A 576,716-nucleotide genomic window follows, 5' to 3' on the forward strand; every position below is an offset into this window, starting at 1 on the left:
AGATCTAACCTTGCTAATCAGTCTCCCATGGGGAACCTTGTCAAACGCCTTACTGAAGTCCATATAGATCACATCTACCAGTCTGCCCTCATCAATCTTTGTTACTTTTTCAAAAAAACTCAATCAAGTTTGTGAGACATGATTTCCCACGCACAAAGCCATGCTGAGTGCAATTAAGTTTCTGGTCAATGGTAACCCCCAGAGTGTTGATCGTGGAGGATTCAGTGTGGTAACACTATTGAATGGCAAGCCTGGAAGGTTAGATTGTCTATTATTGGAGATGGTCATTGTTTGGCATTTGTGTGGTGCGAATGCTACTTGTTACTTGTCAGCCCAAGCCTGGATATTGTCCAGACCTTGTTGCTTTTGCACATGGACTGCTTCAGAACTGAGGAGTTGGTGCTGAACATTGCACAATCATTGGTGAACACCCCCATTTCTGATCTCGTGAATTGTTATGCTGAAAGAACCTAATGCCTGAATAAAATGATTACAAGATGACCAATGGAACTCAATATATAGCTAATTTATTGAATTAAAATATTTAATACCTATGTGCGTTAATTGATAAATTGTACTGTATATAGAAGCTAAATTTATAGATTAAGCGACTTATGTATAAATATATATTAAGATGAGTCTTGCATTGTTTTACTGCCTTGGGAATTTTACAGTGGCGGCATTTGAAGCTGTGTCTCAGATTCCACGGCATAGGTCTGGCGAACCTCTGTTGGATGGTGGAAGTGGGATGAACTCCCTGATCTTAATACTGTTCAATATTACAGAGCAAATTACTGCAGATGCTGGATTCTGTACTGAAAACAACAAATGCTGGAGATCACAGCAAGTTAGATGTTAAAGCACTTATTCGAGATGGCTCAGGCAATCCCTGATGGACTCGACCTGTAAGCCTCTCTTGCTTCGTCCCGGAGATCGTCTGTGGTAGTCTGGAATATAAAACTCTTACAGACAGTTTATTTTAAATTATTACCTTTATTTACCAATGGCATCAATGTTACGCTATAACATAGATACCTACAAGCCAGGCTTGAGTTAATGTTCTAAAACTATTAGCAGACTAGTGGCGTGAGCTCTTACCCCTAAGAGCTCTCTCAGGCTATACCCTTATTGCTGCAAACAAGCTGTCTTTATCCAGAAATTGGTATTAAAATTACAAACTCACCACATGTCCTTAATCAAGTAAGCAGCAATAAAATGGCAAAAATTTGCAGAGGAACAGAAACTCATTGACAGGTCTGATTAAGCTACGTGCGCATCAAAGTGGGAACCCTGATCAAGCCAGGCCAAATGGTCAATTACTTTGGCCAGATAACCTTCCCTTTTAACAGTGCATTATAATGAGAGACTAGTCTAAACTATGCGGAAAAGGTCATGAGGTAACCTCGTTCAGCTAACATGCCCAGTATCATTGTCCTACAAAATGTCTTTTTCTTTTAAAATCATCTTAGATTCCCAAAATGCAAATTAAATTCATAACATTCCCGGATCTCAAGCTCCAGGGATCAGCACACAAATGTTCGATCCATGACAAACAAGTGTACAATCAAATCAGATCACAAATGTAATTTACAGAAGAATGTTTTCTCTCTCTCATGCATTAACATCTTCCAACATTTTTTACGATTTCAGCCTTTATGTTTTCCTAGCTTGTAAGGGTAATGAGACATTCACATCCCAGAACAGTCAAGAGGGAGCTGATCTTCATAAATTCAAACCTGCCCGGTGTGGTATACATGAAAATGTATCAGGATTGTTCTATTAAGTGCATATTCTACTCATCTTAGTAAATTACAAGTTCTTTTACTATTGACTATGAGTTTTGTTAAGAGTCTTCAGTATAAACCAGAAACTCAGTTATCCAACATCCCACAGTAAAATATACGCAGCTTCCAGCCCCCGGGGTGAGAAGGAAGTACTGCCACACATTCCACAAGTGAACAAATATAATCATCTTATTTACACCAATCTATTGACATTAAGAACAGCTATCCTTAATTCTTCTGAACAAATGCCCCAACCCCACTCTGTGGTCAAGCGCTTTCCTGCATCTCCTGTATCAGATACATATATATGTGTAAGGCTACAAGTTTTCTCACAGACAGCATCCATGGAGAGAAAGCAAGCTAACATTTTGAGGCCAGATGACTGTTTATCAAAGCTGATGTGAAGTCTAGAGGGGAACAATATTTATGTTAAAGTTTGGTGTGGAGGGTGAGTTGGTGCAGTAGGGGGAAGTGTGTGTAGGGTGCTGGTGGAGAAAAGATGTTGATAATTAAAATTGTGGTCAGACTGTGAGAATGGCAGACCAATGGTGTGTCTCCTGCCAGACTTGAAAGGACAGACAGTCCCACTGTGGGGATGGGTGGAGGGGAGCCAGGACATGACAACAAGCTAAAAGGAAGGGAAGAAATAGTACAATTTGAAGATATTGTACTCAATATTAAGTCGAGAAGATGAGATGTTGTTCCTCCAGTTTGCGTTGTGATTCACTGGAACGCTGTAGCGTGCCAAGGACAGACATGTGGGCATGGGAGCTGGACGCTGTGTTAAAATGATTGTCTACGGGAAGGTTGGAGTCATGCTTGCAGACAGACCGGAGGTATTCTGTAAAGTAGTCACCCAGTCTGCATTTGGTTTCTCCAATATAGAGTAGGCCACATTGGGTGCAACAAATACAATACACAAGATTGGAGGAGGTTCAGGTGAAATGTTGCTTCTCCTGGAAAGGCTGTTTATGCCCTTGAATGGTGAGCAGGGAGGAGGTGAAGGGGCAGGTGTTGCACCCTCTGTGGTTACATGGGAAGGTGCTGTAGGGAGGGGTGGTGGGGATGTTGGTGGTTGTGGAACGGACTAGGGGTATCCTGGAGGGAACAATCCCTGCAAAATCATTCTCCGCTATTTCAGACAACTCCAGCAGAACACCACCAACAACACATCTACACCTCACTCCCCACCTGCTTTTTGCAGGGAATGTTCCTTCTGGGGCCTAATTCATTCCACAACTTCCAGAAGGTGTTCGACATGGTACGTTACAAAAGGTTAAGTCATAAGATAAGAGCCCACAGTATTTTTTCAGAATTTTTTTTAGAATTCCTACAGTGTGGAAACAGGCCCTTTGGCTCAACAAGTCCACACCGACCGTCTGAAGAGTAACCTACCCAGACCCGTTCTTGCCCTATTACTCTACATTTACATAAAACATAGAACATAGAAAAATACAGCACAGAACAGGCCGTTTGGCCCACAATGTTGTGCCAAGCATTAATCCTAATGTAAATTAAAATAACTTAACCTACGCGTCCCTCAATTCACTGCGATCCATGTGCATGGCAAGCAGTCGCTTAAATGTCCCTAATGACTCTGCTTCCACCACCACCGCTGGCAACGCAGTCCATGCATTCACAACTCTTTGCATAAAGAACTTTCCTCTGACGTCCCCTCTATACGTTTCTCCTAAAAACTTAAAATTATGACCCCTCGTGCCAGTCAATCCTGCTCTGGGGAAAAGTCTCTGGCTATTGACTATCCATTCCTCTGATTATCTTGTATACCTTGATCAGGTCACCTCTCTTCCTTCTTCTCTCCAGACAGAAAAAACCTTTCTCCATAAGGCAAGCCCTCCAGTCCAGGCAGCATCCTGGTAAACCTTTTTTGCACCCTCTCCAAAGCCTCTGTATCTTTCCTATAGTAGGATGACCAGAACTGGACACAATATTCCAAGTGTGGCCTCACCAGCGTTTTGTAGAGCTGTAGCAAAACCTCGTGGCTCTTAAACTCGATCCCCCTGTTAATGAAAGCCAAAACACTATATGTTTTCTTAACAACCCTAACTTTACCCCTGACTAATGTACCTAACCTACACATCCCTGAACACTATGGGCAATTTAGCATGACTAATTCACCTAACCTGCACATCTTTGAATTGTGGGAGGAAACTACAGCACCCGGAGGAAATCCATGCAGACGTGGGAGAATGTGCAAACTCCACAAAGACAGTCGCCCGAGGTTGGAATCAAACCTGGGTCCCTGGCTCCGTGAGGCAGCAGTGCTAACCACTGAGCCACCATGCCACTCACTTTTTCAAAGTAAAACATTATTCAATATTTTAATTTACATTTCTAGTTTGGAGGTAGTATATTGGCATGGTTAGAGAATTGGTCACTATCGCCAAAGTGCACACCTATCTCCAAATCTAACACCTGGCCGGGTTCATGACCCAGTACCAAATCTAATGTGGCCTCGCCCTTTGTTGGCTTGTCTACATACTGTGTCAGGAAACCATCCTGCACATGTTGGACAAAAACTGACCCATCCAAAGTATTTGAACTGTTGAATTTCCAGTCAATATTTGGAAAGTTAAAGTCCCCCATAACAAGTACCCTGTTAATTCTTGCTCCTATCCAGGATCATCTTTGCTATCCCTTCCTCTATATCTCTGGAACTATTTGGAGGTCTATAGAAAACATCTAACAGGGTGACCTCTCCCTTCCTGTTTCTAATCTCGTCCACACTACCTCAAACATCCTTTCTGCCACCCTAATACTGTCCTTGATGAATAATGCAACACCGCCCCTTCTTTTACCATCTCCTCTGTTCTTACTGAAAAATCTAATCTCAGAACCTGCAACAACCATTCCTGTCCCAGCTCAATCCATGTTTCCGAAATGGCCACAACATCGAAGTCCCACATACCAACCCATGCTGCAAGTTCACTCACCTTATTCCAGATGCTGCTGGCATTGAAGTAGGCACACTTCAAACCAAGATCTTGCTTGCCACTGCACTCTTGCAACCTTGAAACCTCATTTCTGACCTCACCACTCTCAACCTCCTGGACATTGGAACTACAATTTAGGTTCCCATCCCCCTGCTGAATTAGTTTAAACCCTCCCAAACAGCATGATATTGTTACTCGCCTGGATCAGGTAGCGACCATCCTGTTTGTAGAGGTCCCGCCTACCCCAGAAAGAACCCCAATTATCCAAGAATCCAAAACCCTCTCTCCTGCACCATCCCTGTAGCCACGTGTTCAACTCCTCTCTCTCCCTATACCTCGCCTCACTAGCACGTGGCACGGGCAACAAACCAGAGACAACAACTCTGTCCGTCCTAGCTCTAAGCTTCCATCCTAGCTCCCTGAATTTCTGCCTTAAAGCCCCATTCCTTTTCCTACCCATGTCGTTAGTGCCTATGTGAATCACAACTTGGCGCTGCAATCCTCCCTCTCCCCCTCAAATATCCTGAAAACATGATCCGAGACATCACGAACCCTGGCACCTGGGAGGCAACACACCAACCGTGAGTCTCTCTCTCTCGTCCCCACAGAACCTCCTACCTGTCCCCCTAACTATGGAGTCCCCAATGACTACTGCTCTGCTCCTCTTCCCCCTTCCCTTCTGAGCAGCAGGGACAGACTCTGTGCCAGAGCCCTGTGCCCCACTGCTTTCCCCTGGTAAGTCCCCCCCCCCCCCAACAGTATCCAAAATGGTATACTTATTGTTGAGGGAAATGGCCACAGGGGATCCCTGCACTGCCTGCTGGTTCCCTTTCTGTCCTCTGACTGTAACCCATCGGCCTTTTTCTTGTACGTGAGGTGTGACTACCTCCTTGTCACTCCTCTCAATTACCCCCCCTCCACCTCCCGAATGATCTGAAGCTGATCCAGCTCCTGCCCCAGTTCCTTAACATGGTTTTTGAGGAGCTGGAGTTGGGTGCACTTCTCACGATGCAGTCAGCAGGGACACTAGTGGTGACGCTTACCTCACATTCTGCAGGAGGAACATTCAACTGCCCTAATCTTCAGTCATAAAGAATAAAAAAAGTTACCTTACCAATCCAGCACACAGAAACTTTTCTTTTTGGTTCTCCAGCCCACTTGGTGTCTCCACTCTGCTCGGGCCTCCAGCCCGTTGATAGTCTCCACTCTGCTCAGGCCTACAGCCTGCACGCGGTCTCCACTCTGCTCAGGCCTACAGCCTGCACGCTGTCTCCACTCTGCTCAGGCCTCCAGCCCACTCACTGTCTCCACTCTGCTCGACCCTCCAGCCCACTGACGGGCTCTACTCTGCTCGGACCTCCAGCTTATTCGCTGTCTCTGCTCTGCTCGGGCCTCCAGCCCGCTCCGCTCCATATCTCCAGCCCATTCTGCGTTGCTGCTCCAAGGTAAGTTTTTCAAAAACACTTAAAACATATCAGGATAATACTGGCCCTTTGGTCTTTGATGTTGCTGACCTGTGAAACCAATCTGAAGTCCATCTAACTTACACTATTCCATTATCAACCATATGTTTATCCAATGACCATTTAAATGCCCATAATGTAGGCAAATCCACTACTGTTGCAGACAGGGCATACAATGCCCTTACCACTCTCTGAGGACAGATTCTGGATTAGAGTGGTGCTGGAAAAGCACAGCAGTTCAGGCAGCATTCGAGGAGCAGGAAAATCAACGTTTCGGGCAAAAGCCCTTCATCAGGAATAGAGGCAGAGTGCCTGAAGGGTGGAGAGATAAATGAGAGGAGGGTGGGGGTGGGGAGAAAGTAGCATAGAGGAAATGGACCTGGGAGTTGCAGTGGGAGAGGGACTCCCTGAAATTCTTGTAGAGAGAGGAGGAAAACGTCTTCAAGGCAGGCATCCTTGCAAGAGGATTCGCAGTAGGGTTAAAATCAACTAGGTAAAAAAATTGACTGCAGATGCTGGAAACTAGATTCTAGATTAGAGTGGTGCTGGAAAAGCACAGCAGTTCAGGCAGCATCTGAGGAGCAGGAAAATCGATGTTTCAGGCAAAAGCCCTTCATCAGGAATAGAGGCAGAGAGCCTGAAGGGTGGAGAGATAAGTGAGAGGAGGGTGGGGGTGGGGAGAAAGTAGCATAGAGGAAATGACCTGTGAGTTGCAGTGGGAGAGGGACTCCCTGAGATTAGATTAGATTACTTACAGTGTGGAAACAGGCCCTTCAGCCGAACAAGTCCACACAGACCTGCCGAAGCGCAACCCACCCCCCTACATTTACCCCTTCACCTAACACTACGAGCAATTTAGCATGGCCAATTCACCTAACCTGCACATTTTTGGACTGTTGGAGGAAACGTGAGCACCCGGAGGAAACCCACGCAGACACGGGGAGAACGTGCAAACTCCACACAGTCTGAGGCGCGAATTGAAACCGGGTCTCAGGCACAGTGAGGCAGCAGTGCTAACCACTGTGCCACCGTGCCGCCCATGTGCACAGATCCCTGAAAGTTGACAGCTAGGTTGGTAGGATTGTTAAGAAGGCATACGGTGTGTTAGCTTTTATTGGTAGAGGGACTGAGTTTCGAAGCCATGAGGTCATGCTGCAGCTGTATAAAACTCTGGTGCGGCCATCAACTGTTTTGTAGAGAGAGGAGGAAAACTTCTTCAAGGCAGGCATCCTTGCAAGAGGATTCGCAGTAGGGTTAAAATCAACTAAGTAAAAACAATGACTGCAGATGCTGGAAACCAGATATAGAGCCTATCTCTGATATCTGTCCTATATTTATTACCCCTCAATTTTAAGCTATATCCCCTCGTGCTAGCCATCACCATCCAAGGAAAAAGGCTCTCACTGTTCACCCTATCTAATCCTGTGATCATCTTGTATGCCTCTATTAAGTCACCTGTTAATCGTCTCTGTATCCTTCAAAATAGCCTCAAGTCCCTCATCCTTTCCTCAGAAGACCTTCCCTCCATACCAGGCAACATCCTAGTAAATCTCCTCTGCACCCTTTCCAAAGCTTCTACATATTTCCTATAATGCGGCGACCAGAACTGTACGCAATACTGCAAATGTGGCAGCAGTATTGCGTACAGTTTCCTATTTGAATAGGAAGGGTTTGGAGGGATATGGGCCGGGTACTGGCAGGTGGGACTAGATTGGGTGGGAATACCGGTCGGTATGGACAGGTTGGACCGAAGGGTCTGTTTCCATGCTGTACATTGCTATGACTCTATGACATCAGCAAAGGACTCCTTTCCCCCTTTCCCCCTCCCGAATCCCAGCAACGGAGTATGGAATATTTTGAAGGCGTTTTCCGGACAAAATGTTTCTTTTGACTGTTACTTATCCCACCTGCTAGTTGCTTGTGAACTTCCTCTCATACGTTCAGCGTAGCCTATTCCAACTGTTATGACAGTATAGGATGGGGGTGCACTTATGTGAATGTGACTCGGACTATTCCATGCACCTTGGTCAAATGCTCCTCTGTGGAGCCTCACATCTCATGCGTATGTCTACTGGCGGAGTGTGTCTATGTTATTGCTGGTATTCAGGCCCTTTGTGGTATGGGTAATGCCACCCACCTTCACTATGAGACCTCTAGTGGCACCTCCATCTTACCAATTGTGGGATGGAAGAAACCAGTCTGGGCCAATAACCGCATCTCTTACCGAAAGATCCACTTTTTTTATTGAATAGCTTTCACTGTAAGTACCCAGGATGACCATACTTTGTAGCCATGGACTACCCGTATGTCCGGGGTAGTCACAAAAACAGGCCTGCTTCTTATTGGCAAGCCTCCTCCATTATCTCTACTAAACTCGGTTATTATTTTTTTCAGTCAAGCTAGAGCAACCAACTTCCTTGTTCTTGATGAAGTAGGTACTCCCCATACTGGAGCAGTAAGGACACTTTTTCCGATTACTGTTCTTTGTCCAACTACCTGGGAATGGGGTTGGGGTTTCCCTACCAAACATTCAGTTTCACCTGAATTCTGTGCGCATTGGAGGGGTGCTAAGGCTTTGGGCAACAGTAAATCCCATTCTTGGGCTACACATTTCTTAGTACCTTTTCCTTAGGATGATCTGCAGGAACTATTAGCAGTCTCATCCTCTTGGGCAATGAGACGGCCTCGGCCTTAGCAGGAGTTAAGGACGTGCTCTTACGTCTATTTTTCCAGCAAAACCAATATGCCCTCGACTACCTACTCACCAAAAAGGGTGGGGTTTGCGCCACAGTAAAGGGCAAGTGTATGATGGGGGTTACTGACCTCATCAAGAACATTACCAAGCATGTAGATAACATCCGCACCTTCGTAAATCAATGACAGAAGGCACTGCATGGGGAGATTGGGGTTTTGACTCATGGTAAAACTGGTTGATAAATCTGGCCATATGTATTGGTATTATTTTAATTTGTCTATTCACTGGCATTGCTATTGTTAAACGTATTATTGCCAAGCTAATAACTTCTGTTGACAACGTCGGTTCCCCTCAGAAATAGCTGCTTCTCTGTCCAAATGAAGATGAGGAGGAGCGGTTGCCTACCTCGGAGGAGAAGGAAGTATGGCAGTCTCTAGCATCCATTCAACTGGACTGATCTAATCTAAGTCCTGCCATCCTATGGTGTAGTCATGGAATAACCAAAGGGGGGAGATGAGGATCTGAAACCTGAATACAGGCTGAGGTAACTAGTGGTTGTCAGGAACAACTGCTTAATATGCTGTTAATAACTTAGGTGACAATAAAATGGTTTCTTGATGCAAGTAGCATGACAAAATGGCTTCTAGGTTGCAAATTGACAATTCTGCAAAAAGCTGCATAAAATGGCTTTTAATTCTGCTATAGCTGCACAATTGACTAACCACGGTCTGCTTCAATAGAGATTAGCAGATAATGCTTCCTTTCCAGCATAGGGATAACCAGACTGGATAAGACATTACTGACCATCCTAACTGACCTTCAGCTGCAGGTGCAAAGACTTGATTAGTGAGATAATGAAGGCCTGAGTATTGGAAAATAAAGCTAGCTCCCAGGAAATATCACTGGACCAAGTAACTGTCAAATAAAGTCATATCACATATTGATTGATAATTGTTTGAATATACTATGCGATCATGGCCTGTACCTTTCTTTAAGAAAAGTATAAAAATGTCTTTGTTTTAAGCCATGTGCACAGCTCCTCTGAGGAACACGGAAGTGTGTTACGTCTGTGTTTCTGGATGATCTGTGCCCGGCCATATGAAGAAATAAAGGGTGAAGTCTTAAAGAACCAGATCGATTGCGAGTGTTTATTGACCAATCACGGAACACAGAGACCCCCCTACCTCTGGTTCTTCAATAGTCCAACAGTTTATTTGGAAGCACTAGCTTCCAGAGTGCTGCTCCTTCATCTAGTGGTTGATGCTGCTGATCCTGGTGATAGAGCAGCGCTGTCAAAGCTAGTGCTTCCAAGTAAACCTGTTGGATTGTAACCTGGTGTTGTGTGATTTTTAACTTTGTACATCCCAGTCCAACACCAGCTCCTCCAAATCATGTCTTTCTGGTGGCCACCCAAAACTTTCCTGTCTTTGTGGTCCTTACTTGTGGTGTGACTAGCTCACTTGATGTCCTATCTACACATCCTCATCATTACACTTTTACCACTGTCCATTCTTTTCATATATTTAAATAAACTCTTATTGTCAATGTTTATATTCCTCACCAATTTGTCTCTTTTTATTATTCTCCTTTGCTGGATTCTGAATTTATCTCAGTATTTAGGCTTTTGCTGACTTCTGCCTCCTTAACTGATTTTTCTTTCAACAATTCTCCCCTTAACTTCCTCAGTTTTCCATGTTTATTCCTCTCTTAGAATCTTTCCTCCTGTTTCCAACAGATTCAACTTGTTCCTGACAGGTACTTCCCCTGGGGTCTCTTGCACCTGTCTCCTCTCTGCCTTCCTCATCATCTGCTCTCTTCTGCTCTCTTCTGGTATGGTCGGTGTAATAACCTCGCTGAAGGTCTTGTCCAGAAAGATCTCGTTCTCTCGGATGAGCCTGAGGTCCTCGAGTTCTTTCGTCAGTGCTGCAATATGCTCTGTCAGTAGCTGAACGTGCCCACACTTTCCACACATATACGAGCCAGACACACCAGAGTCGTTGACCTCCCACATCAAGCACGTAGCACACTGAACCAGCTTGGCAGTCATGTCTTCACCCTCTTCACCTGTGGCGTAATCACTTCACTCAACCTCCTTGTCAAAGACTCCTGAGCTAAAGACTCACTCTTCACTCCACAGGACCCTCCATGGACCCTCTTTTTGGGGCAAGTCTGTGGACTTTTAATTTAGGTTAGAGGAGGAGGGTGGGAGGGAGGCCCTACTGTGTAGGACCTGGGGTCTAGAACACACCCACTCAAATAACAATCACTTACCTTCCCGACCGGCTTTGCGCTCCGACTTCATTTCCGCCCAGCACCCGCCATTCTCTGCTGCAAAAAACTGCCAGTCCGCGAGGTGGCTAGGTCTGTCAATCAAAGCTTGGCGTGGAGGCAGAGCAGAAGAGTCGGACGTCGCACAGAGCCGTGGTAATAGGGGACTCCATCGTGAGAGGAACTGACCGGGGTTTTTGTGGCAGCAGACGGGACTTAAGGATGGTGTGTTGCCTTCCTGGTGCCAGGGTTAAAGACATCACAGACAGAGTGCAGGAAATCCTCAAGGACGAAGATGAAGAGCCAGAGGTGGTGGTACATGTTGGCACAAATGTTGTCGGGAAGAAGAAGAGAAACATCCTACAGCGGGACTTCGGAGAACTAGGAAGAAAGCTGAAAAGCTGGACGTCCAAGGTGGTTATCTCCGGTTTGCTTCCAGTTCCTCGGGCTGGAGAGGCCAGAAACAGGGAGATAATGGACTTGTGTGGCTGGGGAACTGGTGCAGGAAGCAAGGATTTAAATTCTTGGATCACTGGGTTATATTTTGTGGTAAGCATAAATTCTACAAGAGAGACGGTTTGTACCTTAATAGGTTAGGGACCAACATTCTGGCAGGCAGGTTTGCTACTGCAACGCAGCTACGTTTAAACTAAGTAGCAGGGTGGGCAGGGCACAAACTGGATGTTTAAGAAGGAAATTGAAGGGAAAGTTAGAACAAGGGAAGTCAAGAAAGACGACTGTATCAATGAAGCAGAAAACTCAAAAAGGGATCATGCTGTAAGGTTGAGTGAAATAGGAGTTGATGGGAAGGGTGAGGGCAGTAACAAATTAAAAATACTATACATGAATGCAAGAAGCATTAGAAACAAGATGGATGAGCTTGAGGCTCTTTTGGAAATTGACAGATACGATATTGTGGGGATAACGGAGACGTGGCTTCAAGTGGACAGGGTCTGGGAAATGAATATTCAAGGCTACACGTGCTATCCGGCAGAGGGGGTGGGGTGGCCATGCTGGTAAGGGATGATATTCAGTCCCTTGCGCGGGGGGACCTAGAATCAGGGGATGTAGAGTCAGTATGGATAGAGCTGAGAAATTCTAAGGGTAAAAAGACCCTCTTGGGAGTTATCTACAGGCCCCCAAACAGTAGTCTGGATGTTGGATGTAAGTTGAATCAGGAGCTGAAATTGGCCTGTTGTAAAGATATTACTACAGTTGTTATGGGGGATTTCAACATGCAGGTAGACTGGGAGAATCAGGATAGTACTGGACACCAAGAAAGGGAGTTTGTGGAGTGCCTCCGAGGTGGATTATTAGAACAGCTTGTGCTGGAGCCTACCAGGGAGAAGGCAATTCTGGATCTGGTGGTGTGCAACGAACCAGAATTGATCAGGGACCTCGAAGTGAAGGAGCCATTGGGAAGTAGTGACCATAATACAATAAGCTTCAATCTGCAATTTGAGAGGGAGAGGGTACAATCGGACGTGACAATACTTCAGTTGAATAAAGGGAACTATGGAGCTACGAGGGAGGAGCTGGCCAAAGTTCAATGGTGCAATACTTTAGCAGGGATGGCAGTGGAGCAACAATGGCAGATATTTCTGTGTATAATGCAGAAGGTGCAGGATCAGTTCATTCCAAAAAGGAAGAAAGATCCCAGGAGGAGGCATAAGTGGCCGTGGCTGACGAGGAAAGTTAAGAAACATATAAAGTTAAAAGAGAAAAAGTATAACATAGCAAAGATAAGTGGGAAAACGGAGGACTGGTAAGCTTTTAAAGAACAACAGAGGATAACTAAGAAGGAAATACGCAGAGAAAAAATGAGGTACGAAGGTAAACTGGCCAAAAATATAAAGGAGGATAGTAAAATCTTTTTTAGGTATGTGAAAGGAAAAAAATGGTTAAGACTAAAATTGGGCCCTTGAAGACAGAAACAGGGGAATATATTACGGGGAACAAAGAAATGGCAGAAGAAGTGAATTGGTACTTCAGATCTGTGTTCATTGGGGAAGACACAAGCAATCTCCCTGAGGTAACAGTGGCTGAAGGACCTGAACTGAAGGGAATTTATATTTGCCAGGACTTGGTGTTGGAGAGACTGTTAGGTCTGAAGGCTGACAAGTCCCCGGGGCCTGATGGTCTACATCCCAGGGTACTGAAGGAGATGGCTCTAGAAATCATGGGGGCATTGGTGATTATTTTCCAGAGTTCGATAGATTCAGGATCAGTTCCTGTGGATTGGAGGGTGGCTAATGTTATATCACTATTTAAGAAAGGTGGGAGAGAAAAAGCAGGAAATTATAGACCAGCTCGTCTGACCTCAGTGGTGGGAAAGGTGCTGGAGTCTATTATAAAGGATGAAATTACGACACATCTGGATAGTAGGAACAGGATAGGTCAGAGTCAGCATGGATTTATGAAGGGGAAATCATGCTTGACTAATCTTCAGGAATTTTTTGAGGATGTAACTCTGAAGATGGACGAGGGAGATCCAGTAGATATAGTGTACCTAAACTTTCAGAAAGCTTTTGATAAAGTCCCACATAGGAGGTTAGTGAGCAAAATTAGGGTGAATGGTATTGGGGGCAAAGTACTAGATTGGATTGAAAGTTGGTTGGCTGACAGGAAACAAAGAGTAGTGATAAACGGCTCCATTTCGGAATGGCAGGCAGTGACCAGTGGGGTACCGCAGGGATCAGTGCTGGGACCACAGCTTTTTCCAATATATGTTAATGATATAGAAGATGGTATTAGCAATAACATTAGCAAATTTGCTGATGGTACTAAGCTGGGTGGCAGGGTGAAATGTGATGAGGATATTAGGAGATTACAGGGTGACCTGCACTGGTTAGGTGAGTAGTCAGATGCATGGCAGATGCAGTTTAATATGGATAAATGTATGATATCCACTTTGGTAGCAAGAACAGGAAGGCAGATTACTCCCTAAATGGAATCAATTTAGGTAAAGGGGCAGCACAGAGAGATCTGGGTGTTCTTGTACACCAGTCAATGAAGGTAAGCATGCAGGTACAGCAGCTAGTGAAGAAGGCTAATAGCATGCTGGCCTTCATAACAAGAGGGATTGAGTATAGAAGCGAAGAGGTTCTTCTGCAGCTGTACAGGGCCCTGGTGAGACCAAAACTGGAGTATTGTGTGCAGCTCTGGTCTCCAAATTTGCGGAAAGACATTCTGGCTATTGAGGGAGTGCAGCGTAGGTTCACGAGATCAATTCCTGGAATGGCGGGACTACCTTACGCTGAAAGACTGGAGCGACTGGGCTTGTATACCCTTGAGTTTAGAAGACTGAGAGGGGATCGGATTGAGACATATAAGATTATTAAAGGATTGGACACTCTGGAGGCAGGAAACATATTTCCGCTGGTGGGTGAGTGCCAAACCAGAGGACACAGCTTAAAAAACGGGGTAGACCATTTAGGACAGACATGAGGAGAAACATCTTCACCCAGAGAGTGGTGGCTGTGTGGAATGCTCTGCCCCAGAGAGCAGTGGAGGCCCAGTCTCTGGATTCATTTAAGAAAGTGTTGGATAGAGCTCTCAAGGATAGTGAAATCAAGGGTTATGGAGATAAGGCAGGAACAGGATACTGATTGAGGATGATCAGCCATGATCATATTGAATGGCGGTGCAGGCTCGAAGGGCAGAATGGCCTAGTCCTGCACCTATTACCTCTTTAAATGTCTACCGCTGCTTGCTTACTGTCATTCCTGCTAAGCTATTTGCCCAGGAGGAGGCTGGAAGAACACAGCAAGCCAAGCAGCATCAGCAGGTGGAGAAGACAATGTTTAAAGTGTACTGAAATGTTGACTTCTCCACCTCCTGGATCTGCCTGGCTTGCTGTGATCTTCCAGCCTCCTGCTTGTCTACTTTGGATTCCAGCATCAGCAGTTTATTTTTGTCTCAAACTATTTGCCCACTCCACTCTAACCAGCTCCATCTACATTTCATTGTAATTCCTTTTATTTAAATTTAATATAGTTTGAGCCACGATGACCTAATATCTGCTAGCTCATTTAAACTGCAGTTATGGATGATGCAATCTGTGATTGGTATGAATTTTATATGTTGAGTACCTGAGACTTCAAAGTTAATTCAAGACGGCTGCTTAAGTATTTATGTAAGATGTTCTCTTTCTCCCAGCAGGTACAAATTTGAATGCCTTTTGAGCGTCAATAAAATAACACTCAGATGTGTTAATCTGAAAGATCTGGCAAATTGAATTGAAGGAAAGTTATAATGTCTGCACCATGACATCACATAAATTTCAGTCTGCATTGTCACTTTGTATTCTATCTTTGAAGATAGTTAAGCAGAATTGATCAGTATGAGAAACCATCCTGTTCATGCACAGTATATTCAATGTACACGTGGGGTTTTTTGAGGAATGGCCTCTTTGGACCTACCCTACCGCTGTCCAAGATGTGGTGAACACAAGCGTTTTCGAAGTCTGTCTTCGTTGCGAGCCCATCTGGAATATAATCACACATACGAGACACTTTACGTGCTTTCTAAGTCCAACAGTGTTTGTGATGCCAGTGTTGTGTCTTCAGGAGTTGACAAGTCCATTCTGATACCTACGTCCTGTAAAGAAATATTTGAAAGCACCTCATTCAGGGGTAAAGAACAAAGATATTTGTATGACTTACAGTGTGGGGAGGATTTACCACTTGGTTCCACCTGTTACTTCCCTGAGGTTGAGGTTCCAGTTAACGATATACTCATGAGAAAGGCAGTGACATCTGCTGCTCCTCCGGCTGCTCTAGCTGCAGCAGCAGTGGATGCTGTTTATGAGGAAGGCCTGGCTCGATTAAAGATTCAAGCGCTTGAGAAGCTTGACTTAAATGAACGTCTAGAGAAGCTGTCAGAGGAAGTGGAGCAGAAAATCACAGCTCGAGTAGACAAACTTCAGACAGAACTTGAGAAAAAGAGTTCTGAGTTGGAGAAAGCCAAACAGGAAAGTGTGAAGTTGAGTCAAGAAAAGCAAGACCTTGAAGAAAAGGCCTCCGAGTTATCACGCCAGGTCGATGTGAGTGTTGAGATGCTGGCTACATTGAAACAAGATTTGGTGCAGAAGGACCAAGAACTTGCCAGGAAACAACAGTAAGTATATGTGTTGTGGTCCAGAATGTTACAAAGAATCGCAAAAATTCATTCATAGTTTTTCTGTTATTTTAAAAAGAACATAGAACAATACAGCACAGGCCCTTCAGCCCTTGATGTTGTGCTGACCTTTTGTCCTACTCTAAGATCAGACTAACCTACATACCCTTCATTGTACTATCGTCCATGTGCCTATCCAAGAGTCACGTAAATGTCCCTAATGTATCTCACTGTACTTGTGACAGATATTTCTGCCATGGGGAAAAGTCTCTGGCTATCAACTCTATCTATGCCTCATTATCTTGAACATCTGTATCAAGTCACCTCTCATCCTTCTTTGCTTCAGTAAGAAAACTCCTAACTCCCTCAACATTTCTTCATAAGACATGCCCTCCAGTCCAGGCAGCATCCTGCTAAATCTCCTCTGCACCCTCTCTAAAGCGTCCACATCCTTCCTATAATGAGGCGACCAGAACTGAACACAGTATTCCAAGTATGGTCTAACCAGGGCTTGAAAGAGCTGCAGCATAACCTCATGTCTCTTAAACTCAATCCCCCTGTTTAGGCCACTCTTGGAACACAATTCTGGTTTTCCTGCTATAGGAAGGATGTTGTGAAGTTTGAAAGGGTTCAGAAAAGATTTACAAGGATTTTGCCAGGGTTGGAAGGTTTGAACTGTAAGGAGAGACTCGGGTTGTTAAGAAGGCATACAGCGTGTTAGCTTTTATTGGTAGAGGGATTGGGTTCGGAGCCATGATGCAGCTGTATAAAGTTGGTGTGGCTGCACTTGGAGTATTGTGTACAGGTCTGGTCACTGCATTATATGAAGGATGTAGAAGCATTGGAAGGGGTTGCAGAGGAGATTTACTCGGATGTTTCCTGGTATGGAGGGAAGATTTTATGAGGAAAGGCTGAGGGACTTGAGGCTGTTTTCGTTAGAGAGAAGAAGGTTATGAAGTGACTTAATAGAGACGTACAAGATGATCAGAGGATTAAATAGGGTGGACAGTGAGAGCCTATTTCCTTGGATGGTGATGGCTAGCACAAGGGGGCATAGCTTTAAATTGAGGGGTAATAAATATAGGACAGATGTCAGAGGTAGGTCCTTTACTCAGAGAGTAGTAGTAGTAGTAGTAGGGAATGCCCTGCTGCAACAGTAGTAGACTCACCAAATTTAATGGCATTTAAATGGTCATTAGATAAATTGGATGGCACGGTGGTTCAGTGGTTAGCATTGCTGCCTCACAGCACCAAGGTCCCAGGTTCGATTCCAGCCTCAGGTGACTGTCTGTGTGGAGTTTGCACATTCTCCCTGTGTCTGCGTGGGTTTCCTCCGGGTGCTCCAGTTTCCTCCCACAGTCCAAAGATATGTGGGTTAGGTGAATTGGACATGCTAAATTGCCTGCAGTGTTAGGTGCATTAGTCGGAGGGAAATGGGTCTGGTTGGGTTCCTCTTCAGAGGGTCGGTGTGGACTGGTTGGGCCAAAGGGCCTGTTTCCACACTGTAGGGAATCGAATCTAATCTAATCTAAATATATGGATCATAATGGAAATGTATAGGTTAGATGGGCTTCAGATCGATTTCACAGGTCAGTGCAATATTGAGGGCCAAAGGGCCTGTACTGCGAACTATTGTTCTATGTTCTATGTAATGAACGCCAACACTCCATATGTCTTCTTAACAACCCCACGAGCCTGAGTGGCAACTTTGAGAGACCTATGGACATGGATACCAAGATCCCTCTGTTCCTCCATACTGCCAAGAATCTTACCTTTCACCCATGTATTCTGCTTTCAGATTCGACCTTCAAAAGTGAATGACTTCACACTTTTTCAGGTTGAACTCCACCTGACACTTATCACCCAGTTCTGCATCTCTTCAATGTCTTGTTGCAACCTACAACAGCCCTCCACACTATCCACAACACCACCAACCGTCATGTCATCAGCAAACTTGCTAACCCACCCTTCCATTTACTTATCCAAGTCGTTTATAAAAAGAGCAGAACTAATCCCTGCAGAACACCACCTATCACTGAGCTCCCGGCTCTACCACCATCTTCTGTCTTCAATGGGCCAGCCAATTCTGCATCCAGCAGCCAGATTTCTCTATATCCCATGCTTCCTTACTTTATGAATGAGCCTACCGTGGGGAACCTTATCAAATGTCTTGCTAAAATCAATATACACTACATCCACTTCTCTACTTCTTCAATGTGTTTTGTCACACCTCAAAGAATTCAGTAAGGTTTGTGAGACATAACCTGCCCCTCACATGCTATCTCTAATCAAACTATCGTTTTCCATGTAATCATATATCCTGTCTCTCAGAATCCTCTCCAACACTTTGCACACTACTGACATAAGACTGACTGGTCTGTAATTCCCAGGACTACCTCTATTCCCTGTCTTGAACAAGGGAATAGTCCAACAGGTTTAATTGGAAGCACTAGCTTTCAGAGTGCTGCTCCTTCATCAGCATTCCGAAAGCTAGTGCTTCCAAATAAACCTGTTGGACTATAGCCTGGTGTTGTGTGATTTTTAACTTTGTGCACCCTAATCCAACACCAGCATCTCCAAATCACGTTGAACAAGGGAGTGAAGTTTGCCACCCTCCAATCATCTGGTACTACTCCACTGGACAGTGAGGAGGCAAAGATCATTGCTAAAGAAGTGGTAATCTCTTGCCTGGCTTCCTGCAGTAACCTAGGGTATAACCCGTCTGGCCAGGGTGTATATCTATCCTTATGTTTTTTAAATTTCTCAGCACGTCCTCCTTCCTAACATCAACCTGTTCTGGCATATCAGTCTGTTTCCTCCTCAACCTTAAGTAAGCTTCCTTCTTTCTCTTGACCAGATGTTCCATATCCTTCGTCATCCAAGGTTCTTTTACCCTCCCATCCCTTCCTTGTCTCAGTGGGTCAAACCTATCCAGCATGATCAGCAAGTGCTCCCTAAACAACCTCCACATTTCTGTCACGCATTCCCCGAGAACATCTGTTCCCAATTTATGCTGAACAGTTCCTGCCTAATAGCATTGTAATTCCCCCTCCCCGAAGTAAGTACTTTCCCATAAAGCTCCCAATAAAGTGACTGCTCCTTTCTGATTTCTGACTTCCACCCATACTGACTCAGTAGACAAACCCTCCTCAACGATCTCTCTTTCTGCAACTGTGCACCCCCCATTCCTTTTGAAACATCTAAACCCTGGAACTTCCAACAATTATTCCTGCTCCTGTGATATTCAAGTCTTTGTAATGGCCACAACATCATAGTTCGAAGTACTGATCCATCTGAGTTCATCACCCTTACTCCTGATACTATTGCATTAAAATAGACACACTTCAACCCATGACACTGACTGCACCTTTGCCCTATCGAGTGCCTGTCCCTCCTCACAGACTCTCTGCATTGCTGTATCTGGTTGTTCACTATCTACTCCATCATTTGATCTGTAGTTCAGGTTCCCTTCCCCCTGTCAATCCAGTTTAAACCCTCCCAAAGAGTTCTAGCAAACTTCCCATCCAGGATATTGCTGCCCCTCCTGTTCAAGTGCAACCTGTCCTTCTTGTACAGGTCCCACCTTCCCTAGACCTATCCCAGTGATCCACATATATGAAGCTCTCCCTCCCACAGCAGCCCTGCAGCCACGTGTTCATCTGCACTGGCTCCCTATTCTTAGCCTCACTAGCACGTGGCACTGGTAGCAATCCTGAGATTACTACTCTGCTTGTCCTGCCTTCTAGCTTCCACATAACTCCCTATGTTCTCTTTTCAGGTCCTCTTCCATTTCCTTACCTAGGTCATTGGTACTGATGTGTACCCTCTTCCTTAAGAATCCTGTAGACTCGATCTGAGACATCCCTGACTTTGGCATCTGGAGTCTTGCTGGTGACCACAGAATCTCCTGTCTGTCCCTCTCATGATTGAATCTCCTGTCACTACTGTTCTCCTATTCTCCCCCCTTTCCTTCTCAGTTATTGAGCCAGGCTCAGTGCCCGAAATCTGGCTGCTGTGGCTTTGCCTTCTTAGGTTGTGCCCCCCCAACAGTATCCGAAATGGTATGCTTCCAAGATGTGGGTATCACTGGCTAGACTAGCATCTATTGCCCAACCCTACATGTTTTTGAAAAGGTAGTATAGAGTTAACTCTTGAACCACTGCAGCCCATGTGTTTGTAAGTAGACCCACGATGCTGTTAGAGGCATAGAGTTTTTAAAGGAGGAAAAAGGCCCTCTGGTCGAGCACGTCCATGCTGGTCACCAAACATTTATTGATTCTTATCACATTTTCCAGCATTAGCCCCCAGCCTTATATGCAATGGCATTTCAAGTACTCATCTAAGTAGTTCTTAAATGAAATGAAATGAAAGAAAGGTTCATATAACACCACACCATCCTAGATGGTTAATGGTTAGCTGGGAGTTTGGGACTGATTAATTTGGAAACAACATCATCAATATTTGAAATAAACATAGTACAAAAGGAAAGGGCGGCTCAGTGGTTAGCGCTGCTGTCTTACACTAGGAACCTGGATTCCATCCTTGGGCAACTATCTGTGTGGACTTTGCATATTCTACCTGTGCCTGTGTGGGTTTCCTCCAGATGCTCCAAATTCCTCCCACAATCCAAAGATGTTCAGGTTAGGTGAATCGGCCATGCTAAATTGCCCTAGTGACAGGAGATTCAATCATGAGAGGGACAGACAGGAGATCCTGTGGTCACCAGCAAAGATCGTATGAGGAAAGGCTGAGGCACTTGGGGTTGTTTTCATTGGAGAAAAGAAGGTTTAGGGGTGACTTGATAGAGGTGTATAAGATGATTAGGGGTTTAGATAGGGTCGACAGTGAGAATCTTTTTCCTCGTATGGAGTCAGCTATTACAAGGGGGCATAGCTTTAAATTAAGGGGGGGTAGGTATAGGACAGATGTTAGGGGTAGGTTCTTTACTCAGCGAGTCGTGAGTTCATGGAATGCCCTGCCAGTAGCAGTGGTGGACTCTCCCTCATTATGGGCATTTAAGCGGGCATTGGATAGGCATATGGAGGATAGTGGGCTAGTGTAGGTTAGGTGGGCTTGGATCGGCGCAACATCGAGGGCCGAAGGGCCTGTACTGCGCTGTATTCTTCTATGTTCTATGTTCTATGTTCTAAGACTCCAGATGCCAAAGTCAGGGATGTCTCAGATCGAGTCTACAGGATTCTTAAGGAAGAGGGAGAGCAACCAGAAGTCGAGGTACAAATCGGTACCGCATACTAAGTATCTAGGGATGTGCAGGCTAGGTGGATTAGCCATAGGAAATGCAGGGTTACAGGCACAAGTTGGGGAGGTTAGAGTCCGGGTGAGATACTGTTCGGAGAGTCGGCTTGGATTCGATGGGCCAAATGGCCTGCTTCTAAGCTGTAGGGATTCTATGTTTCTATGAGTTCCTCAAACTAAATGAGAAGTCAGGAGATTTTTCAAGATGTATAGTTTCTTTAAGAAATTTGTCTCAAACTTTAGCTGAACAACTATTGTCGATAAAAGTCGTGGTTTGGAGATGCTGGTATTGGACTGGGGTGTACAAAGTTAAAAATCACAAAAAACCAGGTTATAGTCCAACAGGTTTAATTGAAAGCACTAGCTTTCAGAACGACGCTCCTTCATCCAGGTGGTTGTGGAGGGCTCAGTTGTCAGGCACAGAATTTATAGCAAAAGTTTACAGTGTGATGTAACTGAAATTATACATTGAAAAATACCTTGATTGTCTGCTGAGTCTTTCATCTGTTCGAATATCATGATAGTTTCACTTCTTTCATGTGTAAATCACAAAACTTTTTTTTAAAAGTTGCATTCTCAGGTTCCAATTAAATCTGTTGGACGATGACCTGGTGTTGTGTGATTTTTAACATTGTCAATAAAAATAGGGAAGTCTTGTTTAAACTATACAAAGCACTAGTTGGACCACAGCTGGATAGTCTTGGCTCCCTTATCTACTTGATAGAGTTCACTAGTTTGATCCAGGGTATGGAGGGATTTTTTTTATGAAGAGAGGTTGAGTAGGTTGGATTCATTGGAGACTAGACCTTATTCAAACATATAAGATTCTTAGGGTCTTGACAGCCACATCTTCTTGACAGTCACTATCTCCATCACCCCCACGTTGATCTATCTGTTGCATTCTCAGCTACCTTTCCCCAGGCCCACTCCACTCCCATTTATCCACGCTGTTGGCATCATGCTGCATTGCAGATGGCTGGTTTGCAAAACAGAGTGACACCAACAACACTGATTCAATTCCTACACTGGTTGAGGTTACCCTGAGATCCCTCCTCAATCTCTCCCTTCCCCTCACGTGGTGTGATAACCCTCATGTGAAACCACCACCAGTCATAGAGTCATAGAATTATACAGCATGGAAACAGATCCTTAGGCCCAACTCATCTGCGCTGACCAGGTACCCTAAATTGATCTAGTCCCATTTCCCAGCATTTGGTCCATATCCCTCTAAGCCCTTCCTCCAGGCCATTCGGCTACAACACGCATTTTGTTAATGCGAATTCGCTGTAGTATGATTGACGAATTGGGATACAGTTTCCAAAACATGTACCTTTAAAATGTGTTGGCTGTCATGCAATTACATTGCCAACATTTTAAGCGCTATTTCTAAATCACGATTTTTCAATAATGCCATGTTGCACAAGAATGCAACATTGCATTATAGGAGAACTACCTGTATTCATGCATCCATCCAGATGCCTTTTAAATGTTGTATTGTTATCTTTCTCTAATGAGTTAGTGATACTATGACGATGACCTAATATCTAACTATCAGCTGTCAATTCACCATTGAATATATTTAAAGTTCAGTTAGAAAAGAAAAATGTAGAGCTATCATTGACATGTTTGAATGCTCATCAGTAGAACTTGCTAAGAATTGGAATCATTTGCTTGGTTTTGTGATTCAATATACTTCTTTCCCCTATTGATTTTTGCAGGGAAGTGTCACAGATTGATCAGTTCTTACAAGAGACAGCAGCACGTGAAGCAAATGCAAAAGTTCGCCTGCAGCAATTTATAGAGGAACTTCTGGACAGAGCAGACAGGGCTGAAAAGCAGCTAATGGTGATCAGTAGTTGTGGTACGACACCTAATGGCAGTCTGGGAAGGAGCAGCAACCCTGGGGCAAGAACTAGCAGAGAACAGGTACTTGTACGTTATTAGCAATTGGCAATGCTGCCTGAGATTCAATTGATAAATGGAAACACGTAATTTTTTTGATTGTTCACTTGTGGATTATGTGCCTTATAAACTATTAAAGGCAAGATGTTAAGCAGGGAAAGAGTAGGACTCATTAGGGACCAAAGTGACAACCTATGTGTAAAGCCACAGCATATTAAAAAGGTGTTAAATGAATCCTTCTCTTTGGTCTTCATTCTGGGAAATGGAAAACAGAATTCAGGAAAGGGGATTGTGAGAAACTTTTACATTTTAAAATAGGAAATGGAAAGGTATTGAAGGCTCTGTTGAACAAATTCCCTGGCTCGGATTAATTGCATCACAGGCTGCTTTGGGAGGAAAGGCAGGAAATTGCAGGGGCTGTGACACAAATCTTTAATTCCATGGGGGAAATGCCAGAGGACTGGAGAATGGTTACTTTTCAAGAAGGGTGGTGGAGATGAACCGGGAAATTGCAGACTAGTTCAGTACTAGTGAAATTATGAGAGAAAAGTCTGAAGGAAAGAGTTAATATCCACTTAGAAAGCATGGGTAAAGTAGGGACAGTCAGCGTGGCTTTGTCAGAGGAAGGTCATGCCTAACAAATTTGTTAGAATTTTTCAAATATGTGATCAGGTGTGTGGATGGCGGGTGTTTGGTTGATGTAGTTTATATGGATTTTAGCAAAGTTTTTGACAAGGAGACTGATTGAGAAGGTTAAAGCACATGGAATTTAAGGAAATGTAATGAGATGGATCAGAAACTGGCCCAATAATAGGACACAAACTATTAAAGGTTAATAGTTTGTGGGCGGCACGGTGGCACAGTGGTTAGCACTGCTGCCTCACAGCGCCAGAGACCCGGGTTCAACTCCCGCCTCAGGCGACTCTCTGTGTGGAGTTTGCACATTCTCCCCGTGTCTGCGTGGGTTTCCTCCGGGTGCTCCGGTTTCCTCCCACAGTCCAAAAATGTGCAGGTTAGGTGAATTGGCCATGCTAAATTGCCCGTAGTGTTAGGTGAAGGGGTAAACGTAGGAGTATGGGTCTGGGTGGTATACGCTTCGGCGGGTCGGTGTGGACTTGTTGGGCCGAAAGGCCTGTTTCCACACTGTAACTAATCTAATCTAAACAAACAGTAATTGTATTGGCTATTCGAGTGACTGAAGGTAAGTTGAACTGACTCCACAGAGGCCAGTATCCCATCATCAAGTCACCCTTTATTTACACATGTACAGTCTTTGACACTGATCCAGCTCCTCAGAGCCAGCTCTCGGAGTGAACAAGATATCTGACACTTCTTTTTTATCTGTCAGCCAGGGCTCCTTGATTCGACCAATTAACAACCCCAATCGGGGAACTCATATTCTGTGAAGTCCACCTGGCTAACTTTGTTATGCTCACTACACCCACCCCTCTGAGTCCGAGCTGGTTTTTCTTTCTTGTAGCACCTCCAGGCCAGGTTCCTCCAACTCTGCCTTTGTTACAGGCAGCATGTCTTGTATAGAAGGTCGCCTCTTGGGCCAGAGCATCTCAGAAGAAATGCATTCTCCTCTTCAGGCAGCAAGGGTGTTGAGGCAGCAACATCCGCTGTACACACCTCTGATTCCAAGGCATCAACAACGCTTGGTAGAGAGGGAGAACCAATAGGTTCTGGAAAAGTCAGAAGGGCTGTCGAGGACGGGCACAGTTTGCTCCTGCACTGTTTGCAGGTTTGCAGCTTTCATATGGTCGATGTGCTTGTTCAGGATCTTTGCATCTTCAAATGTCACTGACTCTGACCTCACATCGGACAAGTGTTTGGTGCAGAAAAGTGCAGCCAGTCAGGCAGCATCAGAGGAGCAAGAGAGTTGACATTTCGAGCATAAGCCCTTCATCAGGAATGCCGGGGTGGCTCATAGGGGCTGAGAGTTAAATGGGAGGGTTGTGGGGCTGGGAGGGGAAGGTAGCTGGGAGTGTGATAGGTAGATGAAGGTGAGGTTGAAGTTGATAGGTTGGAGCGGATAGATGGGGAAGAAGGTGGACAGGTAGGACAAGTCAAGAAGGTTGTGCTGAGTTGGAAGGTTGGATCTGGGATAAGGTGGGGGGGAGGGGAGATGAGGAAACTGGTGAAATCCACATTGATCCCGTGTGGTTGGATGGTCCCAAGGTGGAAGATGAGGCATTCTTCCTCCAGGCATTGGGTGGCTAGAGTTTGGTGGTGGAGGAGGCCCAGGACTTGCATGTCCTTGTGGAGTGTGAGGGTGAGTTAAAGTGTTTGGCCACAAGGTGGTGGAATTGCTTAGTGCGTGTGTCCCAGAGATATTCTCTGAAATAATCCACGAGTTGGTGTCCTGTCTCCCCATTGTCGAGGAGAACACGTTGAGAGCAACAGACACAGTAGATGTTGTGTGTGGATGTACAGGTAAATCTCTGTTGGATGTGGAATGATCCTTTTGGGCCATGGATTGGGATGAGGGGGGAGTTGTGGGCGCAGGTTTTGCACTTCTTGCGGTGGGAGGGGAAGGTGCCAGGAGTGGGGTGTGAGTTGGTTGGGGGGCATGGACCTAACAAGGGAGTCGCGAAGGGAATAGTCTTTGCAGAACACAGATAGGGATGGGGAGGGGAATGTATCCATAGTGGTAGGGTCTGTTTATGGGTAGCGGAAGCTATCAATGTGGATTTCACCAGTTTCCTCATTTCCCCTTCCTCATCTTATCCCAGATCCAACTTTCCAACTCATACTGACCTTTTGAACAGTTCACCTCTCTTTTCCGCCCTCCTCTCCTACCTACCACCTTCACCCCCACCTTCAGCTCCCTACCGAATTCTCAGCTACCTTCCCCCAGCTCCAGCCCCCTCCCATTTATCCCTCAAGCTCCTTGGGCAACCCCCTCATTCCTGATGAAGGGTTTATGCTCGAAATGTCGACTCTCTTGCGGCCTGACTGGCTGTGCTTTTCCAGCACCATACTCTTTGACTCTGACGTCACATCAACCATGCCTCTTATCCAAGCAGGGCCATTTCCGCAGTTCTTAAACCAAACTTCATCCCCTGGAGTAAACTGTCGCTTAGCGGAGTCTTGCATCCGACATTCGTGTTCCTGATGCCTTTCCACAACCACCACCACCACATCCTCCCGACCCTCAAGTTCTGAGAAGGTCGAGTTTAATCTGTGTGGAGTCTTCTCCCCAGGGGCAATTCTGCTGTAGTTGCATGAAAGATGATCCTGTAATCAAGCAAGGACACTTTGGTATCAAGTAAAGCTGTAGTCTGTTTCTTTAAGTCTGCCTTCAAAGTTTGGACAGCTCTTTCTGCCAGACCATTGGATGATGGATGGTATGGAGCTGTCCTTATTTGTTGAATACCAGAAATGCTTAAACTCCCTGCTGGTAGACGATGGCCCATTATCTGTGGCCAACACTTCTGGGAGTCTATGTGTTGCAAAAGATACGCGCAATTTTTCTATCGTCGTCATTGTGTTTGACGAATGAACTCTATGCACGTCCAGCCATTTTGAGTGGACATCCATAATGACTAAGAACATGAGTCCATGAAAGGAACTGCATAGTCGATGTGTAACTGAGTCCAGGGTTCAGCTGGCCATTCCCACCAATATAGTGGAGTTGCTGGTGATAACTTTTGTCTTTGTTGGCACTCTGAGCACAGCTCCACCAATGCAGTTATGTTTGCATCCTATCCTGGCCAACAGACATAACTTCTCATCAGTGTCTTCATTTTGGAAACCCATGGATGATCCTGGTGGAGTTGAGCCTGTATCTGGCAGTGACCTTTGCTCAGGATAATCACCCTTGCTCTCCTTAATAATATGCTGTCCTGTAATGTGATCTGGTCTCTCTGGGTCCAAAAATGTGTCAATTCTGGTTGTGATGGCCCATCACCACTATTAGGAGAAAGTGAGGACTGCAGATGCTGGAGATCAGAGTCAAGATTGTGGTGCTGGAAAAGCACAGCAGGTCAGACAGCGTCCTGTTCCTCGGATGCTGCCTGACCTGCTGTGCTTTTCCAGCATCACTGCCTTTAGTTTTGCCAGGACTTGTCCAAAGTCTGATATTCTGGATTAGTGGTGCTGGAAGAGCACAGCAGTTCAGGCAGCATCCATGGAGCTTCGAAATCGACATTTCGGGCAAAAGCCCTTCATCAGGAATAAAGGCAGAGAGCCTGAAGCGTGGAGAGATAAGCTAGAGGAGGGTGGCGGTGGGGAGAAAGTAGCATAGAGTACAATGGGTGAGTGGGGGAGGGGATGAAGGTGATAGGTCAGGGAGGAGAGGGTGGGGTGGATAGGTGGAAAAGGAGATAGGAAGGTAGGACAAGTCCGGACAAGTCATGGGGACAGTGCTGAGCTGGAAGTTTGAAACTAGGATGAGGTGGGGGAAGGGGAAATGAGGAAGCTGTTGAAGTCCACATTGATGCCCTGGGGTTGAAGTGTTCCGAGGCGGAAGATGAGGCGTTCTTCCTCCAGGCGTCTAATGGTGAGGGAGCGGCGGTGAAGGAGGCCCAGGACCTCCATGTCCTCGGCAGAGTGGGAGGGGGAGTTGAAATGTTGGGCCATGGGGCGCTATGGTTGATTGGTGCGGGTGTCCCAGAGATGTTCCCTAAAGCGCTCTGCTAGGAGGCATCCAGTCTCCCCAATGTAGAGGAGACCGCATCGGGAGCAACGGATACAATAGATGATATTAGTGGATGTGCAGGTAAAACTTTGATGGATGTGGAAGGCTCCTTTAGGGCCTTGGATAGAGGAGAGGGAGGAGGTGTGGGCGCAGGTTTTATAGTTCCTGCGGTGGCAGGGGAAAGTGCCAGATGGGAGGGTGGGTCGTAGGGGGGTGTGGACCTGACCAGGTAGTCACGGAGGGAACAATCTTTGCGGAAGGCGGAAAGGGGTGGGGTGGGAAATATATCCCTGGTGGTGGGGTCTGTTTGGAGGTGGCGGAAATTTCGGCGGATGATTTGGTTTATGCGAAGGTTAGTAGGGTGGAAGGTGAGCACCAGGGGCGTTCTGTCCTTGTTGCGGTTGGAGGGGTGGGGTCTGAGGGCGGAGGTGCGGGATGTGGACGAGATGCGTTGGAGGGCATCTTTAACCACGTGGGAAGGGAAATTGCAGTCTCTAAAGAAGGAGGCCATCTGGTGTGTTCAGTGGTGGAACTGGTCCTCCTGGGAGCAGATACGACGGAGGCGGAGGATTTGGGAATACGGGATGGCATTTTTGCAAGAGGTAGGGTGGGAAGAGGTGTAATCCAGGTAGCTGTGGGAGTCGGTGGGTTTGTAGAAAATGTCAGTGTCAAGTCGGTCGTCACTGATGGAGATGGAGAGGTCCAGGAATGGGAGGGAGGTGTCAGAGATGGTCCAGGTAAATTTAAGGTCAGGGTGGAATGTGTTGGTGAAGTTGATGAATTGCTCAACCTCCTCGCGGGAGCACGAGGTGGCGCCAATGCAGTCATCAATGTAGCGGAGGAAGAGGTGGGGAGTGGTGCCGGTGTAATTACGGAAGATCAACTGTTCTACGTAGTAAAATTAACGAGGTAAAAACAATGACTGCAGATGCTGGAAACCAGATTCTGGATCAGTGGTGCTGGAAGAGCACAGCAATTCAGGCAGCATCCGAGGACAGGCAAAATCGACGTTTCGGGCAAAAGCCCTTCATCAGGAATAAAGGCAGAGAGCCTGAAGCATGGAGAGATAAGCTAGAGGAGGGTGGGGGTGGGGATAGAGTGGCATAGAGTACAATAGGTCAGTGGGGGAGGAGATGAAGGTGATAAGTCAGGGAGGAGAGGGTGGAGTGGATAGGTGGAAAAGGATCTGGGCAGGTCGGACAAGTCCAGACAAGTCAAGGGGATCGTGTTGCTGGAGGTTAGAAACTAGGATGAGATGGGGGAAGGGGAAATGAGGAAGCTATTGAAATCCACATTGATGCCCTGGGGTTGAAGTGTTCCAAGGTGGAAGATGAGGTGTTATTCCTCCAGGCGTCTGGTGGAGGGGGAGCAGCGGTGAAGGAGGCCCAGGACCTCCATGTCCTCGGCAGAGTGGGAGGGGGAGTTGAAATGTTGAGCCACGGTGCGATTTGGTTGATTGCTGTGGGTGTCTCGGAGATGTTCCCTAAAGCGCTCTGCTAGGAGGCGCCCAGTCTCCCCAATGTAGAGGAGACCGCATCGGGAGCAACGGATACAATAAATGATATTGTTGGATGTGTAGGTAAAACTTTGATGGATGTGGAAGGCTCCTTTAGGGCCTTGGATGGAGGTGAGGGAGGAGGTGTGGGCACAGGCTTTACAGTTCCTGCGGTGGCAGGGGAAACTGCCAGGATGGGAGGGTGGGTTGTAGGGGGGCGTGGACCTGACCAGGTAGTCACGGAGGGAACGGTCTTTGCGGAAGGCGGAGAGGGGTGGGGAGGGAAATATATTCCTGGTGGTGGGGTTTGTTTGGAGGTGGCGGAAATGTCGGCGGATGATTTGGTTTATGCGAAGGTTGGTAGGGTGGAAGGTGAGTACCAGGGGCGTTCTGTCCTTGTTGCGGTTGGAGGGGTTTGAGGGCGGAGGTGCGGGATGTGGACGAGATGCGTTGGAGGGCATCTTTAACCACGTGGGAAGGGAAATTGCGGTCTCTAAAGAAGGAGGCCATCTGGTGTGTTCTGTGGTGGAACTGCTCCTCCCGAGAGCAGATACGGCGGAGGCGGAGGAATTGGGAATACGGGATGGCATTTTTGCAAGAGGTAGGGTGGGAAGAGGTGTAATCCAGGTAGCTGTGGGAATCGGTGGGTTTGTAGAAAATGTCAGTGTCAAGTCGGTCGTCACTGATGGAGATGGAGAGGTCCAGGAATGGGAGGGAGGTGTCAGAGATGGTCCAGGTAAATTTAAGGTCAGGGTGGAATGTGTTGGTGAAGTTGATGAATTGCTCAACCGCCTCGCGGGAGCACGCGGTGGCGCCAATGCAGTCATCAATGTAGCGGAGGAAGAGGTGGGGAGTGGTGCCGGTGTAATTACGGAAGATCAACTGTTCTACGTAGCCAACAAAGAGACAGGCATAGCTGGGGCCCATACGTGTGCCCATGGCTACCCCTTTGGTCTGGAGGAAGTGGGAGGATTCAAAGGAGAAATTGTTAAGGGTGAGGACCAGTTCGGCCAAACGAATGAGAGCGTCGATGGAAGGGTACTGTTGGGGACGTCTGGAGAGGAAGAAGTGGAGGGCTTGGAGGCCCTGGTCATGGCGGATGGAGGTGCAGAGGGATTAGATATCCATGGTGAAGATGAGGCGTTGGGGGCCAGGGAAACGGAAGTTTTGGAGGAGGTGGAGGGCGTGGGTGGTGTCTCGAACGTATGTGGGGAGTTCCTGGACTAGGGGGGATAGGACAGTGTCGAGGTAGGTAGAGATAAGTTCAGTGGGGCAGGAGCATGCTGAGACAATGGGTCGGCCAGGGTGGTCAGGCTTGTGGATCTTGGGAAGGAGGTAGAACCGGGCAGTGCGGGGTTCCCGGACTATGAGGTTGGAAGCTGTGGGTGGGAGATCTCCTGAGGTGATGAGGTTCTGTATGGTCTGGGAGATGATGGTTTGGTGATGGGGGGTGGTGTCATGGTCGAGGGGGCAGTAGGAAGAGGTGTCCTCGAGTTGACGTTTGGCTTCAGCGATGTAGAGGTCAGTGCGCCAGACTACCACTGCGCCCCCTTTATCCGCTGGCTTGATGGTGAGGTTGGGATTGGAGCAGAGGGATTGGAGGGCTGCGCGTTGTGAGGGTGAGAGGTTGGAGTGGGGGAGGGAGATAGACAGGTTGAGGCGGTTAATGTCCTGGCGACAGTTGGAAATGAAAAGGTCGAGGGCAGGTAATAGGCCAGCGCGGGATGTCCAGGTGGATGCAGTGTGTTGGAGGTGAGCGGGAGTCCTGATTGTGAATGTAAGCTCGGAGGCGGAGGCGATGGAAGAATTGTTCGATGTCACGGCGTGTATTAAATTCATTGATGCGTGGACGGAGGGGGACGAAGGTGAGTCCTTTGCTGAGGACTGATCGTTCGTCCTCAGTGAGGGGGAGGTCTGGAGGGATGGTGAAAACTCGACAGGGCTGGGAGCTGGGATCTGGTGTGGGTGTAGAGCTGGGAGTGGGGGCGGAACCTGTAACTGGAGTGGGTGTGATGGTGGGGGGAATGGGGGTGGAGTCATGAGCAGGGGTAGTGTTCCCCTCGGGGTTCTGGGGGGTGGGGATAGTGACAGTGGGGTCTCTGGTGAGTGGCGCTGGTGGGGGTGGAAGTGGTGGTGAAAACGGCAATAGGGGTAGCGGAAGTCACTGAGCATGTGGCATCAGCGATGATGTGAGGGACAGAAGTGATGTCACGTGTGATGCATGAGGAATTGTGAGGGGTGGAAGTGGTTGTGGGAATGGCCATGATGGGGGCGGAAGTGACATCATCAATCAGCGTGGGGGTGGCAGCTGCATCAGCCGCATGGCTAATGGCGGAATAGGTTCCGCGGCGAGGGGAATCTTCTGGAATGTTTGAGGAGGGCTGGTTATGGAGGTTGGTGGATAAAAGTTTGTTGAACTTACAGTTTTTGATTTTTGAGATGGAATTGTAATACAGTTTGTTGAGAGTATGAGTTCTCCTGAGGATGTAGTACAGAGTCTGATATTGTCAATTGTGACTAGAAGCGTGTCCAGAAAATTTAAAACCATTACAGACTCTTCCAGTGGCAATACCACTGGTGGTGTGCCTGCCAGCAGAAAGCAGCTCAATGCATCCACATTTGCTACTTGGCCTCCCGGATGGTGTTCCAACTTGTAAACGTAGGGCATTTATTATTAGAGTCCGCTGCTGAATTCGGCCTGAAGCTATGGGCAGCACTGTCTTGTCCTCTTTAAGTAGACCTAGTTGGTGTTTGTGATCTGTTACTATTACACATTTACATTTGAAAAAGCATTGATGTAACTTCCTGACCATCAATAAGACTGCCAAACCTTCCTTCTCTATCTGAATGTATTTACACTCTGCACTAGCCCAGAGACCTGGATGCATACGCTATTGGGTGTTCCTTTCCATTAGCTCCACTGATGAGCAAATATTACCCTGATGCTGATGAGGAGGTATTGCGTATGTCAATTCCAGGTCTCATTGCCAACACCTTGAGAGGATGATAGCTGTTTCTTCACTTGCGTGAAAGTTATGTCTTGTCTGCGCAACGATTTCCAAGGCTGACCCATTTTTAAGAGATGGTGCAAAGGTACAAGGATGGAGGCCAAGTTTTGTATAAACTTTCTGGAATAATTCACCACATGAAGGAAACTCCTAAGCTCCGGTAACAGACGTGGGAACCAGGGCATCTTTGATCAGCCTCACTTTATCTTCCAACATGTGCAACCCAGTCCTGTTGACACTGTGGCTCAAATAGGTCACTTGGGATGCCTGAAACACACATTTTTCACTCCTGTGGCATTTGCTCACTTGGGAAAAATGTTTAAGGACTATGTCCAAGCTCTCTAAGGGCTCCTTATTGGTCTTCATTGTTAGTAGTACATCATTTAGATAAGTGGCGACCTGGGGTAAAATGATCCACTGAAAAATTGCACAGGCTGACGAAAGCCCAAATGCCAGTCTTGCTTACTGGTATAAACCCTTATGGGTATTGTTACATACTTCCAGGAATCCTCATCTAACTGCAATTAGAAGTATGCGTGGGTCAGGTCCAGCTTGTGAAGGACAGTCCCCCTGCCAGCTTTGTGTATAAATCCGCTATGCAAGGGAATGGGTGTTCATCCAACTGTGAATAGTGGTTTACAATTTGTTTAAAATCCCTGCAAAGGCAAACTGACATGTCAGCCTTTACAATCAGAATGACTTGTGTGGTCCATTCCACAAACTGGACTGTTATGATGATTCTTTTGCTTTCCAGCCTTCTGTTTTCTGCCTCGACTTCTGCCCGTAAGGCAAATGGCAAATTGCAGAATTGTGAAACTGCTTCCTGGTCAACATGTAAGGTGACCTCAGCTCCGTTGATGGTCCCTAGACCTTCTTGAAAAGCCTCCAGGTGTTTAATTAGGATTTCACTCAGGTAGCCATTTCTAATTGAAAAATCTTGAGCCAATCTAGGTGAATTTTTCTCAACCACTTTAGCCTCATCAAGCTTGTGCCCAAGCCTTTTACTACAATCACCGGTAACTGAACTGGCTCATAAGAGACTGGAACCGAAGTAGTACCCTTCCATCTGTCAAGGTTCCCTGGAATGGGGTCTCAGTTGAGTCGAGGTCTTACATAAACTTAAGAGTTGGAGTCCAGAGTGAATTTCGTTAAAGACTGCTTCTGCAATCACAGAAATAGGTCCTGATGAAGGATTTTGACACGAAACATTGACTTCCTTGTTCCCTGGATGATCTTCTGTGTATTCCAGCTTAACATTTATTGACATTGGCACTGAGACCGAGCTCCATTAGAACCAGGTAACCATTTAACCAGTCATTCATTTTGTTTGGTTCTGATTTGGATGTTGCTAAGCATTTTCACTGTTCCAAGCCAGATGTTGGTGGACTGTCTAAGGTGTATATTCTGTTAGATGCCGGCTTATGAGCTCTCTTAAATGATGTTACCAGGGTTGGAGGGTTTGAGCTTTAGGAAGAGGCTGAATGATCTGGGGCTATTTTCCCTGGAGCTTCAGAGGCTGAGGGGATGACCTCATAGAAGTTTATAAAAGTCATGAGAGACATTGATAGGATGCATTGTCAATGTCTTTTCCCCAGAGTAGGGGAGTCTGAAACTAAAAGGCATAGGTTTAAGGTAAGAGGGAAACGATTTAAAAGAGACCTCAGGAACATCTTTTCACACCGAAGGTGTAGCATATATGGAATGAGCTGCCAAAGGAGGTGGTAAAGGCTGATACAAAACATTTAAAAGGCATCTGGATAGGTACATGAATAAGAAGAGTTTAGAGGGATATGGGCCAAATGCTGACAAATGGGTGTGGATTTATTTTGGATATCTGGTTGGCATGGACTGAAGTGTCTGTTTCCATGCTGCACATTCTCTGTACGATGGGTTTGGGTTACAAGAAGATGGTCAGATGGACAGAACAGTGGCTGATGGCTTTGCTCTGCGAAGTGTGAGGTGATGCACTTTGGAAGAAACAACAAGATGAGTATTTAATGAATTACAGGACACTGTGTAGCTTAAAAGATTTTGGGGTAATTATTCACAGATCCCTGAATTTGGAAGAGCAAGTGAATAGGATAGTTAAGAAGATACATTGGACACATGTTTTCATGGCAAGTTGTGGCAGAGAGTATAAGAGCAAGGAGGTAATGTTTGAGTTGTACAGAGTTTTGGTCAGGCCACTGAAATACTGTGTGCACTTCTGGTCACCTCAGTACAGGAATATAGAACAAAAGAACATAATAAATAGGAGCAGGAGTAGGCCGCCTGGCCCTTTGTGTCTGCTCTGCCATTCAGTAAGATTATGGCTGTTCTTTTTGTGGCCTCAGCTCTACTTAGAGTCATAGAGATGTACAGCATGGAAACAGACCCTAGCAAATCTCCCTGCCAGTATACTAGTCCCCTTCCAATTTAGGTACAATTCGTCCTTCTTGTACAGGTCACTGCTACCCCAAAAGAGATTCCAGTGATCCAAAAATGTGAATCCTTCTCCCATACACCAGCTCCTCAGCCATGCATTCATCTGTTCTGTCCTCCTATTCCTGCCCTCACTAGCTCATAGCACCAGGAGTATTCCAGATATTACTACTCTCGAGGACCTCCTTTTTAAATTCCTGCCTAACTCAATCTTTTCCCTTCCTGTGGTAGCAATGTGGAGACTGACCTCTTGCTGGCCCCTCTCCCCCTTGAGAACATACTTACCTGCCCTCTCAATATAACCCTTATTCTCTTTACTTTTCAGAAAAATAAACTGTCTTAGCTTTAAAAACATTCAATGAAAAAGCGTCAAGTACTTCACCTGACATGGAATTTCACTAAAAGTGCACACAGTACTCCAGGTATGGCTTCACCAGCACATTATACAGCTGCAACATAACCTCCCTGCTTTTAAAGTCAACCCCTTTTGTAATGAAGGACAAAATTCCATTTGCTTTAATTACCTGTTGCACCTGCAGACCTACCTTCTGGTTGAAGAAGTTTCTTCTGAACTCAGTCTGAACTCTGCTCCCCCTAATTTTGAAGCTATGCCCTCTTTTCTTAGTTTCACCCACCAGTGGAAACATCTTCTCTACTTCTATTTTATGTTAGAACGTGGAGGTTGAACCGCTCTATTAATTAAAACCAAACATCCAGAAAAGCTCACCTTGCCACGTAATCTGTTAAAATGTGAGAGTGACAGAGAACTTTTAATTTCCACTATTAAAGAAAAATAACAATTTATCTTCCCAACTCTAATGCTGAACACTAAACAAAAACTATTAAAAGATTCAAGCCCCTTTTTTCCTTAACTACTTACTGTCAGACCCCAACTCTATAAAAATGCTGCTTCAATAACACAATAATTAAAGATTACATTAACTTAATCTCAAGATCACACAGTCTCTGTCTTAGAACACAAAAAAGTATAGCACAGAACAGGCCCTTCGGCCCACGACGTTGTGCCGAGGATTATTCCAAAACTAAATTAAAATAACCTAACCTACGCACCCCTCAATTCACTGCTGTCCATGTGCATGTCCAGCAGTCACTTAAAGGTCCCTAATGACTCTGCTTCCACCACCAGCACTGGCAATGCATTCCATGCATTCACAACTCTCTGCGTAAAGAATCTACCTCTAACGTCTCCTCTATACCTTACTCTTAATATCTTAAAACTATGACCCCTCGTGCCAGTCAATCCTGCCCTAGGCAAAAGTCTCTGGCTATTGACTGTATCCATGCCTCTCATTACCTTGCATACCTTGATCAGGTCACCTCTCTTCCTCCTTCTCTCCAACGAGAAAAATCCGAGTTTAGTGAACCTTTCTTCATAAGACAAGCCCTCCAGTCCAGTCCAGAGAGTGGGAGGGTTATAGAGAGAGAGAGTGGGAGGTGGCAGAGAGAGTGTGTGGGATGGGGTAGAGCGAGATTGTGGGAGGGGATATACAGAGAGAGAGAGAGTGAGTGGGAGGGGGTAGAGAGAGAAAGAGACAGAGAGAGGGGGTGGGTAAGAGAAAGTGGGAGGGGGTAAAGAGAGAGTGCGGGGGGTAGAGAGCGAGAGAGTGAGGGTGTGTGGTGAGAGGGAGAGTAAGTGGGAGAGGAATAGAGAGAGAGAGAGTGGGGGGAAGAGACAGTGTGGGCGGGATAAGAGAGCGAGAGAGATGAGAGAGTGTGAGTGAGAGGGTAGTAGAGAGAGAAAGTGGGAGGGGGTAGTGAGCAAGAGGCCATGGGAGCGGTGGAGAGAGAGAGTGAGTGAGAAGAAACCCACACAGACATAGGGAGAAGATGCAAACTCCATACAGTCACCTGACGCTGCAATTGACTGTGTGGAGGCCCCAGGCACTGTGAGGCAGCAGTGTTAACCACTGAGTCACCGTGTCGCCCTTGATAATTCTTCCTTGATAATAGATTCAAGCATTTCTCCACTGCAGAAGTTAAGCTAACCAGTCTGTAATTCCCCATCTTTTCTCTACCTCCTTTTTTAAACAGTTGTGTCACATTTGCTGTTTTCCAAACTGCCCCAGAGTCCTGCCAATTTTTAAAAATTACCACAAGTGCATTTGCTATTTCTCCTGCCATCTCCTTTAGTACCCTGGGATGCATTCCATCAGGGCCAGGAGACTTGACTAACCTTTAGCTCCATTAACTTGCCCAAAACTACCTCTTTCATGATAATGATTATTTCCAGGTCCTCATCTACATTTGTCTCCTTGTCAATTACTGGCATGTTATTCATGTCCTTCACTGTGAGACCGATACAAAATTCATGTTCAATACCTCAGCCATTTCCTCATATCCCATTACTGATTCCCCCTTCTCATCCTCTAAAGGACCAATGTCTACCTTAGCCACTCTTCTTCATTTTGTATACTTACAGAAACTTTTGCTATCTGTTCATGTCCTGAGCTAGTTTACTCTCATTGTATATCTTATTTTTTAACAGCTCTTTTTGTGGCTTTCTGTTGACCTTTAAAGTTTTCCCAATCTTCTAGTTTCCCGCTGGTCTTTGCCACTTTGTATGCCTCCTCTTTCAGTGGAGGTGCAGTTGTTGGACTGGGTTAGACAAGGTTAAAAAAAAATCAGACAACACCAGGTTATAGTCCAACAGGTTTATTTGAAAACATTAGCTTTTGGACCACTGCTCCTTCACCAGGTGCTACTCAGAGAGGAAGACCTTAGACACAGAATTTGTAAGGAAAAGATCAAAGTGTTATATCATCAATGCGAACAAATTGAACACACCAAAGATGACTCGTAAATTCTTAATCAGTGAGAATAGAGGTGCAGGTTTCAATTGATTAATGTACAAATCCCAGAATTTCTTTGAGGTCACTGCCCAGTGATAATTTAAGATTATCAGCCTAAAGGAGGTGACACCTCTGGTCAGACAATGTATTTCAGCAAAAGTGAGGACTGCAGATGCTGGAGATCAGAGTCTAGATTAGAGTGGTGCTAGAAAAGCACAACAGGTCAGGTAGCATCCGAGGAGCAGGAAAATCGACGTTTCAGGCAAAAGCCCTTCATCAGGAATGAGGGCAGTGAGCCTCCAGGGTGGAGAGACAAATGAGAGGGGGGTGGGGCTGGGGAGAAGGTAGCCAAGAGTACAACAGGTGGATGGAGGTGGGAATGAAGGTAATAGGTCAGAGAGGAGGATGGAGTGAATAGGTGGGAAGGAAGATTGGCAGGTAGGACAGGTCATGAGAATGGTGCTGAGCTGGAAGGTTGGAACTGGGGTAAGGTGGGGGAAGGGGAAATGAGGAAACTGGTGAAGTCCACATTGATGCCCTGGGGTTGAAGTGTTCCGAGGCAAAAGATGATGCATTCTTCCTCCAGGCGTTGGGTGGTGAGGGAGCGGCGGTGAAGGAGGCCCAGGACCTGCATGTCCTTGGCAGAGTGGGAAGGGAGTTGAAATGTTGGGCCACGGAGCGGTGGGGTTGATTGGTGTGGGTGTGTTAGGTTTTATTCGTAGAGGGATTGAGTTCTGGATCCACAATATCATGCTGCAACTATACAAAACGCTAGTGCAGCCACATTTGAAATATTGTGTACAGTTCTGGTCGCCATATTTCGGGAAGGATGTGGAAGCATTGGAAAAGGTGCAGAGGAGATTTACCAGGATGTTGCCTGGTCTGGAGGGAAGGTCTTATGAGGAAAGACTGAGAGATTTGTGTCTGTTCTCATTGGAAAGAAGAAGGTTAAGAGGGGATTTGATAGAGACATACAAGATGATCAGAGGATTAGATAGGGTAGACAGTGAAAGTTTTTTTCCTAGGATGATGACATCAGCTTGTACAAGGGGGCATAACTACACATTAAGGGGTGATAGATTTAAGACAGATGTCAGAGGCAGGTTCTTTACTCAGAGAGTGGTAAGGGCGTGGAATGCCCTGCCTGCCAATGTAGTTCACTCAGCCACATTAGGGAGATTTAAACAAAACTTGGATAAGCACATGGATAATTTTGGGATAGTGTAGGGGAACAAGCTGAGAATAGTTCACAGGTCGGTGCAACATCAAGGGCCGAAGGGCCTGTTCTGTGCTGTATTGTTCTATGTTCTATGTGTCCCGGAGATGTTCCCTGAAGTGCTCTGCGAGAAGGCGTCCAGTCTCCTCAATGTAAAGGAGACTGCATCGGGAGCAACGGATACAATAAATGACATTGGTGGGTGTGCAGGTGTAACTTAGATGGATGTGGAAGGCTCCTTTGGGGTGTATTTTCAGCATGAGTTCTTGTTTGGAGTCTGTCTGTGTCTTAGCCTGGAGTCAGACTGATTTTAGTTCCAAAGTAGGAGTTTATAAAATGCCATGTTTACTGATTGTCTACAGGTCGTGTCCTTTTTCAACAATGCAGACTCTTTCTGCAAGTACAAATCTGCAAATTCAAATTCAACACACAGATTTACATGGTGTGAGTGTGTGAGAGGGAGAGAGAAGAAGAGTGTGTGTGAGGGGTGAATGTGAGTGTGGAAGAGATAGAGAGTGTTTGTGTTTGTGTGTGTATGTGAATGAGACAGGGAAAGAGTGTATGTGCTTGTATAGGGGGAGAGTGTTTGTGTGTGGTGTGGGGAGAGTGTGGGGGGGAGAGTGTTTGTGTGTGTGAGTGAGAGAGATTGTGAGGGGGAGTGTGTGTGAGTGAGAGAGTGGGGGAGTGTGAGAGAGAGAGAGAGGGGGGAGAATGTTTGTGTGTGAGGGGGAGAGAGTGTGTGTATGTGTGTGAGAGAATGTGAGTGTGTGTGTGTGTGTTGTGAATGTGTGTGTGTGTGTGTGAGAGCCTGTGTGTGAGACCGAGTGTGTGTGTATATGTGTGAGAGAGTGTGTGTGTATGTGTGTAAGAGAATGTGTGTGTGTGTGAGAGAGAGAGTGTGTCTGTGAATATGTGTGTGTGTGAGAGAGAGAGAGAGTGTGTGTGTGTGTGTGTGAGAGCCTGTATGTGAGACCGAGTGTGTGTGTATATGTGTGAGAGAGTGTGTGTGTATGTGTGTAAGAGAATGTGTGTGTGTGTGAGAGAGTGTGTCTGTGAATATGTGTGTGTGTGAGAGAGAGAGAGAGTGTGTGTGTGTGTGTGTGAGAGCCTGTATGTGAGACCGAGTGTGTGTATATGTGTGAGAGAGAGTGTGTGTGTGTATGTGAGAGAAGAGTGTATATGTGTGAGAGAAGAGTATATGTGTGTGAGAGAAGAGTGTGCGTGTGAGAGAAGAGTGTGTGTGTGAGTGTGTGTGTGTAGAGGGTGTATGTGTGTGAGGAGTGTGAGCGTCTGTGTGTATGTGAGAGAGTGAGGGGGAGTGTGTGTGAGAGAGAGAGGGAGAATGTTTGTTTGTGTGTGTGTCTGTGTGTGTGTTTGAGAGGGGGAGAGTGTGTGTGAGAGAGAGAGTGCAAGTGTGAGAGAGAGAGAGTCATAGTCATAGCGATGTACAACATGGAAACAGATCCTTTGGTCCAACTCGTCCATGCCGACCAGATATTCCAACCCAATCTAGTCCCACCTGCCAGCACCCGGCCCATATCCCTCCAAACCCTTCCTATTCATATACCCATCCAAATGCCTCTTACATGTTGTAATTGTACCAGCCTCCACCACTTCCTTTGGCAGCTCATTCCATACACATACCACCCTCTGTGTGAAAATGTTGCCCCTTAGGTCTCTTTTATATCTTTCCCCTCTCACCCTAAACCTATGCCCTCTAGTTCTGGACTCCTTGACCCCAGGGAAAAGACTTTATCTATTTATCCTATCCATGCCCCTCATAATTTTGTAAACCTCTATAAGGTCACCCCTCAGCCTTCAATGCTCCAGGGAAAACAGCCCCAGCCTCTTCAGCCTATCCTTGGAGCTCAGATCCTCCAACCCTGGCACCATCCTTGTAAATCTTTTCTGAACCCTTTCAAGTTTCACAACATCTTTCTGATAGGAAGGAGACCAGAATTGCATGCAATATTCCAACAGTGGCCTAACCAATGTCCTGTACAGCCGCAACATGACCTCCCAACTTCTGTACTCAATACTCTGACAAATAAAGGAAAGCATACCAAACGCATTCGTCACTATCCTATCTACCTGCGACTCCACTTTCAAGGAGCTATGAACCTGCACTCCAAGGTCTCTTTGTTCAGCAACACTCCCTAGGACCTTACCATTAAGTGTATTAGTCCTGCTAAGATTTGCTTTCCCAAAATGCAGCATCTCACATTTATCTGAATTAAACTCCATCTGCCACTTCTCAGCCCATTGGCCCATCTTGTCAAGATCCTGTTGTAATCTGAGGTAATCCTCTTCACTGTCCACTACACCTCCAATTTTGGTGTCATATGCAAACTTACTAACTGTACCTCTAATGCTGGCATCCAAATCTTTGATGTAAATGACAAAACGTAGAGGACCCAGCACCGATCCTTGTGGCACTCCACTGGTCACAGGCCTCCAGTCTGAAAAACAACCCTCTACCACCACCCTCTGTCTTCTACCTTTGAACCAATTCTGTATCAAATGGCTAGTTCTCCCTGTATTCCGTGAGATCTAACCTTGCTAATCAGTCTCCCATGGGGAACCTTGTCGAACGCCTTACTGAAGTCCATATAGATCACATCTACCAGTCTGCCCTCATCAGTCATCTTTGTTACTTCCTCAAAGACTCAATCAAGTTTGTGAGACATGATTTCCCATGCACAAAACCACGTTGACTATCACTAATCAGTCTTTTCCTTTCCAAATACATGTACATCCTGTCCTGCAGGATTCCCTCCAACAACTTGCCCACCACCGACGTCAGGCTTACTGGTCTATAGTTCCCTGACTTGTCCTTACCACCTTTCTTAAACGGTAGCACCACATTAGCCAACCTCCAGTTTTCCGGCACCTCACCTGTGACTATCCATGATACACATATCTGAGCAAGAGGCTCAGCAATCACTTCTCTAGCTTCCCAAGAGTTCTCAGGTACACCTGATCAGGTCCTGGGGATTTATCCACTTTTATGCGTTTCAAGACATCCAGCACTTCACCATCTATTGTGTGTGTGTGTGTGTCTGAGACTGTGTGTGTGTGACAGAGTGTGTGTCTATGTGAGAGAAAGAGTGTGTGTGTGTGAGAGAGTGAGAATGTGAATGTGAGAGAATGTGAGAGAGAGAGAGTGTGAGTGTGTGAGAGAGAGAGGGTGTGAGGGTGAGAGTGTGAGAGTCTGTGTGTCTGTGTGTGTGTGAGAGAGAGTGTGTTAGAGAGAGAGAGTGAGAGAGAGAATGTGTGATAGTGAGAGTGTGCATGAGAGAGAGAATGTGTGTGAGAGAGAGGGACAGAGACAGTGTGAGAGTGTGTGTGAGAGAGAGAGTGCGCGTGAGTGTGATAGAGAAAGGGAGAGAGTGTGTGAGAGAGAAAGGGAGAGAGTGTGCGTGAGAGAGAATGAGAGCAAGAGTGTGCGTGTGTGTGAGTGAGTGAAAGTGTGCATGAGAGAGAAAGAGCGAGTGAAAGAGTGAGAGTGCGTGTGAGAGGGAGTGAGAGAGTGTACGTGTGAGAGGAGAGAGAGAGTGTGTGCGTGTGTGAGTGTGTGTGTGAAAGAGAATGTGTGTGTGTGTGTGAGAGAGAGCGAGGGAAAGAGACTGGGTTTGTGTGAGAGAGACAGAACAAAGAACAAAGCAAATTTACAGCCCAGGAACAGGCCCTTCGGCCCTCCAAGCCTGAGCCGATCCAAATGTACTGTCTAAACCTGTCGCCTAATTCCTAAGCATCTGTATCCCTCTGCTCCCCACTTACTCGTGCATCTGTCCAGACGCACCTTAAATGAATCTACCGTGCCTGCCTCTACCACCTCTGCTGGCAACACGTTCCAGGTACCTACCACCCTCTGTGTGAAGTACTTGTCACGTGTATCCACCTTAAACATTTCATCTCTCGCCTTGAACATGTGACCTCCTGTTATTGAATCCCTCACCCTGGGAAAAAGCTCATCACTATCCACCCTGTCTATACCCTTCATGATTTTGCAGACCTCAATCTCCTTTTTTCTTATGAAATCAATCCTAACCTACTCAACCTCTCTTCATAGCTCGCACCTTCCATACCAGGCAACATCCTCATAAACCTTCTCTGCACCCTCTCCAAAGCGTCCACATCCTTTTGGGAATAGAACTTAGAACAGTACAGCACAGAACAGGCCCTTCAGCCCACGATGTTGTGCTGACCATTGATCCTCATGTATAGACCCTCAAATTTCTGTGACCATATGCATGTCCAGCAGTCTCTTAAATGTCCCCAATGACCTTGCTTCCATAACTGCTGCTGGCAACGCATTCCATGCTCTCACAACTCTCTGTGTAAAGAACCCGCCTCTGACATCCCTTCTACACTTTCCTCCAACCAGCTTAAAACTATGACCCCTCGTGTTAGTCATTTCTGCCCTGGGAATTAGTTTCTGGCAATCGACTCTATCTATGCCTCTCATTATCTTGTATACCTCAATTAGGTCCCCTCTCCTCCTCCTTTTCTCCAGTGAAAAAAAGTCCGAGCTCAGTCAACCTCTCTTCATAAGATAAGCCCTCCAGTCCAGGCAGCATCCTGGTAAACCTCCTCTGAACCCTCTCCAAAGCATCCACATCTTTCCTATAATAGGGCGACCAGAACTGGACGCAGTATTCCAAGTGCGGTCTAACCAAAGTTTTATAGAGCTGCAACAGGATCTCACGACTCTTAAACTCAATCCCCCTGTTAATGAAAGCCAAAACACCATATGCTTTCTTAACAACCCTGTCCACTTGGGTGGCCATTTTAAGGGATCTATGTGCCTGCACACCAAGATCCCTCTGTTCCTCCACACTGCCAAGAATCCTATCCTTAATTCTGTACTCAGCTTTCAAATTCGACCTTCCAAAATGCATCACCTCGCATTTATCCAGGTTGAACTCCATCTGCCACCTCTCAGCCCATCTCTGCATCCTGTCAATGTCCTGCTGCAGCCTACAACAGCCCTCTATACTGTCAATGACACCTCCAACCTTTGTGTCATCTGCAAACTTGCTGACCCATCCTTCAATCCCCTCATCCAAGTCATTAATAAAAATTACAAAGAGTAGAGGCCCAAGGACAGAGCCCTGTAGAACACCACTCACCACTGACTTCCAGGCAGAATATTTTCCTTCCACTACCACTCGCTGTCTTCTATTGGCCAGCCAATTCTGTATCCAGACAGCTAAGTTCCCCTGTATCCCATTCCTCCTGACCTTCTGAATGAGCCTACCATGGGGAACCTAATCAAATGCCTTGCAGAAGTCCATATACACCACATCCACAGCTCGACACTCATCAACGTTTCTAGTCACATCCTCAAAGAACTCGAAAAGGTTTGTGAGGCATGACCTGCCCCTCACAAAGCCGTGTTGGCTGCATTTAATCAAGCAAGGTCTTCCAGATGGTCATAAATCCTATCCCTCAGAATCCTTTCTAACACCTTGCAGACGACAGACGTGAGACTGACTGGTCTGTAATTGCCGGGGATTTCCCTATTTCCTTTCTTGAAGAGAGGAATTACATTTGCCTCTCTCCAGTCCTCAGGTACGACTCCAGTGGAGAGCGAGGATGAAAAGATCTTCGCAAGTGGCGAAGCAATTGCATTTCTCGTTTCCCAAAGCAGCCGAGGACAAATCTGGTCCGGGCCTGGCGACTTGTCAATCTTAATGTTTGACAAAATTTTCAGCACATCAGCTTCCTCTATCTCTATCCATTCCAAGATGCACACCTGCTCTTCAAAGGTTTGTTTCTTTCATAAAGACAGAAGCAAAAAACTCATTTAGGACTTCCCCTACCTCCTCAGACTCCACACACAAATTCCCTATGCTGTCCCTGATCGGGCCTACTCTTTCTTTGACCATTCTCTTATTCCTCACATTATTGTAAAATGCCTTTGTGTTCTCCCTAATCCGTTCTGCCAATCCTTTCTCGTGCCCCCCTCCTGGCTCTCCTCAGACCATTTTTAAGCTCCTTCCTCACCTGCCTGTAATCTTCTAGAGCTGAGCTCGACCCTAGCTTCCTCCACCTTATGTAAGCTACCTTTTTCCTTTTGACGAGAAGCTCCACTGCTCTCGTCATCCAAGGTTCCTTTATCTTACCACTTCTTGCCTGTCTCAGAGGGACATATTTATTCATCACTCGCAACAACTGTTCCTTAAACAGTCTCCACATGTCTATAGTGCCTTTACCATGGAACAATTGCTCCAATCCATGCTTCCTAACTCATGTCTAATTGCATCATAGTTTCCTCTTCCCCAATTAAATATCCTCCCATTTTGCCTAATCCTCTCCTTCTCCATAGCTATGTAGAATGTGAGGCAGTTGTGGTCACTATCACCAAAATGCTCTCCCACCACAAGATCTGATACCTGCCCCGGCTCATTGCCGAGCACCAAGTCTAGAATGGCCTCTCCCCTCGTCGGCCTGTCAATGTACTGAGTTAGGAAACCCTCCTGAACACACCTTCCACAAACAGCTCCATTCAAATCTTCTGCTCGAAGGAGGTTCCAATCAATATTGGGAAAGTTAAAGTCACCCATTACAACAACCCTACTACGTCCACACTTTTCCAAAATCTGCCGACCTATGCTTTCTTCCATCTCCCTGCTGCTATTGGGGGGCCTGTAAAGAGGTGACTGCTCCCTTGCTGTTCCTAATTTCCACTCATACTGATTCGGTAGGCAGATCTTCCGCGACAGTGGAAGCTTCTGTAGCTGTGATACCCTCTCTGATTAGTAGTGCTACACCCCCTCCTCTTTTTCCCCCTTCCCTATTCTTTCTGAATGCTGTAAACCCTGGAACATCCAGCAACCATTCCTGCCCCTGAGAAACCCATGTCTCTGTTATGGCCACAACATCATAGCACCAGGTACTGATCCATGCTCTAAGTTCGTCATTTTTATTCCTGATACTCCTTGCGTTAAAGCAAACACACTTTAACTGATCCCTTGTTTCCTTCCCAGGAAAATCCTTCCCACTAGCTGGTCTACCTCTTGCTATTGCCTCATCTGCATCAACTCCCACCTCCAGTATACAGCTCAGGTTCCCACCCCCCTGCCATACTAGTTTAAACCCTCTCGAACTACTCGAGCAAACCTTCCACCCAGGACATTGGTCCCCTTCCAGTTCAGACTTAACCCGTCCTTCTTGTACAGGTCCCACCTTCCCCAGAAGGCATCCCAATTATCTACATATCTGAAGCCCTCCCTCCTACACCAGCTGCGCAGCCACGTGTTAAGCTGCGCCCTCTCCCTGTTCCTCGCCTCGCTATCTCGTGGCACCGGTAGTGAACTAGAGAACACTACTCTGTTCGTCCTGCTTTACAGCTTCCATCCTAACTCCCTGAAATCACTTTTTATATCCTCGATCCTTTTCCTGGCTATATCATTAGTGCCAATATGTAACAAGATTTCTGGCTGTTCGCCCTCCCCTTTTAGAACTTTATACACCCGATCGGAGACGTCCCGGACCCTGGCACCAGGGAGGCAACATACCTTCCGGGAATCCCGATCCTGACCACAAAATCTCCTGTCAATTCCCCTACCCCTACACGAGTACTTTTCTATTCTGCCCCCTTCCCTTCCATGCCACAGTGTCAGGCTCAGTGCCAGAGAACTGACTGCTATGGCTTTCCTCTGGTAGGTCATCCCCCCCAGCAGTATCCAAAATGGTATACTTATTGCTGAGGGGAATGTCCACAGGGGATCTCTGCACTGTCTGTCTGTCCCCTTTCCTCCCACTAACTGTAACCCATCTATCCTTGTCCTGAGCCTTAGGAGTGACCAACTCCTGGTAACTCCTCTCAATTACCCCCTCAGCCTCCCGAATGATCCGTAGTTCATCCAGCTCCAGCTCCAATTCCCTAACGCTGTTTTCAAGGATCTGGAGTTGGGTGCACTTCCCGCAGATGTAGCCAGCGGAGACATGTGCCATGTCTCCCACCTGCCACATTCTGCAGGACGAGCAAGCAACTGCCCTAGCATCCATACCCGACCTATCTGATATATATGGTCACTGCTTTCCTTCCCGGCTGCCCCTCTGGTCCTCGTCACTTCACCCGCTGCTCCCGCTCCTTCTGTGAAAGGGAAAACCCCGCTGTCCGCTACCGGTAAGTAATTTTTTAAAAAACTGCCTTACCTTAGCTCCAGTCTTCCGGGTTCGTCTTACCTCCGCTGCTGCTCGCTCTCAAAATATGGCATTTGGAATCGCCAGGATGCTGAAAATAATTTGTTTTACCTGTAACTTGCATCATGGTTCAGTCTGGTTCTGGCTATCCCAAAAGAAAACCACCGCTCATCACATTTGCGACTGGAAATTCCTGGACTGGTTTGTACTGTTGGTCTGGATCATGTCAGGGACTCCAGCCAGAAAACATTGCAAAAGCATAGGGTTAAATACAAGGTAATTGAACTTCTTGATTATTGTTCAATTGTTTGCTACTTCTATCAGACAGGTAGGCACATCTTTCAGGCTTGTAGCACAAGCCATTCGTATTCAGGCTGCTCCTAGAATTTTACTGCATTTGCATCCGTATCACACTTGGACATACTGAGCAAATTTGGCCGGTTTGGTCTTGCAGTCAGTGGCATGCTTCATTAACATTACTCTAGTCCCCGGGATGGGACCGGTTTAGGATGGCACAAGTCACTCATTCCATGATATTGATGATGAAGACTGAATGCTTCATTTTCAAAAGAACGAAAAGTTTCAACAAGTGGATGCTTTAAATTAAGGCTGGGGACAATCAGGAGATGATTCAAGTCCCTAGAGTGTGGAAACAGGCCCAACAAGTACACACCAATCCTACGAAGGAGAAACCACCTAGACCAATTTCCCTCTAATACACCTAACACTATGGGCAATTTCCCATGGCCAATTCACCTGACCTGCACATCTTTGGACTGTGGGAAGAAACCGGAGCACCCAGAGGAAACCCGCACAGACACAGGGAGAACGTGCAAATTCCACACAGACAGCCATCCAAGGCTGGCATTAAACCCGGGACCCTGGCACCGCGAGGCAGCAATGCCAACCACATAGCCACAGGGCTCAGCAGGTATACAGGAAGGAAATCCCAATTCTCAAGAAGGGTCAGTATGCCAGACATAGATTCTGCTCGGGATTCCGAGTAGAATCTAAGTTTTTTTATTATATAGTACGGTATTGTTCCTTTAACATTGTTTGTATCCTCCTCAACCTTCGTGGCTTTACATTGTTTTCTCATGTTATTTCTATTTTTTTGCATACATAACCATTCACAGCCACCTCCCCAACTTTTGGGAGTTTCATCTACCATATCTATCCCTATTCCCCAATCATATGCAAAATTTTTTCAACTGGCCAGTAATGTAGCTTTCCATTCTTTAATTAACAATGAATTAATGCAGTCATGTTTTATATTAGCCATTAATCAATATGACAGGTCACTGAGAATGTATGAAGAAATCCTGCCAATTAATGTTGATTCAGGCTAATCTAATTGATTTATTATAAATATTAATGATATAAATAATAATATATAATTATTAATAAATATTTATAATAATAAATAAAATAATCATTATCTGCAATTCAGGGTGGAAACCCAACAAGTGACTAAAACATTTAAAAACTGTACACTGCTGTTTTATCCTTCTTATTGCATCATTCTCTTCCCTTCTGTAGTTGATCTCCTTGCCTCTATTTTCATTTTAACCTCATTTAAACGATTTATTAATTTATGCTTGTCTAACTTTAAAGCCAGTTCCTAACTATACATTTTGGAATCTTACTTGTTATAATCTGAAAGCTGATTTTAGGATTTGAATTTTTAGCTAATCAAAAATTGCAAGAGGAGAATAACTAAATAGGTGATCTGTCTCATTCACTTGTCCTGGTCATTGTATCACATAACTGTGACATTATGGAGCTTGCTAACTCCATGAAATGGGGCAGTGATGCTACAAAAGAAATAATGATTGATATACCACCCTATTCCTCTATGTTTGGCTGTCCCTATTTTCCAAAGGTTGGAATGCTGGGTGACAGAAGTGCCTGCTTAAGTCAGACAGTAGTCCTTTTTCATCGTTAGGGACACCTAATGATACGGATAGAATTCAGCTTGAATTTTGGAGATAACACTGAGTGGAGTGGTACCAAGTGTACTTTATGGATTATTGAATGTGGATATATCTGAAGAAGATTATGGAAAATAAATTAAGTTTTCAATTATTTTTGTGGACATTGGAGGATCAACAGAGCTTAGTTCTCATTGTCTTGTTTTAAGAGCAGGTCTCCTCTGTGGTAATATATCAATGGTCATTCTTTTACAGTATATCTGAGTAACATACAACATCTTATTTTCTTATATAATTTATAAATATATATTTATATATAAATTGGAAATTCGTTTAATCAGTCTTTAATATTTAAAATGTAAAATGCATACAGTTCCCAACTTTAAAATCCACTATAACGACCCGGTTTTAGTCCCTTAATTTAAGTCCAAAATTAGTTTTCTTAAGTAGCCCTGACCAGTCATTGCTCAATTACAATGCTATAGGTCGTGAAATAATCAGAGCTGCCTTAAAAGGATTTGTCTATTCAAGTTAAAAAAAGCTATTAATGCATGAATAATGGCCGAATCCAAGGTCACAGATATTAACCATAGGATTTTTTTGATGATTTATTACAATTTAATGTTGAACTGAAACTTCAACTGTCATTGAGGGAGGGGATTTTCTGAATAAAGCTACGGCTTGCACATCATAATCACCAATGAAACTCAATAGTCTTAAAATTAAGTGGAAACAAACGAGTCTGAAACACAATAAAAAGGTTATAATGTTGTTTTCCTCCGTATTAAGCTGATTTGAAATTGAATAAGTTTGGCTTTTATGTAAAGATAAAAGAGATTAGTTAGAAACTGATAATAAGGCAGTCATGACCTGTAAAAACAGGAGTTAATATTTTATTTCATAATCACTGTAAAATCCTTAACCTTAAAAGAAATCATGTTAAATTTCCATAATAGAAATCAGATTTGAAACAGTCCCAGATCTCAAGCTCCAGGGAACAAAGCACAAACATTCATTCAATCACCAACAAACAAACCGCATCACAAAGGGTTAAACTTTCTATTAGCTGTCCAGCTCTTTTCTCTCTCTCTCTCTCTCTCTCTCTCTTTCACGCACGCACACACCATATCTCAGTTTTTAGCTTGGGAGTTTAGTCTAATAGATCCTGGCTGTGGCATCATTGCTTAACCAAGTGTAGGAGAATTGTTACCACTGGCCAGCCTTATCTTTTAATACATCAAGAAAGAATAACGGCCAGCCTCCATATTCCATAAGCAAAGAACAATCACCAAAACGAACAAAAAAGCAACAAAGCAAGCAATGTTGTTCCTGGACTACAGCAGTGAAGTTATTGGGAATTAAGTGGAACAGCTGGACATTCCAAAGACCGATCAGCCTATAAGGAAGAGTCTGAAATAGGAGCTGCAAAAAAAATTATATAATAATATTAAAAAAAAGCACCACTCATCTCAATCCGAGTTATCATTGTCTTCCTCATTAAAACTAAGGCCAACCATCGAATAGCGCAGTTCTGCTTGTTTACCAGTCACTGTGACTTCTTTTGTTTCTGTATTTATTTTGCTCGAGCACTTCACTTTTAAGAACCTCAACTGATTTCATCGCACCATTTGCAGTTAATTTATTCCCCAATTTGGTGGCAGTATCCTGTCGTGAGCGCAAAACTGATTCTTTGTGCCTCTCATCACAAAACTGTCACCATAGTCTAATTAACTCTTTCGTTCCCACTCCCATGTTATGTTGCTAAATCAATTGCTGAGCTGATTTAACCAATCAAACAGATTTAGGGATGCCTAATGATATTCTTCATCACCCAATGTTTTGTTTAGACTCGGACCTTTCAGGAAATTTTTCACATAATTTCTCTAACGATGATGAATCATCTGTTCTGTATATGTAAAGATATACTTCATTTTAAAGATACTTCAGTTTTATGGCAACTAATTTAAAAAATATTACTCCCCTGATCAAACTTCCACAGATGCTAATCAATTTCACATACCTTTTTATTATAAAATAACTTTCATTATAAAATATCGTGATATTTCTTTCTTTTGTTTTGAAAATAAATTTTTTATATCAAGGGTTCAGAAAAGATTTACAAGGATGTTGTCAGGGTTGGAGGATTTGACCTATAGGGAGAGGTTAAATAGGCTGGGGCTGTTTTCCCTGGAGCGTCGGAGGCTGAGGGGTGACCTTATAGAGCTTTATAAAATCCTGAGGAGCATGGATAGGGTAAATAGACAAAATCTTTTCCCTGGGGTGGGGGGAGTCCACCTGGATTGCATCTGGATGGGTATATGAATAGGAAGGGTTTGGAGGTATATGAGCCGGGTGCTAGCAAGTGGGACTAGATTGTGTTGCAATATCTAGTCGGCATGGACGAGTTGGACCGAAGGGTCTGTTTCCATGCTGTACATCTCTATGACTCTATGACTATAATAATAATCTATAATTAAATACCAAGAACCTCTTGCTCCCTGTAACTTCAAATATCAGGAGCCTCTTGCCCCCTGTAACCTCAAATTCGGGGCCTCTTGCGCCCTGTAACCTCAAATACCACGGGCCTCTTGCCCCCTGTAACTTCAAATACCAGGGGCCTCTTGCCCCCTGTAACCTCAAATTCGGGGCCTCTTGCCCCCTGTAACCTCAAATACCAGGGGCCTCTTACCATCCTGTTACTGTGCCATCTGCAACTACCCCTCTCTCGACATGCGGCTCTGGTTCCCATCCTCCTACCAAACTAGTTTAAACCCTCCCGAACCACACAAGCAAATCTCCCACCCAGGACATTTGTGCCCCTCCATTTCAGGTGCAACCCGCCCTTCATGTACAGGTACCACCTTCCCCAGAAGGTTTCCCAATGGTCTAGGTATCTGAAGCCCTCCCTCCTGCACCATCCTTGCAGCCACGTGTTAAGCTGCATTCGCTGACTGTTCCTCACCTCACTATCTCTTGGCACCGGTAGCAAGCCCGAGATCACTACTCTACTCATCCTGGGATGGGAAATCTTGGACTTTAAAGAAGGAGGCCATCTGGTGTGTTCTGTGGTGGAAGTGGTTCTCCTGGGAGCAGATGTGGCAGAGGCGGAGCAATTGGGAATACAGGATAGCATTTTTTCAGGAGGTAGGGTGGGAGGAGGTGTAATCCAGGTAGCTGTGGGAGTCTATGTTTGCAAAACAAATCAGTGTTGATTCGGTCATCGTTGATAGAGATGGAGAGGTCCAGAAAGGGGAGGGAGGTGTCAGAGATGGTCCAGGTGAATTTGAGGTTGAGGGAAATGTGTTGGTGAAGTTGATGAACTGTTCGATCTCCTTGTGGGAGCACGAGGTGGTGTCGATGCAGTCATTAATGTAGCGGAGGAAAAGATGCCAATGTAACTCCGGAAGATGGACTGTTCTACGTAGCTGACAAATTTAGGCATAGCTGGGGTCCATGGCTACCCCTTTCGTCTGGAGGAAACGGGACGATTCGAAGGAGAAATTGAGGGTGAGGACCAGTGGGAAAATGGCACACCCTTGGGAAAATCATGGTACTCGTAATGAAAAGTCCAGCACAGAACAGGCCCTTTGGCCCACGATGTTGTGCCGAGATTTAATCCTAATGTGAAATATAGTAACGAAACCTACGCACCCCTCAACTCACTGCTATCCATGTGCATGTCCAGCAGTTGCTTATATGTCCCCAATGACTCTGCTTCCATCACCACAGCTGGCAACGCATTCCATGCATTCACAACTCTCTGCGTAAAGAACCTACCTCTGATGTCTCCTTTATACCATCCTCCTAATATCTTCAAACTATGACTTCTCGTACCAGTCAATCCTGCCCTGGGGAAAAGTCTCTGGCTGTGGGCAAGTTGTTGGAGGGAACCCTGAGGGATAGGATGCACATGTATTTGGAAAGGCAAGGACTAATTAGGGATAGTCAACATAGCTTTCTGTGTGGGAAATTCTGTCTCACAAACTTGACTGAGTTTTTTGAAGAAGTAACAAAGAAGATTGATGAGGGCAGAGCAGTAGATGTGATCTATATGGACTTCAGTAAGGCGTTCGACAAGGTTCCCCCATGGGAGACTGATTAGCAAGGTTAGATCTCATGGAATACAGGGAGAACTAGCCATTTGGATACAGAACTGGCTCAAAGGTAGAAGACAGAAGATGGTGGTAGAGGGTTGTTTTTCAGACTGGAGGCCTGTGACCAGTGGAGTGCCACAAGGATCGGTGCTGGGCCCTCTACTTTTTGTCATTTACATCAATGATTTGGATGCCAGCATTAGAGGTACAGTTAGTAAGTTTGCAGATGACACCAAAATTGGAGGTGTAGTGGACAGCGAAGAGGGTCACCTCAGATTACAACAGGATCTGGACAAGATGGGCCAATGGGCTGAGAAGTGGCAGATGGAGTTTAATTCCGATAAATGTGAGATGCTGCATTTTGGGAAAGCAAATCTTAGCAGGACTTATATCCTTAATGGTAAGGTCCAAGGGAGTGTTGCTGAACAAAGAGACCTTGGAGTGCAGGTTCATAGCTCCTTGAAAGTGGAGTCGCAGGTAGATAGGATAGTGACGAAGGCGTTTGGTATGCTTTCCTTTATTGGTCAGAGCATTGAGTACAGGAGTTGGGAGGTCATGTTGCAGCTGTACAGGACATTGGTTAGGCCACTGTTGGAATATTGCGTGCAATTCTGGTCTCCTTCCTTTTGGAAAGATGTTGTGAAACTTGAAAGGGTTCAAAAAAGATTTACAAGGATGTTGCTAGGGTTGGAGGATTTGAGCTATAGGGAGAGGCTGAACAGGCTGGGGCTGTTTTCCCTGGAGTGTCGGAGGCTGAGGGGTGACCTTATAGAGGTTTACAAAATTGTGAGGGGCATGGATAGGATAAATATACAAACTATTTTCCCTGCGATTGGAGAGTCCAGAACTAGAGGGCATAGGTTTAGGGTGAGAGGGGAAAGATATAAAAGAGACCTAAGGGGCAACATTTTCATGCAGAGGGTGGTACGTGTATGGAATAAGCTGCGAGAGGATGTGGTGGAGGCTGGTACAATTGCAACATTTAAGAAAAATTTGGATGGGTATATGAATAGGAAGGGTTTGGAGGGATATGGGCCGTGTGCTGGCAGGTGGGACGAGATTGGTTTGGGATATCTGGTCAGCATGGACAGGTTGGACTGAAGGGTCTGTTCCCATGCTGTACATCTCTATGACTCTATTGACTCTATCTATTCCTCTCATTATTTTGTACACCTCGATCAGGTCTCCTCTCTTCGTCATTCTTTCCATACAGAAAAGTCCGAGCTTATTCAACTTTTCTTCATAAGGCAAGCCCTCCAGTCCAGGCAGCATCCTGGTAAACTTTCTTTACACCCCCTCCAAAGCCTCTGTATGTTTCCTATAGTAGGGCGACCAGAACTGGACACAGTATTCCAAGTGTGGTCTGACCAAGGACTTGTAGAGCTGCAGCAAAACCTCGCAGCTCTTAAACTCGATCCTCCTGTTAATGAAAGCCAAAACACCATATGCTTTCTTAACAACCCTATCCATTTCGGTGGCAACTTTGAGGGATCTATGTACTTGCACACCCAGATCCCTCTGTTCCTCCACACTGCCAAGAATCTTGTCTTTAATCCTATATTCAGCATTTGAGGTTGACCTTCCAAAATGCATCACTTCACATTTATCCAGGTTGAACTCCATCTGCCATTTCTCAGCCCAGCTGTGCATCCTGTCTATGTCGTGCTGCAGCCTGCAGTAGCCCTCTATACTATCGATGACACCTCCAACTTTTGCGTCACCGGCAAATTTACTAACCCACCCCTCAACCTCCTCGTATAAAAACTACAAAGAGCAAAGCTCTGCGGGACCTCACTCAACACTGACCTCCAGGCAGAATACTTTCCATCTACAACCACTCTCTGCCTTCTGTCAGCCAGCCAATTCTGAATCCAGATAGCCAAATCTCCCTGTATCCCATACTTCCTAACTTTATGAATGAGCCTACCATGGGGAACCCTATCAAATGCCTTGCTGAAATCCATATACACCACATCCACTGCTTGACCATCGTCAACCTGTCGTGACACCTTCTCAAAGAACACAATAAGATTTGTGAGGCATGACCTGCCCCTCACAAAGCCATGCTGACTGCCTTTAATCACACTATGCTTTGCCAAATAGTCATAAATCCTATCCCTCAGAATTCTTTCCAGAACTTTGCTGACCACAGACGCAAGACTGACTGGTCTGACATGGATTTCCCTATTACCCTTCTTGAAAAGAGAACAACATTTGCATCCTTCCAATCCTCTGTTACCACTCTCATGGAGAGTGAGGAGGCAAATATCCTCACCAGCAGCTTAGCAACCTCCTTTCTCGTTTCCCAGAGCAGCCTAGGATAAATCTGGTCTAGCCCTGGGGACTTATCAATCTTAATGTTTGCCAAAATTTCTAACACATCAACTTCATCAATCTTGATCTGTTCAAGACTGTGTCCCAGCTCCTCTAAGTTTTCATTTACAACAAGTTCCCTTTCCTTGGTGAAAACCAAAGCAAAAATCTCATTTAGGGCTTCCCCTATCTAGAACATAGAACAGTACAGCACAGAACAGGCCTTCAGCCCACGATGTTGTGCTGACCATTGATCCTCATGTAAGGTAAACCTCATGTACGAACTCTCAAATTTCTGTGACCATATGCATGTCCAGCAGTCTCTTAAATGTCCCCAATGACCTTCCACAACTGCTGCTGGCAACGCATTCCATGCTCTCACAACTCTCTGCGTAACGAACCCGCCTCTGACATACCCTCTATACTTCCGCCAAACAGCTTAAAACTATGACCCCTCATGTTAACAATTTCTGCCTGGGGAAAAAGTCTCTGGCTATCAACTTTATCTGTGCCTCTCAATATCTTGTACACCTCAAATAGGTCCCCCCACTTCCTTCTTTTTTTCAATGAAAAAAGTCCAAGCTCAGTCAACCTCTCTTCTTAAGATAAGCCCTCCATTCCAGGCAGCATCCTGGTAAATCTCCTCTGAACCCTCTCCAAAGCATCTATATCTTTCCTATTATAGGGCGACCAGAACTGGACGTAGTATTCCAAGTGGGGTCTAACCAAAGTTTTATAGAGCTGCAACAAGATCTCACGACTCTTAAACTCAATACCCCTCTTAATGAAAACCTAAACACCATATGCTTTCTTAACAACCCTGTCCACTTGGGTGGCAATTTTAAGGGATCTATGTACCTGCACCTCAAGATCCCTCTGTTCCTCCGCACTGCCAAGAATCCTGTCTTTAATCCTGTAATCAGCTTTCAAATTCGACCTTCCAAAATGCATCACTTCGCATTTAACCAGGTTGAACTCCATCTGCCACCTCTCAGCCCATATCTACATCCTGTCAATGTCCTGCTGCAGCCTACAACAGCCCTCTATACTGTCAACGATACCTCCAACCTTTGTGTCATATGCAAACTTGCTGATCCATCCTTCAATCTCCTCATCCAAGTCATTAATAAAAATTACAAAGAGTAGAGGCCCAAGGACAGAGCCCTGTGGAACACCACTCACCACAGACTTCCAGGCAGAATATTTTCCTTCCACTACCACTCGCTGTCTTCTATTGGCCAGCCAATTCTGTGTCCAGACAACTATGTTCCACTGAATCCCATTCCTCCTGACCTTCTGAATGAGCCTACCATGGGGAACCTTATCAAATGCCTTGCTGAAGTCCATATGCATCACATCCACTGCTCGACCCTCATCAACTTTTCTAGTAACATCCTCCAAGAACTCGATAAGGTTTGTGAGGCATGACCTGCCCCTCACAAAGCCGTGCTGACTGCATTTAATCAAGCCATGCTCTTCCAGATGATCATAAATCCTATCCCTCAGAATCCTTTCTAACACCTTGCAGGTGACAGACGTGAGACTGACTGGTCTGTAATTGTCAGGGATTTCCCTATTTCCTTTCTTGAAGAGAGGAATTACATTTGCCTCTCTCCAGTCCTCAGGTACGTCTCCAGTGGAAAGCGAGGATGAAAAGATCTTCGCAAGTGGCGAAGCAATTGCATTTCACGTTTCCCAAAGCAGCCGAGGACAAATCTGGTCTGGCCCTGGCGACTTGTCAATCTTAATGTTTGACAAAAGTTTCTGCTCAGATGAGTTGAATGGTTTCCTCTTGTACCATAGTGATTCTGCAATTCTGTTAATCATCGTTAATTTTCTGATACTTTATCACAAATTGATGGATTTATTGTATTCTATTGCACAGTCCCTTTATTTGTTTGGAGTGGGCAACATGCCAACTATGTTCAAGCAGTGCATAATTGTAGGACGTTACATGTGATTCTGCTATTGAATTACTTCTTGTTATCATTTTAGTTTAGATTTCTTTTGTAATTTTTGCTTTATTTTTCAATTCCTTCTTGTTGTCTAGGGTGAAAGACCCATACCCCCAGCTGGAAATACCCGAGGGAATGTGCCTGCATCTGAGCAGCAGTCGTTACCAAATGTCAGGTATAGGATGTGAAACCAAACAACTTGAATTTATGATGTTAATATAGTTCATTGCTCTTCATTTGGTTCTGAATTTCAAATGATTTTATGGCTTAATTTAATGTTGTAGAAAAGTATTAAAATGTGCAGCAAAATTTGTATGTGCTGAATTTGTTTTATGAAATTTTTTAATAATAAGCCATACTCATTATTCATATTTATCTGCAAATGTGCATGACTGAATGAGAATTCACCATATATATGATTTTAAGTCTACTTTGTCAAATAGTTTCTAGCCAATGATATTGAAAGCAGATACCATGAGTGGAGAGGCATGTTTTAGTCTGGAGCTATGGATAGTGTATTGGAAGGATTTATAGGTTAATATACAAAATGCTCTGAATAGACATTCCTGAGCAATCAAGTCCAGAAGTGGGACGCAGAAGCAAAACTCTATTCATTATGCCACAGCATCTCTTTGATAGTACAGTATCTATTTTTAAAAAGAAGGAAAAAGAAACTATCCTTCTTACTGGGTAAAATAGTGAAAAACCAAACCAAGTTTGTATTTTTTCCAAAATGGTTGTTTACAAACACAGTAAACATCAGGAAAGGAAATGTCCTTCTGGAAACGTCTCTTCATAGAGTTTAAGTACATTGAGTCTGTCATGTTGATGTTCTTAACTACCCAGATTTCAGAAGGTTGTTCTGGGACTCTTCAACATTGATGCCAGACCTCATAAATCCTCATGGCACTAGGTCAAACATGGGCAAGGAAACCTCCTACAGATTGCCACCTTCCTCCTCGGCTCCCTCTGCCACTTTTCCAGTCTGCTTAGTCAATACTCCACCATAGAACATTACAGCGCAGTACAGGCCATTCGGCCCTCGATGTTGCACTGACCAGTCATACCAATCTGAAGCCCATCTAACCTACACTATTTCATGTACATCCATATGCTTGTCCAATGACGACTTAAATGTACTTAAAGTTGGTGAATCTACCGTTGCAGGCAAAGCATTCCATACCCTTACTACTCCGGCTCTGAGGCTCAGAAGGGAAAGGGAGAGAGGAGGAGAGCGCTAGTTATAGGGGACTGTTTAGTTAGAGGAACGGACAGGCGGTTCTTTCCACATGGGCGAGTCTCTCGGTTGGTTTGTTGCCTCCCGGGTGCCAGGGTCCGAGACGTCTCGGACCGTGTCTTCAGAATCCTTAAGGTGGAGGGTGTGCAGCCAGAAGTCGTGGTGCACGTTGGCACCAACGACATAGGTAGGAAGAGGGGTGGGGAGGTCATCAGGAGCTCAGGGAATTAGGCTGGAAGCTAAAAGCTAGGACGGACAGAGTCGTTATCTCTGGGTTGTTGCCGGTGCCACGTGACAGTGAGGCAAGGAATAGGGAGAGAGTGCAGTTGATCACGTGGCTGCAAGGATGTTGTAGGAGGGAGGGCTTCAGGCATTTGGATAATTGGACTGCATTCTGGGGAAGGTGGGACCTGTACAAGCAGGACGGGTTGCACCTGAACCAGAAGGGCACCAATATCCTGGGAGGTAGGTTTGCTAGCACTCTTCGGGGGTGTTTAAACTAATTTGGCAGGGGGATGGGATCCAGACTTGTAGTCCAGCAAGTAGGTTAGCTGTTTGTCAGGATGTCCAAGAATGTAGGGAGGCTGTGGAGAAGGTCGCACTGACAGGGAATACTTGCGGACACAGAGATGGGCTCAAGTGTGTATACTTCAACGCAAGGAGTATCATAAATAAGGTGGGTGAACTTAAGGCGTGGATCGGTACCTGGGACACGATGTTGTGGCCATCACGGAAACGTAGATAGAAGAGGGACAGGAATGGTTGTTGGAGGTTCCTGGTTACAGATGTTTCAGTAAGATTAGGGAGGGTGGTAAAAAAGGAAGGGAGATGGCGTTGCTAATTAGACATGGTATAACGGCTGCAGAAAGGCAGTTCGAGGGGGATCTGCCTTTGGGGGTAGTATGGGCTGAAGTCAGAAATAGGAAAGGTGCAGTCACCTTGTTGGGTGTTTACTATAGGCTCCCCAATAGCAGCAGAGATGTGGAGAAACAGATTGGGAAACAGATTTTGGAAAGGTGCAGAAGCCACAGGGTAGTAGTCATGGGTGAATTCAACTTCCCAAATATTGATTGGAAGCTCTTTAGATCAAGTAGATTGGACGGGCGGTGTTTGTGCAGTGTGTCCAGGAAGCTTTTCTAATTCAGTATGTAGATTGTCCGAGCAGAGGGGAGGCCATATTGGATTTGGAACTTGGTAACGAACCGGGACAAGTGATGGGCTTGTTAGTGGGTGAGCATTTTGGTGATGGTGACCACAATTCTGTGACTTTCACCTTGGTTATGGAGATAGGTGCGTGCAACAGGGTAGGTTTTACAATTGGGGAAAGGGTAAATACGATGCTGCAAGATAGGATCTGAGGAGCATAAGTTGGGAGCATAGGCTGTCAGGGAAGGATGTCGTTGAAATGTGGAACTTTTTCAAGGAACAGATACGACGTGACCTTGATATGTATGTACCTGTCAGGCAGGAAAGAGATGGTCGTTTGAAGGAACCTTGGTTGATGAGGGAGGTTGAATGTCTTGTAAAGAGGAAGAAGGAGGCTTACATAAGGTTGAGGAAACAAGGTTCAGAGCGTTGGAGGGATACAGGATAGCCAGGAGGGAGCTGAAGAAAGGGATTAGGAGAGCTAGAGAGGGCATGAAAAATCTGTGGCGGGTAGAATCAAGGATAACCCCAAGGCCTTTTATGCGTATGTGAGAAACATGAGAATGACAAGAACGAGGGTAGGTCCGATCAAGGACAGTAGTGGGAGACTGTGTATTGAGTCGGAAGAGATAGGATAGGTCTTGAATGAGTACTTTTCTTCAGTATTTACAAATGAGAGGGACCGTATTGTTGAAGAGGAGAGTGTGAAATGGACTGGTAAGCTAGAGGAGATACTTGTTAGGAAGGAAGAAGTGTTGGACATTTTGAACAACTTGAGGATAGACAAGTCCGCCGGGCCTGAAAGGATATATCCTAGGATTATGTGGGAAGCAAGAGAGGAAATTGCAGAACCGTTGGCAATGATCTTTTCATCTTCACTGTCAACGGGGATGGTACCAGGGGACTGGAGAGTGGCGAATGTTGTGCCCCTGTTCAAAAAAGGGAATAGGGATAACCCCGGGAATTACAGGCCAGTTAGTCTTACTTCGGTGGTAGGCAAAGTAATGGAAAGGGTACTGAGGGATAGGATTTATGAATATCTGGAAAGCCACTGCTTGATTAGGGACAGCCAGCACGGATTTGTGAGGGGTAGGTCTTGCCTTACAAGGCTTATTGAATTCTTCGAGGAGGTGACCAAGCATGTGGATGAGGGTAGAGCAGTGGATGTAGTGTACATGGATTTTAGTAAGGCATTTGATAAGGTTCCCCATGGTAGGCTTATGCGGAAAGTCAGGAGGCATGGGATAGTGGGAAATTTGGCCAGTTGGATAGAGAGCTGGCTAACCGGTCGAAATCAGAGAGTGGTGGTAGATGGTAAATATTCAGCCTGGAGCCCAGTTACAAGTGGAGTTCCGCAGGGATCAGTTCTGGATCCTCTGCTGTTTGTAATTTTTATTCATGACTTGGAAGAGGGAGTCGAAGGGTGGGTCAGTAAATTTGCAGATGATACGAAGATTGGTGGAATTGTGGATAGTGAGGAGGGCTGTTGTCGGCTGCAAATGGACTTAGATATGATGCAGAGCTGGGCTGAGGAGTGGCAGATAGAGTTCAACCCTGTCAAGTGTGAGGTTGTCCATTTTGGAAGGACAAAGAAGAATGCGGAATACAGAGTTAACGGTAGGGTTCTTAGTGAGGTGGAGGAGCAGAGGGATCTTGGGGTCTACATTCATAGATCTTTGAAAGTTGCCACTCAGGTGGATAGAGCTTGTAAGAAGGCCTATGGTGTATTAGCGTTCATTAGCAGAGGGATTGAATTCAAGAGTCGTGAGGTGATGTTGCAGCTGTACAGGACCACGGTAAGGCCACATTTGGAGTACTGTGTGCAGTTCTGGTCGCCTCACTTTAGGAAAGATGTGGAAGCTTTAGAGAGGGTGCAAAGGAGATTTACCAGGATGTTGCCTGGAATGGAGAATAGGTCGTACGAGGATAGGTTGAGAGTGCTAGGCCTTTTCTCATTGGAACGGCGAAGGATGAGGGGTGACTTGATAGAGGTTTATAAGATGATCAGGGGAATAGATAGAGTAGATAGTCAGAGACCTTTTCACCGGGTACAACAGAGTGTTACAAGGGGACATAAATTTAAGGTGAAGGGTGGAAGGTATAGGGGGGATGTCAGGGGTGGGTTCTTTACCCAGAGAGTGTTGGGGGCATGGAATGCGCTGCCTGTGGGAGTGGCAGAGTCAGAATCATTGGTGACCTTTAAGCAGCAATTGGATAGTTACATGGATAGGTGCTTAAGCTAGGACAAATGTTTGGCATAACATCGTGGGCCGAAGGGCCTGTTCTGTGCTGTATTGTTCTATGTTCTACTCTCTGAGTAAAGAAACTCCTCTGACATCTGTCGTATATCTATCACCCCTCAATTTAAAGCTATGCCCCCTCGTGCTCGCTGTCACCATACTTGGAAAAAGGCTCTCTCTGTCCACCCTCTCTAACCCTCTGATTATGTTGTATGTCTCTATTAAGTCACCTTTCAACCTTCTTCTCTCTAACGAAAACAGCCTCAAGTCCCTCAGCCTTTCCTCGTAAGACCTTCCCTCCATACCAGGCAACATCCCAGTAAATGTGGGCGGCACGGTGGCACAGTGGGTGGCACGGTGGCACAGTGGTTAGCACTGCTGCCTCACAGCGCCAGAGACCTGGGTTCAATTCCCGCCTCAGGCGACTGACTGTGTGGAGTTTGCACGTTCTCCCCGTGTCTGCGTGGGTTTCCTCCGGGTGCTCCGGTTTCCTCCCACAGTCCAAAGATGTGCGGGTCAGGTGAATTGGCCATGGGAAATTGCCCGTAGTGTTAGGTGAAGGGGTAAATGTAGGGGAATGGGTGGGTTGCGCTTCGGCGGGTTGGTGTGGACTTGTTGGGCCGAAGGGCCTGTTTCCACACTGTAAGTAATCTAATCTAATCTAATCTAATCTAATCTAAATCTTCTCTGCACCCTTTCTAAAGCTTCCACATCCTTCATATAATGCGGTGACCAGAACTGTACACAATACTCCAAGTGCGGCCGTACCAGAGTTTTGTACAGCTGTAGCATAACCTCATGGTTCCGGAACCCGATCCCTCTATTAATAAAAGCTAAAACACTGTATGCCTTCTTAACAACCCTGTCAACCTGGGTGGCAGCTTTCAAGGATCTGTGTACCTGGACACCGAGATCTCTCTGCTCATCTACACTACCAAGAATCTTACCATTAGCCCAGTACTTTTCATTCCAGTTACTCCGACCAAAGTGAATCACCTCATACTTGTCCGCATTTAAACTCCATTTGCCACTTCTCAGCCCAGCTCTGCAGCTTATCTATGTCTCTCTGTAACCTGAAAATGACGAACAGCAGTGGACCCAACACTGACCCTTGCTGTACACCACTGGTAACTGGACTCCAGGATGAACATTTCCCATCAACCACCACCCTCTGTTTTCTTTCAGCAAGCCATTTACTGATCCAAACTGCTATGTCTCCCATAATCCCATTCCTCCACATTTCGTACAATAGCCTACTGTGGGGAACCTTATCGAACGCCTCGCTGAAATCCATATACACCACATCAACCGGTTTACGCTCATCTGTTTGGTCACCTTCTCAAAGAACTCAATAAGGTTTGTGAGGCATTACCTACCCTTCACAAAATCGTGCTGACTATCCCTAATCAAAGTATTCTTTTCCAGATGATTATAAATCCTGTCTCTTATAACCTTTTCCAACACTTTACCAACAACTGAAGTAAGCTCACTGGTCTATAATTACCAGGGTTGTCTCTACTCCCCTTCTGGAACAGGGGAACCACATTTGCTATCCTCCAGGCTTCTGGCTGTACTCCTGTAGACAATGATGATTTAAAGATCAATGCCAAAGGCTCGCCAATCTCCTCCCTGGCTTCCCAGAGGATCCGAGGATAAATCCCATCCGGCCCAGGCGACTATCTATTTTCACACTCTGCAGGATTTACATAGAACATAGAAGAATACAGCGCAGTACAGGCCCTTTGGCCCTCGATGTTGCGCCGATCCAAGCCCACCTAACCTACACTAGCCCACTATCCTCCATATGCCTATCCAATGCCCGTTTAAATGCCCATAAAGATGGAAAGTCCACCACTGCTACTGGCAGGGCATTCCATGAACTTACGACTCGCTGAGTAAAGAATCTACCCCTAACATCTGTCCTATACCTACCACCCCTTAATTTAAAGCTATGCCCCCTCGTAATAGCTGACTCTATACGTGGAAAAAGGTTCTCGTGGTCAACCCTATCTAAACCCCTAATCGTCTTGTACCTATCAAACCCCTATCAAGTCACCCCTAAACCTTCTTTTCTCCAATGAAAACAGCCCCAAGTGCCTCAGCCTTTCCTCATACGATCTTCCTACCATACCAGGCAACATCCTGGTAAACCTCCTCTGCACATGTTCCAGTGCCTCCACATCCTTCCTATAGTATGGCGACCAAAACTGCACACAAAACTCCAGATGCGGCCGCACCAGAGTCTTATACAACTGCATCATGATCTCAGGGCTCCGGAACTCAATTCCTCTACCAATAAAAGCCAGTACGCCATATGCCTTCTTCACCGCACTATTTACCTGGGTGGCAACTTTCAGAGATCTGTGCACATGGACACCAAGATCCCTCTGCTCATCCACACTACCAAGTATCCAACCGTTAGTCCAGTACCCCATCTTTTTGTTACTCTTACCAAAGTGAATCACCTCACACTTACCACCTCACACATTTGCCACCTTTCTGCCCAGCTCTGCAGCTTATCTATTACCCGCTGTAACCTGACACATCCTTCCTCACTGTCAACAACTCCACCGATCTAATACCTCTTCCTTGTGAACCTCAATCCCACCTAGTCTGGTATCCTGTATCTCAGTATTCTTCTTGACAACATTGTCGTTTTCTAGAGTGAATACTGTTGAAAAATATTCATTTATTGCTTCCCCTATCTCCTCTGACTCCACACACAACTTCCCACTACTATCCTTGATTGGCCTAACCTTACTCTCGTCATTCTTTTATACCTTAAATACCCATAGAAAGCCTTAGGGTTTACCCTGATCCTATCCGCCAACAACTTCTCATGTCTCCTCCTGGCTCTTCTGAGCTCTCTCTTTAGGTCTTTCCTGGCTACCTTGTAACCCTCAAGCGCCCTAACTGAGCCTTCACATCTCATCCTAACAGAAGCCTTCTTCTTCCTCTTGATCAGAGATTCCACTTCCTTCATAAACCACAGCTCCCGTACTCTACAGCTTCCTACCTGCCTGACAGGTTCATACTTATTGAGGACACACAGGAGCTTTTCCTTGAATAAGCTCCACATTTCTAATGTGCCCATCCCCTGCAGTTTCCTTCCCCATCCTATGCTTCCTAAATCTTGCCTAATCGCATCGTAATTGCCTTTCCCCCAGCTGGAACTCTTGCCCAGTGGTATACATCTATCTCTTTCTATCACTAAAGTAAACATAACAGAATTGTGATCGCTATCACCAAACTGCTCACCTACTTCCAAGTCGAACACCTGGCCAGGCTCATTACCCAATACCAAATCTAATGTGACTTCGCTCCTTGTTGGCATGTCTACATATTGTGTCAGGAAGCCCTCCTGCACACACTGGACGACAACTGACCCATCTATAGTACTCGTAGTATAATGTTCCCAGTCAATATTTAGAAAGTTGACGTCCCCCATGACAACTAGCCTGTTTCTCTCACTCTTATCGAGAATCATCTTTGCTATTCTTTCCTCTACATCTCTGGAACTATTCAGAGGCCTAGAGAAAACTCCCAACAGGGTGACCTCTCCTTTCCTGTTTCTAAACTCAACCCATACTACCTCAACAGACAAGTCCTCAAATGTCCTTTCGGCCATCGTAATACTGTCCTTGACCAACAATGCCACACCTCCCCCTCTTTTACCAGCTTCTCTGTTCTTACTGAAACATCTAAATCCTGGAACCTTGCAACAACCATTCCTGTCCCTGCTCTATCCATGTCTCCAAAATGGCCACAACATCAAAATGGATGCTGGAGATCAGAGCTGAAAATGTGTTGCTGGAAAAGCGCAGCAGGTCTGGCAGCATCCAAGGAGCAGGAGAATCGACGTTTCAGGCATGAGCCCTTCTTCAGGAATCAGAAGGACTCATGCCCGAAACGTCGATTCTCCTGCTCCTTGGATGCTGCCAGACCTGCTGCGCTTTTCCAGCAACACATTTTCAACAACCCTGAAGTCCCAGGTACCAACCCATGCTGCAAGTTCACGTACCTTATTCCGGATAGAACATGGAACAGTATAGCACAGAACAGGCCCTTCAGCCCACGATGTTGTGCCGACCACCGATCCTCATGTATGCATCCTCAAATTTCTGTGACCATATGCATGTCCAGCAGTCTCTTAAATGTCCCCAATGACCTTGCTGCCACAACTGCTGCTGGCAACGCATTCCATGCTCTCACAACTCTCTGTGTAAAGAACCCGCCTCTGACATCCCCTCTATACTTTCCTCCAACCAGCTTAAAACTATGACCCCTCGTGTTAGTCATTTCTGCCCTGGGAAATAGTCTCTGGCTATCGACTCTATCTATGCCTCTCATTATCTTGTATACCTCAATTAGGTCCCCTCTTCTCCTCCTTTTCTCCAATGAAAAAAGTCCGAGCTCAGTCAACCTCTCTTCATAAGATAAGCCCTCCAGTCCAGGCAGCATCCTGGTAAACCTCCTCTGAACCCTCTCCAAAGCATCCACATCTTTCCTATAATAGGGCGACCAGAACTGGACGCAGTATTCCAAGTGCGGTCTAACCAAAGTTTTATAGAGCTGCAACAGGATCTCACGACTCTTAAACTCAATCCCCCTGTTAATGAAAGCCAAAACACCATATGCTTTCTTAACAACCCTGTCCACTTGGGTGGCCATTTTAAGGGATCTGTGTACCTGCACCCCAAGATCCCTCTGTTCCTCCACACTACCAAGAGTTCTATCCTTAATCCTGTAATCAGCTTTCAAATTCGACCTTCCAAAATGCATCACCTCACATTTATCCAGGTTGAACTCCATCTGCCACCTCTCAGCCCATCTCTGCATCCTGTCAATTTCCCGCTGCAGCCTACAACAGCCCTCTATACTGTCAACGACACCTCCAACCTTTGTGTCGTCTGCAAACATGCTGATCCATCCTTCAATCCCCTCATCCAAGTCATTAGTAAAAATTACAAAGAGTAGAGGCCCAAGACAGAGCCCTGTGGAACACCACTCACCACTGACTTCCAGGCAGAATATTTTCCTTCTACTACCACTCGCTGTCTTCTATTGGCCAGCCAATTCTGTATCCAGACAGCTAAGTTCCCCTGTATCCCATTCCTCCTGACCTTCTGAATGAGCCTACCATGGGGAACCTTATCAAATGCCTTGCTGAAGTCCATATACACCACATCCACAGCTCGACCCTCATCAACTTTTCCAGTCACATCCTCAAAGAACTCGATAAGGTTTGTGAGGCATGACCTGCCCCTCACAAAGCCGTGTTGGCTGCATTTAATCAAGCAAGGTCATTTCATAAAGACAGAAGCAAAAAACTCATTTCGGGCTTCCCCTACCTCCTCAGACTCCATACACAAATTCCCTATGCTGTCCCTGATCGGGCCTATTCTTTCTCTAGACCATTCTCTTATTCCTCACATTAGTGTAAAATGCCTTTGTGTTCTCCCTAATCCGTTCTGCCAAGCCTTTCTCGTGCCCCCTCCTGGCTCTCCTCAGACCACTTTTGAGCTCCTTCCTTGCCTGCCTGTAATCCTGTAGAGCTGAGCTCGACCCTAACTTCCTCCACCTTATGTAAGCTACCTTTTTCCTTTTGACGAGAAGCTCCACTGCTCTCGTCATCCAAGGCTCCTTTATCTTCCCACTTCTTGCCTGTCTCAGAGGGACATATTTATTCATCACTTGCAACAACTGTTCCTTAACTAGTCTCCACATGTCGATAGTGCCTTTACCATGGAACAATCGCTCCCAATCCATGCTTCCTAACTCATGCCTAATCGCATCATAGTTTCCTCTTCCCCAATTAAATATCCTCCCATTTTGCCTAATCCTCTCCTTCTCCATAGCTATGTAGAATGTGAGGCAGTTGTGGTCACTATCACCAAAATGCTCTCCCACCACAAGATCTGATACCTGCCCCGGCTCATTGCCGAGCACCAAGTCTAGAATGGCCTCTCCCCTCGTCGGCCTGTCAATGTACTGAGTTAGGAAACCCTCCTGAACACACCTTCCACAAACAGCTCCATTCAAATCTTCTGCTCGAAGGAGATTCCAATCAATATTGGGAAAGTTAAAGTCACCCATTACAACAACCCTACTACGTCCACACTTTTCCAAAATCTGCCGACCTATGCTTTCTTCCATCTCCCTGCTGCTATTGGGGGGCCTGTAAAGAGGTGACTGCTCCCTTGCTGTTCCCAATTTCCACCCATACTGACTCGGTAGGCAGATCTTCCTCAACAGTGGAAGCTTCTGTAGCTGTGATACCCTCTCCGATTAGTAGTGCTACACCCCCTCCTCTTTTTCCCCCCTCCCTATTCTTTTTAAATGCTCTAAACCCTGGAACATCCAGCAACCATTCCTGCCCCTGAGAAACCCACGTCTCTGTTATGGCCACAACATCATAGCACCAGGTACTGATCCATGCTCTAAGTTCATAGAACATAGAAGAATACAGCGCAGTACAGGCCCTTTGGCCCTCGATGTTGCGCCGATCCAAGCCCACCTAACCTATACTAACCCACTATCCTCCATATACCTATCCAATGCCCGCTTAAATGCCCATAAAGAGGGAGAGTCCACCACTGCTACTGGCAGGGCATTCCATGAACTTACGACTCGCTGAGTGAAGAACCTACCCCTAACTTCAGTCCTATATCTACCCCCCCTTAATTTAAAGCTATGCCCCCTTGTAATACCCGACTCCATACGCGGGAAAAGGTTCACACTGTCAACCCTATCTAACCCCCTAATCATCTTGTACACCTCAATCAAGTCACCCCTAAACCTTCTTTTCTCTAATGAAAACAGCCCCAAGTGTCTCAGTCTTTCCTCATACGATCTTCCTTCCATACCAGGCAACATCCTGGTAAACCTCCTCTGCACCCGTTCCAGTGCCTCCACATCCTTCCTATAGTATGGCGACCAAAACTGCACACAATATTCCAGATGCGGCCGCACCAGAGTCTTATACAACTGCATCATGACCTCAGTACTCCGGAACTCAATTCCTCTATCAATAAAAGCCAGTACGCCATATGCCTTCCTCACCGCACTATTTACCTGGGTGGCAACTTTCAGAGAACTGTGTACATGGACACCAAGATCCCTCTGCTCATCCACACTACCAAGTATCCGACCATTAGCCCAGTACCCCATCTTTTTGTTATTCTTCCCAAAGTGAATCACCTCACACTTAGCTACATTGAATTCCATTTGCCACCTTTCTGCCCAGCTCTGCAGCTTCTCTATATCCTGCTGTAACCTGCCACATCCTTCCTCACTGTCAACAACTCCTCCGACTTTCGTATCATCCGCAAACTTGCTCACCCAACCTTCTAACCCCTCTTCCAGGTCATTTATAAAAATGACAAACAGCAATGGTCCCAAAACAGATCCTTGCGGAACACCGCTAGTGACGGCACTCCATGAAGAAACTTTGCCATCAACTACTACCCTCTGTCTTCTTCCATCCAGCCAATTCCTAATCCAAACCTCCAACTCACCCTCAATGCCATATCTCCGTATTTTCTGCAGTAGCCTACCATGGGGAACCTTATCAAACGCCTTACTAAAATCCATATATACCACATCTACCGCTTTCCCCTCATCAACCTCCTTCGTCACCTTTTCAAAGAATTCAATAAGGTTTGTGAGGCACGACCTGCCCTTCACAAAACCATGCTGACTATCCTTGATCACATTATTCCTGATACTCCTTGCATTAAAGCAAACACACTTTAACTGATCCCTTGGTTCCTTCCCAGGAAAATCCTTCCCACTAGCTGGTCTACCTCTTACTATTGCCTCATCTGGATCAACTCTCACCTCCGGTATACAGCTCAGGTTCCCACCCCCCTGACATACTAGTTTAAACCCTCTTGAACTCGAGCAAATCTTCCACCCAGGACATTGGTCCCCTTCCAGGTCAGACTTAACCCGTCCTTCTTGTACAGGTCCCACCTTCCCCAGAAGGCATCCCAATTATCTACATACCTGAAGTCCTCCCTCCTACACCAGCTGCGCAGCCACGTGTTAAGCTGCGCCCTCTCCCTGTTCCTCGCCTCGCTATCTCGTGGCACCGGTAGTAAACTAGAGAACACTACTCTGTTCGTCCTGCTTTGCAGCTTCCATCCTAACTCCCTGAAATCACTTTTTATATCCTCGATCCTTTTCCTGGCTATATCATTAGTGCCAATATGTAACAAGATTTCTGGCTGTTCGCCCTCCCCTTTCAGAACTTTATACACCCGATCGGAGACGTCCCGGACCCTGGCACCAGGGAGGCAACATACCTTCCGGGAATCCCGATCCTGACCACAAAATCTCCTGTCAATTCCCCTACCCCTACACGAGTACTTTTCTATTCTGCCCCCTTCCCTTCCTTGCCACAGTGTCAGGCTCAGTGCCAGAGAACTGACTGCTATGGCTTTCTTCTGGTAGGTCATCCCCTCCAGCAGTATCCAAAATGGTATACTTATTGCTGAGGGGAATGTCCACAGGGGATCTCTGCACTGTCTGACTGTCCCCTTTCCTCCCACTAACTGTAACCCATCTATCCTTGTCCTGAGCCTTAGGAGTGACCAACTCCTGGTAACTCCTCTCAATTACCCCCTCAGCCTCCCGAATGATCCGTAGTTCATCCAGCTCCAGCTCCAATTCCCGAACGCAGTTTTCAAGGATCTGGAGTTGGGTGCACTTCCCGCAGATGTAGCCAGCGGAGACATGTGCCATGTCTCCCACCTGCCACATTCTGCAGGACGAGCAAGCAACTGACCTAGCATCCATAACCGACCTATCTGAAAAATATGGTCACTGCTTTCCTTCCCGGCTGCCCCTCTGGTCCTCGTCACTTCCCCCGCTGCTCCCGCTCCTTCTGTGAAAGGGAAAACCCCGCTGTCCGCTACCGGTAAGTAATTGTTTTAAAAAACTGCCTTACCTTAGCTCCAGTCTTCCGGGTTCGTCTTACCTCCGCTGCTGCTCGCACTCAAAAAGGCCGTTGGCGTCAAAGGGTGAGTATTTATACTCACTACGTTTCTTCCCGGATGCTCCTGGCGTTGAAGTAGACACAGTTCAAACCAACTTCTTGCTTGCCGGTGCCATCTTGCATCCCTGAAACTTGATTTCGGACCTCCCTACTCTCAACCTTTCCTATACTCGAACTACAATTTTGGTTCCCATCCCCCAGCTGGATTAATTTAAATCCACCCCAATAGCCTTAGCGAATTTCCCCCCCTGGGTATTGGTACCCCTCTGGTTCAGGTGAAGACCATCCTGTTTGTAGAGGTCCCACCTACGCCAGAAAGAGCCCCAATTATCCAAAAGCCCGAAACCCTCCCTCCTGCACCATCCCTGTAGCCACGTGTTCAACTCCTCTCTCTCCCTATTCCTCACCTCACTAGCACGTGGCACGAACAACAAACCAGAGACAACAACTCTGTTTGTCCTAGTTCTAATCTTCCACCCTCACTCCCTGAATTTCTGCCTTAAATCCCCACCTCTCTTCCTACCTATGTCGTTGGTGCCAATGTGGACCACATCTTGGTGCTTCTCCCCCTTCCCCTTAAGGATCCCAAAAACACGATCAGAGACATCACGAACCCTGGCACCCGGGAGGCAACACACCAACCGTGAGTCTCTCTCTCTCGTCCCTACAGAACCTCCTATCTGTCCCCCTAACTATGGAGTCCCCAATGACTACTGTTCTGCTCCTCTTCCCCCTTCCCTTCTGAGCAGCAGGGACAGACTCTGTGCCAGAGCCCTGCACCCCACTGCTCACCCCTAGTAAGTCATTCCCCCCCCAACAGTATCCAAAACGGTATACTTATGGTTGAGGAGAATGGCCACAGGGGATCCCTGCACTGCCTGCCGGTTCCCTTTCCGTCCCCTGACTGTAACCCATCTGCCTTTTTCTTGTACCTGAGGAGTGACTACCTCCCTGTAACTCCTCTCAATAACCCCATCTGCCTCCCGAATGATCCGCAGTTCATCCAGCTCTAGCTCCAGTTCCTTAACGCGGTTTTCGAGGAGCTGGCGTTGGGTGCACTTCCCGCAGATGCAGTCAGCAGGGATACTAATGGTGACTCTTACCTCCCACATTCTGCAGGAGGAACATTCCACTGCCCTCACCTCCATTCCCACGATTCTAAATTCCCAAAAAGACTGTTGAAAAATAAGGAATAAAAAATAAACTCGTTACCTCACCAATCTGGTGCACAGAACCTTTTTTTTGGTTAGAGGGGGAGGATGGGTGGGAGACACTATCCGATTAGTGTTTCAGGTAACACAACCACACAAATATATGACTTCCCAGAAGTCCTTCGCTCCTCCCTCGCACCTCTCAGCAAATTCCTGTGAGGATGAAGGGCAAGATTGGCAGAAATAGGGAAGAGATATTGAGGCTTTGATGAGAAAAAGGAGGAGGGGTGGCTCAGGTACAGGCAGCTGAGATCATGGAAGTACCTGGAGGTCGTCAGGGAATACAGGGGTTTACTGAAGAAGGAAAACAGGAAGGCACAAAGGGGGCACGCAGTAGTCTTGGCCGAGAAGATTAAGGTGAATCCAAAGAGGTCTGTAAGTAAATTAAAGGAAAAAGAGTAACTAGAGAGAGAATAGGGCTACTCAAGGATCAAAGTGGACAAGAATGTGTAGAATCAGTGGAGATGGGAGGTCCTCAATGAATATTTTCCCTCTGTGTTTACCATGCAGAAAGACATGAAGACTTGGGAACTAGAGGACAGGAGTGGTGATATTTTGGGGACAGTTCATATCACAGTAGAGGAGTACAGTGTACATATTAGAATGTATGAAGGTGGATAAATCTCTTAGTCCTGACCAGATATATCCTAGAACACTGCACGAGGATAGAGAAGAAATTGCGGGGACCTTGGCCAATATTTTTGCATCATCGTTAGCCACAGGTGAAGTTCAGAAGACTGAAGGGTAGTGAATGTTGGGCCATTATTCAAGAAGGGCTGCAAATAAAAGCCTGGCAACTATAGACCAGTAAGCTTAACATCTATGGTAGGTACGTTACTTGAGAAGATTCTGCGAGACAAGATATACATTCATTTGGGAAGTCAGGGTTTGATTAGGAGTAGACATTCTGGCTTTGTGAGTGGGAGATCATGCCTCACATATTTATTAGAATTGTTTGATAAAGTGACCAGGAAGGTTAACGAGGGCAGTGCGGTAGACGTAGTCTATTTAGATTTCAATAAAAACATGGAACATAGAACATTACAGCGCAGTACAGGCCTTCCAGCCCTCGATGTTGCGCTGACCTGTGGAACCAATCCGCAGCTCCTCTAACCTACTCGATTCCATTCCTGTCCATGTGTCTATCAAATGACTATTTAAATGCCCTTAAAGTTGGCGAGTCCACTACTATTGCAAGCAGTGCATTTCATGCCCCTCCTACTCTCTGAGTAAAGAAACTACCTCTGACATCTGACCTATATCTATCACCCCTCAATTTAAAGCTATGTCCCCTCATGCGAGCCATCGCTATCCAAGAAAAAAAGCTCTCACTGTCCAACCTATCTAACCCTCTGATTACCTTGTATGTCTTAATTAAGTCGCCTCTCAACCTCCTTTGCTCAAATAAAAACAGCCTCAAGTCCCTCAGCCTTTCCTCGTAAGACCTTCCCTCAATACCAGACAACATCCTAGTAAATCTCCATTGAACCCTTTCCAAAACTTAACATGCTTCCAATAATGCGGTGTCCAGAACTATACGCAATACACAAATTTGGTTGCACCAGAGTTTTGTACAACTGCAGCATGATCTCATGGTTCCGAAACTCAATCCCTTCTTAACAGCCCTATCAACTTGGGTGGCAACTTTCAAGGAACTATGTACCTGGGCACCAAGATACCCCTGCTTGTCTACACTAACAAGAAACTTACCATTAGCTCAGTACTCTGCATTCCTGTTACTCCTTCCAAAGTGAAACTCCATTTGCCACCTCTCAGCCCTGCTCTACATCTTATCTACGTCCCTCTGTAACCTGCAACATTCTTCGTCATTATCCACAACTTGACCGACCTTAGTGTCATCCGCAAATTTATTAACCCATCCTTCAATGCCCTCATCCAGGTCATTTATATAAATAACAAACAACAGTGCACCCAAAACAGATCTTTGTGGTATCCCATTAGTAACTGAACTCTAGGATGAATATTTTTCATCTGACTTCACTATGCTCATCCTCCCGTATACTCAAACTACAATTTCGGTTCCCAACCTCCTGCTGAATCAGTTTAAACCCACCCAAAGAGCATTAACAAATCTCCCCTCCCCCCCAGGATATTGGCATCCTTTGGTTCAGGTGAAGACGGAACTGTTTGTAGAAGTCCCATCTACCCCATAAAAAGCCCCAATTATCCAGAAATCCAAAACCCTCCCTCCTGCACTATCCTTGTAGCCACCTGTTCAACTCCTCTCTCTCCCTATTCCTCGCTGCGCTAGCACGTGGCACGAGCAACAAACCAGAGATAACAACTCTGTTTGTTCTAGCTCTGAGCTTCCACCCAAGCTCCCTGAATTTCTGCCTTAAATCCTCATCTCTCTTCCTACCTATTTCGTTGGTGCCTAGGTGGACCACAACTTGGAGCTGGTCCCCCTCCCCCTCAAGGATCCCGAAAATACGATCAGAGACATCACAAACCCTGGCACCTGGAAGTCTCTCTCATTCCCACAGAACCTCCTATCTGTCCCCCGAACTGTGGAGTCCCCAATGACTAATGCTCTGCTCCTCTTCCCCCTTCCCTTCTGAGCAACAGGGACAGACTCTGTGCCAGAGACCTGTTGCCCCATTTCTTACCCCTGGTAAGTTGTCTCCCCCAACAGTATCCAACACAGTATACTTGTTGTTCAGGGGAATGGCCACAGGGGATCCCTGCACTGCCTGCCGGTTCCCTTTCTGTGCCCTGACAGTAACCTATCTACCTTCTTCTTTTACCTGAGGTGCAATTACATAGAACATAGAAGAATACAGCGCAGTACAGGCCCTTCGGCCCTCGATGTTGCGCCGATCCAAGCCCACCTAACCTACACTAGCCCACTATCCTCCATATGCCTATCCAATGCCCGCTTAAATGCCCATAATGAGGGAGAGTTCACCACTGCTACTGGCAGGGCATTCCATGAACTCACGACTCGCTGAGTAAAGAACCTACCCCTAACATCTGTCCTATACCTACCCCCCCTTAATTTAAAGCTATGCCCCCTTGTAATAGCTGACTCCATACGTGGAAAAAGATTCTCACTGTCGACCCTATCTAACCCCCTAATCATCTTATACACCTCTATCAAGTCACCCCTAAACCTTCTTTTCTCCAATGAAAACAACCCCAAGTGCCTCAGCCTTTCCTCATACGACCTCTCTACCATACCAGGCAACATCCTGGTAAACCTCCTCTGCACCCGTTCCAGTGCCTCCACATCCTTCCTATAGTATGGCGACCAAAACTGCACACAATACTCCAGATGCGGCCGCACCAGAGTTTTATACAACTGCAACATGACCTCAGTACTCCGGAACTCAATTCCTCTACCAATAAAAGCCAGTACGCCATATGCCTTCATCACCGCACTATTTACCTGAGTGGCAACTTTCAAAGATTTGTGTACATGGACACCAAGATCCCTCTGCTCATCCACACTACCAAGTATCCGACCGTTAGCCCAGTACCCCATCTTTTTATTACACTTACCAAAGTGAATCACCTCACACTTAGCTACATTGAACTCCATTTGCCACCTTTCTGCCCAGTTCTGCAGCTTATCTATATCCCGCTGTAACCTGCCACATCCTTCCTCACTGTCAACAACTCCTCCGACTTTCGTATCATCCGCAAACTTACTCACCCAACCTTCTAACCCCTCCTCCAGGTCATTTATAAAAATGACAAACAGCAATGGTCCCAAAACAGATCCTTGCGGAACACCGCTAGTGACGGCACTCCAAGATGAACATTTGCCATCAACTACTACCCTCTGTCTTCTTCCAGCCAGCCAACTCCTAATCCAAACCTCCAACTCACCCTCAATGCCATACCTCCGTATTTTTTGCAGTAGTCTACCATGGGGAACCTTATCAAACGCCTTACTAAAATCCATATACACCACATCTACTGCTTTCCCCTCGTTCACCTCCTTAGTCACCTTCTCAAAGAATTCAATAAGGTTTGTGAGGCACGACCTGCCCTTCACAAAACCATGCTGACTATCCTTGATCACATTATTCCTATCCAGATGTTCATAAATCCTATCCCTTACAATTCTCTCTAAGATTTTGCCCACAACAGAAGTGAGACTCACCGGCCTATAGTTACTAGGGTTATCCCTACTCCCCTTCTTGAACAAGGGAACCACATTTGCTAGCCTCCAATCTTCTGGCACTACTCCTGTAGACAACGAGGACATAAAAATCAAGGCCAATGGCTCTGCAATCTCTTCCCTTGCTTCTCAGAGAATCCTAGGATAAATGCCATCAGGCCCAGAGGACGTATCTATTTTCACCCTTTCCAGAATTACCAACACCTCTTCTCTACATACCTCAAAGCCATCCATTCTACTTAATTGTGACTCAGTACTCACATCGGCAACAATGTCCTGTTCCTGAGTGAATACTGACGAAAAGTATTCATTCAGTGTCTCCCCAATCTCTTCAGCCTCCACACGCAACTTCCCACTACTATCCTTGACTGGACCTATTCCTACCCTAGTCATTCTTTTATTCCTGACATACCTATAGAAAGCCTTAGGGTTTTCCCTAATCCTACCAACTAAGGACATAGAACATAGAACATAGAACAATACAGCACAGAACAGGCCCTTCGGCCCACGATGTTGTGCCGAACTTCTAACCTAGATTAAGTACCCATCCATGTACCTATCCAAATGCCGCTTAAAGGTCGCCAATGATTCCGACTCTACCACACCCACAGGTAGCGCATTCCATGCCCCCACCACTCTCTGGGTAAAGAACCCACCCCTGACATCTCCCCTATACCTTCCACCCTTCACCTTAAATTTATGTCCCCTTGTAACACTCTGTTGTACCCGGGGAAAAAGTTTCTGACTGTCTACTCTATCTATTCCTCTGATCATCTTATAAACCTCTATCAAGTCACCCCTCATCCTTCGCCGTTCCAACGAGAAAAGGCCGAGAACTCTCAACCTATCCTCGTACGACTTCCTCTCCATTCCAGGCAACATCCTGGTAAATCTTCTCTGCACCCTCTCCAAAGCTTCCACATCTTTCCTAAAGTGAGGCGACCAGAACTGCACACAGTACTCCAACTGTGGCCTAACCAAAGTCCTGTACAGCTGCAACATCACTTCACGACTCTTGAATTCAATCCCTCTGCTAATGAACGATAATACTCCATAGGCCTTCTTACAAACTCTATCCACCTGAGTGGCAACCTTCAAAGATCTATGTACATAGACCCCAAGATCCCTCTGTTCCTCCACCTGACTAAGAACCCTACCATTAACCCTGTATTCCGCATTCTTATTTGTTCTTCCAAAATGGACAACCTCACACTTGGCAGGGTTGAACTCCATCTGCCACTCCTCAGCCCAGCTCTGCATCATATCTAAGTCCCTCTGCAGCCGACAACAGCCCTCCTCACTGTCCACAACTCCACCTATCTTCGTATCATCTGCAAATTTACTGACCCACCCTTCGACTCCCTCATCGAAGTCATTAATAAAAATTACAAACAGCAGAGGACCCAGAACTGATCCCTGCGGAACTCCACTTGTAACTGGGCTCCAGGCTGAATATTTACCATCTACCACCACTCTCTGCCTTCGACCGGTTAGCCAGTTTTCTATCCAATTGGCCAAATTTCCCTCTATCCCATGCCTCCTGACTTTCCGCATAAGCCTACCATGGGGAACCTTATCAAATGCCTTACTAAAATCCATGTACACTACATCCACTGCTCTTCCCTCATCCACATGCTTGGTCACCCCCTCGAAGAATTCAATAAGACTTGTAAGGCAAGACCTACCCTTCACAAATCCGTGCTGGCTGTCCCTAATCAAGCAGTGTCTTTCCAGATACTCATAAATCCTATCCCTCAGTACCCTTACCATTACTTTGCCTACCACAGAAGTAAGACTAACAGGCCTGTAATTCCCGGGGTTATCCCTATTCCCTTTTTTGAACAGGGGCACAACATTCGCTACTCTCCAGTCCCCTGGTACCACCCCCGTTGCCAGTGAAGACGAGAAGATCATTGCCAACGGTACTGCAATTTCCTCTCTTGCTTCCCACATAATCCTAGGATATATCCCGTCAGGCCCGGGGGACTTGTCTATCCTCAAGTTGTTCAAAATGTCCAACACATCTTCCTTCCTAACAGGTATCTCTTCTAGCTTACCAGTCCATTTCACACTCTCCTCTTCTACAATACGGTCCCTCTCGTTCGTAAATACTGAAGAGAAGTACTTGTTCAAGACCTCTCCTATCTCTTCCGACTCAATACACAGTCTCCCACTACTGTCCTTGATCGGACCTACCCTCGTTCTCGTCATTCTCAGGTTTCTCACATACGCATAAAATGCCTTGGGGTTATCCTTGATCCTATCCGCCAACGATTTTTCATGCCCTCTCTTAGCTCTCCTAATCCCTTTCTTCAGGTCCCTTCTGGCTATCCTGTATCCCTCCACTGCTCTGTCTGAATCCTGTTTCCTCAACCTTATGTAAGCCTCCTTCTTCCTCTTTACCAGACATTCAACCTCTCTCGTCAACCAAGGCTCCCTCACACGACCATTTCTTTCCTGCCTGATAGGTACATACATATCATGGACACGTCGTATCTGCTCTTTGAAAAAGTTCCACATTTCCACCACATCCTTCCCTGACAGCCTAAGCTCCCAACGTATGCTCCTCAAATCCTGCCTTACAGCATCGTAATTTCCCTTCCCCCAATTATAAAATCTACCTTGTTGTGCGCACCTATCTCTCTCCATAACCAAGGTGAAAGTCACAGAATTGTGGTCACCATCACCAAAATGTTCACCCACTAACAAGTCCACCACTTGTCCCGGTTCATTACCGAGTACCAAATCCAATATGGCCTCCCCTCTGGTTGGACAATCTACATACTGCGTTAGAAAAGCTTCCTGGACACACTGCACAAACACCGCCCCATCCAATCTACTTGATCTAAAGAGCTTCCAATCAATATTTGGGAAGTTGAAGTCGCCCATGACTACGACCCTGTGGCTTCTGCACCTTTCCAAAATCTGTTTCCCAATCTGTTTCTCCACATCTCTGCTGCTATTGGGGGGCCTATAGTAAACACCCAACAAGGTGACTGCACCTTTCCTATTTCTGACTTCAGCCCATACTACCTCCAGAGGCAGATCCCCCTCAAACTTCCTTTCTGCAGCCGTTATACCATTTCTAATTAGCAATGCCACCCCCCCTCCTTTTTTACCACCCTCCCTAATCTTACTGAAACACCTGTAACCAGGAACCTCCAACAGCCATTCCTGTCCCACATCTATCCACGTTTCCGTGATGGCCACAACATCGTAGTCCCAGGTACCGATCCACGCCTTAAGTTCACCCACCTTATTTCTGATACTCCTTGCGTTGAAGTATACGCACTTGAGCCCGTCTCTGTGTCCGCAAGTAGTCCCTGTCAGTGCTACCTTCTCCACAGCCTCCCTACAGTCTTGGGCATCCTGACAAACAGCTAACCTACTTGCTGGACTACAAGTCCGGATCCCATCCCCCTGCCAAATTAGTTTAAACCCCCCCGAAGAGTGCTAGCAAACCTACCCCCCAGGATATTGGTGCCCTTCTGGTTCATATCCCCTCCTTGCTGCTCTTAGCTCTCTCTTCAGGTCCTTCCTGGCTACCTTATAACTCTCAATCGCCCCATTGAACCTTCACGCCTCATCTTTACATAGGCCGCCCTCTTCCATTTAACAAGGGATTCCAATTCCTTATTAAACCAAGGCTCCCTCACATGACCCTTTCCTCCCTGCCTGACGGGCACATACTTATCAAGGACACTCACTAGTTGCTCCTTGAACAAGCTCCACATATCAGTTACGCCCTTGTCTTGAAGCTTACTTTTCCAGACCACACATCCTAAGTCATGCCTCACAGCATCATAATTTCCCTGCCCCCATCTATAACTCTTGCCCTGTAGTGCACACTTATCCCTCTCCATCACTAGAGTAAAGGTCACCGAATTGTGGTCACTGTCCCCAAAGTGCTCACCTACCTCTAATTCTAACACCTGGCCTGGTTCATTACCCAGAACCAAATCCAGTATGGCCTCACCTCTTGTTGGCCTATCTACATATTGTGTCAGGAAACCCTCCTGCACACATTGGACAAACACTGACCCATCTAACGAACTTGAGCTATAGCTTTCCCAATTAATATCAGGAAAGTTAAAGTCCCCCATAACAACCACCCTATTACTTTCACTCTTCTCTTGAATTATCCTCGCAATCCTTTCTTCTACATTTCTAGGACTATTAGGAGGCCTGTAAAAAACTCCTAACAGGGTGAGCTCACCTTTCCTATTCCTAACCTCAGCCCAAACTACCTCAGATGGCGAGTCTTCATCCATCGTCCTTTCCACAGCTGTAATACTATCTTTGACAAGCAATGCCACACCTCCCCCTCTTTTACCCCCACCTCTGACCCTACTAAAACATTTAAACCCTGGAACCTGCAACAGCCAATCCTGTCCCTGTTCTAGCCATGTCTCCGTAATAGCCACAACATCGAAGTCCCAGGTACCAACCCACGCTGCAAGTTCACCTACCTTATTTCGTATACTTCTTGCATTGAAGTATACACACTTCAAACCACTTTCCTGTTTACAGGCACCCTCCTTTGAAATTGATGCCATGTTCCTAACCTCCCTACATTCCAGGTCCTGCACCCTAAAGCTACAGTCTGGGTTCCCATGCCCCTGCAGAGTTAGTTTAAACCCCCCCCAAGAGCACTAGCAAACCTCCCACCAAGGATACTGGTGCCCCTCAGGTTCAGGTGTAGACCATCCTGTTTATAGAGGTCCCACCTTCCCCAGAAAGAACCCCAGTTATCCAAATACCGGAATCCCTCCCTCCTGCACCATCCCTGTAGCCACGCATTTAACTGTTCTCTCTCCCTATTCCTCGACTCTCTATCACGTGGCACGGGTAACAAACCAGAGACAACAACTCTGTTCGTTCTAACTCTGAGCTTCCAACCTAGCTCCCTGAAAGCCTGCCTAACAACCTCAGCCCTCCTCCTACCTATGTCATTGGTGCCAATGTGGACCACGACTTCGGGCTGCTCCCCCTCCCCCTTAAGGACCCGGAAAACACGATCAGAGACATCACGTACCCTTGCACCTGGGAGGCAACATACCAAACGTGAGTCTCTCTCGTTCCCACAAAATCTCCTATCTGTGCCCCGAACTATCGAGTCCCCAATTACTATTGCTCTGCTCTTCTCCACCCTTCCCTTCTGAGTAACGGGGACAGGCTCCGTGCCAGAGGCCTGAGCCCCGTTACTTGCCCCTGGTAAGTCGTCCCCCCCACAAGTATCCAAAACGGTATACTTGTTCTTGAGGGGAACGGCCGCAGGGGGTCCCTGCACTGGCTGCTTCCTCCCAGTCCCCCTCACTGTCACCCATCTATCTGCCATCTTTGGAGTTACTACTTCCCTAAAGCTCCGGTCTATGACCCCCTCTGCCTCCCGAATGATCCTAAGTTCATCCAACTCCAGCTCCAGTTCCCTAACACGGTCTTGGAGGAGCTGGAGATGGGTGCACTTCCTGCAAGTGTAATCGGCAGGGACGTCAATGGCATCCCTCACCTCAAACATGTTGCAAGAGGAACATTGCACTGCCTTCACTGCCATCCCTCTGAAAGTAACCTTTTATAAAAAAAACTGGGTCTAAAGAATACAACAAGCAAAATGCAGCACTTACCTACTTACCACAACGGGTCTTATTATTTAGGTTAGAGGAGGAGGGCGGGTGGGAGACACTACCTCTGTAGTGCCTCGGGTTCTTCTCCTGCGCACTTTTAAATGGAAAAAAAACCTACCCGGCTGCCCCTCCGGTCTTTGTCACTTCCCCCTGCTGCTCCCGCTCTTTCTGTAAAGAGAGAAAAAAACACCGCTGCCCGCTACCGGTAAGTAATTTTAAAACAAACTGTCTTACCTTAGCTGCTGCTCGCACTCAAATTACCTCCCTATAACTCCTCTCAATAACCTCCCGAATGATCTGAAGCCGATCCAGCTCCTGCTCCAGTTCCTTAACGCAGTTTTCGAGGAGCTGGAGTTGGGTGCACTTCTCACAGTTGCAGGGACATTAGTGGTAGCCCTTACATCCCACATTCTGCGGGAGGAACATTCAACTGCATAAACCTCGATTTCCACTATTCTAAATTCCCAACGAGACTACTGAAAAAATAAATAAAAGAAATCAGTCACCTTACCAATCTGGCACACAGAACCTTTTTTTTGGTTACAGGAGGAGGACGGGTGAAAGACACAACGAGAATAGACACTACCTGAGACACCACACAAATATAAAACTTAATTTACCCAGCAGTCCCGTGTCTGCTCCTACTTAGTGTGCGCTCCACCTATACACAATATATAATGCCTAAACCGTTATCTATTTTAAAATTTTACCTTTCTGTTGTGCCTCTGGTCCGCGCTGTCACTCCTTCCACTCCAACTACCGCTGAGAAAAGTGAAGGCTTTTGATAAGGTTCCAGGCTGTTCTGGAAGGTTAGATTGCATGAAATACAGGGGGAGCTGTCAAATTGGATACACAATTGGTAGGAAGCAGAGGGTAATAGTGGAAGGATGCTTGTTGGACTGGAGGCCTGTGACTAGTGGAGTGCCTCAGGGGTCGGTGCTGGGCCCATTATTGTTTATTGTCTACATTTGGATGAGAATGTACAAGGCATAATTACTAAATTTGTGGGTTTGCGGGCTACCAGACCCCTTGGTATCATGGTAGCCCACAAACCCACCAACACACTAAAACAGCAGCTAATGAACTTGAAAGACCCTATATAAACAACAATCAAAATTAGTGTCATTTACAAAATACCTTGCAAGAACTGTAGCAAACACTACATTGGACAAACAGGCAGAAAATTAGCCACCAGGAGACATGAATGTTAACTAGCTACAAAAGGAGAAGACAGTGAGGTCTGCAGATGCTGGAGATCAGAGTTGGTAGTATGTTGCTGGAAAAGCACAGCATTTCAGGCACCATCCAAGGAGCAGGAAAATCAATGTTTCGGGCCGGAGCCCTTCATCAGGAATGAGCCTTATTCCTGATTAAGGGGTCCAGCACAAAACATTGATTTTCCTGCTCCTCGGATGCTGCCTGACCTGCTGTGTTTTTCTAGCAACACATTGTCAACTAGCCACAAAATGACATGACCCTCTCTCACTAGTATCCTTACATACGGAGGAGCAAGGGCACCACTTCGACTGGGACAATTCATCCATCCTCGGACAAGCCAAACAGAGACATGCATGAGAATTCCTAGAAACATGGCATTCCAACCGGAACTCTATCAACAAATACATTGACTTGGACCCGATTTACCACCTCTTGAGAAAAAGAACAGAAATGACAGCCAGACTACTAAGACCCCTCGGAATCCTAGTAGCACACAAACCCACCAACACTCTCAAATAAATCCTATCCCTCAGAATCCTTTCTAACACCTTGCAGACGACAGACGTGAGACTGACTGGTCTGCAATTGCCGGGGATTTCCCTATTTCCTTTCTTGAAGAGAGGAATTACATTTGCCTCTCTCCAGTGCTCAGGTACGACTCCAGTGGAGAGCGAGGATGAAAAGATCTTCGCAAGTGGCGAAGCAATTGCATTTCTCGTTTCCCAAAGCAGCCGAGAACTTAAAAGACCCAGTACAACCCATGGACAAAACCAACGTCATCTACAAAATTCCATGCAAGGACTGCCATAAACACTACGTAGGACAAACAGAAAGAAACTTAGCACCAGGATACACGAACACCAGCTAGCCACAAAAAGACACGACCCTCTCTCCCTCGTAGCCCTACACACGGAAGAAAAAAAACACCATTTCGACTGGGACAACACATCTATCCTGGGGACAGGCTAAGCAAAGACATGCCAGAGAATTCCTAGAGGCCTGGCACTCCAACCACAACGCCATAAACAAACACATAGATCTAGATGCCATCTATCAACCCCTCAGAAAACGAACAGGAAATGACATCACCACAAACCCCAGGAACCCCATCCAGGACAAACATATAAATAGAAAGCAGGAGACAACAGCTTCGCTTCACTTGGAGGTCACCACTGATGATGTTACCTAGCCAGGTAATGAAACGTCTGGATATCAAACCTACAGCTCAGTGAGTAAACCTACACCCTAAAAAGAACAGGAGATTACATCACCATAGGAAATGATGTCACCACAGGAAATGACATCATCAACCCTAGGAAACACAAACATATAAATAGAAAACGGGCTACACCACCAGTGTTTCATTCGAGGCCTCACTGAAGATATTACCTAGTATGGTGACGAAATGTCTGAAAATGAACCTTCCAGCTCAGCAAGCAAACCTACATCCAGAACCTCAACCTAAGCTACAAATCTGCTCAAAATCTGCTATAGGAAGGATGTTATTAAAATGGAGAGAGTGCAGAACAAATTTACATGGCAATGGTCTGAGCTATCAGGAGATGTTGGACAAGCTCAGACTGTTTTCTTTAGAGCGTAGAAGACCGAGCAGGGATCTTATGGAAGTGTATAAGATCATGAGAGGCATGGATAGGGTGAATGTACCAAGTCTTTTTACCAGGGTTGGGGAATCGAGGACATCAGTCTAAGGTTAGAGGGGGAAAAGTAAAAGGGAACTGGGGGCAATCTTTTTACACGGAGGGTGATATACATATGGAATGAACTGCCAGCGGAAGTGGTTGAGGCGGGTACATTAACAACATTTAAAAGACATTTGGACAAATAACTGGATGGGAAAGGTTTAAAAGGATGTTGGCCATATGCAGGGAAATGGAGTTAGCGTGGATGGACATATTGATCAGTGGACCAGTTTGGGGCAAAGGGCCTGTCTCCGTGCTGTCGGAGTCTATTACGCTATGTATTGGAGGGATGCCGTGATGGTCATGCAGGATCTGCAAAAGTTGTCTGCCAATGCCTGTGTACAACGGATGTATGTAGCTCGTAACCATGGATTGTGCTTAGGTCGGCACGGTGGCTCAGTGGTTAGCACTGCTGCCTCATAGCACCAGGGTTCCCAGGTTCGATTCCAGCCTCAGGTGACTGTCTGTGTGGAGTTTGCACATTCTCCCCGTGTCTGCGTGGGTTTCCTCCAGGTGCTCTGATTTCCTCCGACAGTCGAAAGATGTGCAGGTCAGGTGAATTGGCCATGCTAAATTGACCATAGTGTTCAGAGATGTGTAGGTTAGGTGCAATAGTCAGAGGGAAATGGTTCTGGGTGGGTTACACTTTGGAGGGTCGGTGTAGACTGGTTGGGCCGAAGGGCCTGCTTCCACACTGTAGGGAATGTAATCTAATATGTAATGTAATCTAATGTTGCTTGGTACTGAATAACATGGAGGCATCTTTTGCAGTCAGTAGTAAGCTGGTCTAACTTCTAGCTCGAGATTTCTGAACAATTAGTTTTTTTGAAGTGTTTGGTTAGACACTTGCTAAACGTTAATGAGGACATTTCAACCATTTATCAGATGTTTAACAAGCTATACTTCCCCGATAATTCCCCTGATTTGGCAATTTGTTGTGGCTCAGCCAAAAACTTGCCTCACCACTCGACAAATATATAAATGATGTTACATTGAAGCACAGAAAATAGGAAATTAGAAAATGCTCCCAATATTGAGATAGGACTTGCCAGGTCTCTTGTTTGAGTCTGCCACAAATTCATTACGTGCAAGATCCAGACTCATTTTAGGATTCTGTTCATAGATTGGTTAGGTTAGTTGGCAAAGATCTGGCAAATTCAGAATAACATCAAAAAATGTGAAATTGACAATTTTTTCAGGAAAAATATATCTAAATTGTGAGAGATTGCAGAGCCTGAAATGCAGAAGGAGCTAGCTGGGTGTCCTTGTACATGAATCACAAAAGGTTGGTATGCAAGTGCTGTGAGTAATTAGGAAAGTTACTGGAATATTAGCATTGTATCTTGTTGGAGCTGCACTCATCCAAGCCAAACATTATTATCTCCATGACATCACGGAGGAATTCCTCAGGGTTATTTAACTAGGTCAAATGATATTCAGTTGCTTCATTAACAGTCTTCTCTCCACCATATTTGCTGACACTGCACAGTTCTCGGCACAATTTATGATATCTCAGATACTTAAGCTGACCGTGTACAAATACAGCAAGATCTGGACAATATCCAGACATCATTATGGAGGACTGTGCTAAGAATTGACAAGTAAAGTTCACAGGGGGTAGGGTCTAGATTACAGTGGTGCTGGAAAAGCACAGCAGTTCAGGCAGCATCCAAGGAGCAGTGCCTAAATCTGACCTGCTGTGCTTTTCCAGCACCACTCTAATCTAGACTCTGGTTTCCAGCATCTGCAGTCATTGTTTTTACCAAGTAAAGTTCATAGCACACAAGTGCCAGACAATGGTTATTTCCAGTAAGAGAATTTAACAAATGCCCTTCGACATTCAGTGACATCACCATCATGACATTCAAGACATTATAACAACGAATCCCTCACAATCAACATCCTGAGGGTTGTCATTGACAGAAATTGAACTGGATCAGCCACATAAATACAATCACTACAAGAGCAGTGAGTAACTTAACTCCTGACCACTCCAAGTCTGCAAGACACAAATCAGTGTCTTGAAGAATACTCCCCACTTGCACGAATGAGCACAGCTTGAACAATATTCAGGAAACCTGACACTATCCAGGACAAAGTCACCTGATTATTTAGCATTGCATCCCTCCACACCACTGCTCGGTAGCAGCAGAATATGCCATTTACAAAATGTACTGCAGAAGTTCACCATGCTCTTGAGACTTCACTTTGCAAACCCATAGCCATTACCATCTCGAAAGAAAAAGCAGCCTGCTTGGTCACTGTTGCATCCATAAGCATTTACTCCATCCACACCACTGACATTCAGTAGCAGCAGTATGTGCTACCTGCAAGATGTACTGCAGAAATTCAACAAGGCTCCTTAGATAGTACCTTCCAAAACCACAAGCATTACCATCTCGAAGTATAAAAGCAGCAGATGGATGGGAACACTATCCCTTGCAGATTTCTCTCCAAGTCACTCACCATCATGAGAGGGAAATTTATTTTTTGTCAATTCATGGGAAGTACATATATCTATGACTGGGCCAGCATTTATTGCCCACCCTTCAATGAGCTCAAATTTGGCAAATATGTTTAGACAATTTGTTTAACAAATCCATGATTAATATATCCCTGATTAGTCTGTGTCTGTCTCCAAATGCAAATATATTCTGTACAAAGAACAAAGAAGAACAAAGAAAATTTACAGCCCAGGAACAGGCCCTTCGGCCCTCCAAGCCTGAGCCAATCCAAATGTACTGTCTGAACCTGTCGGTCAATTCCTAAGCATCTGTATCCCATTGCTCCCCACCTACTCGTGCATCTGTCCAGATGCACCTTAAATGAATCTACCGTGCCTGCCTCTACCACCTCTGCTGGCAACACGTTCCAGGCGCCCACCACCCTCTGTGTGAAGTACTTGCCACGTGTATCCCCCTTAAACGTTCCACCTCTCTCCTTGAAAGCGTGACCTCTTGTTATGGAATCCCTCACCCTGTGAAAAAGCTTATCTGTACCCACCCTGTCTATACCCTTCATGATTTTGTAAACCTCAATTAGGTCCCCCCTCAACCTCCTTTTTTCTAATGAAAATAAACCTAACCTACTCAACCTCTCTTCATAGCTCGCACCTTCCATACCAGGCAACACCCTCATAACCCTTCTCTGCACCCTCTCCAAAGCATCCACACCATTTTGGTAATGTGGTTTCCAAATAACTTGCCCACAACTAAAGTTGACTGACAAGCCTGTAATTTCCTGGTCTAACCCTTTCTCCTTTTTTTAATAATGGGATAACATTAGCATGGGACAACCTGCTGGCACCTTTCCAGTTGCCAAATGATTTGAAAATTTCTGCCAAGAATGCTGACTCAGGAACCCTGAATCTTGCCTCCCTTAACAAGCCTGGAACAAGTCTCATCTGGGCCTACTGATTTACCCACTTCTAAGGCTACCTAACTCACTAGTACCACCTCTCACTGCTAATTTCTTTAAATATTTCACAGTCCTCCATAATGATATCTCCACCTGCAGCATCTTCTTCCATTGTGAATATCGACGCAAAGTACTGTGAGAACTGTGCCATCCTCTGTGTCCAAGCACAGTTTACCTCTATGCCCCTGTTGGATAGAGAGATATCAAAGAGGGGCCTTGATCTCCGTGTTTAGTAGAACCAATTTAACTTTTTTCAGAGCTATTTGCCAATGCAGCATGCAGAGGTCCCTTTCTAGGACACTCTAGCTCTCCCAGTTAAATACCGCATTTTTATACCATTTTTTTGTTAGAATAATTACATACAACATTGATATCATTGTTAACCACATGCCCCTAATTCATACATCCAAAGTGGTAAACACACTACCAACGATGGACATATCTATGGACAGCCCCTTGGTCCTCCCATGATCCCATGATGTTTACTGACCACTTTTATCACTAGTCTTTGGGATCTTATAATGATGCTGTATTCATTCACATTCCAATATACTGACAGTTATACACATTCCCAGACCTTTGCCAGATGCATCATGTTAATTGATATTTAAGGTTTTCACAAAGATCTGTAGCTTGGGTTGTGCATGAGGAAGTTGGTTGGCTCACCGAGCTGCTGGGTTATCGTGCAGACATTTCATTGTCACACTGGGTAGCATCATCAGTGTGACTTTGGTGAAGTGCTGTTGTTCTGTCTGGCATGGTTTTTATGTGGATCCCGTCAGTTGGTGAGTGTCACTTCCAGGTCTTCTCCACAGTGATTTGTACTCTGAATCTATCTCTGTGTTTGTTGATGGCCTTTTTGGTATAAAACCAGGCTTCCAAGAACTCTCTGGCGTGTCTCTGGTTGGCTTGACCTACAATAGTTACTTTGTCTTAGTCGAATTGATGGGCCTCTTGGTCTGTGTATACAGAGAGGAGGGAGAGCGGATCATGTCATTTAGTTGCCAGTTGGTGTTCGTGAAGTCAGATGGTTAGTTTTTTGTTCTGTTTGTCCAATGTAGTGCTTGTTGAAGTTGTTACAAGGGATTTGTATACCGTTTTGCTCCTACATGTGTGTATGGGGTCCTTTGTCCTGATAAGTAGTTGACATAGTGTGGCTATTGATTGGCGTGTTACCATATACTTAGTGGTTTGAACAGCTCCTGACACAATTCCGTTTGTGGACAAATTGTCGTACACATATCGTATCCATAGTTTTGGTTGAATGAGGAGAAGGGGTTGGGGGGTTGGAATCATCATCAAGTGTTCAAGACTAGAGGAAACACACCATTTCATTAGCTGTATACTCACTGGCATCAAGTTTACAAGGAAGGAAAAGGTGGACCGGGAATTTACAACTAAAGTATACAAGAAACCCACCCACCCAGACCAGATTCTCAACTACAATGCCAACTACCCCAATGTCCACAAATGGAGCTGTATGAGGACACTATTCAAAAGTGCCATGACACATTGCAACACACCAGAACTGTGCAAAGAAAAGGAAGAATACTTACACAAAGCCTTTGCTGACAATTTATACCCCATCAACTTCATCCATTGATGCCTGTCCAACAAACAACGCCAAGAGGACACTGTGCCTACCAACACACTAGCCACCTTACCCTCAGTGAAGAACATATCCGAATTAACTACCAGCCTGTTACCACCACTAGGTATTGTGGTAGCACACCAACCAACCGCTGGAGACTGGAGCGGGAGCTGACTAAGCCTGGGCTGACCTGGGAGGCAAATCCCAAAACAAGTTGCGTCTAGAGTAAAAGGAGAGCAAGTGCGGACTGAGTCCCGGAAGCAAGTTGTGACTGAAGCCTGGAGTGGGAGCAGAATGAGCACAAGCAAGGTGCGGGCTTTAGCCTGAAGCAGGAGCAGAGTGAACGTGGACTGAGTTGGGAGCTGAGTCATGAACCAGAATCCAGAGCAGGAGCAGAGGAAGCCCAGGCTGGGCAGAAAGATGAGTCCTGGAGGCGAGTCCAGGACAGAGGTTAGCATTTAAAATCAGGGAGGCCTCATGTTCTGAAGCCCAGCTGGTACTATAACTTGAGTATGTTAAAGATACTTTTTAGTATTATTCTGGACTTTTTAAACTCTGTATTCCCATGCTAGTCTATCCTTTTTACTATTTCAAACCTATAACAACACTGAAAGTATCTATACCTAGGTACCATGTACCTCAGATTGGAGGGAGAGTAATAGGGAAATGCGGCTTATGGCATTGAGGGTGAGTTGAGGTTTGGATTAGGGGTTGGCTGGCTGGAAGAAGACAGAGGGTAGTAGTTGATGGTAAAGGTTCATCTTGGAGTGCCGTCACTAGCGGTGTTCCGCATGGATCTGTTTTGGGACCATTGCTGTTTGTCATTTTTATAAATGACCTGGAGGAGGGGTTAGAAGGTTGGGTGAGCAAGTTTGCGGATGATACGAAAGTCGGAGGAGTTGTTGACAGTGAGGAAGGATATGGCAGGTTACAGCGGGATATAGGTAAGCTGCAGAACTGGGCAGAAAGGTGGCAAATGGAGTTCAATGTAGCTAAGTGTGAGGTGATTCACTTTGGTAAGAGTAATAAAAAGATGGGGTACTGGGCTAATGGATGGATTCTTGGTAGTGTGGATGAGCAGAGGGATCTTGGTGTCCATGTACACAGATGTTTGAAAGTTGCCACCCAGGTAAATAGTGCGGTGAAGAAGGCATATGGTGTACTGGCTTTTATTGGTAGAGGAATTGAGTTCCGGAGTACTGAGGTCATGTTGCAGTTGTATAAGACTCTGGTGCGGCCGCATCTGGAGTATTGTGTGCAGTTTTGGTCGCCATATTATAGGAAGGATGTGGAGGCACTGGAACGGGTGCAGAGGAGGTTTACCAGGATGTTGCCTGGTATGGTAGAAAGATCGTATGAGGAAAGGCTGAGGCACTTGGGGCTGTTTTCATTGGAAAAAGAAGGTTTAGGGGTGACTTGATAGAGGTGTGTAAGATGATTAGGGGTTTAGATAGGGTCGACAGTGAGAATCTTTTTCCACGTATGGAGTCAGCTATTACAAGGGGGCATAGCTTTAAATTAAGGGGGGGTAGGTATAGGACAGATGTTAGGGGTAGGTTCTTTACTCAGCGAGTCGTGAGTTCATGGAATGCCCTGCCAGTAGCAGTGGTGGACTCTCCCTCATTATGGGCATTTAAGCGGGCATTGGATAGGCATATGGAGGATAGTGGGCTAGTGTAGGTTAGGTGGGCTTGGATCGGCGCAACATCGAGGGCCGAAGGGCCTGTACTGCGCTGTATTCTTCTATGTTCTATGTTCTATGTAAATCCCTGGGCTGAGAAATGGCAGATGGAGTTCAACCTGGATAAATGCGAAGTGATGCATTTTGAAAGGTCGAAGTCAAATGCTGAATATAGGATTAAAGACAGGATTAGGGATCTGGGTATGCAAGTACATAGATCCCTCAAAGTTGCCACCGAAGTGGATAGGGTTGTTAAAGCATATGGTGTTTTGGCTTTCATGAACAGGGCGAACGAGTTTAAGAGCTGCGAGGTTTTGCTGTAGCTCTACAAGTCCCTGGTGAGACCACACTTGGAATATTGTATCCAGTTCTGGTCGCCCTACTATAGGAAAGATACAGAGGCTTTGGAGAGGGTGCAAAGAACATTTACCAGGATGCTACCTGGACTGGAGAGCTTGCCTTATGAAGAAAGGTTGACTAAGCTCGGACTTTTCTCTCTGGAGAGAAGGAGGAAGAGAGGAGACCTGATCGAGGTATATACAAAATAATGCGTGGATTAGATAGAGTCAATAGCCAGAGACTTTTCCCCAGGGCAGGATTGACTGACACGAGAAGTCATAGTTTGAAGATATTAGGTATAAAGGAGACATCAGAGGTAAGTTCTTTACGCAGACAGTTGTGAATGCATGGAATGCGTTGCCAGCTGTGGTGGTGGGAGCAGAGTCACTGGGGACATTTAAGCGACTGCTGGACATGCACATGGATCGCAGTGAGTTGAGGGGTACATACATTATGTTGCTATATTTTACATTAGGATTAAACCTCGGCACAACATCTTGGGCCAAAGGGCTTGTTCTGTGCTGTACTTTTCTATGTTCTAATATAGATAGACTGGAGAGTTGGGCGGAAAAGTAGCAGATGGAGTTCAATCCGGGCAAATGTGAGGTGATGCATTTTGGAAGGTCTAATTCTCAAGCAAGCTATACTGTAAACAGAAGAGCCTTGGGAAAAGTTGATGAGCAGAGAGATCTGGGAGTTCAGGTCCATTGTATCCTGAAGGTTGCTGCACAGGTGGATAGAGTGGTCAAGAAGGCATATAGTATGCTTGCCTTCATTGGATGGGGTATTGGGCATAAGGGTTGGCAGGTCACATTAAAATCGTGCAAGACTTTGGTTCGGCCGCATTTAGAATACTGTGACCAGCTCTGGTCACCACATTACCAAAAGGATGTGGACGCTTTGGAGAGGGTGCAGAGAAGGTTTATGAGGATGTTGCCTGGTATGGAAGGTGCGAGCGATAAAGAGAGGTTGAGTAGGTTAGGATTGTTTTCATTAGAAAAAAGGAGATTGAGGGGGGACCTGATTGAGGTCTATAAAATCATGAAGGGTATAGACAGGGTGGATAGAGATATGCTTTTTCTCAGGGTGAAGGATTCAATAACGAGAGGTCATGGGGATACACGTGGAAAGTACTTTACACAGAGGGTGCTAGGTGCCTTGAAGGCGTTGCCAGTAGAGGTAGTAGAAGCAGGTACGGTAGATTAATTTAAGGTGTGTCTGGACGGATACATGAAGGATACAGATCCTTCGGAATTGGGTGATAGGTTTAAACAGTGGATTTGGATCGGAACAAGCTTGGAGGGCTGAAGGGCCTATTCCTGGGCTGTAAATTGTCTTTGTTCTTTGCTATAGAACACTGAACATTCCAGCGCAGTACAGGCCCTTCAGCCCTTGATGTTGGGCCGACCTGTGAAACCAGTCTGAAGCCCATCTAACCTACATTACTCCATTCTTGTCCATATGCCTATCCAATGACCATTTAAATGCCCTTAAAGTTGGTGAGTCTACTGCTGTTGCAGGCAGTGCAATCCACGCCTCTACCACTCTCTGAGTAAAGACACTACCACTGACATCTGTCCTATATCTATCATCCCTCAATTCAAAGCTATGTCTTTTCATCTAGCCATTGCCATCCGATGAAAAAGACTCTCACTGTCCAGTCTGTCTAACCCTCTGATTATCTTATATGTCTCAATTAAGTCACCTCTCAACCTCCTTCTCTCCAACGAAAACAGCTGCAAGTTTCTCAGCTTTTCCTTGTGAGACCTTCCCTCCATACCAGGCAAGATCCTAGTAAATCTCTTCTGAACCCAAAGCTCCCACATTCTTCCAATAATACGGTGACCAGAACTGTGCACAATACTCCAAGTGCAGTCGGACCAGAGTTTCGTACAGCTGCAGCATAACCTCATGGTTCCGAAACTCAATCCCTGTATGTATAAAAGCTACCACACCATCTGCCTTCTTCACAACCCTGTCAACTTGGGTGGCAACTTTCAAGGATCTATGTAACTGGACACTGAGATCTCTGTGCTCATCTATTCTGCCAAGAATCTCAACTTTAGCCCAGTACTCTGTATTCTTGTTGCTCCTTCCAAAGTGAATCACCTCACACCTTTCCGCATTAAACTGCATTTGCCACCTCTCAGCCCAGCTCTGCAGCTTATCTATGTCTGTCTGTAACCTATCACAATCTTCGTCACTATCCACAACTCGACCGACCTTAGTGTCATCTGCAAATTTACTTACCCATCCTTCAGTGCCCTCATTCAGGTCATTTATATAAATAACAAACAACAGTGCACCCAAAACAGATCCTTGCCACGTCCCACTAGTAACTGAACTCCAGGATAAATATTTCCCATCAACCACCACCCTCTGTCTTCTTCCAGCTAGCCAATTTCTGATCCAAACCGCTAAATCACCCTCAATCCCATGCCTCTGTATTTTGTGCAATAGCGTCAGGACTTATCAAACACCTTACTGAAATCCCTATACACCATATCAACCGCTTTACCCTTATCCACCTGGTTGGCTACTTTCTCAGAAAACTTGTAAGGTTTGTGAAGCACGACCTACCTTTCACAAATCCATGTTGGATATCCCTAATCAACTTATTGCTTACTAGATGATTATAAATCCTATCTCTTATAACCCTTTCCAACACTTTAACCACAACCGAAGTAAAGCTCACTGGTCTATAATTACCAGGGTTGTCTCTACTCCCCTTCTTGAACAAAGGAACAACATTTGCTATCCTCCAGTCTTCTGGCACTATTCCTGTCAACAATGACAACATAAAGACGAAAGCCAAAGGCTCGGTGATCTCCTCCCTGGCTTCCCAGAGAATCCTCGGATAAATCCCATCCAGTCCTGGGGACGTATCTATTCTTACATTTTCCAGAATTGCTAACACCACTTCCTTGCGAACATCAATCTCATCTCGTGTAGTAGCCTGTATCTAGGTATTCTCATCGACAAGATTGTCTATTTCTAGTGTGAATACTGACGAAAAAGTATTCATTTAGCGCTTCCCCTATATCTTCTGACTGCTTGCACAACTTCCCACTACAATCCTTGATTGGCCCGAATCTTACTCTTGTCATTCTTTTATTCCTGATATACCTACGGAAAGCCTTCGGGTTTTCTTTGATCTTGTCCGCCAATGACTTCTCATGACCGCTCTTGCACTTTCTTAAACTCTCTCTTTAGGTCCTTCTTGGCTAACTTGTAACTCTCAAGTGCCCTAACTGAGCCATCACATCTCAACCTAACATAAGCCTTGTTCTTCCTCTTGGCAAAACATTCAACTTCCTCAGTAAACCATGGCTCCCACGCTCGACAACTTCCTCCCTGCCTGACAACTACAGACTTATCAAGGATCCACAGTATCTGGTCCTTGAATAAGCTCCACATTTCAATTGTGCCCATCCTCTGCAGTTTCCTTCCCCATCCTATGCATCCTAAATCCTGCCTAATCGCAATGTAATCGCCTTTCACCTAGCTATAACCCTTGCCCTATGGTATATACTATCCTTTTCCATCACTAAAGTAAACATAACAGAATTGTGGTCATTCTGACCAAAGTGCTCACCTACCTCAAAATAATACCTGGCTAGGTTAATTACTGAGTACCAAATTAACGTGGCCTCACCCCTTGTTGGTCTTTTGACATACTGTGTCAAGAAACCCTCCTGCACATACTGGACAAAAACTGACCCATCTAAAGTACTTGAACTGTATTACTTCCAATTATATTTGAAAAGTTAAAGTTCCTCCATAACAACTACCCTGTCACTCTCACGCCTATCGAGGATCAAATTTGCTGTCCTTTCCTCTACATCTATTCGGAGGCCTATAGAAAATTCACAATAGGATGACCTCTTCTTTCCTGTTTCTAACCTCCTCCCATGCCACCTCAGTAGCCAAGTCCTCAGATGTCCTTTCTGCAGCCCTAATACTGTCCTTGACTAACAATGCCACACGACTCCCTCTTTTACCATCTTCTCTGTTCTTACTGAAACATTAAATCCTGGAACCTGCAATAACCATTCGTGTCCCTGCTCTACCCATGTCTCCAAAATGGCCACAATATCAAAGTCCCGGGTACCAACCCATGCTGTAAGTTTACCCACCGTATTCCGGGTGCTCCTGGCATTGAAGTAGACACACTTCAAACCAATGTCTTACTTGCCTTCTTGCGACCTTGAAACATTATTTTTGACCTCAATACACTCAACCTCCTGTACACTCAAACTACAATTTAGGTTCCCACCCCTCCTGCTGAATTAGTTTAAACCCTCCTGAAGAGCATTAGCAAATATCCCCCCCCCCCCCCCCAGGATATTGGTACCCTCTGGTTCAGGTGAAGACCATCCTGTTTGTAGAGGTCCCACCTACCTCAGAAAGAGCCCCAATTATCCAAGAATCCAAAACCCTCCCTCCTGCACCATCCCTGTAGCCACATATTCAACTCTCCTTATTCCTCGCCTCGTTAGCACATGGCACAGGCAACAAACCAGAGACAACAACTCTGTTTGTTCTAGCTGTAAGCTTCTACCCTAGCTCCCTGAATTTCTGCCTTAAATTCCCATTTCTCTTCCTACCTATGTCATTGGTGCCGATGTGGACCATGATAAGGGGCTGCTCCCTCTCCCCCTCAAGGATCCCGAAGACACGATCAGAGACATCACGAACCCTGGCACCTGGGAGGCAACACACCAACCGTGAGTCTCTGCCATTCCCACAGAACCTCCTATCTGTCCCCCTAACTATGGAGTCCTCAATGGCTAATGCTCTGCTCCTCTTCCCCCTTCCCTTCTGAGCAACAGGGACAGACTCTGTGCCAGAGACCTGAGCCCCATTGCTTACCCCTGGTAAGTCATTCCCCCCAACAGTATCCAAAACTGCATATTCATTATTGAGGGGAACGGCCACAGGGGGTCGCTGCACTGCCTGCCGATTCCTGTTCCATCCCCTGACTGTAACCCATTGGCCTTTTTCTTGTACTTGAGGTGTGACTACCTCACTGTAACTCTCTCTAACCCCCTCCACCTCCCGAATGATCCGAAGTTCATCCAGCTCCAGTTCCCTAATGTGGTTTTCGAGGAGTTGGGTGCACTTCCCACAGATGCAGTCAGCAGGTGCACTAGTGGTAACCCTTACCTCCCACATTCTGCAGGAGGAGTGTTCAGCTGCCCTAACCTCGATTCCCATTATTCCAAATTCCCAATGAGACTACTGAAAAACTAAAAAAACAAGAAACTAGTCACCATACCAATCCGGTGCACAGAACCTTCTTTTTGGTTACAGGAGGAGGATGGGTGGGAAACACTACCGAATAGTGTTTCAGGTAAAGCAACAGTGCAAATATAAAGCCTTACTCAACAGTCTCATGTCCGCTCCTGCTCAGTGTGCACTTTGCCTGTACACGAGGTAAGTTTTTATATATTTTAAATTTACTTTCCCTTCGGGCCTCTGGTCCTCACTGTTGCTCCTTCTACTCCAACCCTCTGGCAATGAAGGTCAAAATTCCATTTGTCTTCTTACTTCCCTGCTGCACCTGCAAACCAACTTTTTGTCATATGTGCACAAGGATACCCAGGTCCCTCTGCATAGCAGCATGCTGCAATTTTTTACCAGTTAAACACTGGTCTATTTTACTGTAATTCCTACCAAGATGGATGACCTCACATTTATCAACATTGTACTTCATCTGCCAGACCTTTGCCTTCTCATTTAAACTATCTAAATCCCACTGTAGATGTTCCATGTCCTCTGCATACTTCGCTCTACCTCACATCTTATTAAATTGTAAACAATTTAATAATTGTGACCCCAACACTGATCCCTGAAGCACACCACTAGTGACTAAGCGCCAACCAAAAACATACCCATTTATTCCCACTGTTTGCTTTCTGTTAGTTAACCAATGTTCCTTCCATGCTAATACATGACCCATGATGCCATGCACCTTTATCTTATGCAGCGACACCTTATCGAATGCTTTGTGGAAATCCAAATACACCACATCCACCAATTCCCTGTTGTCCACCATATGTCTTCAAAGAATTCTAATAAATTAATTAAACATTACCTGTCTTTCGTGAACCCATGCTGCATCTGCCCGATGAGACAATTTCTACCCAGATGTCTCACTATTTCTTCTTTGATGATAGATTCAAACATTTTCCCCACTGCAGAAGTTAACGGGCCTACAGTTACACGACTTTTGTCTTCTTCCTTTTTTAAACAATCACATTTTGCTGTTTTCCAAACTGGAACCACATCAGAGTGCAGTGAATTTTGGTAAATTACCACAAGTGCATTTACTATTTCCTCCACCATCTCTCTTAGTACCCTGGGATGCACTCCATCAGGGTCAAACAGCATGGTGCTGGAAAAGGTGCAGCAGGTCAGGCAACATCCAAGGAGCAGGAGAGTTGATGTTTCAAACATTAGCCCTTCATCAGGAATGTGGAGGGCAAAGCGGGCTGAGACATAATTAGTGGGGGGGGGGGGGGGGGTGAGGTTGGAGCTGTGGGAAAGGTAGGTGGGATGGCAATAGATGGATGCAGGTAGGAGGTGATTATAATAGGTCACAGGGGAGGGTGGAGTGGTTAGGTGGGAAGGAAGGTAGGCAGGTAAGTCAGGTCAAGAGGGCAGTACAGAATTGGAGGGTTGAATCTGGGATGAGGTGGGGAGTGGGGAGATTTGGAAACTGGTGAAGTCAGTGTTGATTTAGAGATGCCGGTGTTGGACTGGGGTGTAAAAAGTTAAAAATCACACAACACCAGGTTATAGTCCAACAGGTTTAATTGGAAGCACTAGCTTTTGGAGTGCTGCTCCTTCATCAGGTGGTTGTGATGTATAAGATCAAAAGACACAGAATTTATAGCATAAGTTTACAATGTGATGTAACTGAAATTATATATTGAAAAAGACCTGGATTATTTGTTAAGTCTCTCATCTTTTAGAATTAACATGTTGGTTTCAGTTCTTTCATATGTAAATCGCAGAACAGCTGCCCTGTGTGAGACTGTCCGTGCCACAATGGTCAGACTGATTCTCATCTAAAAAAGGGATTTACAGAACTTTACATGGATTCAAACAGTTTTTGAGCAAAGTAAATAGTAACTTTGCAAGTACAAATTTAACCCACAAACATATATGTATGTGTGCATGTGGGTGTGTGTGCGTATGTGTGAGAGAGTGTATGTATGTGTGAGAGTGTGAGTGTAAATTCAGTGTTGATGCTGTGTGGTTTTAAGGTCCCAAGGCAGAAGATGAGATGTTCTTCCTCCACTCGGCGAGTGATTCCATCAGGGCTAGAACTCTTGTCTACTTTTAGCCCGATTAACTTGCATGACACTACTCTTTAGTGATAATGATCATTTCTAGGTCCTCACCTGCCATAACCTCCTTGTCATCAATTATTGACATGTTATTTTTGTCTATATCACTGTGAAGACCAACACAAAATGCCTGTTCAAGACCTTGGCCATCTCCTCATTTCCCATTATCAATTCCCCTTTTCATCCTGTAAAGGACCAATGTTTACCTTAGCCCACTCTTTTTCGTTTTATATTTTCGTAGAAACTTTTGCTATCTGTTCTGATATTCTGAGTAGTTTAGTCCCATAATCCATCCTTGAATGTGGAAATGTTGCCAAGGCCAGATGGATTATTCCATATGATGTTGAAGGAGGTCAGGGAGGAAATAGCAGATAGTCTGAGGATTATTATCCAATCTTCACTGGGCACAGGTGAGGTACCGGGGACTGGAGGAATGCAAATGTGGTTCAGTTACTTAAAAAGGGTACAAAAGAAATGCCAAAAATTATTGACCAGTTAGTCTTACTTTGGGAGTGGGCAAAATGGTAGAAGAGCACAGTAGGTCAGGCAGCATCCGAGGAGCAGAAAAATCGACGTTTCGGACAAAAGCCCTTCATCAGGAAATGTCAGGCTTTTGCCCGAAATGTCGATTTTCCTGCTCCTTGGATGCTGCCTGACCTGCTGTGGTTTTCCAGCGCCACTCTGATCGAAACTCTGGCTTCCAGCATCTGCAGGCCTCACTTTTGCCTTGCAGCAAAATGGTAGAATCAATCCTGAGAGATGGGATAAACTGTCACTTCGAAAGGCATGAACTATTCAGGAATAATTAGCATGGCATTGTTAAAGGAAGTTCACACCTTACAAATTTGTTTATGTTCTATGAGGAAGTGACAAGTAGAATCAATCAGGAGTGGATAATATCCACGTGGATTTTAGTAAAGCATTTGACAAGGTCCCACATGGCAGTATGGTCAGAAAAGTAAAAGCCCATGGGACAGTAGGTAATGTGTTCAATTGGATCCAAAGTTGGCTTCGTAACAGGAAAGGAGAAAGGAGGATTGCAGATGCTGGAGATCAGAGTTGAAAAATGTGTTGCTGGAAAAGCGCAGCAGGTCAGGCAGCATCCAAGGAACAGGAGAATCGACGTTTCGGGCATAAGCCCTTCTTCAGGAATGAGGAAAGTGTGTCCAGCAGGCTAAGATAAAAGGTAGGGAGGAGGGACTTGGGGAAGGGGCGTTGGGAATGGGATAGGGGGAGGGAGGTCCAGGTGAGGGTGATAGGCCGGAGTGGGGGTGGGGGCGAAGAGGTCGGGAAGAAGATTGCAGGTCAAGAAGGCGGTGCTGAGTCCGAGGGTTGGGACTGAGATAAGGTGGGGGGAGGGGAAATGAGGAAACTGGAGAAATCTGAGTTCATCCCTTGTGGTTGGAGGGTTCCTAGGCAGAAGATGAAGCGCTCTTCCTCCAGGCGTCGTGTTGCCATGGTCTGGCGATGGAGGAGGCCAAGGACCTGCATGTCCTTGGTGGAGTGGGAGGGGGAGTTAAAGTGTTCAACCACGGGGCGGTTGGGTTAGTTGGTGCGGGTGTTCCCAGAGGTGTTCTCTAAAATGTTCTGCAAGTAGACGGCCTGTCTCCCCAGTGTAGAGGAGGCCACCATCGGGTGCAGTGGATGCAGTAAATGATGTGTGGAGGTGCAGGTGAATTTGTGACGAATATGGAAGGATCCCTTGGGGCCTTAGAGGTGCGGGCGCAAGTTTTGCATTTCTTGCGGTTGCAGGGGAACATGCCGGGAGTGGAGGTTGGGTTGGTGGGGGTGTGGACCTGACAAGGGAGTCGTGGAGGGAGTGGTTTTTCTGGAAATCTGATAGGGGAGGGGAGGGAAATATATCCTTGGAGGCGGAAATGACGAAGAATGATCCGATGTATCTGGAGGTTGGTGGGGTGGTAGGTGAGGACCAGTGGGGTTCTCTCCTGGTGGCGATTGGAGGGGCGGGGTTCAAGGGCGGAGGAGCGGGAAGTGGAGGAGATGCGGTGGAGAGCATCGTCAACCACATCTGAGGGGAAATTGCGGTCTTTGAAGAAGGAGGCCATCTGGGTGTTCGGTATTGGAACTGGTCCTCCTGGGAGCAGATGCAGTGGAGGCGAAGGAACTGGGAATATGGGATGGCCTTTTTACAGGGGGCAGGATGGGAGGAGGTGTAATCTAGGTAGCTGTGGGAGTCGGTCGGTTTATAGTAAATGTCCGTGTTGACTCGGTTGCCCGAGATAGAAATGGAAAGGTCTAGGAAGGGGAGGGAGGAGTCTGAGACGGTCCAGGTAAATTTGATGTCGGGGTGGAAGGTGTTGGTAAAGCGGATGAACTGTTCAACCTCCTCGTGGGAGCACGAGGCGGCGCCGAGACAGTCATCGATGTAGCGGAGGAAAAGGTGGGGTGTGGTGCCAGTGTAGCTGCGGAAGATGGATTGTTCCACATATCCTACGAAGAGGCAGGCATAGCTGGGGCCCATGCGGGTGCCCATGGCTACTCCTTTGTTTTGGAGGAAGTGGGAGGATTGGAAAGAGAAGTTGTTCAGAGTGAGGACCAGTTCAGTCAGTCGAAGGAGGGTGTCAGTGGAAGGATACTGGTTAGTTCAGAGGGAAAGGAAGAAGCGGAGGGCTTTGAGGCCTTCATGATGGGGGCCAAACCATCATCTCCCAGACCATCCATAACCTCATCTCCTCAAGGGAGCTCCCATCCACCGCTTCCAACCTCATAGTCCCACAACCCCGTACCGCCCGTTTCCACCTCCTGCCCAAAATCCACAAACCTGACTGCCCCGGCCGACCCATTGTCTCAGCCTGCTCCTGACCCACCGAACTCATCTCTGCATACCTCAACACGGTCTTGTCCCCCTTAGTCCAAGAACTCCACACCTACGGTCGGGACACACCCACGCCCTCCGCCTCCTAAGTGATTTTCGCTTCCCCGGGCCCCAACGCTTTATCTTCACCATGGACATCCAGTCCCTATACACCTCCATCCCCCATCACAAAGGCCTCAAAGCCCTCCACTTCTTCCTTTCCCGCTGTACCAACCAGTACCCTTCCACTGACACCCTCCTTTGACTGACTGAACCGGTCCTCACTCTGAACAACTTCTCTTTCCAATCCTCCCACTTCCTCCAAACAAAAGGAGTAGCCATGGGCACCCGCATGAGTCCCAGCTATGCCTGCCTCTTCGTCGGATATGTGGAACAGTCCATCTTCCGCAGTTACACTGGCACCACCCCCACCTTTCCTCCGCTACATCGGTGACTGTATTGGCGCTACCTCGTGCTCCCACGAGGAGGTTGAACAGTTCATCCGCTTTACTAACACCTTCCACCTCGATCTCAAATTTACCTGGACCGTCTCAGACTCCTCCCTCCCCTTCCTAGACCTCTCCATTTCTATCTCGGGCGACCGACTCAACCCGGACATTTACTATAAACCGACCAACTCCCACAGCTACCTAGATTACACCTCCTCCCACCCTGCCCCCTGTAAAAATGCCATCCCATATTCCCAATTCCTTCGTCTCCACCGCATCTGCTCCCAGGAGGACCAAATCCAATACCGAACAACCCAGATGGCCTCCTTCTTCAAAGACCGCAATTTCCCCTCAGATGTGGTTGACGATGCCCTCCACCGCATCTCCTCCACTTCCCGCTCCTCCAATCGCCTCCAGGACAGAACCCCATTGGTCCTCACCTACCACCCTACCAACCTCCAGATGCATCGTATCATCCTTCGTCATTTCCGCCACCTCCAAACGGACCTCACCACCAAGGACATATTTCCCTCCCCTCCCCTATCAGCATTCTGGAAAGACCACTCCCTCCGCAACTCCCTCGTCAGGTCCACACCCCCCACCAACCCAACCTCCACTCCCGGCACCTTCCCCTGCAACCGCAAGAAATGCAAAACTTGTGCCCACACCTCCCCCCTCACTTCCCTCCAAGGCCCCAAGGGATCCTTCCATATCCGTCACAAATTCATCTGCACCTCCACATGATTTACTGCATCCGCTGCACCCGATGTGGCCTCCTCTACATTGGGGAGACAGGCCGCCTACTTGCGGAACGTTTCAGAGAACACCTCTGGGACACCCGGACCAACCAACCCAACCATCCCGTGACTCAACACTTTAACTCCCCCTCCCACTCCGCCAAGGACATGCAGGTCCTTGGCTTCCTCCATCGCCAGACCATAGCAACACGATGCCTGGGGGAAGAGCGCTTCATCTTCTGCCTAGGAACCCTCCAACCACAAGGGATGAATGCAGATTTCTCCAGCTTCCTCATTTCCTCTCCCCCCCCCCCACCTTATCTCAGTCCCAACCCTCGGACTCAGCACCGCCTTCTTGACCTGCAATCTTCTTCCTGACCTCTCCGCCCCCATCCCCTCTCCAGCCTATCTCCCTCACCTTGACCTCCTTCCACCTATCACATTCCCAACGCCCCTCTCCCAAGTCCCTCTTCCCTACTTTTTATCTTAGCCTGCTTGGCACACCCTCCTCATTCCTGAAGAAGGGTTTATGCTTGAAACGTCGATTCTCCTGCTCCTTGGATGCTGCCTGACCTGCTGCGCTTTTCCAGCAACACATTTTTCAGCTTAGTAACAGGAAACATAGGCAATAGTCAATGGATGCACTTGCAAATGGAAAGCTGTTTCCAGTGGTGTTCTGCAAGTCTCAGTGTTGGGACCCCTGCTGTTGTTTTATACATTTACAGTTTAGACTTGAATGTGATGCACAATTGGGAAAATAGAGGAAAGTGGACTTCAGGAATGTCAGATTAGCAATGATCCTGTTGAATGGTGGAGCAGGCTTGAGGGGCCAATTGGCTTGTTCCTTTTCTTATTTGTTATGGTCTAAATGCTAGACCAGAGTGGTGCTGGAAAAGCACAGCAGTTCAGGCAGCATCCGAGGAGCAGGAGAATCAACGTTTCGGGCAAAAGCCCTTCATCAGGATACAGGCAGAGTGCCTGCCAGGTGGAGAGATAAATGAGAGGAGGGTGGGGGTGGGGAGAAAGTAGTATAGAGTACAATAGGTGAGTGGGGGTGGGGATGGAGGTGATAGGTCAGGGAGGAGGGAGGAGTGGATAGATGGAAAGGAAGATAGGCAGGTAGGACAGATCATGGGGACGGTGCTGAGCTGGAAGTTTGGGACTGGGGTGAGGTGGGGGAAGGGGAAATGAGGAAACTGGTGAAGTCCACATTGATGCCCTGGGGTTGAAGTGTTCCGAGGTGGAAGATGAGGCGTTCTTCCTCCAGGCGTCTGGTGGTGAGGGAGCGGCGGTGAAGAAGGCCCAGGGCCTCCATGTCCTCGGCTGAGTGCGAGGGGGAGTTGAAATGTTGGGCCGCAGGGCGGTGTGGTGATCACCTCCATCCCCTCCCCCACTCACCTATTGTACTCTATGCTACTTTCTCCCCACCCCCACCCTCCTCTCATTGATCTCTCCACCTGACAGGCACTCTGCCTGTATTCCTGATGAAGGGCTTTTGCCCGAAACGTCGATTTTCCTGCTCCTCGGATGCTGCGTGAACTGCTGTGCTTTTCTAGCACCACTCTAATCTAGAATCTGATTTCCAGTATCTGCAGTCCTTGTTTTTACCTATAGTCTAAATGCCACCATTTCTCAGCAGCTTTCAGTTCTGTAATAAAGGGTCACTGGACTCAAAGCATTTTTTTCTCCACAAGTGCTGCCAGACCTGTTGAGTTTTCCAGCATTTTCTGGTTTTGTGTCAAGGACAATTTACGGTTGGGCAATAAATGATAGCTCATTCCATGGTGTTCACATCCTAATATAATAAGTTCCCTAAATCCATTTCCTCGATAGCCTTGTGGAAGTTGAGGTCTGCAGATGCTGGAGATCAGATTCTAGATTAGAGTGGGGCTGGAAAAGCACAGCAGGTCAGGCAGCATCCGAAGAGCAGGAGAATCGCCGTTTCCTGATAAAGGGCTTATGGCCTCTAAATGTCAACTTTTCTGCTCCTCGGATGCTGCCTGACCTGCTGTGCTTTTCCAGCACCACACACTCGTCCTTGATAGCCTTGTAGTGTATCTTCTTCTCTGAAAACATGATAGATTCTTGCTACTACAGCTTTATTCCAGTTGACTTCTAAGCAAGTCAGGCATTTCTCCAGTCCTGACTGCTTGGAGACTGCTAATAATAGCACCTCTGCTGTTCGAAGCCTCTTCACCTTTTTGAATATACTTCAGGTCCTTCTTTCCCTAATAGTTGTAAGTCTCAAGTCAACCAACATGTTAGCAAGTATCATCTCAGGTAGCTTGTTAATCAAATATGTGAATAGATAAAATGTAAAGAATATGAATTTGTATGACTGCTTGTAAATGTGATATTGAATTTATTGTTTCAATAAAAAGTTAGATCTTCATAGAACCTAAAATCTGAAATCCATTTTTCCTCAATGTTGTTCTCAAATGCTAATGATTATAAACCTTGGATATTGTCGTGTCCAAGCAATGGACATTTTTCTGAATTATGCTGTAAAAATGTTAGATAATACAGATTAATAAACTGATGTTTAATTTAATCAACAAGTTATTGAAACTTTTTTCAGCTAGAGATCTATTAACCTTTCCTTTTGTGTTGGTGATGTTTCTACTAGACCAAAGCCAGTAACACATGTGTCACGATGCTATGACAGTGACAGTTTTACGCCATCTGTAGATATGCAGCACATTGAACAAAGTCCAGAGAGGATGTATTATCATAAACAAAACCGCAACTCGGAGGGTAGATGCATCAGGGATCCCATGTCCCGAAGTTCAGCACTACGGAGGCAAGCTGTTGAAAATTGGCACCGTAGGCCATATCGTAACAGCACAGAGGGAGAAGAAGGTGATGTGTCAGATGCGGGATCTAGAACAACAGAATCTGAGGCAGAAATATGGGAACCAGAAAGTAAATGTTCAGCAGAGATACAGAAATTTGGATCAAATCGTGCCAAGGCTTACCGACTGGGTTCAAGTAAGTACTGCCATATTCCTTGACAGCATGGACATGTTGAATAAAATAACCATACTTGAAATTCATAGTTAAGAATTAGGAGCTGGAATAATTATCTGAAGGGAAAAATATTTGTAAGGTATCTTGGGATAAGGCTGGGAAGTGTGACTTAATCATTCGCTCTTGCAATGAACCAGCAGGGAAACAACAGGATAAATGGCATCCTTCAGTTTTGTAAATGGCTGATAGCAAATACAAGGTAAAAACAATGACTGCAGATGCTGGAAACCAGATTCTGTGTCAATGGTGCTGGAAGAGCACAGCAGTTCAGGCAGCATCGAGGAGCTTCAGCAAAATCGACGTTTCGGGCAAAAGCCCTTCATCAGGAATAAAGGCAGAGAGCCTGAAGCGTGGAGAGATAAGCTAGAGGAGGGTGGGGGTGGGGAGAAAGTAGCATAGAGTACAATGGGTGAGTGGGGGAGGAGATGAAGGTGATAGGTCAGGGAGGAGAGGGTGGAGTGGATAGGTGGGAAAGGAGATAGGCAGGTCGGACAAGTCCGGACAGGTCATGGGGACAGTGCGGGCTGGAAGTTTGAAACTAGGATGAGGTGGGGGAAGGGGAAATGAGGAAACTGTTGAAGTCCACATTGATGCTCTGGGGTTGAAGTGTTCGGAGGCGGAAGATGAGGCGTTCTTCCTCCAGGCGTCTGGTGGTGGGGGAGAGGAAGTACGCCTCATCTTCCGCCTCGGAACACTCCAACCGCAGGGCATCAATGTGGACTTCATCAGCTTCCTCATTTCCCCTTCCCCCCACCTCACCCTAGTTCTAAACTTCCAGCCCGCACTGTCCCCTTGACATGTCCGGAATTGTCCGACCTTCCTATCTCCTTTTCCACCTATCCTCTCCACCCTCTCCTCCCTGACCTATCACCTTCATCTCCTCCCCCACTCACCTATTGTACTCTATGCTACTTTCTCCCCACCCCCACCCTCCTCTAGCTTATCTCTCCACGCTTCAGGCTAACTGCCTTTATTCCTGATGAAGGGCTTTTGCCCGAAACGTCGATTTTGCTGCTCGTCGGATGCTGCCTGAATTGCTGTGCTCTTCCAGCACCACTAATCCAGACACTTGGAGTATTGCCTACAGTTCTGGTCACTGCATTATAGGAAACTTTGGAAAGGGTTCAGAGGAGATTTACGAGGATGTTGCCTGGTATGGAGGGAAGGACTTACAAGGAAAGGCTGAGGGACTTGCAGCTGTTTTCGTTGGAGAGAAGGAGGTTGAGAGGTGACTTAATTGAGATATATAAGATAATCAGAGGGTATTCAGGGAGAGTCTTTTTCCTCGGATGATGATGGGTCACACGAGGGGCCATAGCTTTAAATTGAGGGATGATAGATATAGGACAGATGTCAGAGGTAGTTTATTTACTCAGAAAGTAGGAGGGATGTGGAACGGCCTGCCTGCAACAGTAAAAGGAGAAAGTGAGGACTGCAGATGCTGGGGATCAGAGCTTAAAAATGTGTTGCTGGAAAAGCGCAGCAGGTCAGGCAGCATCAAAGGAGCAGGAGAATCGACGTTTCGGGCATAAGCCCTTCCTCAGGAATGAGGAGGGTGTGCCAAGCAGGCTAAGATCAAAGGTAGGGAAAAGGGACTTGGGAGAGGGGTGTTGGGAATGCGATAGGTGGAAAGAGGTCAAGGTGAGGGAGATAGGCCGCAGAGGGGGTGGGGCGGAGAGGTCGGGAAGAAGATTGCAGGTTAAGAAGGCGGTGCTGAGTCCGAGGGTTGGGACTGAGGTAAGGGGGGGGGGAGGGGAAATGAGGAAACTGGAGAAATCTACATTCATCCCGTGTGGTTGGAGGGTTCCTAGGCGGAAGCTGAGGCGCTTTTCCCCCAGGCATCGTGTTGCCATGGTCTGGCGATGGAGGAAGCCAAGGACCTGCATGTCCTTGGCGCAGTGGGAGGGGGAGTTAAAGTGTTCAGCAACAAGGCGGTTGGGTTGGTTGGTGCGGGTGTCCCAGAGGTGTTCCCTGAAACGTTCCGCAAGTAGGCGGCCTGTCTCCCCAATGTAGAGGAGGCCACATCGGGTGCAGCGGATGCAGTAAATGATGTGTGTGGAGGTGCAGGTGAATTTCTGATGGATATTGAAATTCACCTGCACCTCCACACACATCATTTACTGCATCCGCTGCACCCGATGTTCAGAGAACACCTCTGGGACACCCACACTAACCAACCCAACCGCCCCGTGGCTGAACACTTTAATTCCCCCTCCCACTCCGCCAAGGACATGCAGGTCCCTGGCCTCCATCGCCAGACCCTGACCACACGACGCCTGGAGGAAGAGCGCTTCATCTTCTGCCTAGGAACCCTCCAACCACACAGGATGAATGCAGATTTCTCCAGCTTCCTCATTTCCCCTCCCCCCACCTTATCTCAGTCCCAACCCTCGGACTCAGCACCACCTTCTTGACCTGCAATCTTCTTCCCGACCTCTCCGCCCCCACGCCCTCTCCGGCCTATCGCCCTCACCTTAACCTCCTTCCACCTATCGTATTCCCAACGCCCCTCCCCCAAGTCCCTCCTCCATACCTTTGATCTTAGCCTGCTTGGCACACCCTCCTCATACCTGAGGAAGGGCCTATGCCCGAAACATCGATTCTCCTGCTCCTTTGATGCTGCCTGACCTGCTGCGCTTTTGCCTGCAACAGTAGTAGACTCACCAACTTTAAGGGCATTTAAATGGTCATTAGATAAACATATGAACGAGCTGAATTCCAGAGGTGAGATGAGAGTGACAGCCTTGATATTATGGCTGCATTCGAACTAGTGTGGCACCAAGGAGCCTGAGGAAAACTGGAATCAATGGATACCATGCGGCAAACGTTCTGTTGGTTGGAGTCATACCTGACACATTAGAAGATGGTTGAGGATGTTAGAGGACAATCATCGCATCTATAGGAAATGTCTGCAGGAGCTTCTCAGGGTAGTGTCCTCAGCCCAACCATCTTCAGCTGCTTCATCAATGACCTTCCCTCTACCTTATGGTTAGAAATACAGATGTTTGCTGAAGCAATCTGTATTCAACTGCAATGAGGTGTTGCAGTAAGAACAGAGGAGATGGTAAAAGGAGGGAGGGCGGGGGGGGGGGGGGGGGGCGAGGTGTGGCATTGTTAATCAAGGATAGTATTACAGCAGCTGAGATAATGTTTGAGGACTCATTCACTGAGGTAGTTTGGGCTGAGGTTAGAAATAGTAAAGGAGAGGTCACACTGGATCAGTTTTTGTTCAATGTGTGCAGGAGAGTTTTCTACATAGTATGTAGACAGGCAACAAGGGGCGAAGCCATATTGGATTTGGTACTGGGGAATGAACCTGGTTAGGTGTTAGATTTGGAGGTAGGTGTGTACTTTGGCGATAGTGATGACAATTCTGTTATGTTTACAATAGCAATGGGCAGGGATAGGTGTATACCGCAGGGCAAGAGGTATAACTGGGGGAAATGCAATTATGATGCAATTAGGCAAGATTTAGGATGCATAAGATGGGGAAGAAAACTGCAGGGGATGGACACTGCGGGTCCTTGATAAGTATATACCTATCAGGTAGAGAAGTAGTGGTCGAGAGAGGGAGCCATGGTTTACTAAAGAAGTTAAAGCTCTTGTCAAGAAAAAGAAGAAGGCTTATGTGAGGAAGAGGTGTGAAGCCTCAGTTAGGTGGCTTGAGAGTTATAAGTTAGCCAGAAAAGATGTAAAGAGAGGGCTAAGAAGAGGAAGGAGGGGATATTAGAAGTTGTTGGCGGATAGGATCAAGGAAAACCCTAATGCCTATGTTCATCATGGCATCCACAAAACGACATGACCCTCTCTCCCTAGTATCCTTACATACAGATAAGGAAGGACACTACTTTGACTGGGACAATACATCCATCCTAGGACAAGCCAAACAGAGACACATACGAGAATTCGTAGAAGCATGGCATTCCAACCGGAACTCTATCAACAAACACGTTGATTTGGACCCCATTTACCACCCCCTGAGAAAAAGAACAGGAAATGACATCACCACAGGGAATGACATCAACAATCCAAAGAAACCCAAACATATAAATAGAAAGCAGGAATAATCAGCAGTGCTTTGTCTGGAGGCTCACTGAAGATGTTACCTAGTATGGTGATGAGACGTCTGAAAATGAACCTTTCAGCTCAGCGAGCAAACTTACATCCAGAATCTCAACGTAAGCTACAAATCTTCTCAAAACTTACTACGGTAAATTAGCGATAAAAGAATGACTAGAGTAAGATTAGGGCCAATCAAAGCCAGCAGTGGGAAGTTGTGTGTGGAATCTGAGGACATAGGGGAAGTGCTTAATGAATACTTTTCATCAGTATTCACATTGGAAAAGGGGAATGTTAGTGAGAATACGGAGATACAGGCTACTGGATTTGATGGGATTGCAGCTGACAAGGAGGAGGTTTTTAGCAATTTTGGAAGATCTGAAAATAGATAAGACCCCTGGGCAGATGGGATTTATCCTCAGATTCTCTGGGAAGACAAGGTGGAGATTACAGAGCCTTTGGCTTTGATGTTTATGTCATTATTGTCAACAGGAGTAGTGCCAGAGGACTGGAGGGTAGCAAATGTAGTTCCCTTGTTTAAGAAGGGGAGTAGGCACAACCCTGGTAATTATAGGCGAGTGAGCCTTACTTCGGTTTGAGTAGGGTGTTGGGAAAGGTTATAAAGGATAGGATTTATAATCATCTGCAAAGGAATAATTTGATATGGGATAGTCAACATGGTTTTGTGAAGGGTAGGTCATGCATTGTGGAAGATTTTGGTCATATCTTGGGGACAATCGATATCACAGTAGAGGAGGTGTTCGATCTATTAGAGTGCATGAAAGTGGATTCCTGGTCCTGACTAGATATATCCAAGAACACTGCAAGAGGCTAGAGTAGAAATTGCAGGGCCTAGCTGATATTTTTGCATCATCGTTTGCCACGGGTGAGGTCCTGGAAGATTGGAGGGCAGCGTGTGTTGTGCCCTTATTCAAGAAGGGCATCTGTGGTGCGTAAGTTACTTGAGAAGATTCTAAGGGATAAGATATACGTGCATTTGGAAAGAAATGGTTTGATTAGGAATAGTCAGCATAGCTTGGTGTATGGGAGATCATGCCTCACAAATTTGTTAGAGTTCTTGAATGAAGTGACCAGGAAGATTGAAGAGGGCAAGGTGATGGACTTTGTCTATATAGAAGACAGTAAGGCCTTTGATAAGGTAGTCTGTTCTGGAAAGTTAGATCGCATGGAATCTAGGGGGAGCTGGAAAATTGGATACACAATTGGCTTGATGGTAGGAAGCAGAGGGTAGTAGTGGAAGGCTGCTTATTGGACTGGAGTCCTGTGACTAGTGGAGTGCCTTAGGGATTGGTGCTGGGCCCATTGCTGTTTCTTATCTGTATCAATAATTTGGATGAGAATATAGAAGGCAAAACTCGTAAGTTTGCAGATGACGCTAAAATAGGCGGTATTTTGGACAGTGAGGAAGATTATTAGAAATTGCAGTAGGATTTTGATCAGCTGGGGAAGTGGGCTGAGAAATGGCAAATGGAGTTTAATATAGACAAGTGTGAGGTCTTACATTTTGGAAAGTCAAATCAAGGTACGAGTTTCGTGGTGAATGGTAGGGCCTTAAGGAGTGTAGTGGAACAGAGGGACCGTGGAGTTCTTAGGTCATAGTTCATAGTTCTCTGAAAGTGAAGTCACAATTCGACAGGGCAGTGAAGGAGGCTTCGGCACACTGGCCTTCATCAGTCAGGGCATGGAATATAGAAATTGGAAAGTTCTATTGCAGTTGGACAGGACATTGGTGAGGCCGCACTTGTGTTCAGTATTAGTCACCCTGCTGTAGGAAGGATGTTGCTAAACTGGAAAGAGTGCAGAAGAAATTTATAAAGATGTTGCCAGGACTCAAAGGTGTGAGTTATAGAGAGAGGTTGGACAAGCTGGGACTGTTTTCTTTAGAGCGTAGGAGACTGAGAAGTGTATAATATGAGAGGCATGGATAGGGTGAATGCACTCAGTATTTTACCTAGGGTTGGGGAATCATGGACGAGAGGGCATCAGTTTAAGGTTAGAGGGGAAAGAATAAAAGGGAACCTGAGGGGCAACTTATTTACGCAGAAGGTGATCCTCATATGGAATGAACTGCCAGTGGAAGTGGTTGAAGCGGGTACATTAACAATATTTAAAAGGCATTTGGACAAATGCATGGATAGGAAAGGTTTAAAAGGATATGGGCCAAGTGCAGGGAAATGGGGTTAGCCTGGACGGACATCTTGGTCGGCATGGCCCAGTTTGGGTCAAAGGGCCTGTCTCTGTGCTGTCGGACTCTGTGACTCTATCTGTCATGTTTACTGCTTTCCCGAAGCAGGAAGAAGTATAAACGGAGTCAGTGGATGGAAGCCTGATTTGTGTGACGGATAGAGTTGTATTCACAGCTGTAATTTCTTGCGGTCTTGGGCAGAAAGCAGTTGTCATAACATGATGTGATGTATCTGAATAGGATGCTTTTTCTGCTGCAATTCTAAAAATTGGATGAGTCATTGTGGACATGCCGAATTTTCTTAACCTTCTGCGGAGGTAGAGGCGTTGATGTGTTTTCTTGACCGTGGCGTAGATGTAGATGGCCAGGACAGGATTGTTGGTGATATTTACTCTTAGGGACATGAAGCTCTCAACCATCTCCAGTTCAGCACCATTGTTCCAGACAGGAGCATGCCCTCAACTCTGCTTCCTGAAGTCAATGACCAGCTCCCTCATTTTACGACATTGAGGGAAAGACTTTTGGCTTTACACCATGCTACTAAGCTCGCTATCTCTTTCATGTTTTTCGCCTTGTCATTGTTAAAGGTCAGATCTATTATGGTGGTGTCATCAGCAAACTTGTGAATGGAATTAAAGCTGAATTTGGCCACATAATTGTGGGTGTGTAAGGGGCTGAGCATGCAGCTTTGTGGGGTCTTGGAATTGAGGCATTGTCTCCCATCCTTACAGAGTACTAAGTTTTGGAGTTTGCAGTTGAGTTTGGTAGACAGTAGAAGGCGGAAGGGAAAAGTCTCTCCAGTATTAATCTAGAGACCCTGATAATATTCTAGGGATGCAGGTTCAAATCCTGCCAAAGCAAACAGTGGAATTTGGATCCAGTAAAAGTGGCTTCAAGTGGACAGGGCCTGGGGAATGAATATTCAAGGCGAGACATCCTATCATAAGGACAGACTGACTGGCAGAGGGGGTGAGGTGGCCCTGTTGGTGAGGAATGATATTCAGTCCCTTGTGCGGGGGGACCGAGAATCAGGGGATGTAGAGTCAGTGTGGATAGAGCTGAGAAATTCTAAGGGTAGAAAGACCCTAATGGGAGTTATCTACAGGCCCCCAAACAGTAGCCTGGATGTAGTGTGTAAGTTGAATAAGGAGCTGAAATTGGCCTGTCGCAAAGATATTACTACAGTTGTTATGGGGGATTTCAACATGCAGGTAGACTGGGAGAATCAGGATGGTACTGGACCCCAAGAAAGGGAGTTTGTGCAGTGCCTCCGAGGTGGATTATTAGAACAGCTTGTGCTGGAGCCTACCAGGGAGAAGGCAATTCTGGATCTGGTGTTGTGCAACAAACCGGATTTGATCAGGGACCTCGAAGTAAAGGTGCCATTAGGAGGTAGTGACCACAACACAATAAGCTTTAATCTGCAGTTTGAAAGGGAGAGGATAGAATTGAAAGTGACAATATTTCAGTTGAATAAGGGGAACTATGGAGCTATGAGGGAGGAGCTGGCCAAAGTTCAATGGTGCAATACCCTAGCAGGGATGGCAGTGGAACAACAATGGCAGGTATTTCTGGGTATAATGCAGAAGGTGCAGGATCAGTTCATTCCAAAAAGGAAGAAAGATCCTAAGAGGATGCACGGGTGGCCGTGGCTGACGAGGGAAGTTAAGGACTATATAAAGACAAAAGGGAAAAAGTATAACATAGCAAAGATGAGTGGGAAATCGGAGGACTGAAAAGCTTTTAAAGAACAACAGAGGATTACTAAAAAGGTAATACGCAAAGAAAAAATAAGATACGAAGGTAAACTGGCCAAAAATATAAAGGAGGATAATAAAGGCTTTTTTAGGTGTGTGAAAAGAAAAAAAATGCTTAAGACTAGAATTGGGCCCTTGAAGACAGAAACGGGTGAATTTATTACAGGGAACAAAGAAATGGCAGAAGAGTTGAATTGATACTTTAGATCTGTCTTCACTAGGGAAGATACAAGCAATCTCCCAGATGTAACAGTGGCTGAAGGACCTGAACTGAAGGGAATTTATATTTGCCAGGAAATGGTGTTGGAGAGACTGTTAGGTCTGAAGGCTGATAAGTCCCCGGGGCCTGATGGTCTACATCTCAGAGTACTGAAGGAGGTGGCTCGAGAAATCGTGGATGCATTGGTGATCATTTTCCAATGTTCTACAGATTCAGGATCAGTTCCTGCGGATTGGAGGGTGGCTAATGTTGTCCCACTTTTTAAGAAAGGAAGGAGAGAGAAAACAGAGAATTATAGACCAGTTAGTCTGACCTCAGTGGTGGGAAAAATGCTGGAGTCAACTATAAAGGATGAAATTACGACACAGCTGGATAGCAGTAATGGAATAGGTCAGAGTCAGCATGGATTTATGAAGGGGAAATCATGCTTGACTAATCTTCTGGAATTTTTTGAGAATGTAACTCTGAAGATGGACGAGAGAGATCCAGTGGATGTAGTATACTTGGACTTTCAGAAAGCCTTTGATGAAGTCCCACATAGGAGGTTAGTGAGCAAAATTAGGGCACATGGTATTAGGGGCAAAATACTGACATGGATTGAAAAATTGGTTGGCTGTCAGGAAACAAAGTAGTGATAAACAGCTCTCTTTTGGAATGGCAGGCGGTGACCAGTGATGTGCCGCAGGGATCAGTGCTGGGACCGCAGCTTTTTACAATATATATTAATGATATGGATGAAGGTATTAAAAGTAATATTAGCAAATTTGCTGATGACACAAAGCTGGGTGGCAGGGCGAAATGTGAGGAGGATGTTATGAGATTACAGGGTGACTTGGACAGGCGAGGTGAGTGGATGGATGCATGTCAGATGCAGTTTAAATGTGTGGTTATCCACTTTGGTGGCAAGAACAGGAAGGCAGATTACTACCTAAATGGAGTCAAGTTAGGTAAAGGGGCAGTACAACGAGATCTAGGTGTTCTTGTACATCAGTCAATGAAAGCAAACATGCAGGTACAGCAGGTAGTGAAGAAAGCTAATAGCATGCTGGCCTTCACAACAAGAGGAATTGAGTATAGAAGCAAAGAGGTCCTTCTGCAGCTGTTCAGGGTCCTGGTGAGACCGCACCTGGAATATTGTGCGCAGTTTTGGTCTCCAAATTTGAGGAAGGACATTCTGGCTATTGAGGAAGTGCAGCGTAGGTTCATGAGGTAAATTCCCGGAATGGCGGGACTATCTTACGCTGAAAGATTGGAGTGACTGGGCTTATATACACTTGAGTTTAGAAGGCTGAGAGGGGATCTGGTTGAGACATATAAGATTATTAAAGGATTGGACACTCTGGAGGCAGGAAACATGAGTCTGCTGATGGGTGAGTCCCGAACCAAAGGACACAGTTTAAAAATAAGGGGTAGGCCACTTAGAACAGAGTTGAGGAGAAACTTCTTCACCCAGAGAGTGGTGGGTGTGTGGAATGCTCTGCCCCAGAAGGCTGTGGAGGCCAAGTCTCTGGATACTTTCAAGAAAGAGTTGGATAGAGCTCTTTAAGATAGTGGAATCAAGGGTTATGGGGATAAGGCAGGAACAGGATACTGATTGAGGATGATCAGCCATGATCATAATGAATGGTGGTGCAGGCTCGAAGGGCCGAATGGCCTACTCCTGCACCTATTGTCTATTGAAAAAATCTGGAATTAAGAGCCTAATGATGACCATTGTTTTTTTGGGGGGGAACCCATCTCGTTCATTAATGGCCTTAAAGGAAGGAAATCTGCTATGCTTACCTGGTTTAGCTTACATGTGACTACAGACTCACAGCAATGTGGTTGACTGTTAACTTTTAATAGGTATTAAATGCAGGCCCAGCCAGCGAACCCACATCCTATGAATGAATTAAAGGAAAAGCCACTGCCTCCCCAGTATGTAGGGTGTTTCAAGGATGTTGTCAGGGCTAGAAAGTTGCAACTATGAGAATTTGTGCTTTTCTTGCTCACTCAAGAAGCTTGACATCATCTTGAACAAAGCAGCCTGCTTGATTGTCACTCCATTCTCCATCCTGCAACATTCACTTACCCCACCAATGATGCTCAGTAGCAGCAAGGTGTACCATTTATAAGATGCACGCAGTAATTCAACAACGCTCCTTTGACAGCACCTTCCAAACCCGTAACCATTTACCACCTAGAAGGACCAGAATAACAGTTACTTAGAAATACCCGTAACAGCAAGTTCTCTTCCAAGCAACACACAAGCCCTAATTTAGAAAGATATTCATGTTCTTTTGTTATTGCTTGGTCAAACACCTGAAACCTTCAGGTGTGGCCGCACACAAATGTGGACTGCAATATTGCCTGAATGTGACTCACCCCCATTCAAGGCATGTAAAAATTGGAAATAAATGGGGCCTTGCTGGTGATAATCACATCCTGTGAATAAATAATAAGTTCTTTCTATTCTTTTTCTGTTTACCTCTTCCTTTTAAGTCAGTGTGATTGTCCAGTGTAACTTCAACAATTTATTTTGCTATTATATGCTATGTCACTCCTTAGAAAAATACAACCCAGAAAATAGGAGCATCAATAGACTATTGGCCCTTTGAGCTGTTTTGCCACATGATCAGTCTTACATTGGCAGCCCTTTGTTAGACTATGTTGGCTGATCCTAGACTTTTTACCCGATAAAGGCCCTTAAGAATCCTTTATATTTCAATGAAACCACCTCACAAGAAAATAGTAGAGGAGTTAAATAGATATTTTACATCACTCATTACAGTGGAAGATACTTCAAACATCTCACTAATACTAAAGAATACAGGGGAAGAAGTACCATCACTAGCCAGGCCAGCATTTATTACCCATCCCTAATTGCCCAGAGGGCAGTTTAAATGTCAGCCAAGTTGCTATGGTTCCGAAGGCACATGTTGGCCAGACCTGGTAAGGACAGCAGTTTCCTTCCCTAAAGAATATGAGTGAACCAGATAAGTTTTTCCTGATAATGAACAACAATTTGTGGTTGTCTTTTAACTTTTCACTCCAGATATTTATTGAATTCAAATTTCTCATGGCAGGATTTTAACTCAGGTTTCCAGAGCATTCCCAAAATCTCTAGATTAATAATCTAGCGATAATGCCACGATGCCATCAATACCTGATGTGCCAGTCAGTGTGATCACAAATGATCATCAAGCTCAATAGCCTAAATTGCCCTCGTCCCATGTCCCTTGATCCCTTTTGTGACAAAAGCGAAATCATTTTCTTTCTCAACGACATTCTGTGGTTATGAATTCCACAGGCTCACTATTCTGGATAAAGAAATTACTCCTCATCTCAATCTTAAAAGGGTTACCCCTTATCCTTAATCTATTCCTCCCTTATTCTGGATTCCCTCACTATCTGGAATATCCTTCCAGCATCTAACCTGTTTTGTACTGTTAAAATTTTATGGGTTTCAATCAGATCCCCCTTATTCAATGAACAACCCTCATCTTCACACCAGGTCTTTTTCAATATATAATTTCAGTTACATCACACTGTAAAATTTTGCTATAAATTCTGTGTCTTAAGATCTTATACTCCACAAACACCTGATGAAGGAGCAACGCTCTGAAAGCTAGTGCTTGCAATTAAACCTGTTGGACTATAACCTGGTGTTGTGTGACCTTTAACTTTGTACACCCCAGTCCAACACCAGCATCTCCAAATCATTCCAGGAATCAATTTGGTAAATCTTCACTGCACTCTGTCTATGACAAGAATATCCTTCCTCAGATCTGATGTGGAAATGCCGGTGCTGGACTGGGGTGGACAGTCAGAAGTCACACAATACCAGGTCAAAGATTTATTTTAAATCATAAGTTTTTGGAGCACTGCTCCTTTGTCAGGTGATGTGCTTATCAGATAAGGAAACCAAAACGGCACACAGTATTCCAAGTGTAACCTCACCAAGTGTTTCCTGAAGAAGGGCTTATGCCCGAAACGTCGATTCTCCTGTTCCTTGGATGCTGCCTGACCTGCTGCGCTTTTCCAGCAACACATTTTCAGCTCTGATCTCCAGCATCTGCAGTCCTCACTTTAACCTCACCAATGCCCTGTATAATTACAATAAAACATGCTGGATGCAAGATGACGCCGGATATGGTCGACTTCTTGCGAGCTCTTGCATGCAGATCTAAGTTTCCTATTTCCTACAATCGTTCTACACTCTTTAAACTTAATAGCATACTTTTAAATTTACAGCTATTCAGATATTAATCTGTCTTCCTGTTTTTGCTACCAAAGTAGATAACCTCACATTTATTGTCATCATACTGCATCTGTCTTGCATTTGACCACTCCTAAGTCTGTCCAAATCACACTGCAACGTCTCTGGATCCTGCTCTCATCTTACCCTTGCCCCCAGTTTTATGCAATTGCAAATTTTGAGATCCTACAGTTAGTTCTCTCAGCTAAATCATCAGCATATAGGAGACTGAGGAGGCAGAGCTGAGTATGATGACCCTTACCAAGGAGAAGGTGCCAGAGAAATTGAATGTCCTGAAGGTGGATAAATCACCTGGACCAGATGGACTACACCCCAGAGTTCTAAGGGAGAGCTGAAGAGATACTGAAGGCATTTATGGTGATCTTTCAGGAAGGGTCCCAGAGGACAGGAAAATCACTAACGTGACACCTCAGTTTAAAAATAGAGTAGGGCAAAAGACCGAAAATTACAGACCAGCTAGACTAACCTCGATCATGGGTAAGATACTTGAATCCATAGTGAAGGATGAGATTTCTGAATACTTAAAAGTGTAGGGTAAAATAGGGCAAAGCCAGCGAGGTTTCATCAAGGGGAGATCATGCCTGACAAATCTGCTAAACTTCTTTGAGGAAGTAATGAACACTTTAGACCAAGAAGAGCCAATGGATGTTATCTATCTGGACTTCAAGACGGCCTTTGACAAGGTGCTGCACAGGAGGCTACTGAGTAAGGGTTGTCTCTAACACCCATGGTGTTAGAGACAAGGTACTAGCATAGATAGAACATAGAACAGTACAGTGCAGAACAGGCCCTTCAGCCCTCAATGTTGTGCCAATCTGTGAACTAATCTGAGCTCATCACCCTACACTATCCCATCAACATCCATGTACTTCTTCCAGTGGTGCTCCAGTTTCCTCCCATAGTCCAAAGATGTGCAGGTCAGGTGAATTGGCCATGCTAAATTGCCTATAGTGATAGGTGCATTAGTGGGGGAATGGGTCATGGGTGGGTTACTCTTCGGAAGGGTCAGTGTGGACTTGTTGGGCCGAAGGACCTGTTTCCGCACTGTAGGGAATCTACTCTTCTCCAAGGATTGTTTAAATGTCACTAATGTGGCTGAGTTAACTACATTGGCAGGCAGGGTTTTCCACGCCCTTACCACTCTCTGAGTAAAGAACCTGCCCCGATATCTGTCTTAAATCTACCACCCTTCAAATTGCAGCTATGTCCCACCCCCACCCCGTACAAGCTGACTTCATCGTCCAAGGAAAAAGACTCTCACTGTCCACCCTATCTAATCCTCTGATCATCCTGTATGTCTTTATTAAATCCCCTCTTAGCCTTCTTCTCACCAATGAGAACAGACCCAACAGAACTTTGCTCATACGACCTAAGCTCCAGACCAGGCAACATCCTGGTAAATCTCCTCTGCACCTTTTCCAATGCTTCCACATCCTTCCTGTAATGGGGCAACCAGAACTGTACACAATACTCCAAGTGTGGCTGCACTAGCATTTTTTGTAGTTGCAGCATGACATCACGGCTACGGAACTCAATCCCTCTACCGGTAAAACCTAACACACCGTATGCCTTCTTAACAGCACTATCAACTTGAGTGGCAACTTTCAGGGGTCTATATACATGGACACCAAGATCCCTCTGCACACCCACACTACCACTTGCTGAGATATTTGTATCATCGATAATCACAGGTGAGGTGTCGGAAGACTGGAGGTTGGCTAATGTAGTGACACTGTTTAAGAAGGGTGGTAATGACAAGCCAGGGAACTATAGACCAGTGAGCTTGACGTTGGTGGTGGGCATGTTGTTGGAGGGAATCCTGAGGGACAGGATGTACATGTATTTGGAAAGGCAAGGACTGGTTAGGAATAGTCAATATGGCATGGGAAATCTCACAAACTTGATTGAGTTTTTTGAAGAAGTAAAAAAGAGGATTGATGAGGGCAGAGCAGTGGACGTGATCTATATAGCCTTCAGTAAGGCGTTCGACAAGATTCCCCATGGTAGACTGGTCAGCAAGGTTAGATCTCACAGAATACAGAGAGAACTAGCCATTTGGATACAGAACTGGCTCAAACGTAGAACAGAGGGTGGTGGTGGAGGGTTGTTTTTCAGACTGGAGGCCTGTGACCAGTGGAGTGCCACAAGGATCGGTGCTGGGTCCTCTACTTTTTGTCATTTATGTAAATGATTTGGATGTGAGCGTAAGAGGTATAGTTAATAAGTTTGCAGATGACACCATAATTGGAGATATAGTGAACAGCGAAGAAGGTTACCTCAGATTACAACAGGATCTGGACCAGATGGGCCAATGGGCTGAGAAGTGGCAGATGGAGTTTAATTCAGATAAATGCGAGGTGCTGTATTTTGGGAAAGCAAATTTTAGCAGGACTGATGCACTTAATGGTAAGGTCCTAGGGAGTGTTGCTGAACAAAGAGACCTTGGAGTGCAGGTTCATAGCTCATTGAGTACAGGCGTTGGGAGGCCATGTTGTGGCTGTACAGGACATTGGTTTGGCTGCTGTTGGAATATTGCATGCAATTCTGATCTCCTTCCTATTGGAAAGGTGTTGTGAAACTTGAAAGGGTTCAGAAAAGATTTACAAGGATGTTGCCAGGGTTGGAGGATTTGAGCTATACGGAGAGGCTGAACAGGCAGGGACTGTTTTCTCTGGAGCGTCGGAGGTTGAGGGATGACCTTGTAGAGGTTTACAAAATTATGAGGGACATGGATAGGATAAATAGACAAAGTCTTTTCCCTGGTTGGGGGAGTCCAGAACTAGAGGGACTAGGTTTAGGGTGAGTGGGGAAGGATATAAAAGAGACCTAAGGGACAGCCTTTTCACGCATGTGGTGGTACATGTGTGGAATGAGCTGCCAGAGAAAGTGGTGGAGACTAGTACAATTGCAATATTTAAAAGGCATTTGGATGGGTATATGAATAGGAAAAGTTTGGAGGAATATGGGCTGGGTGCTGGCAGGTGGGACTAGATTGGGTTGGGATATCTTGTCGGCATGGATGGTTTGGACTGAAGGGTCTGTTTCTGTGCTGTACACCTCTATGACTCTACTAAGAATCTTTCTATTGACCCAGTATTCTGCCTTCCTGTTATTCTTGCCAAAGTGAATCTGCATTGAACTTTATTTGCCACCTTTCAGCCTAATCCTGCAGTTTATCCAAATCTCCCTGCAATCTGCAACATTCTTCCACACTGTAAACCCCTCCACCAACTTTAGTATCATCTGCAAACTTACTAATCCATCCACCTATGCCTGCATCCAAGTCATTTATAAAAATGACAAACAGCAGTGGTCCCAAAACAGATCCTTGTGGCACACCACTAGTGACCGGACTCCAGGCTGAATATTTTTCATGAACCACCATCGTTGCCTTCTTACAGAAAGTTAGTTCCTAATCCAAACTGCCAAATCATCTTCAATCCCATGCCTCTGCATTTTCTCCAATAGCCTACCATTTGGAACCTTATCAAAGGCTTTACTGAAGTCCATATACACCACGTCAACTGCCCTACCCTCATCCACATGCTTGGTCACCTTCTCAAAAAACTCAATGGGGTTTGTATGGCATGACCTGCCCTTGATGAATCCATGTTGACTATCTGAAATCAACTTGTTGCTTGCTAGATGATTATAAATATTATCTCTTATAATCCTTTCCTAAACTTTTCCTACAGAAGCTTGGCTGTCTGGCAGAAATCAGAGAATGAGATAAAAGGGTCCTTCTCAGGATGGCGGCTGGTGACGAGTGGTGTTCCGCAGGGCTCAGTGTTGGCACCACAACTTTTCACTTTATATATTAATGATCTAGATGAAGGAACTGAGGGCATTCTGGCAATGTTTGCAGATGATACAAAGGTAGGTGGAGGGACAAGTAGCATTGAGGAGGCAGGGAGGCTGAAGAAGGATTTGGACAGGTTCGGAGAGTGGGCAAAAAAGTGGGAGATGGAGTACAATGTGGGTAAGTGTGAGGTCATGCACTTTAGTTGGAAGAATCTTCTAAATGGGTAGAAAATTCAGAAGTCTGAGGTACACAGTGACTCAGAAGTTCTAGCCCAGAATTCTCTCAAAGTAAAGTTGCAGGTTGAGTCAGTAGTCACGAAGGCAAATGCAATGAATGCATTGATTTTGAGAGGACTTGAATATAAAAGCAGGGATGTACTTCTGAGGCTGTATAAGGTTTTGGTCAGATCACACTTGCACAGTTTTGGGCCCCATATCTGAGGAAGGATGTACTGGCCCTGGAGCGCGTTCAGATGAGGTTCACAAGAATGGTCCCAGGAATGAAAACTTAATGTACGAGGAACAATTGACAACTCTGGCTCGATATTCAAGGGAGTTTAGAAGGATGCGGGGGAACCTAATTGAAAGCTACAGAACACTGAAAGGCTTGGACAGAGTCGATGTTGGGAAGATGTTTCCCTTGATAGAAGAAACTAGGAACAGAGGCCACAGCCTTGGAGTGAAGGGAATACTTTTTCGCACAGAGATAAGGAGAAACATCTTTTGCCAGAGAATGGTGATTCTATGGAATTCATTGCCTCAGAGGCTGTGGGGACCAGGTCATTGAGTATATTTAAGAGTGAGAGAGAGAGGTTCTTGAGTATCAAAGGGATCAAGGTTATGGGGTGAAAGCAGGAGTGGGGTTGAGAAAATGATCAGCCATGATCGAAGGTGGAGCAGACTTGATGGGCTGAATGGCCTATTATCTGCTCCTATGACTTATGGTCTTAAATATTGTGAATAGCTGGCATCTTAATACCATCCCTGCAGTACCCTATAAGTCACTGTCTGCCATTCAGAAAAAGACCCATTCATTCTCACTCTTTGCTTCCTGCCTGCTAACTAGTTTTCTATCCAACTCATGTTACCCCAAACCTGCACTTCAATTTTACACATTAATCCCTTATGTGGGACTTTATCAAAAGGCTTTCGAAAATCCAAATAAACCACATTCACTGACTTCCCTGATCAGTTCTGAGTTACATCCTTAAAGATTTCCAGTAGATTTGTCAAGAATGACTTCCCTTTTGTAAATCCATGATGACTGTGTCTGATTCAGCAACTCCTTTCCAAGTGTTCGGCTCCAAAGCTTTTGACAATGTGCTTATGCATCTTCTCCACTAGTGATGTCAGACTCTTCGGTCTAGTTTCCTATCGAGCATAGAAAGGTATAGCACAGAACAGGCCCCTCGACCCACGATGTTGTGCCGAGGATTATTCCTAATCTAAAATAAAATAACCTAACCTACGCACCCCTCAATTCACTGCTGTCCATGTGCATGTCCAGCAGTCGCTTAAAAGTCCCTAATGACTCTGCTTCCACCAACACCACTGGCAACGCAGTCCATGCATTCACAACTCTCTCTGCGTAAAGAACGTACCTCTGATGTAACTCTATACCTACCTCCTATTATCTTAAAACTATGACCCCTCGTGCCAGTCAATCCTGCCCTGGGGAAAAGTCTCTGGCTATTGATTTTGTCCAAGCCTCTCATTATCTTGTATACCTCGATCTGGTCACCGCTCTTTCTCCTTCTCTCCAGAGAGAAAAGTCCGAGCTTTTCTCTTCATAAGACAAGCCCTCCAGTCCAGGCAGCATCCTGGTAAACCTTCTTTGCACCCTCTCCAAAGCCTCTGTATCTTTCCTATAGTAGGGCGACCAGAACTGGACACAATATTCCAGGTGTGGTCTCATCAGGGAACTTGTAGAGCTGCAGTACGTCCTCACGGCTCCTAAACTCAATCCTCCTGTTAATGAAAGCCAAAACACCATATTCTTTCTTAACAATCCTATCCACTTGGGTGTCTAACTATTGAGTCCCCTACCACTAGCGCTTTTCTATTCTCCCCTCTTCCCTTCTGAGCCTCAGTGCCAGAGACCTGACAACTTAGGCTTTCCCCTGGTAGGCGGTATCCAAACGGTAAAGTTACTGCTGAGGGGAATGACCACAGGGGAACCCCACCCTATCTGTTCATTTCCTTTCTTCCCCCTGACTGTAACCCAGCTGTCCTTATCCTATACCTGAGGAGTGACCACCTCCCTATACAGCCTCTCAATTTCTCCCTCAGCCTCCCGGATGGTCCGCAGTTCATCCAGCTCCAGCTCCAGTTCCCTAATTCGGTTTTCGAGGAGCTGGAGTTGGGTGCACTTCCCACAGATGTGGCCAGCAAAGACATGTGTCTTGTCTCTCACCTGCCACATTCTGCAGGATGAACATGCAACTTCCCTAACGGCCATACCCTGCTAATCTGAAAGTCCACACAGGACTAAACAAGGAAGAAAAGAAAAGGAAAATAAAATAAGAAAACCTGAAAACTTACCGAGTTTACAGACTCTTTGTAAGGTTAGAGGAGGTGGATGGGAGGGAGGCCCTACAGTGTAGGGTCTTGGGTTTAGATCTCACCCACTTAAAAACTTCCCGGCAGCCCTTGCTTCTCTCCGCCCTCTCTCCTCGCCGCTCTGTTCAAAATGTATCTACCTCCCTTTTTAAATAGTGGAGTTACATTATCTACCTTCTAATCTGTAGGAACTGTTCAAGAGTCAAAAGAATCTTGAAAACTGACTACCAATTTATTCATTATTTTTAGCGCCACTTTCTTAATTACTCTGGGATCTACACTATCAGGACCTAGGGATTTGTCAGCCTTGAATCTCAGCAATTTCTGTGACACCATTTCTCAACTAATCTACATCTGTAGCAGTTTCTCTCTGTCTCACTGAACCCTCTGTTCCCCATCATTTCTGATATGTTTTATTTGTGTCCTCCTTTCTGATGACAGAAGCCAAGTAATCAATTCCTTAGTCCTCCTTGCTGACTTCTAAACTGTTCCCAATCCTCAGGTCTATTTTTCTCCTTACCTTATCCCTAATGCACTCTGAATTTGTTGTCATAGTTACCCTTTCCAATTTAACCCAATCAACATAAAAATTAAAGTCACCCTTAATTATTGCTATATTCTTTTTAGGTGCTCCTATTAACTATTGACTTATTGCCTTTCCTTCAGAGAGGTTACCATTTGGGGGGTCTGTACACTGCTCCAACCAATGTATTCTTTCCGTTGCTATTTTTTCACCCCACCCAAATCATCCAAGCCTTAGAACTACCCCTCCACCTTTTCCATTCCTTCATGTCTTTCTGAAAGGTCAAACATCCCTGAATGTTAAGTTCCCAGTTTTAATCGCCTTGGATCTTTATTTCTGTAATGGCTATGAGTTCACATTATTTACCTTGATTTGTACTGACACATTTACCTTATTCCTAATGTTTTGTGCATTAAAATACAAACCTTTAAGTTTTTTCTATTGATAAATTTCTCTACACTTTTATTTTCCTTGGTGCAATTTTTATAGATGGACCATACAACGCATCCTGTCTGGATGCATCGCAGCATGGTATGGCAACTGCTATTCCTGAAACCACAAGAAACTACATAGAGTTGTGAAGAACATAGAACATTACAGCGCACTACAGGCCCTTCGGCCCTCGATGTTGCGCTAACCTGTCATGCCAATCTGAAGCCCATCTAAACTACAATATTCCATGTACGTCCATATGCTTGTCCAATGACGACTTAAATGTAGTTAAAGTTGGCGAATCTACTACCGTTGCAGGCAAAGCATTCCATACCCTTACTACTCTCTGAGTAAAGAAACTACCTCTGACATCTGTCCTATATCTATCACCCGTCAATTTAAAGCTATGTCCCATTGTGCTCACCGTCCCCATACTTGGAAAAAGGCTCTCCCTGTCCACCCTATCTAACCCTCTGATTATCTTATATGTCTCTATTAAGCCACCTCTCAACCTTCTTCTCTCTAACAAAAACAGCCTCAAGTCCCTCAGCCTTTCCTCATAAGACCTTCCTTCCATACCAGGCAACATCCTAGTAAATCTCCTCTGCACCCTTTCCAAAGCTTCCACATCCTTCTTATAATGCGGTGACCAGAACTGTACACAATACTCCAAGTGCGGCCGTACCAGAGTTTTGTACAGCTGTAGCATAACGTCATGGTTCCGGAACTCGATCCCTCTATTAATAAAAGCTAAAACGCTGTGTGCCTTCTTAACAACCCTGTCAATCTGGGTGGCAACTTTCAAGGATCTGTGTACCTGGACACCGAGATCTCTCTGCTCATCTACACTACCAAGAATCTTACCATTAGCCCAGTACTTTGCATTCCGGTTACTCCGACCAATGTGAATCACCTCACACTTGTCCACATTAAACTCCATTTGCCACCTCTCAACCCAGCTCTGCAGCTTATCTATGTCTCTCTGTAACCTACAACATCCTTCGTCACTATCCACAACTCCACTGACCTTAGTGTCGTCTGCAAATTTACTAACCCACCCTTCTACTCCCTCATCCAGGTCGTTTATAAAAATGACGAACAGCAGTGGACCCAACACTAACCCTTGCGGTACACCACTAGTAACTGGACTCCAGGCTGAACATTTCCCATCAACCACCACCCTCTGTCTTCTTTCAGCAAGCCAATTACTGATCCAAACTATTATATCTCCCACAATCCCATTTCTCCGCATTTTGTACAATAGCCTACTGTGGGGAACCTTATCGAACGCCTTGCTGAAATCCATATACACCACATTAACCGGTTTACTCTCATCTACCTGTTTGATCACCTTCTCAAAGAACTCAATAACGTTTGTGAGGCACGACCTGCCCTTCACAAAACCGTGCTGACTAACCCTAATCAAGTTATTATTTTCTCTTTTCGAGATGATCCATCATATAAGTCAGATTTCCATCCATTGACTCCATCTATACTTCCTACTGCCTTTGCAAAGCATTTAACACAATCACCCTGGTTATAAACTCTTCCATCAGGCAGAAGATCTAAAAGTTTAAATGTGTGTACGAATAGATTCATATGAGCTTCTTCCTTGCTGTTAACAGATTTTTGACCTCTCAACTGTTAATTGTGATCCCTCTCTCTGCACCTTCCCTGTGGCTGTAACACAGTGTATGAGCACTCTGTTCTGCTACTTTGATGCACTTTATATGCTACAAACTGCTGTATATCACGTAAAACACTTTCCATGTATCCCAGTACATGTGACAACAATAAATCAATCAATCAAAGTTAATTTTAACCATTTTCCCAGATTGTATTCCACCTGCCACTCCTTGCCCTGTCCGAGACCTTCTGCAGCCTCCTTGTTTTCTCAACACTTTCTGTTCTTCCATCTATCTTTGTGTCATCTGCAAACCTAGCGACAATACATTTAGTTGCTTCATCAGGATTCTTAATGTATAATGTGAATACTGTGGTCCTAACATCGACCCCTGCAGAACTCTAATAGTCACCACCTGCCATCCTTTATCCCCATGCCCTTCCTCTGCCAGTCAGCTAATCCTCTATTTATGCCAGTAATTGCCTCCGATATAGAGTCATAGAGATGTACAGCATGGAAACAGACCCTTCGGTCCAACCCGTCCATGCCAACCAGCTATCCCAACCCAATCTAGTCCCACCTGCCAGCACCCGGCCCATATCCCTCCAAACCCTTCCTATTCATATACCCATCCAAATTTTTCTTAAATGTTGCAATTGTACCAGCCTCCACCACATCCTCTGGCAGCTCATTCCATACACGTACCACCCTCTGCGTGAAAAAGTTGCCCCTTAGGTCTCTTTTATATCTTTCCCCTCTCACCCTAAACCTATACCCTTTAGTTCTGGACTCCCCCACCCCAGGGAAAAGACTTTCCCTATTTATCCTATCCATGCCCCTCATAATTTTGTAAACCTCTATAAGGTCACCCCTCAGCCTCTGACGTTCTTCCAGGGAAAACAGCCCCAGCCTGTTCAGCCTCTCCCTGTAGCTCAAATCCTCCATCCCTGGCACCATTCTTGTGAATCTTTTCTGAACCCTTGTCTAACTTGCTCATTAACTCCTCAAAAGAATTCTAACCCAAGCCTGCTCAGCCCCTCTTTATAGCTAAACTGCTCCAACTGAAGCAACATCATAGTGAATCTCATCCAAACCCAGTTTAGTGTAATCAGATCCTTCCTGTAGTGCAGTGACCAGAACTGCACACAGAACTCCAGTTGTGGACTTACCAAAGCCCTTCTCTTATGACCCATGCCAACACTGATAAAGACAAGTATCCTTTATGCTTTCGTAAGTGCCCTGTTAATCTGTCCCATTGCCTTCAGGAATCTGCAGACAAACATTCCATGATCTTTATGAATAGAACTTTGAAATAAAAAGGAGGTAATCACTCTATTAGGAATGTATTATAGGCTCCCAAACAGTCAGCTGGCAATTGAGGAGCAGATATGTACTCGAGTGTAAAAATAGTAACAGAGTAATTGTTTTAGGGGATTTCAACTACCCCAAAAGAGATAATTGTAGTACAAAGAGTTTAGAGAGGGCAGATTTCTTGAAATATGCACAGCAGTGTTATTTATGTCATTCGTGTGCAAGACCCAACAAGGGATGGTACAGTGCTGGACCTAATTGTGGGGAATGAAGCTGGACAAATGTTCGAGGTGACAGTGAAGAAGCATTTTACTGATAGTGACAACAACACTATGTTGTAACAAAAACAGAAATTGCTGGAAAACCTCAGTAGGTCTGGCAGCATGTGTGGAAAGAAAGCAGAGTTTCAGGTCCAGTGACCTTTCTTTAGAACTGATTGTAGCTAGGAAAATGTTGGTATATGTGCCAAAGATGGGGTGGGGGAAGGGGAGGAGAGTAAACGATAGGTGGAGAAGGAGCCCCACGGCATCACAGCCCCAGGGATCAAGGTTCGATTCCACCTTCTGTCTGTGTGGGGTTTGAATGTTTTCTCCATGTTTGCATGCGTTTTCTCTGCGTGCTCCGGTTTCCTTCCACAGTCCTAAATTGTGCAAGTTAGGTGGATTAGACATGTTGAATTGCCCATTGTGTCCATGGATGTGAAGGCTAGGTAGATTAGCCATGGAAAATGCAGGATTATTGGAATGGAGAGTCTGGTGGATTTGTGTGGGATGATATTTGGAAGGTCAGTGTGGGTTTGATGGGGCGGATGACCTGCCACCACACTGTAGGGATTTCATGATGGTCAATGATCAAGGGGAGAGAGAGAAAACACAGTTGGGCAGATAAAGAAATGGGTAAAGGTCAGTCTAAGAGAATGAATAGCTGCTAATGGGAACCATTAGTAGCTGACAATAGATAGATTGTGCTAGCACTGATTTGATAAGAAAGCCTAGTATGTGGGGATTGAAGTAAGGATATGAAAGAAGGTGCTGAGGTCCTAAAATGATTGAATTTGATATTGAGTCAAGAAGGCTGCAGTGTCCCCAAGTGGAAAATAAGATGCTGTTCTTCAAACTTGTGCTGAGCTTTGCAGGAGCATTGCAGCAAGCCTGAGACAGCCCAGGGAACACGGTGGTATGTTTAATTGCTGACAACAGGAAGCTAAGGGTAATTTTTATGGATCTGATGTAGGTGTGCTGCAAAATGGTCATCCAGTGTGCATTTCATCTCCTCAGTGAAGAGGATACCACATTGAGAGCAGTGAATACAGTAGGAGAAAGTGAGGACTGCAGATGCTGGAGATCAGAGTTGAGACTGGTGCTAGAAACGCAGAGCAGGTCAAGCAGCATCCGAGAAGCAGGAGAATCGACGTTTCAGGCATAAGCCCTTCATCAGGAATGAAGCTTGTGGGCGGGGATGGGGAGGTGCTCAGAGATAAGTGGGAGCGGGGTTGGGGTTGGAGGGAGGGGGAAGGTAGCTGAGAATGCAATAGGCAGATGAAGGTGGGGGAGAAGGTGATAGGTTGGAGAGGAGGGTGGAGCAGATAAATGGGAAAAACAATGGACGGATCAAGAGGGCGGTGCCAAGTTGGAGGCTTGGGACTGGGATAAGGTGGAGGGAGGGAAAATGAGGAAACTGGTGAAATCCATGTGGTTGGAGGGTCTCAAGGAGGAGGATAAGGCTTCGGGTAATGAGGGTTTGGTGGTGGAGGAGGCCCAGGACTTGCATGTCCTTGGTGGAGTGGGAGGGAGAGTTGAATTTTGCAGTCATGAGGCAGTGAGCTTGTTTGGTGCAGGTGTCCCAGAAATGTTCTTTGAAACAATCCGCGTTGGCGTCCTGTCTCCCCAATGTAGAGGAGACGACATCGGGTGCAACGGATACAGTATATGACATTTGTGGAGTTACTGGTAAATTTCTCTCGAATGTGGAAGGATCCTTTGGGGCCTTGGACGGAGGCGAGGGGCGCAGGTTTAGCACTTCCTGCGGTGGCAGGGGAACATGCTGGGAGTGGGGTGATGGCTCATGGGGGGGGTCATGGATCTGACAAGGGAACAAGTTCTGCTCTACCCTCCTCTCTGACCTTCTCCCTACCTTCATCTACCTACTACATTCTCAGCTACCTCCCCCCCCACCAGCCCCACCCCTCTCTTATTTATTTCTCAGCCACCTGGCCCACAAGCCTCATTCCAGATGAAGGGCTTATGTTGCTCCTTTACCTGCTGTGCTTTTTCAGCACCACGCTTTCGACAGTGAATACAGTAAACTAGATTGAATGAAGTGTACGTAAGTTGCTGCTTCACCCAGAAGGTATCTGGGGCCTTGGATAGTGAGGAGGGAGGAGGTAAATGGAAAAGTGTGTTACACCTTCTGCAATTGCATGGGAAGATGCTGTGGGGGTGTATGGAGTCATTGGGAGCAGACGAGGAGTGGACCAAGGTCTCCCAGACCAAGCTATTGCAGATGACAAGGGAGGGGTGGGGAAATGTGTCTCTGGAGGTGGCAGAAATGGCAGCAAATGATCCTTCGGATCTGGCTGCTGTTGGGGTGGTAAGTTAGGACCAGGTGAGGGAATGTAAGTTAATTTGTGGATGATACAAAGATTGACCGGGTGATGAACTGAGGAGAAATGTATTAGACTACAGGAAGATTTTAATGGATTGGTCAGGTGGGCAGATAAATGGCAGGTGGAATTTAAATGTGAGGTGAAACTCTTTGAAAGAAGTAATACAAAATCGTATGAGGAAAGGCTGAGGCACTTGGGGTTGTTTGCATTGGAGAAAAGAAGGTTTAGGGGTGACTTGATAGAGGTGTATAAGATGATTAGGGGTTTAGATAGGGTCGACAGTGAGAATCTTTTTCCACGTATGGAGTCAGCTATTACAAGGGGGCATAGCTTTAAATTAAGGGGGGGTAGGTATAGGACAGATGTTAGGGGTAGGTTCTTTACTCAGCGAGTCATGAGTTCGTGGAAGAAGGGCTTATGCCCGAAACGTCGATTCTCCTGCTCCTTGGATGCTGCCTGACCTGCTGCGCTTTTCCAGCAACACATTTTTCAGCTCTGATCTCCAGCATCTGCAGTCCTCACTTTCTCCCTGTGGGAGGAAACCAGAGCAAACCCACCCATTGCCCGAGGCTGGAATCGAACCCGGGTCCCTGGTGCTGTAAGGCTGCAGTGCTAACCACTAAGCCACCATGCTGCCCTAAACTGCTCTAGATTGGCTGCAGAATGTTCTGAAGGGGGACAGTAAACAGCCAGTTGTCATGGTGCATATAGGCACCAATGATATAGGTAAAAAATGGGATGAGATCCTTCAAACAGAATTTAGAGAGTCAGGAGCCAAGTTAAAAAGTAGAACTTCAGCGGTAGTAATCTCAGCGTTGCTACCAGTGCCACGTGCTTCAGAGTAGGAATGATAAAATAAACACAATGAATGCGTGGCTTGAGAGATGGTGCAGGAAGGAGGGGTTCTGAATTTTGGGACATTGGGACCGGTTCTGGGGGAGGTGGGACTATTACAAATTGGACGGTCCACACTTGGGCTGGACTGGAACCGATGTCCTTCGGTATTTTTTTGCGAATGCTTTTGGGGAGGGTTAAATTGATGTGGCAGGGGGATGGGAACCAAATGAGGAGTTTAATGGACAGTAAGGAGGGAGTAACTAAAGCCTGTAAGGAACTAGACAGTGAATTTATAGAACATAGAACATAGAAGAATACAGCGCAGTACAGGCCCTTCGGCCCTCGATGTTGCGCCGATCCAAGCCCACCTAACCTATACTAACCCACTATCCTCCATATACCTATCCAATGCCCGCTTAAATGCCCATAAAGAGGGAGAGTCCACCACTGCTACTGGCAGGGCATTCCATGAACTTACGACTCGCTGAGTGAAGAACCTACCCCTAACTTCAGTCCTATATCTACCCCCCCCTTAATTTAAAGCTATGCCCCCTTGTAATACCCGACTCCATACGCGGGAAAAGGTTCACACTGTCAACCCTATCTAACCCCCTAATCATCTTGTAAAACCCCCTAATCATCTTGTACATTTAGCGTGACTAAGGGGAATAGTAGGCAGGGAGCAGATGATGAATGCAAAGGGACTGGTGGTCTGAGGTGCATTTGTTTAAATGCAAGAAGTGCAGGAGGTAAAGCAGATGAATTTAGGGCTTGAATTTGTACCTGGGCATATGATGTTATTGCTATTACTAAGACTTGGTTGAGGGAAGGGCATGATTAGCATCTAAATATCCCAGGATATCGATGTTTCAGGTGGGATAGGGAGGGAAGTAAAAGGGATGGAGGAGTTACATTACTGGTCAGGGAGGATATCACAGCTGTGCTGAAGGAAGGCACTCTGGAAGACAAGAGCAGTGAGGCAATATGGGCAGAGCTCAGAAATAGGAAGGGTGCGGTAATAATGTTGGGACTGTACTACAGGCCTCCCAACAGTGTATGTGTGATACAAGTACAAATATGTAAACAGATTATTGAAAGACGTAGGAGCAACAGAGTGGTGGTGATAGGAGATTTTAATTTTCCCAACATTGACTGGGATTCACATAGAGTTAGAGGTCTAGATGGCGCAGAATTTGTAAGGAGCATCCAGGAGGGTTTTCCAGAGCAGTATGTAAATAGTGCAACTCGGGAAGGGGCCATACTGGACCAGGTGGTTGAAGTTTCAGTAGGGGATTACTTTGGGAAGAGTGATCACAATTCTATAAGTTTTAGTCACCCTCTCAAAGAACTCAATAAGGTTTGTGAGGCACGACCTATCCTTCACAAAACCGTGTTGACTATCTCTAATCAACTTATTACTTTCGAGATGATTATAAATCCTAATCCTTATAACCCTTTACAACACTTTACCCACAGCCGAAGTTAGGCTTACCAGTGTATAATTACCAGGCTTGTTTCTACTCCCCTTCTTGAACAAGGGGCAGCATTTACTATCCTCCAGTCTTCTGGACCTATTCCTGCAGACAATGATAACATAAAGATCAAAGCCAAAGCTCTGCAATCTCCTCCCTGGCTTCCCAGAGAATCCTAGGGTAAATCCATCTGGCCCAGGGGTCTTACCAGAATTGCAAACACCTCCACCTTTGAACCTCAATCCATAGTCCAGTAGCCTGTATCTCAGTCTTCTCCTCGATAATATTGTCTTTTTCCTGTGTGAATACTGACGAAAAATATTCATTTAAGGCTTCTCCTATCTCCTCAAACTGCATGGACAATGTCCCACTACTGTCTTTGATTGGCCCTAATCTTACTCTAATCATTCTTTTGTTCCTGATATATTGTAGAAAGCTTTAGGGTTTTCCTTGATCCTATCTGCTAACAACTTCTCATGTCCCCTTCTGGCTCTTCTTAGCTCTCTCTTTAGGTCTTTCCTGGCTAACCTGGAACTCTCAAGCGCCCGAACTGAGCCTACATGCCTCATCCAAACATAAACCTTCTTCTTCCTCTTGATAAGAGATTCAACTTCCTTAGTAAACCATGGCTCCCGCACTCAACAACTTCCTCCCTATCTGACAGGTACATACTTATCAAGGACCCTCAGTAGCTGTTCCTTGCATAAGCTCCATATTTCAATTGTGCCCAGCCCCTGCAATTTCCTTCCTCATCCTATGCATCTTAAATCTTGCCTCATCGCACCGTAATTGCTTTTATGTTATAACTCTTGCCCTGTGGTATATACCTGTCCCTTTCCAAAACTAAAGTAAACATAACCGAATTGTGATCACTATCACCAAAGTGCTCACCTACCTCCAAATCTAACACCTGACCAGGTTAATTACCCAGTACCAAATGTAATGTGGCCTCACCCCTTGTTGGCCTGTCCACATACTGTGTCAGGAAACCCTCTTCCACACACTGGACAAAAACTGACCCATCTAAAGTACTTGAACTATAGTATTCCCAGTCAATATTTCGAAAGTTAAATTCACCCAGAACAAACTACACTGTTACTCTTGCTCTTATCGCAAATCATCTTTGCTGTCCTTTCTCTGCATCTTTGGAAGTATTCAGAAGCCTATAGAAAGCCCCTAACAGGGTGACCTCTCCATTCCTGTTTCTAACCACAGCCCAGACTACCTCAGCAGACGAGTCCTCGAATGCCTTACTGAAGTCCATATAGATCATAGAACATAGAACATAAGACAAGACCATAAGACATAGGAGTGGAAGTAAGGCCATTCGGCCCATCAAGTCCACTCCGCCATTCAATCATGGCTGATGCGCATTTCAGCTCCACTTACCAGCGTTCTCCCCGTAGCCCTTAATTCCTCGAGACAACAAGAATCTATCAATCTCGGCCTTGAAGACATTTAGCGTCCCGGCTTCCACTGCACTCCGTGGCAATGAATTCCACAGGCCCACCACTCTCTGGCTGAAGAAATGCCTCCGCATTTCTGTTCTGAAATGACCCCCTCTAATTCTAAGGCTGTGTCCACGGGTCCTAGTCTCCTCGTTTAACTGAAACAATTTCCTAGCATCCACCTTTTCCAAGCCATGTATTATTTTGTACGTCTCTATTAAGTCTCCCCTTAATCTTCTAAACTCCAACGAATACAATCCCAGTATCCTCAGCCGTTCCTCATATGTTAGACCTGTCATTCCAGGGATCATCCGTGTGAATCTCCGCTGGACACGTTCCAGTGCCAGTATGTCCTTCCTGAGGTGTGGGGACCAAAACTGGACACAGTACTCCAAATGGGGCCTAACCAGAGCTTTATAAAGTCTTAGTAGTACATCTCTGCTTTTATATTCCAACCCTCTTGAGATAAGAGACAACATTGCATTCGCTTTCTTAATCACGGACTCAACCTGCATGTTTACCTTTAGAGAATCCTGGACTAGCACTCCCAGATCCCTTTGTGCTTTGGCTTTATTAATTTTCTCACCATTTAGAAAGTAGTCTATGCTTTTATTCTTTTTGCCAAAGTGCAAGACCTCGCACTTGCTCACGTTAAATTCCATCAGCCATTTCCTGGACCACTCTCCCAACCTGTCAAGATCCTTCTGCAGCCTCCCCACATAGAAGAATACAGTGCAGTACAGGCCCTTCGGCCCTCAATGTTGCGCCGATCCAAGCCCACCTAACCTACATTAGCCCTCTATCCTCCATATGCCTATCCAATGCCCGCTTAAATGCCCATAATGAGGGAGAGTCCACCACTGCTACTGGCAGGGCATTCCATGAACTCACGACTCGCTGAGTAAAGAACCTACCCCTAACATCTGTCCTATACCTACCCCCCCTTAATTTAAAGCTATGCCCCCTTGTAATAGCTGACTCCATACGTGGAAAAAGATTCTCACTGTCGACCCTATCTAAACCCCTAATCATCTTGTACACCTCTATCAAGTCACCCCTAAACCTTCTTTTCTCCAATGAAAACAGCCCCAAGTGCCTCAGCCTTTCCTCATACGATCTTCCTTCCATACCAGGCAACATCCTGGTAAACCTCCTCTGCACCCGTTCCAGTGCCTCCACATCCTTCCTATAATATGGCGACCAAAACTGCACACAATACTCCAGATGCGGCCGCACCAGAGTCTTATACAACTGCAACATGACCTCAGTACTCCGGAACTCAATTCCTCTACCAATAAAAGCCAGTACGCCATATGCCTTCCTCACCGCACTATTTACCTGGGTGGCAACTTTCAGAGATCTGTGTACATGGACACCAAGATCCCTCTGCTCATCCACACTACCAAGTATCCGTCCATTAGCCCAGTACCCCATCTTTTTATTACTCTTACCAAAGTGAATCACCTCACACTTAGCTACATTGAACTCCATTTGCCACCTTTCTGCCCAGTTCTGCAGCTTACCTATATCCCGCTGTAACCTGCCATATCCTTCCTCACTGTCTACAATTCCTCCGACTTTCGTATCATCCGCAAACTTGCTCACCCAACCTTCTAGCCCCTCCTCCAGGTCATTTATAAAAATGACAAACAGCAATGGTCCCAAAACAGATCCTTGCGGAACACCGCTAGTGACGGCACTCCAAGATGAACCTTTGCCATTAACTACTACCCTCTGTCTTCTTCCAGCCAACCAACTCCTAATCCAAACCTCCAACTCGCCCTCAATGCCATACCTCCGTATTTTTTGCAGTAGTCTTCCATGGGGAACCTTATCAAACGCCTTACTAAAATCCATATACACCACATCTACCGCTTTCCCCTCATCCACCTCCTTAGTCACCTTCTCAAAGAATTCAATAAGGTTTGTGAGGCACGACCTGCCCTTCACAAAACCATGCTGACTATCCTTGATCACATTATTCCTATCCAGATGTTCATAAATCCTATCCCTTACAATTGTCTCTAAGATTTTGCCCACAACAGAAGTGAGACTCACCGGCCTATAGTTACTAGGGTTATCCCTACTCCCCTTCTTGAACAAGGGAACCACATTTGCTAGCCTCCAATCTTCTGGCACTACTCCTGTAGACAACGAGGACATAAAAATCAAGGCCAATGGCTCTGCAATCTCCTCCCTTGCTTCCCAGAGAATCCTAGGATAAATGCCATCAGGCCCAGGGGACTTATCTATTTTCACCCTTTCCAGAATTTCCAACACCTCTTCTCTACATACCTCAAAGCCATCCATTCTACTTAATTGTGACTCAGTACTCACATTGACAACAATGTCCTGTTCCTGATTGAATACTGACGAAAAGTATTCATTCAATGTCTCCCCAATCTCTTCAGCCTCCACACGCAACTTCCCACTACTATCCTTGACTGGACCTATTCCTACCCTAGTCATTCTTTTATTCCTGACATACCTATAGAAAGCCTTAGGGTTTTCCCTAATCCTACCAACTAAGGACCTTTCATGTCCCCTCCTTGCTGCTCTTAGCTCTCTCTTCAGGTCCTTCCTGGCTACCTTATAACTCTCAATCACCCCAATCGAACCTTCACGCCTCATTTTTACATAGGCCGCCCTCTTCCATTTAACAAGGGATTCCAATTCCTTATTAAACCACGGCTCCCTCACACGACCCTTTCCTCCCTGCCTGACGGGTACAATCACGTCTACAGCTTTGCCCTCATCAATCCTTTCTGTTACTTCTTTAAAAAACCCAATCAAGTTTGTGAGACATGACACACAAAATCATGTTGGTTATCCCTAATCAGTTCTTGCCTTTCCAAAGACATACAAATCCTGTCCTTAAGAATTCCCTCCAACAACTTGTGTTCATCACCCTTACGTGTCAGCTCTCTTGCATTGAAATAAAAGCAGTTTAAGCCAACAGGCCTTACATGCTCCCTGTCATATTTCAGCCTGACCTGTCTCTTAAACTTACTGTTTCTGATTACTGTATCTCCTTCCAGCGTTGCACTTGCCCCCCTCCTGTTGAGGATCCCACTCCTCTGCCAATCTAATTTGAACCCTCCCTTGCAGGACTAGCAAACCAGACTGCCAAGATATTGGTCCCTCTCCAGTTCAGGTGCAACCTGTCCGTCTTGAACAAGTCACCTCTGCCCAGAAAGATCTGAATGCTCTGAAATTCTGAATCCCTGCACCAATTCTTTAGCCACGCATTCATCTGCCATTTCATCCTGCTATTCCCCTCACTCGCACTTCCTCAAGAAACTCAGTCAAGTTTGTGAGACAAAACTCTTCCTGCATAAGGCCATGCTGACTATCCCCAATAAGTCCAGTCTTCTCCAAATGAGAGTGAATCCTGTCCTCATGGCCTATAATGTCCTGAATTATCCCAGCTGCCCTTTTTACACAAAGGAATAAGATTGACTATTCATTAGTTCTCTGTGACCTTTCCTTTGACTAAAAAGGAAACAAAGATCTCTGTCAAGGCCCCAGCAATCTCTTCTCTTGCCTCCTTCAGTATCCTGGAATAGATCCCACCAAACTCTGGGCAATTTAACATGGACAATTCATCTAACCTGCACATCTTTGGACTGTAGGAGGAAACCCACACAGACACGGGGAGAATGTGCAAACTCCACACAGTCAGTTGCCCAAGGCTGGAATCAAACCTGGGTCCCAGGTGCTGTGAGGCAGCAGTGCTAACCACTGAGCCACCGTGTTGCTCACAAAAACATCATGTTGCACTCAAACCTACAATCCCTGATCTGAAGTCAGACACTTTACCCGTCATGCCACCAACTCAACGATGAAATGAGCTGCCAGCAGAAGTGATTGAGGCAGGTACATTAACAACATTTAAAAGGCATTTGGGCAAATACATAGATAAGGAAGAGTTTAGTAGGATATGGGCCAAGTGCAGGGAAATGGGATAACTTGGATGGACATTTTGGTCAGCACGGACCAGTTTGGGCCAAAGGGCCTGTCACTGTGCTGTAGATGAAGGGCTTTTGTCCGAAACGTTGATTTTCCTGCTCCTCAGATGCTGCCTGATCTGCTGTGCTTTTCCAGCACCACTCTCTCAACTTTGTGCTGTAGGAACCTATGAATCTATCTGCAATCTGTTTGAACATAATGCACCCCCAGAAACAAAATGTCTAGAGCATCTCTGAACAAGAATCAACCTGCAATTAACTTCCAGACTTGGTCTCATAAACAAATATTATTTTGTTTATTCTCCTCTCATTTAAAATAAAAATAAGCTGCTCACAATTCAAAGGTTACTTTCAGCTCTCAGAACAGTGCATAGCTTCAAACCAAAATGATTAAAAATAATGAAGGTCTGAATTCATAACATTCAAACTTGTGGGCCAAGTCTGGAAAATGGGATCAGTCTGGATAGGTGAGTTTTTTTGGGCAGACTCGATGGCTCTCTTCCATACTGTATGACTGACTCCCTAGTCCTGTTTGGTAGCTTCCGGAGGTTGACATCTCTTTCTAACTATCGCGAGTGCTGCTCCTGGCATGCTTTCTCCACTTATCTCTGAACAAGGGTTGATCCCCTGACTTGATGGTCATATTAGAATGTGATGCCAGATCATTACATTGCAGATGTGTTGGAGTATGATTCTGTTGGTGCTATATTGGAAAGTGTGAGTGTAAAAAGGGATCTGGGTATCTTTGTACACCAGTCAATGAAAATGGACTGACAGGTGAATTGAATTGAATGAATTTAATTTATTGTCACGTGTACCAAGGCACAGTGAAAACTTTTGTCTTGCCAGCAATGCAGGCAGATCACATCGTTAAGTAGTAGAGATAGTAAATAATAGGTAAACAGCGGCAAAAACAAAAGCACAGATACAGGCAAATGTTAAGAGTTTGAGTCCAAATAATTAGAAAGGTAAATGTTTTATCGGCGTTCACTGCAAAATCTTTTGAGTTGTGAAGTAGGGATGCCTTGCTAGTTATACAAGGTCTTGGTGAGACCACAATCGAGAGAATGCAGACATTTCCGTAGATAAAGAAGGATATCCTTGCCAGAAAGGAGGTTTAGTGGAGGTTCATGAGGCTGATAACGGGGATGACAAGACTATCCTATGAGAAGGGATTGGTTCGATTGAGCCTTACTAGAGTTTAGAAGGATCATGGAGGATCTGATTCAAATGTATAAAATTCCCTCAGGGCTAGAAGAATGTTATTACACAGACTAAATGTAGGGAGGATATTTTCCCTATCTGGGGAGTCTAGAATCAGGAGAGACAGTCTCGTGGTGAGGGATATACCATTTGGAACTGGGATGAAGAAAAGGCTTTTCACTTAAAGGGTAGTGAACCTGTTGAATTCTCTATTACAGAAGGCTGTAGTGGATGAATTACTGACTATATTCAAGAAAAAGATGGATAAGTTTTTATATTTTAAAAGCATCAAGGGATGTGGGGAGAAAACAGGAATAAAGTGTATCAGTCATAGAAAAGTACAGCACAGAACAGGCCCTTTAGCTTACGATGTTGTGCCGAGGTTTAATTCTAATGTAAAATATAATAACAACACACGCACCCCTCAACTCACTGCTATCCATGTGCATGTCCAGCCGTCACTTAAATGTCCCCAATGACTCTGCTCCCACCACCACAGCTGGCACAGTAGTCTATGCATTCACAACTCTCTGCGTAAAGAAGCTACCTCTGATGTCTCCTTTATACCTTCCTCCTAATATCTTCAAACTATGATTTCTCGTACCAGTCAGTCCTGCCCTGGGGAAAAGTCTCTGGTTATTGACTCTATCTAATCCATGCATTATTTTGTACACCTCTATCAGGTCTCCTCTCTTCCTCCTTCTCTCCAGAGAGAAAAGTCCGAACTTATTCAACCTTTCTTCATAAGGCAAGCCCTCCAGTCCAGGCAGCATCCTGGTAAACCTTCTTTGCACCCTCTCCAAAGCCTCTGTATTTTTCCTATAGTAGGGTGAACAGAACTAGAGCTGAAAATGTGTTGCTGGAAAAGCGCAGCAGGTCAGGCACATCCAAGGAACAGGAGAATTGACGTTTCGGGCATAAGCCCTTCTTCAGGAGGGCCCTTCTCTTGAAGAAGGGCTTATGCCCGGAACGTCGATTCTCCTGCTCCTTGGATGCTGCCTGACCTGCTGCGCTTTTCCAGCAACACATTTTCAGCTCTGATCTCCATCATCTGCAGTCCTCACTTTCTCTCCGACCAGAACTAGACACAATATTCCAAGTGTGGCCTCACCAGGGACTCGTAGAGATGTAGCAAAACCTCGCATCTCTTAAACTTGATCCCCCTGTTAATGAAAGCCAAAACACGATATGCTTTCTTAACAACCCTATCTACTTCAGTGGCAACTTTGAGGGATCTATGTACTTGTACACCCAGATCCCTCTGTTCTTCCACACTGCCAAGAATCCTGTCTTTAATCCTATATCCAGCATTCGAGTTTGACCTTCCAAAATGCATCACTCACATTTAGATTAGATTACTTACAGTGAGGAAACAGGCCCTTCGGCCCAACAAGTCCACACCGGCCCTCCGAAGAACAACCCACCCAGACCCATTCCCCTACTCCTAATACTACGGGCAATTTAGCATGGCCAATTCACCTAACCTGCACATTTTGGACTGTGGGAGGAAACCAGAGCACCCAGAGGAAACCCATGCAGACATGGGGAAAATGTGCAAACTCCAGACAGACAGTTGCCTGAGGCGGGAATTAAACCCGGGCCTCTAGCGCTGTGAGGCAGCAGTGCTAACCACTGTGCCACCGTGTCTCCTAGGTGTATCCAGGTTGAACTCCATTTGCCATTTCTCAGCCCAGCTCTGCATCTTGTCTATGTTGCACTGCAGCCTGCAGTAGCCCTCTATACTATCGACAACACCTCCAATCTTTGTGTCATCTGCAAATGTACTAACCCACCCTTCAACCTCCTCATCCAAGTCATTTATAAAAAGTACAAAGAGCAGAGGCCCAAGAACAGAGCCCTGCGGGACCCCACTCAACACTGACCTCCAGGCAGAATACTTTCCATCTACAACCACTCCCTGCCTTCTGTCAGCCAGCCAATTCTGAATCCAGATAGCCAAATCTCCCTGTATCCCATACTTCCTGACTTTATGAATGAGCCTACCAAGGGGAACCCTATCAAACGCCTTGCTGAAGTCCATATACACCACATCCATTGCTCGACCTTCGTCGACCTGTCTTGACACCTCCTCAAAGAACACAATAAGATTTGTGAGGCATGACCTGCCCCTCACAAAGCCATGCTGACTGCCTTTAACCACACTATGCTTTGCCAAATCGTCATAAATCCTATCCCTCAGAATTCTTTCCAAAACTTTGCTGACCACAGACGTAAGCCTGACTGGTCTGTAATTGCCAGGGATTTCCCTGTTACCCTTCTTGAAAAGAGGAACAACATTCGCCTCCTTCCAATCCTCTGGTACGTGGAGAGTGAGGACGCAAATATCCTTGCCAGCAGCTTAGCAACCTCCTTTCTCGTTTCCCGGTGCAGCCGAGGATAAATCTGGTCTGGCCCTGGGGAGTTATCAATCTTAATGTTTTCCAAAATTTCCAGCTCATGAACTTCCTCAATCTCAATCTGTTCAAGCCCACTTCCCAGCTCTTCTAAGTTCTCATTCACAACAAGGTCCCTTTCCTTGGTGAAAACTGAAGCAAAATATTCATTTAAGGCTTCCCCTATCTGCTCAGACTCCACGCACAAGTTCCCTCCTCTATCCCTGATCGGCCCTACCTTCTCCCTGATCATTCTCTTATTCCTCACGTATGAGTAAAATGCCTTTGGGTTCTCCCTAATCCTTCCTGCCAAGCCTTTTTCATGCCCCTTCCTTGCTCTCCTCAGTCCATTTCTGAGCTCCTTTCTAGCAAGCCTGTAATCCTCTAAAGCTGTGCTAGGTCCTTACTTCCTCCACCTTCTTCCTGTTGATGAGAAGTTCCTCTGTTCTCGTCATCCAAGTTTCCTTAATCTTACCCCTTCTTACCAGTCTCAGAGGAACAAATTCGTGCATCACTCGCAACAACTGCGCCTTAATTTGCTTTTCCCCAATTAAATGTCTTCCCTTGGTAACTGCTCCTTTCACTCTCCAAGGCTATGCTAAATGTGAGGCAGTCATGATCACTTTCACTAAAGTGCTCTCCCACCGTGAGATCTGACACCTGTCCTGGCTCGTTGCCGAGCACCAAATCCAAAATGGCCTCTGCCCTCGTGGGTCTGTCTACGTACTGAGTAAGGAAACCCTCCTAAACACACCTGACAGAACGGCTCCATCCAAACCATCTGCACTAAGGAGGTTCCAGTCGATATTGGGAAAGTTGAAATCACCCATAACAACAACCCTGCTACATCTGCATTTTTCCAGAATCTGCCGGCCTATGAGATCTTTAATCTCTCTGCTGCTATTAGGTGGTCTGTAGAAAACCCCCAATGCGGTGGCTGTTCTCTTGCTGTTCCTAACTTCCACCCATACTGACTCATGATCATGACTACTGAGGCATGATCCTATTGAACGGCAGGTGTAAAGTGCTGAAAGGCCTGTGGGGTGGTTTCTATGTTTCTGCGATATTTCAAAGTGAATTCTGGAGCTACATTGCACACTTGAAAAGAAACTGAATGAGCTCTTAAATCTCATAATATGCAAGTCAACTCTTTGATGGAATGAGGAAGTAAAAGGAAAACCATAGAACATTTACAACATAGAAAGAGGCCATTTAGCCCCCATCCTGTGTGTGCAGCTGAGTAAACTAACTGCCCATTTTAATTCCACTTAACAGCACCTGATCTGTAGCCTTGAAAATTAAAGAATTAATAGCCTGTTTGGTAATCATAACAAAGGCATTGCATTAATTTTTAGTTTGATTGAATGGTTTTTAAATACAATATATCCAAATATTCATAGCTGGTTTGGACATGAAAAGGTGTTGCTCCATGTCATTCTAATCAATTATAGTCAAATATTTTGATTATGTTTAATGACTTTATTCATGTGAGTTCTTTGGGCTCTGAAAATTACTACTTCATGTCTTTTGTATTTATTTTCAGGTAATGCCAAACCAGTTAGTTACAAAGCAACTAAGCTACAGAAAGGCAGCCCTTCACGATCAAATGAAGTTATCAGCCCTGAGGTTCTAAAGATGCGAGCAGCATTATTTTGTATTTTCACCTACTTGGACACAAAGACATTGCTGAAAACAGCTGAGGTCTGTCGAGACTGGAAGTATGTGGCAAGGCATCCAGCAGTTTGGACCAGAGTTCTGTTGGAAAATGCTCGAGTATCCTCCAAGGTACTTCCAACCCATTGTACATCAGAGTGAAATGGACATAATTTATTCAAATTAGGAATAAGTAGCAAGTTTTGAGAAGTTGTTTGGCTGTGGAGAGTAATGACATAGAACATAGAACAGTACAGCAAAATACAGGCCCTTCGGCCCACGATGTTGTGCCGAGCATTTATCCTAATCTAAGATCAACCTAAACTACACACCGTTCAATTTATTGGCATCCATGTGCTTTTCTAGCAGTCATTTAAATGTCCCAAATGTCTCTGACTTTACTACCACCGCTGGCAGTGCATTCCACACACCCACCACTCTCTGCATAAAGAATCTACCTCTGACATCTCTTCTATACCTTCTTCCAGTCACCTTAAAATTATGACCCCACGTGACAGCCATTTCTGCCCTGGGGAAAAGTCTCTGGCTATCTCCTCTAGCTATGCCTCATTAGGAGAAAGTAAGGACTGTAGATACTGGAGATTAGAGTCAAGAGTGTGATACTGGAAAAGCATAGCAGGTCAGGCAGCATCCGAGGAGCAGAAGAAACGATGTTTCAGGCATAATCGATGTTCCTGATGAAATGTCGATTCTCCTGCTCCTTGGATGCTGCCTGACCTGCTGTGCTTTTCCAGCACCACACTCTTGACTATGCCTGTCATTACCTTATACACCTCTATCAAGTCACCTCTCTTCCTTCTTCTCTCCCCGTTAAAAGCCCGAGCTCACTCAATCTCTCTTCATGAGACATGCCCTCCAATCCAGGCAGCATCCTGGTAAATCTCCTCTGTACCCTCTCTAAAGTATCTACATCCTTCCTATAATGAGGCGACCAGAATTGGACACAATATTCCAAGTGTGGTCGAACGGGTTTTATAGAGCTGTAGTGCAGTACGTCCTCGCAACTCCTAAACTCAATCCCCCTGTTAATGAAAGCCAGAATACCATATGCCTTCTTAACAACACTGTCCACTTGGGTGGCAACTTTGAGGGATCTATGGACGTGGACCCAAGATCCTGCTGTTCCCCCAAACTGCCAAGAATCGTGTCTTTAACCCTGTAATCTGCATTCAAATTTGACCTTCCAAAATGAATCACTTTGCATTTATCCAGGTTGAACTCCATCTGCCACTTCTCAGCCCAGCTCTGAATCCTGTGAATGACTTATTGTAACCTGAAACTACCCTCGACACTAACTCCGACACCATGTGTCATCGGCAAACTGACTAACCCACCCTTCCATTTCTTCATCCAAGTCATTTATAAAATCTACAAAGAGCAGAGGCCCAAAAACAGATCCCTGTGGGATACCACTGGTCACCGACCTCCAAGCGGAATACTTTCCATCCACTACCACTTGCTGTCTTCTTTCGGCCAGCCAATTCTGTATCCAGACAGCCAGATTTCCCTGTATCCCACACCTCCTAACTTTCTGAATGAGCCTACCGTGGGGAACCTTATCAAATGCCTTACTGAAATTCATATACACTAGATCCACTGCCTGACCTTCGGCAACTTGTCTCGTCATGTCCTCAAAGAACTTAATAAGGCTTGTGAGGCATGACCTGCCTCTCACAAAGCCATGCTGACTATCTTTAATCGAACTATGTTTTTCCAAATAGTCATAAATCCTATCTCTCAGAGTCCTTTCCAGCACCTTGCTTACCACAGACGTAAGACTGACTGGTCTGTAATTCCCAGGGATTTCTCTACTCCATTTCTTTAACAGAGGAACAACATTCACCTCCCTCCAGTCAGCCTGGTACTTTAGAAGATTTAAGTAAAAACAGTCTATCCAATACCTTTTGTCATCCTTTGTCATTTAAAAGGCATCTGGATGGGTTTATGAATAGGAAGGGTTTGGAGGGATATGGGCCAGGTACTGGCAGGAGGGACTAGATTGGGTTGGGATATCTGGTCGGCATGGATGAGTTAGACCGAAGGGTCTGTTTCCGTGCTATACATCTCTATGACTCTATGATCTATTTTAGAAACTTCAAGAATATTAATTACACCTTTTCTTAAAATTCAGTCATAGAATGTGAAAGACTTGGGAACTTGGAAAAGTTAGTGGTGATATCTTGGGGACAGTCCATATCACAGTAGAGGAGGTGTTGGACATATTAGAATGTATGGAAGTGCATAAATCTTCTGGTCCTGACCAGATATATTCAAAAACACCACAAGAGATGAGAGAAGAAATTGCGGGGGCCCTGGCTGATAGTTTTGCATCATAGTTAACCATGGATGAGGTACCAGAAGACTGGAGGGTAGTGAATGTTGTGCCCTTATTCAACAAGGGCTACAAAGAAAAACCTGGAACTGACAGACCAGTAAGCTTAACATCTATGTTAGATAAATTATTTGAGAAGATTTTGAGAGATAAGATACACATGCATTTGGAAAAAAAAGTTTGATTAGGAGTAGTCAGCACACCTTTGTGTATGGTAGATCATGCCTCCAAATCTTTTAGGGTTCTTTGATAAAGTGAGCAGGAAAGTTGACAAGAGCAGGGTGGTAGATGTAGTTTATGTGGATTTCAGTAAGGCCTTTGATAAGGTTCCACATGGTAGGCTGCTCTGGAAGGTTAGATCGCATGGAATACATGTGGTGATGCTGCTTTAAGTGAGAGGGCAAAGGTCTGGCAGATGCAATACAATGTTAATAAACATGAAGTCATCCATTTTGGTAGGAGTAACAGTAAAAAGGACTATTACTTGAATGGTAAAATGTTGCAGCATGCTGCTATGCAGAGGGACCTGGGTGTCCTTGTGCATCAATCACAGAAGGTTGGTTTGCAGGTACAATAAGTAATTAGGAAGGCAAATGGAATTTCATCTTTCAATACTTAAAGGACTGAATTTAAAAGCAGGGAGGTTATGTTGCAACTGTATAAGATGCTGGTGATGCCACACCTGGAGTACTGAGTGCAGGTTTGATCTCCTTACTTGAGGAAGGATGTACTGCACTAGAGGGGTACAGAGGAGGTTCCCTAGGTTGATTCCAGATTTGAGAGGGTTGGCTTATGAGGAGAGACTGAGTGGACTGGAATTATATTCATTGGAATTTAAAAATGAGAGGGGATCTTATAGAAACATACAAAATTATGAAGGGAACAGATAAAATAGATGTAGAGAGAATGTTTCAAAATATCTATCTTAGCTTTAAAAACATTTACTGTGATACTGTCAACTACTTCACTGGGTAGGGAATTCCACAGATTCATAACCGTCTGGATGAAGAAGTTCCTTCTCAAATCAGTCCTAAATCTACTCCCCTTAATTTTGAGGCTATGCGCTCTTGTCCTCGCTTCACCTGCCAGTTGAAACTGGTGCTGGAAGAGCACAGCAGTTCAGGCAGCATCCGAGGAGCAGCAAAATCGACGTTTCGGGCAAAAGCCCTTCATCAGGGCTGATGAAGGGCTTTTGCCCGAAACGTCGATTTTGCTGCTCCTCGGATGCTGCCTGAACTGCTGTGCTCTTCCAGCACCACTAATCCAAAACCATGCCTCTCATTGCCTTGTACACATCACTCAGGTCACTTCTCTTCCTTCTTCTCTCCGGAGAGAAAAGTCCAAGCTCAGTCAACCTCTCTTTGTAAGTCAAGCCTTCCAGTCCAGGCAGCATCCTGGTAAAACTCCTTTGCAGCTTCTCCAAAGCTTCACATCTTTCCTACAATAGGGCAATCAGGACTGGACACAATTTACCAAGTGTGGTCTCACCAGGGTTTTGCAGAGCTGCAGCAAGATCTCGCGGCTCTTAAACTCGATCCCTCTGTTAATGAAAGCCAAAACACCATATGCTTACTTAACAACCCTATCCACTGGGTGGCAACTTTGAGGGATCTGTGAATTTGAACACCAAGATCCCACTGTTCCACCACACCATCTTTAATCCTATATTCAGCATTCAAGTTCAACCTTCCAAAATACATCACTTCGCATTTATCTAGGTTGAACTCCATCCGCCATTTCTCAGCCCAGAACTGCATACTGTCAATGTCGTGCTGCATCCTGCAATAGCCCTCGATACTATCAACGGCACCTCCACTTTCCTCCAGGCAGAATACTTTCCATTTACACCCACTCCCTGCCTTCTGTCAGCCAGCCAATTCTGAATCCAGATAGCCAAATCTCCCTGTATCCCATACCTCCTGACTTTATGAATGAACCTACCGTGGGGAACCTTGTCAAATACCTTGCTGAAGTCCATGTATACCACATCTACTACTCGACCTTTGTCAATCTGTCTCATCCCCTCCTCAAAGAACTCAATTAGACTTGAGGCATGACCTGCCCCTCACAAATCCACGCTGACTGCCTTTAATCACGCTCTGCTTTTCCAAATAGCCATAAATCCTATCCCTCAGAATTCTTTCCAAAACCTTGCTGACAACATTCGTTAAGACTGACTGGTCTGTAATTGCCAGAGATTTCCCTATTACCCTTCTTGAAAAGAGGAAGAATATTCGCCTGCCTCCAATCCTTCAGTACGACTCCTTTCTCGCTTCCTGGAGTAACCTAGGATAAATCTGCTCTGGCCTTGGGGGCATGTCAATCTTAATGTTCGCCAAACTTTCCAGTATATCAACTTCATCAATATTGATCTGTTTAAGACTGTATCCCAGCTCCTCAAATTTCTCATTCACAACAAGGTCCCTTTCCTTAGTGAAAACCAAATCAAAAAACTCATGTTGGATTTCCCCTATCTGCTCAGACTCCACACACAAGTTCCCTCTGCTATTCGTGATCAGCCCTATCTTCTCCCTGATCATTCTCTTATTCCTCACGTTTGAGTAAAATGCCTTTGGGTTCTCCCTAATCCTTCTTGCCAAGCCTTTGGATTCTCCCTAATCCTTCTTGCCAAGTCTTTCTCGTGTCCCCTCCTGGCTCTTCTCAGTCCATTTTTGAGCTCCTTCCGATCAAGTATGTAATCCTCTAAAGCTGTGCTGGACCCTTCCTTTGTCCACCTTACGTAAGCTGCCTTCTTCCTTTTGATGAGAAGCTCCTCTGTTCTTGTCATCCAAGGTTCCTTAATCTTACCTCTTCTTACCTGTCTCAGAGGAACAAATTCGTGCATCACTCAACAACTGCTCCTTCAACAGTTTCCACATGTCTGCTGTGCCCTTTCTGTGGAACAATTGCTCCCAATCTGTACTTCCCAACTCCTGTCTGATCACGTCATAATTTCCTTTTCCCGAATTGAATATTTTCCCATGGTAAATGCTCCTTTCCCTCTCCATGGCTATGGTAAATGTGAGGCAGTTGTGGTCACTGTCACCAAAGTGTTCTCCCACCGCGAGATCTGACACCTGTCCTGACTCATTGCCAAGCATCAAATCCAAGATGGCCTCTCCCCTCATCGGCCTGTCTACATACTGAATATAGAACATAGAACAATACAGCGTAGATCAGGCCCTTTGGCCCTTGATGTTGCGCCGACCTGTGAATTAATCTAAGCCCATCCCCCTACACTATCCCATAATCATCCATGTGCTTAGCCAAGGATTGTTTAAATCTCCCTAGTGTGGCTGAGTTGACTACATTGGCAGGTAGGGCATTCCACGCCCTTACCACTCTCTGAGTAAAGAACCTGCCTCTGACATCTGTCTTAAATCTATCACCCCTCAATTTGGAGCTATGTCCCCTCATACAAGCTGACGTCATCATCCTCGGAAAGAAACTCATAGTGTACCCAATTTTATCCTCTGATGATCTTGTATGTCTCTATCAAATCCCCTCTTAGCCTTATTCTCTCCAAAATTAAACGTGTTAAACTATAAATTGGTGTCATGTGACTTCTGACCAAAAAGAAAGGTTGCAAGAATAAGCCAGGGGAGAAAGTGAGGTCTGCAGATGCTGGAGATCAGAGCTGAAAATGTGTTGCTGGAAAAGCGCAGCAGGTCAGGCAGCATCCAGGGAACAGGAGAATCGACATTTCGGGCATAAGCCCTTCTTCAGGAATAAGCCAACCAACTACAGGCCTATCGGTTTTACCTAAGTAGTAGGAAAATATCTAGAATCATTAATTCAGGGTAAAACAAATGCATATTAATTTAGGAGAGCCATATGGAATTCGGAAGAGAAAACCATGTTAAATGAATTTCTGGAAATTTATGATGAGTGTTTGCCCTTGATGTGGTTTAAGTGACTTTCCAAAATACACTGCATGGTGGCTCAGTGGTTAGCACTGCTGCCTCACAGCCTCGGGCAACTGTCTGTGCGGAGTTTGCACATTCTCCCCGTGTCTGTGTGGGTTTCTTCCGGGTGCTCCGGTTTCCTCCCACAGTGCAAAGATGTGCTGGCCAGGTGACTTGCCCACGCTAAATTGCCCATAGTGCTAGATGCATTAGTCAGAGAGAAATGGGTCTGGTGGATTACTCTTTGGAGGGCTGGTGTGGACTTGTTGGGCCGAAAGGCCTGTTTCCACACTGTAGGAAATCTAATCTAAAATGCTGCAGAACTGACACATGGAAAAGAAGACACGGTAACAATAACATTAATTGAGGCTGGAAATGGTCTAGTGGGTGTTTTCAGACTGAAAACCATTTTAAAATGCAGGTTCTCAGGGAATAGTGTTAGTTACCCCACTGTTCCTCAAATGTATTAAAAACCTAGATCTTGATGTACAGTGCAAAATTTTAAAAATTGTGGATGATACACCACTTGGAAATATTGTAAATTGAGGACAATAGTGTTAAACGTCAAAAGGACAAGTTGAGGATGTGGCAGATGAAATTTACTGCAGAAAAGCAGGAAATGATTTTATTTATTCGTTCGTATCATCCCGAGTCTCTTTTTTTTTAATCCATACAGCTGAAATCTCTTTGGATTGCACTTATACTATCTGCACTTTTTGTATGTTTCAGTTTATGTTGACCCTATCCCAATGGTGTACACAGACACACTCCCTCACTCTGCAAGGCATTAAACCTCGTCCAAAAGGGAAGAAGGAAAGTAAAGAGGAATATCTTAAAAGCACACAGTGAGTATCAATTCATGCATTATCAAGACTGTTAGGAATGGTGTGAATTATGGACTTATGATCAAGGGAGTGTGTATAGCAGATAATGTTGATGCATTCAAAAAGAGGTGAAATAAACATGAAGGAGAAGGGAGAAGAGGGTTGTATTTAAAGGATTAGAATTTGGAACGCGGAATGTTACAGCACAGTACAGGCCCTTTGGCCCTCGACGTTATGCCAACCTTTGAAACCAATCTGAAGCCTGTCTAACCTACACTACTCCATTATCATCCATATATTTTTCCAATGACCATTTAAATGCCCTTAAAGTTGGCAAGTCTACTACTGTTGCAGGCAGTGTGTTCCACGCCCCAACTACTCTCTGAGTAAAGAACCTACCTCTGACATCTATCCTGTATCTATCACCCCTCAACTTAAAGCTATGTCTCCTCATTCTAACCATCATTACCCAATGAAAAAGGCTCTCACTATCCACCCTATCTAATCTTCTGATCATCTTGTCTCTATTAAGCCACCTGTCAACCTTCTCTCTAACGAAAATAGCCTCAAGTCACTCAGCCTTTTCTCATAAAACCTTCCTTCCATACCAGGCAACATTTTTGCAAGGTTTGTGAAGGTTTGTAGCTCAGGTTGAGGTTTAGGGTGTAGGTTTGCTCGCTGAGCTGTAGGTTTGATATCCAGACGTTTCATTACCTGGCTAGGTAACATCATCAGTGGTGACCTCCAAGTGAAGCGAAGCTGTTGTCTCCTGCTTACTATTTATATCTTTCTCCTGGATGGGGTTCCTGGAGTTTGTGGTGATGTCATTTCCTGTTCGTTTTCTGAGGGGCTGACAGATGGCATCTAGATCTATGTGTTTGTTTATGGCGTTGTGGTTGGAGTGCCAGGCCTCTAGGAATTCTCTGGCATGTCTTTGCTTGGCCTGTCCCAGGATAGATGGATGGATACATGGATGGGTGCTTAAACTAGGACAAATGTTCGGCACACCATCGTGGGCCGAAGGGCCTGTTCTGTGCTGTATTGTTCTACGTTCTATGTGTTGTCCCAGTCAAATTGGTGGGTTTTTTTCATCCGTGTGTAGGGCTACGAGGGAGAGAGGGTCATGTCTTTTTGTGGCTAGCTGGTGTTCGTCTATCCTGGTGGCTAACTTTCTCCCTGTTTGTCCTATGTAGTGTTTGTGGCAGTCCTTGCATGGAATTTTGTAGATGACGTTGGTTTTGTCCATGGGTTGTACTGGGTCTTTTAAGTTTGTTAGCCTTTGGTTGAGAGTGTTGGTGGGTTTGTGTGCTACTAGGATTCCGAGGGGTCTTAGTAGTCTGGCTGTCATTTCTGGAAAGGAAACACTTAGCACACTTTCAGAGGAGACATTCACACACACCCCAACCACTATCAATCACATTACCAATGAAAACATCATGAAGCTAGTGGACCTGTGCCTCACCACCCACTTCACCTTCAACAACATAATCTACAAACAAACCAACAGCACACCCATGGGACCTCCGCTATCAGGATTCATTGCAAAAGCGGTAATGCAAAGACTAGAACAAACAGCCCTACCAACCATCAAACCAAAAATCTGGTAGGAGAAAGTGAGGACTGCAGATGCTGGAGATCAGAGCTGAAAAATGTGTTACTGAAAAAGCGCAGCAGGTCAGGCAGCATCCAAGGAGCAAGAGAATTGACGTTTCGGGCATAAGCCCTTCTTCAGGAATCTCGACGTTTCAGGCATAAGCCCTTCTTCAGGAATCTCGACGTTTCGAGAATCCTGAAGAAGGGCTTATGCCCGAAACGTCGATTCTCTTGCTCCTTGGATGCTGCCTGACCTGCTGCGCTTTTCCAGCAACACATTTTTCAACCAAAAATCTGGGTGCGCTACGTAGATGACACCTTTGTCATCACAAAACGAAATAAGATAGAAGAGACATTTAACATCATCAACAACACCCTCACAGGCATAAAGTTCACTAAGGAGGAAGAAACCGACAACAAACTCGCATTCCTGGACGTCACAGTCGAAAGAAAGGACAACGGAGAACTACAAACCTGCGTATACAGAAAACCAACAAACACTGACCAAATACTTAAACTACACCAGCAACCATCCCAGATGCTGGAGATCAGAGCTGAAAATTAGATTAGATTAGATTACTCACAGTGTGGAAACAGGCCCTTCGGCCCAACAAGTCCACACCGCCGCGCCGAAGAGCAACCCACCCATACCCCTACATGTACACCTTACCTAACACTACGGGCAATTTAGCATGGCCAATTCACCTGACCTGCACATCTTTGGTCTGTGGGAGGAAAGCGGAGCACCCGGAGGAAACCCACGCAGACACGGGGAGAACGTGCAAACTCCACACAGTCAGTCGCCTGAGGCGGGAATTGAACCCGGGTCTCTGGCGCTGTGAGGCAGCAGTGCTAACCACTGTGCCACCATGCAGCAGGTCAGGCAGCATTCAAGGAGCAGGAGAAGGGCTCATGCCCGAAACGTGGATTCTCCTGCTCCTTGGATGCTGCCTGACCTGCTGCGCTTTTCCAGCAACACATTTTCAGCTACATTTCAATTGTGCCCATCCCCTGCAGTTTCCTTTCCTATGCATATTAAATCTTGTCTAATTGCATCACAAATGCCTTTCGCCCATCTATAACTCTTGCCCTGTGGTATATACCTATCCCTTTCTATCGCTAAAGTAAACTTAACCGAATTGTGGTCACTATCACCAAAGTGCTTACCTACTTCCAAATCTAACACCTGGCCTGGTTTATTACCCAGTATCAAATCTAATATGGCCTCGCCCCTTGTTGGCTTGTCTACATACTGTGTCGGGAAACCCTCCTACACGCATAAGACAAAAGCTGAGCCATACAACATAGAAAAATACAGCGCAGTACAGGCCCTTTGGCCCTCGATGTTGCGCCGATCCAAGCCCACCTAACCTACACTAGCCCACTATCCTCCATATGCCTATCCAATGCCCGTTTAAATGCCCATAAAGAGGGAGAGTCCACCACTGCTACTGGCAGGGCATTCCATGAACTCACGACTCGCTGAGTAAAGAACCTACCCCTAACATCTGTCCTATTTCTACCACCCCTTAATTTAAAGCTATGCCCCCTTGTAATAGCTGACTCCATACGTGGAAAAAGGTTCTCATGGTCAACCCTATCTAAACCCCTAATCATCTTGTACACCTCTATCAAGTCACCCCTAAACCTTCTTTTCTCCAATGAAAACAGCCCCAAGTGCCTCAGCCTTTCCTCATACAATCTTCCTTCCATACCAGGCAACATCCTGGTAAACCTCCTCTGCACCCGTTCCAGTGCCTCCACATCCTTCCTATAATATGGCGACCAAAACTGCACACAATACTCCAGATGCGGCCGCACCAGAGTCTTATACAACTGCAACATGATCTCAGGACTCCGGAACTCAATTCCTCTACCAATAAAAGCCAATACGCCATATGCCTTCCTCACCGCACTATTTACCTGGGTGGCCACTTTCAGAGATCTGTGTACATGGACACCAAGATCCCTCTGCTCATCCACACTACCAAGTATCCAACCATTAGCCCAGTACCCCATCTTTTTGTTACTCTTACCAAAGTGAATCACCTCACACTTACCTACATTGAACTCCATTTGCCACCTTTCTGCCCAGCTCTGCAGCTTATCTATATCCCGCTGTAACCTGACACATCCTTCCTCACTGTCAACAACTCCACCGACTTTCGTATCATCCGGAAACTTGCTCACCCAACCTTCTAGCCCCTCCTCCAGGTCATTTATAAAAATGGCAAACAGCAATGGTCCCAAAACAGATCCTTGCGGAACAGATTCGCTAGTAACTGCACTCCAAGATGAACCTATACCATCAACTACTACCCTCTGTCTTCTTCCAGCCAACGAATTCCTAATCCAAACCTCCAACTCACCCTCAATGCCACACCTCCGTATTTTTTGTAGTAGTCTACCATGGGGAACCTTATCAAACGCCTTACTAAAATCCATATACACCACATCTACCGCTTTACCTCGTCTACCTCCTTAGTCACCTTCTCAAAGAATTCAATAAGGTTTGTGAGGCACGACCTGCCCTTCACAAAACCATGCTGACTATCCTTGATCACATTATTCCTATCCAGATGTTCATAAATCCCTTACAATTCTCTCTAAGACTTTGCCCACAACAGAAGTGAGACTCACCGGCCTATAGTTACTAGGGTTATCCCTACTCCCCTTCTTGAACAAGGGAACCACATTTGCTAGCCTCCAGTCTTCTGGCACTACTCCTGTCGACAACGAGGACATAAAAATCAAGGCCAATGGCTCTGCAATCTCCTTCCTTGCTTCCCAGAGAATCCTAGGATAAATGCTATCAGGCCCAGGGGACTTATCTATTTTCACCCTTTCCAGAATTTCCAACACCTCTTCCCTGCATACCTCAAAGCCATTCATTCTAATTAATTGTGACTCAGTACTCACATTGACAACAATGTCCTGTTCCTGAATGAATTCTGACGAAAAGTATTCATTCAGTGTCTCCCCAATCTCTTCAGCCTCCACACGCAACTTCCCACTACTATCCTTGACTGGACCTATTCCTACCCTAGTCATTCTTTTATTCCTGACATACCTATAGAAAGCCTTTGGGTTTTCCCTAATCCTGCCAACTAAGGACCTTTCATGTCCCCTCCTTGCTGCTCTTAGCTCTCTCTTCAGATCCTTCCTGGCTACCTTATAACTCTCAATCGCCCCAAATTGAACCTTCACGCCTCATCTTTACATAAGCCGCCCTCTTCCATTTAACAAGGGATTCCAATTCCTTATTAAACCACGGCTCCCTCACACGACCCTTTCCACCCTGCCTGACAGGTGCATACTTATCAAGGACACTCAATAATTGCTCCTTGAACAAGCTCCACATATCAATTACGCCCTTGCCTTGAAGCCTACTTTTCCAAGCCACGCATCCTCGGTCGTGCCTCACCGCATCATAATTTCCCTGCCCCCAGCTATAACTCTTGCCCTGCAGTGCACACTTATCCCTCTCCATCGCTAGAGTAAAAGTCACCGAATTGTGGTCACTGTACCCAAAGTGCTCACCTACCTCCAATTCTAACACCTGGCCTGATTCGTTACCCAGAACCAAATCCAGTATGGCCTCACCTCTTGTTGGCCTGTCTACATATTGTGTCAGGAAACCCTCCTGCACACATTGGACAAACACCGACCCATCTAACGAACTCGAGCTATAGCTTTCCCAGTCAGTATCTGGAAAGTTAAAGTCCCCCATAACAACCACCCTATTACTTTCACTCTTCTCCTGAATCATCCTCGCAATCCTTTCTTCTACGTCTCTAGGACTATTAGGAGGCCTGTAGAAAACTCCTAACAGGGTGACCTCTCCTTTCCTATTCCTAACCTCAGCCCAAACTACCTCAGATGTCGAGTCTTCATCCATCGTCCTTTCCACCGCAGTAATACTATCTTTGACAAGCAATGCCACACCTCCCCCTCTTTTATCCCCACCTCTGACCCTACTAAAACATTTAAACCCTGGAACCTGCAACAGCCAATCCTGACCCTGTTCTACCCATGTCTCCGTAATAGCCACAACATCGAAGTCCCAGATATCAACCCACGCTGCAAGTTCACCTACCTTATTTCGTATACTTCTTGCATTAAAGTATACACACTTCAAGCCACTTTCCTGTTTACAGGCACCCTCCTTTGAGATTGATGCCATGTTCCTAACCTCTCTACACTCCAGGTCCTGCACCCTAAAGCTACAGTCTTGGTTCCCATGCCCCTGCAGAGTTAGTTTAAACCCCCCCCAAGAGCACTAGCAAACCTCCCACCAAGGATACTGGTGCCCCTCAGGTTCAGATGTAGACCATCCTGTTTATAGAGGTCCCACCTTCCCCAGAAAGAACCCCAGTTATCCAGATACCGGAATCCCTCCCTCCTGCACCATCCCTGTAGCCACGCATTTAAATGTTCTCTCTCCCTATTCCTCGACTCTCTATCACGTGGCACGGGTAACAAACCAGAGACAACAACTCTGTTTGTTCTAACTCTGAGCTTCCAGCCTAGCTCCCTGAAAGCCTGCCTAACATCCTCAGCCCTCCTCCTACCTATGTCATTGGTACCAATGTGGACCACGACTTCAGGCTGCTCCCCCTCCCCCTTAAGGACCCGGAAAACACGATCAGAGACGTCACGTACCCTTGCACCTGGGAGGCAACATACCAAACGTGAGTCTCTCTCGCCCCACAGAACCGCCTATCTGTGCCCCAAACTATCGAGTCCCCAATAACTAAAGTCCTCGAACTATAGTGTTTCCAGTCAATATTTAGAAAACTCAAGTACCTCATATCAACTACCTGTTTCTTTTGCTTCAATTCAGGTTCATCTTTATAATCTTTTCCTCCACATCTCTGGAACCTTTCCGAGGCCTATAGAAAACTCCCAAAAGGGGGATCTCTCCTTTCCTGTTTCTAACAAGTCCTCATCAAACACCCTTTCTGCCACCGTATTACTGTCCTTGACTATCATAGAACATAGAATATTACAGCGCACTACAGGCCCTTCAGCCCTCGATATTGCGCTGCCCTGTCATATTAATCTGAAGCCCATCCCACCTACACTATTCCATGTACGTCCATTTGCCTGTCCAATGACGACTTAAATGCACTTCCACTTGGCTCTACTACCGATGCAGGCAAAGCATTCCATACCCTTACTACCCTCTGAGTAAAGAAACTACCTCTGACATCTGTCTTATACCTATCACCCCACTTTAAAGTTGTGTCCCCTCATGTTTGCCGTCCCCATACTTGGAAAAAGGCTCTCCCTGTCCACCCTATCAACCTTCTGATTATCTTATATGTCTCTATTAAGTCACCTCTCAACCTTCTTCTCTCTAACGAGAACAGTCTCAAGTCACTCAGCCTTTCCTCGTAAGACCTTCCCTCCGTACCAGGCAACATCCTAGTAAATCTCCTCTGCACCCTTTCCAAAGTTCCCACATCCTTCTTAACTGTACACAATACTCCAAGTGCGGCCGTACCAGAGCTTTTTACAGCTGTAGCATAACCTCCTGGTTCCGGAATGCAATCCCTCTATTAATAAAGGCCAAAATACTGTATGCCTTCTTAATAACCCTGTCAATCTGGGTGGTAACTTTCAGGGATCTGTGTACATGGACACCGAGATCTCTCTGCTCATCTACACTACCAAGAATCTTACCATTAGCCCAGTACTTTGCATTCCGGTTACTCCGACCAAAGTGAATCACCTCACACTTGACCGCATTAAACTCCATTTACCACCTCTCAACCCAGCTCTGCATCCTATCTATGTCTCTCTGCAACCTATAACATCCTTCGTCACTATCCACAACTCCACTGACCTTTGTGCCGTCTGCAAATTTACTAACCCACCCTTCTAAGCCCTCACCCAGATTATTTATAAAAATGACAAACAGCAGTGGACCCAACACCGACCCTTGCGGTACGCCGGTAGTAACTGGACACCAAGATGAACATGTTCCATCAACTATAACCCTCAGTTTTCTTTCAGCAAGCCAATTACTGATCCAAACTGCTATGTCTCCCACAATCCCATTCCTCTGCATTTTGTATAATAGCCTATTGTGGGGAACCTTATCGAACGCCTTGCTATCAATGCCACATCTCCCCCTCTTTTACCACCTTCCTTGTTCTTACTGAAACATCTAAACCCTAGATCTATAAGGCAGTGGTGCTAACCATTGAACCCCATGCTACCCAAGGCTTAGGGTCTTCATTGCTTTGGATGTAAATATAGGAGATATGATTAGTAAGTTTGCACATGAAACCAAAATTGATGGTTTTGTAGACAATGATGAAGGTTAGAACATGGAACATAGAAATGTGCAGCACAGAACAGGCCCTTTGACCCATGATGTGCCATGGTTTAACCCTAATGTAAAATATAGTAACTTAACCTATGCAACCCTCAACTCACTGCTACCTCATATTACAATGGGATATGGATCAGATGGGCAAATGGGTCAAGGAATGGCAGATCATTGAGTCATAGAGTCCTACAGCACGGAGACAGGCCCTTTGGCCCAAACTGGTCAATTCCGACCAAAATGAGTGTCCACAGTAACCCCATTACCCTGCACTTGGCCCATATCCTTCTAATCACTTCCTATCCAAGTATTGAGATGTTGTTAATGTATCCCAGACAACTACTTCCACTAACAGCTCATTCCAAATGCGTACCACCCTCTTTGTAAAATAGTTGCCCCTGTGAAAATGAGGGATAGAAATGACAAGATTAGGGAACCATGGATGACAGGTGAAATTTTGAGACTAGCAAACATAAGGTCTAGGCGACTGAAAACAAACGAAGCTTTGGAAGAATATCAGGAAAGTAGGCGAAAGTGAGGACTGCAGATGCTAGAAACTAGAGTTTAGATCAGAGTGGTGCTGGAAAAGCACAGCAGGTCAGGCAGCATCCAAGGAGCAGGAAAATCAATGTTTCAGGCAAAAGCTCTTCATCAGGAAAGTAAGACCAATCTGAAACGAGGAATTAAGAGGGCTAAAAGGGGTCATGAAATATCTTTAGCAAGCAGGTTTAAGGAAAATCCCAAAGTCTTTTATTCGTATATAAGGAGCAAGAGAAAGAATTGGCCCACTCAAGGACAATGGAGGAAAGTTATGCGTAGTGTCAGAGAAAATGGATGAGATTCTTAATGAGTACTTTGTGTTGGTATTCACCGAGCAGAGGGACATGGCTGATATTGAAGTTAGAGTAAACAAAAATCTGTCCCTAAGTCAAGTTGGCATAAGGAGGGAGGAAGTGGTGGATATTCTGAAAGTCCCCAGGTCCAGATGGGATCTATCCCAGGCTACTGAGGGAAGCAAGAGAGGAAATAGCTGGCGCCTTAACAGATATCTTTGCAGCATCCTTGAACGCGGGCAAGGTTCCAGATGATTAGAAAATTGCTAATGTTGTCCTCTTGTTTAAGAAGGGTAGCAGGGATAATCCAGGTAATTTTATACCGGCGAGCCTGACATCAATGGGAGAGACCCATCAATGCTGGAGAAGATACCGAGATATAGGATCTATTTACATTTGGAAGAAAATGGGCTCAGCTGCCTTAGGCAACATGGTTTTGTGCAGGGAAGGTCATGTCTGACCAACTGAATAGAATTCTTTGAGGCAGCCATTTTATATGTCAAGTGGCCAACTGATGGCTCAACTGCCATCTTGTGTGTCCGTGTGCTTAGTGTTACCCTGCCCCGTGCCATCTCCCACTTCAGGTTTTTCCAAGGGATCGTGTTGGAGGTGATGGTGGCAAACTACTCCCGCTATGGTGAAAGGGCTGGAATAATAATTTAAATTCCCCTCGGTCAGCTGTTGTGGCACGTCAGTGAAACTGGGGTCTGACTGCTGCTGTAAACGGTGTGTTAATAATCTCAGGGTCTTTGCTTTATATCCCTTGTCCACAGACAAGGTAATATGAGGAGAAACCAACCCTGGTTGATGCCATAGGTGGACAGGAATGTCCACTAAGAGGGCTAATCCCTCCTTACTTTCAATGTGCTTGATAATGGTAATAGTGACAGTGGATCCTAGGAAAGGAGCAAAGGTGGCTCCCAGCTCAGTGGAAGCTCCAGTGGAATCATAGCAAAGGGTTACGTGGGGGAGGAGTACAACCCTCTGGCCTCAAATTGACAGCCCGCCATTGGGAGGGGGGTGGTCACAAAGTTGTCTCTGAATAATGTTGTTTTTAATGGTAATGCCCTCGTCAAGGCAAAGAATCTCGACTTGGAGGGAACGCAACAAATCTCTTCCTGCCAGATTAATCCCTAAATCTGGGGTTTGGGCAAATTGGATAATATAGTTGAACAGTTAGTGATCCTGTCACAGGATATGGTCTCTCCTTCCCAGTTAGGCCGCTAAGATTCATAAAGGTGGGTGAGAGCCTAAACCTATGTTGGTGCAAACAGAAGGTTTCAAGCATTGAAGCTGTGGCTCCAGTATCAATCATAAAAGGGATTTCATTGCCCTCAACAGTCAAGCAGGTTATTCGTTCATCCTCAGGGTCGTTAGTCAATATGAGGTAAATCAGAAGGGCGGATAGTCAGGCTGAGAAAGGGTTACTGACGGAGAAAGGTTGTCTCCTGTTTAGGGGTCGAAATTGCTGCTGTACCTGTGGACATTCTCGCTGCCAATGACCCCTGACACCAGTTAAAACAGCCCTGTTCTGACCTTTGTGTTGCCAGACGGGATGGGCCACTACAGGGAGGGGAGCAACTGTTGGGCTGCGGAAAGGGGGTGAAGGAGTATAGGGTGACCGATAAAGAGGAGCACTGGAGCCATCCAGATGAGTAGTAGACCTATGGCTATATCCACTGGTTGTTGCAAGGTCCTTTGAAGAGCCCCCCCAATTGCCTGGATTTGGTCCCCAAAGACCACCCAATCATTATGTCCTCCCGAGTGGGTTTTCCATTGAGATCTCTCATTCAGGATCAATGCCATACAGCACAAACTGAAACAATCCTAAGGCGTGGCCTGATACATTTGGATAGTACCTATAATGTAACCAATAAGATCCTCCGGGTTTGTTTTTTGGTTTGGCGTATGGGACATAATTAAGCACATCTCTTCGGGTTTCCAAGGAGTGTACACTTCCATAGTGGCCTCACCTGCCACTCCAGGGCTCGGGATAGGGACTATCTGAGTAGGGAACTGTCTGTGTTTAAGGGAATCCTTCCCCTTTCTTCGGTGGGAAGGACTAGGGTCAGTGGTCCTTTTATAATCTTTCTGGGCCATCCATTGTCTTCGGGGTCATAATCGTGAGGCTCGTTGTGTTCAGTACTACTGTCTGTGTCAGTGTTAAAGGATAAATTGTTCTGTCCCCATGTCTCCCTGGCTCTCTCTGGGTGTTTGATCAGGTTCTGAAAGCGACTGGATTGGTGAAATGTTCCAAAGTCTGGTTCTGGTTGGGACCGGGATGGTCAACATTTCCCGGGGGCTGAGGATCAGGTTGTGGAGGAGTGGGCAATAGCAGAGGGTAGGCTGGGGTAATAGTTGCTGTTTCTCGGACTGAGGCTGAGGTGCTGGGGTGCTAGCAGGGGTATTAGGATCTTGGGGTTGATATGGCGGGGCACTAGACTGAATTTGCCAATCCTCCTTCTGGTCATCTTTGTCATTATTTTGGAACAATATCGGCACACCAGACATGTCAGGTGGTACCTCCATTTTATTCCCACTTGAAAGTTCAGCGTGGCATTTCAACTCTAATTCCTTATTTTGTCTTTATCAATTTTGCCTGTTTTCCTTTTACTCATATCATAATCCTCACACTGACTCTTCAGCACCTGCCAAGACTTAGGATTTCCCTCATTATCACGCACTCTAATCCCTCTTTGACGTGCAATACTCTCCCAGCTAGTCTGTTTAGATTTGTTCGTAATTTCCTCCGCAGTCTTTCACCATGTGGATATTAAAATTTTCCATTTAGTCCCTGTATCTCATTTCCAGATTGCCTCTTCTGCCTTTAAACATTTATCTATGTGCCAAGTTCCTCCCAGCGGCCAAACTTTATTTCCCAACTTTTTATTTAAGCATCCCTACATGCGCCGGAACCTTTCCTCATTTTAGGGGTCATCCCGGCATAACCGATACAAAGGAGTCCCGACCCCTGACTTATCCAACATTTGACCCTTTTTTTTGTTTTAAGGTCTGAACTTCCTACTTATTTCTATATACTAGTCTCGTCTTCACACCAGCTTCAGGTCCTGACCTTCACGTGGGGGATCTCCCCTCTTAATAACTGGTCAAAGGCAGGGTGGTTGAGACAAATACAGTTATTATATTTTGTTTTTGCACTATGCTCCGGAGCATCAAACCTCACCACTAGAGGACTCCAACCTCCTTTTCCCAGAGGACTTTAACCTCCGAATTCCCAGTAACTTATGTTTCTGAAAGCAAGCTCGTTGGTGTGCAAGTCCATAAGTTACCTCAGAAATTCCATCACCCCAGAATCCTAGGGGATGAGGGGTCGACTGAGTGGAAGATTAAGGAGAGAGATCAAGGTAAATCCTTACCTCGTGAGCCTATCTGTCTCATGTAGCCGGCACTCAAACGATCACTTATTCAGTCCACCTAGAAAATCCTTGTATGTTAATCTCACTGCTGCCACCAAATGTTAGATTCTTTTTTCTGAGATTCTTACACACTTGATGCAATTGTAAACGCTAACTTCTGTGAACAAGTAAAATTTTATTAAGCACATTACAGTACAAACGTTCTTTAGGAACCTTTTGCACACAGTTCACAGGGCTTGCAGAGTCGTGTCAAAGATCTCCCCGAAGAAAGGAACAGACCTTCCTTTATACAAAATCTTTACATCACAGTCAGTAATGCCCACAAGACAATCCCCAGCCACTCCCTCTCAGTCACATGCCACATCGTTTCCAGGAACAAAATAATGTAAATCATCCCTTAATGGTCAAATCTGTTGCAAATCTTTTTTTTAAACTGCAGAGAGTAGTCAAAATTCCAACTGTAATGTTCTTATTGGTTTTGAATATGATGAGGATGCAAATGTAAGTTATCTCTGAATAAAGGAGATGGCCATATAATTGGCTCTAAATGGCAAGGGATGGGAATGTAAATTCCTTACATTCCACCTGTAGAACAGAGAATCCCACCCTAGCCTTGGGATATCCAATTTCCTGCAGGTCAGCAGAGCAAATTAACTCTTTAATATCTCAGTATGCTTCTTACTCTTCTAAAGTAACTCATATGTGAATTGAAAATGTAATTTGTTCAGCTAAAAAAAAACACAAACCAAGCTACTTACGTGGTTAGTAAGAATACTTGTTCCCACACTCCCATTTCTGTTTCTGCTTCCTGAATACTTTCAGTTAAGGTCTGTTTGCCGATTCTGAAGAAATTTGAAATGTTTTGTGACTGGGTTTAAAACTTTCTAATGTAGCTTGATTGAGGCTATTAGCAATTATATTTTTGCTTTGCAAAAGTTTGAGTATATTGGCAATGTTGTTGAAAGAATCTGAAGAATATTAGTGGTGGAAAGTCAAAGATCTGTCACCAACAAAGGTTGTGACGCAAGTCAAATTAAACATCAAGTCCATGTAATGTTCTGAATAAATGAATACATGTTTAATTTTGTTACGCCAGTGGCTGTCTGGAGACTGGACTAGAATCCCTGCTGAAAGCTGCTGGCAGCAATCTTCTAATCCTGAAGGTATCCCATTGTCCAAACATCCTGACTGACCGTTCTCTTTGGTTGGCAAGCTGTTACTGCCGTGCACTACAAGCAGTAACTTACAGGTTAGTAAAATGATAGTTTATTTGTTGCAACTTTTTTGAGCTGCAGTGAGAGAACCAGAGTCATGTGATGCTGAAAATATTCAACATGTTTGGTATAGCATTCAGAGAGAGAAGCACAGTTAACTTTTCACACCAATGACCTATCATCAGAATTGAATTGAATTGAATTTATTGTCGCTGATCATAGCAGAGTTGTACTTGGTTTTGAGCGAGTGTGGAGTCAGGAAAGGCATTGTGAGGGGAGGGGAAGAACAAAGGGAGAGATCTGTGATAGGCTAGCAAACAGGAAAAGTTAAAAAGACAGAGGGCATCAAGATAAATCTTCAAGAAAATTGATCTTTTCTGTATTTTGGGGTTTAAATTCTGTTTCCTTCAAAAATAAACAAACTTGCCGGACTCATAAAAGGGCCATGGCTGACCACATACCCACATTTCCGAAAGCCTGTGAACCATCTGTGTTGTATAGCTATTCCATCCAAAGCTGGTGCAATGTCCTGAGCTCAGCTGTCTGCTTCCAGCCAGTCTGGACAAAGGAAGACATCAAGGTGCATTCACTAAAGTCAATATAAAAAAAATGTTGAGTGTTTTGAGAAGCATTAAGGTAGACAAATCCCCAGGACCTAATGGGAACTATCCCAGAATGCTGAGGGAGGCAGGTGAGGAATCCTGATATTGATTGGGAAAGCTATAGCTCAAGTTCGTTAGATGGGTCAGTGTTTGTTCAATGTGTGCAGGAGAGTTTCCTGACACAATATGTAGACAGGCCAACAAGAGGTGAGGCCATACTGGATTTGGTTCTGGGTAATGAACCAGGCCAGGTGTTAGAATTAGAGGTAGGTGAGCACTTTGGGGACAGTAACCACAATTCGGTGATTTTTACTCTCGTGATGGAGAGGGATAAGTGTGTACTACAGGGCAAGAGTTATAGCTGGGGTCAGGGAAATTATGATGCGGTGAGGCATGACTTAGGATGTGTGGCTTGGAAAAGTAGACTCCAAGGCAAGAGTGTAAATGATATGTGGAGCTTGTTCAAGGAGCAACTATTGAGTGTCCTTGATAATTATGTACCTGTCAGGCAGGGAGGAAAGGGTCGTGCGAGGGAACCGTGGTTTAATAAGGAATTGGAATCCCTTGTTAAATGGAAGAGGGCGGCCTATCTCAAGATGAGACGTGAAGGTTCAATTGGGGCGATTGAGAGTTATAGGGTAGCCAGGAAGGACCTGAAGAGAGAGCTAAGAGCAGCAAGGAGGGGACATGAAAGGTCCTTAGTCTGTAGGATTAGGGAAAACCCTAATCTATAGGTATGTTAGGAATAAAAGAATGACTAGGGTAGGAATAGGTCCAGTCAAGGATAGTAGTGGGAAGTTGCGTGTGGAGGCGGAAGAGATTGGGGAGACACTGAATGAATACTTTTCTTCAGTATTTACTCAGGAACAGGGCATTGTCGTCGATGTGAATACTGAGTCACAAATAAGTCGAATGGATGGCTTTGAGGTATGTAGAGAAGAGGTGTTGGAAATCCTGGAAAAGGTGAAAATAGATAAGTCCCCTGGGCCTGATGGCATTTATCCTAGGATTCTCTGGGAAGCAAGGGAGGAGATTGCAGAGCCATTGGCCTTGATTTTTATGTCCTCTTTGTCTACAGGAGTAGTGCCAGAAGACTGGAGGATAGCAAATGTGGTTCCCTTGTTCAAGAAGGGGAGTAGGGATAACCCTAGTAACTATAGGCCAGTGAGTCTCACTTCTGTTGTGGGCAAAGTCTTAGAGAGAATTGTAAGGGATAGGATTTATGCACATCTGGATAGGAATAATGTGATCAAGGATAGTCAGCATGGTTTTGTGAAGGGCAGGTCGTGCCTCACAAACCTTATTGAATTCTTTGAAAAGGTGACGAAGGAGGTTGATGAGGGGAAAGCGGTAGATGTGGTATATATGGATTTTAGTAAGGCGTTTGATAAGGTTCCCCATGGTAGGCTACTGCAGAAAATACGGAGATATGGCATTGAGGGTGAATTGGAGGTTTGGATTAGGAATTGGCTGGATGGAAGAAGACAGAGGGTAGTAGTTGATGGCAAAGTTTCTTCATGGAGTGCTGTCACTAGCGGTGTTCCGCAAGGATCTGTTTTGGGACCATTGCTGTTTGTCATTTTTATAAATGACCTGGAAGAGGGGTTAGAAGGTTGGGTGAGCAAGTTTGCGGATGATACGAAAGTCGGAGGAGTTGTTGACAGTGAGGAAGGATGTGGCAGGTTACAGCAGGATATAGAGAAGCTGCAGAGCTGGGCAGAAAGGTGGCAAATGGAATTCAATGTAGCTAAGTGTGAGGTGATTCACTTTGGGAAGAATAACAAAAAGATGGGGTACTGGGCTAATGGTCGGATACTTGGTAGTGTGGATGAGCAGAGGGATCTTGGTGTCCAGGTACACAGATCTCTGAAAGTTGCCACCCAGGTAAATAGTGCGGTGAGGAAGGCATATGGCGTACTGGCTTTTATTGGTAGAGGAATTGAGTTCCGGAGTCCTGAGGTCATGATGCAGTTGTATAAGACTCTGGTGCGGCCGCATCTGGAATGTTGTGTGCAGTTTTGGTCGCCATACTATAGGAAGGATGTGGAGGCACTGGAACGGGTGCAGAGGAGGTTTACCAGGATGTTGCCTGGTATGGAAGGAAGATCGTATGAGGAAAGACTGAGACACTTGGGGCTGTTTTCAGTAGAGAAAAGAAGGTTTAGGGGTGACTTGATTGAGGTGTACAAGATGATTAGGGGGTTAGATAGGGTTGACAGTGTGAACCTTTTCCCGCGTATGGAGTCGGGTATTACAAGGGGGCATAGCTTTAAATTAAGGGGGGGTAGATATAGGACTGAAGTTAGGGGTAGGTTCTTCACTCAGCGAGTCGTAAGTTCATGGAATGCCCTGCCAGTAGCAGTGGTGGACTCTCCCTCTTTATGGGCATTTAAGAGGGCATTGGATAGGTATATGGAGGATAGTGGGTTAGTATAGGTTAGGTGGGCTTGGATCGGCGCAACATCGAGGGCCAAAGGGCCTGTACTGCGCTGTATTCTTCTATGAAACTAGTGGGGCCTTGTATAAAATCTTTGTGCAGGAAGTTCCCATAACACTTATTTATGAAACGCAATCTGTAACGCGATTTGTGAATTGCCAACCTTTTTTTATAAAGCGAACTCCTGTTCGCTATTACGTGATTCTCATCCCGGAACTGTCGCAGTGAGCGGAGGACAAGAGTCTGCATCAGCGTCACATGGTCAATGGATCATACACTTTCTCATGAAGACCTTTGTGAAAGGTAATGTGAAATGTTAGTGCTAGTGGACTTGGGAAAGCATCGTGAAAATGTCTCTACAGCCTGAGGACAGGACGCTGAGAGCAATCTGTTAATTTAATTGAGATAAGAGATAAATTTCACAGGAATTGACCAACAGTAAAAGGACAGTGTTGAGGTGCAGTTTGAAATGTGGCTTTGTTGTTTGTATCAAGAGCGTTTTTTTCTCTCTTTTTGTTGAAAAAATATATTTAGACACTGAAGAATATCTACAGACTAAATTGTATCTGTTTCAGTGACCAATTACTATGGTAACCAGCTGCAAAAAAAAGCGAGTACAGGGACTTGGACATGATCAGTCAGCTGCTCAGGGTGGTCAGGATCAGGAAACTCTGCACATATTGGGTGACGGAGAGACAGGTGTGTGGCACACTATTACTTTTCATGCATGTGTGGAGATTGTCCTGAGGGGTTGAGTATGCAGAAGAGAAAGTGAGGACTGCAGATGATGGAGTTCACAGTCACAAAGTGTGGTGCTGGAAAAGCATAGCCAGTCAGGTAGCATCCAAGGAGCACAAGAGTCGACGTTTTGAGGAATGTTGGGGGGGGTGCCAAAGGGAGCTGAGAGATAAAAGGGAGTGGTGTGGGGCTGGGGGGAATGTAGCTGGGTTTGCGATAGGTAGATGAAGGTAGGGATGATGATGATAGGTTGGAGTGGAGGGTGGAGCGGATAGGTAGGAAGGAAGGTGGACAGTGTAGGACAGTTCAAGAGGGTGATGCTGAGTTGGAGGGTTGGATCTAGGAAAAGATGGGGGGAAGGGAGATGAGGAAACTGGTAAAATCAACATTGATCGTGTGTGTTTGAAGAGTCCCAAGGCGGAAGATGAGGCATTCTTCCTCCAGGCATCGAGTGCTAGAATCTGGCAGTGGAGAGGGCTTGCATGTCCTTGATGGAATGGGAGGAGAAGTTGAAGTGTTCAGGTGCAGAACAGTTTCAGGGTTATTCAGGGTTAGATGTTAATGAGGATGAGAGTGAGTGGGGAAGATATTGCAGGAAATGGTATAGTTGTAGAGATGGAGTGAGTGTGAGGTATCAACGAGAAGATGGTGGCACCTTCACTGGCAGAGTGGAGAAGGTCATTGAACTTCTTCCAATGTTCAGTGCATTTCTTCAGATGGTTGAGACTGCACTGGCCTTTATGGTAACCCTGGTCATGTTGCAGTTGTATAAGACTCTGGTGCGGCTGCATCTGGAGTATTGTGTGCAGTTTTGGTCGCCATACTATAGGAAGGATGTGGAGCCACTGGAACGGGTGCAGAGGAGGTTTACCAGGATGTTGCCTGGTATGGTAGGAAGATCGTATGAGGAAAGGCTGAGGCACTTGGGGTTGTTTTCATTGGAGAAAAGAAGGTTTAGGGGTGACTTGATAGAGGTGTACAAGATGATTAGGGGTTTAGATAGGATCGACAGTGAGAATCTTTTTCCACGTATGGAGTCAGCTATTACAAGGGGGCATAGCTTTAAATTAAGGGGGGGGTAGGTATAGGACAGATGTTAGGGGTAGGTTCTTTACTCAGCGAGTCGTGAGTTCATGGAATGCCCTGCCAGTAGCAGTGGTGGACTCTCCCTCATTATGGGCATTTAAGGAGGCATTGGATAGGCATATGGAGGATAGTGGGCTAGTGTAGGTTAGGTGGGCTTGGATCGGCGCAACATCGAGGGCCGAAGGGCCTGTACTGCGCTGTATTCTTCTATGTTCTATGTTCTATGGTCCAGGTTGGTGTGGTTCCACCAGAATTATGTCCTCTGTTGGCCTGGGGGGTAAAAGACATCCTGTCTCTGCATCATCCATCCCCATCAGCAGCGTCTCCATGTCCATACCCACATAGAGAGGCATTGATTTTCCATTGTCTGCCATGCCCAGGGCAAAAGTAAGGAACCATGCAGGGCAGCTCTGCACTGACAGCTCTTGTCTGGGGGCACAATATCATAAAGTCCTACAGCACAGAGATAGGTCCTTTGGCCCAGAAGTGGTGAGTTTTTTTGGAAGGTGTGAGAGGTGCAACAAAGGTAGGTTATAAATCAGGCAGGTTCTGTAAAATAAGGAGACCGATGTCCCCAAGCATCATGATGTAAAACCCTCCAAAAAACCTTGACAAAATTGACACTTTGTGAAACAAATTAAGATTCAGCCCTGAATCTATTGAGGCAGGTTTCATTCTGGGATCTGACATGCAGTGTTACCATGGGATGGGATCAGAGGACAGGCTAGAATGTAATGCAGCCACCAGGGATAGATGCCAATCGAGAGCATCAGCTGAAGATTGTGATGACTTGCACTGTACAGTACCATACAGCAGGTCAACATTTACCTCAACTGTGGTATCGTTTGTGTTAGGCTATTATTTTTGTTTCGATTTTTACTGGTATTTTTGGTGTTTTGCCCCAACCCCGTTTTTCTCATAGGCCCCATTATTCTATTACACCATTTTCTATAATACATGTCACATGGAAATGTAACTACAACGTTACAGGAGAAATACCTGTATCCTCTTCAGTCACAGATGAGATCCCAGAGGACTGAAGAACAGTCACCGTTGTTCATTTTTTAAAGAAGGGCAAAGGGGATAAGCTGGGAAATTACAGGGCAGTGACCCTTACGTCAGAGGTAGGGAAATTATTGGAGATGATTTAAGAGGGACAGTATTTGCTACATTTGTAAATGCATGGATTTATTAGGAATAGGTAGCATGACTTTATGTGGGAAAGATCGTGATTGAGTTTTCTGAGCAGGTGATGATTGAGGACAAGGTGGTAGATTTTGAAGAAATGGATTTTAGCAAGATATTTGACAAGAACCCTCATGTCAGGCTGATACAAAAGGTGAAGTCACATATGATGCATGTTGAACTTGGAAGATGGGTACAGAACTGGCTTAATCACAGAAAGCAGAGAAGAGCATTGAAAGGGTGATTTCCAGATTGGAGGTGTGACCAGAGATGTTCCACAGGGATCATTACTGGGCCCTCTGTTTGTAATGTGTATAGATGATTTGGAGGAGAATATAAGTGGCCTGATTGATACTTTTGTGGATGATACAAGGATCGTGGGATATATGGATAGTGAGGAGAACTGCCAGAGGATACAGCAAGATATAGGTTGGACAAGGACTTGTGTGGAGAAATAACAGATGGAGTTTAGACCGGGCAAATGTGAGGTGATGCAATTTTGGAAGATCTAATGCAAGAAGACAATGAATGCCAGAGTCCTTAGAAACATTAACGTGCAGAGGGATCTAGGTGTCCAGGTCCACAGTTGCCTGAAAATGGATAAGATGGTCATGGTACACTTGCTTTCATCAATTGTGGTATAGAGTATAAAAATTGGCAAGTCATGTTGCAGCTGTATAGTACTTTAGTTTGGCCACATTTGGAAGATTAGGTGTATAAGATCATGAGAGGTGTGAATAGGGTGAATGCACTCAATCTTATTCCCAGGGTTGGGGAATCGAGGATTAGAGGGCATCAGTTTAAGGTTAGAGGGGAAAGAATAAAAAGGAACCTGAGGGGCAACTTATTTACGCAGAAGGTGGTACGCATACGGAATGAACTGCCAGCGGAAGTAGTTGAGGTGGGTACATTAACAACATTTAAAAGGCATTTCGACAAATACATGGATAAGAAAGGATTAGAAGGATATGGAGAAAGTGAGGACTGCAGATGCTGGAGATCAGAGCTGAAAATGTGTTGCTGGAAAAGCGCAGCAGGTCAGGCAGCATCCAGGGAACAGGAGAATCGACGTTTCGGGCATAAGCCCTTCTTCAGGAATGAGGAGAGTGTGCCAAGCAGGCTAAGATAAAAGGTAGGGAGGAGGGACTTGGGGGAGGGGCGTTGGAAATGTGATAGGTGGAAGGAGGTTAAGGTGAGGGTGATAGGCCGGAGTGGGGTGGGGGCGGAGAGGTCAGGAAGAAGATTGCAGGTCAAGAAGGTGGTGCTCAGTTCGAGGGATGGGACGAAGACAAGGCGGGGGGGAGGGGAAATGAGGAAACTGGAGAAATCTGAGTTCATCCCTTGTGGTTGGAGGGTTCAGGCGAAAGATGAGGCGCTCTTCCTCCAACCGTCGTGTTGCTATGGTCTGGCGATGGAGGAGGCCAAGGACCTGCATGTCCTGGTGGAGTGGGAGGGGGAGTTGAAGTGTTGAGCCACAGGGTGGTTGGGTTGGTTGGTCCAGGTGTCCCAGAGGTGTTCTATGAAACGTTCCGCAATTAGGCGGCCTGTCTCCCCAATATAGAGGAGGCCACATCGGGTGCAGCGGATGTAGTAAATGATGTGTGTGGAGGTGCAGGTGAATTTGTGGCGGATATGGAAGGATCCCTTGGGGCCTTGGAGGGAAGTAAGGGGGGAGGTGTGCGCGCAAGTCTTGCATTTCTTGCGGTTGCAGGGGAAGGTGCCGGGAGTGGAGGTTGGGTTGGTGGGGGGTGTGGACCTGACAAGGGAGTCATGGAGGGAGTGGTCTTTTCGGAACGCTGATAGGGGAGGGGAGGGAAATATACCCCTGGTGGTGGGGTCCGTTTGGAGGTGGCAGAAATGACGACGGATAATATGACGTATCTGGAGGTTGGTGGGTGATAGGTGAGGACCAGTGTGGTTCTGTCCTGGTGGCAATTGGAGGACATTAACCGCCTCAACCTCTCCACACCCTCAACCACTCCAACCTCTCACCCTCGGAGCGTGCAGCCCTCCACTCCCTCCGTTCCAACCCCAACCTCACTATCAAACCGGCAGACAAGGGAGGCGCGGTAGTAGTTTGGCGCACCGACCTTTACACCGCTGAGGCGAAACACCAGCTCACGGACACCTCCTCCTACTGCCCCCTTGACCATGACCCCACCCCCCACCACCAAACCATCATCCCCCAGACCATCCATAACCTCATCACCTCAGGGGATCTCCCATCCACCGCCTCCAACCTCATAGTCCCACAACCCCGCACTGCCCGTTTCTACCCCCTGCCCAAAGTCCACAAACCTGACTGCCCCGGCCGACCCATTGTCTCAGCCTGCTCCTGCCCCACCGAACTCCTCTCTGCATACCTCAACACGGTCTTGTCCCCCTTAGTCCAAGAACTCCCCATGTACGTTCGGGACACCACCCACGCCCTCCACCTCCTCCATGGTTTTCGCTTCCCCTGTCCCCAATGCCTTATCTTCACCATGGACATCCAGTCCCTGTACACCTCCATCCCCCATCACGAAGGCCTCAAAGCCCTCCGCTTCTTCCTTTCCCTCTGTACCAACCAGTACCCTTCCACTGACATCCTCCTTTGACTGACTGAACTGGTCCTCACCCTGACCAACTTCTCTTTCCAATCCTCCCACTTCCTCCAAACCAAAGGAGTAGCTATGGGCAACTGCATGGGCCCCAGCTATGCCTTCCTCTTCGTAGGATACATGGAACAGTCCATCTTCCGCAGCTGCATTGGCACCACCCCCCACCTTTTCCTCCACTACATCGATGACTGTATCGGCGCTGCCTCGTGCTCCCATGAGGAGGTTGAACAGTTCATCCACTTTACCAACACCTTCCACCCCGACATCAAATTTACCTGGACCGTCTCAAACTCCTCCCTCCCCTTCCTAGACCTCTCCATTTCTATCTCGGGTGACCAACTCAACACAGACATTTACTATAAACCGACCGACTCCCACAGCTACCTAGATTACACCTCCTCCCACCCTGCCCCCTCTAAAAAGGCTATCCCATATTCCCAATTCCTTCGCCTCCACCGCATCTGCTCCCAGGAGGACCAGTTCCAATACCGAACAACCCAGATGGCCTCCTTCTTCAAAGACCGCAATTTCCCCCCAAACGTGATCGACGATGCCCTCCACCGCATCTCCTCCACTTCCCGCTCCTCCACCCTTGAGCCCCGCCCCTCCAATCGCCACCAGGACAGAACCACACTGGTCCTCACCTATCACCCCACCAACCTCCATATACATCATATCATCCGCGTCATTTCCGCCATCTCCAAACAGACCCCACCACCAGGGATATATTTCCCTCCCCTCCCCGATCAGCATTCCGAAAAGACCACTCCCTCCGTGACTCCCTTGTCAGGTCCACACCCCCACCAACCCAACCTCCACTCTGGGCACCTTCCCCTGCAACCGCAAGAAATGCAAAACTTTCGCCCACACCTTCCCCCTTACCTCCCTCCAAGGCCCCAAGGGATCCTTCCATATCTGCCACAAATTCACCTGCACCTCCACACACATCATTTACTACATCCGCTGCACCCGATGTGGCCTCCTTTAGATTGGGGAGACAGGCCGCCTACTTGCGGAACGTTTCAGAGAACACCTCTGGGACACCCGGACCAACCAACCCAACCACCCCGTGGCTCAACACTTTAACTCCCCCTCTCACTCCACCAAGGACATGCAGATCCTTGGACTCCTCCATCGCCAGACCATAGCAACACAACGGCTGGAGGAAGAGCGCCTCATCTTCCGCCTCGGAACCCTCCAACCACAAGGGATGAACTCAGATTTCTCCAGTTTCCTCATTTCCCCTGCCCCCACCTTATCTCAGTCCCATCCCTCGAACTCATTGCTAAGACCTTCCAGACCAGGAAACATCCCCTGGTGAACCGCTTCTGCACTCTCTCCAAAGCATCCACATACTTTTGGTAATGTGGCGACCAGAACTGTACACAGGATTCCCTTCCTAACCTGCAATCTTCTTCCTGACCTCTCCGCCCCCATCCCACTCCAGTTTATCACCCTCACCTTAACCTCCTTCCACCAATCGCATTTCCAATGCACCTCCCCCAAGTCCCTCCTCCCTACCTTTTATCTTAGCCTGCTGGACACACTTTCCTCATTCCTGAAGAAGGGCACATGCCTGAAACGTCGATTCTCCTGCTCCTTGGATGCTGCCTGACCTGCGCTTTTCCTGCAACACATTTTCAGCTTAGAAGGATAAGGGCCAACTGCAAGGAAATGGGGTTAGCGTGGATGTACATTTTGGTCGGCAAGGACGAGTTTGGGCTAAAGGCCCTGTCTCTGTGTTATAGGACTCTATGACATGCAGTTCTGGTTACCATGCTACAAGATGTGGAAGCTTTGAAGGAGAGGTTTGCAAATGAGGTTTACCAGGATGTTGGAGTTTATAAAATGTGGAGCTGGAAAGGCACAGCAGGTCAGACAGCATCAGGACTGACGAAGGTTCTTGACACAAAACATTGACTTTCCTGCTTCTCTGATGCTGTCCAAACTGCTGGGCCTTTCCAGCTCCACATTTTGTTGACTCTGACTTCCAGCATCGACAGTCATAGAACATAGAACATAGAAGAATACAGCGCAGTACAGGCCCTTTGGCCCTCGATGTTGCGCCGATCCAAGCCCACCTAACCTATACTAACCCACTATCCTCCATATACCTATCCAATGCCCGCTTAAATGCCCATAAAGAGGGAGAGTCCACCACTGCTACTGGCAGGGCATTCCATGAACTTACGACTCGCTGAGTGAAGAACCTACCCCTAACTTCAGTCCTATATCTACCCCCCCTTAATTTAAAGCTATGCCCCCTTGTAATACCCGACTCCATACGCGGGAAAAGGTTCACACTGTCAACCCTATCTAACCCCCTAATCATCTTGTACACCTCAATCAAGTCACCCCTAAACCTTCTTTTCTCTACTGAAAACAGCCCCAAGTGTCTCAGTCTTTCCTCATACGATCTTCCTTCCATACCAGGCAACATCCTGGTAAACCTCCTCTGCACCCGTTCCAGTGCCTCCACATCCTTCCTATAGTATGGCGACCAAAACTGCACACAACATTCCAGATGCGGCCGCACCAGAGTCTTATACAACTGCATCATGACCTCAGGACTCCGGAACTCAATTCCTCTACCAATAAAAGCCAGTACGCCATATGCCTTCCTCACCGCACTATTTACCTGGGTGGCAACTTTCAGAGATCTGTGTACCTGGACACCAAGATCCCTCTGCTCATCCACACTACCAAGTATCCGACCATTAGCCCAGTACCCCATCTTTTTGTTATTCTTCCCAAAGTGAATCACCTCACACTTAGCTACATTGAATTCCATTTGCCACCTTTCTGCCCAGCTCTGCAGCTTCTCTATATCCTGCTGTAACCTGCCACATCCTTCCTCACTGTCAACAACTCCTCCGACTTTCGTATCATCCGCAAACTTGCTCACCCAACCTTCTAACCCCTCTTCCAGGTCATTTATAAAAATGACAAACAGCAATGGTCCCAAAACAGATCCTTGCGGAACACCGCTAGTGACGGCACTCCATGAAGAAACTTTGCCATCAACTACTACCCTCTGTCTTCTTCCATCCAGCCAATTCCTAATCCAAACCTCCAATTCACCCTCAATGCCATACCTCCGTATTTTTTGAAGTAGCCTACCATGGGGAACCTTATCAAACGCCTTACTAAAATCCATATACACCACATCTACCGCTTTCCCCTCGTCCATCTCCTTAGTCACCTTCTCAAAGAACTCAATAAGGTTTGTGAGGCACGACCTGCCCTTCACAAAACCATGCTGACTATCCTTGATCACATTATTCCTATCCAGATGTTCATAAATCCTATCCCTTACAATTCTCTCTAAGACTTTGCCCACAACAGAAGTGAGACTCACCGGCCTATAGTTACTAGGGTTATCCCTACTCCCCTTTTTGAACAAGGGAACCACATTTGCTATCCTCCAGTCTTCTGGCACTACTGCTGTAGACAAAGAGGACATAAAAATCAAGGCCAATGGCTCTGCAATCTCCTCCCTTGCTTCCCAGAGAATCCTAGGATAAATGCCATCAGGCCCAGGGGACGTATCTATTTTCACCTTTTCCAGGATTTCCAACACCTCTTCCCTACATACCTCAAAGCCATCCATTCTACTTATTTGTGACTCAGTATTCACATTGACAACAATGTCCTGTTCCTGAGTAAATACTGACGAAAAGTATTCATTCAGTGCGGTGCGGTGAGGAAGGCATATGGCGTACTGGCTTTTATTGGTAGAGGAATTGAGTTCCGGAGTCCTGAGGTCATGATGCAGTTGTATAAGACTCTGGTACGGCCGCATCTGGAATATTGTGTGCAGTTTTGGTCGCCATACTATAGGAAGGATGTGGAGGCATTGGAACGGGTGCAGAGGAGGTTTACCAGGATGTTGCCTGGTATGGAAGGAAAATCGTATGAGGAAAGACTGAGGCACTTGGGGCTGTTTTCACTAGAGAAAAGAAGGTTTAGGGGTGACTTGATTGAGGTGTACAAGATGATTAGGGGGTTAGATAGGGTCGACAGTATGAACCTTTTCCCGCGTATTGAGTCGGGTATTACAAGGGGGCATAGCTTTAAATTAAGGGGGGGTAGATATAGGACTGATGTTAGGGGTAGGTTCTTCACTCAGCGAGTCGTTAGTTCATGGAATGCCCTGCCAGTAACAGTGGTGGACTCTCCCTCTTTATGGGCATTTAAGAGGGCATTGGATAGGTATATGGAGGATAGTGGGTTAGTGTAGTTTAGGTGGGCTTGGATCGGCGCAACATCGAGGGCCCAAGGGCCTGTACTGCGCTGTATTCTTCTATGTTCTATGTTCTATGTCTCCCCAATCTCTTCCGCCTCCACACGCAACTTCCCACTACTATCCTTGACTGAATATTTCCCAGAATATTGGCTGGATTGAAGTGCATTAGCTAAAAGAAGAGTTTGGACATTCTTTGTATTGTTTTCAGAAGAGGTTGGAGGCTGAGGGGTAACCTAACATAATGAGCGGCATGGACAGGCTGCAAAGTCTTTCTTTTTTCCAGGATGGAGATGCCAAATAGTACAGGCTGTAGACAGATACATGGACAGTGTCGAGAGTGTGTTTTTGGAAAAGGAAGTCAGGCAGCATCTGAGGAGCAGGAGAATCCACGTTTCGGACTGGAGCCCTTCATCAGGAATCCTGTGTCCAGTTCTGGTCGCCACATTACCAAAAGTATGTGGATGCTTTGGAGAGAGTGCAGAAGCGGTTCACCAGGGGATGTTGCCTGGTCTGGAGGATCCTAGCAATGAGGAGAGGATGAGTAGATTAGGATTATTTTCATTGGAATGAAGGAGGTTGAGGGGGTCCTGCCTGATGCTTACAAAATCATGAGAGGTGTATACAGGGTGGATAGCAAGAAACATTTTCCCAGAATGGAGGATTCAATTACTCGGGGTCATGAGTTCAAAGTGAGAGGGGAAAAGTTTTGGGGAGATATGTATGGAAAGCTTTTCACGCAGAGGGTGGTGGGTGCCTGGAGCACGTTGCCAGCGGGAGTGGTAGAGGCGGGAACGATAGCATCATTTAAGATATATCTAGGCAGATAAATGAATGGGCAGGGAGCAAAGGGACACAGATCCTTAGAAAATAGGCAGTAGGTTTCAATAGAGGATCTGGATCAGCGCAGGCTTGGAGGGCCGAAGGGCCGGTTCCTGTGCTATAAGGGTTTTTGTTCTTTGTTTGTTTGTACAACTCCAAAAGCAAGTGTCCCATATGCCTTCTTAACTATCCCCTTCATGTGCTGTGCTGGCTTCAGGGATCTGTGAATAATTACCCCAAGATCCCTCTATTTGTCTAAGCTACCCAGTGTCCTACCATTCATTACATACTCCCTCATCTTGTTTCATTTTCCAATGTGCAACACCTTGCAGTTATCAGGGTTAAATCCTACCCTGTCTGTCCATCTGACCAACCCATCTTTATCTTTCTGGAACCTACAATCACCTTCTTCACTATTAACCAATCTTGGTGTTGTCTGCAAATTTGCTTAGCATTGTCCCTACATTTTCAGTGATTTCATTTATCACAAACAGTAAGGGTCCCAGTACTGATCTTTGTGGTACATTGCCGGACAATGGCCTCCAATCACTCAAACAGCATTCAACTACTACCCTTTATGTCCTACTACTAAGCCAGTTTCTGAACAATCCCACCAAGTTTCCCCCAATTCCATGTGCTTTAACCTTCTCAATCATGCCCCCATGTAGGAGCTTGTCAGAAGTTTTCCTGAAGTCCATATAAACTACATCAGCTAAACTTTCCTCATCCTCACACTTGATCACATTTTCAAAAATTTCCCAACAAGTTTGTTAAATATAACCTCCTTCTGACAAAACCATGCTGACAATCTGTAATTGGTCCATGCCTTTCTAAGTAGATATTAATTTGCTTCTTCAGAATTTTCTCCAATAGTTTCCCTCCCACTGAACTGGTCTGTAATTTCCTGGTTCACCTCTGCCACCCTTCTTAAAAAGTGGAACAACATTCTCCGTCCTACAGTTCTCTGGCATTTCTCCCTGTAGCCTCAGAGGAATTAAACTTTGTGTCAAAGCCCTTGCAGATTCCTGTCTCACTTCCCACTTCCCACTGCAGCCTGGGATGTAATTCCTCTGAACCCAGGGGATTTGTTTATCTTTAAGCCTGACAGTGCCTCGAATACTTCCCCATTTCCTATGTCAAACTGTGCAATTTCCTCACAGTTCCTTTTCCTGAATTCTGTACATACATTCTCCTTTTCAGAGTGAAGACCAAAGAGAAGTATTCATTCAACACCCTTCCAACATCCTGTGGCTTCACACAGGTTGCTCCCTTCACCCTAATGGGCCACTATTTCTCTGGTTAACTTCTTCCCTTCAATGTATTTATAAAAAGTAGGCAAAGTCAGAAGTCACATGACACCAGGTTATAGTCCAACCGGTTTATTTGAAATCACAAGCTTTCAGTGCACTGCTCCTTCATCAGGTGAAGTGGGACTTCTGACTTTGTCCACCCCAGTCCAGCACTGGCATCTCCACATTATAAAAGGTGTACATGATGGAACAAACTGTGTTCCTGGGCTGGAATCAAGAGGACTGTCAGATCAACCATAATCCTATCGAATGGCAGAGCAAGCTTTAGGGACTCAATGGCCTATTCGTGTTCCTATTCTTAAGGTCTTAACAACTTCACATTTTCCCACATTATAATCCACTTGCCCATTTGCTTAACCTATCAATATAGCACATAGAGAATAGAACTGTACAGCACAGGGACAGGCCCTTCGGTCCACGTTATCATGCCAAACATGATGCCAAATTGAACTAATCCCTTTTGCCTGCCCTTGGTTCATAGCTCTCCATTCCTTGCATATTCATGTGCTTATCTAAAAGTCCCTTAAATGCAACTGATCACCACCCCGGGTAGCGCGTTCTAGACTCCTACCACTCTCTGTGTTAAAAAAAACTTGCCCCTCACATCTCCTTTCAACTTTCCCCATTCACTTTAAAAGCATGGCCCACAGTTTTAGATATTTCAACTCTGGGAAAAAAGGATTCTGACTATCAATCCTATCTATGCATCTCATAATTTTATAGACTTCTATCAAATATCCCATCAGTACCCCACTAGTAACTGAACTCCAGGATGAACATTTCCCATCAACCACCACTCTCTGTCTTCTTTCAGCTAGCCAATTTCTGATCTAAACCACTAAATCATCCTTAATTCCATGCCTCCGTATTTTGTGCAATAGCCTACCATGGAGAACCTTAATTTATGCCTTACTGAAATTCTGGGTTCTGGGACCTCTGCACTTTATAATTTTTATAAATGACTTAGATGAGGAAGTGGAAGGGTGGGTTCGTAAGTTTGCCGATGTCACAAAGATGGTAGAGTTGTGGATAGTGTGTAGGTCTGTTGTAGGTTGCAATGGGACATTGACAAGATGTAGAACTGGGCTGATAAGTGGCAGAAGGAGTTCATCCTGGAAAAGTATGAAGTGATTCACTTTGGAAGGTCAAATGCTGAAAACAGGGTTATAGGCAGGATTCTTGGCAGTGTGGAGAAACAGAGGGATATTGGGGTCCATGTCCGTAGATCCCTCAAAGTTGCCATGCAATTTGATAGGGTTGTTAAGAATGTGTATGGCTTTCATTAGCAGGAGCTGAAAATGTGTTGCTGGAAAAGCGCAGCAGGTCAGGCAGCATCCAGGGAACAGGAGAATCGACGTTTTGGGCATAAGCCCTTCTTCAGGCTTATGCCCGAAACGTCGATTCTCCTGCTCCTTGGATGCTGCCTGACCTGCTGCGCTTTTCCAGCAACACATTTTCAGCTCTGATCTCCAGCATCTGCAGCCCTCACTTTCTCCTTTCATTAGCAGGAGTTTGAGTTTAAGAGCTGCAAGATTATGTTATAGCTCTGTAGAGCCCTGGTTAGACCACACTTGGAATATTGTGTCCCGTTCTGGTTGTCTCATTATAGGAAGGATGTGGAAGCTTAAGAAAGGGTGCAGAGGAGATTTGCCAGGATGCTGTCTGGACTGGAGGGTGTGTCTTATGAAGAAAGGTTGAGGGAGCTAGGGGTTTCTCATTGGAGTGAAGAAGGACCAGAGAAGACTTGATAGAAGTGTACAAGATGTTGACAGCCTTAAATAGAGTGGATAGCCAGAGACTTTTTCCCAGGGCGGAAATGGCTATCATGAGGAGGCATAATTTTAAGGTGATTGGAGGAAGTTTTAAGGGAGATATCAGAAGGAGGTTCTTTACACAGAGAGTGGTGGATGAGTGGAATGCACTGCCAGTGGTGGTAGTAGAGTCAGATAAATTAGGGACATTTAAGTGACTTTTGGATCGGTAAATGGAAGATAATAAAATAAAAGGTGTGTCGATTAGTTTGATTTCAACGTAGGATAAAAGGCTGGCACAACATCGAGGGACGAAGGGCCTGTACTGTGCTGTACTGTTCTATGTTTTGCGTTCTGTGTTCTATCCACAACTTCACCAAACTTTGTATCATCTGCAGACTTACTAACCCAGCCATCTACATTTTCATTCAAGTCATTGATATATGTCACAAACAGCAGAGATCCCATACTGATCCCTGTGGAACACCACTAGTCACAGATCTCCAACTTGCAAAACACCCTTCCACCATTACCCTCTGCCTTCTTTGGCCAAGTCAATTCTGAATCCACACAGCCAAGTCACTATAGGTCCCATGCATCTTAATCTTCTGGATGATCCTATCATAAGGGACCTTGTTGATAGCCTTACTGAAATCCATGTAGACCACATTCACTGCTCTACCCTCATCGATCACCTTCGTCACCTCCTCAAAAAATTCAATCAGGTTAGTAAGACATGACCTGCCTCACACAAAGCCATGCCGACTCTCCCTAATTTGGCCGTGCTTTTCCAGGTGCACATAAATCCTATCCCCAAGAATTGTCTCCAGTAGCTTCCCAACTACTGATGTGAGACTCACCGGTCAATAGTTTCCTGGATTGTCCCTATTTCCCTTCTTGAACAGAGGAACATTACCTACTTACCAGTCCTCTGGGACCTCTTGGTTAAGGCCCCAGCAATCTCCTCTCTTGCCTTTCCTAATAACCGTGAGTAGATACCATTGGGCCCTGGGGACTTATCCACCTTAATGCTCTTCAAGAGACCCAACACCACTTCTTGATTTCAAAATGTCCGAGCATATTAGCATGCTCCACACAAAGCTCACTAACCTCCATATCCTTCTCCTGGGTGAATACTGATGCAAAGTATGCATTTAGGATCTAGCCCACATCCTCTGCCTCCAAGCACAAGTTCCCTCCTTTATCACTGAATGGTATTGCCTTCTCCCTCGTGCTCTTTATTCCTGTTGCTCCTTCCAAAGTGAATCACCTCACACTTTTCTGCATTAAACTCCATTTGCCACCTCTCAGCCCAGCTCTATAGCTTATCTGTGTCCCCCTGTAAGCTGCAACATCCTCCAGCACTATCCACAACTCCACCGACCTTAGTGCCATCAGCAAATTTACTAACCCAATCACCTTCCTGCTTGCTGGTGCACTCTTGCAACCTTGAAACCTCCTTTCTGACCTCACTACTCTCAGCCTCCTGGACACTGGAAATATAATTTAGGTTCCCAAACCGCTGCTGAATTAGTTTAAACCCTCCTGCAGAGCATAAGCAAATTTTGCTCCCAGGATATTGGTTTCCCTCTGGTTCAGGTGTAGACTATCCAGCTACCAAAAACGGGACTAGACAAGGTAGCCACAGGAAGAATGAGAGGAGTCCAGAGCCAGAGGTTACAGTCTAGGGTTACAGGGAAAGCTATTTAGGGCAGAGATGAGGAGAAATTTCTTCATCCAGAGATTGTGAATCTGTAGAATTTGCTACCAGTTAGATAGTTGGATAGAGCACATGGAGCTAAAAGTATTGAAGGATTCGGGGGAAGAGTGAGAACACTGTCTGGAACTGGATGATCAACCATGAACATAATGAATGGTGGAGCGGGCTCAAAGGGCTGAATGATATATTCCTGCTTCTATTTTACGGTAGGATTGTTCCCACAGCAGTTACCTGAGATCTTGGATTATTCGTCTAGTAACATTACCACTAAGCCACTGCCTCCAGAGAGCCAGTAGATAACAAAATCTGAATTAATTAATCTAGTCATCAGATGGTAAATGATTGTTGATTGTTGTAAGAACTCACCTGGTTCTACTAATGGCCTTTCGAGAAGGAAACCTGTCTATTAGTCTGGTATGGCTAAAGTGTGGCTTTAGACAGTCAGCAATATGTCCTCTGAAATGGTTTAACAAGCCAATCAGACCTACAAACAAACAAATTAGAAACAGAGGTAGATAATTCAGCTCCTCAGGTCTCCTCTAACATGCAGTAAGATCATGGCTGACCTGATTGTAACTGCAAATCCATGTATCCCTGATAACCTTTTAACCACTTGCTTAACAAGAGAACTGAAGAACATAGGGACCTTGATGTAGAAGTCCATATATTCCTCCTGAAGAAACCAGCATGGGTAAAGAAAGCATACGAGATGCGAGCCAGGTGTAGAATATAGGACCAAGAAAATGTTGTAACAACATTATAAAACATTGGTTAGGACAAAGACATGCAGTTCTGGTCGCCACACGACTGGGAGGATGGAACCATAGAATCATAAAACTTTACAGTAAAGAAGGAGCCAATTCAACCCATCATGCTGTACCAGCTCCTGAAGGAGCTACACAGCTAATCCCACTCTCAATCCCTATCTCCATAGCAGTCTAACTTCATCACTTTCAAATATATATCCATTTATATTAAATTAGATGATTAGATTCCCTGCAGTATGGAAACAGGCCCTTCGGCCGAACAAGTCCACACCAACCCTCCAAAGAGTAATCCACCCAGACCCATTTCCCTCTGACTAATGCACCTCACACTATGGGCAATTTAGCATGGCCAATTCACCCTAACCTGCACATCCTTAAACTGTGGAGGAAACCGGAGCACCCGGAGGAAACCCACACAGACACGAGGAGAATGTGCAAACTCCACACAGACAGTCACCCGAGGCTGCAATTAAACCTGAATCCCTGATGCTGTGAGGCTGCAGTGCTAACCACTGAGCCATTGTGCTCTCAGGGCTAAGGTAAACATCACTGCATCAGGTTAAAGTTCCGGCTGATCCTACTGGAGCCAAGCCCCTCATCAAACCGTGTTCCCTCTTGTTCCACACCCTCCTTCTCAAGGACCTGAGGTGGAGATTCAGGAGTTAGGAATCCCCTGGATCATACCAGGTTTGTCACTACCCCATGCAGAATCCTCCTGGTTTCACACAAACTCCCTCCCTCTCCATTGTACAATCCAGGATTTGGGATGAATCCCATACTGAGCGCCTCCAATGGAAGAGCTGAAGATGATCAGTAGCCAATCCTGAGAGGCCTTGGAAACAAAGCCACAAAAATCAGAAAAGCAGCAGCCAGCCCTATGCTGAAAGATCTCCTCAGTTCCTGTGGCACACTTCCTGTGCAACTGCTTCTCAAAACATTTAAAAATATTGTGATGACAACATTATTTAAGGCAAGTAGATATTGAGTTGGTTCAGAGAGATCATATGTATTTGACAGAGAGAGGGAGGAGGCAGACAGAGGGGGGAAGAGAGAGAGAGAAGGAGGAGGCGGGGGGAGAGAGAGAGAGAGAGGAGGCAGAGAGAGAGAAAAGGAGAAGGCAGAGAGAGAGGGGGAAGGAGGAGGCAGAGAGAGAGAGCACAAGAGAGGAAAGAAAGTGAGAGAGAGGACGCAGAGAGAGAATAAGAGGGAGGAGTGAGTTTTGAGAAGATTTGTAGCTCAGGTTGAAGTTCTGGATGTAGGTTTGCTCGCTGAGCTAGAAGGTTCATTTCCAGACGTTTCATCACATATTAGGTAACATCTTTAGTGGGCCTCAGACGAAGCACTGCTGATAAGTCCTGCTTTCTATTTATATGTTTGGGTTTCTTTGGGATGGTGATGTAATTTCCTGCAGTGATGTCACTTCCTGTCCTTTTTCTCAGGGTTGGAATGCCATGCTTCTAGGAATTCTTGTGTGTGTCTCTGTTTAGCTCGTCTTAGGATGGATGTGTTGCCCCAGTCAAAGTGGTGTCCTTCCTCATCCGTATGTAAGGATACTAGTGAGAGAGGGTAGTGTCTTTTTGTGATAACATAAATATTGAAATGGAGTCAAGTTAGGTAAAGGGGCAGTACAATGAGATCTGGGTGTTCTTGTACATCAGTCAATGAAGGTAAGCATGCAGGTACAGCAGGCAGTGCAGAAAGCTCATAGCATGCTGGCCTTCATAACAAGAGGAATAGAGTATAGAAGCAAAGAGGTCCTTCTGCAGCTGTACAGGGCCCTGGTGAGACCGCACCTGGAATATTGTGCGCAGTTTTGGTCTCCAAATTTAAGAAAAGACATTCTGGCTATTGAGGGAGTGCAGCGTAGGTTCACAAGGTCAATTCCCGGAATGGTGGGACTATCTTACGCTGAAAGATTGGAGTGACTGGGCTTGTATACGCTTGAGTTTAGAAGGCTGAGAGGGGATCTGATTGGGACGTCTAAGATTATTAAAGGATTGGACACTCTGGAGGCAGGAAGCATATTTCTGCTAATGGGGGAGTCCCGAACCAGAGGACACAGTTTAAAAATAAGGGGTAGACCATTTAAAACAGAGTTGAGGAGAAACTTCTTCACCCAGAGAGTGGTGGGTGTGTGGAATGCTCTGCCCCAGAAGGCTGTGGAGGCCAAGTCTCTGGATACTTTCAAGAAAGAGTTGATAGAGCTCTTCAAGATAGTGGAATCAAGGGTTATGGGGATAAGGCAGGAACAGGATACTGATTGAGGATGATCAGCCATGATCATATTGAATGGTGGTGCAGGCTCGAAGGGCAGAATGGCCTACTCCTGTACCTATTGTCTATTGTAACATCAACACCAAGCTTCTTCTCAATTACACAGAACATTGAATATTACAGCACAACGCAGGGCTTTGGTCCTCAGTGTTGCCCCTGATAATTATAGACCAGTGGACCTTACTTTGATTGTGGGTAAAATGTTGGAAAAGGTTATAAGAGATAAGATTTATAATCATTTAGAAATGAAAAGTTGATTAGGGATAGTTAACACGGTTTTGTGAAGGGTGGATTATGCCTCACAATCCTTACTGAGTTCATTGAGATTGTGATCAAACAAGTGGAGGAGGGTAAAGTGGTTGATGTGGTGCACAGGGGAATCTAGATTACCCGAATGTGATGGGCGGGCACTATTTCGTTCGGATAATTGATGATTCGGTTCATTGATTAAATGCCTTTCCTCTGGGGCTGGGAGTTTTTAAAGTCTGCTCCCCGTTCAGGAGCCTGCAGCAGCACACAGCATGCAAGGCCCTGGCCTCCAACACCTACCAACGCCCACCCACCCAAACCCCTTCCAACAGCACACACTGCCCCCCCCCAGCACAAAGCACGTGAGCACCTAACCCCAGAACCCATCCAAGGCGGACCCCGCCTCCTCACCTGCCCCTGACCCCGCCCCCTCACCTGCGCCTGACCCCTCCCCCTCCCAAAACCGCCCCCTGCCTGCCTCTAACCCCGCCCCCAACCCAACACGCCCCCGCCCAACATCACCCCTGCACAAAATCGCCCCCCCACCCCTGCCCAACACCGTCCCCGCCCAACATCACCCCTGCACAAAATCACGCCCCCACCCCTGCCCAACACTGCCCCTGGCCAACATCGCCCCCTACACAAAATCACGCCCCCACCCCTGCCCAACACTGCCCCTGCCCAACATAGCCTGCCCACCCTCGCCCAACATCGCATCCCCGCACCTGCCCAACATCACCCCCCCGCCCTTGCCCAACATCACCCCGCCCCCCCACCTGCCCCTGCCCAACATCGCCCCCTCTGCCCAACACCACTCCCCGCCCAACACCGCTCCCCGCCCAACACCGCCCCCCCGCCCATCGCCCCCCTGCCCAACACCGCCCCTGCCCAACATTGCCTCCCGCCCAACATCGCCAGCCCCCCCAACATCGCCCCCCCCCCCCCACCCAACATCGCCCCTCCGGCCCTGCCCAATACTGCCCCCACCCAACACCGCCCTCGCCCAACATCGCACCCCGCCCCGCCCACCATTGCCCGACCGCCCCGCCCAACATTGCCCACCACCTGCCCCCACCCAACACTGCCCCGCCCCCGCCCGCCCCGTCCAACACCGCCCCTCGCCTGCCCCCGCCCAACATCGCCCTCGCCCAACCCTGCCCTCGCCCTGTCCAACACCGCCCCCCCCACCTGCTCCCGTCCAACACCGCCCCCCGTCCAACACCGCCCCTCCGCCCCCCGCCTGCCCCTGCCCAACATCGCCCCCAGCCTGCCGCCGCCCCTGCCCAACACCGCCCCCCGCCCAACACCGGTTCCGTGCTTCAGTCAATGATCCCTGGTTGATCCTCTCTCTCTAACATCTCTTCATGTAAGAATTTGGAGTTCAATTCACCTTTTTAGCCAAGGGGTGTGTTTATGGGGATGTTGCAGGAAATTGGAAAGCATTGTTAAGTTGTGATAGAGTCAGTTAGGTTTTCAAATAGATTAGGCTTTCTATTTTTTGTTCTCTTTTGTTTGTGTTTCATAGTCTGTAATTAATTCTGTTTTGTTTAAAACTGAGTGGTAGGACCAGCTGCATCGCTGCTGGAATTTCCATCTTACATCTGCTTAAAACACCTAGAAAAGTTAAGGTCTAAGCTTCCTTCTTAAAATGTTGTGAGGGGGTCTAGCCTGGTCCATGAACAGTACCTCAGTCATATCAAGTCCACACCACCCCTCCGAAGCCCATCCTACCTTGAACTACCCTTTCCACGTAACCCACATTTCCCATGGCTTGTCAACCTAATCTGCATATCCCTGGACATTATGGGCAATTTAGCATAGCCAATCCACCTAACCTGCACTTCCTTGAACAGTCGGAAGAAACCATAGCACCCAGAGGAAATCCATGCAGACATAGAGAGAATGTGCAAACTCCACACAGACAGACAGTTGCCCAAGGGTGGAATTGAACCCAGGTCCCTGGCACTGTGAGGCACCAGTGCTAACCACTGAGCCACCATACTCCCCAGTTTGCTTCAAAGAGCAGCTTACCCTGCTTTTTCTCTCTGGGCCCCACTCTAACCTTCAATAATCGTTTACTCTTAATATGTTTGAAGAACATTTTACTGTTTGTTTTAACACAGCCAGCTATCCTTTCTTTGTGCTTCCTCTTGGCCTTCCTCATTCCAGCCTTAGCCTCTTTTCAGCATTTAAGATATCCTTTTTGACCTGTATTACTGTTATTATTTCATTGTGACGACATATTGAGTGCGACAATTTTAGGACATGAAGCACCTCTCCCATGTCCTTACCCCAAACCCTATAAACCAGGACTTGTTATCACAAGGGTCTGTTATGACAGACAACCCATCGTTAACCACTAATAGTCCTCATTAGTAGCTATTCATTCTCCTTGGCTGACTGGTTTCCACTCCTTTGTGAGTCCAAATGTTCTTCTCTGTTTTTGGGTTCTATCTCAACTTACCATTTACTCCTTACCCCCTCTCCCCTCCCTACCTTCAGAATAAAAAAAGTATTTTTCCTAGCTATCATCAGTTCTGAGGAAGGGTCACTGGACCTGAAAATTTCACCCTGATTTTTTTCTAAAGGTGCTGCCATACCTGCTGAGCTTTTCCTGCTATTTCTACTTTTGTTTCAGATTTCCAGCATCTGCAGTTCTTTCCGTTTGTTACCTTCCCCAGTTTCTGCCTAATAGTATTGCAGCTCCCCCAATTTAGTACACTCACCTGAGGACTACTCTTATCCTTGTTCATAGAGACAGTGAGGTCTGCAGATGCTGGAGATCAGAGTTGAGAGTGTGTTGCTGGAAAAGTACAGCAGGTCAGGCAGCATCTGAGGAGCAGCAAAATCGACGTTTCAGGCCAGAGCCCACATTCCTGATGAAGGGCTCCGGCCTGAAATGTCGATTTCCCTACACCTCGGTGCTGCCTGACCTGCTGTGCTTTTCCAGCAAACACTCTCAACACTTATCTTTATCCAAACTTACTCATTTCTATATGCATTCTCAGTGCATCTGTTTACAGGAATAGCTCCAGGAATGAGAAACTTCTGTAATCAGGATAGATTGAAAAAGTCAGTGTTGTTCTCCTTAGAGAGAAAAAGGCTGAGATGAGATCTGCTCGAGGTTTTCAAAATCATGAGCAGGCTGGACAGAGCAGACAGGGAGAAGCTATTTTTGCTCAAAGGAAAGAAAAAAACAAGAGGGCATGACTCTAGTCATCTGCAAAAGAAGCAAGTTATGTGAAAAATAGGGTACGGAATACACTGTATGGAAATGTAATGGAGGCAGTTTCAATTGAAATAGTCAAGAGGGCATTGATGCTGAATTGCATAAAAATAATGTGGAAGGATTTTGGGGGAAAGCAGGACATTGTCACTTAGTAATGATGCTCAAAGGGGAAAATGCTTGAACCTATCATCAAGGAAGGAATAGCAAGACATCTGGATAGAAATTGTCCTCTCAGCTAGATGCAGCATGGGTAGGTTAAAGGCAGTTCACATTTAATTAATTTACTAGAATTCTTTGAGGACATGATAAGTGTGGTGGACAACGGGGAACCAGTGGATGTGGTGTATCTGGATTTCCAGAAGCATTCGACAAAGGTAAAGGTGCATGGCATTACTGGTCACGTATTAGCTTGGATAGAAGATTGTTTAACTTACAGAAAGAAAAGAAAGCGCAGCAGGTCAGGCAGCATCCAAGGAGCAGAAGAATCGACGTTACGGGCATAAGCTCTTTTTCAGGAATGAGGAGGGTGTGCCAAGCAGGCTAAGATAAAAGGTAGGGAGGAGGGACTTGGGGGAGGGGCATTGGGAATGCAATAGGTGGAAGGAGGTTAAGGTGAGGGTGATAGGCCGGAGAGGGGGTGGGGGCGGAGAGGTCGGGAAGAAGATTGCAGGTCAAGAAGGCGGTGCTGAGTCCGAGGGTTGGGACTGAGATAAGGTGGGGGGAGGGGAAATTAGGAAGCTGGAGAAATCTGCATTCATCCCGTGTGGTTGGAGGGTTCCTAGGCAGAAGATGAGGCGCTCTTCCTCCAGGCGTGGTGTTGCCATGGTCTGGTGATGGAGGAGGCCAAGGACTTACATGTCCTTGGTGGAGTGGGAGGGGGAGTTAAAGTGTTCAGCAACAGGGCGGTTGGGTTGGTTGGTGCAGGTGTCCCAGAGGTGTTCCCTGAAACATTCCGCAAGTAGGCGGCCTGTCTCCCCAATGTAGAGGAGGCCACATCGGGTGCAGCGGATGCAGTAAATGATGTGTGTGGAGGTGCAGGTGAATTTGTGATGGATATGGAAGGATCCCTTGGGGCCTTGGAGGGAAGTGAGGGGGGAGGTGTGGGCCCAAGTTTTGCATTTCTTGCGGTTGCAGGGGAAGGTGCCCAGAGTGGAGATTGGGTTGGTGGGGGGTGTGGACCTGACGAGGGAGTCACGGAGGGAGTGGTCTTTTCGGAACGCTGATAGGGGAGGGGAGGGAAATATATCCCTGGTGGTGGGGTCTGTTTGGAGGTGGTGGAAATGATGAAGAGAAGATACGATGTATCTGGAGGTTGGTGGGATGGTAGGTGAGGACCAGTGGGATTCTGTCCTGGTGGCGATTGGAGGGGTGGGGTTCAAGGGCGGAGGAGCAGGAAGTGGAGGAGATGCGGTGGAGAGCATCATCAACAACGTCTGAGGGGAAATTGCGGTCTTTGAAGAAGGAGGCCATCTGGGTTGTTCGGTATTGGATTTGGTCCTCCTGGGAGCAGATGCGGCGGAGACGAAGGAATTGGGAATATGGGATGGCCTTTTTACAGGGGGCAGGGTGGGAGGAGGTGTAGTCTAGGTAGCTGTGGGAGTCGGTCGGTTTATAGTAAATGTCCGTGTTGAGTCGGTCGCCCGAGATAGAAATGGAGAGGTCTAGGAAGGAGAGGGAGGAGTCTGAGACGGTCCAGGTAAATTTGAGGTCGGGGTGGAAGGTGTTAGTAAAGCGGATGAACTGTTCAACCTCCTCGTGGGAGCACGAGGCGGCGCCGATACAGTCATCGATGTAGTGGAGGAAAAGGTGGGGTGTGGTGCCAGTGTAGCTGCGGAAGATGGACTGTTCCACATATCCTACGAAGAGGCAGGCATAGCTGGGGCCCATGCGGGTGCCCATGGCTACTCCTTTGGTTTGGAGGAAGTGGGAGGATTGGAAAGAGAAGTTGTTCAGAGTGAGGACCAGTTCAGTCAGTCGAAGGAGGGTGTCGGTGGAAGGATACTGGTTGGGTCGGCGGGAAAGGAAGAAGCGGAGGGCTTTGAATCCTTCGTGATGGGGGATGGAGGTGTATAGGGACTGGATGTCCACTGTGAAGATAAGGCGTTAGGGGCTGGGGAAGCGAAAATCATGGAGGAGGTGGAGGGCGTTCCGAACATAGGTTTGGAGTTCTTGGACTAAGGGGGACAGGACCGTGTCAAGGTATGCGGAGATGAGTTCGGTGGGGCAGGAGCATGCTGAGACAGTGGGTCGTCCGGGGCAGTCAGGTTTGTGGATTTTGGGCAGGAGGTAGAAGCGGGAGGTGTGGGGTTGTGGGACTATGAGGTTGGAGGCGGTGGATGGGAGCTCCCTTGAGGAGATGAGGTTATGGATGGCCTGGGGGATGATGGTTTGGTGGTGGGAGGTGGGGTCATGGTCAAGGGGGCAATAGGAGGAGGTGTCCGCGAGCTGGCGTTTAGCCTCAGTGGTGTAAAGGTCAGTGCGCCAAACTACCACCGCGCCTCCCTTGTCTGCCAGTTTGATAGTGAGATTGGGGTTGGAATGGAGGGAGTGGAGGGCTGCATGTTGCGAGGGTGAGAGGTTGGAGTGGGTGAGAGGGGTGGACAGGTTGAGGCGGTTAATGTCGTGGCGGCAGTTGGCTATGAAGACATCGAGGGTGGGTAAGAGGCCAGCACGGGGTGTCCAGGTGGATAGGGTAGGTTGGAGGCGGGAGAGGGGGTCGTCAGAGGGTGGGCGAGGATCCTGGTTGAAGAAGTAGGCGCGGAGGTGAAGGCAGCGATAGAATTGTTCGATGTCTCGCCGCGTGTTGAACTCGTTAATCCGGGAGCATAGGGGAATGAAGGTGAGGCCTCTGCTGAGGACTGATCTTTCATCCTCAGAGAGGGGGAGGTCTGGAGGGATGGTGAAAATAACTTAGGACTTCGGACCTGGTACCTGGTGTGGGGCTGGAGCTGGGAGTGGGGGCGGGATTAGGTGTGGGGGCGGAGTTGGGCGTGGGGGCGGAGTTGGGCGTGGGGGCGGAGTTGGGCGTGGGGGCAGATTCTGGAGGGATGGTGAAAATACGGCAGGGCTGGGAGCTCTGACCTGGTGTGGGGCTGGAGCTGGGAGTGGGGGGGGGAGTTGGGCGGGGGGGTGGAGTTAGGTGTGGGGGTGGATTCTGGAGGGATGGAGTTGGACTCTACTCATTGGAATTTAGTGGAATGAGTGGGGATTTTATAAAAACATACAACATTGTGAAGGTAATAGATAAGATAGAAGCAAAGAGATGTATCCACTGGCAAGTGAAACTAGAACTAGAGGACATAGTCTCAAAATATGGGGGAGCAGAGTTAGGGAAAGCAAGGGAACAGCCACCACATTGGGAGTTTTCTACAGACCACCTAATAGCAGCAGAGAGATTGAAGAACTCATAGGTGGGCAGATTCTGAAAAAATGCAGATGTAGCAGGGTTGTTGTTATGGGTGAACTTTGAACTTCTCGTCAAAAGGAAGAAGGCAACTGAAGTAAGGTGGAGGAAGCAAGGATCTAGCACAGCTTTAGAGGATTACAGGCTTGCTAGAAAGGAGGTCAGAAATGGACTGAGGAGAGCCAGGAGGGGGCACGAAAAAGGCTTGGCAGGAAGGATTAGGGAGAACCCAAAGGCATTTTACTCATACGTGAAGAATAAGAGAATGATCAGGGAGAAGGTTGGGCCGATCAGAGATAGAGGAGGGAACTTGTGCGTGGAGTCTGAGCAGATAGGGGAAGCCCTAAATTAATATTTTGCTTCGGTTTTCATCAAGGAAAGGGACCTTGTTGTGAACAAAATCTTTGAGGAGCTGGGATACAGGCTTGACCAGATCAAGATTGATCAAGTTGATGTGCTGGAAATTTTGGAAAACATTAAGTCCCCAGGGCCAGACCATATTTATCCTAGGCTACTCCGGGAAGCAAGAAAGGAGGTTGCTAAGCCGCTGGAGGACATTTGCCACCTCACTCTCCGCGGGAGTCGTACCAGAGGATTGGAAGGAGGCGAATGTTGTTCCACTTTTCAAGAAGGGTAATAGGGTAATCTCTGGCTATTACAGACCAGTCAGGCTTATGTCTGTGGTCAGAAAAGTTTTGGAAAGAATTCTGAGGGATAGGATTTATGACTATTTGGCAAAGCATAGTGTGATTAAAGGCAGTCAGCATGGCTTTGTGAGGGGCAGGTCATGCCTCACAAATCTTATTGAGTTCTTTGAGAGGTGTCAAGACAGGTTGATGAAGGTCGAGCAGTGGATGTGGTGTATATGGACCTCAGCAAAGCATTTGATAATGTTCCCCACGGTAGGCTCATTCATAAAGTCAGGAAGTATGGGATACAGGGAGATTTGGCTGTCTGGATTCAGAATTGGCTGGCTGACAGAAGGCAGAGAGTGGTTGTCGATGGAAAGTATTCTGCCTGGAGGTCAGTGTTGAGTGGGGTCCCGCAGGGCTCTGTTAGAACATAGAACATAGAACAATATAGCACAGAACAGGCCCTTCGGCCCACGATGTTGTGCCAAACATTTGTCCTAGCTTAAGCACCCATCCATGTACCTATCCAATTGCCGCTTAAAGGTCACCAAAGATTCTGACTCTACCACTCCCACAGGCAGCGCATTCCGTGCCCCCACCACTCTCTGGGTAAAGAACCCACTCCTGACATCTCCCCTATACCTTCCACCCTTCACCTTAAATTTATGTCCCCTAGTAACACTCTGTTGCACCCGGGGAAAAAGTTTCTGACTGTCTACTCTATCTATTCCTCTGATCATCTTATAAACCTCTATCAAGTCACCCCTCATTCTTCGCCGTTCCAATGAGAAAAGGCCTAGCACTCTCAACCTATCCTCGTACGACCTATTCTCCATTCCAGGCAACATCCTGGTAAATCTTCTCTGCACCCTCTCCAAAGCTTCCACATCTTTCCTAAAGTGAGGCGACCAGAACTGCACACAGTACTCCAAATGTGGCCTAACCAAAGTCCTGTACAGTTGCAACATCACTTCACGACTCTTGAATTCAATCCCTCTGCTAATGAACGCTAATACACCATAGGCCTTCTTACAAGCTCTATCCACCTGAGTGGCAACTTTCAAAGATCTATGAACATAGACCCCAAGATCCCTCTGTTCCTCCACCTCACTAAGAACCCTACCGTTAACCCTGTATTCCGCATTCTTATTTGTCTTTCCAAAATGGACAACCTCACACTTGACAGGGTTGAACTCCATCTGCCACTCCTCAGCCCAGCTCTGCATCATATCTAAGTCTCTTTGCAGCCGACAACAGCCCTCCTCACTATCCACAACTCCACCAATCTTCGTATCATCTGCAAATGTACTGACCCACCCTTCGACTCCCTCATCCAAGTCATTAATAAAAATTACGAACAGCAGAGGACCCAGAACTGATCCCTGCTGAACTCCACTTGTAACTGGGCTCAAGGCTGAATATTTGCCATCTACCACCACTCTCTGATTTCGACCGGTTAGCCAGTTTTCTATCCAATTGGCCAAATTTCCCTCTATCCCATGCCTCCTGACTTTCCGCATAAGCCTACCATGGGGAACCTTATCAAATGCCTTACTAAAATCCATGTACACTACATCCACTGCTCTACCCTCATCCACATGCTTGGTCACCTCCTCAAAGAATTCAATCAGACTTGTAAGGCAAGACCTACCCTTCACAAATCCGTGCTGGCTGTCCCTAATCAAGCAGTATCTTTCCAGATACTTATAAATCCTATCCCTCAGTATCCTTTCCATTACTTTGCCTACCACCGAAGTAAGACTAACTGGCCTGTAATTCCCGGGGTTATCCCTATTCCCTTTTTTGAACAGGGGCACAACATTCGCCACTCTCCAGTCCCCTGGTACCACCCCTGTTGACAGTGAAGACGAAAAGATCATTGCCAACGGTACTGCAATTTCCTCTCTTGCTTCCCACATAATCCTAGGATATATCCCGTCAGGCCCGGGGGACTTGTCTATCCTCAAGTTGTTCAAAATGTCCAACACATCTTCCTTCCTAACAAGTATCTCCTCTAGCTTACCAGTCCGTCTCACACTCTCCTCTTCAACAATACGGTCCCTCTCGTTCGTAAATCCTGAAGAAAAGTACTCATTCAAGACCTCTCCTATCTCTTCTGTTGAAATGCCCATCAGTCATGTGAGTGGAGTGAACCCGATGGGCTGAATGGCCTCACTTCCATTCCTTTCCGTTATGGTCTTATGGTGGTGTATATATGGAGGATGAAAGCCTTTGACTACAAATAGTATAGACAGACTTGTCAGATGGACTAAAAGTGGAATATGGAATTGAATGTTAAAAAGTGTGATATGATGCATTTTGGAAGGATTGACCAGGGAAAGGAATAAATGATGAATGTTAGGATCCTAGGAAGGAAAGAGGGTCTGCAGTGAATGGCTGAGGTTTGTTTTATTCTAAATTCAGAACTTAGAAAAGGCCATATGTGTTTTGGAGGGTTTTTTTTCATATTGCAAAAGCTTTTATTTTGAAAAGCCGAATTTTTTTTTAAATAAGGAGTTGTGTTTTCGTTTTGAGGCATTTGACATGTGGTCAGCCTGGAGATTTTATTTTACTTCAAGGAATTTATTGAAGAGGATTATTTTTTAATTCAGCTAATCAACTAAGTGGTTGATTTTATTTAAGTTTTGTATGTTTGGTACATACATATATATTTAATTTTTTCCACTTTAACATTATTTTCTGGAGGTCTCTGAAAGATGGTCTGTTTTATATATAAGGTGTTCTGGATGCAGGTTTGCTCGCTGAGCTGGAAGGTTCATTTTCAGACATGTTGTCACCGTACTCGGTAACATCTTCAGCGATCCCCCAGATGAAGCACTGGTGGCATGGCCCGCTTTCTATTTTTGTGTTTAGGGTTCCTTGGGTTGGTGAGCTACAAATCTTCTCAAAACTCACTAATATAAGGTGTTATTGAAAGTTCTGTATTTAGACTTAATTTTATTAAGATACATTAATGTTATATGGGACATAAAGTGACATGGCTAGTAGATTTAGAAACATCATTACACTGCAGGATCAGTCACCTAGATGGGTGACTGTTGGAAAAGGTAAGTAGATTGCTTAAAAGTCTCCGGTGGCTATTCCTCTATCAAATAGACATTCAGTCCAGAGCGGCGAAGAGAGAAGGAGGAGTGAAGCAAGGGCTGCCAGGAAGGTAAGGGCTTAATTTATATTTGGGCAGTGGCTAAACCCGAGATACTACTACACGTGTAGTATCTCCCTCCCACCCCCCGCTTCTAACCGGAAGAAAAAGACTCTGTAAGGTAAGACTTTTATTTTTTCTTTATCTTTCTTTTTCATGTATTTAAGTGCATTGTTTGGTTTTGGTTAATTTTGGTTCCAGGAGATACAGTGTGTTTAAGTGTTGGTGATAAAGTCCCTGCTGATCTCCGTTTGTTTGAGGTTGTTGACACTGCCATTGATGAATCAAGCCTCACAGGAGAGACTTCCCCATGTACAAAATCAACAATTCCACAGCCATCAGCTACAAATGGTGACCTCACATCCAGAAATAATATTGCTTTCATGGGCACATTGGTTAGGTGTGGCAGAGCTAAGGGTATTGTTATAGGGACTGGAGAAAACTCTGAATTTGGAGAGGTTTTCAAAATGATGCAAGCTGAGGAAGCTCCTAAAACACTACTACAGAAAAGCATGGACCTGTTAGGAAAACAACTTTCACTGTACTCTTTTGGCATTATAGGTGTTATAATGCTAGTTGGCTGGCTGCAGGGAAAACATATTCTTGACATGTTCACTATTGGTGTGAGTTTGGCTGTTGCTGCTATTCCAGAGGGTTTGCCCATTGTAGTGACAGTAACGTTGGCCCTTGGTGTGATGAGAATGGTAAAGAAGAGAGCCATAGTGAAGACGCTCCCAATTGTGGAAACTCTTGGTTGTTGTAATGTAATATGCTCTGATAAAACGGGAACACTAACAAAGAATGAAATGACAGTGACTCATATTTATACTTCAGATGGACAACATGCTGAGGTTACCGGTGTTGGCTATAATAGGTATGGAGAGGTTATGATGGATGGCGAAGTGATTCACGGGTTCTCTAAATCGGCAATAACTAAAATTGTGGAGGTTGGCTGTGTATGTTATGATGCCGCTATTCAAAAGGATACACTGATGGGGCAGCCAACAGAAGGAGCTTTGATCGCTCTTGCCATGAAGATGGGTTTGGAAGGTCTCAAACAGGATTATGTGAGACGAGCTGAACATCCGTTTACTTCAGAGCAGAAATGGATGGCTGTCAAATGTGTTCACAAAGCTCAGCAGGATAAAGAAGCCCTACCACTCACCCAGCAACAAAAGGAGTTGTATCACCAAGAGAAAACTTACATGGGCACTGCTGGACTTCGAGTTCTCGCTTTAGCATCTGGACCAGAACTTGGACAACTCTCATTCCTTGGGTTTGTGGGAATGATCGATCCACCAAAGTCCGGTGTAAAAGAAGCTGTCGCTACACTGATCAACACAGGAGTAATAATCAAAATGGTCACTGGTGATTCACAAGAGACAGCAGTTGCTATAGCTACCCGTTTGGGCTTGTATTTTAAGGGATCCCAAATCCTTTCGGGAGAAGAAATAGATTCACTAGATATTCAGCAGCTTTCACAAATAGTCCAGAAGATAGCAGTGTTTTACAGATCTAGTCCAAGGCGCAAACTGAAGATAAATAAGTCTCTACAGAACAATGGTGCTGTGGTCACGATGACAGGAGATGGAGTAAATGATGCAGTGGCATTAAAAGCAGCTGATATTGGGGTGGCAATGGGGCAGACAGGGACCGATGTCTGCAAGGAGGCAGCGGACATGATCCTTGTAGACGCTGACTTTAAGACAATAATGTCTGCAATTGAGGAGGGCAAAGGGATTTACAATAATATCAAAAATTTTGTTAGGTTCCAACTCAGCACGAGTATAGCCGCTCTAACATTGATTTCTCTAGCCACATTGATGAACTTTCCCAATCCACTAAATGCAATGCAGATTTTATGGATCAACGTAATTGAGTGACCTTTACCTGCTTTGTTTTCTTTGACATGTTCAATGCATGGAGCTCCAGGTCGAAGACAAAATCTGTCTTCGAGATTGGGTTATGCAGTAACCGAATGTTTTACTATGCTGTACTTGGGCCCATCATGGGACAGCTGCTCGTTATTTACTTTCCTCCACTACAGAAAGTTTTCCAAACTGAAAGTCTCAGCATACTAGATCTTATTTTTTTGGTGGGGCTCACTTCGTCAGTTTGCATAGTGTCCGAGATCATCAAGTGGTTGGAGAGACGGAAAGAGAGAGGCCCAAAACAAAATAAATCCTTTTTAGATGTTTGATGCATATTGCATCTTTGAGTTTATCAAACAAAAAAAACTAGGTAACTAATATCCTGATAATGTGTTTGAAGAATGAACTTTGGATTGACATATAATGGCACTCTTAATTTAAAAGGACTGAAAAGATGTACTGGAAATGAGAACAATGAAGTATCTCTTGATCTCCATCTGTTGGGATAGCACAATGCAAATGGATGCAGAACTTTTCCCTGCAGACAGTGTGATTTGCTGCTTAAATGTACATAATATTTTGCTTCCTGTATAGGAAAGACTGCAAATGAATGTGGTGTAGAGTCTGCATTACACTGGATAGAATGAAAGTCTGTCTTTTCCTAATTTCAATACTATTATTTATCAATAAATAGTATGTTATTTTATACATGGTGGTGTGGATTTCATAGCATAAATTAGGTATTCTTAATGCATTGGGCATTGCATTATTCCACGATATAAGCCACAAAAGTAAGATGCTTGCAGCTTTTATTTTCTTAATGTAAAATAATGTTAAAAAAATAAATTGCTGAAGTGCTTTTGTGTCCTTGTTTTTAAACTTTTGGAAGTCTTGACCACTATAGAAACCATGATTTGCAACCTAGAGGCTATATCACATGTATATATGTGTTGAAACAGAAATGTGTGCAATTTCGTGTTAAATGAAGTCTGTGTATGCCAGAGCATCTAATTGATCGCATATAACAGCCTGTAATACAAAACTAAATACAGAGACTGCATTTTTGATTTTTTTTAACTGTGTTTGTTCTCATTAGTAATTGAATGCATTTATGGTGTAAACTGTGATAACATATACATTATTGCTTTTTTAAGACTTGGCAAATGTAATGAAGACCAGAAATGTAGGCAGTGATTTTCTTTTTGTATTGGGCAACAGGCACCATTTGTCAGGCTACATCTGTGATGGAATTGTACAGTCTGTTTCAAAAATACAGTTTGTAATTAAATGGGATATTTAAAAAAAAGGGGTTGTAGGTATAGGACAGATGTTAGGGGTAGGTTCTTTACTCAGCGAGTCGTGAGTTAATGGAATGCCCTGCCAGTAGCAGTGGTGGACTCTCCCTCTTTATGGACATTTAAGCGGGCATTGGATAGGCATATGGAGGATAGTGGGCTAGTGTAGGTTAGGTGGGCTTGGATCGGCGCAACATCGAGGGCCAAAGGGCCTGTACTGCGCTGTATTCTTCTATGTTCTATATAAAGCTAAGCTTACAATGGCAGGGGACCTCAGACCCGTGGCATGTGTCTCTTGCTTGATGTGGGAGCTCAGGGACGTGTCTGTCATTTCTGACTCTTACACTTGCAGGAAGTGTGTCCAGCTGCAGCTGTTGTTTGACCGCATGGAGCTCTGGAGCTGCAGATGGACTCACTGTGGAGCATCCGCGATGCTGAGGAGGTCGTGGTTAGCACATTTAATGAACTGGTCACACCGCAGGTTAGATTTGCTGAGGGAGACAGTGAATGGGTGACCAAAAGGCAGAAAAAGAGTAGGAAGGCTGTGCAGGTGTCCCCTGTAATCATCTCCCTCCAAAACAGGTATACCGTTTTGGATACTGTTGGGGGAGATGGTTCACTAGGGGGAGGGCAGCAGTTGCCAGGATAATGGCACCGTGTGGGCACTGCTATTCAGAAGGGCGGAAAAAAGACTCGTAGGGCCATAGTCACAGGGGATTCTACTGTAAGGGGAACAGATAGGCGGTTCTGTGGCTGAAAACAGGACTCCTGGACGGTATGTTGTCTCCCAGGTGCTCGGGTCAGGGATGTCACCGATCGGCTGCAGAGCATTCTGAATGGGGAGGGTGAACAGCCAGTTGTCTTGGTGCATTTAGGCACCAACGATATAAGTAGAAAATGAGATGAGGTCCTGAAAGAAGAATTCAGGGAGCTCGGAGAAAAGTTAAAGAGGAGGACCTCAAAGGTAGTGATCTCGGAATTACTACCAGTGCCACGTGCTAGCCAGTATAGAAATGAAAATGTAGGCAGGATGAACACGTGGCTTGAGGCATGGTGTAGGAGGGAAGGGTTCAGATTTGTTGGACATTGGAACCGGCTCTGGGGAAGGTGGGACTATTACAAAATGAACGGCCTACACCTGAACCAGACTGGAACCAATGTCCTTGGGGGGGTTTTTGCTACTGCTGTTGGGGAGGTTTTAAACTAATGTGGCAGGGGACTGGGGACCAGAAGAGAAAACAAGTTGGCAGTGAGGTGGAGATTGGAGACTGTAAGAATTATGAAGATAGCATTAATATAGGGAAGAATAGACAGAGAGCAGATGAGCACAAAAAAACAGGTGGCCTGAAATGCATCTACTTTAATGCAAGGCCTATAGTGGGTAAGGCAGATGGACTTAGGGCTTGGATTGGTGCCTGGGAGTTTGACGTTATTGCAATCAGAGACTTGGTTGAAGGAAGGGGATGATGATTGGCAACTAAAAGTTCCAGGATTTGGATGCTTCAGAGAGGACAGGGAGGGAAGTAAAAGGGGGTGGGGGGGTGGAGTTGCATTGCTGGTCAGGGACGATATCACGGCTGTGCTAAAGGAGCACACTAAGGAGGTCTTGAGTAGTGAGGCATTATGGGTGGAGCTGAGAAATAAGAATGGTGCAGTTGGGGCTGTATTACAGGCCTCCCAACAGTGAGCGTGATGTAGGAGAACATATAGGTTAACAGATTATGGAAAGATGTAGAGGCAACAGGGTAGTGGTGATGGGAGATTTTAATTTTCCCAACATTTACTGACTAGGATACACTTAGTGTCAGAGGTCTGGATGGGGCAGAATTTGTAAGAAGCGTCCAGGAGAGATTTTTGGAGCAGTATGTCAATAGTCCGACGAGGAAGGGGCCATATTGGACCTGGTACTGGGGAACGAGCCAGGATAGATGGTAGAAGTTGCGGTGGGGGATTTCTTTGGGAACACTGACTACAATTCTGTAAGTTTTAGAATTGTAGATAAAGAAGAGAGTGGTCCTAAGGGAAGAGTACTAAACTGGGCCAAGGCCAATTATTATCAAAATTAAGCAGGAGCTGGGAAATGTGGATTGGATACAGCTATTTGAAGGGAAGCCCATATTTGAGATGTGGGAGGCTTTCAAAGATAGGTTAAAGATAGTACAGGATCGGCATGTCCCATTGAAGGCAAAGGATAGGAAGGGCAAGATTCATGAACCGTGGATGACGGGAGAAATTGTACGACTGGCCAAGAGGAAAAGGGAAGCATACATAAGGTCTAGGCAGTTAAGAACAGAACAGGCCCTGAAGGAATATTGGAAGAGTAGGACAAGTCTTAAATGAGGAATCAAGTGGGCTAAAAGGGGTCATGAAATAGCTTTACTGAGCAGAATTAAGGAGAATCCCGAGACCTTTTATTCTTATATAAAAAGCAAGCGGGTAACTAGGGAAAGGATTGGTCCACTAAAGGATAATAAGACCATAAGACATAGGAGCGGAAGTAAGGCCATTCGGCCCATCGAGTCCACTCCGCCATTCAATCATGGCTGATGGGCATTTCAACTCCACTTACCCGCATTCTCCCCGTGCTCCCTGCTCCGTGCACCAGCTCTTAGGTCATGCATTCATCTGCCAATTCCTACTCTCACTTATATGTGGCACAGGAAGTAGTTCAGAAATGACAACCCATGAGGCCCTGCATTTTAACCTTCTGCCTAACCCCTTATAAACACTTTTCAGGACCTCACTCTTTCTACCTATGTCATTGGTACCAATGTGTAAAACGACCTCTGGCTGTTCACCCTGCCCTTAATAATTTGACTAGGCAAAAGTGAGGACTGCAGATGCTGGAAATCAGAGTCTAGATTAGAGTGGTGCTGGAAAAGCACAGCAGGTCAGACAGCATCTGAGGAGCAGGAAAATTGATGTTTCGGGCAAAAGCCCTTCATCCTGAAACATCGATTTTCCTGCTCCTCAGACGCTGCCTGACCTGCTGTGCTTTTCCAGCACCACTCTAATTTAGACCCTTAATATTTTGAAGCAACTACTCAGGATATCCTTGACCCTTGACCAGTGAAACAACACATCATCCTGGAGTAGCGATCATGGCCACAGAAATGCCTGTCTGTGCCCCTGATTGGCAAGTCCCCTACTATTAAGGTTCGCTTGGACTTGACTGACCCAGATGTACAGCAGAGCCAGTCTTAGTGCCACAGGCCTGGCTGCTACTGTTATACTCCCTGAGAGGTTACCCCCACAACAGTTTCCAAAGTGGTGTACATGTTAGAGAGGGGAATAATCATAGCAGACTCCAGCACTACTTGCCTTGATGGTCACCCATCTACCTGACTGAACCTGTGGTGTGACTACATCACTGTAACTTCTTACAAAGTTCTGCACTTGATCAGGTTCTGGGAATTTATCCACTTTTATGCACGTTAAGACTTCCAACACCACGTCTTCTGTAATATGGACACTTTTCAAGATATTTATTTTCCAAAGTTCTTCAGCGTCCAAATTCTTCTCCACAGCAACCACTGACATTAAATACTCATTCAGTATCTCACCCGTCTGCGGTTCCACACATAGATAGCCTTGTTGATCTTTAAGGGGCCTATTCCCTCAGTCGTTAATCTGTTGCCCTTATGTATTTGTAAAATTTCATTGGATTCTCTTTAACCCTATTTGCCAAAGCTATCTCATGTCTCCTTTTTGCCTTTCTTTAATGTCACTGGATCAAAAGTGTGGAACTCACTCGCCAACAGCATTTATTAAACCAAATGGACAGCAGGCTCATCTCGAGGATAATTAGAGATTAATTCTAGCCCAGTTACCAGCACTTACATTCCATGAATTAATATAGAAAAAGAGAAAACGCGCTAGGGTTAGCTGAACTGCTGTTGGAGATTACTGTAGCCAATTTTACATTGAAATAAGGTGGAACAAACAAATCAATGAAAATGGTAAATTTATCTTTTATTTTCAGGAGTTCAACAGATCCAGTTGGCCATGAAGTGATCTGGGCTTTGGGAGCTGGGTGTAGAGACATCATCTCTCTGCAAGTTGCGCCATTACATCCATGGTAAGAGCAGTAATTTTCATTCATTGACTATTCATTGATCCAAATTAATGAATCCAGGCATGGTGAATTTCATTCTCATGAAGAATGATCACATATCAGGATACAAAATAGGCTCAAACATAGACTATTTGGCCCCTTCTACCTGTTACCTCCATTCAAAAAGAAAATCATTGGTCTGATCTGTTTACTTCATAAAATTCATAGAATCCCTACAGCATGGAAACAGGCCATATTGGCCCAATAAGTCTACCCTCCAAAGAGTAACCCCTCCGCCAGACCCATTTCCCTACCCTATTACTCTACATTTCCAACTAGGAGAAAGTGAGAACTACAGATGCTGGAGATCAGAGTGAAAGAATGTGGCGCTGGACAAGCACAACCGGTCAGGCAGCATCTAAGGAGCAGGAGAGTTCACATTTTGAGCATGCTTCTCCTGATGAAGAACCTACGCTCGAAACGTCAACTCTCCTACTCCTTAGATGCTGCCTGACCGGCTGTGCTTTTCCAGCGCCACACTTTTTGAGTGCTCTACATTTCCCCTGACTAATGCATCTAACCTACACATTCCTGAACACTACGGGCAATTTAGCATAGCCAATTCTTTGTACTGTGGGAGGAAACCAGAGCATCTGAGGAAACTCACACAGACATGGGGAGAATGTGCAAACTCCAGGGTGAGAGGGGAAAGATATAAAAGGGACCTAAGACGTAACGTTTTCACGCAAAGGGAGGTGCGTGTCTGGAATGAGCTGCCAGAGAAAGTGGTGGAGGCTGGTACAATTACAACATTTAAATGGCATCTGGATGGGTATATGAATAGGAAGGATTTAGAGGAATATGGGCCAAGTGCTGGCAAATGGGACTAGAATAGGTTGGGATTTCTGGTCAGCATGGATGAGTTGGACCAAAGGGTCTGTACATCTCTATGACTCTATGGTCGGTGTATTGGGTATATATGTTTATTGATGTAGTCTGTGAGTGAGACAAGCTTCCAGGAATTCTCTTGCTTTCCTCTGTTTGGCTTGACCTATTATTGTTGTGTTGTCCCAGTCAAATTTGTGGTCCTTGTTGTCTATGTGTATAGTTATGAAGGATAGCTGGTCGTGGCATTTAGTGGCTAGTTGATGTTCATGAATGCGGATAACTAGTTGTCTACCTGTTGTCTTATGTAGTGTTACATGCAGTCTCTGCATGGAATCTTGTACACTATGTTTGTCCTGCATATGATGAGTAGTCGGTCTTTTGTTCTCGTGAGTTGTTGTCTGAGATTGGCTGTTGGTTTGTGTGCTGTCGTAAATCCAAGTGGTCGGAGGAGTCTGCTTGTCAGTTCCAAGACGATTTTGAAAAAGGTAGAGTAGTTAGTGTGTTGGGTCATGGTATGTCCTCCTCGCATTATTTGTCTGCCAGGCATCTGCAGATAAAGTTGTAGGGATATCCATTCTTGGCAAAGACTTTGTAGAGCCAACCAGAAGCAGCAGGAACAAAACCAAAGAAGTTTCAACCGACACAATACAGCAGTGCTTCACGGGAGGCTCCACAGCACTGAGAATGACACCTAGAAAGGGGACGAAATGTCTGCAAATCAACTTCCCAGCTCGGCAAACATATCCACAACAACTGCAACCAGCAGCCGAGCTACAAATCTTGACACAAACCTTGAGTAGTGTTCTTATGTATATTTAAGGCTGAGATAGATAGATTCTTGATCAGTAGGTGAATCAAGAGTTATGAAGAAAAGCCTGAAAGGTGGATTTAAGGAATGTCGATAAAGATTGGCTGGATGACCCAGTCCTATTTCTTATGATTTTTGTTACCTTAAATGATACCCATTGGCTCTCCCTTATTAACTTTACTAGTTATGTTCTTAAAAAATTCCTTCTCAAATCAATTCTGACTCTGTCCATCCTGTTACAGTTTTAAAATAGTGGGGTTAAATTAGCTACCTTCCAATCTGTAAGAAATTTCTTGTGCCTTCTTAATTGCTTACTGCACCTATACAGTAAATTTTTTGTGACTCATGTACTAGGTCACTCAGACACTTCTGTGCAATCTCCATTCAAATATTTGCTGCTTTTCTATCCTTCCTTCAAAATAGACAAGTTCACATATCTACTTCACCTGCCAGAATTTTTCCCACTCATTCAACTGGTCTCAAGTTCCTTTACCAACTCCTTACATCTTCCACAACTTAATGGCTTACCAATTTTTGCATGTTTTTTTTGACAATTTCAGGATAAGAAGCTCTGTATAAGTTTTTAAAAAATCTCTCGATCTCTTTCCCTCTAGCCATCAGCCAACTCGATTTAACAATCGCAGTCTTCAGATGATCGGGCGTTGTTGGCCACACTTACGAGCACTGGGAGTTGGTGGTGCAGGTTGTGGACTACAGGGGCTAGCCTCTTTGGGTAAATTTCAAGGTGTCATTCCAGATTCACATGTGATTTATTTGAATTCATATTACGAGCAATTTATATAACTAACCTTTAAATTCGCAGAAAATACACTGCAGCTTGTCCTTACATTTTAATCCTTTACAACCTCGCTATTATCCTGATAAGTCCGCACTGCACCAATTCTTCACCAACCAACCCACACCTTTTCACGGTTGGTAAATTTTTCCTGATGTGTAACACCCAGAATTGAAGGAAGTACTTTAAATGAGATCTAACTCAATGTTTACAAGACAAAAAGACTGCATTGCAGGCAAATGAGTACTTTTTGAATGTCAAAAGTGTAACTTTGGAAATGTGCCAACAATGATAACAGCTACATCCCCAATGCAGCAATAAATTAGTATTGTGTATTTGGTATTTGAGAGATAAATATTGATCTAGATTCTGACAATAATCAACCCCACTCATCTTAGTCTGGTGCCACATGATCTTGTTACAACAGACAACTGAACCAACTGACATGAAGATTGGTGGAGTAGCAGAAAGCATAAGGGACTGTCAGAGAATACAGGAGGATATAGATAGACTGGAGAGTTGGGCGGAAAAGTGGCAGATGGATTTCAATCCAGACAAATGTGAGTGCTGTATTTAGGCAAGAATAATTCTACAGCAAATCATACAAAGAATGGAAGAGCCTTGGAAAATGTTGATGGTCTGAGAGATCTGGGAGTGCAGATCCATTGAACCCTGAAGGTTGCTGCACAGGTGGATAGAATGGTCAAGAAGGCATATAGTATGCTTGCCTTCATTGGATGGGGTATTGAGTATAAGAGCTGGTAGGTCATGTTAAAATTGTACAGGATGTTGGTTCGGCCGCATTTGGAATACTGTGTACAGTTCTGGTCGCCACATTACCAAAAGGATGTGGACACTTTGGAGAGGGTGCAGAGAAGGTTTACGAGGATGTTGCCTGGTATGGAAGGTGCTAGCTATGAAGAGAGGTTGAGTAGGTGAGGTTTATTTTCATTAGAAAAAAGGAGATTGAGGTTTACAAAATCATGAAGGGTATAGACAGGGTAGATAAAGACAAGCTTTTTCCCAGGGTGAAGGATTCCATAACGAGAGGTCATGCTTTCAAGGAGAGAGGTGGAACGTTTAAGGGGGATACACGTGGCAAGTACTTCACACAGAGGGTGGTAGGTGCCTGGAACGTGTTGCCAGCAGAGGTGGTAGAGGCAGGCACGGTAGATTCATTTAAGATGCGTCTGGACAGATGCACGAGTAAGTGGGGAGCAGAGGGATACAGATGCTTAGGAATTGACCGACAGGTTTAGACAGTACATTTGGATTGGCTCAGGCTTGGAGGGCTGAAGGGCCTGTTCCTGTGCTGTAAATTTTCTTGTCCTTTTTTCAAATTAGCCCTTCTATCTTTTATTCGCATACAGTAAAATTAAAACATTCAGAGACCCTCAAAATTGACACTCTTGGATGGAAGTCATCAGAACCTGCCCCTCACAAAGCCATTCTGACTATCTCTGATCAAACTATGGTGCTCCAAATAATCGTAAATCCTGTCTCTTGGAATCCTCGAGGAGAAAGTGAGGACTGCAGATGCTGGAGATCAGAGCTGAAAATGTGTTGCTGGAAAAGCGTAGCAGGTCAGGCAGCATCCAAGGAACAGGAGAATTGACGTTTCGGGCATGAGCCCTTCTTCAGGAATGCATGAAGAAGGGCTCATGCCCGAAACGTCGATTCTCCTGCTCCTTGGATGCTGCCTGACTTGCTGCGCTTTTCCAGCAACACATTTTCGTCTCGGAATCCTCTCCAATACTTTGCCCACTGATGTAAGACTGACTGGTCTGTAATTCCCAGGATTATCCCTATTCCCTTTCTTGAACAAGGGAATAACATTCTCCCCGTAGCCCTAAATTCCTTGTGACATTTACTACCCTCCAATCATCTGGCACTATTCCAGTCAACAGTAAGGACGCAAAGATCCCCAAAGGTGCAGCAATCTTTTTCCTCGCTTCCTGGAGTGACTGAGGGGATATCCCATATAGCCAAGCGCATTTATCCATCCTTACGTTTTTCAACATTTTCAGCACATCCCCCTTGTTAACATCAACCTGTGAGCATATCAGTCTGTTTCATGCCATCCTCAGAAACATCAAGGTCCCTCTCAGTAGTGAATACTGAAGCAAAGTATTCATTAGGCCCTCCCCGACCTCCTCCAACTCCAGGCACAAGTTCCCTCCACTATCCCTGATTGGCCCTACCCTCATTCTGGCCATCCTGTTGTTCCTCACATAAGTGTAGAATGCCTTAGCGTTTTCCTTAATCCTACCTGCTAAAGCTTTTTCATATCCCCTTAACATAGAAACATAGAAAAATACAGCGCAGTACAGGCCCTTTGGCCCTCGATGTTGCGCCGATCTAAGCCCACCGAACCTACACTAGCCCACTATCCTCCATATGCCTATCCAATGCCCGTTTAAATGCCCATAAAGAGGGAGAGTCCACCACTGCTACTGGCAGGGCATTCCATGAACTCACGACTCGCTGAGTAAAGAATCTACCCCTAACATCTGTCCTATTTCTACCACCCCTTAATTTAAAGCTATGCCCCCTCGTAATAGCTGACTCCATACGTGGAAAAAGGTTCTCATGGTCAACCCTATCTAAACCCCTGATCATCTTGTACACCTCTATCAAGTCACCCCTAAACCTTCCTTTCTCCAATGAAAACAACCCGAAGTGCCTCAGCCTTTCCTTATACGATCTTCCTACCATACCAGGCAACATCCTGGTAAACCTCCTCTGCACCCATTCCAGTGCCTGCACATCCTTCCTATAGTATGGCGACCAAAACTGCACACAATACTCCAGATGTGGCCGCACCAGAGTCTTATACAACTGCAACATGACCTCAGGACTCCGGAACTCAATTCCTCTACCAATAAAAGCCAGTACGCCATATGCCTTCTTCACCGCACTATTTACCTGGGTGGCAACTTTCAGAGATCTGTGTACATGGACACCAAGATCCCTCTGCTCATCCACACTACCAAGTATCCGACCATTAGCCCAGTATCCCATCTTCTTGTTACTCTTACCAAAGTGAATCACTTCACATTTACCTACATTGAACTCCATTTGCCACCTTTCTGCCCAGCTCTGCAGCTTCTCTATATCCCGCTGTAACCTGCCACATCCTTCCTCACTGTCAACAACTCCTCCGACTTTCGTATCATCCGCAAACTTGCTCACCCAACCTTCTAGCCCCTCCTCCAGGTCATTTATAAAAATTACAAACAGCAATGGTCCCAAAACAGATCCTTGCGGAACACCGCTAGTAACTGCACTCCAAGATGAACCTTTACCATCAACTACTACCCTCTGTCTTCTTCCATCCAGCCAATTCCTAATCCAAACCTCCAACTCACCCTCAATGCCACACCTCCGTATTTTTTGCAGTAGTCTACCATGTGGAACCTTATCAAACGCCTTACTAAAATCCATATGCACCACATCTACCGCTTTACCCTCATCCACCTCCTTAGTCACCTTCTCAAAGAATTCAATAAGGTTTGTGAGGCATGACCTGCCCTTCATAAAACCATGTGACTATCCTTGATCACATTATTCCTATCCAGATGTTCATAAATCCTATCCCTTACAATTCTCTCCATGACTTTGCCCACAACAGAAGTGAGACTCACCGGCCTATAGTTACTAGGGTTATCCCTACTCCCCTTCTTGGGAACCACATTTGCTATCCTCCAGTCTTCTGGCACTATACCTGTAGACAACGAGGACATAAAAATCAAGGCCAATGGCTCTGCAATCTCCTCCCTTGCTTCCCAGAGAATCCTAGGATAAATGTCATCAGGCCCAGGGGACTTATCTATTTTCACCCTTTCCAGAATTTCCAACACCTCTTCCCGACATACCTCAAAACCAATCCATTCTAATTAATTGTGACTCAGTACTCACATCGGCAACAATGCCGTGTTCCTGAGTGAATACTGATGAAAAGTATTCATTCAGTGTCTCCCCAATCTCTTCAGCCTCCACACACACAACTTCCCACTACTATCCTTGACTGGACCTATTCCTACCCTAGTCATTCTTTTATTCCAGATATACCTATAGAAAGCCTTAGGGTTTTCCCTAATCCTACCAACTAAGGACTTTTCATGCCCCCTCCTTGCTGCTCTTAGCTCTCTCCCTTCTAGCTCTTCTTAGTCGATTCTTCAGTTCCTTCCTAGCTACCTTGTAATCCTCTGAAGCCCTATCTGATCCTTGCCTCCTCAACCTTAAGCAAGCTTCCTTCTTGACTAGATGTTTCACATCCCTTGTCACCCAAACTTCTTTCAACGTATCCTTCCTTTCCTTGCCTCAGTGAGACAAACGTATCCAGCACTCGCAGCAAGTGCTTCATAAACAACCCCACATTTCGGTCATACATTTAAGAACAAAGAAAAGAACAAAGAGCAAAGAAAATTTACGGCCAGGAACAGGCCCTTCGGCCCTCCAAGCCTGAGCCAATCCAAATCCACTGCCTAAACCTATCGCCCAATTCCTAAACATCTGTATCCCTCTGCTCCCCACCTACTCATGCATCTGTCCAGATGCATTGTAAATTGATCTACTGTGCCTGCCTCTGCTGGCAACACGTTCCAGGTACCTACCACCCTCTGTGTAAAGTACTTGCCCCGTGTATCCACCTTAAACTTTTCACCTCTCGCCTTGAACACATGACCTCCTGTTATTGAATCTTTCACCCTGTGGAAACGGCTTATCTCTATCCACCCTGTCTATACCCTTCATGATTTTGTAGACCTCAGTCAGGTTCCCTCTTCCATCTCCTTTTCTCTAATGAAAACAATCCTAACCTATTCATAACTCGCACCTTCCATACCAGGCAACATCCTCGTAAACCTTCTTTGCACCCTCTCCAAAGCGTCCACATCCTTTTGGTAATGTGGCGACCAGAACTGTACACAGTATTCTAAATGCGGCCGAACCAATGTCTTGTATAATTTTAACATGACTTGCCAGCTCTTATACTCAATACCCCGTCCAATAAAGGCAAGCATACTATATGCCTTCTTGACCACTCTATCCACCTGTGCAGCAACCTTCAGGGTACAATGAACCTGAACTCCCAGATCTCTCTGCTCATCAACTTTTCCCAAGGCTCTTCCATTTACTGTATAATTTGCTCTAGAATTAGACTTCCCAAAATGCATCACCTCACATTTGTCTGGATTGAACTCCATCTACCACTTCTCTGCCCAACTCTCCAGTCTATCTATATCCTCCTGTATTCTCTGACAGTCCCCTATGCTTTCTGCTACTCCACCAATCTTCGTGTCATCTGCAAACTTGCTGATCATGCCAACAGTGTCCTCTTCCAGATCATTTATGTATATTACAAACAACAGTGGCCCCAGCACTCATCCCTGTGGAACACCACTGGTCACCTTTCTCCATTTCGAGAAACTCCCTTTAACTACTACTCTCAGTCTCTTGTTGCTCCACCAGTTCATTATCCACTTAGCTAGAACGCCATGCACACCATTTGACTTCTCTTTCTCCATTAGTCTACAATGGGGAACCTTATCAAATACTTTACTAAAGTCCATGTATATGACATCTATAGCCCTTCCTTCATCTATCAACTTGGTTACTTCCTCAAAGAACTCAATTAAGTTGGTAAGGCACAAACTCTCCCGGACAAAACCATGTTGCCTATCACCGATAAGCCCATTTTTTTCCCAAATATAAATAGATTTTATCCCTGAGTACCCTCTCCAGCAACTTTCCCATCACCAACGTCAAGCTCACTGGTCTGTAGTTACCTGGAATATCCCTACTACCCTTCTTGTACAGGGGGACAACATGAGCAACCCTCCAGTCCTCTGGCACCTCACCTGTATTTAAGGATGCTGCAAAGATATCTGTCAGGGCCCTAGCTATTTCCTCTCTCATCTCCCTCAGCAATCTGGGATAGATCCCATCCGGTCCTGGGGATTTGTCCACCGTAATAACCTCTAGCCTACCCAACACATCTTCCCTACTTATGTCTACGTAATCCAGAGTAAATCAAACTTCTATCTCTAATCTCAACATTCATCATGTCCCTCTCCTCAGTGAACACTGATGCAAAGTAATCACTGAGAATCTCACCCATTTTCTCAGGTTCGACACACAACCTTCCTTTCTTATCCTTTGGTGGACCAATCCTTTCTCTCGTTACCCACTTGCTCCTTACATAAGAATATAAAGCTTTGGGATTCTCCTTAATTCTACTCGCTAAAGCTATTTCATGACCCCTTTTAGCCTGCTTGATTCCTCATTTAAAACTGGTCCTACTTTCCCAATATTCGTCCAGGGCCTGTTCTGTTCTTAGCTGCCTGGACCTTATGTATGCTTCCCTTTTCCTCTTGGCTAGTCGTACGATTTTTCCTGACATCCATGGTTCATGAATCTTGCCCTTCCTATCCTTTGCTTTCAATGGGATATGCCTATCCTGTACTATCTTTGACATATCTTTGAAAGCCTTCCACATATCAAATATGGACTTCCCTTCAAATAGCTGTGTCCAATCCACATTTCCCAGCTCCTGCTTAATTTTGACATAATTGGTCTTGGCCCAGTTTAGTACTCTTCCCTTAGGACCACTCTCATCTTTGTCTATGAGTACTCTAAAACTTAGAATTATGGTCACTGTTCCTAAAGAAATCCCCCATCACAACTTTACCACCTGGCCTGGCTCATTCCCCAATACCAGGTCCAATATGCCCCTTCCCTCATGGGGGGGAAGGGGCCATATTGTTCTAGAATACTCTCCTGGACGCTTCTTACAAATTCTGCCCCATCCAGACCTCTGACACTAAGTGTATCCCAGTCAATATTGGGAAAATTAAAACCTCCCATCACCACTGCCCTATTGCCTCTACATCTTTCCATAATCTGTTTCCCTATTTGTTCTCCTACCTCATGCTCACTGTTGGGAGGGGCCTGTAATACAGCCCCAACAATGTAACTGCACCGTTCTTATTTCTCAGCTCCGCCCATAGCCCCTCACTGCTCAAGCCTTCCACAGTGTCCTCCTTTTGCACAGCCGTGATATCATCCCTGACCAGCAATGCAACTCCTCTCCCTCTTTTACTTCCCTCCCTGTCCTGTCTGAAACGTCTATATCCTGGAACATTTAGTTGCCAATCATGCCCTTCCTTCAACCAAGTCTCTGTGATTGCAATAATGTCAGGCACCAATCCAAGCCCTACAGTCATCTGCCTTACTGACTATACTCTTTGCATTTAAGTATATGCACTTCAGGCCACTAGTTCTTTTGCGTTCATCTGCTCTCTGCCTACTCTTCCCTTTATTAATATTAAGGTCACGATTCTTACAGTCTCTAGTTTCCACCTCGCTGTCTACTTGTCTTCTCTTCTGGTTTCCAGTCCCCTGTCACATTAGTTTAAAACTTCCTCAACAGCAGTAGCAAAACCTCCCCCAAGGGCATTGTTTCCCGTCTGGTTCAGGTGTAGACCGTCCAATTTGTAATAGTCCCTCCTTCCCCAGAACCAGCCCCAATGTCCAACAAACCTGAACCCCTCCCTCCTACCCCATCCCTCAAGCCACATGTTCATCGTGCCTATTCTTTTATTTCTACCCTGGCTAGCACATAGCACAGGTGTAATCCCGAGATCACTGCCTTTGGGGTCCTCCTTTTTAACTTCCCTCCTAGCTCCCTGAATTCTGCTTTCAGAACCTCACACTTGTTTTTTTTAAACTTACATCATTGGTGCCTAAATGCACCAAGACAACTGGCTGTTCACCCTCCCCTTTCAGAATGCTCTGTAGCTGATCGGTGACATCCCTGACCCAAGCACCTGGGAGGCAACATACCGTCCAGGAGTCCCATTTTCAGCCACAGAACCGCCTATCTACTCCCCTTACAATAGAATCCCCTATGACTATGGCCCTACGAGTCTTTTTCCCGCCCTTCTGAACAGCAGTGCCCGCCACTGTGCCATGATCTTGAGAGTATCTGTTCTCAATGTTAAAAATCATACAACACCAGGTTATAGTCCAACAGGTTTAATTGAAAGCACACTAGCTTCATCAGGTGGTATGAAGGAGCGACACTCCGAAAGCTAGTGTGCTTCCAATTAAACCTGTTGGAGTATAGCCTGGTGTTGTATGATTTTTAACTTTGTACACCCCAGTCCAACACCGGCATCTCTAAATCATGACTGTTCTCAATTGACTTGCCCCAGTTCCTGCCTAATTGCATTATAATTCGCCCTCCCTCAATTAAATACTTGCCTCTACCGTCTGCTCCTAACCCTAACTCTAGTAAAGGTCACCACAGTCTTACGTCTGTGGTGGACAAAGTATTGGAAAGGATGCGAAGAGACAGGTTTTATGGATTACTTGGAAAACCATAGTTTGATTAGAGATAGTTAGCATGGCCTTGTGAGGGGCAGGTCATGCCTCACAAACTTTCTTGACTTCTGTGAGGATGTGACAAAAGACATCGTTGACGGAAGAGCAGTGTATGTGGTGTATGTGGATTTTAGCAAGGTGTTTGATGAGGTTCCCCATGGTAGGCTCATTCAGAAAGTAAGGAGGCATGGGATACAGAGAAATATAACTGTCTGGATACAGAATTGGCTGGCTTATAGAAGACAGAGGATGGTGGTAGAAGGTGCTTTTCAGCCTGGAGCGTGGTGACCAATGGCATCTTCTTCCTGACCTCTCCGTCCCTACCCCCACTCCGGCCTATCACCCTCCTTCCTTTCTCCTAACCAGTGGTGTTCCACAGGGTTCGGTTCTGGGACCTCTGCTCTTTGTGATTTTTATAAATGACTCGAATGAGGAAGTGAAGGGTGGATTAGTAGCTTTGCCTATGACATGAAGATTGGTGGAGTTGTGGATAGTGTGGAGGGTTGTTGTAGGTTGCACCTGGACATTGACAGGGTGCAGAACAGGGCTGAGAAGTGACAGATGGAGTTTAACCTGGAAAAGTGTGAAGTGATTCACTTTGGAAGGTTGGATTTGAATGCAGAATACAGGGTTAAAGCCAATATTCTTGGCAATGTGGGGAACAGAGGGATTTTGGGGTCCATTTCATTAGGCGGGGCATTGAGTTTAAGAGCCGTGAGGTTATGCTGCAGCTCTAGAGAGCTCTGGTTAGACCACACTTGGAATATTGTTTTCAGTTCTAGTCACTTTATTACTGGAAAGATGTGGAAGCTTTACAGAGGGTGCAGTGGAGATTTACCAGGGTGCTGCCTGGACTGGCATAACATTTGAAGGTTGAGGGAGCTAGGGCTTTTCTCATTGGAGTGAAGAGGTGACTTGATAGAGATGTTCAAGATGATGTGGCATAGATAGAGTTGATAGAGACTTTTCCACCTGGCAGAAATGTCTATCACGAGGGAGCATAATTTTAAGGTGATTGAAGGAAGTTTTGGGTGAGATGTCAGATGTATGTACTTTACACAGAGAGTGATGGATGCGTGGAATGCACTGCAAACAGTGGTAGTAAAATCAGATACATTAGGGACATTAAAGCGACTCTTGCATAGGCACATGGAAGATAGTACAATGAAGGGTATGTAGGTTAGTCTGATCTTAGAGTAGGATAAAAGGTCGGCACAACATCGAGGGATGAGCATCCTACACTGTTCTATGTTCTATTTCTCCTTTTATACTTCCATTTATTTCCTCATTACACATGTTTTACATGGGTTAATTTTATTTCGCCCCATTCCCGATCCAATATTAATTTCCTTGGGATTTCCAGCTGTCTTCATTTTGAATTGTAAATAGCAAAGTCAGTATTCAATGTCTGAAATGAAAACAAAGATTTCTGGGAAAACTCAGTAGTCCTGGCAGCATCTGTGGAGAGAAAGTAGAGTTAACGTTTTGGGACGATGAATCCTTCTGTGTGTAACTAGGTGTTCCTCACTGCTTGAATCAACAGCTGTCTAAACAGCACTTACAAATGAGTTTCAGGTAAGCCGCTTTTTTAAAAGTGCCGCAATCTTTTTGTTTTTAAACAAGTCCTCTTCCTGTTTCAGTCCATAATCAAAAATACAAAAAAATAAAATGTCACAGTCTTTCCAGAATCCTGGAACTTGCTCCCTAATAAAATTGTTCATGTACCTAAATAGATAGACTGCATTAGCAGAGCTTACCAGATACTCTTCAAAGACATTTAGAGATGGCCAGTAAAAGCCATATCCCATGCATAATTTCTTTTTGAAGTCCAGGACCAAACCTGGAAGTAGTAACTACATTTCACTTACCTCATCAGCACATTTTGTCCAGGTGTCTGTATTGATAAAGTATGACATATCTCACATTGAAGTGTGTGTGTGCGCCACGTGGATTTCACTTTGGACATTTAAGCCACAAAATAAAAAAGCACTTCACACCAAAACCTTGCACCAATTGTGGTTTTAAGCTTTACAGTCAATGTTTTCTGGACTGTTTTGCATTAAAATTTTCTTGTAAGATATTTATTGTTTATACACTGAATGAACTTATTCTTCAGCTCGGAACTGCATTCGATTACAAGTACTAGAACTTGATCATGTGACGGAAATAAACCCGGAAGTCGCAGCAGAAGTTTGTCGGGAGGGATTGAAGGGATTAGAAATGCTGGTCCTGACATCCACCCCTGTCACACCAAAAGCTCTACTACATTTTAACAGTAAGTACAAATTGTTCTTGCAAACATTGCACAGATTTTACACAAGGGAAAGTAGCAATGTTCATGTTTGAGAGATTGCAAATCAGTAATTTTAATATATACAAAGAACATTAACCTTTATAAAATCTCACTTAGAACTAAGAATTCTGTGGTAGATTATGAATGCAAACTTGCACAAAATATAAAAACGGAGGAAAAGTTTTTATAAATATATAAAATGGAAAAGGTTGGCTAAAGTAGACATAGGTCCCTTGCAGGATGATTCCTGATGAAGGGTTATGCCTGAAAACGTCCATTCTCCTGCTCTTTGGATGCTGCCTGACCGGCTATGCTTTTCCAGCACCACACTCTTAGACTCTGATCTCCAGCATCTGCAGTCCTCACCTTCCCCTTGCAAGATGAGAGAGGGGAATTAATATTGGGTAATGCTGAAATGGCCGAGGCCTTAAATAACTATTTTGTCAGTCTTCACAGTGGAAGATGTGTCTAACATGCCAAAGAATGGTGTTAAGGATACAATGGGAGGTGAGACCGTCAGTTTAATTGTTATCACTAAAAGGGTAGTAGAACATAGGCCCTTCGGCCCTCGATGTTGCGCTGACCAGTGAAACTGATCTGAAGCCCATCTAACCTATTCTATTATCATTCACACATTTATCCAGTAGCCATTTAAATGCCCTTAAAGTTGGGGAGTCTACGACTGTTGCAGAGAGGGCATTCCAAACCCTTACTAGAAGGATCTAGACAGTTTGGGAGAGTGGTCCAGGAAATGGCTGATGGAATTCAATGTGAGCAAATGCGAGGTCTTGCACTTTGGAAAAAAGAACACAAGCTTGGACTACTTTCTAAACGGTGAGAAAATTAATAAAGCCAAAGTACAGAGGGATCTGGGAGTGCTAGTCGAGGATTCTCTAAAGGTAAACATGGAGGTTGAGTCCGTGATTAAGAAAGCGAATGCAATGTTGTCATTTATCTCAAGAGGGTTGGAATATAAAAGCAGCGATGTGCTACTGAGACTTTATAAAGCTCTTGTTAGGCCCCATTTGGAGTACTGTGTCCAGTTATGGGCCCCACACCTCAGGAAGGACATACTGGCACTGGAGCGTGTCCAACGGAGATTCACATGGATGATCCCTGGAATGGTAGGTCTAACATACGAGGAACAGCTGAGGATCCTGGGATTGTATTCATTGGAGTTTAGAAGGTTAAGGGGAGATCTAATAGAAACTTACAAGATAATACATGGCTTGGAAAAGGTAGACGCTAAGAAATTGTTTCCGTTAGGCGAGGAGACTAGGACCCGTGGGCACAGCCTTAGAATTAGAGGGGGTAAATTCAGAACAGAAATGCGGAGACATTTCTTCAGCCAGAGAGTGGTGGGCCTGTGGAATTCATTGCCACGGAGTGCAGTGGAGGCCGGGACGCTAAATGGCTTCAAGGCAGAGATTGATAAATTCTTGATATCACAAGGAATTAAGGGCTACGGGGAGAATGCTGGTAAGTGAAGTTGAAATGCCCATCAGCCATGATTAAATGGCAGAGTGGACTCGATGGGCCCAATGGCCTTACTTCCATTCCTATGTCTTATGGTCTTACTACTGTGAGTAAAGAACCTACCTCTGACATCTGTCCTATATCTATCACCCCTCAGTTTAAAGCTACATCCCCTCGCGGTAGACATCACCATCTGAGGAAATAAAAAGCTCTTACTGTCCACCCTATGTAATCCTTAAACCATCTTGTATGCCTCTATTAAGTCACCTCTTAACCCTCTTCTCTAATAAAAACAACCTCAAGGACCTCAGCCTTTCCTCATAAGACCTTCCCTCCATACCAGGCAACATCTTGGTAAATCTCTTCTGCACCCTTTCCGATGCTCCCGTGTCCTTCCTATAAATGTTGTGATCAGAACTGTACACAATACTCCAAGTGCGGCCGCACCAGAGTTTTGTACAGCTGAAACATGACCTCATGACTCTGAAACTCAATTCCTCTACCAGTGAAAGATAAGGAACAGTGCGCCGTCTCAAGATCCCTGTTAACCTGGGTGGTAGGTTTGAGGGATTTACATACATATGGGGATAGGAAAATGGGACGACACATCAGTCGAAGCAAGATGCTCAGATACAGTATGGCTTTACCTCCATCTGTATCCTGGGCCCAGGAGAGAGAGAGAAAGAGAGAGAGAGAGAAAGAGAGAGAGAGAGAGATTTGACGTTCCCCATTGGCTGGCTGTTTGTTGTTGGTTTAGTGAATGTTATACCAGTAAGGGTAGTATTGATGGTCTTGAAGGTTTCCTCTAATTTGTTTTGTTTACTGATGACAAAGGTGTCATCCACGTAGCGGACCCAAAGTTTGGGTTGGATGGTTGGCAGAGCAGTTTGTTCAAGTCTCTGCATTACTGCCTCAGCTAAGAACCTTGATATCGGAGATCCCATGGGTGTTCTGTTGGTTTGTCTGTAGGTTTTGTTGTTGAAGGTGAAGTGTGTGGTAAGGCATTGGTCCACTAGCTTGATGATACTATCCTTGTTGAAGAAGTTAGTGGTGTTTGGTGTATGTGTCTTTGGGTGTACATGGATGATACCCTTGTCATTACTAAACGAAACAAATTGGAGGAAACCTTCAAGACCATCAGTAATACCCTGACTGGCATAAAATTCACGAAAGAGGAGGAAAACAACAACAAACTGCCATTCCTAGATGTCACAGTGGAGCGAACAGCCAATGGGGAACTTCAAACCAGCATCTACTGGAAAACAGCACATACCGACCAAATACTGAACTACAGAACCAATCATCCCAACACCCACAAACAAAGCTGCATCAGAACATTATTCCAATGAGCCAACACACACTGCAGCACAGAGTAACTATGCAGAGCAGAGAAAAATCACCGATATTGTGTATTCAAAAAGAACGGGTACCCAATGAACACAGTCCGCTGATTTCTCAGTGACAAACCCAAACAAGCAGACAAAACACGTCCAGAAACCCTAGCCACTCTCCCCTACATCAAAAACATCTTGGAAATTACTGCCAGAGCACTCAGACCCCTTGGCATCATGGTAGCCCACAAAATCACCAACACACTAAAACAGCAGCTAATGAACTTCAAAGACCCTATACAGACAACAAGCAAAACTAATGTCATTTACAAAATATCGTGCAAGGACTGTAACAAACACTACATTGGACAAACAGGCAGAAAATTAGTCACCAGGATACATGAACACCAACTCGCCATAAAAAGACATGACCCTCTCTCACTAGTATCCTCACATACAGTATCATCAAGCTAGTGGACCTATGCCTTTCCACACACTTCACCTTCAACAACAAGCCAAACAAAGACACACAAGAATTCCTAGAAGCATGGCATTCCAACCGGAACTCTCTCAACAAACACATCGAGTTAGACCCCATCTACCACCCCCTGAGAAAAGGAACCGGAAGTGACTTCACCACAGGAAATGGTATCACCAACCCAAAGAAACCCAAACATATAAATACAAAGCAGGAATTTTCAGCATTGCTTCGCCTGAGGCCCACTGAAGATGTTACCTAGTAAGGTGACGAAACGTCTGGAAATGAACCTTGCAGCTCAGTGAGCAAACCTACATCCAAAACCTCAACCTGAGCTACAAATCTTCTCAAAACTCGCTCTGACAGTCAGTATTTAAGCAAGTTATTGACACACAGCATATAATGATTATAACAACAAAAATTACTCATCCGTTACAGTAAAATAGAGTTTGGAGAATCCTCCCATGTGGAAAACAATTCATCGGGAAAGTTCTTAAATCCACAGTCCTTAGTGACCACTCCATCTCCTCCAAGATGAATGGAAACGAGCCAGTTCTCAAAAATCTCCTTCAGTAAAGTCCTACCTGAAAACAAAATCCAGTCTGTCCTTGAATCGCCACTCCACGGAGAAATCTGAATTCTTGGGCAAGGGCAGTTAAATATTTAACAAAGCTGATGAGACTTCCGTCCTTTCAGTGATGCTTCAGATGGAGGATTTCAGCGCATCGTGAAGCATGCAGTGCAGTAGCTGCAGCAGCAGCATTGGTGAATGCAGCATTCTTTGCTGTTTCTGCTCCTGCTCTGTTGTTAAATGAAACAAAGCCAACTGGCTGTTGTGATATTAGCTTGATCAGTGAACCTTCATATCCGTTACATGATCGAAAGGCTAGGTAAAGCTCACGTGGTTTTTGACAAAAAGCATACTGACCTCCTCTTCACTGTTGTTAGCTTCTTCACTTTTCATGCCCATGACTCGGGAGCTGATTGAATCCATTGGATCAGGTTATGGAGGGGTGGGCGGTGGTCCAAAGGCATGCTTTACCTGTGAATGGAGAAACTCGAGAGACGATGTTAGCTGCTGAAAGTATCTTTGCATTTCCTCTCTCATTCCTTCTTTGCCAAGGTGATTATCAGTATGAAGACAGTCACACATTTAACTACACTAAACTGTATCTGCCTATTTCAACATTCTTTGAATTTTTAGATTAGATTACTTACAGTGTGGGAACAGGCCCTTCGGCCCAACAAGTCCACACCAACCTTCTGAAAAGCAACCAACCCAGACCTATTCCTCTACATTTACCCTATTCACCTAACACTACGGGCAATTTAGCATGGCCCATTCACCTAACCTGAACATTTTTGGACTGTGGGAGGAAACCAGAGCACCCGGAGGAAACCCACGCAGACACAGGGAAGAACGTGCAAACTCCACAAAGACAGTTGCCTGAGGTGGGAATTGAACCCAGGTCTCTGGCGCTGTGAAGCAGCAGTGCTAACCACTGTGCCACCCACTGTTACTCTGTTCACTATTTATGACAGTTTTATACAATACATAAACTTCTAAATTGTACTGCCTAAACAATTCAGTCAATTATAAATAACAATCAATGGTCCTAAAATTAAACCCTTGGATACCTCATTCAGGTTATTCAAAAGTTGTTTTCCTTTAACAAATTGGTACAAGGTTAATGTGAAAGCTGTCAGGAAAAATATTTCAAAAGTCAGGAACAGCAAGAAAACAAAATATTTGTGCTTTAGCAATTGAAGAGGCAGTTTCAATTCAGGTTTAAATCTCAAATATTCGTGGGAAACAAATGTTGAATATTTTAAAATATGTTCTCAAAATGAAACTTCCCAAATGTAACTACCAAAGTTGCCACTAATTCCTCAAGTTCTAATATTCTTTAAAATCTTAACAAAACATCAAACTCAAAATGCACTCTTCTTTTGTGCTCTGCATTAAAAACATAGCAGAAACAACGGTACTTTAATACAATGCTCTCATCTGACGAGGCATGACCACTGACCCAACTGTTATTTTTAAAACAGGCATTGTAGAATTTGAAACAAAGCAGGGGCTCAAGGCACTCAATCAATTTATTTTAAGGTTACAAGTTTGATCATTTTGAAAAGGACATAATGTTGTACAATTTCAGTGTAAAAACAAAAGGATATTCTGAACCAGGATTTTAACAGAACAACAGATCTTTATACATCAAACACTCTCTCAGCATGGCACAATTTACATTGAAACTTTCTTTTTTCAACCCAAGTATTAGTACAACCTGAATTTTAGCATTTCTCTTTTCTTGTTTGCATCCTCTGAAATTGCACTTATGAGAAAAGAAAGCCCTCACAGTGGACCATATGGCACCGCAGTCCAAGCCACTCTCTTCCCCCAGAATGAAGACTCACCAGAGCCTCAAATGTTGCCACTAGGGGACTTTAACCCCTTTCTCACTTTACTCCTCATGGGGGCTCACACGCCAATTAAACACAGAGAGCTCAAATCTCAATTAAACACAGAGAGCTCGAATCCCAGTCCAGTATGGATTTATGAAGGGGAAATCATGCTTGACTAATCTTCTGGAATTTTTTGAGGATGTAACTCTGAAGGTGGACGAGGGAGATCCAGTAGATGTAGTGTACCTGGACTTTCAGAAAGCTTTTGATAAACTCGCAGAGAGGGGTTAGTGAGCAAAATTAGGGCGCATGGTATTGGGGGCAAAATACTAAGTTGGATTGAAAGTTGGTTGGCTGACAGGAAACAAACAGTAGTGATAAACGGCTCCATTTCAGAATGGCAGGCAGTGACCAGTGGGGTACCGCAGGGATCAGTACTGGGACCGCAGATTTTTACAATATATATTAATGATATAGAAGATAGTATAAGTAATAACATTAGCAAATTTGCTGATGATACTAAATTGGGTGGCAGGGTAAAATGTGAGGAGGATGTTAGGAGATTACAGGGTGACCTGGACAGGTTAGGTGAGTGAGTGGTCAGATGCATGTCAGATGCAGTTGAATGTGGATAAATGTATGGTTATCCACTTTGGTGGCAAGAACAGGAAGGATGATTACTACCTAAATGGAATCAATTTAGGTAAAGGGGCAGTACAAAGAGATCTGGGTGTTCTTGTACACCAGTCAATGAAGGTAAGCATGCAGGTACAGCAGCTAGTGAAGAAGGCTAATAGCATGCTGGCCTTCATAACAAGAGGAATTGAGTATAGAAGCAAAGAGGTTCTTCTGCAGCTGTACAGGGCCCTGGTGAGACCACACCTGGAGTATTGTGTGCAGTTCTGGTCTCCAAATTTGAGGAAAGACATTCTGGCTATTGAGGGAGTGCAGCGTAGGTTCACGAGGTCAATTCCTGGAATGGCAGGACTACCTTAAGCTGAAAGACTGGAGCGACTGGGCTTGTATACCCTTGAGTTTAGAAGACTGAGAGGGGATCTGATTGAGGCATATAAGATTATTAAAGGATTGGACACTCTGGAGGCAGGAAACATGTTTCCGCTGATGGGTGAGTCCCGAGCCAGAGAACACAGCTTAAAAATACGGGATAGACCATTTAGGACAGAGATGAGGAGAAACTTCTTCACCCAGAGAGTGGTGGCTGTGTGGAATGCTCTGCCCCAGAGAGCAGTGGAGGCCCAGTCTTTGGATTCATTTAAGAAAGAGTTGGATAGAGCTCTCAAGGATAGTGGAATCAAGGGTTATGGAGATAAGGCAGGAACAGGATACTGATTAAGGATGATCGGCCATGATCATATTGAATGGTGGTGCAGGCTCGAAGGACAGAATGGCCTACTCCTGCACCTATTGTCTATTGTCTAATACAGTACGAAGGACTCAAACCTCAATAAGACCCAGGGGACCTGAACCCTAATACAGCCCGAAGGACTCGATCCTCAATTAACTCACCCAGGGAACTAGAACCCCAATACAGCACAGAGGACGCAAACCTCAGTACAGCGCGGAGGACTTGAATCTCAACTTAACCCAGGGAACTAGAACCCCAAAACAGCACAGAGGACTTGAACCTCAATTTAACCCACCCAATGCAGCGCAGAGGATTTGAACCTCTTCGTCAGCGCGCTTATGAAACCGTGTCTCTCGACTGATCTAATTACCGTTCGAGGATTCTGTAGGATAAAGAGTGATCGAACAATGGAACCATTTCCGACACACAGGAATATCGAGAGGGACCAAAGTTTAAAATCTTATTTTTTGGGCCTGTCTGTCTTGAGACACTGATGCTCCAGGCAATCGCTGACACCATCCAGTTGTAACTATTCGTTTGGATCCTGCCGACTACACTAATATTGTTAGAACATAGAACAGTACAGCACAGAACAGGCCCATCAGCCCACCATGTTGTGCCGACCACTGATCCTCACGTACGCACCCTCAAATTTCTGTGACCATATGCATGTCCAGCAGTCTCTTAAATGTCCCCAATGATCTTGCTTCCATAACTGCTGCTGGCAACGCATTCCATGCTCTCTCAACTCTCTGTGTAAAGAACCCACCTCTGACATCCCCTCTACACTTTCCTCCAACCAGCTTAAAACTATGACCCCTCGTGTTAGTCATTTCTGCCCTGGGAAATAGTCTCTGGCTATGCCTCTCATTATCTTGTGTACCTCAATTAGGTCCCCTCTCCTCCTTTTCTCCAATGAAAAAAGTCCGAGCTCAGTCAACCTCTCTTCATAAGATAAGCCCTCCAGTCCAGGCAGCATCCTGGTAAACCTCCTCTGAACCCTCTCCAAAGTATCCACATCTTTGTTGTCCCGTTCCCGCCTCATTCAAAGCAAAATGTTCAGCAACACAGTATAGTTTTACTACCTTCATCTTTATTCCGGGCCCTGGAGGGAGAGAGAATGATCGCCCATGTGCACAGGGATATGAGTTCTTGGTCTTCTCTCGGTTAGCAGTTTCTTAATTCATTATACAGTCATTTACAGGGAGGAGCATCCAGATAAGGTAACATATATATCGATTGGTGACCGTTACAATCGGTGAGTGTCAGTAGTAAAGATTAAGCCATCTGCTGTTACACAATGAATAACTGGCTTCACATGTTGAATACTTTTAACCTTGATAACTGACTTTACATATTGTATTCTTCTTCACCTTGTTAAATGGCTTTACATAATGAATGCTTTTCTATCTTGTTAACCCACTACCCTTACCTCCAGCACCTCATTGTTTACTGCAAGTTCTTATCTATCTGAGTCATGCTGAACCTTTGTTTCACAAAACTCAAAACTTAACTCTTTCTCTACTTGCTCACATAGATACCGAGATCACTCTGCTCATCCACACTACCAAAAATCTCAGCATTAGCCCAGTACTCTGTATTCCTGTTACGCCTTCCAAAGTGAATCACCTCACACTTTTCCTCATTAAACTCCATTTGCCACCTCTCAGCCCAACTCTGCAGCTTATCTATGTCCCTCTGTAAACTGCAACATCCTTCCGTGCTGTCAACAACTCCGCCGACCTTCGTGTCATCTGCAAATTTACTAACCCATCTTTCTATACCCTCATTCAGGTCATTTATAAAAATGACAAACAGCAGTGGCCCCAAAACAGATCCTTGCGGTACACCACTATTTAACTGAACTCCAGTGTTGAGCAAACTTGAGGGTCTCAAGGTAGATAAGTCCCCAGGTCCTGATGGAATGCATCCCAGGGAGATGAAAGAAATAGCACAAATTATAGTAGATGCGTTAGTGGTAATTTACCAAAATTCACTGGACTCCAGGCAAGTTCTGGAAGACAGCGAATATCATGCACTGTTTAAAAAGTATGTAGGCAAAAGGCAGGTAACTATAGACCAGTTAGTTTAACAACTGTAGTCGGGAAAATACTGGAGGCTATTAAAGAAGAAATAGTGAGACATCTGGATGGAAACGGTTCCTTCAGGCAGACACAGCATGAATTCAGGAGGGAAGGTTGTGTTTGACAAATTTACTGGAGTTCTTTGAGGACGTAACAAGCACAGTGAATGGAGGGGAATAGATGAATGTTGCATACTTGGATTTCTGGAAGGTGTTTGATAAGGTGCCACATAAACGACTCATTCATAAGATGAGAATGCATGGAGTTGCAGGGAATGTATGAGCATGGATAGAGGACTGGTTAACCAATACAGGGGAACTTCGACTATCTAAACGAGATGGGCGGGCATTATTTCATTCGGATAATAGATTATTTGGTTAATTGATTCACTGCCTGTCCTCTGGGGCTGGGAGTTTTCTATTAAGTCTGCTCCCTGTTCAGGACACTAGCAGCAGCACAGTGTGAGCGAGCCCTCGTCCAACCCCACCCCTACCGCCCCTCAACCCCGTCCAACTGTGCCCCGCCCGCCCCCCAAATCCCATCCAACACCACCCCTCCGACCCCCAAACCCTGTCCAACAACGCCCCCCTGCCCGCCCCCAAACCCTGTCCAACACCATCCCCTGCCTGACTCCACCTGCCCCCCCCAAAAACCCCATCCAACACCGCCTTGGACCCACTCCCCCCCAAACCCCGTCCAACACTGCCCACAGATCCCCCATCCGCCACCTGCATGACACCCGTTTCTCCCACCCCCGCCCCCTTCAGCCCTCGCCCCCTCTCTGGGGCAGCCAGACTGGACACCAACAACAAGACTGCTGCTACTGCCTTTTGGGGGGTTAGTTTCCAAATAACACATGCACACAAATTTTTACTGCAACATTTTGACAGGTTCCACCTTTGCCCTGTACAGGACAATGTTAGAGAGATTATCTGGGAAAGGGGGGGGGTTGAGCCTGCGCTCCCATCAGTCCAGGACTGTTCTTGGCAGCACTTTTAATCACTGTAAACAAAAGACGCAGTCAGGGTTGGGCACACGTCTTTGATGTAATGTTTATATTGGGAGCTCCTTCGGATAATCCGATTTTCAGATAATTGTATTTGGATAATTGCAGTTCCTCTGTCGAAAAAAGAGAGTTGGGATAAATAGGTGTTTTCTGGTTGGAGATCGGTGGTGAGTGGGGTGCTACAGAAGTCGGTGTCTGGTGCGCAACTGTTCATATATATAAATGATTATATTTATATAAATGATTTGGAAGAGGAGGTTGAGTGTAATGTTGTTGTGGTTCTGTTCGCCGAGCTGGAAGTTTTTGTTGCAAACGTTTCGTCCCCTGGCTAGGCGACATCATCAGTGCTTGGGAGCCTCCTGCGAAGCGCTTCTGTGGTGTTTCCTCCGGGGTTTATGGAGGTCTGTCCCTGCCGCTTCCGGTTGTCAGTTTCAGCTGTCCGCTGTAGTGGTTGGTAGTGGACCCAATATACCAACCACTACAGCGGACAGCTGAAACTGACAACCGGAAGCGGCAGGGGCAGACCACTATAAACACCGGAGGAAACATCAAAGAAGCGCTTCGCAGGAGGCTCCCAAGCACTGATGATGTCGCCTAGCCAGGGGACGAAACGTTTGCAACAAAAACTTCCAGCTCGGCGAACAGAACCACAACAACGAGCACCCGAGCTACAAATCTTCGCACAAACTTTGAGTGTAATGTATCCAACTTTGCTGATGACACTGAATTGAGAGGAAAGGCAAACTGTGCAGAGGATATTGAGGGTCTGCAGAGAGATTTAGATAGATTACGTGAGTGGGCGAGGGGTTGGCAGATGAAGTACAATGTTGGTAAATATCATGGTATCCACTTTTGAAGTAAAAATAGTCGGTCAGAGTATTATTTAAATGGTGAAAGATTGCAGCATGCTGTTGTGCAAAGAGATTTAGGAGTGCTCGTACATGAATCACTGAAAGTTGATTTGCAGGTGCAACAGGTAATCAGGAAGACCAACGTGATATTTGCTTTCATTGCTAGAGGAATTGAATTTAAGAGCTAGGGGTTCTGCTGCATTGGCGTTGGTGAGGTTGCACCTAGAGGATGGAGCGCAATTCTGGTCTCTTTATTTGAGGAGGGATATACTGGCTTTGGAGGCAGTGCAAAGGGATAGATAAGGTAGAGGCATGGAGGTTGTTTCCGCTGGTGGTAGATTTAGGACAGAGATGAGGAGGAATTGCTTTACCCAGAGAGTAGTGAATCTATGGAATGTTCCAAGGAAGCAGTAGAGCAACTTCATTGAATGTGTTCAAGACATAGGTTGGATGGGTTTTTTCACGGTAGGGGATTAAGGGTTCTAGGGATAATGCAGATAGAGGGAGCTGAAACGATGGATAGATCAGCCATGATCTCAATGAATGGCAGAGCAGGTTTGATGGGCTAAATGGCCTCCTCCTGCTTCTATTCTGTTATCATTGCTAAGATGAGATGTGGAAATAGAGAAATTAATTGTGTCTTTTTACTTTCAATTGCCTTCAAAGAAATATCAACATGTTTGTGCATGGAGTCTGAGCAGATAGGGGAAGCCCTAAAGGAGTTTTTTTGCTTAGGTTTTCACCAAGGAAAGGGAACTTGTTGTAAATGAAAACTTTGAGGAGCTGGGATACAGGCTTGACCAGATCAAGATTAATGAAGTTGTTTTTTTAGAAATTTTGGAAAACATTAAGACTGATAAGTCCCCAGGGCCAGACCAGATTTATCCTAGGCTGCTCCAGGAAGCATGAAAAGAGGTTGCTGAGCCACTGTAGAGAATATTTGCCTCCTCATTCTCCAAGGGAGTTTTACCGGAGGATTGGAAGGAGGCAAACGTTGTTCCACTTTTCAAGAGGAGGAATATGGAAATCCTGGCAATTATAGACCAGTCAGTCTTATGTCTGTGGTCAGCAAAGGTTTGGAAAGAATTCTGAGGGATGGGACTTATGACTATTTGGCAAAGCATAGTGTGATTAAAGGCAGTCAGCATGGCTTTGTGAGGGGCAGGTCATGCCTCACAAATCTTATTGTGTTCTTTGAGGAGGTGTCAAGACAGGTCGACAACGGTCGAGCAGTGGATGTGGTGTATATGGATTTCAGCAAGGCATTTGATAGGGTTCCCCACAGTAGGCTCATTCATAAAATCAGGAAGTATGGGATACAGGGAGATTTGGCTATCTGGATTCAGAATTGGCTGGCTGACAGAAGGCAGAGAGTGGTTGGAGATGGAAAGTATACTGCCTGGAGGTCAGTGTTGAGTGGGGTCCCCGCAGGGCTCTGTTCTTGGGCCTCTGTTCTTTGTAGTTTTTATAAATGACTTGGATGAGGAGGTTGAGGGGTGGGTTAGTAAATTTGCAGATGACACAAAGGTTGGAGGTGTTGTCGATAGTATAGAGGGCTACTGCAGGCTGCAGCACGACATAAGCAGGATGCAGAGCTGGATTGAGAAATGGCAGATGGAGTTCAACCTGGATAAATGTGAAGTGATGCATTTTGGAAGGTTGAACTCGAATGCTGAGTCTGGAATTAAAGACAGGATTCTTGGCAGTGTGGAGGAACAGAGGGATCTGGGTGTGCAAGTACATAGATCCCTCAAAGTTGCCACTCAAGTGGATAGGGTTGTTCAGAAAGCATATAGTGTTTTGGCTTTCATTAACAGGGGGATCGAGTTTAAGAGCCGCAAGGTTTTGCTGCAGCTCTACAAGTCCTTGGTCAGACCACACTTGGAATATTGTGTCCAGTTCTGGTCGCCCTACTATAGGAAAGATACAGAGGCTTTGGAGAGGGTGCAAAGAAGGTTTACCAGGATGCTACCTGGACTGGAGAGCTTGCCTTATGAAGAAAGGTTGAATAAGCTCGGATTTTTCTCTCTGGAGAGAAGGAGGAAGAGAGGAGACCTGATTGAGGTCTACAAAATAATGAGAGGAATAGATAGAGTCAATAGCCAGAGACTTTTCCCCAGGGCAGGATTGACTGGTACGAGAAGTCATAGTTTGAAGATATTAGGAGGAAGGTATAAAGGAGACATCAGAGAGTTGTTAATGCATGGTATGGAAGCAGAGACATTGGGGGCACTTAAACAACTGCTGGACATGCACATGGATAGCAGTGAGTTGAGGGGGGCGTAGGTTAAGTTACTATATTTTACATTAGGATTAAATCTCGGCACAACATCGTGGGCCAAAGGGCCTGTTCTGTGCTGTACTTTTCTATGTTATGATTTCAAAAAAGACCATCAACTTTAAAGAAGAAAGTTGAACTTCCTATTATTAATGTAAAGAATTGTGCATAAAAGATTTCACTGTTTCATTTAACATTTGTACTGTACAAGAATTAATCAAGAGAGGATCTGGTACTGACAAAACTGTGTTCAGGAAACCCTTCTTTGTTTAAGCCTGAAAATCTAAACAGGTTCTATTTGTATTTAGACAAGGAGTCTGTCTATACCTTCAAGATTCTTTCACTCCTGAGCCCAAAGAAAGTTGTGCCACAGCTCTTAGGGAATTCACAATAGTAGAGTTGCCACCTTTAAGGGCATTTAAATGGTCATTGGATAAACATGTGGATGAAAATGGAATAGTGTAAGGTAGATAGGCTTCAGATTAGTTCCACAGGTCGGCGCAACATCGAGGGCCAAAGGGCCTGTACTGCACTGTAATGTTCTAGGAGTAGGGGTGTAGTTACTTCCAAGGGTGATCCACTTGAGTGTAGGTTTACGATGGTTTATTCAAGGTGCACAGTCAGTGTGCAGGAGACTTCCGAATGAGATGAAGGCGAGTGAGTAGATCATACAAGAATACAGTGAAGAAAAGGCCCTTCTGCCCAGTGAGTCTGCACCAACACCTGAGAACCTCAGGTTCAGTAATGCCCTTTAAGTAAGGAAACTACCATCGTTACCTGGTCTGGCCTACATGTGACTCCAGACCCACAGCAAAATGGTTAACTTTTAACTGCCCTCTGGGCAATTAGGGATGGGCAATAAATGCTGGCCATGGATGTTCTCATCCAATGAATGAATTTTAAAAATCCCATGATTCTGTGAAGGCAAGTTGAAAAAGTTGTGAATAAGGCTTCTAGGATCTGTGGGTTTATAAATTGAGGCACAGAGTATAAAGCGAGGAAGGGATGCTATACCTCTACAAATCATTAGTCAGACCATATTTGGAACATTGTGTTCAGTGCATGGCACCTTATTTAAGGAAGGAAGCCTTGGAGAGAGTGCGATGGAGGTTTACTAGAATTATACCAGGAATGAGGGATTTTAGATACAAGGAAAGATTAGAGTTTGGGCAAATTCTGCTTGGAGGAGAGAAGATTGAGGTGACCAGTGTCCTCTGGCTCTACCTATTGATCGCCTCTTTAGTCCCTAATGGACTTCTTTCCTTGGTTATCATTTTCCCATACTTACAGAATATATTGGGATTTTCCCGAATTTAATCAGCCAGAGCTTTCTCATATCCTCACTTTGTTTTCCTTAAGTTCCATCCTGCACTTTCTGAATTCCAATAATGCCCCTAACCCTATGTCTCTCTCATGCGTGTGAGAGCGCGCGCGCGCACACACACACACACACACACACACACTTAGACATAGTGGAGGACAGAATAGCTCCTTTGGCCCACTATGTTGTGCCAAGGTTTAATCCTAATGTAAAATATAATAACAACACACGCACCCCTCGATTCACTGCTATCCATGTGCATGTCCAGCAGTCGCTTAAATGTCCCCAATGACTCTGCTTCCACCACCAGAGCTGGCAACGTATTCCATGCATTCACAACTCTCTGCATAAACAACCTACCTCTGACGTCTCCTTTATACCTTCCTACTAATATCGTCAAACTATGACTCCTCCTGCCAGTCAATCCTGCCCTGGGGAAAAGTCTCTGGCTATTGACTTTATCTATTCCACTCATTATCTTGTATACCTCGATCAGGTCTCCTCTCTTCCTCCTTCTCTCCAGGCCTTATTGAGATTCACAAGGCGGAGGTGTTAGCAATTCTGGAGAGTGTGAAAATAGATAAGTTCCCTGGGCTGGATGGGATTTATCCCAGGATTCTCTGGGAAGCCAGAGAGGAGTTTGCAGAGCCTTTGACTTTGATCTTAATGTTGTTATTAGAACAAAGAAAATTTACAGCCCAGGAACAGGTCCTTTGGCCCTGCAAGCCTGAGCCGATACAAATCTACTGTCTAAATCTGTCACCCAATTCCTAAGCATCTATATCCCTCTGTTCCCCACCTACTCATGCATCTGTCCAGACGCATCTTAAATGAATCTGCCTGCCTCTACCACGTCTGCTGGCAACGCATTCCAGACGTCCACCACCCTCTGTGTGAAGTACTAGCTGTGTGTATCCTCCTTAGACTTTCCACCTCTCACCTTGAAAGCGTGACCTCTCGTTATGGAATCCTTCACCCTGGGAAAAAGCTTGTTTCTATCCACCTTGTCTATACCCTTCGTGATTTTGTAGACCTCGATCAAGTCCCCCCTCAATCTCCCTTTTTCTAATGAAAACAAGCCTAACCTATTCAACCTTTCTTCATAGCTAGCACATTCCATACCAGGCAACATCCTCGTAAACCTTCTCTGCACCTCTCCATTCCTTTTGGTAATGTGACGACCAGAGGTGTACACAGTATTCTAAATGCGGCCGCACTAATGTCTTGTACAATTTTAACATGACTTGCCAGCTCTTATACTCAATACCCCATCCAATGAAGGCAAGTATACCATATGCCTTCTTGACCACTCTATCCACCTGTGCAGCCACCTTCAGGGGACAATGGACCTGCACTCCCAGATCTCTCTGCTTATCAACTTTTCCCAAGACTGTTCCGTTCATTGTATAATTTGCTCTAGAATTGGTCTTGCCTAAATGCATCACCTCACATTTGTCTGGATTGAAATCCATCTGCCACTTTTTCGCCAAACTCTTCCTGTATTCCTGATGAAGTGCTTTTGCCCGAAACGTCAATTTTCCTGCTCCTTGGATGCTGTCTGAACTGCTGTGCTTTTCCAGCGCCACTCTAATCCAGTCTCCAGTCTATCTATATCCTCCTGTATTCCTTGACAGTCCCCTATGCTTAATTATGGACCAGTGAGCATTACTTTGGTTGTGGGTAAGGTGTTAGAAAGAGTGTTATAAGAGATAGGATTTATAATCATCTAGAAAGGAATGAGTTGATTAGGGATAGTCAACATGGTTTTGTGAAGGTAGGTCATGCCTCACAAATCTTATTGAGTTCTTTGAGATTGTGACCAAACAGGTGGATGAAGGTGAAGCAGTTGATGTTGTGTATATGGATTTCAGTAAGGCATTTGATAAAGTACCCCATGGTAGGCTATTGCAAAAAATACAGAGGCATGGGATTCAGGGTGATTTAGCAGTTTGGATCAGAAATTGGCTAGCTGAAAGAAGACAGAGGGTGATTGTTGATGGAAAATGTTCATCCTGGAGTTCAGTTACCAGTGGTGTACCACAAGGATCTGTTTTGGGGCCACTGCTGTATGTCATTTTTATAAATGACCTGGATGAGGGTGAGGAAGGATGGGTTAGTAAGTTTGCGGATGACACTAAAGTCGGTGGAGTTGTAGATAGTGCTGAAGGATGTTGCAGGTTACAGAGGGATATAAATAAGCTGTAGAGCTGGGCTGAGAGGTGGCAAATGGAGTTTAATGTGGAAAAGAGTGAGGTGATTCAGTTTGGAAGGAGCAACAGGAATAAAAAGTACTGGGCTAATGGTAAGATACTTGGTAGTATGGATGAGCAAAATTGCCACCTAAGTTGACAGGGTTGTGTTGGCTTTTATTGGTATAGGGATTGAATTTCGGAGCCATGAGGTCATGCTGCAGCTGTACAAAACTCTGGTGCGGCTGCACTTGGAGTATTGCGTACAGTTCTGGTCACTGTATTATCAAACGGATGTAAAAGCTTTGGAAAGGGTTCAGAGGAGATTTACTAGGATGTTGCCTGGTATGGAGGGAAGGTCTTATGAGGAAAGACTGAGGGACTTGAGGCTGTTTTCGTTAGAGAGAAGAAGGTTGAGAGGTGACTTAATTGAGACATATAAGATAATCAGAGGGTTAGATAAGGTGGACAGTGAGAGTCTTTTTCCTCGAATGGTGATGGCTAGTATGAGGAGACATAGTTTTAAATTGAGGAATGATAGATATAGGACAGATGTCTGTGGTAGTTTCTTTATTCAACAGAGTTGTAAGGACTGAGAGTGTGGTGCTGGAAAAGCACGGCTGGTCAGGCAGCATCCAAGGAGCAGGAGAGTCAACATTTTGGGCAAAAGCCTTTCATCAGTCATTTCTGCGAAACCATGCTCTTGACTCTAATCTCCAGCATCTGCAGTTCTCACTTTCGCAGAGTTGTAAGGACGTGGAACGCATTGCCTGCAACAGTAGTAGGCTCGCCAACTTTAAGGGCATTTAAATGATCATTGGATAGACATATGGATGAAAATGGAATAGTGTAGGTTAGATGGGCTTCAGATTGGTTCCACAGGTCGGCGCAACATCGAGGGCCGAAGGGCCTGTACTGCGCTGGAATGTTGTATGTCTATGTTTATGTTCTATTTATCGTTATTTTTATTATAGTCTAAAACTGTTGGAATACTCTGGCAACTTAGTCTCTTAATTAATGATTTGTACTTCTCATGATAATTGTGAGTCATTTTCCTTTGAAGGTGTCTGTCGCAGTTTAAAATCGATTGTAGTGCATATCAGTATAGTCGATTATTTTGAGGATCCTGACAGCCCAGAAGCTCGAAGGCTATTTGAGGAAATGGTCAATAAACTTCAGGTAGGTTCCTTGTCTTTAATAGTCTGAAATAACCATAAGTCCCACCAGATTGTTTAACTGTTTATGATTTTATAATTTACACCTGCCTCTTTGTCAGATATGTCAAAACAGTCCCTCTTCAGTACCTGCATCCAGGCTGAACTGGAACAGTTGAATTGAATTGAATTGAATTTATAATCACGTGTACCGAGGCACAGTGAAAGTTTTGTCTTGCGAACAATCCAGGCAGATCACAGAGTTAAGTAGCATAGATAAGCAAATAATAGGTAAACAGAACTTCACCCACAACTTCCACCCCGCCCTCAAATTCACTTGGTCCATCTCGGACACCTCCCTCCCCTTTCTTGACCTCTCCATTTCCATCTCTGGTACAGTCTCCAGATGGACGTTTACTACAAACCCACAGACTACCTGGACGACACGTCTTTCCACCCAGTATCCTGCAAGAACTCCATTCTTTCTCTCCTCTGCCTCCGCCACATCTGCTCAGATGAGGAGACATTCCACCCCAAGCATTCCAGAGGTCCACCTATGTCGAACAGCATGCTTTCCCCCCAATCTCATCCAGACAGCCCTACACCGCACCACCTCCATTCCTCATTCCACTGCTCTAAACCACCCACCTCCCAAATTCAATAAAGACAGAGTCCCTGTTGTCCTCACCTATCACCCCATCAGTCTCCGCATCCATTGCATCATCCTTAAATACTTTTGCCAATTTCAATTCTACCCCACCACCAAGAACATCTTTCCCTCCCCACCCCTCTTTGCCTTCTGCAAGGACTGTTCCCTTCGCCAGTCCTTGGTTTGTGTGCTACTCTCCCCACCAACCCCCTTGAACTCCCAGGATGTTAGGAGATTACAGGGTGACCTGGACAGGTTAGATGAGTGGTCAGATGCATGGCAGATGCAGTTTAATGTGGATAAGTGTATGGTTATCCACTTTGGTGGCAAGAACAGGAAGGCAGATTACTACCTAAATGGAATCAATTTAGGTAAAGGGGCAGTACAGAGAGATCTGGGTGTTCTTGTACACCAGTCAATGAAGGTAAGCATGCAGGTACAGCAGGTAGTGAAGAAGGCTGGCCTTCATAACAAGAGGGATTGAATATAGAAGCAAAGAGGTTTCTTCTACAGCTGTACAGGGCCCTGGTGAGACCACATCTGGAATGTTGTGTGCAGTTCAGATCTCCAAATTTGAGGAAAGACATTCTGGCTATTGAGGGAGTGCAGCGTAGGTTCACGAGGTCAATTCCCGATATGGCGGGACTATCTTACGTTGAAAGACTGGAGCGACTGGGATTGTACACACTTGAGTTTAGAAGGCTGAGAGGGGATCTGATTGAGACGTATAAGATTATTAAAGGATTAGACACTCTGGAGGCAGGAAACATGTTTCCGCTGATGGGTGAGTCCCAAACCAGAGGACACAGCTTAAAAATAAGGGGTAGGCCATTTAGGACAGAGATGAGGAGAAACTTCTTCACCCAGAGAGTGGTGGGTGTGTGTGGAATGCTCTGCCCCAGAAGGCTGTGGAGGCCCAGTCTCTGGATTAGTTTAAGAAAGAGTTGGATAGAGCTCTCAAGGATAGTGGAATAAGGCAGGAACAGGATACTGATTGAGGATGACCAGCCATGATCATAATGAATGCTGGTGCAGGCTCGAAGGGCAGAATGGCCTACTCCTGCACCTATTGTCTATTGTATCTTCACCTGCAACCGGAAAAGATGCAAAATCTGCCAGTACACCACCCCCCTCACTTCCATCTAGGACTCCATACAGTCGTTCCAGATCAGACAGAGGTTCACCTGCCTCTCTTTCAACCTAGTTTACTGCATCAGGTGCTCCTGATGTGGTCTTCTCCACATCGGGGAGACCAAACATAAACTTAGGAAACGGTTCGCTAAGCCTCTCAGCTGGGCCCGCAGGGGCCAACCAGACCTCCCAGTCACTGCTCATTCCCACTCCCTTTCCGACATGACCATCCTTGGTCTCCTCCATTGCCACACCGAACCAAACCACAAATTGGAGGAACGTGTGGAGACTGTTTAAGGAGCAGTTGTTGCGAGTGATGCATGAATTTGTTCCTCTGAGACAGGTAAAAAGGGGTAAGATTAAGGAGCCTTGGATGATGAGAACAGAGGAGCTTCTAGTCAAAAGGAAGAAGGCAGCTTACGTAAGGTGGAGGAAGCAAGGATCTAGCACAGCTTTAGAGAATTACAGGCTTGCTAGAAAAGAGCTCAGAAATGGACTGAGGAGAGCCAGGAGGGGGCACAAAAAAGGCTTGGCAGGAAGGATTAGGGAGAACCCAAAGGCATTTTACTCATATGTGAGGAATAAGAAAATGATCAGGGAGAAGGTAGGGCCGATCGGGGGATAGAGGAGGGAACTTGTGCGTGGAGTCTGAGCAGATAGGGGAAGCCCTAAATGAATATTTTGCTTCGGTCTTCATCAAGGAAAGGGGCCTTGTTGTGAATGAAAACTTTGAGGAGCTGGGATACAGGCTTGACCAGATCAAGATTGATGAAGTTGATGTGCTGGAAATTTTGGAAAACATTAAGATTGATAAGTCCCCAGGGCCAGACCAGATTTATCCTAGGCTGCACCGGGAAGCAAGAAAGGAGGTTGCAAAGCCACTGGCGAGGATATTTGCCTCCTCACTCTCCACGGGGGTCGTACCGGAGGATTGGAAGGAGGCGAATGTTGTTTCTCTTTTCAAGAAGGGGAATAGGGGAATCCCTGGCAATTACAGACCAGTCAGTCTTACTTCTGTGGTCAGCAAAGTTTTGGAAAGAATTCTGAGGGTTAGGATTTATGACGATTCGGCAAAGCATAGTGTGATTAAAGGCAGTCAGCATGGCTTTGTGAGGGGCAGGTCATGCCTCACAAATCTTATTGTGTTCTTTGAGGAGGTGTCGAGACAGGTTGATGAAGGCCGAGCAGTGGATGTGGTGTATATGGACTTCAGCAAGGCATTTGATAGGGTTCCCCACGGTAGGCTCATTCATAAAGTCAGGAAGTATGGGATACAGGGAGATTTGGCTATCTGGATTCAGAATTGGCTGGCTGACAGAAGGCAGAGAGTGGTTGGAGATGGAAAGTATACTGCCTGGAGGTCAGTGTTGAGTGGGGTCCCCGCAGGGCTCTGTTCTTGGGCCTCCGTTCTTTGTAGTTTTTATAAATGACTTGGATGAGGAGGTTGAGGGGTGGGTTAGTAAATTTGCAGATGACACAAAGGTTGGAGGTGTTGTCGATAGTATAGAGGGCTACTGCAGGCTGCAGCACGACATAAGCAGGATGCAGAGCTGGATTGAGAAATGGCAGATGGAGTTCAACCTGGATAAATGTGAAGTGATGCATTTTGGAAGGTTGAACTCGAATGCTGAACATAGGATTAAAGACAGGATTCTTGGCAGTGTGGAAAAACAGAGGGGTCTGGGTGTGCAAGTACATAGATCCCTCAAAGTTGCCACCCAAGTGGATAGAGTTGTTAAGAAAGCATATGGTGTTTTGGCTTTCATTAATGGGGGATCAAGTTTAAGAGCCGCAAGGTTTTGCTGCAGATCTATAAGTCCCTGGTCAGACCACACTTGGAATATTGTGTCCAGTTCTGGTCGCCCTACTATAGGAAAGATACAGAGGCTTTGGAGAGGGTGCAAAGAAGGTTTACCAGGATGCTGCCTGGACTGGAGGGCTTGCCGTATGAAGAGAGGTTGAATAAGCTCGGACTTTTCTCTCTGGAGAGAAGGAGGAAGAGAGGTGACCTGATCGAGGTATACAAGGTAATAAGTTAAAAATCACACAACACCAGGTTGTAGTCCAACAGGTTTAATTGGAAGCACACTAGCTTTCGGAGCGACACTCCTTCATTAGGTGATAGTCGTCGCTCTGAAAGCTAGTGTACTTCCAATTAAACCTGTTGGACTATAACCGGGTGTTGTGTGATTTTTAACTTTGTACACCCCAGTCCAACACCGGCATCTCCAATGAGTGGAATAGATAGCCAGAGATTTTTCCCCAGGGCAGGATTGACTGGAATGAGGTGTCATAGTTTGAAGATATTAGGAGAAAGATATAGAGGAGACATCAGCGGTAGATTCTTTACGCAGAGAGTTGTTAATACATGGAATGCGTTTGCCAGCTGTGGTGGTGGAAGCAGAGTCACTGGGGATATTTAAGCGACTGCTGGACATGCACATGGATCGCAGTGAGTTGAGGGGTACATACATTATGTTGCTATATTTTACATTAGGATTAAACCTCGGCACAACATCTTGGGCCAAAGGGTCTGTTCTGTGCTGTACTTTGCTATGTTCTATGTAACACATGGTGTGCAGGGTGTTCTAGCGAGGTGGTAAAGAACTGGTTGAGCAACAGGAGACAGAGAGTAGTAGTTGAAGGGAGTATCTCGAAATGGAGAAAGGTGACCAGTGGTGTTCCACAGTGATCAGTGCTGGGGCTACTGTTGTTTGTGATATACATAAATGATCTGGAAGAGGGCACTGTTGGTATGATCAGCAAGTTTGCAGATGACACGAAGATTGGTGGAGTAAAAGAAAGCATAGGGAACTGTCAAAGAATACAGGAGAATATACATAGACTAGAGAGTTGGGGGGAGAAATGGCAGATGGAGTTCAATCCAGACAAATGTGAGGTGATGCATTTTGGGAAGTCTAATTCTAGAGTGAATTATACAGTAAACGGAAGAGCCTTGGGAAAGATTGGTGAGCAGAGAGATCTGGGAGTGCAGGTCCATTGTACCCTGAAGGTTGCTGCGCAGATGGATAGAGTGGTCAAGAAGACATATGGTATGCTTGCCTTCATTGGATGGGGTGTTGAGTATCAGAGCTGGCAGGTCATGTTAAAATTATATAAGACATTGGTTTGGCCACATTTGGAATACTGTGTACAGTTCTGGTCGCTACATTACCAAAAGGATGTGGACAATTTGGAGAGGGTGCAGAGAAGGTTTACGAGGATGTTGCCTGGTATGGAAGGTGCGAGTTATGAGGAGAGGTCGAGTAGGTTAGGATTGTTTTCTTTGGAAAAAGGAGATTGAGGGGGAACCTGATTAAGGTCTACAAAATCATGAAAGGTATAGACGGGAATAGAGATAAGCTTTTTTCCAGGGTGAAGGATTCAATAACGAGAGGTCATGCTTTCAAGGTGAAAAGTGGAAAGTTTAAGGTGGATACACGTGGCAAGTACTTCACACAGAGGGTGGTGGGCGTCTGAAATGTGTTGCCAGCAGAGGTGGTAGAGGCAGGCACAGCAGATTCATTTAAGGTGCGTCTGGACAGATGCACGAGTAGGTGGGGAACAGCGGGATACAGATGCGTAGGAATTGGGCGACAGGTTTAGACAGTACATTTGGATTGGCTTAGGTTTGGAGGGCTGAAGGACCTGTTCCTGGGCTGTAAATTTTCTTTGTTCTTTGTCATCTCCGTCATCAATCCTGCACTCTTTCCCAAGAGTAGATCATGTTTCCTGAGTAGGACCCTCTCTATACTGCTTGAAGATACTTTCCTGAACACACTTAGCAAATTCCACTCCATCTAAGCCCTTAATGCTTTGGCAGTCCCAGCCTATTTTAGGAAAATTAAAATCCCCGACTATGACAACCATACGCTCCTGTAAGTCTCCCCAGTCTTCCTGCATATTTGTTCATCTAATTCCCGCTGACTATTTGGGGACCTACAGTACAACCCCAATAACATCACCATCCCCTTGTTATTTCTTGGCTCCATCCAGAAAGCCTCATTGGATGATCCTTCAGTTATTTTATCTCGAGGTACTACTATGATACTTGCCTTAATCAACAATGCAGCTCCCCTCCCCTCCTTTCACCACCTCTGTCTCACCGAAAGTACCTGTACCCTGGCATATTAAGCTGCTAGTCCTGTTCCTCCCTTAGCCACGTAATGGCTATAATATTCCAGTCCAATGCGTTGAAATATACCTAATTTAATCCAACAATCATTCCTTGCTCCCTGTCATATTCCAGTCTGACCTGTCTATTCAACTTACCATTTCTAATTAGACCATGAGACCATAAGACATAGGAGTGGAAGTAAGGCCATTCGGCCGCATTCTCCCCGTAATTACTGTATCTCCTTCTAGCCTTGCACTTGCTGTCCATCACTATGACTCTATTAGTCTAAGGTGCTGCACGAGAGGCTGCTAAATAAGATTAACTTTGCAAATATTGACTGGAAACACTATAGTTCGAGTACTTTAGATGGGTCAGTTTTTGTCCAATGTGCGCAGCAGCGTTTCCTGACACAGTATGTATGAGGCGATTAGGCAAAATTTAAGATGCATAGGGTGGAGAAGGAAATTGCAGGGGATGGGCACAATTGAAAGGTAGAGCTTGTTCAAGGAACAGCTACTGCGTGTCCTTGATAAGTATGTACCTGTCAGATAGGGAGGAAGGTGGTTTACTAAAGACGTTGAATCTCTTATCAAGAGGAAGAAAGAGCTTGTGCAAAGATGAGAATTGAAGGCTCAGTTAGGGTGCTTGAGAGTTACAAGTTAGCCAGGAAGGACCTAAAGAGAGAGCTAAGAAGAGCCAGGAGGGGACATGAGAAGTCTTTGGCAGGTCGGATCAAGGAAAACCCTGAAGCTTTCTTCAGAAAATCAGACCACAACACTGTGTTCCTCCTCCTAGCTTACAAGCAGAAGCTGAAACGGGAGGATCCTTCAAGGAAAGAAATATAATGCTTGTCCGAGGCAGCAGAAGACTGTCTCCAAGACTCCTTGGAATCGATGGCCTGGACTGGATTCAAGTACCCAGCAGGAAACCGAGACAAGTGCACCACCACTGTCATGGTGGTCGTTAGCAAATGCGTGGTAGACTGTATGCCAAAGCAGTCAATCTGTGTGTTCCCCAACTGGAAACCTTGAAGGAGCTGGGAAATCCACTCCCTACTGAAGACCAGGCGTGCAACATTAAAGTCGAACAACCCTGACCTGTACAGAAAAAACAGACATGATCTCCGCAAAGCCATCAGAGATGCCAAGAAGCAGTACCGAGACAAGTTAGAGGCCCAAACCAACATGCAGACTCCCGCTACCTGTGCCAAGACTGAAACAACACCTTCTCCAGCCTCCACCGTTTCCTCTGGCAGCTCATTCCATACACTTACCACCCTCTGCATGAAAAGGTTGCCCCATAGGTCTCTTTTATATCTTTCCCCTCTCACCCTAAACCTATGCCCTCTAGTTCTGGACTCCCTGACCCCAGGGAAAAGACTTTGCCTATTTATCCTATCCATTTATAATCAACTAGAAAAGAATAATTTGATTAGGGATAGTCAGCACAGTTTTGTGAAGGGTAGGTCATGCCTCACAAACCTTATTGAGTTCTTTGAGAAGGTGACCAAACAGGTAGATGAGAGTAAACCAGTTGATGTGGTGTAAATGGATTTCAGCAAGGCGTTCGATAAGGTTCCCCACAGTAAGCTATTGTACAAAATGCGGAAGAATGAGATTGTGGGAGATATAGCAGTTTGGATCAGTAATTGGCTTGCTGAAAGAAGACAGAGGGTGGTGGTTGATGGGAAATGTTCAGCCTGGAGTCCGGTTACTAGTGGTGTACCGCAAGGGTCGGTGTTGGATCCACTGCTGTTTGTCATTTTTATAAATGACCTGGATGAGGGGGTAGAAGGGTGGGTTAGTAAATTTGCAGACGACACTAAGGTCGGTGGAGTTGTGGATAGTGACAAAGGATGTTGTAGGTTACAGAGAGACATAGATAAGCTGCAGAGCTGGGTTGAGAGGTGGCAAATGGAGTTTAATGCAGAAAAGTGTGAGGTGATTCACTTTGGTCAGAGTAACCGCAATGCAAAGCTCTGGGCTAATGATAAGATTCTTGGTAGTGTAGATGAGCAGAGAGATCTCGGTGTCCAGGTACACAGATCCTTGAAAGTTGCCACCCAGGTTGACAGGGTTGTTAAGAAGGCATACGGTGTTTTAGCTTTTATTAATAGAGGGATCGAGTTCCTGCACCATGAGGTTATGCTACAGCTGTACAAAACTCTGGTGCGGCCGCACTTGGGATATTGTGTACAGTTCTGGTCACCGCATTATAAGAAGGATGTGGGAGCTTTGGAAAGGGTGCAGAGGAGATTTACTAGGATGTTGCCTGGTATGGAGGGAAGGTCTTACGAGGAAAGGCTGAGGGACTTGAGGCTGTTTTTATTAGAGAGAAGAAGGTTGAGAGGTGACTTAATAGAGACATATAAGATAATCAGAGGGTTAGAGAGGGTGGACAGGGAGAGCCTTTTTCCAAGTATGGTGACAGTGAGCACAGGGGCCATAGCTTTAAATTGAGGGGTGATAGATATAGGACAGATGTCAGAGGTAGTTTCTTTACTCGGAGAATAGTAAGGGTATGGGAATGCTTTGCCTGCAACAGTAGTAGTTTTGCCAACTTTAAGTACATTTAAGTCGTCATTGGACAGGCATATGGACGTACATGGAATAGTGTAGGTTAGATGGGCTTCAGATTGGTATGACAGGTTGGCGCAACATCGAGGGCCGAAGGGCCTGTACTGTGCTGTAATGTTCTATGTTCTATTACTTGGAATATTGTGTACAGTTCTGGTCCCCATATTTCGGGACGGATGTGGAAGCATTGGAAAAGGTGCAGAGGAGATTTACCAGGATGTTGCCTGGTCTGGAGGGAAGGTCTTATGAGGAAAGGCTGACAGACTTGAACCTTTTCTCATTGGCAAGAAGAAGGCTTAGAGGGGATTTGATAGAGCCATACAAGATGATCAGAGGATTAGATAGGGTAGACAGTGAAAGTCTTTTTCCTAGGATGGTGACGTCAGCGTGTACGAGAAGGCATAAGTACAAATTGAGGACTGATAGATTTAAGACAGATGTCAGAGGCAGGTTCTTTACGCAGAGAGTGGTAAGGGCATGGAATGCATTACCTGCTAATGTTGTCAAGTCAGCCACATTAGGGAGATTTAAACATTCCTTAGATAAGCACATGGATGATGATGGGATAAGGTAGGGGGACGAGCTTAGAATAGTTCACAGATTGGTGCAACATCGAGGGCTAAAGAGCCTGTTCTGCGCTGTATTGTTCTATGTTCTATGCCCCTCATAATTTTGTAAACCTCTATAAGGTCACCCCTTAGCCTCTGACGCTCCAGGGAAAACAGCCCCAGCCTGTTCAGCCTCTCCCTATAGCTCAAATCCTCCAACCCTGGCAACATCCTTGTGGTTAGCACTGCTGCCTCACAGCGCCAGAGACTCGGGTTCAATTCCAGCCTCAGGTAACTGCTGTGTGGAATTTGCACATTCTCCCTGTGTCTGTGTGGGTTTCCTCCAGGTGCTCCGGTTTCCTCCCACAGTCCAAAAATGTGCAGGTTAGGTGAATTGGCCATGCTAAATTGCCCATAGTGTTAGGTGAAGGGGTAAATGTAGGGGAATGGGTCTGGGTGGGTTGCTCTTCGGAGGGTTAGTGTGGACATGTTGGGCCGAAGAGCCTGTTTCCACACTGTAAGTAATCTAATCTTTTCTGAACCCTTTCAAGTTTCACAACATCTTTCCATAGGAGGGAGACTAGAATTGCATGCAATATTCCAACAGTGGCCTAACCAATGTCCTGTACAGCCGCAACGTGACCTCCCAACTCCTGTACTCAATGCTCTGACCAGTAAAGGAAAGCATACAAAACGCCTTCTTCACTATCCTACCTGCGACTCCACTTTCAAGGAGCTATGAACCTGCACTCCAAGGTCTCTTTGTTCAGCAACACTCCCTAGGACCTTACCATTAAGTGTATATGTCCTGCTAAGATTTGCTTTCCCAAAATGCAGCACCTCGCATTCATCTGAATTAAACTCCATCTGCCACTTTTCAGCCCATTGGCCCATCTGGTCAAGATCCTGTTGTAATCTGAGGTAACCCTCTTCGCTGTCCACTACTCCTCCAATTTTGGTGTCATCTGCAAACTTACTAACTGTACCTCTTATGCTCACATCCAAATCATTTATGTAAATGACGAAAAGTAGAGGACCCAGCACCGATCCTTGTGGCACTCCACTGGTCACAGGCCTCCAGTCTGAAAAACAACCCTCCACCACCACTCTCTGTCTTCTCCCTTTGAGCCAGTTTTGTATCCAAATGGCGAGTTCCCTCTGTATTCTGTGAGATCTCACCTTGCTAATCAGTCTCCCATGGGGAACCTCATCGAACGCCTTACTGAAGTCCATATAGATCACAACTACCGCTCTGCCCGTATCAATCCTCTTTGTTACTTGCTCAAAAAACTCAATAAAGTTTGTAAGACATGATTTCCCACACACAAAACCATGTTGACTATCCCTAATCAGTCCTTGCCTTTCCAACTGCATGTACATCCTGTCTCTCCGGATTCCCTCCAACAACTTGCCCAGGTCAGGCTCACTGGTCTTTAGTTCCCTGGCTTGTCTTTACCACCCTTCTTAAACAGTGGCACCACGTCGGCCAACCTCCAGTCTTCCAGCACCTCACCTGTGACTATTGATGATACAAATATCTCAGCAAGAGGCCCAGCAATCACTTCTCGAGCTTCTCACAGAGTTCTCGGGTACACCTGATCAGGTCCTGGGGATTTATCCACTTTTATGCGTTTCACGACATCCAGCACTTCCTCCTCTGTAATATGGACATTTTGCAAGATGTCACCATCTATTTCCCTACAGTCTATATCTTCCATATCCTTTTCCACAGTAAATACTGATGCAAAATACTCATTTAGTATCACCCCCATTTTCTGTGGCTCCACACAAAGGCCGCCTTGCTGATCTTTGAGGGGCCCTGTTCTCTCCCTAGTTACCCTTTTGTCCTTAATGTGTTTGTAAAAACACTTTGGATTCTCCTTAATTCTATTTGCCAAAGCTATCTCATGTCCCCTTTTTGCCCTCCTGATTTCCCTCTTAAGTATATTCCTACTCCCTTTATACTCTTCTCAGGATTCACTCAATCTATCCTGTATATACCTTACATATGCTTCCTTTTTCTTAACCAAACCCTCAATTTCTTTAGTCATCCAGCATTCCCTATAACTACCAGCCTTTCCTTTCATCCTAACAGGAATATACTTTCTCTGGATTTTCGTTGTCTCCTTTCTGAAGGCGTCCCATTTACCTACGCACATCTATCACAAGGGGCAATAATTTTAAGGTGATTGGAGGAAGGCTTAGAGGAGATGTTAGAGGTAGTTTCTTTACACAGAGTGATGGGTGCGTAGAATGCATTGCCATTGGTGGTATTAGTGTCCGATACATTTGGGACATTTAAACGAATCTTTAATAGGCACGTGGAAGATAGTACAATGAAGGGTATGTAAGTTAGCTTGATCTTGGAATGGGATAAAAGGTTGGCAGACCATCGAGGGCTGAAGAGTCTGTACTGTGGTACTGTTCCATGTTCTGTATTCTATGTCGCCAGGGTTATAGTGTCATAGAAAGGGGCAGCACAGAAACAGACACTTTGGTCCAATTCGTCCATGCCGACCAGATATCCTAACCTAATATAGTCACGTTTGCCAGCGCTTGGCCCATATCCCTCTAAACCCTTCCTATTCACATAACCATCCAGATGCCTTTTAAATATTGTAATTGTACCAGCTTCCACCACTTCCTCCTGGCAGCTCATCCCATACAGCCACCACTCTCTGTGTGATAAAGTTGCCCCTTAGGTTCCTTTTATATCTTTCCACTCTCACCTTAAACCTATACCCTCTAGTTCTGGACTGCCCCACCCAGAGAAAAGACCTTGTCTATTTATCCTATCCATACCTCTCATGATTTTATAAAACTTTAGAAGGTCACCCCTCAGCCTCCAATACTTCAAGGAAAACAGCCCCAGCCTCTCCCTATATCTCAAATCTTCTTGTAATCTTTTCTAAACCCTTTCAAGTTTCACATCTACTGTTCTGCCCTCATCAATCCTCCTTGTTACTTCTTCAAAAAACTCAGTCACGTGAGGCATGATTTCCCACGCAAAGCCGTGCTGACTATCTATAATCAGCCCTTGCCTTTCCAAATACATGTAAATCCTGTCCCTCAAGTTGGAGGGTTTGAGCTGAAGGGTGAAGCTGGAGAGGCTGATTAGGCTTGGACTGTTTTTCCTGGAGTGTCAGAAGCTGAAGGGTGACCTTATCAAAGTTTATCAAGTCATGAGGGGCATGGATAGGGTGGTGGAATCCAGAATTAGAGGACATAGGTTTAGGGTGAGAGACGAAAGATTTGAAAGGGATGTAAGGGGCAACTTTTTCAAGCAAAGGATCATGTATAAAATGAGCTGCCAGAGAAAGTGGTGGAGGCTGGTATAATTACAGCATTTAAAAGGAAGCTAGATGGGTATATGAATAGGAAGAGTTTAGAGGGATATGAGCCAAGGATTCGCAAATGGGACCAGATTAATTTAGGATATCTAGTTGGCATTGACAAGTTGGACCGAAGAGTCTGTTTCCGTGCTATGCATCCCTATGATTCTTTGACTCTAACTGATCACTGACTTCAGAAAGAAGGGAGGAGAGCACAGCCCCAGTTATATCAATGGAGCTGAGGTTGAGAGGCTGGAGAGCGTTGTGTTCCAAGGTGTAACAACAACTTGTCCTGGACTTGCCCCGTAGATACGTTAGTGAAGAAGGAACAACAACGTCTTCTTCCTCAGGCGCCTCAAGAAATTTGGCATGTTCAAAAGGACCCTCACCAACCTTTTCAGGTCCACCATTGAAAGCATACTGTCGGGATGCACAATGCCTGGTTGGACAAGTGCTCTGCCCAGGATTGTTAGAAACCACAGACAGTTGTGTGCACAGCCCAGACCATCACAGAAGCCAGCCTTCCATCCATGGATTCCATTTACTTGTCTCATTGCCACGGAAAAGTTATCAACATCATCAAAGACCCATGTATATTAGTGAAACCATGCAGATGCTATGACACGGGATGAATGGACTGGAATATTCCCTCCCAGTGGGGAATAACTTCATCGATCAAGACCGTTCAGCCTCGGATCTTCAGGTAAACAACCTTCAAGGTGGACTTCGGGATACACAACAATGCAGAGTCGCCAAGCAGAGGCTGATAGTTTGGGATCTTGGGTTCATGTCATACTACAGGTATCCCCACCACACTATACACACTCATTCACGCACACATTTACACACACTATCACATAAACACACACACAGACCCCCTCTCATAGACACACACACGTGCACACAAACACACAAGCACATGCATACACTGGCACATGCACACTCTCTCAGATGCATAGACCAAAGAACAAAGAAAATTTACAGCCCAGGAACAGGCCTTTCAGTCCTCCAAGCCTCAGCCGATCTAAACCTGTCGGTCAATTCCTAAGCATCTGTATCCCTTTGCTCCCCACCTTCTCATGCATCTGTCCTTAAATGAATCTACCGGGCCTGCCTCTAACACCTCTACTGGCAACGCGTTCCAGGCATATACTAACCTCTGTGTAAAGTACTTGCTGCGTGTATCCCACTTAAACTTTTTACCTCTCATCTTGAAAGCGTGACCTCTCATTACTGAATTCTTCACCCTGGGAAAAAGCTTATCTCTATCTGCCCTGTCTATACCCTTCATGATTTTGTCGACCACAGTCAGTTTCCCCCCTCAATCTCCTTTTCTCTAATGAAGACAATCCTAACTCAAAGGTAGAAGACAGAGGGTGGTGGTGGAGGGTTGTTTTTCAGACTGGAGGCCTGTGACCAGTGGAGTGCCACAAGGATCGGTGCTGGGCCCTCTACTTTTTGTCATTTACATAAATGATTTGGATGCGAGCATAAGAGGTACAGTTAGTAAGTTTGCAGATGACACCAAAATTGGAGGTGTAGTGGACAGCAAAGGGGGTTACCTCAGATTACAACAGGATCTGGACCAGGTGGGCCAATGGGCTGAGAAGTGGCAAAATGGAGTTTAATTCAGATAAATGCGAGGTGCTGCATTTTGGGAAAGCAAATCTTAGCAGGACTTATACACTTAATGGGAGTGTTGCTGAACAAAGAGACCTTGGAGTGCAGGTTCATAGCTCCTTGAAAGTGTAGTCGCAGGTAGATAGGATAGTGAAGAAGGCGTTTGGTATGCTTTCCTTTATTGGTCAGAGTATTGAGGTCATGTTGCGGCTGTACAGGACATTGGTTAGGCCACTGTTGAAATATTGCGTGAAATTCTGGTGTCCTTCCTATCAGAAAGATGTTGTGAAACTTGAAAGGGTTCAGAAAAATTTACAATGATGTTGCCAGGGTTGGAGGATCTGAGCTACGGGGAGAGGCTGAACAGGCTGGGGCTGTTTTCCCTGGAGCGTCGGAGACTGAGGGGTGACCTTCTAGAGGTTGACAAAATTATGAGGGGTATGGATAGGATAAATAGACAAAGTCTTTACCCTGGGGTAGGGGAGCCCAGAACTAGAGGGCATAGGTTTAGGGTGAGGGGGAAAGATATAAAAGAGACCTAAGGCGCAACGTTTTCACGCAGAGGGTGGTATGTGTATGGAATGAGCTGCCAAAGGATGTGGTGGAGGCTGGTACAATTGCAACATTTAAGAGGTATTTAGATGGGTATATGAATAGGAAGGGTTTGGAGGGATATGGGTCGGGTGCTGGCAGGTGGGACTCGATTGGGTTGGGATATCTGGTCGGCATGGACGGGTTGGACCGAAGGGTCTGTTTCCATGCTGTACATCTCTATGACTCTACTCAACCGCTCTTCTTAGCTAGCACCTTCCATACTAGACAACATCCTCGGCAACCTTCTCTGCACCGTCTCCAAAGCGTCCACGTCCTTTTGGTAATGTGGCAACCAGAACTGTACACAGTATTTTGAATGTGGCCAAACCAATGTCATGAACAATTTTAACATGACCTGCCAAGTCTTGTACTCAATACCCTGTCTGATAAAGGCAAGCATACTATATGCCTTCTTGACCACTCTATCCACCTGTGCAGCAACCTTCAGGGTACAATGGACCTGAACTCCCAGATCTCTCTGCTCATCAACTTTTCCCAAGGCTCTTCTGTTTACTGTATAATTTGCTCTAGAATTAGACTTCCCAAAATGCATCACCTCACATTTGCCTGGATTGAACTCCATCTGCCACTTCTCCGCCCAACTCTCCAGTCTATCTATAATCTCCTGTATTCTTTGACAGTCCGCTATGCTTTCTGCTACACCACTAATTTTCGTGTCATCTGCGGACTTGCTGAACATACCAACAGTGCCCTGTTCTAGATCATTTATGTATATTACAAACAACAGTAGCCCCAATACCCCTGTGGAACACCTCTGGTCACCTTTCTCCATATCAAGAAACTCCCTTCAACTACTACTCTCAGTCTCCTGTTGCTCAACAAATTCTTTATCCACCTAGCACACCATGTGATTTACTTTCTCCATTAGTTTACCGTGGGAAACCTTATCAAACACCTTACTAAAGTCCATGTATATAACATCTACAGCCCTTCCTTCATCTATCAACTTGGTTACTTCCTCAAAGAACTCTATTAAGTTGGTAAGGCACAATCTCCCCCATTCAAAACCATATTGCCTGTCACCGATAAGCCCACTCTTTTCCAACTATAAATAGATTTCATCCCTCAGTACCTTCTCCAGCAACTTTCCCACCACTGGTCTGTAGTTACCCAGAATATCCCTACTGCCCTTATTGTACAGGGGGACAATATGAGGAACTCTCCAGTCCTCCGGCACCTCACCTACAAAGATGCTACAAAGATACTTCCTCCCTCAGCAACCTGGGATAGATCCCATCCAGTCCTGGGGATTTTTCCACCTAATAACCTGTAGCCTACCCAACACATCTTCCCTACTATGTCAACGTACGCATAGACCCACTCACACTTACACACACACTCTCTCAAACACACACCACACTCTCACACGCACACTCACTGTCTCTCTCCCTCACACATTCACGCTCTCTCTTGCTTTCTTGCTGTCACACTCTCTCTCGCGCTCGCTCTCTCTCCCCATCCCACCCCTCACACACGCGCAATGACCAGCAGGAGGTCATTGTACACACTGGCTACTGTTATGAAGTTGAAGGTATGCCCTTTAAGAGACAGACAATGCCGTTCTGAAGTAGAGCTTACAAGCTCCTGTGTATATGACTAGATGGCAGCCCATTTCCCAATGGTAAATTGAAAACATGTAGCATTTGGCTATGAAATAGATACCTGAGTTTTGGTTGCTGTTTTGGCAACAATTCAAATTTAACCAATCACTTTAAATTATGCCCCAGGATACTAAAACCCAATTGAGTTTGAATTTACTGTTTTGCCAACATCGAACCAATGAGATTGTCTGATGTTGGGGGATATAAGAATGCAGACATTTTGAAAATTGGTCAGAGAGCTGGAGAGAGGGAAACTCCTGGAGAGCTAATTGCCAATCTAACATCTTGCTCTCAAAGAAATTAGAAACCATTCTCTATCAAAGGTACCTTTTCATGTGAAACCTACTTGTAGTAAAAAGAAGGAAGACAACCCAGGGAGATCAGTAGCCGGAAGAGTGAAGACACAGAAGATGACAGAGACTCTGTGGTTTTGATGTAATTTTAATGTGTCTTATTGAAATTGCATATTGTTAGGGAGTTGGAGGCAGATAGTAAGCAGTTAGGAAAAAGGGGGGCTTTTGTGAATAATTTTTGCTAGGGTTGGAAGGTTTGAGCAAAAAGAGAGGCTAGGGTTGTTAAGAAGGCGCATGGTGTGTTAGCTTTTATTGGTAGAGGGATTACGTTTTGGAGACATGAGGTTATGTTACAACTGGACAAACTCTGATGCGGCAACCTTTGGAATATTGCATGCAGTTCTGGTCGCTGCATTACAGGAAGGCCGTAGAAGCTTTGGAAGGGGTGATTGCTCTCATTCAGCCATGATTTGTTTTTAATTGCAGAACAGGCCCAACAAGCTACTGTTGCTTATGTTCTGATGTCCTTATTGTCAACGTTTGTTATGGCAGACACTACAAGATTCTTTTCACATGCTTTACAGTTCACTGATTTGAAAAATTATATTTTTTTCTGTTTAAATCCATTAGGCTCTGAAGAAAAGGCCTGGCTTTTCAAAAATTCTCCATATCAAAGCAGAAAGTGGTTGTTGAAGTTTACAAAAACAAACTGAAGCACTCTCAACTGAAACCATCATTCAGACAGCAAAGTATAATTTTATTAAATGTTTGATAAGAAAGGAAAGCTAACAGTTGTATCAGAGACTGTACACCGCTCAGTTATTCCTGTACTGTGAACTTCGTTAAGCCAATGAAATTGTCAGCTACAACATATTAAACAAAAAAGGTAGAACTCAACCGACTATCTGCAATAAGACCTAATGAAAAGATCAGTTTGAACCTAGTATTACATCAAGTGACCAATATTGAACCAAATCAGTGAGATGATCTGTGTTAGAATCAGTATCAAGCAAAGTGTCTTCTCAATGCGGCATCCAATAAAGGAGCACCATTAATTTTCCCAGGAAATTATCCATGGTGGAACAATGAATGGAACGAGCACAAAAATCAAGTGATGTTTCAGTGAGACACCCTGTACTGTAATCAGTATGAAAACGTACAACGTCCAAGTTGAAAGGGAAGACTCAGATTCATCAGTTTAAACAGGATACCTTATAGACATGTGGAACATGTGAAATGAATTGAAACAACAGCTGCAGGACAAGGGAGAGCTGAAGGTACAATCTGTAAAAAGCAACATGGACCTGAGATCATAAGACGGTTTTTCAAACAGTTATTTGTTCAAGAGGTGAATTGCTGGGTGTAGGGAGTGAAAGCCAGTTTCACTGATGTGTTGGTGAGACTGAGAGTTTCTATCAACGGATGAACCAAAATACCCCTGTCATTTTGTTATGATTATTTATTGTGAGATGTTCTAAAATAGAACAGCGTTTGAACCAATGACCCTTCAGCTCAGACTACAATTAATGGAAAGAATATCAACCTAAGTCACCCTCTGTGCATCACACCATTACCACTAGAACATTGTAGCCTCTGTTTCCACGGGCTCTGGAAACCCCAGTATCAGTTAGTTTGGATATAAATCCTTACTCATTCACTGTGAAAGGGGAAGGAAGGATGCAAACCTCTTACAGCTGATTTCTTTTACAGAAGGTTTTATTGTCACCCATTCTAATCATGGTTTCCACATTTTTCAGTAAGTATATCTAAGTTATATTTTAGTTATGGGGGAGCAAATTGCTGTGAAAATATATTTTGTAAGCTTCTGCATAAAGTCTTATTAAAAAAACTTGAAGTTGTATAGAGCAGAAGGAGAAACAATAGTTGGAATCAATACAACCTGAACTCCTGTGAGATAGTGTAGCAGTTATAGGAAGCAGATGGTGAGACACCTAAAGTGAGGCATGAAATCCAGCTTTTTAAAGTAAAACCTTTATTAAAATTACTTTGAAATTATTTCTTTCAGATGAAAACATCTGACCAGTAAGATGGCTGTAAACTCAAACCAACTCTCTCAACCAATAAGAATTCGATTTCTGATTGCTCTGCTATATCATCTATATACTGAACATTCTATTTAACCCTACAAATCTGAGATTAATTGAAGCTTTTCCTGAAACATTATGCCACTTCTTCCACTAATAAGCACTCCTGGTTCTTCAGTTAAACTAATGAACCCATTCTATGTGGCATCACCTATCTGAGCACTAAAATAGACAATCAGATTATTTTCATTGAAATTGGTTTCCTCTTAATTATGAGGTATAAAGTTGCTAAAAACCTAAACAGTCCATCGCCAATAACAGAATCTACAGTGACATGGGGGCTGGCATTGAAAAAAACACTGTCATCATGGCATTGATAGACTTCAGATTATTCAGCAAATGTCTTTAGCTATCCAAATCCGAATATCATGAACACAGCAAACCCCAATATCAAATGGCATAATTCCAAATTCAAACTATGCTGCTGTTCCTAGAACAAAATTAACCATTAAATGTCATGTGCAGATAATTTCCAAGGCAAAATAATCACTTTGTATACTAGGAACATGAGCACATAAACTAAATCAAATATATGCACCTGCAGTTAATATACAACTGCAGCTTAACCTGCAAAATTTGTATACCATGGGAATAAAAATATTTGTGCTGTGCAGTCACAGCCCAACACTGCAGTTTGTAGGATACATTAGGTGTACAGTTAAGTAGTTATGAAACTGTGCTTAATTACTATTAACCATGCCAACGCTGGTCATTGTGAAACTACATTATGTAAAATCCATTACAGTCATGACTCAAAATATAAAACTAGCTTTTGCAGACATAATGCTTAACATTGCATCATCGTATAAATTAAAGGCTGCTGTTTGTTCATTTGAGATATAAGAATCGTTCTGATTGGGTTGTCACAGACTGGTTTTGTATGTGTATTGCATGAGCCTAGTGAGAATTTGATGCATTTATTCTGATGATATTAGTTACTGCCAGAGTAAGCTGACAGTGTTAGATCTGTGCCAAACTGTTCAAGATGCCCTCACAAATGTGACTTGTAAAGATATATTGTTTAGCTAAACAAATACGTGTAATTTATGGGTTATGGTAAAAAGGAAGAGCAATGGCATTAAGTGAACAACTTTTTTTGATAGCCAGCATAAACTCAAGAAGCTGAATTGCCTCCTCCTCTACCATAACCATTTTATGATTCTGTAATTCCATGTTTGGGAAAATATTAGTAGGTTAGTAAAATGTTATTTATATGTTGTAGAATAGATTTAACTTTTATAAATACATACATATATTTAATCTTCTTTAATCATTAATGGAAAATGCAAAGCCTGAAACTCAATTATTATTTATAGGATGTGGTAAGACTTGAGAAGTTAAAAATCTACAATATGTATAGATATATTTATTGTGTAAGGTTCTATTGCTGCCATTTTCACATGTCTGCCTTGTCTTTCTATCTCTGTGTCTATGTCTCCTACTCTCTGGGCAGAATCTTAGAGATTCTTGGGCATCCAGACAATGTTTAGTCTCAAAATAAGAATGTCTGTCGTTCCAGCCATTTCCCTGATCTTCCTGGAGGAGGCCAATTAAGAGGCCATTTTTGTGTTGTAATCCAATTAATGATGATGGACATGCATCTAAAGGGTCTACTTCCAGCTACCTGTCAGGTTTCAGTTGAGAAACAAGATCAGGAAGCTCGCGTCAGTAGCAACTAACCCATTTAAAAGTTTAAGTGACCCTAATTGGATCCCTCCCAATTCCAGGAGGTAAACTACTGCAATTGGAATCCTCCCTCCTGCAAGAGGTGAGAATACATCAGGGAGCAACAGGACATGTGAATCTCAGAACTTGTTTCCAGTCTTATTTTCAGATCAAGGTTCCATCTTTTTTCTGTCTATCTCTCTTTCTCAGTTTTGCTCTTACTGTGTATAAAGCGGTTTTTAAGAAATTGATATTTTTCAGTGTGATCATAACTGTTAATTTGCAGTGTTTTATAATTATTCATTTTATGGTTTTAATTGTTCTCTTATTTGTTTTCACACTGTAGATTTGATGTCGTTGTTCTAACATTCATATGGAATTTTGCTCCTCAACTGTCAAACATTATTTATTTATTCATGGGCTATGGAGAAACTTACCAAGACTTTTGTCAAGCCTATAACCTGTACTACCTAGAAAGACAAAGGCAGCAGATACATGGGTACACTACCACCTCCAACAACGTTTGCAAGCCAGTGTCATTTTCACTTGGAGCTATATCATCGTTCCTTCACAGGCACAAGATTGCCAAAGCCTTTCCCCATTTAGAAAATAGTCTACATTTCTATTTTTCCTACCAAAGTGTATAACCTTACACTTGCCCACATTGTATTCCATCTGTCATTTTTTTCCTACGCTCCGAGCCTGTCCAAATCCTCTGATGCCTCCCTGCTTCTTCAATACTACCTGTCCCTCGACCCTATCTTTGTCTCACCTGCAAATTTAACAATTGTGCCCTTAGTTCCTTCGTCCATTTCATTAATGTGAAATGTGAATAGTTGTGGTTTCAACACAATGCTATTAGGCAGGAACTGGGGCATCTAAATTGGGAACAGATGTTCTCAGGGAAATGCACGACAGAAATGTGGAGGCTGTTTAGGGAGCACTTGCTGATAGTGCTGGACAGGTTTGTCACACTGAGGCAAAGAAGGGATGATAGGTTGAAAGAACCTTGAATGACAAGGAATGTGGAACATCTAGTCAAGAAGAAGAAGGAAGCTTACTTAAGGTTGAGGAGGCAAGGATCAGACAGGGCTCTAGAGGGTTGCAAGGTAGCTAGGAAGGAACTGAAGAATGGACTTAAGAGAGCTAGAAGGGGACATGAAAAAGCTTTAGCGGGTAGGATTAAGGGAAACCCTAAGGCGTTCTACATTTACGTGTGGAGTGAGGATAGGGCCACTCAGCGATAGTAGAGGGAACTTGTGCCTGGAGTCGGAGGAGGTATTTGCTTCAGTATTCACTACTGGGAGGGACTTGTCGTTTGTGAGGATAGCATGAAACTGATTGATATGCTTGAACAGGTTGATGTTAAAGAAGGAGGATGTGCTGAAAATTTTGAAAATCATGAAGATAGATAAATTCCCATGCCAAACAGAATATACCCTAGGTTACTACAGAAAGCGAGGGAAGAGTTTGCTGCGCCTTTGACGATGATCTTTGCATCCTCACTGTCCACTGAGTAGTGCCAGATGATTGGAGTGTGGCAAATGTTATTCCCTTGACGAAGAAAAGAAATAGGGTTAATCCTGAGAATTACAGACCAGTCTGACTCATGTCTGTGGTGGGCAAAGTATTGGAGAGGATGCTGAAAGACAGGATTTATGATTACTTGGAAACAGATTCGTGGCCTCCGTGGGGGTCCACGACTATCGGGAACATCACAGTTTCTGCCGTCGCAGCCACTTCCACCCCCAGTGACATCATTTACCTGCACAACAACCACGCCGCATGCGTCTCCGCCCCCACACAGATCTCCGTCACCACGCCTAACCCCGGCCCCACGCTGATCTCCGTCCCCACGCCGAATCCCACCCCCGCTCCAATATCCATCTCCGCCCCGATTCCCACCTCCACGCCTAATCCCGCCCCCACTCCCAGCTCCAGCCCCACACCAGGTACCAGGTCCGAAGTCCTAAGTTATTTTCACCATCCCTCCAGACCTCCCCCTCTCTGAGGATGAAAGATCAGTCCTCAGCAGAGGCCTCACCTTCATTCCCCTATGCTCCCGGATTAACGAGTTCAACACGCGGCGAGACATCGAACAATTCTATCGCTGCCTTCACCTCCGCGCCTACTTCTTCAACCAGGATCCTCGCCCACCCTCTGACGACCCCTTCTCCCGCCTCCAACCTACCCCATCCACCTGGACACCCCGTGCTGGCCTCTTACCCGCCCTTGATCTCTTCATTGCCAACTGCCGCCGCGACATTAACCGCCTCAACCTGTCCACCCCTCTCACCCACTCCAACCTCTCACCCTCGCAACATGCAGCCCTCCACACCCTCCGTTCCAACCCCAACCTCACTATCAAACTGGCAGACAAGGGAGGCGCGGTGGTAGTTTGGCGCACTGACCTTTACACCGCTGAGGCTAAACGCCAGCTCGCGGACACCTCCTCCTATTGCCCCCTTGACCATGACCCCACCCCCCACCACCAAACCATCATCTCCCAGACCATCCATAACCTCATCACCTCGGGGGATCTCCCATCCACCGCTTCCAACCTCATAGTCCCACAACCTCACACCTCCCGCTTCTACCTCCTGCCCAAAGTCCACAAACCTGACTGCCCCGGCCGACCCATTGTCTCAGCCTGCTCCTGCCCCACCAAACTCATCTCTGCATACCTTGACACGGTCCTGTCCCCCTTAGTCCAAGAACTCCCCACCTACGTTCGGGACACCACCCTCCACCTCCTCAATGGTTTTCGCTTCCCCGGCCCCCAACACCTTATCTTCACCATGGACAACCAGTCCCTGTACACCTCCATCCCCCATCACGAAGGACTTGAAGCCCTCCGCTTCTTCCTTTCCCACCGTACCAACCAGTACCCTTCCACTGACACCCTCCTTCGACTGACTGAACTGGTCCTCACCCTGAACAACTTCTCTTTCCAATCCTCCCACTTCCTCCAAACCAACGGAGTAGCCATGAGCACCCGCATGGGTCCTAGCTATGTCTGCCTCTTCGTCGGATATAGGGAACAGTCCATCTTCTGCAGCTACACTGGCACCACCCCCACCTTTTCCTCCGCTACATCGATGACTGTATCAGCGCTGCCTCGTGCTCCCACGAGGAGGTTGAACAGTTCATCCACTTCACCAACAGCTTCCACCCCGACCTCAAATTTACCTGGACCGTCTCAGACTCCTCCCTCCCCTTCCTAGACCTCTCCATTTCTATCTCGGGCGACCGAATCAACACGGACATTCACTATAATCCGACCGACTCCCACAGCTACCTAGATTACACCTCCTCCCACCCTGCCCCCTGTAAAAACGCCACACCCATATTCCCAATTCCTTCGCCTCCTCCGCATCTGCTGCCAGGAGGACCAGTTCCAATACTGAACAACCCAGATCACCTCCTCCCACCCTGCCCCCTGTAAAAACACCATCCCATATTCCGAATTCCTTCGCCTCCACCGCATCTGCTCCCAGGAGGACCAGTTCCAATACCGAACAACCCAGATGGCCTCCTTCTTCAAAGACCGCAATTTCCCCCCAGATGTGGTCGACGATGCTCTCCACCGCATCTCTTCCACTTCCCGCTCCTCCGCCCTTGAGCCCTGCCTCTCCAATCGCCACCAGGACTGAACCCCACTGGTCCTCACCTACCACCCCACCAACCTCCATATACATCGTATCATCCATCGTCATTTCCGCCACCTCCAAACAGACCCCACCATCAGGGATATATTTCCGAAAAGACCACTCCCTCCGTGACTCCCTTGTCAGGTCCACACCCCCCACCAACCCAACCTCCACTCACGGCACCTTCCCCTGCAACCGCAAGAAATGCAAAACTTGCACCCACACCTCCCCCCTTACTTCCCTCCAAGGCGGAGAAAGTGAGGTCTGCAGATGCTGGAGATCAGAGCTGGAAATGTGTTGCTGGAAAAGCGCAGCAGGTCAGGCAGCATCCAGGAAACAGGAGAATCGACGTTTCGGGCATAAGCCCTTCTTCAGGAATGAGGAAAGTTTGTCCAGCAGGCTAAGATAAAAGGTAGGGAGGAGGGATTTGGGGGAGGGGCGTCGGAAATGTGATAGGTGGAAAGAGGTCAAGGTGAGGGTGATAGGTCAGACTGGGGTGGGGGTGGAGAGGTCGGGAAGAAGATTGCAGGTTAGGAAGGCGGTGCTGAATTCGATGGATTTGACTGAGACAGGGTGGGGGGAGGGGAAATGAGGAAACTGGTGAAATCCGAGTTCATCCCTTGTGGTTGGAGGGGGGAGGGTTCCTACGCTCCTCCGCCCTTGAGCCCCGCCCCTCCAACCGCCACCAGGACAGAACCCCACTGGTCCTCACCTACCACCCCACCAATCTCCATGTACAGCGCATCATCCGCCGTCATTTCCGCTACCTCCAAACGGACCCCACCACCAAGGATATATTTCCCTCACCTCCCCTATCAGCATTCCGTAAAGACCACTCCCTCCGTGACTCCCTCGTCAGATCCACACCCCCCACCAACCCAACCTCCACTCCCGGCACCTTCCCCTGCAACCGCAGGAGGTGCAAGACTTGCGCCCACACCTCCCCCCTCACCTCCCTCCAAGGCCCCAAAGGAAACTTCCATATCCGCCACAGATTCACCTGCACCTCCACACACATCATCTATTGCATCCTCTATATTGGGGAGACAGGCCGGCTACTTGCGGAGCGTTTCAGAGAACACCTCTGGGACACCCGGACCAACCAACCCAACCACCCTGTAGCTCAACATTTCAATTCCCCCTCCCACTCCACCAAGGATATGCAGGTCTTTGGACTCCTCCATCGTCAGACCACAACAAAACGACGGTTGGAGGAAGAACGCCTCATCTTCCGCCTAGGAACCCTCCAACCACAAGGGATGAACTCGGATTTCACCAGTTTCCTCATTTCCCCTCCCCCCACCCTGTCTCAGTCAAATCCATCGAATTCAGCACCGCCTTCCTAACCTGCAATCTTCTTCCCGACCTCTCCGCCCCCACCCCAGTCTGACCTATCACCCTCACCTTGACCTCTTTCCACCTATCACATTTCCGACGCCCCTCCCCCAAGTCCCTCCTCCCTACCTTTTATCTTAGCCTGCTGGACAAACTTTCCTCATTCCCGAAGAAGGGCTTATGCCCGAAACGTCGATTCTCCTTGTCCCTGGATGCTGCCTGACCTGCTGCGCTTTTCCAGCAACACATTTCCAGCTTCCCTCCAAGGCCCCAAGGGATCCTTCCATATCCGCCACAAATTCACCTGCACCTCCACACACATCATTTACTGCATCCGCTGCACCCGATGTGGCCTCCTCTATATTGGGGAGACAGGTCGCCTACTTGCGGAAGTGAGTCATACTTGCGGAACGTTTCAGAGAACACCTCTGGGACACCCGGACCAACCAACCCAACCACCCCGTGGCTCAACACTTCAACTCCCCCTCCCACTCCACCAAGGACATGCAGGTCCTTGGACTCCTCCATCGCCAGACCATAGCAACATGACGGCTGGAGGAAGAGCGCCTCATCTTCCGCCTAGGAACCCTCCAACCACGAGGGATGAACTCAGATTTTTCCAGTTTCCTCATTTCCCCTCCCCCCACCTTGTCTCAGTCCCAACCCTCGAACTCAGCACCACCTTCTTAACCTGCAATCTTCTTCCTGACCTCTCCGCCCCCACCCCCACTCCAGCCTATCACCCTCACCTTATCACCCTCACCTTAACCTCCTTCCACCTATCGCCTTTCCAACGCCCCTCACCCAAGTCCCTCCTCCCTACCTCTTATCTACCTGCTTGGCACACTTTCCTCATTCCTGAAGCAGGGCTCATGCCCAAAACGTTGATTCTCCTGTTCCTTGGATGCTGCCTGACCTGCTGCGCTTTTCCAGCAACACATTTTCAGCTTTGATTAGAGATAGTAAGCATGGCTTTGTGAGGGGCAGATCATGCCATACGAATCTTATTGAATTCTTTGAGGATGTGACAGAACACTTTGATGAAGGTAGAGCAGTGGATGTGGTGTACATGGATTTTAGCAAGGTGTTTGATAAAGTTCCCCATGGTAGGCTCATTCAGAGTAAGGAGGCATGTGATACAGGGAAATCTCGCTGTCTGGATAAAGATTTGACTGCCCATCGAAGACAGAGGGTTATGGTAGATGTAAAGAATTCAGCCTCGAGCTTGGTGACCAGTGGTTTTCTGCAGGAATCGATTCTGGGACCTCTGTTTTTGTGATTTGAATAAGTTTGCCAATGACATGAGGGTTGGTGGAGTGGCAGGTAGTGTGGAGGGCTGTTGTAGGCTGCAACAGGGCATAGACAGGATGCAGAACTGGGCTGATAACTGACAGATTGAATTCATCCTGGAAAAGTATGATATGACTCACTTTGGAAGGTTGAATTTGAATGCAGAATATAAGGTTAAAGGCAGGATTCTTCACAGTGTGGAGGAACAGAGGGATCTTGGGGTCCATCCCCACATCCCTCAAAGTTGCCACCCAAAGTTGATTGGATTGTCAAGAAGGTGTATGGTGTGTTGGCTTTCATTAGCAGGAATATTGAGTTTCAGAGCCACAAGGTTATGCTGCAGCTTTATGGAGCCCTGGTTGGACCACACTTGGAATATTGTGTTCAGTTCTGGTCACCTCATTATAGGAAGGATGTGGAAGCTTTAGAAAAGGTGCAAAGGAGATTTACCAGAATGCTGCCTGCACTGGAGGGCATGTCTTATGAGGAAAGGTTGAGGGAGCTGGGGCTTTTCTCATTGGAGGAAAAAGGATGAGAGGTGCCTAGACAGAGGTGTACAAGATGATGAGAGGCATAGATAGAGTGGATGGTCAAGTGGCTGCCACGAGGGGGCATATTTTTAAGGTGATTGGTGGAAGGTTTAGGAGAGTTGTCAGAGGTATGTTGTTTACACAGAGAGTGTGGATGCATGGAAAACACCACTGACAGTGATTGTAGAGTCAGATACATTAGGGACATTTAAGCTAATCTTGGATAGGCACATGGAAGATAGTACAGTGAAGTGTGTGTCGGTTAGTTTGATGTTAGAGTAAGATAAAAAGTCAGCACAACATTGAGGGCTGAAGGGCCTCTGCTGTGCTGTACCGTTCTATGTTCTAGACACCTGCTGAACTCAATTAGTTACCAGCTGCCATTCCTTAAACAGACCCCTTTATCCCCATTCTCTGACTTCAGTCAGTCAGCCACTCCTCTATCCAGACAGTACCTTGCCCCTAACAACGTGGGCTGTTGTCTTGAATCGCAGCCTCCTGTGCAACACCTTGTCAAAGGCCTTCTGGAAATCCAAACAAATCATGTCCACTCGATCTCCTTTGTCTAATTTGCTTGTCACCCCCTGAAAAAATTCGAACAAAAATTTGTCAGGCATGACCTACCCTTGAAGAAGTACTGACAGGTACTCTGTCATCTCATACTTAGTCACTGGTAAGATTTTAGAGTCCATTATTGAGATCAGGCTAACAAGCCTATAGTTTCCATCTCCCTCCCTTCTTAAACAAGGGTGTTGCATTAGCCATTTCAGGTCAGCTAGGACCCCCCTTACTGCGTTGAGTCCTGAAATATCACCACCAATGCCTCCACAATCTCCTCAGCTCACTCCCTCAGATATGGTCCACTTGGCTGGGGTGATCCACCTTCAGTATTTTAAGCTTCTCCAGCACCTTCTTCTTAGTGATGACCACTACACTCATCTCTGCTGCTGACTCCCTTGAAGTTCTGGTATGCTACTCATGTCTTCCACCATGAAGACTGATACAAAATATTGAATTACTTCCTTGGCCATTTCTTTGCTCCCATTACTACTTTTCCAGCCTCATTTCCAGTGCTCCAATGCCCCCACCTCACTTGCCTTTCTCTTACCTTTTATGCACCAAAAAACTTTTGCAATCCCTTTTATATTACTAGCTAGCTTATTCTTATATTTTATTGTCCCCCTCCCCACCCCGCCATTGTGTTTTAATTGTCCTCTGCTAGTTTTCAGAGACTTCCCAATCCTCTGGCTTCCCACTAATCTCCACCACTTTGTATCTTTCCTTTTGCTTTTGTGCTGTACCTGACTTCATTTGTCAACCATGATTGCCCCTTTCCTGAATTATCCCCAGAAATTCCTGCCATTGCTGCTCCACCATCTTTCCTGCTGGGACCCCTTTCCAATCTACACTGGTCAACTCTTCCCTCACTTTATTTATTCATTCATGAGATGAGGGCATCACTAGCAAGGCCAGCATTTATCGTTCATCCCTAATTTCTCAGAGGAGAATTGCTGTGGGTCTGGAGTCACATGTAGGCCAGACCAGATAAGGAAGGCAATTTCCTTCCATAAAAGACATTAATGAACCAAATGAATTTTTCTGACAACTGACAATAGATTCATGACCATCATTAGATTTTTAATTGCAGGTTTTAATTGAATTCAAATGTCGCCATCTGCCATGGCAGGATTCATACCGAGGTCCCCAGAACATTGTCTGGGTCACTGCATTAACAGTGATAATACCACTGGGCCATCACCTCCCAATACCATGTCTTTGTGGTAACCTTTACTCAGTTGTAAGACCGTTAGATCTGATTCCAGCTTTTCCCTCTCAAACTGCATGCTAAATTCTGTGATACCGTCATCACTGCCCCTTGAGGCTCCTTTACCTTCAGCATGCTAATCAAGTCTGCCTCATTACACATTACCAAATTCAGAATTGTCTGTTACCTTGCAGGCTGTACCTCAACCTGCTCTAAATCTCCATCTCGTAGACATTCCATGAATTCCTTTCTTTGGGATCCACTACCAACCTGATTTTCCCAAGCCAGCTGCATATTGGAGTGCACCACAACTATTGTAACAGTGCTTTTCTTACATACCTTTTTTGTCTACTAATTTATTTACTGCCTTGCATCCTGACTGCTGCTGGGAGGCCTGGACATAAGTCCCATTAGAGTATTTTTTCCTTTACCATTCCTCAACTCTACCTGTGCCTTCCAATCTTATGCTGCTTCTTGCTATCAATTTAACCCTGCCCCTTAAATAAAATGTATGTAGTTCTTTGCCCTAATTCCCTTGTAGCCATGTCTCTGTGATGCCAACAACAATGCTGCCAATTTCAATCTGTGTTAGAAGCTAATTCACCTTGTTTCATTACTGCATGCATTTAAGTACAACACCATTGGACCTGCATTGACTGTCCCCCTTCTCATAGTTTCTCCTTATCTGCTGTGCCTGAAGTTAGATTCCTGACACTTTGCATCCTCTCTGTTCTATTACTTGTTCTTTAAACTTTAATAACCCTTTCTGAGACCCACCACTCCCACCATCCAGTTTAATTAGGTTAAAATCTTTCTGACCACCATAATCCCACTAGGATCCTGAACCCATATCATAGAACGTAGAACATTATAGCACAGTACAGGCCCTGCGGCCCTCAATGTTGCACTGACCAGTCATACCAATCTGAAGCCCATCTAACCTATACTATTCCATGTACGTCCATATGCCTGTCCAATGACGACTTAAATGTACTTAAAGTTGGCGAATCTACTACCGTTGCAGGCAAAGCATTCCATACCCTTACTACTCTCTGAGTAAAGAAACTACCTCTGACATCTGTCCTATATCTATCATCCCTCAATTTAAAGCTATCCCCCTTGTGCTGGCCGTCACCATACTTGGAAAAAGGCTCTCCCTGTCCACCCTCTCTAACCCTCTGATTATCTTATATGTCTCTATTAAGTCACCTCTCAACCTTCTTCTCTCTAACGAAAACAGCCTCAAGTCCCTCAGCCTTTCCTCATAAGACCTTCCCTCCATACCAGGCAACATCCTAGTAAATCTCCTCTGCACCCTTTCCAAAGCTCCCACATCCTTCTTATAATGCGGTGACCAGAACTGTACACAATACTCCACGTGCGGCCGCACCAGAGTTTTGTACAGCTGTAGCATAACCTCATGGTTCCAGAACTCGATCCCTCTATTAATAAAAGCTAAAACACTGTGTGCCTTCTTAACAACCCTGTCAACCTGGGTGAAAGTGAGGACTGCTGATGCTGGGGATCAGAGCTTAAAAATGTGTTGCTGGAAAAGCGCAGGAAGGTTTTTCAAACATATTAATAGTAAACAGTTAGTGAAGGATAGAGTGGACCCCATAAGGAACAAGCAGGGCAAGCTGTTCACTGAAGCAAAAAACATGGCAAATTACTAAATTATTAATTTTCTTCTGTCTATATGTGCTTCCTATAATGTGGTGACCAGAACTCCATGCAGTTCATCATTATCTCCTTACTTTTATATTCCACACCTCTGCCAGTGAAGTCGAGCATTCCATATGCCTTCTTTCCAACCTCATCTACCTATAATGTGACCTTTAGGGACCTGTGTACTTGCTCACCAAAATCTCTCACTTCATCTACTCCTCTCACTATAGTCCCATTCATTGTATGTTCCCTTTCATTGTTTGACCTCCCTAAGTGCATTACCTCACACTTCTTAAAGTTGAACCGCTATGCCTGTCTCTTTGTTGGCTACGTAGAACAGTTGATCTTCCGTAATTACACCTGCACCACTCCCCACCTCTTCCTCCGCTACATTGATGACTGCATTGGTGCCACCGCGTGCTCCCGTGAGGAGGTTGAGCAATTCATCAACTTTACCAACACATTCCACTCTGACCTTAAATTTACCTGGACCATCTCTGACACCTCCCTCCCCTTCCTGGACCTCTCCATCTCCATCAGTGACGACCGACTTGACACTGACATTTTATACAAACCCACCGACTCCCACAGCTACCTGGATTACACCTCTTCCCACCCTACCTCTTGCAAAAATGCCATCCCGTATTCCCAATTCCTCAGCCTCCGCCGTATCTGCTCCCAGGAGGACCAGTTCCACCATAGAACACACCAGATGGCCTCCTTCTTTAGAGACCGAATTTCCCTTCCCACATGGTTAAAGATGCCCTCCAACGCATCTCGTCCACATCCCGCACCTCCGCCCTCAGACCCCACCCCTCCAACCGCAACAAGGACAGAACGCCCCTGGTGCTCACCTTCCACCCTACCAACCTTCACATAAACCAAATCATCCGCCGACATTTCCGCCACCTCCAAAAAGACCCCACCACCAGGGATATATTTCCCTCCCCACCCCTCTCCGCCTTCCGCAAAGACCGTTCCCTCCGTGACTACCTGGTCAGGTCCACGCCCCCCTACGATCCACCCTCCCATCCTGGCACTTTCCCCTGCCACCGCAGGAACTGTAAAACCTGTGGCCACACCTCCTCCCTCACCTCTATCCAAGGCCCTAAAGGAGCCTTCCACATTCATCAAAGTTTTACCTGCACATCCACTAAAATCATTTATTGTATCCGTTGCTCCCGATGTGGTCTCCTCTACATTGGGGAGACTGGGCGCCTCCTAGCAGAGCACTTTAGGGAACATCTCCGGGACACCCGCACCAATCAACCAAACCGCCCCGTGGCCCAACATTTCAACTCCCCCTCCCACTCTGCCGAGGACATGGAGGTCCTGGGCCTCCTTCACCGCCGCTCCCTCACCACCAGACGCATGGAGGAAGAACGCCTCATCTTCCGCCTCGGAACACTTCAACCCCAGGGCATCAATGTGGATTCCAACAGCTTCCTCATTTCCCCTTCCCCCACCTCATCCTAGTTTCTAACCTCCAGCTCAACACGGTCCCCTTGTCTTGTCCGGACTTGTCCGACCTGCCCAGCTCCTTTTCCACCTATCCACCCCACCCTCTCCTCCCTGACCTATCACCTTCATCCCCTCCCCCACTGACCTATTGTACTCTATGCCACTCTCTCCCCAACCCCACCCTCCTCTAGCTTATCTCTCCACGCTTCAGGCTCTCTGCCTTTATTCCTGATGAAGGGCTTTTGTCCAAAACGTCGATTTTGCCTGTCCTCGGATTTTGCCTGTCCTCGGATGCTGCTTGAATTGCTGTGCTCTTCCAGCACCACTAATCCAGAATCTGGTTTCCAGCATCTGCAGTCATTGTTTTTATCTCCATCTCCCACATTCCTGCCGACTCCAGCAACTCCTCTAAATCACTTTGGAGCTTATGACTATCCACTAAACTATCCATTACAATTTTGTGTCTGCAAATTTCCCAGTTGTGCTACCCAAGTTCAAGTCCAAATCATTAATATATGTGGTGAGGTCACAACATTGAGCCCTGGGGGAACACCACTTGAAACAGTTTTCTGTTTGCAAGGGCAGCCATTGACCATTGCCATTTGCTAAGGCAACTTTGGATCCAGTTTAACACATTACTGTGTATCCTATGGTATTTACTTTTTTGATCAATCTGCCATGTGAGACTTTGTCAAATGCCTTACTAAAATCCATGTAGATAATATCCACTACACTATCATCATCGATTCTCCTTGTCACATCTTCAAATTTGAAAGGCATGGCCTTCCATTACAAAACCATGCTGACTATCCCTGAGTAGCTCATGTTACTCTATGTGACACTTTATCTGATCTCTCAGGACTGATTCTAACAATTTGCCTACCACCAAAGTAAGACTAACTGGCCTATAAATGTTTAGCATTTCCTTTATACCCTTTTTAAACAACAGGATCACATTTGCATTCCTCCAGCACCTCACCTGTGTCCAGTGAAGATTGGAAAATAATCCTCAGAGCATCTGCTATTTCCTTCCTGACCTCCTTCACCATCCTAGGGAACAATCCATCTGACTCTGGTGATTTATTCAGTTTCAAGGATTCCAACTCCACTAACACATCCTCCATTGTTATAATTATATTGTCCAATAGTATGCACTGCTTTTCTTAGATTACTATATCCACATCATCCCTTTCCCTTGTGAATACAGAGACAAAAGATGCATTTAAAATTCATCCCATAGTCTCTGCATCTTCACACAAGTTCCTTTCTTCTCCTTTGATAGATCCCACCTTTGCCTTACCTCTCCTTTTTTTCTCTTTATATACTGGTGAAGTATCTCTGAGTATTCCTTTATCTTGCTTGCTAATATTTTTTCATGCCCTATCTGATTTTCTTACTTTTTTTTATTAGATCCAAGTCCTGTCTATACTCCTGTTTGAGTTTTTTTTTGAGAGAATCAAAAGCTTTTTTTCGGTTTAATCATCCTCTGTATTTTTGTAGACATCAATGGGGATCTAGATTTAGCAGTAGCATTCTTATTTTTGGAGGGGACATGTCTGCTTTGTTCCTAAAGATCTCACTTTTTAGTGCCTCCCACTAGTTTCTGTCCAGTCCACTTCAGCCAAATCACTTCACAGTTTTGTAAAATCTGCCTTCTCCCAGGTTAAAAAATGTTACTCCTGATTTATCTTGGTCCTTTTCCATAATAATATTAAATCAAATCAAATTGTGGTCACTATCCCTGATATGGTCGCTCACTGTCACTTTACCCATTTGTCCATCATTATTTCCCAAAATTAAATCTAGAATTATGTGCTCTTCCATTGGACTTATCACATATTGTTTAAAAAAAAATTCCCAGACACAGTACATGAACTCTTCACCCTCAATGCCCTTTGTTTGAAATGCAGTTGATATTGGGATAGTTAAAGTCTCCGATCATTGTTGCCCTCTTCTTCCCACAGACAGAAATTTGTTTACATTTTTGTTTTTCTATCTCCTTCTCACTATTTCAGGGTCTCTAGTACTTGCCCCCATATCTTTTCCTCTAGCACCCTGTTCTTAGGAAGGGTCACTGGACTTGAAACGTTAATCCAATTTCTCTTCATATGTGCTGCTGGACCTGCTGAGCTGTTCCAGCAACTTCCATTTTCGTTTCTGATTTACAGCATTCACAGTTCTTTCAGCCTGCTGGCTGTTGGAGACCTCTAATCCAATCCCATTAAACTGATTCCACCATTCCATGAGCTCTACCCATATGACCTGACTGGATAAGCCTTTCAGTTGTCACAGGGAATTCTTGCACTGCCTGCTAGATTTCAAAGTCTAATCGGTGATCACCCATTCCCTTTCTGCCTGTGGAGTCTTATCCTGCAGTGTGACCACCTCTCTATACATATTATCCATAATTCGGTGGTGGGCAAGTTGTTGGAGGGAATCCTGAGGGACAGGATGTACCCGTATTTGGAAAGGTAAGGACTGATTAGGGATAGTCAACATGGCTTTGTGCGTGGGAAATCATGTCTCACAAACTTGATTGGGTTTTTTGAAGAAGTATCAAAAAGGATTGATGAGGGCAGAGCAGTAGATGTGATCTATATGGACTTCATGGGAGACTGATTAGCAAGGTTAGATTTCATGGAATAAAGGGAGAACTAGCCATTTGGATACAGAACTGGCTCAAAGGTAGAAGACAGAGGGTGGTGGTGGAGGGTTGTTTTTCAGACTGGAGACCTGTGACCAGTGGAGTGCCACAAGGATCGGTGTTGGGTCCTCTACGTTTTGTCATTTACATAAATGATTTGGATGCGAGCATAAGGGGTACAGTTAGTAAGTTTGCAGATGACACCAAAATTGGAGGTGTCGGGGACACCTCAGATTACAACAGGATCTGGACCAGATGGGCCAATGGGCTGAGAATTGGCAGATGGAGTTTAATTCAGATAAATGTGAGGTGCTGCATTTTGGGAAAGCAAATCTTAGCAGGACTTATACACTTAATAGTAAGGTCCTAGGGAGTGTCGGAAAGATGTTGTGAAACTTGAAAGGGCTCAGAAAAGATTTACAAGGATGTTTACAAGGATTTACAAGGGTTGGAGGATTTGAGCTAGAAGGAGAGGCTGAAAGGCTGGGGCTGTTTTCCCTGGAGCATCGGAGGCTGAGGGGTGACCTTATAGAGGTTTACAAAATTATGAAGGGCATGGATTTGGTAAATAGGCAAAGTCTTTTCCCTGGGGTCGGGGAGTCCAGAACGAGAGGGCATAGGATTAGGGTGAGAGGGGAAAGATATAGAAAAGACCTAAGGGGCAACCTTTTCACACAGAGGGTGGTGTAGGTATGGAATGAGCTGCCAGAGAAAGTGGCGGAGGCTGGTACAATTGCAACATTTAAGAGGCATTTGGATGAGTATATGAATAGGAAGGGTTTGGAGGGATATGGGCCAGGTGCTGGCAGGTGGGACTAGATTTGGTTGGAATATCTGGTCGGGTTGGACCGAAGGGTCTGTTTCATGCTGTACATCTCTATGACTTTGCGATACTTCACAGTGTGTCTAGGTTTACTGGAGCTGCAACTGGAGACCCTTCCTGTACACATCCTGGTTCCAGGTACTGGGAATGTGCCAAGTTTCCCACTCAGCACAAAAGAGCACACCATGGTTTTGAGCTCTCCTGCCATAACTGACCCCTTAAGTTAAACCTTTTGGAAGATGCGTAATGTCTAATAATTTTATCAATTTTTCTAGGGCCCTTCTTTCCTGATCCCTGTTACTAAAGAACACTGCCTTTGATAGTATAAACCACGAAGATATTATGAACTATAAGCGATGAAAATTGTAACTATTTACCTGACCTTACTGATTACTTATCAGTCAGTTCTCTCCCTCAGAAACTCTACTCCTGCAGTAGGGAAAGAGCACTCCAGTTTTCTGTGATATCACTCCTTGTTTCTTTCCAACAAGCACGGGCGGCACGGTGGCATAGTGGGTGGCACAGTGGTTCGCACTGCTGCCTCACAACGCCAGAGACCCGGGTTCAATTCCCGCCTCAGGCGACTGACTGTGTGGACTTTGCACGTTCTCCCCGTGTCTGCGTGGGTTTCCTCCGGGTGCTCCGGTTTCCTCCCACAGTCCAAAAGATGTGCAGGGTCAGGTGAATTGGCCAGACTAAATTGCCCATAGTGTTAGGTAAAGGGTAAACGTAGGGGTATGGGTGAGTCGGTGTGGACTTGTTGGGCCGAAGGGCCTGTTTCCACACTGTAATCTAATCTAATCTAATCTAAAGCAGGACACCCTTCCCAAACTGCTTCACCATGACACTGATTGCAAGGACACTGGGAAGATAGAATCTGGCAGATGGAATTAATACAAGAGGAGTAGAACATAAAAGTAAGGATGTTATGCTTTAGTTTTACAGAGCATTGGTAAGACCATGTCTGAAATGCTGTATACAGTTAGAACATAGAACATAGAACAATACAGCACAGAACAGGCCCTTCGGCCCACGATGTTGTGCCGAACTTCTAACCTAGATTAAGTACCCATCCATGTACCTATCCAAATGCCGCTTAAAGGTCGCCAATGATTCCGACTCTACCACTCCCACGGGCAGCGCATTCCATGCCCCCACCACTTTCTGGGTAAAGAACCCACCCCTGACATCTCCCCTATACCTTCCACCCTTCACCTTAAATTTATGTCCCCTTGTAATACTCTGTTGTACCCGGGGAAAAAGTTTCTGACTGTCTACTCTATCTATTCCTCTGATCATCTTATAAACCTCTATCAAGTCACCCCTCATCCTTCGCCGTTCCAACGAGAAAAGGCCGAGAACTCTCAACCTATCCTCGTACGACTTCCTCTCCATTCCAGGCAACATCCTGGTAAATCTTCTCTGCACCCTCTCCAAAGCTTCCACATCTTTCCTAAAGTGAGGCGACCAGAACTGCACACAGTACTCCAACTGTGGCCTAACCAAAGTCCTGTACAGCTGCAACATCACTTCACGACTCTTGAATTCAATCCCTCTGCTAATGAACGATAATACTCCATAGGCCTTCTTACAAACTCTATCCACCTGAGTGGCAACCTTCAAAGATCTATGTACATAGACCCCAAGATCCCTCTGTTCCTCCGAGGAGAAAGTGAGGTCTGCAGACGCTGGAGATCAAAGCTGAAACTTTATTGCTGGAACAGCACAGCAGGTCAGGCAGCATCTAGGGAACAGAAGATTCGACGTTTCGGGCACATGCCCTTCTTCAGGGAAGGCATGTGCCCGAAACGTCGAATCTTCTGTTCCCTAGATGCTGCCTGACCTGCTGTGCTGTTCCAGCAATAAAGTTTCAGCTTCACCCTCTGTTCCTCCACCTTACTTAGAACCCTACCATTAACCCTGTATTCCGCATTCTTATTTGTTCTTCCAAAATGGACAACCTCACACTTGGCAGGGTTGAACTCCATCTGCCACTCCTCAGCCCAGCTCTGCATCATATCTAAGTCCCTCTGCAGCCGACAACAGCCCTCCTCACTGTCCACAACTCCACCTATCTTCGTATCATCTGCAAATGTACTGACCCACCCTTCGACTCCCTCATCCAAGTCATTAATAAAAATTACAAACAGCAGAGGACCCAGAACTGATCCCTGCGGAACTCCACTTGTAACTGGGCTCCAGGCTGAATATTTACCATCTACCACCACTCTCTGCCTTCGACCGGTTAGCCAGTTTTCTATCCAATTGGCCAAATTTCCCTCTATCCCATGCCTCCTGACTTTCCGCATAAGCCTACCATGGGGAACCTTATCAAATGCCTTACTAAAATCCATGTACACTACATCCACTGCTCTACCCTCATCCACATGCTTGGTCACCTCCTCGAAGAATTCAATAAGACTTGTAAGGCAAGACCTACCCTTCACAAATCCGTGCTGGCTGTCCCTAATCAAGCAGTGTCTTTCCAGATACTCATAAATCCTATCCCTCAGTACCCTTTCCATTACTTTGCCTACCACAGAAGTAAGACTAACTGGCCTGTAATTCCCGGGGTTATCCCTATTCCCTTTTTTGAACAGGGGCATAACATTCGCTACTCTCCAGTCCCCTGGTACCACCCCCGTTGCCAGTGAAGACGAGAAGATCATTGCCAACGGTACTGCAATTTCCTCTCTTGCTTCCCACATAATCCTAGGATATATCCCGTCAGGCCCGGGGGACTTGTCTATCCTCAAGTTGTTCAAAATGTCCAACACATCTTCCTTCCTAACAGGTATCTCTTCTAGCTTACCAGTCCATTTCACACTCTCCTCTTCTACAATACGGTCCCTCTCGTTCGTAAATACTGAAGAGAAGTACTTGTTCAAGACCTCTCCTATCTCTTCCGACTCAATACACAGTCTCCCACTACTGTCCTTGATCGGACCTACCCTCGTTCTCGTCATTCTCAGGTTTCTCACATACGCATAAAATGCCTTGGGGTTATCCTTGATCCTATCCGCCAACGATTTTTCATGCCCTCTCTTAGCTCTCCTAATCCCTTTCTTCAGGTCCCTTCTGGCTATCCTGTATCCCTCCACTGCTCTGTCTGAATCCTGTTTCCTCAACCTTATGTAAGCCTCCTTCTTCCTCTTTACCAGACATTCAACCTCTCTCGTCAACCAAGGCTCCCTCACACGACCATTTCTTTCCTGCCTGATAGGTACATACATATCATGGACACGTCGTATCTGCTCTTTGAAAAAGTTTCACATTTCCACCACATCCTTCCCTGACAGCCTATGCTCCCAACGTATGCTCCTCAAATCCTGCCTTACAGCATCGTAATTTCCCTTCCCCCAATTATAAAATCTACCTTGTTGTGCGCACCTATCTCTCTCCATAACCAAGGTGAAAGTCACAGAATTGTGGTCACCATCACCAAAATGTTCACCCACTAACAAGCCCACCACTTGTCCCGGTTCATTACCGAGTACCAAATCCAATATGGCCTCCCCTCTGGTTGGACAATCTACATACTGCGTTAGAAAAGCTTCCTGGACACACTGCACAAACACCGCCCCATCCAATCTACTTGATCTAAAGAGCTTCCAATCAATATCTGGGAAGTTGAAGTCGCCCATGACTACGACCCTGTGGCTTCTGCACCTTTCCAAAATCTGTTTCCCAATCTGTTTCTCCACATCTCTGCTGCTATTGGGGGGCCTATAGTAAACACCCAACAAGGTGACTGCACCTTTCCTATTTCTGACTTCAGCCCATACTACCTCCAGAGGCAGATCCCCCTCAAACTTCCTTTCTGCAGCCGTTATACCATTTCTAATTAGCAATGCCACCCCCCCTCCTTTTTTCCCACCCTCCCTAATCTTACTGAAACACCTGTAACCAGGAACCTCCAACAGCCATTCCTGTCCCACATCTATTCACGTTTCCGTGATGGCCACAACATCGTAGTCCCAGGTACCGATCCACGCCTTAAGTTCACCCACCTTATTTCTGATACTCCTTGCGTTGAAGTATACGCACCTGAGCCCATCTCTGTGTCCGCAAGTAGTCCCTGTGGTCTCCTTATTTAAGGAAGGATCTCAATGCATTGGAGACAGTTCAGAGCAAGTTTACTAGATTCATATATGGAATGAGCAGATTTGGGCAGCACAATGGCTCAGTGGTTTAGCACTGTTGCCTCACAGCGCCAGGGATCCCGATTCAATTCCCACCTCAGGCAACTGACCGTGTGGAGTTTGCACATTCTCCCCGTGTCTGCGTGGGTTTCCTCCAGGGCTCCAGTTTCTTCCCGCAGTCCGAAGATGTGCAGGTTAGGTGAATTGACCATGCTAAATTGTCCGTAGTGTTAGGTGCATTAGTCAGGGGTAAATGTAGGGGAATGGTTCTGGGTGGGTTGCTGTTCAGCGGGTCAGTGTGGATTTGTTGGGCCGAAGGGCCTGTTTCTACACTGTATGGAATCTAATCTAATCTAATCTGCTTTCTGGGATATATTCAGCAAATTGGGCTTGTTTACATTGGAGTAGAACAGTGAAGGGTGACTTTATTGAAGTGTAGAGGGACCTGAATGGGTTTGAAACAGTGGATGCGGAAAGGATGTTTCCTCTTCTGGCTGAGTCAGAACTGTGGTACGACTTAAAAATTACTAATTTCTCTCTTAGAACAAAGATGAGAAGGATTTTTTTCTGAGTTTTGCGGCTATAGAACTCTGTGCCTCAAATGCAATGGAGATGGGTAATTAAATATTTTTAAGACAAAGGTAGATACAATCTTGTTAAGCAGGGAATTGAGGCTTATGTGAGGCAGATGGGAATGTGGAATTCGAAACACAAACAGATTAACCATGATCTTATTGAATGTCAGATGAGATTCGAGGGTCCACTTCTGCCTATATTTTGTGTGTTTGTATTTAAGGCAATTCACCAAAAGCAACGTAAGAGGAGGCAACGGCCTAGTGGTATTATGACTGGACTGTTAATCAAGAGACCCAGGTAATGTTTGAAGGACCAGGCTTTAAATCCTGCCATTGGCAGATAGTGGAATTTGAATTCAATAATAACCTAGAATTAGGATCTAATGATCATCATGAATGCATTGCCAGTTGTCAGGAAAGATTATAGTGGTGCTGGAAAAGCACAGCAGGTCAGGCAGCATCTGAGGAGCAGCAAAATCGACGTTTTGGACAAAAGTCCTTCAAGAGGAATAGAGCTCGAAGGGCTTTTGCCCAAAATGTCGATTTTCCTGCTCCTCGGATGCTGCCTAAGCTGCTGTGCTTTTCTAGCACCACTATAATCTCGACTCTGGTTTCCAGCATCTGCAGTCCTTGTTTTTACCTAGTTGTCAGGAAAGACCCATTTGGCACACTGTAGGGTAGGAAACCACCATCCTTACCTGGTCTGGCCTACGTGTGTGATTCCAGACGCACAACAATGGGTTTGACTCTTAACTGGCTTCTGGGCAACTAGTTACAGGCTTTAAATGCTGGCCTAGCAAGTGACGCCCTTATCCCAATTTGGAAATTTGGAATATAATTATCAATGCATCAACTATTTCTAAACAGCTTCCTTTAACACACTGGATGAAGTTTGTGTGGATTTATCAATCTTCATTCTGATTTATTAGTTTCCTTTAAGTTCCCATTCTTCATGACCACTTAGATTCAGCTTCTGGCAGACTTCCTTTCTATCTTTTGTTATTTCTCTATTCCTCATTATAAATTCTCCTGACTCTGCTTTTAATGGACCCACACATGTTTGAGCCAAATGTTTTGTTTTACATACCGAGAGACGATTTTACAGTCTATTTTTATGTTTTTTTGCTAGATTGCATTCATACTCTGTTCTCCCTTTCCTTATCAATTTTCAGGTTCTCTCATGCTCTATTCTATAAACCTCCAATCTTCAGAATTACTGTTACTTCTTGCAATTTACGGCCTTTTCTTTTAATCTTGTGCAATTTTGAACTTTCTCTGTTAGCCACAGTTGACTGGCCTTTTTTGAGTTTTTCCACCTTGAAGGAATGTATATTTGCTGTAAGTCATGCAAGAGGTCTTTAAAGGCTACCCATTGCCTATTTTATTCCTGTTGAAGGGCTTTTGCCCGAACCGTCGATTTTCCTGCTCCTCGGATTAGCTGTGCTTTTCCAGCACCACTCTAATCTAAACTATGTACAATCATGCACAGGACTAACAAGTGATGGACAGTAAATGCTGGTCTAGGCAGCAATGCCCACATTCCATGAAAGAATAATTTAAAAAGTAAAATTCTTGGCAAGATCAACATTTCTTGTGTGATCTTAATTTCCCTTGAGTATTTGTTGGTGTGATGCCCAATTGAATAGCTGCACCTCTAGTAATGGAGAGACATCTTCAGTGCTGCTTGAGGCAAAACTCCAGAATTTTGACCCAGCAATGATGAAGGAATGGTGATAAATTTCCATGTTAGGAAGGAGAGTCTTTGAACTTGAAACATTAGCTTTGTTTCTCTCTCTCCACAAATGCTGTCAGACCTGCTGAGTTTTGCCAGAATCCTCAGGTTCTTAATTCAGATTTTCAGCATCCACAATATTTTGCTTTTATCCCATTGACTTCAATTTTGCTTGAGCTCTTGATATCAGTCCCTGTCAAATTATTACCTTGATGTCATTCATTGCCCTTGCCAGCCTTGGTGCTTCAAGAGGCTCGTGATGAGGCATATTAAGACCCTGCTGCCCCCCCTCCCCCCCCCACTGGATAACCAGCAGTTCATATATCGACCAAACCACTCAACAGATGATGCCATTTCCACCACCTCTTGTCTGGCTCTCGCCCACCTGGAGAAGAAGGACACCTATGTCCGACTACTGTTCATAGACATCAGTTCTATATTTAACACTATCGTTCCTCAGTATCTGATTGGAAAGCTGAGTCTGCTGGGCCTAAATACCTCCTTTTGTAACTAAATCCTGGACTTCCTCAATGGGAGACCTCAGTCGGCCTGCATTAGGAGCAGCATGTCCAACACCATCAAACTGAGCACCCCCCACCCAGAGCTGTGCTCAGTCCACTGCTGTTCACCCTGCTGATGCAGCGATGCACAGGTCAGATCACATCAAGTTCGCTGATGATTTGAGTATAGTAGCACGAACAAGTCAGCATACAGAGAGGAGGTGTAGCGGCTAGCGGACTAGTGCAGAGCCAACAACCTGTTCTCTAAATGTGGACAAGATGAAAGAGATGGTTGTTGACTTCAGGAGGGCACAGAGCGACCACTTTCTCCTGGACATCGACAGCTTCCCCGTGGAGATTGTGAAGAACACCAAATTTCTTGGTGTACACAGAGAACATAGAATATTACAGTGCAGTACAGGCCCTTTGGCCCTTGATGTTATGCCAATCTGTAGAACCAATCTGAAGCCCATCTATCCTACACTGTTCCATTTTCATTCATATGTTTATCCAATGACCATTTAAATGCCCTTAAACTTGGTGAGTCTACTACTGTTGCAGGCAGGACGTTCCACCCCCCTACTACACTTTGAGTAAAGAAACTGCCTCTGACATTTGAAACCAAAAGAGAAAATGCTGGCAGCATCTGTAAGGGGAGAAAAGAGCTGACATTTCGAGTCTAACTGACCCATAATTTGCTTTTATGCCTCTGACATGTGTCCTATATCTATCAGCTCTCAGTTTAAAGCTATATCCCTCGTGCTAGCCATCACCATCTGAGGAGAAAGGATCTCACTGTCTGCCCTATCTAACCCTCTGATTATCTTATATGTCTCAAGTCACCTTTCAACCTTCTTCTCTCTAATGAAAACAGCCTCAAGTCCCTCAGCCTTTCCTCATAAGACCTTCCCTCCATACCAGGCAACATCCTAGCAAATCACCTCTGAACCCTTTCCAAAGCTTCCACATCCTTCCTATAATGCAGTGACCAGAACTGTACGCAATACTCCAAGTGCGGCCGCACCAGAGTTTTATACAGCTGCAACATGACCTCATGGCTCCGAACCTCAATCCCTCTACCAATAAAAGCTAACACACCATATGCCTTCTTAACAACCCTATCAACCTGGGTGGCAACTTTCAGGGATCTATGTACATGGACACTGAGATCTCTCTGCTCATCTACATTATCAAGAATCTTATCATTAGTCCAGTATTCTGTATTCCTGTTGCTCCTTCCAAAGTGAATCACCTCACACTTGTCCACATTAAGCTCCATTTGCCATCTCTCAGCCAAGCACTGCAGCTTATCTATGTCCCTCTGTAACCTATAACAATCCTTCAGCACTATCCATAACTCCACTGATGTTAGTGTCATCAGCAAATTTACTAACCTACCCTTCTACCCTCATCCAGGTCATTTATAAAAATGACAAACACCTGGCAGAGAATCTGACCTGGACCCTCAACACCAGCCCCATAGCCAAGACAGCCCAGTAGCATATCTACTTTCTGCACAGGCCCACCCTCCATCCTCACCACATTCTACAGAGGGTTCATTGAGAGTACCCTGAGCTGCTGCATCACTGCCTGACCCTATAACGGATAGTGAGGACAGCTGAGAAGGTGCATCCGAAAGGCTAAGAGCATTGTGAAAGATCCCACGCACCCCTCACTCAAACTCTTCTCCCTCCTGCCATCTGGCAGAAGATACCGGAGCATTTGGTCTCTCACGGCCAGACCGTGCAACAGTTTTTTTCCCCCAAGCCATCAGGCTCCTTAACGCAATATGATCAGACTCTTCCCCATCTGAAATTCTTTGCACGACTTTGAATTGCTGCTAGAAAAATGTCTATAATTTATTATATTTCTATTACACTGTAACTTGCGTGTTTTGCGCTTCTTATGCACTTTATGCCATGTACGTGTGTATAGTTTGTGCTGTCCATGTAGCATCATTGGTCTTGGAGGAGCGCTGTCTCGTTTCTACTGTATCAGTTGTATGTGGTAGAAATGACAAATAAAAAGCTTCTCTCTCTCATTTTCTCTCTCTCTCTCTCTTGTTCCAATTGATGTTGAAGGGAGTGGTTACTGTATTCAGGAGAAGATTCTTTAATAATCTTTAGGAAAGGAAATCTGCTGGATTTCCTAATCAATGAGGAAAATTGTCCAAGTACTGTATATCCTGTTCACAAAAAACAAGACAAATCCAACCTGGCCAATTGCCATACAATCGGTTTACTCCCAATAATTAGCAAAATAGTGGAATAAGTCATCCACAATGCTAACAAGCAGCATTTAGTCAGCAGTGTTGATGCAGTATTGTAAATAATATTTAAATTATATTAAAGTGAGTACTTTGTACAACAAAAAAGCTGAGTGGAAGAGGATGCAGAGATTCAGTGTGATTTGTATAAGTTGAGTTAGTGGGCAAATGCATGGAAGAAGAAGTATTATGTGGATAAACATGAGGTTATCTGCTTTGGAGCAAAAACAGGTAGACAGACTATTTTCTGAATGGTGATAAGTTGGGAAAGAGGGAGGTGCAACAAGATCTGGGTGTCCTTGTACGCCAGGTACTGCACATAAGCATGTAGATGCAACAGGTGGTAAAGAAGGCAAATGGTATGTTGGCCTTCGAAGCAAGAGGATTTGAGTACAGGAACAGGAATATCTTGCTGCAGTTATACAGGCTGAGTGAGACCACACCTGTATTATTCTGTGTCTTTTGCATTTTGGTCTCTTTATCTGAGGAAGTATAATTTGGCATTGGAGGGTGTGTAATAATAACCAAATGAGTTCTGGGAGGCTAAACTGACAAATGAAGAGAGGCTGCATCAATTAGGACTATATTCACTGGAATTCAGAAAAATGATGGCTTTTCTCATAGAAGCCGCATCCTTAGAAGAGTAGAAAGGCAGTAGTGTATACTTAAGAGGGAAATCAGGAGGGCATAAAGGGGACATAGCTTTTGCAAGTAGAATTAAGGAGAATCCAAAAGGTCCTTACAAATATATTAAGGACAAAAGGGTAACTAGGGAGAAAATAGATCCTGATGAAGGGCTTTTGCCCGAAACGTCGATTCTGCCTGTCCTCGGATGCTGCCTGAATTGCTGTGCTCTTCCAGCACCACTGATCCAGAAAATAGATCAGCAAGGTGGCCTTTATGTGGAGCCGCAGAAAATGGGGAAGATACTAAACGAGTATTTTGCATCAGTATTTACTGTGGAAAAGGATATGGAAGATATAGACTGTAGGGAAAGAGATGGTGACACCTTGCAAAATGTCCAAATTACAGAGGAGGAAATGTTGGATTTCTTGAAATGCATAAAGCTGGATAAATCCCCAGGACCTGATCAGGATTACACTATAACTCTGTGGGAAGCTAGAGAAGTGATTGCTGGGCCTCTTGCTGAGATATTTGTATCATCGATAGTCACAGGTGAGGTGCCAGGAAGACTGGAGGTTGGCTAACGTGGTGCCACTGTTTAAGAAGGGTGGTAAGGACAAGCCAGGGAACTATAGACCAGTGAGCCTGACATCGGTGATGGGCAAGTTGTTGGAGGGAATCCTGAGGGACAGGATGTACATGTATTTGGAAAGGCAAGGACTGATTAGGGATAGTCAACAAGACTTTGTTAGAGAGAAGTCATGTCTCACAAACTTGATTTGAGTCTTTTGAAGAAGTAACAAAGAGAATTGATGAGAGCAGAGCAGTAGATGTGATCTATATGGACTTCAGTAAGGCCTTCAACAAGGTTCCCCATGGGAGACTGATTAGCAAGGTGAGATCTCACAGAATACAGAGAGAACTCGCCATTTGGATACAAAACTGACTTCAAGGTAGAAGACAGAGGGTGGTGTTTTTCAGACTGGAGGCCTGTGACCAGTGGAGTGCCACAAGGATCGGTGCTGGGTCCTCTACTTTTTGTCATTTGCATAAATGATTTGGATGCGAGCATAAGAGGTACAGTTAGTAAGTTTGCAGATGACACCAAAATTGGAGGTGTAGTGGACAGCGAATGTCCCATTTTCCATTGCCAGTTTTGAATCATAGAGCCCTACAATGTGAAAACAGGCCATTTGGCCCATCGATTCTGCACCAACCCTCAGAAGAGCACCACCCAGACCCACCGTATCCCTGTCACCCCACATTTCCCACAGCCAATCCCCTAATCTACACATCTTTGGACTGTGAAAGGAAACACTGGAGCAACTGGAGGAAACCCACAGATAGAGGGAGAACATGCAAACTTCACCCAGACAGTCACTGAAGGGTGGAATTGAATCAAGGTCCCTGGCACTGTGGGCCATTGTGCTGCCCTAGGTTAGGTGGGTAACACTCTTGGTCCTAAGTCAGAAGGTTACAGGTCTCAGGACATGAGCTTAACCATCTAGGTTCACACTCCAGTACAGTACTGAAGGAGTATGGTACTTTCAAAGTTGCTGTCTTTCAAATGAGACATTAAGTTGAACTTGTACAGTAGGAAGAGCATTGAAAGACAAGATAACATATGGAGTCTGTGGTGAGTGGTGTTCCACAGGGCTCTGTCCTTGGGCCTCTACTGTTTGTAGTTTTTATTAATGACTTGGATGAGGGGATTGAAGGATGGGTCAGCAAGTTTGCAGATGACACAAAGGTTGGAGCTGTCGTTGACAGTATAGAGGGCTGTTGTAGACTGCAGCGGGACATTGACAGGATGCAGAGATGGGCTGAGAGGTGGCAGATGGAGTTCAACCTGGATAAATGCGAAGTGATGCATTTTGGAAGGTCGAATTTGAAAGCTGAGTACAGGAGTAAGGATAGGATTCTTGGTAGTGTGGAGGAACAGAGAGATCTTGGGGTACAGGTACATAAATCCCTTAAAATGGCCACCCAAGTGGACAGGGTTGTTAAGAAAGCATATGGTGTTTTGGCTTTCATTAACAGGGGGATTGAGTATAAGAGTCGTGAAATCTTGTTGCAGCTCTATAAAACTTTGGTTCGACCGCACTTGGAATACTGCGTCCAGTTCTGGTCGCCCTATTATAGGAAAGATGTGGATGCTTTGGAGAGGGTTCAGAGCAGGTTTACCAGGATGCTGCCTGGACTGGAGGGCTTATTTTATGAAGAGAGGTTGACTGAGCTCGGACTTTTTTCATTGGAGAAGAGGGGACCTGGTTGAGGTATACAAGGTAGTGAGAGGCATAGATAGAGTCGATAGCCAGACACTATTTCCCAGGGCAGAAATGACTAACACGAGGGGTCATAGTTTTAAGCTAGTTGGAGGAAAGTATAGAGGGGATGTCAGAGGTGGGTTCTTTACACAGAGAGTTGAGAGAGCATGGAATGCGTTGCCAGCAGCAGTTATGGAAGCAAGGTCATTGGGGACATTTAAGAGACTGCTGGACATGCATATGGTCACAGAAATGTGAGGGTGCATACATGAGGATCAGTGGCACAACATCGTGGGCTGAAGGGCCTGTTCTGTGCTGTACTGTTCTATGTTCTATGAGTACAATTCTAAAGGTGGTGCAGGAGCCGAGGGACCTCAGCATATATGTGGACAGACCAAAGAAGGTGGCAAGATAAGTGGCTAGAGCAGTGGAGCGACATGGCTCAGTGGTTCCCACTGCTGCCTCACAGCGCCAGGGACACTTGGATTTATTTCCACCCTCAGGCGCATGTGTCACATTTGCACATCCTCCCTGTATCCGTGTGGGTTTCCTCCGGGTGCTCCAGTTTTCTCCCACAGGCCAAAGATGCGCATGTTGGACAGATTGGCCATCCTAAATTGCCTATTGTGTTCAGGAATGTTCAGACTAGGTGGATTAGCCATAGGAAATGCAGGGTTACAGAGAAAAGGTATGGGGGGTGGCTGCCTCAGGGGTGGGATGCTGTTCAGAAGGTCAATGCGAACTCAATGGGCCGATTGGACCAAAATGCTTGTAGCCCTCATCTGGAGTATTATATGAAGGATATGAGTGCATTGGAGAGAAAGCAGAAGTAATTTCCAGGAATAGTTTCAAGAATGAGAAACTTCATTCAAGAGGATAGTTGGGACTATTCTCCCTAGAGACAAGAAGGCTGAGAGATTTGGTCGAGGTTTTCAGATTAATGAAGGGCTTTGATAGAGTAGACTGGCAGAAGATGTCCCTCTGGCAAAAGAAAAAGGAATGGGAAGTCATAGATTTAGAGTGATGTGAGAAAAAGCTTTTTCACTCAGCAAGTAGTTAGTGTGGAATGCATTGCCTGGAAGTTTGGTGGAGGCAGGTTCAATTGAGACATTGAAGAGGATATTGGATGATTATTTGGATAGACATAGTGTGCAAGGATAAGTAGAAAAGCAGCAGATTGGAACTAGAATATGATGCTCGTTTGTAAAGCAGGTCCAGTGGGCTGAATGACCTCTTTCTGTACCATAGTGATCCTGTTATTCTGTCTACTTTCTCAGGTGGAAGTAACAGTTCCTATGGCACTATTTTGAAGAAGAACAAAGGTGTATATTTTCATTTGTTTATGAGATGTGGTCTTCTCTAGCTGTGGTGAGCTGCACTTTTGAGCCTTTGCAGTTCATGTAGTGGAGGTAGACCAATAGTGCTGTTCGAAAAAGTGTTCCAGTACTACTTTCTGATAGTGAAGGAAAGTGATACAGTTCCCATGAGAGGAACTAGGCCAATGTTCAATCAACATCTTAAAACCTGATTATCTGTTCATTGCCACATTGTTGTTTATGGGAGCTCTTTGTGTGTAAATTTGTTGTGGCATTTCATACATTGTAACATGATGCTACTTCAGTTGGCTATAAAGCACTTTGGAATGTCCTTTGGACCTAAAAGGCACTATATAACTGCAAGCTTTTCAGTTTTCTTTACCTCTCACAATTGTTCATTTCTAGCTTGACATCCCACTATGAACGCAAAACTGCTGAATTGATTAAAGTAGCCAAATGATACAGTGCACTTTTCTTAACAAAAGCACGAGCTCCCTGTTCATTCTCAGCATGTTGTCTTGTTTGATGAATTCAGTACATTCAGTACATGCTGATGGAATTATTATTACACCATTACCTCATTTCTGTGAAGAGAAATGTCTGATTTGATGAGTAAGTTTTGATAATGTGACTTGCTACATTAGTGTACCTGTGGGATATTTAAATATGGTCATTCCTACATCCAGCTGCTTAAGACATAGCTTTAGATGCACTTTAGATGTTGCTGCTTTCATTATCAATCATTTTTGGAGATTGTAAGAAATGACAATGAAATGTATATTGAGTATTTTATGATTAAATGTTAAAATTAATTGAACTTCCCTAATTGTTTTTTTGTCTTATTTTAATACCGAGAAAATGTGGTCTAACTATTTGAGGTTTGCTTCCATGTTAAAGTCATAGAATAATTCAATATATAAGGGGGATTTCAGTGTATGTGCTTCTGATTGTACCCTACACTTATAGAAATACAAGTTTATTAATCACAACCAGAGGTCCAAGATGAGCAGTCCAGCAGAGCTCAGAGCTGATTTGTTGATTGTAGAATTGCTTAGCTCTGTTCCCCAATTGCTGCTTATGCCATCTGGTATGCAAGTAGTCCTGATTGGTAACTTCACTAGCTTGACACCTTATTTTTAGGTATGTCTGGTGCGGTTCTTGGCATGCCCTCCAGTGAGCCAAGGTTGATGCCCTGGCTTGATGGCTATGGTTGAGTAGCGGATATGCCTGGCCATGAGGTTACACATTGTGCTGGAATACAATTCTTCTGATGTTGATGACCTACAATGCCTTACTGATGTTCAGTCTTGAGTTCATCAATTTGAAGTCTGTCCCATTTAGCGCAATGATACGCTAGAGTACTGACGAAAAGACACCAGACTCGAAATGTTAATTCTGCTTTCTTCTCAGAGATGCTGCCGGGCCTACTAAGTTTCTCCAGCAATTTCTGATTATGTTGTGATACTGCTAAGTAGACCTATCAAGTCACTTGTAATAACAAGAAGTTGAAACAGTTCTTTGTTCTCGGCGCAGCAAAGGCCTTCGGCCCATCGAGTCTGCAATGACTAGAACTACCACTAAAGATGCGCAAATCCCAATTTCCTGTGCTAGTACCATTTCCTCAAATGTTTTGATATTTCAAGTGCTCAACCAAACCTTTTTTAAAGATTATAAGATTTCCAGTGTCCACTACCTTCCCAGGCAGTGTATTCCTGTATCTACCCTCTAAGTGAAAACACTTTTGTCTAAACTTCCTTCTAAATCTGCTACCCCTTACTCTAAACCTATGTGAAAGTAAGGACTGCAGATGCTGGAGATCAGAGTCTAGATTAGAGTGGTGCTGGAAAAGCACAGCAGGTCAGGCAGCATCTGAGAAGCAGGAAAATAGACATTTCGGGCAAAAGCCCTTCATCAGGAATAAAGGCAGTGAGCCTGAAACGTGGAGAGATAAGCTTGAAGAGAGTGGGGGTGGGGAGAAAGTAGCATAGAGTACAATAGGTGAGTGGGGGAGGGGATGAAGTTGATAGGTCAGGGAGGAGAGGGTGGAGTGGATAGGTGGAAAAGGAGATAGGCAGGTCGGACAAGTCCGGACAAGTCATGGGGACAGTGCTGAGCTGGAAGTTTGGAACTGGGGTGAGGTGGGGGAAGGGGAAATGAGGAAACTGTTGAAGTCCACATTAATGCCCTGGGGTTCCTTCATCCCCTCCCCCACTGACCTATTGTATTCCATGCTACTTTCTCCCCACCCCAACCCTCCTCTAGCTTATCTCTCCACGCTTCAGGCTCTCTGTCTTTATTCCTGATGAAGGGCTTTTGCCCGAAACGTCGATTTTGCTGCTCCTTGGATGCCGCCTGAACTGCTGTGCTCTTCCAGCACCACTAATCCAGAATCTGGTTTTCAGCATCTGCAGTCATTGTTTTTACCTTGCCCATCCTACCAACCCATTTATGTCTTCCTGTAATATACAACCATCTTCTTCACTATTAACCAGTCGACCAATCTTGGTGTCATCTGCAAATTTGCTTATTCTTCCCCCCACATTTTCATCTCTATAATTTATGTACATAGCAAACAATAAGGGTCCCAGTATTGATCATAGTGGTATACCACTGGACACTGGCCTGCAGTCAGTTGAACAGCTTCTATCACTCCCCTTCTTGTCCAATTACTGAGCCAGTTTCTGAGCCATCTCACCAAGTTTCCCTGAAATCCATGTGCTCAAATCAGTCTCTTATGTGGGACTTTGTCAAAAGCTTTGGTTAAATCCATCAACTGAACTTCCCTCATCCACACACTTGATCACATTTTCAAAAACTGCTCACAAATTTGTAAAGCATACCCTCCCTCTGACAAAGCCATGCTGACTATCCCTAATAGATCCAAGGGATATGAATTCTCTCCTTCAGAATTTTCTTCCTTAGTTTCAGAATTACTCCCTCACTTGCATATCAGTGGGGCCCAAAATAGGAAGATATTCAAGTTCGATGTGTGCTAAAGAGCTGGTGTCAGATGGAGAGCTTCAGATATTGGGATCTCCTCCAGGGTAAGTGGGACCTGTTCAAGAAGGATGCGTTACACGTAAACTGGATGGGAGCTTTGTTTGTGACACAAGGGAGGATTTAAACTAATGTGATAGGGGACTGGGAAAAAGAACAATAGGTCATCGTGTGGAGTGATTGAGGAGAAAGTCGACTTAAGTGACTTAAATCAGAAGAACAGGTAGGGCTCCCAGGTTAATGAACACAATGGGGCTGACAGTCTGAAATGTATTTATTTTAATACATAAGAACCATAAAAAGTAGGGGTGGAAGTAAGGCCATTCGACCCATCGAGTCCGCACTGCCATTCAGTCATGGCTGATGGGCTTTTCAACGTCACTTACCCACACTCTCCCCATATCCTTTAATTCCTTGCAAGATCAAGAATTTATCAATCTCTGCCTTGAAGACATTTAACATCCCAGCCTCCACTGCGCTCTGTGGCAATGAATTCCACAGACCCACTACTCTCTGGCTGAAGAAATGTCTCCTCATTTCCATTCTAAATTGATCCCCTCTAGTTCTAAGGCTGTGCCCACGGGTCCTAGTATCCTCGCCTTTTGGAAATAATTTCCCAGCGTCCACCCTTTCTAAGCCATGTATTAGAACATAGAACATTACAACGCAGTACAGGCCCTTCGGCCCTTGAAGTTGCGCCGCCCTGTCATACTAATCTGAAGCCCATCCCACCTACACTATTCATGTACGTCCATGTGCTTGTCCAATGACAACTTAAATGCACTTAAACTTGGTGAATCTACTACTGTTGCAGGCAAAGCATTCCATACCCTTACTAACCTCTGAGTAAAGAAACTACCTCTGACATCTGTCTTATACCTATCTCCACTCACTTTAAAGTTGTGTCCCCTCTTGTTTGCCGTCCCCATACTTGGAAAAAGGCTCTCCCTGTCCACCCTATCTAACCCTCTGATTATCTTATATGTCTCTATTAAGTCACCTCTCAACCTTCTTCTCTCTAACGAGAACAGCCTCAAGTCCCTCAGCCTTTCCTCGTAAGACATTCCTTCCATACCAGGCAACATCCTAGTAAATCTCCTTTGCACCCTTTCCAAAGCTTCCACATCCTTCTTATAATGCTGTGACCAGAACTGTACACAATACTCCAAGTGCGGCCGCACCAGGGCTTTGTACAGCTGCAGCATAACCTCCTGGTTCCAGAACTCAATCCCTCTATTAATAAAGGCCAAACATTGTATGCCTTCTTAACAACGCTGTCAATCTGGGTGGTAACTTTCAGGGATCTGTGTACATGGACACCGAGATCTCTCTGCTCATCTGCACTCCCAAGAATCTTACCATTAGCCCAGTACTTTACATTCCGATTACTCTGTCCAAAGTGTGTCACCTCACACTTGTCCACATTAAACTCCATTTGCCACCTCTCAGCCCAGCTCTGCATCCTATCTATGTCTCTCTGCAACCTACTACATCCTTCGTCACTATCCACAACTCCACTGACCTTAGTGTCGTCCGTAAATTTACTAACCCACCCTTCTAAGCCCCCACCCAGGTCATTTATAAAAATGACAAACATCAATGGACCCAATACTGACCCTTGCAGTACGCCGCTAGTAACTGGACACCAAGATGAACATGTTCCATCAACTACAACCCTCTGTTTTCTTTCAGCAAGCCAATTACTGATCCAAACTGCTATATCTCCCACAATCCCATTCCTCCGCATTTTGTATAATAGCCTACTATGGGGAACCTTATCGAACGAGGAGAAAGTGAGGTCTGCAGATGCTGGAGATCAAAGTTGAAACTTTTTTGCTGGAACAGCACAGCAGGTCAGGCAGCATCCAGGGAACAGGAGATTCGACGTTTCGGGCACAGGCCCTTCTTCAGGAATGAGCAGAGAGTGTTCAGCAGGAGAAGATAAAAGGTAGGGAGGAGGGACTTGGAGGAGGGGAGTTGGAAATGTGATAGGTGGAAAGAGGTCAAGGTGAGGGTGATAGGTCGGAGTAGGATGGAGGCGGAGAGGTCAAGAAGAAGACTGCAGGTCAGGAAGGCGGTGCCGGGCTGGAGGGATCCGGCTGAGACAAGGTGGGGGGAGGGGGGATGAAGAAACTGGTGAAGTCCAAGTTCATCCCCTGCGGTTGGAGGGTTCCCAGTCGGAAGATAAGACGCTCCTCCTCCGACCGTCGGGTTGTTGTGGTTTGGCGGTGGATGAGTCCAATGACCTGCATATCCTCGGTGGAGTGGGAGGGGGAGTTGAAATGCTGTGCCACAGGTTGGTTGGGTTGGTTCGTCCGGGTGGGAGGGGGAGTTGAAATGCTGTGCCACAGGTTGGTTGGGTTGGTTCGTCCGGGTGGCCCAGAGGTGCTCTCTGAATCGCTCCGCAAGTAGGCGGCCTGTCTCCCCAATATAGAGGAGGCCACACCGGCTGCAGCGGATGCAGTAGATGATGTGGGTGGAGGTGCAGGTGAATCTGTGGCGGATATGGAAGTTTCCTTTGGGGCCTTGGAGAGAAGTGAGGGGGGAGGTGTGGGCGCAAGTGTTGCACCTCCTGCGGTTGCAGGGGAAGGTGCCGGGAGTGGTGGTTGGGTCGGTGGGGGGTGTGGATCTGACAAGGGAGTCGCGGAGGGAGTGGTCTCTACGGAAAGCTGATAGGGGAGGGGAGGGAAATATATCCTTGGTGCTGGGGTCTGTTTGGAGGTGGCGGAAGTGACGGCGGATGATGCGCTGTACATGGAGATTGGTGGGGTGGTAGGTGAGGACCAGTGGGGTTCTGTCCTGGTGGCGGTTGGAGGGGCGGGGCTCAAGGGCGGAGGAGCGGGAAGTGGAGGAGATGCGGTGGAGGGCACCGTCGACCACGTCGGGGGGGAAATTGCAGTCCTTGAAGAAGGAGGCCATCTGTGTTGTACGTATTTTGAACTGGTCCTCCTGGGAGCAGATGCGGCGGAGACGAAGGAATTGGGAGAATGGGATGGCGTTTTTACAGGGGGCAGGATGGGAGGAGGTGTAGTCCAGGTAGCTGTGGGAGTCGGTAGGTTTGTAGTAGATGTCCGTGTTGATTCGGTCGCCTGAGATAGAAACAGAAAGGTCTAGGAAGGGGAGGGAGGAGTCCGAGACTGTCCAGGTGAATTTGAGGTCGGGGTGGAAGGTGTTGGTGTAGTGGATGAACTGTTCAACCTCCTCGTGGGAGCACGAGGTAGCGCCGATACAGTCATCAATGTAGCGAAGAAAAAGATGGGGGGTGGGGCCAGTGTAGTTGCGGAAGATGGATTGTTCCACATACCCTACGAAGAGGCAGGCATAGCTGGGGCCCATGCGGGTGCCCATGGCTACTCCTTTTGTTTGGAGAAAGTGGGAGGATTGGAAAGAAAAGTTGTTCAGGGTGAGGACCAGTTCGGTCAGTCGAAGGAGGGTGTCGGTGGAAGGGTACTGGGTGGTACGGCGGGAAAGGAAGAAGCGGAGTGCTTTGAGTCCTTCGTGATGGGGAATGGAGGTGTACAGGGACTGGATGTCCATGGTGAAGATGAGGCGTTGGGGACCGGGGAAGCGGAAATCCTGGAGGAGGTGGAGGGCGTGGGTGGTGTCACGAACGTAGTTGGGGAGTTCTTGGACTAATGGGGACAGGACCGTGTCGAGGTATGCCGAGATGAGTTCGGTTGGGCAGGAGCAGGCTGAGACGATGGGTCGTCCGGGGCAGTCAGGTTATCGAACGCCTTGCTGAAATCCATATATACCACATCAACCGATTTGCTCTCATCTACCTGAACATAGAACAATACAGCACAGAACAGGACCTTCGGCCCACGATGTTGTGCCGAACATTTGTCCTCGCTTAAGCACCTATCCATGTACCTATCCAATTGCCACTTAAAGTTCGCCAGTGATTCTGACTCTGCCATTCCCACAGGCAGCGCATTCCATGCCCCCACCACTCTCTGGGTAAAGAACCTTCCACCCTTCACTTTAAATTTATGTCCCCTTGTAACACTCTGTTGTACCCGGGGAAAAAGTTTCTGACTGTCTACTCTATCTATTCCCCTGATCATCTTATAAACCTCTATCAAGTCTCCCCTCATCCTTCGCTGTTCCAATGAGAAAAGGCCTAGCACTCTCAACCTATCCTCGTACGACCTATTCTCCATTCCAGGCAACATCCTGGTAAATCTCCTCTGCACCCTCTCTAAAGCTTCCACATCTTTCCTAAAGTGAAGCGATCAGAACTGCACACACTACTCCAAATGTGGCCTTACCAAGGTCCTGTACAGCTGCAACATAACCTCACGACTCTTGAATTCAATCCCTCTGCTAATGAACGCTAATACACCATAGGCCTTCTTACAAGCTCTATCCACCTGAGTGGCAACTTTCAAAGATCTATGAACATAGACCCCAAGATCCCTCTGTTCCTCCACCTTACTAAGAACCCTACCGTTAACCCTGTATTCCGCATTCTTATTTGTCCTTCCAAAATGGACAACCTCACACTTGACAGGGTTGAATTCCATCTGCCACTCCTCAGCCCAGCTCTGCATCATATCTAGGTCCCTTTGCAGCCGACAACAGCCCTCCTCACTATCCACAATTCCACCAATCTTCGTATCGTCTGCAAATTTACTGACCCACCCTTCGACTCCCTCTTCCAAGTCATTAATAAAAATTACAAACAGCAGAGGACTCAGAACTGATCCCTGCGGAACTCCACTTGTAACTGGGCTCCAGGCTGAATATTTACCATCTACCACCACTCTCTGACTTCTACCGGTTAGCCAGTTCTCTATCCAACTGGCCAAATTTCCCTCTATCCCATGTCTCCTGACTTTCCGCATAAGCCTACCATGGGGAACCTTATCAAATGCCTTACTAAAATCCATGTATACTACATCCACTGCTCTACCCTCATCCACATGCTTGGTCACCTCCTCAAAGAATTCAATAAGACTTGTAAGGCAAGACCTACCCTTCACAAATCCGTGCTGGCTATCCCTAATCAAGCAGTGTCTTTCCAGATACTCATAAATCCTATCCCTCAGTACCCTTTCCATTACTTTGCCTACCACCGAAGTAAGACTAACTGGCCTGTAATTCCCGGGGTTATCCCTATTCCCTTTTTTGAACAGGGGCACAACATTCGCCACCTGTTTGGTCACTTTGTCAAAAACTCAATAAGATTCGTTAGGCACGACCTACCCTTCACAAAACCGTGCTGACTATCCCTGATCAGATTATTCTTTTCTAGATGGTTATAAATCCTATCTCTTATAACCTTTTCCAACACTTTACCAACAACTGAAGTGAGACTCATTGGTCTGTAATTACCAGGGTTGTCTCTACTACCCTTTTTGAACAAGGGAACCACATTTGCTATCCTCCAGTCCTCAGGCACTATTCCTGTAGACAATGATGATTTGAAGATCAATTCCAAAGGCTCAGCAATCTCTTCCGTTGCTTCCCAGAGGATCCTAGGATAGATCCCATCCGGGCTGAAAATGTGTTGCTGGAAAAACGCAGCAGGTCAGGCAGCATCCAGGGAACAGGAGAATCGACGTTTCGGGCATAAGCCCTTCCTCAGGAATCGGCTTCTGCCCGAAACGTCGATTCTCCTGTTCCCTGGATGCTGCCTGACCTGCTGCGCTTTTCCAGCAACACATTTTCAGCTCTGATCTCCAGCATCTGCAGACCTCACTTTCTCCTCATAGATCCCATCCGGCCCAGGGGACTTGTCTGTTTTCACACTCTGCAGTATTTCTAATACCTCTTCCTTGTGAACCTCAATCTCTTCTAGTCTCTATCTTCCTCGCCAACATTTTCATTTTCTACAGTGAACACTGTCAAAATATATTTATTTAGTGCTTCCCCTATCTCCTCTGACTCCACACACAACTTCCCACTATTATCCTTGATTGGCCCTAATTTAGCTCTCGTCATTCTTTTACTCCTGACATACCTATGGAAAGCCTTGGGGTTTCCTATCCACCAACAACTTCTCATGTCTCCTCCTGGCTCTTCTGAGCTCTCTTTTTAGGTCTTTCCTGACTTCCTTGTAACCCTCAAGCGCCCTAACTGAGTTTTTACATTCTGTCCTAACATAAGCCGCCTTCTTCTTCTTGACCAGGGATTCCACTTCCTTCGTAAACCCCGGCTCACGTGTTCTATATTTTCCTCCCTATTATATCTCCCCTCAATCTTGTAAACTCTAATGAATACAATCCCAGGATCTTCAGCTATTCATCGTATGTTAGGCCTACCATTCCAAGGATCATCTGTGTGAATCTCCACGGGACACGCTCCAGTGCCCGTATGTCCTTCCTGAGGTGTGGGGCCCAAAACTGGACACAGTACTCCAAATGGGGCCTAACTGGAGCTTTATAAAGTCTCAGTAGCACATCGCTGTTTTTACATTCCAACCCTCTTGAGATGAATGATAACATTACATTTGCTTTCTTAACCATGGACTCAACCTTCAAGTCAACCTTTAGAGAATCCTGGACTAGCACTCTGAGATCTCTTTGTACTTTGGCTTTATGAATTTTCTCACCGTTTAGAAAATAGTCCATGCCTGTATTATTTTTTCCAAAGTGCAAGACCTCATTTGTTCACATTGAATTTCAGCAGCCATTTCTTGGACCACTCTCCTAAACTGTCTAAATCTTTCTACAGCCTCCCCACCTCCTCAGTACTACCTGGCTGTCCACCTAACTTTGTATCATCGGCGAATTTTGCCAGAATGCCCCCAGTACCTTCGTCCAGATCATTAATATATAAAGTGAACAGCTGCGGCCCCAACACTGAACCCTGCAGGACACCACTTGTCACTGGCTACCATTCCGAAAAAGAACCTTTTATCCCAACTCTCTGCCTTCTGTCAGACAGCCAATCCTCAATCCATGCTCCTCGAACACTATGGGCCCTCACCTTACTCAGCTGCCTCCCATGAGGTACCTTATCAAAGGCCTTTTGGAAGTCTCGGTAGATATCATCCACTGGGTTTCCCTGGTCTAACCTACTTGTTACCTCTTCAAAGAATTATAACAGGTTTGTCAGGCACGACCTCCCCTTATAAAATCCATGCTGATTTGTTCTAATCCAACCCTGCACTTCCAAGAATTTAGAAATCTCATCCTTAACAATGGATTCTAAAATTTTATATATAACTGAGGTTAGGCTAATCGACCTATAATTTTCCATCTTTTGTCTTGATCCTTTCTTGAACAAGGGGATACAACAACGATTTTCCAATTGTCTCGGACTTTCCCTGACTCCAGTGATTTTTGAAAGATTACAACCAGATCATTAATATATAAAGTGAACAGCTGCGGCCCCAACACTAAACCCTACAGGACACCACTTGTCACTAGCTGCCATTCCGAAAAAGAACATTTTATCCCAACTCTTTGCCTTCTGTCAGACAGCCAATCCTCAATCCACGCCAGTAGCTCACCTCAAACACTTTGGGCCCTCACCTTACTCAGCAGCTTCCCATGAGGCACCTTATCAAAAGCCTTTTGGAAGTCTAGATAGATAACATTCACTGGGTTTCCCTGATCTAACTTACTTGTTACCTCTTCAAATAATCCTAACAGGATGGTCAGGCGTGACCTCCCCATATAAAATCCATGCTGACTTGTTCTAATCCGACCCTGCACTTCCAAGAATTTAGAAATCTCATCCTTAACATGGATTCTAGAATTTTATCTGCAACTGACGTTAGGCTAATCAACCTATAATTTTCTTTTGTATTGATTCTTTCTTGAACAAGGGGGTTATAACAGCGATTTTTCAATTGTCTGGGACTTTCCCTGACTTCAGTGATTTTTGAAAGATTGCAACCAACGCTTCCACTATTTCTTCAGCCACCTCCCTCAGAACCCTAGGATGGACCCAATCCAGGCCAGGGGATTTATCAATTTTTAGACCTTTTAGCTTTTCAAGTACTTTCTCTTTTGTAATGGCTACCATACTCAACTCTGCCCCTTGACTCTCCTCAATTGTTGGGATATTACTCATGTCTTCCACTGTGAAGACTGACACAAAGTACTTCAGCTATTTCCTTATCTCCCAGCACTAGCCTTTCAGCATCAGTTTGGAGCGGCCCAATCTCTACTTTTGCCTCTCGTTTGTTTCTTATATATTGAAAGAAATGTTTACTATCATTTCTAATATTACTGGCTAGCTTTCCTTCATATTTGATCCTCTCCTTCCTTATTTCTCACTTTGTTATCCTCTGTTTATTTTTGTAGTCTTCCCAATCTTCTGAATTCCCAGTGCTCTTTTGGCCACTTTATAGGATCTCTCTTTATCTGTGATACATTTCCTGACTTCCTTTGTCAGCCATAGTTGTCTAATCCCCACCTCCCACCCTGCCCCCCACCCCAGGTAATCTTTCTTTTCTTTGGGATGAATCTCTGTACTGTGTCCTCCATTACACTCAGAAACTCCTGCCATTTTTGCTCTACTGTCTTCCCCACTAGGCTCTGCTTCCAGTCTATTTTCGTCAGTTCCTCTCTCATGCCCTCATAATTACCTTTATTTAACTGTAACACTAATACATCTGATTTTGCCTTCTATCTTTCAAACTAAACTCTACCATATTATGATCGCTGCATCCTAAGTGTTCCCTTACTTTAAGATCTTTTATAAAGTCTGGCTCATTACATAGCACTAAGTCCAGAATACACTGCTCCCTTGTTGGCTCCATCACAAGATGTTCCAAAAAGCCATCCTGTAAACATTCCATGAATTCCCTTTCTTTGGATCCACCAGCAACATTATTCACCCAGTCCATTTGCATATTGAAGTCCTCCATGATCACCGTGACCCTACCTTTCTGACATGCCCTATCTATTTCCCGGTACATCTTCCACCCCTGGTCCTGACCACTGCTTGGAGGTCTGTACATAACTCCCATTATGGTTTTTTTTGCCTTCGTGGTTCCTCAACCCACACAGACTCCATATCATCTGACCTTATGTCATTCATTGCCATAGATTTAGATTAGATTCCCTACAGTGTGGAAATAGGCCCTTCGGCACAACCAGTCCGACCCTCCGAAGAGTAACCCCCCAGACCCATTTCCCTCTGACAAATGCACCTAGCACTATGGGTAATTTAGCATGGCCAATTCACCTGACCTGCACATCTTTGGACTGTGGGAGGAAACCGGAGCACCCGGAGGAAACCCACGCAGACACTGGGAGAATGTGCAAACTCCACACAGACAGTCTCCCGAGGCTGGAATCAAACCTGGGACCCTGATGCTGTGAGGCAGCAGCGCTAACCACTGAGCCACGGTGCCGTGTTAGTCTTAACTAACAAGGCAACCCTGCCCCCTTTGCCCACCTCTCTGTCTTTTCGATAAGTTGTAAATTCTTTGATGTTTAACTACTAGTCCTCAAACCCCTGCGACCACGTCTCTGTAATGCCTACCGTCATTTATGATGACTTGTGCTGTTAATTCATCTACTTTCTCACTGGGGCGTCTTTGCATTCGGGCTAAAAGGGGTCATGAAATAGCTATAGCTAGCAGAATTAAGGAGAATCCCAAAGCCTTTTATTCTTATATACGAAGCAAGCGGGTAACTAGAGAAAGGATTGGTGCACTAAAGGATAAGGAAGGAAGGCTGTGTGTCGAATTTGAGAAAATGGATTAGATTCTGAATGATTACATTGAGTCAGTGTTCACTGAGGAGAGGAACATGATGAATGTTGAGATTAGAGATAGAAGTTTGATTAGTCTGGATCACGTTGACATAAGGAGGAAAGATGTGTTGGGTAGGCTAGAGGTTATTAAGGTGGACAAATTCCCAGGACTGGGTGGGATCTATCCCAGCTTGTTCAGGGAGGCTAGAGAAGAAATAGCTGAGGCCCTGACAGATATCTTTGTAGCATCCTTAAACACAGATGAGATGCTGGAGGACTGGAGGGTTGCTCATGTTGTCCCCCTGTACAAGGAGGGTAGTAGGGATATTCCAGGTAACTACAGACCAGTGAGCCTGACGGTGGTGGGAAAGTTGCTGGAGAAGGTACTGAGGGATAGGATCTATTTATATTTAGAAAAGAATGGGCTTATCGGTGATAGGCAACATGGTTTTGTGGGTGGGAAATCATGTCTTACCAGTTCCCCATTGTAGACTAATGGAGAAAGTGAAGTCACATGGTGTGCAGGATGTTCTAGCGAGGTGGATAAAGAACTGGTTGACCATCAGGAGACAGAGAGTAGTAGTTGAAGGGAGTTTCTCAAAATGGAGAAAGGTGACCAGTGGTGTTCCACAGTGATCAGTGCCGGGGCCACTGTTGTTTGTAATATACATAAATGATCTGGAAGAGGGCACTGTTTGTATGATCTGCAAGTTTGCAGATGACACGAAGATTGGTGGAGTAGCAGAAAGCATAGGGAACTGTCAGAGAATACAGGAGGATATAGATAGATTGGAGAGTTGGGCGGCAAAGTGGCAGATGGAGTTCAATACAGACAAATGTGAGGTGATGCATTTTGGGAAGTCTAATTCTAGAGCAAGTTATACAGTAAATGGAAGAGCCTTGGGAAAAGTTGATGAGCAGAGAGATCTGGGAGTTCAGGTCCATTGTACCCTGAAGGTTGCTGCACAGGTGGATAGAGTGGTCAAGAAGGCATATGGTATGCTTGCCTTTATCAGACAGGGTATTGAGTACAAGACTTGGCAGGTCATGTTAAAATTGTATAAGGCATTGGTTCGGCCGCATTTAGAATACTGTGTACAGTTCTGGTCACCACATTACGAAAACGATGTGGACGCTTTGGAGAGGGTGCAGAGAAGGTTTACAAGGATGTTGCCTGGTATGGAAGGAGCAAGCTGTGAGGAGAGGTTGAGTAGGTAAGGTTTGTTTTCATTAGAAAAAAGGAGATTGAGGGGGGACCTGATTGCGGTCCAAAAAAATCATGAAGGATAGATAGAGATAAGCTTTTTCCCAGGGTGAAGGATTCAGTAACAAGAGATTACGCTTTCATGGTGAGAGGTGAAAAGTTTAAGGGGGATACATGCGGCAAGTACTTTACACAGAGGGTGGTAGGTGCCTGGAAAGCGTTGCCAGCAGAGCTAGTAGAGGCAGGCAGGGTAGATTCATTTAAGATGCATCTGGACAGGTGCATGAGTAGGTGGGGAGCAGAGGGATACAGATGCTTAGGATTTGGGCAACAGATATAGACGTTGGATTTGGATCGGCTCAGGCTTGGAGGGCCGAAAGGCCTGTTCCTGGGCTGTAAATTTTCTTTGTTTTTTATTCTTGAATAGTACGAGCATTCAGGTAAAGCACCTTAATGCTAATTTTCTTATCCTCATGATTTCCATCATCTTTAGTAATATGTCCTAAGTTATCCTTTCTTTTTGCTTCATTCTTCATCTGCCTCAAACTTAAACCCTGCACACACGCTAACCTGCTGCTTATCTACTTAACTGCATACTCCCTGTTGCTTTTGCTTTCCCTTCGCCCCCCCAACTCACAAGTTTAAAGTCCTAGTGACCACCCTATTTAACCTCTTCGCTAGAACATTGGTACCTGATCGGTTCAGGTGGAGACCGTCCCATTGGTACAGATGCCACCCACCCCCGGTTCCAAAACTGACGCCAATGTCCCATGAAATGGAATCCCTCTTTCCCACACCAATCTCTTAGCCATGTGTTTACTTCCCTAATTTTCTAGGCGGGAGTTTGGACCAGGGGCCTGCCGGGAGAGGTCAGTCACTGATTTGAATCTTTAAAAACTTACCTCGAGCGCGGGAGTCCTCCATTTCTGTTTTTCAGCGGCAGCAGCAACTCGAAGGGTGGGAGCTTGGACCAGGGGTCTGCCGGGAGCGGTGAGTCACTGATTTGAGCTTTTATATTTGAAATCAGAGAGTAGAGGTTTCTGGGAAATGAGGGATTTCTTATTTTTATTTCCGTCCAGCTATATAAGTCAGTATTTTTTAATTTGTAACAAGGAAACTAGCAGGGATGGCAGTGCAGGGAGAGCAATGTTCCTCCTGCAGGATGTTTGAGGTCAGGGACACCAATAGTGTCCCATCCAAGTACATCTGCAGGAGGTGCACCCAACTCGCGCTCCTCCAAGACCGTGTTAGGGAACTGGACCGGGAGCTGGATGAACTTCGGATCATTCGGGGGGCAGAGGCTATGACAGATAGGAGTTACAGGGAAGTAGTTACTCCTGGGCAAGAGAAAAACTGGGCGACTGTTCGAAGGGAGAAAAAACAGTCAGTGGAGGGATCCCCTGTGGTTGTTCCCCTGAAAAACAAGTTTTGGATACTGTTGAGGGGGACAACTTTCCAGGGGTATGCAGTGGGGCCCAGGTCTCTGGCACAGAGCCTGTCCCTGTTGCACAGAAGGGAAGGAGGGAAAGGAGGAGAAAGTGAGGACTGCAGATGCTGGAGATCAGAGCTGAAAAATGTGTTGCTGGAAAAGCGCAGCAGGTCAGGCATCATCCAAGGAGCAGGAGAATCGACGTTTCAGGCATAAGCCCTTCTTCAGGAATGAGGAAAGTGTGCCAAGCAGGCTAAGATAAAAGATAGGGAGGAGGGACTTGGGGGGGGGGGGGGTGGGGGGCGCGTTGGAAATGCGATAGGTGGAAGGAGGTTAAGGTGAGGGTGATAAGGTGAGGGTGATAGGCCGGAGTGGGGGTGGGGGCGGAGAGGTTAGGAAGATTGCAGGTTAGGAAGGTTGTGCTGAGACAAGGTGGGGGGAGGGGAAATGAGGAAACTGGAGAAATCTGAGTTCATCCCTTGTGGTTGGAGGGTTCCTAGGCGGAAGATGAGGCGCTCTTCCTCCAGCCGTCGTGTTGCCATGGTCTGGCGATGGAGGAGGCCAAGGACCTGCATATCCTTGGCGGAGTGGGAGGGGGAGTTAAAGTGTTGAGTCACGGGGTGGTTAGGTTGGTTGGTCCGGGTGTCCCAGAGGTGTTCTCTGAAACGTTCCGCAAGTAGGCGGCCTGTCTCCCCAATATAGAGGAGGCCACATCGGGTGCAGCAGATGCAATAGATGATGTGTGTGGAGGTGCAGGTGAATTTGTGGCGGATATGGAAGGATCCCTTGGCGTCTTGAAGGGAAGTGAGGGGGGAGGTGTGAGCGCAAGTTTTGCATTTCGTGCGGTTGCAGGGGAAGGTGCCGGGAGTGGAGGTTGGGTTGGTGGGGGTGTGGACCTGACAAGGGAGTCACGGAGTGAGTGGTCTTTTCGGAACGCTGATAGGGGAGGGGAGGGAAATATATCCCTGGTGGTGGGGTCCGTTTGGAGGTGGCGGAAATGACGATGGATGATACGATGTATATGGAGGTTGGTGGGGTGGTAGGTGAGGACCAGTGGCGATTGGAGGGGAGGAGCTCAAGGGTGGAGGAGCGGGAAGTGGAAGAGATGCGGTGGAGGGGATCGTCGATCATGTCTGAGGGGAAATTGCGGTCTTTGAAGAAGGAGGCCATCTGGGTTGTACGGTATTGGAACTGGTCCTCCTAGGAGCAAATGCGGCGGAGACGAAGGAATTGGGAATATGGGGTGGCGTTTTTTACAGGGGGCAGGGTGGGAGGAGGTGTAGTCTAGGTAGCTGTGGGAGTCGGTCGGTTTATAGTAAATGTCCGTGTTGACTCGGTTGCCCGAGATAGAAATGGAAAGGTCTAGGAAGGGGAGGGAGGAGTCTGAGACGGTCCAGGTAAATTTGAGGTCGGGGTGGAAGGTGTTGGTAAAGTGGATGAACTGTTCAACCTCCTCGTGGGAGCACGAGGCAGCGCCGATACAGTCATCGATGTAGTGGAGGAAAAGGTGGGGTGTGGTGCCAGTCTAGTTGCGGAAGATGGATTGTTCCACATATCCTACGAAGAGGCAGGCATAGCTGGGGCCCATGCGGGTGCCCATGGCTACTCCTTTCATTTGGAGGAAGTGGGAGGATTGGAAGGAGAAGTTGTTCAGGGTGAGGACCAGTTCAGTCAGTCGAAGGAGGGTGTCAGTGGAAGGGTACTGGTTGGTACAGCGGGAAAGGAAGAAGCGGAGTGCTTTGAGTCCTTCGTGATGGGGGATGGAGGTGTACAGGGACTGGATGTCCATTAGATTAGATTCGATTACTTACAGTGTGGAAACGGGCCCTTTGGCCCAACAAGTCCACACCGCCCCGCCGAAGCGCAACCCACCCATACCCCTACATTTACCCCTTACCTAACACTACGGGCAATTTAGCATGGCCAATTCACCTTACCTGCACATCTTTGGATTGTGGGAGGAAACCGGAGCATCCAGAGGAAACCCACGCAGACACGGGGCGAACGTGCAAACTCCACACAGTCAGTCGCCTGAGGCAGGAATCGAACCCGGGTCTCTGGCGCTGTGAGGCAGCAGTGCTAACCACTGTGCCACTGTGCCGACCTCCATGGTGAAGATAAGGAGGAGAATGTTAGTTATTGGGGACTCAATAGTTTCAGGCTCAGATAGAAGGTTTGTTGGGAACAAGCGAGACTCATGGTTGGTGTGTTGCCTCCCAGATGCCAGAGTCCGTGATGTCTCAGATCTTATCTTTGGGGTTCGTGAAGGGAGAGGGTGACCGGCCCCATGTCGTGGTCCATGTAGGTACCAATGACATAAGTAGAAAGAAGGATAGGAATGTAAGGCAGGATTTCAGGGAACTACGGTGGAAGCTGAGAGCTAGAACAAACAGAGTTGTTACCCATGCCATGTGATAGAGAGGAATAGGGAGAGATGTCAGCTGAACACATGGCTGCAAGGATGGTGCAGAAGAGAGGGTTTCAGGTACTTGGATAATAAGGGCTCGTTCTGGGGAAGGTGGGACCTGTACAAGGACGGTCTTCACTTAAACCAGAGGGGTACTAATATCCTGTGTGGGAAATTTGCTGGTGCTATTCGGGTGGATTTAAACTAGCCCAGCAGGAGGAAAGGAATCGGAGGTGTAGTTGCAGTGCACAGGAGGATGAAAGTAGAGAGGACAGGGACAGGATTTCACAGTCACAGGAATGTGCTGGCAGACAGCAAACTGGTTTGATGTGTGTCTACTTCAACACCAGAGGTATCCGAAATAAGGTAGGTGAGCTTGCAGCATGGATAGGTACCTGGGACTTCGATGTTAGAACATAGAAGAATACAGTGCAGTACAGGCCCTTCGGCCCTCGATGTTGCGCCGATCCAAGCCCACCTAACCTACACTAGCCCACTATCCTCCATATGCCTATCCAATGCCCGCTTAAATGCCCATAATGAGGGAGAGTCCACCACTGCTACTGGCAGGGCATTCCATGAACTCACGACTCGCTGAGTAAAGAATCTACCCCTAACATCTGTCCTATACCTACCCCCCCTTAATTTAAAGCTATGCCCCCTTGTAATAGCTGACTCCATACGTAGAAAAAGGTTCTCATGGTCAACTCTATCTAAACTCCTAATCATCTTGTACACCTCTATCAAGTCACCCCTAAACCTTCTTTTCTGCAATGAAAACAACCCCAAGTGCCTCAGCCTTTCCTCATACGATCTTTCTACCATACCAGGCAACATCCTGGTAAACCTCCTCTGCACCCATTCCAGTGCCTCCACATCCTTCCTATAGTATGGCGACCAAAACTGCACACAATACTCCAGATGTGGCCGCACCAGAGTCTTATACAACTGCAACGTGACCTCAGTACTCCGGAACTCAATTCCTCTACCAATAAAAGCCAGTACGCCATATGCCTTCTTCACTATTTACCTGGGTGGCAACTTTCAAAGATCTGTGTATATGGACACCAAGATCCCTCTGCTCATCCACACTACCAAGTATCCGACCATTAGCCCAGTACCCCATCTTTTTGTTATTCTTCCCAAAGTGAATCACCTCACACTTAGCTACATTGAACTCCATTTGCCACCTTTCTGCCCAGTTCTGCAGCTTATCTATATCCCGCTGTAACCTGCCAAAACCTTCCTCACTGTCAACAACTCCTCCGACTTTCGTATCATCCACAAACTTGCTCACCCAACCTTCTAATCCCTCCTTCAGGTCATTTATAAAAATGACAAACAGCAATGGTCCCAAAACAGATCCTTGCGGAACACCGCTAGTGACAGCACTCCAAGATGAACCTTTTCCATCAACTACTACCCTCTGTCTTCTTCCAGCCAGCCAACTCCTAATCCAAACCTCCAACTCACCCTCAATGCCATACCTCCGTATGTTTTGCAGTAGTCTACCATGGGGAACCTTATCAAACGCTTTACTAAAATCCATATACACCACATCTACCGCTTTCCCCTCGTCCACCTCCTTAGTCACCTTCTCAAAGAATTCAATAAGGTTTGTGAGGCACGACCTGCCCTTCACAAAACCATGCTGACTATCCTTGATCACATTGTTCCTATCCAGATGTTCATAAATCCTATCCCTTACAATTCTCTCTAAGATTTTGCCCACAACAGAAGTGAGACTCACCGGCCGATAGTTACTAGGGTTATCCCTACTCCCCTTCTTGAACAAGGGAACCACATTTGCTAGCCTCCAATCTTCTGGCACTACTCCTGTAGACAACGAGGACATAAAAATCAAGGCCAATGGCTCTGCAATCTCCTCCCTTGCTTCCCAGAGAATCCTAGGATAAATGCCATCAGGCCCAGGGGACTTATCTATTTTCACCCTTTCCAGAATTTCCAACACCTCTACATACCTCAAAGCCATCCATTCTACTTAATTGTGACTCAGTACTCACATTGACAACAATGTCCTGTTCCTGATTGAATACTGACGCAAAGTATTCATTCAGTGTCTCCCCAATCTCTTCAGCCTCCACACGCAACTTCCCACTACTATCCTTGACTGGACCTATTCCTACCCTAGTCATTCCTACCCTAGTTGTAGCCATTTTGGAGACATGGATAGAGCAGAGTGGGGAATGGATGTTGCAGGTTCTAAATAGAGTCATAGAGATCTCCAGCATGGAAACGGACCCTTCGGTCCAACCTGTCCATGCCGACCAGATATCCTAACCCAATCTAGTCCCACCTGCCAGCACCCGGCCCATATCCCTCCAAACCCTTTCTATTCATACACCCATCCAAATGCCTCTCAAATGTTGCAATTGTACCAACCTCCACCACATCCTCTGGCAGCTCATTCCATATACGTACCACCTTCTGTGTGGAAACGTTGCCCCTTAGGTCTCTTTTATATCTTTCCCCTCTCACCCTAAACCTATGCTCTCTAGTTCTGGACTCCCCGACCCCAGGGTAAAGACTTTGCCTATTCACTCTATCCATGCTCCTCATAATTTTGTAAACCTCTATACGGTCACCCCTCTGTCTCCGACGCTCCAGGAAAAACAGCCCCAGCCTGTTCAGCCTATCCTTGGAGCTCAGATCCTCCAACCCTGGCAACATCCTTGTAAATCTTTTCTGAACTCTTTCAAGTTTCACAACATCTTTCCGATAGGAAGGAGACCAGAATTGCACGCAATATTCCAACAGTGGCCTAACCAATGTCCTGTACAGCCGCAACATGACCTCCCAACTCCTGTACTCAATACTCTGACCAATAAAGGAAAGCATACCAAACGCCTTCGTCACTATCCTATCTACCTGCGACTACACTTTCAAGGAGCTATGAACCTGCACTCCAAAAGTCTCTTTGTTCAGCAACACTCCCTAGGACCTTACCATTAAGTGTATAAGTCCTGCTAAGATTTGCTTTCTCAAAATGCAGCACCTCGCGTTTATCTGAATTAAACTCCATCTGCCACTTCTCTGCCCATTGGCCCATCTGATCAAGATCCTGTTGTAATCTGAGGTACCCCTCTTCGCTGTCCACTATACCTCTAAATTTGGTGTCATCTGCAAACTTACTGACTGTGCCTCTTATGCTCACATCCAAATCAGGCAAGGCAGTAAAAGAGGGAGGTGTGTCCTTGTCAAGGATAGTATAACAGTGGCTGAAAGAACTTTTGATGAGGGACTCGTCTACTGAGGTAGTGTGGGCTGAGGTTAGAAACAGGAGAGGAGAGGTCACACTGCTTGGAGTTTTTTATAGGCCTCCGCAGAGTTCCAGGGAGGTGGAGGAGAGGATTGGCAAAATTATTCTGGGTAGGAGTGAAAGGAACAGGATGGTCATTATGGGGGGATTTAACTTCCCCAACATTGACTGGAAATGCTATAACTCTAGTACGTCAGATGGATCAGTTTTTGTCCAATGTGTACAGGAGGGTTTCCTGACACAGTATGTCGAAGGGCCGACAAGAGGGGAGGCCATACTAGATCTGGTGCTTGGTAATGAACCAGGCCAGGTGTTTGATTTAGTTGTAGGTGAGCACTTTGGAGAGAGTGATCATAATTCAGTTATATTTAGTTTAGCAATGGAAAGGGATAGGTACATGCCACAAGTCAAGAGATATCGATGGGGCAACGACAATTATAATGCAATTAGGCAAGAATTAGGATGGATCGAATGGGATAGCAAAATCCAGGGTATGTCGACAATAGAAATGAGGAACAGATATTGCATGTCCTTGATGGGTATGTCCCTGTCAGGCAGAGAGGAAGTGATAAGGTAAGGGAACTGTGGTTTACGACAGAAATTGTATCTCTTGTTAAGCAGAAGAAGGAGGCTTATGTGTTGATGAGACAAGATGGTTCAGATGAGGTGATGGAGAGTTACAGATCAGCGAGGAAGGATTTAAAGAGAGAGTTAAGAAGAGCAAAGAGAGGACATGAGCAGCCTTTAGCAAATAGAATAAAGGAGAACCCTAAAGCTTTCTATAGATATATGAGGAATAAAAGGATGACTAGGGTAGGAATAGGTCCAGTCAAACATAGAAGTGGGAGGTTGAGTGTGGACCCTGCGGAGATCGGAGAGGTGCTAAACGAACATTTCTCATCAGTGTTTACTCAGGAAAAGGAGAATATTGTAGCGGAGAAGAATGAGTTACGAGATATTAGACTAGAAAGGATTGAGGTTAGTTACAAACAGGTGTTATCAATTCTAGAAGGAGTGAAAGTAGACAAGTCCCCTGGGCCGGATGGGATTTATCCGAGGATTCTCTGGGAAGCTAGGGAAGAGATAACACAACCTTTGGCTTTGATATTTGAGTCGTCATTGTCTACAGGTTTAGTACCAGAGGACTGGAGGATTGCAAGTGTGCACTTGTTCAAGAGATGACCCAGGTAATTATAGACTAGTGTCTATAATTTGGAAAGGATTGTAAGAGATAAGATTTATAATCATCCAGCAAGCAACAATTTGATTTCAGATAGTCAACATGGTTTTGTCAAGGGCAGGTTGTGTCTCACAAACCTCATTGAGATTTTTGAGAAGGTGACCAAGAATGTAGATGAGGGTAGGGCAGTTGATGTGGTGTACATGGACTTCAGTAAAGCCTTTGATAAGGTTCCACATGGTAGACTTTGGAGAAAATGCAGAGGCATGGGATTGACTGTGATTTAGCAGTTTGGATTAGAAACTGGCTTTCTGAAAGAAGACAGCGAGTGGTGGTTGATGGAAAATATTCAGCCTGGAGTTCAGTTACTGGTGGTGTGCCACAAGGATCTGTTTTGGGACCACTGCTGTTTGTCATCTTTATGAATGACTTAGACACAGGCATAGATGGGTGGATTAGTAAATTTGCAGACGACACTAAAGTCGGTGGGGTAGTGGTCAGTGTGGAAGAACGTTGCAGGGGGACTTGGATAAACTACAGAATTGGGCTGAGAGGTGGCAAATGGAGATCAATGCAGCTAAATGTGAGGTGATGCACTTTGGGAAGAATAACAGGAAGGCAGAGTATTGGGTAAATGGAAAGATTTTTGCAGATGTGCAGAGGAGTCCATGTACATAGATCCCTGAAAGTTGCCACCAGGTGGATAGTGCTATTAAGAAGGCATACGGTGTGTTAGGTTTCAGTGGTAGAGGGATTGCGGTCTGGAGTCACAATATCATGCTGCAACTATACAAAATACTGGTGCAGCCACACTTGGAATATTGTGTACAGTTCTGGTCGCCATATTTCGGGAAGGATGTGGAAGCATTGGAAAAGGTGCAGAGGAGATTTACCAGGATGTTGCCTGGTCTGGAGGGAAGGTCTTATGAGGAAAGGCTGAGAGACTTGGGTCTGTTCTCATTGGAAAGAAGAAGGTTAAGAGGGGATTTGATAGAGACGTACAAGATGATCAGAGGATTAGATAGGGTAGACAGTGAGAGTCTTTTTCCTAGGATGATGACATCAGCTTGTACAAGGGGACATAATTACAAATTGAGGGGTGAGAGATTTAAGACAGATGTCAGAGGCAGGTTCTTTACGCAGAGAGTGGTAAGGGCATGGAATGCCCTGCCTGCCAATGTAGTTAACTCAGCCACATTAGGGAGATTTAAACAAAACTTGGATAAGCACATGGATGATGATGGGATAGTGTAGGGGGATGAGCTGAGAATAGTTCACAGGTCGGTGCAACATCAAGGGCCGAAGGGCCTGTTCTGTGCTGTATTGTTCTATGTTCTATCCCTATGCAACTCAGCACGTGGCTTGGGCAGTAATCCAGAGATTATGACCCTTGAGGACCTGTTCCTCAATTTCCTTCCTAGTGCTTGATAATCCCCAAACAGGTCCTCCACCCTAGCCTTGCCTATGTTAGTCTCAACGTGGACCACAACAACTGGAATCTCCCCCTCCCGCTCCAATATCCTTTCAAGCCAGTCGGACTTATCCTGCATCCTGGCATCAGGCAGGCAACACACCGTGCGGGACTCCCAATCCGGCTCACATAAGATACTATCTGTCCCCCTAATTATAGAATCCCTTATAACAATTACTTGTCTTTTTGCTCCCCCCTCTTGAATGGCCTTCTGCACCATGGTGCCGTGGTCAGCTGGCTCATCCTGTCCACAGACCTTTCCCTCATCCATACAGGGAGCAAAAATCTCATACCTGTTGGACAAGGTCAAGGGCTGAGGCTCCTGCACTCCTGAACTCAGAATCCCCCTACCTGCCTCACTTACAGTCACACCCTATTGTCCCTGAACGCTAACTAAATTTGAATTACTTAATCTACCGGTGTGACTGCCTTCTGAAGCGAAGTATCCAGGTAACACTCCCCCTTTTGGATGTGCTGCTGTGTATGAAGCTCAGATTCTAGATCCTCAGTTATGATCCGGAGTTATTCCAGCAACCAACATTTGCTGCAGATGTCGTCACTGCTGTTCACAATAGAATCAGCCAGCACATCACCTGTCCAGCCATAATTACTTATTCAATTGATTTATACAAATTTATGAGTTAAATAATTTCTAGTACTTCTGTTGTCTTATTCAATTAACCAACTAATAGTAAACTGTTAATCAGTCACATGAAATACAGAAATATCAATTGAAACACCTTACCTTAGCAACACATGAGAGTCCTTTTGTTTTGCTTAGAGGAGGAGGGCGGGTGCAGTGTCTCGGGATACAGCCGCTGCCAAAATATGTGCCCAAAACTCCTGAGGTAAGTTTAATTATTTATAAGAGTATGTGGGAAAAGATCTGCCACTCTGCCTACCCACAGCATGACCAAACAGAACACAGAAAATCAAGCCTCTCCAAACCATACAAGGGATACCCAGGATGCGGCAGCATTGACCAAACAGGCTGACAAGAGAAACCAGACATGACCACAGTCACTCACAGACCAGAGAATACACTTCCCAAGACAAACTAACAATAAGCTTCCTGGACCCAATCAGCCCAGCTGTCCCAAAGCCCTGTGGGCAGTCTCGTACCCCAGTGATACCAATGCCACACAAAGGACAGGTCAGACGGAAAGGCACCAGAATACCTCGCTCACAGGAGGGAAACAATGGAACACCTTACTGCTTTAAAAGGGACATTCTCACCTCCCCTTGAAGAGAGCTGGAATCTCCTGATCCCATTAAAATCTAATTGATGCTGCCAGGATGCTACATTGTATCTACATTCAGGACATTCTTCTTATAACCATTTTGTGATTACCACCATCGCAGCTGGATTAAATATAGAACATTACAGCGCAGTACAGGCCCTTCGGCCCTCGATGTGTGCCGACCTGTCATACCAATCTGAAGCCCATCTAACCTACACTATTCCATGTACGTCCATATGCTTGTCCAATGAAGACTTAAATATACTTAAAGTTGGCGAATCTACTACTGTTGCAGGCAAAGCATTCCATACCCTTACTACTCTCTGAGTAAAGAAACTACCTCTGACATCTGTCCTATATCTATCACCCTTCAATTTAAAGCTATCCCCCTCGTGCTCGCCATCACCATTCTTGGAAAAAGGCTCTCCCTGTCCACCCTATCTAACCCTCTGATTATCTTATATGTCTCTATTAAGCCACCTCTCAACCTTCTTCTCTCTAAAAAACAAGCCTCAAGTCCATCAGCCTTTCCTCGTAAGACCTTCCCTCTGTAACAGGCAACATCCTAGTAAATCTCCTCTGCACCCTTTCCAAAGCCTCCACATCCTTAATAATGCGGTGACCAGAACTGTACACTATACTCCAAGTGTGGCCGCACCAGAGTTTTGTACAGCTGTAGCATAACCTCATGGTTCCGGAACTCGATCCCTCTATTAAAAAAAGCTAAAACACCGTATGCCTTCTTAACAACCCTGTCAACCTGGGTGGCAACTTTCAAGGATCTGTGTACCTGGACACCGAGATCTCTCTGCTCATCTACACTACCAAGAATCTAACCATTAGCCCAGTACTTTGCATTCCGGTTACTCCGACCAATGTGAATCACCTCACACTTGTCCGCATTAAACTCCATTTGCCACCTCTCAACCCAGTTCTAGAACATAGAAGAATACAGCACAGTACAGGCCCTTTGGCCCTCGATGTTGCGCCGATCCAAGCCCACCTAACCTACACTAGCCCACTATCCTCCATATGCCTATCCAATGCCCGCTTAAATGCCCATAATGAGGGAGAGTCCACCACTGCTACTGGCAGGGCATTCCATGAACTCACGACTCGCTGAGTAAAGAACCTACCCCTAACATCTGTCCTATACCTACCCCCCCTTAATTTAAAGCTATGCCCCCTCTACAGCTTATCTATGTCTCTCTGTAACCTATAACATCCTTCGTCACTATCCACAACTCCCTTAGTGTCGTCTGCAAATTTACTAACCCACCATTCTACGCCTTCATCCAGGTCGTTTATAAAAATGACGAACAGCAGTGGACCCAACACAGACCCTTGCGGTACACCACTGGGAACTGGACTCCAGGATGAACATTTCCCATCAACCACCACCACTCTGTCTTCTTTCACAGCCAATTACTGATCCAAACTGCTATATCTCCCACAAGCCAATTCTTCCGCATTTTGTACAGTAGCCTACTGTGGGGAACCTTATCGAACGCCTCGCTGAAATCCACATACACCACATCAACCGGTTTACTCTCATCTACCTGTTTGGTCACCTTCTCAAAGAACTCATTAAGGTTTGTGAGGCACGAGCTACCCTTCAAAAAACCATGCTGACTATCCCTAATCAAATTATTCTTTTCCAGATGATTATAAATCCTATCTCTTATAACCTTTTCCAACACTTTACCAACAACTGAAGTAAGGCTCACTGGTCAATAATTACCAGGGTTGTCTCTACTCCCCTTCTTGAACAGGGGAACCACATTTGCTATCCTCCAGTCTTCAGGCACTATTCCTGTAGACAATGAAGATTTAAAGATCAATGCCAAAGGTTCGGCAATCTCCTCCCTGGCTTCCCAGAGGATCTGAGGATAAATCCCATCTGGCCCAGGGGACTTATCTATTTTCACACTCTGCAGGATTTCTAATACCTCTTCCTTGTGAACCTCAATCCCACCCCCAGTCTAGTAGCCTGTATCTCATTATACTCAACAACATTGTCATTTTCTAGAGTGAATACTGTCAAAAAATATTCATTTATTGCTTCCCCATCTCCTCTGACTCCACACACAACTTCCCACTACTATCCTTGATTGGCCCTAACCTTACTCTCGTCATTCTTTTATACCTTAAATACCCATAGAAAGCCTTAGGGTTTACCCTGATCCTATCCGCCAACAACGTCTCATGTCTCCTCCTGGCTCTTCTGAGCTCTCTCTTTAGGTCTTTCCTGGCTACCTTGTAACCCTCAAGCGCCCTAACTGAGCCTTCACATCTCATCCTAACATAAGCCTTCTTCTTCCTCTTGATCAGAGATTCCACTTCCTTCATAAACCACAGCTCCCGTACTCTACAGCTTCCTCCCTGCCTGACAGGTACGTACTTATCTAGGACACACAGGAGCTTTTCCTTGAATAAGCTCCACATTTCTAATGTGCCCATCGCATCGTAATTGCCTTTCCCCCAGCTGTAACTCTTGCCCAGTGGTATACACCCATCCCTTTCTATCACTAAAGTAAACATAACAGAATTGTGATCGCTATCACCAAAGTGCTCACCTACTTCCAAGTCTAACACCTGGCCAGGCTCATTACCCAGTACCAAATCTAATGTGGCTTCGCCCCTTGTTGGCCTGTCTACATACTGTGTCAGGAAGCCCTCCTGCACACACTGGACAAGAACCGACCCATCTATAGTACTCGTACTATAGTGATCCCAGTCAATATTTGGAAAGTTGAAGGCCCCCATGACAACTACCCTGTCTCTCTCACTCCTATCCAGAATCATCTTTGCTATCCTTTCCTCTATATCTCTGTAATGATTTGGAGGCCTATAGAAAACTCCCAACAGGGTGACCTCTCCTCTTCTGTTTCTAACCTCAGCCCATACTACCTCAGTTAACAAGTCCCCAAACATCCTTTCTACAGCTGTAATACTGTCCCTGATCAACAATGCCACACCTCCCCCTCTTTTACCATCTTCTCTGTTCTTACTGAAACATCTAAATCCTGTCCCTGCTCTATCCATGTCTCCGAAATGGCCACAACATTGAAGTCCCAGGTACCAACCCATGCTGCAAGTTCACCCATCTTATTCCGGATGCTCCTGGCGTTGAAGTAGACACACTTCAAACCAACTTCTTGCTTGCCGGTGCCATCTTGCATCCCTGAAACTTGATTTTGGACCTCCCTACTCTCAACCTTTCCTATACTCGAACTACAATTTTGTTTCCCATCCCCCAGCTGGATTAGTTTAAACCCACCCCAATAGCCTTAGCGAATTTCCCCCCCTGGGTATTGGTACCCCTCTGGTTCAGATGAAGACCATCCTGCTAGTAGAGGTCCCACCTACCCCAGAAAGAGCCCTAATTATCCAAGAATCCAAAACCCTCCCTCCTGCACCATCCCTGTAGCCACATGTTCAACTCCTCTCTCTCCCTATTCCTCGCCTCACTATCACGTGGCACGGGCAACAAACCAGAGACAACAACTCTGTCCGTCCTAGCTCTAAGCTTCCATCCTAGCTCCCTGAATTTCTGCCTTAAATCCCCACCTCTCTTCCTACCTATGTCGTTGGTGCCAATGTGGACCACATCTTGGTGCTTCTCCCCCTTCCCCTTAAGGATCCCAAAAACACGATCAGAGACATCACGTACCCTGGCACCTGGGAGGCAACACACCAACCGTGAGTCTCTCTCGTCCCCACAGAACCTCCTATCTGTCCCCCTAACTATGGAGTCCCCAATGACTACTGCTCTGCTCCTCTTCCCCCTTCCCTTCTGAGCAGCAGGGACAGACTCTGTGCTAGAGCCCTGTGCCCCACTGCTTTCCCCTGGTAAGTCATCCCCCCCCCCAACAGTATCCAAAACAGTATACTTATTGTTGAGGAGAATGGCCACAGGGGATCCCTGCACTGCCTGCCGATTCCCTGTCCGTGCCCTGACTGTAACCCATCTGCCTTTTTCTTGTACCTGAGGAGTGACTAACTCCCTGTAACTCCTCTCAATAACCCCGTCTGCCTCCCGAATGATCCAAAGCTCATCCAGCTCTAGCTCCAGTTCCTTAACGCGGTTTTCGAGGAGCTGGCGTTGGGTACACTTCCCGCAGATGTAGTCAGCAAGGATACTAAAGGTGACTCTTACCTCCCACATTCTGCAGGAGGAACATTCCACTGCCCTCACCTCCATTCCCACTATTCTAAATTCCCAAAAAGACTGTTGAGTTTATTTTTTATTCCTTATTTTTCGTTACCTCACCAATCTAGAACATAGAACATAGAAAAATACAGCGCAGTACAGGCCCTTTGGCCCTCGATGTTGCACCGATCCAAGCCCACCTAACCTACACTAACCCACTATCCTCCATATGCCTATCCAATGCCCGTTTAAATGCCCATAAAGAGGGAGAGTCCACCACTGCTACTGGCAGGGCATTCCATGAACTCACGACTCGCTGAGTAAAGAATCCACCCCTAACATCTGTCCTATACCTACTCCCCCTTAATTTAAAGCTATGCCCCCTCGTAATAGCTGACTCCATACGTGAAAAAGGTTCTCATGGTGCACAGAACCTTTTTTTTTTGGTTAGAAGAGGAGGATGGGTGGGAGACACTATCCGAGTAGTGTTTCGGGTAACACAACCACACAAATATATGACTTCCCAGAAGTCCTTCGCTCCTCCCTCGCACCTCTCAGCAAATGGAGCCCCGACTCCCGAGGTAAGTCCCTTTTAATGCGGGAAAACTCGCCCTTCCCAGCAGCCCTCGCTTCACCACTCCTTCTCTCCTCGCCGCACTGGGAAAATCCTTCATTATCAAAGACATTGTATTTTTTCCTATTTTAATTAGCATAATTGTACAAGATTCCTATAAAACCTGGCTTTATTCTCAGCTCAGGGAAGAGAGTTTCAGCTAACGTGACAGACTGTTTCAGCTTAGTCAATTTCTCTTCCATGATATCACTGTGCTAATAAACTGTTAATTTCACTTCAATCTGTGTCTTGTGATCTCTGCTTTATTGGACTAATTTCTCCGACAGAGTATAACAGGTAAACTGGATGACTTTAGAGTCTGGATTAGGACATGGAACTAGGAAATTACAGAAACTTGGTTGAGAGAAGGACAGAACTGGCAGCTCAATGTTCAAGGGTTTAGAAGTTTCAAGTGAGATAGACAGCATGTAAAAAGGGTGGGAAGTTGTATTCCAGATTGAAGAGATTGTCACAGCTGTACTAAGTGAGGGCATCTTGGAGGGCTCATCCAGTGAGGCCATATGGTTAGAATTTAAGAATAAGAAAGACGCACTGTGGAGAAAGTGAGGACTGCAGATGCTGGAGATCAGAGTAAAGTGTGTGGTGCTGTAAAGCACAGGAGGAATTACCATTCCTGATGAAAGGCTTATGCCCAAAATTTCAACTCTCTACACCTCGGATGCTGTCTGACCTCTTTACTTTTCTGGCACCACACTCTTGGTTGAGCACAATCACGATGACAGCCTTCCAATAGCCAGCAGGAGATAGAGGAACAAATGTGAAAGCAGAGCAGGGAAATATGTAAAAACAGTGTAGTTGTAGTGTGAGATTTTAACTTCCCTAATATTGACTGGAACTACCTTAGCTGGAGCAGAATTTGTGAGGTACATCATGAGGGTTTCTTCAAAGAATGCGTAGATAGTCTAACAAGGGAATGGGCTGTACCAGACCCTGTAGTGGGGATTGAGTCTAGTCAGGTGATCAGTAGGCGAGCATTTTGTAAACAGAGATCATAGTTTCATAATAGATATTTTTGTTGAAAATTTAACATTTTTACAAGTTTACAAATAAAAAAACCCCAAGTATAAACATTGATATACTATTAAATCTTAAATTAATAATAACCAATATTTATCAAACAGAAAAAAAGAGATACCGAGAAAAAAAAACAAAGTTTGTGAGAAGATTTGTAGCTCGGGTGCTCGTTTTGTGGTTCTGTTCGCCGAGCTGGGAATTTGTGTTGCAGACGTTTCGCCCCCTGTCTAGGTGACATCCTCAGTGCTTGGGAGCCTCCTGTGAAGCGCTTCCTTGATGTTTCCTCCAGCATTTATAGTGGTTTGTCTCTGCCGCTTCCGGTTGTCAGTTCCAGCTGTCCTTTGCAGTGGTCGGTATATTGGGTCCAGGTTGATGTGCTTGTTGATTAAATCTGTGGATGAGTGACATGCCTATGGGAATTCCCTGGCGTTCTCTGTTTGGCTTGTCCTATAATAGTAGTGTTGTCCCAGTCAAACTCATGTTGCTTGTCATCTGTGTGTGTGGCTACTAAGGATAGCTGGTCGTATCGTTTCGTGGCTAGTTGGTGTTCATGGATACGGATCGTTAGCTGTCTTCCTGTTTGTCCTATGTAGTGTTTTGTGTAGTCCTTGCATGGGATTTTGTACATTAAGTTGGTTTTGCTCATGCTGGGTATCGGGTCCTTTGTCCTGGTGAGATGTTGTCTCACCAGTGAGACAAAGTATCATACCCCTGATAACAAGGAAAGGACAAACACACAACCGCAACACCAAGGAGAGGGAAGCACTAAAAACACTAAGAAATGATAAGAATATAATCATACTACCAGCAGACAAAGGCAGAATGATGGTCATCCTGGACAAAGCAGAGTACATCCAGAAAGCACAACAACTACTGGCAGATACCAACTCCTCCCAAAAGAGGGAGTTTGACCCCACCCCACAGCTCACCAATAGGATAAACAACACACTGAGGAACCTGCAAAAAAAACGGACAGATAACCAGGTTTGACCTTCAGAGAATGAAACCTGAAAGCAACACCACCCCCAGATTCTATGAACTACCTAAAGTGCACAAACCAGACATCCCACTCAGACCCATAGTATCACCAGATGGTACAGAGAACACCAAAAGGCGAATTCACCACGAAGGTTTACAGGAAAGCCACACACACAGACCAAGTCCTGAACTACGAAAGCAACCACCCCAACACACACAAAAGAAGTTGCATCAAGACACTGTTCAAAAGGACCACAACACACTGCAGTACACCAGAACTGCAAAAAGAGGAAGAAAAATACCTCTACATTGTATTCGCCAAAAACAGATGCCCTGCAATTTCATCAACAGATGCCTAAGAGAAAGACCACGGAACGAGGACATGCCACAACCCAAAGGACTAGCCACACTATCATACATCAGAAGCATTTCAGAACTGACAGCCAGACTACTGCGACCACTAGGACTCATAACAGCACACAAACCAACAGCCACACTCAGACAACATCTCACCAGGACAAAGGACCCGATACCCAGCATGAGCAAAACCAATGTAGTGTACATAATCCCATGCAAGGACTACACAAAACACTACATAGGACAAACAGGAAGACAGCTAACGATCCGCATCCATGAACACCAACTAGCCACGAAGCGACACGACCAGCTGTCCTTGGTAGCCACACACGCAGATGACAAGCAACATGAGTTTGACTGAGACAACACTACTATTATAGGACAAGCCAAACAGAGAACAGCCAGGGAATTCCTAGAGGCATGGCACTCATCCACAGATTCTATCAACAAACACATCGACCTGGACCCAATATACTGGTCACTGCAGCAGACAGCTGAAACTGACAACCGGAAGTGGCAGAGACAAACCACTATAAATGCCAGAGGAAACATCACAGAAGCGCTTCACAGGAGGTTCCCAAGCACTGAGGATGTCACCTAGACAGGGGACGAAACATCTGCAACACAAATTCGCAGCTCAACGAACAGAACCACAACAAAAAAAACAGAACTCAACTAACCAACAATCTAACCTACAACTAGCCAGAGTGTATAATTAAGTATCTTACATTATTCAGGGAAGAAACAAAAACAATGGATAACACAGAAATTGGGTAGTGAGATACATGCTTGGAATGTGTTAACATCAGATCGTAACAAAACCCGTATTCGTGCGCGATTGTTCTCCCAAGGGGCCCCAGACCAGCCAGGTTCGCCATCTCAATTAAATAAAAACCCTTGTTAGGATAGCCGAAATATCTGTATTTATGTAATTCAAGAAGGGCTGCCATATTTTATGGAATAATTCGGTCTTTTGGTGCACCATATTTGTAAGGAAGTCAAGGGGAATACATTCCATAATTAATCAGTGCCAATTCGAAAGTCCAGGGGGGCCCTCAACCACCCAGTTTACCAAAATATTTTTCCTTGCATAGAAAGAGAGAATAGAAAATAGTCTCTTCCCGTGTATATCCAGGGAGGGTAAGTTCCAAAAGCCCAAAAGGAGAGATACAGGATCCACTCTAATTTCCGTTCCTAAGATTTCTGTCAGAGAACTTGCTACTTTAGTCCAATATCTACGGGGATCTTATGACAGGTCCATAGGCAATGTACAAGAGTGCCCACCTCTATTTTACATTTGGGACACATTGGAGATGCTCCTGCCTTAAATTTTGCCAATCGGTCCGGTGCTATATGGGCCCTATGAAGTATCTTCAGCTGGATAGCCTGGGTTCTGTTGCAGATGGAGATTCTTCTGACATTTTCCCAAATGTCATTCCACGTTTCTATGGAGATTTCCAGTCCCAAATCCTGATCCCATGTTTTAAGCAGATCATCCATATCTCCCGATACTTCATCATGTAATAAATGATAAATAGTACTGACGGAAGATACCCCCATTGTCCATAACACTCTATGTTCTCTATCTGATTTATAAAGACTATCTAATAACGTAGTCTTCTTCTGTATATAATCTCGAATTTGGAAGTATCGAAAGAGGTCTCCATTAGGTAATCCAAATTTCTGACGCAGCTGTTCAAAAGACATCAGGACCCCTTCCTTAAACAGATCCCCTGAACAGGAGATACCCCTGGATCTCCAGAGTTTGAAAGTGGCATCTGTAAGACCTGGTTGAAATCCCCATGCTCCCACGATTGGAGCATAGGGGGATGTTTTATGAGTTGCCCTCATTTTGCCGCATTATATTCCAAGCTTTAATTGTGTTTAGTATTATAGGGTTTTTACAGTAATCTGTAATGATTTTCCTCTTATCTGATAATAAAAGGTTAATAAGTGGGTATTTTACTTGAGAGGCCTCGATGTCCAATCAGATTGATTGTGGATCAAACAAGACCCAATCAGCTATGTAACTTAATTAGGAACTTAACTGATATTTCCTAAAGTCTGGGAAGTCCAATCCACCCCTTGCCTGTGGAAGCTGTAGCTTCTTCAGCTTAATGAGGGGCCGCCGATGATTCCAGATAAAGGAACCCAACCAGCCATATAATTTACGTAGTGCCAGCCCCGGCAGCATCACCGGAAGCATTCTCATAGGATATAGGAGACGGGGCAGGACATTCATTTTAATTAGTGCTATTCTACCCAGCCAGGAAATTGGAAGGTCTCCCCATCGCTGGAGGTCCTGCCTTATCCTTTCCAGTAAATGCACAAAGTTAGCCTTATATAACTGACCAAATACTGGGGTAATAAAAATGTCTAAATATAAAAAACCCTCCAGGGACCAACAAAAGGGAAAGTGGGATCCGTCCAATAATTGGGATATACTAGCAAGACCACCCACTGGCATAGCCTCCAATTTTGAAAAATTAATTTTATAGCCTGAAAATACACGAAATATATTAATAACTTGGATTAAGCGAGGTACGGACATCAGGGGATTACTGAGAAATAGAAGAACACTGTTAACTCTAGCTCTTTTTGAGTAGGGCTGTGTATCACTAGTATCCTTACATACAGAAAAGGAAGGACACCACTTCGACTGGAACAACACATCCATCCTAGGACAAGCCAAACAGAGGCACACACAAGAATTCCTAGAATCATGTCATTCCAACAGGAACTCTATCAACATATACATCGAGTTAGACCCCATCTACCACCCCTTGAGAAAAAGAACAGGAAATGACATCACCAACCCAAAGAAACCCAAACATATCTATAGAAAGCAGGAATAATCAGCAGTGCTTCGTCTGGAGGCCCACTGAAGATGTTACCTAGTATGGTGACGAAACGTCTGGAAATGAACCTTCCAGATCAGCAAGCACATCTACATCCAGAACCTCAACCTAAGCTCCAAATCTTCTCAAAACTCACTAAGTTCTGGTCTCCTTCCTATCAGAAGGATGTTGTGAAACGTGAAAGGGTTCAGAAAAGATTTACAAGGATGTTGTCAGGGTTAGATGGTTTGAGCTACAGGGAGAGGCTCAAGCCGTTTTCCCAGGAGCGTCGGAGGCTGAGGGGTGACCTTATAGATATTTATAAAATCATGAGGGGCATGGATAGGATAAATAGACAAGGTCTTTTCCCTGAGTGGGGGAGTCCAGAACGAGAGGGCATAGGTTTAGGGTGAGAAGGGTAAAATATAAAAGCGACCTACGGGGCAACGTTTTCATGCAGAGGGTGGTACGTGTATGGAATGAGCTGCCAGAGGAAGTGGTGGAGGCTGGTACAATTACAACAGATTTAGAGGGAAATGGGCCAAGTCCTGGCAAATGGGACTAAATTAGATTGAGATATCTGGTCGGCATGGACGGGTTGGACCGAAGGGTCTGTTCTGTGCCGTTTATGTCTATGACTCTTTGACACTGCTGTGAGCTACTCACTCTCTCTGACTGAACCCCTAATGATTTTCACCTTCCATCATCCCCTGTGCAGTGGCATGGGGAGGCCAGCAGAGGATGACATTCATCACTTAAACACAAGAGAGCAATCAGAGAAAGACCCAGAACCTTTCTCTCCATCTCTCTCTCCCTATCTCTTTCTCATCCCCTCCCCTCCTCTCTTTGTCCTTCAATCTCCATAACTTTCTCTTTCTCTCCCTCTCTCCAACCACCGTCTCTCCAACTTTCTCTATCTCTCCCTCTCCCCCTCACTCCTTTTCTGTTTCTCTCCATCTGTCTCCATTCTGTACCTCTCTGTCTCCTGCTGTCTCTCTCCCAATACCTCTTTCTCTTCCCCTCTCCATCTCTCTCTCTCCCTGTCGCACATTTCCCCTCCCTCTATCTTCTCTGTCCTTCTCTCTCCCCAAACAGTCTCTGGTAATTCCACTACAACTTCCTTAACTGTATTATTCGATTTCCCCTTCTGGTTCAACCAGTGGCTTTGTAATCTTATTATCACAGAGACAGGAAAAATCCCAGGATATACTTCCTGTAAGACCATAAGACATAGAAGTGGAAGTAAGGCCATTCGACCCATCAAGCCCACTGTGCTATTCCATCGTGGCTGATGGGCATTTCAACTCCACTTACCCACACTCTCCACGTAGCCCTTAATTTCTTGCAAGATTAAGAATTTATCAATCTCTGCCTTGAAGGCACACAACATCCCGGTCTCCACTGCGCTCTGTGGTGAATTCCACAGGCCCACCATTCTCTGGCTGAAGAAATATCTCCTCACTTCCGTTCTAAATTGTCCCCCTCTAATTCTAAGGCTGTGCCCATGAGTCCTAGTATCCCCACCTGATGGAAATAAATTCCCCGCGTTCACCCTAAGCCATGTATTATCTCGTAAGTTTCTATTAGATCTCCCCTCAACCTTCTAAACTCTAATGAATACAATCCCAGGATCCTCAGCCGCTCATCCAGGGATCATCCGTGTGAATCTCTGCTGGACACACTCCAGTGCCCGTTGGTGAAGGTTGAGGCGTTGGGGGCCGGGAAAATGGAAGTCTTGGAGGGTGTGGGTAGTGTGCCGAATGTACGTAGGGAGTTCCTGGTCTGGGGGGGATAGGACAGTGTCGAGGTAGGTAGAGATGAGTTCAGTGGGGCAGGAGCATGCTGAGACAATGGGTCGGCCAGGGTGGTCAGGCTTGTGGATCTTGGGAAGGAGGTAGAACCGGGCAGTGCGGGGTTCCCGGACTATGAGGTTGGAAGCTGTGGGTGGAAGATCTTCTGAGGTGATGAGGTTCTGTATGGTCTGGGAGATGATGGTTTGGTGATGGGGGGTGGGATCATGGTCGAGGGGGCAGTAGGAAGAGGTGTCCTCGAGTTGGCGTTTGGCTTCAGCGGTGTAGAGGTCAGTGCGCCAGACTACCACTGCGCCCCCTTTATCTGCTGGCTTGATGGTGAGGTCAGGATTGAAGCAGAGGTATTGGAGGGCTGCACGTTGTGAGGGTGAGAGGTTGGAGTGGGGGAGGAGGGTAGACAGGTTGAGGCGGTTAATGTCCCGGCGGCAGTTGGAAATGAAGAGGTCAAGGGCAGGTAATAGGCCAGCACGGGGTGTCCAGGTGGATGCAGTGTGTCGGAGGTGGGCGAAGGGGTCCTCGGAAGGTGGGCGGGAGTCCTGATTGTGAAAGTAAGCTCGGAGGCGGAGACGATGGAAGAATTGTTCGATGTCACGGCGTGTATTAAATTCATTGATGTGTGGACGGAGGGGGACGAAGGTGAGTCCTTTGCTGAGGACTGATCGTTCGTCCTCAGTGAGGGGGAGGTCTGAAGGGATGGTGAAAACTCGGCAGGGCTGGGAGCTGGGATCTGGTGTAGGTGTAGAGCTGGGAGTGGGGTCGGAGCCAGTAACTGGAGTGGGTGTGATGGTGGGGGGAATGGGGGTGGAGTCATGAGCAGGGGTAGTGTTCCCCTCGGGGTTCTGGGGGCAGGGATGGTGACAGTGGGATCTGTGGGGGGGATGTCAGCAGAATGCAGGTGAGTGGCTTTGGTGGGGGCAGAATTGGTGGTGAACATGGCAGTAGAGGGGCGGAAGTCACTGAACGTGCCGTTCTCTCCTGATGTCCCCAGCAGTACCCTTCCACCGATACACTCATTCGTTTGGCCGAACTGGTCCTCACCCTTAACAATATCTCCTTCGAATCCTCCCACTTCCTCCAGACCAAAGGGGTAGCCAGGGGCACACATATGGGCCCCAGCTATGCCTGTCTTTTTGTTGGCTCCGTAGAACAGTTGATCTTCCGTAATTACACCGGCACCACTCCCCACCTCTTCCTCCGCTACATTGATGACTGCATTGGCGCCACTGCGTGCTCCCGCGAGGAGGTTGAGCAATTCATCAACTTCACCAACACACTCCACCCTGACCTTAAATTTACCTGGACCATCTCTGACACCTCCCTCCCCTTCCTGGACCTCTCCATCTCCATTAATGACGACCGACTTGACACTGACATTTTCTACAAACCCTCCGACTCCCACAGCTACCTGGATTACACCTCTTCCTACCCTACCTCTTGCAAAAATGCAATCCCGTATTCCCAATTCCTCAGCCTCCGCCGTATCTGCTCCCAGGAGGACCAGTTCCACCATAGAACACACCAGATGGCCTCCTTCTTTAGAGACCGCAATTTCCCTTCCCACGTGGTTAAAGATGCCCTCCAACGCATCTCGTCCACATCCCGCTCCTCCACCCTCAGACCCCACCCCTCCAACCGTAACAAGGACAGAACGCCCCTGGTGCTCACCTTCCACCCTACAAACCTCCGCATAAACCAAATCATCCACCGACATTTCCGCCACCTCCAAAAAGACCCCACCACCAGGGATATATTTCCCTCCCCACCCCTCTCCGCCTTCCGCAAAGACCGTTCCCTCCGTGACTACCTGGTCAGGTCCACGCCCCCCTACAACCCACCCTCCTGTCCTAGCACCTTCCCCTGCCACCGCAGGAACTGTAAAACCTGTGCCCACACCTCCTCCCTCACCACCATCCAAGGCCCTAAAGGAGCCTTCCACATCCATCAAAGTTTTACCTGCACATCCACTAATATCATCTATTGTATCCGTTGCTCCCGATGTGGTCCCCTCTACATTGGGGAGACTGGGCGCCTCCTAGCAGAGCACTTTAGGGAACATCTCCGGGACACCCGCACCAATCAACCACACCGCCCCGTGGCCCAACATTTCAACTCCCCCTCCCACTCTGCCGAGGACATGGAGGTCCTGGGCCTCCTTCACCGCCGCTCCCTCACCACCAGACGCCTGGAGGAAGAACGCCTCATCTTCCGCCTCGGAACACTTCAACCCCAGGGCATCAATGTGGACTTCAACAGTTTCCTCATTTCCCCTTGCCCCCCATGTCACCCCAGTTCCAGCCTTCCAGCTCTGCATCGCCCTCATGACCTGTCCTACCTGACTATCTTCCTTTCCACCTATCCCCTCCACCCAACCCTCTGACCTATCACCTCCACCCCCATTCACCCATTGTACTCTTTGCTACCCCCACCCCCCCTCCATTTATCTTTCCACCCTGGAGGCTTCCTGCCTCTATTCCTGATGAAGGACTTTTGCCCGAAGTGTTGGTTTTCCTGCTCCTCGGATGCTGCCTGACCTGCTGAGCTTTTCCAGCTCCACTTTGATCTAAACATACATAAATCTTTTTCTTCACTAAAACTAAGAATTCGAGTCTTATTTCAAGAAGTTTTATTTTTTCATGAATTCAGGGAGAGGCTGAGACCGTCTCCACTGTCTCACTGCACTCTCTCTTGAGCTGAAAAGTCAGCCTATACTTAAACAATGATACAAACAACTTTGCTTACATTCCACAGTTTACAATAATTCATGATAAAGATAAGGACAGTGCAGCTCTCTCCTTGTTGCTCAAGGACAGAGAAGTTAACGAACTCAGGAAGCACCCCCACTAACGAGCCTCTGATATACTCCCTATATTTCATCAAATTATAATTACACAACCTCAGTCTTTATCGCCAGCAGTATTTCCTGAGTAAGCAAGACGCTGAAAGTTAAGAGGAGAAAGTGAGGTCTGCAGATGCTGGAGATCAGAGCTGAAAATGTGTTGCTGGAAAAGCGCAGCAGGTCAGGCAGCATCCAAGGAACAGGAGAATCGACATTTCGGGCATTAGCCCTTCTTCAGGAAGGGCTAATGCCCGAAACGTCGATTCTCCTGTTCCCTAGATGCTGCCTGACCTGCTGCGCTTTTCCAGCAACACATTTTCAGCTGAAAGTCAAGATACCTTTTACCGTGGTCAAGTATCCCATCATGCAGCAATATGCCAAGTCCTTAGTACTTCCACATCGGGTTAGGATGGAGCTGGAGGGTCTGGTTTGGACAGTCTTTGGAAGGTTAGTGTGGCCTGTTTTCACACTATAGGGATTTTATGATTTTGTGAAAGGTTGAGGAGGTTACTGATGGAACAGTGTAAAAAAGAATGTAAGTGCAATAAAATTCACCACGTCTCCTTTCAGAATGGTTCAATCCAAGATGCATGAACATAGCTGCAAGGGAATACTGTATTTAATGTGCATCATGCCAGCAAAATTGCCCAAAGATAAATCAGAGGAAATACATGCACTTCTGAACCTGGTTAAAAATCACACAACACAGGGTTAGAGTCCAACAGGTTTATTTGGAAGCACTAGCTTTTGGAACGCGGCTCCTTCATCAAGTGGTTGTGGAGAATAAGATTGTAAGACACAGAATTTATAGTAAAAATTTACAATGTGATGAAACTGGAATTATATATTGAAAAAAAGACCTGGATTGTTTGTTAAGCCTCATCTTTTAGAATGAAGATGTTGGTTTCAGTTCTTTCATATGTAAACGGCAGAACATTTAAAAGTTACATTCTAAAGTGAACTTGAACAATTGGTGTCATGTCGGCCCAGATAATACATTGAAGGTGTTAGCTGCCCTTTGTGAGGCTGTCTGTGCCACAACGGTCAGACTGATTCTCATCTAAAAATGGAGTTACAGAATCTTACAAGGATTCATGCAGTTTTTGAGCAAAGTAAAATGTAATTCTGCAAATACAAATTCACGCCCACAAACTTGTATGTGTACATGTGTGCATGTGGGGGGGTGCAGGGTTTATGAGTGTCTGTGAGAGAGTGTGTGTATGTGTGTGAGTGTAAACGGGTATAAGTCTGTGAGATGGTGCATATGTGAGTGTGCAAGTGTATGAGAGAGAGTCTGTATGTGCGTGCGCAATGGGGTCACCTATAGTGTGATGTGAACCCAAGGTCCTGGTTGAGGCCATCCCCATGGATACTGAACTTGGCTATCAGCCTCTGCTCAGCCACTTTGCGTTGTTGCCTGCCCCGAGGTCCACCTTGGAGGATGGTCACCTGAAGATCCAAGGTTGAATGGTCCCGGACCACTGAAGTGTTTTCCGACTGGGAGAGAACACTCCTGTCTGTTGATTGTTGTGTGGTGCCCATTCATCCGTTGTTGTAGCCTTTGCTCGGTTTCCCCAATGTACCATGCCTCGAGGCATCCTTACCTGCAGTGTATGAGATAGACAACATTGGCTGAATCGCATGAGTAGCTGTCACATACATGATGGGAGGTGTCCCCATGTGTAATAGTGGTGTCTGAGTCAACACTCTGACCTCTTCTGGACACAGATACGTGCTGCAACCGACACGGTAGCCTTCATTGTCCAGTACTTCCCGAGAGCTGAACGACTGCACCATTTTCTCCACAGCTTGCAACACATTATCAATGAGGATGAGCATCTCACCAAGACCTTCCCCACACCTCCACTGCTCACCTTTAAACAACCACAAGACCTCAAACAGATCTTCCCACCCTACCTCCTGCAAAAATGCCATCTTGTATCCCCAATTCCTCCACCTCCGCCGTATCTGCTCCCAGGAGGACCAGTTCCACCACTGAACACACCAGACGGCCTCCTTCTTTAGAGATCGCAATTTCCCTTCCCACGTGGTTAAAGATGCCCTCCAACGCATCTCGTCCACATCCCGCACCTCCGCCCTCAAACCCCACCCCTCCAACCGCAACAAGGACAGAAAGCCCCTGGTGCTCACCTTCCACCCTACCAACCTTCGCCTCCGCGCCTACTTCTTCAACCAGGATCCTCGCCCACCCTCTGACGACCCCTTCTCCCGCCTCCAACCTACCCCATCCACCTGGACACCCCGTGCTGGCCTCTTACCCACCCTCGATCTCTTCATTGCCAACTGCCGCCACGACATTAACCGCCTCAACCTGTCCACCCCTCTCACCCACTCCAACCTCTCACCCTCGCAACGTGCAGCCCCTCCACTCCCTCCGTTCCAACCCCAACCTCACTATCAAACCGGCAGACAAGGGAGGCGCGGTGGTAGTTTGGCGGTTGAAGCTAAATGCCAGCTCACAGATACCTCCTCCTACCGCCCCCTTGACCATGACCCCACCTCCCACCACCAAACCATCATCTCCCAGACCATCCATAACCTCATCACCTCAGGGGATCTCCCATCCACCGCCTCCAACCTCATAGTCCGACAACCCCGCACCTCCCGCTTCTACCTCCTGCCCAAAATCCACAAACCTGACTGCCCCGGCCGACCCATTGTCTCCGCCTGCTCCTGCCCCACCAAACTCATCTCTGCATACCTCGACACGGTCCTGTCCCCCTTAGTCCAAGAACTCCCCACCTACATTCGGGACACCACCCACGCCCTCCACCTCCTCCATGATGTTCGCTTCCCCGGCCCCCAATGCCTTATCTTCACCATGGACATCCAGTCCCTGTACACCTCCATCCCCCATCACGAAGGACTCAAAGCCCTCCGCTTCTTCCATTCCCACCGTACCAACCAGTACCCTTCCACTGACACCCTCCTTCGACTGACTGAACTGGTCCTCACTCTGAACAACTTCTCTTTCCAATCCTCCCACTTCCTCCAAACCAACGGAGTAGCCATGGGCACCCGCATGGGTCCTAGCTATGCCTGCCTCTTCGTAGGATATGTGGAACAGTCCATCTTCCGCAGCTACACTGGCACCATCCCCCATCTTTTCCTCCGCTACATCGATGACTGTATCGGCGCTGCCTCGTGCTCCCACGAGGAGATTGAACAGTTCATCCGTTTTACCAACACCTTCCACCCCGACCTCAAATTTACCTGGACCGTCTCAGACTCCTCCCTCCCCTTCCTAGACCTCTCCATTTCTATCTCAGGCGACCGAGTCAACACGGACATTTACTATAAACCGACCGACTCCCACAGCTACCTGGACTACACCTCCTCCCACCCTGCCCCCTGTAAAAACGCCATCCCATATTCCCAATTCCTTCGTCTCCGCCGCATCTGCTCCCAGGAGGACCAGTTCCAATACCGAACAACCCAGATGGCCTCCTTCTTCAAAGACCGTAATTTCCCTTCAGACGTGGTTGATGATGCCCTCCACCGCATCTCCTCCACTTCCCGCTCCTCCGCCCTTGAACCCTGCCCCTCCAATCGCCACCAGGACAGAATCCCACTGGTCCTCACCTTCCACCCCACCAACCTCCAGATACATCGTATCATCCTTCGTCATTTCCGCCACCTCCAAACAGACCCCACCACCAAGGACATATTTCCCTCCCCACCCCTATCAGCATTCCGAAAAGACCACTCCCTCCGTGACTCCCTCGTCAGGTCCACACCCCCAACCAACCCAACCTCCACTCCCGGCACCTTCCCCTGCAACCGCAAGTCAGGAGGAATGGGATACAGGGGAACTTAGCTGTCTGGATACAGAACTGGCTGGCCAACAGAAGACAGCGAGTGGTAGTGGAAGGAAGATATTCTGCCTGGAAGTCAGTGGTGAGTGGTGTTCCACAGGGCTCTGTCCTTGGGTATAGAGGGCTGTTGTAGGCTGCAGCAGGACATTGACAGGATGCAGAGATGGGCTGAGAGGTGGCAGATGGAGTTCAACCTGGATAAATGCAAGGTGATGCATTTTGGAAGGTCGAATATGAAAGCTGAGTACAGGATTAAGGATAGAACTCTTGGTAGTGTGGAGGAACAGAGGGATCTTGGGGTGCAGGAACATAGATCCCTTAAAATGGCCACCCAAGTGGACAGGGTTGTTAAGAAAGCATATGGTGTTTTGGCTTTCATTAACAGGGGGATTGAGTTTAAGAGTCGTGAGATCTTGTTGCAGCTCTATAAAACTTTGGTTAGACCGCACTTGGAATACTACGTCCAGTTCTGGTCGCCCTATTATAGGAAAGATGTGGATGCTTTGGAGAGGGTTCAGAGGAGGTTTACCAGGATGCTGCCTGGACTGGAGGGCTTATCTTATGAAGAGAGGTTGACTGAGCTCGGACTTTTTTTCACTGGAGAAAAGGAGGAGGAGAGGGGACCTAATTGAGGTGTACAAGATAATGAGAGGCATAGATAGAGTTGATTGCCAGAAACTATTTCCCAGGGCAGAAATGACTAACACGAGGGGTCATAGTTTTAAGCTGGTTGGAGGAAAGTATAGAGGGGATGTCAGAGGCAGGTTCTTTACACAGAGAGTTGTGAGAGCATGGAATGCGTTGCCAGCAGCAGTTGTGGAAGCAAGGTCATTGGGGACATTTAAGAGACTGCTGGACATGCATATGGTCACAGAAATTTGAGGGTGCATACATGAGGATCAATGGTCGGCACAACATCGTGGGCTGAAGGGCCTGTTCTGTGCTGTACTGTTCTATGTTCTAACAAGTGCTAAACTTGCGCCCACACCTCTCCCCTCACCTCGCTCCAAGGCCCCAGTGGATCCTTCCATATCCGTCACAAATTCACCTGCACCTCCACACACATCATTTACTGCATCTGCTGCACCCAATGTGGCCTCCTCTGCATTGGGGAGACAGGCCGCCTACTTGCGGAATGTATCAGGGAACACCTCTGGGACACCCGCACCAACCAACCCAACCACCCCGTGGCTTAACACTTTAACTCCCCCTCCCACTCCACCAAGGACATGCAGGTCCTTGGCTTCCTCCATCACCAGACCCTGACTACATGACGCCTGGAGGAAGAGAGCCTCATCTTCCGCCTAGGAACCCTCCAACCACAAGGGATGAACTCAGATTTCTCCAGCTTCCTCATTTCCCCATCCCCCACCTTATCTCAGTCCCAACCCTTGGACTCAGCACCGCCCTCTTGACCTGCGATCTGCTTCCCGACCTCTCCGCCCCCACCCCCCCCTCCAGTCTATCTCCTTCACCTCCTTCCACCTATCATATTCCCAGCACCCCTCCCCCAAGTCCCTCCTCCCAACATTTTATGTTCTATGTTCTACCAGCCTCATTCCTGAAGAAGGGCTTCTGCCCGAAATGTCGATTCTCCTGCTCCTCGGATGCTGCCTGGCCTGCTGTGTTTTTCCAGCACCACATTTTTCAAACCTTCACATAAACCAAATCATCCACCGACATTTCCGCCACTTCCAAACAGACCCCACCAGCAGGGATATATTTCCCTCCCCATCCCTTTCCGCCTTGATTTTTATGTCCTCTTTGTCTACAGGAGTAGTGCCAGAAGACTGGAGGATAGCAAATGTGGTTCCCTTGTTCAAAAAGGGGAGTAGGGATAGCCCTAGTAACTATAGGCCGGTGAGTCTCACTTCTGTTGTGGGCAAAGTCTTAGAGAGAATTGTAAGGGATAGGATTTATGCACATCTGGATAGGAATAATGTGATCAAGGATAGTCAGCATGGTTTTGTGAAGGGCAGGTCGTGCCTCACAAACCTTATTGAATTCTTTGAAAAGGTGACGAAGGAGGTTGATGAGGGGAAAGCGGTAGATGTGGTATATATGGATTTTAGTAAGGCGTTTGATAAGGTTCCACATGGTAGGCTACTGCAGAAAATACGGAGATATGGCATTGAGGGTGAATTGGAGGTTTGGATTAGGAGTTGGCTGGATGGAAGAAGACAGAGGGTAGTAGATGATGGCAAAGTTTCTTCATGGAGTGCCGTCACTAGCGGTGTTCCGCAAGGATCTGTTTTGGGACCATTGCTGTTTGTCATTTTTATAAATGACCTGGAAGAGGGGTTAGAAGGTTGGGTGAGCAAGTTTGCGGATGATACGAAAGTCGGAGGAGTTGTTGACAGTGAGGAAGGATGTGGCAGGTTACAGCAGGATATAGAGAAGCTGCAGAGCTGGGCAGAAAGGTGGCAAATGGAATTCAATGTAGCTAAGTGTGAGGTGATTCACTTTGGGAAGAATAACAAAAAGATGGGGTACTGGGCTAATGGTCGGATACTTGGCAGTGTGGATGAGCAGAGGGATCTTGGTGTCCATGTACACAGATCTCTGAAAGTTGCCACCCAGGTAAATAGTGCGGTGAGGAAGGCATATGGCGTACTGGCTTTTATTGGTAGAGGAATTGAGTTCCGGAGTCCTGAGGTCATGATGCAGTTGTATAAGACTCTGGTGCGGCCGCATCTGGAATACTGTGTGCAGTTTTGGTCGCCATACTATAGGAAGGATGTGGAGGCACTGGAACGGGTGCAGAGGAGGTTTACCAGGATGTTGCCTGGTATGGAAGGAAGATCGTATGAGGAAAGACTGAGACACTTGGGGCTGTTTTCATTAGAGAAAAGAAGGTTTAGGGGTGACTTGATTGAGGTGTACAAGATGATTAGGGGGTTAGATAGGGTTGACAGTGTGAACCTTTTCCCGCGTATGGAGTCGGGTATTACAAGGGGGCATAGCTTTAAATTAAGGGGGGGTAGATATAGGACTGAAGTTAGGGGTAGGTTCTTCACTCAGCGAGTCGTAAGTTCATGGAATGCCCTGCCAGTAGCAGTGGTGGACTCTCCCTCTTTATGGGCATTTAAGCGGGCATTGGATAGGTATATGGAGGATAGTGGGTTAGTGTAGGTTAGGTGGGCTTGGATCGGCGCAACATCGAGGGCCAAAGGGCCTGTACTGCACTGTATTCTTCTATGTTCTATGTTAAAGCCCATTCCCTCCGTGACTACCTGGTCAGGTCCACGCCCTCCTACGACCCACCCTCCCATCCTGGTACTTTCCCCTGCCACCGCAGGAACTGTAAAACCTGTGCCCACACCTCCTCCCTCACCTCTATCCAAGGCCCTAAAGGAGCCTTCCACATCCATCAAAGTTTTACCTGCACATCCACTAATATCATTTATTGTATCCGTTGCTCCCGATGCGGTCTCCTCTACATTGGGGAGACTGGACGCCTCCTAGCAGAGCGCTTTAGGGAACATCTCCGGGACACCCGCACCAATCAACCACACGGCCCGTGGCCCAACATTTCAACTCCCCCTCCCACTCTGCCGAGGACATGGAGGTCCTGGGCCTCCTTCACCGCCGCTCCCTCACCACCAGACGCCTGGAGGAAGAACGCCTCATCTTCCGCCTCGGAACACTTCAACCCCAGGGCATCAATGTGGACTTCAACAGCTTCCTCATTTCCCCTTCCCCCACCTCACCCCAGTCCCAAACTTCCAGCTCAGCACTGTCCCCATGACCTGTCCTACCTGCCAATCTTCCTTTCCATCTATCCACTCCTCCCTGACCTATCACCTCCATCCCCACCCCCACTCACCTATTGTACTCTATGCTACTTTCTCCCCACCCCCACCCCCACCCTCCTCTCACTTATCTCTCCACGCTTCAGGCTCTCTGCCTCTATTCCTGATGAAGGGCTTTTGTTCGAAATGTCGATTTTCCTGCTCCTCGGATGCTGCCTGACCTGCTGTGCTCTTCCAGCAACACTGTAATCTAGACTCTGGTTTCCAGCATCTGCAGTCCTTGTTTTTAACCTCAAACAGATCATTGTTTGTAGCAAACTACCTGGCTTTCTGGACAACACCATATAACGTTGTCGTGGTGGACGCTGCAACTCATGTCAGAGTGTGGACATGGACACCACCATTACACATGGGGACACGTCCCACCATGTACACGGCAGCTACTCATGTGACTCAGCCAACGTTGTCTATCTCATATACTACAGGCAAGGATGCCCTGAGGCATGGTACATCGGGGAAACCGAACAAAGGCTACAACAACGGATGGTTAGGTACCGCACAACAATCAACAGACAGGAATGTTCCCTCCCAGTCAGAGAACACTTCAGCATTCCTCGGACCTTTGGGTTACCCTCATCCGAGGTGGACAGACAGCAGCAAAAAGTGGCTGAGCAGAGGCTGATAGCTAAGTTCCATACCCATAGGGAGGGCCTCAACCGAGACCTTGGGTTCATGTCACATTACAGGTGACCACCATTGCACTATACACACATACACATACACTCCCACACGCACCCTCTCACAGACTTATACCCCTTTACACTCACACACACACTCTCAGACACTCAAACCCTAACCTCCAACCACACACTCCCGTGCAAGCAAGTTTGTGGGGTGAATCTGTACTTGCAGAATTACATGTTACTTTGCTCAAAGACTGCATGAATCCTTGTAAGATTCTGTAAATCCATATTTTAGATTAGAATCAGGCTGACCGTTGTGGCACAGACAGTTTCATGCAGGGCACCTCACACCTTCCATGCATTATCTGGGCCGACATAACACCGTAGACCCCATCTACCACCCCCTGAGAAAAAGAACAGGAAATGACATCACCAACCCAAAGTAAACCAAACACATCAATAGAAAGCAGGAATCATGTACACTGCTTCGCCTGAGGCCCACTGATGATGTTACCTAGTATGGTGACGAAACGTCTAGAAATGAACCTTCCAGCTCAGCGAGCAAACCTACAGCAATGGCACCAATTGTTAAAGTTCACTTGAGAATGTAACTTTTGAAACCAAGATGTTCATTCTAAAAGACACTTATATATTGACTTATATATTGAAAAATACCTGGAATGTTTAAGTTCAGTTGCATCACACTTGCTATAAATTCTATCTTACAATCTTGTACTCCACAACCATCAGATGAAGGAACAGTGCTCCGAAAACTAGTGCTTCCAAATAAACCTGTTGTACTATAACCTGGTGTTGTGTGATTTTTAACTTTGTATACTGCAGTCCAACACCGGTATCTCCAAATCAATTCTGAACATGAGTATGTTTCACTTTGAAGAGCCTCAGTATAATTACAATCCTCTCCACACCAGCATAGTGTGTGTGTTTCTGCTGACACTGCTGAGAGTTACTCTCTCAGACTGAACCCCAGATGATTTTCACCCTCCACTGTCCCATGGTGTGTGGAGGACAGCTGAGGGCGGCATTGTGTCACATTAAACACAGAGGGAGCAATCTGGAGAGAGGCCCAGAACTGTCTCTCTCTCCCTTGCTCTATATGTTACAGCTTTTCTCCCTGTGTGTCCATACGCGTGTACATCTGTGTGTGTCAGCATGTGTGCATGTTTCAGTGTGTCTGTATGTGTGTACGTGTGTGTGTTAGTGTCTCAGTGTGTGCCTGTTAGTTTCTGCATTTGTCTGTGTTTCTGCAAATGTTTTTATCTCTGTCGAACTGTCTGTGTGCTTGTAGCTGAGTCTGTGTGCTGATACACATGAGTGTATGCACTTGTGTGTCTGTGCCTGTGTCTCTGTGCAATGATTTCGCTGTTCTCTTAGGGGTGAATCCATTGAAATGGTCTCACCCCTTTCTCTTTTTTGTCTTTTGTGTTTAAGGTGATACAACACTGATGGTCATGTTCATGCGTGTTTGCCACTGCAACACAGGTATGTTTAAACTAAAACGTGGGGCAGAGGGGACAATCTGGAAATTTAAGAAGGAAGTTAAAGGGAGAATGAGAATAAGAGAAGTTAAGAAAGACAACAAAATCAATGGAGCAGAAAACTCAAGAAGGGATCATACAATGTGGTCAAGTAAAATAGGGATTGATAGGAAGGGTGAGGGGAGTAACAAATTAAAAATACTATATATGAATGCACGAAGCGTTAGAAATAAGTTGGATGAGCTTGAGGCTCATTTGGAAATTGGCAGTTATGATGTTGTGGGGATAACTGAGACGTGGCTTCAAGTGGACAGGGCCTGGGAAATGAATATTCAAGGCTATACGTGCTATCGTAAGGACAGACTGATGGGCAGAGGGGGTGGGATGGCCCTGTTGGTAAGGAATGATATTCAGTCCCTTGCGCGGGGGGACCTAGAATTAGGGGCTGTAAAGTCAGTATGGATAGAGCTGAGAAATTCTAAGGGTAGAAAGACCCTATTGGGCGTTATCTATAGGCCCCAAAACAGTAGTCTGGATGTAGGGTGTAAGTTGAATGGGGAGTTGAAATTGGTCTGTCGCAAAGATATTACTACAGTTGTTATGGGGGGGGGGCTTCAACATGCAGGTAGACTGGGAGAATCAGGATGGTACTGGACTCCAAGAAAGGGACTTTGTGGAGTGCCTCTGAGATGGATTCTTAGAACAGCTTGTGCTGGAGCCTACCAGGGAGAAGGCAATTCTGGATCTGGTGGTGTGCAATGAACCGGATTTGATCAGGGACCTCGAAGTGAAGGAGCCATTGGGAAGTAGTGACCATAATACAATAAGCTTCAATCTGCAATTTAAGGGAGAATTGTCAGTATTGTAGTTGAACAAAGGGAACTATGGAGCTATGAGGGAGGAGCTGGCCAAAGTTCAATGGTGCAATACCTTAGCAGGGATGGCAGTGGAACAACAATGGCAGGTATTTCTGGATATAATGCAGAAGATGCAGGATCAGTTCATTCCAAATAGGAAGAAAGATCCTAAGGGGAGGCAGGGTTGGCCATGGCTGATGGGGGAAGTTAAGAACTATATAAAGATAAAAGGGAAGAAACATAACAAAGGTGAGCGGGAAACTGGAGGACTGGAAAACTTTTGAGGAGCAACAGAGGATAACTAAAAAGGCAATACGTGGAGAAAAAAAACAAGGTATGAAGGCAAACTGGCCAAAAATATAAAGGAGGAGAGTAAAAGCTGTTTTATTTTTAAAGGTATGTGAAAGGAAATAAATGGTTAAGACTAAAATTGGGTCTTTGAAGACACGAACGGATGCATTTATTATGGGGAACAAGGAAATGGCAGAGAGTTGAATAGATACTTTGGATCTGTCTTCACTGGGGAAGACACAAGCAATCTCCCTGAGGTAATAGTGGCTGAAGGACCTGAACTGAAGGGAATTTATATTTGCCAGGAAATGGTGTTGGAGAGACTGTTAGATCTGAAGGCTGATAAGTCCCCGGGGCCTACTGGTCTACACCCCAGGGTACTGAAGGAGGTGGCTCTAGAAATCGTAGATGCGTTGGTGATTATTTTCCAGAGTTCGATAGATTCAGGATCAGTTCCTGTAGATTGGAGGGTGGCTAATGTTGTCCCACTTTTTAAGAAGGGAGGGAGAGAGAAAGCAAGGAATTATAGACCAGTTAGTCTGACCTCAGTGGTGGGAAAGATGCTGGAGTCTATTATAAAAGATGAAATTACGACACATCTGGATAAGCATTAACAGGATAGGTCAGAGTCAGCATGGATTTATGAAGGGAAATCATGCTTGACTAATCTTCTGGAATTTTTTGAGGATGTAAGTATGAAGATGGTCAATGGAGAGCCAGTGGATGTAGTGTACCTGGACTTTCAGAAAGCCTTTGATAAAGTCCCACATAGGAGATTAGTGAGCAAAATTAGGGCACGTGGTACTGGGGACAAAATACTGACTTTGTTTCCTGTCAGCCAGCCAATTTTCAATCTAAGAGTAGTGATAAATGGGAATAGGTCACCAAATATTAGCAAATTTGCTGATGACACAAAGCTGGGTGGCAGGGTGAAATGTGAGGAGGATGTTATGAGTATACAGGGTGACGTGGACAGATGCATGGCAGATGCAGTTTAATGTGGATAAATGTATGGTTATCCACTTTGGTGGCAAGAACAGGAAGGCAGATTACTACCTAAATGGAGTAAAGTTCGGTAAAGGGGCAGTACAGCAGTCAATGAAGGCAAGCATGCAGGTACAGCAGGTAGTGAAGAAAGCTAATAGCATGCTGGCCTTCATAACAAGAGGGATTGTGTATAGAAGCAAAGAGGTCCTTCTGCAGCTGTATAGGACCCCGGTGAGACCGCACCTGGAATATTGTGCGCAGTCTTGGTCTCCAAATTTGAGGAAGGACATTCTGGCTATTGAGGGAGTGCAGCGTAGGTTCATGAGGTAAATTCCTCGAATGGAGGGACTATCATATGTTGAAAGATTGGAGCCAATGGGCTTGTATACCCTTGAGTTTAGAAGGATGAGAAGGCATCTGCTTGAGACGTATAAGATTATTAAAGGATTAGACACTTTGGAGGCAGGAAGCATGTTTCCGCTAATGGGGGAGTCCCGAACCAGAGGACACAGTTTAAAAATAAGGGGTAGGCCACTTTGCCTGTCCTCGGATGCTGCCTGAATTGCTGTGCTCTTCCAGCACCACTGATCCAGAATCTGGTTTCCAGCATCTGCAGTCATTGTTTTTACACTTAGAACAGAGTTGAGGAGAAATGTCTTCACCCAGAGAGTGGTGGGTGTATGGAATGCTCTGCCCCAGAAGGCTGTAGAGGCCAAGTCTCTGGATACTTTCAAGAAAGAGATGGATAGAGCTCTTAAAGATAGTGGAATCAAGGGTTATGGGGATAAGGCAGCGACTGATTGAGGATGATCAGCCATGGTCATAATGAATGGTGGTGCTGACTCGCAGGGCGGAATGGCCTACTCCTGCGCCTTTTGTCTATTGTGTGTGTCCCATGTGTGTTTGTGTCTGTGGGTCTATCTCTGGCTACAATGAGACTCGCTGGAGAGAAGTTTGAGTGAATGGATTAAAAAATGAGAGTCAGAGTCTCTCTCTCTCTCTCTCCTCTGTAACCTCTTGTGTTTAAAATGATACAATGCCCCCCTCTGGTGGCCTCCCCGTGCCACTACACAGGCAATGGATTTTTTTGGAGAAAGCACCACAGCCTGCGAATCTCTCAGGTTACACAGTTGCTTCCTTCTTCAAGCAATGTCTTTGGAGACACAGAGCAGGTTTGTTTAATCAGTGTTGCCCCTGAGATATTAGCAGAAATAGATAAACAAACTGATCTCAGGTCCTCCAGTTTTCAATTTGTTTCTCACTTAGAAACAGAGAGTAGGTTACAAAACATTAGAAATTATGAGGGAGGTGATGACCTAGAGGTATTATTGCTTGACTATTAATCTGGAAACCTAGAATAATGTTCTGGAGACCTGGGTTCGAATCCCACCATGGCAAATGGTGGAATTTGAATTCAATTTTGTCAAATGATGACCATGAAACCATTGTCAATTGTCAGAAAGATCTACCTGGTTCACGAGAGAAGGAAATCTGCCATCCTTACCTGGTCTGGCCTACACGTGACTCCGGACCCACAGCAATGTGGTTGACTCTCACCTGCCCTCTGAAATGTCCCAGCAAGCCACTCAGTTGTATCAATTGCTAGAAAGTCACAACGAAGAAGTGAAACCAGACAGACCACCTGGCATCAACCTTGGAACCAGAGATAATGGCAAAAATACAAACTGCCCTATTGACCATACAAAGTCTTCCTTACCAACATCTGGGGGCTAGTACTGAAATTGGGAGAGCTGTCTCACAGCCTAATTTTGTGAAGGGTAGGTCATGCCTCACTAACCTTATTCAGTTCTTTGAGAAGGTGACAAAGCAGGTGGATGAGGGTAAAGCGGTTTATGTGGTGAAAATGGATTTCAATAAAGGAGTTTGATTAGGTTCCACACGGTAGGCTATTGCACAAAATGCTGAGTTTTGGGATTGAAAGTGATTTAGTGGTTTGGATCAGAAATTGGCGAGTTGAAAGAAAACAGAGGGTGGTGGCTGATGGGAAATGTTCATCCTGGAGCACAGTTACCAAAGGTGTGCTGCAAGAACCTGTTTTGGGACCACTGATGTTTGTCATTTTTATAAACCATCTGGAGGTGGGCGTAGAAGGACGGGTTAGTAAATTTGCAAATGACACTAAGGTAGGCAGAGTTGAGGATAGAGCCAAAGGATGTTGTGGGTAACAGGAGGGACATAGATAAGATGCAGAGCTGGGCTGAGAAGTGGCAAATGGAGCTTAATGCAGAAAAGTGTGAGGTAGTTCACTTTGGAAGTAGTAACAGGAATGCAGAGTACTGGGCTAATGGTAAAATTCTTGGCAGTGTAACAGGGATCTCTATGTCCAGGTGCATAAATCTCTGAAAGTTGCCACCAGCTTGGTAAGGCTGTCAAGAAGGCATATGGTGTGTTGGTGTTTATTGGTAGGGGATTGGGTTTCGGAGCCATAAGGTCATCCTTCAGCTTTACAAGACACCGGTAAGGCCGCATCTGGAGTATTGTGTACAGTTCTGGTCACCGCATTATAGGAAGGATGTGGAAGCTTTGGAAAGGGTTCAGAGGTGATTTCCTGGGCTGTTGCCTGGTATGGATGGTTGAAACTTTATTGCTGGAACAGCACAGCAGGTCAGGCAGCATCCAGGGAACAGGAGATTCGACGTTTCGGGCACAGGCCCTTCTTCAGGAATGAGCAGAGAGTGTTCAGCAGGAGAAGATAAAAGGTAGGGAGGAGGGACTTGGAGGAGGGGAGTTGGAAATGTGATAGGTGGAAAGAGGTCAAGGTGAGGGTGATAGGTCGGAGTAGGATGGAGGCGGAGAGGTCAAGAAGAAGACTGCAGGTCAGGAAGGCGGTGCCGGGCTGGAGGGATTCGGCTGAGACAAGGTGGGGGGAGGGGGGATGAAGAAACTGGTGAAGTCCAAGTTCATCCCCTGCGGTTGGAGGGTTCCCAGTCGGAAGATAAGACGCTCCTCCTCCGACCGTCGCGTTGTTGTGGTTTGGCGGTGGATGAGTCCAATGACCTGCATATCCTCGGTGGAGTGGGAGGGGGAGTTGAAATGCTGTGCTACAGGGTGGTTGGGTTGGTTCGTCCGGGTGGCCCAGAGGTGCTCTCTGAATCTCTCCGCAAGTAGGCGGACTGTCTCCCCAATATACAGGAGGCCACACCGGCTGCAGCGGATGCAGTAGATGATGTGGGTGGAGGTGCAGGTGAATCTGTGGCGGATATGGAAGTTTCCCTTGGGGCCTTGGAGAGAAGTGAGGGGGGAGGTGTGGGCGCAAGTGTTGCACCTCCTGCGGTTGCAAGGGAAGGTGCCGGGAGTGGAGGTTGGGTCGGTGGGGGGTGTGGATCTGACAAGGGAGTCGCGGAGGGAGTGGTCTCTACGGAAAGCTGATAGGGGAGGGGAGGGAAATATATCCTTGGTGCTGGGGTCTGTTTGGAGGTGGCGGAAGTGACGGCAGATGATGCGCTGTACATGGAGATTGGTGGGGTGGTAGGTGAGGACCAGTGGGGTTCTGTCCTGGTGGCGGTTGGAGGGGCGGGGCTCAAGGGCGGAGGAGCGGGAAGTGGAGGAGATGCGGTGGAGGGCACCGTCGACCACGTCGGGGGGGAAAGTGCGGTCCTTGAAGAAGGAGGCCATCTGTGTTGTACGTATTTTGAACTGGTCCTCCTGGGAGCAGATGCGGCGGAGACGAAGGAATTGGGAGAATGGGATGGCGTTTTTACAGGGGGCAGGATGGGAGGAGGTGTAGTCCAGGTAGCTGTGGGAGTCGGTTGGTTTGTAGTCGATGTCCGTGTTGATTCGGTCGCCTGAGATAGAAACAGAAAGGTCTAGGAAGGGGAGGGAGGAGTCCGAGACTGTCCAGGTGAATTTGAGGTCGGGGTGGAAGGTGTTAGTGTAGTGGATGAACTGTTCAACCTCCTCGTGGGAGCACGAGGTAGCGCCGATACAGTCATCTATGTAGCGAAGGAAAAGATGGGGGGTGGGGCCAGTGTAGTTGCGGAAGATGGATTGTTCCACATACCCTACATACCCCCATCTTTTCCTTCGCTGAACAATCCATCTTCCGCAACTACACTGGCCCCACCCCCCATCTTTTCCTTCGCTACATAGATGACTGTATCGGCGCTACCTCGTGCTCCCACGAGGAGGTTGAACAGTTCATCCACTACACTAACACCTTCCACCCCGACCTCAAATTCACCTGGACAGTCTCGGACTCCTCCCTCCCCTTCCTAGACCTTTCTGTTTCTATCTCAGGCGATCGAATCAACACGGACATCTACTACAAACCAACCGACTCCCACAGCTACCTGGACTACACCTCCTCCCATCCTGCCCCCTGTAAAAACGCCATCCCATTCTCCCAATTCCTTCGTCTCCGCCGCATCTGCTCCCAGGAGGACCAGTTCAAAATACGTACAACACAGATGGCCTCCTTCTTCAAGGACCGCAATTTCCCCCCCGACGTGGTCGACGGTGCCCTCCACCGCATCTCCTCCACTTCCCGCTCCTCCGCCCTTGAGCCCCGCCCCTCCAACCGCCACCAGGACAGAACCCCACTGGTCCTCACCTACCACCCCACCAACCTCCATATACAGCGTATCATCCACCGTCACTTCCGCCACCTCCAAACGGACCCCAGTACCAAGGATATATTTCCCTCCCCTCCCCTATCAGCTTTCCGTAGAGACCACTCCCTCCGCGACTCCCTTGTCAGATCCACACCCCCCACCGACCCAACCTCCACTCCCGGCACCTTCCCTTGCAACCGCAGGAGGTGCAACACTTGCGCCCACACCTCCCCCCTCACTTCTCTCCAAGGCCCCAAGGGAAACTTCCATATCCGCCACAGATTCACCTGCACCTCCACACACATCATCTACTGCATCCGCTGCAGCCGGTGTGGCCTCCTCTATATTGGGGAGACAGGCCGCCTACTTGCGGAGCGATTCAGAGAGCACCTCTGAGCCACCCGGACGAACCAACCCAACCAACCTGTGGCACAGCATTTCAACTCCCCCTCCCACTCCACCGAGGATATGCAGGTCATTGGACTCATCCACCGCCAAACCACAACAACGCGACGGTCGGAGGAGGAGCGTCTTATCTTCCGACTGGGAACCCTCCAACCACAGGGGATGAACTTGGACTTCACCAGTTTCTTCATCCCCCCTCCCCCCACCTTGTCTCAGCCGGATCCCTCCAGCCCGGCACCGCCTTCCTGACCTGCAGTCTTCTTCTTGACCTCTCCGCCTCCATCCTACTCCGACCTATCACCTTCACCTTGACCTCTTTCCACCTATCACATTTCCAACGCCCCTCCTCCAAGTCCCTCCTCCCTACCTTTTATCTTCTCCTGCTGAACACTCTCTGCTCATTCCTGAAGAAGGGCCTGTGCCCGAAACGTCGAATCTCCTGTTCCCTAGATGCTGCCTGACCTGCTGTGCTGTTCCAGCAATAAAGTTTCAACTTTATCTCCAGCATCTGCAGACCTCACTTTCTCCTGGTATGGATGGTTGGTCTTACGAGGAAAGGCTGTTTTGGTTGGAGAGAAGTTTAAAGAGGTGACTTAATTGAGACATATAAGATAATCAAAGGGTTAGATAGGGTGGACAGTGAGAGCCTTTTTCCTTGGATGGTGAAGGCAAACACGAGGGGACACAACTTTAAATTGAGGGCTGATAGATTTAGGACAGAGATCAGGGGTAGTTTCTTTACTCAGAGTAGTAGGGGCGTTGAACAGTCTGCCTGCAACAGTAGTAGACTTGCCGACGTTAAGAGCATTTAGATGAGCATTGGACATATAAATGGATAATGATGGAATAATGTAGGATAGACGGGCATCAGATTATTTTCACAGGTTGATGTAACATCGAGGGCCGAAGGGCCTACACTGCACTGTAACATTCTATGCTTTATGTTCTGATGATCTTAAATGGCCAAATAGGAGATTGTCTGACAGACTGTAAATCACTCACTACTCAGTGACAATATGGATATTTCACAGATTCCCAAGAACTCCCTGACAGACAGGCAAACCGAACATTCCCGACCCACTATAACTCAGACCACTAATAACATCCCTGCACCATGGACATGAGACAATGCAAAAAGGTTAGTACGGACTGAATATACAGTCCTCAGATTGCTAGACAGCAGTTCCTGGTGCCTCCAATAGGGGGAATGATAGTTACCCAACAGGGAAACCGAGAGAATTACAGACTGACCAGACTATCCGGATGGTATTTCTAGATGTATCCAATAGAGGGCATGGCAAAGCACAACTATGGGAACCAAGGACGAAACAACTAACACAAACACTCAGGTGGCAATTCCACATTTCTCCAATAGGGGGGCTGACAGCACACCAACAAGAGAACAGGGAGGATTTCATCCAGACACCGCAGAGCGAAAGGATTTGGAGATGCCGGAGGCACCACAACCTTGAAATTAGATGAAGTCCATGCTCTGATCCTGTGCTCAGGATACAGCATTACAATTACCCGATATTGTCAAACAGACAAGGCAACAAAACTACACAACGTACACGCACATCAAGAACAAAAAACTGGTGAAACTTGGCATTCGCACCAGTAATAGCAAAGCCCGCCCTGACACCACAGCAGACAACATTATTACTGTGAGGAAGTCTATTATCAACTTATCAGACCACACCCTTCAACTGGAAGAGATTGAAGTCCTAAGCAGGGATCTCAACTTCTGCCCCACCACCAAAACGGACCCATTGGTTCTTGCAGCAGACAAGGAGGAGTTCATCAGACGAATGACACTCCGGGAATTCTTTCAAGGTGCCAGTGATCCCAACGAGCCCATTGATGAACTGGAACAGTTATGGGGGATTTCAACATGCAGGTAGACTGGGAGAATCAGGAAAAGGAGTTTGTGGAGTGCCTCCCAGATGAATTCTTAGAACAGCTGATGCTGGAGCCTACCAGGGAGAAGGCAATTCTGGACCTGGTATTGTGCAACGAACCGGATTTGATCAGGGACCTCGAAGTGAAGGAGCCATTGGGAAGTAGTGACCAGAATACAATAAGCTTTAATCTGCAATTTGAGAGGGAAGTGACAATATTTCTGTTGAATAAAGGGAACTATGGAGCTATGAGGGAGGAGCTGGCCAAAGTTCAATGGTGCAATACCCTAGCAGGGATGGCAGTGGAGGAACAATGGCAGGTATTTCTGGGTATAATGCAGAAGGTGCAGGATCAGTTCATTCCAAAAAGGAAGATCAATCCTAGGAGGAGGTATGGGTGGCTGTGGCTGAGGAAGGAGGTTAAGAAATATATAAAGTCAAAGGAGAAAAAGTATAACATAGCAAAGATGAGTGGGAAATCGGAGGACTGGGAAGCTTTTAAAGAACAACAGAGGATAACTAAGAAGGAAATAGAACATAGAACATAGAACATAGAAGAATACAGCGCAGTACAGGCCCTTGGGCCCTCGATGTTGCGCCGATCCAAGCCCACCTAAACTACACTAACCCACTATCCTCCATATACCTATCCAATGCCCTCTTAAATGCCCATAAAGAGGGAGAGTCCACCACTGTTACTGGCAGGGCATTCCATGAACTAACGACTCGCTGAGTGAAGAACCTACCCCTAACATCAGTCCTATATCTACCCCCCCTTAATTTAAAGCTATGCCCCCTTGTAATACCCGACTCCATACGCGGGAAAAGGTTCATACTGTCTACCCTATCTAACCCCCTAATCATCTTGTACACCTCAATCAAGTCACCCCTAAACCTTCTTTTCTCTAGTGAAAACAGCCCCAAGTGCCTCAGTCTTTCCTCATACGATTTTCCTTCCATACCAGGCAACATCCTGGTAAACCTCCTCTGCACCCGTTCCAATGCCTCCACATCCTTCCTATAGTATGGCGACCAAAACTGCACACAATATTCCAGATGCGGCCGTACCAGAGTCTTATACAACTGCATCATGACCTCAGGACTCCGGAACTCAATTCCTCTACCAATAAAAGCCAGTACGCCATATGCCTTCCTCACCGCACTATTTACCTGGGTGGCAACTTTCAGAGATCTGTGTACATGGACACCAAGATCCCTCTGTTCATCCACACTACCAAGTATCCGACCATTAGCCCAGTACCCCATCTTTTTGTTATTCTTCCCAAAGTGAATCACCTCGCACTTAGCTACATTGAATTCCATCTGCCACCTTTCTGCCCAGCTCTGCAGCTTCTCTATATCCTGCTGTAACCTGCCACATGCTTCCTCACTGTCAACAACTCCTCCGACTTTCGTATCATCCGCAAACTTGCTCACCCAACCTTCTAACCCCTCTTCCAGGTCATTTATAAAAATGACAAACAGCAATGGTCCCAAAACAGATCCTTGCGGAACACCGCTAGTGACGGCACTCCATGAAGAAACTTTGCCATCAACTACTACCCTCTGTCTTCTTCCATCCAGCCAATTCCTAATCCAAACCTCCAATTCACCCTCAATGCCATATCTCCGTATTTTCTGCAGTAGCCTACCATGGGGAACCTTATCAAACGCCTTACTAAAATCCATATATACCACATCTACCGCTTTCCCCTCATCAACCTCCTTCGTCACCTTTTCAAAGAATTCAATAAGGTTTGTGAGGCACGACTTGCCCTTCACAAAACCATGCTGACTATCCTTGATCACATTATTCCTATCCAGATGTGCATAAATCCTATCCCTTACAATTCTCTCTAAGACTTTGCCCACAACAGAAGTGAGACTCACCGGCCTATAGTTACTAGGGCTATCCCTACTCCCCTTTTTGAACAAGGGAACCACATTTGCTATCCTCCAGTCTTCTGGGACTACTCCTGTAGACAAAGAGGACATAAAAATCAAGGCCAATGGCTCTGCAATCTCCTCCCTTGCTTCCCAGAGAATCCTAGGATAAATGCCATCAGGCCCAGGGGACTTATCAATTTTCACCTTTTCCAGGATTTCCAACACCTCTTCTCTACATACCTCAAAGCCATCCATTCTACTTATTTGTGACTCAGTATTCACATCGACGACAATGCCCTGTTCCTGAGTAAATACTGAAGAAAAGTATTCATTCAGTGTCTCCCCAATCTCTTCCGCCTCCACACGCAACTTCCCACTACTATCCTTGACTGGACCTATTCCTACCCTAGTCATTCTTTTATTCCTAAATACGCAGAGAAAAAATGAGGTACAAAGGTAAACTGGCCAAAAATATAAAGGAGGATAGTAAAAGCTTTTTTTTAGGTATGTGAAAGGAAAAAAATGGTTAAGACTAAAATTGGGCCCTTGAAGACAGAAACGGGTGACTATATTACGGGGATCAAAGAAGTGGCAGAAGAGTTGAATTGGTACTTCAGATCGTGATCTATGGGGAAGACACAAGCAATCTCCCTGAGGTAACAGTGGCTGAAGGACCTGAACTGAAGGGAATTTATATTTGCCAGGAAATGGTGTTGTAGAGACTGTTAGGTCTGAAGGCTGATAAGTCCCCAGGGCCTAATGGTCTACATCCCAGGGTACTGAAGGAGGTGGCTCTAGAAATCATGGGTGCGTCGGTGATTATTTTTCAGAGTTCGATAGATTCAGGATCAGTTCCTGCGGTTTGGAGGGTGGCTAATGTTATCCCACTTTTTAAGAAAGGAGGGAGAGAGAAAGCAGGGAATTATAGACCAGTTAGTCTGACCTCAGTGGTGGGAAAGATGCTGGAGTCTATTATAAAAGATGAAATTACGACACATCTGGATAAGCATTAACAGGATAGGTCAGAGTCAGCATGGATTTATGAAGGGGAAATCATGCTTGACTAATATTCTGGAATTTTTTGAGGATGTAACTCTGAAGATGGACGAGGGAGATCCAGTAGATGTAGTGTACCTGGACTTTCAGAAAGCTTTTGATAAAGTCCCACATAGGAGGTTAGTGAGCAAAATTAGGGCACATGGTATTGGGAGCAAAGTACTAAGTTGGATTGAAAATCAGTTGGCTGATAGGAAACAAAGTAGTGATAAACGGCTCCATTTCGGAATGGCAGGCAGTGACCAGTGGGGTACCGCAGGGATCAGTACTGGGACCGCAGCTTTTTAATATATGTTAATGATATAGAAGATGGTATTAGTAATAACATTAGCAAATTTGCTGATGATACAAAGCTGGGTGGCAGGGTGAAATGTGAGGAGGATGTTAGGAGAATACAGTGCGACCTGGACTGGTTAGGTGAGTGGTCAGATGCATGGCAGATGCAGTTTAATGTGGATAAATGTATGGTATCCACTGTGGGTGCAAGAACAGGAAGGCAGATTACTCCCTAAATGAAATCAATTTAGGTAACGGGGCAGTACAGAGAGATCTGGGTGTTCTTGTACACCAGTCAATGAAAGCAAGCATGCAGGTACAGCAGGTAATGAAGAAGGCTAATAGCATGCTGGCCTTCACAACAAGAGGGATTGAAAACAGAAGCAAAGTGGTCCTTCTGCAGCTGTACAGGGCCCTGGTGAGACCGCACCTGGAATATTGTGCGCAGTTCTGGTCTCCAAATTTGAGGAAGGACATTCTGGCTATTGAGGGAGTGCAGCGTAGGTTCATGAGGTAAATTCCTGGAATGGAGGTACTATCTTACGTTGAAATATTGGACCTACTGGGCTTGTATACCCTTGTGTTTAGAAAGCTGAGAGGGGATCTGATTGAGACGTCTAAGATTATTAAAGGATTGGACACTCTGGAGGCAGGAAGCATGTTTCCGCTAATGGGGGAGTCATGAACCAGAGGACACAGTTTAAGAATTAGAACAGAGTTGAGGAGAAATTTCTTCACCCAGAGAGTGGTGGGTGTATGGAATGCTCTGCCCCAGAAGGCAGTGGAGGCCAAGTATCTGAATAATTTCAAGAAAGAATTGGATAGAGCTCTTAAGGATAGTGGAATCAAGGGTTATGGGGATAAGGCAGGAACAGGATACTGATTAAGGATGATCAGCCATGATCATAATGAATGGTGGTGCAGGCTCGAAGGGCAGAATGGCCTACTCCTGCACCTATTGTCTATTGTAGAGGAGTGACCAAAGAAGGTGTCAACTTGGAGCCCACCAGAGGGCCGCTGCCCTGTGCTTGACATGTATGCTCAAACCTGAAAATGTGTTGCTGGAAAAGCGCAGCAGGTCAGGCAGCATCCAGGGAACAGGAGAATCGACGTTTCGGGCATAAGCCCTTCTTCATGTATGTTCAAACCGTCAGGAAATATATAAATGCCAGATTCATCAGCAGCACCAACAAGGTCGAGCAAAACATCACCCGTTCACAATGCAATGCCATCCATGCTCTCAAAACCAATCATAACATTGTCATCAAACTAGCAGATAAAGAAGGAGCCATTGTCATTCAGAATAGAACAGATTACTGCAAGGATGTTTACCGACAACTGAACAACCAGGAACACTACAGGCAACTACCGACCAAAGAACACACCCGTGAACTAAACACATTGATCAGGACTTTGGATCCAGTCCTTCAGAGTTCCCTACGCTCCCTTATCCCACGTACTTCTCGTGTAGGCAACTTCGACTGCCTTCCAAAGGTACACGAAGCCAACACACCAGGATGTCCCATCATGTCGGACAATGGGACCCTTTCTGACTGTCTCTCCGGCTACGTCAAAGGCATCTTGAAACCTATTGTACAGGGGAGCTCCAGCTTCTGTCGCGACACTACAGATTTCTTACAGAAACTCAGCACCCACGGACCAGTCGAACCGGGAACATTCCTCGTCACAATGAACGTTTCCGCACTCTACACCAATATCCCCCACAATGATAGCATCACGGCAACAGCCTCAGTACTCAACACCAACAACTGCTAATCTCCAAACACCACCCTACAACTCATCCGCTTTATCCTCGATCACAACATCTTCGCCTTTGACAACAAGTTCTTCATCCAGACACATGGAACAGCCATGGGGACCAAATTTGCACCCCAATATGCCAACATCTTCATGCACAGGTTCGAACAAGACTTCTTCTCTAGGCAGGATCTCCAACCAACATTATACACCAAGTACATTGACGACATTTTCTTCCTCTGGACCCATGGCGAGGAGTCACTGATAAAACTACACAGTGACATCAACAAGTTCCATCCACCATCAAACTCACCATGGACTACTCTCGACTATCTGTCTCATTCTTGGACACATGCATCTCCATCAAGGATGGACACCTCAGCACCACACTCTACCGCAAACCCACAGACAACCTCACAATGCTACACTTCTCCAGCTTCCACCCTAAACATATTAAAACAGCCATCCCCAATGGACAAGCCCTACACATACACTGGATCTGCTCAGATGAGAAGGAACGTGACAGACACCTGGAAGTACTCAGGGATGCCCTCACAAGAACGGGGTACGATGCCCAACTCATCGACCACCGGTTCCGACGTGCCACAGCAAGAAACCGTAATGACCTCCTCAGGAGACAGACACGTGCAGCAACCGACAGGGTACCCTTTGTTGTTCAGTATTTCCCAGGGGCTGAAAAACTACGCCATGTTCTTCATGACCTGCAACACATTATCAATGAGGATGAGCATCTCACCAAGACCTTCCCCACACCTCCACTACTTGCCTTTAAACAACCTCCAAACCTCAAACAGATCATTGTTTGTAGCAAGCTGCCCGGGTGTCAGGACAACGCCATACAACCCTGTCACGGTAGGCGCTGCAAGACATGTCAGAGTATGAACATGGATACCACCATTACACGTGGGGACAGCTCCCACCTTGTACATGGCAGGTACTCATGTGACTCAGAGCTGAAAATGTGTTGCTGGAAAAGCGCAGCAGGTCAGGCAGCATCCAGGGAACAGGAGAATCGACGTTTCGGGCATAAGCCCTTCTTCAGGAATGAGAAAAGTGTGTCCAGCAGGCTAAGATAAAAGGTAGGGAGGAGGGACTTGGGGAGTGGCTTTGGAAATGCGATAGGTGGAGGGAGGTCAAGGTGAGGGTGATAGGTCAGAGTGGGGTGGGGGCGGAGAGGTCAGGAAGAAGATTGCAGGTTAGGAAGGCGGTGCTGAGTTCGAGGGATTTGACTGAGACAAGGTGGGGGGAGGGGAAATGAGGAAACTGGAGAAATCTGAGTTCATCCCTTGTGGTTGGAGGGTTCCCAGGCAGACTATGAGGTGCTCTTCCTCCAACCGTCGTGTTGCCATGGTCTGGCAATGGAGGAGTCCAAGAACCTGCATGTCCCTGGTGGAGTGGGAGGGGGAGTTAAAGTGTTGAGCCACGGGGTGGTTGGGTTGGTTGGTGCGGGTGTCCCAGAGGTGTTCTCTGAAACGTTCCGCAAGTAGGCGGCCTGTCTCCCCAATATAGAGGAGACCACATCGGGTGCAGCGGGTGCAGTAAATGGTGTGTGTGGAGGTGCAGGTGAATTTGTGGCGGATATGGAAGTGTCCCTTGGGGCATTGGAGGGAAGTAAGGGGGGAGGTGTGGGCACAAGTTTTGCATTTCTTGCAGTTGCAAGGGAAGGTGCCGGGAGTGGAGATTGGGTTGGTGGGGGGTATGGACCTGACGAGGGAGTCACGGAGGGAGTGGTCTTTACGGAACGCCGATAGGCTACCTTTTATCTTAGCCTGCTGGACACACATTCCTCACTCCTGAAGAAGGGTTTATGCCCGAAACGTCGATTCTCCTATTCCCTGGATGCTGCCTGACCTGCTGTGCTTTTCCAGCAACACATTTTCAGCTCTGATCTCCAGCATCTGCAGTCCTCACTTTCACTCATGTGACTCAGCCAACATTGTCTACCTTCTACATTGCAGGCACGGATGCCCGGAGACATGGTACATTGGGGAAACTGAGCAAAGGCTACGACAACGGATGAATGGGCACCGCACAACAATCAACAGACAGGAGGGTTCCCTCCCAGTTGAGGAACACTTCAGTGATCCAGGACATTCAGCCTCGGACCTTCGGGTGACCATCCTCCAAGGCGGACTTCGGGACAGGCAGCAGAGGAAAGTGGCCGAGCAGAGGCTGATAGCTCAGTTCGGTACCCATAGGGAGGGCCTCAACTGGGACCTTGGGTTCATGTCACATTACAGGTGACCACCATTGCACTATGCACACACACAGATACTCCTACACACACACACACACACACACACAGACACTCACACACAGGCACTCCTATACACACATGACACGCACAGACACACACACAACCTTACAGACACACACTCCCATACTCAAACATGCATCCTCTCAGAGACTTAGACCACTCTACGCTCACGCACACACATATACACTCTCTGATACTCACAACCCACCCCAGACACACAATCCCACATGTACCCCCTCACAGTAAGACACTCTATACACAAACACACACACACACGCACAATCCCCCAACCCAGACAGACACACACAGACACAAAGACCCACATTGTTACAGTTAACCTGAGAATGCAACTTTAAAAAAAAAACGTTTTGTGATTTATACATGAAAGAAGTTAAGCTATCATGGTATTCCAACAGATAAAAGACTCAACAAACAATCAAGGTATTTTTCAATGTATAATTTCAGTTAAATCACACTAAACATTTGCTATAAATTCTGTGCCTTACAATTGAGCCCTCCACAACCACCTGATGAAGGGGCAGCGCTCTGAAAGCTAGTGCTTCCAATTAAACCTGTTGGACTATAACCTGGTGTTGTGATTTTTAACCCAGAAAGGATTCAGACACTCTGTTTAGTGCGTTTTTGACAAATGCACTGATTCAGTGATCCAAGTGATGAAACAGCTCCTGACAGCCAGACAAGACAAGGTGTAACTGTTTCTGACATATCAAAACTCAAATGGATCTCACTTCTTCCTGATAAAGGAGCAACAATCCAACAGCTCGTCCTTCCCAATAAACCTGTGAGCTCAACTCTCCTGCTCCGCAGATGCTGCCTGACCAGCTGAGAGTTTCCAGCGCCACACGTTTTGACTCTGATCTCCAACATCTGCGGTTCTCATTTTTTTCCCCTATATAACCTGCTGTTGTGTGATTTTTAACTTTGTTCAACCCAGTCCAACACTGGCACCACCACATCACAACTGTATTCCTGTGCATGCTGATAAAATTCAAAGTTGGTTAAGTCCTTCAAATTTTTTGCGCATTGGATCGTCTCAAAATCAGTTCCCTACCTCCCCTTTGCTTTCACCATCATTTCTATTACCTACGTTGAAAGTGGTCTCTGTCCGATAGGTCAGCTCCATTTTCACTTTTATTTAAAATGATTGATCTCTTGCAGTCCTCTGCATAATCACTCGTCTCTGAAACATTGGTCTTCATGACCACTGTATCTCAGGTTCTTTTTCCTAACCACATCATGTTCAGGGCGTTTAAACACTCCTAACCCCTACCATGAGAAACAGAGGTTGGAGCATAACAGGCCTCTGAACCCGACCTAACTTGCCACCTGGGATTCACATAATCATGTTTCATTAGTTGTAAAAAAAAGAGATTGGGGAGGGTTAGGGCATAGGCATCATGGGCACATATCATACTCACCAATCCAGGGAAAAGCTAACCTGGAGCAATGGCCCCTCAGCAGCCACCCACAGCCCATGCCAGGGGATTTGGAACACAGTCAGGGAAACTGAAGGTGGTGGAGGAGTGTACATCACTTGATCAGACTGTGTTAGTGAAGAAGATTCTGTTGGAGTGAGATGGATTCCAAGCAGCAGACGTTTGGTCGGGGGCAACAATAGCCTCGCCTCAGGCCTGGGTATCCTGTTGCGAGGAGGCAACTTCACCATCTCCGAGGTTAAGGAGGTGGTGGGCGGGCACCTCCTCGTCACTGATGTCATGTACAGAAACGCTTTCGAGACTAATCAATGTGTACGCCCCAGTGGGTAAGAGTGAATGGCTGTCCGTCCTGCAGCAGCTTCCACTGATGCTGGCTACGTCCAGGCCGATCATTCTGGCCAGAGACTTCAATGTATCATTGATGCAGATGGACGATCTGGCGGGAGGGACAGTAAACTGGACGCCATGTCCACAGCCCTGATGGAAACGGTAAAAGATGCCAAGCTGCACGATGTCTACATCACCCCTGCAGACGGAGCACAGCGTAGATACACCTGGTCATGGGCAGATGGGTCTATCCAGTCAAGGATAGATTACCTGTTTGTGTCCCGAACGCTCTCGGTCAGATCCACCGACGTCAAGCCGGTGTTCTTCTCTGACCACTGCCTCCTGCTGGCCGACTGTCACCTACAGGACGAGCAGCGGGCTGGTAAGGGAACGTGGAAGCTGAACACAAAGCTGTTGACTCTGGGAAACATTGAGGAGCTCAAGAGCGACTACGCAGGTTGGAGAACCGTGAAGCCCCTCTTTGATTCCCCAGCAGACTGGTGGGAAACAGTAAAAGGGAACATCAAGAGGTTCTTCATCCTCAAAGGTGTTCAGGAGGCGAGAGAGAGGCGGGGAAAACCTGTGGGAGGTCAGGGCACATCGCAGCCGAGTGCAAGATGACTGTGTGCAGGAACTGTAAAGAGGAGGGGCACCTGACCAGAGACTGCCAGCAATGCAAAGAACCACAACCTGTGGTGGGGGGAGCAGACCCTGTATAAGACATATCCAAGACCATAGGGTGGAGGGCACATCCTCAAATGGTGAGCAGTGGCAATGTGAACAGAGCACCCCCAAAACGACAGTAAGGGATCACCCTCCAGCAAGAAGGAAAAAAACAAAGTGAGGATTCCACAGAAGGAGGGACAGAGAGAGAGAGGAGAGACAGGGAACCAGCACAGAAACCGACTCAACCTCCACCCAAGAATCCAGTCAATGGAGGAGGAGGGGGAGGAAACAAAGCACTTGGGGGAATTGGAAACCATTGAGAAACTACACAGGGCCCCCACAACAAAACGAGGGGCAGCTGCTCAATGGACACTTGAGGTCCGAGAGGGTCGTAATCTCTGGATTATTGCCCGAGCCACGTGCTAATTGGCATAGGAGATAAGAAGATTAGGGAAGTAAACATGTGGCTAAGAAATTGGTGTGGGAAAGAGGGATTCCATTCTTGGGACATAGGCATCAGTTTTAGAACCGGGTGGGATCTGTAATGATGGGACGATCTCCACCTGAACCGATCTGGAAGCAGTTTTCTGGTGAACAGGATAAATAGGGTGGTCACTAGGACCTTAAACTCGTGAATTGGTGGGTGAAGAGGGAAAGGGAAAGCAACGGGGGTAAGGAGTCATGTAGAAAGATAAGCAGCAGGTTAGCACTTGTGCATGGTTTAAGTTCGAGGCAGACTAGGGATGAAGCAAAAAGGCTATTACTAGAGGTGATGGAAATCATGAGGATAAGAAAGTTAGCATTAAGGTGCTTTACTTGAATGCTCGTAGTATTCGTAACAAAGTAGATGAATTAACAGCATAAATCATCAGTGGTAGGCATCACAGAGAGGTGGTTGCAGGGGGTCCAGGACTGGCAGTTATACATCCAAGGATATACAACTGATCAAAAAACCAGGCAGATTGGCAGAGGTGAGCTTGCCTTATTAGTTAAGAATGAAATTAAATCTATGGCACTGAATGACAGTCAGATGATGTGGAGCCTGTGTGGGTAGAGTTCAGGAACCACAAAGGCAAAAAAAACAGAATGGGAGTTATGTACTGTGGGGAAAGATCTGCCACCCTGCCTACCCAATGTAGGCCCGCACAGAACATAGGAAAGCAAACTTGGCCAAACTATACCAGCAAACCCAGAATGCCTCAGCAGTTTCCAAACAGGCTGACAAGTGAAACCAGACAGCTCTCACAGACAAGGGAATACACTTCCCTAAACCCGCTATCAATACCTGGTAAACACAGCTGTCCCAAAGCCCCGAGGGCAGTCTCATAACACAGCAATACCAAAGCCACACAAAGGACAGGTCAGAAGGAGAGGCACCACCAAGGACATCGCTCCCAGGACACGAACAATGGAAACACCTCACCTGTTTCAAAAGAGACATGCTCCCCTACCAGTGAGTGCTGGAATCTCCTGATCCCATCAGGAACTCACTGATACTGTCAGATGTTACATTGTCGATACTATCAGGACATTCTTCCATGAACGGCTTTACAATTATCACCATTGTAACAGGATTACTCCATTTCCAAGTACATTGTATCTTTCCCCATTTTAATTAATCTTATTGTCCAAGATTCCTATAAAACCTGGCTTCACCCTCAGCTCGAGGAAGAGAACCCTTGAACTATCTGCACTGACTGTCAGTTCTGGGTCAGCCTCGTCAACTCCTCTTCCAGCAATATCACTTGTAATAAACAACTTGTCAATTTCACCTGATCTGGTTTGTGTGGTCTCTGCTTCATTGGGCTAATTTCTCCGACAATTTGGCGTTAGTCACCAGCCCTTTTTTTTTCAAACAGGGTAAGCGAATCCGATATTTCAAATTTCGCCCAATTGGCAGCCGGCCCTACCCCAGCGGGTCAGACCAGAGAAAAGCTGGACGACTGTGGAGGGTGGCCACAATTCTTATCTAGCAACTACGGCAAATTGGCTTCAGCTACCATGACTTGGCCTGGGGAGGTAGTTGGGTAAGTGAATAAATTAATCAACAAAATTTTAAACCGATTTGGCAGCCAGCTACTGCAGCAATTCGGAGGTTGAGCAACCACAGACTTGGACTGAGGTGGTAGTCAGGTGGACTCCCAAATTCATGAACTAAATTTTAAAAGAAACAATTTGGCTCACGCGTAATCCAACTTGAGCCAGGATGTGTCACGATTCTGATCCAGCCAGGGAAAGTATGGCAAAATAGACACAGATCGCCGATTAAATTTACAGTTTAATACTAAGAAATCCAGAGATCGTGGTAAATTGACAGGGGCCCTGCTATCGTTTGTCTGTCTTGTGTTTGTCCTGTATTTGTCTCATCTGTTTGTCCTGTTTGTTTCTGTGTTTGTCAGTGCTGCAGTCTGTTCTCCATTCCCAGCTCAAATCAGAGGTCCATGAGGTTATGGGACCCCAACCCTCTGCAGAAGGATTGCCCCAGGGTCAGGTCTAACTTGTCCTGCTGAGGCAGGGGACCGCGGACACCGACTCCCAAGGAAGTAGCAAGCACCGGGATAACCACTTACACTCAGAGTAAGGTAGGTCTCCAGCCAATATTGTTTGAGAGCAGAATTGGGAAGGTAGATTTGGCGACTCTCCATCGCCTGAGTTTAAGTAAGTTTTAGGAAGCGGTGAGCACGCCCCCCCCCATCCGACTTAAAATCAGAGTCCCGAAAACTCGGGGGAACAAAGGATGCATCCCAGCCCCCTTTGCTCAGTACCTGACACTTACCTTGTTACTGAGGGGAGGGATCGAGAGCCGGACTGACTGTCAAAGTTCATGTTAGTACTAAACAGGGTCCTAGTGCCCGGATGCACTCACTAAACCTTGGAGAAACTTTGACTCTGTGTTCGGACTTGCATGCACATTTGCTTGCTGGTGTTCGAATGTCTGTTTCAATCCCTGCAGCTCAAGATCCAGAGATGACTTGATTTATCTTGCATTTGGTGATCCATGATGGTTTTTGTTTTAAGGAACCATTCGTGCTTATGAAATGAAAGTTCTGCTTAAGTAATATTAATAAGGTATTAATGCTCCCTCGCTTCTGAGACACCATGACTGGCACTCTCTAACGAGTCAAAGAATTGACTAAAGTAGATCAAAGCAGATGGATTATAACTAAATTGGCATCAGACTGTACACTGCTTCTCTATTAGAGTTTACGGCAGTATGTTTATTGCTGTGGTTCTGTTCGCCGAGCTGGGAATTTGTGTTGCAGACGTTTCGTCCCCTGTCTAGGTGACATCCTCAGTGCTTGGGAGCCTCCTGTGAAGCACTTCTGTGATGTTTCCTCCGGCATTTGTAGTGGTTTGTCTCTGCTGCTTCCGGTTGTCAGTTCCAGCTGTCTGTTGCAGTGGCCGGTATATTATTTTATTAAACAAATTACAAAAACAGTTTACAACAAACAGTTACATTTACAGCTGCATACAAGAGACAGCAATTTTACAAGGGAGAGGAGCAGCAAAGCCAGGCCCCAAACCCTACCAAACAGTTTACAAGGACATGAGGACAAACCTCAAATCCCAGTTTCACAAAGATATAAAGAGACAACAGCAATGACAGTTGTACATGAGACAATACTGTTACATACAAAGGAGCAGACAATACAGACCCAGCAAGCCCCCATCCCTCCCACCTTCTGACCACTCTAAGGCAGCCCGCCCCTACCCACCTTCCGGTTCTCGGTCCACCCTGACACACCTTTCGACCACCTCTAGGACAGCCCGCCCCGGTACCCGCCCAGGGTGACAGCGGTCAGGACAGCCTACCCACCTTCCGGCTTCACTAACCACCCTCAGCACCTTCCGACCACCTCTGGGGCACAGTGGCCGGTATATTGGGTCCAGTTCGATGTGCTTGTTGATTGAGTCAGTGGATGAGTGACATGCCTATGGGAATTCCCTGGCTGTTCTCTGTTTGGCTTGTCCTATAATAGTAGTGTTGTCCCAGTCGAATTCATGTTGCTTGTCATCTGTGTGTGTGGCTACTAAGGACAGCTGGTCGTGTCGTTTCGTGGCTAGTTGGTGTTCATGGATACAGATCGTTAGCTGTCTTCCTGTTTGTCCTATATAGTGTTTTGTGCAGTCCTTGCATGGGATTTTGTACACTACATTGGTTTTGCTCATGTTGGGTATCGGGTCCTTCGTTCTGATGAATTGTCTGAGAGTGGCTGTTGGTTTGTGTGCCATTATGAGTCCTAGTGGTGCCGTTGATTTGTTCATATATTTGATTGTTGAATGTGAAGTGTGTTGTGAGGCACAGGTCCAGTAGTTTGAGTATGCCGTCTTTGTTGATAGGTTCCCCGTCCTGTTGTCTGTTCTGTATGTCCAGCAGGTTGGCTATTGTTTCTCTGGCTAGGGTTTTGTCGATAGAGGTGAACAGTGCCGTTATATCGAATAAGACCATGGTTTCTTCCTTGTCTATGTGTATATTTCTGATGGTGTTGATTATATAGAGTGTCTGGATCCGCTGATCAGTTGTTTCTGTTTCTGTTGTAGTTCTTTAGCCAGTTTGCGTGATGGTGTCCCTGGTAGTGATACTATGGGTCTGAGTGTGATATAACACAGAAATAGAGACACACACCGGATCATCAACGCCACACTCACAGGAATCCGATTCACTAGAGAGGAAGAAAAGGACAACCAACTCCCATTCCTAGACGTGATGGTACAGAGAACACCGAACGGAGAATTCACCACAAAGGTATACACTACCAGGTCCCCAAAGCTCTCCACGGACACAGCCCTTCCCCTAACACAAGAGGCCTTGCTGAATTATGTACAAACCTTCAGCAGCAGCATGAATTTTAGCAGGACTTATACACTTAATGGTAAGGTCCGAGGGAGCATTGCAAACAAAGAGACCTTGGAGTGCAGGTTCATAGCTCCTTGAAAGTGGAATTGCAGGTAGATAGGATAGTGAAGGTGGCGTTTGGTATGATTTCTTTTTTTGTTCAGAGTATTGAGTACAGGAGTTGGGAGGTCATGTTGCGGCTGTTCAGGACAAATTGGTGAGGCCACTGTTGGAATATTGTGTGCAATTCTGGTCTTCTTCCTATCGGAAAGATGGTGTGAAACTTGAAAGGGTTGTGGAAAGAATTCTGAGGAATAGGATTTATGACTATTTGGCAAAGCATAATGTGGTTAAAGGCAGTCAGCATGGCTTTGTGAGGGGCAGGTCATGCCTCACAAATCTTATGAAGTTCTTTGAGGAGGTGTCAAGACAGGTCAACGATGGTCGAGCAGTGGATGTGGTGTATATGGATTTCAGCAAGGCATTTGATAGGGTTCCCCACAGTAGGCTCATTCATAAAGTCAGGAAGTATGGGATACAGGGAGATTTGGCTATCTGGATTCAGAATTGGCTGGCTGACAGAAGGCAGAGTGGTTGTAGATGGAAAATATTCTGCCTGGAGGACAGTGTTGAGTGAGGTCCCGCAGGGCTCTGTTCTTGGGCCTCTGCTCTTTGTAGTTTTTATAAATGACTTGGATGAGAAGGTTGAGGGGTGGGTTAGTAAATTTGCAGATGACACTAAGGTTGGAGGTGTCGTCGATTGTATAGAGGGCTACTGCAGGCTGCAGCGTGACATAGACAGGATGCAGAGCTGGGCTGAGAAATGGCAGATGGAGTTCAACCTGGATAAATGTGAAGTGATGCATTTTGGAAGGTCGAACTTGAATGCTGAATATAGGATTAAACATAGGACCGAAGGGACTGTTTCCATGCTGTATATCTCTATGACCTTGTCCAAAGGTCATCACCAACAAGGCCTGGTCTGCTCTGGGATCGGTGATTCACCCTGACCAAACCTGTGCTATACCAGGCACTGCTCAGGGATACAAATCACCTACGGCAGGACACGGGGGTAGACACCTGCCTCATCAGCCTGGACCAGGTGAAAGCCTTTGACAGGATACCGCATACATATATGAGAGATATTCTCTCCAAAATGGGCTTTGGGGAGGGAATATGCAATTGGATCAGACTGCCCTACACCAACATTGTCAATGCAGTCTCAATCAATGAGTGGGATTCAGAAGGCTTCCCAGTCAGATCGGGAGTCAGGCAGGGTTGCCCTCTCTCTCCTGCCTTGTTTGTGTGCTGCGAACAGCCATTTGCCGAGTCCATCAGGAAGAATGCGAGCCTGATAGCGGTGACTATTCCTGGCAGCGACTGCCTATAGATTAAGGCTTCCCTGTACATGAATGACGTCGCTGTTTTCTGCTCGGATCCGCTGTCATGTGCATATGTGACCAGTTCGAATGGGCCTCGGGGGCTAAGGTAAACAGTGGCAAGAGCAAGGACATGCTGTTCGGGAACTGGGCTGACCAATCCTCCATCACTTTCACCGTCTGGACTGACCAGCTGAAGGTGCTGGGTATTTAGTTCGGAGGGGCTGAGGCATGCACCAAGTTTTGAGAAGAGTGTATCAATAGTGAGGCAGAAACTGGGCAGATGGGAGCAACAGTCACTCTCCATCACGGGTATAAACCTGGTCATCAGGTGTGGGGTACTCTCAGTGTTGTTATATGTGGCACAGGTCTGGCCTATTCCTGGAACCTGTCCCGCTGCAGTCACCCGGGCCATCTTCCACTTCATGTGGAGATCAAAGATGGACCGGGTCCAAAGGGACACAATGTATAAAGATCTGGGCAATGGGGGGAGAAAACATATCCAATGCCACCCTCACCCTGATGGCCACCTTTGTGTGTGGCTGCATAAAGCTGTGCGTGGATCCCCGATACGCAAACACCAAGCCTCACTACGTACTGAGGTTCTATCCGTCCCCGGTGTTGCAAAGGATGGGCCTGGCCTCGCTGCCTGCTCTTTCATTCCCTTTTGTTCATGAAAACTTTACTTTGGATTTAATTGTTTTTCCTGATCTAATTAATTCTCTCCTTTATTTTCCTGCCCTGTGGATTGCTGCTGACCACACAGGTGCAGTGATGGATTGTTTTGATTTGGCCTGCCTTGTGCTATTTAAACAAACTACAGAGCCAAGGGTTTATTTGGCAATAATGGGTAAAATATTTCCAGATCATATAACATAGGTTCAATTTCAAAATTCTCATTATGAAAATATTTATGACTTTCCTTGATTTTATAACGTTGTTTGGCTTTGCCATTTTATTTTTCTCATTTGATCAGTCGAGTGAATCTTAGCCACTGGTGCATGGACAATGTTTGATTTATTTGTATTGTTAATGACTTTGTAGCCATTGTATTTCCACTATTAACTCATTTTGTATTTACCAGTTTCTCAATAGCTTATGTTAGTTTCTGATCCAGTTAATTGTAGCTTTCTCATGCCATCTGTAATAGTGAAGATCTGCATCCCCTCAAGAGGGGCCTCTTGGTTCGAGATTGGTCAAAGGAATCGACAAATGCAGTCTATTCAAAAAGCAAGGGTCATTAGTTTATTGAGTTAAGGCACCTTGACACATTTCTATCCAGCAACACAGAGATTGAAGCTTCTGTATTCTGTGATGAAGTTGCACAATTACATTTGAAAATTACACATATAAATGATGTTTTTAAAGAAATAGTACAGCCTTAATTACAAGAAAGACCAATCACATATAATAAGGTGACATGATTTACAGCAAATTAATCCAATGATATTTCCGGGAAAAGGGTTCTTAATTACAGGAAACGTCCAATCAACCGTAACAAGGTGACATGATTGAAAACAGGCTAACCCAATGGTATTCTATGCTAAAAGATATCTTATTTACGTAAATTGTCATTCCATGGTTCAAGGTTCATTCAAATGGTCAATTAATGTGTCAGTATTCAGCTTTTGAAAACTCTATTGTCCTCTTATCTCTGAACTGCAACTTAATTCTGCAAATCAGCAGTATGGTTCACAGGCCATTTTATAGTATTCTTTTAAATCGAGAAACCATTTTGTTGTAATAAAAATCTACATTTTTTATTGCCTCAAATCAAATTTTAGATCCTCATCTAAGACTGCCATACTTCCTCTTCCTCCGAAGGGGAACCAAGGGCAGCCAATGATGTTTCCTCATCATGATTTAAGTAAAGAAGAAGCATTTTCAGGTTGGAACCAATATTGTCAATAGAAGTTAATATCTTAGCAATAATACACTTAACTATAGCAATAGCAACAAAAAGACCAATTAAAACAATAACACCATCCAAAGACATACTAATTAATCAGTTGTACCATGAGCCAAACCCAAATCTTCCCATCCCGTACTTTCGTTCTTTGGTTGACAAAAGTGTGAATATTATCAATATGTCTAGTAATGTTTTCGAAAAGATCAATGACCCTCATAATGCATTTTCCTTTAATTATAACACAAAATCCACCTTCCTTTGTAAGTATGTAATCGGTTTTGTTGGGCAAATAGGCGCAATTCTGAAAGCATTTCTAATTTCTATTAAGGCAGCAGTAGATAATTATGGTTTTGATGACTAATAATTCTTAAGGACTCTCCTAATGAAAGAACACTAAGAGCTGCATATGCCAATGAGCATGTTTTTCTTCTTGATATGGTTTTTGGATTCTTTCATTCTGCACAGAAGTCAGGAGAAACTATGTTTAAAAGTGGAATTATGATTTGATTGCCAAGTAACTGGATAGGGAACAGGAGTTGGAAATAGTGTTCCTACAGCTACGACATGAGGACTACTTGCTCTATTCAGGCCAAGGTAGTTAGCTGCCTTATTATAACTGAAAAAAAAAATCCAGGTTTAGCATAGGCAATAGAGGGACATTCCCAGTGAGATGCAGGCCTATATTTATGACTTCCTGGGATATGTGGATAGCCCATGTTTACATAATTCGACCCTGAGTGCTGAGGGTGAAAATCATCAGTACTAATGAGATGAGTTTCTTGATAAGAAACATGGTCAATATCCCAAAATTGTTCTTCCCCTCCAATAACTGGGAAAATATTGGTGTCGTTAGGTGTATCATAATGAAGATGTATGTTGTTACCTTCTCCACATAGAGTTTGAATTCCAGTGATAATAGGGATATATTTTTCTTTAAGGCATATAAATGAGATGCAAGGTCCTTCAGAAAAGTAGTGACAACTAATACATGTAATCATAAAACAAAAAAAAGTTAGGCACTCTTATATAAGTGTACCAAGATTCCTTATCCTTGTAGTAATTTGGATAGGATATTGCGGATTTATTGGAGCAAGTCCATAAACAAGTAGATGGTGGAGATAGGTAATAACTAAAAAAGATATTACGATATTGGGTGGCACGGTGGCACAGTGGTTAGCACTGCTGCCTCACAGCGCCAGAGACCTGGTTCAATTCCCGCCTCAGGCGACTGACTGTGTGGAGTTTGCACGTTCTCCCCGTGTCTGCGTGGGTTTCCTCCGGGTGCTCTGGTTTCCTCCCATAGTCCAAAGATGTGCGGGTCAGGTGAATTGGCCATGCTAAATTGCCCGTAGTGTTAGGTAAAGGTGTAAATGTAGGGGTATAGGTGGGTTGCGCTTCGGCGGGTCGGTGTGGACTTGTTGGGCCAAAGGGCCTGTTTCCACACTGTAATCTTAATCTAAAAGTCCTGTAAATACTTTAGTACTATTCCATACCCGCATGTTAGGATTTGGAAGGATAAAAGGGGTCAGGGAGTCTCTTACTGAAGTAAGGCCATAACAAATTACTTCATCGTCTCCAAATCTTTTATTATGGGTTTCTAGAAACATCCCCCTTTTGTCTCTTTTACTACGTAATCTATCTGAAAGGGGATAAGGCTTATCAGGGATGCTCATAGTACAAATGTAATCAAACTGGCACACAACAGTTTTACATGGTAAAGACCATTTAGACTTGTTCTGTAAATGAACTGTTAATTTTTTTATGCAGTTGACGACTGCAAAAGTCATTCTTGGCAACATTCAGTCTTTTGGCACTAAAGGACATCTTCCTGGCATAGCTGGTCCACAGTCTCTGTTTGCTCAGAATCACACAGGTAAACTGTCCCTTCTTGTGCACGGGTGCTGGCAATGGCAAGTCCACATAGCAGGTCAAGTTCAATCTTTATCATCTCCCCCCTTGCAAGTTTGGAGACCGCGAAGCGTCCATTGTAATAAACTATAAACTATTTCCTCCTTGTATATAAGTATATACAATATACATATATTCAATTAAAATAGGCAGCAGCAAAGTAACACAAACTAATCTGGTAGAGGTCACCCATATTCTGGTCTGATTATTGCAGAAGTACCTTATCTGAGGCCATAATTTGAGCTCTTCAGCAGGCTAGAAGCCCTAAGAGCAATTTTGAAATAAATAATTCTCAAATTGATCAGCGGGCTATTTGAGTTTGGAGTAAATATATTGTAGGAGAAAGTGAGAGCTGCAGATGCTGGAGATTAGAGCTGAAAATGTGTTGCTGGAAAAACGCAGCAGGTCAGGCAGCATCCAAGGAGCAGGAGAATCGACGTTTCGGGCTTGAGCCCTTCTTCAGGAATTCCTGAAGAAGGGCTCATGCCCGAAACGTCGATAATTCCTGAAGAAGGGCTCATGCCCGAAACGTCGATTCTCCTGCTCCTTGGATGCTGCCTGACCTGCTGCGCTTTTCCAGCAACACATTTTCAGTAAATACATTGCCCATTCTGGCAAAAAAATTTGTTCATTTTAAATTATGCACTAGCATTCCCTACCTTCCCATTATTTTCTTATTTTATATAGAAAAGCTCGGGCATGGGTGAATTATGCAAACCTATTTTTATTAATCCAGCTTTGCTGGAATGTAATGCTCTTTGAAATTTTGCTCCAAAAATAAAATCTATATTATCTAAAATTTAGATTAGTTCTGCAATATATATAATATTTTTTTTAAAAAATCATTAACATTGTGCCCAACTAAATAGCCTGATCGACAGCTTTAGTTAGCAGTAACTAGAATTAAATGCAGAAATCTGATGATGGTTTTGAGAAAAGTCGGTAATAAATATTCTCTGGAGGGCAATGCTGTCCCCAAATTATGGTAACATTATACAAAGCTTTCAAACCACACTGAAATTTTTCTAATATTGAGGTAACCCTAGAATATAGATATTGGTACAGTCCTAAAATTATAAACCATCACTGTTAAGTAGTAAATATCTAAGTGAAGATAATAGCTCAACCAGATACCCCTTCTTAGATCTAACAACCCAATCCAAAAATAAATCAAATCAACCAGTGTGTATTCTTACAAGCTCCATACACAAAGCAAAGATATTTAGGCTTAGCGTCCATGTATTAAATCAAATCATTTGATAATTCAGTCAGTCGTATATTGTAGTATAAAGTGTCTGTAAATATTTCAGAAATGGAAATTTACAAATTACTTCCAAATTTCAAAACAATATTGAAAACAATCCAAACACTAAATCTGTATGATTACAGTCAGTAAACAATAGAGAAATCAACCTCGACATTGTGAATTGGCATTGAACAAACAGTATCATTCCCCCGTGATTTTGCACCTTACCCAGGTCTGGCATACCCGTCCTTATACTGGGTCTAAACGGGTTTTGTTAGGGACCCTATGGGATCAGAAATTTGAGTTGTAAGGCTAACTGCTTGGCACCTGCATGTACTTGCCCATCACTTTATAAAGAGTGTAATTTTCATCAGCATGAGCCAGATATCTTGATAACTGTCAGATTGATTGGACAAAATATCATTACTATAACCCTGCCCCCCTTTGGAGTTAAAAATCTTCAATGTTCCCACAAGGCTCCAAAATCATGGACCACATTAAAAGCACAATGAAGAGTCAGTGTATATTAGTACATTTTACTTTTGATAGATGAAAACCTGTCGATTCCCAACGTCAGCTCCGAGGTAACATTAAAGACACATTACTCCACATTGGCCACATTTCAACAGTTAAAGCAAGGGCCAGGCATTTGCCCCTGGGATTTTTTTTTGATGTCTTGTTGCCAGTCACAAAGGCGAAATGTTGGGAACTGCCTGTCCCCATTTTCAGGGTCCCCTCGGGAAAACGTTGTCCAGCAGCGGTCGTCAGGTAGGTACATGAGGTAGGTTCTGCACCCAATGGGTATCCTGGTTCCAATTAACCCCATCAGGGCTGGTATACGGCATTTGGGCTCATGAGGATGCTGAATATAATTTGTTTTACTTGTAACTTGCATCATGGTTCAGTCTGGTTCTGGCTATCCCAAAAGAAAACCACCGCTCACCACATTTGCGACTGGAAATTCCTGGACTGGTTTGTATTGTTGGTCTGGATCATGTCAGGGACTCCAGCCAGAAAACATTGCAAAAGCATAGGGTTAAATACAAGGTAATTGAACTTCTTGATTATTGTTCAATTGTTTGCTACTTCTATCAGACAGGTAGGCGCATCTTTCAGGCTTGTAGCACAAGCCATTCGTATTCAGGCTGCTCCTAGAATTTTACTGCATTTGCATCCGTATCACACTTGGACATACTGAGCAAATTTGGCCGGTTTGGTCTTGCAGTCAGGGGCATGCTTCATTAACATTACTCTAGTCCCCGGGATGGGACCGGTTTAGGATGGTGCAAGTCACTCATTCCATGATATTGATGATGAAGACTGAATGCTTCATTTTCAAAAGAACGAAAAGTTTCAACAAGTGGATGCTTTAAATTAAGGCTGGGGACAATCAGGAGATGATTCAAGTCCCTAGAGTGTGGAAACAGGCCCAACAAGTACACACCAATCCTACGAAGGAGAAACCACCTAGACCAATTTCCCTCTAATACACCTAACACTATGGGCAATTTCCCATGGCCAATTCACCTGACCTGCACATCTTTGGACTGTGGGAAGAAACCGGAGCACCCAGAGGAAACCCACACAGACACAGGGAGAACGTGCAAATTCCACACAGACAGCCATCCAAGGCTGGCATTAAACCCGGGACCCTGGCACCGCGAGGCAGCAATGCCAACCACATAGCCACAGGGCTCAGCAGGTATACAGGAAGGAAATCCCAATTCTCAAGAAGGGTCAGTATGCCAGACATAGATTCTGCTCGGGATTCCGAGTAGAATCTAAGTTTTTTTATTATATAGTACGGTATTGTTCCTTTAACATTGTTTGTATCCTCCTCAACCTTGGTGGCTTTACATTGTTTTCTCATGTTATTTCTATTTTTTTGCATACATAACCATTCACAGCCACCTCCCCAACTTTTGGGAGTTTCATCTACCATATCTATCCCTATTCCCCAATCATATGCAAAATTTTTTCAACTGGCCAGTAATGTAGCTTTCCATTCTTTAATTAACAATGAATTAATGCAGTCATGTTTTATATTAGCCATTAATCAATATGACAGGTCACTGAGAATGTATGAAGAAATCCTGCCAATTAATGTTGATTCAGGCTAATCACAATGGATTATAAATATTAATATAAATAATAATATATAATTAATAATAAATATTTATAATAATAAATAAAATAATCATTATCTGCAATTCAGGGTGGAAACCCAACAAGTGACTAAAACATTTAAAAACTGTACACTGCTGTTTTATCCTTCTTATTGCATCATTCTCTTCCCTTCTGTAGTTGATCTCCTTGCCTCTATTTTCATTTTAACCTCATTTAAACGATTTATTAATTTATGCTTGTCTAACTTTAAAGCCAGTTCCTAACTATACATTTTGGAATCTTACTTGTCATATTCTGAAAGCTGATTTTAGGATTTGAATTTTTAGCTAATCAAAAATTGCAAGAGGAGAATAACTAAATAGGTGATCTGTCTCATTCACTTGTCCTGGTCATTGTATCACATAACTGTGACATTATGGAGCTTGCTAACTCCATGAAATGGGGCAGTGATGCTACAAAAGAAATAATGATTGATATACCACCCTATTCCTCTATGTTTGGCTGTCCCTATTTTCCAAAGGTTGGAATGCTGGGTGACAGAAGTGCCTGCTTAAGTCAGACAGTAGTCCTTTTTCATCGTTAGGGACACCTAATGATACGGATAGAATTCAGCTTGAATTTTGGAGATAACACTGAGTGGAGTGGTACCAAGTGTACTTTATGCATTACTGAGTGTGGATATATCTGAAGATTATGGAAAATAAGTAAATTTTCAATTATTTTTGTGGACGCTGGAGGATCAATGTCTTGTTTTGAGAGCAGATCTCCTCTGTGATAATATATCAATGTTTTTTTTTACAATATATTTTAGTAACATACATTTTTTACAATATATCTGAGTAACATACAACATTTTATTTTCTTATATAATTTATAAATATATATATTTATATATTGTATATAAATTGGAAATTCATTTAATCAGTATTCAATATTTAGAATGTAAAATGCATACAGTTTCCAACTTTGAAATAGAACATAGAACATAGAACATAGAACATAGAACATAGAACAATACAGCACAGAACAGGCCCTTCGGCCCACGATGTTGTGCCGAACTTCTAACCTAGATTAAGTACCCATCGATGTACCTATCCAAATGCCGCTTAAAGGTCGCCAATGATTCCGACTCTACCACACCCACGGGCAGCGCATTCCATGCCCCCACCACTCTCTGGGTAAAGAACCCACCCCTGACATCTCCCCTATACCTTCCACCCTTCACCTTAAATTTATGTCCCCTTGTAACACTCTGTTGTACCCGGGGAAAAAGTTTCTGACTGTCTACTCTATCTATTCCTCTGATCATCTTATAAACCTCTATAGAACACTATAGAGGTTTATAAGATGAGGTTTATAAATCCACTATAATTACCTGGTTTTAGTCCCTCAATTTAAATCCAAAATTAGTTTTCTTAAGTAGTCCTTACCAGTCATTGCTCAATTACAATGCTATAGGTCGTGAAACAACCGGAGCTGCCTTAAAAGGATTTTGATTAGATTAGATTAGATTACTTATAGTGTTGTAACAGGCCCTTCGGCCCAACAAGTCCACACCGCCCCGCCGAAGCGCAACCCATCCATACCCCTACATTTACCCCTTACCTAACACTCCGGGCAATTTAGCATGGCCAATTCACCTGACCTGCACATCTTTGGACTGCGGGAGGAAACCGGAGCACCCGGAGGAAACCCACGCAGACACAGGGAGAACGTGCAAACTCCACACAGTCAGTCACCTTAAAAGGATTTGTCAATTCAAGTTAAAAAAAACTACTAATGCATGAATAATGGCTGAATCCAAGGTCACAGATATTAACCATAAGATAATACCTTTTTTGATGATTTATTACAATCTAATGTTGAACTGAAACTTCAACTGTCATTGAGGGAGGGGACTTTCTGAATAAAGCTACGGCTTGCACATCATAATCACCAATGAAACACATCAGTCTTAAAATTAAGTGGAAACAAACGAGTCTGAAACACAATAAAAAGGTTATAATGTTGTTTTACTCTGTATTAAGCTGATTTGAAATTGAATAAGGTTGGCTTTTATGTAAGGATAAAAGAGATTAGTTAGAAACTGATAGTAAGGCAGTCGTGACCTGTAAAAACAGGAGTTAATATTTTATTTCATAATCACTGTAAAATCCTTAACCTTAAAAGAAATCATGTTAAATTTCCATAATAGAAATCAGATTCAAAACAGTCCCAGATCTCAAGCTCCAGGGAACAAAGCACAAACATTCATTCAATCACCAACAAACAAATGTGCATTCAAACCGAATCACAAAGGGTTAAACTTTCTATTAGCTATCCAGCTCTTTTCTCTCTCGCTCACACACACAGACACAGACCTCAGTTTTCAGCTTGGGAGTTTAGTCTGATAGGTCCTGGCTGTGACATCATTGCTTAACCAAGTGTAGGAGAATTGTTACCATTGGCCAGCCTTCTCTTTTAACACATCAAGAAAGAATAACGGCCACCCTCCATATTCCATAAATAAAGAAACCAAAACAAACAAAAAGCAACAAAGCAAGACAAGCCAAGCTGAACAGATTTTTTTTTAATTTCAAAAATATACTTTATTCATATATATTTAATCTATACAATTGGACATGTCATCATTCTGTAAACATTCCATTTCTTTGCGTGTCGAAACAGGGTGATCATTCCTATTCACAGGTTGGTGCGATTACATTGAGCTGAGGCGCCAGCGGAGCCCAAATGACTGCGCGGGCCCCCTGTTCTTCATTAGGCAGGCAGATGTTAGACGGTGGTCTTTCCCCACCGCGCCTTGGCGGCAGCTGGCCCAAGCTTCAGCGCGTCCCTCAACACGTAGTCCTGGACCTTGGAATGTGCCAGTCTGCAACACTCAGTTGGGGTCAACTCCTTCAGCTGGAAGATCAACAGGTTTCGGACCGCCCAGAGAGCGTCCTTCACCGAGTTGATGATCCTCCAGGCGCAGTTGATGTTCGTCTCGGTGTGCGTCCTGGGGAACAGGCCGTAGACCATGGAGTCCCGCGTCACGGCGCTGCTCGGGACGAACCTCGACAGACACCACTGCATTCCTCTCCAGACTTCCTCTGCATAGGCACATTCCAGAAGGAGGTGTGTGACAGTCTCGTCCCCACCGCAGCCGCTTCGAGGGCAGCGTGCGGTGCGGCAGAGAGTCCGGGCGTGCATAAAGGATCTCACAGGCAGAGCCCTTCTCACCACCAGCCAAGCCATGTCTTGGTGCTTGTTGGAAAGTTCTGGCGATGAGGCATCCTGCCAAATGACTTTGACAGTCTGCTCAGGGAACCGCTCGATAGGATCCGCCCTCTCCTTTTCCCGAAGGGTCTCAAGGACACTACGTGCTGACCACTTCCTGATGGACTTGTGGTCAAAGATGTTTTTTTTGATAAACTGCTCCACGAAGGACAGGTGGTACGGAACGGTCCAACTACTCGGAGCGTTCCGCGGCAACGAGGCCAGGCCCATCCTTCGCAACACCGGGGACAGGTAGAACTTCAGTACGTAGTGACACTTGGTGTTTGCGTACTGGGGATCCACGCACAGCTTGATGCAGCCACACACAAAGGTGACCATCAGAGTGAGGGTGGCATTGGGCGTGTTTGTTCCCCCATTGCACTGGTCTTTGTACATTGTGTCTCTTCGGACCCGGTCCATCTTTGATCTCCACATGAAGTGGAAGATGGCCCGGGTGACTGCGGCAGCACAGGTTCTGGGGATAGGCCAGACCTGTGCCACGTATAACAATACTGAGAGTACCTCACACCTGATGACCAGGTTCTTACCCGCGATGGAGAGCGACCGTTGCTCCCATCTGCCCAGTTTCTGTCTCACCTTCCTGATCCACTCCTCCCAGGTCTTGGCGCACACCCCAGCCCCCCCGAACCAAATACCCAGCACCTTCAGGTGGTCAGTCCTGACAGTGAAGGGGATAGAGGATTGGTCGGCCCAGTTCCCGAAGAGCATGGCTTCGCTCTTGCCTCGGTTTACCTTGGCCCCCGAGGCCTGTTCGAACTGGTCACAAATGCACATGAGTCTGCGCACGGACAGCGGATCCGAGCAGAAAACGGCGACGTCATCCATGTACAGGGAGGCCTTAACCTGCAGGCCCCCGCTGCCAGGAATAGTCACCCCTCTCAGGCTCGCATCCTTCCTGATGGACTCGGAAAATGGCTCTATGCAACACACAAACAAGGCAGGAGAGAGAGGGCAGCCCTGCCTGACTCCAGGTCTGACTGGGAAGCTATCTGATTCCCACCCATTGATTGAGACTGCACTGACAATGTTGGTGTAGAGCAGTCTGATCCAATTGCAGATTCCCTCCCCGAAACCCATTTTGGAGAGGACATCCCTCATATATGTATGCGATATCCTGTCAAAGGCTTTCTCCTGGTCCAGGCTGATGAGGCAGGTGTCCACCCCCCTGTCCTGCACGTAGACAATCGTATCCCTGAGGAGTGCGAGACTCTCAGCGATCTTCCTGCCCGGCACAGCACAGGTTTGGTCAGGGTGATTCACTGACCCCAGAGCAGACCTGACCCGGTTGGCGATGACCTTTGACAAGATTTTGTAGTCTGTGTTTAACAGTGAGATCGTTCTCCAATTTCTAATTTCTTCCCTCTCCCCCTTCCGCTTGTAGATGAGGGTGATGATGCCTTTCCTCATGGATTCACTCATGGTACCTTCCCGAAGCATACTGACATACACCTCCAGCAGGTCCCGGCCAATCAAGTCCCAAAGAGCGGAATAGAGCTCGACCGGTAAGCCGTCGCTTCCGGGAGTTTTATTCTTTTCGAAGGACTCGAGGGCCTTGGTCAGCTCATCCAGAGATAGCGGCTGGTCCAGCCTCTCCCATGTTCCGTCGTCTAAGACCTCCGTGATAGAGGACAGGAACGACTAGGAGGCTGCGCTGTCGGTTGGCTTCGAGTCATACAGACTGGCATAGAAGGATTTGCTGATCCTCATGATGTCAGCCTGAGATGACGTTATCGAGCCATCTTCTTCCTTCAGGCTGCTGAGCACGGAGCTCTCTTTGTGCACCTTCTGGAAGAAGAAACGTGAGCACGTCTCGTCCTGCTCCACCGAGCGGACCCTGGACCGGAAGATTATCTTGGAGGCCTCCGAGGTAAAGATCGAGGCTTGCTGGCCCTTCACCTCCTTGAGGTCCCCCGTGACATCGACCCCCAACGTCTGCAGCAGGAGCAGGTTCTGCATACTTTCCTGGAGCTGGGACAGTTTTCCCCGTCTCTCTCTCGCCTCCTGAACACCATGAGGATGAAGAACCTCTTGATGTTTCCTTTTACTGTTTCCCACCAGTCCGCTGGGGACTCAAAGAGGGGCTTCACAGTTCTCCAACCTGCGTAGTCCCTCTTGAGCTCCTCAATGTTTCCCGGGGTCAACAGCTTTGTGTTCAGTTTCCACGTTCCCTTCCCAGCCCGCCGCTCGTCCTGTAGGTGACAGTCGGCCAGCAGGAGGCAGTGGTCAGAGAAGAACACTGGCTTGATGTCCGAGAACGTTCGGGACACAAACAGGTAATCTATCCTTGAGCGGATAGACCTGTCTGCCTGTGACCAGGTGTATCTACGCTGTGCTCCGTCTGCAGGGATGCTGAAGACATCGTGCAGTTTGGCATCTTTGACAGTTTCCATCAGGGTTCCGGATGTGGTGTCCAGTTTACTGTCTTTCCCCCCCCCCCCACCCCAGCCCCGCCGCCGCCGGATCATCCATCTGCGACAATGATACAGTTGAAGTTCCTGGCCAGAAGGACCAGCCTGGACATAGCCAGCAACAGTGGAAGCTGCTGCAAGATGGCCAACTGTTCACTCTTACCCGCTGGGGCGTACACATTGATTAGTCTCAAGAGAGCGTTTCTGTACATGACATCAGTGACGACGAGGCGCTCGCCCACCACCTCCTTAACCTCTGAGATGGTGAAGTTGCCTCCCAACAACAGGATACCCAGGCCTGAGGAGTGGTTATCGTTGCCCCCGACCAAACTGACGGCCCATGGGCCCATAAGCTTGACCATCTCCTGTAACTGCTGAGGTGCGGTATCCCACACTCCTGCAGAAACGGGACATCGGCTTTAATATTGGCGAGGAAGATCAACGTAGAAACACATCACGTAGCAGACTTAATGCCAAGCACATTAATACTTGTGATCTTTATCCCCATTTTAAGTTTATGAGGTTACCCATGTCCATTTGCCGCTGGTCCTGTCCCTTTGCGGTAGCTGTCTGCATCCCCCATGGTGAACGTGAACTGCTGGACCCTGGTTTGTGCTGCCTTGCTGTTCTTTCGCGGTCCACCTCAGGCCATCTGCACATAGGTGGCGGCTCCTCGTCTTGGGCAGGCCTTGTACACGTGGCCCGCCTCCCCGCACAGATTGCAGTTCTTGGCCTCTTTGTATTCCCTTGGTCGGGTGACCCTCCTGCTTGCAGTTCCGACAGATAGTAACCTTACAGTCTGCCGCCATGTGGCCTGACCTCCCACAGGTTCGGCACACTTTCGGCTGCCCTGCGTATGTCAGGTACCCTCTGCTCCCTCCGATAGCAAAGCTGGAGGGTGAGTGGAAGATGGCGTCGACCCTCGGGGTTACCCTGACCTGCTGTTTGCTAGTCCAGATCCCGAAAGGGTCAACCACATCGGTGCTTTCTCCCTTGACCTGCACGTACCTTCCCAGGAAGGTCAGGACATCAGCTGCTGGAACATAGAGGTTGTACATATGAATCGTAACAACTCGACTCCACTGTGCAGGAAGCACACGCAACAGGACGGCCGACAAGGTGGAGAACAGAGGCTCCCCTTCCTTTTTCTTTGAAGACCTTGCGGAGCTGCTCACATTGCTTCACACTCCTGTAGGTGACGTCAAAGTAGCCTGCCCCAGGGAAGTCCTGCAGGCAGTACACATCCTTCTTTTAATTTCAAAAATATGCTTTATTCATAAAATTATTTGGATCTCTATACAATTGGTCATGCCATTCATGTCCACAGGCAGTACACATCCGCTGCAGAAAACCCACAGCACTCTAGCAGAATCATTTTGACAAACACTGTCCGATTGACAGGTGTATGCTCCTCCACCTTTTTCACAGTCACCCTTTTGCAAATGCCCTGGCCAGGGCTGCGGGCAGCTGCTGAGGCCATAGCTCTGAGGTTGGCTGGTTCCTGAATTGGCGTTAGGCCAAAGCCAGCATGAAGATCCACCAAGAGCAGGTCAGCACAACCAAACAATCCTCCAACATCCAAACACAATGCAGCGATGATCTCTACTAGCTCTGACTCGCAACTCGACACTCATCCTGATAAGAACAGACAATTGATCTTGGCCAAAATGCCAAGAAGTTACCTGGAGATGTGGGTACCTCCCGGGTGTGTGCTGGGCTTTACCAGTTCCGTCAGAGGGTTCGTCGTTTCCTGGTTGGGAGGGTGTTACCCTCCTTTCTCCCTGCGGCGCTCTGTCTCTTCTTCTGATGATGACCCTCATTGCGCCCCTCTTCACCGTCTGAAAAGTTGCCTGTATCCTCCCCGTGCAGCTGCTGTTTCCCCCTTTGGGAGGTTTTGGGGACCTGGTGGGTTTTCCTTCTTCTTGTTTTTCACAGGTATCTACTCTTCTGTCTCCTTGGTTCCCTCCTCCTCCATTGCCTCTGTCTGTCCAGCTGGAGGTTTGGTCAGCTGCTGTACCTCTCCGCTGGCTGCCATCTGCTCTGCCTCAGCCTGTGCTTCCTTCTGGGTGCCCCCAGACTCCGTTTCCCTGCTGTCTGGTTGGATCTGCTGGTATTTGGGGGTCCACAGCTCACAATGCCTCCTCCAGCCATCTGTGTGTAGGTGGCGGTCCCTCGTCTTGGGCAGGTCTTGTACATGTGACCTGCCTCTCCACACCGTTCTTAACCTCCTTACAGTCCTTGGTCAGGTGACCCTCCTGTTTACAGTTCCTGCAGATGGTCACCTCACAGCCCACTGCCATGTGTCCTGACCTCCTGCAGGTGCGGCACACTTTAAGCTGCCCTGCATGTGTGAGGTAGCCCTTGCTCCCTCCGATTGCGAAGGTGGAGGGTGGGTGGAGGATGTTCCCACTGGGGGGTCCACCCTCAGGGTTACCTTGACCTGCTGCTTGCTGGTCCAGATTCGGAATGGCTCCACTACATCAGTGCTGTCTCCTTCCAACTGGACGTACCCTCTCAGGAAGGTCAGGACATCAGCTGCTGGGACGTGGGGGGGTTGTACATGTGGATTGTAACAACCTGACTCCTCTGTGCAGGAAGCACAATCAATGGCACCGCAGACAGGATGGAGAACAGAGGCTCCCCCTCCTTCTCCTTGAATACCTTCAGGAGCTGCTCACACTGCTTCACGCTCCTGAAGGTCACATCGAAATACCCAGCGCTGGGGAAATCCTGCAGGCAGTACACGTCTGCTGCTTGGAATCTGTTGCACTCCAACAGATTCTTCTTCACTAACACAGTCTGATCAACTGACTTACACTCCTCCACCTTCTTCAGTTACCCTGACTGCGTTCTGAATACCCTGGCCTGGGTCTCTTCTTCCCCCCCCCCCACCAACCACCTCTCATCGCAAAGTCCACATGATGGATTTTAGGGAGTATAGTCTTGAGATTCACATGGTTAAAATCTCCAGCAAAAATAAACAGTCCATCAGGGTGTGTATTCTGCAGTCCACTAATAGCCCAATACAGTTCACACAGTGCCTCCTTAGCATTGGCACTGGGAGGAATATACACCCTGACTATAAGGACAGCAGTAAATTCCCGTGGCAAATACAAAGGTCTGCATCTAACAATATCAAACTCCACCAGTGATGAGCAGTAGCTGGAGACGAGCAGAGTCCTTGCACCATTCTGTGTTGATGTAGACACAGACTCCCACCCCGAGCCTTACTGCACAGAGCTGCATTTCTGTCAGCATGAAACAAGGCGAGCCGGTCTAGCTGGATGGCGGTGTCTGGAACTCTGTCACTGAGCTATGTTTCCATGAAAACCAGGATGCAGCAGTCTCTGAACTCACAGAGAAACCTGCCTCAGATGGATGCAGTCCAACCTGTTGTCCAGGGAGCAGACACTGGAGAGCAGAATGGGTGGGAGAGCTGGCCGGCTAGGGTTTGCTTTTAGCCTAATACGAACTCCTGTCTGCCTTACCCCGCTTCCCCTTCCTTGTACACCGCTTCTAATGTTTCAACACTCGGCCACCGGCATCAGGCGAGGCTGAGGACTGAAGGCCTGGTCTCCGCAGCGAGCCAAGACCATGTAACTCCTTCAACGGCTCTCCATTCGGGTTGGTTTTTGGCTGGATCCTGGACTGTAGCAGTGTTTGCAGACTGTAACAGTATCTGCAAACACCAGGTTTCCTGTTCCTGTTCCTCCTGTGCCTTTAGAAAACTGAACTTTAAATAGCCCAAGATCAGGAGAGGCTGCTGCGAGCTGCTGCTGTGCTGCCATTATGTTCTATCAGTGGGAAAGCTGTTTTCTATCAGTCTGTGCCCCTCAACCTTTGATCTCTACAGATCATTCTGTCTACTCCAACGAAAACAGCCTGAACTTATCCAGCCTCCTTTATAGCTGAAATGCTCCATCCAGGAAACACCCTGGTGGATGTCCTGTGTACTCCTTCCAGTCAATCACTTTCTTCCTATAGTGTGGTGACCAGAACTGCACACAGTACTCCAGCTGTGGCTTAACTAGTCCTGGGCAGCTCCAATAGAGCCTCCCTGGACTTTATACTCACTACCATGGTTGATAAACGCAAGTGACTTCTATGCCTTCTCAATTATGGTATTAACCTGCGTTCAAGGATCCATGGGCAAGCAGCCCCAAAACTGGCATAAGTCAGACATCATCCAGCAAGAGTTTGGTCTATTAGCTATAGCTTTAGTGAGCGGTATCCTCCCTGACCCTTCCAGTGTTCTCGACTTGATGCACAGAGTAGGCTTGTCATAAATACTGATAAGCTGTATCAAGCAAAGTTTCTGGTAGAGCTGTGGTATTTCAAGTATGAATTAGATGTTAATATTGATGATCCTGTTTGCCATTTGATAGAGACCCCATCATCTTTGGCTCTGAAAATGAGTACGTAGGGTCAGTCGCACTCAGGTCTGGTTTTGTGGGTTAGAGTCGGAGTCTGTGTCTGCATTTTCTTTCCTGACTTTGCTGAGGGAGTGTTTTGGATGCTTTTTGGCATTAACCTTGTGAGCTATTTCCTGAACATGGAGACGTACTGTATCATGGAGGGGTTCTCCCTGAGCCCCAAAAACTTGGGGAATGTCCAACTCAGCCCACTTTCGTCAATTACAGAACGTAGAACGTTACAGTGCAGTACAGGCTCTTCGGCCCTTGATGGATCCACAGGTTGGTGCAACAATCTGAAGCCCATCTAACCTACACTATTCCATTTTCATCCATATGTTTATCCATTTACTGTTTAAATGCCCTGAAAATTTGCGAGTCTACTACTGTTGCAGGCAGGCCATTCCACGCCCCTACTACTCAAAGAACAAAGAGAATTTACAGCCCAGGAACAGGCCCTTTGGCCCTTCAAGCCTGAGCTGATCCAAATGTACTGTCAGAACCAGTCGGTCAATTCCTAAGCATCTGTATCCCTCTGCTCCCCACCTACTCATGCATCTGTCCAGACGCATCTTAAATGAATCTACCGTGCCTGCCTCTACCACCTCTGCTGGTAACACGTTCCAGACGCCCACCACCCTCTGTGTGAAGTACTTGCCGCTTGTATCCCCCTTAAACTTTCCACCTCTCACCTTGAAAGTGTGACCCCTCGTTATTGAATCCTTCACCCTGGGGAAAAAGCTTATCTCTATCCACCCTGTCTATACCCTTCATGATTTGGTAAACCTTAATCAGGTTCCCCCTCAATCTCCTTTTTTCTAATGAAAATAAACCTCACCTACTCAACCTCTCTTCATAGCTAGCTCCTTCCATACCAGGCAACATCTTCGTAAACCTTCTCTGCACCCTCTCCAAAGCGTCCACATCCGTTTAGTAAAGTGGTGACCAGAACTGTACACAGTATTCTAAATGCTGCCAAACCAATGTCTTGTACAATTTTAACATGATTTGGCAGCTCTTATACTCAATACCCCGTCTGATGAAGGCAAGCATACCATATGGGCGGCACGGTGGCACTGCTGCCTCACAGCGCCAGAGACCCGGGTTCAATTCCCGCCTCAGGCAACTCTGTGTGGAGTTTGCACATTCTCCCCGTGTTTGCGTGCGTTTCTTCCGGGTGCTCCGGTTTCCTCACACAGTCCAAAGGTTAGGGGAATTGGCCCTACTAAATTGCCTGTGTGTTAGGTGAATGGGGTAAACGTAGGGGAATGGGTCTGGGTGGGTTGCTCTTTGGAGGGTCGGTGTAGACTTGTTGGGCCAAAGGGCCAACTTGTTTGACACTAAGTAATCTAATCCAATATGCCTTCTTGACCACTCTATCCACCTGTGCAGCAACCTTCAGCGTACAATGGACCTGCACTCCCAGATCTCTCTGCCCGTCAACTTGCCCCAAGGCTCTTCTGTTCATTATTTAATTTGCTCTAGAATTGGTCTTGCCTAAATGCATCACCTCACACTTGCCTGGATTGAACTCCATCTGCCACTTTTCCGCCCAACTCTCCACTCTATCTATATTGAAAATGTGTTGCTGGAAAAGCGCAGCAGGTCAGGCAGCATCCAAGGAGCAGGAGAATCGACGTTTCGGGCATGAGCCCTTCTTCAGGACCTGATTCCTGAAGAAGGGCTCATGCCCGAAATGTCGATTCTTCTGTTCCTTGGATGCTGCCTGACCTGTTGCACTTTTCCAGCAACACATTTTCAGCTCAAACCTTATCAAATGCCTTGCTGAAGTCCATATACACAGCATCCACAGCTTGACCCTCATCAACTTTTCTAGTCACATCCTCAAAGAACTCGATAAGGTTTGTGAGGCATGACCTGCCCCTCACAAAGCCGTGTTGACTGCATTTAATCAAGCCATGCTCTTCCAGATGGTCATAAATCCTATCTCTCAGAATCCTTTCTAACATCTTGCAGACGACAAATGTGAGACTGACTGGTCTGTAATTGCCAGGGATTTCCCTATTTCCTTTCTTGAAGAGAGGAATTACATTTGCCTCTCTCCAGTCCTCAGGTACGACTCCAGTGGAGAGTGAGGATGAAAAGATCTTCGCAAGTGGCGAAGCAATTGCATTTCTCGTTTCCCAAAGCAGCCGAGGACAAATCTGGTCCGGGCCTGGCGACTTGTCAATCTTAATGTTTGACAAAATTTTCAGCACATCAGCTTCCTCTATCTCTATCCATTCCAGCATGCACACCTGCTCTTCAAAAGTTTCATTCACTACAACGTTTGTTTCTTTCATAATGACAGAAGGAAAAAACTCATTTAGGGCTTCCCCTACCTCCTCAGACTCCACACACAAATTCCCTATGCTGTCCCTGATCGGGCCTACTCTTTCTTTGACCATTCTCTTATTCCTCACATAAGTGTAAAATGCCTTTGTGTTCTCCCTAATCCGTTCTGCCAAGCCTTTCTTGTGCCCCCTCCTGGCTCTCCTCAGACCATTTTTGAGCTCCTTCCTTGCCTGCCTGTAATCCTGTAGAGCTGAGCTCGACCCTAACTCCCTCCACCTTATGTAAGCTACCTTTTTCCTTTTGACGAGAAGCTCCACTGCTCTCGTCATCCAAGGCTCCTTTATCTTCCCACTTCTTGCCTGTCTCAGAGGGACATATTTATTCATCACTTGCAACAACTGTTCCTTAAACAGTCTCCACATGTCTATAGTGCCTTTACCATGGAACAATTGCTCCCAGTCCATGCTTCCTAACTCATGTCTAATTGCATCATAGTTTCCTCTTCCCCAATTAAATATCCTTTCATTTTGCCTAATCCTCTCCTTCCCCATAGCTATGTAGAATGTGAGGCAGTTGTGGTCACTATCACCAAAATGCTCTCCCACCACAAGATCTGATACCTGCCCCGGCTCATTGCCGAGCACCAAGTCTAGAATGGCCTCTCCCCTCGTCGGCCTGTCAACGTACTGAGTTAGGAAACCCTCCTGAACACACCTTACAAAAACAGCTCCATTCAAATCTTCTGCTCGAAAGAGGTTCCAATCAATATTGGGACAGTTAAAGTCACCCATTACAACAACCCTACTACGTCCACACTTTTCCAAAATCTGCCGACCTATGCTTTCTTCCATCTCCCTGCTGCTATTGGGGGGTCGGTAGTAAACCGCTAAAGAGATGACTGCTCCCTTGCTGTTCCTAATTTCCATCCATACTGACTCGGTAGGCAGATCTTCCTCGACAATGGAAGCTTCTGTAGCTGTGTTCCACAATATGCTGAAAAATGTGTTGCTGGAAAAGCGCAGCAGGTTAGGCAGCATCAAAGGAGCAGGAGAATCGACGTTTCGGGCATAAGCCCTTCTTCAGGAATTCCTGATCTGCTGTGCTTTTCCAGCAACACATTTTTCAGCTCTGATCTCCAGCATCTGCAGTCCTCACTTTCTCCTAGTGATCCACAACATGAACACTGATGCAAAGTAATCATTCAGAATCTCACCCATTCTCTCAGGTTTGACATAGCCTTCCTTCGTTATCCTTGAGTGGACCAATCCTTTCTCCAGTTACCCGCTTGCTTCTTATATAAGAATAAAATGCTTTGGGATTCTCCTTAATTCTGCTCTCTAAAGCTATTTCATGACCTCTTTATAGCCTGCTTGTTTCCTTGCTTAGGACTTGTTCTACTCTTCCAATAGTCTTCCAGGGTCCATTCTGTTCTTAGCTGCCTAGACCTTATGTACTCTTCCCTTTTCCTCTTGTGGTAATGTCATTTCCTGTTCCAAACCCCAGGAACCCCATCCAGGAGAACGATATAAATAGAAAGCAGGAGACAACAGCTTCACTTCAATTGGAGGCCACTGATGATGTTACCTAGCCAGGTAATGAAACGTCTGGATATCAAACCTACAGCTCAGCGAGTAAACCTACACCCCATTGCTGGTGGTATTTTGAGTGTGGTAACCTCAGGGGATCTGTCTGGTTCCAGCCACCACTTTGCCATGTCAGAGAAGTTAAAGGAGATTGAAACTAATGGAATGCCCCTGTTAGAGTGGACAGGGACCCCAGTGCAGATCCAGCAGCAGACCTGGTTAAATCGCTGATCGTAGCCATGGACCATTTGCAGGAAAATGTTAGCCCTCAAGTCACGGTGGATCATTAAATGTCTCGCCCCTTGTCCATGTGTACCGGCAAGTCACAGTGTGACAGTCAAGACAGGTGAGGCTGAGGGTGATGGTGATGGCTGCGGTGAGTAGCTGGGTCCATCTTCGGCATTCCGAGCGGTGCCTTCCTCTGTGTGGTCCCTGGTCATTGGAGGTGGAGCCCTCTTGCAGCAGATGGCATGTGTCCATTCGGGCCGTCCTTCTAGTTTCACAGCAGTCCGGGTCGTCATCAGGATGAGATACGGACCTCCCCACCTCTGGGTGGTGGAGAGAGTCGTTATTCAGTGATCTTATCATGATATAGTGCCTGGGTCGAAATGGATGAATGGGCACTGTTTGGAGTGTGAGCAGCATGACTCTGGCCTGGTCATGCTTTACATTAATGCTGCTGCTGAGGGCTTGTACATAATTCAGCAAGGCCTCTTGTGTTAGGGGAAGGGCTGTGTCCGTGGAGAGCTTTGGGGACCTCGCTCCATGAGCACCTCAAAAGGGGTGAGTACGGTCGTGCGGTTTGCTTGACCACGTATAGTGTAAAGAGTTAGCAGCAAGGCGTCTGGCCAGGTCAGTTTTGTGTCTTGGGGGATCTTGTTCAGTGTGGTTTTAAGGGTGTCATTCATCTGCTTGACCATGCCTGATGTCTGGGGTTGGTAGGGGATGTGGTGTCTCCACAGTAACCCCAATGCCTCGTTAATGCCAGTCATGAGCTGATCAGTGAAGTGAGTCCCCTGTCTGTCTGTGTGACCGGGGACCCTGAATCTGGGGATGACATCCCTTAGGAGGCATTTTCCCACAGCCCGTGCACTACCCTTTTCTTCTTCTCTAAATGGATGGAAGCATTCCCCACATGTCGATGATGACAAGGATGTATTTGCAATCTTGTTGTTGGAGCATGTGAACAAAGTCCATCTACAAGTGGCTGAAAGGCCCCTCAGGAGCTGGTAAGTGGTTATACCTGACAGCAGGCTTTCCTGTGTTGTTCTGCAGGTAGATGAGGCCCTGTAACAGCAAGGCTTGGGCAGCTGCAGCAAATCCTGGTGTTGTAGTGATCTCTCTGCTGAAGTGATGAACCCTCTCTGCTTCCAGAGTGTGCCAAAGTCATGAATGACTACCAAGTCAGTGTGAATGTTGGCTGCGTGACCTTTAGCAATGCCACGAGCCCTAGTGAATGCGAACAGCTCCGCAGCCTGTATGGATGTGCCATCCGGTAGCACAGCTGATTCCAGGATTGTGAAAGGGTTGCACATGCCATAACCTGCCAGTGTGTGATGGTCTGAGGGCCTGAAGGATGAGCCATCCGGAGAGAGAATGAGGTCAGGGTTGTCTAGAAATGTTTCAGAGAGGCCGGGGTGCAGGGTGATGACCTGCTGAACAAGGTCTAAGCAGTTGTGGTCTTCCGCAATGGCGTTCTGAGTGAATGGGAGCAAGGTGGTAGGGTTCAGGGGCAGGTTAGCTTTGGACAGTAAAGCGACCTCATAGCCAGTTCTCCGGGTGGCAGTGAAATGTTGGGTTGCTGCTGAATTGAGCAGCAGGGAGACTGAATGGGGAACCAAAACAGTGCATGGGTGATCCAGCACGATGGGAGTGGCCTTCTCTACTGTTACGGTGGCTGCTGCCACAGCTCTCTAACACACCGGCATTCCCCTTACAACAGGTGGGAAGTGTACAGAGTAAAAAGCAATAGGGCACTGGAGATCCCCATGGAGCTGTGTTAAGATGTTGGATACAAACCTCTCAGATTCACTGACATAGAGGTAGAAGGTAAAAACAATGACTGCAGATGCTGGAAACCAGATTCTGGATTAGTGGTGCTGGAAGAGCACAGCAGTTCAGGCAGCATCCAAGGAGCTTCAAAATCGATGTTTCGGGCAAAAGCCCTTCATCAGGAGTAAAGGCAGAGAGCCTGAAGCGTGGAGAGATAAGCTAGAGGAGTCGGGTTGTTACAATCCACGTGTACAACCCCCACGTCCCAGTAGCTGATGTCCTGACCTTCCTGAGAGGGTACGCCCAGGTGGGAGGAGACAGCACTGATGTAGTGGAGCCATTCCGAATCTGGACCAGCAAGCAGCAGGTCAAGGTAACCCTGAGGGTGGACCCCCCAGTGGGAACATCCTCCACCCACCCTCCACCTTCGCAATCGGAGGGAGCAGGGGCTACCTCACACATGCAGGGCAGCTTAAAGTGTGCCGCACCTGCAGGAGGTCAGGACACATGGCAGTGGGCTGTGAGGTGACCATCTGCAGGAACAGGAAGCAGGAGGGTCACCTGACCAAGGACTGTAAGGAGGTTAAGAACGGTGTGGAGAGGCAGGTCACATGTACAAGACCTGCCCAAGACGAGGGACCGCCACCTACACACAGATGGCTGGAGGAGGCATTGTGAGCTGTGGACCCCCAAATACCAGCAGATCCAACCAGACAGCAGGGAAACGGAGTCTGGGGGCACCCAGAAGGAAGCACAGGCTGAGGCAGAGCAGACGGCAGCCAGCGGAGAGGTACAGCAGCTGACCAAACCTCCAGCTGGACAGACAGAGGCAATGGAGGAGGAGGGAACCAAGGAGACAGAAGAGTAGATACCTGTGAAAAACAAGAAGAAGAAAAACCCACCAGGTCCCCAAAACCTCCCAAAGGGGGAAACAGCAGCTGCACGGGGAGGATACAGGCAACTTTTCAGACGGTGAAGAGGGGCGCAATGAGGGTCATCATCAGAAGAAGAGACAGAACGCCGCAGGGAGAAAGGAGGGTAACACCCTCCCAACCAGGAAACGACGAACCCTCTGACGGAACTGGTAAAGCCCAGCACACACCCGGGAGGTACCCACATCTCCAGGTAACTTCTTGGCATTTTGGCCAAGATCAATTGTCTGTTCTTATCAGGATGAGTGTCGAGTTGCGAGTCAGAGCTAGTAGAGATCATCGCTGCATTGTGTTTGGATGTTGGAGGATTGTTTGGTTGTGCTGACCTGCTCTTGGTGGATCTTCATGCTGGCTTTGGCCTAACGCCAATTCAGGAACCAGCCAACCTCAGAGCTATGGCCTCAGCAGCTGCCCGCAGCCCTGGCCAGGGCATTTGCAAAAGGGTGACTGTGAAAAAGGTGGAGGAGCATACACCTGTCAATCGGACAGTGTTTGTCAAAATGATTCTGCTAGAGTGCTGTGGGTTTTCTGCAGCGGATGTGTACTGCCTGTGGACATGAATGGCATGACCAATTGTATAGAGATCCAAATAATTTTATGAATAAAGCATATTTTTGAAATTAAAAGAAGGATGTGTACTGCCTGCAGGACTTCCCTGGGGCAGGCTACTTTGACGTCACCTACAGGAGTGTGAAGCAATGTGAGCAGCTCCGCAAGGTCTTCAAAGAAAAAGGAAGGGGAGCCTCTGTTCTCCACCTTGTCGGCCGTCCTGTTGCGTGTGCTTCCTGCACAGTGGAGTCGGGTTGTTACGATTCATATGTACAACCTCTATGTTCCAGCAGCTGATGTCCTGACCTTCCTGGGAAGGTACGTGCAGGTCAAGGGAGAAAGCACCGATGTGATTGACCCTTTCGGGATCTGGACTAGCAAACAGCAGGTCAGGGTAACCCTGAGGGTCGACGCCATCTTCCACCCACCCTCCAGCTTTGCTATCGGAGGGAGCAGAGGGTACCTGACATACGCAGGGCAGCCGAAAGTGTGCCGAACCTGCGGGAGGTCAGGCCACATTTCGGCGGACTATAAGGTTACTATCTGTCGGAACTGCAAGCAGGAGGGTCACCAAACCAAGCAAAGAAGCCAAGAAGTACAATCTGTGCGGAGAGGCGGGCCACGTGTACAAGGCCTGCCCAAGACGAGGAGCCGCTGCCTATGTGCAGATGGCCTGAGGTGGACTGCAAAAGACCAGCAAGGCAGCACAAACCAGCAAGGGAACAGTGTCTGGGGGCACGCAAAAGGAAGGACAGGCTGGAGCAGAGCAGAGGACAGCCACCGGAGGTACAGCTGCTGATCGAAGCTCCTACAGGACAGACGGACGCAATGGAGGAGGAGGAGGGAACGAAGGAGGCAGAGGAATGGATTCCTGTAAAAAACAGGAGGAAGAAAACCCACCAGGCCGCCAAAACCTCAGAAAGGGGGAAATGGCAGCTGCACGGGGAAGACACAGACAGCTCTTCGGAGGGTGAGGACAGGCACAAGGAGGGTCATCACCAAGAGAAGAGACAGAGCGCTGCAGGGAGAAAGGAGAGCAGTATCTGCCAAACAAGAGAGGACAAACCTCCTGAGGCAACTGGTAAAGATCACCCCCCCGCAAAGTGAAAGCCAGGAGGTACCCACCGCCCCATAGCTCCAGGTTACTGGGAGCAGCCACCCTCTGACAGCCCCGCTGTCAGATATAGAACCGGACTGCGCAAACCCTGGTCCCGGCCCAATGACACTGGAGGGGGCAAATGGGCCCCAGTGAGGAGCTGGACAGCTACCTCAGCCCCGCGAGGGTCCAGCAGTTCACGTTCACCATGGGGGATGCAGACAGCTACCGCAAAGGGACAGGACCAGCGGCAAATGGACATGGGTAACCTCATAAACTTAAAATGGGGATAAAGATCACAAGTATTAATGTGCTTGGCATTAAGTCTGCTACGTGATGTGTTTCTACGTTGATCTTCCTCGCCAATATTAAAGCCGATGTCCTGTTTCTGCAGGAGTGTGGGATACCGCACCTCAGCAGTTCCAGGAGATGGTCAAGCTTATGGGCCCATGGGCCGTCAGTTTGGTCGGGGACAACGATAACCACTCCTCAGGCCTGGGTATCCTGTTGTTGGGAGGCAACTTCACCATCTCAGAGGTTAAGGAGGTGGTGGGCGAGCGCCTCGTCGTCACTGATGTCATGTACAGAAACGCTCTCTTGAGACTAATCAATGTGTACGCCCCAGCGGGTAAGAGTGAACAGTTGGCCATCTTGCAGCAGCTTCCACTGTTGCTGGCTATGTCCAGGCTGGTCCTTCTGGCCAGGAACTTCAACTGTATCATTGTCGCAGATGGATGATCCGGCGGCGGCAGGGCTGGGCGGGGGGGGGGGAAGACAGTAAACTGGACACCACATCCGGAACCCTGATGGAAACTGTCAAAGATGCCAAACTGCACGATGTCTTCAGCATCCCTGCAGACGGAGCACAGCGTAGATACACCTGGTCACAGGCAGACAGGTCTATCTGCTCAAGGATAGATTACCTGTTTGTGTCCCGAACGTTCTCGGACATCAAGCCAGTGTTCTTCTCTGACCACTGCCTCCTGCTGGCCGACTGTCACCTACAGGACGAGCAGCGGGCTGGTAAGGGAACGTGGAAGCTGAACACAAAGCTGTTGACCCCGGGAAACATTGAGGAGCTCAAGAGGGATTACGCAGATTGGAGAACCGTGAAGCCCCTCTTTGAGTCCCCAGCGGACTGGTGGGAAACAGTAAAAGGAAACATCAAGAGGTTCTTCATCCTCATGGTGTTCAGGAGGCGAGAGAGAGGTGGGGAAAACTCCCAACTCCAGGAAATTATGCAGAACCTGTTCCTGCTGCATACGATGGGGGTCGATGTCATGGAGGACCTCCAGGAGGTGAAGGGCCAGCAAGCCTGACTCTTTGCCTCTGAAGCCTACAAGATAATCTTCCAATCCAGAGTCCGCTTCGTGGAGCACGACGAGACATGCTCACGTTTCTTCTTCCAGAAGGTGCACAAAGAGAGCTCCGTGCTCAACAGCCTGAAGGAAGATGGCTCGATAACGTCATCTCAGGCTGACATCATGAGGATCAGAAAATCCTTCTATGCCAGTCTGTATGACTCGAAACCAACCAACAGTGCGGCCTCCCAGTCGTTTCTGTCCTCTATCACGGAGGTCTTAGACGACAGAACACAGGTGAGGCTGGACCAGCCACTATCTCTGGATGAGCTGACCAAGGCCCTCGAGTCCTTTGAAAAGAATAAAACTCCCGGAAGCGACGGCTTACCGGTCGAGCTCTATTCCGCTCTGTGGGACTTGATTGGCCAGGACCTGCTGGAGGTGGATGTCAGTATGCTTCGGGCAGGTACCATGAGTGAATCCATGAGGAAAGGCATCATCACCCTCATCTACAAGCGGAAGGGGGAGAGGAAGGAACTCAAAAATTGGACCAATCTCACTGTTAAACACGGATTACAAAATTCTGTCAAAAGGTCATTGCCAACCGGGTCAGGTCTGCTCTGGAACCGGTGATTCACTCTGACCAAACCTGTGCTGTACCGGGCAGGAAGATCGCAGAGAGTCTCGCACTCCTCAAGGATACGATTGTCTACGTGCAGGAAGCTCCTTGGATGCTGCCTGAACTGCTGTGCTCTTCCAGCACCACTAATCCAGCACCTTCCTGATCAGCCTGGACAAGGAGAAAGCCTTTGACAGAATATCACACAGGTATATGAGGGATGTTCTTTCCAAAATGGGCTTTGGGGAGGGAATCTGTAATTAGATCAGACTGTTCTACACCAACATTGTCAGTGCAGTCTCAATCAATGGGTGGGAATCAGATAGCTTTCCCATCAGATCTGGAATCAGGCAGGGCAGCCCTCTCTCTCCTGCCTTGTTTGTCTGCTGCCTAGAGCCATTTGCTGAGTCCATCAGGAAGGATGCAAGCCTGAGGGGTAACCATTCCTGGCAGTGGGGGCCTGCAGGTTAACCCCTCCCTGTACATGGATGATGTTTTCTGCTCTGATCCACTGTCCGTGCACAGACACGTGCATGTGACCAGTTCGAATGGGCCTTGGGGGCAAAGGTAAACCGAGGCAAGAGCGAGGCCATGCTCTTCGGGAACTGGGCCAACCAATTATCTATCCCTGGGGAACCTGTGGCCTTAAAGGCCGGGTTTGGTATGTTTTGGCCCAGCTGTTTGGGTGCTGGCATTTTGGCATAGCAATTTGGGTGCCAAACCTATTTGGCACCAGACCACTTGGCGACGGACGTTTTGGCGCTAAGAACATTTCTTTATTTGTAAATCTGTCTGTATGGACAGCTTTAGTGTAACAAAATTACAATATATGGTGAGAAAATTAATAAAGCCAAAGCACAAAGGCGGCACGGTGGCACAGTGGGTGGCACGGTGGCACAGTGGTTAGCACTGCTGCTGCACAGCGCCAGAGACCTGGGTTCAATTCCCACCTCAGGCGACTGACTGTGTGGAGTTTGCACGTTCTCCCCGTGTCTGCGTGGGTTTCCTCCGGGTGCTCCGGTTTCCTCCCACAGTCCAAAGATGTGCGGGTCAGGTGAATTGGCCATACTAAATTGCCCGTAGTGTTAGGTTAAAGGGGTAAATGTAGGGGTAGGGGTATGGGTGGGTTACGCTTTGGCGGGTCGGTGTGGACTTGTTGGGCCGAAGGGCCTGTTTCCACACTGTAAGTAATCTAATCTAATCTAATCTAATATATAGTAGTTGAGCATGCAGCCTCGAAAACACCAATAGGTATGTTGCTGTTTGCACTTCCTTTGTATAATTTGAGCTAGTACATATTTGGAAACAGGAAACCTAGCTCTCTCCTCATTTGCTCAGGCTACAGTTAGTCGTTAGCCTCAGTTGAGTTAACTGCGGGTGCGCTGCCATAATGTTTTGTTCTTTTGCCATCTTTTCATATTTTTTAAAATGGTTTTAATCGATATGATGGCTGATGAGGTGTTAACAAAATGTGGTAAAGAAAAATTTGCTCATAATGAATTCCGTAAAAACCTTGACAAAACAAGCAAAGTTGACAGCGACTTGAAATTTTGGTGTTGAGCAAAAAAAAAAATCAAAAGAATCGGTGCAAAGCACGGGTCCATATTAAAGCTGAAGAGGTGGTGAGGGAACTGAACAACCATTCACATGAAGCTTCTGCTGCACAATTAGAGGTTATACTTGTGAAAACTAAAATAAAGAGAGCAGAGGAGACTCGAGTCACCGACTGTAGTTGTTAGTGCATGTTTGACAGACATATCCCAAGCTAGTCTAGCCGTCATTCCTAATATGTCTGCTTTGAGGAAAATAATATGCAGAAAGCGTAATTCAGTCATGAACACACCCACCAATCCAACTAATTTGCAACAATTTGTGCCAGAATGCTACAGAATATATATCCCTCAACCAGGCGTGGAAGAAAATTTTTTACTGTGTGATAGCCGACCAGGTCCCAACTGGATATTAATCTTTGGAAGACAGAGCTGGCTCCAACACTTAGTGACATCTGATATGTGGTTTGCTGATGGCATATTCAGTATTGCTCCCATCCTCTTTTCTCAGATGTATGTAATTCTAGCAAAATAACACTGAGGTATTCACCTTTTAGTGTATGCTCTTTTGCCCAACAAGCAACGCACCACATATGTGAGAATGTTAGTTATTGAAAGAAATGGAACCCAATTTGAAACCCACTTCAATCGTCTGCAATTTTGAACAAGCTGCGCACAGTGCTATGAAGGACATATTCCCTGAAGACCAAATAAAAGGATGCTATTTTAGCTCAAAATATGCATAAACAGTTAGCTAGATTGGGGTTCACTGGTTTGTATAACACTGACCCTGATTTCGGGTTAAAAGCTAGAATGATTATTGCCCTTGCCTTTGAACAAGTTCGATGAATATCTGGATGCTCTAGTGACCGAACTGCCGCAAGAACTTCAAGATTTACTGAACTGGTTTGAAGATACATATGTTGGTCGTCAGAACAGATGAGAAAATGGAACACAAACTCCTCTATTTCTCCATGAGATTTAGAACTTTCAGAGAACATTAAAACGGGAAAGACTGCACAAACAATCATGCGGAGGCAGCCCACCGTCGATTACAATATGAACTTAGCATGCAACCTCCCACCATATGGAAACAAATAGATGGTCAGTGTAAAGTACAGAAGAGTAGAGATGCATATTATGAAGGGTTACTAGCTGGGAATGAACCTCCACAGAAACTAAAAAAGTATAGAGATGCAGACACAAGGATACATGAAACTGTTCTTAGATTTGAAAACATGGATGTTATCGAGTACTTGAGTAGCCTTGCTCATAATTACAAAATGAACTAAATAAAGCTATTTTACAGTTTTTAGCGATTAACAGATTTAATGTTTTTATTTTTCAATAAAGCTACAGTTTTAAAACTCTTTAAAGTTCTACCATTGAATGATGAAGAATCAAGCAACATTTTTTTCCTAGCGCCAAAACGCGTCGCCAAATCAGCTGGCGCCCAATCGTCCCATTCTGTCTAGACCATTGTGTATGGCCTTTTGAATGAATCCAAATTTTGCAGAACAAATTTTATTTTTATTAATTTTTTTGTCCTTTATTATTTTTATTTTAATCTTAAAGTGGATGTATTTAAAATACCAGAGAGTAAAAGAAAATTCAATTAAATAATCCTCACAGACTGAGGACACAATTAAAAAGTTGGTAACTCAGAAGGGCTATTTCGATACCTGCTACTTTCATGATGTAGTTATAATGCGACTCTAGAATGTATGTTATCTTCCCCACCTGACTGGCGCCACTACTGCCCGAGACTGGTTGGAGAGCACCTGTGGATATCCAGTATGCCAGTGTTTATCAACTTATGACAACAGTGCACGTGGCTTTCCATTTGAAGTGAAATTTGAGAATAGTTACACACAGTCTAACCATATCAACATTTATTTTATTTTTTTATTTTGTCACTAAACAGCCCATCATGTCAAAGATGACCAAGAGAACACTGAAGGAAGAAAACAGAGGTTTAAATGAGGATTGGGAACTGCAATGTTATTTTGTGTCTGCTAAAGATAGGATGATACTGCAATATCAACATTGAAGAAATATAATGCTTATCAGCATTATGCCACACATAAGGACCACAAACATTTAGAGGGACAGGTGTGGAAGGTGGCATTGCAGAAATTAAAAGATGAAAAGCAAAAGCAAAGACAGTTATTTCAAGCAGTATTAAGACCCAGAAAAAAATGCCACTGAAGCAACATATGAAATAGCTTATATACTCAGAAAAAGGGGGAAGCCTTTCAGCGATGTGGAAATCGTAAAAAAATGTATTGTCAAAGTTGTGGGGTGCTTAGACCCCAATAATGTTCCAAAGTACAAACAACTGCTTCGTTCAAGGAGAACCATGACTGATCGGCAGCATGAATTAGCCCTCAACGTAACAGAACTCCTCCAACAAATACTCCAAAAGGAAAACACATATTATTCAATCGCTTTGGATGAATCAACTGATACTACTGACTCAGCGCATGTTTTATACTTCATTTGGGCCATAACAGAAGATTTTATTTGCTACAACCGCCCCTCCGCCCTTGAACCCCGCCCCTCCGCCCTCGAATCCCGCCACTCCAACCGCCCTTGAATCCCACCCCTCCAACCACCTCCGCCCTTGAACCCCGCCCCTCCAACCGCCCTCCGCCCTTGAACCCTGCCCCTCCAACCGCCCTCCGCCCTTGAACCCCGCCCCTCCAACCGCCCCTCCGCCCTTGAACCCCGCCCCTCCAACCGCCACCAGGACAGAACCCCACTGGTCCTCACCTACCACCCTACCAATCTCCATGTACAGCGCATCATCCGCCGTCATTTCCGCCACCTCCAAACGGACCCCACCACCAAGGATATATTTCCCTCCCCTCCCCTATCAGCATTCCGTAAAGACCACTCCCTCCGTGACTCCCTCGTCAGGTCCACACCCCCCACCAACCCAACCTCCACTCCCGGCACCTTCCCCTGCAACCGCAGGAGGTGCAAGACTTGCGCCCACACCTCCCCCTCACCTCCCTCCAAGGCACCAAAGGAAACTTCCATATCCGCCACAGATTCACCTGCACCTCCGGACACATTATCTACTGCATCCTCTGCACCCGATGTGGCCTCCTCTATATCGGGGAGACAGGCCGGCTACTTGCGGAGCGTTTCAGAGAACACCTCTGGGACACCCGGACCAACCAACCCAACCACCCGGTGGCTCAACATTTCAATTCCCCCTCCCACTCCACCAAGGATATGCAGGTCTTTGGACTCCTCCATCGTCAGACCACAACAAAACAACAGTTGGAGGAAGAACGCCTCATCTTCCGGCTAGGAACCCTCCAACCACAAGGGATGATCTCGGATTTCACCAGTTTCCTCATTTCCCCTCCCCCCACCCTGTCTCAGTCAAATCCATCGAATTCAGCACCACCTTCCTAACCTGCAATCTTCTTCCCAACCTCTCCGCCCCCACCCCAGTCTGACCTATCACCCTCACCTTGACCTCTTTCCACCTATCACATTTCCGACGCCCCTCCCCCAAGTCCCTCCTCCCCAGCTTTTATCTTAGCCTGCTGGACCAACTTTCCTCATTCCTGAAGAAGGGCTAATGCCCGAAACGTCGATTCTCCTGTTCCCTGGATGCTGCCTGACCTGCTGCGCTTTTCCAGCAACACATTTCCATAACAAGAATTGCTGGTCCATGCAGTAGATACGATCCCCAGGATCCTCCCAGTCAACACTCTAGCCAGCCATCACCATTCTTGGGACCTTGTCTGAAAATTATCCAATTGGTTTTTAATAGATTGAATTGCATGGGTAATGTTGTATGATTCATCTGTATCATGGGTGCTGCAATTGTCTCCTACTATTGTACACACTCCCCCTTGGTGGGCCAATTGATAGTCTACTGCATATTTAGTCTGTTGTGCATAGATCCTTAACGCCACCAATTCCTGATTAATTGCCTCTCATCCCCTCACTGTACTGTTTCCCAGGATGGTTAACCCATAAGTGAGGAAATTCCAGTTCTTTGTTGCTATTGTTCCCGCTGACCCTCAGAGGGACAGTGTCCCCTGATAGCCATTGCCAAGGAAAGATCCCAGCGTTACTGGGTCCTTCCAATCCACACAAAACTCCTCACCAACAGCTTGTGTAACTATTCTTTTTGCAGCAGAGTGGTGGGAGCTGGGCGGAAGTGAAGTTGGAGAGCAGAGGCTATTGGGAAGGTGGGAGTGTGTTATTTAAGTAGGTGTGACATGACTGCCAAGCTGATTCAGTGTACTGCGTGCATGATGTGGGAGGTCAGGGACTCTGGTGTAGCTAGCTCGTATAACTGTGGAAAGTGTGTACACTTTCAGCTTCTGACAGAGCATATTGCAGCACTGAAGAAAGAACTAGATGACCTCAGGTTCATCAGAGAGAACAAGATCTTTCTGGACAGGACCTACAGCGAGGTTATTACACCAAGCATACCAGAAGAGAGTAGAAGGGAGAAGACGATGAGGGAGGCAGAGATGAGACAAGTGCAACAGACCTCGGGCGGGGGGGTGAAAGAGTACCTGTCAGGAACAGGTTCAATCTCTTGGAAACCGTAGAGACAGATGTCACTGCCAGTCTGAGGGGCGGTCAGGTCTGCCAATCAGACACTGGCGTGGAGGCAGAGCCGAGGAGTCAGACATCACATAGGGGACTCCATAGTGAGGGGACTGAAAGGGGTTTCTGTGGCAAAGTGCTGGATTTGAGGATGGTGTGTTGCCTTCCTGGTGCCAGGATTAAGGACATCGCAGACAGAGTGCAGGAAATCCTCAAAGGCGAAGGTGAAGAGCCAGACGTGGTGATGCATGTCGGCACAAATTATGTCGGGAAGAAGAGGAGGGACATTCTACAGCGGGACTTCAGAGAACTCAGAAGGAGGCTGAAAAGCAGGACATCCAGGGTGGTTATCTCCGATTTGCTTCCAGTTCCTTGGGCTGGAGAGGACAGGAACAGGGAGATAATGGACTTGAACGTGTGGCTGGGCAACTGGTGCAGGAAGCAAGGATTTAAATTCTTGGATCACTGGGGTATGTTTAGCGGTAAGGATAAATTATACAAGATGGACGGGTTGCACCTTAAAAGGTGGTGGACCAGCATTCTGGCAGGCAGGTTTGCCACTGCAACACAGCTGCGTTTAAACTAAATAGCAGGGGGGTGGGAACAAATTGGAAGTTTAAGAAGGAAGTTAAAGGAAAGTTAGAACAAGAGAAGTCAAGAGAGACTACGGAATCAATGGAGCAGAAATCTCAAAAGGATCATGCCGTAAGGTCAAGTGAAATAGGGATTGATAGGAAGAGTGAGGGCAGTAACAAATTAAAAATATATATGAATGCAGAAGCATTAGGAATAAGGTGGATGAGCTTGAGGCTCATTTGGAAATTGGCAGTTACGATGTTGTGGGGATAACAGATGTGGCTTCAAGTGGACAGGACCTGGGAAATGAATATTCAAGGCTATACGTGCTATCGTAAGGACTGACTGACTGGCAGAGGGGGTGGGATGGCCCTGTTGGTAAGGAATGATATTCAGTCCCTTGCGCGGGGGGACCTAGAATCGGGGATGTCTGGCCTCCTTCTTCAAGGACCGCAATTTCCCGCCAGACGTAGTCGATGATGCCCTCCACCGCATCTCTTCCACTTCCTGCTCCTCCGCCCTTGAGCCCCGCTCCTCCAAGCGCTACCAGGACAGAACCCCACTGGTCCTCACCTACCAACCCACCAACCTCCATATACAACATATTATCCGCCGTCATTTCCGCCACCTCCAAACGGACCCCACCACCAGGGAAAGATTTCCCTCCCCTCCCCTATCAGCATTCCGAAAAGACCACTCCCTCCGTGACTCCCTCGTCAGGTCCACACTCCCCACCAACCCAATGTCCACTCCCGGCACCTTCCCCTGCAACCGCAAGAAATGCAAAACTTGTGCCCACACCTCCCCCCTTACTTCCCTCCAAGGCCCCAAGGAAGACTTCTATATCCGCCACAAATTCATCTGCACCTCCACACACATCATCTATTGCATCTGTTGCACCCGATGTGGCCTCCTCTATATTGGGGAGACAGGCCGCCTACTTGCGGAACATTTCAGAGAGCACCTCTGGGACACCCGGACCAACCAACCCAACCACCCCATAGCCCAACACTTTAACTCCCCCTCCCACTTCACCAAGGACATGCAGGTCCTTGGACTCCTCCATCGCCAGACCATGGCAACACGACGGTTGGAGGAAGAGGGCCTCATCTTCTGCCTGGGAACCCTCCAACCACAAGGGATGAACTCAGATTTCTCCAGTTTCCTCATTTCCCCTCCCCCCACCTTGTCTCAGTCAAATCCCTCGAACTCAGCACCGCCTTCCTAATCTGCAATCTTCTTCCTGACCTCTGCGCCCCCACCCCACTCCGGTCTATCACCCTCACCTTGACCTCCCTCCACCTATCGCAATTCCAATGCCCCTCCCCCAAGTCCCTCCTCCCTACCTTTTATCTTAGCCTGCTGGACACACTTTCCTCATTCCTGAAGAAGGGCTCATGCCCGAAACGTCGATTCTCCTGTTCCTTGGATGCTGCCTGACCTGCTGCGCTTTTCCAGCAACACATTTTCAGCTCAGGGGATATATAGTCAGCAAGGATAGAGCGGAGAAATTCTAAGGGTAGAAAGACCCTAATTGGAGTTATCTACAGGCCCCCAAACAGTAGCCTGGATGTAGTGTGTAAGTTGAATAAGGAACTGAAATTGGCCTGTCGCAAAGATATTACTACAGTTGTTATGGGGGATTTCAACATGCAGGTAGACTGGGAGAATCAGGATGGTACTGGACCCCAAGAAAGGGAGTTTGTGCAGTGCCTCCGAGGTGGATTATTAGAACAGTTTGTACTGGAGCCTACGAGGGAGAAAGCAATTCTGGATCTGGTGTTGTGCAACTAACCGGATTTGATCAGGGACCTCGAAGTAAAGGTGCCATTAGGAGGTAGTGACCACAACACAATAAGCTTTAATCTGCAGTTTGAAAGGGAGAGGATAGAATTGAAAGTGACAATATTTCAGTTGAATAAGGGGAACTATGGAGCTATGAGGGAGGAGCTGGCCAAAGTTCAATGGTGCAATACCCTAGCAGGGATGGCAGTGGAACAACAATGGCAGGTATTTCTGGGTATAATGCAGAAGGTGCAGGATCAGTTCATTCCAAAAAGGAAGAAAGATCCTAAGGGAAGGCAGGGGTATTTCTGGGTATAATGCAGAAGGTGCAGGATCAGTTCATTCCAAAAAGGAAGAAAGATCCTAAGGGAAGGCAGGGGTGGCCGTGGCTGACGAGGGAAGTTAAGGACTGCATAAAGACAGAAGGGAAAAAGTATAACAAAGCAAAGATGAGTGGGAAATCGGAGGACTGGGAAGCTTTTAAAAGAACATAGGATAACTAAAAAGGAAATACGCAAAGAAAGAAATAAGGTATGAAGGTAAAATGGCCAAAAATATAAAAAGAAAAATGGTCAAGACTAAAATTGGGCCCTTGAAGACAGAAACGGGTGAATTTATTACGGGGAACAAAGAAATGGCAGAAGAGTTGAATTGATACTTCAGATCTGTGTTCACTGGGGAAGACACGAGCAATCTCCCTGAGGTAACAGTGGCTGAGGGACCTGAACTGAAGGGAATTTATATTTGCGAGGAAATGGTTTTGGACAGAGTGTTAGGTCTGAAGGCTGATAAGTCCCCAGGACCTGATGGTCTGCATCTCAGAGTACTGAAGGAGGTGGATCGTGGATGCATTGGTGATCATTTTCCAATGTTCTATAGATTCAGGGTCAGTTCCTGCGGATTGGAGGGTGGCTAATGTTGTCCCACTTTTTAAGAAAGGAGGAAGAGAGAAAACAGAATTATAGATCAGTTAGTCTGACCTCAAGTGGTGGGAAAAATGCTGGAGTCAATTATAAAGGACAAAATTATGACACATCTGGATAGTCGTAACAGAATCAGCATGGATTTATGAAGGGGAAATCATGCTTGACTAATCTTCTGGAATTTTTTGAGGATGTACAAAGGAGATCCAGTAGATGTAGTATACCTAGACTTTCAGAAAGCCTTTGATAAAGTCCCACATAGGAGGTTAGTGAGCAAAATTAGGGCACATGGTATTAGGGGCAAAACGCTGACATGGATTGAAAATTGGTTGGCTGACAGGAAACAAAGTAGTGATAAATGGCTCCCTTTTGGAATGGAAGGCGGTGACCAGTGGTGTGCCGCAGGGATCAGTGCTGGGACCGCAGCTTTTTACAATGTACATTAATGATATAGATGAAGGTATTAAAAGTAATACCAGCAAATTTGCTGATGATACAAAGCTGGGTGGCAGGGTGAAACATGAAGAGGATGTTAGGAGAATACAGGGTGACCTGCACAGGCTAGGTGAGTGGATGGATGCATGGCAGATGCAGTTTAATGTGGATAACTGTGTGGTTATCCACTTTGGTGGCAAGAACAGGAAGGCAGATTACTACCTAAATGGAGTCAAGTTAGGTAAAGGGGCAGTACAACGAGATCTGGGTGTTCTCGTACATCAATGAAAAGCAAGCATGCCAATGTCCATATTGTTCATTACGTGGGCAGCACATTTGATTACGGCCAATTGCTTGTGTAGGAGGATGGCTTTAAGGAGATTTTGGACATAGTGAGTTCTGAATAGATGTCCCTGAGGAGGTTAGAAATCCACATTCTGACTATAGCTGGCCAAAGTTATGGACCACGCCAAAAGCAAACTGCGGGTGTGTACAGATTTTCCTGTAGCCAGGATACAAGCCAGTGTTAGAGCAAAGAGTTCTGCTTTGAGCAGATACTGGGGGATTGAAGGAGGCAGATTCCAAGGTGGCGAAGGGTCATGATTGTGTATCCTAAATTGTGTGCAGTTTTGGTCGCCATACTATAGGAAGGATGTGGAGGCATTGGAACGGGTGCAGAGGAGGTTTACCAGGATGTTGCCTGGTATGGAAGGAAAATCGTATGAGGAAAGACTGAGGCACTTGGGGCTGTTTTCACTAGAGAAAAGAAGGTTTAGGGGTGACTTGATTGAGGTGTACAAGATGATTAGGGGGTTAGATAGGGTCGACAGTATGAACCTTTTCCCGCATATTGAGTCGGGTATTACAAGGGGGCATAGCTTTAAATTAAGGGGGGGTAGATATAGGACTGATGTTAGGGGTAGGTTCTTCACTCAGCGAGTCGTTAGTTCATGGAATGCCCTGCCAGTAACAGTGGTGGACTCTCCCTCTTTATGGGCATTTAAGAGGGCATTGGATAGGTATATGGAGGATAGTGGGTTAGTGTAGTTTAGGTGGGCTTGGATCGGCGCAACATCGAGGGCCCAAGGGCCTGTACTGCGCTGTATTCTTCTATGTTCTATGTTCTATGTTCTATGTTAAATGGGATACTCCTAAGAGCGATAGAGGAACTACCATCCACAAAGCGGGTAAAATCCGGTGTGGGTAATGGAGCATCTACAAGGTTTGGTCAAGGGCAGATCAAGTGGTTGCTCAAAAAGCAATCATTGGGTGTTCTGGGATCTCCTCTGGAGGGATACTCAGAAAGGTCACTGAGTTCACAGCTGAGCAGTAGAAGGTCAGAAGGGGGTCATTGAGAAGAGCTAACTCATAACAACTCAGTCAAGCCTGATAAGGTGTTGGGTCTGATGGGAGGTCAGAAGGACTACAATAGCATGTGATGAATAGACAGGGTTTTTGGAGAGTAATATTGGAAGCAGCTGTTACAAGGGAGTAGATAGCCGGGAGGAGAATTTGTGAGCAGGGTGGGAGGCCCATAGCGATAGAGTGAAGGAGAGTTGTGTATTAGGCCACTGTCTATGCCTGTGGGTTTGGGGTTAAAACAGCAGTTACACAGTCCTCTAGAATAGTGGTATACAGCTGGAAGGGCCTGTCATACAATTATCTTCAGAGTGTTGGGGCCGTTCTTAATTCAGTGAAAGCTGACTTTTGTTCTTCATTTAGGGTGAAGGTGTTTGAGCCAAAGTGGTTAACTATTTGGAGTGTAACATTACATTAGGGAGCCACTGTCAGCTGTAGTTAACTAGGCCTAAGGCAGCACACATTTGCTTGGCGCTTGTGGGCAGAGGGGGGTCACGAAAATGGGTGCAAAATGCTCCAGGGTCAATTGTCTATCAGAAACACTCAGCAAGGTTCTCAGCAATGTGACTGTGCTCGGTGCACTGAATCTTGCTGGCTGGTATGACAGATCCCCAACAATGGAGGGCGTTCAGGAGATGTTTGGCATCTGATGTGAGCAGATTCCGAAAGGCTAGCTAGGAGCAAGTCATCAACGTATTGGGCAAAGGTGATGCTGCCCAGGAGCTGAAACTCCGAAAGCTGCCCGTGTAATACTTGGGAGAATAAAAGTGGGTGAATGGACAAATCCCCGAGGGAGGCACATCCAAGTGTACTGCTGACCTTTGAAGGTGTAATGGAAAATTATCCATTTACTGTGAAATTGATTATCCATTTACTGTGAAATTTAAAAGAGAATGTTTTGCCTAAATTCAATGCTGTACTGAGCTTTGTAAACGACGCTTTGATGAAGGTCTGCAGTTAGCTTATCTGTTTGAATTCTGTAAACATTTAATTCGACCTTGCGATAGTCAAACTCAGCGAAACCCGAACAACTTATGTCTAGGACCGAGGATAAAAGGATAACAACTGGAGTTTCCCCCAGTCTTTGCCCTTGAGTGAGATAAGGAACGCTATAAGGCAAGCATCTGTACAATGTTCAGTACTCTTTGCATTGAGGCATCTGGCTTAGTGTAATGAGTCAATCCTGCAGGATTTAAAATAAAGATCCTTTCTTTGCTCTTGCTAATAATTGAGTCAAGTCGATTTAATTTCTATGACAGAAGGTAAAGGCAAATAAATCTTGGGAATCTGCTCAGAGAGAGAGTGAAGAAAGCATGCTGTAGGTCAACTGGGTGAAAATACAGGCACTAGCAGGGATACTGCTAAGAATCAATGCAGGATTTGGCACAACCGGGTGTAAAGGCTGGATTATTGTATTGATCGGTCTGAGACCCTGTCCTAATCACCATTCTGGGCATCCTGGCTTTGGGACAGGTAGAAGGAGGGTGTTGCAGGGTGATTGGCAGGGGACTAGAACACCTTGGAGGGACGTATCTATCAAGGTTGATATCCCTTCGTTTGCTTCTGGTCTTAGGGGGTATTGGAGGCAGTTTTGCCCTGGTATAATCTTTATAGGCTCTACGGGGAAGTATCCTAGTTCATGCTCGAGGTCAACCAGAGATCAAGAAAGGGATCTTCTGAGGAGTGGTGTTGAAGTTGATGACGGAAGAGTGGGCCCAGTAAGGTGAAAGGACTGGAATAAAATCAGTTAAATTCCCCTTGGTCAGTTGTTGGGGCACGTCAATGACACTGTTTACTGCAGCAGTCAGATCCCAGTGTGCTAGGAATCCCATGGCCTTTGCTTTATAGCCCTTGTTCACAGACAAGGTGGTATGGAGAGAAATCAGACCTGGTTGATGACAGAGGTGGATGGGAATGTATACTAAGAGGACTGATCCTTCCTTACATTCAATGTGCCCATAATGATAATGGTGACAGTGGATCCCAGGAAGGGAGCAAAGGTGGCCGCTAGCTCAGTGGAATCATAGCAAAGACTTACATGGATCAGGGGCATGCAGGGGTAGAGTAAAATCCTCTGGCCTCAAATTGACATCCCACCACTAGGGGGCACAATTGATCCAAAATTGTCTCAGTGGTATTACCTTTTTTGATTAGATTAGATTCCCTACAGTGTGGAAACAGGCCCTTCGGCCCAACAAGTCCATACCGACCCTCTGAAGAGTAACCCACCCAGACCAACTCCCTCTGACTAATGCACCTAACGCTACGGACAATATAGCATGGCCTATCCATCTGACCTGCACACCTTTGGATTGTGGGAGGGAACCAAAGTACCCGGAGGAAACCCACGCAAACACTGGGAGAACGTGCAAACTCCACGGTCACCCAAGGTTGGAATTGAACCCAGGTCCCTGGCATTGTGAGGCAGCAGTGCTAACCACTGAGCCACCGTGCCACCCCAATGGTGGTGTCCTCATCAAGGCAGAGAATCTAGACTCAGGAAATACAACAAATCCCTTCCTGCCAGATTGATCCCAAGTTCACTGAATTGAGGAAATTGGACAGAACGGGTCTGGGGGCCAAACTGAACAGTTAGTGGTTTCGTCGGGGGTATGGTCTCTCCTGCCCGTTTAGACCGCTGCAGGTTCACGGAGGGTGGTGAGAGCCTAAATCCATGCCAGCGCACACAGGAGGTTTCCAGTGTTGAAGCTGTGGCCCCGGTATCAATCAAAGGGGATGTCCATGCCCTCAACGTTCAAACAGACTATCAGTTCATCCTGGATGAAATCGTGGATGCGTTGGTGATTATTTTCCAGAGTTCGATAGATTCGGGATCAGTTCCTGTGGATTGGAGGGTGGCTAATGTTGTACCACTTTTTAAGAAGGGTGGGAGAGAGAAAGCAGGAAATTATAGACCAGTTAGTCTGACCTCAGTGGTGGGAAAGATGCTGGAGTCTATTATAAAGGACGAAATTACGACACATCTGGATAGTAGGAACAGGATAGGTCAGAGCCAGCATGTATTTATGAAGGGGAAAACATGCTTGACTAATATTCTGGAATTTTTTGAGGATGTAACTCTGAAGATGGACGAAGGAGATCCAGTAGATGTAGTGTACCTGGACTTTCAGAAAGCTTTTGATAAAGTCCCACATAGGAGGTTAGTGAGCAAAATTAGGGCACATGGTATTGGGAGCAAAGTACTAAGTTGGATTGAAAATCAGTTGGCTGACAGGAAAAAAGAGTAGTGATAAACGGCTCCATTTCGGAATGGCAGGTGGTGACCAGTGGGGTACCGCAGGGATCAGTACTGGGACTGCAGCTTTTTACAATATATGTTAATGATATAGAAGATGGTATTAGTAATAACATTAGCAAATTTGCTGATGATACAAAGCTGGGTGGCAGGGTGAAATGTGAGGAGGATGTTAGGAGATTACAGGGTGACCTGGACTGGTTAGGTGAGTGGGCAGATGCATGGCAGATGCAGTTTAATGTGGATAAATGTATGGTATCCACTGTGGGTGCAAGAACAGGAAGGCAGATTACTCCCTAAATGGAATCAATTTAGGTAAAGGGGCAGTACAGAGAGATCTGGGTGTTCTTGTACACCAGTCAATGAAGGTAGGCATGTAGGTACAGCAGGTAGTGAAGAAGGCTAATAGCATGCTGGCCTTCATAACAAGAGGGATTGAGTATAGAAGCAAAGAGGTTCTTCTGCAGCTGTTCAGGGCCCTGGTGAGACCACACCTGGAATACTGTGTGCAGTTCTGGTCTCCAAATTTGAGGAAAAACATTCTGGCTATTGAGGGAGTGCAGCGTAGGTTCACGGGGTCAATTCCTGGAATGGCAGGACTACCTTACGCTGAAAGATTGGAGCGACTGGGCTTATATACCCTTGAGTTTAGAAGACTGAGAGGCGATCTGATTGAGACATAAGATTATGAAAGGATTGGACACTCTGGAGGCAGGAAACATGTTTCCGCTGATGGGTGAGTGCCAAACCAGAGGACACAGCTTAAAAAACGGGATAGACCATTTAGGACAGATATGAGGAGAAACATCTTCACCCAGAGAGTGGTGGCTGTGTGGAATGCTCTGCCCCAGAGGGCAGTGGAGGCCCAGTCTCTGAATTCATTTAAGAAAGAGTTGGATAGAGCTCTCAAGGATAGTGGAATCAAGGGTTATGGAGATAAGGCAGGAACAGGATACTGATTGAGGATGATCAGCCATGATCATATTGAATGGTGGTGCAGGTTCGAAGGGCAGAATGGCCTACTCCTGCACCTACTGTCTACTGTCCTCAGGGTCCTTCGTCAATATGGTGTAATTCAGAAGGGAGTGCAGTCAGGCTGAGAAAGAGTTGCTGGTAGAGAAAGGTTGTCTCCTGCTTTGGGGGTCTATTTTGCTGCCAATGATTCCTGGCACAACCGAGCTGACTTTGGTTTTGGAAGTGACTTACTGTTGCAGAAAGGGAGCAAAAGGTGCATGGGTGACAGAGGTGCACTTTGCCCATTCAGGTGAGTGGTACACCCATAGCCCCAGCTATTGGCCCAGCCTGGGGTACGATGCTGGGCTTCCATATGATGTCTCCTGAGTGTGTCAGGGTCTATAACAGGAGCATCAGAGTCCCTGTAACGGGGCTGACGAGGAGTACGCTGTACCATTTCATATTTGGCTTTAGTCTGTTTAGTCTTTAAGGCCATACCAGTAGCAGATAAGTGCAATTCTCATTTGTGGGCCAGTGTTGCCCGGCCAACCCAAACTGTTGGTCCTCACAGTGGTGACCACCTCTTCTGAAACACACTGCAACAGTAGGGCACTAAATGGAGATGAGGAATTTCCTGCATAGGTGGCATTTGTGGAACAGAACCCATTCCAGAAATCTGAACCCTCCTCTCCCTTCTTTGGGCGCCACACTAATACTTTAGTTATATCCAGCAGTTGTTCTGCCCCCATATCTCTCAAAGAGGTTAGTCTGTTGCCCTGTCTAGGTTTTTGATAGAGTTCTGAAAGTGACCGGGGAGTTGGTGAAACTTTCTGAAGTCTGGTTCTGGTCAGGGTGGGGACGGTCAATACTTGCAGGGGGCTGACGATCAGGTTGTGGAGGGGCAGACTGTGTTAGAGGATAGGGTGAGGGCAATGGTTGTTGGCCCTTGGACTGAGACGGAGGTGACTGAATGCTGGCAGAGGGATTAGGGTATATGGGGGGTCCCGTTGGGCATAATTTGCCAATCCTCCTCCTGGACGGTGTCATTATTTCTAAACATTATTGGCAGATGAGACATGTCAGGAGATACCTCCATTTTGTTCCCACGCAAGGGTCCAGCTTGGAATTTCAACCCCGATTCCTTATTTTCCGTTCTTTCTCAGTTTCTCCTGTTTCTCTTTCGTCATCATAATCCTCACACTGACTCTACAGCACCTTCCCCAAGACTTAGTGTTTCCCTCACAATCACACACTCAAACCCCTCTCTGAGATGGTGTGTTATTCTCCCAGCTGGCCTGTTTACATTTATTCATTATTTCCTCAAAAGTCTTTCTCCACGCAGATATTCAAGTTTGTCATTTATTCCTGATATTATGTTTCCAAATTGCCTTGTCTGCTTTTAAACGTTTATGTCCCAAGTTCCTCCCACTGGCCAAATTGCATTTCCCAACGTTTTATTTAAACATCTTAACAGGCACCCTAACTGTTCCTCATTTTGGGGGTGTCACCCCAGCATAACCAGATACAAAGGTGTGGCAACACCTGACTTCCCCAACATCTGTCCAATTTTAAAAGTTTCAATTTCCTAAACTTCTCTAAGTAACAGTTCAGTGTTCAGTCTCCACACCAGACCTTTGCATGGGGGTTTCCCATCTTAACAACCGGAAAGGATTATAAGAGATAAGATTTATAATCACCTAGCAAGCAACAATTTGATTTCAGATAGTCAACATGATTTCATCAAGGGCAACTCGTGTCTCACAAATCTCATTGAGCTTTTTGAGAAGGTGACCAAGCATATAGATGAGGGCAGGGCAATTGATGTGGTATACATGGACTTCAGTAAAGCCTTTGATAGGGTTCCACATAGTAGGTTGTTGGAGAAAATGCAGAGGCATGAAATTGAGGGTGATTTAGCAGTTTGGATTAGAAACTGGCTTTCTGAAAGAAGGCAGTGAGTGGTGATTGGACTCCAGGCTGAATATTTTCCATCAGTTACTAGTGGTGTGCCACAAGGGTCTGTTTTGGGACCACTGCTGTTTGTCATTTCTTTAAATGACTTGGACGCAGGCATCGGTGGGTGGATTAGTAAATTTGCAGATAACACTAAAGTCGGTGGAGTAGTGGACAGTTTGGAAGAATGTTACAGGTTGCAGGGGGATTTGGATAAACTGCAGATTTGGGCTGAGAGCTGGCAAATGGAGATCAATGCAGCTAAATGTGAGGTGACGCGCTTTGGGAAGAATAACAGGAAGGCAGAGTACTGGGTCGATGGAAAGATTCTTGGTAGTGTGGATGGGCAGAGGGATCTTGGAGTCCATGTACATAGATCCCTGAAAGTTGCCACCCAGGTGGATAGTGCTGTTTAGAAGGCATACAGTGTATTAGATTTTATTAGGAGAGGGATTGCGGTCTGGAGCCGCAATATCATGCTACAACTATACAAAACGCTGGTGCGGCCACACTTGGAATATTGTGTACAGTTCTGGTCCCCATATGTCGGGAAGGACGTGGAAACATTGGAAAAGGTGCAGAGGAAATTTATCGGGATGTTGCCTGGTCTGGAGGGAAGGTCTGATGAGAAAAGGCTGAGAGACTGGAACCTGTTCTCATTGGCAAGAAGGCGGCTAAGGGATTTGATACAGACATACAATGATGATCAGAGGATTAGATAGAGTAGACAGTGGAAGTATTTTTCCTAGGATGATGGCATCAGCATATACAAGAAGGCACAACTACAAACTGATAGATTTAAGACAGATGTCAAAGGCAGGTTTTTTTTTTACACAAAGTGGTAAGGGCGTGGAATGCACTACCTGCTATTGTAGTGCACTCAGCCACATTAGGCAGATTTAAACCATCTTAGATAAGGACATGGACGAGCTGAGAATAGTTCACAGGTCAGTGCAACTTCGAGGGCCGAAGGGCCTGTTCTGCACTGTATTGTTCTATGTTCTAAGGCAGGGTGATTGAGACAGATAGTAGTTATCCTTTATCATATGTGCTACGTTCCGAAGCCTCCAAATCTTGCTATTCAAGGACTCTAACCTCCAAATTCTAGGGAGGACTCTAACCTCCCTTTGAGAACTTATAGTTGAGGACTCTAACCTTCCTGAGACAACTCACTGGTGTACAAGTGCGCAAATTCTCAGATTCCATCACTACAGAGTCTGAGGGGACAACTGAGTGATAGGTTTAGTGAGAGATCAAGGTAAATTTTACCTAGTGGGCCCATCATCTCCTGTTACTGTCTCGCAGACCATCACTTGCTCAAATCTGCCTTGAGGTTTCACATATATGTTTGAATCCCACTCTCATTGCCAAATATTAGGTTCCTTTTTTGAGATTCTTACACGCCAGCTTGTAAACAGCCACAATTTATTTCAGCAAGCACAAGTTTTTTTTGTAGGATCACTTAATACTCTTCACGAGGCTTGCTGAGCCATGTCAAGAGATGTCCTTCGATTAAGGGAACAGTCCTCCCTTTAAAACAGGATTTTACGTCAGTCAGTTAGTCAAGAATGCAATACACCACCCACTGCCATTCCCCCATTGTCACATGGTATCCTAGAACATGTGAAATCATTTCTGGAAATAATCTGATGTGTGATTAGATTATTCTTCAAGCAGTGCGTGATTAGGTTATTCCTTAAACAGCAGCATTTACAGAGTATTATTAAAATTGTTGCATCCTGCCTGCAAGACAGAAAACACCCCCCCGAGATCAAAATTTCTTAATGTCAGCAGAACAACTTAAGTCTTGAACATCTCAGTGGGGCAAGGTTGGATGTGAACCTTGGGTCTATGGATTTAATCCCAGTTTCGAGATTACTCGCCCAATGACATTAGCACTGCCTCTTCTCCATAACAGCTCCAATTAACTAAAGTGGGCTGAGTTGGGCATCCCAGGTTTCTGGGACTCAGGGAGAACCCTCCATGGTACAGAAGGTCTCTATGTTCAGGAAATGGCTCATAAGACTAATATCAAAAAGCATCCAAAATACTCTGAGCACTTCGGAGCAGCGAGAGGCAGGAGCCGAGAGGAGGTGACGTTGGTGCGAGGTGATTGTCGGGAAGGCCAGTAAGTATATTTGAACTTCTTACCTTCAGGCCAGCGAGGGAGGAGCGAGCAAAGGACTTCTGGGAAGGGTAAATAGATCAGTTTATATTTGCGTGGTTGCGTTACCAGAGACACTTCTCGGGTAGTGTCTCCCACCCATCCTCCTCCTCTAATCTAAAAAAACGTTGTGGGAGCCAGATTGACAAGGTAAGGTAACTAGTTCATTTCCTAATCCTTTTTTTTAGTAGTCACTTCGGGAATTAGAATAGTGGGAATGGAGTTTAGGGCAGTGGAATGTTCCTCCTGCAGAATGTGGGAAGCAAGGGTCACCACTAGTCGTCCCTGCTGACTACATCTGTGGGAAGTGCACCCAACAGCAGCTCCTCGAAAACCGCAGTAGGGAACTGGAGCTGGAGTTGGATGAACATTGGATCATTCGGGAGGCAGAGGAATTATTAACAGAACTTAGAGAGGTAGTCACTCCCCAGATAAAAGAAAAAAAGACAGATGGGAGGACAGAAAGGGAACCGGCAGCCAATGCAGGGATCCCCTGTGGCCATTCCCCTCAACAACAAGTATACCGTTTTGGGGGGGGGGGGGGGGGGGAGACTTAGCAGGGGAAAGCAGTGGGGCACTTGCTGCTCAGAAGGGAAGGGGGAAGAGAAGCACAGCAGTAGTTATTGGGGACTCGATAGGGGGACAGATAGGAGGTTCTGTGGGGACGAGAGAGACTCACGGTTGGTGTGTTGCCTCCCGGGTGCCAGGGTCCATAATGTCTCTGATCATGTTTTTGGGATCATTCAGGGGGAGGGAGAGCAGCCCCACGTTGTGGTCCACATTGGCACCAACGACATAGGTCAGAAGAGAGATGGGGACGAGGCAGAAATTCAGGGAGCTAGGACAAAGTTATTTTTTCTGGTTTGCTGCCCGCGCCACGTGCTAGTGAGGTGAGGAATAGGGAGAAAAAGGAGTTGAACACGTGGCTACAAGGATGGTGCAGGAGGGAGGGTTTCGGGCTTTTGGATAATTGGGGCTCTTTCTGGGGTAGGTGGGACCTCTACAAGCAGGATGGTCTTCATCTAAACCAGAAGGGTACCAATATCCTGGGTGGGAAATTCACTTAACCAATTAAAGGTGGATTTAAACTAATACAGCAGGGGGATGGGAGCCAAAATTGTAGGACAGGTACAGAAGAGGATGAGAGTAGAGAGTTCCCAAATCAAGTATCTGACACTGGCAAGCGAGAACCTGGTTTGAAGTGTGTGTACTTCAACGCGAGGAGCATCTGAAATAATGTTTTGGTAAGAACAGAGAAGATGGTAAAAGAGAGGGAGGTGTGGCATTGTTGATCAGGGACAATATTACAGCTGTAGAAAGGATGTTTGGGGACTTGTTAACTGAGGTAGTATGGGCTGAGGTTAGAAACAGGAAAGGAGAAGTCACCATGCTGGGAGTTTTCTATAGGCCTCTGAATAGTCCCAGAGATGTAGAGGAAAGGATAGCAAAGATGATTCTTGATAGGAGTGAGAGAGGCAGGGCAGTTTTCATGGAGGACTTCAACTATCCAAATATTGACTGGGATCACTACAGTATGAGTACTATAGATGGGTCAGTTTGTGTCCAGTGTGTTGAGGTGGAGGTGGAGGAGAAGGCGGCTTATGTTAGGACAAAACGTGAAAACTCAGTTAGGGCGCTTAAGGGTTACAAGGAAGTCAGGAAAGACCTAAAAAGAGAGCTCAGAAGAGCCAGGAGGAGACATGAGAAGTTGTTGGTGGATAGGAAACCCTAAGGCTTTCCATAGGTACGTCAGGAATAAAAGAATGACGAGAGTTAAATTAGGGCCAATCAAGGATAATAGTGGGAAGTTGTGTGTGGAGTCAGGGGAGATAGGGGAAGCACTAAATAAATATTTTTCGACAGTGTTCACCGTAGAAAATGAAAATGTTGGTGAGGAAGATACAGAGATACTTGCATCTAGACTAGAAGAGATTGAGGTTCACAAGGAAGAGGTATTAGAAATATTGCAGAGTGTGAAAATAGACAAGTCCCCTGGGCCAGATGTGATCTATCCTAGGATCCTCTAGGAAGCAAGGGAAGAGATTGCCGAGTCTTTGGCATTGATCTTCAAATCATCATTGTCTGCAGGAATAGTGCCTGAAGACTGGAGGATAGCAAATGTGGTTCCCTTGTTCAAAAAGGGTAGTAGATTCGCCAAGTTTAAGTGCATTTAACTCGTCATTGGACAGGCAAATAGACGTACATGGAAGAGCATAGATGGGATGGGCTTCAGATTAGTATGACAGGGCGGCGCAACATTGATGGCCGAAGGGCCTGTACTGCGCTGTAATGTTCTATATACTCCCTAAGCAAAGACAGGAAAGAAAACACGGACACTGAGACTCAGACTCTGACCCATTAAGACTAGGCCTGAGTGCAACTGACCCGACATACTAATATTTATAAATGACATAGATGAGGTGGTTGAGGGGTGAGTTAGTAAATTTGCAAATCACACGAAAGGTTGGAGGTGCCGTTGATAGTTGAGGGCTATTGCAGGCTGCAGCGTGACATAGACAAGAACTGAGAAATGGCAAATGGAGTTCAATCTGGATAAATGTGAAGTGATGATTTTGGAAGGCCAAACTCAAATGCTGAATATAGGATTAAAGGCAGGATTCTTGACAGTGTAGAGGATCAGAGGAATCTTGGTATTCAAGTGCATAGATCCCTCAAAGTTGCCACCCAAGTGGATAGATTTGTTAAGAAAGCATATGGTGGTTTGGCTTTCATTAACAGGGGGATGAAGTTTAAAAGCTGCAAGGTTTTGCTACAGTTCTAACAAGTTCCCTGGTGAGACCACACTTGGAATATTGTGTCCAGTTCTGATCGCCCTACTACTGGAAAGATACAGAGGCTTTGGAGAGGGTGCAAAGAAGGTTTACCAGGATGCTACCTGGACTGGAGGGCTTGCCTTATGAAGAAAGGTTGACTAAGCTCTGACTTTGCTCTCTGGAGAGAAGGAGGAAGAGGGATGATCTGATCAAGTTGCACAAGATAAGAGGAATGGATAGAATCAATAGCCAGACACTTTTCCCCAGGGAAGGATTGACTGGCTCGAGGGGTCATAGTTTTAAGATATGTCGTTTAAGAGGTGTCGTTGACAATATAGAGGGCTGTTGTAAGCTGCAGCGGGACATTGACAGGATGCAGAGATGGGCTGAGAGGTGGCAGATGGAGTTCAACCTGGATAAATGCGAGGTGATGCATTTTGGAAGGTCGAACATGAAAGCTGAGTACAGAATTAAGGATAGGATTCTTGGTAGTGTGGAGGAAGAGAGGGATCTTGGGGTGCAGGTACATAGATCCCTTAAAATGGCTGTCAAAGCGGACAGGGTTGTTAAGAAAGCATATGGTGTTTAGGTTTTCATTAAGAGGGGTATTGAGTTTAAGAGTCGTGAGATCTTGTTGCAGCTCTATAAAACTTTGGTTCGACCGCACTTAGAATACTGCGTCCAGTTCTGGTCGCCCTATTATAGGAAAGATGTGGATGCTTTGGAGAGGGTTCAGAGGAGGTTTACCAGGATGCTGCCTGGACTGGAGGGCTTATCTTATGAAGAGAGGTTGATTGAGCTCAGACTTTTTTCATTGGAGAAAAGGAGGAGGAGAGGGGACCTAATTGAGGTATACAAGATAATTAGAGGCATAGATAGAGTCGATAGCCAGAGACTATTTCCCAGGAGAGAAATGACTAACACGAGGGGTCATAGTTTTAAGCTGGTTGGAGGAAAGTATAGAGGGGATGTCAGAGGCGGGTTCTTTACACAGAGAGTTGAGAGAGCATGGAATGCGTTGCCAGCAGCAGTTGTGGAGGCAGGGTCATTGGAGACATTTAAGAGACTCCTTGACATGCATATGGTCACAGAAATTTAAGGTTGCATACGTGAGGATCAGTGGTTGGCACAACATCGTGGGCTGAATGGCCTGTTCTGTGCTGTACTGTTCTATGTTCTAAAACTGAATCTGAGTCACCTTGCTGTCCTTTTCAAAAGGGGAGCTAACTTCTTGGATCTCCATTTTCCACTGGAGATCCATTAGTGTGGTAGGTGTGTTAACGACCCAGCACCTGGTGGTTTGCTCCATTACACTGCCCACTGGGAGATAGCAGACGATGACACATCCTTCCCAGATCGTCTCAATGCCTTCTCTGCTCACATTAAGCAGAATTTCAGTGGAGAGGTAATACCTATTCTGACAACTCCTGATGAACCTATTCCAGTCACTGCATCAGAGGTCAGATCAATTTTCCTTTGTGTGAATCCAAGGAAAGTGATGGGACCAGGCGGAGTACCAGGCCATGCACTCAGCATGTGCAGATTAACTGACAGAGGTCTTCTCAGACATCTTCAACCTCTCCCTGCAGCAGGCCACTGTCCCTGCCTGTTTTCAAGAGGGCCAACATCATCCCTGTGGCTAAAGGTGGCTCATGCAGCATGTCTCAATGACTACCGCCCACTGGTCCTAACTTCAGTGGTCATGAAGTGCTTTGAAAGGCTAGTCATGGCATTAATGAACTCCAGCCTCCCCCACTACTCTTGACCCACTCCAAATTTGTCTGTCGGACCAATGGATCCACTTCAGATGCCATGTCACTTGGCCCTTTAACTGTCTCACACAGATCTTGACATCAAGAACAGCTATGTAAGAATCCTACTCATGGACTACAGTTAAGCCTTCAACACTATTAATCACTCCAGACCGATTACTTGAAAGATCTCTGACTTAGCCCACTATCTGCATGTTGGGGAGATTTCACTGGGGTGTTTAATGTAGGGCTAGGGAGGGTGACACTAGTTCTGCAACAGACACTTCTAGTTCCAGCCCTGAAATGGTTAAGCTGCTGCTGGCGACTGCATGACTACCTGGCTGGAGCTTGTAAGGGATATGCATAATGTTAATTAAATCTTTGAGCCTGTAAATACCAGCCAGTATCAATTGCCCCATCGAAACTCGGGATTAATAAAGAAACCGATCGGAATCTGTAACTGTTAGACAAGTGTGAATTGCTCTATCGGAACCTGTAACTGTTAAGTGTGAATGGCTCTATTTAAGTCTAAAGTTGATAAGTGTAATTGACAATTTAGTTAAACTGAAACTATTGAAAATGGCCTGTCAGACGCATAGTAATTCCTTGACACAATGAACTATTGAATACGGGATCGGAACCGCTCCCAGGGATGGCTGAGCCATTGTCAAGCACAGCAGGAGCTGGACAGGCACTTCGATGCGGCCAATAGGAGGACGGATCCCCAGCGCGTGCAGATGAATGGACCAATGGGGAAGGCGAACTGACCGGGGACTCCAGGCAGCGCGAAGTATAATTGTGTCAAGTTTGAACGGGAAGGGAGAACGCCTTCTCCAACGAGTGCATGCTTGTAGATTCGTTGTACCAGTGAAGATTCTGTGAATAAACTGCTGTCTGCGTCTAACCATAGTTGCCAGTGTGAGTCTCTCCTTCCGAAAGAACACGCAAAGACGGGACCCCGCGGGTCCGTCTTAACACTGCAACTGGATCCTCTGTGGCCAGTGGGTCAGGAAACTATCAGTAAGATTGTTTGAATGAAATATTGTCCCTACTCAGCACTGGAGCCCCCCCAGGGGTGTGTACTCAGCCCCCTACTGTAGTCACTGTATACCCATCACTGCGTTGCCAAATGCCAGACTGATGCCATTTACAAGTTTGCTGATGACACCATCATAGTCATCTCAGATGGCAACAAAACAGACTACAGATGGGAGGTGGAACACCTGGAAAAATACTGCACTGATAACACCCTAGCTCTCAATAGGACTAATTATTGACTTTTGGCAGGATGTTACTCATGCCCCCCCCCCCCCCCCCCCCCCGCTTATACATTAACAGCATATGGAGGTGGAAAGAGTGGAGAGTGTCAAGCTCCGAGTGTGGTCATCCACATCAAGCTTTCTTGTAGTCTTCACGTGGACGCACTGGTTACAAAGGCCAAACAACACCTCTTCCTCAGACAGTTAAGGTCATTTGACATGACGGCAAATACTTTTGCCAACTTTTATAGGTGCGCCATTGAGGGCTGTCTGGATCATCACTACCTGTATGGTAACTGTCCCATTCAAGGTCAGAGACTGTTACAGAGAGTGGTGAACTCAGCCCAGACAATCACAAAGGCCAATCTCCAATCTATACAATCCATCTACCACACCCATTGTCAAGGAAAGGCCGCCAGCACTCTCAATGATCCATCCCACCCTGGCAATGTTTTTCTACAACCTCTACCATCAGGGAGAAGGTATAGAAGCCTGAACACAAGCACCAACTGGTTTTGAAACATTTTCTACCCTACTTTAGAATACTGAATGGACTCAAACTCTTAATGTTCGCCTGTACCTGTGTTTTTGTTTTTGCTGGTTTACCTATTATTTACTTATCTATGCTGTTTAACTATGTGATCTGCCTGTATTGCTCGCAAGACAAAGCTTTTCACTGTGCCTTGGTAACCTTGACAATAAATTCAATTGCTTCGTCTCTTGCTGTCCAAAAATCCAGTTTTGTGGTACATGGTCCTAAAATGTCTGGACTACAAATCAATTGCAGAGGTGCACTGGAGCTACATCAAATCCAAATCTTGTTTGCCAGTGGAAATGAAGTGTTACAGCCTTTGCTGGTACTACTGTCCTATTGGTGATAGAAGCAGGTCTCAACAGGATGTGGTCAGTTGATTCTCTCTCCTGCCCTGGCCATAATATATTTAACAAGGAAGACCCCAAAAATAGACAGTAGCTTGAAAAGCCTCAAAACACATTACATAGAAGAATACAGCGCAGTACAGGCCCTTTGGCCCTCGATGTTGCGCCGATCCAAGCCCACCTAACCTATACTAACCCACTATCCTCCATATACCTATCCAATGCCCGCTTAAATGCCCATAAAGAGGGAGAGTCCACCACTGCTGCTGGCAGGGCATTCCATGAACATTACTTTATCTATTCTCAAAGCCCCTATGGATTAGACCCCACCACCACCGAAGTGGATTAGAGGAATACCATTGAGGATGAAATTTGAATTTGCAACTCTTCAAAATACAAGCATCAATTCTCAGTCCCCAGGGTTTCTTGCTAGAAAGCTTTGATCAATATAAACAGCTGATAGGCTCAAATTTCAGCCTCATATGCTTGTCACTTGCTTCACTCATGGGTTTCCTTAGTGTTAGGAAACAAGCATCCCATCTGATGACGTCTGGAGTAAGGGCTAATGCCATTGCTCTCAAACCCAAGACGTGATCCGTATAAAATGCAGAGAAGTTTTCTCAGGTGGCTTATTCCCTCTCTACAAGCAACAGTCATCGTAAGCTTGAAGAAAAATTCCACTGCCATGGACATTTTGGTGTATCATCAAGTGATTGAAACAAAGTAGAACACTGCTGAATGGTTATGGTCAGAAATCATCATAAAACACCAGGTTTCAATCCAACCTGACAAAAAGAGCAGCATTCTAAAAGCTTGTGATTTCAAATAAATCCATTGGGACTATAACCTAATGTCATGTGACTTCTGACCTAATCCACCCCCATCCACCCCCAGCACCTCCACTTCACTCTACGGTTACAACAGACAGACCACCTGAAGTGCATTTGACATTTGTACTTTAAGCTCAGTTTTTTGAACAAACAGTAAAATTGTGTTAACACAATATCTTACCCAAGGGACTGAATTATAGAGAGATAGGACAAGCCAGGCTGCTTTTCTTTACAGCATAGAAGACTGAAGGGGAATCTCAGAAGTCTATGAAAGGCTTGGATATGGTGAATGCAGTCTTTTTCACCAGAGTTGGGGAAACCAAGGACTAGAGGGCATCAGTTTAAGGTAAGGTGAAAAGAATAAATGGGAACCAGAGAGGAAATTTCTTTTCAGACAGAGGGTGGTACACATATGGAACGAGCTGCCAGCCAAACTGGTGGATGTTAACATTTAAAAAGACATTGGACAAATACGTGGATAAGAAAGATTTAGAAGGATATGGGCTAACTGCAGATCCAGTTTGGACCAAAGGGCATCTCTGTGCTGTAGGTCTGACCCAAACCCTGGAAAGGAGACAAAAAAAAAAATTGTGCAAGGATTTAAAAAAGAATCTATTGCTCAGACCTGGACAGAAGGGATGGTAAGCAGCTTAAATAAATAAATTGCTTGTTACTCACGAAACATGTCACAAGATTGTTGCTAATTGATGTATAGGATTGTGGTACTAATGTAATGTAGATGGTAAATATTCAGCCTGGAGCCCAGTTACAAGTGGAGTTCCGCAGGGATCAGTTCTGGGTCCTCTGTTGTTTGTAATTTTTCTTAATGACTTGGAAGAGGGAGTCGAAGGGTAGGTCAGTAAATTTGCAGACGATTGGTGGAGTTGTGGATAGTGAGGAGGGCTGTTGTCAGCTGCAAAGGGACTTAGATATGATGCAGAGCTGGGCTGAGGAGTGGCAGATGGAGTTCAACCCTGTCAAGTGTGAGGTTGTCCATTTTGGAGGGACAAATAAGAATGTGGAATACAGGGTTAACGGTAGGGTTCTTAGTAAGGTGGAGGAGCAGAGGGATCTTGGGGTCTATGTTCACAAATCTTTGAATTCAAGAGTCGTGAGGTGATGTTGCAGCTGCATAGGACTTTGGTAAGGCCACATTTGGAGTACTGTGTGCAGTTCTGGTCGCCTCATTTTAGGAAAGATGTGGAAGCTTTGGAGAGGGTGCAGAAGAGATTTACCAGGATGTTGCCTGGAATGGAGAATAGGTCATACGAGGATAGGTTGAGAGTGCTAAGCCATTTCTCATTGGAACGGCGAAGGATGAGGGGTGACTTGATAGAGGTTTATAAGATGATCAGGGGAATAGATAGAGTAGACAGTCAGAGGCTTTTTCCCCGGGTACAACAGAGTGTTACAAGGGGACATAAATTTAAGGTGAAAGGTGGAAGGTATAGGGGGATGTCAGGGGTAGGTTCTTTACCCAGAGAGTGGTGGGGCATGGAATGCGCTGCCTGTGGGAGTGGCAGAGTCAGAATCATTGGTGACCTTTAAGCAGCAATTGGATAGATACATGGATAGGTGCTTAAGCTAGGACAAATGTTTGGCATAACATCGTGGGCCGAAGGGCCTGTTCTGTGCTGTATTGTTCTATTAAACTGGAGGATCAAGCTGTTCAAGTAAGTGGGCGGGATCTCTTGTTGAGTTTTTAAAAACTGCCCTAAGTTCAGTTAACTACAGCATTATTGGGGTCACATGAAGAGCCTCTATATCAATAGAAGCCTTTGAAATATTCACTCAAGTTATGGTCACTTCAATGTAGATAATATTAAAACTACTTATCACAAGTTTCTTCTTCCCTCCAGGTTGTCACGTTAAAGCAGGATAAATTCAGTGAATTTCTCAACTTCCCAATCGTTTCAATATTTTCCCTCCCACTCAAGTCATACAGGACTATAGCAACCAAAAGGCCATTCAGCCCCTCGGCTTTGTCTTTGAGAAGGGTGTCCCACTGCGGACCAGCCCCTGAAAAGTTTAACTGCTTCAAGGCAGTTCCTGGTTCCTTTCTCATATATTTATAATGTTTATCCTTGCAGTGTCCTGTTTTGTTACAGTCAGAGTCGTTTAAATGGGGATTTGTTTCCCCGTGTCTGGCCGCAGAGAGTACTCATTGTGGGGGATTTTTCAGGGGTTAGCCCCCAAACTCTTCCCCCGCCCCCAAACTCGTGCCCCACCCCCCCGAAACTCTTCCCCCGCCCCCCCCGCCCCCAAACTCTTCCCCCGCCCCCCCCTCGGAGAGAATAAAGCACCAACCAGAAATGTGGGGCCCACGAGAAGAAAATTAATTGGAAAAGCGATGCCCAGCACTTGTAATGTCAGGGAGGCTGTGGGACATTTCAATGTTAACCACCAAGAGTGGCTTGGCAGCAACACCACTTACTGAGCTGACCCTAAGGCACATAGCTTCCTCCTGCCTGGGTCTGCACAAGTGAGAAGGAATGAACAACTTGGAAAAAAATGTACTTGACTTCATCCTAACAATGATCATTCTACAATCCTTGTGGAGACAAAGTTGCAACACCACATTGAGAATATCTTTCATCCTATTGCACAGCATTATCACATTGCTAAATGCAATAGATTTCTGACAGATCTTGCAACTCAATTCTGGGCATCCATGAGGTGCTGTTGGCCATCAGCAATCAAATTGTACCCTAAGGCAATCTGTAATTGCATGGCCCAGCATACTCATCAAGCCAAGAGATCGAACAATTAAGAGGTTCAATGGAGCAACACTGGGCACACCTACAAATCATGTGTCAGCATGATGAAGTGATAAAATACAGTTATTTGCTAAACAGCAGATAGTCATAGAGATTAGACCACTGTTGTGTACAATTCTGGTCTCCTTCCTATCGGAAAGATGTTGTGAAACTTGAAAGGGTTCAGAAAAGATTTCCAAGGATGTTGCCAATGTTGGAGGATTTGAGCTACAGGGAGAGGCTGAACAGGCTGGGGCTGTTTTCCCTGTGGCGTCGGAGGCTGAGGGGTGACCTTCTATAGGATTACAAAATTATGAGGGGCATGGATAGGATAAATAGACAAAGTCTTTTCCCTGGGGTCGAGGAGTCCAGAACTAGAGGGCATAGGTTTAGGGTGAGAAGGGAAAGATATAAAAGAGACCTACAGGGCAACGTTTTCACACCAAAGGTGGTACGTGTATGAAATGAGCTATCAGAGGAAGTGGTGGAGGCTGGTACAATTGCAACATTTAAAAGGCATTTGGATGGGTATATGAATAGGAAAGGTTTGGAGGGGTATGGGCCGGGTGCTGGCAGGTGGGACTAGATTGGGTTGGGATATCTGGTTGGCATAGACGGGTTGGACTGAAGGGTCTAGAACATAGAACATAGAAAAATACAGCGCAGTACAGGCTCTTTGGCCCTCGATGTTGCGCCGATCCAAGCCCACCTAACCTACACTAGCCCACTATCCTCCATATGCCTATCCAATGCCCATTTAAATGCCCATAAAGAGGGAGAGTCCACCACTGCTACTGGCAGGGCATTCCATGAACTCACGACTCGCTGAGTAAAGAATCTACCCCTAACATCTGTCCTATACCTACCACCCCTTAATTTAAAGCTATGCCCCCTTGTAATAGCTGACTCCATACGTGGAAAAAGGTTCTCATGGTCAACCCTATCTAAACCCCTAATCATCTTGTACAGCTCTATCAAGTCACCCCAAACCTTCTTTTCTCCAATGAAAACAGCCCCAAGTGCCTCAGCCTTTCCTCATACGATCTTCCTACCATACCAGGCAACATCCTGGTAAACCTCCTCTGCACCCGTTCCAGTGCCTCCACATCCTTCCTATAGTATGGCGACCAAAACTGCACACAATACTCCAGATGCGGCCGCACCAGAGTCTTATACAACTGCAACATGACCTCAGGACTCCGGAACTCAATTCCTCTACCAATAAAAGCCAGTACGCCATACGCCTTCTTCACCGCACTATTTACCTGGGTGGCAACTTTCAGAGATCTGTGTACATGCCAAGTATCCGACCATTAGCCCAATATCCCATCTTTTTGTTACTCTTACCAAAGTGAATCACCTCACACTTACCTACATTGAACTCCATTTGCCACCTTTCTGCCCAGCTCTGCAGCTTATCTATATCCCGCTGTAACCTGCCACATCCTTCCTCACTGTCAACAACTCCACCGACTTTCGTATCATCCGCAAACTTGCTCACCCAACCTTCCAGCCCCTCCTCCAGGTCATTTATAAAAATGACAAACAGCAATGGTCCCAAAACAGATCCTTGCGGAACACCGCTAGTAACGGCACTCCAAGATGAACCTTTACCATCAACTACTACTCTCTGTCTCCTTCCAGCCAGCCAATTCCTAATCCAAACCTCCAACTCACCCTCAATGCCATACCTCTGTATTTTTTGCAGTAGTGGTCTGTTTCCATGCTGTACATTTCTATGACTCTGAGGTATACATCATGGAAACTGACCCTTCAGTCTAACTCACCCATGCCAACCAGATATCCTAATCTAATCTAGTCCCATTTGCCAGTACTTGGCCCATATCCCTCTAAACCCTTCCTGTTCATATACCCATCCAGATGTCTTTTGAATGTCATTGTATCAGCCTCCACTACTTTCTCTGGCAGCTCATTCCATACACGCAACACCCTCTGTGGGAAAAAGTTGCCCCTTGTATCCCCTTTAAGTCTTTCCGCTTTCACCCTAAACCTATGTCCTCTAGTTCTGGACCCACACACCCTGGGGAAAAGACCTTGTCTATTCACTCTTTCCACGTCCCTCATGATTTTAAAAGAGCATGCCTCAGCCTCCAACACTCCAGGGAAAACAGTCCCAGCCTATTCAGCCTTTCCCTGTAGCTCAAACCCTGCAATCCTAGCAACAACCTTATAAATGTTTTCTGAACCCTTTCAAGTTTCACAACATCCTTCTGATAGGAGGGAGACCAGAATTGCACACAATGATAGATAGGGCCAAGTGATTTCGCAACCAACAGTTCAGACCTAAGCTCGACAATTTGCTGTGTCTGGTCGTGAATAGAGGCAGACAATTAAACAACTCCCTGGAGGAGAAGACTATATAAATATCTCCATCCTCAATTATGGAGGACCTTAGCACATCAGTGCAAATTAAGGCTAAGCATTTATGACAGTCTGCAGGCAGAAGTACCAAGTGAAAGAGTTTAGACTGGGTGGATTACTTGGAATGTAATCCAGGAGAGTTTTTTTTGTAGCAACATGTAGAAGGCGCAACATAGGACAGCATAGTGCTGGAACTGATTCTGGGGAAAGAAGCTGGATGAGTAAAAGCAAATTACTGCGGATGCTGGAATCTGAAACCAAAAGAGAAAATACTGGAAAATCTCAGCAGGTCTGGCAGCATCTGTAAGGAGAGAAAAGAGCTGACGTACAAGTCTAACTGACCCTTTGTCAAAGTGTTTGATGTAGCATTGGGGGAACATTTTCGTGATAGTGAAAACAACATGGTTCAGAATACTTAAGGACAAGTGAAAAGATGGCTTGCAAAAGGTGCTTTCGATGGGGGGAAAGGCATATTTTATTGAAATAAAGCAGAAACTGGCCAAAGTGGACTGGGAACAGTTCCTTGCAAATAATTCTAATATGGAGCAGTGGAATGCATCATCAGAAACCCCTCCCACCCCGGTAACACTGTCTTCATCATCATCAGAAACTCCTCCCACCCCGGTAACACTCTCTTCATCATCATCAGAGACCCCTCCCACCCCGATAACACGCTCTTCATCATCATCAGAGACCTCTCACTCCCCGGTAACACTGTCTTCATCATCATCAGAGATCCCTCCCAACCCGGTAACAATCTCTTCAGCATCATCAGAGATCCCTCCCATCCCAGTAAAAGTCTCTTCATCATCATCAGAGACCCCTCACTCCCCGGTAACACTCTCTTCATCATCGTCAGAGAACCCCCCATACCCCTGTAACATTCTCTTCCAACACCATCAGAGACCCCTCCTACCCTGGTAACACTCTCTTCATCATCATCAGAGACCCCTCTCACTCCGGTAACATCCTCTTCATCATCATCAGAGACCCCTCCCAACCTGGTAACACTCTCTTCAGCATCATCAGAGATCCCCCATTCCCCGGTAACACTCTCTTCATCATCGTCAGAGAACCCCCCCATACCCCTGTAACACTCTCTTCATCATCATCAGAGACCCCTCACACCCTGATAACACTCTCTTCATCATCGTCAGAGACCCCTCCTACACCGGTAACACTCTCTTCATCATCATCAGACACCCCTCTCACTCCGGTAACACTCTCTTCAATATCATCCGAGTCCCCTCACTCCTCGGAAACACTGTCTTCATCATCATCATCAGAGACCCCTCCCACACCAGTAACATTCTCTTCTAACACCATCAGAGACCCCTCCTACCCGGGTAACACTCTCTTCAACTTTATCAGAGACACCTCTCACCCCGGTAAGACTCTCTTCATCATCATCAGAGATCCCTCCTACCCCGGTAACACTCTCATCATCATCATCAGAGACCCCTCCCAACCTGGTAACACTCTCTTCAGCATCATCAGAGATCCCTCCCATCCCAGTAACACTCTCTTCAGCATCATCAGAGATCCCTCATTCCCCGGTAACACTCTCTTCATCATCATCGTCAGAGAACCCTCCTACCCCGGTAACACTCTCTTCATCATCATCAGAGACCCCTCCTACCCCGGTAACACTCTCTTCATCATCATCAGAGACCCCTCCTACCCCGGTAACACTCTCTTCATCATCATCAGAGACCCCTCCTACACCGGTAACACTCTCTTCATCATCATCAGACACCCCTCTCACTCCGGTAACACTCTCTTCAATATCATCCGAGTCCCCTCACTCCTCGGAAACACTGTCTTCATCATCATCATCAGAGACCCCTCCCACACCAGTAACATTCTCTTCTAACACCATCAGAGACCCCTCCTACCCCGGTAACACTCTCTTCATCTTTATCAGAGACACCTCTCACCCCGGTAAGACTCTCTTCATCATCATCAGAGATCCCTCCTACCCCGGTAACACTCTCATCATCATCATCAGAGACCCCTCCCAACCTGGTAACACTCTCTTCAGCATCATCAGAGATCCCTCCCATCCCAGTAACACTCTCTTCAGCATCATCAGAGATCCCTCATTCCCCGGTAACACTCTCTTCATCATCATCAGAGACCCCTCCTACCCCGGTAACACTCTCTTCATCATCATCAGAGACCCCTCCTACCCCGGTAACACTCTCTTCATCATCATCGGAGACCCCTCTCACTCCGGTAACATTCTCATCATCATCATCATCATCAGAGGCCCCCCCATACCCCTGTAACACTGACTTCATCATCATCAGAGACTCCTCACACCCTGGTAACACTCTCTTCATCATCATCAGAGACAACTCTCACCCCGGTAACACTCTCTTCATCATCGTCAGAGAACCCCCCATACCCCTGTAACACTGTCTTCATCATCATCAGAGACACCTCCCACCCCGATAACACTCTCTTCATCATCGTCAGAGACCCCACCCACCCTGATAACAATCACTTCATCATCGTCAATGACCCCTCTCACTCCGGTAACACTCTCTTCATCATCATCAGAGACACCTCTCACGCCGGTAACACTCTCTTCATCATCATCAGAGACCCCTCCTACCCCGGTAACACTCTCTTCATCATCATCAGAGACCCCTCCTACCCCGGTAACACTCTCTTCATCATCATCAGAGACCCCTCTCACTCCGGTAACATTCTCATCATCACCATCATCATCAGAGGCACCCCATACCCCTGTAACACTGACTTCATCATCATCAGGGACTCCTCACACCCTGGTAACACTCTCTTCATCATCATCAGAGACCCCTCCCAACCTGGTAACACTCTCTTCAGCATCATCAGAGATCCCTCCCATCCCAGTAACACTCTCTTCAGCATCATCAGAGACCCCTCCCACCCCGGTAACACTCTCTTCATCATCGTCAGAGACCCCTCCCACCCCGGTAACACTCTCTTCATCATCATCAGAGACCCCTCCCACTCCGGTAACACTCTCTTCATCATCATCAGAGACCCCTCATACCCCGGTAACACTCTCTTCATCATCGTCAGAGACCCCTCCCACCCCGATAACACTCTCTTCATCATCGTCAGAGACCCCTCTCACCCCGGTAACACTCTCATCATCATCATTAGAGACCCCTCTCACTCCGGTAATATTCTCTTCAACATCATCAGAGACCCCTCCCACACCAGTAACATTCTCTTCCAACACCATCAGAGACTCCTCTTACCCCGGTAACACTCTCTTCATCATCATCAGAGACACCTCCCACCCAGTAACACTGTCTACATCATCACCAGAGACTCCTCACACCCCAGTAACACTCACTTCATCATCGTCAGAGACCCCCCCACACCCCTGTAACACTCTCTTCATCATCATCAGAGACCCCTCACTCCCCGGTAACACTCTCTTCTTCTTCATCAGTGACCAGTCCCACCCAGGCAACACTGTCTTCACCATCATCAGAGACCCCTTGTACCCCGATAACACTCTCTTCATTATCATCATCAGAGACCCCTGACACCCGGTGACACTCTCTTCCAACATCATCAGAGACCCCTCCAACCCTGGCAACACTCTCTTCATCATCGTCAGAGACCAGTCCCACCCAGGGAACACTGTCTTCACCATCATCAGAGACCCCTTCCACCTGATAACACTCTCTTCATTATCATCATCAGAGACACCTCACATCCGGTAACACACGCTTGCAACATCATCAGAGACCCCACCTATCTCGGTAACACTCTCTTCCAACACCATCAGAGACCCCTCCATCCCCGGCAACACTCTCTTCATCATCATCAGAAACCCCTCACATCCCGGTAACACTCTCTTCGTCATCGTCAGAGACCCCTCACTCCCCGGTAACACACTCTTCAACATCCTCAGAGATCCCTTCCACCCCGGTAACACTCTCTTCATCATCGTCAGAGACCAGTCCCACCCTGGCAACACTGTCTTCACCATCATCAATGATCCCCCCATACCCCTGTAACACTGTCTTCATCATCATCAGAGCCCCCCCCCCATACCCCTGTAACACTGACTTCATCATCATCAGAGACTCCTCACACTCTGGTAACTCTGTCTCCAACACCATCAGAAACCCCTCTCACCCCGGTAACAATCTCTTCATCATTGTCAGAGACCAGTCCCACCCCGGTAACACTATCTTCATCATCATCAGAGACCCCTCCTACCCCGGTAACACTATTATCATCATCATCATCATCATCAGAGACCCCTCCCAACCTGGTAACACTCTCTTCAGCATCATCAAAGATCCCTCCCATCCCAGTAACACTCTCTTCAGCATCATCAGAGACCCCTCCCACCCCGGTAACACTCTCTTCATCATCGTCAGAGACCCCTCCCACCCCGGTAACACTCTCTTCATCATCATCAGAGACCCCTCTCACTCCGGTAACACTCTCTTCATCATCATCAGAGATCCCTCATTCCCCGGTAACACTCTCTTCATCATCGTCAGAGACCCCTCTCACTCCGGTAACACTCTGTTCAACATCATCAGAGACCCCTCACTCCCCGGTAACACTGTCTTCATCATCATCATCAGAGAACTCTCCCACACCAGTAACATTCTCTTCCAACACCATCAGAGACCCCTCCTACCCAGGTAACACTCTCTTCAACATCATCAGAGATCCCTCCCATCCAAGTAACACTCTCTTCAGCATCATCAGAGATCCCTCCCATCCCAGTAGCACTCTCTTCATCATCATCAGAAACCCCTCACTCCCCGGTAACATTCTCTTCATCATCGTCAGAGAACCCCCCATACCCCTGTAACACTCTCTTCATCATCATCAGAGACACCTCCCACCCCAGTAACACTCTCTTCAATATCATCAGAGACCCTTCACTCCCCGGTAACACTCTCTTCATCATCATCAGAGACCCCTCTCACTCCGGTAACACACACTTCATCATCGTCAGAGACCCCCCCCATACCCCAGTAACACTGTCTACATCATCACCAGAGACTCCTCACACCCCAGTAACACACACTTCATCATCGTCAGAGACCACCCCCCCCACACCCCTGTAACACTGTCTTCATCATCATCGGAGACCCTTCACATCCTGGTAACACTCTCTTCATCATCATCAGAGACCCTCCCACACCAGTAACATTCTCTTCCAACACCATCAGAGACTCCTCTTACCCCGGTAACACTCTCTTCATCATCATCAGAGACACCCCCCACACCCCTGTAACACTGTCTTCATCATCATCAGAGACCCCTCCCACCCCGATAACACTCTCTTCATCATCGTCAGAGACCCCTCCCACTCCGGTAACACTCTCTTCATCATCATCAGGGACCCCCCCTCACTCCGGTAACATTCTCTTCAACATCATCAGAGACACCTCCCACCCAGTAACACTGTCTACATCATCACCAGAGACTCCTCACACCCCAGTAACACACACTTCATCATCGTCAGAGACCCCCCCCCACACCCCTGTAACACTGTCTTCATCATCATCAGAGACCCCTCACATCCTGGTAACACTCTCTTCTTCATCATCAGTGACCACTCCTACCCGGTAACACTGTCTTCATCATCATCAGAGACCAGTCCCACCCAGGCAACACTGTCTTCACCATCATCAGAGACCCCTTCCACCCGATAACACTCTCTTCATTATCATCACCAGGGACACCTCACATCCGGTAACACACGCTTGCAACATCATCAGAGACCCCTCCTATCTCGGTAACACTCTCTTCCATCACCATCAGAGACCTCTCCTACCCGGGTAACACTCTCTTCCAACATCATCAGAGACCCCTCCATCCCCAGCAACACTCTCTTCATCATCATCAGAAACCCCTCACACCCCGGTAACACTCTCCTTAAACATCATCAGAGACCCCTCACTCCCCGGTAACATTCTCTTCATCATCCTCAGCGATCCCTTCCACCCCGGTGACACTCTCTTCATCATCATCGGAGACCAATCCCACCCTGGCAACACTGTCTTCACCATCATCAATGACTCCCCCCATGCCCCTGTAACACTGACTTCATCATCATCAGAGACTCCTCACACCCTGGTAACATTCTCTTCATCATCATCAGAGACACCTCTCACCCCGGTAACACTCTCTTCATCATCATCAGAGACCCCTCCTACCCCGGTAACACTCTCATCATCATCATCATCATCAGAGACCCCTCCCAACCTGGTAACATTCTCTTCAGCATCATCAGAGATCCCTCCCATCCCAGTAACACTCTCTTCAGCATCATCAGAGATCCCTCATTCCCCGGTAACACTCTCTTCATCATCGTCAGAGAACCCCCCATACCCCTGTAACACTCTCTTCATCATCATCAGAGACCCCTCACTCCCCGGTAACACTCTCTTCATCATCGTCAGAGAACTCCCCATACCCCTGTAACACTCTCTTCATCATCGTCAGAGACCCCTTCCACTCCGGTAACACTCTCTTCATCATCATCAGAGACCCCTCTCACTCCGGTAACACTCTCTTCAATATCATCAGAGACCCCTCACTCCCCGGTAACACTGTCTTCATCATCATCATCAGAGACCCCTCCCACACCAGTAACATTCTCTTCTAACAACATCAGAGACCCCTCCTACCCTGGTAACACTCTTTTTATCATCATCAGAGACCCCTCCTACCCCGGTAACACTCTCATCATCATCATCAGAGACCCCTCCCAACCTGGTAACACTTTCTTCAGCATCATCAGAGATCCCTCCCATCCCAATAACACTCTCTTCATCATCATCAGAGACCCCCCCATACCCCGGTAACACTCTCATCATCATCATCAGAGACCCCTCCCAACTGGAAACACTGTCTTCATCATCATCAGAGACCCCTCCCAACCTGGTAACACTGTCTTCATCATCATCAGAGACACCTCCCACCCGGTAACACTGTCTTCATCATCATCAGAGACCCCCCCATACCCCGGTAACACTCTCATCATCATCATCAGAGACCCCTCCCAACTGGAAACACTGTCTTCATCATCATCAGAGACCCCTCCCAACCTGGTAACACTGTCTTCATCATCATCAGAGACACCTCCCACCCGGTAACACTGTCTTCATCATCATCAGAGACACCTCCCACCCGGTAACACTGTCTTCATCATCACCAGAGACTCCTCACATCCCAGTAACAATCACTTCATCATCATCAGAGACCCCTCACTCCCCAGTAACACTCTCTTCATCATCATCAGAGATCCCTCCTACTCCGGTAACACTCTCATCATCATCATCAGAGACATCTCCCACCCGGTAACACTGTCTACATCATCATCAGAGACCCCTCCCACCCCGATAACACTCTCTTCATCATCGTCAGAGACCAGTCCCACCCCAGTATCACTCTCTTAATCATCATCAGAGACCCCTCTCACCCCGGTAACACTCTCTCCAACACCATCAGAGACCCCTCTCACTCCGGTAACACTCTCTTCATCATCATCAGAGACCCCTTCCACTCCGGTAACACTCTGTTCATCATCATCATCAGAGACTCCTCTCACTCCGGTAACACTCTCTTCCAACACCATCAGAGACCACTCCTATCTCGGTAACACTCTCTTCCAACACCATCAGAGACGAAAGCTGAAAATGTGTTGCTGGAAAAGCACAGCAGGTCAGGCAGCATCCAGGGAACAGGAGAATCGACGTTTCGGGCCTTAGCCCTTCTTCAGGAATGAGGAAAGTTTGTCCAGCAGGCTAAGATAAAAGGTAGGGAGGAGGGACTTGGGGGAGGGGCATCGTAAATGTGATAGGTGGAAAGAGGTCAAGGTGACGGTGATAGGTCAGACTGGGGTGGGGGCGGAGAGGTCAGGAAGAAGATTGCAGGTAAGGAAGGCGGTGCTGAATTCGATGGATTTGACTGTGACAAGGTGGGGGGAGGGGAAATGAGGAAACTGGTGAAATCCGAGTTCATCCCTTGTGGTTGGAGGGTTCCTAGGCGGAAGATGAGGCGCTCTTCCTCCAACCGTCATGTTGTTGTGATCTGGCGATGGAGGAGTCCAAAGACCTGCATATCCTTGGTGGAGTGGGAGGGTGAGTTAAAGTGTTGAGCCACGGGGTGGTTGGGTTGGTTGGTCCGGGTGTCCCAGAGGTGTTCTCTGAAACGCTCCGCAAGTAGAGCGGTCTGTCTCCCCAATATAGAGGAGGCCACATCGGGTGCAGAGGATGCAATAGATGATGTGTGTGGAGGTGCAGGTGAATCTGTGGTGGATATGGAAGTTTCCTTTGGGGCCTTGGAGGGAGGTGAGGGGGGAGGTGTGGGTGCAAGTCTTGCACCTCCTGCGGTTGCAGGGGAAGGTGCCGGGAGTGGAGGTTGGGTTGGTGGGGGGTGTGGATCTGACGAGGGAGTCACGGAGGGAGTGGTCTTTACGGAATGCTGATAGGGGAGGGGAGGGAAATATATCCTTGGTGGTGGGGTCCATTTGGAGTTGGCAGAAATGACGGCGGATGATGCGCTGTACATGGAGATTGGTGGGGTGGTAGGTGAGGACCATCAGAGACCCCTCCTACCTGGGCAACACTCACTTCATCATCATCAGAGATCCCTCTCGCTCCGGTGACACTCTCTTCATCATCGTCAGAGACCAGTCCCACCCCGGTATCACTGTCTTAATCATCATCAGAGACCCCTCTCACCCCGGTAACACTCTCTCCAACACCATCAGAGACCCCTCTCGCTCCGGTGACACTCTCTTCATCATCATGAGAGCCCCACCCTATATACCCCTGTAACACTGTCTTCATCATCATCAGAGACCCCCCCCCATTACCCTGTAACACTCTCTTCATCATCATCAGAGACCAGTCCCACCCTGGCAACACTGTCTTCACCATCATCATAGTTCTCTTCCACCCCGACAACACTCTCTTCATTATCATCATCAGAGACCCTTCCCACCCCGGTAACACACTCATCTAACATCATCAGAGACCCCAACCCAGCCAGGTAACAATCTCTTCCAACACCATCAGAGACCCCTTTCACTCCGGTGACACTCTCTTCATCATCATCAGAGAACCACCCCATGACCCTGTAACACTGACTTCATCATCATCAGAGACCCCTCGCACCCGGTAACACTCTCTTCATCATCATCAGAGACTCCTCACACCCTGGTAACTCTGTCTCCAACACCATCAGAGACCCCTCTCACCCCGGTAACAATCTCTTCATCATCGTCAGAGACCTCTTCCACCCCGATAACACTCTCTTCATCATCATCAGAGATCCCTCCCACCCCGGTAACACTGTCTTCATCATCATCAGAGACCCCTCACTCCCCGGTAACACTCTCTTCATCATCGTCAGAGACCAGTCCCACCCTGGCAACACTGTCTTCACCATCATCAGAGACCTCTTCCATCCCGATAACACTCTCTTCATTATCATCCTCAGAGACCCCTCTCACTCCGATAACACTCTCTTCCAACGCCACCAGAGACCCCTCCTACCCAGGCAACACTCTCTTCATCATCGTCAGAGACCCTTCACACCCCGGTAACAATCGCTTCCAACACCATCAGAGTGTCCTCCTACCCCGTTAACACTCTCATCTAACATCAGACACGCCTCCCAACCAGAAACTCTCTCTCTTCATCATCATCAGAGACCCCTCTCACCCCGGTAACACTCTCTTCATCATCATCAGAGACCCCTCCCAACCTGGTAACACTCTCTTCATCATCATCAGAGACCCCTCTCACTCCGGTAACACTCTCTTCCAACATCATCAGAGACCCCTCTCACTCCGGTAACACTCTCTTCCAACACCATCAGTGGGCGGCACGGTGGCCCAGTGGTTAGCACTGCTGCCTCATAGCGCCTGTAGACCCGGGTTCAATTCCCGACTCAGGCGACTGACTGTGTGGAGTTTGCACATTCTCCCCGTGTCTGCGTGGGTTTCCTCCGGGTGATCCGGTTTCCTCCCACAGTCCAAAGATGTGCAGGTCAGGTGAATTGGCCATGCTAAATTGCCCGTAGTGTTAGGTTAAAGGGGTAAAGGTAGGGGTATGGGTGGGTTGCGCTTTGGCGGGTCGGTGTGGACTTGTTGGGCCGAAGGGCCTGTTTCCACACTGTAAGTAATCTAATCTAATCTAATCTAAAAAAAACCATCAGAGACCCCTCCTACCCAGGCAACACTCTCTTCATCATTGTCAGAGACCCCTCATACCCCAGTAACAATCTCTTCCAACACCATCAGAGTGTCCTCCTACCCCGGAAACACTCTCATCTAACATCAAACACGCCTCCCAACCCAGAAACTCTCTCTTCATCATCATCAGAGACCCCTCCCAACCTGGTAACACTCTCTTCATCATCATCAGAGACACCTCCTACCCCGGTAACACTCTCCTTGAACATCATCAGAGACCCTTCCCATCCCGGTAACACTCTCTTCTTCATTATCAGAGACATCTCTCACCCCAGTAACGCTCTTTTCATCTTCATCAGAGACCCCTCCCTCCCCGTAACACTCTTCCAACACCATGAGAGATCCCTCCAACCCCGGTAACACACTCATGAACATCATCAGTAACCCTTCCCACCCCAGTAACACTCTCATCTAACATCATCAGAGACCCCTCCCAGCCAGGTAACAATCTCTTACAACACCATCAGAGACCCCTCTCAATCCGGTGACACTCTCTTCATCATCATCAGAGACTCCCCCCCATACCCCTTAACACTGACTTCATCATCATCAGAGAGCCCCCCCATGCCCCTGTAACACTGACTTCATCATCATCAGAAACCATTCACTCCCCGCTAACACTCTCTTCATCATCATCAGAGATCCTTCCTACCCCGGTAACACTCTCATCATCATCATCAGAGACACCTCCCACCCGGTTACACTGTCTTCATCATCATCAGAGACTCCTCACACCCCGGTAACACTCTCTCCAACACCATCAGAGACCCCACTCACTCGGGAACACTCTCTTCATCATCATCAGAGACCTCTCCCTCCCCGTAACACTCTTCCAACACCATGAGAATCCCTCCTACCCGGGTAACACACTCATTGAACATCATCAGAGACACTTCCCACCCCGGTAACAATCTCTTCCAACACCATCAGAGACCCCTCTCGCTCCGGTGACACTCTCTTCATCATCATCAGAGACCAGTCCCACCCTGGCAACACTGTCTTCACCATCATCATAGTTCTCTTCCACCCCGACAACACTCTCTTCATTATCATCATCAGAGACCGTTCCCACCCCGGTAACACTCTCTACATCATCATCAGAGACCCCTCCCTCCCCGTAACACTCTTCCAACACCAGGAGAATCCCTCCTACCCCGGTAACACTCTCATCTAACATCATCAGAGACCCCTCCCAGCCAGGTAACAATCTCTTCCAACACCATCAGAGACCCCTCTCACTCCGGTGACACTCTCTTCATCATCATCAGAGACTCCCCCCATACCCGTGTAACACTGACTTCATCATCATCAGAGACCCCCCCCATGCCCCTGTAACACTGACTTCATCATCATCAGAGACCCCTCACTCCCTGGTAACACTCTCTTCATCTTCATCAGAGATCCCTCACACCCTGGTAACACTCTCTTCATCTTCATCAGAGACCCCTCACACCCGGTAACACTCTCTTCATCATCATCAGAGACCCCTCACACCCCGGTAACGATCTCTTCCAACACCATCAGAGTGTCCTCCGACCCCGTTAACACTCGCATCTAACATCAGACAAGCCTCCCAACCAGAAACTCTCTCTCTTCATCATCATCAGAGACCCCTCCCAACCTGGTAACACTCTCTTCATCATCATCAGAGACCCCTCCAACCCCGGCAACACTCTTCATCATCATCAGAGACACCTCCCACCCCGGTAACACTCTCTTCATCATCATCAGAGACACCTCCCACCCCGGTAACATTCTCTTCCAACACCATCAGAGACCCCTTTTTCTCCGGTGACACTCTCTTCATCATCATCAGAGACTCCCCCCATTCCCCTGTAACACTGACTTCATCATCATCAGAGACTCCCCCCATGCCCCTGTAACACTGACTTCATCATCATCTGAGACCCCTCACACCCTGGTAACACTCTCTTCATCTTCATCAGAGATCCCTCCTACCCCAGTAACACTCTCATCATCATCATCAGAGACACCTCCTACCCGGTAACACTGTCTTCATCATCATCAGAGATCCCTCCCACCCAGGCAACAATCTCTTCATCATTGTCAGAGACCAGTCCCACCCCGGTAACACTCTCTTCATCATCGTCAGAGACCAGTCCCACCCCAGTAACAATCTCTTCCAACACCATCAGAGTCTCCTCCTACCCCGGAAACACTCTCATCTAACATCAAACACGCCTCCCAACCCAGAAGCTCTCTCTTCATCATCATCAGAGACCCCTCCCAACCTGGTAACACTCTCTTCATCATCATCAGAGACACCTCCCACCCCGGTAACATTCTCTTCCAACACCATCAGAGACCGCTCCTACCCCGTTAACACTCTCCTTGAACATCATCAGAGACCCTTCCCATCCCGGTAACACTCTGTTCTTCATCATCAGAGACATCTCTCACCCCAGTAACGCTCTCTTCATCATTATCAGAGACCTCTCCCTCCCCGTAACACTCTTCCAACACCATGAGAATCCCTCCTACCCCGGTAACACTCTCATCTAACATCATCGGAGACCCCTCCCAGCCAGGTAACACTTATCTAACATCATCAGAGACCCCCTCCCACCCTGGTAACAATCTCTTCCAACACCATCAGAGACCCCTCTCGCTCCGGAGACGCTCTCTTCATCATCATGAGAGCCCCCCCCCCCATACCCCTTTAACACTGTCTTCATCATCATCAGAGAACCCTCCCATCCCGGTAACACTCTCTTCATCATCATCAGAGACCAGTCCCACCTTGGCAACACTGTCTTCACCATCATCATAGTTCTCTTCCACCCTGACAACACTCTCTTCATCATCATCAGAGACCTCTCCCTCCCTGTAACACTCTTCCAACACCATGAGAATCCCTCCTACTCGGGTAACACACTCATTGAACATCATCAGAGACCCTTCCCACCCCGGTAACACTCTCATCTAACATCATCAGAGACTCCTCCCACCCTGGTAACAATCTCTTCCATCACCATCAGAGACCCCCTCACTCCGGTGACACTCTCTTCATCATCGTCAGAGACTCCCCCCATGATCCTGTAACACTGACTTCATCATCATCAGAGACTCCTCACACCCCGGTAACACTCTCTCCAACACCATCAGAGACCCCTCTCACTCGGGAACACTCTCTTCATCATCATCAGAGATCCCCTCACTCCGGTAACACTCTCATCATCATCATCAGAGACACCTCCCACCCGGTTACACTGTCTTCATCATCATCAGAGACTCCTCACACCCCGGTAACACTCTCTCCAACACCATCAGAGACCCCTCTCACTCGGGAACACTCTCTTCATCATCATCAGAGACCTCTCCCTCCCCGTAACACTCTTCCAACACCATGAGAATCCCTCCTACCCGGGTAACACACTCATTGAACATCATCAGAGACACTTCCCACCCCGGTAACACTCTCATCTAACATCATCAGAGACCCCTCCCACCCTGGTAACAATCTCTTCCAACACCATCAGAGACCCCTCTCGCTCCGGTGACACTCTCTTCATCATCATGAGAGCCCCCCCCCCCCCCCCCCCCCCATACCCCTGTAACACTCTCTTCATCATCATCAGAGACCAGTCCCACCCTGGCAACACTGTCTTCACCATCATCAGAGACCTCTTCCACCCCGATAACACTCTTTTCATTATCATCATCAGAGACCCTTCCCACCCCGGTAACACTGTCTTCATCATCATCAGAGACTCCTCACACCCCGGTAACACTCTCTCCAACACCATCAGAGACCCCTCTCACTCCGGGAACACTCTCTCCATCATCATCAGAGATCCCTCCCACCCCGATAACACTCTCCTCATCATCGTCAGAGACCAGTCCCACCCTGGCAACACTCTCTTCACCATCATCAGAGACCTCTTCCATCCCGATAACACGCTCTTCATTATCATCATCAGATACACCTCAACCCTGTAACACTCTCTTCCAACATCATCAGAGACCCCTCCAACCCCGGCAACACTCTCTTCATCATCATCAGAGACCACTTACACCCCGGTAACACTCTCTTCATCATCGTCAGAGACCCCTCACTCCCCGGTAACACTCTCATCATCATCATCAGAGACCCCTCACACCCTGTAACACTCTCTTCCAACATCATCAGAGACCCCTCCAACCACGGCAACACTCTCTTCATCATCATCAGAGACCCCTTACACCCCGGTAACACTCTCTTCCAACACCATCAGAGGCCCCTCTCACTCCGGTGACACTCTCTTCATCATCATCAGAGACCCCCCCCCATTACCCTGTAACACTCACTTCATCATCATCAGAGACCAGTCCCACCCTGGCAACACTGTCTTCACCATCATCATAGTTCTCTTCCACCCCGACAACACTCTCTTCATTATCATCATCAGAGACCCCTTCCCACCCCGGTAACACACTCATCTAACATCATCAGAGACCCCTCCCAGCCAGGTAACAATCTCTTCCAACACCATCAGAGACCCCTCTCACTCCGGTGACACTCTCTTCATCATCATCAGAGACTCCCCCCATACCCCTTAACACAGACTTCATCATCATCAGAGACCCCTCACACCCTGGTAACTCTGTCTCCAACACCATCAGAGACCCCTCACACCCAGTAACACTCTCTTCCAACATCATCAGAGACCCCTCCAACCCCGGCAACACTCTCTTCATCATCGTCAGAGACCCCTCACTCCCCGGTAACACGCTCTTCATCATCATCAGAGACCCCTCTCACCCCGGTAACACTCTCATCGAACACCATCAGAGACCCCTCTCACTCCGGTGACACTCTCTTCATCATCATCAGAGAACCCTCCCATCCGGGTAACAATCTCTTCATCATCATCAGAGAAACCCCCCATATCCCTGTAACACTGTCTTCATCGTCATCAGAGACTCCTCACACCCCGGAAACACTTTCTTCCAACACCATCAGAGACCCCTCCTACCCGGGCAACACTCTCTTCATCATCGTCAGAGACCCCTCACACCCCGGTAACGATCTCTTCCAACACCATCAGAGTCTCCTCCTACCCCGGAAACACTCTCATCTAACATCAGACAAGCCTCCCAACCCAGAAACTCTCTCTTTATCATCATCAGAGACCCCTCCCAACCTGGTAACACACTCTTCATCATCATCAGAGACCCCTCCAACCCCGGCAACACTCTTTTCATCATGGTCAGAGACCCCTCATTCCCCGGTAACACTCTCTTCATCATCATCAGAGACCCCTCATTCCCCGGTAACACTCTCTTCATCATCATCAGAGACCCCTCATTCCCCGGTAACACTCTCTTCATCATCATCAGAGACACCTCCCACCCCGGTAACATTCTCTTCCAACACCATCAGAGACCGCTCCTACCCCGTTAACACTCTCTGCATCATTAGCAAAGACATCTCTCACCCCAGTAACGCTCTCTTCATCATCATCAGAGACCCCTCCCTCCCCATAACACTCTTCCAACACCATGAGAGATCCCTCCTACCCCGGTAACAATCTCTTCATCATCATCAGAGACATCTGTCACCCCAGTAACGCTCTCTTCATCTTCATCAGAGACCCCTCCTCCCCGTAACTCTCTTCAAACACAATGAGAGATCCCTCCAACCCCGGTAACACACTCATTGAACATCATCAGTAACCCTTCCCACCCCGGTAACACTCTCATCTAACATCATCAGAGACCTCTCCCAGCCAGGTAACAATCTCTTACAACACCATCAGAGACCCCTCTCACTCCGGTGACACTCTCTTCATCATCATCAGAGACTCCCCCCATACCCCTGTAACACTGCTTCATCATCATCAGAGAGCCCCCCCATGCCCCTGAAACACTGACTTCATCATCATCAGAGACCCCTCACACCCGGGTAACACTCTCTTCATCATCATCAGAGACTACTCACTCCCCGGTAACACTATCTTCATCATCATCAGAGATCCCTCCTATCCCAGTAACACTCTCATCATCATCATCAGAGACCCCTCCCACCCGGTAACACTGTCTTCATCATCATCAGAGACTCCTCACACCCCGGTAACACTCTCTCCAACACTATCAGAGACCCCCACTACCCCGGTAACATTCTCTTCCAACACCATCAGAGACCCCTCCCACCCCGGTAACACTCTCTTCATCATCATCAGAGATCCCTCCCACCCCGGCAACAATCTCTTTATCATTGTCAGAGACCAGTCCCACCCTGGCAACACTGTCTTCTCCATCATCAGAGACCTCTTCCATCCCGATAACACTCTCTTCATTATCATCATCAGAGACCCCTCACTCCCCGGGAACACTCTCTTCATCATCATCAGAGACCCCTCACTCCCCGGGAACACTCTCTTCATCATCATCAGAGACCAGTCCCACGCTGGCAACACTCTCTTCATCATCATCAGAGACCCCTCACTCCCCGGTAACACTCTTCATCATCATCAGAGATCCCTCCTACCCCGGTAACACTCTTCATCATCATCAGAGATCCCTCCAACCCCGGTAACACTCTCTTCATCACCATCAGAGACCCCTCTCACTCCGGGAACACTCTCTCCATCATCATCAGAGATCCCTCCCACCCCGGCAACAATCTCTTCATCATTGTCAGAGGCCAGTCCCACCCCGATAACACTCTCCTCATCATCGTCAGAGACCAGTCCCACCCTGGCAACACTCTCTTCACCATCATCAGAGACCTCTTCCATCCCGATAACACTCTCTTCCAACATCATCAGAGACCCCTCCAACCCCGGCAACACTCTCTTCATCATCGTCAGAGACCCCTCCAACCCCGGCAACACTCTCTTCATCATCGTCAGAGACCCCTTACACCCCAGTAACACTCTCTTCATCATCATCAGAGACCCCTCACTCCCCGGCAACACTCTCTTCATCATCATCAGAGACCCCTTCCACCCCGGTAACACTCTCTTCATCATCGTCAGAGACCCCTCACTCCCCGGCAACACTCTCTTCATCATCATCAGAGACCCCTTCCACCCCGGTAGCACTCTGTTCATCATCATCATCAGAGATCCCTTACACCCCGGTAACAATCTCTTCATCATTGTCAGAGACCAGTCCCACCCCAGTAACACTCTCTTCATCATCGTCAGAGACCAGTCCCACCCTGGCAACACTGTCTTCATCATCATCAGAGACCACTTCCACCCCGATAACACTCTCTTCATTATCATCATCAGAGACCCCTCTCACCCTGGTAACACTCTCTTCTAACACCATCAGACACCCCTCCTTCCCGGGCAACACTCTCTTCATCATCATCAGAGACACCTCCCACCCCGGTAACATTCTCTTCCAACACCATCAGAGACCCCTCCTACCCAGGTAACTCTCACTTCATCATCATCAGAGACCTCCCTATACCACTGTAACACTGTCTTCATCATCGTCAGAGACCCCTCACTCCCCGGCAACACTCTCTTCATCATCATCAGAGATCCCTCCTACCTCGGTAACACTCTCTTCATCAACATCAGAGATCCCTCCTACCCCGGTAACACTCTCATCATCATCATCAGAGACACCTCCCACCCGGTAACACTCTCTTCATCATCATGAGAGACCCCTCCCAACCTGGTAACACTCTCTTCATCATCATCAGAGACCCCCCCATACCACTGTAACACTCTCTTCATCATCATCAGAGACCCCTCACTTCCCGGTAACACTCTCTTCATCAACATCAGAGATCCCTCCTACCCCGGTAACACTCTCATCATCATCATCAGAGACACCTCCCACCCGGTAACACTGTCTTCATCATCATCAGAGACTCCTCACACCCCAGTAACACTCTCTTCATCATCATCAGAGACCCCCCCATACCACTGTAACACTCTCTTCATCATCATCAGAGACCCCTCACTTCCCGGTAATACTCTCTCCAACACCATCAGAGACCCCTCTCATTCCGATAACACTCTCTTCATCATCATCAGAGACCCTTCCCATCCCGGTAACACTTTCTGCATCATGATCAGAGACACCTCTCACCCCAGTAACGCTCTCTTCATCATCATCAGAGACCCCTCCCTCCCCGTAACACTCGTCCAACACCATAAGAGATCCCTCCTACCCCGGTAACACACTCATCTAACATCATCAGAGACCCCTCCCAGCCAGGTAACACTCTCTTCATCATGGTCAGAGACCCCTCATTCCCCGATAACACTCTCTTCATCATCATCAGAGACCCCTTCCACCCCGGTAACACTCTCTTCATTATCATGAGAGACCCCTCCCAACCTGGTAACACTCTTTTCATCATCATCAGAGACACCTCCCACCCCGGTAACATTCTCTTCCAACACCATCAGAGACCCCTCCTACCCTGTTAAAACTCTCCTTGAACATCATCAGAGACCCTTCCCATCCCGGTAACACTTTCTGCATCATTAGCAAAGACATCTGTCACCCCAGTAACGCTCTCTTCATCTTCATCAGAGACCCCTCCCTCCCCGTAACACTCGTCCAACACCATAAGAGATCCCTCCTACCCCGGTAACACACTCATCTAACATCATCAGAGACCCCTCCCAGCCAGGTAACACTCTCTTCATCATGGTCAGAGACCCCTCATTCCCCGATAACACTCTCTTCATCATCATCAGAGACCCCTTCCACCCCGGTAACACTCTCTTCATTATCATGAGAGACCCCTCCCAACCTGGTAACACTCTTTTCATCATCATCAGAGACACCTCCCACCCCGGTAACATTCTCTTCCAACACCATCAGAGACCCCTCCTACCCTGTTAACACTCTCCTTGAACATCATCAGAGACCCTTCCCATCCCGGTAACACTCTCTGCATCATTAGCAAAGACATCTGTCACCCCAGTAACGCTCTCTTCATCTTCATCAGAGACCCCTCCTCCCCGTAACTCTCTTCAAACACAATGAGAGATCCCTCCAACCCCGGTAACACACTCATTGAACATCATCAGTAACCCTTCCCACCCCGGTAACACTCTCATCAAACATCATCAGAGACCCCTCCCAGCCAGGTAACAATCTCTTACAACACCATCAGAGACCCCTCTCACTCCGGTGACACTCTCTTCATCATCATCAGAGACTCCCCCCAGACCCCTGTAACACTGACTTCATCATCATCAGAGACCCCTCACTCCCCGGTAACACTCTCATCATCATCATCAGAGATCCCTCCTATCCCGGTAACACTCTCATCATCATCATCAGAGACCCCTCCCACCCGGTAACACTGTCTTCATCATCATCAGAAACTCCTTGCACCCCGGTAACACTCTCTTCATCATCATCAGAGACCCCTCCCAGCCAGGTAACAATCTCTTACAACACCATCAGAGACCCCTCTCACTCCGGTGACACTCTCTTCATCATCATCAGAGACTCCCCCCAGACCCCTGTAACACTGACTTCATCATCATCAGAGACCCCTCACTCCCCGGTAACACTCTCATCATCATCATCAGAGATCCCTCCTATCCCGGTAACACTCTCATCATCATCATCAGAGACCCCTCCCACCCGGTAACACTCTCATCATCATCATCAGAGACCCCTCCCACCCGGTAACACTCTCTTCATCATCATCAGAGACTCCTCACACCCCGGTAACAATCTCTTCATCATCATCAGAGATCCCTCCCACCCCGGCAACAATTTCTTTATCATTGTCAGAGACCAGTCCCACCCTGGCAACACTGTCTTCTCCATCATCAGAGACCTCTTCCATCCTGATAACACTCTCTTCATTATCATCATCAGAGACCCCTCCAACCCCGGCAACACTCTCTTCATCATCCTCAGAGACCCCTCACTCCCCGTTAACACTGACTTCATCATCATCAGAGACCCCTCACTCCCCGGTAACACTCTTCATCATCATCAGAGATCCCTCCTACTCCTGTAACACTCTCATCATCATCATTAGAGACACCTCCCACCCGGTAACACTCTCATCATCATCATCAGAGACACCTCATACCCCGGTAACACTCTCTCCAACACCATCAGAGACCCCTCTCACTCCGGGAACACTCTCTTCATCATCATCAGAGATCCCTCACTCCCCGGTAACAATCTCTTCACCATCATCAGAGACCTCTTCCATCCCGATAACACTATCTTCATTATCATCATCAGAGACCCCTCACACCCTGTAACACTCTCTTCCAACATCATCAGAGACCCCTTACACCCCGGTAACACTCTCTTCATCATCGTCAGAGACCCCTCCAGCCCCGGCAACACTCTCTTCATCATCATCAGAGACCCCTTACACCCCGGTAACACTCTCTTCATCATCGTCAGAGACCCCTCACTCCCCGGTAACACTCTCTTCATTATCATCATCAGAGACCCCTCACACCCAGTAACACTCTCTTCCAACATCATCAGAGACCCCTCCAACCCTGGCAACACTCTCTTCATCATCGTCAGAGACCCCTCACTCCCCGGTAACACACTCTTCATCATCATCAGAGACCCCTTCCACCCCGGTAACACTCTGTTCATCATCATCAGAGACCCCTCTCACCCCGGTAACACTCACTTCCAACACCATCAGAGACCCCTCTCACTCCGGTGACACTCTCTTCATCAACATCAGAGATCCCTCCTACCCCTGTAACACTCTCATCATCATCATCAGAGACACCTCCCACCCGGTAGCACTGTCTTCATCATCATCAGAGACTCCTCACACCCCGGTAACACTCTCTCCAACACCATCAGAGACCCCTCTCATTCCGGTAACACTCTCTTCATCATCATCAGAGACCCTTCCCATCCCGGTAACACTTTCTGCATCATGATCAGAGACACCTCTCACCCCAGTAACACTCTCTTCATCATCATCAGAGACCCCTCCCTCCCCGTAACACTCGTCCAACACCATAAGAGATCCCTCCTACCCCGGTAACACACTCATCTAACATCATCAGAGACCCCTCCCAGCCAGGTAACACTCTCTTCATCATGGTCAGAGACCCCTCATTCCCCGATAACACTCTCTTCATCATCATCAGAGACCCCTTCCACCCCGGTAACACTCTCTTCATTATCATGAGAGACCCCTCCCACCCGGTAACACTGTCTTCATCATCATCAGAGACACCTCCCACCCCGGTAACATTCTCTTCCAACACCATCAGAGACCCCTCCTACCCTGTTAACACTCTCCTTGAACATCATCAGAGACCCTTCCCATCCCGGTAACACTCTCTGCATCATTAGCAAAGACATCTCTCACCCCAGTAACGCTCTCTTCATCTTCATCAGAGACCCCTCCTCCCCGTAACTCTCTTCAAACACAATGAGAGATCCCTCCAACCCCGGTAACACACTCATTGAACATCATCAGTAACCCTTCCCACCCCGGTAACACTCTCATCTAACATCATCAGAGACCCCTCCCAGCCAGGTAACAATCTCTTACAACACCATCAGAGACCCCTCTCACTCCCGTGACACTCTCTTCATCATCATCAGAGACTCCCCCCAGACCCCTGTAACACTGACTTCATCATCATCAGAGACCCCTCACTCCCCGGTAACACTCTCATCATCATCATCAGAGATCCCTCCTATCCCGGTAACACTCTCATCATCATCATCAGAGACACCTCCCACCCGGTAACACTGTCTTCATCATCATCAGAGACTCCTCACACCCCGGTAACACTCTCTTCATCATCATCAGAGATCCCTCCCACCCCGGCAACAATTTCTTTATCATTGTCAGAGACCAGTCCCACCCTGGCAACACTGTCTTCTCCATCATCAGAGACCTCTTCCATCCTGATAACACTCTCTTCATTATCATCATCAGAGACCCCTCCAACCCCGGCAATACTCTCTTCATCATCCTCAGAGACCCCTCACTCCCCGTTAACACTGACTTCATCATCATCAGAGACCCCTCACTCCCGGTAACACTCTTCATCATCATCAGAGATCCCTCCTACTCCGGTAACACTCTCATCATCATCATTAGAGACACCTCCCACCCGGTAACACTCTCATCATCATCATCAGAGACACCTCCCACCCCGGTAACACTCTCTCCAACACCATCAGAGACCCCTCTCACTCCGGGAACACTCTCTTCATCATCATCAGAGATCCCTCACTCCCCGGTAACAATCTCTTCACCATCATCAGAGACCTCTTCCATCCCGATAACACTATCTTCATTATCATCATCAGAGACCCCTCACACCCTGTAACACTCTCTTCCAACATCATCAGAGACCCCTTACACCCCGGTAACACTCTCTTCATCATCGTCAGAGACCCCTCCAGCCCCGGCAACACTCTCTTCATCATCATCAGAGACCCCTTACACCCCGGTAACACTCTCTTCATCATCGTCAGAGACCCCTCACTCCCCGGTAACATTCTCTTCATTATCATCATCAGAGACCCCTCACACCCAGTAACACTCTCTTCCAACATCATCAGAGACCCCTCCAACCCTGGCAACACTCTCTTCATCATCGTCAGAGACCCCTCACTCCCCGGTAACACGCTCTTCATCATCATCAGAGACCCCTTCCACCCCGGTAACACTCGGTTCATCATCATCAGAGACCCCTCTCACCCTGGTAACACTCACTTCCAACACCATCAGAGACCCCTTTCACCCCGGTAACACTCTCATCGAACACCATCAGAGACCCCTCTCACTCCGGTGACACTCTCTTCATCATCATCAGAGAACCCTCCCATCCGGGTAACAATCTCTTCATTATCATCAGAGAAACCCCCTATATCCCTGTAACACTGTCTTCATCGTCATCAGAGACTCCTCACACCCCGGAAACACTTTCTTCCAACACCATCAGAGACCCCTCCTACCCGGGCAACACTCTCTTCATCATCATCAGAGACCCCTCACACCCCGGTAACAATCTCTTCCAACCCCATCAGAGTGTCCTCCGACCCCGTTAACACTCTCATCTAACATCAGACAAGCCTCACAACCAGAAACTCTCTCTCTTCATCATCATCAGAGACCCCTCACACCCCGGTAACACTCTCTTCATCATGGTCAGAGACCCCTCATTCCCCGGTAACACTCTCTTCATCATGGTCAGAGACCCCTCATTCCCCGGTAACACTCTGTTCATCATCATCAGAGATCCCTCCCACCCCGGTAACAATCTCTTCATCATTGTCAGAGACCAGTCCCACCCCAGTAACACTCTCTTCATCATCGTCAGAGACCAGTCCCACCCTGGCAACACTCTCTTCATCATCATCAGAGATCCCACTCACCATGGTAACACTCTCTTCATCATCATCAGAGATCCCTCCTACCCCGGTAACAATCTCTTCATCATTGTCAGAGACCCCATCCACCCCGATAACACTCTCTTCATTATCATCATCAGAGACCCCTCTCACCCCGGCAACACTCTCTTCTAACACCATCAGACACCCCTCCTTCCCGGGCAACACTCTCTTCATCATCCTCAGAGACACCTCCCACCCGGTAACACTGTTTTCATCATCATCAGAGACACTTCCCACCCCGGTAACATTCTCTTCCAACACCATCAGAGACCCCTCCTACCCGGGTAACACTCACTTCATCATCATCAGAGACCCCCCTATACCACTGTAACACTGTCTTCATCATCGTCAGAGACCCCTCACTCCCCGGCAACACTCTCTTCATCATCACCAGAGACCCCTTCCACCCCGGTAGCACTCTGTTCATCATCATCATCAGAGACCCCTCTCACCCCGGTAACACTCTCTTCATCATCATCAGAGATCCCTCCCACCCCGGTAACAATCTCTTCATCATTGTCAGAGACCAGTCCCACCCCAGTAACACTCTCTTCATCATCGTCAGAGACCAGTCCCACCCTGGCAACACTGTCTTCATCATCATCAGAGACCCCTCTCACTCCAGGTAACACTCTCTTCATCATCATCAGAGATCCCTCCGACCCCGGTAACAATCTCTTCATCATTGTCAGAGACCCCTTCCACCCCGATAACAGTCTGTTCATCATCATCATCAGAGACCCCTCTCACCCCGGTAACACTCTCTTCATCATCATCAGAGATACCTCCCACCCGGGTAACAATCTCTTCATCATTGTCAGAGACCACTCCCACCCCAGTAACACTCTCTTCATCATCGTCAGAGACCAGTCCCACCCTGGCAACACTGTCTTCATCATCATCAGAGACCCCTCTCACTCCGGTAACACTCACTTCATCATCATCAGAGACCCCTCTCACTCCGGTAACACACTCTTCATCATCATCAGAGATCCCACTCACCCCGGTAACACTCTCTTCATCATCATCAGAGATCCCTCCTACCCCGGTAACAATCTCTTCATCATTGTCAGAGATCCCTTCCACCCCAATAACACTCTCTTCATTATCATCATCAGAGACCCCTCACACCCGGTAACACTCTCTTCCAACATCATCAGAGACCCCTCCAAACCCGGCAACACTCTCTTCTTCATCATCAGAGAACCCTCACACCCCGGTAACACTCTCTTCCAACTCCATCAGAGACCACTCCTATCTCGGTAACACTCTCTTCCAACACCATCAGAGTGTCCCCCTACCCCATTAACCCACTCATCTAACATTAGACAAGCCTCCCAACCAGAAACTCTCTCTCTTCATCATCATCAGAGACCCCTCCCAACCTGGTAACACTGTCTTCATCATCATCAGAGACACCTCCCACCCCGGTAACATTCTCTTCCAACACCATCACAGACCCCTCCTACCCAGGTAACACTCACTTCATCATCATCAGAGACCCCACCATACCACTGTAACACTCTCCTCATCATCATCAGAGACCCCTCACTTCCCGGTAACACTCTCTTCATCAACATCAGAGATCCCTCCTACCCCTGTAACACTCTCATCATCATCATCAGAGACTCCTCACACCCCGGTAACACTCTCTCCAACACCATCAGAGACCCCTCCTACCCGGGTAACACTCTCTTCATCATCATCAGAGACCCTTCCCATCCCGGTAACACTTTCTGCATCATGATCAGAGACACCTCTCACCCCAGTAACGCTCTCTTCATCATCATCAGAGACCCCTCCCTCCCCGTAACACTCTTCCAACACCATAAGAGATCCCTCCTACCCCAGTAACACATTCATCTAACATCATCAGAGACCCCTCCCAGCCAGGTAACACTCTCATCTAACATCATTAGAGACCCCTCTCACCCCGGTAGCAATCTCTTCCAACACCATCAGAGACCTCTCTCACTCCGGTAACACTCTCTTCATCATCATCAGAGAACCCTCCTACCGTGGTAACACTCTCTTCATCATCATCAGAGAACCCTCCTACCGTGGTAACACTCTCTTCATCATCATCTGTGGTGTAAAATTCCAAGCAGTGGAATGTGGTGAAACGGTTAAAAATTATGTCCCAATGCATGTGTGAATCTAACCGGAATGGAGGTGTTGCTTAGTCTCGTGTGAATCTTATTACACACCTCCCCGTGTGAATCTTCTTATCTGTATGTAACCAGAATGGAATGTGTTTTTTAGCCTTGCTCTGCTGTTCACATGAATGTTTATATCTGGAAAAGAGTATATCAGCTGGAAAAGTCTCCAGTTCGGTGAGTCTGCTCCGGGGTTACGTTTAACCGCCGAGCGTGGGTTGTTGGCAACCGCTCTACGAGAACTGACGGCTCCCAGTTCCGGTAACATGTAGAGTGAGTATAAGCCAGACCCGTTGGTTGTGGCGACGCTGCGGGGAATAAAATGCCCATATTCTAGCAGACTCGCCTCTTGGTCGTTTGTTCTGTGTCAGACTACTCTCCTACGAACCTGACCTTGAGAATTTTTTAAAACATCATCAGAGACCCCTCACTCCCCGGTATCACTCTCTTCATCATCATCAGAGACCCCTCCTACCCCGGTAACACTCTCTTCATCATCATCAGAGACACCTCCCTGCCGGTAACACTGTCTTCATCATCACCAGAGACTCCTCACACCTCAGTAACACTCACTTCATCATCGTCAGAGACACCCCATACCTCTGTAACACTCTCTTCATCATCATCAGAGACCCCTCACTCCCCGGTAACACTCTCTTCATCATCATCAGAGACCCCCCCATACCCCTGTAACACTGTCTTCATCATCATCTAAGAACCCTCCCACCCCAGTAACACTCTCTTCATCATCATCAGAAACCCCTCACTCCCTGGTAACACTCTATTCATCAACATCAGAGATCTCTCAGACCTCGGTAACACTCTCATCATCACCATGAGAGACCCCTCCCACCCGGTAACACTGTCTTCATCATCATCAGAGACTCCTCACACCCCGGTAACACTCTCTCCAACACCATCAGAGACCCCTCTCATTCCGGTAACACTCTCTTCATCATCATCAGAGATCCCTCCCACCCTGGTAACACTCTCTTCGTCATCATCAGAGATCCCTCCCACCCCGGTAACAATCGCTTCATCATTGTCTGAGACACCTTCTACCCTGATAACACTCTCTTCATTATCATCATCAGAGACCCCTCATACCTGGTAACACTCTCTTCCAACACCATCAGAGACACTCCTACCCGGTAACACTGTCTTCATCGTCATCAGAGACTCCTCACACCCCGGTAACACTCTCTTCACCATCATCAGCGATCCCTCCTACCCCGGTAACACTCTCATCATCATCATCAGAGACACTCCTACCCGGTAACACTGTCTTCATCATCATCAGAGACTCCTCACACCCCGGTAACACTCTCTTCATCATCATCAGAGATCCCTCACACCCCGGTAACACTCTCTTCAACACCATCAGAGACCCCTCACACCCGGTAACACTCTCTTCATCAACATCAGAGACCCCTTACACCCCGGTAACACTCTCTTCATCATCGTCAGAGACCCCTCACTCCCCGGTAACACTCTCTTCATTATCATCATCAGAGACCCCTCACACCCAGTAACACTCTCTTGCAACACCATCAGAGACCCCTCCAACCCTGGCAACACTCTCTTCATCATCGTCAGAGACCCCTCAGACCCCGGTAACACTGTCTTCATCATCATCAGAGACCCCTCCTACCCGGGCAACACTCTCTTCATCGCCATCAGAGACCCCTCTCACCCCGGTAACACTCTCATCGAACACCATCAGAGACCCCTCTCACTCCGGTGACACTCTCTTCATCATCATCAGAGAACCCTCCCATCCGGGTAACAATCTCTTCATTATCATCAGAGAAACCCCCTATATCCCTGTAACACTGTCTTCATCGTCATCAGAGACTCCTCACACCCCGGAAACACTTTCTTCCAACACCATCAGAGACCCCTCCTACCCGGGCAACACTCTCTTCATCATCGTCAGAGACCACTCACACCCCGGTAACGATCTCTTCCAACACCATCAGAGTGTCCTCCGACCCCGTTAACACTCTCATCTAACATCAGACAAGCCTCCCAACCAGAAACTCTCTCTCTTCATCATCATCAGAGACACCTCCCAACCTGGTAACACTCTCTTCATCATCGTCAGAGACCCCTCACACCCCGGTAACACTCTCTTCATCATGGTCAGAGACCCCTCATTCCCCGGTAACACTCTCCTCATCATCGTCAGAGACCCCTCACTTCCCGGTAACAGTCTCTTCATCAACATCAGAGATCCCTCCTACCCCGGTAACACTCTCATCATCATCATCAGAGACTCCTCACACCCCGGTAACACTCTCTCCAACACCATCAGAGACCTCTCTCATTCCGGTAACACTCTCTTCATCATCATCAGAGACCCTTCCCATCCCGGTAACACTTTCTGCATCATGATCAGAGACACCTCTCACCCCAGTAACGCTCTCTTCATCATCATCAGAGACCCCTCCCTCCCCGTAACACTCTTCCAACACCATAAGAGATCCCTCCTACCCCAGTAACACACTCATCTAACATCATCAGAGACCCCTCCCAGCCAGGTAACACTCTCATCTAACATCATTAGAGACCCCTCTCACCCCGGTAGCAATCTCTTCCAACACCATCAGAGACCTCTCTCACTCCGGTAACACTCTCTTCATCATCATCAGAGAACCCTCCTACCGTGGTAACACTCTCTTCATCATCATCAGAGACCCCTCACTCACCGGTATCACTCTCTTCATCATCATCAGAGACCCCTCCTACCCCGGTAACACTCTCTTCATCATCATCAGAGACACCTCCCACCCGGTAACACTGTCTTCATCATCATCAGAGACTCCTCACACCTCAGTAACACTCACTTCATCATCGTCAGAGACACCCCATACCTCTGTAACACTCTCTTCATCATCATCAGAGACCCCTCACTCCCCGGTAACACTCTCTTCATCATCATCAGAGACCCCCCCATACCCCTGTAACACTGTCTTCATCATCATCAGAAACCCCTCACTCCCTGGTAACACTCTATTCATCAACATCAGAGATCTCTCAGACCTCGGTAACACTCTCATCATCACCATCAGAGACACCTCCCACCCGGTAACACTGTCTTCATCATCATCAGAGACTCCTCACACCCCGGTAACACTCTCTCCAACACCATCAGAGACCCCTCTCATTCCGGTAACACTCTCTTCATCATCATCAGAGATCCCTCCCACCCTGGTAACACTCTCTTCGTCATCATCAGAGATCCCTCCCACCCCGGTAACAATCGCTTTATCATTGTCTGAGACACCTTCTACCCTGATAACACTCTCTTCATTATCATCATCAGAGACCCCTCACACCTGGTAACACTCTCTTCTAACACCATCAGACACCCCTCCTTCCCGGGCAACACTCTCTTCATCATCATCAGAGACACCTCCCACCGGGTAACACTGTTTTCATCATCATCAGAGACACTTCCCACCCCGGTAACATTCTCTTCCAACACCATCAGAGACCCCTCCTACCCGGGTATCATCATCAGAGACCCCCCTATACCACTGTAACACTGTCTTCATCATCGTCAGAGACCCCTCACTCCCCGGCAACACTCTCTTCATCATCACCAGAGACCCCTTCCACCCCGGTAGCGCTCTGTTCATCATCATCATCAGAGACCCCTCTCACCCCGGTAACACTCTCTTCATCATCATCAGAGATCCCTCCCACCCCGGTAACAATCTCTTCATCATTGTCAGAGACCAGTCCCACCCCAGTAACACTCTCTTCATCATCGTCAGAGACCAGTCCCACCCTGGCAACACTGTCTTCATCATCATCAGAGACCCCTCTCACTCCGGTAACACTCTCTTCATCATCATCAGAGATCCCTCCGACCCCGGTAACAATCTCTTCATCATTGTCAGAGACCCCTTCCACCCTGATAACAGTCTGTTCATCATCATCATCAGAGACCCCTCTCACCCCGGTAACACTCTCTTCATCATCATCTGAGAAGCCTCCCACCCCAGTAACACTCTCTTCATCATCATCAGAAACCCCTCACTCCCTGGTAACACTCTATTCATCAACATCAGAGACCAGTCCAACCCTGGCAACACTGTCTTCATCATCATCAGAGACCCCTCTCACTCCGGTAACACTCACTTCATCATCATCAGAGACCCCTCTCACTCCGGTAACACTCTCTTCATCATCATCAGAGATCCCACTCACCCCGGTAACACTCTCTTCATCATCATCAGAGATCCCTCCTACCCCGGTAACAATCTCTTCATCATTGTCAGAGATCCCTTCCACCCCAATAACACTCTCTTCATTATCATCATCAGAGACCCCTCACACCCGGTAACACTCTCTTCCAACATCATCAGAGACCCCTCCAAACCCGGCAACACTCTCTTCTTCATCATCAGAGAACCCTCACACCCCGGTAACACTCTCTTCCAACTCCATCAGAGACCACTCCTATCTCGGTAACACTCTCTTCCAACACCATCAGAGTGTCCCCCTACCCCATTAACACACTCATCTAACATTACACAAGCCTCCCAACCAGAAACTCTCTCTCTTCATCATCATCAGAGACCCCTCCCAACCTGGTAACACTGTCTTCATCATCATCAGAGACACCTCCCACCCCGGTAACATTCTCTTCCAACACCATCACAGACCCCTCCTACCCAGGTAACACTCACTTCATCATCATCAGAGACCCCACCATACCACTGTAACACTCTCCTCATCATCATCAGAGACCCCTCACTTCCCGGTAACACTCTCTTCATCAACATCAGAGATCCCTCCCAACCTGGTAACACTCTCTTCATCATCATCAGCGACACCTCCCACCCCGGTAACACTCTCTTCCAACACCATCAGAGACCCCTCCTACCCGGGTAACACTGTCTTCATCATCATCAGAGACCCCTCCCACCCCAGTAACACTCACGTCATCATCATCAGAGACCCCTCACTTCCTGGTAACACTCTCTTCATCAACATCAGAGATCCCTCCTACCCCGGTAACACTGTCTTCATCATCATCAGAGACTCCTTACACCCCGCTAATACTCTCTCCAACACCATCAGAGACCCCTCTCATTTCGGTAACACTCTCTTCATCATCATCAGAGATCCCTCCCACCCCGGTAACACTCTCTTCATTATCATCTTCAGAGACCCCTCACACCTGGTAACACTCTCTTCCAACATCATCAGAGACCCCTCCTACCCGGGCAACACTCTCTTCATCGCCATCAGAGACCCCTCACTCCCAAGTAACACTCTCTTCATCATCATCAGAGACCCTTCTCACCCCGGTAACACTCTCGTCCAACACCATCAGAGACCCGTCCTATCTCGGTAACTCTCTCTTCCAACACCATCAGAGACCCCTCCAACCCGGGCAACACTCTCTTCATCATCATCAGAGATCCCTCACACCCCGGTAACACTCTCATCATCATCATCAGAGACACCGCCCACCCGGTAACACTGTCTTTATCATCACCAGAGACTCCTCACACCCCAGTAACACTCACGTCATCATCGTCAGAGACCCCTCCCACCCGGAAACACTGTCTTCATCATCATCAGAGACCCCTCACACACCAGTAACACTCACTTCATCATCATCAGAGACCTCTTCCACCCCGATAACACTCTCTTCATTATCATCATCAGAGACCCCTCACACCCGGTAACACTCTCTTCCAACATCATCAGAGACCCGTCCTATCTCGGTAACGCTCTCTTCCAACACCATCAGAGACCCCTCCTACCCGGGCAACACTCTCTTCATCATCATCAGAGACACCTCCCACCCGGTAACACTGTCTTTATCATCACCAGAGACTCCTCACACCCCAGTAACACTCACGTCATCATCGTCAGAGACCCCTCCCACCCGGTAACACTCTCTTCATCATCGTCAGAGACCCCTCACACCCCAGTAACACTCTCTTCATCATCATCAGAGATCCCTCCCACCCCGGTAACACTCTCTTCAACACCATCAGAGACCCCTTCCACCCCAGTAAAACTCTCTTCATCAACATCAGAGATCCCTCAGACCCCGGTAACACTGTCTTCATCATCATCAGCGATCCCTCCTACCCCGGTAACACTCTCTTCATCATCATCAGAGACTCCTCACACCCAGGCAACACTGTCTTCACCATCATCAGAGACCCCTCTCATTCCGGTAACACTCTTTTCATCATCATCAGAGATCCCTCCCACCCAGGCAACCCTGTCTTCACCATCATCAGAGACCTCTTCCACCCGATATCACTCTTTTCATTATCATCATCAGAGACCCCTCACGCCCGGTAACACTCTCTTCATCATCGTCAGAGACCCCTCACACCCCAGTAACACTCTCTTCATGATCATCAGAGACCCCTTCCACCCCGGTAACACTCTCTTGCAACACCATCAGAGACCCCTACTACCCGGGCAACACTCTCTTCATCATCATCAGAGATCCCTCACACCCGGTAACACTCTCATCACCATCATCAGAGACACCTCCCACCCAGTAACACTGTTTTCATCATCATTAGAGACTCCTCACACCCCAGTAACACTCACGTCATCAGCATCAGAGACTCCTCACACCCTGGTAACACTCTCTTCATCATCGTCAGAGACCCCTCCCACCCGGAAACACTGTCTTCATCATCATCAGAGACCCCTCACACACCAGTAACACTCTCTTCATCATCATCAGAGATCCCTCACTCCCCGGCATCAATCTCTTCACCATCATTAGCGATCCCTCCTACCCCGCTAACAGTCTCATCATCATCATCAGAGACACCTCCCACCCGGTAACACTGTCTTCATCATCATCAGAGACGCCTCACACCCCGGTAACACTCTCTTCATCATCATCAGAGACCCCTCCCACCCGGAAACACTCTCTTCATCATCATCAGAGACCCCTCACACAACAGTAACACTCTTTCATCATCATCAGTGATCCCTCCCACCCGGTAACACTCTCTTCATCATCATCAGAGACCCCTCTAACCCCGGCAACACTCTCTTCTAACACCATCAGACACCCCTCCTTCCCGGGCAACACTCTCTTCATCGTCAGAGACCCCTCACACCCCGGTAACGATCTCTTCCAACACCATCAGAGACTCCTCCCACTCCGGTAACACTCTCTTCATTATCATCATCAGAGACCCCTCACACCCAGTAACACTCTCTTCATCATCGTCAGAGACCCCTCACACCCTGGTAACACTCTCTTCATCATCATCAGAGACCTCTTCCACCCTGGAAACACTCTCTTGCAACACCATCAGAGACCCCTACTACCCGGCAACACTCTCTTCATCATCATCAGAGACCCCTCACACCCCGGTAACAATCTCTTCCAACACCATCAGAGTGTCCTCCTACCCCGTTAACACTCTCATCTAACATCAGACAAGCCTCCCAACCAGAAACTCTCTCTCTTCATCATCATCAGAGTCCCCTCCCAACCTGGTAACACTCTCTTCATCATCATCAGCGACACCTCCCACCCCGGTAACACTCTCTTCCAACACCATCAGAGACCCCTCCTACCCGGGTAACACTGTCTTCATCATCATCAGAGACCCCTCCCACCCCAGTAACACTCACGTCATCATCATCAGAGTCCCCTCACTTCCTGGTAACACTCTCTTCATCAACATCAGAGATCCCTCCTACCCCGGTAACACTGTTTTCATCATCATCAGAGACTCCTCACACCCCGCTAATACTCTTCCAACACCATCAGAGACCCCTCTCATTTCGGTAACACTCTCTTCATCATCATCAGAGATCCCTCCCACCCCGGTAACACTCTCTTCATTATCATCTTCAGAGACCCCTCACACCTGGTAACACTCTCTTCCAACATCATCAGAGACCCCTCCTACCCGGGCAACACTCTCTTCATCGCCATCAGAGACCCCTCACTCCCCAGTAACACTCTCTTCATCATCATCAGAGACCCTTCTCACCCCGGTAACACTCTCGTCCAACACCATCAGAGACCCGTCCTATCTCGGTAACGCTCTCTTCCAACACCATCAGAGACCCCTCCAACCCGGGCAACACTCTCTTCATCATCATCAGAGATCCCTCACACCCCGGTAACACTCTCATCATCATCATCATCAGAGACACCTCCCACCCGGTAACACTGTCTTTATCATCACCAGAGACTCCTCACACCCCAGTAACACTCACGTCATCATCGTCAGAGACCCCTCCCACCCGGAAACACTGTCTTCATCATCATCAGAGACCCCTCACACACCAGTAACACTCACTTCATCATCATCAGAGACCTCTTCCACCCCGATAACACTCTCTTCATTATCATCATCAGAGACCCCTCACACCCGGTAACACTCTCTTCATCATCGTCAGAGACCCCTCACACCCCAGTAACACTCTCTTCATGATCATCAGAGACCCCTTCCACCCCGGTAACACTCTCTTGCAACACCATCAGAGACCCCTTCCACCCCAGTAACACTCTCTTCATCAACATCAGAGATCCCTCAGACCCCGGTAACACTGTCTTCATCATCATCAGAGACCCCTCCTACCCGGGCAACACTCTCTTCATCGCCATCAGAGACCCCTCACTCCCCAGTAACACTCTCTTCATCATCATCAGAGACCCTTCTCACCCCGGTAACTCTCTCTTCCAACATCATCAGAGACCCCTCCTACCCGGGCAACACTCTCTTCATCGCCATCAGAGACCCCTCACTCCCCAGTAACACTCTCTTCATCATCATCAGAGATCCCTCCCACCCCGGTAACACTCTCTTCAACACCATCAGAGACCCCTTCCACCCCAGTAACACTCTCTTCATCAACATCAGAGATCCCTCAGACCCCGGTAACACTGTCTTCATCATCATCAGCGATCCCTCCTACCCCGGTAACACTCTCTTCATCATCATCAGAGACTCCTCACACCCAGGCAACACTGTATTCACCATCATCAGAGACCCTTCTCATTCCGGTAACACTCTTTTCATCATCATCAGAGATCCCTCCCACCCAGGCAACCCTGTCTTCACCGTCATCAGAGACCTCTTCCACCCCGATATCACTCTTTTCATTATCATCATCAGAGACCCCTCACCCCCGGTAACACTCTCTTCATCATCGTCAGAGACCCCTCACACCCCAGTAACACTCTCTTCATGATCATCAGAGACCCCTTCCACCCCGGTAACACTCTCTTGCAACACCATCAGAGACCCCTACTACCCGGGCAACACTCTCTTCATCATCATCAGAGATCCCTCACACCCGGTAACACTCTCATCACCATCATCAGAGACACCTCCCACCCGGTAACACTGTCTTTATCATCACCAGAGACTCCTCACACCCCAGTAACACTCACGTCATCAGCATCAAGGACTCCTCACACCCTGGTAACACTCTCTTCATCATCATCAGAGACACCTCGCACACCAGTAACACTCACTTCATCATCATCAGAGACCCCTCACTCCCCGGTATCACTCACTTCATCATCATCAGAGACCTCTTCCACCCCGATAACACTCTCTTCATTATCATCATCAGAGACCCCTCTAACCCGGGCAACACTCTCTTCATCATCGTCAGAGACCCCTCCCACCTGGAAACACTGTCTTCATCATCATCAGAGACGCCTCACACCCCGGTAACACTCTCTTCATCATCATCAGTGATCCCTCCCACCCGGTAACACTGTCTCCAACACCATCAGAGACCCCTCTCACTCCGGGAACACTCTCTTCATCATCGTCAGAGACCCCTCACACCCCGGTAACACTCACGTCATCAGCATCAGAGACTCCTCACACCCCGGAAACACTCTCTTCATCATCGTCAGAGACCCCTCCCACCCGGAAACACTGTCTTCATCATCATCAGAGACCCCTCACACCCCAGTAACACTCACTTCATCATCATCAGAGATCCCTCACTCCCCGGCATCACTCTCTTCACCATCATTAGCGATCCCTCCTACCCCGGTAACAGTCTCATCATCATCATCAGAGACACCTCCCACCCGGTAACACTGTCTTCATCATCATCAGAGACGCCTCACACCCCGGTAACACTCTCTTCATCATCATCAGAGACCCCTCCCACCCGGAAACACTCTCTTCATCATCATCAGAGACCCCTCACACAACAGTAACACTCTCTTCATCATCATCAGTGATCCCTCCCACCCGGTAACACTGTCTTCATCATCATCAGAGACTCCTCACACCCCGCTAACACTCTCTCCAACACCATCAGAGACCCCTCTCACTCCGGGAACACTCTCTTCATCATCATCAGAGACCAGTCCCACCCTGGCAACACTGTCTTCACCATCATCAGAGACCTCTTCCACCCCGATAACACTCTTTTCATTATCATCATCAGAGACCCCTCACACCCGGTAACACTCTCTTCATCATCGTCAGAGACCCCTCACACCCTGGTAACACTCTCTTCATCATCATCAGAGACCCCTTCCACCCTGGAAACACTCTCTTGCAACACCATCAGAGACCCCTACTACCCGGGCAACACTCTCTTCATCATCATCAGAGACCCCTCACACCCCGGTAACAATCTCTTCCAACCCCATCAGAGTGTCCTCCTATCCCGTTAACACTCTCAGCTAACATCAGACAAGCCTCCCAACCAGAAACTCTCTCTCTTCATCATCATCAGAGTCCCCTCCCAACCTGGTAACACACTCTTCATCATCATCAGAGACACCTCCCACCCCGGTAACACTCTCTTCCAACACCATCAGAGACCCCTCCTACCCGGGTAACACTGTCTTCATCATCATCAGAGACCCCTCCCACCCCAGTAACACTCTCTTCATCATCATCAGAGACCCCTCAATTCCCGGTAACACTCTCTTCATCAACATCAGAGATCCCTCCTACCCCGGTAACACTGTCTTCATCATCATCAGAGACTCCTCACACCCCGCTAACACTCTCTCCAACACCATCAGCGACCCCTCTCATTCCAGTAACACTCTCTTCATCATCATCAGAGATTCCTCCCACCCCGGTAACACTCTCTTCATTATCATCTTCAGAGACCCCTCACACCTGGTAACACTCTCTTCCAACATCATCAGAGACCCCTCCTACCCGGGCAACACTCTCTTCATCGTCGTCAGAGACTCCTCACTCCCCCGTAACACTCTCTTCATCATCATCAGAGACCCTTCTCACCCCGGTAACACTCTCGTCCAACACCATCAGAGACCCGTTCTATCTCGGTAACACTCTCTTCCAACACCATCAGAGACCCCTCCTACCCGGGTAACACTCTCTTCATCATCATCAGAGATCCCTCACACCCCGGTAACACTCTCATCATCATCATCAGAGACACCTCCCACCCCAGTAACACTCACGTCATCATCGTCAGAGACACCTCCCACCCCGGTAACACTCTCTTCATCAACATCAGAGACACCTCCCACCCCGGTAACACTCTCTTCATCATCATCAGAGACCCCTCACACACCAGTAACACTCACTTCATCATCATCAGAGACCCCTCACTCCCCGGTATCACTCTCTTCATCATCATCAGCGATCCCTCCTACCCCGAAAGCACTCTCTTCATTATCATCATCAGAGACCCCTCACACCCGGTAACAATCTCTTCATCATCGTCAGAGACCCCTCACACCCCAGTAAAACTCTCTTCATCATCATCAGAGATCCCTCCCACCCCGGTAACACTCTCTTCAACACCATCAGAGACCCCTTCCACCCCGGTAACACTCTCTTCCAACACCATCAGAGACCCCTCCTACCCGGGTAACACTCTCTTCATCATCATCAGAGACCCCCCCATACCACTGTAACACTGTCTTCATCATCATCAGAGACCCATCCCACCCCAGTAACACTCTCTTCATCATCATCAGAGACCCCTCACTTCCCGGTAACACTCTCTTCATCAACATCAGAGATCCCTCCTACCCCGGTAACACTCTCTTCATCATCATCAGATATCCCTCCTACCCCGGTCACAATCGCTTCATCATTGTCTGAGACCCCTTCCACCCCAGTAACACTCTCTTCATCATCATCAGAGACCCCTCCTACCCCGGTAACAGTCTCATCATCATCATCAGAGACACCTCCTACACGGTAACACTGTCTTCATCATCATCAGAGACTCCTCACACCCCGGTAACACTCTCTTCATCATCATCAGAGACCCCGCCCCATACCCCTGTAACACTGTCTTCATCATCATCAGAGACCCCGCCCCATACCCCTGTAACACTGTCTTCATCATCATCAGAGAACCCCCCCCCATATCACTGTAACACTGTCTTCATCATCATCAGAGACCCCTCACACCCCGGTAACACTCTCTTCATCAACATCAGAGATCCCTCAGACCCCGGTAACACTCTCATCATCACCTTCAGAGACACCTCCCACCCGGTAACACTGTCTTCATCATCATCAGAGACTCCTCACACCCCGGTAAAACTCTCTTCACCATCATCAGCGATCCCTCCTACCCCGGTAAGACTGTCTTCATCATCATTAGAGACCCCTCACACGCCGGTAAAACTCTCTTCACCATCATCAGCGATCCCTCCTACCCCGGTAAGACTGTCTTCATCATCATCAGAGACTCCTCACATCTCAGTAACGCTCTCTCCAACACCATCACAGACCCCTTCCACCCCGGTAACACTCTCTTCCAACACCATCAGAGACCCCTCCTACCCAGGTAACTCTCACTTCATCATCATCAGAGACCCCCCCATACCGCTGTACCACTGTCTTCATCATCATCAAAGACCCCTCCCACCCCAGTAACACTCACTTCATCATCATCAGAGACCCCTCACTTCCCGGTAACACTCTCTTCATCAACATCAGAGATCCCTCCCACCCCGGTAACACTCTCTTCATTATCATCTTCAGAGACCCCTCACACCTGGTAACACTCTCTTCCAACATCATCGGAGACCCCTCCTACCCGGGCAACACTCTCTTCATCGTCGTCAGAGACCCCTCACTCCCCTGTAAAACTCTCTTCATCATCATCCGAGACTCTTTCCACCCCGGTCACACTCTGTTATCATCATCATCAGAGACACCTCTCACCCCGGTAACACTCTCGTCCAACACCATCAGAGACCCATCCTATCTCGGTAACGCTCCCTTCCAACACCATCAGAGACCCCTCCTACCCGGGCAACACTCACTTCATCATCATCAGAGACCCCTCACTCCCCGGTATCACTCTCTTCAGCGTCATCAGAGATCCCTCCTACCCTGGTAACACTCTCTTCATCATCATCAGAGACCTCTTCCACCCCGATAACACTCTCTTCATTATCATCATCAGAGACCCCTCACACCCGGTAACACTCTCTTCATCATCGTCAGAGACCCCTCACACCACAGTAAAACTCTCTTCATCATCATCAGAGATCCCTCCCACCCCGGTAACACTCTCTTCCAACACCATCAGAGACCCCTCACACCCGGTAACACTTTCTTCATCATCATCAGAGACTCCTCACACCCCGGTAACACTCTCTCCAACACCATCAGAGACCCCTCTCATTCCGGTAACACTCTCTTCATCATCATCAGAGATCCCTCCCACCCCGGTAACACTCTCTTCGTCATCATCAGAGATCCCTCCTACCCCGGTAACAATCGCTTCATCATTGTCTGAGACCCCTTCCACCCTGATAACACTCTCTTCATTATCATCATCAGAGACCCCTCACACCTGGTAACACTCTCTTACAACACCATCAGAGACCCCTCCTACCCGGGCAACACTCTCTTCATCATCATCAGAGACCCCTCACTCCCCAGTATCACTCTCTTCATCATCATCAGAGACCCCTCACTCCCCGGTAACACTCTCATCATCATCATCAGAGACCCCTCACACCTGGTAACACTCTCTTCATCATCATCAGAGACACCTCCTACCCGGTAACACTGTCTTCATCATCATCAGAGACTCTTCACACCCCGGTAACACTCTCTTCATCATCATCAGAGACCCCGCCCCATGCCCCTGTAACACTGTCTTCATCATCATCAGAGACCCCTCGCTCCCCGGTAACACTCTCTTCCAACATCATCGGAGACCCCTCCTACCCGGGCAACACTCTCTTCATCGTCGTCAGAGACCCCTCACTCCCCTGTAACACTCTCTTCATCATCATCCGAGACTCTTTCCAGCCCGGTCACACTCAGTTATCATCATCATCAGAGACACCTCTCACCCCGGTAACACTCTCGTCCAACACCATCAGAGACCCCTCCTACCCGGGCAACACTCTCTTCATCATCATCAGAGATCCCTCACGCCCCGGTAACACTCTCATCATCATCATCAGAGACACCTCCCACCCGGTAACACTGTCTTTATCATCACCAGAGACTCCTCACACCTCAGTAACACTCACGTCATCATCGTCAGAGACACCTCCCACCCGGAAACACTGTCTTCATCATCATCAGAGACCCCTCCCACCCGGAAACACTGTCTTCATCATCATCAGAGACCCCTCATACACCAGTAACACTCACTTCATCATCATCAGAGACCCCTCACTCCCCGGTATCACTCTCTTCATCATCATCAGCGATCCCTCCTACCCCGGTAACACTCTCTTCATCATCATGAGAGACCTCTTCCATCCCGATAACACTCTCTTCATTATCATCATCAGAGACCCCTCACACCCGGTAACACTCTCTTCATCATCGTCAGAGACCCCTCACACCCCAGTAACACTCTCTTCATCATCATCAGAGACCACTCACACCCTGGTAACACTCTCTTCATCATCATCAGAGATCCCTCCCACCCCGGTAACACTCTCTTCCAACACCATCAGAGACCCCTCACACCCGGTAACACTGTGTTCATCAACATCAGAGATCCCTCAGACCCCGGTAACACTGTCTTCATCATCATCAGAGATCCCTCCTACCCCGGTAACACTCTCTTCATCATCATCAGAGACTCCTCACACCCCGGTAACATACTTTCCAAACCATCAGAGACCCCTCTCATTCCGGTAACACTCTCTTCATCATCATCAGAGATCCTTCCCACCCCGGTAACACTCTCTTCGTCATCATCAGAGATCCCTCCTACCCCGGTTACCATCGCTTCATCATTGTCTGAGACCCCTTCCACCCTGATAACACTCTCTTCATTATCATCATCAGAGACCCCTCACACCTGGTAACACTCTCTTCCAACACCATCAGAGACCCCTCCTACCCGGGCAACACTCTCTTCATCATCATCAGAGACCCCTCACTCCCCGGTATCACTCTCTTCATCATCATCAGAGACCCCTCACTCCCCGGTATCACTCTCTTCATCATCATCAGCGATCCCTCCTACCCCGGTAACACTCTCATCATCATCATCAGAGACACCTCCTACCCGGTAACACTGTCTTCATCATCATCAGAGACTCCTCACATCCCGGTAACACTCTCTTCATCATCATCAGAGAACCCCCCCCATATCACTGTAACACTGTCTTCATCATCATCAGAGACCCCTCACACCCCGGTAACACTCTCTTCATCAACATCAGAGATCCCTCAGACCCCGGTAACACTCTCATCATCACCATCAGAGACACCTCCCACCCGGTAACACTGTCTTCATCATCATCAGAGACCCCTCCAACCCCGGTAACACTCTCTTCATCGTCATCAGAGACCCCTCCCCCCCCGGAAACGCTGTCTTCATCATCATCAGAGACCCCTCACTCCCCGGTAACACTCTCTTCATCATCATCAGCAATCCCTCCTACCCCGGTAAGACTGTCTTCATCATCATCAGAGACTCCTCACATCTCAGTAACGCTCTCTCCAACACCATCAGAGACCCCTTCCACCCCGGTAACACTCTCTTCCAACACCATCAGAGACCCCTCCTACCCGGGTAACACTCTCTTCATCATCATCAGAGACCCCTCCCTCCCCATAACACTCTTCAAACGCCATGAGAGATCCCTCCTACCCCGGTAACACACTCATTGAACATCATCAGAGACCCTTCCCACCCTGGTAACACTCTCATCTAACACCATCAGAGACCCCTCTCACTCTGGTGATACTCTCTTCATCATCATCAGAGACTCCCTCCATGCCCCAGTAACACTGACTTCATCATCATCAGAGAGTCCTCACACCCTGGTAACACTCTCTTCATCATCATCCTCAGAGACCCCTCACACCCCGGTAACACTCTCATCATCATCATCAGAGGCAACTCCCACGAGGTAACACTGTCTTCATCATCATCAGAGACTCCTCCCACCCCGGTAACATTCTTTCCAACAACATCAGAGACCCCTCTCACACCGGTAACACTCTCTTCATCATCATCAGAGATCCCTCCCACCCCGGTTACACTCTGTTCATCATCATCAGAGACCCCTCTCACCCTGGTAACACTCTCTTCCAACACCATCAGAGACCCCTCCTATCTCGGTAACACTGTCTTTATCATCACCAGAAACTCCTCACACCCCAGTAACACTCACATCATCAGCATCAGAAACTCCTCACACCCTGGTAACACTCTCTTCATCATCATTAGAGACCCCTCCCACCCAGAAACACTGTCTTCATCATCATCAGAGGCCCCTCACACACCAGTAACACTCACTTCATCATCATCAGAGACCCCTCATTCCCTGGTAACACTGTCTTCATCATCATCAGCGATCCCTCCTACCCCGATAACACTCTCTTCATCATCAGCAGAGACTCCTCATACCCCGGTAACACTCTCTCCAACACCATCAGAGACCCCTCTCATTCTGGTAAGCGTCTCTCTTCATCATCATCAGAGATCCCTCCCAGCCCGGAAACACTCTCTTCATCATCGTCAGAGATCCCTCCCACCCGGAAACACTGTCTTCATCATCATCAGAGACCCCTCACACCCCGGTAACACTCACTTCATCATCATCAGAGATCCCTCACTCCCCGGCATCACTCTCTTCACCATCATTAGCGATCCCTCCTACCCCGGTAACAGTCTCATCATCATCATCAGAGACACCTCCCACCCGGTAACACTCTCTCCAACACCATCAGCGACCCCTCTCACTCCGGGAACACTCTCTTCATCATCATCAGAGACCAGTCCCACCCTGGCAACACTGTCTTCACCATCATCAGAGACCTCTTCCACCCCGATAACACTCTTTTCATTATCATAATCAGAGACCCCTCACACCCGGTAAAACTCTCTTCATCATCGTCAGAGACCCCTCACACCCCGGTATCACTCACGTCATCAGCATCAGAGACTCCTCACACCCCGGAAACACTCTCTTCATCATCGTCAGAGACCCCTCCCACCCGGAAACACTGTCTTCATCATCATCAGAGACCCCTCACACCCCAGTAACACTCACTTCATCATCATCAGAGATCCCTCACTCCCCGGCATCACTCTCTTCACCATCATTAGCGATCCCTCCTACCCCGGTAATAGTCTCATCATCATCATCAGAGACACCTCCCACCCGGTAACACTGTCTTCATCATCATCAGAGACGCCTCACACCCCGGTAACACTCTCTTCATCATCATCAGAGACCCCTCCCACCCGGAAACACTCTCTTCATCATCATCAGAGACCCCTCACACAACAGTAACACTCTCTTCATCATCATCAGTGATCCCTCCCACCCGGTAACACTGTCTTCATCATCATCAGAGACTCCTCACACCCCGCTAACACTCTCTCCAACACCATCAGAGACCCCTCTCACTCCGGGAACACTCTCTTCATCATCATCAGAGACCAGTCCCACCCTGGCAACACTGTCTTCACCATCATCAGAGACCTCTTCCACCCCGATAACACTCTTTTCATTATCATCATCAGAGACCCCTCACACCCGGTAACACTCTCTTCATCATCGTCAGAGTCCCCTCACACCCTGGTAACACTCTCTTCATCATCATCAGAGACCCCTTCCACCCTGGAAACACTCTCTTGCAACACCATCAGAGACCCCTACTACCCGGGCAACACTCTCTTCATCATCATCAGAGACCCCTCACACCCCGGTAACAATCTCTTCCAACCCCATCAGAGTGTCCTCCTATCCCGTTAACACTCTCATCTAACATCAGACAAGCCTCCCAACCAGAAACTCTCTCTCTTCATCATCATCAGAGTCCCCTCCCAACCTGGTAACACACTCTTCATCATCATCAGAGACACCTCCCACCCCGGTAACACTCTCTTCCAACACCATCAGAGACCCCTCACTTCCCGGTAACACTCTCTTCATCAACATCAGAGATCCCTCCTACCCCGGTAACACTGTCTTCATCATCATCAGAGACTCCTCACACCCCGCTAACACTCTCTCCAACACCATCAGCGACCCCTCTCATTCCAGTAACACTCTCTTCATCATCATCAGAGACCCCTCCCACCCCAGTAACACTCTCTTCATCATCTTCAGAGACCCCTCACACCTGGTAACACTCTCTTCCAACATCATCAGAGACCCCTCCTACCCGGGCAACACTCTCTTCATCGTCGTCAGAGACTCCTCACTCCCCCGTAACACTCTCTTCATCATCATCAGAGACCCTTCTCACCCCGGTAACACTCTCGTCCAACACCATCAGAGACCCGTTCTATCTCGGTAACACTCTCTTCCAACACCATCAGAGACCCCTCCTACCCGGGTAACACTCTCTTCATCATCATCAGAGATCCCTCACACCCCAGTAACACTCACGTCATCATCGTCAGAGACACCTCCCACCCCGGTAACACTCTCTTCATCATCATCAGAGATCCCTCACACACCAGTAACACTCACTTCATCATCATCAGAGACCCCTCACTCCCCGGTATCACTCTCTTCATCATCATCAGCGATCCCTCCTACCCCGAAAGCACTCTCTTCATTATCATCATCAGAGACCCCTCACACCCGGTAACACTCTCTTCATCATCATCAGAGACCCCTCCTACCCCGGTAACAGTCTCATCATCATCATCAGAGACACCTCCTACACGGTAACACTGTCTTCATCATCATCAGAGACTCCTCACACCCCGGTAACACTCTCTTCATCATCATCAGAGACCCCGCCCCATACCCCTGTAACACTGTCTTCATCATCATCAGAGAACCCCCCCCCATATCACTGTAACACTGTCTTCATCATCATCAGAGACCCCTCACACCCCGGTAACACTCTCTTCATCAACATCAGAGATCCCTCAGACCCCGGTAACACTCTCATCATCACCTTCAGAGACACCTCCCACCCGGTAACACTGTCTTCATCATCATCAGAGACTCCTCACACCCCGGTAAAACTCTCTTCACCATCATCAGCGATCCCTCCTACCCCGGTAAGACTGTCTTCATCATCATCAGAGACCCCTCACACGCCGGTAAAACTCTCTTCACCATCATCAGCGATCCCTCCTACCCCGGTAAGACTGTCTTCATCATCATCAGAGACTCCTCACATCTCAGTAACGCTCTCTCCAACACCATCACAGACCCCTTCCACCCCGGTAACACTCTCTTCCAACACCATCAGAGACCCCTCCTACCTGGGTAACACTCTCTTCATCATCATCAGAGACCCCCCCATACCACTGTACCACTGTCTTCATCATCATCAAAGACCCCTCCCACCCCAGTAACACTCTCTTCATCATCATCAGAGACCCCTCACTTCCCGGTAACACTCTCTTCATCAACATCAGAGATCCCTCCCACCCCGGTAACACTCTCTTCATTATCATCTTCAGAGACCCCTCACACCTGGTAACACTCTCTTCCAACATCATCGGAGACCCCTCCTACCCGGGCAACACTCTCTTCATCGTCGTCAGAGACCCCTCACTCCCCTGTAAAACTCTCTTCATCATCATCCGAGACTCTTTCCACCCCGGTCACACTCTGTTATCATCATCATCAGAGACACCTCTCACCCCGGTAACACTCTCGTCCAACACCATCAGAGACCCATCCTATCTCGGTAACGCTCTCTTCCAACACCATCAGAGACCCCTCCTACCCGGGCAACACTCACTTCATCATCATCAGAGATCCCTCCTACCCCGGTAACACTCTCTTCATCATCATCAGAGACCTCTTCCACCCCGATAACACTCTCTTCATTATCATCATCAGAGACCCCTCACACCCGGTAACACTCTCTTCATCATCGTCAGAGACCCCTCACACCCCGGTAACACTCTCTTCCAACACCATCAGAGACCCCTCACACCCGGTAACACTTTCTTCATCATCATCAGAGACTCCTCACACCCCGGTAACACTCTCCCCAACACCATCAGAGACCCCTCTCATTCCGGTAACACTCTCTTCATCATCATCAGAGATCCCTCCCACCCCGGTAACACTCTCTTCGTCATCATCAGAGATCCCTCCTACCCCGGTAACACTCTCTTCCAACACCATCAGAGACCCCTCACACCCGGTAACACTTTCTTCATCATCATCAGAGACTCCTCACACCCCGGTAACACTCTCCCCAACACCATCAGAGACCCCTCTCATTCCGGTAACACTCTCTTCATCATCATCAGAGATCCCTCCCACCCCGGTAACACTCTCTTCGTCATCATCAGAGACTCCTCACACCCCGGTAACATACTTTCCAAACCATCAGAGACCCCTCTCATTCCGGTAACACTCTCTTCATCATCATCAGAGATCCTTCCCACCCCGGTAACACTCTCTTCGTCATCATCAGAGATCCCTCCTACCCCGGTAACAATCGCTTCATCATTGTCTGAGACCCCTTCCACCCTGATAACACTCTCTTCATTATCATCATCAGAGACCCCTCACACCTGGTAACACTCTCTTACAACACCATCAGAGACCCCTCCTACCCGGGCAACACTCTCTTCATCATCATCAGAGACCCCTCACTCCCCGGTATCACTCTCTTCATCATCATCAGAGACCCCTCACTCCCCGGTAACACTCGCATCATCATCATCAGAGATCCCTCCTACCCCGGTAACACTCTCATCATCATCATCAGAGACCCCTCACACCCCAGTAACACTCTCTTCATCATCATCAGAGACCACTCACACCCTGGTAACACTCTCTTCATCATCATCAGAGATCCCTCCCACCCCGGTAACACTCTCTTCCAACACCATCAGAGATCCCTCACACCCGGTAACACTGTGTTCATCAACATCAGAGATCCCTCAGACCCCGGTAACACTGTCTTCATCATCATCAGAGATCCCTCCTACCCCGGTAACACTCTCTTCATCATCATCAGAGACTCCTCACACCCCGGTAACATACTTTCCAAACCATCAGAGACCCCTCTCATTCCGGTAACACTCTCTTCATCATCATCAGAGATCCCTCCCACCCCGGTAACACTCTCTTCGTCATCATCAGAGATCCCTCCTACCCCGGTTACCATCGCTTCATCATTGTCTGAGACCCCTTCCACCCTGATAACACTCTCTTCATTATCATCATCAGAGACTTTATTGCTGGAACAGCACAGCAGGTCAGGCAGCATCCAGGGAACAGGAGATTCGACGTTTCGGGAAGGGCCTGTGCCCGAAACGTCGAATCTCCTGTTCCCTGGATGCTGCCTGACCGGCTGTGCTGTTCCAGCAATAAAGTTTCAACTTTGATCTCCAGCATCTGCAGACCTCACTTTCTCCTCCATCATCAGAGACCCCTCACACCTGGTAACACTCTCTTCCAACACCATCAGAGACCCCTCCTACCCGGGCAACACTCTCTTCATCATCATCAGAGACCCCTCACTCCCCGGTATCACTCTCTTCATCATCATCAGAGACCCCTCACTCCCCGGTATCACTCTCTTCATCATCATCAGCGATCCCTCCTACCCCGGTAACACTCTCATCATCATCATCAGAGACACCTCCTACCCGGTAACACTGTCTTCATCATCATCAGAGACTCCTCACATCCCGGTATCACTCTCTTCATCATCATCAGCGATCCCTCCTACCCCGGTAACACTCTCTTCATCATCATCAGAGAACCCCCCCCATATCACTGTAACACTGTCTTCATCATCATCAGAGACCCCTCACACCCCGGTAACACTCTCTTCATCAACATCAGAGATCCCTCAGACCCCGGTAACACTCTCATCATCACCATCAGAGACACCTCCCACCCGGTAACACTGTCTTCATCATCATCAGAGACCCCTCCAACCCCGGTAACACTCTCTTCATCGTCATCAGAGACCCCTCCCCCCCGGAAACGCTGTCTTCATCATCATCAGAGACCCCTCACTCCCCGGTAACACTCTCTTCATCATCATCAGCAATCCCTCCTACCCCGGTAAGACTGTCTTCATCATCATCAGAGACTCCTCACATCTCAGTAACGCTCTCTCCAACACCATCAGAGACCCCTTCCACCCCGGTAACACTCTCTTCCAACACCATCAGAGACCCCTCCTACCCGGGTAACACTCTCTTCATCATCATCAGAGACCCCTCCCTCCCCATAACACTCTTCAAACGCCATGAGAGATCCCTCCTACCCCGGTAACACACTCATTGAACATCATCAGAGACCCTTCCCACCCTGGTAACACTCTCATCTAACACCATCAGAGACCCCTCTCACTCTGGTGATACTCTCTTCATCATCATCAGAGACTCCCTCCATGCCCCAGTAACACTGACTTCATCATCATCAGAGAGTCCTCACACCCTGGTAACACTCTCTTCATCATCATCCTCAGAGACCCCTCACACCCCGGTAACACTCTCATCATCATCATCAGAGGCACCTCCCACCAGGTAACACTGTCTTCATCATCATCAGAGACTCCTCCCACCCCGGTAACATTCTTTCCAACAACATCAGAGACCCCTCTCACACCGGTAACACTCTCTTCATCATCATCAGAGATCCCTCCCACCCCGGTTACACTCTGTTCATCATCATCAGAGACCCCTCTCACCCTGGTAACACTCTCTTCCAACACCATCAGAGACCCCTCCTATCTCGGTAACACTGTCTTTATCATCACCAGAAACTCCTCACACCCCAGTAACACTCACATCATCAGCATCAGAAACTCCTCACACCCCGGTAACACTCTCTTCATCATCATCAGAGACCCCTCCCACCCAGAAACACTGTCTTCATCATCATCAGAGGCCCCTCACACACCAGTAACACTCACTTCATCATCATCAGAGACCCCTCATTCCCTGGTAACACTGTCTTCATCATCATCAGCGATCCCTCCTACCCCGATAACACTCTCTTCATCATCATCAGAGACTCCTCATACCCCGGTAACACTCTCTCCAACACCATCAGAGACCCCTCTCATTCTGGTAAGCGTCTCTCTTCATCATCATCAGAGATCCCTCCCAGCCCGGTAACAATCTCTTCATCATCATCAGAGACACCTCCCACCCGGTAACACTGTCTTCATCATCATCAGAGACCCCTCCAACCCCGGTAACACTCTCTTCATCGTCATCAGAGACCCCTCCCCCCCGGAAACGCTGTCTTCATCATCATCAGAGACCCCTCACTCTCCGGTAACACTCTCTTCATCATCATCAGCGATCCCTCCTACCCCGGTAAGACTGTCTTCATCATCATCAGAGATTCCTCACATCTCAGTAACGCTCTCTCCAACACCATCAGAGACCCCTTCCACCCCGGTAACACTCTCTTCCAACACCATCAGAGACCCCTCCTACCCGGGCAACACTCTCTTCATCATCATCAGAGACCCCTCCCTCCCCATAACACTCTTCAAACACCATGAGAGATCCCTCCTACCCCGGTAACACACTCATTGAACATCATCAGAGACCCTTCCCACCCTGGTAACACTCTCATCTAACACCATCAGAGACCCCTCTCACTCTGGTGACACTCTCTTCATCATCATCAGAGACTCCCTCCATGCCCCAGTAACACTGACTTCATCATCATCAGAGAGTCCTCCCAACCTGGTAACACTCTCTTCATCATCATCCTCAGAGACCCTTCCCACCCAGTAACACTCTCATCATCATCATCAGAGGCACCTCCCACCAGGTAACACTGTCTTCATCATCATCAGAGACTCCTCCCACCCCGGTAACATTCTTTCCAACAACATCAGAGACCCCTCTCACACCGGTAACACTCTCTTCATCATCATCAGAGATCCCTCCCACCCCGGTAACACTCTGTTCATCATCATCAGAGACCCCTCTCACCCTGGTAACACTCTCTTCCAACACCATCAGAGACCGTTCCTATCTCGGTAACACTGTCTTTATCATCACCAGAAACTCCTCACACCCCACTAACACTCACGTCATCAGCATCAGAAACTCCTCACACCCCGGTAACACTCTCTTCATCATCATCAGAGACCCCTCCCACCCGGAAACACTGTCTTCATCATCATCAGAGGCCCCTCACACACCAGTAACACTCACTTCATCATCATCAGGGACCCCTCATTCCCTGGTAACACTGTCTTCATCATCATCAGCGATCCATCCTACCCCGATAACACTCTTCATCATCATCAGAGACTCCTCATACCCCGGTAACACTCTCTCCAACACCATCAGAGACCCCTCTCATTCCGGTAACACTCTCTTCATCATCATCAGAGATCCCTCCCAGCCCGGTAACAATCTCTTCATCATCATCAGAGACCAGTCCCACCCAGGCAACACTGTCTTCACCATCATCAGAGACCTCTTCCACCCCGATAACACTCTTTTCATTATCATCATCAGAGACCCCTCACACCCGGTAACACTCTCTTCATCATCGTCAGAGACCCCTCACACCCTGGTAACACTCTCTTCATCATCATCAGAGACCCCTTCCACCCCGGTAACACTCTCTTGCAACAACATCAGAGACCCCTACTACCCGGGCAACACTCTCTTCATCATCATCAGAGACACCTCCCACCCGGTAACACTGTCTTTATCATCACCAGAGACTCCTCACACCCCAGTAACACTCACGTCATCAGCATCAGAGACTCCTCACACCCGGTAACACTCTCTTCTTCATCGTCAGAGACCCCTCTCACCCCAGTAACACTCTCTTCATCATCATCAGAGACCCCTTCCACCCCGGTAACACTCTCTTGCAACACCATCAGAGACCCCTACTACCCGGGCAACACTCTCTTCATCATCATCAGAGATCCCTCACACCCGGTAACACTCTCATCATCATCATCAGAGACACCTCCCACCCGGTAACACTGTCTTTATCATCACCAGAGACTCCTCACACCCCAGTAACACTCACGTCATCAGCATCAAGGACTCGTCACACCCTGGTAACACTCTCTTCATCATCGTCAGAGACCCCTCCCATCCGGAAACACTGTCTTCATCATCATCAGGGACCCCTCACACACCAGTAACACTCACTTCATCATCATCAGAGACCCCTCACTCCCCAGTAACACTGTCTTCATTATCATCAGAGATCCCTCATACCCCGGTAACACTCTCATCATCATCATCAGAGACACCTCCCACCTGGTAACACTCTCTTCATCATCATCAGAGACCCCTTCCACCCCGGTTACACTCTCTTCATTATCATCATCAGAGACCCCTCTAACCCCGGCAACACTCTCTTCTAACACCATCAGACACCCCTCCTTCCCGGGCAACACTCTCTTCAACATCATCAGAGACACCTCACACCCCGGTAACACTCTCTTCATCATCATCAGAGATCCCTCTCACCCCGGTAACACTCTCTTCATCATCATCAGAGACCCCTCACACCCGGTAACACTGTCTTCATCATCGTCAGAGACCCCTCACACCCTGGTAACACTCTCTTCATCATCATCAGAGACCCCTCACACACGGTAACACTCTCTTCATCATCGTCAGAGACCCCTCACACCCCGGTAACGATCTCTTCCAACACCATCAGAGTGTCCTCCTACCCCGTTAACACTCTAATCTAACATCAGACAAGCCTCCCAACTAGAAACTCTCTCTCTTCATCATCATCAGAGACACCTCCCACCCCGGTAACATTCTCTTCCAACACCCTCAGAGACCCCTCCTACCCCGTTAACACTCTCCTTGAACATCATCAGAGACCCTTCCCATCCCGGTAACACTCTCTGCATCATTAGCAAAGACATCTCTCACCCCAGTAACACTGTCTTCATCATCATCAGAGACCCCTCCCTCCCCATAACACTCTTCCAACACCATGAGAGATCCCTCCTACCCCGGTAACACTCTCTTCATCAAAATCAGAGACCCCTCACACCCCGGTAACGATCTCTTCCAACACCATCAGAGTGTCCTCCGACCCCGTTAACACTCTCATCTAACATCAGACAAGCCTCCCAACCAGAAACTCTCTCTCTTCATCATCATCAGAGACAACTCCCAACCTGGTAGCACTTCCTTCATCATCATCAGCGACACCTCCCACCCTGGTAACATTCTCTTCCAACACCATCAGAGAATGCTCGTACCCCGTTAACACTCTCCTTGAACATCATCAGAGACCCTTCCCATCCCGGTAACACTCTCTTCATCATCATCAGAGACCCCTCCCACCCCGATAACACTCTCTTCATCATCATCAGAGACTCCCTCCTACCCCGGTAACACTGTCTTCATCATCATCAGAGAACCCTCCCACCCAAGTAACACTCTCTTCATCATCATCAGAGACCCCTCATACCCGGTAACACTGTCTTTATCATCACCAGAGACTCCTCACACCCCAATAACACTCACGTCATCATCATCAGTGACCCCTCCCACCTGGAAACACTGTCTTCATCATCATCAGAGACCCCTCACACACCAGTAACACTCACTTCATCATCATCAGAGACCCCTCACTCCCCGGTAACACTCTCTTCATCATCATCAGAGATCCCTCAGATCCAGGTAACACTCTCATCATCATCATCAGAGACACCTCACACCCCAGTAACACTCTCTTCGTCATCATCGAGATCCCTCCTACCCCGGTAACAGTCGCTTCATCATTGTCTGAGACCCCTTCCACCCCGATAACACTCTCTTCATTATCATCATCAGAGACCCCTCACACCCCGGTAACACTCTCTTCGTCATCATCAGAGATCCCTCCTACCCCGGTAACAGTCGCTTCATCATTGTCTGAGACCCCTTCCATCCCGATAACACTCTCTTCATTATCATCATCAGAGACCCCTCACACCTGGTAACACTCTCTTCCAACACCATCAGAGACCCCTCCTTCCCGGGCAATACTCTCTTCATCATCATCAGAGATCCCTCACACCCCGGTAACACTCTCATCATCATCATCAGAGACACCTCCCACCCGATAACACTGTCTTTATCATCACCAGAGACTCCTCACACCCAGTAACACTCACATCATCAGCATCAGAGACTCCTCACACCCTGGTAACACTCTCTTCATCATCGTCAGAGACCCCTCACACACCAGTAATACTCACCTCATCATCATCAGAGACCCCTCACTCCCCGGTATCACTCTCTTCATCATCATCAGCGATCCCTCCTACCCCGGTAACACTCCCTTCATCATCATCACAGACACCTCCCAGCCGGTAACACTGTCTTCATCATCATCAGAGACTCCTCACACCACGGTAACACTCTCTTCATCATCATTAGAGATCCCTCCAACCCCGGTAACAATCTCTTCATCATCATCAGAGACCTCTTCCACCCCATTATCATCGTCGGAGACCCCTCACACACCTGTAACACTCTCTTCATCATCATCAGCGATCCCTCCTACCCCGGTAACACTCCCTTCATCATCATCAGAGACACCTCCCACCCGGTAACACTCTCTTCATCATCATCAGAGACTCCTCTCACTCTGGTAACACTCTCTTCATCATCATTAGAGATCCCTCCCACCGCGGTAACAATCTCTTCATCATTGTCAGAGACCAGTCCCACCCCGGTAACACTGTCTTCATCATCATCAGAGACCTCTTCCACCCCGATAACACTATCTTCATTATCATCATCAGAGACCCCTCACACCCCGGTAACACTCTCTTCATCATCATCAGCGATCCCTCCTAGCCCGGTAACACTGTCCTCATCATCATCAGAGACACCTCCCACCTGGTAACACTGTCTTCATCATCATCAGAGACTCCTCACACTCCGGTAACACTCTCTTCATCATCATCAGAGACTCCTCACACCCCGGTAACACTCTGTTCATCATCATCGGAGACCCCTCCCACCCCGGTAACACTGTCTTCCAACACCATCTGAGACTCCTCCTACCCAGGCAACACTCTCTTCATCATCGTCAGAGACCCCTCACACCCCGGTAACGATCTCCTCCAACACTATCAGAGTGTCCTCCTACCCCGTTAACACTCTCATCTCACATCAGACAAGCCTCCCAACAAGAAACTCTCTCTCTTCATCATCATCAGAGACAACTCCCAACCTGGTAGCACGCCCTTCATCATCATCAGCGACACCTCCCACCCCGGTAACATTCTCTTCCAACACCATCAGAGAATGCTCGTACCCCGTTAACACTCTCCTTGAACATCATCAGAGACCCTTCCCACCCCGGTAACACTCTCATCATCATCATCAGAGACACCTCCCACCCGGTAACACTCTCTTCATCATCATCAGAGACCCCTCACTCCCCGGTAACACTCTCATCATCATCATCAGAGATCCCTCAGATCCCGGTAACACTCTCTTCATCATCATCAGAGACCCCTCCCACCCCGGTAACACTCTCTTCGTCATCATCAGAGATCCCTCCTACCCCGGTAACAGTCGCTTCATCATTGTCTGAGACCCCTTCCACCCCGATAACACTCTCTTCATTATCATCATCAGAGACCCCTCACACCCCGGTAACACTCTCTTCGTCATCATCAGAGATCCCTCCTACCCCGGTAACAGTCGCTTCATCATTGTCTGAGACCCCTTCCATCCCGATAACACTCTCTTCATTATCATCATCAGAGACCCCTCACACCTGGTAACACTCTCTTCCAACACCATCAGAGACCCCTCCTTCCCGGGCAATACTCTCTTCATCATCATCAGAGATCCCTCACACCCCGGTAACACTCTCATCATCATCATCAGAACACCTCCCACCCGATAACACTGTCTTTATCATCACCAGAGACTCCTCACACCCAGTAACACTCACATCATCAGCATCAGAGACTCCTCACACCCTGGTAACACTCTCTTCATCATCGTCAGAGACCCCTCACACACCAGTAATACTCACCTCATCATCATCAGAGACCCCTCACTCCCCGGTATCACTCTCTTCATCATCATCAGCGATCCCTCCTACCCCGGTAACACTCCCTTCATCATCATCACAGACACCTCCCAGCCGGTAACACTGTCTTCATCATCATCAGAGACTCCTCACACCACGGTAACACTCTCTTCATCATCATTAGAGATCCCTCCAACCCCGGTAACGATCTCTTCATCATCATCAGAGACCTCTTCCACCCCGATAACACTATCTTCATTATCATTGTCAGAGACCCCTCACACCCGGTAACACTCTCTTCATCATCATCAGCGATCCCTCCTAGCCCGGTAACACTGTCTTCATCATCATCAGAGACACCTCCCACCTGGTAACACTGTCTTCATCATCATCAGAGACTCCTCACACTCCGGTAACACTCTCTTCATCATCGTCAGAGACTCCTCACACCCCGGTAACACTCTGTTCATCATCATCGGAGACCCCTCTCACCCCGGTAACACTGTCTTCCAACACCATCTGAGACTCCTCCTACCCAGGCAACACTCTCTTCATCATCGTCAGAGACCCCTCACACCCCGGTAACGATCTCCTCCAACACTATCAGAGTGTCCTCCTACCCCGTTAACACTCTCATCTAACATCAGACAAGCCTCCCAACAAGAAACTCTCTCTCTTCATCATCATCAGAGACAACTCCCAACCTGGTAGCACGCCCTTCATCATCATCAGCGACACCTCCCACCCCGGTAACATTCTCTTCCAACACCATCAGAGAATGCTCGTACCCCGTTAACACTCTCCTTGAACATCATCAGAGACCCTTCCCACCCCGGTAACACTCTCATCATCATCATCAGAGACACCTCCCACCCGGTAACACTCTCTTCATCATCATCAGAGACTCCTCACACCCCAGTAACACTCTCTTCATCATCATCAGAGACCCCTCCCACCCGGAAACACTGTCTTCATCATCATCAGAGACCCCTCACACACCAGTAACACTCACTTCATCATCATCAGAGACCCCTCACTCCCCGGTAACACTGTCTTCATTATCATCAGAGATCCCTCATACCCCGGTAACACTCTCATCATCATCATCAGAGACCCCTCTCATTCCGGTAACACTCTCTTCATCATCATCAGAGATCCCTCCGACCCCGGTAACAATCTCTTCATCATTGTCTGTGACCCCTTCCACCACGATAACACTCTCTTCATTATCATCATCAGAGACCCCTCACACCTGGTAACACTCTCTTCCAACATCATCAGAGACCCCTCCAACTCCGGCAACACTCTCTTCATCATCATCAGAGACCCCTCACTCCCCGGTAACACTCTCTTCATCATCATCCGAGACCCCTTCCACCCCGGTAACACTCTGTTCATCATCATCGTCAGAGACCCCTCTCACCCCGGTAACACTCATCATCATCATCAGAGACACCTCCCACCCGGAAACACTGTCTTCATCATCATCAGAGACCCCTCACACACCAGTAACACTCTCTTCATCATCATCAGCGATCCCTGCTACCCCGGTAACACTCTCATCATCATCATCAGAGACACCTCCCACCCGGTAACACTCTCTTCATCATCATCAGAGATCCCTCCCACCCCGGTAACAATTTCTTCATCATTGTCAGAGACCAGTCCCACCCTGGCAACACCGTCTTCACCATCATCAGAGACATCTTCCATCCCGATAACACTATCTTCATTATTATCATCATCAGAGACCCCTCACACCCGGTAACACTCTCTTCCAACATCATCAGAGACCCCTCCGACGCCGGCAACACTCTCTTCATCATTGTCAGAGACCCCTCATACCCCGGTAACACTCTCTTCATCATCGTCAGAGAGCCCTCATACCCCGGTAACACTCTCTTCATCATCGTCAGAGACCCCTCACACCCCAGTAACGATCTCCTCCAACACTATCAGAGTGTCCTCCTACCCCGTTAACACTCTCATCTCACATCAGACAAGCCTCCCAACCAGAAACTCTCTCTCTTCATCATCATCAGAGACAACTCCTAACCTGGTAGCACGCCCTTCATCATCATCAGCGATACCTCCCACCCCGGTAACATTCTCTTCCAACACCATCAGAGAATGCTCGTACCCCGTTAACACTCTCCTTGAACATCATCAGAGACCCTTCCCACCCAAGTAACACTCTCATCATCATCATCAGAGACACCTCCCACCCAGTAACACTCTCTTCATCATCATCAGAGACTCCTCACACCCTGGTAACACTCTCTTCATCATCATCAGAGACCCCTCCCACCCGGAAACACTGTCTTCATCATCATCAGAGACCCCTCACACACCAGTAACACTCACTTCATCATCATCAGAGACCCCTCACTCCCCGGTAACACTCTCTTCATCATCATCAGAGATCCCTCTGACCCCGGTAACACTCTCTTCCAACATCATCAGAGACCCCTCCAACTCCGGCAACACTCTCTTCATCATCGTCAGAGACCCCTCACTCTACGGTAACACTCTGTTCATCATCATCATCAGAGACCCCTCTCACCCCGGTAACACTCTCTTCCAACACCATCAGAGACCCCTCCTATCTCGGTAACACTCTCTTCCAACACCATCTGAGACCCCTCCTACCCCGGTAACACTCATCATCATCATCAGAGACACCGCCCACCCGGTAACACTGTCTTTATCATCACCAGAGACTCCTCACACCCCAGTAACACTCACGTCATCAGCATCAGAGACCTCTCCCACCCGGAAACACTGTCTTCATCATCATCAGAGACCCCACACACACCAGTAACACTCACTTCATCATCATCAGAGACCCCTCACTCCCCGGTAGCACTCTCTTCATCATCATCAGCGATCCCTGCTACCCCGGTAACACTCTCATCATCATCATCAGAGACACCTCCCACCCGGTAACACTGTCTTCATCATCATCAGAGACTCCTCACACACCAGTAACACTCACTTCATCATCATCAGAGACCCCTCACTCCCCGGTAACACTGTCTTCATTATCATCAGAGATCCCTCTGACCCCGGTAACAATCACTTCATCATTGTCTGTGACCCCTTCCACCCCGATAACACTCTCTTCATTATCATCATCAGAGACCCCTCACACCTGGTAACACTCTCTTCCTACATCATCAGCGATCCCTCCAACTCCGGCAACACTCTCTTCATCATCGTCAGAGACCCCTCACTCCCCGGTAACACTCTCTTCATCATCATCCGAGACCCCTTCCACCCCGGTAACACTCTGTTCATCATCATCGTCAGAGACCCCTCTCACCCCGGTAACACTCTCTTCCAACACCATCAGAGACCCCTCCTACCCCGGTAACACTCTCATCATCATCATCAGAGACACCTCCCACCCGGTAACGCTGTTTTTATCATCACCAGAGACCCCTCACACCCCAGTAACACTCACGTCATCAGCATCAGAGACCCCTCCCACCCGGAAACACTGTCTTCATCATCATCAGAGACCCCTCACACACCAGTACCACTCTCTTCATCATCATCCGCGATCCCTGCTACCCCGGTAACACTCTCATCATCATCATCAGAGACACCTCCCACCCGGTAACACTGTCTTCATCATCATCAGAGACTCCTCACACCCCGGTAACACTCTCTCCAACACCATCAGAGACCCCTCTCACTCCGGTAACACTCTCTTCATCATCATCAGAGATCCCTCCCACCCCGGTAACAATCTCTTCATCATTGTCAGAGACCAGTCCCACCCCGGTAACACTGTCTTCATCATCGTCAGAGATCAGTCCCACCCTGGCAACACTGTCTTCACCATCATCAGAGACCTCTTCCATCCCGATAACACTATCTTCATTATTATCATCATCAGAGACCCCTCCAACGCCGGCAACACTCTCTTCATCATTGTCAGAGACCCCTCATACCCCGGTAACACTCTCTTCATCATCGTCAGAGAGCCCTCATACCCCGGTAACACTCTCTTCATCATCGTCAGAGACCCCTCACACCCCGGTAACGATCTCTTCCAACACCATCCGAGAACCCTCCTACCCAGGCAACACTCTCTTCATCATCGTCAGAGACCCCTCACACCCCGGTAACGATCTCTTCCAACACCATCAGAGTGTCCTCCTATCCCGTTAACACTCTCATCTCACATTAGACAAGCCTCCCAACCAGAAACTCTCTCTCTTCATCATCATCAGAGACCTCTCCCAACCTGGTAACACTGTCTTCATCCTCATCAGAGACACCTCCCACCCGGTAACACTGTCTTCATCATCATCAGAGACTCCTTCCACCCTAGTAACACTCTCATCATCATCATCAGAGACACATCCCACCTGGTAACACTGTCTTCATCATCATCAGAGACTCCTCACCCCCCGGTAACACTCTCTCCAACACCATCAGAGACCCCTCTCACTCCGGTAACAATTCATCATCATCAGAGATCCCTCCCACCCCGGTAACACTCTCTTCATCATCATCAGAGATCCAAATATTGATTGGAAGCTCTTTAGATCAAGTAGATTGGATGGGGCGGTGTTTGCGCAGTGTGTCCAGGAAGCTTTTCTAACTCAGTATGTAGATTGTCTGACCAGAGGGGAGGTTATGGAGAGAGATAGGTGCATGCAACAGGGCAGGTTTTACAATTGGGGGAATGGTAATTACGATGCTGCAAGACAGGATCTGAGGAGCATCAGTTGGGAGCATAGGCTGTCAGGGAAGGATGTCATGAAAATGTGGAACTTTTTCAAGGAACAGATACGACGTGTCCTTGATATGTATGTACCTGTCAGGCAGGAAAGAAATGGTCGTGTGAGGGAACCTTGGTTGACGAGGGAGGTTGAATATCTTGTAAAGAGGAAGAAGGAGGCTTACATAAGGTTTAGGAAACAGGGTTCAGACAGAGCAGTGGAGGGATACAGGATAGCCAGAAGGGACCTGAAGAAAGGGATTAGGAGAGCCAAGAGAGGGCATGAAAAATCTTTGGCGGATAGGATCAAGGATAACCCAAAGGCATTTTATGCGTATGTGAGAAACATGAGAATGACAAGAAGGAGGGTAGGTCCGATCAAGGACAGTAGTGGGAGACTGTGTATTGAGTCGGAAGAGATAGGAGAGGTCTTGAATGAGTACTTTTCTTCAGTATTTACGAACGAGAGGGACCGTATTGTTGAAGAGGAGAGTGTGAAACGGACTGGTAAGCTAGAGGAGATACTTGTTAGGAAGGAAGATGTTTTGGACATTTTGAAAAACTTGAGGATAGACAAATCCCCCGGGCCTGACGGGATATATCCTAGGATTTTGTAGGAAGCAAGAGAGGAAATTGCAGTACCGTTGGCAATGATCTTTTCGTCTTCACTGTCAATGGGGGTGGTACCAGGGACTGGAGAGTGGCGAATGTTGTGCCTCTGTTCAAAAAAGGGAATAGGGATAACCCCAGGAATTACAGGCCAGTTAGTCTTACTTCGGTGGTAGGCAAAGTATTGGAAAGGGTACTGAGGGATAGGATTTATCAGTATCTGGAAAGACACTGCTTGATTATGGACAGCCAGCACGGATTTGTGAAGGGTAGGTCTTGCCTTACAAGTCTTATTGAATTCTTTGAGGAGGTGACCAAGCATGTGGATGAGGGTAGAGCAGTGGATGTAGTGTGCATGGATTTTAGTAAGGCATTTGATAAGGTTCCCCATGGTAGACTTATGCGGAAAGTCAGGAAGCATGGGACAGAGGGAAATTTGGCCAATTGGATAGAAAACTGGTTAACCGGTCGAAGTCAGAGAGGGTGGTAGATGGTAAATATTCAGCCTGGAGCCCAGTTACAAATGGAGTTCCGCAGGGATCAGTTCTGGGTCCTCTGCTGTTCGTAATTTTTATTAATGACTTGGATGAGGGAGTCGAAGGGTGGGTCAGTAAATTTGCAGATGATACGAAGATTGGTGGAGTTGTGGATAGTGAGGAGGGCTGTTGTCGGCTGCAAAGGGACTTAGATATGATGCAGAGCTAGGCTGAGGAGTGGCAGATGGAGTTCAACCTTGCCAAGTGTGAGGTTGTCAGTTTTGGAAAGGCAAATAAGAATGCAGAATACAGGGTTAACGGTAGGGTTCTTAGTGTGGTGGAGGAACAGAGGGATCTTGGGGTCTATGTTCATAGATCTTTGAAAGTTGCCACTCAGGTGGATAGAGCTTGTAAGAAGGCCTATGGTGTATTAGCGTTCATTAGCAGAGGGATTGAATTCAAGAGTCGTGAAGTGATGTTGCAACTGTACAGGACTTTGGTTAGGCCACATTTGGAGTACTGTGTGCAGTTCTGGTCGCCTCACTTTGGGAAAGATGTGGAAGCTTTGGAAAGGGTGCAGAGAAGATTTACCAGGATATTGCCTGGAATGGGGAATAGGTCGTAAGAGGATAGGTTGAGAGTGCTAGGCCTTTTCTCGTTGGAACGGCGAAGGATGAGGGGTGACTTGATAGAGGTTTATAAGATGATCAGAGGAATAGATAGAGTAGACAGTCAGAAACTTTCTCCCCGGGTACAACAGAGTGTTACAAGGGAACATAAATCATCAGAGACCCCTTCCACCCCGATAACACTCTCTTCATTATCATCATCAGAGACCCCTCACTCCCCGGTAACACTCTCTTCATCATCATCAGAGACCCCTCCCAACCTGGTAACACTCTCTTCGTCATCATCAGAAACACCTCCCACCCCGGTAACATTCTCTTCCAACACCATCAGAGACCGCTACTACCCAGTTAACACTCTCCTTGAACATCATCAGAGACCCTTCCCGTCCCGGTAAAACTCTCTTCATCATCATCAGAGACATCTCTCACCCCAGTAACGCTCTCTTCTTCATCATCAGAGACCCCTCCCTCCCCGTAACACTCTTGCAACACCATGAGAGATCCCTCCTACCCCACTAACACACTCATTGAACATCATCAGAGACCCTTCCCACCCAGAAAACACTCTCATCTAACATCATCAGAGACCCCTCGCAGCCAGGTAACACTCATCTAACATCATCAGAGACCCCTCGCACCCTGATAACAATCTCTTCCAACACAATCAGAGACCCCTCTCACTCCAGTAACACTCTCTTCATCATCATCAGAAACCCCCGCATACCCCTGTAACACTGTCTTCATCATCATCAGAGAACCCTCCCACCCCCGAAACACTTTCTTCATCATCATCAGAGACCCCTCACACCCAGGTAACACTGTCTTCATCATCGTCAGAGACTCCTCACACCCCGGTAACACTCTCTTTCTGCATCATCCGAGACTCCTCACACCCTGGTAACACTCTCTTCATCCTCATCAGAGACCCCTCTCACTCCCCGGTAACATTCTCTTCATCGTCATCAGAGACACCTCCCACCCGGTAACACTGTCTTCATCATCACCAGAGACTCCTCACACCCCGGTAACACTCACTTCCAACACCATCAGAGGCCTCTCTTATCCCGGTAACACTGATTGAACATCATTGAAGACCCTTCCCACTCCGGTAACACTCTCTTCCAACACCATCAGAGACCCCTCCTACCCCGGTTACACTCTCTTCATCATCATCAGAGACGCCTCCCACTCCGGTAACACTCACTTCATCATCATCAGAGACCTCTCCCACCCCGGTAACACTCTCTTCAACGTCATCAGAGACCCCTCACTCCCCAGTAACACTCTCTTCATCATCATCAGAGACCCCTCCCACACCAGTAACATTTTCTTCCAACACCATCAGAGACCCCTCCTACCCAGGTAACACTGTGTTCATCATCATCAGAGACACCTCCCACCCCGGTAACAATCTCTTCCAACACCATCAGAGACGCCTCAAACCCCGGTAACACTTCATCATCATCAGAGACTCCTCCTACCCCGGTTACACTCTTATCTAACACCATCAGAGACCCCTCCCACCCCGGTAACAATCACTTCCAAAACCATCAGAGACCCCTCACACCCCGGTAACACTCGCTTACAACACCATCAGAGACACCTCACACTCCAGTAACATTCTCTTCATCATCATCAGAGACCGCTCCCACCCCGGTAACAGGAGTATCAGAAATAAGGTTGGTGAACTTAAGGCGTGGATAGGTACCTGGGATTACGATGTTGTGGCCATCACGGAAACGTGGATAGAAGGGGGACAGGAATGGTTGTTGGAGGTTCCTGGTTACAGATATTTCAGTAGGATTAGGGAGGATGGTAAAAAAGGAGGGGGAGTGGCGTTGCTAATTAGCAATTGTATAATGGCTGCAGAAAGGCAGTTTGAGGGGGATCTGCCTTTAGAGGTAGTATGGGCTGAAGTCAGAAATAGGAAAGGTGCAGTCACCTTGTTGGGTGTTTACTATAGGCCCCCCAATAGCAGCAGAGATGTAGAGAAACAGATTGGGAACCAGATTTTGGAAAGGTGCAGAAGTCACAGGGTAGTAGTCATGGATGATTTCAACTTCCCAAATATTGATTGGAAGCTCTTTAGATCAAGTAGATTGGATGGGGCGGTGTTTGTGCAGTGTGTCCAGGAAGCTTTTCTAATTCAGTATGTAGATTGTCCGAGCAGAGGGGAGGCCATTTTGTATTTGGTACTCGGTAATGAACCGGGACAAGTGATGGGCATGTTAGGGGTGAACATTTTGGTGATGGTGACCACAATTTGTGACTTTCACCTTGGTTATGGAGAGAGATAGGTGCGTGCAACAGGGTAGGTTTTACAATTGGGGGAAGGGTAATTACGATGCTGTAAGACAGGATCTGAGGAACATCAGTTGGGAGCATAGGCTGTCAGGAAAGGATGTCGTGGAAATGTGGAACTTTTTCAAGGAACAGATACGACGTGTCCTTGATATGTATGTACCGGTCAGGCAGGAAAGAAATGGTCATGTGAGGGAGGTTGAATGTCTTGTAAAGAGGAAGAAGGAGGCTTACATAAGGTTGAGGAAACAGGGTTCAGACAGAGCAGTGGAGGGATACAGGATAGCCAGAAGGGACCTGAAGAAAGGGATTAGGAGAGCCAAGAGAGGGCATGAAAAATCTTTGGCGGATAGGATCAAGGATAACCCAAAGGCATTTTATGCGTATGTGAGAAACATGAGAATGACGAGAACGAGGGTAGGTCCAATCAAGGACAGTAGTGGAAGACTGCGTATTGAGTCGGAAGAGATAGGAGAGGTCTTGAATGAGTATTTTTCTTCAGTATTTACGAATGAGAGGAACCGTATTGTTGAAGAGGAGAAGTGAAACGGACTGGTAAGCTAGAGGAGATACATGTTAGGAAGGAAGATGTGTTGGACATTTTGAAAAACTTGAGGATAGACAAGTCCCCTGGGCCTGATGGGATATATCCTAGGATTATGTGGGAAGCAAGAGAGGAAATTGCAGTACCGTTGGCAATGATCTTTTCATGTTTACTGTCAATGGGGGTGGTACCAGGGGACTGGAGAGTGGCAAATGTTGTGCCCCTGTTCAAAAAAGGGAATAGGGATAACCCCGGGAATTACAGGCCAGTTAGTCTTACTTCAGTGGTAGGTAAAGTAATGGAAAGGGTACTGAAGGATAGGATTTATGAGTATCTGGAAAGGCACTGCTTGATTAGGGACAGCCAGCACGGATTTGTGAAGGGTAGGTCTTGCCTTACAAGTCTGATTGAATTCTTTGAGGAGGTGACCAAGCATGTGGATGAGGGTAGAGCAGTGGATGTAGTGTACATGGATTTTAGTAAGGCATTTGATAAGGTTTCCCATGGTAGGCTTATGCGGAAAATCAGGAGACATGTGATAGAGGGAAATTTGGCCAATTGGATGGAAAACTGGCTAACCAGTCGAAGTCAGAGAGTGGTGGTAGATGGTAAATATTCAGCCTGGAGCCCAGTTACAAGTGGAGTTCCGCAGGGATCAGTTCTGGGTCCTCTGCTGTTTGTAATTTTTATTAATGAAAGCAACCACCCCAACACACACAAACGAAGTTGCATCAAGACACTATTCAACACACTGCAGCACATCAGAACTGCAAAAAGAGGAAGAGAAACACCTGTACAAGGGATTCGCCAAAAATGGATACCCGCGCAATTTCATCAACAGATGCCTAACAGAAAGACAACGGAACGAGGACATGCCGCAACCCAAAGGACTAGCCACACTACCATACATCAGGAGCATTTCAGAACTGACAGCCAGACTACTGCGACCCCTAGGGTACCAACCATCAAACCAAAAATCTGGGTCCACTACGTAGATGACACCTTTGTCATCACAAAACGAAACAAGATAGAAGAGACATTTAACATCATCAACACCCTCACAGGCATAAAGTTCACCAAGGAGGAAGAAACTGACAACAAACTCGCATTCCTGGACGTCACAGTCGAAAGAACGAACAACGGAGAACTACAAACCTGCTTATACAGAAAACCGACAAACACTGACCAAATACTTAACTACACCAGCAACCATCCCAACACACACAAACAAAGCTGTATCAGAACACTATTCCAACGAGCCACCACACACTGCAGCACAGACGAACTTTGGAAAACAGAGGAGAACCACCTCTACAACGTATTCAAGAAGAACGGATACTCAAAAAATACAGTGCGCAGATTCCTCAAGAACAAACCACGACAAGCAGACCAAACACAGCCAGAAACCCTAACCACCTTACCATACATCAAAGACGTTTCAGAAATGACAGCCAGACTACTAAGACCCGTCGGAATCCTAGTAGCACACAAACCCACCAACACTCTCAAACAAAAACTAACAAACTTAAAAGACCCAGTACAACCCATGGACAAAACCAACGTCGTCTACAAAATTCCATGCAAGGACTGCCACAAACACTACGTAGGACAAACAGGAAGAAAGTTAGCCACCAGGATACACGAACACCAGCTAGCCACAAAAAGACATGATCCTCTCTCCCTCATAGCCCTACACACAGATGGAAAAAACCACCATTTCGACTGGGACAACACATCTATCCTGGGACAGGCTAAGCAAAGACATGCCAGAGAATTCCTAGAGGCCTGGCACTCCAACCACAACGCCATAAACAAGCACATACATCTAGATGCCATCTATCAACCCCTCAGAAAACGAACAGGAAATGACATTATCACAAACTCCAGGAACCTCTTCCAGGAGGAAGATATAAATAGAAAGCAGGAGACATCAGCTTCGCTTCACTTGGAGGTCGCCACTGATGATGTTACCTAACCAGGTAATGAAACGTCTGGATATCAAACCTACAGCTCAGCGAGCAAACCTACACCCTTTCTACAGGTATATCAGGAATAAAAGAATGACGAGAGTAAGATTAGGGGCAATCAAGCAGAGTAGTGGGAAGTTGTGCGTGGAGTCAGAGGAGATAGGGGAAGCGCTAAATGACTACTTTTCACCAGAATTCACATGAGAAAAAGACAATATGGTCAAGGAGAATACTAAGATACAGGCTACTAGACTAGACAGGATTGAGGTTCATAAGCAGGAAGCGTTAGCAATTCTGGAAAGTGTAAAAATAGATGGCTGCATGGGATTCATCCTATGATTCTCTGGGAAGCCAGGGAGGAGATTGCTGAGCCTTTGGCTTTGATCTTTATGTTGTCATTGTCTACTGGAATAGTGCCAGGAGACTGGAGGGTAGCAAATGTTGTCCCCTTGTTCACGAAGGGGAGTTGAGAAAACCCTGGAAATTATAGACCTGTGAGTCTTATTTCAGTTGTGGATGAAGTGTTATAACAGATAGGATTTATAATCATCTGGAAAGGAATATGTTCATTAGGGATCGTCAACACGGATTGTGAAGGGTAGGTTCTGCCTCACGAATCTTATTGAGTTCTTTGTGAAGGTGACCAAACAGATGGATGAGGGTAAAGCGGTTGATGTGGTGTATATGGATTTCAGTAAGGCATTTGATAGGGTTCCCCATGGTAGGCTACTGCACAAAATACAGAGGCATGGGATTGAGGGTGATTTAGTGGCTTGGATCACAAATTGGCTCGCTGAAAAAAGACAGAAGGTGATGGTTGATGGGAAATGTTCATCCTTGGAGTTCAGGTGCACATGGGGTTCTGCAAGGATCTGTTTTGGGCCCACGGTTGTTTGTCATTTTTATAAATGACCTGGATGTGGGCATAGAAAGATGGGTTAGTAAATTTGCAGATGACACTAAGCTCAGTAGAGTTGTGGATAGTGACGAAAGATGTTGTAGGTTACAGAGAGACATCGATAAGCTGGGCAGAGTTGGAGTTTAATGTAGAAATGTAAGAGGAGATTCACTTTGGAAGGAGTAACAGGAATGCAGAATTTAGCATTAGCAGGAATACTGGGCTAATGGTAAGATTCTTGATAGTGTAAATGAGCAGAGAGATCTCGGAGTCCAGGTAAATAGATCCCTGAAAATTGCCACCCAGGTTGATAGGGTTGTTAAGAAGGCATACAGTGTGTTAGCTTTTATTGGTGGAGGGATTGAGTTTTGGAGCTGTACAAAACTCTGGTATGGCCGCACCTGGAGTAATGTGGACAGTTCTGGTCACCGCATTATAGGAAGGATGTGGAAGCTTTGGAAAGGGTTCAGAGGAGATTTACTAGGATGTTGCCTGGTATGGAGGCAAAGTCTTACGAGGAAAGGCTGAGGGAAATGAGGCTGTTTTTGTTAGAGAGAAGAAGGTTGAGAGATGACTTAATTGAGACATATAAGATAATCAGAGAGTTACATAGGCAGGATAGTGAGAGCCTTTTTCCTCAGATGGTGATGGCTAGCATAAGGGGACACAGTATTAAATTGAGGGGTGATAGATATAGGTCAGATGTCAGAGAGTGGTAGGGATGTGGAATGCACTGCCTGCAATAGTAGTAGACTCGCCAACTTTAAGAGCATTTAAATGGTCATTGGACAGGCAGTTGGACGAGAATAGAATAGTGTAGGTGAGATGAGCTTCAGATTGGTTCCATAGGTCGGTGCAACATCGAAGGCCGAAGGGCCTGTACTGAGCTGCAATGTTCTATGCTTTCTAAAGGTCTTTGTTGAATCTCTGCTTAGCTTTTCAACTTTATTTCTTTCTTTTACTACATTGTATCTAATTTTCTTCTACCTAGATATCTTTGTACCTAAGATGGCTTAATGTATGGCGATTTTGTACACTTTTCATTGTACTTCTGTACTTAGAACATAGAACATAGAACATAGAAGAATACAGCGCAGTACAGGCCCTTCGGCCCTCGATGTTGTGCCGATCCAAGCCCACCTAACCTACACTAGCCCACTATCCTCCATATGCCTATCCAATGCCCGCTTAAATGCCCATAATGAGGGAGAGTCCACCACTGCTACTGGCAGGGCATTCCATGAACTCACGACTCGCTGAGTAAAGAACCTACCCCTAACATCTGTCCTATACCTACCCCCCCTTAATTTAAAGCTATGCCCCCTTGTCACATGTACTTGAGTACATGTGACAATAAAATCTAAATCTAAATCTAAATTGTTGCATCTCATTGATGGTAAATACTACTACTGTTAAGTGTTGGAGGTGCAGCTGTCATGGATTTAGTGCCAATCAATTGGGCTCCTTTGGTCTGGATAGTGTCAAGCTTCTTGAGCATTGTCTGAAACAAACACAGAAATTGCTGGAAAAATTCAGCAGCTCAGGCAGCATCTGTGCAGAGAAAGAGTCAAAACGTGTGGTGCTGGAAAAGCACAGCCGGTCAGGCAGCTTCCAAGGAGCAGGAGAGTCAACATTTCGAGCATTAACTCTTCATCAGCATCAGAATAGTTCCATGTAAGTTGCACCATCAGAAATGTTAGCTCAATATATTCAAACTGTAAAACCTCCAAAGCTCCAACCGTCTGTCAAAAAAATTTAGATCCAATCCATAAGTTATCACGCTTACCTGAGTGTGGTTCATCATCTTTGAACCCCACTCCTTCAACCACAACAAGGACAGAACCCCGCGGTCCTCACCTTCCGCTTCACCAGCATCATCCTCTGCCATTTCCGCCACCTACAAATGGACCCCCCTGTCAGAGATATATTTCTTTCCCAGCATCTTCAGTCTTCACTTTCTCCTCCGTTTCTGTGCAGAACAAGCAGAGTAAACATTTTGGGTCAAGTGACACATAAGAGTCATAGAGGAGAAAGTGAGGACTGCAGATGCTGGAGATCAGAGTTGAAAGTGTGGTGCTGGAAAAGCACAAAAGCACAGCAGGTCAGGCAGCATCCGAACAGCAGGAGAATCGACATTTTGGGCATAAGACCTTCATCAGGAATGAGGCTTGTGGGCCAAGGGGGCTGAGAGATAAATGGGAGCAAAGTGGGGCTGGGGGGAAGGTAGTTAGAAACGCGATAGTAAGATGAAGGTGATAGATCAGAGAAGAGGGTGGAGCAGATAGGTGGGAAGGAAGATGGACAGGTAGGACAGCTCAAGAGGGCGGTGCCGAGTTGGAAAGTTGTATCTGGGATAAAGTGAGGGGAGGGAAATGAGGAAACTGGTGAAATCCACATTGATGCCGTGTGGTTGGAGGGCCCCAAGACAGAAGATGAGGCGTTCTTCCTCCAAACATCGGATGGTCAGGGTTTGGCTGCATGTACTTGGGGGAGTGGGAGGGGGAGTTAAAGTGTTCGACCACAGGGCAGTGGGATTGCTTTCTGCGGGTGTCCCAGAGATGTTCTCTGAAGTGCTCTGCGAGTAGGCATCCTGCCTCCCCAATGTAGAGAATAGCACACCGAGAGCAATGGATACAGTAGATGACGTGTGGAAGTACAGGTAAATCTCTGATGGATGTGGAAGACTCTTTTGGGGCCTTGGACGGAGGTGAGGAGGGAAAAGTGGGTGCAGGATTTGCAATTCTTGTGGTGGCAGGGGAAGGTGCCGGGAGGGGGGGGATGATAGGTTGGTGGAGGACATGGACCTGACAAGAAACTCGTGGAGGGAATGGTCTTTGTGGAAAGTGGATAGGGGAGGGGAAAGAAATATATCTCTGACAGGGGGGTCCATTTGTAGGTGGCGTAAATGGCAGAGGATGATGCTGGTGAAGCGGAAGGTGAGGACCGCGGGGTTCTGTCCTTGTTGTGGTTGGAGGAGTGGGGTTCAAAGATGATGACACACACTCAGGTAAGCGTGATAACTTATGGATTGAATCTAAGTTTTTTTGACAGAAGGGTTGAAGCTTTGGAGGTTTTACAGTTTGAATATATTGAGCTAACATTTCTGATGGTGCAACTCACATGGAACTATTCATTTTAATAGCTTACTGTTAGCACTCCAATCAACTTTAGGATCCAGACCTGCACAGGGAAGGATGCACTTTGCCAATGACAGACAGTGGAACAGATTGGTGATCTGTCTGGTTTCACTTGAACTGGCCAACACATCCTGATGAAGGGCTTATGCCCAAAACATCATAGTGGGCGGCATGGTGGCACAGTGGTTAGCACTGCTGCCTCACAGCGCCGGAGACCCGGGTTCAATTCCCGCCTCAGGCGACTGACTGTGTGGAGTTTGCACATTCTCCCCGTGTCTGCGTGGTTTCCTCCGGGTGCTCCGGTTTCCTCCCACAATCCAGAACATGTGCAGGTCAGGTGAATTGGCCATGCTAAATTGCCCGTAGTGTTAGGTATGGGGTAAATGTAGGGGTATGGGTGGGTTGCGCTTCGGCGGGTCGGTGTGGACTTGTTGGGCCGAAGGGCCTGTTTCCACACTGTAATCTAATCTAATCTAATCTAATCAATTCTCCTGCTCCTCGGATGCTGCCTGACCTGCTGTGCTTTTCCAGCATCACAGTCTCAACAGACACACACTGCTGTTCAGTTTCCATTGGGCACCGCAGGGATCAGACTCCCCAGTCAAGACAGATTAGTGCTGTCTTTGAATGAGTTCCCAATCAACCACTCGTTTCTTTTTATTCCTAAAACCTATTCAGGGTTTCCTGATGATGTTCTGTGTTCTATGAGAAAGTGAGGACTGCAGATGCTGGAAATCAGAGTCGAGAGTGTGGTGCTGGAAAAGCACAGCCAGTCAGGCAGCATCCGAGGAGCAGGAGAATCAACATTTCGGACACAAAGGGCTTATGCCTAAATGCCGATTCTCCTGCTCCTTGGATGCTGCCTGACCGGCTGTGCTTTTCCAGCACCACCCTCTTTGACTCCGATGCTCTGTGTCCAGAAATCAGAGTTTTTGAAAGATAGTTTAGTCAGTTCTTAATTGAGAGTTGAATTCTTAATTTTCATTTTTTAATAGTTTCTGCTGGGTTTCTCAAAACAGATGTGTTTATTTCTTTCCTACTGGATTGTGGAGAGATTTTTCATCAATTAAATAGTTTTGAAATATTCAAGTCTATTAAGATGCTGGAAATACAGAAATTACACACAATAAAGCTGTCAGCTTCCTGATGAAGGGCATTTGCCCGAAACGTCGATTTTCCTGCTCCTCGGATGCTGACTGGCCTGTTGTGCTTTGCCAGCACCACTCTAATCTAAACTCTGGTTTCCAGCATCTGCAGTCCTCACTTTTGCCTAGCTGGAATATGTGCTCAGTTCGCTGGAGTGATACTTGACCAGGTGACTGTTTTTGAGGAGAAAGTGAGGTCTGCAGATGCTGGAGATCAGAGCTGAAAACGTGTTGCTGGAAAAGCGCAGCAGGTCAGGCAGCATCCAGGGAACAGGAGAATCGACGTTTCGGGCATAAGCCCTTCTTCAGGAAAGAGGGCTTATGCCCGAAACGTCGATTCTCCTGTTCCCTGGATGCTGCCTGACCTGCTGCGCTTTTCCAGCAACACATTTTCAGCAGGTGACTGTTTTGCCAAATACATCACCAAGAGTCTGCAGTTTGGAGCTTTATTCATGAAAGTCATATTACTTTTGATCATGTTAATAGCTTATATCTTTAACTTACTGGACAGCCCTGGGTTGGTGTAAACATGCAGCAATCAGATGTGTGAAGTGCTTTGTGATATTTTATGTTGGAATGTCAGACCTGATCTGCGGAATGTCTTTGTTTTCAATGAATAAACTTCACACTTCCTTGCATGGACTTCTCAGTGTTTAAACTAATCACATTGGTGTTGCATTGGTAATGTCTCCAGTTTCTTCAATGTTGTTTTTAAATGATTGTTGTAAAAGAAGCAGCTCACTCATCTACATACAGGTTAACATCAAAGAAACTGGTTGAGATAATGCCACTTTGGATACAGTCAGGACATTGCACCAACATACTGTTTGAAGTTGTGTTTCGAGTCCTGGAGAGGTACAGCACGGAAACAGATCCTTCGGTCCAACTCGTATAGCTGAAAACAGATTCTTAGAAAAGAACAAGTAATTTTAATTAGGGTTTCCAGTTATCTGTGAGAAAGCCCATCTAAAATCAGCAAACAAAAATTATACTGAACTTCATAGTTCCGTTATTACACACCAGTACCTTTCTTGTCCACTTCAATGTTTTGATATGGTAAACAGCTTCCAAACTTGTTAATACCACGTGCTGCAAGACTGGAAACAATGTTGCAGGTTTCCTAATGGGGCAGGAAGGTATAAAATACAAAAGAACACAGATTTTGACAACTGGCTGCCATTGCTTTCCATTACTTCTTAAACTAGCGGCATTGTCGGTGTAGTGGTTATGATGTGGAGGTGCTGGTGCTGGACAAAGTTAAAAATCACACAACACCAGGTTATTTTTAGATTAGATTACTTACAGTGTGGAAACAGGCCCTTTGGCCCAACAAGTCCACACCAACCCGCCAAAGTGCAACCCACCCAGACCCATTCCCCACTTCACTTAATACTACAGGGAACTTGGCATGGCTAATTCATCTAACCTGCACACTTTTTGGACGGTGGGGGAAACCAGAGCACCCAGAGGAAACGCCACACAGACATGGGGAGAATGTGCAAACTCCACACAGACAGTCATCTGAGGTGGGACTTGAACCCAGGTCTCTGGCGGTGTGAGGCAGCAGTGCTAACCACTGAGCCACCGTGCCACCAGTTATAGTCCCGACAGGTTTATTTGAAGCACTAGCTTTCAGAGTGCTGCTCCTTCATCAGGTAACTGGTAGCACTTGTGGGATATAAATGAATTAATGTTATTTCTGCAAGTATAAATTCTGATACAGAACAGGAATGAGAAAATACATATTCAGCAAAAAGAAACGATATGTTAGCATGAGACGTGAATACAGAACAATGGTGGATATATGGGCAAACAGGAAGACATCTGTTTCCCCCTTACATGGGGACACAGGAACAAACCCTAATCAAAGAGGTCAAAGTGGCCTCTGGATGGAAATAGATGCTGATAGAAGAAAAGATATGCCTAATCAATAATCTACAATAGACTGACGTCAAACACCCTTATAGGAGTCAGAGATAAGAGTTTGTCATGGACAAGACAGGATAAACAGAAGTTGTGGGATCAGTCTTAAGGAAATGAGTGACGTAAGCGAAGCAGGGAACAGACAATGGAATAAGGAAAACATATGGGAAAAGAAACTGTATAAATTACAAGGGTTTTTTGGGATATAGTGTGCATTTTGTCATTGCCTTACCTGGTAATGAGACAGGGCACCCACCTATAGGTGTATAAATAAATGGCGGATTCAGATATTTGTCTCGGACTGAAATTATTACAGTGAGTGAGCTTTTGTTTCTCACACACTGCTGCCTGACAGCACCAGGGACCCAAGCTCATTTTCAGCCTTGGGCTAGTGTGGAGTTTGCATGTTCTCCCCATGTTCTCCCCATGCATTTTTGATGGTTGCTTGGGATTCCCCCCCATAGTTCAGGGACATGCAGGGAGGGTGAATAGGCTGTACTAAATTCCCCTGCAGTGTGCAGGTTAGAGTGATTAACCATAACAAATGTGGAGTTGGAGGAAAAAGGTGGACAGGAGCATTTGTTTGGAGAGTCAAAGTATGCCAGTGCTGTCTGACCCACTCTGACCTCCAGCATTTGTTGTTTCCAGTACACATTCCAGCTTTTGCATTAATTTGCTCTTTCCAGTTAGCCTACTATTGCTCATTAGGGATTCAATGCTGTTCCTCAAAAGTTACTTTCCTCAATTTCAATGCATTTTGTCATGTCTGCACTTATTCAGATTCTGCTATTTCAAATTTTCTCCTTTGTCAGACTTTGTCCCCTGTTGATTCCCATGCAATAGCAGACACATTTATGTTGCCGTGGACTTTAGCACAGCCTTCAGAAGGTTCCGCATGGAAGATGATTAAGTCGGGTTAGATCACAAGGAATTCAGGGAGGGCTAGCCAGTTAGATACAAAATTGTCTTGACAGTGCGAGAAAGAGAATGGTGGTAGAGAGTTGTTCCAACTGGAGGCCTGTGACCAGCGGTGTGCTGCAAAGATCGGTGCTGGGTCCACTGTTGTTCATTATTTATATAAATTATTTGGATAAAAATAAAGGAGGCACGATTGGTAAGTTTGCGGGTGACAGCAAAATTGGACAGTGAAGATATTTATCTAAGAGTACAACAGGATCTTATTCAACTGGGCCAGTGGGCTGAGGAATGGCAGATGGAATTTAGAACATAGAACATAGAACATAGAACATAGAAGAATACAGCGCAGTACAGGCCCTTGGGCCCTCGATGTTGCGCCGATCCAAGCCCACCTAAACTACACTAACCCACTATCCTCCATATACCTATCCAATGCCCTCTTAAATGCCCATAAAGATGGAGAGTCCACCACTGTTACTGGCAGGGCATTCCATGAACTAACGACTCGCTGAGTGAAGAACCTACCCCTAACATCAGTCCTATATCTACCCCCCCTTAATTTAAAGCTATGCCCCCTTGTAATACCCGACTCCATACGCGGGAAAAGGTTCATACTGTCGACCCTATCTAACCCCCTAATCATCTTGTACACCTCAATCAAGTCACCCCTAAACCTTCTTTTCTCTAGTGAAAACAGCCCCAAGTGCCTCAGTCTTTCCTCATACGATTTTCCTTCCATACCAGGCACCATCCTGGTAAACCTCCTCTGCACCCGTTCCAATGCCTCCACATCCTTCCTATAGTATGGCGACCAAAACTGCACACAATATTCCAGATGCGGCCGTACCAGAGTCTTATACAACTGCATCATGACCTCAGGACTCCGGAACTCAATTCCTCTACCAATAAAAGCCAGTACGCCATATGCCTTCCTCACCACACTATTTACCTGGGTGGCAACTTTCAGAGATCTGTGTACATGGACACCAAGATCCCTCTGCTCATCCACACTACCAAGTATCCGACCATTAGCCCAGTACCCCATCTTTTTGTTATTCTTCCCAAAGTGAATCACCTCGCACTTAGCTACATTGAATTCCATCTGCCACCTTTCTGCCCAGCTCTGCAGCTTCTCTATATCCTGCTGTAACCTGCCACATGCTTCCTCACTGTCAACAACTCCTCCGACTTTCGTATCATCCGCAAACTTGCTCACCCAACCTTCTAACCCCTCTTCCAGGTCATTTATAAAAATGACAAACAGCAATGGTCCCAAAACAGATCCTTGCGGAACACCGCTAGTGACGGCACTCCATGAAGAAACTTTGCCATCAACTACTACCCTCTGTCTTCTTCCATCCAGCCAATTCCTAATCCAAACCTCCAACTCACCCTCAATGCCATATCTCCGTATTTTCTGCAGTAGCCTACCATGGGGAACCTTATCAAACGCCTTACTAAAATCCATATATACCACATCTACCGCTTTCCCCTCATCAACCTCCTTAGTCACCTTTTCAAAGAATTCAATAAGGTTTGTGAGGCACGACCTGCCCTTCACAAAACCATGCTGACTATCCTTGATCACATTATTCCTATCCAGATGTGCATAAATCCTATCCCTTACAATTCTCTCTAAGACTTTGCCCACAACAGAAGTGAGACTCACCGGCCTATAGTTACTAGGGCTATCCCTACTCCCCTTTTTGAACAAGGGAACCACATTTGCTATCCTCCAGTCTTCTGGGACTACTCCTGTAGACAAAGAGGACATAAAAATCAAGGCCAATGGCTCTGCAATCTCCTCCCTTGCTTCCCAGAGAATCCTAGGATAAATGCCATCAGGCCCAGGGGACTTATCTATTTTCACCTTTTCCAGGATTTCCAACACCTCTTCTCTACATACCTCAAAACCATCCATTCTACTTATTTGTGCCTCAGTATTCTCATCGACAACAATGCCCTGTTCCTGAGTGAATACTGAAGAAAAGTATTCATTCAGTGTCTCCCCAATCTCTTCCGCCTCCACACGCAACTTCCCCCTACTATCCTTGACTGGACCTATTCCTACCCTAGTCATTCTTTTATTCCTAACATACCTATAGAAAGCCTTAGGGTTTTCCCTAATCCTATCTACTAAGGACCTTTCATGTCCCCTCCTTGCTGCTTTTAGCTCTCTCTTCAGGTCCTTCCTGGCTACCCTATAACTCTCAATCGCCCCAATTGAACCTTCACGTCTCATCTTGAGATAGGCCGCCCTCTTCCATTTAACAAGGGATTCCAATTCCTTATTAAACCACGGCTCCCTCGCACGACCCTTTCCTTCCTGCCTGACAGGTACATAATTATCAAGGACACTCAATAGTTGCCCCTTGAACAAGTTCCACATATCATTTACACTCTTGCCTTGGAGTCTACTTTTCCAAGCCACACATCCTAAGTCATGCCTCACCGCATCATAATTTCCCTTACCCCAGCTATAATTCTTGCCCTGTAGTACACACTTATCCCTCTCCATCACGAGTGTAAAAATCACCGAATTATGGTCACTATCCCCAAAGTGCTCACCTACCTCTAATTCTAACACCTGGCCTGGTTCGTTACCCAGAACCAAATCCAGTATGGCCTCACCTCTTGTTGGCCTGTCTACATATTGTGTCAGGAAACTCTCCTGCACACATTGAACAAACACTGACCCATCTAACGAACTTGAGCTATAGCTTTCCCAATCAATATCAGGAAAGTTAAAGTCCCCCATAACAACCACCCTATTACTGTCACTCATCTCCTGAATCACCTTCCCAATCCTTTCTTCAATGATTCTAGGACTATTAGGAGGCCTGTAAAAGACTCCTAACAGGGTGACCTCACCTTTCCTATTCCCAACCTCAGCCCAAACTACCTCAGATGGCAAGTCCTCATCCATCGTCCTTTCCACCGCTGTAATACTATCTTTGACAAGCAATGCCACACCTCCCCCTCTTTTACCCCCACCTCTGACCCAACTAAAACATTTAAATCCCGGAACCTGCAACAGCCAATCCTGTCCCTGTTCTAGCCATGTCTCCGTAATAGCCACAACATCGAAGTCCCAGGTACCAACCCACGCTGCAAGTTCACCTACCTTATTTCGTATACTTCTTGCATTGAAGTATACACACTTCAAGCCACTTCCCTGTTTACAGGCACCCTCCTTGGAAATTGATGCCATGTTCCTCACCTCCCTACACTCCAGGCCCTGCACCCTGAAGCTACAATCTGGGTTCCCATGCCCCTGCCGAGTTAGTTTAAACCCCCCCCAAGAGCACTAGCAAACCTCCCCCCAAGGATACTGGTTCCCCTCAGGTTCAGGTGTAGACCATCCTGTTTATAGAGGTCCCACCGTCCCCAGAAAGAACCCCAGTTATCCAAAAACTGGAACCCCTCCCTCCTGCACCATCCCTGAAGCCACGCATTTAATTGTTCTCTCTCCCTATTCCTCGAATCTCTATCACGTGGCACGGGTAACAAACCAGAGACAACAACTCTGTTTGTTCTAACTCCAAGCTTCCAACCTAGCTCCCTGAAAGCCTGTCTAACATCCTCAGCACTCCTCCTACCTATGTCGTTGGTGCCAATGTGGACCACGACTTCGGGTTGCTCCCCCTCCCCCTCCAGGACCCGGAAAACACGATCAGAGACATCACGTACCCTTGCACCTGGGAGGCAACATACCAAACGTGAGTCTCTCTCGTTCCCACAAAACCGCCTATCTGTGCCACGAACTATCGAGTCCCCAATTACTACTGCTCTGCTCTTCTTCACCCTTCCCTTCTGAGTAACGGGGACAGGCTCCGTGCCAGAGACCTGAGCCCCGTTACTTACCCCTGGTAAGTCATCCCCCCCACAAGTATCCAAAACGGTATACTTGTTCTTGAGGGGAATGGCCGCAGGAGGTCCCTGCACTGGCTGCTTCCTCCCAGTCCCCCTCACTGTAACCCATCTATCTGCCATCTTTGGAGTTACTACTTCCCTATAACTCTGATCTATGACCCCCTCTGCCTCCCGAATGATCCGAAGTTCATCCAACTCCAGCTCCAGTTCCCTAACACGGTCTTGGAGGAGCTGGAGATGGGTGCACTTCCTGCAAGTGTAATCGGCAGGGACGTCGATGGCATCCCTCACCTCATACATGTTGCAGGAGGAACATTGCACTGCCTTCACTGCCATCCCTCTAAAGCTAACTGTTTAAACAAAAACTGTGTCTAAATAATACAAGCAATTCAGATAAATGCGAGATATTGCATTTTGGTAAGACAACCAGGGCAGGACTTACACAGTTAATGGAAGGGCTCTTGGGGAGTGTTCTCAAACAGGGAGACCAAAGGGTCTGGGTACATAATTGTTTGAAAGTAGCGTCAGGGAGACAGAGTGGTGCATTTGGTGTACTTTCTTCATCGGTGAGAGCATTGAGTACAGGAGTTGGGAAGTCATGTTTGGTGAGGCCACATTTGGAATACTATTTACAATTCTGGTCACCTTGCAATAGGAAGAATGTTATTAAATTGGAATGGGTGCAAAACAGATTTGCAAAAGTGCTACCGAGACTGGAGTGTTTGAGTTATAAGGAGAGGCTGAATCGGCAGAGATGTAGGGGTGACATGGTCGAGGTTTATAAAATCATGAGGGGCAATAGGTAAAGGGTGTATGTATATTGAGCAAACTGCTAGAGGAAGTAATACAGGTGAGTACAATTACAACATTTAGAAGGAATTTCGACAGCTACATAGTTAGCATAGGCTTAGAGGAATATGGGCCAAATACAGGCAAATGGGACTAGTTTCTTTGTGAGTGGGAGACCGTGCCTCACAGATTTGTTAGAGTTCTTTAATGAAGTGACCAGCAAGGTTGATGAGGGCAGGGCAGTGAACATAGTCCATATGTATTACAGTAAGGCCTTTGATAAGGTTCTACATGGTAGGCTGCCCTTGAAGGCTAGATTACATGGAATCCAAGGTGAGCTGGCAAACTGGATACAAAATTGGCTTTATGATAGGACGCAGAGGGTAATAGTGGAAGGATGCTTGTCAGACTGGAGGCTTGTGAGTAGTGGAGTACCTCAGGGGTCAGTGTTGGGTCCATTGCTGTTTGTTACCTATATCAATGATTTGGATGAGAATGTCCAAGGCATTCGTAAATTTGCTGTTGGCACTAAACTAGGCAGCATTGTGGACAGTTAGGAAGATTATCAGAAATTGCAGCAAGACCTTGACCAGCTGGGGAGTTTATGGAGTTTAGTATGGATAAGTGTGTGGTCTTGCATTTTGGAAAGTCAAATCAAGGTAGGAATTTCACGGTGAATGGTAGGGCCTTAAGGAGTGTTATGGAACAGAGGGACCTTGGAGTTCAGGTTCACAGTTCTCTGAAAGTGGTGTCCCAGGTAGACAGGGCAATGATGAAGGCTTTTGGCACACTGGCCCTCATCAGTCAGGTCATTGAGTATAGAAGTTGGGAAGTTATGTTGCTGTTATCCAGGATGTTGGTGAGACCACGCTTGGAGTATTGCGTTCAGTTTTGGTCACCTAATCTAGAAAGAATGCAGAAGAAACTTATAAGGATATTGTCTGGACTCCATGGTCTGAGTTTTAGGGAGAGGTTGAACAAGCTAGAATGTTTTTTTTAGAGCATAGGAGACTGAGGGGGGAACCTTTTAGAGGTGTATAAGATTTTGAGAGGCATGGAGAGGGTAAATACACTCAGTCTTTTTCCCAAGGTTGGGGAATGGAGGACAAGACGACATAAAAGGGAACCTGAGAGGCAACTTTCTTACACAGAGGGTGATGTGCATATGGAATGAGCTGCCAGCGGAAGTGGTGGAGGCATATACATTAATAACATTTAAAAGGCATTTAGACAAATACATTGATAGGAAAGGATTAGAAGGATATGGCTGAAAATGTGTTGCTGGAAAAGCGCAGCAGGTCAGGCAGCATCCAAGGAGCAGGAGAATCGACGTTTCGGGCATGAGCCCTTCTTCAGGAACACATTTTCAGCTCTGATCTCCAGCATCTGCAGTCCTCACTTTCTCTTAAAAGGATATGGGCCAAGTGCAGGGAAATGAGATTATAGAGGGCAGACAGTTTGGTCAGCATAGACCAATTTGGGCCAAAAGACATGTCTCCGTGCTGTAGGACTCTATGACTCTAGTTCATTTTAAGAAACCTGGACAGCATGGACAAGTTGGGCCGAAGGGTCTGTTTCCATGTTATGTGACTCTACGTCTCAAGGCACACTGACGTTGCCATCCAGGAAAGTGCTGTCTCCAAAGACCACCAATGACTGCACGTTGTTCAGCACCTTTCCCGAATCCTCAGGTACTGGAGTAGTGCATGTCCAAAGACAGCAAGACCTGAACAATAGCCCTAGATTTGTGATGACAAGTGACAAGTAGCATTTGTCCCACACATGTGCCAGGTCATGATCATCTTAGAACAAGAGACAATATGTGACCTTTGGCATTTGATGGTTGCATCATTAAAGTGGGTGAAAGTGAAGACTGCAGATGCTGGAGATCAGAGTCGAAGAGTATGGTGCTGGAAAAGCTGGCCAGGCAGCAGCCGGGGAGCAGGAGAATCAAGTATAAGCTGATGAAGAGCTAATACTCAACACGTCGATTCTCCTGCTCCTTGGATGCTGCCTGACCGTCTGTGCTTTTTCAGCACCACCTTCTTTGACTCAGCATCATTGAAGCCCACCTCCCAATCACTATCCTGGGGTTACCATTGATCAGAAACGGAAGTGAACACTGCTGGCCATATAAGTACGGTGCCTCCAAGAGCAGACTCATGAGCATCTGCAACAAGTTTGAACTGGCCTCAGGATACAAGGTAACTCAAGGCAGCAGCAATGTCATATTAGCACACAGAACATAGAACAATACAGTGCAGAACAGGCCCTTTGGCTCACAATGTTGTGCTGAGGGTTAATCCTAATATAAAATATAATAACTTAACCTACGCACCCCTCATTTCACTGCTATCCATGTGCATGTCCAGCAGTAGCTTAAATGTCCCCAGTGACTCTGCTTCTACCACCACCGCTGGCAACGCATTCCATGCATTCACAACTGTCTGCGTAAAGAACCCTCCTCTGACGTCCCCTCTGTACATAGAACATTATAGCGCAGTACAGGCCCTTCGGCCCTCGATGTTGCGCCGCCCTGTCATACTAATCTGAAGCCCATCCCACCTACACTATTCATGTACGTCCATATGCCTGTCCAATGACGACTTAAATGCACTTAAACTTGGCGAATCTACTACCGTTGCAGGCAAAGCATTCCAGACCCTTACTACGCTGAGTAAATAAACTACCTCTGACATCTGTCTTATACCTATCCCCCCCTCACTTTAAAGTGTTTGCCGTCCCCATACTTGGAAAAAGGCTCTCCCTATCCACCCTATCTAACCCTCTGATTATCTTGTATGTCTCTATTAAGTCACCTCTCAATCTTCTCTCTAATGAGAACAGCCTCAAGGCCCTTAGCCTTTCCTCGTAAGACATTCCTTCCATACCAGGCAACATCCTAGTAAATCTCCTCTGCACCCTTTCCAAAGCTCCCACATCCTTCTTATAATACGGTGACCAGAACTGTACACAATACTCCAAGTGCGGCCGTACCAGAGCTTTGTACAGCTGCAGCAAAACCTCCTGGTTCGGAACTCAATCCCTCTATTAATAAAGGCAAAAACACTGTGTGCCTTCTTCACAACCCTGTCAATCTGGGTGACAACTTTCAGTACATGGACACCGAGATCTCTCTGCTCATCTGCACTCCCAAGAATCTTACCATTAGCCCAGTACTTTTCATTCCAGTTACTCTGACCAAAGTGAATCACCTCACACTTGGAGAAAATGAGGACTGCAGATGCTGGAGATCAGAGCTGAAAAATGTGTTGCACGGTGGGCGGCACGGTGGCACAGTGGTTAGCACTGCTGCCTCGCAGCGCCAGAGACCCGGGTTCCAATCCCGCCTCAGGCGACTGACTGTGTGGAGTTTGCACATTCTCCCCGTGTCTGCGTGGGTTTCCTCCGGGTGCTCCGGTTTGCTCCCACAATCCAAAAATGTGCAGGTCAGGTGAATTGGCCATGCTAAGTTGCCTGTAGTGTTAGGTGCAGGGGTAAATGTAGGGGAATGGGTCTGGGTGGGTTACGCTTCAGCGGGTCGGTGTGGACTTGTTGGGCCGAAGGGCCTGTTTCCACACTGTAAAGTAATCTAATCTAATCTAATCTAATCTAAAAAAAGCGCAGCAGGTCAGGCAGCATCCAAGGAGCAGGAGAATCGACGTTTCGGGCATAAGCCCTTTTTCACCTCACACTTGTCCACATTAAACTCCATTTGCCACCTCTCAGCCCAGCTCTGCATCCTATCTATGTCTCTCTGCAACCTACTACATCCTTCGTCACTATCCACAACTCCACCGACCTTAGTGTTGTCTGCAAATTTACTAACCCACCCTTCTAAGCCCTCATCCAGATCATTTATAAAAATAATGAACAGCAGTGGACCCAACACCAACCCTTGCAAAACGCCGCTAGTAACTGGACACCAAGATGAACATGTTCCATCAACTACAAACCTCTGTCATCTTTCAGCAAGCCAATTCCTGATCCAAACTGCTATGTCTCCCACAATCCCATTCCTCCGCATTTTGTATAATAGCCTACTGTGGGGAACCTTATCGAACGCCTTGCTGAAATCCATATACACCACATCAACTGGTTTACTCTCATCTACCTGTTTGGTCACTTTGTCAAAAAAGTCAATAAGATTCGTTAGGCACAACCTACTCTTCACAAAACCGTGCTGACTATCCCTGATCAGATTATTCTTTTCTAGATGGTTATAAATCCTATCTCTTCTAACCTTTTCCAACACTTTACCAGAAACTGAAGTGAGACTCACTGGTCTGTAATTACCAGGGTTGTTTTTAACTACCCTTTTTGAACAAGGGAACCACATTTGCTATCCTCCAGTCCTCAGGCACTATTCCTTTAGACAATGATGATTTGAAGATCAATGCCAAAGGCTCGGCAATCTCTTCCCTTGCTTCCCAGAGGATCCCAGGATAGATCCCATCTGGCCCAGGGGACTTGTCTATTTTCACATTCTGCAGTATTTCTAATACCTCTTCCTTGTGAACCTCAATCTCTTCTAGTGTAGATGCAAGTATCTCTGTATCTTCCTCGCCAATATTTTTATTTTCTATAGTGAACACTGTCGAAATATATTTATTTAGTGCTTCCCCTATCTCCTCCAGCTCCACACACAATTTCCCACTATTATCTTTGATTTGCCCTAATTTAACTCTCATCATTCTTTAATTCCTGACATACCTATGGAAAGCCTTTGGGTTTACCCTGATCCTATCCACCAACAACTTCTCATGTCTCTTCCTGGCTCTTCTGAGCTCTCTTTTTCAGTCTTTCCTGATTTCCTTGTAACCCTCAAACGCCCTAACTGAGCTTTCACATCTCATCCTAACATAAGCCTTCTTCTTCCTCTTGATCAGAGATTCCACTTCCTTCGTAAACCACGGCTCACGCTTTCTATGTCTTCCTCTCTGCCTGACAGGTACATACTTATTTAGGACACACAGGAGCTTTTCCTTGAATAAGCTCCACATTTTTAATGTGCTCATCCCCTGCAGTTTCCTTCCCCATTCTACGCTTCCTAAATCTTTCCTAATTGCATCGTAATTTCCCTTCCCCCAGCTGTAACTCTTGCTCCGTGGAGTACACTACCCCTTTCCATCACTAAAGTAAACCTGACAGAATTGTGATCGCTGTCTCCAAAGTGCTCACCTACTTCCAAATCTAACACCTGGCCAGGCTCATTATTAAGTCTAAAGTGGCTTCGCCCCTTGTAGGCCTGTCTACATACTGTGTCAGGAAGCCCTCCTGCACACGGGACAAAAACTGATCCATCTATAGTACTCCATCTGTAGTGATCCCAATCAATGTTTGGATAGTTGAAGTCCCCCTTGACAACTACCCTGCCTCTCTCACTCCTATCGAGAATCATCTTTGCTATCCTTTCCTCTACATCTCTGGGACTATTCGGAGGCCTATAGAAAACTCCCAGCGTGGTGACTTCTCCTTTCCTGTTTCTAACCTCAGCCCATACTCCCTCAGTTAATGAGTCCCCAAACATCCTTTCTACAACTGTAATATTGTCCCTGATCAACAATGCCACACCTCCCCCTCTTTTATCATCTACTCTGTTCTTACTGAAACATCTGAATCCCGGAACCGGCAAGAGCCATTCCTGTCCCTGCTCTATCCATGTCTCCGTAATGGCCACAACATCAAAGTCCCAGGTACCAACCCACCCTGCCAGATCACCCACTTTATTTCAGATGCTCCTCGCGTTGAAGTACACACACTTCAAACCAGGATCTCGCTTGCCAGTGTCAGATACTTGATTTTGAAACTCCCTACTCTCATCCTCTTCTGTAACTGTCCTACAATTTTGGTTCCCATCCCCCTGCTGTATTAGTTTAAATCCACCTTAATAACTTTATCGAATTTCCCACCCAGGATATTGGTACCCCTCTGGTTTAGATGAAGACCATCCTGCTTGTAGAGGTCCCACCTACCCCAGAAAGAGCTCCAATTATCCAAAAACCCGAATCCCTCCCTCTTGCACCATCCCTGTAGCCACATGTTCAACTCCTTTCTCTCCCTATTCCTCACCTCACTAGCACGTGGCACGGGCAGCAAACCGGAGAAAACAACTCTGTTTGTCCTAGCTCTAAGCTTCCGTCCTAGCTCCCTGAATTTCTGCCTCAAGTCCCCATCTCTCTTCCGACCTATGTCATTGGTGCCAATATGGACCACGGCTTGGGGCTGCTCTCCCTCCCCCCGAAGGATGTCAAAAACACGATCAGAGACATCACGGACCCTGGCACCCGGGAGGCAGCACACCAACTGTAAGTCTCTCTCGTCCCCACAGAACCTCCTATCTGTCCCCCTAACTATCGAGTCCCCAATGACTACTGCTCTGCTCCTCTTCCCCCTTCCCTTCTGAGCAGCAGGTGTCCCACTGCTTTCCCCTGGTAAGACATCCCCTCCAACAGTATCCAAAATGGTATACTTATTGTTGAGATGAATGGCCACAGGGGATCCCTGCACTGCCTGCCGGTTCCCTTTCTGTCCCCTAACTGTCACCCATATGTCTTTTTCTTTTATCTTGGGAGTGACTACCTCTCTAAGTCCTGTCAATGACCCCTCTGCCTCCCGAATGATCCAAAGTTCATCCAACTCCAGCTCCAGTTCCCTAACTCTGTTTTCGAGGAGCTGGTGTTGGGTGCACTTCCCACTGATGTAGTCAGCAGGGACACTAGTGGTGACTCTTACCTGCATTCTGCAGGAGGAACATTCCACTGCCCTAAACTCCATTCCCAATATTCTAACTCCCGAAGTGACTACTAAAAATTAGGATTAGGAAATAAACTAGTTACCTCACATTGTCAATCTGGCTCCCACAACGTTTTTTTAGGTTAGAGGAGGACAATGGGTGGGAGACACTACCCGAGTAGTGTCTCGGGTAATGCAATCACACAAATATAAACTGTTCTACTTACCCTTCCCAGAAGTCATTTGCTCGGTCCTCCCTCGCTGGCCTGAAGGTAAGAAGTTTAAATATATTTACTGGCCTTCCTGACAATCACCTCGCACCAACGTCACCTCCTCCCGGCTCCAGCCTCTCGCTGCTCCGAAGTGTACCATTCTCCTAATATCTTAAAACTGTGACCCCTCGTGCCAGTCAATCCTTCCCTGGGGAAAAATCTCTGGCTATTGACTCTATCCATTCCTCTCATTATCTTGTACACCTCGGTCAGGTCACCTCTCTTCCTCCTTCTCTCCAGAGCGAAAAGTTGGAGCTTAGTCAATCTCTCTTCATAAGGCAAGCCCTCCAGTCCAGGCAGCATCCTGGTAAACCTTCTTTCCACTACCATACCACTCTCTGAGTAAAGAATCTGCTTCTGACATCTATCTTAAATCTATCACCCCTCAGCTATGCCTCCTCATACAAGACAACATCATCATTTTAGGAAAAAAACTCTCACTGTCCACTCTAATCTTCTGATCATCTTGTATGTCTCTTTAAATCCCCTCTTAGCTATCTTCTTTGCAATGAGAACAGATCCAAGTCTCTCAGCCTTTCCTCATAAGACCTTCCCTCCAGACCAGGCAACATCCTGGTAAATCTCCTTTGCATCTTTTCCAATGCTTCCAAATCCTTCCTGTAGTGGGGTAACCAGAACTGTACACAATACTCCAAGTGAGGCCCCACTAGTGTTTTGTACAGTGCAGCATGACATCATAGGCCCGGAACGCAATCCCTCGACCAATAAAACCAATAAAGGCACCGTATGCCGCCTTAAAGATACTAGGTAAAAACAATGACTGCAGATGCTGGAAACCAGATTCTGGATCAATGGTGCTGGAAGAGCACAGCAGTTCAGGCAGCATCCGAGGAGCTTCAGCAAAATCGACGTTTCGGGCAAATGCCCTTCATCAGGAATAAAGTCTTAAAGATACTATCAACCTGGGCGGCAACTTTCAGGGAGCTTTGTACATGGACACCGAGATCTCGCTGCTCATCTACACTATCAAGAATCTTTGCATTTACCCAGTATTCTGCCTTCCTGTTATTCTTCCCAAAGTGAATCATTTCACATTTCTGCATTGAACTCCATTTACCACCTCTCAGCTCAATTCTGCAGTTTATCCGAGTGCCTCTGCAACATTCTTCCGCACTGTCCATTCCCCACTGACTTTAGTGTCATCTGCAAACTTATTAACCCATCCACCTATGCCTGCATCTGAAGCATTTATCATTGGATAAATCTCATCTGTCCCAAGGGGCTATCTTCCTTGGGAACTGGGCTGATCAATAATTTCTCCCTTGACTAACAGCACATTCCTGAACACAATGGGCAATTTAGCATGGCCAGTTCACCTAACCTGCACATCTTTGGATTGTGGGAGGAAACTGGAGCACCCGGAGGAAGCCCAGCAGACATGGGTCCCTGGTGCTGTGAGGCAGCAGTGCTAACCACGGAGCCACTGTACCATCCCAAATGGGGAAGCACATATCCTCCCCCTAATGGCCACCTTTGTGTGTGTCTGCATCAAGCTGTGTGCAGACCTTTGGTTCACAAACACTAAATGTCACAAGGTACTGAAGTTCCATTCACCCTGGTGCAGAGCTGGTACTGTGGTTATCGCTGCTGCCTGACAACACCAGGGACCTGTGTTTGATTCCAGCCTTGGTTGACAACACCAGGGACCTGTGTTTGATTCCAGCCTTGGTTGACAACACCAGGGACCTGTGTTTGATTCCAGCCTTGGTTGACAACACCAGGGACCTGTGTTTGATTCCAGCCTTGGTTGACAACACCAGGGACCTGTGTTTGATTCCAGCCTTGGTTGACAACACCAGGGACCTGTGTTTGATTCCAGCCTTGGTTGACTGGCTGTGTAGAGTTTGCAGATTTCCCCTGTGTCTGTGTGGGCTCCACACAGTAAAAAGATGTGCAGGCTAGGTGGATTGGCTGTCCAGGGATGCGAAGGCTATCTGGATTAGCCATGGTTAACAGCTGGGATATGGAGATAATGTGGGGCACTAGGTTTGGATGGGATGCCCTTTGAGGGGTCAGTGCAGAATTAACTGGCTGAGAGGCCTCTATCCGCACTGTAAAGAATTTATGTTGTGAAGGATAAGTCTGATCTTGTTTCTGCAGAACACTCCAAGTAGTTGGACAATTTGTATCAGCTGTTCCTCCAGCGAAGGCTTTTAACAAAAACAGTCTTGAACACAAGTCCATCAGGCAGGGGTCAGCATGTAGCATCTTGAGAGGGTTGATTCTGTGGATAGTTTCCCGAGCAGACAGTTAAAAAATCATAGCAGTTCAGGCAGCATCCAAGGAGCTTTGAAATCGACGTTTCGGGCAAAAGCCCTTCAGCAGGAAGGGCTTTTGCCCAAAACGTCGATTTCAAAGCTCCTTGGATGCTGCCTGAACTGCTGTGCTCTTCCAGCACCACTAATCCAGAATCTGGTTTCCAGCATCTGCAGTCATTGTTTTTACCTAGTTAAAAAATCATTTAGCAGAACACCTATGCACTGCCTGGCAAACCATAGACTTGCTTTGTAGTCTCTCTGAAGCTTGTTGGTTTTCCAGTGACAAGGAGCTGACCTTGACCGAGTGTTGCAGACTGGTGCTTTCCAAAGTTCAAAACAACATTAAGAGGAACAAACTGAAGCTTGGGACAAGGGCAGCTACTGACAAGATGCAGTGGGGAAAAACCGCCGTCTAAGGGCTTTATGCGGGTCTGTTCATTAGCAGACTCTTGTTGCATTGAAATGAACATAAATTGTTTCCTGTATGAGTCGGAAATACCTTTGTTTTTGCAACAGCACGGATGCTTTGAGGAATGCATCATTTGTTTTTCTCTGCAAAGAACGTGCAGAACAAATTTAGAACCTCTGTATGTACTTAGAAATGATTTTATGAACAAAGTGGATTTTTGAGATAAATGAATTCCATTATCAGTTTAATATCTGATAGGTCCCTTATCTGGGGACCATCTATTAAATTGATTTGTGGAGCAGGGAGATGGAATAGGGGCTTGCTCCGTCCATTCCACGCATCGACCTGGTATTGCAGTACCTCTGGGAACGGTGCACCCCTCATCTATAAATCTCAGAACATGTATATGGCTCAGGTTTTTGGTGCTTTGCCTGCGCGTGTGAACCACACTTTCTTTTTAAAGTTTGTAAGCTGCTTCATTTCTCTTTGCGTCGGTCTGCAACTCAAACCCCAAATTTTGCACAAAACATACCTACCACGTGCGCACACAAAACCACAAATTGCTGGAGAAACTCAGCAGATCTGGCAGCATCTGCACAAACAAAGCAGTGTTTCAAACCCAGTGACGGTTATTCAGAATCCAGCTTGGTGCTGGTGCAAGTCTATCCGTCTCCCCACCCCCTCCCCCAAGGACATTATGCTAACAACTTGTTAATATTTTGAAACAAAGCCAAGTCGGGGGGAGGTTTATTCAGTTGTTGGGCGTGGTGCTCTATTGGATGTTTCTATTGTCAGCCTTTGTGTCAAGGTTAGAGTGGCGCTGGAAAAGAACAGTAGGTCAGGCAGCCTCCGAGGAGCAGGAAAACTAACGTTTCGGGCATAAACCCTAAAGTGACCTCCAATGATGAAGATTTTACACCCTGGGGTGCTGTGCTTTTCCAGCATCACACTCTCGACTGTGACCTCCGACCTGCTGTTTCAGAGTAAATGCTCTGAGGGATCGGGTCAGACTATGGGGCGCCGGATCTCAGTGTCATCCTGGCAGCTGTTAAGTGTTGGTGTCTGCTGGGCTTCCCCGGGCACAGCTCACTCTGGCTTAATCTCGGGACTCTGTGGATGGATCCACTCGGTGGAGCATCAGCCTCCGAATGGTCCTGTCTCCTGGGCCTACACTCCTGGAATCACGGGTTCTTCTGTTCAGGTAAAAACCTCCTGTTGTGTTTGCAGAAAGATCTTAAACAGGTACTGTCGAAATTCAGAAAGGGATGCAATAATAATCTTACAATAATTCATTAATTATTTACAGCATATTAATATTCCTTCCTTTCTAACTTGTCCAGGATCCTGGAGTTTTAAACTCAATTAAACAGTTGCACTGCGTTAACAACGGGTCTGAGACTTTATTATCAACCACGACCCTGAGAGGCTGGATTCACCCAGGTAAGAACGCAGGTTCCCAGCCCTCGGGGACATCAGTGAATCAAACGGGACTTCAGGGTGGGATTTGAAGGTATTAACCCAAGAGCACCTAGTCTGTTGAACACTTCTGTTTGTTTCCTTTTCCTGATCCAGTTTAAAATCATGTGACCACTCTGTTTGATTCCGTAAGTTTGGAGATTTCTGATGTTCAAATTGTCAGTCATTATGAAATCCATAAAAGTATAAAAGCAAATTACTGCGGATGCTGGAATCTGGAATTATGAAATCCATGTTCACTCATCAACTACACTAACCTGATGTACTCTCCCTCCTTATCATTGAAAATTTAAACAAAATCAATTTGTTTTTCATCATGAGATGAAGGCACAAGCCAGCATTTATTTCCCATTCCTAATTGCCCAGAGGCAGTTAAAAACCAAGCAGCTTGTTGTGGGTCTGGAGTCACATGTAGACCAGGCCAGGTCAGGATGGCAGTTGCCTCCCCTGAAGGACATTAGTGAATAAAATATGTTTTTTTCAACAATGGATTCATGATCATTGACAGACTCTTACTTGTAGATTTTTTCTTAATTCTGCATTTTGGGAAAACAAATCTTAGCAGGACTTATGCACTTAATGGTAAGGTCCTAGGGAGTGTTGCTCAACAAAGAGACCTTGGCGTGCAGGTTCATAGCTCCTTGAAAGTGGAGTCACAGGTAGATAGGATAGTAAAGAAGGCGTTTGGTATGCTTTCCTTTATTAGTCAGAGTACTGAGTAAAGGAGTTGGGAGGTCATGTTGCAGCTGTACAGGATATTGGTTAGGCCACTGTTGGAATATTGCGTGCAATTCTGGTCTCCTTCCTATCGGAAAGATGTTGTGAAACTTGAAAGGGTTCAGAAAAGATTTACAAGGATGTTGCCAGGGTTGGAGGATCTGAGCTACAGGGAGAGGCTGAACAGGCTGGGGCTGTATTCCCTGGAGCGTCGGAGGCTGAGGGGCATGGATAGGATAAATAGGCAAAGTCTTTTCCCTGGGGTCGGGGAGTCCAGAACTAGAGGGCATGGGTTTAGGGTGAGAGTGGAAAGATATAAAAGAGACCTAAGAGGCAACGTTTTCACGCAGAGGGTGGTACATGTACGGAATGAGCTGCCAGAGGAAGTGGTGGAAGCTGGTACAATTGCGACATTTAAGAGGCATTTGGATGGGTATATGAATAGGAAGGGTTTGGAGGGACATGGGCCGGGTGCTGGCAGGTGGGACTAGATTGGGTTGGGATATTTGGTCGGCGTGGACGGGTTGGACCGAAGGGTCTGTTTCCATGCTGTACATCTCTATGACTCTATTTTCATTGGATTCAAATTCCACCATCTGCCATGGTCGGATTAAAGTCAGGTCCCTGGGATATTACCTGGGTATCTGGATTAACAGTCTCGCAATAGTTAAAAATCACGCAACACCAGGTTATAGTCCAACAGGTTTAATTGGAAGCACATTAGCTTTTGGAGCGTTGCTCCTTCATCTGGTGGTTCATGTACTCCCCAGCCCAACACTGGCATCTCCAAATCAGTCTAGTAATAATATCACTAGGGCATCACCTCCCCAATATCGAGTACTAATTGCCATAAGACATTCATGCTGGTTTTTCTGAATTATGTCACATTCAGACAGAATAATGAATGACTACGTTTGACAGTGTGTTGGCTGGTGGAAGCACTTTGTGTCATTTGGCTGCAGGCTGTAGGTCACTCTCTCCAGGACCAGGTAAGGGTCAAGATTCTGGGGGTAGCTATAAATGAGGATTTAATGGGCCGATTTATATGTGGGTATGCCAGATGTGCAATTAATTAGATGAATGCTCATCAGTAAACAATGTGAGTTATTGCTGTAATTTATTATGATTCAATGCTTATTTTTTCAGAGCACAGAACTTCTCTGTTAGTACCTAGAAATTCTCAAAGCTCTGGCAGACAGGAGACAGTTCAGTGACAGCTGGAAAACAGTGTATGGTCTTCACTAGGATTTGGAAAACACCAACGTGGTCCGTGCTCAGCTCCACTGTGGAGTCACAGTGCCTGTGTCAAGGCAGGAGTGTGTTCATGGGGACTGGGGTCTCAGAATGGACGGACAATGCGACACTTCTGTAAGACTGCCCTCGATCTTCAGCCACTCGCCAAAATTGCACTAAACTCAACAATGTTGGTCTGACATAATCTGGTGAGTACAGAATTACTGAAAAATAGACACATTTCACTTTAGTATTTGTAAAAGTAACAGTGTTGACATTTGCATGCGTCAGTCTAACAGTGTCAAATCTAAACTTGTCAGAGAGTCACAATGTTCTCCTGCACAGAGAAGAGGTCTCTTTGGCGATAGTGACTACAGTTCAGTTACGTTCACAATAGCATTGTGCACGATAGGTATATACTGCAGGGAAGGAGGTGTAATTGGAGGAAAGGCAATTATGATGTGATTCAGCAAGATTTAGGATGCAGCGGATGGGGAAGGAAACTGCAGGGGATGGACACACTTGAAATGTGGAGCTTATTCAAGGAACAGCTACTGTGGGTCCTTGATAAGTATATACCTATCAGGCAGGGAGGTAGTTGTCGAGAGAGAGAACCATGGTTTGCCATTGAAGTTTAGCTCTTGTCAAGAGGAAGAAGAAGGCTTATGTGAGGATGATTCAGAGATGCTGGTGTTGGACTGGGGTGTACAAAGTTAAAAATCACACAACACCAGGTTATAGTCCAACAGGTTTAATTGGAAGCACACTAGCTTTCGGAGCGACGCTCCTTCATCAGGATGAGGTGTGAAGGCTCAGTTCGGGAGATTGGGAGTCATAAGTTAACCAGAAAAGATCAAAGGAGAGGGTAAGAGGAGCCAGGAGGGGTCATGAGAAGTTGTTCGCAGATCGGATCAAGGAAAATCCTATGGCTTTCCATAGGTATATCAGGAAGAAAAGAATGACTAGACTAAGATTAGGGCCCATCAGAAATAGTAGTGGGAAGTTGTTTGTGGAATCTGAGGACATGTGGAAAGCGCTTTTTTTCAGTATTTACAATGGAAAAGTGTAATGTTAGTGAGAATACGGAGATACAGGCTACTCAATTAGATAGGATTGAGGTCAACAAAGAGGAGGTTTTAACAATTTTGGAAAATCTGTAAACAGATAAGACCCCCCCTGGCCTGGATGGGATTTATCCTCAGATTCTCTGGGAAGCCAGTGAGGAGATGCAGAACCTTTTGCTTCGATTTTTATTGTCATCATTGTTGACTGGAGTAGTGCCAGAAGACTGGAGGATAGCCAATGTTGTTCCCTTCTTCAAGAAGGGGAGTCTGGACAACCCTGGTATTTATAGGCCAGTGAGCCTGACTTCAGTTGTGGATAAGATGTTGGAAAAGGTTGTAAATGATAGGATTTATAATCATCTGGAAAGGAATAATTTGATTAGGGATAGTCAACATGGTTTTGTGAAGGGCAGGTCGTGCCTCACTAACCTTATTGAGTTCTTTGAGAAAGTGACAAAACAGGTGGATGGAGGTAAAGCCGTTGATGTGGTGTATTTGGACTTCAGTAAGGCATTTGATAAGGTTCCACATGGTAGGCTATTGCACAACATAAGGAGTTTCGGGATTGAAGCGGCTTTAACAGTTTGGATCAGAAATTGGCGAGCTGAAAGAAGTCAGAGGGTGGTGGCTGATAGGAAATGTTCGTCCTGGAGCTCAATTACCAGTGGTGTACCACAAGGATCTGTTTTGGGGCCACTGCTGTTAGCCATTTTTATAAATGATCCAGATGTGGGTGAAGAAGGATGGGTTAGTAAATTTGTGGATGACACAAAGGTAGGCAGAATTGTGGATAGTGCCGAAGGATGTTGTGGGTTACAGAGGGACATAAATAAGCTGCAGAGCTGGGCTGAGAGGTGGCAAATGGAGTTCAATGCAGAAGGTTCACTTCGGGAGAAGCAACAGGAATGCAGAGTACTGGGCTAATGGTAAAAATGTTGAAAGTGTCGATGAACAGAGAGAACTCAGTGTCCAGGTGTGTAAATCCCTGAAAGTTGTGACCCAGTTTGATAGGGTTGTTAAGAAGGCATATGGTGTGTTGGCGTTTATTGGTAAGGGGATTGAGTTTCGGAGCCACGAGGTCATGCATCAGCTGTACAAGACACTGATAAGGGTTTGGACGAGGGTTCAGAGGAGATTTACTAGGATATTGCCTCATATGGAAGGAAGGTCTTACAAGGAAAGGCTGAGGGAACTGAGGTTGTTTTTGTTAGAGAGAAGAAGGTTGAGAGGTGACTTAATTGAGACATAGAAGATAATCAGCGGGTTAGATAGGGTGGACAGTGAGAGCCTTTTTCCTCAGATGGTGAATGCTAACACGAGGGGACATAGCTTTAAATTGAGGGGTGATAGATTTAGGACAGATATCAGCAGTAGTTTCTTTACTCAGAGAGTAGTAAGGGTGTGGAATGGTCTGCCTGCAACAGTAGTAGACTCAGTGACGTTAAGGACATTTAGATGAGTATTGCACATATATATGGATAGTAATGGAACGGTATAGGTAAGGTGGGCATCAGATTAATTTCACAGGCCGGTGCAACATTGAGGACTGAAGGGCCTGTACTGTGCTGCAAAGATCTGAGTTCTATGTTCTATGTATGTCTCTTCAGCCCATTGAGTCTGTGCTCTTGAAAAGAAAACACCTAACTATTCTAATCTCATTTTCCAGCACTTGGCCCATTGCCTCATTTGGCTTGGCAATGCAAGTGTACATCTAGATAATTCTGAAAAATTATACGGGTTTCTGTCTGTACCATCCTGCTAGGTAGTGAGTCCCTGATTCCTACTGCAATCTGAGTGAAAAATATTCCTAACATCCCCACTAAACATACTGCCCCTTACCTAAGGCCACTTTTGGAATATTGTGCACAATTCAGGTCTCCCTCCTATCGGAAAGATGTTATGAAATTTGAAAGGGTTCAGAAAAGATTTACAAGGATATTGCCGGAGTTGGAGGATTTGAGCTATAGGGAGAGGCTGAATAGGCTGGGGCTGTTTTCTCTGGAGCGTCGGAAGCTGAAGGGTGACCTTATAGAGGTTTATAAAATCATGACGGGCATGGATAGGGTAAATAGATAAAAGTATTTTCCCTGGGGATGGGGGAGTCCAGAACTAGAGGGCATAGGTTTAGGGTGAGGGGTGAAAGATATAAAAGGGACCTAAGGAGCAACGTTTTCGTGCAGAGGGTGGTGCATGTGTGGAATGAGCTGCCAGAGTAAGTACTGGAGGCTGGTACAATTACAGCATGTAAAAGGCATCTGGATGGGTATATGAATAGGAAGGGTTCAGAGGAATATGGGCCCAGTTCTGTCAAATGGGACTTGATTAATTTAGGATATCTGGTCAGCGTGGGCGAGTTGGACCGAAAGGTTACTGCTTTTAGTCATTTTTATAAATAACCTGGATGAGTGAGTAGAAGGATGGGTTAGTAAATTTGTGGATGACACTAAACCCGGTGGAGTTGTGGACAGTGTGGAAGGATGTTGCAGGCTATAGAGGGACATAGCTAAGCTGCAGAGCTGGGCGAAGAGGTGACAAATAGAGTTTAATGCGGAAATGTGTGAAGTGATTCACTTTAGAAGGAGTAACAGGAATACAGAGCACTGGGCTAATGGTAAGATTCCTGGATTTGTAGAGAGATCTTGGTGTCCATGTGTATAGATCCCTGAAAGTTGCCATCCAGGTTCTTAGGATTGTTAAGGTGTACAGTGTGTTAGCTTTTATTGGTAGAGGGATTGAGTTTTGGAGCTGTGAGGTCATGCTGCAGCTGTACAAAACTCTAGTGTAGCTGCACTTGAAGTATTGCACTCAGCTCTGGTTGCCGCATTATAGGAAGGATGTGGAAGCTTTGGAAAGAGGAGATTTCCCAGGATTTTGCCTAGGATGAAGGGAAGGTCTCATGAGGAAAGGTGAGGGGCTTGAGGTTGTATTTGTTTGAGAGAAGAAGGTAAAAGATGACTTAATAGAGATATACAAGATGATCAGAGGATTAGACAGGTTGGACAGTGAGAGCCTTTTTCCTTTGATGGTGATGGCTAGCACAAGGCGACATAGCTTTAAATTGAGGGGTGATAGATATAGGGCAGATGTCAGAGGTAGTTTCTTTACTCAGAGAGTAGTAGGGGCGTGGGACACACTGCCTGCAGCAGTAGTAGACGCGCCAACTTTAAGGGCATTTAAATGGTCATTGGATAAATATATGAATGATGATGAAATAGTGGAGGTGAGATGGGCTTCAGGTCGGTACCTCAGGTTGGCACAACATCGTGGGCCAAATAGCCTGTACTGCCCCGTATTGTTCTGTGTTCTATGTTTTATGTTGTTTCCATGCTGTACATCTCTGTGACTCTAAGGTCGATGCCCCCTAGTTATTGATCCTTTCATCTCCTCTGTATATGCCTCTCTTAAGTTTATGTACCTCAATGTCTCCTCTCAGTCCCCTCTCCAAGGAAAATGAGCTCAGCCCATCCAATCACTGATCATCGCTTGTATTGGAACATAGGAAAAGGAGTCAGCCACTCAGCTCCTTGAACCTATTATTGCATTCAAAGAGGTGCCTTTGGTCTGATCTCTTAATAACTTTGCTTAACAATAAAACATCTCAGATTTAAGATTAACAACTGATCCAGCATCCACTGCTGTTTGTGGAAGAGAGTTCCCAAGCCCTGCCACCCTTGCACATAGAAGCGCTTCTGGACATCTCTCCTAAACGGTGTGGCCCTGATTCTTAGACTACGCCCCCGGCTCTGGAATCAGGGGTGATGTAGGCTTTGTGACATTGTTGCTAGGTAATTAAACCAGAAGGGCAGGCAATGTTCCCACCCAGACAGATGGTGAAATGTGACTTCAGTCAAAATCTGCAATCAAGAGTCTAATGGTGCATGTGAAACCTTTGTTAATTGTCAGGAAAAGTCCACCTGGTTCAGTAATTTCCTTTAGGAAAGGAAATTGACATCTTTACATGGTTTAGCCTACATGTGCCCTGGTTCCCTCCCACAGATATGTAGGTTAGGTGAATTGGCCATGCTAAATTGCCCATATTGCCCAGGGATGTGTGGGTTGGTCATGGGAAATGCATGGTGATCGGGTGTGGGTGTGGGTGGGATGCTCTTTGGAGGGGCAGTGTGACCTCGATGGGCTGAATGGCCTGCTTCCACATTGCAGGTTTTGTATTCTATTCTATGAGACTCCATACCTACAGCATTATGGTTGACCCTAACTGCCCTCTTGGCAATTGTAGATGGACATGAAATGCTGACTGGGCCAGTAACAACAATGTCCCATGAACAAATTAAAAAATCTCCAGCAAATGGAAATAGTTTATTCTTATCTACACTGTCTTTCTCTGTTAATACCTGAAACACTTCCAACTGATCAGTTCTAACCTCATAACTTTAGAGAATACAGACCTAATTTAGATAATCTCACTTCATAATTTGTCACCTGATACTATGGTATCATTCTTTAAACCTACATTGTGTTCCCTCCTAGGCCTTCCTATCCTTACTAAGGATCTAAATAATTCTTAAACTTTTGCTCACAATCCTCCAAGTCGGGTCTAACCAGGGTTTTGTACAGTTGCAGCATAACTTTTGCATTGCTCTACTCTGGTCTTCTAGATATAAAGGCCAGCAATCTGCTAACTTTCTTGATTATTCTTTGCTAAAACTGTTCAGGCTACAGTTGTAAACTTTTCAATGCCGTAGTGTCATACAGCACGGAAACAGACCCTTTGGTGCAACTCATCTATGCTGACCAGATATCCCAGCATGGTTAGCACTGCTGCCTCACAGCGCCAGAGACCCGGGTTCAATTCCCGACTCAGGCGACTGACTGTGTGGAGTTTGCACGTTCTCCCCGTGTCTGCGTGGGTTTCCTCCGGGTGCTCCGGTTTCCTCCCACAGTCACAAAGATGTGTGGGTTAGGTGAATTGGCCATGCTAAATTGTCCGTAGTGTTACGTTAAAAGGGGTAAATGTATGGGCGCTTCGGCGGGTCGGTGTGGACTTGTTGGGCCGAAGGGCCTGTTTCCACACTGTAAGTAATCTAATCTAGTTTCATTTATCAGCACTTGGCCCATAACTTTCCAAACCCTTCCTATTCCTATACCCATCCAGATGCCTTTTAATTGTTCCAATTGTACTAGCCTCCACCACTTCTTCTGGCAGCTCAATCCATACACATACCCTCCTCTGCATGATAAAGTTGGCCCTTAGGTCTCTTTTATATCTTTCCCCTCTCACCTTAAAAGTATGCCCTCTAGTTTTGGACTCCCCCACCTCAGGGAAAGGACCTTGTCTATTTACGCTATCCATGCCCCTCAAGATTTTATAGACCTCTATAAGGTCACCCCTCAATCTTCGACGCTTCAGGGAAAACAGCCCCAGCCTATTCAACCTCTCCCTCTAGCTTAAATCCTCTAACCCTGGCAACATCTTTGTAAATATTTTCTGATCCCTTTCAAGTTTCACAACATCCTTCTGATAGGAAGGAGCCCAAAATGGCACGCAATATTCCTAAAGTGGCCGAACTCACGACCTTTACAACCGCAACATGACCTCCCAACTCCTATACTCAAAACTCTGACCAATAAAGGAAAGCATACCAAACACCTTCTTCACTATCCTATCTACCAGCAACTTTACTTTCAAGGAGCTATGAACCTGCACTTCAAGGTCTCTTTGTTCAACAACACTCCTGAGGACCTTACCATTAAGTGTATACATCCTGCTAAGATTTGCTTTCCCAAAATGCAGCACCTCACATTTATCTAAATTAAACTCAATCTGCCACTTCTCAGCCCATTGGCCCATCTGATCAAGATCCCATTGTAATTTGAGGTGTTGCTGTCCACCACAACTCCAATTTTGATGTCATCTGCAAACTTACTAACTATACCTCTTATGATCACATCCAAATCATGTATGTAAATGATGAAAAGTAGTGGACCCAGCACCCATCCTTGTGGCACTCCACTAGTCACTAAACAAGGAGGTTAAGGATAATATAAACACAACAGCTAAAGCAGACCATATTGCAAATGTGAGTGGCATACCGGAAGATTGGGAAACTTTCAAAGATCACAAAAGAGTTACTTAAAAAGATGTAAAAAGAGCAAAAATAAATTACAAAATAAAACAAAGCAAGTATAAAAGCAGGTAGTGAAAGCTTCTATAAGTGTATAAAAAATGAAGAGAATTGTTTGTTAGAATTAGCTTTATTCTCACGTGTACTCAAGTGAGTGCGGTGACAAGTTTACAAGTCACCACTTACAGTGCCATCTTCGGTACAAAGGAACCTATCTACAGATTTATAAACACATATTTTTAGGCAAACCAAAGTTAGAAAAATGAAGAAATATAAGTTCAGAATAACAGTCCTTCCAACACAGTCCATGCCAGCACCTGGTCTCCAGACCGTGTCGGCCTTCAACTCAAGGCCAGAAGAGCAGCCTGAGGTCATGCTGACCGCCACGCCGGGCCGAGAGACCGCCACGCCAGGCCGAAAGACCACCACGCCGGGCCGAGAGACCGCCACGCCGGGCCGAGAGACCGCCACACCAGGCCGAGAGACCACCACACCGGGCCGAGAGACCACCACGCCAGGCCGAGAGACCGCCACACCGGGCCGAGAGACCGCCACACCGGGCCGAGAGACCGCCACACCGGGCCGAGAGACCACCACGCCGGGCCGAGAGACCGCCACACCGGGCCGAGAGACCGCCACACCGGGCCGAGAGACCGCCACACCAGGCCGAGAGACCACCACACCGGGCCGAGAGACCACCACGCCAGGCCGAGAGACCGCCACACCGGGCCGAGAGACCGCCACACCGGGCCGAGAGACCGCCACACCGGGCCGAGAGACCGCCACACCGGGCCGAGAGACCACCACACCGGGCCGAGAGACCGCCACACCGGGCCGAGAGACCGCCACACCAGGCCGAGAGACCACCACACCGGGCCGAGAGACCACCACGCCAGGCCGAGAGACCGCCACACCGGGCCGAGAGACCGCCACACCGGGCCGAGAGACCGCCACACTGGACCGAGAGACCACCACACTGGGCCGAGAGACCGCCACACCGTGCCGAGAGACCACCACACCGGGCCGAGAGACCGCCACACCGGGCCGAAAGACCACCACGCCGGGCCGAGAGACCGCCACACCGGGCCGAAAGACCACCACACCGGGCCGAGAGACCGCCACACCGGGCCGAAAGACCACCACGCCGGGCCGAGAGACCGCCACACCGGGCCGAGAGACCGCCACACCGGGCCGAGAGACCGCCACACCGGGCCGAGAGACCACCGGACCGGACCGAGAGACAGACACACCGGGCCGAGAGACAGACACACCGGGCCGAGAGACCGCCACACCGGGCCGAGTGACCACCACGCCGGGCCGAGAGACCACCACACCGGGCCGAAAGACCGCCACACCGGGCCGAGAGACCGCCACACCGGACCGAGAGACCGCCACACCGGGCCGAGAGACAGACACACCGGGCCGAGAGACAGACACACCGGGCCGAAAGACCGCCACACCGGGCCGAGAGACCACCACACCGGACCGAGAGACCACCACACCGGGCCGAGAGACCACCACACCGGGCCGAGAGACCACCACACCGGGCCGAGAGACCGCCACACCGGGCCGAGAGACCACCACACCGGGCCGAGAGACCGCCATGCCAGGACGAGAGACCGCCACACTGGGCCGAGAGACCGCCATGCCAGGACGAGAGACCGCCACGCCAGACCAAGAGGACATCGCGCCGGGCCGAGAGACAGACACACCGGGCCGAGAGACAGCCACGCCGGGCCGAGAGACTGCCACACCGGGCCGAGAGGCTGCCACGCCAGGACGAGAGACCGCCACGCCGGGCCGAGAGACCGCCACACCGGGCCGAGAGACCACCACACCGGGCCGAGAGGCTGCCATGCCAGGCCGGGAGACCGCCACGCCAGGCCGAGAGACAGGCACACCGGGCCGAGAGACAAGCATGCTGGGTTGGGAGGATGCCACGCAAAGTCTGCGCTGGGGCCGGGAGTTCAGGACATCACTAAAGGTAAATTAAGGAAGCACAAATGGGAAACAAAACAAAACGGATGGAGCAGACGTGTTGACCTGCTTGAAGCAGTTTTCCTCCACCCAGGGTGAAATTGTCTGCATAGCCATCTAAAATAAATACTGGTCCCTTGCAGGATGAGACCGGGGAGTTAATAGTGGGAACACAGAAATGACAGAGACACAAAGTTAATATTTGCCTCAGCTTTCACTGCAGAATATGCTGGTATTATCCAAATAGTAATAGGTAATGCTGAGATTATAGAAAAAGAGGAACTTTGAACAATCATCATAATTAGGGAAAACATACTGAGCAAATGGTTGTAATTTATAGCAGAAAAGTCCCCATAGCCTTAGTCACCCATCATAGGGTCTTGGAGTCATAGTCATAGAGATGTAAAGCACAGGAACAGACCCTTTGGTCCAACTCGTCCATGTCAACCAGATATCCCAATTCAATCAAGATTCACTTACCAGCACCTGGCCCGTATCCCTCCAGCAATTGTACCAGCCTCCACCACTTCCTCTGGCAGCTCATTCCATACACGTACCACCCTGTGAGTGAAAAAGTTGCCCCTTAGGTCTCTTCTGTATCTTTCCCTTCTCACCCTAAACCTATGCCCTCTAGTTCTGGACTCCCCCACCCCAGGAAAAAAAACTTGGTCGATTTATCCTATCCATGCTCCTCATGATTGTATAACGTCACCCCTCAGCCTCTGACGCTCCAGGGAAAACAGTCCTAGCCAATTCAACCTCTCCCTATAACTCAAATCCTCCAACCATGGCAACATCCTTGTAAGTTTTTTCTGAACCCTTTCAAGTTTCACAACATCTGTGCTGTACTTTTCTATGTTTTATGTTTTACTGGTCCATGCTCTAAGTTCTTCACTCTTATTCCGGACACTCCTTGCATTAAAGCAGACACACTTTAACGATCCCTTTGTTTCATCGCATGAGAAACCTTCCCAATAGATTCACTACATCCTACCACTGTCCTGTCTGCAACTGACCCCCTCTCAGACATGTGGCTCCAATTCCCACCCCGCTGCCAAACTAGTTTAAACCCTCCCGAATTGCATGAGCAAATCTCCCACCCAGGATATTTGTACCCCTCCAGTTCAGGTGCAACCTGTCCTTCATGTACAGGTCCCACCTTCCCCAGAAGGTATCCCAATGGTCAAGGTATCTGAAGCCCTCCCTCCTGCACCAGCCTCACAGCCACGTGTTAAGCTACATTTGCTGACTGTTCCTCATCTCACTATCTCGTGGCACCGGTAGCAAACCCGAGATCACTACTCTACTCATCCTGCTCTTCAGCTTCCAACCTAATGCTCTGTAGTCACTTTTCAGATCCTCAATCCCTTTCCTGGCTGTATCATTGGTGCCGATATGTACCACGATTTCTGGCTGCTCCCCCTCCCCCTTTAGAATCTTGTAGACCAGATCAGCGACATCCCGGACCCTGGCACCAGGGAGGCAACGTACCTTCCGGGAATCCCGTTCCTGACCACAAAATCTCCTGTCAATCCGTCTAACTATTGAGTCCCCTACTACGAGTGCTTTTCTATTTCCCTCCCTTCCCTTCTGAGCCTCAGTGCCAGAGACCTGACAAATATGGCTTTCCCCTGGCAGGCTGACTCCACCAGCAGTATCCAAAACGGTATACTTATTGCTGAGGGGAACGGCCACAGGGGATCTCTACTCTGACCGTCGGTTCCCTTTCCTCCCCCTGACAGTAATCCAGCTGTCCTTATCCTGTGTCTGGGGAGTGATCACTTCCCTGTATATCCTCTCAATTTCCCCCTCAGCCTCCTGGATGATTCATAGTTCAACTCGGTTTTCAAGGAGCTGGAGTTGGTGCACTTCCTGCAAATATAGTCGACAGAGACATGTGAAGTGTCTCTCACCTGCCACATTCTGCAGGAGGAACACGCAACTACCCTGAGTGAAGGACTTCTGGGGAGTTTTTAAGTTGGTTAGATTTCACCCACTTAAAAACTCCCCAGAAGTTCTTCGCTCCTCCCTCGCACCTCTCGGCAAATGGAGGCCCGACACCTGAACTAAGGTTTTTAAACCGTTAGATTCACTGTAGTTCTCCCTGTATTCCATGAGATCTAACCTTGCTCACCAGTCTCCCATGGGGAACCTTGTCGAACGCCTTACTGAAGTCCATATAGATCACATCTACTGCACATTAGGTTATGATACTGCGAAATTCGCTAATTCCACAGAGAAAGGTTCCAGCATATAACATTCTTATTTAAAAAGGAAGGAGGCAGAAAGTGGGAAACTGTAGACCAGTTAGATTTACGTGTGATGTTAGGAAAATGTTGGAATCGACAAGGTCATAAGAAATAAAAACAGGAGTACGCTGTTCAACTCGAGCTTGCTCCACCATTCAATAGAATCAGGGCTAATCTGACATTCCTCATGCCCACATGCCTGCCTTTTCCCCCAAACCCACAATTCCCCTACAACCAACAATCTATCTGTCTCAGCCTCAAATGTACACAAGGGGATCAACCCCATAGCTCTTTGTGGCAAAAAGTTCCAAAGACGAAGAAATTCCTCCTTATGTCAGTTTTAAATTATCACCCCTTTATGCGGAGATTCTGCCCTCTTGTGTTAGACTCTCCCCTGAGGGGAAACATACTCTCATTATTTACCCTGTCAAGCCCCTTAAGAAAAAAAAAAGTGAGGACTGCTGATGCTGGAGATCAGAGTCGAGAGTGAGGTGCTGGAAAAGCACAGCAGGTCAGGCAGAATCCGAGGAGCAGGAGAAACAACGTTTCAGGCATAAGCCTCATTCCTGATGAAGGATTTATGCCTGAAACATTGATTCTCCTGCTCCTTGGATGCTGCCTGATCTGCTGTGCTTTTCCAGCATCACAGACCCTTTAAGAATCCTACATGTTTCAATGAGATCACCTCTCACTCCTCTAAACTCCAGTGAGTAGAGTCCCACATTGTTTAACCTTGCTCATAACACAATCCTTCCATACCTAGTGAACCTTCTTTGAACTCCCTCCAATGAAAGAATATCATTCTTTAAACTTGGGGGCCAAAACTGCTCATATACTGCAGATGTGGTACAGGTACTGTCAGACTTCCCAACTCTTATACTCTAACACCCTTGAAATAAGAGTAAACATTTTATTGTGGTAGATTATTTTACAGGAGAAAGTGAGTACTGCAGATGCTGGAGATCAGAGCTGAAAATGTGTTGCTGGAAAAGCGCAGCAGGTCAGGCAGCATCCAAGGAGCAGGAGAATCGACATTTCCAGCATGAGCCCTTCTTCAGGAAGGGCTCATTATTTTACAAATAATCTCAAGAGCCTTGAAGTACAACAATTATTTATTGAACCAGCACTGGGAGAGTCTCCCCTAGAAAAGGTTCCAAAGTTGCACTCTAACTCAAACAGGCTTCATCAGGTATTTTTACATTGTAAGTCACCTGGACCAAACATTAGTCCAATTCCACAATTGTCTGTTTAAGACAAACACCTTGTTTTACACACTTTCCAAAAGTGGCAAGGCACTTGTTCCCTTGGTCTCCCCACTCCCTATCCTCCGAGGTGCAAACCTATCTCCTCCCCAAAGCCTTGCTTCATTCCCTGCCTCAACTAAACCCCATTGCTTTGTCTTTCTTGGTGTGGTATGGAGGTTATCCTCATTTCTATTTCCAGATAAGGCCTCAGGGTGAATGTTGGTTCAGCCTTCTTGCATTTTGACGGAACTCTATCAGCCTGCTACATCATCATCTGTGCATTTTTATGGAGCCTAACTAACTAATGCTGATAGAGTCTTCAAGTCATACAGCACAGAAACAGACCCTTCAGTCCAACTCTGAAGGGGCATGGGAACCCAGATTGTAGCTTCAGGGTGCAGGGCCTGGAGTGTAGGGAGGTTAGGAACATGGCATCAATTTCCAAGGAGGGTGTCTGTAAACAGGGAAGTGGCTTGAAGTGTGTATACTTCAATGCAAGAAGTATATGAAATAAGGTAGGTGAACTTGCAGCGTGGGTTGGTACCTGGGACTTCGATGTTGTGGCTATTACGGAGACATGGCTAGAACAGGGACAGGATTGGCTGTTGCAGGTTCCTGGATTTAAATGTTTTAGTAGGGTCAGAGGTGGGGGTAAAAGAGGGGGAGGTGTGGCATTGCTTGTCAAAGATAGTATTACAGTGGTGGAAAGGACGATGGATGAGGACTTGTCATCTGAGGTAGTTTGGGCTGAGGTTAGGAATAGGAAAGGTGAGGTCACACTGTTAGGAGTCTTTTACAGGCCTCCTAATAGTCCTAGAATCATTGAAGAAAGGATAGGGAAGGTGATTCAGGAGATGAGTGACAGTAATAGGGTGGTTGTTATGGGGGACTTTAACTTTCCTGATATTGATTGGGAAAGCTATAGCTCAAGTTCGTTAGATGGGTCAGTGTTTGTTCAATGTGTGCAGGAGAGTTTCCTGACACAATATGTAGACAGGCCAACAAGAGGTGAGGCCATATTGGATTTGGTTCTGGGTAACGAACCAGGCCAGGTGTTAGAATTAGAGGTAGGTGAGCATTTTGGGGATAGTGACCATAATTCGGTGATTTTTACTCTCGTGATGGAGAGGGATAAGTGTGTACTACAGGGCAAGAGTTATAGCTGGGGTCAGGGAAATTATGATGCGGTGAGGCATGACTTAGGATGTGTGGCTTGGAAAAGTAGACTCCAAGGCAAGAGTGTAAATGATATGTGGAGCTTGTTCAAGGAGCAACTATTGAGTGTCCTTGATAATTATGTACCTGTCAGGCAGGGAGGAAAGGGTCGTGCAAGGGAGCCGTGGTTTAATAAGGAATTGGAATCCCTTGTTAAATGGAAGAGGGCGGCCTATCTCAAGATGAGACGTGAAGGTTCAATTGGGGCGATTGAGAGTTATAGGGTAGCCAGGAAGGACCTGAAGAGAGAGCTAAGAGCAGCAAGGAGGGGACATGAAAGGTCCTTAGTCGGTAGGATTAGGGAAAACCCTAAGGCTTTCTATAGGTATGTTAGGAATAAAAGAATGACTAGGGTATTCTTCAGTATTTACTCAGGAACAGGGCATTGTCGTCGATGTGAATACTGAGACACAAATAAGTAGAATGGATGGCTTTGAGGTATGTAGAGAAGAGGTGTTGGAAATCCTGGAAAAGGTGAAAATAGATAAGTCCCCTGGGCCTGATGGCATTTATCCTAGGATTCTCTGGGAAGCAAGGGAGGAGATTGCAGAGCCATTGGCCTTGATTTTTATGTCCTCTTTGTCTACAGGAATAGTGCCAGAAGACTGGAGGATAGCAAATGTGGTTCCCTTGTTCAAAAAGGGGAGTAGGGATAACCCTAGTAACTATAGGCCGGTGAGTCTCACTTCTGTTGTGGGCAAAGTCTTAGAGAGAATTGTAAGGGATAGGATTTATGCACATCTGGATAGGAATAATGTGATCAAGGATAGTCAGCATGGTTTTGTGAAGGGCAGGTCGTGCCTCACAAACCTTATTGAATTCTTTGAAAAGGTGACGAAGGAGGTTGATGAGGGGAAAGCGGTAGATGTGGTATATATGGATTTTAGTAAGGCGTTTGATAAGGTTCCCCATGGTAGGCTACTGCAGAAAATACGGAGATATGGCATTGAGGGTGAGTTGGAGGTTTGGATTAGGAATTGGCTGGATGGAAGAAGACAGAGGGTAGTAGTTGATGGCAAAGTTTCTTCATGGAGTGCCGTCACTAGCGGTGTTCCGCAAGGATCTGTTTTGGGACCATTGCTGTTTGTCATTTTTATAAATGACCTGGAAGAGGGGTTAGAAGGTTGGGTGAGCAAGTTTGCGGATGATACGAAAGTCGGAGGAGTTGTTGACAGTGAGGAAGGATGTGGCAGGTTACAGCAGGATATAGAGAAGCTGCAGAGCTGGGCAGAAAGGTGGCAAATGGAATTCAATGTAGCTAAGTGTGAGGTGATTCACTTTGGGAAGAATAACAAAAAGATGGGGTACTGGGCTAATGGTCGGATACTTGGTAGTGTGGATGAGCAGAGGGATCTTGGTGTCCATGTACACAGATCTCTGAAAGTTGCCACCCAGGTAAATAGTGCGGTGAGGAAGGCATATGGCGTACTGGCTTTTATTGGTAGAGGAATTGAGTTCCGGAGTCCTGAGGTCATGATGCAGTTGTATAAGACTCTGGTGCGGCCGCATCTGGAATATTGTGTGCAGTTTTGGTCGCCATACTATAGGAAGGATGTGGAGGCACTGGAACGGGTGCAGAGGAGGTTTACCAGGATGTTGCCTGGTATGGAAGGAAGATCGTATGAGGAAAGACTGAGACACTTGGGGCTGTTTTCACTAGAGAAAAGAAGGTTTAGAGGTGACTTGATTGAGGTGTACAAGATGATTAGGGGGTTAGATAGGGTTGACAGTGTGAACCTTTTCCCGCGTATGGAGTCGGGTATTACAAGGGGGCATAGCTTTAAATTAAGGGGGGTAGATATAGGACTGAAGTTAGGGGTAGGTTCTTCACTCAGCGAGTCGTAAGTTCATGGAATGCCCTGCCAGTAGCAGTGGTGGACTCTCCCTCTTTATGGGCATTTAAGCGGGCATTGGATAGGTATATGGAGGATAGTGGGTTAGTATAGGTTAGGTGGGCTTGGATCGGCGCAACATCGAGGGCCAAAGGGCCTGTACTGCGCTGTATTCTTCTATGTTCTATGTTCTATGTTCTAACTCAAGTTTCCGAAACAAAACTAATCTCATTTGCATGCAGCTGGCTCATATTCCTCTAACCTTTTCCAGTTCATGTAACTATCCAAAGGTCTTTTAAATGTTGTAACTGTACTTGTATTCACCACTTTCTGTATTAGTTCACTCCACATACAAATCATCCTCTGTGCATAAAGGTTTCCAGTCAAGATTAGAGTGATGCTGCTGGAAAAGCACAGCAGGTGAGGCAGCAGCCGAGGAGCAGGAGAATCAACATTCCTGATGAAGTGATCCTGCCTGAAACGTCGATTTTCCTGCTCCTCTGATGCTGCCTGACCTGCTGTGCTTTTCCAGCACCACTCTACTCTTGACTCCAGCATCTGCAGTACCCATTTCCACCTAGTGAAAAAGATACCCTCAGGTCTTTTAAGTCTTTCTCCTCTCACCTGAAAAATATGCCCCATAGTTTTCAACTCTCCCAATCTGGGGAAACAACCTTTGCCATTCACTTTATCTATGCCCCTCATGATTTTGTAAACCTCTTTAAGGTCACCCCTCAACCACCTATGCCAGTGAAAAAAGTCCCAGACTATTCTCTCCTTAGAATTCAAATCTGTAGTCCTGGCAACATCCTTGTAAATCTTGTCTGAACCCTCTCCAATTTAATAATATCCTTCCTTTAGCAGTATGACTCGAACTATAACAGTAATTCAAAACGCATCAAAGTCTTCTACAACCTCAACATGATGTCCCAACTCCTCATAAAAAAATGAAAAAAACTGCAGACACTGGAAATCAGAAACTAAAACAGAATTTGTTGGAAAATCTCAGCAGGTCTGGAGTATCTGTGGAGAGAAATCAAAATTAACATTGTGCCCTTCTTCAGAACTGATGGTAGCTAGGTAAAAGTTGTTTTTTGTCCAGAAGTTATGATGGGGGAGTTGGTAAGGAGTAAATAATAGGTGGAGATAGAGGTCAAAGAGAGATAAGATCAGTTGGACAGACAAAGGAGGGAAAAATAACAGTCAGCCTAGGAGAGTGAATAGCTGCTAATGGGGACAATCAATGACTGACAATGTGATGTGTGTAATAGCAGTGCATGTGATAAGAATGCTGGGCTAAGGACATGGGAAAAGGTGCCTCAAGATCCAAAGTTGTTGAACCTCAATATTGAGTCCAGAAGGCTGTAGAGTTAACAAGGTAAAAACAATGACTGCAGATGCTGGAAACCAGCAGATGCTGGAGCATTCCTCGGATGCTGCCTGAATTGCTGTGCTCTTCCAGCACCACTGATCCAGAATGTAGAGTTAACAGGTAGATAATGAGGTGCTGTTCTTCCTGCTTCTGCTGAGTCTCATTAGAGCATTGCAGCAAACCCGAGACAGAGAAGTTGGCCAGGGAACAAGGTGGTGTCAGGAGTGAAGGACGAGTGGACCAAGGTGAGCCAGAGGGAACAGACCCTGCAGAAAGCTAACAAGATTTTCATTTGATTTGATTATTATTGTCACATGTACCTAAGTACAGTGAAAGGATTTGTTTTGCAAGCAGCACAGACAGGTCATAACATAGAAGGACATACAGATCATAGGGTTATTAGACAGTGAGGCATACAAGGTTACAGCTCACAGGAGGTGCACAAAAGCAAGATCAATATTTGGTTTGGAATTAGAGAGAGGTCCATTCAGCAATCTAAAAACAGCAGGGAAGAAGCTGGTTTTCAACCTGTTGGTACAAGTGCATAAGCTTCTGTATTTTCTGCCCCACGGAAAATGAGGGAAGACAGTGTTACCGGGGTGGGGGGAGGGGTCTCTGCTGATGATGAAGAGAATGTTACCGGGGTGGGAGGGGTTTCTGATGGTGTTTGAAGAGAGTGTTACCGGGGTGGGAGGGGTCTCTGATGGTGTTGGAAGAGATTGTTACCAGGATGGGAGGGGTCTCTGATGGTGTTGGAGAGAGTGTTACCGGAGTGTGAGGAGTCTCTGGTGATGATGAAGACAGTGTTACCGGGTGGGAGGTGTCTCTGATGATGATGATGATGAAAGTGTTACCGGGGTAGGAGGGGGTCTCTGATAATGATGAAGAGAGTGTTACCGGGGTGTGAGGGGTCTCTGATGATGATGAAGACAGTGTTACAGGGGTATGGGGGGGTTTCTGATGATGATGAAGAGAGTGTTACTGGAGTGAGAGGGGTCTCTGATGGTGTTGGAAGACAGTGTTACCGGGGTGGGAGGGGTCTCTGATGTTTTTGCCAGCCTTTCAGTGGCAATGAGAGGTGTAGAAGTCCATGCATGGGAGGCTGACTTTTGTGGTGGCCTGAGGTGTGTACGCTTTTTGGTAGTGTCTTACGGTAGTGGGCAGAGCAGTTACCGTATTAGGCAGTTATGCATCCGGATAAAGTGCTCTCTGTGGTGTTTCTGAAAATGTTGATAAATGTCCTTTTGGACATGCCGAATTTCCCATGCTGTACTGTGTCTTCTGGAATTTATTTGATTTTAGTTCTGCTGCTTTCGGTTGCCAGTTCCAGTTATTCATTGTAGTGGCCAGTATACTGAGTCTAGGTCAATGTGTTTGCTGACTGAGTCTGTGGCTGAGTGCCATGCTTGTAGAAATTCTCTGGCTGTCCTGTTTAGCTTGTGCTATAATCATTGTGTTGTTCCTGTCGAATTTGTGGTCCTTGTCATCTGTGTGTATGGCTACTGGGGACAGCTGGTCGTGGCATTTAGTGGCTAGCTGGTGTTCATGGATGCGGATTGGTAGTTGCTGCCTATTTGCCCTATAAAGTGTTTCGAGCAGTCTTTGCATGGAATCTTGTAAATTCCATTTGTCTTACACGTGATGGGTATTGGGACTTTTATTTTGGTGAGACGTGTTTAAATTGTAATCATGTGTATGAACCAAATAAATTCCAGAAGAAGGGCTCATGCCCGAAACGTCGATAGTTCCTGAAGAAGGGCTGATGCCCGAAACGTCGATTCTCCTGCTCCTTGGATGCTGCCTGACCTGCTGCGCCTTTCCAGCAACACATTTTCAGCTCTGATCTCCAGCATCTGCAGACCTCACTTTCTCCTCCTGGGTGGAAGTTAGGAACAGCAAGGGAACAGCCACCTAACTGGGGGTTTTCTACAGACCCCCCTACTAGCAGTTTGGAGATCAAAGAACTCAAAGGTGGACAGATTTTGGAAAAATGCAGATGTAGCAGTGTTGCTGTTATGGGTGACTTCAACTTTCCCAATATTGACTGGAATCTCCTGAATGCAGAAGTTTTGGATGGAGCTGTTTTTGTCAGGTGTGTTCAGGAGGGTTTCCTTACTCAGTACGTAGACAGACCGAAAAAGGGGGAGGCCATTTTGGATTTGGTGCTCGGCAATGAACCAGAACAGGTGTCAGATCTTGCAGTGGGAGACAATAACCACAACTGCCTCACATTTACCATAGCCTTGGAGAGGGAAAGGAACAGTTAGTGGGCGGCACGGTGGCACAGTGGTTAGCACTGCTGCCTCACAGTGCCAGAGACCCGGGTTCAATTCCCGCCTCAGGCGACTAACTGTGTGGAGTTTGCACATTCTCCCTGTGTCTGCGTGGGTTTCCTCCGGGTGCTCCGGTTTCCTCCGACAGTCCAAAGATGTGCAGGTGAGGTGAATTGGCCATGCTAAATTGCCCGTAGTGTTAGGTAAGGGGTAAATGTAGGGGTATGGGTGGGTTACGCTTCGGCGGGTCTGTGTGGACTTGTTGGGCCGAAGGGCCTGTTTCCACACTGTAAGTAATCTAATCTAAAAAAAACAGTTACTTTGGAAATATAGTTAATTGGGGAAAAGGAAATTATGACGCTATCAGACAGGAGTTGGGAAGTACAGATTGGGAACAATTGTTCCACAGAAAGGGTACAACAGACATGTGGAGACTGTTTAAGGAGCAGTTGTTGCGAGTGATACACTAGTTTGTTCTCTGAGACAGGCAAGAAGGGGTAAGGTTAAGGAGCCTTGGATGGCAAGAACTGTGAAGCTTCTCATCAAAAGGAAGAAGGCGGATGAAGCAAGGGTTTAGCACAGCTTTAGAGGATTGCTGACTTGCTACAAAGGAGCTCAGATATAGACTGAGGAGAGCCAGGAGGCGTCACGAAAAAGGCTTAGTGGGAAGGAATAGGAAGAACCTGAAGGCATTTTACTCATACATGAGGAATACGAGAATGGTCATGCAAAAGGTAGGGCCAATCAGGGATTAGAGTGGTGCTGGAAAAGCACAGCAGGTCAGGCAGCATCCGATGAGCAGGATCTAATCTTGATTGTGATCTCCAGCATCTGCAGTCCTCAGTTTCGCCAACTTGTGCGTGGAGTCTGAGGAGAGAGGGGAAGCTCTAAGTGAGTTTTTTGCTTCGGTTTTCATTAAGTAAAGAGACCTTGTTGTGAATGAGAACTTTGAGGAGCTGGGAAACAGGCTTGAATAGATCAAGACTGATGAAGTTGATGTGCTGGACATTTTGGGAAGCATTAAGATTGATAAGTCCCCAGGGCCAGACCAGATTTATCTCTCACACCAGATTTATCCTAGGCTGCTCTGGGAAGGGAGAAAGGAAGTTGCTAAGCCATTGGTGAAGATCTTTGCTTCTTCAGTCTCCACGGGAGTTTTACTGGAGGATTGGAGGGAGGTGAATATTGTTCTCTTTTCAAGAAGGGGAATAGGGAAATCCCTGGCAATTACAGACCAGTCAGTCTCACGTCTGTGGTCAGCAAGATTTTGGAAAGAATTCTGAGGGATAGGATTTATGAGAATTTGGAAAAGCATAGTGTGATTAAAGGCAGTCAGCATGGCTTTGTGAGGTCATGCCTCACAAATCTTATTAAGTTCTTTGAGGAGGTGACAAGACAGGTCGACGAAGGTCGAGCAATGGATGTGGTGTACTTGGACTTCAGCAAGGCATTTGACAAGGTTCCCCATGGTAGGCTCATTCATAAAGTCAGGAGGTATGGGATACAGGGAGATTTGGCTATCTGGATTCAGAATTGGTTGGCTGACACAAGGCAGAGAGTGGTTGTAGATGGAAAGTATTCTGCCTGGAGGTCAGTGTTGTGTGGGGTCCCACAGGACTCAGTTCTTGGGCCTTTGCTCTTTGTAGATTTTATAACTGACTTGGATGAGGGGGTTGAGGGGTGGGTTGGTAAATTTGCAGATGACACAACGGTTGGAGGTGCCGATAATTGTATCAAGGGCTACAGTGCGACATAGACAGGATGCAGAGCTGGGCTGAGAAATGGCAGATGGAGTTCAACCTGGATAAATGCAAAGTGATGCATTTTTTTGTAAATATATTGATTGAAAAGAAAAAGATTTTTGAATTACTTTACAAAATTACAAAATTAATACAAAGTAGTGTATCCACTTTACAGTATAATAACACCAATATAAAATTTAAAATAACTAATTACTAATCTAGTCGACAAACTACCAAAACTCAAAATAAGATATAAAAAAGAAGATTCTATATATAAAAAAAACACAGTATCGTACATTACTAACAACACTAAAAAAAAAGGGAAGGTAAAAAATAAATAGACATGCATTCAAAATAAAATTATATCAAGTCATAACAAAACCCGTATTTATTCGGGATTCTTCCTCCCAGGGGCCCCTGAACCAACGAACATCATCCTCACGGCTAAAAGGCCCTAAACAGTATGGCCGATACATCTGCATCGGTGTAGTTCAAAAAGGGCTGCCATGTCCTAATTCTGTTTGTTTGATGCACCATATTTTCAAGGAAGTCCAGGGGAGTATAATCCATAACTACCCCTTTGCCAATTTGAAAGTCCTGGGGGACTTTTCAATATCCAACTTACTAAAATGTTTTTCCTCGCACAAAAGGAAAGGATAGTAAATAGTTTCTTCCCGGATGCATCTAGAGAAGGAAAATTTGGAAAGCTCAAAAGGAGAGACACTGGATCCAGGCCAATCTCCATTCCCAAAATCTTTGGCAAGGCATTCGCTGTGTTATCCCAATATCTACGGATCTTATGGCATGTCCACAATCAATGATTGAGAGTCCCAACTTCTATTTTACATTTAGGGCACATTGGGGATGCTCCTGCCTTGACCTTTGCAAGCCGCTTTAGTGCCATATGAGCCCTATGAGGTATCTTCAATCGAATAGCCTGAGTTCTATTACAGGTAGAGACCTTCCTGGCATTTTCCCAGCTATCCTCCCATATCTCTAAGGAGATTTCCATCCCTAATTCTTGATTCCAGGTTTTACATAACCGTTCCATTTCCTTCGATACCTTATTACCTAGCGAGTGGAAGAGAGTGCTGACTGAGGGTGCACCCATCAGCCAAAGCACTCTCCTTTCCATATCTGATTTGTACCGATTAGTCATCAGTGTGGTCATTTTTTGTATGAAGTCTCGTACTTGAAAATATCGAAAAAGGCCTGTGCTAGGCAACCCGAATTTCTGGCGCAACTGTTCGAAGGACGTTATGACCTCCTCATCGAACAGATCTCCCACAGGAGATCTGGTCTCACAAATTTTAAATCCAGCATCGCATCAGTCAAGTCTGGCTGAAATCCCAACGTTCCCACTATAGGAGTAGAAGGGGAGGTTTTTTATAAATTACCCTTATTCTGTCGCATTATCCTCCAAGGTTTGATTGTATTTAATACATTTGGGTTTTACAATGATCTGTAATAACTCTCATCTTATCCATAAATAATAGATTGATGAGGGGGCATTTTGCTTGGGAAACCTCAATAAACTGAAGAAGGGCTTATGCCCGAAACGTCGATTCTCCTGTTCCTTGGATGCTGCCTGACCTGCTGCGCTTTTCCAGCAACACATTTTCAAACCTCGATATCCAACCACATTGATTGTGTGTCACAAGAGACCCAATCAGCAACATATGATAACAGAGAACCCAGTTGGTACCTTCTGAAATCCGGAAAATCTAGACCTCCCCTTACTTGTGGGAGCTGTAACTTATCTAATTTAATAAGAGGCTGCCTATGGTTCCAAATAAAGGAGCCGAACCAACCATAAAGCTTACGCAGCGCCTGTCTCGGCAACATCAGAGGAAGTATTCTCATGGGGTATGTAGGTGAGGGAGAATATTCATCATGACCAAACCTCTTCTTCCTCGTCAGGATATCGGGAGACCTTCCCAGCGTTGGAGGTCCTGCCTTATTTTCTCTAATTAATGCAAGTAATTAGCTTTGTATAGCTGACCAAATATAGGGGTAATAAAAATACCTAAATAGAGAAAACCTCTCAGTGACCACTGAAAAGGGAAGCAGGATCCAGCTGGAAAATTGGATGTGCTGGTAAGACCTCCTAGCAGTATGGCCTCTGATTTCATAAAGTTAATTTTGTAACCCGAAAACGTACCAAACAAGTTAACCACTTGGATTAAGCGGGGCACAGATATCGATGGTTCATTTAAGAAAAGAAAGACGTCGTCCACGTAAAAAGTGATTTTATGCTAAACCCGATCCTCCCTCCGGGGCCGTTATATTAGGGTTGGTTCGGATAGCTTCCGCCAGCGGTTCAATCACTAGTGTAAATAGTAGTGGTGAGGTAGGGCACTCTTGATGACAATCTCTGCCAACACTAAAGCTATCCGATCTTATGCCGTTGGTAATCACCGCTGCTCTAGGGTCGTTATATAATACTGCGACCCACTTGGCAAAGACCTCTCCAATGCCAAACCGTTCCATAGTATAAAATAGATATGGCCATTCTACCTGATCAAATGCCTTCTCTGCATCTAGGGAGATGACTAATCCCAGTATCGTTCCCTGTGGCAGACTTATACCATGTTTAACACTCTTCTAATATTATTAGTAGATCTGCAACCCTTGATAAACTCCGTCTGAGCCTCTTTTATAATAAATGGTAAAACCCTCTCCAATCTTAATGCCAACATTTTTGAGAGAATTTTAAAGTCCACATTCAATAAGGATATAGGTCTGTACAAAGTACAGTCATCTGGGGCTTTTCCTTTCTTAAGAATGAGAGAGATATTTGCTTCTCTCAGGGAGGGCGGGAGGCTACCCTGACTATATGAATAATTAAACATATCTGTAAGTGGTCCAGCCGATTCGTCTATAAATTCTTTATAAAACTCAGCCTGAAATTCATTTGGCCCGGGTGCTTTACCGCTCTGGAGCTGCCTCACCACCTCCTGGACTTCCAGGGTTGTAGGGGCAGCGTTCAAAAGCGACACCTACTCCCAAGGTTAAGCCCGAAAGGGCCAGATTTTTAAAAAAAGACTCCATCTTCCCCGCTCTATCTTCAGAGCTCTCCGACTTATACAACTCGAAGCAGAACTTTCTAAAGGCTGCATTGATCTTTTTAGGATCACAAGTCAGGGTACCAGCACTCTCTGTAATAAACGTAAAGGATTGGGGAGCCTTTTTCTTTCTAGCAAGGTATTGCCGTGCTTAAATAATCTCTGCTTCACAAATAGAATCTCCCTCTTTGCTGTTTGACTCAGTGCGGTATTCAATAATAGACAATAGGTGCAGGAGTAGGCCATTCTGCCCTTCGAGCCTGCACCGCCATTCAATATGATCATGGCTGATCATTCCTAATCAGTATCCTCTTCCTGTCTTATCTCCATAACCCTTGATTCCACTATCTTTGAGAGCTCTATCCAACTCTTTCTTAAATGAATCCAGAGACTGGGCCTCCACTGCCCTCTGGGGCAGAGCATTCCACACAGCCACCACTCTCTGGGTGAAGAAGTTTCTCTTCATCTCTGTCCGAAATGGTCTACCCCGTATTTTTAAGCTGTGTCCTCTAGTTCGACACTCACCCATCAGCGGAAACATGTTTCCTGCTGCCAGAGTGTCCAATCCTTTCATAATCTTATATGTCTCAATCAGATCCCCTCTCAGTTTTCTAAACTCAAGAGTATACAAGCCCAGTCACTTCAGTCTTTCAGTGTAAGGTAATCCCGACATTCCAAGAATTGACCTCGTGAACCTACGCTGCACTCCCTCAAAAGCCAGAATGTCTTTTCTCAAATTTGGAGACCAGAACTGCACACAGTATTCCAGGTGTGGTCTCACCAGGGCCCTGTACAGCTGCAGAAGCACCTCTTTGCTTCTATACTCAATTCCTCTTGTTATGAAGGCCAGCATGCTATTAGCCTTCTTCACTACCTGCTGTACCTGCATGCTTGCCTTCATTGACTGGTGTACAAGAACACCCAGATCTCTCTGTACTGCCCCTTTACCTAAATTGATTCCATTGAGGTAGTAATCTGCCTTCCTGTTCTTGCCACCAAAGTGGATAACCATATATTTATCCACATTAAACTGCATCTGCCATGCATCTGCCCACTCACCCAACTTGTCCGGGTCACCTTGTAATCTCCTAACATCTTCATCACATTTCACCCTGCCACCCAGCTTTGTATCATCAGCAAATTTGCTAATGTTATTGCTGATACCATCTTCTATATCATTAACATATATTGTAAAAAGCTGCGGTCCCAGCACGGATCCCTGCGGTACCCCACTGGTCACTCCCTGCCATTCCGAAATGGAGCCGTTTATCACTACCCTTTGTTTCCTATCAGCCAACCAATTTTCAATCCAATCTAGTACTTTGCCCCCTATACCGTGCGCCCTAATTTTGCTCACTAACCTCCAATGTGGGACTTTATCAAAAGCTTTCTGAAAGTCCAAGTACACTACCTCTACTGGATCTCCCTCGTCCATCTTCAGATTTACATCCTCAAAAAATTCAAGAAGATTAGTCAAGTATGATTTCCCCTTCATAAATCCATGCTGACTCTGACCTATCCTGTTACTACTATCCAGATGTGCTGTGATTTCATCCTTTATAATAGACTCCAGCATCTTTCCCACCACTGAGGTCAGACTAACTGGTCTATAATTTCCTGCTTTCTCTCGAGGAGAAAGTGAGGTCTGCAGATGCTGGAGATCAAAGTTGAAACTTTATTGCTGGAACAGCACAGCAGGTCAGGCAGCATCCAGGGAACAGGAGATTCGACGTTTCGGGCACAGGCCCTTCTTCAGGAATGAGCAGAGAGTGTTCAGCAGGAGAAGATAAAAGGTAGGGAGGAGGGACTTGGAGGAGGGGCGTTGGAAATGTGATAGGTGGAAAGAGGTCAAGGTGAGGGTGATAGGTCGGAGTAGGATGGAGGCGGAGAGGTCAAGAAGAAGACTGCAGGTCAGGAAGGCGGTGCCGGGCTGGAGGGATTCGGCTGAGACAAGGTGGGGGGAGGGGGGATGAAGAAACTGGTGAAGTCCAAGTTCATCCCCTGCGGTTGGAGGGTTCCCAGTCGGAAGATAAGACGCTCCTCCTCCGACCATCGGGTTGTTGTGGTTTGGCGGTGGATGAGTCCAATGACCTGCATATCCTCGGTGGAGTGGGAGGGGGAGTTCAAAATACGTACTGCTCCCAGGAGGACCAGTTCAAAATACGTACAACACAGATGGCCTCCTTCTTCAAGGAGGGCCTGTGCCCGAAACGTCGAATCTCCTGTTCCCTGGATGCTGCCTGACCTGCTGTGCTGTTCCAGCAATCAAGTTTCAACCCTGCTTTCTCTCTCCCACCCTTCTTAAAAAGTGGTACAACATTAGCCACCCTCCAATCCTCAGGAACCGACCCCGAATCTATCGAACTCTGGAAAATAATCACCAACGCATCCACGATTTCCCGAGCCACCTCCTTCAGTACCCTGGGATGTAGACCATCAGGCCCCGGAGACTTATCAACCTTCAGACCTAACAGTCTCTCCAACACCAAAACCTGGCAAATATAAATTCCCTTAAGTTCAGGTCCTTCAGCCACTGTTACCTCAGGGAGATTGCTTGTGTCTTCCCCAGTGAACACAGATCTGAAGTACCCATTTAATTCTTCTGTTTGTTCCCCGTAATATATTCCCCTGTTTCTGTATTTTAGGGCCCAATTTTAGCCCTAACCATTTTTTTGCCTTGCACATACCTAAAAAAACTTTTGCTATCCTCCTTTATATTATTGGCCAGTTTACCTTCGTACCTCATTTTTCCTCTGCGTATTTCCTTCTTAGTAATCCTCTGTTGCTCTTTAAAAGCTTCCCAGTCCTCAGTTTTCCCACTTATCTTTGCGATCTTTGCAAAGTAGTCCTGAGGGCTGTAATCCACTGTAATGTAGTTGTGGATTGCCTAGCAGCATACGCTGACTCAGCTGCCTTCAGGCGAGCCTCAAGCAGTCACTGTTGTTCTCCCTTTTGTTTTTTCCGGGTCGCAGAATATGAGATGACCAAGCCATGCGCATATGCTTTAGCAGTCTCCCACATCACCGATGGGTTACTGGCCGGACCTGAATTGATACTCCAGAAAATTTTAAATTCCTGCGAGAAATATTCTATGAATTTACTATCCTTCAATAGGAAAGGGTCAGGAACCCATCTTATCACCACGAGTCTTGATCTCCATAGACACTGCTGCGTGTTCGGAAATAGTTATATTTCCTATTTTACAAGATAATATTGAATTCAGAAAGGTCGAGGGGACAAAAAACATATCGATTCTGGTATGACACTTGTGTGGGTTAGAATTGAAAGTAAAATCCCTACCCTCAGGGTGAAAACACCTCCACACATCTACCAGTCCCAACTCCCTATTCAGATCAGCCAACTGCCTCGATCTCAGAGATATACCCGCAGAGTTCCTACATATTAGATTAGATTAGATTAGATTACAGTGTGGAAACAGGCCCTTCGGCCCAACAAGTCCACACCGACCCGCCGAAGCGAAACCCACCCATACCCCTACATTTACCCCTTACCTAACACTACGGGCAATTTAGTATGGCCAATTCACCTAACCTGCACATCTTTGGACTGTGGGAGGAAACCGGAGCACCCAGAGGAAACCCACGCAGACACGGGGAGAACGTGCAAACTCCACACAGTCAGTCGCCTGAGTCGGGAATTGAACCCGGGTCTTTGGCGCTGCGAGGCAGCAGTGCTAACCACTGTGCCACCGTGCCACCCATATTCTGTCCACCTCGGGGTCGATAATACAATTACAGTCTCCCCCTGTAATTATGTGAGGCACCCTGAGAGCCATCAACTTGGAGACCGCATCTGTTACAAATATAAAAAGATGTGCCGGGGGCGATATACATTCAAAATCCATATGTTAGGGCTTTAAGTAATATATACCATTCAGACTCATCTTTTATTTGGCTTAGCATTTGGAAGGGAAAATGTTTCCGGATAAGAATGGCCACTCTGCTACTTTTTTGAGCTAAAAGATGAAAAGAACACCTGACCAAATCCTCCTGCTGCAGCTTCGAATACTCCTGATCAAGTAGATGTGTCTCCTGTAAAAGGGCTACATCAACGTTCTCTTTTTTAAGACTTGATAATATCTTTTTCCTTTTAATTGGCCAGCGGCTCCCCTTTGACATTCCAGGTGCACCGTTTAAAGGAATGACTAGCCATGATCGTTCAAGAAAGTCCGAGAACCCCCAGGAGGTAGAACCCCAATCAAAAAGCATTGAGTCGAGACCATAAACAATTCACATAAACTTAAAAATACAACCTTTAAAACAACTAAAAACAACTAAGAACTACTCCTAAAAAAAAGTAAGACATAATCAAGAGGAGACTTTCCCCCTTGTCCACAGGGGGCACTCCTACCTTCCAATAATCCCACCATAACACCTCCCAGCTAGAGCCATGCCCTCGGCCCAGATATCGTAATGTAAGATAAACAAATGCTAATGTCTTATAATACAAAAATTAGAAGTGGGCAACCCCAACCCGTCCCCTCAATATTATTACCGAGGCACTCTTTACAAAACAGGACTATAAAATAAAATATATAAAATTACAATCCCAGCAAATATTAAAGAAAACAAAAACTGAGAAACATCCCCCAATAGCCGGATAAACCAAGTGAGTTATACTTAAGAGTTAAAAGAAAGAACCCCACCCCCAAGGAAGGATAGAAAAGAGAAAGGGATAAGGGGGGAGGGAAAAAAGGGGGTAAAATAAAATCACTGTCCATGTTGTTCAAGTCCATCAGTCTATTTGAGAGCATCCAAAAATTCTTTTGCTTTTTCCGGCGATCCGAAGTTACACACAGACCCTCCATGACTGAAGCGCAGCGTTGCCAGGTCCCTGCCTGTTGCGAATTTCGTGGTCCTTTATCTTTGGTCATTTTAAAATGTACCAAACTGCTAAAGTTTGATGCAGAATGACTGTAGCTACAGGGAAAAAGCTATTTTTAGTAGTTTAAAAAGTGAGGGGAGGGTAGGTACCCCACTTTGCCTGGGTCCTGGGCAGAGCTCAGCAGACTCAGACCTACTGGGTCGCCGTCATCTTGAATCCCCCCCAAAATGATGCATTTTGGAAGGTCGAACTTCAGAGCTGAATATAGGATTAAAGACAGGATTCTTGGCAATGTGGAGGAACAGAGGGATCTTGGTGTTCAGGTGCATATATCCCTCAAAGTTGCCACCCGAGTGGATTGGGTTGTTAAGAAAGCATATGGTGTTTTGGCTTTCATTAACGGGGAATCGGGTTTAAGAGCCGCGAGGTTTTGCTAATTAACCTTAAGATCTAATTTTCCTTGAAAAGCTCAGGGTGTGACCACTGAGTGCTGCACCCCACTATCGAACTGAGCTGCTACAGTCATCATTTGAGTAATAAAGGTCATGTATCGGTGTCTGGTGTGGGATGAACCACTTGGGCAGGCTGATACTGGAAATGTATACGACTACAGGCACTAACTCACGTTGTACATTATAGTATTTTATTATCATTGATTAAGACCAGACCGTTCGTCAGTCTAAGACTCATACTCAGACATGGACGTGGCAAGTTGTTTGGCGGTGCAGTTGGAATGATAACTGTCAGGTAGGGGATCGTCTGTGGTCTTTATTGTGGAAGGAGGTGACGTTGTAGTGACATTTATTTCGTCGGGGTGGGTTTCCCCTATCCATCCATCATCACTGTTCCCCTATTGACGGACAAGTACAAGTGATTGAAAAGGTTTCAAATGTCCTCTCTCACATTGAATGGAGGGGAATTTAGGGTCTGGCAAAAGCCATTACCCATCCCATGTAAACACACCTTTCCTATTCACAAATAAATTCAAACGCCTCTTCAAAATCTGTTCTCCTACGGTCATGTTCAGCATTCCATTCTGCTTTGGTTGAGGTAACACCAGAGTTCCTCTCACATTGAGCTACCAATCACTGCTTCCACAGCCAGGAACAATCGTCCCTCAAGGGTTAAAGTGGTGGCCAGCCTTCCACAAATTGAATAAAGAGCTGCCCCAGTTGTCACTGTTCTGTTGGCATTAGTTCTGTAGCTCAGAATCAATTGTGTTGAGCTTCAGCTGTGATGAGGTCTTCACCTGCCTTCTAACTTTCATATCCATACAGGCCCGTGTCCTTGGTCATAATAATCACAAACTGTTTGAGCCTTTTAGACGTAATTCCAGGCTTGTCAGGTGCTACTTTAACCGTTACCTTCACATCAGCTCTCAGTACCTTTATTTGGTTGGTCATAGCATCTTGTTCGAGGTCGCGGATTTTCTGCTGGTCTTTGACCTGCTGTCTTGGCCCATTCAACTGTTTGCAGAATTGTCTTCTAAATGGTTTCACTCTCTGTCTCACTGGTCCTACCCTGTTACAATGTTCCCTGGCAATCTCATAGCCCTTCTTGTCATTAACTCATATGGAGTTAATGTAGTCATTCCGCTTCTTGTTGCTCCGAGTCCCATCAGGATACTGAGAATTAGATCTGCCCATCCTTTCCATGTCGTAGAGTCACAGAGTCCTCCAGCAGGAAGAAAGGCCGTTTGACCCAAACTGGCCCAAACTGGCCAATGCCAACCAGAATGTCCGTCCACACTAACAGCATTTTCCTGTACTTGGCCCATATCCTTCTAAACCTTTCCTATCCATGTATTTGTTCAAATGCCTTTTAAATGTTGTTAATGTACCCACCTCAACAAGTTCCACTGGCAGCTCATTCCACATGCTTACTACCCTCAGTATGAAAAGGTTGCCTCTCAGGTTCCCTTTTATATTTTCCCCTCTAACCTTAACAAATGCCGTCTGGTCCATGATTCCCCAACCCTGGGAAAATGACTGAGTACATTCACCCTATCCATGACTCCTGTGATCTTATGCACCTGTATAAGGACCCCCTCAATCTCCTCCGCTCTAAAGAAAAAGTCCTAGCTTGTCCAACCTCTGCCTATAATTCAGACCATTGGGTCCAGGCAACACCCTTGTAAATTGCTTCTGGTTTCTTTCCAGTTTAATGACATCCTTCCTATAATAAGGTGATCAAAACTGAATGCAGTACTCCAAGTGCAGCCTCACCATGTTCCTTTATAACTGCAACATAACTTCCCAACTTCTACTCTCAGTGCCCTGACTGATGAAGGCCAGTCTAACAAAAGTCTTCTTCGCTGCTTTGTCCACCGGTGACTCCACTTTCAGAGAACTGTGCACCTGAACTCCAAGGTCCCTCTGTTCCACTACCCTCCTTAAGGCCCTACCATTCACCATGAAATTTCTATCTTGATTTGACTTTTTAAAATGCAAACCTCACACTTATCTATATTAAACTCCATTTGCCATTTATCTTGGCTTACTTCCCCAGCTGATCAAGGTCGTGCTGCACTTTCTGATGACCTTCCTCACTGTACATGATACCAGTTAGTTTAGTGTCCTGAATGGCTTTAGCTAAAACCTCCTTAAGGACTGGTTCATTCATTCATCCATGCCTGAACTCTGTGGATGATACAGAATGTGGAACGTTTGCTTCATGCTCAGCCGTTTGCAAACTTCCTTGATCAGTTTCCCTGCAACATGTGCTCCCTGATCTGAATCTATCCGTAATAAATCCATTAACATTGTTTGAGCAATGTGCCAGTGCCTCATCATTTAAAATATGGCTCTTCAGGTCAAAAGATCAAGATTTGAGAAGGGCATGTACCCACCCACTTGGTCCGATATTTTGGTTGGCAGCCATATCATCCAATCCAGTTCTCTTCAAACTTCAAATAATAATTTGCCCTTTCCGTTTTTCCGGTCAAAATAAACAATCTCTTACCTCTTCACATTAAACGTCATCTGCCAGATTGTGGCCCATTCTCCGAGCTAATCAATATCCATCAGCAAACTCTTTATCTCCTCGTCACTGCCTGCCTGCCCATCTATTTTGGTATTGTCTGTGAACTTTGTTGTATTAGTCTGTCCCTGCTTGCAGATTATTTATATACATGGTAAATAGTTGAGGTCTGAGAACAGAACCCACTAGTTCCAGTTCACCATCCAGAGCAGGACCCATTTATCCTGACCCTCTGCTTTCTATTGGTTAGACAACCCTTTATCCGAGGCAATGTTCTACACTTAACACCCTGGGATCTAACCTTCTGGATCAGTCTTTTATGCGGCACCTCGTCAAATGCCTTCTGGAACTTGAGATATACCACATCCACCAGATCTCCATCATCTACCTTGCTGGTTACATTCTCCAAGAATTCCAGCAAGTTTGTCAATCATGACTTGCCCTTCATGAACACCTGATACTGGTATTCAGTTATTTCCTCCTTTACGATTTGACCCCTGCAACATCCCTACTACAGAGGTCAAACTAAGTGGTCTGTATATTCCCACTTTTTGCTTTACAGAATAAGATGTCACATCAGGATGTTTGCAATCACCTGATACCTTTCCAGAATCCAGGAAATGTTGGAAAATCTTGACTAACATGTCCACAAGCACTGCTGCCACCAATTTTAATACCCTAGGCTGCAGGCCATCAGGCCTCAGAGACTTGTCTGCCTTTAATCTCATCAGTTTAGATTAGATTACAGATTAGATTACATTACAGTGTGGAAACAGGCCCTTCGGCCCAACAAGTCCACACCGACCCGCCGAAGCGAAACCCACCCATACATTACCCCTTACCTAACACTACGGGCAATTTAGCATGGCCAATTCACCTGACCTGCACATCTTTGGACTGTGGGAGGAAACCGGAGCACCCGGAGGAAATCCACGCAGACACGGGGAGAACGTGCAAACTCCACACAGTTAGTCGCCTGAGGCGGGAATTGAACCCGGGTCTCCGGCGCTGTGAGGCAGCAGTGCTAACCACTTAATACCGTCTCACTAGTTATATTATTTCATCGAGTTCCTCTGCAGTAACTGCAGTATTTGGAAATAAATCATTATTTTCCACTGTGATACAGATACAAAATATTGGTTTAGTCCTTCTGCGTTTTCAATTATTATCTCACCATTTTCGACCGATAAAGGACATTTACTTTCACTATTCTCTTCCTCATTATATATTTATAGAAGTTTATCATATCTGTGCGTATATTTCCTGCTATATTCCTTTTGAAGTTCACCTTAGCTCTTTGATTTTGTTTTTAGTAACCCGTTGCTAATGTTTAAAGTTCTCCTGAACCTCCAAAGTGTTACTAACTTTTACAATGTGAAATGCCCTGGTTTTTGCCTTCATGTTAACCTTGACTTCTTTGTTGAGTCATGGATGATTTTTCACCTTTTTACAATTCCTCTTCCTTTCAGGAATATACTTTGATTGAGATGCATCAAATATTTCTCGAAGCATTTGCCATTGTTCTTTAACTCTCCTATTCTTTTATAGAACATAGATTTTTGCCCAGTTCACTCAGGCCACCTCCTTCCTCAGGCCTGTAGAATTACTTTGCCTAAAACTGAAACTCACGTATGCAACTTTCTTTTCACTCTTTCAATCTGAATTTGAAACACTAGAATATTGTGGTCATCTTCCAAGAGGGAGACTACAAGACTGTCATGATGAGAACCAGGGCGAGGTGGATCTCATTGACAATGAGATCCTTGATTGGGGCTGTTGACCTGGATCTATCAGGGAACCCTGGCTGACAGGTATAAATGGGACATTAGCATTATTGCTATTTGCCAGTATTCTGGGGGATTCTGATTAAAAAAGAAGTATCATCAGGCGATTTAGAAACTCCTGAGTTCAGGGAACTGACTGCGGGTTGGCTGGTCACAGCCAGTGTGTTACTGTTGTATTTGATAACTGATTCCTAAGCTGGCTGGTCACACAGACAGTGAATACTGTTATATTTTAGTTCTCATTGGGGAACTTGTTTTTTTTGCCCCTGTATTTTACTGGATGGTTGCAGCCTGTGTGTTACTCTTTTTCTCTTTTTACTTTTTGAGAAAAGGACAATATTAATTTTGTGGTAGGGCTTAGCCCTTGGACTCTAGTTTCCTTTGTTTTTAGATACTCACAGTCCTTGCTGGCCCAGGAAATTCAATAATTTGTTAGTGGCTTCTACTACTCTTTCTCTTCTTATTCCTGATACTAAGAGGTCGTCTACATACTGCAACAGGGTAGTCCCCTTGGGGCTGCTAAATTTCTCCAATATTTGTTCTAACATCTGTCCAAATAAATTCGGGGATTCTGTAAACCCCTGGGGGAGCACAGTCCACTGGTATTGCTGTTTCCATCCTGTCTTGGGATCTTCCATTCAAAGGCAAACAAATACCTACTTTCCTCCGCCAAGGGACAAGCCCAAAAGGCATCTTTTAAATCTATCACACTAAACCATTTGTGGTCATGAGGGATCTTACTTAATAATGTGTAGGGGTTTGGCACCACTGGGTGCCTGATCTGTACTATTCGATTCAATGTTCTCAAATCCTGCACCAATCGATAAGTTCCATCGGATTTCCGCACTGGTAGAATTGGGGTATTATAAAGAGACATACATGGCTCCAACAGTCCATCTCTAAATCAGTCCCTCAATTACTGGCTGCAGTCCTCGTTTACCTTCTATGGAAATAGGGACCTGACTGCGGGTTGGCTGGTCACAGCCAGTGTGTTACTGTTGTATTTGATAACTGATTCCTAAGCTGGCTGGTCACACAGACAGTGAATACTGTTATATTTTAGTTCTCATTGGGGAACTTGATTTTTTTTGCCCCTGTATTTTACTGGATGGTTGCAGCCTGTGTGTTACTCTTTTTCTCTTTTTACTTTTTGAGAAAAGGACAATGTTAATTTTGTGGTAGGGCTTAGCCCTTGGACTCTAGTTTCCTTTGTTTTTGTATGTGTCTTTACTGTTTTTGGTGTTTGGACTGAGCCCGTGTGGAAGACATACATTTTACCAGAGGAGCTGTTCCTGTGGAGAGGCCTAGCCCTGGGACCTGGCCTCTGAAGATTGAACACCTGTGTGTGTGCTGGGAGGTGAGCACTTGCTGTATCCTGGAGGTTTGGGTGAAGACCTTGCCTTCAGGAGTGGATCAAACCCCTGTGAGTTAACTGCACCTGTACTATGTACTGTGTTCCTGTGAGTGGGCCTGGTTTTCCAAGGCTGGGCCAGGACTCCAAGGAGACTGAAAACCTGTGTGCTGTGGGGTGTGTATTTTTGCTGCCTTCAGGAGTGGACTCTGCAGTTTGGAATGGACTCCATTTTGGACCATGCACCTCAAACTGGAGTGGACTCTGCATTTTGAAGACTCTATTTGGACCGTGTACCAGAAAGGACTGTTTTTTTGGTAATTCACTTGCACTGTTTTGTGTGTCTCTGGGTTTGGCAGGCCTTACTGTGAGCTGGGAGGCTCATGGGTCATCCTGAAAGCTGTCACACCAAGAGTCGGAGGGTGGGTAGGCCATCCTGTGAGCCAGAAGATTGGTAGACTATCCTGAAAGCCAGAAGATGGGTAGGCCACCCTGATGCCAGTCGCCCTGAGAGCCAGATGGTGGGTCGGCTGTTCTGAGCGCTGTCGTCCCGAGAAGGGGTAATCGGGACGGGCTGTCCTAGAGGTGGTTGAAAGGTGTGTCAGAGCAGCCGCGAGCCAGAAGGCGTGTAGGGGCAGGCTGCGATCCGGAAGGCTTGTGGGCTACCCTGCATGCTGTCATCCCAGGGAAGGGGATGGGCTGTCCTGGGGGTGGCCGGACGGTGTGCCAGGATAGCCCACTGGCCGGATAGCGCACCGGGATGGGTAAGAGCCCAATGGTACGTAGGGGCAGGCTGAGATCCGGAAGGCTTGTGGGCTATCCTGCATGCTGTCGTCCCAGAGAAGGGGACGGGCTGTCCTAGAGGTGGTCGAAAGGTGCTGCGGGTGGTTAGTGAAGCTGGAAGGTGGGTAGCCATCCTGACCGCTGTCACCCCGGGTGGGCTGTCCTAGAGGTGGTCAAAAGGTGTGTCAGGGCGGACCGAGAACTGGAAGGGGCATGGGATGGACGGAAGATGTGTAGGCGCGGGCTGCCTTAGAGTGGCCGGAAGGTGGGAGGGACAGGGGCTTGCTGGGTCTGTATTGTCTGCACTTTTGTACGTAACAGTATTGTCTCATGTACAAATGTCATTGTCACTGTCTTTTCATATGTGGAACTGGGATTTGAGGTTTGTCCTCATCTCCCTGTAAACTGGTTGAACGGTAGGGTTTGGGGCCTGGCTTTGCTGCTCCACTCCCTTGTACAATTGCTGTTGTATACAGCTGTAAATGTTAAGTTTTCCTTTTTGTGAACTGTTTTGTAATGTTTTAATAAAATAATAAATAAATAAATAAATGGGACATTAGCATTATTGCTATTTGCCAGTATTCTGGGGACTTCTGGTTAAAAAAGAAGTATCATCAGGTGATTTAGAAGCTCCTGAGTTCAGGGAACTGACTGTGGGTTGGCTGGTCACAGCCAGTGTGTTACTGTTGTATTTGATAACTGATTCCTAAGCTGCCTGGTCACACAGACAGTGAATACTGTTATATTTTAGTTCACATTGGGGAACTTGTGTTTTTTGCCACTGTATTTTACTGGATGGTTGCAGCCTGTGTGTTACTCTTTTTGTTTTTTGAGCAAGGACGATGATGGTTTTTGTGGCAGGGCTTAGCCCTTGCACTATGGTTTGTAGTGTTTTCACCTTTTTGAGTGGTTAAGAAGTTTAAGAAAAGTTACTCCTGTTGCATTTGAAGTGAATGAGAAGTGATAATTTGTTTGAAACTTCTTTCCAAATGCCTGGGCCTCAGGCAGAAGTTCTAACAGTGTTTTGTTATTTCTGTTGGTAACAATGGACTGTCTAGTGAGCTAGAGATCGGGGGTGGAGTCAGGATGCGATCACATAAAGAATTGGTCCACCTCAGTGCTCTCACAAGTGAGCAAACCATAATGCCAGAAGCAACCTCAAACCTGTGCAGGAAACTTGGATATCGTATTGAAATTAACAAAGGATTAACAGCTACAAGGGTTTACCAACAAAGATAATGACACACACTCAGGTAAGGGTGATACTTTATGAATCAAATCAAGACCTTTTTGACAGAGTTTAGGAGCTACACAGCTTTGCATTGGAGTTTCTGTAATTTGAATTTGTTGATTATATTGACCTAGCATTTCTGGTGATGCTACTGGGCGGCACGGTAGCACAGTGGTTAGCACTGCTTCCTCACAGTGCGGAAGACACAGGTTCAATTCCCGTCTCAGGTGACTAACTGTGTGGAGTTTGCACATTCTCCCTGTGTCTGCATGGGTTTCCTCTGGGTGCTCCGGTTTCCTCCCACAGTCCAAAAATGTGCAGGTTAGGTGAATTGGCCATGCTAAATTGCCTGTAGTGTTAGGTGCAGGCGTAAATGTAGAGGAATGGGTCTGCTTCGGTGGGTCAGTGTGGACTTGTTGGGATTGAAGGGCCTGTTTCCAAACTGTAAGTAATCCAATGAACATGGAACCATTCATTCGAATAGCTTACTGTTAGCACTCTAATCAACTTCAGGATCCAGATCTGCTCCTGGAAGGATGTTCATTGCAATTGACAGACAGTGGAAAAGATAATTGGTGATCTGTCTGGTTTCACTTGAACTGGCCAACACACTCTGCTGGTTTGGTGGAGGGAGGGTGCGAATGGTGCAGGTGAGGGCAGACTCCCCCAGTGGAGACTGGTTAGTAATGCACTTGAAAGAGTTCCAACCAAGTTTGTTCATTATATTCCCAAATCTCATTCAGGATTTCCTGATGATGCTCTATCTGTGTTTAGAATTTTGACCTTTCGTAGATAATTTGGTCAGTTACCCTTGTGAGAAAATGGAACTGAAGGTGTTGTTTTTCATTTTTAGTAGTTCAGTATCTGCTGAGTTTGTCAACAAAGATTCATTTGTTACTTTCCTATTCACCACTGCATTGTGCAAAGCCTTTCCATCAATTAAATCGCTTTGAAATATCCTGTTATGATGCTCAAAATGCATAAAGTTAATTTTCACACAACAAAGTTGTCAGCTGGAATATGTGCACAGTTCTCTGGAGTGATACTTGACCAGGTGACTGTTTTGCCAACTAAGTCACAGAGAGTCTGCAGTTTGGAGCTTTATTAATGTAAGTCAAATTAATTTTGATTTGTTAATGGTTGTATGTTTAAACCAAAACATAGGAGCAAATTGCTGCAGATGCTGGAATCAAAAAATATTCTGATGAAGAGTCACCTCGACTCAAACGTTAGCTTTGAGAGTGTGGTGCTGGAAAGGCACAGCAGGTCAGTCAGCATCAGAGGAGCAGGAGGATCAATGTTTCAGGCAAAAGTGTTGCGTGAGGAATGTTACCTTGCTGTCTCTCCACGGATATCACCTTGATTGATGTTCGAATATTAAGTAACGGATCATGTCCCAGCTGTATAGCTGAAACCAAATGTCTTGCTTGTTGGCTTCTTCGGCTCATGTTTCACCATTTTGATACTTTTCGGGTGGCTGGCTGCTGGTGCCTCAGTTGTAGATTTCACTTTTGAAGGTGACTTGTGTAGTTACTGATTCCTGATGAAGAGCTCATGCTCGGAGCGTCGATTCCCCTGCTCCTTGGATGCTGCCTGACCTGCTGTGCTTTTCGACATCGAACATAGAAGATTACAGCGCAGTTGAGGCCCTTCAGCCCTTGATGTTGCGCCAACCTGTCGAACCAATCTGAAGGAGAAACTGAGGTCTGCAGATGCTGGAGATCAGAGCTGGAAATGTGTTGCTGGAAAAGCGCAGCAGGTCAGGCAGCATCCAGGGAACAGTAGAATCGACGTTTCGGGCATAAGCCCTTCTTCAGGAATGGGGAAAGTTTGTCCAGCAGGCTAAGATAAAAGGTAGGGAGGAGGGACTTGGGAGAGGGGTGTCGGAAATGTGATAGGTGCCCCTCTCCCTCTCCGACGCCCCTCTCCCAAGTCCCTCTTCTCTACCTTTTATCTTAGCCTGCTCGACAAACTTTCCCCATTCCTGAAGAAGGGCTTATGCCCGAAACGTCGATTCTCCTGTTCCCTGGATGCTGCCTGACCTGCTGCGCTTTTCCAGCAACACATTTCCAGAACCAATCTGAAGCCCATCTAAACTACACTATTCTATTTTCGCCCATATGATTATCTAATGGCCGTTTAAATGCCCTTAAAGTTGGCGAGTCTACTACTGTTGCAGGCAGTGCGTTCCATGCGCCTACTATTCTCTGAGTGAAGAAACTACCTCTGACATCTGTCCTATATCTATCACCCCTCAATATAAAGCTAAGTCCCCTCAGGCCAGCCATCACCGTCCAAGGAAAAAGGCTATCACTGTCCACCCTGTCTAACCCTTTGATTATCTAATATATCTCAATTAAGTTGCCTCTCAAACTTCTTCTCGCTAATGAAAGCAGCCTCAAGTCCCTCAGCTTTTCCTCGTAAGACCTTCCCTCCATACTATGCAACATCCGAGTAAATCTCCTCCGAGCTATTTCCAAAGCTTCAACATCCTTCCCGTAGTTCACGGTGAGATGGGGAAAGTGAGAAGGGAAAAGTGCGGGGAAAGGTTTTCACACAGAGGATGGTGGGTGCCTGGAACGCGTTGCCAGTCGAAGCGCTGGAAGCAGGTACATTGGGAACGTTTAAGGCTCACCTTGTTAGACACGTGAACGGGAGGCGGAACGGCGGGACTGAAACCACGTCTGGGCAACAAGTAGCACGTCCAAACAAGGAGTAGGAATCGGCACAGGCTCGCTGGGCCCTGTGTTATCGACCCGACGTGCCAAAGTCTCCGGCCACGTGTATAACTTTGGTGAATTTCTGCAAATACCTTGTAGACGGGGCTGTGACAGGGACCTTATTGGGGTGTCGACGATAATGAGGGCCACGGAGGGCATTTTTGCTGAGTTTGCAGATGGCACAAAGATAGCGAGAGGGACAGGTAGTTTTGAGGAAACGGGCAGGCTGCAGAAGGGCGTGGAGATGAAGGGCGAGTGGGGAAAGAAGTGACCAAGTGTGCGGTTTTGCACTTTGGTAGCAAGAACAATCGGGTAGACGATTTTCTGAACGAGGGAAAGGCTTTGCAAATCTGAAGCGCAGAGGGTCTTGGGAGTCTTAGTTCCAGGTTGTTTCATGATTAACATGCAGGTTCATCCGATGGTTCGGAAGGCAAATGCAGTGTCGGCATTCATTTCAAGCGGGCGAGAAAAAAGGAGCAGAGGCGTGCTGCTGAGGCTGCATCAGGCTCTGGTCTGACCACAGGTGGAATATCGGGAGCAGTTTTGTGCCCTGTACCAAAGGAAGGGATGCGCTGGTGTTGGAGGGAGTCTAGAGAAGGTTTACAAGCGTGTTCCCCCTGGGGCTGAAGGGTTTGTCGCACGAGGTCTCTGGGTCTATACCCGATGGTGTTTCAAAAGGTAAGGCGGGATCTGACTGAACCTTACAGGCTACTGGGAGGCCTGGTCAGAGTGGATGTGAAGAAGATTAGATTAGATTACATTCCATTACAGTGTGGAAACAGGCTCTTCGACCCAACAAGTCCACGCCGAAGCGCAACCCACCCATACCCCTACATTTGCCCCTTACCTAACACTACGGGCAATTTAGTATGGCCAATTCACCTGACCTGCACATCTTTGGACTGTGGGAGGAAACCGGAGCACCCGGAGGAAACCCACGCAGACACGGGGAGAACGTGCAAACTCCACACAGTCAGTCGCCTGAGGCGGGAATTGAACCCGGGTCTCTGGCGCTGTGAGGCAGCAGTGCTAACCACCGTGCCACCGTCCCGCCTGAGGCGGGAATTGAACCCGATGATCCCACTAGTAGGCGAGACGAGGACCTGGAAGTACAGCCTCAGGGTGAAGGGTCGTCCCTTCAGGCTGAGATGAGGTTGCATTTAAGACAGAGATAGAGAGGTTCTTGACTATAAGGGGATCAAGGGTTGTGGGGAGAGGGCAGGAGAATCGGGGTTGAGAAACCTGTGAGCCACGACCGAATGGCGGAGCGTGGGCCGAATGGCCCGATTCTGCTCCTACGTCTTATGGGCCGTCAGACCTTCCGTGGTCTTGCGGTCATGACAGAAAGCAGTTGTTTCCCAGAGGGTGGCGGCGGTCTGGAATGCACTGCTTGGGAGGGTAGCGAGGCGGGGAACCTCAAAACCTTGAAAAACTACTTGGATGAGCACTGGAAATGTCATAACCTTTCCTGGCTACGGACCAAGTGCTGGAAAGTGGGACTAGAGCAGACTTAGAGTAGCTTTGTCAGTGCGGACTCGGAGGGCCAAAGGGCCTCTTCTGTACTGTGTGACTGTGTGGGGAAGCGTTCTGATTCCCATCTGTTGATTGAGGCCGCCCCATTGATGCTTCCTGATGCGGAGCAGCCGGATGGATCCAAGTGCGCATTGAAGGTGAGAGGGTGGCAGAGAGCTTCGGAGCCTCCGTCCGTTTGGTTCAGGTTTCGTCTCGTCCTGATGCAAGCATCGATGTACGTGCTCAGTGGCTACCAATAGAGTGAAGGTGCAGTTGATCACTGACTCCACGCGTGGTGCTGCAGGTTGTAATGTCTAGACGAAAACAGAACTCGCTGCACCCTTCGGGAGAAGGGTCACTGGACTCGAAAAAGCGTTAATTCTGCTTTTTCCCCACAGATGCTGAGGTTTTGCTTACTGGGTGTTTTGCTTTATTTTGCATTTTAGACCTTGCTTTTTGATTGCACAGCCACTATCAAACCATTAGCTTGCTGTTAGCGCTGCAATTAGCACTCTTGAATCTTGATTTGCAATTCTAAGGAAGCAGACCGAATTGGAATGTTTGGAGCCGAACCAATAAAGGCTGATTTGCTGTAAATTGATCTTCACATCCCCGCCCCGTCGTGCTATTCATTTGCACGAGGTGGGTTGGGGGATGGGAGTTCACACTTTCCAAGACAAGATGGATTAGTCTGTAAGAGGTACTGTTCGTAAAGGTGAGCGAGCCGAGATTTCCTGACAGTGAGATTTTTCGGTCAGAATTCGAACCTGCTCCAATCATTTGCCTTGTGGGGAGGCAGGGATTTTTCACATTGGTAACAGCTGAGATTTTTAGAACGTCGAACAGAGCAGCGCAACAACAGGCCCTTCGGCAACTGTGAGAAACAAAACTCACTCACAATTCAGCCTGAGACAAAGCCTTGGAAACAAGAACATTTAATTCTTTACGGCCTTGCAAGAACAGGCGTTTTGCTCAAGCAATCAGGCTAGCAAAAGCGCGCGAAAACAAAACATGTAAGCATTCTTATTCAGTTTGCAAGTTGCGGAATCACGCCTCCCTTTTCCCATCCTATCATAAGCCGATTACCTCACTCGTTTTTCTCTAATTTTCCTTATCTGACTACCCTGCTGTCCTTGTCCTTGTCTGTTACAGCCTGTCTGTTATTTTATCCAGTTCCCCTTATCATACTATAAGCTTATTGTGAAATGCCCCTACTGCTACTTTTGTGGTCAGCTACAACACTTTAAAGTTATTTCTTAGTTTACAACTATTTCTTAAACAAAAACCTCTATATTCGTTAAAATCTTAGCCTTAGGTATGCTGCAAGAATCCCGCGACCGTTTGTGTAATGTTCCCCTTCCCCTCCCCCCACAACACCCCGTCACCCATCTGCAAAAACAACATCTCTAACTGCATTTCTAATCTCCCACAAACTGTCAGGGACATTTAAGCTACTGCTCGGCGAGCACACGCTGGACGGCAGTAAATTGAGGGGTGTGTAGGTTAGGTTGATCTTAGGTTAAGAAAACTGCTCGGCACGACATCGTGGGCCGAAGGGCCTGTACTGTGCAATGTTCTAACTGCAGGCACATCCACACACATCAAAGACATGGAGGGCTCGGCTGAATCTATTGCTTTCTTCTCTACGTGTCACGTTTCATCGAGGTAGCGTCCTAGGCCCAAGCATCTTCAGCGAGTGGTGAGAATATGCAGTGCACTGCCTGAGAGAGAGGGTGCTGGAGGCAGATTCAATGGTGACTTTGGTCGGAGGGTCGGATACTTATCTGAAGAGAGAATATTTGCTGCAGGGCGAGTGGGACTGGGGAAGTTGCTCGTGCAGAGAGCTGATGCAGACATGACAGGCTGAATGTATCATTCAATGCGTGCAGTTCTGCAGTTGGTTACCGCCTCCTCAAAAACGCTGTGCTGGTCACGTGAGAAGTCACGTAAGCTTAGCCCTGACCCACTTGATTGGTGAGATACTGACGATCTCTACATGACCATGAGACAGTGGTTCACTGACAGGGGAAAAAAAGCAACTGCTGTAAACGGACCTGCTGCTCTCGTTAGAAATCCTGGGAGGACTACGGCGACAGGGAAACTGTCAGCAGTGATCTACAAGTCTTTGAACAGAATCAAGCTGATTGAAAACATGGAGGACAAATGGGACTTGAGGCAGTCCGCGGTATTGTAGTTATCGCTTCTCGGCCTTTTGGCTAAGATCAAGTGTAGTATCTGTTCTTATCAGTTTAATATCTGATACGTCCCTTATCTGGGGACCATATATTAAATTGATTTTTGGAGCAGGGAGATGGAATAGGGGCTTGCTCCGTCCACTCCACGCATCGACCTGGTATTGCAGTACCTCCGGGAACGGTGCACCCCTCATCTATAAATCTAAAAACAGCTTCATGTTTATAACTCAGGCTTTCGGTGCTTTGTGTCTGCTGGATGGGTTTGAGTACCAAGTGCTTCATTTCTCACACCTCACATCCAACCGGGCGTGAGTCGATTCAAACTCGTCTGTTCTAAGGTGGCTGCTCAGCTCCCGCTCCCTATCCTTCTCTCGCCATCTCTGTCTCTTGCGCACCTTGACACTTGCTCTCAATGTCATCCCCTCGGACCCCTGCTGCGTGCTGCACCTTCCCGCCAACGCCGGGCCCCGATCACACCACATGGTGTCAGAATTTGGGAGTCGCAGCAACCGTAGCTGCCCACCAGCTTTTCTTACTCGCGAGCGACATTTCAGAAAAACAAGAGAAGGTCAACTGTGCTACGTTGCTGCATGCTGCTGGGGATGAAGCTATCTCGGGGTTCAGTCGTTTTGATTTTGATGACTTGAAAGAGAGATTTCGAGAACACTGTGAGCTAGGACAAAAATCATCGGGACGTATTTAAGGCACATGCTTTTCATCAGAGTGCAAGGGCAGGCGGAATCGATAGGTACGTATGTGACTGACCGGAAAAACGAGGCAAAGGACTGTGAGTTTCAGCCATTTTCCGATTCACTGAGCCGCGACAGAATCGTGTGTGCTATCACGAATGACTGAGTCAGAGGCAGGTTACTCAGAGAGTCAATTCTCACTGGGAAAAGCAAAGAGACAGCACTAACTCGACAACAGCACGTGAGAAAACGAAGAACAAACAAACCAATGTTTGCTGACCGGAACTGGCCTGGAAAGATAATAAGGCAGGTAGGAGCACTGCAGATTATCCGGCACCTGGGCTGTGTACGCAGGGACTGGCACAACACCCCCTCGCCTTCTTTTGCACTTAGAATGCTGCCAGTTCTGGCTGAGGCAGCAAAGTCAGTCTCACACAAGCAGCGTGTGCCAGCTGTCTGTGACAACAAATTCCAAAGACTCACAACCCTCTGAGAGAAGACGTTTCTCCTGATCTCACTCTTAAATTGGTGCCTCTTTATTCTGTTCAGTTCTAGACACTCCCATGAGGGAAAATGTCCTCTCAGCATTTACCCTGTCGAGCCACGTAAGAATCCAATATGTTTCAATAAGATTGTGTCTCATTCATTTAAACTCAGGATCTACACTCATCTGGAGGTAGGGTTTACCGGGCTCAGTTTTACTGAAAAGCTGACCTCCGGCTAGTTCAGCAAATAGGTCGTTGAGCAAAGGGAAAGGAAACCGCCTAGCACACACCAGCAGGTGAACTGTTGCAGCATGATATTGCGGCTCCGGCACTCAATCCCTCTACGAATGAAACCTAACAGCCTTCTTAACAGCACTATCCACTTGGGTGGCAACTTTCAGGGATCTATGTACATGGGACTCCAAGATCCCTCTGCACATCCACACTACCAAGAATCTTTCCATCGACCCAGTACTCTGCCTTCCTGTTATTCTTCCCAAAGTGCATCACCTCACATTTAGCTGCATTGAACTCCATTTGCCAGCTCTCAGCCCAATTCTGCAGTTTATCCAAGTCCCCCTGCAACCTGTAACATTCTTCCACACTGACCACCACTCCACCGACTTGAGCGTCGTCTGCAAATTTACTAATCCATCCACCTATGTTATGCCTGCATCTAAGTCATTTATAAAAATGTCAAACAGCAGTGGTCCCAAAACAGACCCTTGTGGCACACCACTAGTAACCGGACTCCAGGCTGAATATTTTCCATCAACCACCACCCGCTGCCTTCTTTCAGAAAGCCAGTTTCTAGGCCAAGCTGCTAAATCACCCTCAGTTCCATGCCTCTGCATTTTCTCCAACAGCCTACCACGTGGAACCTTATCAAAGGCTCCCGGCGTCCTGCTTCTCTATCCCATTGAAAACAATAGCGTGCTTCTTTAGAATTCTTGATCAGTCACTCTCAGAATCTTGACAAGTGATTGCCTTCGGCCCAGTTGAGTTTGATTCTGTCCAACCACATTCTTGCCCATAAAGCTGTAAGATTTCCTTTGTTGACGCGCAGGCTGTGTCTTCAGACTGACCGTATAACTGAACGTTCCCACCGTGAAAGCACCTGTGTGTGTTCCTCGCTCAGTTTCTGAAGGTTGCAGCGCAACGTGACTCAGCCGTATCAATGAAACCGGTGTCCACCTCCATTCTTACCGGTTTGCCGTTCAGTAAGGGAGCGACCGGGGCGTCGGCAGCTATCGCCAGTATTTGTAACATCAACACCTCATTGGTTTGTGCGCCTGGGCTTTTGTCTTCTTGCCCTTTTTGTACCATTTAGGATTTCTTCCTGTACTTTCGCTGCAGGTTATTGGTACTTTCTCCCCCGAGCGCACCCACTTAATATATTCTTTTTTAATGCTGCAGTTTCTGCACACAGCTTCTTTCCAGCAGCAATTTGCTGCTGCCTGACATGTGTTTCCACAGCAGTGGCAGTTTTGTGTCTGCGTTGGTGCTTGTCCCTGGGCCACCATTTTGTGAACTCTCAGCCACCATTTTGTGAGGTGTTGACCTTCCTTGGCTGCGAGTTCCATCACGGTTGCCATTCCCAGCACTTTCATTTAAGTGTAGTCACCTTTGCGTCAGTAATCTCTTCTGGATCGCTTCACATCTTACGGCAGGCTGCTACAAAAGGTAGAGTCTCGTGGGATCTGAGGTGAGTCGGCTAGCTGGATACAAAACCGACTCGGGGCGCATTTTTCGGAAAGGAGATCAGTAACTAGTGGCGTCCCGCAGGGCTCAGTGCTAGGACCTTTGTTGTTTGTGACGTGTAAATAAATGATCTGTATAAAGAGCTGTACAAAACTCCAGTTAGGCTACAATTGGGATATCGCGCGCAATGCTGTTCGGCACACTACCAGAAGGACGTGGATGCTTTGGAGAGGGTGCAGAGAAGGTTTACCAGCACGTTGCCTGCCCTCGAGCGCTTCTGCTGTGAGGAGAGGTTGAATAAACTTGGATTGTTGTCACTGCAAAGACGGAAGCTGAGGGGCGACCTGATAGTGGTCGACAGCATACTGAGAGGCATCGAAAGGGTGGGGTGGCGAGTCAGTGGGTACAGGTTCACGGTGAGAGGGGGAAAGTGAGAAGGGAAAAGTGCGGGGAAAGGTTTTCACACAGAGGATGGTGGGTGCCTGGAACGCGTTGCCAGTCGAAGCGCTGGAAGCAGGCACATTAGGAACGTGGGTTGGTACATTAGGAACTTGCAGCGTGGGTTGGTACCTGGGACTTCGATGTTGTGGCTATTACGGAGACATGGGTAGAACAGGGACAGGATTGGCTGTTGCAGGTTCCAGGGTTTAAATGTTTTAGTAGGGTCAGAGGTGGGGGTAAAAGAGGGGGAGGTGTGGCATTGCTTGTCAAAGATAGTATTACAGCTGTGGAAAGGACGATGGATGAAGACTCGCCGTCTGAGGTAGTTTGGGCTGAGGTTAGGAATAGGAAAGTGGTCACGTGAGAAGTCACGTAAGCTTAGCCCTGACCCACTTGATTGGTGAGATAGTGACGATCTCTACATGACCATGAGACAGAGATGGAGAGGTTCAACGTTTGGGAGAAGATTTGTAGCTCGTGTGCTCGTTGTTGTGGTTCTGTTCGCTGAGCTGGGAATTTGTGTTGCAGACGTTTAGTCTCCTGTCTAGGTGACATCCTCAGTACTTGGGAGCCTCCTGTGAAGCGCTTCTGTGATGTTTCCTCCGGCATTTATAGTGATTTGTATCTGCCGCTTCCGGTTGTCAGTTCCAGCTGTCCACTGCAGTGGCCGGTATATTGGGTCCAGGTCGATGTGCTTATTGATTGAATCTGTGAGCACTGGAAATGTCATAACCTTTCCTGGCTACGGACCAAGTGCTGGAAAGTGGTACTAGAGGCCCTTTGGCTCTTCGAGTCCGCACTGACAAAGCTACTCTAAGTCTGCACCAGTCTCACTTTCCAGCACTTGGTCCGTAGCCAGGAAAGGTTATGACATTTCCAGTGCTCATCCAAGTAGTTTTTCAAGGTTGTGAGGTTCCCCTCCTCGCTACCCTCCTAAGCAGTGCATTCCAGACAGCCGCCACCCTCTGAGAAACAACTGCTTTCTGTCATGACCACGGACGGTCTGATGGCCCATAAGACGTAGGAGCAGAATCAGGCCATTCGGCCCACGCTCTGCCATTCGGTCGTGGTTCACAGGTTTCTCAACCCCGATTCTCCTGCCCTCTCCCCACAACTCTTGATCGCCTTATAATCAAGAACCTCTCTATCTCTGTCTTAAATGCAACCCCATCTCAGCCTGAAGGGGCGACCTTTCACCCTGAGGCTGTAATTCCAGGTCCTCGTCTCGCTTACTAGTGGGACCATCTTCTTCTCATCCACTCTGACCAGGCCTCCCAGTAGCCTGTAAGGTTCAGTCAGATCCCGCCTTACCTTTCGAAACACCATCGGGTATAGACCCAGAGACCTCGTGTGACAAACCCTTCAGCCCCAGGGGGAACACGCTTGTAAACCTTCTCTAGACTCCCTCCAACACCAGCGCATCCCTTCCTTTGGTACAGGGCACAAAACTGCTCCCGATATTCCACCTGTGGTCAGACCAGAGCCTGATGCAGCCTCAGCAGCACGTCTCTGCTCCTTTTTTCTCGCCCGCTTGAAATGAATGCCGACACTGCATTTGCCTTCCGAACCATCGGATGAACCTGCATGTTAATCAAGAAATAACCTGGAACTAAGACTCCCAAGACCCTCTGCGCTTCAGATTTGCAAAGCCTTTCCCTCGTTCAGAAAATCGTCTACCCGATTGTTCTTGCTACCAAAGTGCAAAACCGCACACTTGGTCACTTCTTTCCCCACTCGCCCTTCATCTCCACGCCCTTCTGCAGCCTGCCCGTTTCCTCAAAACTACCTGTCCCTCTCGCTATCTTTGTGCCATCTGCAAACTCAGCAAAAATGCCCGCCGTGGCCCTCATTATCGTCGTCACCCCAATAAGGTCCCTGTCACAGCCCCGTCTACAAGGTATTTGCAGAAATTCACCAAAGTTATACACGTGGCCGGAGACTTTGGCACGTCGGGTCGATAACACAGGGCCCAGCGAGCCTGTGCCGATTCCTACTCCTTGTTTGGACGTGCTACTTGTTGCCCAGACGTGGTTTCAGTCCCACCGTTCCGCCTCCCGTTCACGTGTCTAACAAGGTGAGCCTGAAACGTTCCTAAAGTGCCTGCTTCCAGCGCTTCGACTGGCAACGCGTTCCAGGCACCCACCATCCTCTGTGTGAAAACCTTTCCCCGCACTTTTCCCTTCTCACTTTCCCCCTCTCCCGTGAACTATGTGAAGGATGTTGAAGCTTTGGAAATAGCTCGGAGGAGATTTACTCGGATGTTGCATAGTATGGAGGGAAGGTCTTACGAGGAAAAGCTGAGGGACTTGAGGCTGCTTTCATTAGCGAGAAGAAGTTTGAGAGGCAACTTAATTGAGATATATAAGATAATCAAAGGGTTAGACAAGGTGGACAATAATAGCCTTTTTCCTTAGACAGTGATGGCTGGCCTGAGGGGACTTAGCTTTATATTGAGGGGTGATAGGTATAGGACAGATGTCAGAGGTAGTTTCTTCACTCAGAGAATAGTAGGCGCATGGAACGCACTGCCTGCAACAGTAGTAGACTTGCCAACTTTAAGGTCATTTAAACGGTCATTGGATAGTCATATGGGCGAAAATAGAATAGTGTAGTTTAGATGGGCTTCAGATTGGTTCGACAGGTTGGTGCAACATCAAGGGCTGAAGGGCCTCAACTGCGCTGTAATCTTATATTTTCTATGTCGTAAAAGCACAGCAGGTCAGGCAGCATCCAAGGAGCAGGGGAATCGACGCTCTGAGCCTGAGTTCTTCATCAGGAATCAGTAACTACACAAGTCACCTTCAAAAGTGAAATCTACAACTGAGGCACCAGCAGCCAGCCACCCGAAAAGTATCAAAATGGTGAAACATGAGCCGAAGAAGCCAACAAGCCAGACGTCTGGTTTCAGCTATACAGCTGGGACATGATCCGTTACTTAATATTCGAACATCAATCAAGGTGATATCCGTGGAGAGACAGCAAGGTAACATTCCTCACGCAACACTTTTGCCTGAAACATTGATCCTCCTGCTCCTCTGCTGCTGACTGACCTGCTGTGCCTTTCCAGCACCACACTCTCAAAGCTAACGTTTGAGTCGAGGTGACTCTTCATCAGAATATTTTTTGATTCCAGCATCTGCAGCAATTTGCTCCTATGTTTTGGTTTAAACATACAACCATTAACAAATCAAAATTAATTTGACTTACATTAATAAAGCTCCAAACTGCAGACTCTCTGTGACTTAGTTGGCAAAACAGTCACCTGGTCAAGTATCACTCCAGAGAACTGTGCACATATTCCAGCTGACAACTTTGTTGTGTGAAAATTAACTTTATGCATTTTGAGCATCATAACAGGATATTTCAAAGCGATTTAATTGATGGAAAGGCTTTGCACAATGCAGTGGTGAATAGGAAAGTAACAAATGAATCTTTGTTGACAAACTCAGCAGATACTGAACTACTAAAAATGAAAAACAACACCTTCAGTTCCATTCTCTCACAAGGGTAACTGACCAAATTATCTACGAAAGGTCAAAATTCTAAACACAGATAGAGCATCATCAGGAAATCCTGAATGAGATTTGGGAATATAATGAACAAACTTGGTTGGAACTCCTTCAAGTGCATTACTAACCAGTCTCCACTGGGGGAGTCTGCCCTCACCTGCGCCATTCGCACCCTCCCTCCACCAAACCAGCAGAGTGTGTTGGCCAGTTCAAGTGAAACCAGACAGATCACCAATTATCTTTTCCACTGTCTGTCAATTGCAATGCACATCCTTCCAGGAGCAGATCTGGATCCTGAAGTTGATTGGAGTGCTAACAGTAAGCTATTCGAATGAATGGTTCCATGTTGATTAGATTACTTACAGTTTGGAAACAGGCCCTTCGGCCCAACAAGTCCACACCGACCCACCGAAGCGCATCCACCCAGACCCATTCCCCTACATTTACCCCTGCACCTAACACTACAGGCAATTTAGCATGGCCAGTTCACCTGACCTGCACATCTTTGGACTGTGGGAGGAAAAAGTGAGGACTGCAGATGCTGGAGATCAGAGCTGAAAATGTGCTGCTGCGCTTTTCCAGCAACACATTTTCAACTGTGGGAGGAAACCCATGCAGACACGAGGAGAATGTGCAAACGCCACACAGTTAGTCACCTGAGGCGAGAATTGAACCTGTGTCTCCTGCACTGTGAGGAAGCAGTGCTAACCACTGTGCTACCGTGCTGCCCAGTAGCATCACCAGAAATGCTAGGTCAATATAATCAACAAATTCAAATTACAGAAACTCCAATGCAAAGCTGTGTAGCTCCTAAACTCTGTCAAAAAGGTCTTGATTTGATTCATAAAGTATCACGCTTACCTGAGTGTGTGTCATTATCTTTGTTGGTAAACCCTTGTAGCTGTTAATCCTTTGTTAATTTCAATACGATATCCAAGTTTCCTGCACAGGTTTGAGGTTGCTTCTGGCATTATGGTTTGCTCACTTGTGAGAGCACTGAGGTAGACCAATTCTTTATGTGATCACATCCTGACTCCACCCCCGATCTCTAGCTCACTCGACAGTCCATTGTTACCAACAGAAATAACAAAACACTGTTAGAACTTCTGCCTGATGCCCAGGCATTTGGAAAGAAGTTTCACACAAATTATCACTTCTCATTCACTTCAAATGCAACAGGAATAATTTTTCTTAAATTTCTTAACCAACCAAAGCTAAAAAATTACAGTAAAATGTACTTTTGTTCCCTTCTCAATTTCTCATTTCATTGAAATTTATTCCCTAATCAGTTCTGAGTTGGACATACTGCTGCCTTTCCTTGAGTTTCACTGTATAGAAAGAACGAACTTGATTGGGAACGCATTCAAATGCAGTGTGATTTGGATAGGCTGAATGAGTGGACAAATACATGGCAGATGAAGTATAATGTCGATAAATGTGAGGTTATCCACTTCCGTAGCAAAAGCAGGAAGGCACATTATTATCTGAATGGCTATAAATTGAGAGAAGGGAATGTACAATGAGATGTCTGTGTCTTTGTGCACCAGTTGCTGAAGATAAGCATGCAGGCAGTAAAGAAGGAAAAAGATAAGTTGGCATTCATAGCAAAAGGGTTCAAGTATAGAGAGGGATGTCTTGCTGCCGTGGTAAAGTCACACCTGGAAGCACTAGATCATACAGTAAAGATGCATTTATCTGCACACAAAAAGCAGGACAAAGACAACCTGGCCAGCTACCGCCCCATCAGTTTACTCTCGATCTTCAGCAAAGTAATGAAAATTGCCATCAGCATTGATATCAAGCAGCACGTGCAAGCAGCATTAACCTACTCACTGACGCTTGGTTTGGGTTGTGCCAGGGCCAATTAGCTCCTGACCTCATTACAGCCTTGGTTCAAACATGGTCAAAAGAGCTGAAACCCAGAGGGGAGGGGCAAGTGACGGCCTTGATAGCAGGGTCGCATTTGATTAGGAATGGCATGAAGGAGCCTGAGCAAAATTGGAATCAATGAGTATCGGGGGCATACTCTCCCTGGTTGGAGACACAATTGGCACACGGGAAGATGTCACATGTGCAGTGATTGAGGACTCTGGGTCCATAATCAATGCTGTTTAGAAGGAAGAGGGGGAAGATCTCATTGAAATCTATAGAATATTAAGAGGCCTGGACTGAGTGAGCGTAAGGAAAATGTTGTTATTCATAGGCCCTGAGGGCACAGCCTCCAAGTGAAGGGATGACCTTTTAGAACTGACTTAGTGAGAAAATAGGTCTAATAACTGCTTTATTAGCTAAAGCCAAAACAATAAGGGAGATTTACATAGACACTTCTCCTAATTAAATCATAACCAGGTGAAAAAATTGGTAAGGGACATCAGGTGCTCTACGTGTGACATCTGGCAATTCTGTCAGAAAGTAACTCTGATCTCCAGCATCTGCAGTCTTCACTTTCTCCTATCTGACAACTCTGGGAGAGTTCAACTGTCCTAGATGGTTACATTTGGAGGAAGTATGTCTCAGCTACAGTTTTTAACAGATTGTTTAAATTAACTGGCACTCAGATGAAGCAGGTAGGAGGCCGAGAGGGTCATAGACATCTGTTTCAGGGAGGTAGCCATAACCAAGGCTGAGGCAGATAGAAAAGCGCAGGATGGTCACAAGGGAAAAGCAATGCAGGAGGCCCCTGTGGCTGTCCCCATCTCAAACAGGTGAGCTACTTTAGATACTGTTCAGGGGGACTGCGTATCGGGGATGACAACAGCAGTAGATAGAACAGTACCAGCAGGGGAGGTTGAAGTGCAGGTAAATAGTGGTAGTCAATGACTCAATAGTTAGAGGCACAGATAGACATTTCTATGGCCACAAACAAGACACCAGGACATGTGTTGCCTCCCTGTTGCCAGAGTCAAGGATGTCTCTAAGCATGCTCAGGACATACTGAAGAAGGTTGGTAAACAGCTAGATGTCATGGTACACACTTGTACCAATGACATAGAAAGGAAGAATGATGAGGTCCTGCATGGAGAGTTCAGGGAGCTTGGCCATATGTAGATTGGGATCTCTTCCAAGTTAGTGGGATCTGTACAAAAAAGACAGGTTGCATTTTAACTGGAGGGGCACCAACATCCTGGTGGGGATGGTTACTAGTGCAACTTGAATGGATTTATACATTAAGGCAGAGGGTTAGGATCCAATGCAACAGGTCATAAGGTATGCAGTCAGTAAAGACTAATAGGACAAACAGGCAGGGTCAGTCTAATGATTATGGTGAGAGAAGGATTCATAAAAGATCAAAATGTGAGTTGCAAGTTGGAGTAAATGACAGAGGTGAGGTTCAGTATTATGAATGAATAAATAAGGATGGAGAGTATGGAAAGCGTGGTGCACAAGAAAATATTGAAAGAAAAAGACAAACAGGTAGGATTGATTTAAAAACCTTGGACCCAAACACACACAGTATTCGGAATAAAGTCAAGGAGCTGATGACACAGATACAGACAAATAGGTACACCTGGTGGGGATTACTGAATCATGTTGGGGTGGCAGGGGTAAGCTGCAGTAACCGGGTCTGTGGCGCGAGGTCCGGCTCTGAGGCTCAGAAGGGAAAGGGGGAGAGGAGGAGAGCGCTAGTTATAGGAGACTCTATAGTTAGAGGGACGGACAGGCGGTTCTGTGGACATGGGCGAGACTCTCGGATGGTTTGTTGCCTCCCGGGTGCCAGGGTCCGAGACGTCTCGGACCGTGTCTTCAGAATCCTTAAGCGGGAGGGTGTGCAGCCAGAAGTCGTGGTGCACGTTGGCACCAATGACATAGGTAGGAAGAGGGGTGGGGAGGTCATTCAGGAGCTCAGGGAGTTAGGCTGGAAGCTAAAAGCTAGGACGGACAGAGTCGTCATCACTGGGTTGTTGCCGGTGCCTCCTGACAGTGAGGCAAGGAATAGGGAGAGAGTGCAGTTGAACACGTGGCTGCAAGGATGGTGTAGGAGGGAGGGCTTCAGGTATTTGGACAATTGGACTGCATTCTGGGGAAGGTGGGACCTGTACAAGCAGGACGGGTTGCACCTGAACCAGAAGGGCACCAATATCCTGGGGGGCTAGGTTTGTTGGACTCTTCGGGGGGGTTTAAACTAATTTGGCAGGGGGATGGGATCCGGACTTGTAGTCCAGCAAGTAGGCTAGCTGTTTGTCAGGATGTCCAAGAATGTAGGGAGACTGTGGAGAAGGTCGCACTGACAGGGAATACTTGAGGACACAGAGATGGGTTCAAGTGCGTATACTTCAACGCAAGGAGTATCAGAAATAAGGTGGGTGAACTTAAGGCGTGGATCGGTACCTGGGACACGATGTTGTGGCTATCACGGAAACATGGATAGAAGAAGGACAGGAATGGTTGTTGGAGGGAGACTGTGTATTGAGTCAGAAGAGAGGTCTTGAATGAGTACTTCAGTATTTACGAACGAGAGGGACCGTATTGTTGAAGAGGAGAGTGTGAAATGGACTGGTAAGCTAAAGGAGATACTTGTTAGGAAGGAAGATGTGTTGGACATTTTGAACAACTTGAGGATAGACAAGTCCCCCGGACCTGATGGGATATATCCTAGGATTATGTGGGAAGCAAGAGAGGAAATTGCAGTACCGTTGGCAATGATCTTTTCGTCTTCACTGTCAACAGGGGTGGTACCAGGGGACTGGAGAGTGGCGAATGTTGTGCCCCTGTTCATAAAAGGGAATAGGGATAACCCCAGGAATTACAGGCCAGTTAGTCTTACTTCGGTGGTAGGCAAAGTAATGGAAAGGGTACTGAGGAATAGGATTTATGAGTATCTGGAAAGACACTGCTTGATTAGGGACAGCCAGCATGGATTTGTGAAGGGTAGGTCTTGCCTTACAAGTCTTATTGAATTCTTTGAGGAGGTGACCAAGCATGTGGATGAGGGTAGAGCAGTGGATGTAGTATACATGGATTTTAGTAAGGCATTGGATAAAGTTTCCCATGGTAGGCTTATGTGGAAAGTCAGGAGGCATGGGATAGAGGGAAATTTGGCCAATTGGATAGAAAACTGGCTAACCGGTCGAAGTCAGAGAGTGGTGGTAGATGGCAAATATTCAGCCTGGAGCCCAGTTATAAGTGGAGTTCCGCAGGGATCAGTTCTGGGTCCTCTGCTGTTTGTAATTTTTATTAATGACTTGGATGAGGGAGTCGAAGGGTGGGTCAGTAAATTTGCAGATGATACGAAGATTGGTGGAGTTGTGGATAGTGAGGAGGGCTCTTGTCGGCTGCAAAGAGACTTAGATATGATGCAGAGCTGGGCTGAGGAGTGGCAGATGGAGTTCAACCCTGCCAAGTGTGAGGTTGTCCATTTTGGAAAGACAAATAAGAATGCAGAATACAGGGTTAACGGTAGGGTTCTTAGTGAGGTGGAGGAACAGAGGGATCTTGGGGTCTATGTTCATAGATCTTTGAAAGTTGCCACTCAGGTGGATAGAGCTTGTAAGAAGGCCTATGGTGTATTAGCGTTCATTAGCAGAGGGATTGAATTCAAGAGTCGTGAAGTGATGTTGCAACTGTACAGTACTTTGGTTAGGCCATATTTGGAGTACTGTGTGCAGTTCTGGTCGCCTCACTTTAGGAAAGATGTGGAAGCTTTGGAGAGGGTGCAGAGAAGATTTACCAGGATGTTGCCTGGAATGGAGAATAGGTCGTACGAGGATAGGTTGAGAGTGCTAGGCCTTTTCTCATTGGAACGGCGAAGGATGAGGGGTGACTTGATAGAGGTTTATAAGATGATCAGAGGAATAGATAGAGTAGACAGTCAGAAACTTTTTCCCCGGGTGCAACAGAGTGTTATAAGGGGACATAAATTTAAGGTGAAGGGTGGAAGGTATAGGGGAGATGCCAGGGGTGGGTTCTTTACCCAGAGAGTGGTAGGGGCATGGAATGCGCTGCCTGTGGGAGTGGTAGAGTCAGAATCTTTGGTGACCCTGAAGCGGTAATTGGATAGGTACATGGATGGGTGCTTAAGCTAGGACAAATGTTCGGCACAACATCGTGGGCCGAAGGGTCTCTTCTGTGCTGTATTGTTCTATGTTCTATGGTTACAGGAAGTTCAGAACTGGGAGTTAAATGTCCAAGGGTACTCAGTATTCTGAAAGGTTAGACAAGAGCGAGCAGGAGGTGGAGTTGTTTCATTGCTTAAGCATGGCATCAAGGCTGTGTGGTAACAAATTATATTGGCACTAGGGTCTAGGGTGGAAATAAAAGATAAGGGAAGAGACCCCTTGCTAGGAGTAATTTTCAGGCTCCAAAACAATACTGTCAAAGTTTAGCATAGTATAAACCAGGAAAGGAATTAAGAGTTAGGGTGAGAGGGTGGGTAAGTGGAGCTGAGGCCTGTAAAGATCAGTCGTGGTCTTATTGAATGGCGTAGCAGGCTCGAAGGGCCAGATGGCCTACTCCTGCTCCTGGTTCTTATGTTCCTATGTTCTTCAATAATGAGGGATTGAGAAGGACTCAAAAGTAATTATAGGTGATTTGAACATGAACATTGATTAGATTATTCAATTTGGCAAGGGAAGGCTCAAAGCAAGGCCCATTGAATGTATAAGGGATTGTTTCCCATAGCAACTTGTCAATGAGCCAACCAGAGAACTGGCTACTTTAGATTTGGTATTATCTAACAAAGAAGGACTAATAAATGGTCTTTGGAATAATTATACAGAGGTAAGTTTCCCATCATCAAGTCACCGTTTATTTATATGTGCACAGTGCATGGGCTCTGACCAGACAGCTCAAGGTCAGTCCCTCCACTGAGAAGACCTTCTGTATCCCCTGTTTATGTGTTTTGTTTTGCTTTTTTTTAACTTACAGGAGCTCAGTCCAAACACAATCTCTGTCAAAAAGGTCTTGATTTGATTCATAAAGTATCACGCTTACCTGAGTGTGTGTCATTATCTTTGTTGGTAAACCCTTGTAGCTGTTAATCCTTTGTTAATTTCAATACGATATCCAAGTTTCCTGCACAGGTTTGAGGTTGCTTCTGGCATTATGGTTTTGCTCACAGCACTGAGGTGGACCAATTCTTTATGTGATCGCATCCTGACTCCACCCCCGATCTCTAGCTCACTAGACAGTCCATTGTTACCAACAGAAATAACAAAACACTGTTAGAACTTCTGCCTGAGGCCCAGGCATTTGGAAAGAAGTTTCAAACAAATTATCACTTCTCATTCACTTCAAATGCAACAGGAGTAACTTTTTTTAAACTTCTTAACCACTCAAAAAGGTGAAAACACTACAAACCATAGTGCAAGGGCTAAGCCCTGCCACAAAAACCATCATCGTCCTTGCTCAAAAAACAAAAAGAGTAACACACAGGCTGCAACCATCCAGTAAAATACAGGGGCAAAAAAAACAAGTTCCCCAATGTGAACTAAAATATAACAGTATTCACTGTCTGTGTGACCAGGCAGCTTAGGAATCAGTTATCAAATACAACAGTAACACACTGGCTGTGACCAGCCAACCCACAGTCAGTTCCCTGAACTCAGGAGCTTCTAAATCACCTGATGATACTTCTTTTTTAACCAGAAGCCCCCAGAATACTGGCAAATAGCAATAATGCTAATGTCCCATTTATTTATTTATTTATTATTTTATTAAAACATTACAAAATAGTTCACAAAAAGGAAAACTTAACATTTACAGCTGTATACAACAGCAATTTTACAAGGGAGAGGAGCAGCAAAGCCAGGCCCCAAACCCTACCGTTCAACCAGTTTACAGGGAGATGAGGACAAACCTCAAATCCCAGTTCCACATATGAAAAGACAGTGACAATGACATTTTACATGAGACAATACTGTTACATACAAAAGTGCAGACAATACAGACCCAGCAAGCCCCTGTCCCTCCCACCTTCTGGCCACTCTAAGACAGCCTGCGCCTACACATCTTCCATCCATCCCATGCCCCTTCCAGTTCTGGTCCGCCCTGATACACCTTTTGACCACCTCTAGGACAGCCCACCCGGGGTGACAGCGGTCAGGACGGCCTACCCATCTTCCATCTTCACTAACCACCCGCAGCACCTTTCGACCACCTCTAGGACATCCCGTCCCCTTCCCTGGGACGACAGCATGCAGGGTAGCCCACAAGCCTTCCGGATCTCAGCCTGCCCCTACGTACCATTGGGCTCTCACCCACCTCGATGCGCCATCCGGCCAGTGGGCTATCCTGGCACACCTTCCGGCCACCTCTGGGACAGCCCGTCCCCTTCCCTGGGACGACAGCATGCAGGGTAGCCCACAAGCCTTCCGGATCTCAGCCTGCCCCTACGCGCCTTCTGGCTCTCGGCTGCTCTGACACACCTTTCAACCACCTCTCGGACAGCCCCTCCCGATTACCCCTTTTCGGGACGACAGCGCTCAGAACGGCCGACCCACCATCTGGCTCTCAGGGCGACTGGCATCAGGGTAGCCTTCCCACCCTCTGGCTTTCGGGACTGTCCACTAACCTTCAGGCTCACAGGATGGCCTACCCACCCTCCGACTCTTGGGGTGACAGCTTTCAGGACCACCCATGAGCCTCCCAGCTCACAGTAAGGCCTGCCAAACCCGGGGACACACAAGACAGTGCAAGTGATAGACCCAACAAACAATACAATACAGTTAATTACCAAAAAAACAGTCCTTTCTGGTACACGGTCCAAATAGAGTCTTCAAAATGTAGAGTCCACTCCAGTTTGAGGTGCATGGTCCAAAATGGAGTCCATTCCAAACTGCAGAGTCCACTCCTGAAGGCAGCAAATACACACCCCACAGCACACAGGTTTTCAGTCTCCATGGAGTCCTGGCCCAGCCTTGGAAAACCAGGCCCACTCACAGGAACACAGTACATAGTACAGGTGCAGTTAACTCACAGGGGTTTGATCCACTCCTGAAGGCAAGGTCTTCACCCAAACCTCCAGGATACAGCAAGTGCTCACCTCCCAGCACACACACAGGTGTTCAATCTTCAGAGGCCAGGTCCCAGGGCTAGGCCTCCCCACAGGAACAGCTCCTCTGGTAAAATGTGTGTCTTCCACACGGGCTCAGTCCAAACACCAAAAACAGTAAAGACACATACAAAAACAAAGGAAACTAGAGTCCAAGGGCTAAGCCCTACCACAAAATTAATATTGTCCTTTTCTCAAAAAGTAAAAAGAGTAACACACAGGCTGCAACCATCCAGTAAAATACAGGGGCAAAAAAAAAGTTCCCTAATGAGAAGTAAAATATAACAGTATTCACTGTCTGTGTGACCAGCCAGCTTAGGAATCAGTTATCAAAGACAACAGTAACACACTGGCTGTGACCAGCCAACCCACAGTCAGTTCCCTGAACTCAGGGGTTTCTAAATCGCCTGATGATACTTCTTTTTTAATCAGAAGCCCCCAGAATACTGGCAAATAGCAATAATGCTAATGTCCCATTTATTTTTTTTTTCACAAAGTGACCACTCCTGTTTCTTTTTTTTTACACTCCTGTTTATTTTTTTATATATATTAACCCCTACAGTACCACCTAAGTGCGGTAGTGCTTATTTTATCCCCAGCACCCATGGTGTGTGTGTGCATTATTATTTTTTTCTTCTGTGAGACACAGTGAGAGACACAAAGTGCACGAATCTTTATTCAATTTCCACCACCAGGAAGATAGGAAAACACCCGGGTGGCCAGTGACAAACACTGCCCTTCACATCAAAGGGCAGTGCTGTGTGATCAAAAACAGTGAGGGGGAGGGTAGGGACTAAATCAAAATAGAGTTGGAGAAATGATGCACTCCATTCCCTGCGGTGCCCACCTCTAATGTCCCATTTATTTAATTTTTTTTTCAGCCCGTCCCGATTAGCCTCCCAGTTTTTTTTTTTCTCTTTTTTTTTATTCTTTTTCTCCCCACACTACCACCTAAGTGCGGTAGTGCTTATTTTTTCCCCCAGCACCCATGGTGTGTGTGTGCAGGTGTGAGACACAGTGGAAGACACAAAGTGCACCAATCTTTATTCAATTTCCACCACCAGGAAGATAGGAAAACACCCGGGTGGCCAGTGACAAACACTGCCCTTCACATCAAAGGACAGTGCTGTGTGATCAAAAACAGTGAGGGGGAGGGTAGGGACTAAATCAAAATAGAGTTGGAGAAATGATGCACTCCATTCCCTGCGGCGCCCACCTCTAATGTCCCATTTATACCTGTCAGCCAGGGTTCCCTGATAGGTCCAGGTCAACAACCCCAATCAAGGATCTCATTGTCAATGAGATCCACCTCGCCCTGGTTCTCATCATGACAGTCTTGTAGTCTCCCTCTTGGAAGATGACCACAATATTCTAGTGTTTCAAATTCAGATTGAAAGAGTGAAAAGAAAGTTGCATACGTGAGTTTCAGTTTTAGGCAAAGTAATTCTACAGGCCTGAGGAAGGAGGTGGCCTGAGTGAACTGGGCAAAAATCTATGTTCTATAAAAGAATAGGAGAGTTAAAGAACAATGGCAAATGCTTCGAGAAATATTTGATGCATCTCAATCAAAGTATATTCCTGAAAGGAAGAGGAATTGTAAAAAGGTGAAAAATCATCCATGACTTAACAAAGAAGTCAAGGTTAACATAAAGGCAAAAACCAGGGCATTTCACATTGTAAAAGTTAGTAACACTTTGGAGGTTCAGGAGAACTTTAAACATTAGCAACGGGTTACTAAAAACAAAATCAAAGAGCTAAGGTGAACTTCAAAAGGAATATAGCAGGAAATATACGCACAGATATGATAAACTTCTATAAATATATAATGAGGAAGAGAATAGTGAAAGTAAATGTCTGTCCTTTATCGGTCGAAAATGGTGAGATAATAATTGAAAATGCAGAAGCACTAAACCAATATTTTGTATCTGTATCACAGTGGAAAATAATGATTTATTTCCAAATACTGCAGTTACTGCAGAGGAACTCGATGAAATAATATAACTAGTGAGACGGTATTAAGTAAACTGATGAGATTAAAGGCAGACAAGTCTCCGAGGCCTGATGGCCTGCAGCCTAGGGTATTAAAATTGGTGGCAGCAGTGCTTGTGGACATGTTAGTCAAGATTTTCCAACATTTCCTGGATTCTGGAAAGATATCAGGTGATTGCAAATATACTGATGTGACACCTTATTCTGTAAAGCAAAAAGTGGGAATATACAGACCACTTAGTTTGACCTCTGTAGTAGGGATGTTGCAGGGGTAAAATCGTAAAGGAGGAAATAACTGAATACCAGTGTCAGGTGTTCAGGAAGGGCAAGTCATGATTGACAAACTTGCTGGAATTCTTGGAGAATGTAACCAGCAAGGTAGATGATGGAGATCTGGTGGATGTGGTATATCTCAAGTTCCAGAAGGCATTTGACGAGGTGCCGCATAAAAGACTGATCCAGAAGGTTAGATCCCAGGGTGTTAAGAGTAGAACATTGCCTCGGATAAAGGATTGTCTAACCAATAGAAAGCAGAGGGTCAGGATAAATGGGTCCTGCTCTGGATGGTGAACTGGAACTAGTGGGTTCTGTTCTCAGACCTCAACTATTTACCATGTATATAAATAATCTGCAAGCAGGGACAGACTAACACAACAAAGTTCACAGACAATACCAAAATAGATGGGCAGGCAGGCAGTGACGAGGAGATAAAGAGTTTGCTGATGGATATTGATTAGCTCGGAGAATGGGCCACAATCTGGCAGATGACGTTTAATGTGAAGAGGTAAGAGATTGTTTATTTTGACCGGAAAAACGGAAAGGGCAAATTATTATTTGAAGTTTGAAGAGAACTGGATTGGATGATATGGCTGCCAACCAAAATATCGGACCAAGTGGGTGGGTACATGCCCTTCTCAAATCTTGATCTTTTGACCTGAAGAGCCATATTTTAAATGATGAGGCACTGGCACATTGCTCAAACAATGTTAATGGATTTATTATGGATAGATTCAGATCAGGGAGCACATGTTGCAGGGAAACTGATCAAGGAAGTTTGCAAACGGCTGAGCATGAAGCAAACGTTCCACATTCTGTATCACCCACAGATTTCAGGCATGGATGAATGAATGAACCAGTCCTTAAGGAGGTTTTAGCTAAAGCCATTCAGGACACTAAACTAACTGGTATCATGTACAGTGAGGAAGGTCATCAGAAAGTGCAGCACGACCTTGATCAGCTGGGGAAGTAAGCCAAGATAAATGGCAAATGGAGTTTAATATAGATAAGTGTGAGGTTTGCATTTTAAAAAGTCAAATCAAGATAGAAATTTCATGGTGAATGGTAGGGCCTTCAGGAGGGTAGTGGAACAGAGGGACCTTGGAGTTCAGGTGCACAGTTCTCTGAAAGTGGAGTCACCGGTGGACAAAGCAGCGAAGAAGACTTTTGTTAGACTGGCCTTCATCAGTCAGGGCACTGAGAGTAGAAGTTGGGAAGTTATGTTGCAGTTATACAGGAAGTTGGTGAGGCTGCACTTGGAGTACTGCGTTCAGTTTTGATCACCTTATTATAGGAAGGATGTCATTAAACTGGAAAGAAACCAGAAGCAATTTACAAGGGTGTTGCCTGGACCCAATGGTCTGAATTATAGGCAGAGGTTGGACAAGCTAGGACTTTTTCTTTAGAGCGGAGGAGATTGAGGGGGTCCTTATACAGGTGCATAAGATCACAGGAGTCATGGATAGGGTGAATGTACTCAGTCATTTTCCCAGGGTTGGGGAATCATGGACCAGACGGCATCAGTTAAGGTTAGAGGGGAAAATATAAAAGGGAACCTGAGAGGCAACCTTTTTATACTGAGGGTAGTAAGCATGTGGAATGAGCTGAAAAATGTGATGCTGGAAAAACACAGCAGGCCAGGCAGCATCTGAGGAGCACGAGAACCGATGTTTCGGGCATAAGCCCTTCTTCAGGAATGAGGCTGGTGTGTCAGGCGGGCTGAGATAAAAGGTAGGGGGGAGGGGCGCTGGGAATACATTAGGTGGAAGGAGGTGAGGGTGATAGGCCGGAGAGGGGGTGGGGGCGGAGAGGTCGGGAAGAAGATTGCAGGTCAAGAGGGCGGTGCAGAATCCGGGGTTGGGACTGAGATAAGGTGGGGGAGGGGAAATGAGGAAGCTGGAGAAATCTACATTCATCCCGTGTGGTTGGAGGGTTCCTAGGCGGAAGATGAGGCGCTCTTCCTCCAGGCGTCGTGTTGCCATGGTCTGGCAGGTCCTTGGCCTCCTCCATCGCATGTCCTTGGCGGAGTGGGAGTGGGAGTTAAAGTGTTCAGCCACGGAACGGTTGGGTTGATTGGCGTGGGTGTCCCAGAGGTGTTCCCTGAAACGTTCTGCAAGTAGGCGGCCTGTCTCCCCAAAGTAGAGGAGGCCACATTGGGTGCAACGGATGCAGTAAATGATGTGTGTGGAGGTGCAGGTGAATTTGTGACAGATATGGAAGGATCCATTGGGGTCTCAGGGGGAGGTGTGGGTGGAAGTTTTGCACTTCTTGCGGTTGCAGGTGAAGGTGCCGGGAGTGGAGGTTGGGTTGGTGGGGGATGTGGACCTGACGAGGGAGTCACGGAGGGAGTGGTCTCTCCGGAACGCTGACAGGGATGTGGAGGGGAATATATCCCTGGTGGTGGGGTCTGTTTGGAGGTGGTGGAAAAGATGGAGGATGATACAATGTATCAGGAATGTGGAATGAGCTGCCAGTGGAAGTTGTTGAGGTGGGTACATTACAACATTTAAAAGGCATTTGAACAAATACATGGATAGGAAAGGTTTAGAAGGATATGGGGAGAAAGTGAGGGCTGGAGATCAGAGCTGAAAATGTGTTGCTGGAAAAGCGCAGCAGGTCAGGCAGCATCCAAGGAACAGGAGAATCGACGTTTCCGGCATAAGCCTTCCTGAAGAAGGGCTTATGCCCAAAACGTCGATTCTCCTGTTCCTTAGAAGGATATGGGCCAAGTACAGGGAAATGGTGTTCGTGTGGAAGGACATTCTGGTTGGCATGGGCCAGTCTGGGTCAAACGGCCTTTCTTCCTGCTGGAGGACTCTGTGACTCTACGACATGGAAAGGATGGGCAGATCTAATTCTCAGTATCCTGATGGGACTCGGAGCAACAAGAAGCGGAATGACTACATTAACTCCATATGAGTTAATGACAAGAAGGGCTATGAGATTGCCAGGGAACATTGTAACAGGGTAGGACCAGTGAGACAGAGAGTGAAACCATTTAGAAGACAATTCTGCAAACAGTTGAATGGGCCAAGACAGCAGGTCAAAGACCAGCAGAAAATCCGCGACCTCGAACAAGATGCTATGACCAACCAAATAAAGGTACTGAGAGCTGATGTGAAGGTAACGGTTAAAGTAGCACCTGACAAGCCTGGAATTACGTCTAAAAGGCTCAAACAGTTTGTGATTATTATGACCAAGGACACGGGCCTGTATGGATATGAAAGTTAGAAGGCAGGTGAAGACCTCATCACAGCTGAAGCTCAACACAATTGATTCTGAGCTACAGAACTAATGCCAACAGAACAGTGACAACTGGGGCAGCTCTTTATTCAATTTGTGGAAGGCTGGCCACCACTTTAACCCTTGAGGGACGATTGTTCCTGGCTGTGGAAGCAGTGATTGGTAGCTCAATGTGAGAGGAACTCTGGTGTTACCTCAACCAAAGCAGAATGGAATGCTGAACATGACCGTAGGAGAACAGATTTTGAAGAGGCGTTTGAATTTATTTGTGAATAGGAAAGGTGTGTTTACATGGGATGGGTAATGGCTTTTGCCAGACCCTAAATTCCCCTCCATTCAATGTGAGAGAGGACATTTGAAACCTTTTCAATCACTTGTAATTGTCCGTCAATAGGGGAACAGTGATGATGGATGGATAGGGGAAACCCACCCCGACGAAATAAATGTCACTACAACGTCACCTCCTTCCACAATAAAGACCACAGACGATCCCCTACCTGACAGTTATCATTCCAACTGCACCGCCAAACAACTTGCCACGTCCATGTCTGAGTATGAGTCTTAGACTGACGAACGGTCTGGTCTTAATCAATGATAATAAAATACTATAATGTACAACGTGAGTTAGTGCCTGTAGTCGTATACATTTCCAGTATCAGCCTGCCCAAGTGGTTCATCCCACACCAGACACCGATACATGACCTTTATTACTCAAATAATGACTGTAGCAGCTCAGTTCGATAGTGGGGTGCAGCACTCAGTGGTCACACCCTGAGCTTTTCAAGGAAAATTAGATCTTAAGGTTAATTCCACAAATCTAGCAGCCCTGGATCAGAACATCTGATACTGAGCCCCCAACTTAAGAAAATCATAACTGAAGAGCAAAGAATTCAAAGCATGGAACTAAATGCCAATCAGAGCCAAACAAAACTGATCCAAAATCTGCCCACTGTATTGGAGAGTCATTCAGTAACCATTAGTAAATGAATTAAGTTCAGGAAAAACATCTCAGATGATGCTAGTAGGAATGATGTCTGTAAGCACCATTGGTGCTTGAACAGACACAGGAAAGTCTAAGGCAGTTTAATGAGGGTAACAAATGAATATTTATTCAATGTTTCACAATAAAGGAACCACAG

At 46.5% G+C, this 576,716-nt stretch overlaps 1 protein-coding gene, 1 non-coding gene and 2 pseudogenes across 7 annotated transcripts; all 4 read left to right on the forward strand.

The window, feature by feature from the left end:
• Positions 1–9,104: 9,104 nt before the first annotated feature.
• On the forward strand, positions 9,105–258,407 carry fbxo41 (F-box protein 41). 6 transcript variants are annotated; one of them, XR_015758746.1, is made up of 15 exons: positions 9,105–9,440; positions 15,323–16,282; positions 23,257–23,464; positions 57,575–57,654; positions 106,008–106,369; positions 144,628–144,869; positions 151,725–151,840; positions 165,053–165,205; positions 204,530–204,625; positions 206,912–207,030; positions 217,595–217,753; positions 235,621–235,736; positions 252,824–253,470; positions 253,904–253,949; positions 256,310–258,407. XR_015758746.1 is itself a non-coding variant. In XM_087992377.1 (13 exons), the coding sequence occupies exons 2-13, from the start codon at positions 15,567–15,569 to the stop codon at positions 252,884–252,886; spliced, it is 2,430 nt and encodes an 809-aa protein (XP_087848503.1). In that variant the 5' UTR covers positions 9,105–9,440; positions 15,323–15,566; the 3' UTR covers positions 252,887–258,407. The 6 variants fall into 6 exon arrangements, 2 of the variants coding, with proteins under 2 accessions (XP_087848503.1, XP_087848511.1); XR_015758748.1 differs by adding an exon at positions 248,374–248,767 and having other exon boundaries at positions 252,824–258,407; XR_015758740.1 differs by having other exon boundaries at positions 252,824–253,949.
• On the forward strand, positions 190,486–199,682 carry LOC148152305 (calcium-transporting ATPase type 2C member 1 pseudogene; annotated as a pseudogene).
• A 249,115-nt stretch (positions 258,408–507,522) lies between the features above and the next one.
• On the forward strand, positions 507,523–507,695 carry LOC148152306 (U2 spliceosomal RNA; annotated as a pseudogene).
• A 46,561-nt stretch (positions 507,696–554,256) lies between these two features.
• On the forward strand, positions 554,257–554,447 carry LOC148152307 (U2 spliceosomal RNA). Its single transcript, XR_015758834.1, has one exon. It is a non-coding gene; the product is annotated as a U2 spliceosomal RNA (small nuclear RNA).
• Positions 554,448–576,716: the final 22,269 nt, after the last annotated feature.

The sequence above is a fragment of the Chiloscyllium plagiosum genome, unplaced genomic scaffold (genome assembly GCF_037043375.1).
Source record: "Chiloscyllium plagiosum isolate Xiang-an unplaced genomic scaffold, Cpla_swu_hap1 HiC_scaffold_1, whole genome shotgun sequence".
NCBI lineage: Eukaryota > Metazoa > Chordata > Chondrichthyes > Orectolobiformes > Hemiscylliidae > Chiloscyllium > Chiloscyllium plagiosum.

Excerpts from the sequence above, each read along its gene's own strand:
- fbxo41 (XM_087992377.1), top strand. The coding sequence starts at position 15,567 with ATGGCCTCTTTGGACCTACCCTACCGCTGTCCAAGATGTGGTGAACAC. Across the intron at positions 23,465-57,574 it reads CAAGAACTAGCAGAGAACAG|GGTGAAAGACCCATACCCCC; the intron begins GTACTTGTACGT and ends CTTGTTGTCTAG. Across the intron at positions 57,655-106,007 it reads CAGTCGTTACCAAATGTCAG|ACCAAAGCCAGTAACACATG; the intron begins GTATAGGATGTG and ends TGTTTCTACTAG.